Source organism: Plodia interpunctella, chromosome 9 (genome assembly GCF_027563975.2).
Source record: "Plodia interpunctella isolate USDA-ARS_2022_Savannah chromosome 9, ilPloInte3.2, whole genome shotgun sequence".
Taxonomy (NCBI): Eukaryota; Metazoa; Arthropoda; class Insecta; order Lepidoptera; family Pyralidae; genus Plodia; species Plodia interpunctella.
In genome coordinates this window covers 5,252,128-5,751,360 of record NC_071302.1, presented here as the reverse complement: position 1 = coordinate 5,751,360, position 499,233 = coordinate 5,252,128, and the positions used below count along the sequence as shown (strand labels likewise).

The 499,233-nt window shown below is 33.7% G+C and overlaps 19 protein-coding genes, 5 long non-coding RNA genes and 1 other non-coding gene across 76 annotated transcripts; 11 read left to right on the top strand and 14 right to left on the bottom strand.

Moving 5' to 3' along the window:
• The first annotated feature begins 5,256 nt into the window (after positions 1–5,256).
• On the top strand, positions 5,257–5,328 carry TRNAE-UUC (transfer RNA glutamic acid (anticodon UUC)). Its single transcript has one exon. It is a non-coding gene; the product is annotated as a tRNA-Glu (tRNA).
• A 14,277-nt stretch (positions 5,329–19,605) lies between these two features.
• On the top strand, positions 19,606–42,871 carry tau. 6 transcript variants are annotated; one of them, XM_053749262.1, is made up of 11 exons: positions 19,607–19,756; positions 31,165–31,292; positions 34,398–35,787; positions 35,905–35,948; positions 36,089–36,248; positions 36,705–36,913; positions 37,199–37,384; positions 37,708–37,737; positions 38,789–38,965; positions 39,084–39,114; positions 39,318–40,958. In XM_053749262.1, exons 2-10 carry the CDS (start codon positions 31,269–31,271, stop codon positions 39,108–39,110), a joined length of 2,247 nt encoding a protein of 748 aa, XP_053605237.1. In that variant the 5' UTR covers positions 19,607–19,756; positions 31,165–31,268; the 3' UTR covers positions 39,111–39,114; positions 39,318–40,958. The 6 variants fall into 6 exon arrangements, with proteins under 6 accessions (XP_053605233.1, XP_053605234.1, XP_053605237.1 ...); XM_053749260.2 differs by lacking the exon at positions 39,084–39,114 and having other exon boundaries at positions 19,608–19,756; XM_053749258.1 differs by lacking the exons at positions 38,789–38,965; positions 39,084–39,114; positions 39,318–40,958 and adding an exon at positions 41,819–42,871 and having other exon boundaries at positions 19,606–19,756.
• On the bottom strand, positions 29,933–31,077 carry LOC128672245 (uncharacterized). The gene is made up of 2 exons (XR_008404939.1): positions 30,943–31,077; positions 29,933–30,102 (listed from the first exon to the last, which is right to left on the bottom strand). It is a non-coding gene; the product is annotated as an uncharacterized LOC128672245 (long non-coding RNA).
• A 463-nt stretch (positions 42,872–43,334) lies between the features above and the next one.
• Positions 43,335–106,636, bottom strand: LOC128672725 (uncharacterized protein). Of its 12 annotated transcripts, XM_053750059.2 has the most exons (21): positions 106,430–106,636; positions 102,671–102,770; positions 102,137–102,199; positions 64,049–64,202; positions 62,433–62,679; positions 60,705–60,800; positions 56,850–57,102; positions 55,460–55,646; positions 55,215–55,371; positions 52,846–55,119; positions 52,478–52,601; positions 52,148–52,396; positions 51,706–51,811; positions 51,091–51,343; positions 50,276–50,698; positions 49,692–49,836; positions 48,877–48,985; positions 48,501–48,611; positions 47,564–47,668; positions 46,796–46,957; positions 43,335–46,285 (listed from the first exon to the last, which is right to left on the bottom strand). In XM_053750059.2, exons 3-21 carry the CDS (start codon positions 102,168–102,170, stop codon positions 46,117–46,119), a joined length of 5,358 nt encoding a protein of 1,785 aa, XP_053606034.1. In that variant the 5' UTR covers positions 102,171–102,199; positions 102,671–102,770; positions 106,430–106,636; the 3' UTR covers positions 43,335–46,116. The 12 variants fall into 12 exon arrangements, with proteins under 12 accessions (XP_053606034.1, XP_053606032.1, XP_053606040.1 ...); XM_053750057.1 differs by lacking the exons at positions 102,137–102,199; positions 102,671–102,770; positions 106,430–106,636 and adding exons at positions 96,352–96,614; positions 97,128–97,231; XM_053750065.1 differs by lacking the exons at positions 60,705–60,800; positions 106,430–106,636 and having other exon boundaries at positions 53,083–55,119; positions 102,671–102,870.
• Positions 106,637–108,973: 2,337 nt separating this feature from the next.
• On the top strand, positions 108,974–116,360 carry LOC128672565 (probable peptidoglycan muropeptide transporter SLC46). Its single transcript, XM_053749801.2, has 9 exons — positions 108,974–109,168; positions 109,540–109,771; positions 111,949–112,242; positions 112,592–112,744; positions 113,506–113,698; positions 114,309–114,410; positions 115,072–115,209; positions 115,772–115,855; positions 116,004–116,360. The coding sequence occupies exons 1-9, from the start codon at positions 109,125–109,127 to the stop codon at positions 116,312–116,314; spliced, it is 1,551 nt and encodes a 516-aa protein (XP_053605776.1). The 5' UTR covers positions 108,974–109,124; the 3' UTR covers positions 116,315–116,360.
• Positions 116,361–123,970: 7,610 nt separating this feature from the next.
• LOC128672610 (uncharacterized) lies at positions 123,971–128,866 on the top strand. The gene is made up of 3 exons (XR_008404988.1): positions 123,971–124,108; positions 124,580–127,991; positions 128,477–128,866. It is a non-coding gene; the product is annotated as an uncharacterized LOC128672610 (long non-coding RNA).
• Positions 128,867–128,991: 125 nt separating this feature from the next.
• On the bottom strand, positions 128,992–131,223 carry LOC128672678 (uncharacterized). The gene is made up of 3 exons (XM_053749975.1): positions 130,408–131,223; positions 130,033–130,177; positions 128,992–129,393 (listed from the first exon to the last, which is right to left on the bottom strand). The coding sequence occupies exons 1-3, from the start codon at positions 131,221–131,223 to the stop codon at positions 129,224–129,226; spliced, it is 1,131 nt and encodes a 376-aa protein (XP_053605950.1). The 3' UTR covers positions 128,992–129,223.
• Positions 131,224–131,885: 662 nt separating this feature from the next.
• LOC128672526 (uncharacterized) lies at positions 131,886–134,932 on the top strand. 2 transcript variants are annotated; one of them, XM_053749743.1, is made up of 5 exons: positions 131,886–132,020; positions 132,379–132,585; positions 133,230–133,441; positions 134,085–134,234; positions 134,519–134,930. In XM_053749743.1, the coding sequence occupies exons 1-5, from the start codon at positions 132,011–132,013 to the stop codon at positions 134,609–134,611; spliced, it is 672 nt and encodes a 223-aa protein (XP_053605718.1). In that variant the 5' UTR covers positions 131,886–132,010; the 3' UTR covers positions 134,612–134,930. The 2 variants fall into 2 exon arrangements, with proteins under 2 accessions (XP_053605718.1, XP_053605719.1); XM_053749744.2 differs by having other exon boundaries at positions 131,936–132,020; positions 132,382–132,585; positions 134,519–134,932.
• Positions 134,933–135,462: 530 nt separating this feature from the next.
• Positions 135,463–137,088, bottom strand: LOC128672527 (uncharacterized). Its single transcript, XR_008404982.1, has 2 exons — positions 136,651–137,088; positions 135,463–135,691 (listed from the first exon to the last, which is right to left on the bottom strand). It is a non-coding gene; the product is annotated as an uncharacterized LOC128672527 (long non-coding RNA).
• A 509-nt stretch (positions 137,089–137,597) lies between these two features.
• Positions 137,598–140,018, bottom strand: LOC128672525 (secretory phospholipase A2 receptor-like). The gene is made up of 5 exons (XM_053749742.1): positions 139,909–140,018; positions 139,293–139,583; positions 138,649–138,831; positions 138,284–138,505; positions 137,598–137,856 (listed from the first exon to the last, which is right to left on the bottom strand). Exons 1-5 carry the CDS (start codon positions 139,937–139,939, stop codon positions 137,696–137,698), a joined length of 888 nt encoding a protein of 295 aa, XP_053605717.1. The 5' UTR covers positions 139,940–140,018; the 3' UTR covers positions 137,598–137,695.
• A 4,149-nt stretch (positions 140,019–144,167) lies between these two features.
• LOC128672442 (uncharacterized) lies at positions 144,168–153,427 on the bottom strand. The gene is made up of 5 exons (XR_008404968.1): positions 153,255–153,427; positions 151,154–151,496; positions 146,001–148,603; positions 144,936–145,167; positions 144,168–144,471 (listed from the first exon to the last, which is right to left on the bottom strand). It is a non-coding gene; the product is annotated as an uncharacterized LOC128672442 (long non-coding RNA).
• Positions 153,428–154,390: 963 nt separating this feature from the next.
• LOC128672472 (lysozyme-like) lies at positions 154,391–158,598 on the top strand. 2 transcript variants are annotated; one of them, XM_053749634.2, is made up of 3 exons: positions 154,391–154,547; positions 157,400–157,558; positions 157,938–158,598. In XM_053749634.2, the coding sequence occupies exons 1-3, from the start codon at positions 154,532–154,534 to the stop codon at positions 158,081–158,083; spliced, it is 321 nt and encodes a 106-aa protein (XP_053605609.1). In that variant the 5' UTR covers positions 154,391–154,531; the 3' UTR covers positions 158,084–158,598. The 2 variants fall into 2 exon arrangements, with proteins under 2 accessions (XP_053605609.1, XP_053605608.1); XM_053749633.2 differs by lacking the exon at positions 154,391–154,547 and adding an exon at positions 154,658–156,893.
• Positions 158,599–158,640: 42 nt separating this feature from the next.
• P5cr (Pyrroline 5-carboyxlate reductase) lies at positions 158,641–163,286 on the bottom strand. Its single transcript, XM_053749632.1, has 5 exons — positions 163,026–163,286; positions 162,692–162,948; positions 162,142–162,357; positions 161,382–161,593; positions 158,641–160,927 (listed from the first exon to the last, which is right to left on the bottom strand). The coding sequence occupies exons 1-5, from the start codon at positions 163,093–163,095 to the stop codon at positions 160,864–160,866; spliced, it is 819 nt and encodes a 272-aa protein (XP_053605607.1). The 5' UTR covers positions 163,096–163,286; the 3' UTR covers positions 158,641–160,863.
• Positions 163,287–165,155: 1,869 nt separating this feature from the next.
• Positions 165,156–235,833, top strand: scrib (scribble). 12 transcript variants are annotated; one of them, XR_008404951.1, is made up of 37 exons: positions 165,156–165,485; positions 166,816–166,933; positions 179,948–180,116; positions 185,731–185,851; positions 186,084–186,376; positions 186,464–186,709; positions 187,636–187,805; positions 189,490–189,573; positions 190,621–190,724; positions 193,144–193,317; positions 193,639–193,755; positions 195,021–195,173; positions 197,391–197,463; positions 212,025–212,230; positions 213,107–213,240; positions 214,142–214,226; positions 214,496–214,712; positions 215,015–215,205; positions 215,520–215,631; positions 216,030–216,313; positions 216,905–216,997; positions 219,441–219,698; positions 220,388–220,498; positions 220,769–220,948; positions 222,712–222,870; positions 223,230–223,373; positions 223,831–223,926; positions 224,227–224,310; positions 224,669–224,788; positions 228,541–229,908; positions 230,321–230,426; positions 230,698–230,866; positions 231,408–231,546; positions 231,757–231,852; positions 232,537–232,716; positions 234,025–234,093; positions 234,511–234,650. XR_008404951.1 is itself a non-coding variant. In XM_053749478.1 (37 exons), exons 1-36 carry the CDS (start codon positions 165,327–165,329, stop codon positions 234,040–234,042), a joined length of 6,531 nt encoding a protein of 2,176 aa, XP_053605453.1. In that variant the 5' UTR covers positions 165,156–165,326; the 3' UTR covers positions 234,043–234,073; positions 234,511–234,651. The 12 variants fall into 12 exon arrangements, 10 of the variants coding, with proteins under 10 accessions (XP_053605453.1, XP_053605457.1, XP_053605456.1 ...); XM_053749478.1 differs by having other exon boundaries at positions 234,025–234,073; positions 234,511–234,651; XR_008404952.1 differs by lacking the exon at positions 232,537–232,716.
• On the bottom strand, positions 195,968–200,903 carry LOC128672373 (uncharacterized). Its single transcript, XR_008404953.2, has 3 exons — positions 200,572–200,903; positions 200,057–200,152; positions 195,968–196,609 (listed from the first exon to the last, which is right to left on the bottom strand). It is a non-coding gene; the product is annotated as an uncharacterized LOC128672373 (long non-coding RNA).
• Positions 235,834–235,937: 104 nt separating the features above from the next.
• Dnali1 (Dynein axonemal light intermediate chain 1) lies at positions 235,938–238,962 on the bottom strand. The gene is made up of 6 exons (XM_053749488.1): positions 238,764–238,962; positions 237,964–238,095; positions 237,435–237,584; positions 236,804–236,932; positions 236,468–236,665; positions 235,938–236,142 (listed from the first exon to the last, which is right to left on the bottom strand). The coding sequence occupies exons 1-6, from the start codon at positions 238,848–238,850 to the stop codon at positions 236,107–236,109; spliced, it is 732 nt and encodes a 243-aa protein (XP_053605463.1). The 5' UTR covers positions 238,851–238,962; the 3' UTR covers positions 235,938–236,106.
• A 483-nt stretch (positions 238,963–239,445) lies between these two features.
• MED4 (Mediator complex subunit 4) lies at positions 239,446–242,462 on the bottom strand. Its single transcript, XM_053749487.1, has 5 exons — positions 242,265–242,462; positions 241,908–242,088; positions 241,607–241,758; positions 241,334–241,512; positions 239,446–240,627 (listed from the first exon to the last, which is right to left on the bottom strand). The coding sequence occupies exons 1-5, from the start codon at positions 242,330–242,332 to the stop codon at positions 240,455–240,457; spliced, it is 753 nt and encodes a 250-aa protein (XP_053605462.1). The 5' UTR covers positions 242,333–242,462; the 3' UTR covers positions 239,446–240,454.
• A 1,407-nt stretch (positions 242,463–243,869) lies between these two features.
• LOC128672370 (peroxidase-like) lies at positions 243,870–263,978 on the top strand. 2 transcript variants are annotated; one of them, XM_053749485.2, is made up of 13 exons: positions 243,870–244,175; positions 247,978–248,087; positions 248,347–248,647; positions 249,059–249,296; positions 249,691–249,853; positions 250,492–250,688; positions 255,945–256,140; positions 257,142–257,339; positions 257,735–258,018; positions 260,191–260,346; positions 260,785–260,905; positions 260,988–261,168; positions 261,952–263,978. In XM_053749485.2, exons 1-13 carry the CDS (start codon positions 244,057–244,059, stop codon positions 262,088–262,090), a joined length of 2,403 nt encoding a protein of 800 aa, XP_053605460.1. In that variant the 5' UTR covers positions 243,870–244,056; the 3' UTR covers positions 262,091–263,978. The 2 variants fall into 2 exon arrangements, with proteins under 2 accessions (XP_053605460.1, XP_053605461.1); XM_053749486.1 differs by lacking the exon at positions 243,870–244,175 and adding an exon at positions 247,679–247,786.
• A 6,237-nt stretch (positions 263,979–270,215) lies between these two features.
• On the top strand, positions 270,216–327,434 carry LOC128672509 (peroxidase-like). 6 transcript variants are annotated; one of them, XM_053749716.1, is made up of 16 exons: positions 270,216–270,235; positions 288,252–288,287; positions 307,007–307,186; positions 308,904–308,948; positions 310,779–310,969; positions 313,799–313,975; positions 314,430–314,453; positions 315,355–315,551; positions 317,039–317,237; positions 318,601–318,798; positions 319,252–319,402; positions 320,224–320,400; positions 322,395–322,545; positions 324,253–324,454; positions 325,837–325,945; positions 326,504–327,434. In XM_053749716.1, the coding sequence occupies exons 3-16, from the start codon at positions 307,011–307,013 to the stop codon at positions 326,583–326,585; spliced, it is 2,079 nt and encodes a 692-aa protein (XP_053605691.1). In that variant the 5' UTR covers positions 270,216–270,235; positions 288,252–288,287; positions 307,007–307,010; the 3' UTR covers positions 326,586–327,434. The 6 variants fall into 6 exon arrangements, with proteins under 6 accessions (XP_053605691.1, XP_053605689.1, XP_053605694.1 ...); XM_053749714.1 differs by lacking the exon at positions 270,216–270,235 and adding an exon at positions 270,579–270,706; XM_053749715.1 differs by lacking the exon at positions 270,216–270,235 and adding an exon at positions 287,759–287,852.
• Positions 327,435–335,420: 7,986 nt separating this feature from the next.
• Positions 335,421–379,634, top strand: LOC128672481 (tachykinin-like peptides receptor 86C). 14 transcript variants are annotated; one of them, XM_053749660.1, is made up of 12 exons: positions 335,425–335,644; positions 343,951–343,990; positions 344,980–345,325; positions 352,084–352,226; positions 354,502–354,715; positions 356,902–357,036; positions 358,770–358,847; positions 359,468–359,615; positions 370,464–370,660; positions 372,957–373,057; positions 375,371–375,463; positions 377,777–379,634. In XM_053749660.1, the coding sequence occupies exons 3-11, from the start codon at positions 345,189–345,191 to the stop codon at positions 375,415–375,417; spliced, it is 1,200 nt and encodes a 399-aa protein (XP_053605635.1). In that variant the 5' UTR covers positions 335,425–335,644; positions 343,951–343,990; positions 344,980–345,188; the 3' UTR covers positions 375,418–375,463; positions 377,777–379,634. The 14 variants fall into 14 exon arrangements, with proteins under 14 accessions (XP_053605646.1, XP_053605645.1, XP_053605635.1 ...); XM_064436169.1 differs by having other exon boundaries at positions 335,425–335,666; positions 345,144–345,325; XM_064436168.1 differs by having other exon boundaries at positions 335,425–335,666; positions 345,022–345,325.
• Positions 379,635–383,168: 3,534 nt separating this feature from the next.
• Positions 383,169–389,778, bottom strand: LOC128672381 (trans-Golgi network integral membrane protein 1-like). The gene is made up of 4 exons (XM_053749500.1): positions 388,712–389,778; positions 388,191–388,289; positions 387,580–387,701; positions 383,169–387,374 (listed from the first exon to the last, which is right to left on the bottom strand). The coding sequence occupies exons 1-4, from the start codon at positions 389,625–389,627 to the stop codon at positions 387,237–387,239; spliced, it is 1,275 nt and encodes a 424-aa protein (XP_053605475.1). The 5' UTR covers positions 389,628–389,778; the 3' UTR covers positions 383,169–387,236.
• A 139-nt stretch (positions 389,779–389,917) lies between these two features.
• On the bottom strand, positions 389,918–394,997 carry LOC128672382 (odorant receptor 94a). 3 transcript variants are annotated; one of them, XM_053749502.1, is made up of 9 exons: positions 394,739–394,997; positions 394,395–394,524; positions 393,654–393,858; positions 393,246–393,368; positions 392,244–392,366; positions 391,825–391,924; positions 390,997–391,101; positions 390,703–390,855; positions 389,918–390,196 (listed from the first exon to the last, which is right to left on the bottom strand). In XM_053749502.1, exons 1-9 carry the CDS (start codon positions 394,919–394,921, stop codon positions 390,131–390,133), a joined length of 1,188 nt encoding a protein of 395 aa, XP_053605477.1. In that variant the 5' UTR covers positions 394,922–394,997; the 3' UTR covers positions 389,918–390,130. The 3 variants fall into 3 exon arrangements, with proteins under 3 accessions (XP_053605477.1, XP_053605476.1, XP_064292213.1); XM_053749501.1 differs by having other exon boundaries at positions 389,918–390,855; XM_064436143.1 differs by lacking the exon at positions 390,703–390,855.
• Positions 394,998–396,370: 1,373 nt separating this feature from the next.
• Positions 396,371–401,339, bottom strand: LOC128672399 (odorant receptor 94a-like). Its single transcript, XM_053749527.1, has 9 exons — positions 401,157–401,339; positions 400,828–400,957; positions 399,873–400,077; positions 399,242–399,364; positions 398,214–398,330; positions 398,023–398,122; positions 397,680–397,784; positions 396,883–397,038; positions 396,371–396,502 (listed from the first exon to the last, which is right to left on the bottom strand). The coding sequence occupies exons 1-9, from the start codon at positions 401,337–401,339 to the stop codon at positions 396,437–396,439; spliced, it is 1,185 nt and encodes a 394-aa protein (XP_053605502.1). The 3' UTR covers positions 396,371–396,436.
• A 2,976-nt stretch (positions 401,340–404,315) lies between these two features.
• LOC128672400 (odorant receptor 94b) lies at positions 404,316–408,261 on the bottom strand. The gene is made up of 9 exons (XM_053749528.1): positions 408,035–408,261; positions 407,701–407,830; positions 406,927–407,131; positions 406,608–406,730; positions 406,325–406,447; positions 406,091–406,190; positions 405,836–405,940; positions 404,789–404,944; positions 404,316–404,442 (listed from the first exon to the last, which is right to left on the bottom strand). The coding sequence occupies exons 1-9, from the start codon at positions 408,215–408,217 to the stop codon at positions 404,392–404,394; spliced, it is 1,176 nt and encodes a 391-aa protein (XP_053605503.1). The 5' UTR covers positions 408,218–408,261; the 3' UTR covers positions 404,316–404,391.
• Positions 408,262–461,852: 53,591 nt separating this feature from the next.
• Positions 461,853–495,814, top strand: LOC128672376 (lachesin-like). Of its 2 annotated transcripts, none has more exons than XM_053749492.2 (8): positions 461,853–461,957; positions 483,308–483,405; positions 485,416–485,623; positions 486,942–487,106; positions 488,137–488,265; positions 492,965–493,099; positions 493,846–493,998; positions 495,618–495,814. In XM_053749492.2, the coding sequence occupies exons 1-8, from the start codon at positions 461,939–461,941 to the stop codon at positions 495,770–495,772; spliced, it is 1,062 nt and encodes a 353-aa protein (XP_053605467.1). In that variant the 5' UTR covers positions 461,853–461,938; the 3' UTR covers positions 495,773–495,814. The 2 variants fall into 2 exon arrangements, with proteins under 2 accessions (XP_053605467.1, XP_053605466.1); XM_053749491.1 differs by lacking the exon at positions 461,853–461,957 and adding an exon at positions 468,319–468,515.
• The last annotated feature ends 3,419 nt before the right edge of the window (positions 495,815–499,233 follow it).

Genomic DNA, 499,233 nt, shown 5'->3' with positions numbered 1-499,233 from the left:
TAAATTCATAACCATGGAATTAGTAGGTACTCCGTACAACGGACCTACCTACCTACTAATTCCATGTTCATAACATCCTCGTATTTGTGAGCTTGTATGCTCACAATAATATTTTATCTGTATATTTTTTTCTTTTGATATATCCGGGTGCCGGTTCTACATGATATCAAAGCTCCGAAGGGCCTCTACATGTTGGTTCTACTTATATAGGTACTATACCATAGGTATATCCATATGCCGTGAACTCTCAAGGAGAAAGAACATACATAATACTGACTACTTGATTTTAGATAAATTAATTTAACTAGATGTACTTAACTATAAGTATTAATACCTCTATATCCATACTATCATTACCGGTTATACTAATATTATAATTGTCAATGCCTTCTAACCGCTAAACCACCGAGCCAACATTGATGAAATTTAGAACAGATATAGTTATATAGATTCGAGGTCGAATCTACCACGGAGCTGAGGGCAACAGCTAGTTTCATAATCAATTGGTCTGTTACAGTTATTGTTCCAACACAGACCATGCGTCGTAAAAGTTTTTTTTATCATTATGAATAGAATATTAAAAATAACGCTATTTTTACGGAGCACATTAAAATATGAATTTTGCACAAAACTCATTATAGGTACAAAAGATGAGCTGCTATTGTCTGGTTCACTTCACTGGTCAATGGCCGTTCAGAAACAGGGGCATGAAGGGTAACGTTTGCCAATTCCTCCCTCGCACTCGCTTGCACTCCCGCCAGGAAAAATGGCGCGGAAACCGTTTTCCCGGCATCAATACGCGCGCTCGGGTACCTTCGGCAGAATTCGGCGGTGCTCGGGCAGCCGAACTTGATATGTGAAGCTGTAAATGAGTGTTACCATTTGATAGGTTGACCCGATATCATGGTAAGTTTTGATTGTTGTTTATGTAAATTATAATTCTAACATTTCAATTAAATTTAAGTAAAGGTAGGTACCTCAGATTTCTGATTCAGTTTTTTTTTCACAAAATAGTTCTTTCAACGATCGATCGAATTCTACGATGAAATAAGTACTTATTAAAAGTTAATGTTAAATTGCCATTTTTTAAATATTGAAAAGCAAAGTAGAGTATATGCCCAAAAAGCTCGAGCTTAAGTTTTCCTAGTATTTGAATAACAAACAGTGTTTTATTATTTATGTAGGTATTTTTTTCAAACGAGCCGACTCTGGCGTTCAAATTTGTGAGGATCAATACCGGATATATAGGTAATATAAGTAATATATAATAATAATAACTAATCCCGACATTTAGGTTACATTCATCATATGCAATGAGCGAATACGAATAAATTTACTTCCTATGTGGCAAACGATGGGGATTTTCCTCCGCATGCGCTGGCAACACCACCGCCTCTGAGGACTGAGCCGGAGTTTCCGCGACAGTGTTTATCTCGTAGCGAGCGCGCGTGTGCATGTGACTGTACCCACTAAGTATACTATAGTTTGTGTTTACGTTGTTGTGAAGTGACACAGTGCGTCGTCGCCGCCCGGCGTTTATTTATTGTAAGGATTTTCTTGTTTAATTTTTATATATCAACTATTCTCCTATGTAAAGCTAAAGTTGTTGATCCTGTTTTTGGTGCAATATCTACTTATTTATATAGAGTTGAGAACCTGGCGACGGTCTACAGCCTGGGAAGTGAAGAAACTATCAGCAATATCGAAAATTATTTTCGCAATTCTCATTGATATAGCGAAGCGCTATGAAAACGATCAATATTGATTCGATTGAAACGTTAAATTAAAAAACCGAACCGCGTATGATTAGATTAAGTAACGCAAATTATGCACGACATTAAAAATAATGTCCGAAGTCAGATATATTTCAATAGGTGGACTTAGGTATAAGAACTAAAATTAGGGCAATTTTTCAAATTATAATTTTTCATCTCATTATTATTTTTAAAATTAGAGCATTTGGAAGTTGGGATTGCCTTAATTTTAATGGATTAATTGTTTGCTCTGATTGTTTTAAATGATCGGATATGATCAATTACATAGTCTCACATTGTTATAACCTATGAAATATTATAAAACTTATAGATAGAGAGGAAAATAATCACATGATAAGAAACATACACTATGACATCATATCAATCCATTAGGTCAACTTCATTGGTTAACGTGCTATGACTCAGGACTATGTTTTTATGACATTTTTGATTTATTATGTATTTTTTGTTTCAATTTAAAAATGCTGAAGCAAAAAACTAAATATCGATTCTTAGGTTTATAAGCTTTACGTAATTATTTATCTACGATAAAGGTCTATCTCCTAACATTAGAAATCGAAAAATATTATTTTAATGCAATTTTGTAAAATAACATATAAATAAGATACATATAAATTGATATTCTTACTTTTATTCAAATAAATATATTAATTGATTAAAAACAAAAACAACTTGAAAATCAGTCGTTTCTTTCAGGTACTAGTGGTTATATATCAGAAGAGGCAGCAATGGCGGATGTGAAGGAATCTCCCGCGACTCCTCACAAACTGGATAAACATAACACAGGTACTTGACATGATGGTTATAAAGTTACTAGCTGTTGCTCGCAGCTACGTCTGAGGTAGCCTATGTTTGAACTCAGGTCATTAACAATATCTATTCCATTATTTATCAAAATCGGCCTAGCGCTCTAACTCGGAATTAGTGACAGACAGAAAGACAGATTTTATGTTAATATAATAATACAATGGAATTAGCTTAGCGTTGATGTAGCTACCAAAGAAAAGGTTGGGTTACCCAAGATGAATATATACCGTATCAAATCCTAAACTGCTAGCGCATTCAAACAAGATGGAAATGCAAAACTAATTGTGTTTTTTCTATTTTTCCAAATTAGTCAATTTAGTCCAAATGAAGCATTTAAGTTTTATGTATTCTTACTCTATATTCTATTATAATAAATGACTGAACCGTTTAGTAGAGTAACTGACTCTACCAGAAACCAAAAATACTGCTTATTATTTGACAGTCGTCTAAATAGTTGTCTCATGTCTTCTAGCTCCTAATATAGAAGCCTCTCTCTCATCTCCGCTCTTCCAGATGAACCCCGTGGTCATCATAAAAAATAACCTTAAAGTTTTGTATATTGAGGGAGCTAGAAGATGCAACTATTAGGGGAACCACACGCCGCCAAATCTTGAAGTCAATTGCTTGTTATAGTTACGTTGCATAATGTCACATAGGCTTACCTTAGGGATAGACAGGCATTTTTTACTTTAGAGATTTCTTACATGTTATATGATTCATGTGATTCATGGTAAGTGTTTAAGCGAAACGACAAATGTTTATAGTTAATGAATAGAATTACATTAATTTATATAATTATAAGGTAAAAAGCTGTCAATACTAATGTAGAAATGTGTAGAGAGCGGCATGGAACTTACTTCGCTTCCTGTACTGGACATGAGACCGCTCTCAGGCATCCGTGGCATTTACTGCGACTTCCGAGTCAAGAATAAAAAAATAAACAAGTTAGTTATATTCTTCATAGTAATCTCATTTATATTCGTATTCCTCATGGGTGACGGTCGTGGTCATTACGTGGTATCAAAACACACAACTTTCTTGGCACTATTAATGGAGTGGTTTGCCACTGTCTTCTCCATATCACACACTAGTTGAAAATCAACCAGGGTGCAGGTTTCTTTGCGATGTTTTCTTTCACTAGACATAAAATGGTCGATGAAAACGACTATAATATATAAGTTAGATTTGTATACAAACTCATGTGGCAGGCACGTTTAGGATTCAAACCTTTAGGTTCACAGGCCGGTGTTTTAACAATACACCACCACCGCTTTAAAGTTAGTTATAATGTGCCAGTTTATTTTTTTTTATATTAGCCTGGACTAGGACACCACCTATTGTTGGGCAAAGGGCTCTACTTCGACCATCCAGAACTAGGAAGAAGAAGAAGATTGTAGGACTATTTAGATGCAGTTTAATTAGAGTAGAAATAAGAATTTATACTCTAAACTTAATTATTATTATGAAACTTATTTCTACTTTAAATGAAATGCATTTTTACTAAAAACCTAATCAAATGTAGATTAGATATTAACATAAGTACATCGATGTAAACAAACCATAATAAATGCCAGTAACTACGTAGTTCAAAGAACGGAAAATATAATGTACGCTTGAATAACTTTGTTCAATCATTCACTCAGTTTAACATTTTTGTAATTGTCTAGAGATGGCATTCTTCCACCGCGGGAAGCGTTCGCAATTTCCCACCTTGAGATATCTACTCACTCTAGATGTCTATGGAACAAAAAGATACTCATTCACTGGCTTTTTCGTGTGATTTTAAACGATACGGAGTAATTGTATCTATAGTTGTGTCACGATCTCGATTACGTACAAAGGTTTAATACTCTCTTACTATGTAGTATAGATAGACAAGTCGTTAAAAGTTAAAATACTCATTTACTTTACGTATGTTTTTATTTCAGTTTCAGATTAGCACAAAAGACTATATAGGATACGCAGCGAAATTTATTTATGGAGGTTTATCAAACTATATTTTTATCAAAATAACATTGACGGAAGAAACTTCAGTAACTATGTTACTTACTTAGGCACTTCATGTGCGTCCTTAGAATACTTGTAAGTTGCGACCTCCGGTACCAGCCGCCAAAGTCTGGCTACTATTATAGTTAGCAATTGTTCTAACTTCAGAAATAGCTAAGTATTATTTCATTATTTCTTTGTGCAATAGGTACATGGCTGTTGCATAAATATCAAGTTGTCTAAAGTATGACGTCCCAAGGATATTTTGCTAAGATTTCTGCATTCTTGAAGTGTACGATGCAGGGAACTGGTTAAAATAGACCTTTAGTTAAATAGACAGCCCTTTTATGAAACATTTCTTTTATAAAACGTCATATCAAACATCCAAAACCATTGGCTGCAAACGACTTTATTTTTTTGGTAAATATGTATATTCATACCTATTTGTGTTGTTACTTACGAATGTTGTATTCTAAATGGCATTAAAATAATTTGGTATACCTACTAGGAAGATTATGAAAATAAATTCGCCTCAATATGCAGATGCATTAAGACTACACAGATTCATGTCAATAAATAATATTGGGAAAAAATCTGAAATAACCAAATTATCATATTTTGATAACTTGTTTATTCAACTGTTGTTAACTCGAGATTGTGTTCCAGTTTTTAAAGCCAGACTGTATTCTCCCGTATGGTCTAGTGGCTAGGATACCTGGCTTTCACCCAGGAGGCTCGGGTTCGATTCCCGGTACGGGAAGTTTTTTTTTTCATACATATTTTTATCAAAACTGTTTATTATATTTTACAATTATTAGGAAGTCAACATTACATAAGTACTAGTTTCGTTTCATTTCGTCCGAAATGGAGTGTAGGCGGGTGACACACTTTTTTCTGGGGCCAAATACTAACATAACATTTGGATACACTCGACATGAAATTGTGACATGAAAAAAACATAAAACTGTAAAGAAATCAAATCATTACAATGTGGAATATTGTAGTATTAAAATCTATTGCGTATGTAGTTCTTCTCCGCGGATGAAGTGATTGTAAAAACGCTGTCGTTGTTGAGTTATAGATTGATAACCAGACTACTCGTAAGAAAATTGATGAAATGATTGGAAGTTACAATATTGTTTCAATACTTTTCATTTCAGTTACTTTTACTTATTCACTGGTATTTATGACTAAATATATGTTATGAGATATTTTTTCTGTGAGGGGTGTGTATATGTTGTATGTAGGTTATATTTTCGTGCACATCAAATCGAGTTCCATAGGTTATTCAAAAAACAATATTATTTATTTCATTTGCATACATACCTAACAATGCAATGCAATATTTATTAAAGTTGTTATCAAATTAGTACATATACCAATGCTATCAGTAGATTATAGTGATAAGCAGTGAATGGCGGTTTCCTAGAGATTTCATAAAGTAAAGTTAGAATATATACGTCTTGTATATATATCTATACCGACATATTACGAGTATAAACTATACAACAATAAAATATTACTTATGAATTAAGTAGTTTATAATTGTTCAGTAGACTATTAAATAAAAAGAAGTAAGTAGGCAGTATATAAAATCTAATCACTCATGTCACAAAAGTGAATATAGGACGTATCTGATTTTTTTTAAAGTTATGATAAAAATATAATTGGTATTCATTCAGTGAATATGTTTACAAACTGTCACTGTAGTTTACTATTCTGTAATACTTGTAGTAGCAATATAACCAGTTGTATTGCAATACAAAACAATCGTAATCTGCCCCGTTGACCGAGCGCCAACCGCTGACCGCATTGCTAAGAATACTTACCAACGATTATATAAATTCAGCTCAATTTGTTCCCATGCCCTGAAATTAGATGAAAAAACTAAATAATTATTGGTTATGCTAAGAAAAAAGTACCGCATAACGTTGACAGATTTTTACGTAAACATTAGGACCTAATTACCTTAATTAGGATTTTTCATTTACTTTCTGTAGCTAAAACGTTTTATCGTAGCCGCAGCCAAACTCGCGTGTTGCAATGTCAAACTTGTGATGGTGGCAGCTTCCTAATAAATACACTATTGTTGAGAATATTTTATAATAAAATTACATTACTGAGTATAAAGAAAGATTTTTAATGTTTATTTTGCTTTTAATATTAGTAATAAGCAAAAGTGTTTTATTGTTAATATTTTTTTGAATAATGATAATGATTTAATGATAATGATATAAAGGAGTCCATGAAATGAAATTTACCTAGCTTAATCGAAAGAATATTTAGATTTTCTCATTAGTCTGTCTGTCTCATTATCTGTCTAAGAGTTATGCTCTTGTTGATGTTATTAAGTGGGAGAAATATCTTTACATAGAGGACCAAAATCTGTCCTTGTTTTGTAATCCAAACGCAGCAAGGCTAATTGCTTAGTAACTTAGTACCTATACTTAGATACTTAGCTGGTAGATAATTACTTGGTATCAGGGTCGACCCGGTGACACTTCCTAAAAACCCGTGCCTGACACCCCTAGCGCCGCCTAGGTCTCGCAAACACTAATTAGTCAATTTTCGAAGTGCTGAAATTTAAGAATGGTAGTATTAGACTATTAGTACAGGTAATAGTTCAAAATATTGCCTGATGAGTTGCAATATCGAATGTAGGGCAATTTATCAAATTAGCTACAGATAGTATTTTTTTGTTATCCATTTGCTTTTATTTGATAGATGATTGCTGTGGTTTTACTTACACAAATTGGTTAAATTACACAATATCAGTATGTAGTGCGACAACTACTATGCTTTCTTCTTTATTGTCTGGGCGAAATAAAACCAAATCAGGTGAAGCCATGGTCCATCAGAAGGTGTGTCAACAAATAAGACTAACAACATGATCAATGATACTGTCTCTTATACATCATAGTCGTACAAGTAGTGGAGCTCATAGAACATGTTTGGTCGTAGTCCGGTCTCACGGTGTAATACTTCCAAAGTAAAATAAAATAAATATACGGAACTGATTTGATCTACTAGAGGGGTTCCAATTTGTAAGAGTAATAAACGTACTAATGAATTTCACACAGAACTCTCCCATAACTTTGGGAACAATGGGAGCTCTCCATTTCTCACATACTTATGAGTAAATAACAATATTTTAGGTGACGTCATTTTACGCTTAAATCTTAGGTAGGTAATAAACGTTATGTTAAAATTATTTACATGCCTGAGATTTCACTTGTTTTGTTGCATTTACGAACTCGTATTTTCACCCTTTTGAAAATAACTTATATTATTATATTTTAAAATAAGTAGTTATATATTTTTTTACTTTTGCTAGTCCACATACCTATTTTATTTATTTAACCAATTTTATACCGCATTTAGAGAATTGATTTCCTAAAAATGCTCTTTATTAATATGAGCCATGGAAACTTCTGGCGAGGCGAGTCAGACATGGCGGTGGTGACAGTCTATTGTGTTATGTTAATGCCATAAACACAATTAAACTCACTTACTCTCGTTAGTGATAATGCGGAGTCTTTGCCCTCGAGTACAAGTTAAAAACACTGCAGATGTATCACTTGTACAATGAACCTCAGCTTTTTTTAACGCAAATGACATTGACGCATCAGATGTGTGATATTGTTATATTGGATCGATTATTATGAAATTTGGTACGTGGGTAGAATATAACTTGGGTATATAATAACACATAAGGTACTTTTTATCCCGAAATTACCACGGGAGCGAAGCCAGTACCATAAATAAAGTTATTGTTGCTCAATAGCTAGACCTATTGGTTATCACTTGGTTGGCCAAAACAATCACTGAGGAAGGAGGAGATCTACTATGGCCAAGGAGTTAACCGAAAGACGATATTTTCGATGAATGTGCAGACTAGTGCCCTCGACGGAGTTGACTTGTAAAGTAATAAAAATAATAACAAAAGAAAAACTTCTTCTGTATTTTTTTTAATGTATTTATCTCAGCTCAAGCCTCGCCTCTGGAGCATTGTTCCAAATGCTGGCTCATGACCTATTGTCTTTGGGAATCTGTCGAGCGGAGCAGTCAGCAGTCACATGGAGACACGGCCATTATAAAGAAAGATCTAGATCTCACTGCTTATCACCGCAAATGTACTGTATCTCTATTTGTATACTGATAATGTTAAGTAGAACAATGAATCGCATTGTTGTATGTGTATCATTGAAATATAAATTTGCATTTTATTTTTATATACTTTTAGTTATAACAAAATTATTATTCTTGTATAGAACTCTTACAACCGTGACACTACTAATTAATAGTGCTACCGATAATGCTAAAGTCAATTTCTCCATATGTTATACTATTATCTATTAAAATCAAAGCATTTAGAAATAAAGAAAGACATCTTTTTTTACGTCAAATTTTAACCCAATTATAGTATTTTTCAAAGCTACAAACTAGCATTTTGGAATAGCCACTGCTGAGAAGAAACTACAGATCTGAAACGTAGTCTTTATCTATGTATTTTATCTCGGATTGACAGCAAATCTCTGGTAACGTAGACAATAAAATACTAAACTGTTAATCACTGCAATTGCTCATTCACAATCCAAGATAAACAAGAAAACAATGAGGGTTTGAGAGACAATTCTACGTTATTCAGATGACAGTTGTAATAGTCCAGATAGTTACATTCATAGAACATATTACTTCCATGGATAAGTACATCATAATGCAACAAGTAGGTCAAAGCATTCACTGATAGATCATCGTAAATTAGTAGGAATGTAGATTATGTCATTACTTCATAGACATCTCGTTGATTCCCTGATGTATCTCTTTAAGCTTTGATATTATCAATTTAATGACCTATGAATCGATTAGATCTAATGAAAAGTCTATTTTCTAGCAAAGAGGCATTTATGTATGTGTCATTAATTATATTAACTTTAAGAAAAATTGTGTACATCTTTTATCTATGATCGTATCTCTTGGAACGATTGCTCTAACGAATCTCTACCTAGAGTAAACTAAAAGAGTGTCTGCCAAGTTCATTTCACCACATGGACTGGTTTTGTTTGATTTTAAAAAGAAATAAATTAATGAATTCGTGTAAAAAAATGTAAAATAATTAAAACTGTTTTTTTAGTTTTAATTAAGTCACAATTTGTTTTTACTATTTAATAATAAATTAATTTGCAAACATTATAGAAATTTAGAAAGAGGTTTTTGTATCGTCATGAATAGGCGGGTTACTTAGTGTTCCTGTGGGCGCGGTGGGTCCCGAACTTACAACGTCCATGATTAATGATTCGTGAACTAACAATAGGCGCAGGATATCTCCGTCTTCCTCTGCTACTCGCTGTCTAAGGTCCTTCGCACACAAGAAAGACACCAGACGATTTCAAATGGCAGATACCACGATTGGTAGTCGTTTTCACAGGGGTTTGGTTGTGCGTAACCTTGTGTACGCAGGGCCTCAAATTTGTTAATGATCTTACAGATTTGCTACCTACTTATTTTTTAATTGAATCAAAATTTTATAATTAATCGGGATGACTGTGATTTTTTGACAACTAACTAAATTGGTTCTATTGATGAAATCTCGAGATGATGAACTTAATTGAATAATGTCTGACTACCTGATCACTATTTAATGATTTTATAATTTTGTAGCAATTCGAAATATTATCAAGTAATTCTATTGTATTATACCTATAGATCAACAAAAAAAAATGTATCCGAATTATGCCTAGTTATACAGACAAAGACAAAATCATGGTGTTATCTAGGATATCAGATAGTTAGTAGTTACCGATTCAGTTGGAAGCCGTATTAGCAACAACGTGTTAATACGTGGTATTGCTGCATCAGGTCGCACACCTGTACGAGAGGATTAGCTGACGGCTTATCTGGCATCAAAGAACAATCTGGCTGTGGCTGGTGATTGGTAAATTGCCGGACGGTTCGGCACGCATCACGTCCCACGTGCGCCAGAAGTAGGAAGCCGGGACATTATTCTTTCGGACGATTGTTAATGTTCGTCAGGAAAAATAACTCACTTCATGACAGCTTCCGTTCGTACTTCACCAGAACAGTGATCATTGAAGTAATAGCTTAATTTTTTATTTGTTTGCACTGAAGAAAATTAAAGTGGTAAGTGAAATTTTAGATTCGCGACTATAATAAGTATAAAAACAAAAAAGTAGAACACCGTCTAATATATGTATATATTTAATAAGTTAATCGATAGGGAAAATAGACCGATCGTTACGGATTATTACGTCTAGATTTGAAGAGTATGGATTTGCATTCCTAAATGATTTCTCTCATTTCTTCTAAATACGTTCATTTATTATTTCTGCACTCCAATTAAATATTGTCGCGTCAATATACCTACTACTGTGGGTTTAATTAGGCATGTAGAAAATAAATATCTACACGAAGTCCTAAATAGTATAATTGAGGGAATGATTCACCAGTTGCCTTCTCAATTTCGCACACTAATGGTGGATGATTACCACTGCAACCTACAATAAAATGATGCTATCAAAAGCACCCAATACGGAATGAAGAATTATTAGTTTATTTAATTCCAAATCGGTTTAAATTAGGGCAATAAACATCGCCCACGGCGAATTGCAACCATTACGCGATAATATCGTCCCGATTAGTCGCGAAGTTGCGTGAGACTCCTCAATTAGTCGGTACTGCCAATTAAAACTAATCTATAAAATTAAATAATATCGAAAAATGTCCCGAAAAAGTTTAAACATCTTTGTTACAGCTATATTTTATCTTTGTCTATATAGTTAGACTTGCCGACAACTAATTTCTTTTCAGAATTGTTACGTCTTCTCTAATAAAAGTTTATTCCTCTTCATGTGTCCTTCATACATCGCAAATATTTTGATGATCAACAAAACATTCACTTAAAGAGGCTCCTTAGTTAAAAACCTATCAATTGTCTGACTGATTAGTCGAACCATCCGTGCCCATTTAATTCTATTATTCAATTGTGTCAACGTTTTGGTAGTATAGAAAGATGTAGTCTAGTCATTACACATGTAATGGACTTATATTCAGTAGTTCGTAGTTGTCTCATACAACGTGAAGGACAGAATATTCCCCCCTGTTGAATGCGGCGTGAGGTCGCATACAAATTTAGTAGCGGAGCGTATGCGCAAGCAAGTAGGTAGGTACTTGCTTTGAATTGCGCAAAAGTATTGTGTCCATCATGTGTCCATAACAAATTCATGTAGGTTGTCGGCAATGAATCTCTTACACTTCTTGTTTCTCTTACTATTATTTTGCATCTTCATTTCATAACGTTATATGATATCAACTAATAATTTTATATGATATCAACTAACAAAATATAACTTTGTCTCAAATAGCCACACCCTCCGATGACCTGCGGCAAATATGAAATAGGTAGTGTATTTCTAGCGATGATGCAACATAGGTGACGATTCTGACGATATAGTCGAAGGTCATGCCTTGTCCCACTGATCAGCTTTTGTAACAAGTAGTCAGTGTTTACGTAAAGATAACCAAATCCAATTGTGCTTTATACATTTGAATGAACATATCACAGGTAATGAGATCCTCAATTAAATGTTCATTCAAACGTAAGTGTGCTTATATACAATACATATGTCAAATCATATAAATTTGTATAATATATTTAAATAAACATTAATGTTAAATACATTGTACTACTTAGGTAATGTACCCTTTTTAGGACGCTTTAGAAAAATGCATATTATGGTATCTATCCTAGTCTTCCAAGCACTCTAAAATGACCAAACTCTGGTAAAAAGATAGCATATAGGTAGTAAGTAAACTGTATTGTCTGTTTCCAAGGGGAACAATACCAATGAAACATTAAGGGATGTGTTATGAGACTCTGATGTAGGGTGTAATTTACCTACAAATTCTTAAGTCCTCCACTTAAGTACTGGAAGTTCACAAAAACAATTTACGATCGGGATCCAATAACCATTTATTGCTAGTTTCATAGTAGTCACATGATGATGTATGACAAATCGCAATGTACCTATGTCTCAACCACGCTCAACCCTTCTTATCCCATGCTGTAAATATGTAGGATACGCATTTTTATTTTAATCAATTTTGTGTTATAAAAACTAAACAATGAGGGTCTTGTTTGCACCTTGTTGATAAGATAAGATGTATCGAACGAGTGCATTCTTCTCGCCGATACGGGTCGAGATAAGAGGTTTCTTTTATGAAAGGTTAAGGACTACTTAATACTAGTGACACTATAGTAAGTATAATAATCTATATGCAAACTTGCCGGGATCTATTGGGAATTCCGGGATATATGTTGATCCTAGTAATGTGTTCCAAAGCTGATAAACGTACAGGATAAACCATTTTCTTTAGAAATACCTAGCAGGATATATGTGATATTAATTATAATATATGATTATGATGCTAAATAGATGAATAGCATAGATGATCTGTCAGCTGTCTGATCACAGCTTCATGGAAATATGTATTTTGCAGGTAATAATGACTTTAATAATAAGTAAATAAGATGTAAATATTTGGATGCGAGTGAGAATGTATAGATTTTTGTTACATAATCATGTCAAATCGACTCGATTTGAAATCCAGCGAAGAAATGTAGTGCAAGAGAAGTAAGTATATAATCTTCAATAGCACATAGGGAAGCGCAGCTAGTAAATGTATTTGTAGGTAAAGTAGTATATACAATATTTAATGTAAATCTATGCAAAAATGCTTGCTATTGTCAGTCTATCATATTTCTGTAGGTACCTACATCAGTTAACATTTTTAATAATTTTAGCAGGTATCAGTTTAAGCTTCAGTGTTATTAAAATTCTTGTTAGTTTGTCTGATGATGAAAAACTTATAATGGGTTATCCTATACCGGAAACCATAGATAATTTATCGTTTTAGGAGAACCAGCTACTAGAAGAAAGTAATGGGATCGTAAAACATATTTCCACCAGAAATAGACATAATGCCCTCTCTCCCCAGACATCTGAACAGCTTTCAGATTCTCCAAAGTAATAATATTATAATTAACTAAAAAAAATATAATTTACTTTTGGGATTCATAGATAAATGATAAGTGGATCATACGATATTTATGTGTTTTATTAATTATCTAAGTTTAAATATATTTTTATTACTTACCTAGTTTTTTTTTTTTTTTCACTTGAAAAATAATGCAAAGGAAATATTCAGCCAACAAAAACAAAGAAAAAAATATCTAGATAATCTAAAATTTAGGTACTAATTATCTCTTACCGCTCTGCGATAAGTCCTCCTTTGCACTCATTTATGTTTGAAAACGAGTATCTACCTTGTTATGACATTATGACTCCTTTGTAAATGGCGCAATAACGGTAAATCTATCTATCTTAAATAGAAAATACGCTACATTGTATATTAAGATATTTATTTGGAAGTGTCATTATCCATTTAGTTTTGCGGTTAACTGAATAATCGTTAAACGCCGAAACATTTAGAGAATCACCGAAGGGTGAAAGTGGGACTGTTTTACCCCAGCTATTACGTCGAAAAGGGTTGCTTATTGTATTGGGGGTAGAGATTGTGGATTCATTTTCTCCGAAAGGCTCATTTCTGGAATATTCTGCTAGGTTTTGTTCGTATGTTAGGTATTAATAATAGAAAATATTTACTTACATAACTATAATATATGAGATATTTCCAGTGACCATTTATGTAGTTTAGGAAGCATATACCTATTAAGTATATGGATGTAGTTTTATATACTTGTTTTTTAAGCATAATAACTAGTACTTTTATATGAATAGTAACTTTTATACATGTATAAGGTTTTTGTGATTTTTATTTACCGTCACAATTTTTTCGTGTTCGAGTCATGCGTCATTCATTGCTCAGTCCGTTGCGACGACATCAGTAGAACAATTTTTCATGGCGCCATCTACATCACAAGCATGAAACTATCACTAGTAAAACCTCGGGTTTTCCAAGTATTTCCACGGGACGAAAGAAAAGTTGTCGTAATAGCACAAACACTACACGAACAAATGTTACGAGTAGTGTTTGTTATGTGATAATTTCAGAGATGGCGCTAGTGGCAACAAGACTGAAAATTCAAACTCAGTAATTACTTCGTTAATAGTACCTACTAATTCCATGACTCAAACTCAAATATTGTAATTAAATACTGTACCTAGATGACATAGTTACTATTACTATTACATTCATTCAATTTCAATATTTACTGGTTTTACCCAGATCTTTACTTTTTTCTTCATCTTTTCGAGTTTGTTAATTGCTAACACTAGTGTCAGATTTAATTCAAGTCTTTTTTAAGTAAATGGTTTGTTATATATGTTATCTGGAATTGAACCCACGCATCCTGGATAATGTTCTTCCACTCAATTTTTCATCTCATTGTCATATTAAAAATTCATTCAACAAAAAAGTGCCGCGATACTTAGTGATAGATCTTTACTATTATTATTAGCTCCGTTGTGCATTCTCCATCACATTGACGTCCGTCAGCGGATCAACCCATAACATAGAAATTGTATCGGAGCGCAACGGAGTAATGGGGTATATAGTTCTTATTTAGAGCCTTGCCCCATTGCTTCGTTGCGACGACGCATCGTTCTATAGATTTAGATACTGACGTGCGTTGACGTATTACGAATCTCCATAAAATTTGACCCAATTCGTTGTTTGATCAATACTCTGCAATTTAATCTGCAATGTCAGAGTCAATCAATATTATTAGAAGCTAGTGAAACGTAACTGAATCTAAGGTTCGTGTAGTTATTTTATATTTTTTGTTTATTCATCGAAAACTAGATTACTGAACTGGTATTATAAAGATTAAGTGTTTGTAAGTTTGTGTGTAGGTAGGGGTTAATTCGCAACGATTGAACAGATTTACAAAAATTCATTCAACATTAGTTTCGAATAGCACTACTTTTGCGATACGGGAGCGTAGCCTCAGTCAGGACTCAGCTAGAGATTGTTATATTTATAAATACGCTGAAACGAACTAATTCAATTTCTAGAAGCGGCGGCGGACCTAAAAGTAGTTTATATGTAACTAGGTAGTTGTAATCAGTTAATAACATTCTTATAAAATTAAGTATAAAATATAATAATATAAATGTCAGGTTGTGTCGCTTATGCCTGGTCCTAGCAGGAGGAGCGAACTCAAATGACGTTGGCTTAATGTCATCAAGGAAGATACAAAGATGCGTGTTATTTAAACTGCATTAAGATATCTGACATGACTTTTACGGCTATTTACCGCGTTTAGTGAAATTAAACTATCAACCGGAAGTATGTGGACCACCACATACCTACTTCCGGTTTCATAGACCACTATGAAACTCAGGTATAAAAACTCATGAGTTTCTTTCGAAGTTCGAATCCTACTCGTGCTTCATGAAGCATGAGTAGGATTCGAACCTGGGACCTTCACAGGGATCACAGGCGGACGATTAACGGCAATAAAGAATGCCGAAGACCATGCAAAATGAAGAAAAATTTGGAATCGGGAAAATACTAAGAGAGAGAGAGAATAAACTTTAATTGGCTGAAATATATTCTGCAAAAGCATTTCATAGCTCACTGCTACGGTGCTACGCCAAACCGCTACGAGTTTCGTTATCTGTTGATATCCTGCTTCACATCGTAACAATAAAAATAAAACTGTTATACAGTTTTTGTGATAAGAAATTGTGTTTACGATTTTCTCATCGAATTTCGTTTAGGTTTCTTCCTTCATACGTGCTGTGATTATATGTAGTGAGATTAGTGTTAATGTGTGATTTCTGAGGAAGGTTTAGAGCTATATAATTTACTAGTTTTTGCCTACCCTATACTGTCCTAGGAACCTAAAACACACCAAATTTCAGCTTTCTACGCCCAGTAGTTTCGGCTGTACGTTGACTGTCAGTAAGTCACTAAGTAACGCAAGAGTTTTATATATAGATTATGGATACCCAAGTGAAGTCTGGACATGCCGCTAGTTTTGTATAGACAATGGAGTTACAAGTCAAAATGCGAATTTAACGGGGTTGTTTTGAACGAAAGTTTTTCATCTATTTAGGAGATATTGATTGGACGATAAAAGACAGTGCAGCACGAAGCTAGCACAGGACACGCACAAACATAATGAAGTCGCGCACGCGAAGCGTTCTCTTCCTGTTTCCACGTGCGTAACCTTCAAAAACTGCATCATGGACAGTGAAGAAGTAAAGCTTATGTATTACAATATATAAGCGATACCTTTGTTCAAGGACAATTCTACAATTTTACAAGGACCATTTCCTAGATCATTATTGCTGTCTATTTGAATCTGTAAAAAATAACAATATAAAAAAATATGTTCTGCACGCAGTTGTTGTCATCTTTTTTATCTTTATTTATGACATTGAAACATAACATATGGATACATAAATTTTACAATGCAATGCAATGCAATCTGTCAATAGATGTACGTACAGCCACAGTAAAGAAACGTTGTAGTAAAAATATGCAAACCCAGAATTTGGCACATTTTCACATGAATATACATGTGAATATAAATATAAATATTGTATATGACAATAAGAATATATTAACTCTCTCTTTTTTCTAGTCATCGCGTATTCTTAGTCGCATTCGGGGTTGCAGTGCCGCTAAGCCCTAAGTCAGTGAAAAATAAAACATTAAAATGTGAAGACTCTGTTGTGATTTTACAAGGATATACACGTAGTATGTGGCTTTACCTCTAGGTTGTAAGCTCACAATTTAAATCGGGACAGGGCCGAATGCTCATATATCTACCCGCAACTTTCTCCGTGTTACGCCAGCACGTCATCCGATTGTTTTCAGTCAACCTAAGTACTTGCATAAGTACTCTCAACTATTATATTTTGATTTTATGGTATAAATATCGATGATCGAATCGAAATCCTTTTAAAAACGTACCTACCTAGATTTCCTATCCTAATTATTTTATTTAAGTAGTGAATATAGAGAAGGGAGAATAGAATAAATAATTTATCTAGGTATTTTTAACTTTTGTTTCAAATTTTCGTATTTACTTCTAAACTTATATTGAGTAAATTAATAAGTATGTTCATTCAGTGAATCAGAATCTTTCAGAAGAGAGACTATTATATTTGTACAATATTTTACAGTAGTAAGAAGAAAATAGTTACGTTGTCATTAAAACAATGTTATAATAGTCATCTTATGTTATGCAAATGCTTAATCATTCAATTGCTGACATTAGTCAATTGGTTTCCTTATTGAGTAGAACAAACAACTGACGTAATTTGAAAATTAATTGTACCTTTTTCTCTTGGTACCTATATCTCTATAGAAAAAAAGTACTTGCTAATTTCCATATCCATAGATTAATTCTTAATTTATTTCCTGACTATAAAACAAGCAGTAATTTCAAAACCAACCACAATGCATATAATAAAAGCGTTACGCCACTACATGACGTCCATTATGTACGGGTGTGACCTACGATATAGCCATACGCACGTATATTGAACTAGCTTATGCCCGCGGCACCGTCCGCTTGAATTTCCCACGGGAACAGTTATTTTTCTGAGATAATGATTGAAAATAATAATAGTTCGTCCTTATTACCATTGTTGTCATTAGATAAATGAAACATCCAATCCACGAAAAGAAAACTAATCAAATTGTATGATTAGCCTACCTGATATTATATCAGAAAGACCTTATTATCCGTGAAGGAAATTACAACAATAGTAGTTTCGCAAATTGTTTGCCAAGTATATTACAAAATTAGGATATTTAAATGAAATCCATACTGTATTGCTGCGGTATTCATTACAACAACTTTCACCCTAATCTCGGCGTGAGGTTATAGAATTAAGTGGTTAAGTTTGTTCAAATTGGCTAGGATAACATTATAGTTGTTGGAAACATACCAAGTCGCCGTGTCAGATAATATGCCTGTTCGTCTGCAGAATTGCATTTTATTTATTCCACGTAGTTGTGGTGAATGCTAGAGTATAAGTAATATCATATATTATAATGTTTGTTTCTCTCTAGGCACCTACACGTGAACCAAGTGTGTAACTACCAAACGACAAAATCAGGACAATATTTCGAAAGATTTGTCAAAGTGTAGAATCATCTTTCAAAGCATAAGTTCTCCGAGTGTTTTTGAAACTTGCACATCAAAAGAAGAAAACATAATTTACCATACTGCAACTATATTTCTATTCTGTATAAATTAATTTTTTAATAGAACTTTTAGTATAAATTACTACAAATATACGTTTTTAATAGGTATTTTCTTTGTTGCAGGTATAATTTTCACGGTGTATTTGCAAGATTTACTATTAGTTAAGGTTTGGCTCATCTCACGTATTTACAAGGTTTAATATTGTTTTTTTTTAAAAAGTTACTTTTTGGTTGCGTTAATGGTGAGGTAAAACATGCTATTTTCTTGTTCTTTGTTTACGTATTAGGAGGCTTTGACTAATGTTTCACAACACAAGCCGTGACTCACGCTAGCTATTTGTTGCTACCATTTTAAAACTTGGCGGCATTGCGGCGTACCTTTTCATTTCAGGATGAAGTGAAAGAGAGAGGAGACGTTTTCTCCTGAATGGTGTTTGAAGTGAGCGCTGGTGCCATCCCGACGTGGGGTTGTCCGGTCGAGGGTGCGCGCGCACGTCTCCCAGGGCGCAGGACGCTCTTTTTACTAGTCTTATGAAGGTTTAGACTTGTATCGCGAGATTAATTATCCTTAATATTAGGCTCATAATTTCTCGTTCATAATACTTATAATCATAGCGTTGTTAACAAACAAAATTTAATACTTCTCATTATTTTGGAAAAAATAAGATAAATATTGTCTTTTCGTCCAGAGACTTAAAGAAATCATAATTGTTAAAGCAATGTAAACAAAAGAAAATTAATTAATTTAATGATACACAAAAGTTTCATGGTGTAATTTTGTCTACGTACTTATAATTTTCGGTATAATGCCGTCTCTGGTCAATTATCAACTCTTCGCGTGGTTCAGTCGCCGATAGAGGCCACACATATCAGGCACATCAGGTTTTGTCGGCGTCCACATCAGAGGGTGCTTATAACATTACCTTGAAAAATCTAAAGTCAATTCCTCTATATCTGCTGCCTGTTACTCAGAAACTCCTAAGGTGAGTAAACAAATTAAATTATAATGCACTGCCAAAGCTTCATGTTTTTCCACGGCGAACTTTCTAGTGTCATCGGTATCACGTTATCTACGCCGCAACTAGTGAGTACAGTAGTTATTGAACATTTCTATTGTAATTATCGATCGTGTACTTCTTAATTATTAACAGGAACGTGTACACGATTCTGTATGTAGAGTTATCACTGAAACCACAGCTTATGTAGATCACGTTAGGGTGGGACTCCGTCTGAATATTTATCCTAGGTACTTGTTGAAACTTACTTATATATAATATTTTAAAATGACATATTGTTTCACGCAATTCGATTCAGACTATTGGTTTTGATCTGTTCTTTTTCATGTATCTGTCAGTATTATACTTAGAGGTCATACTTATTACAGAAGTGCAATATACTTAGAGAAAACATACTTATTCCGTTACGATCGTTCTGTGTAGGTGTACATTATCTTATCAATTAAAATTCAATATAATAATAGTAATCCCTTGAAGTGAATGAGTAATTTCCGCTATAATATAATTATATGCAGTTCAATAAACAGCAACAGTTATAGGTATCTAATTGTCGACACGAGAAATATTCGTTTGTTTCCTTTGCATTGAACGAAACATCATCTACCTATATGTCACGTAAGAACTGTTCATTTCATGATATAAAATTCTTTATGTAATACAAACCAAAGAAAAAAGAACTGTCTGATCATATTCATATTCTAGTTAAAATAAAAAGTACTTGATCTTTGTATCTAAATATACTTATAGGAGTCGTTGACTCAATGACATCATTTGACAATATCCGCCTACGATATAGTGAAAAAGTAAGTAAGTAAAGAGTGGTGGCTTAATTAATCACAAACCTTCCGTTTCAATCTTTGGCTACAATTTAGAATTATTTGCGATGGAATACTGTCTATTGGTTAACTTAAGTAAAAAAAACATAAGAGTAATTCTGACCCGGTTACATTCGAAAACTTTCAAAAGCAGTTTAATTTTCTTGTCCTCATTAGACAGCAGCGACACCGGACGAGTTATATTTCTTTTCAATAAAACCAAATGTCGTCACATGGTGAAAAATAATGGTTTTTCACTTAATTAAAAGAAGACATGTAAGGAATATCAAAGTCGTATGTATCATAGAAGGGTAATGAACAGTTGGCAGAATAATAACTTGACAATCGTTATCCACCTATCAAGATGTCACTGTTATCGATTGTTTTACAATAATAGACTCGACTTGTAATCTTAATTGATAAACAGCGATAGGTTCTAACTTGTCAATGTTATTCTATTCGAAGGACGTGTTTTGTACAGTTTTTATTTCGATCACAAAACAATACAAATTATGTGTTCTATTTTATTAAAATTTACGAAACAAAAATAAAATAAAGTGAAATGAAAATTATTACCTAGTTGGCTTTGATTTTTATATACATAACATTAAAATCTAATTGACGTACCTTATCGATGTACCTATACTATTCTTACATGTCTGAAGTGCCGAAGTGGAAAACTTTCTTGACACGTGGCTAACAAACAGTTACTTTGAAAGAAAGATTGATTGAATTTCTTTTTGTATTTGTTTCCCCAGTCATTTATGACTTACTTTATGTGATGTTGTAGAGCATACTTTATGGTCAACAGAGTTTAAAATGAAATCTACACTTGAACGCACTTGCCTGGCTTCAGATGCAGGGGTTTAAACCGCAGAGTTGTGGTTATAGATATAACTTTACGTGGAAAATACATATTTATTTTCCTAGATAGATATATGTTATCTAACGGACGGGATAAACATTAAAATATACAAAAACTCAATTGTATTTTAAATTTAATCAACATTCGAGATTATTGAACTACAATGTCTATAATAACTTAAGATTAGACACTTATCTACCTACTTACTGCGTTTATCACAATTTGAAATCATAATATCTATAAATTGCTTTCTGTTTTGGTGTAAAATACAGTATTTTGAAAATATTCAACACATAAATAACAACTATTGTCAACGCATCATTAACATTCAAAATATAGGGGATATCAAAAGTCCGCGTTTCCTCATAGCGCACACAGTCTTGAGCAGAATATATCACATCGGAAAGTTTCCGTCCACTGACGTGTTTTGGCTCATAGTTTGGCTAAAGTTCGCTCCGGTCCGTCCCGACGGAACGAGGCATATTTTTATACGACTTTGTGGAAAGTCCGTGTTTTGACAAAATGGCATTTTGCCATTTGAAAGTTATTTCGATTGTGGAATGGTCTGGTAACTACCCTATTCTTTTGGGGAAGAACTCGAGGGTTTGGGGGTTGGTTTGAGGTGGCGGAGTGGCAGGGATGTCGTGCTGGGGCTTCAGTAGACAGGGGTTGACAGCCCTGGGCGAGCTGTTATCAGTCCTCTTTTGAGCACACTCTGAGGGTGTGAGGTGCAGCTGAGGCAGCTGATTCTTTGAGGCCACTGGTGGTCGGTCAGCTTTTGGATGCATTTTGTCTGGAAAGAAAACATCAAATTCATTAGCCACCAATACAGTTTATTTTTATATATTACAACGATTTATTGTTTATTAGACATTTTATAACTTCTTGGAAAAGGGAATCTTTAAAGGATGATGACTTTTTTCTATCAAATAACGATTTTGTCACTTTATTTTTTAATTTTTTTACAAACCAACCACTTCTTAAATGACATTACTAATAATAAATGAAATTATTCAAATGTACTCACTTTGAATATCCAAACTGATGTTTTCCAACTTAGAATTGATGGTTTCCACACTGTTCATAAACATTGGGTTACTAAAATTATTATTATCGATATCACTGGGCCGAGCACGGAGGTTGGGCATGGAATGATCGTGGAGTGGCTATAGCGTCGGTTTTATATCGCGGCTGACTCACTTGGCAGAAGAAATCTATCGATACGTCACGCCGTCTGACGCAGGGTGACGCCAAATCGGACGCATACGTGCACTTCTTGATATAACGCTTATTTTATTTCTCTACGTAACAATTTTAAATTTAATTCTGATGAATAATTCAATCAGGTCCGTGTTTGGACCTCTATGAGGCGGCGGTAGAGAAATAAATTTACAATTACATTAAAAAAAATAAATAAATATTAAAAAAACATTAAAACTATTTCTTTTCTAATAACTTGGATTTCGAAGGAGAGTCAATCTGACCACTTAACATTTTAGAGAAGGTCCGACTCGACTAAATCGAGATTTTTATGGCCAAGAAACCACCTAACTCATACAATGACTTAGCTATGTTAGGAAGGTTCATTTATTACTGAAAGTACCTTTACTTGATAATTGACGTAATGATTAACTTTGAGAAACACTGAATTAACATTATGAGTATTAAACTGACACCACAAAACGTAATAACAAATGGTGCGTATATTGAAACACAAATGTATGGAAAACTTCATTTAACTCATCGGTAAATTAATGATTTATTCACGCTTTTCTAATTAACCGATTGCGAGTATCGAGACTATCAAAGTATCTAATAATAAAAATTATCTCATGGAAAAACAAACATTACAATTTTACGAACAGAATGTAATTCCTGCATTATTATATAAGTCCAGAACAAACTTGCGATAAGTAGGTTGCTCATAATTATGTCCACTCTGTCAATTATCTGTAAGGAAGGACAAACAAACATACATTTGTAATTATTATATCTGGTATATCTGAGTAAAACGTATATGGATACCTAATCTAAGTGTATTTCCCTAAGAGATAATGAAAAGTCGCGGGAAATCCAAATGAGATGCGTGGACGCATGTACCGAATCATCAGTATCGTATAGTGTTTTTTTTGCTATGTTGACGCATACGTACATATTAAATAAGAAAGTTCAATATAGGGTCAGGGTTCAAAGTTCGTCTAAGATAATTAGGCGATTCAAATAAGTTTCACCTCGCATCGATATAATATAATATTTTAATGATATAAATATAAATGATATAAATACTTATACCTGTCCAAAGAATAAATATTTCAAAGTAACTATTACGATAGTCATTGTTTGGTGAAATATTTAAATTTCAATACATATATTGTATGTATTATATATTCAAAATAGACCAAACGGGAAAGTAGACTAATCGATCCGGAGGGCAATTTTTTATTATTTTAAAGCACTTTGTAAAAGAATAACAACGTTGATTAAAATACAATATTTATTTCGAATTTTTTAAATTGAGTTAGTCTAACAAATAGAAGTGTAATGTATTGAGAAAATATTACAAATTTTCTTGATATGAAAATGACAAAGTTCACGGGAAGGCGATCTATTTTTTATTCTGTTTTTGTCACGAAGTCCACTTTAATCGAGCCAATAATTAGTTTAGCCTTCAGTCGACCAGCCAGTGCTCTCTAATTGAGGCTTTTATAGTTGCTACTAGATCCGTGATCTTTTTGCAAGTACTTGAGACAGTAGGATCGATTTGTCCAGTAATTATAGCGAACAAGGCATATTAAAGATGGTAGTATTTATGACATCTGCAGTATTTTTTGTTATTACTCAGTTAATTGAAATATTCTGGACCTATATAGCTAAATCGTTAAGTGTCAAAAGTATTCAATATGGGTAACAAAATTACCTTCTATTTTATCAGCAACAATTTGTTATTGTTGTAAGTTGTTAAACAGTCTGATAGTAAACGTCCAAGGCACGGCTGATGTGTGAGTAAATTGAACGTTAGATGAACGAACTCCGAAGGTTGTCTAATCACCTCCGTGCGGTATGGAGCGATATTGTATGAGATCCCAAGGACAAGGTCAGCCAAGCCCTCCGGAGCTCCCATGGGCGCGACCACGCGGTAATCACTTCGCTTCGCACGTAGTTGTAATTCATAATTTAGATATGATGTAGATTTTTGTTATGATGAGATGCCTAAAGTGACCATCCGATTCGATTTTGCTTTTGAATTGTAGCATTCAAACTCTCTGACCCACTGTCTCTCTAAAGCCCTAAGTTAGCCTAAAAACGAGCGCGGTAGGTATCTAGCATTCACAAAATTGGGCGTGACGTTTTTTCATAACGACGAAAGAAAAATCCGTTAACATTTCTTATAGAAGTGTGACAAATTAACGATACATAACATATAATCTATTAAGTAAATAAATATACTAAATAGTTAATAATATCTCATTTAGTATGACGACGGAATTGCACGCGAACGCTGCGTGTTAATTTACGTCCGATTTTCAACAGTGCGTTTTTACACGCATTGATGCTTGCGTCTTTACAGATAGAACAAATATTATCTTTTCACATTTCATTATATTGTATTGGTTTATTTTCGGAACTAACATCATGAACTAAATTTATAAACCGACCAGCCGTCAAACACGCAAGAATTTTTATCTTTGGATTTTGTAATTTCTCGCCTTTCTAAAGTGTTGAAAAAGACTACATAGAGTATATAGGTCACTCTGAACATTGATCGAGTCTAATAAGCAATACGAGAGGTTGTATTTAATATACCTTTTTTGGACTGCAAAGACGTCACTGTGCAGTAATTAAGATAATAGGTATATTTTTCGTTAAAAATTCAAAGCTTGAACAGGTAGGTCTATTTTTGACAGAAATTGTGTTTATTTAGAGATCGCGTAAAGTATCGCCTTCATTGACGTAAAGACCTACTTTTGGGAATCCGGCCCAAATAACGTAAATGCTCCTATTACCGCCAGTTTTAGCTGTCTTATGATTCACTTTTAAAAAATTGATATAAGCTGTTATGTTAGGAAAGATGTTATAATTTATAATTAATCTCAACGAAGTATTCTTTGCAATTCAGTACTTAAATTCAATATTCAATAACACAATAGTTACTAAATAATTATTTAATCCAAAAGAGTAGTTGATTCTATTACCGACCCATAGAATGCGGCAAGATTCTATTACCGATTTTTCTACTTCTTTTACCGACCGCTACGAAGTTGTCACTTCTTCTATACTATTAAATAAAATAAAAAAACGTTTTTAAGGTATTTATTATATAATAACAATAGTTATGAGATCAACATTATTACAATATGAACATAATTATTTATTGCAACGCTTAGAGCACTTATTTTTTGTTATTTTAATTAATAAAAAATATAATCAGCCTCAGAAAACAGTCTTCATATAATTAAATGCTTACTTTTTAATTACCTACATACTAATTAAATATTATAAATCAGTAACAAAAATATTTTTACCTGTAATACAATCACAAAATACCTTTATAATAGGTACACACATTTATAATTCGCTCAATACAGAAGCCGACCCCAAGATGCTTGGGATTAATAAGGCTACGAGAAGAGAGAAGAGAGAGAGACAGTAATCAACGTTTGCAAATTCAAATAAAGTAGTTTTAAAAAATATTATCAGATTCAGAGTCAGATGGAAAAATAATATGTCGTTTATACGAAACAGTTTTTGGTACATGTAACTCATCATTATCAGATGATGATGTATTTGGAAGAACTCTAGCTGATGTTGAAGCATAACCTGAATGTATTGCATTTTTAGTTTTCACTTTGTAATTATTTTGTCGTGGGATTAATACTGAGTCAGATTCAGATTCTGAACTTGACGTCGTATTACGACGTATTTCCAACGCTTTTGATGTATTATGTTTTCTCACACTTGTTGGTTTAGACACAGCTCCCATATTTTTCCTTTCTTTTGCCTTCCTAAGATCTGCTTGTTTCTTTTCTCTTTCTATTTTATTTCTTTGTAATTTTTCTTTCCGTATTTTTTTCTTTTCTTCTTCCTGTGCTTTTTTCTCTTCTGCTTTTTTCTGGTATTCCATGAACTCATCTGATATTGCAACAGTTGGTGTAATTTTTTTGGAAACTCTTTTATTTGATTTAGTGTCAACTTTAGGAAAGAATAGAGCATTTTTAAAAGGAGTTGTAAGATTGAGCTCTTTTGGTATAAACCTTGAATGACTAGAATTTTGGATTGACTTACATGGCGTTTCATTATTAACTGTAGTGAACAATGTGTCGTCACTATGACTTTTATTCAGTAGTAGCATAGGTTCATCACTAAAGTTTTTATTGGATTGTTTAGGAGTTGATGTTCTTGCATTGTGATCTTCACTGTTTAACTCTTTGACGCAATCAGTTGAAGTAGTAATTGTTTTGGGGGGTATCTCATTAACATATTCCAAAAGATTCGATTCAGGCTGAGTGCTCAATAAAGATATGGTATCCGATTCTTTAGATATAATTGGAGATAGCAATTCGTCCATGGGAAACATTAAAACATTATTAGAAACGGTATTAAAACGGTTTGGAACAAGACATCCACTTGCACTGACTTCATAAGTCAACGTCTCTTCTTCACCAATATTGTTGACAAGCGTGGTATCACCCAATTCTAAATTGTTATCGAAAGTTTGTTGTAAAGGTGTATTGTCGATAGGATTAATATCCCTCCAAAACTCAAATAATTTTTTGTAAGTCTCATCGCCATTCCATACCGATCCCGATTTTTGGAACATTAGGAGAACTTCAGGTGATAAGCGACGTTCAAACTGCTGTTTAAACTTTTCTGTATCGTCGACAGATTTCTCATTGCCTGTAACAGTACTCGATCCATGGCTACTAATATCATCTGCATTGTCTCCACTTTCTTCACTTGTTGCATTAGCGTTTTTTGTCAAAAGTTTATCATAATTTACATTATCAGGTCCAAAGGGATATAATCCACAACATTGGAATCCATTCTTAATTGTTTGTGATACAAGAGTCTTTTTTAAGCAAATATCCACTTGAGGTGCAAAATCTATTCGTCTTAATTTTGCAAAGTTGTTTTGAACTCTAAAATCATGAACAACAGTTCTCCAAGTTCCTTTCACGGGTCTGAATACAGAAACGTCTAAGGGTTGAAGAACATGCGTTGCATTAGGTAATAATGCTATTAGGATTATTCCCTTTTCTTTGCAAAAAACTGTCAGAGGGAGTGATATATGAGAAGTGTGACCGTCGAGAAATAAAGCTACAGGAAATTGTATGTTATGCTGAATCAGCCAGGGATAAAAGCAATTGGCAACGTACTCATAAAATGCGGCCATATTCATCCATCCTGACTCAGTGTGACCGATACCCCATCCAGATGGTACAGTTGGAACAATGTTTTTTGGTAAACGCTTGTATGGATATAAGTCCATGGGAGGTGCTATTGCAGCATCTGCAGACACATTTACTAGCACTGTTAAACACTCCTTTTCGTCATTGGCCACTCTACTATATACTTTCTTGCTGCCTCTTCGGACAAGAACTTGTTTTCCTTTCGGACACAAAAAGAATCCGGTCTCATCACAATTAAAAATCCGACTAGGATCTTCCAAAACATCAAGAAGGTTATTTTGTTCAAAATAACTATGTACTCGATTGAACCATGCTCTTACAGCTTCCTCTGTAATATGTGAACGGCTTGTAGGCAAATTCTGAGTAATTCGCCTTGAAATGGTAGGATGCCTCGCCATAAACTTAAGAAACCATCCTTTTCCGGGAACACCATATTTAAAAGGATTAGAGCGATTTAAGTTTTCCACCAATTTTGCTACTGTTTCCAACAATTGATCCTTAGTTACAGGAAAACCTGACTTCCCGAGATAAAAAATCCAGTCTACCAGTCTTTTTTCTTCCTCCTTCGTTAAAACTGTTTGTTTTCCACAATGTTCATTTATATATTTATTATTTCTCTTGTCACGCAGAGTTGTCCTCGGTATGCCATAGGTTTTTGAAGCTTCGTATATGCTGGTACCTTCATTTATAGCTAGAAGCGCAGCTTCTAGTTGAGCAGAGGCGTACTGCTTGCGCTTCTGCGGCTCCATGATTCTATAAAAGAACACAATATTTTTAAAGAGATATAGAATTTAATTCTTCGAAAGAAGCTTTAAAAAGTTACATAGCCCCATTCCGTCCCGCCTTTTTTATTTGATTTGAAAACATATGAAATACAGCCAATGCCATGAAGCCGTGAATGAAACTGGATAGCAAATATTATTTATCTTAATAATATGTCCTGTGACAAAATCTCTCAAAACGTCACGTATGCAAAAAATAAGCCAATTTGTTCAAAAATATACATTTTGTTTTTGTGTACTGTAATATTACCAAAAATATCGCCACAACTGTGAGTCGGTAATAGAATCAAGTATGAAGGTTACAATATTCTATTAGCGACCAATAAAATTAATAATAAACAGATAAAATATCCGCTTTATGGAATACTGTTAAATTCGATCTCATTGCTATATTATTTCTTTTAATGTCAGTTAGTCTTTAATTCAGATAATATCAGTTATTTTAGTATAATATCATTATAATAATAGGGATATTGTCTAACGTTGAATCGAGTTTTACACAAAAACTTTAAGAAATAGCTTTGTCGTTAATAGATCTAAAGAAGTAAAATAATTTTAAGAATTGAACAAGAAAAAAATCAAATCAAATGAGGTAGTTTATAATAGATAATTTTTTTTAAAACTTTAATGTTCTCAAAATTTAACAACGCCATGGGTCGTTATTAGAATCAAGTTTTGAAATTTGGATTCTATTACCACCTTAAATTAAAACATGATTTTATAACACAAAAACCAATAAAAAGTATTATTATTAAGAGTTAGTTTAGATAACGAATATATACGTTACAGTTGTAATGTGATAGCAAGAAGGCAAATCCATTTTTAGTGTGTTATTTTCCTTAAGTAATATTTAGGTGTACTTACGTGGCTGGAGACGCGACACTATGAAACGTGCGTCCGCTTCGGGCGCGTCCCACTTACTGTCAAATTACTTTTTTCACTGGCTATTTAAACACACAAACTTTACTCTTTTTGTTGTCCAACAAAAATACGTTACTAATTTTTAAGGTATGACTTTTCTGGAACCCTATATTATGTCTAATATGAGTGATTTAAAAATTAGATCGTTAATAGAGTACACATTTTAGGGGGTCGTTAATAGGAGCTTTTACGTTATTTTATAAGCGTTATAAATCAATGGACAGTTTAAGTTTTTGATAAATATTTGCATAGTTGAAATATGTTAAGTTTCAATGTTTCACGATATTTTTAAAGTTTTGGGTAGGTTGATGTGATGTCGACAATTAAAATAAAAACTACTTTGCCAGAAATAATACTTTTTAACCCTTTGTATTCCTAATACCATGGGGCGAAGTATGCCCAAAGGGAAGACCCCAAATGCGTTGGTCTGATGACATCAGGAGAACAGCAGGCGTGAAGTGGATAGAGATTGCCCAAGATCGACAAAAATGGCATAAGCTGAAGGAGTCCTACATTCATGTGGCTGAAAAGATGAAGAAGATTCAAATAAATTCAATAAACAGTTCATTAATACACAACAGTTATTTTCTATCAATTGATGTCACGATTCACGAATACATGAGATGAAATCGCCTTTGCTGTCAGTTCTCGCGTTACAACTTGGGAGAAAAACAAAACACTTGTCAAGTCGTGACAGGCATTATTAAATTTGATTTGGCATGTAATATTTGGCCAAATCCTATATTTATTCATATAGTTCTACAACTAATTGTTCGTTTCTATATTTATTCATATTTACTATTGTGTCAGAATTTCCATCTCAAGCTGAGATTAGTCCACACTAATTTGAAAAAATCATACGAACATTTTAAATAACATATAATATTAATATTCTGGACATCATTGTCATTTAAGATCAAATAATCTAGTCTAGTCAAAGGTCAAAATAATCAGTATTCAGTCCATAAAGAAGTAGTTATTGATTTCTTACACCGCTTTTTCGGTAGTTTATTGTTAGCACAAGTAAATAATGTGTCACCAATATGTAGTAGTAATTTACCAAGGCATTGTCTTTTTTCCGTTACAACATAACATGATGGGAGCCTTTTGAACGGATGATTCATCAGAGAAAATATTTCAAGAACATGAGCGGTTTAGCATTTGCTGACTCATTCTGTTAATCCTCTTAATCTTAAGCAGTTAGACAATACATCTTAAGAGTCAGTATCATAATCTTGGCATTATGACGATAAAACCTGAATCTGCTTAAAAATACATTGGGACATTTGGGACGTAGTTTATCGAAATGAGAACAATTCTAATCGAGCGTAGGTTATTCATTTAGGTACAATTAAGTTTTCACCTCACAGCCTTTAGGGACACTAAAAGGTAAATATAGATTCATCGCTTCGTAGTTTATGGTTAGTTCAATAAGTATCAGTACGAGCAAGTACTTAAGACCTTCACTTTTCACTGTCACGACAAAGTAGATGGTCGTTGAAGAAGTTTGCAAAGCACAACACCTTTTTTATAGCTACCGGTTTGCGTGAGACGCTGCTAATAAACGTTTTATTATCTTTTATAGTTTCAAGGAGATATCGCAATAAGCGATCGCCTCGTCGTGCGAAGAATTATGACATATAACACATCGGTGACAGATTGAAGATTATACAGGTTAAATTGTCAAGTATGGAAGCTAACAGCGTGAATCGGGTAAGCCTAGTCGTGGCCATCACGAAGGCAAAGAGAATTCGCACATAATATCGCGACCGTGAATTTAGGAACTAATAAATATACCATTGTCGAGCTTTTGTACCTACAAGCCACAACCATTTCGGTGTGAATCGAACACACAATTTTTGCTGAAAGGCTCCAATTTTATTGCTATTGTTCGTATTATTTCGACAAAAAGTTCGAAATACTTGGCCGTGAAACTCTTGGTTCATTTGAATAGAATAATCGCGAGCAACCTTTAGACACCCTTAACGTTGTTAAGTAATCAATTGGAGTTTTATTCATCAAGATAACAAATGTGCTACCATTAGAGGCGGTTGGATATTAGTGACTTGAGGAAAATAGGGGAGTTTAGGTGTGACGTCAAGCGCTGTTTAGGGAAACTTTAAAGTTTTCCTTTTGATATTGATTAATTGCTGACTAGTCCATATGATGTTTCTTTTGATGTGATAGTTAAGAAAAATATAACTTTCAAATAATTATAACCCTCAATACTTACCTATGATATTCTTTAGTCGTCTACAGTTGAGTGAATATTTCGTAGACTGTTTTACATAAACTAAAATACTATCCGTTTTCATGAAAAATCAATATTGATTGTGTCAAGTGACTTGTCTATACTGATGTTATACCTAGGTATACCTATCTCTAGTGTCGTAATCGATAACTAAGTATTACACAGTTTTAGGCATGTTAATATAATGTTACACAGTAAGATTAAGAATATAAGTTTTTTTATGCTTAAACTCATAAACTCGACATTACAGTTGAAATCTAAGTACCTAGAAAACCAATAATATGTCTTATGTCATTAGCCGCTACCATCATAATGCGATTTATTGCGATAATATATCTTAAAGTCATTCTAATTATGTACCAAGATTGCCTGTAGAGGAATGCCTATTTACACTTTTGTTTGTGGATTTGAATTTAGAATTCTAAATTTTATTTTAAAATTAAGAGTAAAATTTAATTTTGCCTACTTACTTAAGTAACCTAAAACGCTCAATAATTATAAAGCATTTGATAAAATTATTGGTAAATAAACGGTGTACAAAGCTTTGATAATGGTAGAAAACCTTAAATTTCTTTAAAATTATGTTCAAAATAGTCCCTGAGCGACGGAGCTCTGTTTGATGTAAATTTGACAGGTCTCGTTGACAAGAGCCATAAGCTCAAAGTATGGTCACGCAACAATCTTTAGGTAGTTACTTACCTATTCATTTACGAACAGAACATCGTATACTATTTAAAATAAATTTGTGTTTTAGAGAATAATAAGAATGCATGATGGAAAATACTTTTCTATTGCACTTAATTAGTTGGTCAAAGCTTTACGCCAACGTAAATCTTGTAAAATTAAGAGTATCCAAACTGTTAAAAAATAATATTTAGACCTAAGCTGATGTAATAAGCTTTATCAAAGCAGAAAACAATTAAGATTGTTGACCTACTGGCACAGTTCGTGACAAATTAGGTACTACTCCGTGAATCGACTAGTTTTTGCTTTCTTGATGAGTTCTTTCATCGATGCCAAGGGCCTGCAATACACGGGAGCATAGTAATATAAATAGCAAAGTTCTCTAACTAAAATACTTTTAATTTACTAATACCAATATACCCATTAATTTAAATTCAAATCATTTATTCAGAAATTAGACCTTCACAGGCACTTTTTCTCGTCAATTTTTATCTTTATAGTTATTTCTCACAAGCTACAAACTACTGGCATTTCAGAACGACCACTGCTGAGAAAAAATGCCGAAAGAAACTCTCATTTGAACAGTGTTGGCATGCCATTATTGTTTCTTACAATGTTTTTTCATATAATATATAAAAGTACATAATGTACATAGTCAAAAGGTATATAAAAACAGGTTATGATTGTGATCCAAGTGCTGATTATAATATATATAGGCGACATGTTCACTATGAACTTAAACAACTGAGAGGACATTCTATGAAACTAAGTAAGCTTCCGTATGCTAATCCTAAAAGACACTTTCTTCAAACCGTGTTGTGCGTTTATATTGTGATAAGTGCTCCTAATATAAACACTTTTAAAAATAGACTTGATGAACATTTAAAGACACAAGTGATGTGATTTACACGCATCAGCTTTAAGCTGCTAGTGAATTAAATAAATAATATTAATAATATAGATATGAAACACAATTAACTTACATAAAAAAATATGAGAAATGAGATGACCAGTAGGCAGCACCCGTTCACGAGTTGATGCATGGGTCAGAACTATAGCATCATGGATAGTTTGATTTTGATTATCATTAATGTTGATGTCCGTACAATTTTTCGTTTGGAAAATTGAAATTTTGAACTTAATCCAGACAGCAAGGCACCAATAGACAGTTTCTTTTTAAACCCTGAAATTACTAAACACAAAAAAATAAATTGCTAACACAGAACTACAGTCAAATACTTACGAGTCATTCTAATTTATCTATTAGTACAACTGTTACTCGGCCGTGAAAGGGAATTGTGAATTGATTAGTACATTCAGTAAATTATTTTATTAATTTTTTAACGATAAAATATATTAAAAAAACACATTGTTTTGGTTTCGTCGAGAGCAAGGAAGCGAGGCGGCGACGGCGCGCACGTCTCCGCCCCGTTATCGTGCTCGATCATTTTTATTTCGCGATTATTTGCCAAAATTGCTGGCATTCTGGCTTCATTTTATTTAATTTATGTTCTGCATCTAAAAGTTCAATGTTCCGTCAATAATAAATGACATTGTTGAGCCGATAATAGATTCTAGTTTTGATAGCTAGGGATTTAAATCAAGTGGGTCTGCTTACTTATAAAAGGAAATTTTATTATGGAAAAGTACTATTTCACTGACATGCAAACCTACTTTTCAACGATATCAGCGGTTTTCCACGGTAATTAAATACTTTAAAGTGAAACAAACACTTCCATCTAGATCTTATAATCTAAATGGTGATCTTCTGCAAAATGTTTTAGGCTAAAGAACAAATAGGTACTTACAACAGAAAATGTTTTGTAAGACTATGACTAAACTAATTTTTTTATGAAAATTAAAGTTATTTATTTATTGTAAAGGCACCCTTGGAGACTCGTCCACCGAGTGCAGGACCCCCTGGCTTGGAGTCTTCGGGGCCGACGCAACCTCCTCCGCGTCCGCCGCTGAACCGAGCTGATTCACGATCGGCGTTCCCACCGCAATTGTTGAGAGCAGGAGCACCCCTGCAGGCACAGCCTAGACCACAATTCCAACCCGGAGGACCAGTGACAAGTGCCCCACAATTGATTCGACAAAGTGCACCAATACCAAGAAGTGCTGTACCTATCGGTCCAGTGGGAAATCAGCCACCACGACCACAACCACCTCCATTAAGAAATTTGGGTCCACAGTCTATTGCACCACAACAAGGCCCACGACCACTTCAGTCCCCCACATCTGCTCAGGCACTAAGAGCATTTCCACCAAACAACCTTCAGTTCGGTCCTAGACAGCCACCGCAATTCGGACCAACAACACCAGATGGTTTTAGGCCACAAATAAATCCACAACCGAACGGTGCTTTTAAAAACGGAACACCACAGCCATTACAAGTGCCCAGACAACCATCTCAAGGCTCATTAAGAGGCCCAGATCCTACAAACGTATATCAGTATAAACCAGCAAACCTGGATAATCAAAGCATTGCAAGTGAGAACCAAAATGCTACTAAATCGGAGAATGGCATTGAAATGCCTGGAGCGCCAAAGGGCAGGAGCTACAGCATTGCAGCTGCCCCCGGGGCGCCCAGTCCACTTAAAATTGAGGACGATAGACGAAAGTCTATTAGTACCATAGGCGGAAAAATTGAAGAGTTTACGAGTCGTAGCCCTGGCCTTGGTTTAATCCAAGAAGGCAAAATGGATAGCAAAGACAATATAAAGGGATCCAAAGATAGTGTCAGATCAGAAATCACTACCGATTTAGGTAATGATATTCTGGATCGACCAGAATCGCGATTGTCTGGTTCTAAGTTGACAGATTCGATTATAGGATCTCTATCTAATCCAATGCCTAAGAAGAAACTGGACGATGATGACGATGTCATTTCTCATAATACATCAATGCATTTGAAGAATTTAAATGAGCAAGGTCGTTATCAAAGTAAGCCGGAAATATCTGATCGATCACCATCTCTTACTCGCAGTGATGATTCTCCAGAACCTAAATTAAATGTTTCCCAAAACTCTAATCCACAACATGTAACGCCAGACTTGCAACGTCCCAAAACACCCAAGAATGATATAAAACAGGATATTAAAGTTGAGGGAAAACCACCTGTAACGCCAAACAAAATTCCACCCCCTGTTTCAAAGTCGCCTATTGTAGACTCAAAACCAATAAACAAAAAACCAACAGAACTAAATACTGCTTCAGATTCCACTAGAACTCCCAGAAAATCAGCTTCTGCGCCAAAAACTCGACCAAAAGGTAAAATTGTACGGAATGAGCCAAGCCGAACGATTTATTTTTTATTGTTTTCTTATATTAACTTTGGTGTTTGAAGTTAAAAATGAAATGTTAATATGTATTGCTTAAACTTTTCAGATGGTGACAACGACAGTGGTGTGGATGAATCTACACAAGGAAATGTAAGTAAACTTGTGTGTACACATTACTCTTAAATTAAAGTTTTTGATAAAGTCTTACTATCTTTTCTACACAAACAACCATCAACTAGTTTATGCAATAATGCAATAATTTTATATTACTCGATTTCAATTTTTTATAGGATCTCAATGGTTCTCCGAACTCACCAAACAAGAAAATTCCTACGAAGTTGCCGACTAAAGAAAAATCCAGCAGCAGCCTGAAGCCAAGCCTATCGAGGTCATCAAGTAAAAGTGCTACCGCAAAAACTCCCGAGCATCCTCAACCCACTGAGAAAAAAAGTAAGCGCAAACTTATTCGCAAACTTATTCTTCATAGTCGTATTCCTCATGGCTGAGGGTCGTGGTCATTATGTGGAATGAAACACACACAACAACTTTCTTGACATTATTAATGGTTTGTCATTGCCTTCTCCATTTCACACACAAGTTAATAATAATCAACCAGTGTGCAGGTTTCCTCACGATCTTTTCCTTCACCGGAAGCAAGTGGTAGTCAATGCAAACTACTATACATGAATCAAATTGGTATACAAACTCATATAGCACGAGTAGGATTCGAACCTGGGACCTTTCGATCCACAGGCGGGCGTCTTAACCATTACACCACCACCGCTTCTAAATCAATCTTCTAGATTGACACAATTTGTTCTCATATATGAGTTTGAAATTGTTTCAAAGTTATAATTTGTTGATTTATTTTTGTTTTCATATAACTAAGTATATTTTTGTTTTCAGAGGTGCCGATGAATAAAATTCAAGTTGGCAATGCTCCGTCTCCTAATATAAAGGCTGTTAAATCTAAAATTGGATCTCTGGACAATGCCACATATAAACCCGGTGGAGGAAAAGTCAAAATCGAAAATAGGAAGATAGAATTTGGTAATGTCACGCCTAAAATCGCAGCGAAGAATGACGCTTATACACCTAGCGGAGGAGCTAAAAAGGTATATATTAATTAATCTATATTTTGCTGTATACTTAGTGCTTTTTTAGGAGTCCAGAAATACTCGTAATAATAGAAATTTTAAACTACATACCTTTTATACATATATATCTAAACCCAATTTACGTTAGCATCAGCACTAATTTTTTTAAGCACTTGTATTTGTCATACAAGTGCTTTGAAGAAATTTTGTGCTCAGTAATTTATACTACTGTGTATGTCAATAATAATAAATAATTTATACTACTATGTCACAATTTAAAATTACATAAACAATTGATTCTAGATCGTTACCACAAAATTGGAATGGAATGCTAAGTCAAAAATTGGTTCTCTACAAAATGCTGCTTACAAGCCTGGCGGTGGAGACAAGAAGATAGAGACGGTAAAACTGGACTTCAAAGACAAAGCCAAACCCAAGGTGGCTTCTACAGTGAATATCACCCACAAACCTGGAGGAGGAACCGTTAAGGTAACATTTAATTTTCTGACAATTTCAATATCTTTATCATTCATTTAATTGATTGATACAATTACATGAAAGGCAGATCAATCACAGTGAGTACTTCTGTTGTTTCTAGATACATTGAGTAATATAAAGTAAAAATTGTTGCAGTATCTAAGTATAAATTAAACACTTGTAGGCTCATTAAAATAAGTGTAGATAGCGCACTGCCAGTGTACACAAGTAGAAAGATCAAAACGTAGATAGAAAAGCATTACTAGGTTTGTTCAAGAAGCAAGGAAGAATTAATAGAAAGAGAAAAGTAGGTCATTAATGTTATTTATCTTTAGTCTACAGTGGCAAAGAACGGAGCCAGAACAGTGAGTAAAATACAACTTTGTCAAATTGTTCGCTTATAAAATCCAAATCTGTGGATGACACTACACGCGCAGGTTTTGATGTGATTAAAACTACACTTAAGTGTTGTTAGTGAAGAACCTTGGACTTAAGAGGTTCTGATCCACTGTGAAAGTTAACGTGTCGCTATTGTTTTTAGTTTGTTAAATGGGCGTTGCCTCGGTGGAGGGCATCTCATAAACACGTTGCCTTCCACTCTTTGTGGAGTAAGGTCAGTTCGGTACGATCCCGTGAAAGAGGATGGTACCATAGGTACTCCCGATTGATTTGTTTATACTAGTTTGTTCAACTTCTAGATTTTGTTAGGAATACGTATGCCGGCTGAAACTCGCACGATGATTGTAATGTGCTTTGAAAGAACAATGTGCAATGTGACGTTATTCATATTCTAGCAGACGAAAATTTATATTACGACACTCGTTGTTTGCTTAGAATATAACACTTATTTATATTTATATGTATGTATGTATTTAATTCAATTCCGGAATGTCGTCAAACAGATTGCGTTGAAAAATATATCTACGTTCCCAACATTCATACCTACACAATTTACACGAAAATTGTCTTCATGCACGCTATGAAAATCAATAATGTCTTAAAATATGCAATACCTCGATGAATACAAGCACAACGAAAGAAACTGAATTTGTCATATAAGCACACACATATCACACAATATTTTATGTATGTTTACTATTTTAATGGAATGCTTTAGCGTGCCAAGAGGGTTTCGTAGGTTTTGATATTCTCACAACACATAACATTTTACGTCACGGATATATACGCGATGGAATCGAATACAACTTATTCACGTGACTTTTCAAAACGTTTTAAAACAGTGTGTATCTGTAAATATCAATAACGTAATGGAATCTACGAAACCCATTTACTCATTTAAAAATTATAATGTATTTATTTCACTACAAAGTATACATAGTATATATGGAACGAGATAATTTTACAGGTAAATATAATATATATATTTTAAGCAAGCACCTTGACTCTTTCGAACAGATTGAAAACCAAAAATTGGAATTCAAAGCACAAAGTAAAGTGGGCTCGTTGGATAACGTGAAGCACAAGCCAGGAGGCGGGGAGATCAAGATCTTCGATGACAAGGAGTACATCAAGCAGATGAGTGGGCAGTCTCCTCTGCCCGAGGGGCTCAGTCGCTCGAGGCAGTCGCTAGAGGTGAGGCCCCTAACTTTTGCTGGGCCTATATCACTTTCTGTTTACGTTTCTGCTTTTTCCTTTGTTTTTGGGTTAAGGTCTTCATCATTGTCATAACACTCATCATTTTTTGTTTCAGCCAGACTACTTATATACATTTTATTAAATAGGTAATGGAGATTGAGTTTGGTTTGTGTCTTGGAGTTGACTAATAATATCATTTCTTTTGTTTGTTTATTGTTTGGTTTCTGTTGCTCTTTATAACGAGTTTTTTTTAATCAATAATTACGTATGTATATGTTATGTTTTAATTTGAGGCATTTTAAATATGAACTCGTAGATAATAAAATATATGTATGTTTATTTTTCACAGAGTCCACTGCCACCAGCAGCACTGCCTCCCAAATCAGATGAGAATTTGAATCAACAGCAGTGTTAAATCGACACCCCGAAAGTCTTCATGTTCTCAAATAAATGACACTAACTTTTTAAATAATCATGAGTCCAATTTTGTAATTTTTTTAATCTTTGTTAATGATATATTTGATGTTCCCAGATAAATGAGTATTAACGAGTGTTTGGTTGGCAATGGATGCGTATAGTCGTGCGTGAATATATTATGTTATATGCTCGATCTAGTTGTGCACTATGTCAATGATTTACCATATCTTTTGACAATATAATTAAATATTTATTATCATTACTTAAATGTTTTCGTTAAATGAAGTTTACATAATAGTAGTAGCATAATATTGTTAACAGTTTCTTCAATACAATTAAACTATTTTATCCCTTATCGTTTTACAAATATCACGGAATGCCAATTCATAATGAAGTACCTATGTACTGATCTGTACCAATATATACAAAATATCTGGATTACATTTTGAAATCGATTTTGAATTTTCTATAGGTATTATAAAAAATTCATTATACACACCTATATTTAAAAGTCTAACATCGTAATTAGATTACTTTGGGCATTTACTATTGGCACTTTAATATTTGCGGCACTAACACATTTTGTTAAGTAGATATTTAATATGATTGGTATTAAGAAGTGATATTTATTGATAAACGCGTAATATTTATATAAAAAATAAGTGTAATATCTCATGTATTTATGGGTTTGATTAACTACCGTTTATTGAAAGATTATATATATGTATTGAGAGCATATCGAGGAAAAATACCTTGCGTATAATATTCAGGCTAGGTGAAGGTGAACCTAGGTGAAGTTGCGAAAAAAGGTTTGATACATCTAATCTTACTGTATATTACTTGTGTCTGTAGGATTTTCTGCCTGCACAGACTTTGATTTGGAGCGTTTTGATGTATTTGGCAGAGTCCGTAGCGCGAGTTTTTGTTAGTAGCGTTAATGTGGCAATCGGACCCACAGAAATCTTTCGCTAAAGTTACAAAAACTCACTCTAAGGCCTCAGTTCTGGCCACAGCAACATGCTTGCGATGCTTACTTTAAAAATGTTTTGCCTAGATTTGTATAGTATAAAACCATTTTGTATTGAAAAGTTGAGGTAAAATAATAAGACCTAGGTCTTATGAAGCTTTTATATTTTTATACAATTGCTGTGGCGAGGACGACTGGGGCTCGAGATTGACTGACGAGAATTTTTACTAGAATAATTTTCTATAAGTAGTGTATTACTATTATTGTTGTACCTAAGATTTGTTAGGTTTAGATAGCGCGTATAAACTTCATTGTTATAATTTTATAAACGTTTAATTTGTCATTATTATTTTTAGGGTGACATTTGATTGCATAATAACCTAAATTACTTTAATTGTGCTTCTAGATGTAAAAGACACGATTCTATCTGTTATTTAAATTAATTAAGTAGTAAGGCAGTATCTAAGTAAATTCGTAGGTACTGTAGGAAAAAGAAAGGAACCCTTTTCTGGAAATTAGTTTAACGGTTAGTAGGTATATTTTGTGAATGCAAATGTCTTACGTAATTAGTAAATATAAACAATTAATAATATAACTTAATACTAATTGATTTGTTTTATTTTTATGGTGTAAATAAGTATCTACTTAGTATTTAGATGAGATGATATAGGTACCTATATCGTTAAGTCTGCTATTTCAACGATGTTCTGAAATCGTAATATGTATACGCAAAATAGTCTTTAATTTAATTCATATATAAAAACAAATGTTCAGTAAGACTCTTGCCTTATTTATTGTTTGATACAATAAATATGGCAGATAGTCTCAGAACAATAAATCATCAAACTGATTGTGATATTTTTATGATGATTGTGATAATAATATAGAAAAAAAAAGTTTCTCTTGAAGAGACTATTTTAAACATAATTATCGTGACATCATAAAATTCATTCTTGGAAACAGTTACGTCACTTTTATTAGTCGAAATTGTTGAAATAGTATTCTAAGCACTCTGTTTTGAGAATAAAACCACTTACCCAGGTAGTTTATTTTTGTGTGTAGAAAATTCTTTACACATGCACACACATGCACCTTCACAATTGGGGACCAACTCAGCAGTGTGGTAAGTCTTGCTATTACTTTTATAATATTAGTGCCTCACTGTATTTTAATATAGGTTGTGTTAAAATTAAAAAGATATTCATATATGTCTGCATTCATGTTTGAACGGACCATTGTTCACCTAAAAATATAATATTTATTTGAAAGGATATATAAACCTGTAACTTGTAATTCTTATTTTTTTTTGTTTTAAAGTATAGTAAGTCAATATATAATGTAATTAATATGGTTAATTGCCCCTATTAGTCTACATGTGTAATTATGATAGTTATTTCAGAAGTATCAACTTGTTGCCTCATCAATGAAAATTTCAAATACAAACTAACGTTATTTTTCTATAACAGGACCACTACTACATGTCGGTGTACGAGTGGTCTGAGGAAGACCGTCCGATGACGCGGTGCCGCTCTGCCCGCGCCCCCCGCACGCCGCGCACCCCTCGCGCCCTCTCCCCCCGAAGAAAGTACACGATCACCGTGGAAGAGGAGGAGCGGGTCGCTAGGAACAACGAGAGGAACCGCCGGCCCTCCACGGCGCGCCTCGCCAGCGCCCGCGACCCTCCATCCTCTATTTCCTCTCGACGCACGTCCATATCCCAACGACCAGCTTTCACCGTGTACTGAGGGCTTAATGAGCATAGACGGATCCTCAATTATGAGGTGGAATACCATAATCCTCTATGTTTTCGTTTTGATATAAGCACCACAGTTGTCGGAACGACAAATCGCATAAAGTTCACACAGAAGTGTCGATATTCCATAAAGATTAATGTTTATGCATCGTACACTGATATTACAAAGTATATGAATTAAACTGATCTCACTTCTAGAAAATGTGTATGGTCCTTAGGGGTCATATTACAAAGTTATTGCCTTCATGTGTAGGTAGCTGTTAGAAGTAGTGACAGCACTTTCGTAGAATACTCCACCGATTTTAGTATTGTCATGAAAAGACAATAACATTTTATGCATATTTCAACCCTGAACCTTTCTAAAGACAGGTGTAAAGGAGTCATTGTTTCAAAATAGATTTTATTTGCTAGTATATCTTATGTCCGCTATCAAGCAGATATTTAGTGGTGATTAACTTTCAGTGACGCAAATGTAATGTCCGATAAATTATATTACTATTTAGTACGACATAACATTGCACATTTTTCATGTGTCTACACATTTTTATTTACCTGCTTCATGAAAAGACAACATCATTTTAATTGAGTAGATTTTTACGTTGTGTCCGCACATCTGGGAGTGTGTAAGATTGGTAGTAACAAGCGCAACGAGGGGTGTATTTAAATAAATCAAATCTCGCTATATTAAATAGAATAGTTGCAAATGCTCATCTAATAGAAATGAGTACGTTTTAAATGTTATTGATGAATAAATTGATGTAATCACTATGTGTTTTTCATTTTCCCTTGTTTAAATGTAGTTAAATAATTTTATTTCAACAAAACAAAAAATATAAAAGAATCATGCATGTGCGGTTGCAATTTCTAATATTATTGAATAAATTCATGTTTGAAGAACAGAATTTGTTAATAAGTCATTAGATACGCATCTCTACTGAGAGGCATAGCATCTCGTAGCTCGTAGCGCTACGAACTTGAGAATTGGGCTCAGAGCGTTTCGGCGCTGTCGTTACGATACTTCAATTTTCTTGAAGAAGCAATCATTTTTAAAATAAATCATTCATAATATTGACATTACGACAGTAGAGATCATTTTAAAGTCGGATAGTAAAACTAGAAAAATTGTAATGACAGCGCATCCGCATCCGTCGAAACGCTCTGAGAACAAATCAATAGCGAAAATTTGTTTTTTTTTCTTGTAATGGATAGTTTAGGAACTAAAACAACAATTTATTTTATATATTGTATTGTTTAATTGGTGTACATGGTTATGCATTACAATAATAGTTATCAATCGTTAATTCATTAAATTATGGCACTTAACTCAAATAAAATATTTAAATACATAATTTTGACAAATGTCCAATCGAAATACTATACTTATTATATGTATATTTATAGCTTGATTTTCGAGGTAAACTTAATAATAATATTCGGAATTAGTTTCTCAGTCGTTCGTTGAGTTTCGCAAGTTAACGAAAGTCTCTTTTTTACATTTCATTTTTTTTCTTAAGAAAATAAAGTTTTCAACTCAAAAAAAATATTGATCCCGATCGTAAAATATAAATTAAATTCTTACACTCATAATAATAAAATAACCTTTGTACCGATAAGGACAACTGACTCGCCACAATCTACCCAACAATACCCTAAAACGAACGCGCAGGAGTTACATAATGTCATTTTATAAAAAACATGTTCAACATTCGACAATACAAACTGTTGATAAAAACTTACGACTAACAAACTCCTCTAAAGGTTTCTAAACTGCAAGGTACATGCTTCTGCCAAGCGATTACGTGGAAGCATCGCGAAGCAAACCTCCTGAAATGTGTCCCTCGGCTAATACTTCAACGGCTATCTAGGAGTTCGATACTATAATTACATAAATAATTTGTGGAAGCATTCTCCAATGCTATGTTAAATAGACGATACACGGTACTCCTCTGCGGCAACAAGCGCACACTCACAACACAGTAACATTATTATAACTTTAATACATACAAAAGGCCACATCACATCATTCAGTCACAAAGCGCATAATACTTATTTCTAAAGTGGTAATGAGGAGTCTATGTTACAAACGAGAGATAATGAGTTACAATACTAACAGCAATATTACATTCCTAATTATTGTATTAATCTATTTTACAGTCCTAATTTGTGTCAACAGTCGCCCATCCTATAATAATGAGATTTTCCGTGCCGACAAGCCTCTTGTTTCTTTGATCGCAGCTGGCAAGAGTTTGCGTCTCCGCTTTGAGAAAGACATCTTCAATATAATTTCGTTAACTGCAATCAGCACTAGACTCGCTAATGCTGATTCGAGCACGACGGACTAAAGGAGGAACTGTATCGTGCATTCAAAGATTTGTTACAAATTTTGATCTCTAATTTCACTACTAACAATAATTTTCATATAATACGTAGGTAATATGTACAATTTAGGACTACATCGATAAAATACACAATTGATGAGTACAATAAACGTTACACTATGAGTATTTTTGCGAATATCATCCCATATTAAAGTCGTCTTTCCAACTTGAGCAATACAAATTCATACCAAAATATCTTCTCTTCTATCCGCAATAAGCAGTGATATGCATTATTACAATATCAACCAAGATTTCTAGCATTAAGCGAAATTTCATAAGTATTTTATAGAATGTGGTGCGGCAAAATGAACAACTGCAGTTCTTAAGTCAAAGAACGAAGGTTCATATTGCTGTGTTGGGTTGAGGATATGAATTGAGGAGAGGCGCATGCGATTAGTTGAAGACAGTTTGTTAAGCGCCAACACCATATGATATCAACTTGTAGGCGAGCCCTAAGGAAAGGGTGTAGGGAATGGTGATGTTAGCGATGAATGATAGTTACCGCCGCCTAATACTGCTGTATTTCGAATGAGATTATGAAGACCACTGACCGTGAGGGAAGGTATTCTAGGATTGGTTGCATGCTGTTATTGAGATCGTGAGTTAAGCACGTATCCGTGATCAATGTTATATTAAACTGAATACTGCACCACACCATTTACTATTTATCTACATAAACCTTAAATTTCATATTGATCTTGTTTCTGGATTCATTATATTCATTTAATATATGTTAAGTTACTATAATACACTAAATTTCAATATCATATGATACATTTCGTTAACTTTAAAGGGGTAATTTAGACATCAATCCACATCGAATAATAACATTTATCTAAACATTGAAATAAATAGATGTCTTTCTCTCAGCGGAGATGAATTTGGATAAATTTTGTTCTTATGTGTACGAGATTTCACTCTTAGATTAATGTAAATATTTATCTATATCACATCCCATTGGAGACACATTTACTGAACCACACGACCGAACTAATTTCAGTATTTACACAGTCCAAGACCCGTTCACTAAAACGTAAGACTAGATTTTACTACGAATGAGAATTTGAGATGCAGTGATGTTTCATGTTAGTATTCGAAAGTACAAATAAATTGCAAAAGGGTAACGTCAAATTAAATAACTTTTTACACATGAAAGTATACATGAAATCTTAAATTGATATATGTACAAAGCAGAGTCCATTTCAAATTGTAAAGTTCCAAACTGGTTCTAGCGATACACTTCACGCACTCCACGCACTCGACCAATATAAAGTTCCACATTCACATTTTGTTCGTTACTTATAATCTCAACTGTATATCAAAACACTTCAAATAAGGATGTCATTTACGTATACGTAGAACTAAAATGTGTAATAATGTTGTAAATTTTAACAGAATTACGATTGTGTGAATAACAAATTGTATTAACTAAAATTCATATTTTTTAGTTCGCATTAAAAAATCAGTATTTACGCCCTGAAAAAATGATGTGGATTGGTTATTCACTAAAATCAAATTTGAAAAAAATGACTTGCAACACTATAGTTGAGATGATATGCACTTGACTGAGCAAGATCACAAGCTAATGCTGGGTGGCCAGTGTGCGCCAGCTGGGCCGCCAGCCGCGCCAGCATCAGGCCTCCTCCAGCACGGCGTCGCGCGGCACCAGCCCCTTCTGCTCCCCGCGGCAGCACAGCAGGTACTGGTCGTCTACTTCCAGGATCATGCGCAGGCGCTCGCCCTCGTTGAAGGCGAGATGGCCCGAATCTGATGGCAATCGGTGCCACAGTGTTCTTACGTATCTGAAATTATTTTTATTATGTAGAAGATATGCTTTTAGGGGCCATGGGTTCATGAGAACCTGGCCTTTTGAGGCATTCATGGGGGCAAAACCAATATGTGAAAAATAAAATCTTTGTTTAGCAATATGAGCCAGGTAAACGTTTCCCTGTAAATTAGTGGAGATCTCTAATAGATAAAATTGGGCAGTAAATAAAATCACTTCAAATTTTTACAAATCACTTCAAATTTTATAGAGTAAAATTGGTATGAATCATGAAACCAACCGACACTATTAAGAACCTTTTTATGCAATGCAATTCAACTTTTGTATCGGATTGAGGTTATGCATACCAAAATATTACACGCGCAAGAAGGAGAGGATGGATGAGATTCACGGATAAAAAAAGACAGCAACAAATGTATGTACTTTTTGTGTCAAAAAGTTCCTGCAGCTTGGTTTCTGGAGCCCTAATATATTGGATACCTAATATACTGGAGTATTATCTATAGCTGATTGGGTATGAACTGACTTGTGTTTGTGGTGCGCGGATGCGGGCGGCGTGGAGCGGCCGCGCGCGGCGGAGGAGGACGCGGCGCGGCGCGGCGCGGGCGTCGCGGCCGGCGCGCGCCCGTACGGCAGCGACGACGGCCGCGGCGTCGGCGTCCACTGTCCGCCGTCCACGCGCGACGTCCTACACCACACGGACTATGTTACTCTTTGTCTATGGCTCAATTGTTTTGTTACTACCCGTAACATTTTTTGAAAATTTTGTACCAATTATAATTAGCCCACTATCAACCCTCATTCAACTCATTCGTCGTACAAAATTTATTGTTACCAAATAAATAATGGCATATTTTTATATAAGTAATGAATAAGAAAACCACCTCACGAGCACCCTTAATAGAAGTATTAATATTAATCACTCGTCAAATATTTAATAACATCCTGTATGCGGTACAAAGGTCAATTCCGGAGTCACGGGTATCTCTCTCATTTGGACGCTTTCCCCGTTATGCTTCCCCTATCCAACCATTTCCTATAAACCCAAAAGGAAAGTTACAACAAACTCAAACAATAGAAAAGTGGCCCTATGTTCATTAATAATTTTAAGACATGCGTGATTAATTCATATCAACTAACCAAAATCTCTAAAATTGTCATATTGTAAAATTAAGCTATATACCTATTAAAATCATTTGTTAAGTGAATCATGCGTCATGCTATTTAATGTTATTCATATATAACAATGGTTACGTCAGCATCGTTAGTCGTATGTTACCCATAAAGTACATACGGCGATTTCTTAGCAACAGTGATGTTTTTAGGAACTGTGACATCTATGGATAGCCTTGGTCGAGCTTTTGTTTCTGGTTTCTTCATCGTTGTCTCTGGCTGAGTTCTGGAGATTGTGCATAGACATTTGAGGTAAAGCGTCTAAAAGTACTAAAGTACAGAAAAATAGTCCCAGTGTTTAAAATAAAAATCCTTGAAATTGTGCCAGCATTAAGAAATAACGGTGTGACATAAAATAAAAAAGTTATTTAAAATCTAACTATATAAAAGCACGATAGAAATGTAACCCATCACCTATAAAAAAAGAAAAAAGATGTATAGTTCTACATATCTTTTAAACGCCGTCCTTTTGACGTCATAGTATGATACGATGACTGCTATTTACTAGTTGATTAATAGGATTCAATTGACACGGTCAAATTATCACAGGACTTGGCTAGAACGTGAAAACTTCCGTTGCCTATTTGATGTTGCCGTGATATCTTATGTATTTGCTTGTTTTGTACACCACACTAAAGTGTAGGTATATGTAATTTAATCTACGACGAATCTGGAATAATACCACTTCGGTCGTCATTAAATAATTTTTATGACAACCGAAGTGGTATTATTCTCGTTCGCGACTAGTTGTGGATAAGGAAAAAATGTTCCACGGGTAAAGGTACTTTTAGTCATTTTTTAGTTGCGCGCATATTTCTGTGATCTGCTACTCAAAACTATTCAGATAAAAATAAAAACACATACAAAAACCGTCTATGAGGTAGGTTTAGGACGGGCCTCGACCGAAGTTGTCCTGTGCGGGAGTGTAGTGTTAAACAACTAAAGATAGTTCAGAAATTCTATTGGTTGTTTGTAACTTTGCAGCAGCATAATTATGTCGAGTTACAGCCTTAACCGTGAAATGTCACAAAATGATGATAATTAAGTAGTTACAATACCTGTTGGCAGGCTGCGGCCGCTTGTTGAGGGCGGCGAGAGGGGGCCTCGCGGGCGCGCGGGGGGCGCACGACGTGGGCGAGCTGCCCTTGCGCACCGCCACGGGGATGCCGCTGGTACAATACATCAATTATCAAATTATGGTCCTTTGAAGATGAAGGTTTAAATGATTAAACTGAGATTACGGCCAAATGCTACCAATAAGCTTTGTCAAAGATCTAAAGACTATTTGCAGACATGTAAGTGAACCTCCATAAAATACAGAAATCTTTTTATCTAGCCACTAAGAATACGTCAAAATACAAGACTCCATTTTTAAATATGAAAAATTGCGATTAATAATTTTCAACTTTGGTGAGGTTGCAAATTCAAACTAACCGGTGAGTGTTCTTTGCCGGTGAGGTTAGCGCGGGCGCTTGCGGCCGCACGGGCGACGACACCGGCCGCGGGATCTTAGAGCCGCGCGACGCTGCTGGCGAAGTCTCGCCTAAAAATTAATTAATAAAACATTAAAAACTACTTTTCGTTATGAATTTATAGCAAAAATAGTGTCTCTGTCCTTCTCCTTTCAAACATATAGGTAGTTGGGAATTAAAATGGTTAGAATCAAAATGTAGTTTCAAAACATCCGTGTGACTGGTTCAATGGGAAATCATAGTCAGCTCGAATCACAACTTGTTTTGTTTGTATTTCACACAGATGTTTTATGTGAGATGTTAGTACATATGGCTTACACCACGACTAGTACTAAGACATCAAACATAATCTTCATAATATTATTTTTATAACTACTCATAATAAACTCCTCTTGAAAACCAAATCGTAATTTTAACACCCGGTCTGAAAATCTAAAACACCGAGGAAAGAAAGTAACAGTTCTCACAGAAAGTGAAGGCCCAAGACGACTTGGGCAGAAATGGTCTGATATATATTTTTCGACGATTTTTTTTCGACTATATTGTATTTAAATTGTATATAACCTCGTACTTTAATATTTTAATCATGTTTCAACTGAATACTTCTGAGCATGTGTTGCGAAAAGTCTGTGGAAAAAAAAGTTCATGTCGTCAGATCTGTCCACTTAGGAAGTCGGACCACGTGGCCGTGGGGCGTGTTCTCATGACACTGGACATGTCTGACATGGGATAGGTAAGACTAAATAATAAAAGTTTATAAAACAGTAGCTGAGTTACCTGAGGGTGTACCCGGGTCGTTGCTGAGCAGTTCCCACTTGAGCTGCAGCCTGCGGAACTTGCCTCCGGAGCCGCCGCCGGTGTTGCCGCTCGCGCCGCTCCCCGCTGATCCTGGCCGCCATTGCTCTTCTCCGCTGCAGTCCAACTGGAATATACGACGAAATTATGAAATTTAACATGAAGTTGGTAATTCAATTCCAGTTAATCATGATTTGGGAAATATGAACTCGGCTTCATTTGTATCAAATTAAAGGGGATAATTTATGATATTTTTTTATTCATAAAATAACATTTTGAAAATTGGTAGCAAGTGAAATTTATTATAGTAATAAAGATATAATGAACGTGACAAACAAAATAAATAGGCAGAAACAACCTCCTTTATGAATACCAAACCAAATGTGAATAAAGAAATAACAAGGACGTAACATATATAACATAATCAACTTACTCGCAAAGTAATGGTGCCACAAGCAAAAAGCATAACGTGGACAATTGAAATGATCAAAATAAAAGTTATATCGCTGTAACAAAATAAAACAAAGCACACTCAGTAAGGTCCACACAAAGCCCCTCTAGGTTACCTTAGTGTCAGTGATGGCTGCCTTTACCGAGGGTTTGTTGTTCTCAAGACTATCTGTGTAGTCGTCACTGTCGTCAAATACGAGCCGGTCAAATGCTTGCATTAATTTCGACCCTAGCTGAACCCCAGACCACCTTCTGTTGGTCTCCAATTCTATTCTGCTATTGTTCGGACACATATCATAGCCAATTGTCGACGGGTTCACACACGACCGGGGCCTATTCTTTTCAACAGTCGTTTTCACGTTTGCTGAGTCATTCAATAGATCTGGGGTCGACGGTTCCTTATTCTTTGGCTCTTTGTGCCTCATTATGACACTGTTCTGACAATCATCGCTTGACAGACCACTGGACTGCATAGACCGGACCAACTTCAGCAAGTTCCGCTGGTTCAGTGTGAGAGGCGGGGTGTTAATCGAGGTGGGCTGTTAAATATATCAAAGTCTTTTTAGCATCATGCATCATGCCGTTAGTTCGTTACGACCTTGGCTAGGCCTTGATATCGATTACACCTTACACCTTTATTTGCATTTTATGAAAGCTGTGCACGAAACGCGAACATAACCTCGCTTAGACAATATCGACGCGGTGATTTGTGATCCGTAAGCACATGCATTAAACAATAAAATGCAAATAAAGCGATGGCTGCTCGGGTAAACGACGGCAGTTTGGTTCTGGTAGTTTTATAGACAGACAACACGTTACCATATACCTACTTACCCGAGGAAGTAAATTTGATTAGATATATGTGTTTTATGGAATGTTAAATAAGAATGTTGTAAGAACGTTTAGGTACATAAAATCAAAGAGAACTTACTCGACTGGCAGCGCGCATATCACTCTCGATTTTCTTGAAGCTTCTATGTAGTTCTCTCATTTCGAACATGAGGTCGAGGGAGAAGGGCAGCAGTTTAAGTGGCTCGAGGCTAGCCAGCAAGGTATCCAACAGAGCCCGGCAGCGCGGCTCGCCCACGCAGCCCGCTAGCATGATGGAGTCGGGGCCGTAGTGTTTGCCGAGAATTGATTCCCGAGTCCGCACGTACGACACCCAAGCATCCACTGATTGTGAGCTGGTTAAATATTTTGAAATAAGACATGAGTAGAGCCCCAGATAAAAATATAATTTTAATTATTTTACTTGGAAAATAAACAGCGTACATATGCGTACTGTGCTACTAAATGTTACGTTAAGTTACCTAGATATAGATAGTAAAGTACAACAATTTAAATTTGTCATTAGATTACGAAACTTTTCGTTTAATAAACAACGATGGGCCATTTATTTTTATTAATTTATTGGTTATCTCCGTATTTACTGCCCACAGTACAATAAAGGAAGAGAGCGATTTATAAATTCTAGAGCTAGCATGTCCAACTCCAAGTAAATGGATTTGCCCTGAATTGATCGATGTACTCGTTAGTCAATACTCACTTCAGAAGGCCCAAAATGAATGCATTGAACTTGACCAGCCCTTCAGTTACTGCGTCTTCGCTATTAATTCTAAGTACCAGTTCATTGAGGGATTTTGTTATTGGACCTAAAATATCAATTAGTTTATTAATATACAAAAGTCTACATACCAAGCATTGACTTAAAATATCGGATACAAAATCTATGAATCCAATAATACCATTAATAGGCATCATAATGTGATTTGCGCCTTCCTTTGAGTAAAGATATCAGTTAATTAGTTCCATAAATAGCATAATTACATTATTTTATTTAGTAAACACACAATCATTACAAAATGACTGATCCTATTTCGATAAGAATATACTATACTTCAATAAGTGTGTTAAGTTACATAATTAACATCTAAAAAGATATAGATAATTGTGTGTAGTTGACATTAAGGACAAGGGCGATGTCTTACCTTGCCTCGCTGTGGCTTCGACCATTTGCCAGACTGAGTTATTTACGGCTCCGAACGATGTCTCGATATTTTCCTTGAGGCCATCTCTGAAGATTGCATATAATGCAGGGCACAAAGCATTTAATGCGATCTTCGCACACGCTGGAGACTGTTTAGAATCTCCTAAGAATGCCAGCTCAGCTTGATCAGTGGCCGAAGAGAAATGCTGGATCAACATTTCAACCGCATCCGTCACATTAGAAACAAGAGCTGAAATGTAACAGAAGTTGATAAAACCATATGCATTTTTGTATTGAGAAAATAAACCAAGAAAATTAAATTTGTGTCTACCTCTTTTTTGTGACACGTCAATAAAATCATATTTCCCTCTTCCTTCTTGATGAACTGGACTTCCGAATTCATCTGGACTAATTTCTGCTTCTTCGCATATCGGTATTTCAGCTAAGTTTTTAGCCTGTGATATAAATACGGCATAAATGTAGTGGCAATAAACACAAAGTAACGTTGTAATTATTCAATTATTCAGCCATTATTTTGAAGTATGGGTTATAATATAACAAAATACAATAAAAAATATCAAAATAAAGTTAAAATAAATAAAATAATGTAGTAAAAAAAATAAAAAACAAAAAGAAAAAACCAAAGGTACTCACAGAAATCTACGGGCAATGACGTGAGCAGAATATATAAATGGTTACCTGGTAAAGTCTCTGCGGAATCACTGCAGAGATATTAGGTGAATTGGGCGGAGTGGTCACTCCTTTCAATTCTTCTACTGACTTCAGTTGCGTCTGATGACCTTCAACTTGAGCCTCTGACTTGTGCGCAAAGCTCACAGACTTCTTGTTACAACTACTGCCACCAGATTCCATGGATCTCTGATTTTCTTCTTGAGACCGTTTCATTTGCAAAAATTTCGCTACTTGGCTTCTTACCTTTTGCACTTGATTTTGATCCCATGCTTCCATGTCTTGGCATTGAACTCCACTAAGCTTCAAGAATTCTTCTAATTGTTGCAAGTCAGCACTACTAATAAGTGCACTTGGTGGTGGAAATTCCATATATTCAATTTTCTTTGTTCTAGGTTTAGGCAATGGAGGTGTGTGTGGTCTATGATATTTTATTTCATTAGATTTTCCTGATTCTAAGCTACTTTCAGTACCAACTCCCTCGTCATGATAATACTCATTATAATCAGCATCTTTCTCCGCTGCATCAAGAAACTGTTGTGAAAGTCTCTTTGCTGCTAAATCATTATTTTTCTTATAGTCCAAATTATGATTTTGGAGATAATATGGTTCTTGCAATGAACGTCGTTTCGTTTTGTGTTCTGTTGTGGCTGTCATACCAACGACTGGATCCTGTGCAAAATCATCCATTTCAAACATACTGTATCTTTTAGAATGTGAACTTGATTTTCGTGTTTTGTCCATTGATTTTCGTAGTATACTCTTTGGTAGTGGTGGTCTTGGGGGTGCCAGTTCACCTTGTTTAGCAATTCGATTCTGATCTGCCAATGAAAGAGACCGTTTTGGGATTGCAGGATTAGTTCTTTGTAAATCATTATTAACACAACTTGCTTCAGAGCTGGTTGCACTATCGTAACGGTATACAAACAGAGGGTTAAAGTTACCTGCGGGTGCAGGACTGTTATGAGCTGAAGAATCAGTTAGCATAGTTGAAGAGCCTCGATAACCGGAAGATGGTTGAGTGGCTGTACTAGAACTTGAAGATACTGCAGTATTATTTCCCGCTAAATTATTGCAATCACAGCTCATCGGTCTATTTTTGGACTTAGATGAAGGTACAGCAGTGCAGTACTTATCTCTACATTTTATCAATCCTTCTTTTTCCTTTAGGTGTTGCATAACTTCAGGCAATTCTGATAACATTTGCTTACATTCAATAGGCAACAAAAAGTTTAAAGAGTCCCAATCTTTGATATGACTGACGCCTTTCTTTTTTAGCATCTCAAAATCGTTGCACGAAAACGGTCTCTTTCCTTTACCTTGTAATCTGGTTCTTTTATTATTGCTTGGTTTTGATAGATTTACTGGTACTGGATTTAAGTAAATGTTGGGTCTACCATTTAAAAAGCTAATGTCTGGTAGAGTGTAACTTGGATACAAGACATACACTGGTTTTTCAAAGTCTCCTTCTTTTAGCTTTTGAAGAAAAGACGGTTCAACAACCTTAACCAATTCTCGATCATGGGATATCGTTGATATTTGCAAACTAGAAGTTTGCATACTTTTATCAATAGTAGCAGCTTCTAAGTGCGTGGAAGTTGATTTGTGATCACAATGATCTCGATGCAGAATTTTATTCATTCTTGTGATTTGAGTACCATCAGACTCGGAACAGCTTGAAATACTGACGCTTGTAGCAGAAGATTGAGAAGAGTATGATTTTCTATTACTTCTAAGTTTAGATGGACTATTCGTAAGATTGATATTTGCTCTTTTGATATGAGGTTTATTTACTGTGGCATATAAATTAGTTTCACTATCACTTAGTTTACATCCATCTGCTGTTTCTTCTTCTTCTAATAAAACGTTGTCGTATACTTTATTGCTGTAAGGATTCTGAACATCTTCGTAAACAATATCTTCCTCAACATTGCTTGGTAATTCCACTTGTGGTCGTTCTATAATTTTTAATTCAACTTTAGTTTCTCCAATAGAATCTCCGCTTTCACCACCAGAACTAGACGGCCAACATTCAGACCTATCAAGTTGATCCATATTAACTATACCATCATTGCTCATACTTTTTTGTTTCATGAACAATTTTACTAAATTGAACTGTTGTTTGGGTTGACTTTTATCAGTTGATGTCTGATTTTCCGTCGAAGAAGTGCTCATGGGTTCTGAATGTTGACTTCCTTGTGTAGAACGATTTTGTGATACGTCATACACTTTCATACAGATTGAAGTGCCTGTTAGTCTTTGGTTAGCCGAGAAAGAATCGACCTGTAGAAATAAAATTGTTAACTAGTATCTAATAAGTATCACAAATAAGGTCAAGTGTAATTAGACTTTCTTGTTTTGTTTACGCTTGAACTTACCGTTGAATTGCTGAGAGCAGCTGAATTAATGGAACTGCTCATTAGTTTTTTTCTATATAGATTTGGCAAACTTTGGCTCTTAATAACTGAGTTGTTCATCTCATTTGTAGCATCCGTTGGCTCGTTTGAATCTTCATTATTATTTCCAGATGGGTGTCTATAACATAATATTTTTCACGGTTAAACAATAGTAAGATAAACTTTATTACACCGTGTTGAAATAGAATAATCTGAATTACACTTACCTCCTTAAGGGTGACTGACTGCTTTGTTTCTTAAGCTTACTCCAAGTAGTTAATCCTAAATCGCTTTTTGCCATAGACGTCGTTAGCTTATTAGTTATCTTCTTACATCTTTCTAATAATTCTAAGTTCCTGCGCGTTCTTTCATCGTTATCTAAAACTAAGTTCTCATCTTCTTTGCCTGGTTTGTCTGAAAATGGCCATTATGAAAATAGACTTATAATTCTACTTCTAATTCAGCTTTATTTAGCTTATCAGTAATTGTGAATCAGAGAACGACTTACGTAAAATATTTGAAAGAGAAGTAAACAATCGCTCAGAACAGGAAATGTCTTAGTTTACGACGTAATTATGAATAAACTTGATACAGTTATTGCCTCGAACAAACTTTGACTCATGTCAAATACAAATTCAAAATTCTTTATTCAATTTAGGATGATATACATCACTTATTGACGTCAAAAAAATTACTTAAACTAAGTCTACTGCCGGCTTCCAAAGCGCAGATGAAGAAGAAGCGGCGCAACAAACTTCACGGCAGCCTTTTCTCCAAGGACGTCAATTAACAAATATAGGTCTTATACATATATTAAAAATTAGGAGGACGAATTTACATCATTATTAAAAATGTCAAAATTTGAATGAATAAATAAAAGTTGTATTTCCAATAAAATTATTGAAAATTGTCACACAATATATACATAAAAAGAAATACAATATATAAATAAAAAGCTAAATGTACAAAACGTACGTAATAATGTCATAAATCAATTACATATGTTATGAGGATACTGCACCATGCTTGGGCCAAACATTATTGTCGTTCACATAATCATCAGACTTGTAATATGCCTGTAATATATCTTTTATATAATTTCTAAATTTTTTGTCCGGCAAATCAAGAATCCATTTAGGCAATTTGTTATAAAAACGGATACAGTTCCCAACAAAAGACGTTCTAACTTTGGCCAACCGATGCCCGGGGACAGACAATTTATCTTTATTACGTAAGGCTCTATCAGTATAATCACCAACTTTTTTAAATAAGTTTAAATTTTTCCGGACATGCATAATGTTGTCAAATATGTATTGAGAGGGTAAAGTTAAAATAATAATATCTTTAAAAAATCTCTAAGGGAATCCCTTCTCCTCAAACCATATATAGCACGGACAAACCATATAACCATATATAGCATGTCAAAAAATTGTCATACTTTTTTAAAACCTACTGCGCTGAAAAAGGGATGCAGGTATACAAAAGAAAGAGAAGTATGGACTTCCTTTTCAATTACATCTGCGTCCTTTTCTATTTCAGAGATAGATAGCAATGAGCGTAGACTCTTTAAGAGGTTTTAATGAAGTTAATTCTGGATTAACGATCAATATATCTTACCATGTTTGTGATTGACCGGAATTTCAACGCACTCGCTGTCCTCTGAATAAGTGGTGAGGCTGCCTTCGAAGGCGATGGTGTAGTTGTCCTTATTGGCTTGACAGGTTAGGATGAGGTCCTGCTCCGTAGGCAGCTCGCAGTCGAGGCTGTCCACGCTGAAGTGGACACCATGGATGGCTTCTTTCACGGGGGAAAACAATAGCTCAGACTTGCATATCGACATCGTGTTGATCGAACCGACGGATTCTTCTCCCTAATAACAATAAAATAGGTTTAATTTTTGAAAACACAGGTTAATGTTAAATAACATTCAAAACTTAATAGTTTCCCAAATATGAGTGTGTGAGTGTACATGTAAAATTAATGTTAAATTTCATGCGCTTGTAAATATATTATTTTTCGTATTTTCCCGATTCACTTTCAACCGCTAAAATCCTTCCTTAGTCATTCTGTGTATTTACCGCAACGAATACTACGAGTAAGTTGGAGTAACATGGTTGAACGTTCTCAGTATAGCAGTATTTCGAAAGCGCATAAACATTTACGTTTAGCTATAATTCGGGACGCGGATGTAAGATGTATCTAATTTAGAAACTGCAGCTGGCATGCAACTAAACTTATTTCAGCTATCATTGCAATTTATAAGTAGGTATCTAATCTATGTAGCACAATATTTGTTATTGATAGGAATTTTTATGAAGAATTCCTTATTACTGATATACATATACAAGTATGCCAGTAATTAAGTGCATTATCGTATTTTGTCACACCAATTTTTCTGACTTCGCTTATCTTGATTGAATACCTATTTCACCCATGACGAAAATTGGAAACGACTCTTCTGTCTAGCATATAGCTTTTGCTTACACGACATTAGCATATAGGTAATATTATTGTTGCCTATCTAATTCCGAGGTTAGGTCCTTTACTCGCCTCGTACGACATCCACGGTCACAGAGGATATGGAGCGGTCCTATTCCGGGGCCACCTCAATAATGCAACGTGGACTAGGGATATGCTTTTTTGTTTTACTACAACATATTGTAGTAAAACAAAAAGGCATATCCCAAGAATATAGCATGTTAAAACATTTCGTGGCAAAGACATTAGGGTTACTCGAATCGAAGTCACATAACAAGAGTAGGTATTAGAGTGTAGTTGATATTGCTTTATGAAACACAAATGCATTTAACACTGCATGAAAGGATGTTCGATGTCACACCACAATATGGCGGCCAAACGGGCGCGTTATCATGTTATTTCTTTTCCTGCTGTAAATGAGGTCACAGAATAAAAATAAATAAAATGATCATTCAATGTGCAATAGATATCATTGTTTTTTCAGCAAATTAATAATAAGATCTTTTGAAATGTGTAAGATCGATGAGAAAAATGAGGGTAGATTAGAAATCAGTGATTATGAAATTGCTGCAAATGACAGTGTTAAATAAAAACATCAAAACATTGCATTTAAGTAATAATAACATTCAATAAAGAATACAAGTTGTATATAAATGCATAATTTTAGTTAGACATTAAGTGCTAATGAGGAAAATGTGTATTACGATTATTCTATTTTGAGCTTATCTTTGAGTAGTTGACTCACTGAATAACATCCATTGTAGGAATCCCAGTCGTACTCGGTCACACCCATTTTTACTTCGAACAATATCCCCCACTGTCCTAAATAGTACCACTAAATCTATCACTACTATTCTGATATCTATGATCACTACACTACAGCCGAAACTGTCTGCACATCGCAATCGACACTAACTATAGGAGTCCGATTAAAGTTCACTGCGTCCTCAATTGACACTATCTAACGCATACACAGTTATCAATAAGGTTCCTTGAAGAATCACTCAAGCGGAAATGGCATGTGATTGGATTCATTGCAGAAGGTGCACAGCACAGCACTCCCGAGAGCCCCGAACGCAACTGGGGCCGGGAGTATTAATTTTAATATTAGCCACTGCATACGCTTCTCAAACTTCTTTCCACTTTACGTTAAAAATATTTTTACCCTAACGACGTCTTATCTGCACTGTGACCGGACCGCGAATGTTATCAAAGCGAAATAATGATTCATTATTCTGGGTTCTGAATAATTGCTAATTAGCGAGAAAAGCTATTAGTTCTTATTATCTATCGATGAGTGTTGTAACACTTTCAAGGTTGATAACAACGAGAATGCATTATACATTTAGAGCATTACATTTTTTACAAGCCCTTGTGAATTAGGAGATGATTGTGTTAAGTTTCGAAGCGATGGCATAGTTTGAGAATAACTGGCGTACAGGATAGACTTCATTGGCAGCACACATGGTAGCCGGGGCCACACATATTAACAATTAAATATAGCGCACCCACACACGCAAACCGAAGGAGGGAATGACTGTATGACCGGAGAGAATAACAAGCATGGGTTAAACTGATTGACGCAATTCTGTACGTTACACACACTTGAACAGTGCTCTTATTTTATCTTTACTACTGGTGTGGTGGGTCCCGAGGGACTCAGTGGCTTTTGTATAATGCCAGCGTTAGACTATCGGCCATGATCGAGGAGAGTTGAAGTACATTGCTGGTATTTATGTGCGTTTGTACAAAGCTCACATTCAAATTAATCAATGTACTCGATCCACTACAATCATGGCCGATATATAGAGGTTGGAAGTTGCTAGTTGTGAATGCGCGACAACGATCAACTTTCCTTTCGTATCTTGCGTTAGTGTAATCCGCTGGGCAATAGTTAATTGAAATAGCGTGACGGTTATGTTTTAATTGTCTTTAAATATCCATTTAGTTTATTGACAGTTATTGTTATAGGGTGAAGTTAAAGGTAAACCTATACTTAATCTAGAAAACGTAAGTAAAGTTGTGCTACAAAATGACTTAAAGAAAGAAATATAATCGAGATACTAGCTTAATTAAAAAAATATTCGATAGCTTCACGTTAATTTCAAATTAAATCTATTTACTGGGGAAAAAAGAGCCACGGTATTCTCTCTTATCTGTGCGATTTTCCGGTTGCTTAAGCGTCGGAGCCCAGAGTCCGCTGTCCTACTTTTCGTCTCCATTTCGCATGGTCATCAGCATCGCTAGTTGTCAGACCATTGGCACGCGTATCATCCTTGACGACAAGGCATGATCTATGGATCTCAACGCATTCCTGAACCAGGAACCTGAGTGTGATGTGTTCGTGGATGGATGGAAGACGCTTGTCAGGAATTGTTTGCAGTATTTAGGATGATAATATTGTTTCTCTAAGAATTTTTTTTAAGTGCCTATTTTTCTTACTAAATACTTTAAAAGGATACATATTGTGTACCGTTGTATTTAGCTAAATAAATAAATGTTCAAATACATTGTACAATGTTTCTAATGGTTCTGAACGTTAAAAATAAAAATACAGTAACATTTAATGAATATTATACCTACAAGATGTGATACCTAATGTAAGATAACTGAGAGAATATGTCTATCGTCCATGTTGGACTCCGTAGTTATTTTAACCCATGACAGTGAGACAGATTTTATTACAAAATAATATATGTCGCGCCTAAACAATTGTTTAATATTTATTAAAATCAGTTATCACTTCATCCAAATTGATACACTAACGTCATCTATTGTGTGATATAAATAATTCTTGTACCTACTAGATCTTAATATCAGACAACGCCACTAGATGGCGCTGGTAAACAGAGTGAGAACAAAATTTAAAAAACTTTCCATTAGCAATATGTATATACAAAGATGATTATTTGGAATATGAATAAATGAAATGAGTGGAAAATATATACTGAAAAATGTGATAATGGTAACATTGCACATTGATTTGCTGCGAACCTGAAAACTATTGTTGATACTGACACTGCTGTCGAATTGAAACCGTTCCAATAAAGAACTGGAGACGCTGGCGAACATCTCGCCTCGGGGGTTACTCTGCAAGACATTGGGATAATAAATAATAATATGATAACTGAAAGTAAAAAGGATAAATAAATATACCATAACCACAAATATTTAAGATACTCTTATAATATGAGAATGTAAATAAGTGTGTAGTTAAATAATTAAAACTTGATGCAAAATGGTACTGGATTAGTAAGTCTATTAGTAAATAAGTATATATATGTGTTGCAAATAAGATTGTGTAATTTAAAATACGGTCAATATAAATATTAACTTGTAGGTATGGGTAAGATAAATCTCACCCATACCTACAAGTTATGTTAGCCACCAACGACGGCATCGACTGCAGTAAAGTTAATGCATAAGACGGTATAAGGTCATCCATGGGATGAGTGATGTCTGATGACCAAAGAGCCTTTTGTGTATGTGTTTGAATAATATGACGAATGAGGTCAGATTTCATATTGTGACTCAAAAGGGACCGAGAATGATATTTATCATTAATCTCTCGTTTTACGTTATTTGAATGTCTAGGCCAGCTGTATCCGAAAATGGAAGTCATATGTGTTTCGAAGAAATCCATGGAAGAAACTTATTGATTTTTTCACAGTTATCATTGGATTGCATTAATGTTTTGCAAAAAAAAGAAATAACGTCCGATAAGATAAATTATCAGATCTTTTTTTATCATAACGGACGCTTTGAATTTTAAAATAAAATAAATGAAAGTCTAATTTTAGCCACGCAAGTATATGACATCTCAAATTCCACAGCAACATATGCTTGACATCTTTTAATATACAGACGGTCAACATTCCCAGAGTACATTTGGGAGCAAAAAATACATTCGTAAATAGCCAAACGTATTTATGTGATATTCGTCTTGGTACCGTTGTGAAAGTTATTTCATCACATTTTTTGTACCTATTTCTGATGCGGTTTTCATAATTGCATACCGATATACCATTCGTATTTCCAGTTATTCCAGGATTCTGCAGATAAAATATAAAATGATTGTGTTGAAATATCACTGACAAAGTTACACACACAATATTCTAATTTTAAAAAATCCCCATTTGTTATTAATAGTATCCATAATAAATACTTTGAGCTTGACATATAAGTAACCTAGTACAGAATAATTTTGAAAACTTGAAAAGGAAACATAAAGTTTGATTATGGTCAGCATAATGCATTAACTGAGATGCTAATGCACCATTCTATTCGTGTGAACAATGTAAATGGGTCAAATATACATTCAATGCACCAGTCTCTATAAAATTTCTTCGTTCCACAAATTAACACCACGACAACGACGTTCGTGTTTTTAAATGTTTACGTCATCTGCAGTTTGTTAAGTTTCTTTTTGTGTAACATTCTTCAAATATAATTTGACTTTGGTTCGAAATGAAAGCTGAAATTATGATAAGATCATATGACCTCGTGTAGGTAAGTGTCCGTCGTCATTACAGCTAATTTTCAAGGACTATTTGGTACAAAATCATGTTAAAAAGTACGTGATTAGGTAGGTATTTTCTTTTTAATGAACTATTTTATTGCAGTTTCAGTTTATGTGAACACTTTGTTATTGATTTCCAGAAAAAGGAGCAGTCCATTGTCTGCAAATAGGTCTATACTATATAATGTGATCAATCAACTTACATCATGATTCCTGTCGTCAATGATAGTGTCGTGTGGCAAGTTGGCGGTCATGAGCAGAGCATGTATGTCCTCGGTCTTGAAGCTCTCCATGTCGGCCTCGGCCAGGTTGGCGTCCAGGTCCCGCGCCAGGTCGTTGTAGCGGGACGTGAACTCGAACCGGGACGCCAAGTCACTTATCCCCTTGTAGGACGCTGACACGGAGGACAGAACTGACGTGTGGTGGCAGGTGCTATCTCGAAAAATTGGGCTGGAAAAAACATTGGTGTTATATGGATGCCGCGGTTCTTGGTCTTTTAATCTCACTGGACCATGAGCTGAAGATGGATGCTTTAAGGCCGAGAAATACTCGGGAATGCGCGCGGTATTTTTAAGAAGTACCTTTACAACCATCATCTCTTTCTTATTATCTAATGTATCTTTCTTATATTAATTTCTTTCTCTGTATCTTTCTATATCTTTCTTATTAGTATGCTCTTATCGGTGAAGTATTCACTAAACCTCTCTGTTTTCATCATATCAGTTGCAAATGTTGGCCTCGGGAACTGACACAATGATGTAATGGGATAGAATCAAAAGGTCCATTGCTTACTTCTCACTGGTTACTTGTGTTTATTATTATAAATATACTATATTGGTAAATAATATATTTCTAAATATATATAATAATACATTATTTACTAATAGCATAATAAACTCAATATTTAGTGATCAATGCTTTTTTAAAAGTTCGTAAATATAAATGGCGTAATTTTCAGCCATTTCAATAACTAGTTCGTTCAACCAGATCGAATAATATTAATATATAGACTTGGATATATTGGCAAATTTTAAAATATATACTAGAAATTACTGTAACGTTCAACATGCCATTGTAGTCTATTGGATTCCATTGACATTTTGCGATTAATATCTATTCATGGTTCATTCAGTTAGTCATAGCATAAACCATTGAACCCAATTTCAATGCCTAGATGATTAGTCATTATAGGAAACAGGAAGAGTACTATAATCATTATCAAATGCAGATTCACTGGCCATACAAAGTCGTAAATCTATTGATATTCATCATGTATCTCATACAAACATTACATGTGCTCATAAACATTAGTATGGAAATATAAATGACAGGAAATACTGAAGTCTGGCATATCCCAACGTTTTTATTCAATCCTTACATAATTTGTAAGCAAATTATTTAAGAAAGGAAAACGCCCACCTTGTTTCGTCCTCTATTTTGTATCAGTCATAAATTTTGAACGCCTTATAGACCAATAATTAACTTATGGCTAGATTGTAAACAACAATTTAATAGAATTTCTAATTCTAAAAATATTTTAATAGAATCCACCTTTGAACAAAATAATAGTTATAAATTTTGCTAAAACATGTACAGAGACATTGCGTAGTAAATAACATTTAAATATAGTTTATTTTTTAAACCAAAGATTTATTGACAATTATGTAGGTATCTTGGCCAAAGAGCTTGATCATTGCCATTTTCATTCAACCATAAAACACCTAGGTCTATTGGCTATTGTCTGATGAGAACAAAAATAATTCAGAAAAACGCTGTTTTATGAGCACTTAAACATGATAAAAACCTTCATTAAACTTACTTATAGTCGAGAAACCAGAGATATCCTGAGTTGTCGCAGTGCGCGTCGAGGTCATCGTGCCCAGAATGCTGGCTGCCAGCGAGGCTGGTATTGCTGTTGCAGTCCTCGTCGGTGCCGGGGCTCGCCGCCTTCAGCCCCAGCCGTGGCGGTGGCCCTGGAAACCACATCATTTACAAGTTAAAAATCATATATACAACAGTTGTGAAAATAATAAAAAAATACTTGAGAAGAAAGAATCAACGTCTTGTAGATATTGGATTTTATTATGTGGCGAAAGGACTTATTGGATTGTGATTTTCTTATCTATTTATTGCCACATTTTAGTTTATTTATCCATTTCGATTTGTTTATTTTGTTTATTATTAGACTTTAATGATAAAAGCCAAAGTAAATAAATTAAATTACTAATAATATTATAGGTAACATGATCGGCCATTTCACAGTGAGACTATGATTGGATGATTAACCGACAAGGGAGTTTGTCACATTACAATAAATTAAGAGTGAGTATTGCGTATTAAGGAAATTGTTTTATTCGATGTCGTTCACAAGAAGAGATAGATATAGTCAAACCGCTTTACAATAACTTTAAAGTTATTTTACTTACATAATTATTAATGATAGAGACTGAAAAATACAAATTGTGTCATTGATGAGCCTGTAAAGCGTTATTTTAAACTGGTTTTAGTACATCGAGAAATAGCCACTACATCCATCGCTAGTTTACTTCGTGATAACTCACTATGCACCGACTTCCTGTGCTCGGTGCAACATAGTATGAATTACGAGTGTAATTTTGAGGCACTTTACAAACTAGTGATAAACACCACGGCTACTATAAATACCTGCTAAGCCTCTGGCGCCGCATTAGGCCGTCAGAGTATTGAGAAAATGCACTTTTAAAGTATATGTTTATGCAGCCAGGGGCGTGGGTGGCCAAGCCGAGCTTGTCCGCGACGAACCTTTTAGGGCATGTTGACGTGCATCCAGAGAATGCACGAGGAAACTACGCAACCGAACCCACAGCATCAACAAATCGTTCGAGAATTTATTGTCTTATAATTTAGGACACCATAAGGCGGTAAAATTTTATCGACCGATAAAGTGTGTGGCTGGTATGTGATATTTTTAATTAATCACAGTTTGGACGTGTAATCAGGAACTCAATTGGGGTCAATAAACGTCACGGTTTATGTGTGTATAATGTGACGTAGACCGATCCTAAGTGAGGCCGGTTAGGAGATATAGAATACAAGCGGGTGAGTCACCACTGTGAGCCGTGTGACTGGTCTGCGAATTGGTTTTGTTTCGAAGTTACATTATCCTTACTTGTTTACATCATGATATTCATGATTCACGTTCCTTGGTACTGACACCTTCATACGAAGCCTCTCCTAATCATTACAATTACTAGTCGACATCGTTTACTGACACATCATCAATTAAAATTGGATTGTTCATAGGTAGCAGTTTTCACACTGTAATGCGGAGGGTATAACTTAAAGTCTGGAATAGGTTTCATTGCGATACGTTGTTTAGAACCCAAAATATTGACAATATTATTCTGCAATAAAATGACCGAAATTATACATTGATTTTTTGCGGGCGAAGCCGCGGGTAAAAGGAATGCAATTTTAAGTTATTATTGGAAGTAGTAGGTACCTAAGTAACCAACTCAGAACATTTTCTTTACTTTATGAGCATTGACATGCAGACATTCTATAAATATAAAAATTATATTGTCGCAATCAGATTCTTGGACTGGAATATGCGGTGATGTAACGTTAGTTTGGTTGGATTGTTTTTCCACATTCATCGTATTCAGCACATCATCAGAATTTTACATTTGTTACTCCTAAGTTAACTAATGCAGAACGAAAACAAAAACGATAGTAGAACACTTGGGCGAATAAATGCTAGGTGTAAAACAACCGTAATAAGAATATCTAAGAGAGCCGTATTTTAATTATTAATATATAATTCTCACGTCACATTTTGTCAATTGAAGCCTATGTAATGAAAATAAATACAACTAACAAACAAGTGCAAAAATCGATAAAATGTTCCACTTAAAGAATTAGTACCTACCAGAGGATGGTCAGCATTGGCAATAATGATATATATGTTAAATACTATCGTTTTTCTATATGACCCTTTGTTTCCCAGATAAAAATAAAAATATGACTATCACTTAGACATAAAGTAAGTCTTCTAAAAACGTATAGGTAGGTGTAAACGTATAGGTACTTGATGATTTCAAGAACTATGCATTAAATGGAAAGTTGTATATTGCTGATAGAGTATATTGGCTCGACTTTAAATACATTAAAGATACCAAAAGAAAAATTTATTACTCGAAACCTATTTTTAGAGTAAAAGAAATGTCAAAACTATACACTACAAATAGTATAAAGTATTTACAAAAAAGGTGCTTTAATTACTTTCATAAAAATATATGAATGAGCTATATTCATATATTTTTATAAAAGTACTTAAAGCGCCTTTTTTGTACCTACATTGCAACCAAAAATATTATTTATTATTATCTATTCAGGCAATATTGTCATAAACAAAATAGCACAAGAAACAAAACATGTTTGGGCAAAGCATCAGCATAGGTATCTCCACTACACGCAGACTGGCTTTTAATTAATGACAAACATTGGGGAATGGTATAATTAACGTATTGTTTATGTCTAAAATTCTCGGAACTCTCTAGGGAAAGTAATTCCAAATATTCGTGCATGTTTTGATAACAGTCTCCCCAGCTAATCAATGGCATAGAGCCAAAAAGTTTTAATGCCATTTTCCTTATAACCACGTCTGTGTTCCCGTTTCGAAAAAGAAAGAAATCGTATCATGAAACTGCGTAACGTGTATTAACCGTGTTTTAATGTTCATCTGTTATTTGCGGCCAGTCATCGTTTGGATGGTCTATTTTGTCGTGCTGCGAGGGAAGTGACATTTTTCAAAAGGATTTAAAGCGACGCATCTAGCTAATCCCTTGGCTAATAATAAAACGGATGTCTTATTAAAAGGACTTATTCATATTGGGTTCATTGAAGAGATATAGCATGTATATGTGTTATTAAGGACGCATAAGTATCCAAAAGAGTCAAATAGACATATTTTACGATGTCTATAAATACACATTCGATTTCATTATTACGTGTTTCGGTCAAACATTATCTATTATTAAAATTACCGCACATATTTCTAATCTTATTGCAACAATCGATTTCATAACTAATACATCTAGCCTGGTTATACATCATGAATTAAGTTATAATGATCTGCAAGATGGTTTAGGTAACCTGCGGTTCTACCGTCTTTAGCGCCAACTTTTTGCAATATTTCACAGACAATAGAATGCTCATGAGATCGACGCTGAATGGAGGTCGACTGACTACTACCACAAACTTTTATTCATTTTTCAATGCCATTTATACTGTAGTCTCATTTCGATAGTTACCGAACATCAATAGCTTGGTAACGGTGATCATGACTAGTTTTTATTATGAGCGACTTTTCTATCTATGTTATCTCTTTTTGCAGTGTAAAGTAGATAATCTACTTCTTGAACTTTTAAAATGAAAAATTTACCTTGAGTTTTGTTTGGGACAATTAAAATACGGTTCAAGATTTTACGTACGAAACTGACATTAAACAGACAATATTTATCTTTAACCTTTGTATGGACAATTAAAACAGTTGTATAAAAACTGAAATATTTCAAAACCACATTGTGGGAATACAAAGAAGTAATTTGAGGCCTCGTTTAATTAAAACATGACGAATCCTTGTAATATCTCCACCATACTATCGGCGAACTCAGACAGACACTAAAATAGCTTAGTTTGTAAATGAGTTTCTTTAGAACGCAGGAAAACACCAGTAAATGTACGTAGAATGCTTTAATATTTGGCTGTTGACTGTTTGACGATAGTGTGGAGCCGACTTAAAATACAATTGCTACTCCGAAAAGCGCGCAAGTTGGATCGATGGTCGAATATTACTTTGGACACCCTTGGCTACTCACACAACCTTTCTTTGAAGTCACGATGTGTACTAATGAGTTAATTACGCATTAGCATTCACACAGCGTATACATAGCGTAACAGTCCATGGACTAAGCTTCTGTCATTTAAGTCCAAGGCAATGATTTACTACTGGCTTCAGTCCTCATATCAATGGCTTATTCATATTATATTTATATATAAAATTTTCTAGAATATAATCTTTAGTCATATACGACCTTTATTATTCCTTAATGCAATTCTACTGTTAGTGTATAATCTGTTCTTCGTATCCGTAAATGCTTAGATTACATAGTCCTTTCTAATTCATAGAGAAAGATGGTAAACAATGTAGACGTGAGAATGTTAGGGGTAAGCACAGCAACCTTTCACCTCCCCCGCAGGCAAGCCAAATATGGCTGGCGCCTGCGCTGTGGACCACCGACATGGAGAAACGTAGTATTCGGAGAAACCGTGCCAGGCATTGTCAGGTTACATGCTGAGAATAGGGCATGAAGCGCTGAGCCGTAGCACAAAGTAAATGTTGGTGCCATTGCGTGTCAGCAATTCGGCAAACTACGCGATTTGCAAGAGAATACTGATACCAAAGAACTTGTGTCAATGAGGCCAGTCGTGTGTCCTACATAGTCATTGAATGACACCATGCCTACTTATTTGCTTATATGTTTTTATTTTCTACAAAAAGGAGAAAAAATTATTAAGCCGACTAAAATATCACAACCTATGAGCATATATAAAATAAACAAATTCAATTCTGATGACAACAGGTATTTCCAACAAGTCGCCCTAATCCCAAAGATTGTGAAGAAAACCATTAAACTAAGGAATTCAATCATAACATTCTGATCACAATAAATGCTATAATCCTATGAAATCAGATTACTGACCCTCCTGGTTCGAAGCATATTTCAACGGTGAGGGCAGATGGGTCCTTAATCCGGAGTGCAATCATTTTAAAGTCATGGTTACTTACGGCCTCGGGAAATAATCGCTTCATGTTAAATATTACCTGTCAGTTTTAGTCGTATAAAAACCATAAAATACCAAAGAGACTTATTAAAGCTATGTATGAAATATTTCTAGTTATGAAAGACGTCTTTTAAAGTGTTAATAAAATAAATGTATTTTAAGACTCCTATATAGATTGGGTCTACTGGAAGAGATTTCATTTGAAATAAGTAGCACCCTTGTACTCATTTTTATAATGTGATTTATATTTTAAGTTTTTTGTGTACATAAATTGATAAATAAATTGCATTTTGATATAAATAAAATTAAAAACATCGCAATGACGAATAAGTCAAGTTAAAGTCTAAATGTAGAACTGGCTAATATTAGCAGTAATCTTAACAAGAATCTGACTCACACGAAAATCGAGCAACGTAACCAAACAGACGACAATAAAAGGAAAAAAATGCATGGCGCCTGGCTCTGCTAATTTAGCTTGGTATACGACTTTGAACATAAATGAAAAAAATATTGTAAACGAAAATAGGCTCTCTCTTCGAGTGCATGACCAATGCTCTAATTTTACAGAGTACATTGTTGGAAGTACCTAACCGCTCGGTAAACCATAATTACTTACTCGGTCAAACCATTAAAGCGTGTAACAAGACAAGATAGGCACGTAGATATATAAATCGAAGAAAACTGATTTTACTTTTACGTAATATTAATTTGAACATTTACAAAGTGATTGAGAGATTTACCAAGTGATTTGAGGTACCTAAGGTTTAAAGAAAGTGTGAATATAGTATGTTATTGTTCGATCACGTGCTGTGAAGTCTAGGTGGAACAATAAATCAAACAACAAATTAAAGCGTGGGACAGAAACACCTACAGAATTTAGTTACATCACAACAGAGAATGATATGTTGTTTTGAGATATTGGCCAATTTATAATTAGAGTTTTAAAAACTGCAACCCACGTAGATTCAGAACAACGACCGGTTGAAGAAACCTTGAGCGCGACTTTGTACGACGAGTGAGCTAATGACTTGACAAATTATGAGGTACACGCTGCAATGAATCAGATTTTGAGGAAAAATGCACAGCATCAACACTTCATAAATTACCAATTCAAGAAACAACATTAAGAAAATCATACACAGTCCACAGTCAGGATTGGCAAGATACTAAGAATAGAAAATGTATCACTCCAGGGCTTCATAAATTCGATCTTATTCATCGTACTCTTAATTCTTACATTTCTCATAAACTTCTTCGATCTATTGAACAGTATTGTTAGTGTCGGTATGTTTGCAGTGTCATTATCTGGTGAAGGTGCGCGTTGTAAGCAGGTAAACGGGTCATGAGAAAAACTCGTTAACACCAAGTTTTTACTATCTCACTTATTAGGAGAGAAAGAAAACCTACCTAGTTGACATTAAAAACACGATTTCTATCTAAGAAGCTGAAAACAAAAACAGGGAAGTTTTACTATTCTTCTTTCTTCATAGTCGTATTCCTCATGGCTGAGGGTCGTGGTTATTACGTGAAATTAAACACACATGAAAAAAGAACAAAGAACATGAAGAAAGTTGTTAACTTTCTTGGATTAATGGAGTAGTTTGCCATTGCTTTCTCGATTTCACACACAAGTTAATAAGAATCTACCAGTGTGCAGGTTTCCTCACGATGAGATCCTTCACCGGAAGCAAGTGGTGGTCGATGAGAACTACTATACATGAATTAGATTGATATACAAACTCATGTGGCACGAGTAGGATTTGAACCTGGGAACTTTCGATCCACAGGCGGGCGTCTTAACCATTACACCACCACCGCTTCACTATTAGAGCGGTGGTGGTGTAATGGTGTATATAGAGCTACAATATACTTATGATTTACTACAGAGAACTAGTTATAACTTTATATATTTTTTAAAATAATAAACTAACTTGTTTATTTTAAACGTACCTGGATATTATGGCAACACTTTTCATCTCCAATTGTTACGAATTTAGCAATAGCTTTGTATTTGTATAAGTGGATTTCGTACCTGCTTTGCTAAATTCTCCAACTATTATTTAGAAATAATTAAAATTAATTTTGTTTTCATAGTCATCCATAATAATTCAATATAAGATAGATCACAAAATTTAAAAATTGTTGATGAAAGAAGAAACTAGAAAAAACTACATTCTCCCAGTGTCGAATATGCGGTTCATACATAATATGAACCGCATATTCGACACTGCTAAGAAGAATCGATGGATAATCGAACATCAAAAATAAAAGAAAATAAATAAATCGAAAATAAATCGAAAATAAAAGAACATCTAGTTCTTTTATCACCTGTAGAGTGTCAAGTCTAAAAGTGTGGGCGGACATGCATGTATACTATGTATAATGAATGACACTCCGACACATGGAAGCACGGATGAGTAATAGAGTGGTGATCGGCAACCTCGAAACAGTTACATTAATGTGACGCCAATTTAGATGCTGGACTAATGGCTGCTTCCTTTTGCAACGCCTCTTTTAGAGAATAATATCGTCTGTATATTAGTCACCACTTTTGTTTTAACAATTCAATATGAAGTACGATTAATAGCTGTTGACTGATACTTAAAACACGACCGGCAGAGATTTTATTTTTTAAATAAGTACTCTATTATAAAATAGCTGGTTTCTATAATTACTCATCAAAAAACTCATTCATGCAGAATGCCTCGGAACTGGAATGTTAATAATACCCACTGCTAACAGACATGTGACAGCTAACACAAAATTTATGTTTATCCCATATTGCAGGCCGAAAAATATTTTAGTACTGGAGAAATAATCAAAGTTTTCTGTCTCATCGAACAATATCAACATTATTGTTATAAACAAGTTACAACAATAGGATTGGTAAAAAAATTGCTGTAATATATTGTAGATAGGTTAGCCAGCGATCGTCTACTTTATAGAGGCGTTCTATATAATGCATAGAACTTTTTTGTCACAAATGACAAGCAAATTTCATTTGTTTAATTATGGAAATGAAATCAAGTGCAACATTTACACGGACCAGCGCAGGCGCACCTTCATTAGAATACAAAAGGGGTTCGTAGGTACGATCGATTTCATTGTGCGTATGCCGTGCGTTACGGCTCCTAATGACACTGCACTTTCATTGTCTGCTGAATCCATTATAATCGATCCATTTTTCACAAAAAAAAAATACGTAGTTATGACTAAGGTAATTAACGTTGATAAGCATGGCATGATAAGCATGGTAATTAAGTGACGTTCCATGAGTTTAAATAGGGTCGATTTTTAGTTACGTATATTTTTGTAAGTGATTAGCAAATCAAAAACTATTCAGATAAAAAATAAAATCACATAAAAACCGTACATGAAGTATATACAGGAAACGTCACTATACACTCACATGTAATAATTTATTCATGGCCGACAGTCCATTCTTAAATGTAAAATTGCATGTTGTTTTCATTGTAATATTTGATGTTTCTTATTCTCAGAATCACACCTTATGAAAAGTCGTCAATGTCCACAATAATTGCAAATAACTAGTTATTACTCGCAACTGATATTATTATGATAAAGGAAATATTCGATAAAAGTACATAATAAACACTGTAAAAGCAATTGTAGAAATCAATGTACAGGAAAGTAGATCATTAACAGCTGTGCCGTAACGATGACGTCTATGTAATTTCTAGCACTTCATATCCGTTGATGTTCCGGAACGCGAGAGAGCTATGCACGAATCGTGAAATTATCGCGTCACATTTAGCGAAATGGCATTTGATAAAAATATATTAGAGATGTGGGAAAACCTTTAACAAGATCTCGAATGTTATTTCTTTTTGTTCTGGCTTGTGTTATTCAGATATCTGTCCCTTATCTAAGCTAACTTTAGGCAAAGTTAAAGCGCATAAAGTATCTCTAATTGTACCAATAAATTACAAAGCAACAGAGCCTGCAATATTGCTACTGGCCTTGACTTCACTCGCGAGCACTGGCGCCACTCCGCGGTCGCAGCCGCCGCCGTCTCTTTAGGTCTGTTTCATACTGTTATCAAAAATTTGACAAATGTATAAAATATAGCAGATCTCCTTGAAGTTGGATTAATGCAGTTGGTAACGTAACTTATTGTAATGGTCAAATTAAATCCTGCTTTAAGGATGCCTGATTTAAGGAGTCATTAAAGTCGGGTAAGGCTCAACGGAGTCTAGTTTTCAACTTGAAAGTTCGTCTTTAAGTACATAAGTACTTACATACGATCTAACTTTCTTTATCTTTTCATCTTTATATTCATCATATTTACATATAAACGAAATTATAAGTAAGGCTAAGTTTTACTATTCATTATGTTTGAACAAATAGACGTTTTTTCTTTCTTTCTAAGAAAAAATATACTTTATAACTGTACAATGACAGTGTAATTGTAAATTATTGAAACCTCCAAGTTGTGGACATCTATTGATGTAGACGCTAAAGCACAATGTCAGAAAATTACATGTAATATTGTAGTATTCCCTTTACAAGCTCACCGCCTCTCCCAGATTATATTTAGCATTGCCCGAACGCCATGTAATTTATAGTTCGCAATTCACCGTGAAAAGGGTGCTAGGTTGCCTGATTGATTACTTTCCTATCGTTAGCACCATTATCAGCTTTTTCTTCATCATGAGTTAAGAAAACTTCACGTTTGTTGGTTGTTTTTGTTTGTAGTGGAACAAATTCCTACGCTTTATGCATTTGTGTGTTTGGATTGAAACAATTGAACAAGTTATCTCGGCGAGTTGCCTAAACGGTAAAACCAAGTCAATGACCACAGGCGCAACTTGACATGAGCAGTTAATACCGTAACGACTGATTTTGTGTATAACGTTGTTTTAAAATTGTGTAGTATTCAAGAACAAATTTGATAGATAAAATCTTCCTACATGCTGTGATCAATTCTTTAATTTAAAACCGACAGCTAAGATCTTTTCATAAAGTATATTTTATGATAAGTAAGAAATTTAAAACACTTTTCATTGAAACCAAAACTTGACGTTGGGTATTTTTTATTAAAACCATTTACCTGAAGTCATAATAACCTTAAAGTGCCTGTTAATTTTTGGCCAAAATGCCATTTCCTGAGTGTCAAGGGTAAATCCTTATTTTGTTAAATTTATTGTGTGCTTTTGAAGTAATAAGATCGAATCAGCAGTATTGCATGTGCAGTGTAGTTGCATGGTTCCGAATCGGTTCGTGCGAAAATCCAATTAGTCTGTTCAGCAACTTGTAATCGTACGAAGATTGCTAACTAATATAAGCTGTAGAAAGCGATTGAATTTAATACTTACAACTGGTAACTAAATATAATAATTATTACGTACATTTAATGATTGATCATGACGACGTCTCAAGAATTAGTATTATATCATATGAAAAATAAATATACTGTGTGAAGATTTTACCAAACAATTTGCTTGGGCAACGGAAATTATAAGATGCTTATAGACATTTGTACAATTATTCAGACAGTCTACTTCCCAGACTGTAAAGAAGCCTGTTAGCGTTCTTACGTGTGTTATATAAGCAGCTTTAGGCAAAATGGCATAGAGGTACATTTCCCGAAGTGCTTGATTGGGGATATAAATAGCTACGTCGTCGGCTGGTCGTCGTCGTGGACAATGGATGCCGGAGCCGAGCGCGTTCCATATGGATGAGCCGCTAAAGGGCATTCACGATAGCTCGAAATTATGACCCGCTCTATGGGAGCTTCAAACGATATGCTCTTTAATCTCTTTACTATTTGGTATTTTACTTCGTTTGTTATGACCGGCTTTTCTGTATCATATTTGTTCGTTGTATAATCATAAATGATTACCAAATTTACAAAAATAATGCTTTTCTAAAGAATTTATTTACTACTATATACCTAAAGCGCTATACGTAAAATATACCGTGCCTTTTTTTTTGCTCGACTTGCGGGGCAATGCGGTGCCCCCAGATCACCAATGTGCCATTGAGAAATTAAATAAATTAAGACCTTAAAGATAAAATGTCTTATTTTCTACTCAAAAGCGCTGTCTTAATTAAGTTTTGTAAAATATTTGTGTTAATTAAATTCACTGTTACAACGTTGCCCAAGATTCATTAATTAACTTATCACATGTCTAGAAGTGTGAATCAGAAAAGTTTCCATTTTGCAAAATAAATCAAGCATTTAAATATGGATCGTAGTATATTGAAAACCTAAGATAAAATATTAATGAGAATGTAGAAACGATCAAAGAAGGAAATAAACAATGAAGGAAATATTGATCCGTAACTTCTAAGTAGAAGATTCTTCTTCTTCTAAGAAGAAGCTAAACCAGAAGAATTATTTTGTAATAATGCTAAGCCTGGCCAAACTCAAAGCTGTAAATTCAATTTATTAATCGTTATGAAGTGGCATCTACTATAAAGTGTGAAGTGCCATGGAGATATGCAAATGGCGGATGGCGACTGGAGGGAATATCTGCTCCCAGACGTCTTATCTGGCGGTCGCCGAAGTATGTAATGCCATCGTTACGTGCTTGGCTTCTCATAAAGATACCAAGAATACGAACATATGCTTCGTATGTTCAGGGAATATTGCTCTATCATTTAATTTTCATGTTTTGAATGTTGTCATGACCTTATGACCTTTTAGTTCTCCGGATCCCGATCAGATTGTGATTCTATTTTTGTTCAATTATTTTTATTATCTCCAGGATCAAAGTTAAAATGATTTATACATTACATAGAGTCCTGAATATCATATAAGATTGTTTGATTTTCAATTTGGATACGTTGGTTGACATCCGAAAAATGTCACAGTTACACCATATCGAGCATTTGATGGTTCAACAATGGAGAATGTTCAAATTCTTCCAATAGCAAGTTCGGTTACTGCGTCGATAAATCAGTCAACGCATACAGAGAATAATATAAATCATTAGGATTTACGATATAACGATGCAGTTTGGTTTAGTTGGTTAAGTTTCACTTGTAAACGATTATTCAAAGAATTCTTTCAAAATAATTCAGCACTTTTTGGTTTATTTGATGCTTAATTCCAGGACAAACCATTATTTTTATTATTTAAAAAAGTCTCTTTACTATCACTAGTTTATTGTATTAGATGCAGGCAACTAGACTTTTTTACTTCTTTAACAATTCACGGATTATTTAAAATTAACTCGAGCCTGTTTTTAAGGGTGAGTTGCATTAACATCAAAGTTGACGATGCAACCCACCCTAAGGTGACAATAATCGTTGTAGTTGTTAATGTCGTTCAATAATGTTCAGTAATGTATGGAGATCAAGGCGATGGTGTATATGTAGGAGTCTCAGGTACTGTCGGCTTCAATTAACTGTATCATCTTGATCAATTAACTGGACGCTGTACCGCATGGACTCAGCCTACAGGCTCGAGCTAGTTGACTCGTCAGAGCAATGGTTCCGATTGCAATAACAAGCCACAAGCTTTGAGCTAAAGTATTTTATGGGAACGTTTGTGACTGGAGCACAATGTTTGTTAAATAAAAAGTTAAGGCTTTTAGATTTAGACATCATTTCTATGAAATTGTCTGGCATTTCAGTTGAAGTAATATCGCCTCTCCCTCCCAGATCCCCTTTGGGTTTAGTCGTGTTCATTGTTCTGCATATTATTATTTGTAATTTGTAAATGTAATTATGGGGCAGTTTGTAATTGGGGCACCATGTTTTATAAATACAAATGTTAATGGTCATATTTTAAATAATTTTAAGTCATTTAAATCATCATTTAAATTTACAGCATGTAGATCTTTATAATCCTTTTCTGTCGACTATCAAAACGAAAGCCTATCTGTAACTGTATATAAAGTTGTCTACTTTCAACGTAGCTGTTTAAAGATGAGGTCCAAAGCTACAAATGAGTATATGTTACATCATTTATTTAAAGAGGTTTCGAAAAGTTTTATGTAAGAAATTCCAAACTCTAAAGAGTTTGTGCAAAATCTGTAGATATGTCTTGTCTCTTTAATTACATTCGTGATTAATTGAATTTTGGATGCCATCTAGCCATGGAGACATGGCTCATATTCACATCATAGGGCTTATTCGATACGCCTAGTTAGTTCTGTTCCATTCTACTTCTTCCGTATATAGTTAACAGGAATGTATGTAGCCTAAGATTTCGCAGACCTGAGATCTCTTTTTGATACGTAGGCGAACCGGCCTGTACACTTTTACTATTTATTTTATCCTGCTGGCTGTGCCTCGTAAAATAAAGTGGAGGTGATTACTTTCTAGTAAGGACAGAGAAAGCTAATGTATGACTGGCTTTATTCAGCTGTATAAACGTAGGTGCTATTATAATTAGCCGAATTCGGTTTACAGTAAGTAATAAAAACTGCACTTATACATGATATTATAACAATCTTATAAAGACATTGAAATGCAATTAATAGATCCAGAGCTTTTGGTTGATTCCGAAGCAAGGACGAATATCGATCATAGATTTAAAATTAATTAATAAACTCTAAGCTAACGTTTTGTGTTTCGCAACTTCGTAAAAATTAAATACATTCTTAATATGATCCAAAGTAACCAAACTTTTAAAATTTGATGAGAAATAAAAATACTTGTATAAAACATTTCAAACATCTGCTTAGCTGTATTTCCATTTATTATTATTTCAATGTCTGTAATAACGTATGTGTGTAAGAGCTGTGACCATAAGATGTTATTTAACCAGTTTCGCCTAGATGTTCTATGGACCAATGTATAGATACGAGATGCGTTACAATGACCAGACAATGTATTCCGTACTTGTGGATAATTCATATGATACGCTTGTCGTTCGTCTTAAATATAAGTACAATAGTTAGTGACTTAACTAACTTCTTCACTGTTTTTGACGATTTTAAGTGTGTCTACAAAATTTTAAAAATAAAGAGGCTAGATAAGGTTTTATGCGGTTTCTTCTATAACCTTTGTAAAAGTTAAAATTATAACTTTGTTACTCAAATATAAACATAACTCGAATGTAGTTATGAAGTTTTCGCCTATAACTTGAATGCTTGCTTGTCTTAAAAATAAAAACATGGTAATAAAACCCAATTTTCAATTATCTCAAAAAATACAAAAACAGGCATTACGTACATAACCCACAGTAATGCATTATATAGTATTTCTATATCAATAATTTGAAGCTTTTCTCAAAAATTGGCAATTATGAGATAATCTTCAATCTATTCAGTTAGATGACTTGTTACCAAATTGAAGCCACACGATGTAGTAGTTCCTGATGCGGTTAAATCAAACATTTCGTGATAAATAATTAGGTCACATAAAACATGCAGTAATCAGACAGCACACGACACGCTATAAGAAAAATGTCGCAATGCGATATCACAGTTACTGCAAACAATTTCATAATAGAATTAAATCTGAAGATTTTTTTCTCAAGAATTTATAGGTTTACTTTATCAATAAGTTAATTCAAGTCACGTCAGATGCACTTTAGGTGACTTGAAAAAATCTGTCACCAGTGTTAGCAATAACACATTCGATAAAAGAGTTATTTACAAATCAATCGATCAAACCAAAACGAGACCGTAAATAAATGCATAATATTTTTTCAACATATTATGTATAGCTCTAATATAGTTGATTGTTAAATAAATTATTACTTTATAGATAGGAATAAGTGGTTAGACTAAAATGATACAACTGGTAAAACGAAATAGCATCTACGTGGGAGCCTTCGCCCGCCTACATACGATCTTGAAAAACATCCAATCCAATAACATAGTAATCTTATGAGCAATCGATTTTTGATATAGTTTATAAAACGAAAATCAGCAAATTCATTGATCAGTTTGTCGATTAGTATCTACATAAGATTAAGTTTAGTGTTTTATTTCTCTAAATTCAATATCTGATTATATTCGAAAAAAATTTTTTGGGGAATACAATATAAGCTGTAGGTGCTCTTGTTGATGTCCAAACTAAATACAAATATAGACATGGCAAAGGACCTCAAAATATTTAAAAGGCTGTTGATGTATTTTTGGGTTATCTAGCCCTACTGGCATACTTAGTTGTATGAAAATCCAGGTCATCTAGATCACTGATAATTTGCTACGTTAGCCTGTTTCTGCCTGTCACTGCCTCAGCATGATTAGGTACAAAAAATAGTGATCGTTGCATCATAGTTTCTACTAAGCTAATAATCGATAACAGTTAGTATGCTAAGCACGCGGATGCGATATCATTAATTCATTACAGTCGCCGATCGACCACGATTTCTATCGAATAAATCGCACGTCACGACTGCGTTTTGTGTCGGCTCGGATTTTGTCCGGTCCGGTCCGATGCCGATGGCTGTGTAACACTGTATTTTGTTATATAGTTGTAGTACATTATTAATATGACGACGTCAATAAATGTTCTATATCAAAGAATACTTGTTGAAACTGCTGTATCGGTTGCCTAGATTCAAAGTCTTATCTTGAAAACGTAGTGTATCAATTTTTTATCATTTTAAGTATTCCTACTTTATTTACGTATTAAATTATATTTTTTTATAAGAAATGAAAGCTAAAAATATTATTTTAACTGATTTTATATAGTTCGTTATTCGTTTTTAATCATAAAAAATATTTTAAAAAATATAAAAATCAATCTATAATCATTCAATAGAACGACTTTTGATCTACTTCCATTTATTAATGTGTAAACCGGAATCATACGAATTAGCTATGTCAACATCTATAGGTAACACAGATTATATAAATCTGTAAGTTGTTTTGAATGGATTGAGTTTATAGACGCGAGATTTTGTAACTAATTATTTAAGATTTCAATGTGATCGAAGCAACTCTGCCTGTCTCAAAGCAACCAAAGTTGTTTGGATTCCATAGAAAATATGCGAGAACTAAGGCCTCACATATTATTTGATTTCAGATGATAGGTACCAATAGTATACTATTAGTTGTTGCACGAAAGCACAGATTCATAGTTACCACATATTATAATTACGACTTTTTCATGGCTGGGGAAGCAACCGCTCAGATAACACTCAGTGACGAATAGTTTGCACCGTGTTCATATTGAAATTTAAGTAAATTAATTCAATTGACTATTTTTTCGAATACGAATTGATTAGAATTACGAATGAGACTTACCTTACAATAAAATATATTTTAAAAAAACCAACTCCAATCACAGCCACGCACCACCATCAAATAAAACTTACCTGAAACAAGACAAAAACATTGTAATCATATAACTTTATTGTTAAATATTTGTTTACTAGTATTTGATTAGCTTTGATTAACATATTACATTGAATGCAAATGACTTGCCAAGTCGATGTAATAGCTTGATAGAAAGTGGTTACGTAACATTTACACACAAAATGTCAAATTGGCTAGCTAATATCTGTGTATTTCGCATCGATAACCACAATCCGATTTTTTGATTCGATGTAATGCGTGACGTTATCTCTATGCACTCAATCAGTTACGTAAATTGATTAGACTTTCAATAATTGCGCCGTAGTGTTCTTGCATAACATCTAGAAAAATTTCCCAAAATATTAAAGTACTAATTATATCCGAACTAAAATTATCTATATGTCAAATATAATGTAAAATATTATATCAAAGTTATATAATTATCTAAATGTAAAATATTATATCAAAGTTATTAAATTCAGATCAAAGATTATTATTTATTCAAATATTATTCATATAGATCATAGATTATCCACAAGTTTAAAACGTAGTCTCTTATTTAACTCTATTGCCTATGTTGGATGCTAATGATGGGTCATGAGAAAATATCAAATCAATTCAGATTATAAAATCATCATCAATTTAAACACCCTCACTCGCGTATTAAGAAATCAGTACTCAGATCAGAATAGGGTTTAATAACAAATACAAATTAGTTAAACTAAGATTACAAAAATTAACTCGTATAAATTTACAAAACACTTACCAAAAAAAATATAAACCCTTTTAGTAAAATCAGAACTCTAAGTAAGAGGGTCGTTAAATCAGGGGAAACTTGATGTAAGAGAGACTAGTATACGAGCACTGTTTTGTGTCGACTGACTGAAAGACAACTATGTCCTTTGGAAACCAGGCACTCCTGTTGAAGGACACTCTCCATTGTGTCCTAGTTGCTCACCTCCTGCGTACATCATGAAACTATGATATCTTCACCGCCACTTTCGTCCTTAGAGACATGAGAATAAAGGAGAAAACAACACAACTGATGCAAGAGCAGCCACTGAATGTGCGGCAGCAGAGCATGAACCATGAAAAGACAAGGGAATGCTACTGAAATCTCATGCAGCTGTACCTATATAGTCCAAGTTTATTTGCAGTATGTAAACTCTAGATAACATAGTTCGAATGACTGCGTACTGCATTTATTCTAGATGAGTCACAGTCATATTGCAATGAATGTTTAACATTATTAGCTTCTGGTCTATTTTGAAGCGGTCAAGACCACCCGGTGTTACCTACTAATGCACCTAGCACATACATATGTACTGTACAGGTTATTTGCATAATAGAGAATACAGTGATATTATTTTTATCTGATACCTTCATTTATTATTAGTGACAAAAATTAAATAAATTATTACAGCCATACGTTCAAAAGCAAACAATAGTTTTAAAGAAGAAAAGAAGAATTTTTTTACCAATATTTTAATTCCACAATAAAGGCCCTTTATTACATCCAACCAATAACAACTCTGTTGCGTTTACTCAGTAGTAATTTAAAGCCCATCGGCAATTAAGAGGTTGGATGCGGGTGGTTAGGATGAATAGGCGTATTGACGGCGCCCGCGCATCGGATCATGGCAGGGACTCAATGCATCGTAATGTCTTCACACTGCCTGCACTTCACTGCATACTCAATGTAAACACAGAAGCTCATAAAACATCTAATCGCTTGACACTTTGATTTATAGCACCTACTTACTTTCTAAGCGTTTTAGGAGGAAGTCGTAAATCGTAAAATCGATAACATTCTATAAAGTGAAATTTCAGGCGATAAAAGGATACATAATCAGCTAATGGTAGAAGAACTTTTTACTTTTACAACTCTGCAACAGTCGTAAATATCGGTATCTACGAAAAATATAACCGACACTTTGCGCTTCAATATCGTTTGTAAAAAAAAATTAAAGAAAAAAAAAATTACAAAATAAAATTTTGGCAGGTGAACTCGTGTGCTATGCTAAGATGATACAGTATGAAACATCGTTTATTTACAGAACATCGTTGTTGAAAGCAAGTGCTAAAGTTGGCAATGTTGTTACATCTTACAGTGTGTGGTATTTCAGAATTTTTACAATCAGCATAAAAACTTTGAGTGATTTTGAATTACTTTAAGTGTTATCTGTAAATCTAGTAGTCATTATCAGCTGTATCATTTTAGTCAGTTATCAGCGTTATCAGCTATTATATAAAACGGATATTCTGGGTTAGTATTATCCGAATATTATACATTGTGAAATTATGCCCCTTATTAAAGTATTTAAATTCAGCAAACTTACTTGTTTAGTGTCTTTTTGGCATATATTGTATCAACCAATAAATTTTACGGCGTAAAGTGCAACTTTGCCCGCGATGGATCGCAAGATTTACAGTCGCAATCACAATGCTTGCCATTTCTGTCGATGACTTCGAGTGCTATTGTTCAACCTACACTGAAGCAGTTTTGACAATGATGTCTGCGCACGAGTACAATTGAGCAACGTACTGGGCGAAAATGGAATCTTTTATTCATTTGTAATGTTGCAACATCAATTGACAACGAATCATTATAATCTTTTGTAATGGGTTATATGAAGATCCTATCCCATGTAATGAAAAAAAAATGCACGTTAAATAATAGATTTTGTCACTAACTTAGTTCCTCGATATAATGAGCAAGGATAACATCAGTGAAAAGAATTAATCAGTCTAGATAAAAGATTCATCTCGCCATTTTAATATATATCTAAGTTTGTAGGACAGAGTTTAAATAATGTTAATAACTGAGCTAGTATATAAAATTAAATATTTTTCTGAGCTGGATTTAGATTTCTTAGAATGAAAAAAATAATTATTTATTTCAAATTTCGAGTTTAACATCAAAATTAATTTTTCGGGCACACAAAAGCCATAACTTTCGCTCATGTCACTAGTTTTATTGTTAACACCACTTTCCACTGTAGGTGTCGTCCGCGTATTGTGCGAGCGAAAGCCGAATAAAAACAAAAGGAATTACATGCGGCACCCAATTGTTAACATAACATACGAACGCTAGAAGATAATCGAGATAATTGCAGAGGAGTCGATATCTTTTATCAATGCTAATTGATAAATGTGTGATGTATTTGTTCGCAGCAGTTCTCACGAGACTTTGTGAACTGGTACATAGAATTGATAATAAATTAATTATAAGTTTTTATTACACACGATACCTCTTTAATGGTGCAATATCTATTTTATTCAGTAACTAGCAGCGGTTTGTCTGCTACTTCACCCGTGTTTTAGCAATAAGTGACTTAAAAGTTTAGTCTACCTTTATGTTAAATTTCATCAAAATCTGTCCAGAATGCTGTGCAAATAACTTTAGTTAGATAATGTAATTCAAAAAGATGTCATTGTAGTTACTGCTTATTTTATTTCATCGAATAGATTTCCATATACCATTAAAACAGAACATTAGTAGGATATGTAAACCCAAGAAATATGCAAAAATCTTGCGAAAAGAAACCGCTTTCCCTGACAGTGATCGAGGACGCCCAAGGTACAGTTAGTTACGTCAGACATTGAATTAGACACATTCTTTTTTTATCGAAGGAACCAGTATTTTTGGCCCACTATTTTTTATGACAGAGGTCACAAAAACGTTAAAATAACATTTTTTTTGTGATTTGCTGAATAATGCAAGCATATTTTCATCGAAGACGTTAGAAATTAGTTAAAGCTTTTTCTTTTAGCTTTGCTGATACCTAAGTAGGTGTAGAGGTACATATCTTCCTATTTGTATGCGTGGAGTGTCGTTAGGCTTTCTCTTTTAATTACTTTACGAGAAACACAGGTTATATTGACACCGGTTTACCTACGTAGCTCCTAGGTCGTCTGTTCATCGTCATATGAACATGTGCCATATAATGTCACTCATCATACATGTTACAATAAAGTACTTGATCAATATGGTAATCCATTCCGTAGATTTATCCATTCCCAGTGTCCATCACTCTATCACGGCTAAACCACTCGAGCGATTTGAATATAATTTGAAATAAATTGAAATCAAGCACAGGTTACCACGGACCAAGCTACAGGCTACTAGTTAGGTAAGTCAAATAGGATAGTATTACATCGTAGGAAAATTAATTTTACCTTCTTATATGAGAAAATGGTCGCTAAAAATTCGTCTCAGGTAATTAATTGACCTAGCATGAGAACAGACATTTTGTTTAGTTGCATGTTATTAATACTAGCTTTGCAACCTTGGCACTCGTTTGCTCTATTAATACCTGCATCATGAAAGGCAGGCTGCCAAATCTTTTGAAAAATTACTTGAAACTCCTTCCAGACCCATGGAGCATCTTCTCAATTCAACAATTCTTGAGTTATTTATTTTACATTCCGCTCTTAATTTCAGTAACTAAAATAATATACTTGACCATGGCTTCTAAAAAAGCAAACAAGTGTGTATTAAAGGTATATTAAAATGTTTTAACTGTATCATTATTCAAATGTTCCATTCAAGTGTTCATATTACATTTCATTCCGAACAATATGCAAGTGAAAATTCCGTTGCATTGAAGCATCTGATAGAATCGAAAATGCTAAATTGGATTGTCTTCTATCTGACATTCCTTTATTCTTATTCTTAATAAAAGAAGGAGAACCCAAGCTATTTTCAGTGCACTGAAATGCAATTTTATCTAGAATACAAGCAAATATTATCTTAAATTCGTCCAGTAACTTAATTCAGTTAAAGTTGTGAACAGACCAAGTATATTGCTAAAATAATAAATCATTAAATCAATGTCTGTCAAAACATCGGTTTGTTGTTAAATTCATCATTGTTAAATTTATATAAATATTTAGTGGCGCAAGGCATGCAAATCAATAGTGACCTGGCGACCACCGGAGCTCAGCCAATTTGGCTAGCTAGCACAAAAACTCGGGACATAGTGTTTTCAGGGCCGTTTAGTTTTTGTTTGCGACTTGATGCTGGCAGTTTTTAGCTTAATTTAAAAGTAAATTCAAAATTTCAATCTGTTTCGAAACTATCAGTTCTAGCCATGGTTTCGTTGGGTACTTGAATCTGGTTGGATGACTGTTTTCTTCTTTGTTCTCTGCCGCGTCTGTCACGATTAACTCAAAAACTACTGCACGGATTTTCATACGGTTTTGACTAACAGATAGTGAGATTTCTGAGAAAAGTTTAAGTGTATAATTTATTATATCTTTAACTGAGTGAAGCCGGGACGGGTCTTTTGTTTTTAAAAAAGAATGAAGTCCCAGTCTGAGAATAAAGTTTTCCATTGTTTTTAGTGAGTAAAATGTAAAACTCTCAAAAAGCAAATTACAGAAAATAAGCTAATTGTTTAGATTTAGTTTCAGAACTATCAATAACAACTAACAGTTATTAATTGACTTAAGTAGGCCCATAAATTGCTTAAATTATGTCTATTACATAACCTCAGCTTTCACTTCCATGTCATCTAATGCGATATAATCTAGTGTTATTAATTATATGCTTCTGTTCTTGGATAAATGTGAGTAATAAAACTTTATTTTTTTGATTAAGAAAACATGTAACACTACAAATATAACAACTATTTTTTACTGGAATTCCAATCTGGTAGTTAAGTATTTAAAATCGTAAAATCATATATTAATAAATCTGATCATATTGGAAGGTAATCGTGAACCAAAAAATAAAAATAAAATAAAAATTATAGACGGAAAATTTTTGAAGTCTATTAGAATCCTTATTTCTGACTATCGAGTCATCAAAGATGCAGTAATAGCGTGTCTGTGTTCGTGTCGCTGAACACGACTTCTTTCTGATTATGATGACATGACACCATTCCTAAGTGTCGCGGTTAAACTTAAACAAATCATGATGAGCTTGTGACGAAACGAAACGTCCGCCATAACTGGTAATTTACAGGAAAATAACAACTCATGACATTGCACAGCGTAAACGAAAATGTCCACAAATATTAACAATGCGAAACTGAGTTTGTATACTTGTTTGTTTTCTTACTTTATTTACTGAAACAATATTTTTGAAATTTATTTGGGAGTTCGTCCATTCGTCCAAAAGGCACTATTCTCCCTGGTACGCAGACTAAAGTAACTAACTTGTAATAAAAAGGATTTCAATGAATTCTGAGAGCGTATGGATTTTATTAAAGTCTAAAATGTAATTAAGACTTATCACGATTTTGATTACACGGCCATTAAATAATACTACTTAATTATTAAATCGATGATATTTAATTACTTCCATTCTGCAATATGACAAGATGATATAAATAGTTTTAGAAGATTTCGAAATACCTGTAGTGCTTGAGTGCACAAACACAGTCGGAAGTATCAAATGCGAAATAGCAGCACTTTCAACACAATAAAGAAAAATACTAAACACAAAGTTGTTGACTTTAAATTTCTCGCCTCTAATGACATTGATTCCAACTCCTAACACTGATCTCATTTAATATGATTCAGCTGCCTTTTACGGAGACTCCAAAAATGACGCCTTCTAACGCTTTATTACTCTGAGAGATGTACCATATGGTTCCAATAATCAAATCTAAGATCAACAAATTGATTGAGAACAAATATACACATCATACCTTAACTATATCATAATATTTAGATTTCAAATAGCTGCAATAATGAATGAGTTTGGTAGTTTTAAGTGCAATTTTAAAAACATTGTTGCTCGAGATGATTCACATGAAACAATAAATAAAATAATTGTTAAACATGTGAAGGTGTTTCGTAAAACATCGTAGACATCGGACAGTTGGTTGGTCTTTAGATTTCCTCGCAAGCAGTAATAAAGTGTGATATCTAATGACACCACGTCTACAACGTCCACATGCAGCGCGCATGTAGAAAGTTTACAAGTTGGACGTGTTTTGCAGTGCAGTGCAACACACACGACACGGTTGCAGACAGGCTGCAATCAAATTACTAAACTACAATAAACAGTAAAAGCATTAACTTGAGTAGTAATGCAATGTAATCTTTTTACAAGCTTTTATTTAGTTTCACCTGTCCCGATTCTTATATATAATCAAATCTTGCAAAATAAATTTCATTCTTTGCTTGTTCTACAGAGTCGCATTTTTCCATGTCGCTTCAGTTTCCATAACGTTATGATGATAAGCATAACCTGATGGTGCATCCATGATCGGCTCCTAACTAGGAAACTCCTCAACTGGTCACTGCAAGGACATGATCTTTTTGTCATGCGTTGAGTGCAACAAAATTAATGAAGTTAATAAAAGCTTATTGCAAAACTAGCTTCGATTTTTTTGCTTTTGAAATACAGTTGACATATTTGTGCTCTATAAAAATTTTATCATGTGCATATGAAATGTATTACGAAAAGTCTAATGTTATAGTAATAAAAAGAAATATCTAATACTTTAAATTACTTTTAAATACTTGAGTAAAAGTGATACTAGCGTTGTAGTAACTTGAAAGATCTAAAATGAGATCATAAACAAATACATTTATTCGAATAGCCTCGAAAATAATTACCTACTAAGTAACATAACTATTATTTAATTTCTATTTGTATTTTAAGTTGGCGTGTCATTAAGTCACAATATTTTTTTCCTAGTTCTTTAAGTTAAAGGCCTCCCACAAATTTTGCCACGCATTCCTGGCGTTCTCTTGGACATTTCTTACAATTACTTTCCTTAAATCGTAAGAGTGGAATAAAATATTACAAAAAAGAGAATAAGAATCTAAGAAACTAAATATTTTCCTAGTTAAGTGTTGGTTTTCATAATACAATAATAGAAAGACAATACTTTTCTATGATCGTTAAGATGTGAAAATTCCCACGGACCACACCGATAAAGAAATTTATAAAATACTTATTTCAAACAAAGAAACTAAATACGAGTATGAACTACTAGGTATTATAAACTACTAAAGTTTGTTACGCATACTTCATTTTTATTATCGTATCGATATCACTTATTCAGGTTCGCTTTATTAACACCGGCTAAGTTTTAACAGCAAGTTTGGATGACAAAACAGAGCAGGGAATCTAAAAAAAATCTGTAGCAAAAAATAAAAAATCATCATATAAATTTGTATAAATTAAAATAAATTTGTATCATACGTTGTATACGTTGTATGGAAAGTGGGAAATTTTATGTTCTTTTTCTGCATTTATTCTGCTGGTGTTTAAAAATCCACCCTGTATATTGAACCTATATATTTTCCTCCGAGCTATTTTGACACTGAGTGATTGAGAAACAATAGCATTCCTAGACGAGTCACGGGACGAAAATAAGAATGTTTTGCGGTAGGCGCCCGCCGCGGAGCACCTTGGCCATGCATATCTTGGCATCGGCAACGACAAGAATGTTCATAGATGGGTTTAGTTATGGTCAGTATTTTTCCAGACTACTCTAAAAAAACCAGGCGCAACCCCATTTGAGAGCTGGATGTGCGCTTTATCTTTTTTACAACTTTATTGCACAAAATTACTAAAAATATATATATACAAATGGTAAACTTAACGCCATACGGCGTTCTCTATCAGTTAACCATATAATTTTTTTTTCTGAAGAAATTGGGAAATAATGGGCGTAAACCCATCTCAGTAGGACAGTCCTTGGCTATTGCTAGGACATACAACTCTTGAGATATTAGTTTACATTTACATTAATACTTCTATCATGAGGCAGGTACCTCGTTACTGAGTACTATAAAAATGGAAAGTTGTGATATTGTCACTAACAAACATTTTGTTACATGATAGTTTAGATTGTTCTTGGAACCATACTTACAAATAAAAATGCGATGCGATTATTTAGGATAAAAGAAAAGAAGAAAACCAAAATGATAATAACGGTTCTCAACAGCTAACGACTTCTGAAGTGTTCTTATCTCACTACTTCATAATAGAGAGAGAAAGCCGTCTCTCAATTTTGAAATCGCAACACAAAAGACAACGACGGACGACAGCCACCAGTATCCCTCCTGTTTACTCAGGCCCCTTAGGCCACTTCAAATCAACTTCATGTCAACACGTTAGACAACATTGTCAAAGCGAGACATTGTGACAAATTGACAATTGTCATTTGTTTCACTACCAGTATGCCAACGGAAGTGATAAACAAAACTTAAGTGGGGACAATGTGTCGAGATTTAACAATTAAGATGTTGACCAAATTTGTTATGTATGTATTTTATTGTAAAACGCACTATGGTGTGTTAGCTGTTAGTCAAACTTTAATTGAACTAACCTAACACCTCCATAACCTAAGAGTCGTCAGACATTCACCACCGTGTCTGTTTATCGTTATTGAGCGTCGAAATCGAATTCTTTCGCAGTAACTATTTTTAGTTTTTCTTTAAGCAGTAGAATAGTAGTCCAGTTTGTTTTATTTTTCACATGGAGCTCTCACTTTCGCAAGTTTTTACATGTACATAATATATCAGCATGCTTGCACGCATATTATCCATTAAGATTTTTCTAAAAAAAACTGACTTATGTGCTGTGTATGAATATATTTCTCATCGATTAGCCATTTTTTCACATAAAACCTGTTATTTGATGTTGTCTTGATTTAATTAAGCCTTGGTCTACATTAAACAGCTTTCGCACTGCTATCTGTGTCATACATTTCATACGTACGTGATACAAAATCATTTGCTAGATTTTGTAGATTTACAAAACTATTTGTTTCTCCGGCAACGGTTGCTTTAAAAAGAATTTCACCTGACTTAGTTCCGGTCGAAAATGTTAACACGCTATGTGATATTGTGTTTTAGAAACAGCTATGTTGTAAATGAAACTTTAAATAAACTAATGTAAATTGCAGACGACATCAAAGGTGTAGAGGATGTTGTGATGGCTGTGCAAAACTAAAATAAATCAGAGTTAGTCTTTAAAGTAATAAAGCCGATGGGTTATTGCAGTCATCGTCTAGAATATCGACTGCAAATTGTCTCGTATCGAGCTGGACTCTGGAACTGCAAGGAAAAATTGGCAGAGTGCCAGCCGACGTCGTGAGTACCGCGATTTATTGTTTGCAGAAGGGAAACTCTTATTTCTTATTCATGTGGACACAACACCCGCACTGAAAGTGAGACCGCTCTCGTATGCAACATATTGCAAATACAAATGTTGTCCTTTTATGTTATCTGCTTTTGTAATCAGCTCACCATTTATAGTTTCGAGATCTTTTTTACGAACATTTGCGTTGTCTTGAGTTGTACCAGTAGCTGTTTATTTTATATTGAAAATATTATCATTACATATCTATTAAAAAGTGTTGTTCTACGGAATAGAATGTTCCTGTACTATTGCAGAATGTTGCATATTGCCACTTGAACATCCGCCACGTTTTTTAATGTATAAAAGTGTAATAACCCTAAGTTAATGTACGCGTCATCGCTTGAGCATTTGAGCATGTTAATGAGCGTAGGGGAGGGAAAGATATTAATTTTGCGGGATGTGCACGCGAGACGGCCCTGTAGAGCCGCCCCCGCAGTCGCCACTTTACGTGACAAGTATCTGCCCGTCTTATCTACTTTAAACAACTCTGCATTCTCAGATATCTGGTTAAGGCGTTGAGTTCATTACGTCATTAAAATTCATCTCGCTAAATGAAATTTTACTATGGTGTAATGAGAGACCTGGATTAAATGAAACTTGAAAACATACAACAATAAAATTAGGTTTACTAGTATGTTAAAATTCAAATGCCTAAATGACTCATAAATACTTACGAGGTAGGTATAAACCTTGACATAAAACCGGGCACAGGTGATTTGTTTCTCTATTATTATGGGCTAATTTTGGCTGACCGTATACTTTTGTTAGCCTTGGCCCTTGAACTGGCAAAATAAAAGGTCTTACAGTCCACATATAAGGCAAAAATATAAATTGACGTTGCGTACTAGTATGTATCAGTCATTATAGGCATAAATATGTGTTTTATAAAATAATTAGAGTTATGTTAGTCTGGATTTTTATAGTAGGATTTATTACAAAATAAATTAAGATTTATTTTCTAATTATTTTATAAAACACATATTTATGCCTATAATGACTGAATTTTAATGACGTAATGAACTCGACGCCTTAACCAGCTATCTGAGAATGCAGAGATGTTCAAAGTTTCAAATTTGGATTTTAAAAATATAATATAAGTATTATATTTTTAAAATCCAAATATTCTGAACGCATGTACCGATTTCCAAAATTCTTTTACCTCTATAGGAAGCTACATCATTTCTGATCTATATAGGACATTTCTTGTCCCCATATTCCCCACCTTTCATGTTCTTATTCAGTAGGAAAGTTAATAATCCAGTTTATTTTACATGTGTATAAATCAAATATATTCATATAAGTACATGTTTCTATACATAACAAAACTGCAATGCGCTTAGGGGTGGGTGCGAGTGTCCACCCTGGTAGTTAATCTTCAGTATACTTCCATGAATCTAGATAGGTATATATATAGTTATTTTTGGAAACACGTACAGAGTGATTCATCGCAATATTACGAGGGGAAGTTAGGTATAAGGTTTAAGTGGAAAATGTAGCGGATTAGATTAGGGGTTGAATGTGAATGGAATTACTTTTTATTTGCAATGGTTTTTAAGCTATTTTATTTTTTATTTATGAAACTTTTTCCTATTGAAAATATGACATATAACAAGCTACGGGTTTATCAAGCGCACGCAAATTTAATTTTAAATTGCACCTTAAGATTCTGAAGTACATCGAATTATCATAAAATTAAAGTACCTTCATCAAAATCGATAAACCCAACGGGGCAGATGCACCGGGTCGTATTTCACCTGGTGCCCACAGTACTTTGGCCTCTGTCAATGCACCTTTTATATGCAAGTCAATGACATGATGTATGTTTAATAAACATTTTAATCAAATATTTATACCTAATTATCTACTGGTTGTGCCCAACAGGGCTACGAAATGTACTTTTATTTTGTATGCCACCATGTCAAGTATGTAGACGCAATTCAATTAAGTATTGATTAGGTACCTAGATGTATGTTGGTTAATTTCGGAAGAATTGGCGCGCAATTAAATATCTTTTAATTAAATATAGTTTTGCCTCTATGGTCCACTGCTTGCCATCCAATTTTAACAAACTTTACTGAGCAATGTCCACCAATGCTATGCTACGCTATGTGAATAACAAAATTCTATAAGTTGTTCAAAAACTCAGTTTTGGTCCGCTATGCGCAGCATATCTGAGTCGAGATTTAGCGGTAGAATAACAACGATTGCAATAAATTTTGGTCACGTTGATGAGAAGTACTTATATATCCCAATCAATATAATGCAATCCGAAATCAATTTATGTCGCATTTTAAGAGGCACTCAACGATGTAATTGGTCTATTCTATTGGAAATGAAATTGTTTAATTCTGATGTTCGTCCAAGCATAACTCTTGGATCTGTCAGATCGTTTCACGATGAATTTTACTACGTACCTACTTAATTAGCAGCATAATAAATGTACATATTTTAACGGCAGCGCCAATCACCTGCTAAGTAGTGGTGCGACAAACTTTCGACTGTAAAAGTGTTGTTTACGTAAGTAACACTGAAGAACGTATTAAAATAAAGATATGAATTTTGAAAGTAACAATTGTATTCAGATTTGAGTACCTTAACAGTAACAAAACGGAAACTTGTTGGCTTATGGACTATAGAGAATATATTAACAATGAAACACTTTTTTGTGAAAGAACGTCTCTGAATATTTTAATACATTTGCGTACGTGACGGTTTTAAAAGAGAAAAGCAAGCAAATGTCTAGCCAATATGGTGAGTAAAATCAAACAGTAACTTGTCTAGAAAAGTGACATTGTATTTTCCAATTATGTTGAATTGTACTAAATTATCATAGGTCTTAATGTCAACGCAGGTAATACTTAGCAGATTTAATAAAACATAATACAGACAATATTAATATGTTAATTTGTCAAAATTTAAGTAGAACAGCTGATTAAAACTACTTCAGCATTACACGACGACTGCGTATTTAAATATACAAAATGACATTAGTGCTCAATGAAACGACGTCGACAATGGCTTTCATAATGTCGAGAAAATACAGGATGTGCGATATGGCGGCAAACGCGAAGACAAACATTGTTACGTAACAGATGTGCACGGCGGCGGTAGTACCTACGGTGATTGTACCAATACTAGGTAGGTGCCACGAGGATGCCATGAATAGAACTTTCGCTCACGCACTAGCATGTATCAATCTCCCCGTGATTGCATTTTCCGCAGTCATTACAAATATTCATAAACTTGACATAATGTGGGAAGAGATTCATAATTTTCATTTAAAATTATTTTTTCTATGTTATAAAGTTATTACATTAGTACAGTTGTTATTGTGGCATAATGGGTATTGATCAGAAGACAAAGTTTTTGTAAAGCCAATTATAAAACAACACTACCTCTTATTCTTTACACTACTACACTACAAAGTACATCAAACCGAAACTTAATTGCAAATAAGTAAGCTAATTGGACTACACAGCAAATTTAACGAATCGACTACTTATTTTCAATATTTCGCAGAAGAACGCTTAGAAAGTCTTACAACAAATATCGTTTGGATGTTAGTTTCCCGTCACGGGGACCTGAGTCAACAACCAACGTCGCAGAGGGGTGGTATTGATTCGTCAAATCCCCAGGGGGAGCCAGTGCCCCGCGGGCCTACCTGGCATTTCTTAGGGACGTCTTCAGACGCAGTTATGCCTATCTTAGGCTTAAAGGCATTGCTATAAACTATATTATAAGAAGTTGATAATCTGAAACTTTTGAGTATGTCTAGCGTAGGAGTAGCCAAGTTGATTTTATCGTACCGACTTATTAGCATGTAATTTCGCTAGAATCTGAAGATTTATTTTGATTTTTCTCCATTTTCGACTCGCGGCTTCTTAAAAATTGAATAGAACAGCGTATCCATCAAGACCCGCGACACCGATCCATCAAACTACCGCGTGCTATTTATCATCTGTCTTCGTTGGAACAATAAGGTCAAGGCTCCCAATTTCAATACGTTCTCTCTCTCTAGACTTGATAGAATTCTTTATACGTATCTACGATGTTGCCAAACGTTGTACAAATATGCAAACAACTTTTTGTTTTTCCATAAAAGTTTCTGAGACACTTTGTTAAATAACAATAGGACATCTTAAATGTGTACAAAAAGGAAGAAAAACTTCGTTAATGCTGAGGGTGTAATAAAGCACGAAAATTTGTTTCTCCTCTCTCTCTGTTGACAAAATTCATTCATGAATAGGTGTGTGTACTTGTGTATACTTTTTCAATAGCTACTTAGCATTACATCCTAATCTATGCTAATAAGGAAGTGTTTGTTCCTGTAGCACTCCAAACTTTCTACAATTAAACATGCAAATTTACGGAGCTAAACCGAGAAGCAGATTTTTTTATTAAATACCTAATCCGTCAATTTACAAGCAAATGTTTGATAAAATAAATATTTATGTTAATATGCTGCGATGGAATTAATATTTATATCTCGTTAGGATAAATTTCTTGTCTAAAATGATTATAACTAATTAAACGTTGATAAGGTAACAAGGGTTTCCACGTGTTTTTATTCCCCAAATTATTTATAGCTGATTTTAGAACATTGTTAACTACGATAATCGGGAAACACTTGTACAAGCGCTTAATATTACAATACACAATACAGCCTAACATGAAATCAAATTGCGCTATAAACTATCATATTAATCGCTATAAGTAACATGGGTTGATTCTGCAGTCAATATCACATTACAGACCGTAAAACTTCTGATAAAATTAACACACCCTTAAACCAAATCAACATTTAATTAAAATTCACTTCGGTGATGATAAGGCATAATATCATGAATTTACACACGAGATAAGCAAAACTGACATCGTAAAACCTGAACCTGTAATCTTTGGATGTTGTGAATACCGAAAATCAGAATTACGAAAGTACCCTGAATTCTTTGGATCTATAAGGCCAGCCATATGGGATATATCTTTATATTTATGAAGGTGATGAAACCGCGGACGACCTCGACAGTTACAATTGGGCCAATGAGAGGACGTGGCGGGTCCAGTCATCGCAATTTAAGTCATTAGAGCTCTCAGTCATGTTCGTTCATACGGCACTGTTGTTTGGTATCTTTATGTAGGATCATCATCACCGATCAACGGAGACTTGAGGTTGAAGCGATCTACTGTAATGTATAAATTGAGGGATCTTTCATGAGAGGAAGAGAACTTATAAATAAAGAGGTGTCAAATCACATTTAAAGGCTTGACAATAGTAGTTTTTGTTATCACAAAGTCATCAATATAGTTTGTATCGATTAAATCATTTTTTCCGTATTATTCTTGCATCTTTGGCCGTCAAACCCAATGCTAGAAAACATTTAGATATGATGAGTAATTTTATATAACTAACTGTTTAGATATTGGATTGGGAGGGGATACGCCCACTTTTCCTAGAATCTGTAGAATTATTTCTTTCATTTTATTATTAGGTATTACATTTTCAAACTTCACCTATAATCATCCACATTATCGTTGTCATCTCTATCGTGAATAAATTGCTGATGTCAAATTTTGCTATCATTATGCTTCTAATCAAAAGACCGAGAAGGGATGGCGTTCATTAAGAGGGCTGTCAAGCCTGTCAATGATGATGATGATGATGGTAATGGTAACTGTCTTGTCACACCGATCATCATTTTCTTGAAATGCTTATAACCGCTACGAATACATTATCTATGAATGAATAAAGTAATTATGTCCAATAATTCTAATGTATTTAGATCATGTTTTATAGTCACAAATTGTGACAATATTACTTTTTAAAGGATCAGGTAGGTTTGTGTACATATAAGTTTCTCTATAAACTCATTCATATGAGAAATTAATTGATATCTAGTAGGTATTAGAGTAAACAGCGTTATAAATGTGGGTTCAGTGTTTAAATAAAAATGCAAATATTACCATTAGGACGAAAATCTGTGAAGCTCTTGATCCGCATTTTCTTTTCCCAATATATCCTTTTTGAGTGTTCGAGTAAATCTGCACTATCGTAAATCAGACACCTCACTAAACACTCCGACACTTCGAGGTAAACACCTCATATTTTGCGTCTTCGATCGATTTTTTAAACCATACGAGTCAGAAAGGATACAAGTTACTCAGTAAAATTATTAACAACCACTTTTCACATTGTTTTTGCACGTGACAAAACACAAGTAAAGGCACTGCAAGTGAAAAAAATTAGATTAATAATGTACGTAGGAGTTGCGCCGCGTATTGCTTGATTTGACAGCTGCAAACGTGCTATCCCGTATTCCTGATACCAAATATTGGATGTCGGGATCAGACAGGGCGTGTGAATGAGCAAACAATGTGGGAACGGGACGCCAATAGGACTGAACTCAGCTGTAGTAGGGAACGTCGTCGGGAGCGGGCCGGGACACAAATAGAATGGAATTCATTGGATAATACTGCGACCGATTATTATCAAAATCTTGATACTATTATAAAGTAATGTGCATTGTATGTACAATGCAAGCATTGTATCAACAGTTGCAAAATTGTTCTTTCCGTGTCGGTATGAGTAATAATGTGAATTCCAGTTGAAAAAAACTACACAAAAAATAGTGAGATCATTAAAATTGACGCTTCGTCAAATCAAGCAATGCGATACGTTACGAGACGTAAATAAAACAAATTAATTATAATATGATAGATAACATAAAAATAAAACTGACGTTGTTAATCGGATCACGACTACAGCACCGCCGTATAACCGTCAGACGCGCAGGCGCAACGCGCTTTACTGACGTACGCATGCGCCCCAACTTCACTCCGGTCACCATCACCACGACGTCATGGACAATCACAACTCAACAGGCGGGAGGGTGAATATTTAAACTATCACACCATGAAAATGTAACAAAAATATAAAATAATAGAACACGCTACAACATCTTGCGCATATAGGTACTTAATAAATTCTGTATTTGTAGTAGTACGCAATTACGAAATTGCATTAGGTCCACCATTTGAGTAGAATGTGTTCAAGAACTAAAATAAATCTTTATTTTGAAATACAATAAATATTCACTATTATAGTTTTATAACTATTATATTTTTATAATATTCGCTATTATAGTTTTATAACTATAATATTGAATATTTATTGTAAACTCAAAAATAGTTTTTTAAATCAATGCATAAGACCTAACATTGAGCCTTGCGGAACTCCTGATAATTTTTTTGTTTCGCAAGGTTCGTGTATTTGTTGAATCTGCTTTTATTGAGTTTTATCGTCAGAGAAAAAAATATTTATCTTTTTTACATAAAATTAGAAGAGGATAATAAAATCAAATGCGTTCAGTTAATTTAATATTATGTAGTGTGATGTTTAGAACTTAGTTAGGTATATTAATACAATACCAAATTTAACTAACTTCCACGTTAATATTGTGAAGAGTAAAGTGGAAAATAAATATGAGTACATAACCAACAAATGACTTATGAATGAAAAAACACATGAATGAACTATTGTAGCAAGCAAGTACATGAATAGAGAAGAGAACACAGAGACAGAGAAGGCAGTAGTTGTAGAGAATTTTAGATTTGTCATAGGTACCTCTTAGTAGGTACCTACTTAGCTTACTTACGGTTTACTAATGTAACGGTATGCTTGCCAAATAAGTCAGCCAGAATACGCGACGTAAAGTGAATGACCCCGGAATTTGCAACCAATTTTTATTTGGATCATAACTGTCATTAAGGTTTCAGTTACACATGTACATGATTTATGTACTATTTCACAAACCCAATGAGTTTCGTACTTCCCAAACCCAAATTCATAATAAAACTGTCATCTATAAATTTTGTTCAGTCAACAACTACGTAAATAAATGAATAAACAAAATTAAAATCGTAATGATATTAGTCAAATTCGAGAAATGAATATTTCAAATATGAATTTGACACAAAGAAGTAAAAACCCTTAACGCCCGCACGTAAACGAGACTAACGCCATCTACTAAAGATGCTCGTTATAAAATAGTATCAATAGAAGTAGCCTTCTTAATAATAGATCAATTAACTTGATCATACAATATGTATCTTTCAAATTATGTAAGATGTCGCTAAGTTTTTATATTGATGTATATTTTATTATATAATATTACTGGTAACCTTGATATTCATATCTAATGTCTTTATAATTCCGCTCCAACATTATAAATTCATATTAATTCTAAATCTGACACCGAGAATGCACATTCTGATAAAAATGATAGTATCTTTACGATAACAACAGATATAGTCAATCGTACATCAACAGTCTTTCGATTCGATACTATCCAAATAATAGTGCAATGTCAACTGACTGATAGTTCTTATTATTAAATTGAAGTTTATATCTAAACAAACACACTTTAGTGTGTTTGTTTAGGTATATACATAGAACACACTTTAGTGTGTTTGTTTAGGTATATATTGTGCAGTTTATTTCTTTACAAACCTTTTAGTCTCCTTTTGCGAGCTCGCTTTTTCTTTTTCGTGGATTTAGACTGAACTACTTCTTCTTGTCGCAGTTCAATAGATGGGCCGTATGCATTTTTGGCAACTGCTATTAAATTTTCAATAACACACAACACTAATGCAATCATTTCAACCAGATTTACTTGTAACAAATTATTGCTCTAAAATAGTTTCTTCCTCTTCTTTATTTTTGACAGAAATACTTTTATATTGCTCGGCGTCACTTGCACTTTTTTTGTTTTGTTTCCTTTTATTGACCACATAACCTTCAGCGGACGTATATTACACAACACAGCACCTGTTTAACTAGTGTTTCATAGAAAACTTTTTAAATTATCTCTATAGTTAATAGTTTATCATTGGGTTATCACTATCACAGACGCGTCTGTCGAGAGACGAACATGACTGAGTACTTGCATCGTCAGACTCGATGAGCCTTGACGTGATTTCTATATACGGCTAAAATAGTAAAATATTGTTGACAGTAAATACAGACAGCCTTACAAAGGCAATATTTTTTGTAAATATTTTGTGTTTTGAAAGGTTAAACTGCTAAACTAGAACTTTATCTTTACACTTAGAGCGTGTTCCTATAACTCCGTCGCGATCCGTTGTTTTCTATGGAGTTTGACACTGACATGCGTCGAAACTTCATACAATTTCTACTTTCTTCTGTGTTGATCCGTCGACGGATGTCAATATAACGGAGGACCATACAGCGCGACTGATCAATGGGAACTCGCTCTTACACTTTTATTGACAGGGTCCATTTAAGTACACGTTCAGATTTTTAATGACTATTTTTTATTGTGTTTCATAAGGCATATAATTTATCCTAAAACCCAGCTCTGCATGTTAATCTGGCGGTGTTAAAAGATTATCTCTAACTTTGACATCTAAAAGATCGACATCAGATAAAGCATACCAACTAAGCTGCGGAAAGTGATGACTTCCATTGATTAATTTGCAATAAGACGAAAATAAAACAAAAAAAGAATATCTACCTACTATCTAATTTTCACTTTTATGTATAATTATAAATTCTTTGTTCTTTGAACTTTGAAGTTCTTTAAACACATGACGACATCGATAACTTGTGATAATGTTAATGATAATGACCAATGTCTGTATGTTAATTGTGTTAACGTGGAAACGTTAACATGAAACAACAGACCCACTGCTCCAGATAAAGAGATGATCTCAGTTGTTAAAATGGGATATGACAAGAACAGATGATACTTATTTATATTACATTAAGATAAACGGGAATCTAAGAAGTAATATACATCCTGTGACAGATTCTAGCAAAGATGTAAATGAAACGAAATGAAATAGAAACTTTCCGAATTGAATCCTTTTTTAACTTTAAATAACAAAACAGATACATTGGTTTACCAGAGTTTTTTGTGGCCAGTGACTAGGCCAAGAATTACATTTGTAAAATCCCTATAGTTTTATTGCATCGATTTTATAAATTTGATAAGCCGGGTTTTGAACTACTTATGTTTTGGATATTAAAACTGACTTCATTTTTTAATACGTTGCTTGTCATTAAACAGCGTATCAGGATACTTGCGCTAAAAAAATTGCGCGAAGGACACATGTGCCAAAGACATTTGCGCGCAAAGACACTTGCGCTCAAAGACACTCGCGCACAAAGACACTTGCGCGCAAAGACATTTGCGCGCAAGACCCATGCGCGCAAGACCCATGCGCGCAAGACCCATGCGCGCAAGACTTTTCCGCGCAAGAACTTGCGCGAAAGAACTTGCGCGATAGAACTTGCGCGCAAAAAACTTACGCGTAAACAACTTGCGCGAAACACTAAAACGTTAAGGAATTAAGGCTTTGCGTTGTGTTGCGTTGCGTTGATGTTGTTGCGTTGCGTTTCGTTGCATTATGTTGCGTTGCGTTGTGTTGATGTTGTTGCGTTGCGACGGAATTAATGTGTGCAACGCAACAACATAAACACAACGCAACGCAACGCAACGCAACAACATCAACACAATGCAACGAAATGCAACGCAACACAACGCAACGCAACAACATAAACACAACGCAACGCAACGCTATTTAAATGTTTACGTGTCGTAATTTATTAAAGGGAAAGTTAATCCTTGCTATGACGCCTATAAAATAATATATTAGTAAAAGTAGTATCGAGAAAGTTGCAAATGAGTAATTAGTTAGATGACCAAGTTATTAACATATGCAAATCATATCATTTGTATATAGTACATTAAAAAAGACATTTTATTGTGATAATGTAACTTAAAAATTTTAGAATTTTTTGATTATTATAAAATTAATTTGTTAATTAAAAGAAATAAGCAACAACTGGCTCTAAAAATATGATACCCTAAAAAGTAAGAAGTTTTTTATTGTTAGGAATCGTTTTAGATATACCTACTTATTCAAAAATAAAAATAAATCTATAAAGATGAAACTAAAAAAATAAATCGGTAGATAAGTATGAAAAATAAATTTCGATTGTGAAAATGTCATGAACAGTCAACATTCGTACTGTACAATAAACACAATAATAATGAAAAAGCCAATGTTTTTAGAATCTAAGTTAGACTTTACAAGTGTTTTGAGTATTGAAGAATTCACATCACTTGAGCATACTAATAGTTATACCTAATGCAGTAACGCTATTTCATGACAAGTGTCGTGACATCCGCAGTAGACTCGCTAGTTGTTTGCGGATCAAATTACTTCGAGCACATATTTATGTAACTGTTGGGATTTGGTGTTACCTGTAACTCAAAGCCAAGGTGGTCGTTACATTTCTTCTAACTTATAGGTTAAGTGAAAAAAAGCTAAGTATATGAGCTAAACAATTTTCCTTTGTTTTTCTGCTTTTTGTGATACTTTCTATTCACGGTTACATAAGTACAAATTTTAATATAATATGTTCTATATACCTAGATGGCTAGGTAGCCATACTGTCTCAAGCTAGTCTGTCTGTACATAACTATAGTAATCTCTAAGTGTTTCAGTAAACAGCTAAACAACAGACGTCCCGGCAATCGAGATAGGTGCAATGCGGCACACAAAGACTAAATTCAGTTCTAAAATGCTCTTTATACTAACAACAGATAAAATGACAAGCGTTGTACATTTTTTAATAGATTCTTTGACAATGATTTCAAACTTATCGACCTACTATAATAACAGAAAGATGTAATTTTAATGAAATATCTATGAATATACTTACCCAGCATCCTGTTAATCTCTCCCTTTTCAGTCATCCTCGTCTACGTCCTTCATTGCTTACAATCTGAAAGAATACAAAAAATATTGTAAATCCTAATATAATAAACATGAAATTAAGTTTGTTATTTCTTTCACGCTCTATATCCACTCTACCAATCTTCTTGAAATTAAGCATAAATATAGTTTGAAGTATAGAGAAGGACATAGGGTACATTTCATCAAAAATAACTGTTCCTGTGGGAAATTCATGCAAGCCGCGACCAAAAGCTGGTATAGAAATAAAATAACGAATTAATACAGATAGAACTTAAATAATAGATCATCAATGACTTTTCCTGACTGCAATCTTTGGTCCATGAAAGGATTTAAAAAATCATATGTGATTTCATAATATATTTCTCAAAAATAAAGGAAATCTGCCACGAAATCCACTCGTGTTATAGGTATGAAATGAAGTACATAGATACTTTGAAGCAAGAATGAAGCTAATGAAATTTCGTCGAATGTATAGGTAAATTTGGCTCTGATTACCCACCTTGATTCCAAACAGCAACTCTCCGCTATACAATAAGCAAAACAAATTAACTAACACTGACACCAAAACTTAACATGTAGTACGTTACACTTTCTGAAATCTATTATTACAATAAAGAAATCACATGGTTTTCACTGATTTAAGGATATTATTTAGGGGAAAACGAGGAAATATTTAAAGATTTTTCCGAACGTGTCGGAGGCATCGTGCCGAGGGTTGGAAGGCGAACCCGCGGAAACACTCGACGATTGCCGACGACAGCCGAATGCAAATAGTACAAGGGAAGGACTAGGCTGTTTGACCTCTTTTATAAAAAAAATCTAAGTCAAAGTAAAATCTAAATCTAATCTATTTAAACCGCAATCTATTTAGTAACTTACGCAATTCTTTTCCAAACAAAAATTTTTACAACTTTCGAAATATAACTTTACGATCAAAGAGAACTCTTATTATTTTAGTTTATGCTTGCTTATTCATGCGTTATGAGTGAAAACTAAAATTTTGTTTTTTTATGTGTAATATGTCCCATATACAACTTAATTGTAAAAAAAAAATAACCAAAATTATTTTATGGGCTGAATCCGCCTCTGTCCAATTTCCACCCTGCAGTGAGGCCGGCGCCATGTTTTTCACGCCTGCGCTTTAATATTCAATGCGCGTACAATCACTACTTCAATACCATGGTAAGTATTATATTTGTGGTTTACAAATATATGATTCCCAGTAATTATAATTAATTATTGTAGAAATTAATCTAGCACTATTGTTTAGTTCTAATTTTTATTTGTATTTGACTGAGAGAATAGATCTAAAGTAAACGTTGCGCGCGCAGGCTTTTCCTATCATGTGACGTTGGTCTACGCATTGACTTGACATTAGATCGATATTATGACGTCACGCCATTGAGGGCTCGCTATAAGAATGCATTTCCGGTGACGGAAATAGCTAGACAGGCACTATTTTATATGAAAAGCAGCATTATCCAAAGCATCTCCTTGGAAAGCATTATCAATTCATAATTAAATAATTATGAATGATAATGCTTTAGAGTTGACAACTACTTTTTTCATTTTTGATTAAGCTATTTATATCGCGTACTTGCGTAAAAAGTCGTATATAGGACTTACTATCGCCCACATGACTAAAAATGTATAAATAATAACAATATCCATATGGATATTGTTATTATTTATACATTTTTTTTTACAATAATATTATTGTCCAAGCATATAAAGTCAGTTATGAGTAATGGTTTTCATTATTATCAAAAGTTGGAGCTACATAAATAGAAGCCATCTATTATAACATTATTACTAAAAAAAATTAAGAATTTTCTTATTATGACGATGAGTAAACATCTGAAATTCCAATGGAAACTTTGAGAATTATAAATTCTAGATTTAGAGTAGAGCTAACTGGAGACTTACTCATAGTAATTATCAGATGCGCAATAAGCGTGGTCGAATGTACAGTCAACGATATAAATTAAAATCATCGCCTACCATAATCACATTTTTGAAGAAAAGTAAATAATTCTAATTTCCTTTGTGTCAACCAAAACTACATGTGTCAATTATAAAGGCTCTAAAATAATTTTCGAGCATGTTTTGAATCAGATATCGTAGAAATCCCAAATATCTAAACTCGCATGGAATTCTGAAACGAAATACCACTTTTTCATCAGTTTCATGATAATGGAATATATATTACACAACTTTCACTTACAAGCTTTTATTTAGTTCAGTCATCAAATCTTGCAAGTTGATTTTCACCTACTTCGGCTTATCCTAAAAAGTTGAAATTTTCTTGAAACTTGTTTAATATTATGTCCGATGTATCTGTACGACTGTACGTACAGGCTCACAAGGCTCTACCTCATAAGGACGTGTCGTCATTCAATGATAATGATCGCAGACGTCAGCTCGCATTTGGCGCGGCTAATTAGAATACCAGCATTGTTTGCGTGCCCCGATGATATTGTATCATGGGAATAGTGAATTAATAATCATTCCTGCAAGAACTTTATGAAAATACATGAAAATACATTACAAAATATCTGTACCTTTTATTATTGTATATGTGATAGTCTTTCTCCTATGTTATCCCCCTGCTAGGCAAAAGGAGACATTTGCTTATAACAGCCTATAGATCATTTAGGAGGATAAACTACAAACACACAGAAATTACAAAAAAACAACACGACTGCAAACAAGACCCGGTTCGGTAACGCATTATCTTACAAATATACAAATATATTTTTGTTTTTAACTTTACTACTTTTAAGTACTTACTTTTAAACTTTTTTACTAATCTTAGTTTTGATATCCCACTCCTAACGATTATATTTTTCAGCTACATATACTTATTATTTATTTAATCCGCCATATAAAGAAAACAAGTACAAACGTACGTATTTACATACAAACGTGACCCCTGAAAACTGAAAACAGTAGACTCCTTTTTCGACAGTCGTATAAACATAATATATTAAGTATCTACGAGTACCTGACTTTTTAGTCAGGTGGAAATGTTTCCACAGTAACCATTTATTAACATTTAAAATGGTTAGTTTGTTGTAATTATAAACACGCTAGGTAAAACATTATAGATTTGTCATGCCAAGTTAAGGTTATAAAAAGTTTATAAAATATAATTGCTTTAACTCATGGAGAATGAATAGATACTTAGTTTCCCCGGTCGGGTCATGATGGAAAATGATCATTTTCTGATTGGCCCGGGTCTTGGATGTTTCACTATATATGTATTTGTTATAAAATATAGCATCGTTGAGTTAGTATCCCATAACACAAGTCTAGAACTTACTTTGGGGCTAGCTCAATCAGTGTAATTTGTCCTAATATATTTATTTATTATTATTTATCTATTTATGTAACTTCTATCTTTGTCCTACTTACTGCTGTATCCTATTTGCCCTTGTATTAGCAACTTAATACCTAGTTATTTTTTATTTAGTACATTATTAACGACTAAGGGTGGGTTGCACTGTCAACTTTGACGTTAACTTTAACTTGCGCCGAAAAATACAAAGTAGGTATGCCACCTTGTCAACGGCGCGCCAGTTAAAATCAACGACAAATTTGGCGGTGTAACCTAATTTGTAATTTTTTGCTGACTGTAAGAATTAGTTATCAATTATATTAGAATATCTCAAAAGTTAATCCATATTATAATACCGATTCAGTAGATTCACTTTTGTATATCAAATTCAAACCACGAATTTCGAACCAACTGAATTATTAAGGTCGTTTTGTAAGTATTTGAACTGGAGCGTGGCTCACGCAAATGTTTCCTAATATTCACGGGATTAACAACTATTTTCGCGTGGCAATGCATTTCCGCCTGAAACGTAGGTAAACTCAAACTCGTTTTACAGAAACAGATAGCGGCTAATTAAGAGCGAGTATCGTTAATTTAGCTTAGTCTTGAACACGCGCGTTCGTTAATTGTTTCATACCTATTTATTACATCACAATTACATTTATTCAAATATTTAGGCTGATTTCGTTAGACGTACATTTGTCAAGTCCTGAGGTTCTATGAAAAGTAGCAATAAAAAGAAAATTATTGTATAAACTTCGTATTAAATCGAGAGAAACCCTACTTAACGTGAAATAAAAATGTACAATGATGCATTTTTGTGATATAGGCATGTGTGGCGTCATTTTAAGAAAAATATTTCCTCGTTTTTTTTTAATAAGCGTTTATCTGTGAAAATCATGTTTTTTTTTCTACCGTTACATTAATTTCTTAATCCACTGAACAAACAACAATTTTGGCGACAAAACAAAACAGCACTTCTTGGTAACAAATGACACTGGAACGATCAAAATAAAGTGGGTCGATAAAGTGGGTCGATCCGGTAATATCACAGTATAACAAGTTGCAATATCACTTGTTACTTTATAGATCACAGGTATATTATACTAGGTGTGCGTAGGTACGTACGCCGCCGAACCGAACCAATACACAACTGTTTTATTTTCGAGTTGGCTCCCCACGCGGCCGTGAAAACGTTGCAAATGTGTAGCGCTATACAAATGCAACAAATTGAAATTAAAGGAAGTACAAAACAACAATTTTTACCTTTTTTACTTTATTTTCTTCAAACATTGTCTACTGCTGGTGAAATGTTAAATCTAACCGTTTATCATGACTCGCCTATCTAGATAAATTAAATAATTTTAATTGTGAACCATGTTGTAGGTACACTGATAGATACTTAAATCGTTCTCGAACAGACACCTCAATGCAGATATTTAATTATTTAATTCCTTCATTTCTCGTTTTGTACTTGAAATCCTACAATATGTATCGTTTTGGATAAAAACACGTCTAATAGCAATGTATATTAAACGTGATAACTGTTAATACGATATAGGTACTGAAATATAGGCAAAAGTGAAACCTAAAAAATAAATTAAATTAATAATATTTTCGACAAGCAATCGCTAAACTTGGCAAACAATGATATTAAGGATATTTTTTCCAGGTTTACGTTTTTGCAATTTCATCTTATAAGTGATCATTTTGCACATTCTCTATTAATTTAGTAAATTATGAGCTACGTACAATGTCGTTCGTTGACTGCGAACAATGTCTGGTGCAGTATTAATTGCTGAACAGCAGTGCCGTGAAATACGTTTTCATGCTCCAGCATTGTCTTCAGTGCTTACAATATATTACTGACGTTTTCATAAAGAGGACATTGTCATTTTGCTAAATGCTGTTTTCTCTTTTCTTTATTTAGTTTAGTACCTTTTCCTTGTAAGAACTTTTTTTTTTGGTATGTTTATTGTCTTGAAAATATTATCATATTATACACTGAGCGGCCAGTCCCGGCTTCGCTAGCGTAAAACGTTAACTCATGAATCACATGACACTATCTGTTAAAACCATATAGCAGTTTTTGAGTTTATCGCGTTCATAGACAGACACGCAAGAGAAGGACTTATTTTTATTACATGTAAGGACGTTGAACTTCTTGTATCTCATTTGGTAAATATCAATTGTACATATTCAATAAATTAAATTGTTTAATGTATTATATACAATTTGTGATCTTGCAAATCTAACAATGTTATCCAAGAAAATGAAGATGAGAAAGAAATAAATTGCTTCTGTGATACTATTACTTTTCATCATGGTAATATCAAAAATAAATATAAATAATTTTGTAAATAATTTAATTTGGTGTAAATTCCGATCTGGAAATCCGATTTACCTACGGAATTCCTGCAACTTAATTAAAGCAAAATCATACCTTTTTTGATTTAGATTTAGATAAAAAACAACAAAATAATGAAAAAAAAAGTAAATAGGTATGCTCTAGGCTAATATATACAACTTAGATATAATATGTACAAAAATCTAAAAATAAAACATCTACCTAGTATCTACAATGTTTGATATAGGTATATTATTTATGAGTTGATTTGCTTATATAATTAGGTCGAGCAAGATAGCATTAATTTAGCTAAGTCTTTTATTTGTATATCTTAGATAAAATCTAGTATTCACCGATATGATAACCTTTTATTCTATTATGTAGTGGTTATACCTACGTGATACAAATCACTTAAGTACTAATATGAAACTTAATATCACGCGACGACCTTAGCTTTTTATGTAAAAACGAGAAAGAGTTTTTCTGTTTCTATTAATTATTCAGTGTTGCCGCACAGAAGCACTTAACACGAAATTTTCTATCCCTTACTGCCCTTGCTGATCTATTTTAAGAAATATATTTTAAAAATACAGTAAAAACGACATAGCCATGTCATTGCATTGATTTTAATTAGGCCTCGAAATAAAAACACGATATTTTATCACAAGATCAATTCAGATAGTGCATATTAAAATCATTATATATTCTATTAATATACGAAAATTCAAATATTTTGTTTCCTAATAAACTTTTTCTTAGTAAACTTTGTTATTAGGTAGGTACCTGATGAAGAGAATAGCTATTATGGTCACATCAAACGAACTCAGATCAAGTTTAAAGTTTAATTACTTTCCTTTCTCAAAAAAAAAAACAAAGAATATTTCTAATATCATCACTGGGTGTGACTCACAAATGTTGTACATAGGACTCAATTTCAATGCCGTACAGATAGCATCCGTCCTTTTGCCGCTGATACGCTATCAAATCGAATCAATTGCTGTAATCGAGCGAAATTGTCCTAAAACCCATCTTTGTACAGTACAGTTCTATGTCCTTATCTGTCAGCCGCCTCTTTGTGCACCTTTAATGGTGCATAAACTGCGGTCAAAGAGCTATCTTATTTAACTAAGTATTTTGTTAACGTGCAAACTGTATCTTATCGACGCTATTTGTAAATGTGCTGTGTTCCGCTCCACACGTTTTGTACGACAGTTTTTGTGATGTGATCTCGTTTTTGAAAGGACTCTTTTAGTTATTAAACTATTTATAATGTCTGTGGCTACCATAGATTTTCACGAATTGGAAAAGTTAAGGTTGGTTTTAATAACACTTAGATTTATCTTTGTGTTTTTTTTTACTTTTATTATATGCTCAATCAATGTTTCATCTTTTTTGCTGTTTTTGTTTAAGTTTTGATCTGATTTACAGATGATATTGGAATTTGGAATTATATATTAATTATATTGGAATAATTTTCAGAGCTAATTTTTATAAGTTGTGAATTTTAAATTAGATTTTGAATTAATATAGATTTGGTGTTTACATATTATCAGCCAAAATCTAATTCGTCACGTATATCGTCGACATCAGCGACATTACCTTTTATAAACATTTCATCGTAATTAAATTTAAATTACACAACCTAAAAGATTTGTTATAATTTTTTGTTCTGCATCATTTTCAGCCCAAGTTTAGACAGAAAATCAAAATCAAGGGCAGCAGAGATACAGGCGAAGGATGAAGCAAATAAATGGAAGGTACTCCTGGAACCAGCACTGGCTGGTGCCATGATTGCCATCAACCTTGGTCAGACCTCTTTGCAGAACTTCTATTTGAGGACGGCGTGCACTGTAGACCTGAATTATGCTCATGAGATCTGTGACAGAGGAGTGGGGGAGGAGTTTCGTGAAGCGGAGGTAAGGAAATGTCAACAAATCTACGCTTAAAAGAAAAAAATTAAGGACGAAAAGTTTCAAGCATTTTGGTACCGACCGAGTTGGTATCGTTGGGATCCAGGAGCAACTTACGACCCGTTCGCTTAATAACTTCACCCACTGGAGGGTAACGGGAAAATATGGAAACGTCACCACATGCACAAGTGTGTAAAAATCGCTTTAATTCCACATATTGATACTAGAACGTAGCATTGTAAGAATTATGTCAATGATTCCGAGTTATAAAGGCAAACAACTCGTTACATATATATGGCAAATAGTAACAAGTTGACATTAGAAAAATACCGATTAGACTGATATGGTATATACTACTTATTTACTCCTCGCATATGTCTGGCAGAGATATGTTAGTTCTTATAATGAATTTCTGATATAATGCGACTAATCTAAATGCTATCTGTGATAAAACGTAAAGAAAGTAAAAATATACTTATTTATTATTTTCCATACAATCTCACAAGCGTTATGCATTGTACATATAATAATAATACATAATTGTTGTTGATGTAGACAGAACCTGTATTACTAATGATTCTGCAGAGCTCTTTATCTGGGTGTAGGTTCGTAAATGTAAAATAAAACCATTTATGACAATATAGAAAAAGTTAAGTCTCACGAAGTGCATATAGATGAAATAAAGTTATATTTTTTTAATAAAATTAAAAACTGATATTGAAAACCACTGCTGATTGTACTGTAATTATAGCATAGCATGCGATATATTTATTATATTGAAGTATTTAACTCGTTCACTTATAGTTGTAGTTGACCTAGATAACTCAATGATTTACATCAGTCCTATGTGTAGTGTCCTCACTAGTCACTACCTTCCGGATCTAAGACTTACCTTTTAAGTCGGATTACAGGTAGATATCATTAATGGATGTGAAATCTACTTCTGTTGGTACATGTAATAATTTTGACTTCTCCGTTATCGCAAGATGCCAAACCTTCGTCAAATAATAAACCTTACGGAGATGAGTCACTGCGTCCCTTTAAATCGATAAAAATAATTCTACCTCTTATTTTTCTATCCTTATTTATTGAAGATATAAATTTTGCCGACCAGTCAGATAGACCGCAGGTCTTGTGTAGACCTATGGTTAGCAAAATATATTAAAAAGTTATCTTATATATATTATATGAACATGTAAGTTTTAAAACCTAATTTTACAATTAACCACAGCTAAATAATAATTATTCTCTAGAAGAAATAGTTTATTATTGATGATATTTACAATTTATTAATTTTTAACACAATTATTTCCATTATTGCATAAACTCCAATGAACTTGAATATAACTGTGTAGATGTTCAATCAAAGATTAAATTAAATCTTATCTCTAGTATCTTGTATCAATAGTATCTCGACATTTTTAGCGACGATTTGGAACAACGCTACATATCTAATACACTTTTTCCGATCAGTTGTAAACAGTAATAAGTATTCCTATTGCATTACTTTTATTCTTAGTAATACCTACATACATGTTATTGTCGCGCATGTTTACAGAGGTGGTATTTTATTTAGTATATTTTAAATAGCAATATTATAGATTTATATTAAATCATCTAGTAAATCTTCGTGTGCTAAATGTCTGTACTTTGTTGCAACGTATCTGATGCATATTGATAATGTACTTAATAAGTACTAAATAATAGTGTCAACCTCGACCTAGGCGATAGGAGCATTTTTATTAACTTTAGATAAAAATACGCACCGATGGTAACGTTGTTGATTTGGCTGCTTCCGTGTTTGAATAGATAATGACTTTAGCTTCCGTACTTTTTCTCCTTTTCTTCACATATGGTCCATATCCTTAGTTGTTAGATCCTTTCGGCCGCCTACGAAACCAATGCTTCGTAACATTAAGCTTTATCATCATAATCCTTACATATTATAAAATGAAGTCCTTTACCGCGTCTATCTGTCTGTCTGTTCGCGATAAAAAAATATATGTATAGAAGAACAGATAAATAGAACAGGTAACAAAGTCCCTGTCCTCGAGACAGAGGAAAGAAACGGCGATATTAGATCGATAAACCTCGTGGGATGTTCACGATCTATTAAATAATACAACTTAATTACTTCATGGTCAATTTTATTATTTACATGTATGCTATTTCTATGATTACAGGCAGCGAGCCAAATGTTAGTATCAAGCGTGAATGTGAGCAGAAGTTTCGTGGGCTCCCTCATAGCCACTGTAGTTCTCCTGTTCGTCGGTCCCTGGAGCGACTACAGCGGCCGTCGGAAGCCACTCCTCATCCTGCCACTACTGGGCATGAGTGTGATGACTACTGCTGTACTCCTCATGCTCGCATTCCCTGGAGCCTCTACCGTGCAAGTGCTGTATGCTGTGCAAATACCCATATCTTTGGGAGGGAACTTTGGATTGTTATTAGCAGCTGCGTTTAGTTATATAGGAGATGTAAGTATTTTATGCAGAACTAGAGCTACTTTACTCCTGAAGGGGCCAAAGCCACCATCGAAATTCTCATCCGGACTTATGAAGATAGCTACTACTCTACTACTCATACATTTTGAAGGCTTAACAGCGCATACTGCTTTATGTTATGAAGGTATATACTTTATCTACCGTAACTACACATACTTCCATCATCTTATGGCAGCAGAAGTATCACAGTAAACTGAACAGTATCTACAGAAAGTTGTGTAGGCTTCCTTCGGAAGTAGGGGGGTAATAATTTTAATGGGGATATCGACCTGACCTGAAATAGAAAAGAATAATAAAAATGATATATTTACGTATATTCCAGGTGTGCCACTCGACCGGCCGCGACGTGACCCGCACGATGGGGGGTCACCGTGCCGCCATCCAAATCGCGCACGTACTGGGCGCAGTCAGCGGGCCTTTGCTCTACCGATATCTCGGATTCTACGGTGTGTTTCCCGTTGTTTTGTTACTACAGGTACTTGCTTTCATTACTCGTTAATATCGTGCTTTCTCTAAAGTACAGGTATAAAGATTTTTTATACTACCAAACAGGCAAATAAGGAGGCGGCCCCCATGATGCCCAAGTTAAAACCTATATTTAGATAGAACAGGTATTGCACCCAGTTTGATAATGTCAAGGTTAGATGAAGATGCATTATTGATGTTATTTCAAAATGAATGTTGAAGAAAGACCTTCGTATAATCTTAAAATAGAAGAACATTACTTTTGAACTGTTTATGTTATGTGTATTTCTTTTTGAGTGTATAAATGAGAATAGCACGGCCGATTTTCTCATTGTAAATGATATTATCTAACCCATAGCACAAACCTTTCAGTGAAACATCTATACTTTTAATGGGTAAGGTACTTCGATGTAAAATTAAGTCACTTGGGGTACCAACTCAAAGCTAATGCTTGTATTTTAATATGCTTGGTATAATTACCATGAGAAAATCTCTACAAAAGCAGCTGATTTATTAAATATACCATAAACCTAGGATAGATACTAACTAGATAAAATTCTTATATAACTTGGCTATTTCTCTGCTCACTATGAGGAGACCCATCCCCTGACGTTGCAAAAGAGATAACTGGTTCATTGAAAGAAGAAAATATCTACCAACATACACAATGAACGAACAATAAACTTTCCTTCACTGACTCATTTTGAATCAGCATTCCCAAAATCAAATAATCTGAACAAATCAAATAATCTCATATTATTTACATTACAGTTATCATCTCTGACCTATATCATCGTGATGGTGAAGGACATTAACATAAACACAGACAACAAGATGTCAGTATTCAACTGGCGGTTACCAGTGAATGCAGTTACGTGTCTCATAAAGAAGCGAGATGGTTTTAAGCGGACAACTATTCTGTTGATGCTGGTCGTTGCTTTAGGGGATCGGATGTTTTTATCAGGTAATTACTTTATCGCTACTATATCTTATCTATGTCATCAACATGGTGAAGGACGTGAAAATAAACACAGGCAAAAATATGGCAGTAAGAGCGGCAAAAGTCATGCAAAAGTACTGCATGGTGCTTACCTGTAAATGAAAATGTAAATGACATGTCCGGTGATAAAGAGGGACAGCTTTAGGCCGATCAATGTATTGTTGATGCTAGGGGGTGTTATTAGGTAAGGAATACTAGTCAATTTATTGACACTACAAAAACTCGAATAAGTCATATTTCTTCGTATTATTCACTATGATCTCCAACTCTACTAATAAATAGTTGTTATTTAAGTGAACCTCTATATGAACTCTCGGCTTCCCCGGCTAAAACTAAAATAAAAAAGTAACCATGTTGTTCCTGAAGGTTTAATTTATCTCTGTGATACATTTCATCAGAATCGGCCCAGTAGTTTTAGAGTTTATTCATCTCAAACAAAAAACAAAGAAAGAAAAATACAAATCTGTTCTCTTTACTAACATTAGTATACGGATAGTATTAAAGTATGGCTGATGAAAACCAAAGGATTGTTCTAAATGTTTAAAATTTTCAATTTCCTTTTTTGTCTTCCCAGCCGAGGTCCTCATTGCGTACATGTACTACAGGTACAAGTTCCACTGGGATGATGTTTTATTCGGCGGATTCTTGGCATACAGAAACATTGTCAGCTTTACTGGTGAGTGTATGGCTAGCTTTTCACGTATTTATTAATTACGAGTGGTAGATAACATTAAAATACTTAGGAGGATTGAGTATTTAGTAGCTTTTTTTATAGCTTCTCTTGTATATTCGTAATTATTCGCTAACTGATAATAAAAATCACATTAATATTGAACTCGCTAATCACAGTAGAGTTCAATGACTACCACAGACAAGAACAATGTATGTGAATTTTATACCAGGCCCACCCAAGTTGGATGAATATAAATTAATCTGCAAGTATAATTTATATTTTACTGGCTTCGCTCGGGTAAAACTATAAAAAATATATGAAGACCTGCCGCAAGAATCAAATCTATAAAAATCCGGCATGAAAATCTTTAGTTAAATAGTTTATAAGATATAAAGGTTACATAAAGGCAGACGGACAGCGGGAAGCGACTTTGTTTTATACTTTAGGAAAATTCGGTTAAATAAGCCGTAGTATTAAATTACATTTTATATGGCGTCCACAACTACCCATATGATTCCTCTGATACCTTCATTCATTTTTGCCTCTGTGCTCTTAACTTGCCTACCAGCAGATAGTAACTTTCCTCCTTCCTCTACATATTCATTCCGTCTAGTTAATAGTTAGTAATTTAGTAAATACTTATAATAACATATTAATTTTATAGGTACCCTGATAATCTTGATGGTTTTGAAGCGCCGCCTACAGCTGTCAGATGAAGTAGTGGGAGCCCTGAGCTGCGCGTCGTATGTTCTCGCCTCCAGCGGACTCATCGCATCTACCACCACGTTAGCTGTTTTTATGGGTATGTAAATAGAAAGATGAACTGTTTAATGCACCATTTACAGAAGAAATATATGTTACAACTATATATTAAAACATAAATGAGCACAAAGGCGGACTTATCGCGAAACCAATTTCTTGCAGCCACCATTTCGGTGAAAAGAGAAAAAAGGGAATCAAGCGGGTGCAGTAAACTAGTAATTTTGTTCTATTTTTTTATTAGGATTTAATCACAGTAAAATATTCATAAGTCGATTTTTAAGAGAACCTCGTTCAGAGTACAAGCTCTGATAAGGGGTGTTTTATTTATTTCAAAATGTATTGTTTTCTTTATCGTCCGTGTTTTGAACTTTTTACTAATGCAATAACACTAAACGCAAGGTGCAACGTTATCTCCCCTGAGGCAGTAAAGCGGGTTGTTGGCATTTACCTGTTAACCAATCACATAGCGGTACGGTCGTTACCTTACAATACTTTGATTCGTTGACTGCGTATCACTGCTAAACTTTAATTCTAGTAAAAACCTGGCAATGACACAAGTGTCACTCGATGTTTGTATCGTCTTATTATTTCTTTTATTTCAGTGCCTTTGGTGGGAATCATATCACAAGGATCTCAAGTGGTTCAGAGGCCCATTCTAAACAAACAAATATTTCCTAACGAACAAGGTAAGCAATTATATTTTTTCAATAAACTTTTACATTATGAACAAAGGAATACGGCAAGATGACGAATAAATCTCCTTTCTCATCTTATCCAGTTTTTATATGCTCCAGCCACAACAAGTAGTAACACACTCGTTTTTTCTTATTCCAGGAAAAATATACAGTGTACTTGGGGCCCTCGAATCAGCCACGCAAATCCTGTCATCACCACTCTACTCCCTACTGTACAGTAAGACAGTATCGACTATGCCCGACGCGTGGCTACTCCCGGGAATTGTCCTAGCAATTATACAACTTCTAGCTTACTTGGTATCAAGAAGACTAAACACCTTATCAAGTACAACAGTTAAGAAAAATATACCTCTAGTGGAAAGAGGTGAAAGCGAAAAGTTAAGAAAAGATGATGTTGATAAGGAACCACCGAAAGAGCCACCCAATGAATTAGATAAATTAAAAACATAAAAGTAGTTTTTAATTAAAATAAACCCTTTTTTAGTGTTGATTTTTATATATTGTTTTATTATCCTAAACAAACGTTAATAACTAAATCAAAGTAGTTTTAAGTAAAATCAAAATAATCGAATTTCATTAAATGGAAGAAGCTAACAAATTAATGTCCACTCCATATTGATAGACTCTTGATACATACCAATAAATACTGAAACAAAATATATCATTATATAGATCTAGTAATTATTATTTATTCATAATTTATTTATATTTGCCACAGATATAAAAATATTATTTTTAAGTCTGTGTTATTTGCAAGTAGTTGTCATGCGCTAAGTGAAGTCTGTTCATATTTCAAGAAGTGCACATTTTGCGTCAGATGCATGTTCACGAAGTTCATATTCCAAAGCGTTTGTGGCGCATGGTTCTGCCCTCGAATAGGACCACTCCATATCCTCTAGTGGATATAAGGCGACTAAGGGAAATATAAATAAAATCCTTGGTAGCCGATGAATAACATAACATTTCAAGGACGTTTCACGTCAGGTCGTCTGTTCTGCTTTCACGGTTAAACCGCTGGACCAAATTTGATGAAGTCGACTTTCGTTCAAACATAGGGTAGGTTTTTTTCAAAAATTAACCCCTAATTACTAGACTATAATGGGGGGTGAAAGTATGTGTTCCGCTTTCACAGAATGACTCATGCGGGCGAAGCCGCAGACAAAAGCTAGTTCCCTGTGTAAACAAAGCGAGCATTTTTTTTTTAAATAATATAATGAGTAATGTTTGTTACTTTTGATCTGAATTTCACGAAGCTAAGTCCGGGCAGCACGATACAATACATAAGTGTAATAAAATTTTAATAAGGTGATGAGGTAAGACATAGCTCTACATTATAAATCTTTTTTATCATTTTGGCGAAGTTGATGATGTCTCGATAAGAGAATGTGTTCTATGTATAAGATATGCATTACATATAATAATCCGATTATATATTGCACACTGCCCACTTATAACTTTCGCATTTATAACATTATAAACACAATATATGTACTGCTATGAATATTTTCGCGATTTCTAAAATTAATATTAACTAATTGTTCGCCGCGAACAGAATTAATTTTTGATCAGTTATTACAAAATTGTGAATATTTCAAAAACTACTTAACCGACTTAACTTAAAAATTCTATTGACAGATCCTACATACCTTTTAAATTTCATCAAAATCAGACCAATGGTTCGAAAGTTACAAACAAACCTTACAAACAAACATACATACATACAAAAATCAACTTCAACGTCAACCAAGTTGACTTGTAGTGTTGCAACTACTTAATAGTTGTTCGCCGCGAACACAATACATTATTTAAAAATTGAGAAAATTTGTAAAACAACTTAACCGATTTTGATACTCCACGAACTTAAAAAATGTATTGACAGATCCTACATGCCTTTTAAATTACATCAAAATCAGACCAGCGAAAACTATTACCTATTAGATAAAGTTTTTTGTTACAAATAACCAAATTTAATAATCTTTTACGTCACATTGAAGGGTTCCGTTGATACGTGATTAATAGTCACGTATCAACGGAACATGTATTGCTAATCATGAAATCATCAATGCTTTATGAGTAAGCAGCGATTTTAGATAAGTGTCTAAAAACATTACTTAAAAATTGTACTATGTTTTCATTATTATTAGAAACTTGCCGTCCATCCGGCTTCGCTCGGGAAAACCGTGACAAACTATATTATGCAAACCTTAACTGATAGCTATATCATGCAATCGGTCGTTACTTTTATTAAATTTCTTCAAGATTGTAAGTCAAAGAAGAGCGACGAGTTTTTAAATATCCTTTAGTTGTAGGTAGTCAAACTTTTTCTTTATGTTGACAGAATGAAGTATGTTTAGGAGGGCGGTTCATGACCGTTTCACTGTTGCCTATCTATGTATTATATATATTGTACAGTGCTCTGCTATGCTATGCTGGCTGAAGCAAAGTTTCGAACCCATAGAATTACGTTTGTCAATAGTTACGAAATTCTATTGGTTTAAGTTTCACAGTGCCCCCCTGAGGTGGAGCGACTTAAAACCAATTCGTAATTTATGACATATTGAGCAATAGCACTAGTCGAGTTCGGACCTAAGTCACCTCGCACGACATTCAAGTGAGTATAGGGAGTTTAGTCTAAACAAAAACTAATTCGGTACCATATTATACTATTAGATTATACATTACTGTGTTTATAATGTTTGTCTAAGGAGATCTAGATAAATGATAATACTTTATTAATAATGGACAACGAAATTAATAATCCCAAAATATTGATAAGAAAAGTCTGGTCAAGAGCGAACTTTTTTCGGCGTTCTATTTTCCGAATAAAACATTTGATTATTCATTTCTTTGTAATAAATGTGAATGTGTGTGTATACGTTTATTACTGCGTAAAGCATATACTACTAGTCGAAATTCTATGAAATCTGGCACTCAGATAATCATCAAAATTAGCATTAGCTCCTATAAATCTTTATTTAATCTTAGGCTGATGTACCATTACAGCTAAACCCCGAAGTTCGGCTACATCTTGGTTTAGCCGGGTAGACCTAGGAGCAGCCGGTCTCAGTTGATTACACCTATAGGAGTAGCCTGTTTATGTTCGCTACACCTATGTAGCTGCACTTCAGATTTCAGCCACAACATATACAAACGTCACATAATAAGTAGAACTTTTATCCCAAATTTAACACGGAAGAGGAGTATATACGTGAAAGAATAACAGACTTACCTACATATACACATGCATCCCATAATCTGTCGCATTTTTGTAATATTAGTAGGATTGTAATTAAACAAAAGGCTGCTTACTCGGATTTTTGTTTTGTACTTGGGATCTCCAAAGATATGCTGACGTAATTTCCTTTCAGATCGCAACGATAATGTCATGTGATGGAATTGTGTATCACCTACAAGAGTCTATTTTTGGATGCTAAGATACTGATCGCGGTAAATCTACTTAATGCGTAAATTCTATTTATAGAAAATAATAAAGATAAACAGTGTCAATATAAAGCTCGGTAAATATACGAAGATTAAGCTTACAATAAAATGATTAGGTACCTAGTATTATTATGAACAAAATGTATGCCACAATTTAATATAATTTATGAGTTGTCAAATCTACGTATGTAGGTAGGTACGCCACAAATTTATTGCCATTTTGATGTCATAACACCATTTCAGTTTCGTCACCAAATCGGTACAATAATTCTTATATATATTAATCACTTCATCCAAATTGAGTTTATCATGAGTATTTCCCACTTTCAAATCTGTAAACACATTGTTATTTTTCAAAATAGATATAGACGATAAAATTGACTAGAATAGGTATGGATCCAGGGTAGCTACGAGATAGGTATCAAGTGGTCATTTCATCGCTCAATTAAGTTAGTCATATATTTCAGCGGTCATTGTATGCATAGCCTACGCATCAACGCAGTCAGTGACAATTCCGTACGTATGCACCTACAATAAACGTGCTCCCGAATTAAACTCGTCATATTTTTTATTATACTTATACCTACCTAGTAAGGCGGTGTTGTTCAAGTGATTAAGACCGTCCGCTTGTGATCCAGGGTCAAACCCTACTCGTGCCATGAGTTTGTATACAAATGTGACTCTTGTGTAGTAGTTTTTACAGACCACTATTAGCTTCCGGCAAACATCGTGAGGAAACATGCACACTGGTTGATAGTTTAAGTTCACTAGTGTGTACGTGATTACTTGCCATTAGATGTTGTCGTAAAAGTCATGACGTGGAATGCCTTCACTCCACTCGATATGAATGAATTATACATATATTAGACTGGTCATTTCTATTTAAAATTATCTGATAAACCTTGATACTCTAGGAAAATGTTTACTACGAACTATCTATATCCGTATCACTAGTATCAGTTTAGAAGCCTATTCCATAGTTCTTGGAAAACAAATGACATGAACTCATAGAGCTTATACATACAGCTACATATACAGCTTATTTGGTATTTTAAAAATATTTCTTCAACAATAAATAACAATGTGAGCAGAACATGAAGACGTATATAGGTGCTTAGATGAATAAGAAAGATGTAAAGAATTCAACTCAAATGCTTCCATTTATCTACTACTTAATCAAAGGGTTGAAGCATCAACATTAAAGTAAAAAATATGATTTTTAATTATATTCTTACAATATAAACGTATTTCGTATCTTAGTTTCTGAGCTTTGAAACTATAATCTCTTCTCGAAGAAATGCGAGCTTTTCCCAATGGGAGAATTTGAAATTTGCCAGCGGCCCATATGTAATTAAGAATATCAAAATAACCTATGGAGATTCAGTATCTTTCGAGTATCGTTCAGAAAGTAAGTACTTCCATTCATGTTTTCTAAACGATACTGATTGAGGGCAAAAATCGAACACCGACGAAGTAGATCGCAGATAAATTTGATGTGATTGCTCTATAAGCCGATAAGATTTTATATAAAAACCTGCCGTCGGCCATTATGTAGATATACAGTCAATCAGCAGTTGACCTGTGCGCTTCAGCAGCTCCTGAAGTTTTAACAATACTCGATATTTCTCCATCTATACTACCAGCATCATGTAAGTATATTTTTGTTTATTTGTCGTTTTTATTATTCGTTTTGTACAGATACTAATTCTGTTGTCTAAACTAAATTTATTAAAATTCATATGTCGAAATAATTTTAATTGTTATTTTATCTAAATTGCATTTTGTAGTCAAAGTTTTGCAGTTTAAGCTATAATACTATTTTACTAATATAATATGTTAAGCTATTTTGTTTTGTTGCTGTTTTTAACCCACGATGCAAAAAGAACCACCGCATAAACTTATAACACCCCTCGTGTTATAAGTTTATGCGGTGGTTCTTAAATATGTTTGATCAAAATTGGTTCAGCCGTTCAAAAGTTGTGATTTTTTTTTGTTTTCAACGGTTTCAACGTTTTTTTTATTTGTCTAACAAATAAACTTGTTGTGTGAAGCCTTTTGCTATTACAAATAAATTATGAATAAGTAATTTCTTTACACAAGAACTAGTTTGGTATTTTTGCTTGAACGTGAACCACTTTTTAATAAAAAAAACTTCCAATTTTATCATAAAACAAGGATTACATTTTTACAATTATTTTACAGAATGCAGCGCCCATCAGCATTCGGCCCCCCTCAATACCCTGGAGTGCCCATGAACAACGGCTACGGTCCTCCCAACCCCGCCTTTGGCCCGGGCAGACCGTGGCCGCCGGGTCCTGCCTTTTGCGGACCCCAGATGCCCCCGGGCCAGCCCCAGAACCCAGGCTGCTTCATGCCAGCTGCCACCATTCGCAAGATCAGCAACACCACCCCACCCGTATTCGACCCCCCGCGGTATTAAATGCGGGTTTGGAATGTGATGTGGAATCTCTACTGTGACGGTTAAATTCGTATACGTTTTAAGCTTAGGTACATAGGTTAAGATACTTTAATAAACGTTATAAATTAATCAAATATATTTTATTTTAATGATATTCAGACTTCTACTGTTCCCATAATCTTTCCCCGACAAAATTAACAAAATATCATGATGATTAGGTAACTGAAATTGATATGGTATCCATTCTAGTATATATACGAAAGTTTGCCTGTTTGTCACGGCTTCACTGCTGGATCGATTTAGATATAAATATCAAATAAGATCAGAGTACAAACATACTGGCATACATATGGCTACTTTTCTTTTATATGTGTTAATTATACGGGCACTTTTTTACGGGATCGAAACCGACAAATTACGTGAAACAAATATCTGGCCCTTATGACGCTTTCGCCTGATCCTGAAGGAGCATCAAGGAGGAGATGATATGCTACCTAACAACTAATGAACTAATGATCTGACAATTAGGTAAGGATGTCGAAAATATTACATAGGGCTATAGAAACTGGAAAAATTCACATAATATGTGTGTTTAAACCGAAAGTTTGTGTAGAAACCGCATAGCAGTTTTAAATAAAATCTGTTCAAATATTTTGATAACACATAATTTAGGAAAGATATTTGCATGACGATCAACAAAACGGTGGCGTATAGACCTACTCAAGAATGGGACATCTTCCAACTTCCGTGAATGTCGTACGAAGCTCCTAAAGGGAATGTTATTCTACCTATTGGTAACAATAACATTAACAAGGGGGATTGACGTCATTTAGACGACCGGTTGGAAACTCACAGTCGAATCTTCAATATTTCAAGATGAGAGAGGCACGGGCTTCGCGGTGTCACAGCACCAAATCCAACAGGCAAAACGCGAGAATGAGAAAGAGAGACATAGAGTACGATAATCAACATAATTTTTGTGGTATTAAGTATACTTTATAATGACGAAAGTATAAAAATATAAATTGTAGTGTTACTTTTGCAATTGGCTCATAAAAACAATCTTTTATCGTATCCGATAGATAATAATAATGTCATATATATGCGTCGTGGTCGTTGCAAAATATACGTTTTTGTTTTTATATAACAAAATGTGTTTGTTTATTCTGTACTTGCAGCTTTTGTGAAAGATTTTGTACTCATTAGAAGTGCGATTAAGTATCACGCTCTCTCCCCAAATTAAAATTCAAAATTATTTCCATTTATTGACTTCCTCCTACATCCAACGTCTAGATCTAGATACATATCCGGATCCTAGGTTGTTCCTTCTTCGATCCAATGCTAGATTTTAGATGCTTTAAAAAAATCAAACATACCTAAAATACTACCTATATACCTACTATTATTAAACCATCTTTTACCTTGTTTCGCAATAAATATCTACGTTCTTAATAATGAATAGTCTTAGCCAAATCAACCTGATAGTGTTCATTCATATCATATTAATGAAGCACTCTATCAGTCAGTATTAAAGATGATGACACTATTATTCATTGTCCTACTTATTTGTTTTAAGTAAACTGTTATCTATTGTTTTCGGTATTTAGTGAATATTACTCATGCACACTGAAATTATTTAGTTTAACTTTTTTTTAGGTATTCCAATTTTTTAATTATTCCTACTCTGACTCGATACATTAAACGTATAGAAAACTATGATCATAACAGCTTTTATGATTATTACTACATGATTTTTCACTAAAACTGTTCTTACTACTACTTTTCCGCCAATTAAAGAAATTCGAAATTAGAATTTAATTATTAATAGATGAATTTCTCGTGAGGATAGTAGAATTTTCCGAGACTAAGGAAGGATATATCCTTCTCCGTACATACGAAAGTTCAATAAGACTGATGCAGTAAATAAAGTGTGAGGAGGTATTTGTATATCTAGCTACTTACCGCCACTCCGCGGTAGTTTGATGTAGGTAATACGTTTGACATCGGGTCACTATTCCACATCAATTATGTCTCTCATTGCCCATACTTTTTATCCAAATAGACATACTTAGACATATATGAAAATTGTTTGCGTACTAGATCGGGGACAAACGTATAACAGCTAATGTGTACCTACTTACTACAAACTTATCAATATTAATCAACAATTAAACTAGGTTGTTAGATAGTGATAGACATTATATAGGCGCAAAATTATATACCGTATATATTCATTTTTAGCTTGCTATCGAATAACCCGGAACATCGTTACATTTACAAGGATTCCTTATCATGGCAGCACTTCATGCTTATGAATTGAAATTTAAATCAACAGGTGAAAATATGAGAGAGATGTGGAGAAAAGAAAATATCCTCATGTAAAGGTAAGAGCAAATATACATATATGACAATCATAACTACTTAATATCAAGAACCATAGGTATATCTTAATTTCGGAAGGATCTAATAATATAAATATTTCGTAATAGGGAAAGTATTGCACGTATGTTTATTTTTATAATGAACGAATGAATAATGAACGTCCAGGGGATCTCTTTAATTTTCATTCTCATGTAACCGAAGTTCTCTTCATGACTTTCTCTTGTTTCTGCATTTACAAAAAAATACTATAAAATCGCATCGAGTCAATCGAACTTATTTGTTATTTGTAAATTTTCTCAACACCATAGAAAAAATTTTAGAAAGTGATTATCGATTGCATAAAAATTCGGCCCCAGTTACATAAATTATTTATGGTGACCAAAACTGGCAACTTTCAAAAGTTACCTATTTAGGTTTATGTCAAATGTTTATTCAACCTATAAAGGGCTAATATCAATATTGTTATATTCCAGAACATGTCAAAAATAACGTAGACCAAAAAGTGTCCAAGAAGTGGACAATAATAAACTTCCTGTGGATTAGCAGCGGATAATTCTCGAATAGAAAAGCATGGAAAATTATTAATCTTCTACTATTAAAAACATAAAGCCTAAATTCAGTGAATTTTCCAACACAATACCTGACACACACAATGAAACGCCTGTAGCGTTTCAAAAAAAGAAAGAAAATTATTTATTTGGGTATCACAAAATTAGCATTATTAGCACATAATCATGTAATCATGTTGGTTCGCCTCAGCATAATTTTTGTAGCCTGAAATAAACGTATTTTTTATTTGTATTTTGATCTGTGTCTATTATTATGTAATTATCCTTCTTTTCTCTCCAGTGGTGTGACCTTACCAGTCTGCTCCAATTTCGAGTACCTATGCTCACTTGTGCAAAGTGACGGTGATATTGACCGGGACGTAACCAGCCGTAATTGGAGCCTCATATTTCCCTTAAATTGAAAGGAAAAATTTATAAGGCAGTTATCAGACCAGTCATAATGTAGGTATGGATCTTAATGTTGGGCAACGAAAGTAACGGATGAAAGGAAACTTCATACGACAGAGATGCGAATGTTGAGATGCATGTGTAACTAGATAAAATAAGGAATGAGTATGTGAGAGGAAGTATGAAAGTAGCATCAGTTAATGAGAAATTACATAGTTATAGGTTAGGCTGGTACGGGCATATTTTAAGAAGAGATAAAATCACGTTACTCATAGGGCATTAAAGATGGAAGTAAAGGGTTCCAGGAATAGAGGTAGACCTGAGAACAAATGGATAATTTGTATCAAGTATAGTGTTAACGGGAAAGGAATATCAAGGGATATGGCGAATGACAGAACGAAAATGGAAGGAACTTATACACTGTGCCGACCCCACATGAGTGGGATAAGGTCAAGAAGAAGAAGAGAAGACACCCAGAGCACTCGCAATGTAGATTGTGGAGTAGTGGATGACGATGATTTATCACGAACAAATTCGCTAACACAAAAGATAGCACATAAGTTATAATCTATTTTATTGTCCAAATAAAAATAGTAATTTTTCATGAAAAAGCCTAGAAAAACTGTTAGAAATTGCTTAGCACTCGAGGGCGAAGGGAATTTTAAAAATATAAATGAATTTGGCTTCGAACAATTTTTAACAAAAACAATTCATGTGTGTATAAGCAGTCAGTGCCAATAAAATAAATAACGGCACGACCTTTATCTTAACTTAGTATTATTATTATATTTATATAGTCAAAGGCGAAACCTATTATTTACTACAGATATTTTTAGTGTTCCGTAGTCCTGTAGACAAGGAACCCTTATAGTTCCGCCAAGTCCGTCTGTCCGTCTGCGGTCAAACTCAAAAACTATTAGTAAGTACTAAAATAATGTAATTTGGTATACTTACATAATAATTACGTTGACAAAATGGTGTAATAAAAGTCTAATAAAATCTTTTTTTTTTAATATTCCAGGCTACCTCCCTTACACGTGAAGTGGAAATGACTTTAAAAGTTTACGAGTTCTTAGTTGACTGTATTCTAGTAAAAAACCTCTGCGGAAAACACGGAACCCTATACTGTGCGTGGTCGCATTTGGCTGGTGGTGTAAGCGGTCACCATAGCCTATGGACATAACCGCTTTTTGAAGAACTCCATGTTGCAGTCTCTAGAGTAAACAACGGGACCCTTTGTGAAAACAATAAAAACGGTCACGACAACCATTTTTATAGCAACTGCTTACATAATCGAATCGAATAATTTTTAAATAATTAAATTACTATTAATCCTATCATCATCATCATCATCATCCTCTGCAGCCCTCCTCAACCCACTGCTGGGCATAGGCCACCTTCCGTCTCCGCCAACTATCTCAGTCCTGAGCCATTAATTAATCCTATATGTGATTTTTTTAGAACTTTGAATTAATTTATTTTTTAAAATTTCAAAGTTCAAAGACATCAACGTCTTTAAAGCCTAAGATTGTTTGCCTGGACGACTAACCAAAAGAGCCACTGTGTTGATTGCGAGCCTCAGCCACAGAGATATATGACTATGATGATGAATAAAATTATGTCTAATTTAAATATTTATATTTCACAAAATATTTGACGAAACTGCATCACTCAAAAGTCACTCAACTGAATCGAAAACAGACGTACTAAAGTCATCCTAACTTTTGGCGTAAGAGCGTACTTTTCCAACAGTGGAAGTTTGTAGTTGGTTTTTCACATGGAATGCCCACGTTGATAATGTCACGCAGATAGCATAGATTGCGTCCTCGAATTTTGACCGATGTGTGAGTGTAGGCAGATGTGCGTCTGTTTTGAATACGACGCGATTAACTGGCTTGTACGACGTCCTATCTTCAGCAATACATGCAGATCCCATTGTTACATAAAACCTATTTTTGGTACTTACGATTCGATGCAAAATTAAAGGTACTTATGTACGTCCGTGTAATGTTAAAGTATCCGAAATGGTCTGACAACTAGGGATGCCGATAACCGTACGACATGGAGACGGAAAAGAAACTGTGTTACCGGAAAACATTCAGATGCATTCGTATATAAATCCAGCGAAATTAAATCTTTTGTTACCTGAGTAGAGACTATAGTTATAAGTATGTACTAATTACTACTACTACTAATGTCATAGTAAAATACACTTAAGTGATCATAGGTTTTAATTAGTATTATACAAAAATTCCATTTTTGACACCAACCTTTTCGTCAGCAAACATTGTTGTCAGAGAGATCTTATTGCATTAAATGTATGATAAAAATTCATGTCTGTGCAGTAAACCGTTGAGGAGTTCCCACATTTGAAGCCACCATTACAATACTTATCATAATAATGCATTGTCATCCAAACTAAACATGTCTACAAAATTGAGTTGCAAGATTCCACCTCAGACATAGGAACACAGCTACATTGCAACTTAAATAAGCTTATAAAATAGAAGTTCATAGTAATTAATACTTTTTTACTCAATATACTCATGATAATAAAAAGAGATACAAGTATTATTGACACACCCACGGATATATCAACGAATAAGAACGTCTGTCGTCTAATGTCACTCGTTGAGTGTCAACTTTAGTAAAATGTTAAAAAATGTTTTTGAAAAAATCACCATGTATAAATCAACAAACCCACTGATATCACAGAATATCTGCCCAAATTATAAATATAAGACATCTAAATCAATCAAACGCTTCGGAATTCCCAAATTGAAGAAGATTCAGATAATGTCCTCAAGATACGAGATAGGTGTTCGTGTCGTTTATTTAAACGGTAGGTCTTCTCCCGTCATGGTCATTACGATTCAGTGTGTGATTGAGTGATATCTGAGAGTCCTTATTGGAAATACTAAGACATAAGGTCAGTATCACTATCAACATTTATTTTGAGTTCACACTTTTCAGGGTTAGTTTTATTTATTAAATTAAATTCATTAGATAATTTAATCGGAATTAAATCACCAACTTTCTAATTGACAGTTCAATTTATAGTAAAAATTCTATGAGTAAAAGTAATAGCAGTAATTAAATAATAACATGAGCACTTTAACAACGTGTGGTCATTAATGATAACTTTTTGATCATCATTTCTTTTGTGTTCGTCTCTTATTTTTCATTTTTCCTTTCGAAAATTTTTAGACTGTTCCGTCAAATTTTAAATCTACATGGTCAAAGTTTAGGGATCCATTATAATATTAAATTCTTGCCATGATATTCTTACAGTGGAACCTTTTATATCTCTATGATAGACAATATTAAAAATTACTTTACGCCTATGAATTGCATTTTACTATGAAACTACGTTTACATCAATGTTTTTAAAATAATTCCACGTTGTTCTCTAAGATGTCTGGCCCCGGCGACAACAAGGACCAGAAGCCCTACCGCCCCCCGCCCTACGAGAGGCCCAACGGGGCTCCTGACAACACCAAAGATCGCCCAAGGGGTTAAATATACTCAATAGGTCGAGGCCTTTGTGACCACAAAAATGTAGAATTGGTGTCCAATTGATTATAGCTAAATAATAAGCACTGATAAAAAAAGACTTATGTATATTTCAATACAAATTTAGTTTTGTTACAATCATGATTTCAATTGATTTTAAAAATTTTACTTCGTCTTATACCACTTTTTAATAATTTGAAAAAAATATATTGTAATCAGAAGTGTAGGCAATTATTTAAAAAAAATGATTTAGATAATACTTTAATTTGTTAGTTGTAATGTATTCTAGAATCTCTGTAAAGTTTAGTTTCATAATTATATAATAAACTTTTATTCTATAAACATTTGTTTCTCTTAATTCATTAATTATTTCAAGTAATGTCATCGATCTCCCACTACTTAGGCTTATTTGGGTACTAATTGTAAATAATATTCCAAAAGCAATAAGAATCTGAAGGCAAAACAGCTTTTTAATATTTTAAAAGATACACCGAGATAGGATTGTTTTTGTTAAGCAGAAGAAATACAAAATTAAAAAAAATAAAAAGAAGTCCTTTTTAAAATTTTATTGCTAACAACAAAATACAACTTACCCGAGCGAAGCCATGGGCGGCTAGTCGTATATAGATGACGAGATGCTATAGTTGATTAACCACTGGAGTAGAGTTGTATGAGTATAATACTGTACGTGATCACATTCATAGCCATGGTCAGGATCATGGAGAAGCTTAAGTCGAATAGGCTGCAGGCGGTGAACTGCAAGCGGTGGGTGCCAACCAACTGCTTGAAGGTTTCCAGGGTGGTCTTACGGGTCTGGTCTGAAACGTTCATATTACATTAGATAAATCACTTACCTCACTGATGGACCGCTTGTATCAGTACGATAGGACTGACATATCTGTCAAGATAAAAGCCCTATGAAAAAATCTGTATACTGACTTATATAAATTCATAATTAAAAAACAAAGCAATAAATTATACCTAATTATTAAATCTGATTACCTATATAGGGTGATTTCTGAGGACGTTTTATTATGGTTTTACTCAAGCGAAGCCGGGGCGGGCTTGTTACTAGTATTGTTACTAATAGATATCATCATCAAAAGGCTGTCAAACCAAGATCTATCTATAGTTATGATATGAAAGTGCCTATTAATTTCATGAAATAGTCACCTTCATGTCAAAATTGTATTATAGAGAGAGGTCCACCCTAAACGTGAGGAAATCAAAAATAGTAGGTACTACCCCAGCCTTCACAATAGTGTTAAGGTGGACAAGCCATGCACCAAACCACCCAACAGATGGGTTTGAGCTTGACTTTTGGTTAATAAAGTGGGCGTAAACCCGGTTAAAGTGTTTGAACTAAAATTGTCCTTAAACGCCCTTACTTTTATATATTTAAGATTAAGATATACGCTGTTTTAGGAAAAAACAAAAACAAAAATCTTTTTGCTTACCACATTGGAAATTTATTAAATGCTTGATCAAAATAATTTCTGTGGAATCCACCTGCTTCCTCATTTGGTCCCCTACATAGGCGCCTATATAGCACCAAAAATAGGGTAACACAGTTTTGACGCACGCCAGCCAAGGTATTTTAACCTAAAAATAGAATAGAGTCGTCTATTGAACGAATAAAAATAATGATTGCTTTATTTAATTACTTGTTTATAAAATTGAATTTTATTACCTGATTACAGGATATTATTGTAACACCTACAACTGCATTTGAAAATGTCAACCAAACTACGAAAAATATCTACAAATAAAACAATGGTTACTGTACATTACAATAGGATAAGGTACCTCATTTGAATATACAGATAGTAAACATTATTATCTCTGAATCTAAGGGTTAATTGATTTCTATTTTTCGAAATTAGTAAACTTGGTACCTGTAATCCGTGAAGTTTAATTAAAAGTTCAAGACATGTCGCCATTTTATCATATATTTTACAAAGATGTTTCAAGTCTAAATGTTGGTGTTGTGTTTGGTTTATTTCTTCAATAAAACTTATCTCGGTATTGAGAAAATATTTTAAAATATAAAATGTTGAACTCTTAGTTCCAGGAAACATCAAAGTGTTATCAATGAGAGTTTCACTTTTTAGTTTATAATTCAAGATTTTTAAAATAGCAACTAAAACACTTAAATGAAATATGAGATGGAAAACTGTCAAAAACGTGGGTATTCTAATTATCAAATTATAGGGGGGGCTGTCGTAAAGGATTTCTAGAATTATGGCAGCGATATAAGTAATACTGATCACTGAAAACCAGAAATAAAGCTTTTGCATTAAAATCCTTACTCTTCTATTATGCAATCCAAGATCAGTAACAATACCGATGAAACAATTGTACAAATTTTTAGTTATGTCATCACCGGAAAGGTTGTGTAGAAGTAATATTATAACGTTATTTGCCAAGTCATTAAGAATTGATATTTGTAACAAATTTACTTTTGAAATAGGCTTTATTTCATACGATGAAAGACAGTAGCCAGCAATCAATGATAGTATAATAATCAAGGACCAAATTCTATGAACAACACTTGTATTTACAATTTTCCCGTTCGGAGAAAGAGATGGCTTCCTAACTCCAAATATACCACAAACAATGTTGAATGGTACAAAATATGTGTAAAGCATTTTTAAATCCCTTAAAAAATACAGACACGACAACCTGTTACTTCAAATCATATATCGAATATGACTTTGATTAAAGTTGTTGGAAGTGATTTTCACTGTTTCATTAATAAAAGTAATCGTTATGTCACAGGGCATATCAGTAACTTTACAATTATTTTCATCTATTACTCATCCATTTGAAGCAATCTATAGAATTGATAATAATAGAACCTCATATTTCATATTTATTTGATACTCTTTATCATTAAATATAATAAGAATAGACATAACTCTTTTAAGTCAATTATTTTCATGTAACTGATACGTGTTAACATAATTATTCACATATGAGTCTTACGTTAAGGTAAATAAAACAGGACATCCTTTAGATTTATTAGAAAAATATAGTACCTACTAATAACTATTCTATATTCTATATTATATATAAACAAATTTCATATATATTCCGTATTCTATATTACTATATAAACAAATTTCAAGTAAGATATTTACAAATACGGACTGCATTGCTCATAAAAGATCGAATACGTCTGAGTTTGTTAATTCTCTAAACTCATTTAAAAACATACCGGTCCCTTTTTAATATCTTCCATAATATATTAAAGGACTTTGTTTTATCGAAAGCAAAAGTATATAGGTAGGAAATATGTGTATTTTTTTTTTTATCTTATCATTTCATAGAAGTTGCGATAAATATGCGTTGTCGATATTGCGAAGAATATTTTTCACGGAAAGTGACGTGAGCTGTGCACTTCTTTTGTTTCTGTTTTCATCAAATAACTACAAAATGTCCGGATGTAAGTACCATTTATCATTTTTTACCGTTTAACCTTTTTTTATTCACTATATGTAAAATATGATCCTAAAACTGAAACTACTAGAGGCTTATCTATTTCCAATTTATAAATATTTGCAAGAATGAGTGAACTCAGCTGTTACATTCTATGTAAAGTACCATTATCGATAATACAACAAGCTTTAAATCTAATAAGCAATTAGATTATTTCTCCAAATTCTGCAGATTGTGACACTCTTAATTTTATAATTTTACATAATTGTGCTTACAATAAATATTTATTGATTTCTCTCTCGTCTGAAAGTTTATAGAAGCGGCTAATGTAGATTTAATTTTAATAAATTGAAATGAATTATCAGCAGGTCCACCGCCACCATATTTCGGGCACCATCCTCCGCAAGCTACCCCCATGCAGCCTGGCGTCACTTACGTGCCCACCCCGGTGTACGTACCGATGTACCCGCAACCCCCTCCGCCGCAGCCCACCCCTCCTAACGCCACATACGTCACCAATGTTTACCAACACCCCCCGGTGGTCGCCGAGCCTATAGTTCAGCTAAGAGAAGGTAAGAACTTTAATTATCCTCTAAATAGTCAAAATCAAAAAATCAAAATTATTTATTTCTCAGAATATTTCACAAACTCACAAAATGGTTATAGTAATATTGTGATAGGTTTTTTTATAATAAATTTACTAAATAAATATATAAAAATTCAGTCGAAAATTCCACCTCGAATCGTACCCAGCTCAAAGGTACCCATAAATAATGCTTGCTGCGTTTCCTCTTTGAATAATTTAATACTATTTTAATTCACCAGCTTTCTCTCTCCAGGCTCAGCGTCAGCCCGGTCCGTTTCCTATTTTTTCGTCTCCACTTCGCACGGTCGTCGGCATCCCTAGTTGTCAGTCCACTGGCAGAAGATTTGTAATATTGTGTGGTCACAAAATTATTTTTAGTTTCACATTTAAGATTTTACCACACGAATGGCCACTACATGTGCTCGTAAGGCAAACTGACTATATTTTGCTATCCTTTCAGATATTCGGTTAACCGTTACTGGATCCGGTTGACTTGCATAAATCCATATATTTTACAAATGCGTAATGTAATTTACAGGATGTGCATTTACATAGTATATATATATTTCCCAGAATAAGTGTGTGTTTTAAAAGTATTATGTCTAAAACCTAACACCATTTTAATTTCAGACCCCATTGACTGGATACCAGCGTCTTCTCTGAACGCTAGAAGCTTAGAATATAAAGCTTTCGTAGGGGGCAAGGAGGGGTGGGACGGCAGCCCATTGTGGGTAATCAGAGCCCGTCACAACAACGAGTACGTGCCAGGGAAACTAGCCATCAAACACAGGAGCGCCTACATCCCTTATGGTGGACAAGAAGTGCAGGTGCAGAATTTTGAAGTGAGTATTTTCCGCTGTAAATGCAATATCGTTGCTGACAAAGTTTCAGTCCTTTTAGGTACATATGTTTCACGCTAGTCTACTTAAGTGCGTTCATATATTCACAATTTACTTGCAAAAGTCCAATGGAATAATTTGGGTAAATTGTGGGCGTAATCCCTTCTTTTAAATTACACTTTTGTTTTGTGATGTCTTTTTGCGATAATGAAGTAACAGAAATCCTACTCATGGAGGAGCTCATGAGTTACTATGCTGATCACAATGCGTGGTCAAAATCAAAATCAAATATTTTTTTCTGAAACTAGACACTTTTAGCATATATAACTCACGTTATATATGCTAAATTAAATAATATTTAGCAAAGCTACAATCTAGTATTTCGGAATGATTATCAACGTATACATAAGCATTTCAAATTTAAATCGAAGGCTTCATTTACGAAGTCTAAACAATATTCATGAAATAATTAATCAGTCTGAGAGAGCTCTTCTAAATTCAATACCTATCTGTTTTGAATAACTTTTGAATCATGAGATTGCAAACTCTTTTCCAAATAATCAAAACAAGCTTGCAGTCCATCAAACTAGGCGTATAATATTTTTTAATTAAAAAAAATATTTTTCAAAGGCTTGTAATATTTAAGGTACTGTGTACGACTCCCGGAGCAGTGCGGTGGTTGCCAGGGAGCAACGGGCAGGTGCCTGTGGAAGCCATCGCGGCGGGCAACACCGTCAGTGGCGAACCGCTCTACATAGCGAAGGTCCGGCATCGGGGCTCTATCACCCCCGGAAAGGTAAGCTTTCTTGGTCTCATCTGTGTATGAAGCCGCCATGCGATGGAAAGAAGAAAGTTGAATTGGTTTATGATTGACTAGCGACCTGGCCGGGTTTCGCACGGGTTCATTCATACATACACTTTCGGAGATAATTTATCTAAGTAACAGTGAAAACTGCATCAAAATATGTTGCGTGGCTTAAAAGAAGAAAGCTTAACCTGGAATAACACACAGGGTATTTTTATCCCGAAATTCCCAGGGCGCAACTAGTAATAAATAATTATTAAATATGATGATTACAGGTACACCCAAGCCATGGTTGCTGCTACATATCTTTCGGTGGAATGGAAATACCGTACAAAACATATGAAGTTCTATGCAAGGTCGTCGGATAAAGCAATCATAATAATTATAATAATTCTCAAAGTTTTACCATAATCTGACGAGTCCTAGCATGTAGACAATGTTATCAGTACTTATTGTTAAATTTTGTTGAAAATAAATCTAATATTACTACTTAAAAAGTCGAGAAATTTCATAAAACATCAATTTTAATTTACACTGCTGTAAAATCATAAAAATGTTGTTTACATAATAAAGAAAAAACGAAGTTTACATATAAATTGTACCTACATATATTTTCGTACTGATTGGTTGGACTTAATTAGTTATATCAAAAAGTGTACATTTATTAATAAAAATTTTATATTAAAGAAATGTTCAAAACAAAAGTATATTTTTTTCTACCCCTTTCATAAATTGATTAAATAAATAAATGAATATACAACTAATACTTCCTTTGCAAAAAATGAAGTTCTGTGTTTGTTTGTTGTGTTGTATACCTAAATACCTATGTTAAGTATTTTTTATGTATATTTCGCATTGTTTTTGCAAGTAAACATAGCTTTATATTTTTAAGGACAGGTTTTGGGAAGTATTTTGACAGTTAAAATTTATTGAAAAAAAAGAAACATAACAACTGGTTTTTTTTTTAAAGGACTTGAATATCTTGTACCTAATGGTTTACAGGCTATATAATATTTAGATATACGTTTTAGCTTTTAAAGCATGACAGACTTTAAAATATTGTATATCTATTTTCTCAAACCTTACCTATGTCACTCATCAAACGATAAAATAATATATCGATAATTATCAAAGTTGAATTTAATCTAAGGGATCTAAAAAAAATCTAAGGGATTTTAATTGTTCACTGACCCAATATAATTTGAAAAAACAAACAAAGTTGTGAGGATATAAAATTATTATTTACTGTGTACTGTACGGGCTAAATAAATATATTACAAGAAATTTAAGTCTCATCTTCCGACGCCGTCGTCGCCCATCGGTTGGTCGACGACCGTGACCCCGCCGCCGCCACCGAAATCTGGGCGCCCTGGCGCGTGGTCCACCACGTTGACCCCTCCACCACCGTCATCACCACAGCAGCTTGAGCAAGCTCCCATTATAGGTTTCTGAAAATTAAGTTAATTAAATGAATACGTCTGTTCCGGAAAATCGATGTTGTAATAACAGATCTGAATTCAAAAGTGGGGAAAGAAATATTCTCATAAATAGGTACCTACCTATATGGAGATATTTTTGTACTACATAAAAAATTTAAAGATTTTATATATTTACATACATAAATCGAATTCAGCTGAGATTCTGTGAACTTTAATATAATTATGTAACTCGAACTACCAAGTTGCTTTTCTGTTGAGTTGGATTTCTGTTGAGACGTACAGATTATTGAACATAATGCCATCTCCACACTGTCGCTTTCGCTGTTCGACGACAGTATGGGTGGAGCCGGCATAATATGCATCACGAGCATTATTCACAGAATTTAAAACATATGGCCCACAAAACCAAACTTATGATAACAATAACTTATGTTAAAAATACAAAATATAAACTTTCCATCAAACATCTCTCTTCTTCATAGTCGTATTCCTCACGGCTCATTACGTGGAATGAAATTCAGACAACGACTTTCTTGGCACTATTAATGGAATGGTTTGCCGTGGGTTTGCCATTTCTCCATTGCACACACAAGTTCAACTCAACCAGAGTGCAGGTTTTCTCACGATGGTTTCCTTCACCGGAAGCAAGTGGTGGTCATTGAAAACTACAATACATTAGTCAGATTGGTATAAAAACTCATTTGGCATGAGTTCCTACTCATGCCAAATGAGTTCGAACCTTTCAGTTCGAACCTTTCAGTTCGAACCTTTCAGTTCACAGGCAAACCCTGACAAATTTCAACGTCCATTGCCTAGTTTCAACGTAAGCTATGGTTTAACACAATACAACAGTAAGCAATGCAGAACAATTTGCCACAATGTTTGGCAAGCATATAAAAAAACCATATTATATTCAAGAAAAGTCGAAGTAAAGAAAATAAAAAGAAAAAGAATGTAATTTTACTTACAATGTCACGGCTTCGTTGCTCCAAAGTTAGGTAAAAACAATTGAAGTTATGTAAATACCGTCTAGATATGTCCCAATGGCTGGCGAGTTCCAAGTGAATATGTGATAAGTCATAAGGACACGTATATCATATCTCAATCGATAACGTCGATAACAATTGGACCTAATGACTATTATTCCTTATAAATTGTACATAAGACCATATACACAATGCACATAGCTTAGGATACAGATTTTTCTAATCTAACGCCGGCTCCATACTATCCACGAACAGTTCGCTAAACTTTGTGCAAATTCGGTATACATTGCTGATTATTCATCGCGGTAAATAAAAGTGCTCATACAAACTGCGCAATGTTGATGCAGTGGCATCTGTCAGAGTTCGACGATAGTGTGTAGCCGACGTAGGTATAGTGAACGTCGCTTTACAGTCAAAATCAAGCCTAGGTATTATTATTAGATTAAATGCATCTATGATAATACAGAACTTATTTCTTCAATATGAAGCCCGCCAGGACTTTCATTTTTTTCTAGATTTTAATACTCAAATGTTATATTTATAAAAATAATCAATTAACTTCAACACAAATAACATTCGCCAAGTGATGAGTTGAAAATTATTTTAGTAACACTTTGTACCTGAGTCAAACATCATTATTTATGTAAAAAAAAGGACTATCTAAAGATATTTACACAAATTTTCGTTGCTTATCTCTGAAAATATGTATGTTTCTATAACTTTACCTAGCAACGACATCTACGGCGTGTCTGCGTCTTCGAGTAATTTAGCTATCCTAACCTAGAAATGAAAATTCTAGAAAACTTTATTTCGAAACATTTGAATTTGGTTGTCTCACATTACTACCGGATGGATCGAAAAGGTTAAACGCATTTGAAACGAAAATAAATGCGTTTACATAATGAAAGGAACATTTGGAAAATAACATCTGAACATTATAAGATTCAGTTTATATTAATAGGTAATAAAATTGTATACCTACAATGTTATTGCATTTATACTACTTATATATTGTACAAGATTACATTTAAATTCCTACTTCCATTTCGCAAACGAATGGTTGCATGTCTTCGCAGTTCAGATCCGTGTGATATAAATAGTCGTTTCCGATACTGATAACAGCACCACACGGATGAATTTCAGAATTGTAAGATCTCCATTCCCAAAAACTATCTTTCACGTTTGATCCTGTAAAACAAATTAAAATTAGAAATATTGACAAGCTTATATAGGTTAATTATTAACTTACATATATACATAGGAATATAAATAATTATCAGTATTCCTTCCGAAATACTTAAATTGCTTGTTTTTTATCACTAACTTCAAATCAAGTTTGCCAAAGAACCAACTAGCAAAAACTGAGTGTGGACTTCTAAGCAATGCTTAAAAAACACATCGACAAAGTTTGCCAAAGAGCTATAGAAAAAGCTCTTTGGCTAACTTTATGTTTGGACTTCTGCGCTTGACCGTGACGACGTAGTGAACTTTAATTATTATACTGTGAAATGCATGATTGAGGTCCGTAGAGAAGAAATTCAATAGAAAAACAGAATTTCAATAGATACCATGAATATATATTCCAGTAGTACTACAGTAGGTACCTAATATTTACCTTTTAAAGTATAGTATTCTGTAGTCGGAGGAATCATTCTAAAACCAGCATGATATTTAGTATCTTTTTCCAATAATGTTTTTAATAACATCGCTTCCATTTTGTTTTCAATTACAACCAAAAGGCCACCTTCCATCTCACAGGTGTTCAGAGCTCCATGCCAGGTTTTACTGTTCTTATTGACTTTGTAGCACTTTTTATTTTCCTTCATATACCTGTATCCTAAAATAATGAACATAAAAACATAAATTTTATTATTATATTCACCAGAAAATTTAATTTTACTTAATCATGAAATCAAAATATTGATTGTAAATTTTTTGTACATATATGATAAATTTTGTTTAAATCTTGAATGTCGTTACCACTGTCAATGGTTGGACATGATGCATCTTCAACTTTTTTACAGACATATGCTGTGATATATTCAGGATGGTTGTTTGTACAGTTTTCAATAGACATTTCTCCAGTCTGTGTATCCATAGTAGAACACAAATGTCTACTTAGGTGTTCTTTGTAGCCTGATAATGGAAAAGGAGTAGTTTTACCTGCAAATATTAAAAAAGGAAGAAAGAAATTGAAAATACTCATATATACGTCTATTTCTTAAATCCACGAGGCTAGGAAAAAAAATTCATTATTTTTATTGGTCAATATTTTTAGTCTAGCACGGCTCTGCTCCCTCACATATCTGGTGGAAAATCAGCCTTATTTCTAAATAGCTAATATTCATAAATTTTTAGTTCGTTGTAATTACTGTCTTATTTAAAATTTAATTAAATTCCGTTATATACCCCTTTACGTCTTGTAAAGATTATCAAAGTTTTACTTCTTGTCTGACAATTTAAGTTTCAAGTAAGTAGATTATCTGCCAGGAAATCTACGTTTTATGACATTAATCTTCATCATAAATTTTACAGTTGATTTGACGTCATTGATGTTATCCAGAAATTGAAATCGGTCCAAGGATCAAGCAAATCAGGAATAAAGCCTATTATAACAAACTTACCATCCACAGTAAGAAACTCTTCAACGCCTTCATTCTGAATTCCAACGTATATTTGAGGAACGTCGCTTTCCGAAAGATTCTTAGCTTGCATTAGATCATTTACAACATTCCACTCATCTGCTGTTTCAGGATAAAACAGTTTAGAGCCTTCTTCTTCACATCCATAAAATGCGGAATTCCAATTCAAAAGACTATTTTCAAAATGGAGCGTATAAAATGCATCGAACTGTTTAAAATAAATGTAATCTTTTCTATAAAATTGAACATGGCGACATAAAACCGCGGAAATTCCTGAAAAATAATTTATTTTAAATAAATAAATATATTAGGACAATCACACAGATTGAGCTAGCCCCAAAGTAAATTCAATACTTGTATTATGGGATACTAACTCGATGATACTATATTTTAAAATACTTGTTATGTAAACATTTATCTAACAGATGGACTGCCAAGTCTACTCATACAAAGCTAGTGGGATTTAGAAACGTAACCTAAGATATATTAAAAAATACTTTACTGGTTAGTAAAGCAATATTAAATTCAAATTTGATTTTTATTGTTCAAAATATTTAAGGCAAACAACTCGTTAAGTAAAAAGAAATTATAATCTTACCAAATAATATAATGACGACTTTTACCACCATAATGCCGAACTTGTCACTTCTGAACGACTAGGTAACTAAATATTAAATGGCAAATGAAAGGACTGCGTACGCCAGTCTACAAGTTATGCTGATGCATACAAATTTATAGGTCATATTGCGGGTAATACCCTGAAATATAGGGTGATATATAGGTATATGTGGCATAACTAATTTTTATATAAAAACTTTTGAGAAATAAGAATCGGATTTTTTAGAAACAGCATTGGAGACAAAAATCGGTGGATTTTGTCTCATCAGAAACTTTTAGAATTAAAAATTATTGTCTACGCGCATGCGCTGTGACGACGAGCTCACGCCTGACCAAAAGCATCTGAGTCTTGTATGCTGTAAACATTATTTAACTAAATTAATCTTTCGTAGACAACATTTAAAGCTCTTACATGCAGGTCCGCAACTTTTACTTTCGGACATAAGGCAGTCATACTGGGCTCTAGGTGGTAGGCATCTGGCTAGGTTTATCGTCAAAAAATGCGTTGCACATGTTTTAGGCACAAAAGTCAAACTTTACAGACCATCATGGGCCAATTATCTGTGTCTAGAACCAAATTAGAATTTCCTTTTCTTCACTGTGCAGTTGACTATGCCGGGCCAATTTTGATAGCCGATCGAAAAGGTCATGGTTACAAGTTAATTAAATCATACGTGTGTATTTTTGTATGCTTAGCAGAGAAGGCAATTCACTTGAATCTCATCACGGACCTGACTAAAGATTCTTATTTAGCTGCTTTGCACCGTTTTATTAGTCGTCGCGGCAAACCCAAAACGATAACTTCAGATAATGGGAACAATTTTGTAGGCGCATGCAATGAACTAGAAAGTTTTCTTTCTCAACGTAACCTTACTGAGAATTTAGCCGATGAAGGTATTACTTTCTTTTTAACACCTGCATATTCCCCTCATTTCAATGGGACGGCTGAAGCTGCTGTCCGATCGACGAAGCATCATTTACGTCGAATACTGAATTTAACTCATTTAACCTATGAAGAAATGTCAACTTGTCTCAAGTCTCAAGTCGAAGCGATATTTAACTCGCGGCCCCTCTTTCCTCAGAAACTAATGACTTCTCCGTCCTGACTCCTTCACATTTTTTAATTGGACGAACTCTGACTTCCGTGCCATATCCACAAATCGCCGATAACGTGAATAGTGATATTCAATGTGATTTGCTGCAGCAATTTGATAGCAATGTGAATTGCTGCAGCGTCATAATAAGCGAGTCGAAGCTATAAAACAATATTTTTTAATATATCTGCACTCTTCAACAGAAGACAAAATGGAAAGAAACTAAGAATGATATCCAGATCCATCGCTTGTTTTGATCAAAGACAAGTCAACGCCGCCTCTGCTCTGGTCTCTCGGTCGTGTCGTTAAGTCTATCCTGGAGCGGATGGTATTAACCGTGTCGCCGAAGTCAAAACCATGAAAAGAATTATAAGAAGAGGGCGCTCTCTGGGTGAAGGTGTGCTCTCCTCTAGATGATGACCTGATGTAACTTTGAAGCTTCATATGCTTATCAGGTCCTTGAGACCTTCATTCAGATGATCTTCAACCCGGGGAGTGCTGTCTACGCGCATGCGCTGTGACGACGAGCTCACGCCTGCGCGATGTTTCTTTTCTACAAAACAAATGCTGTCATCCATCATTTTAGCGGTTGTTACCTTTAAATATATTTGCTCGTGATTTACCAGCCCTAAATAATCTTTGTCGAATACCTAGTATAATTATTTATAATATATACTCAGACAAGATCTTACAATGATCATTTACTCTATATATTTTATAATTAAAATAAGGGTTATTTGAATAAACATTTTCGTTTCATTTTTTTATACCTAGTTCATTTATCTGTTCTTCTTCTTTGCGTGTCGATGGCAAATCTCTCTATCTCACCTGAGCGTGGTCCCGGTTTCTTCCGCAGCCGTTGAGCGTCGTAGCCCAGGGTCCGCTTTTTTACTTTTTCGTCTCCACTTCGCCCGGTCGTCGTCGGCATCCCTAGTTGTCAGACCAAATCTATAAACGCTCTATTAGATACTAAATATTTATCTGTTATTTTTATACCGAAGTACCTACCTATAATAAAAACAGCCTGAAGATATTAAATATATATAATGCTATGTCAGAGGTGCGCAGCTGACATGGCAAAAGAGAAAAATGCAAATACGATACAGTTTGTCATTATTATACAAATTTGTTACCAAATTTATATCATTAAATCATATAATTAAATCAGTTAGTTATAATACTAACTAGAGGCCCGTCCCGGCTTGGCTCGCGTTAAATAAAAATTATACACCTTAACCTAACCTAGGAATCACACTATACATTAGTGAAAACCGTACAAAAATCCATCCGGTAGTTTTTTGAATTTATCGCGTTCATACAGACAGATGCGACAGGGGTACTGTTTTATATTATGTAAGGTATCTAGTTTATTTGGTACAGAGTGAGTGATGGACGACTGACGATGGTTTTACCCTATAAAGCAAATCTACTGGACAGATTTTGACGAATAAGGAATCAAAAATAATAAAAATACATGCCGTTGCAAGTACTTTTTGAGTGTTTTAACAGAAATCATTAAATAAATAATTAATAGAACAAAAAAATTTCTTATGTCTAAAGATAAATAACTGTTGCACACAGCTCCGCTCATGGTGTACAGCCTAAAGTATTTCGCATTTTTAATATGGATGGATAGAACTGCTAATAGCAAAAAACTTGCGCTTTGAGCTAGACTTGGGGAAACCACTACATGACAGATTACTAAATTGCTGTTGTGTATTAATTTGTAATATTTTACAAACGAATATCATAACCCGTGATCCTGATAACAAATGAAATTCCGAGAAGAGGTGATTATTAGTAAGTATACTTATTATAATCATAAATAAATTACTTTTTTTATATAGATAATATACATTTTTATATTAAATACTATATTAACTTTTGGTTAAGGCTAACTGGGCAAATCACATCATCATTGATAGTCTGGTGGGAATAGGTCTTGTGCCTTGTGAAACCAGTTTTGATCCCTACGAATAAATCATAGTTTGACTCGCATTTATAATTGATGTACATATTAAGATCTAATGTTACAAACTTTACTATATCTTAATAACTGAATTTATCATTTTATCATCACCACCGTGGTGGACCGTGATGTCCAGGGGGTCCATGGTGAGGGGGTCCGTGGTGAGGAGGTCCGTGGTGAGGAGGTCCGAAATGGGGTGGGCCGTGATGGGGCGGCCCATGGAATGGAGGGCCGTGGTGAGGCGGGGGCGGGGGACCGCAGCATGGCCCACAACAACACGAAAAGATCAGTCCCATACTGGAATTTGTTATAATTGTAAAATATCAATAACTAACTAAGCGATTGTCATAAGTATCAAGTGGTAATATTAATAAAATAATGACATGCTGGATTAAAACTTAGATTTGTAATATATTATCTGGGATACTTACCTAACAAATATACATATTATACCATTATAAGTACCTATTGAATAAGACCAACCAAAATTTTGTTCCGTTGAGAATGAAAAATTAAGTTTATGTATTTTTTATCAGTTGGTCGGAATGTATAGACTGTAATGTTACTAGAGTACTTTGATATGATATTACCTGTTTAAAACTTACTTGCTTTATATAATTAAGTACCTATGAATTGTTCTATGACTACTCTCAAAATGCGCCCTATACACAGCCGCGATAAAATTGGACTAGGTATTTGTAGTGATAAGGTGGCCAAAATGTTATCGATAAATCGAGATAATAGGTACCTACCTACCTGCAATTTACTCTCAGTAATATTGATAATGTGTGAATCATCAGCAATATGATGCATTATTGATTTTATTATTCATTTAGGCTGGTTAAGGGCAGATACACTTGGTTTATGTACCTACTTGAGTATCTAGCTAAGTATATAACTTTATTATGGGCAACAAAAAAATATTTATACATTTATTTTATACATTTATTACATTTATTTAAAAATCAATACAAATAGAAATAAATAATATAAACATATAAATAAATACTATATAATATGTAAATAGAAATCTGAGTTGAGGTCATTCTTGGTACAAAATTGATCATAAATGATACGTTTTTAGAAAACTAGATAATACGTAGATTTCATCATCTTTTGTTTTGCTCATATATATAAATACATATATAGAAATTTTAGATATAAGAAACGAGACAATTGTAGTATTTACTTTTTATTATAACACATATTTAATTTTTCATAAAGTTCTATTAGTACTTCCATTTAACACCTAACTTAAAAGCATGTGAAATTCGACACAACACAAGACTGACTTTATAATTTGTAAAAAAAAAGGAAATGAGGCTTCATTTTTTCATTGACCTGGTCCAGGTCCATGGAGCCCAGGACGTCCGAGATGGAGAGGTCCATGGTGAGAGGGTCCACGGTGGGAAGGTTCGCCCGGGCCGAGGTGCTTAGGAGGGTTACCGCAACACGATAAACATCAAAACATGCTCCCATCCTGAAAAACAATCCAAAACAATCAAAAATCCTTATTACATATATTATATTTACATAAACAACAAGTTGTACAAAACCAATATCTCTTCCCGCTGTCTATCTTTATATATGCTTGAGATTGTTCGACGACAGTGTCAAACACAAGCATGTCCAAGGAAATGGCTAGTAAGCTATTTCCTCGTGTTCCCAAGTTAATAAAATAGACCTACTCATATGAAATCGACATCAATTTTTATATGACATCATCTGTAGCCCTATGTGCCCCACTGCTGGGCATAGGCCTCCTTCCGTCTACGCCAAACATTTCCATGACACTGAGAAATTAATGAACTACCATCTTCATCTTCTAAGCAAGGAAAAGTCTGATCGTCTTTAATAAAAAGTTAGTCTGTATAATTGAATTATATATCTACAAAAAATATTGCCATAAATTTTCACAAAAAAATTACAAAATCACATACTAACCATCAGACTCGAAAATCATTTATCATCACTTCTTTCAGGCGTTTCTGAGTAAGGTGGAGGAAAATCGGTCTTCAGGGGCACGTCGCCGTAGGCCGGGGGTGGCTCTGTGACGGGACGGCTGACCGCAGACACGCGAGGGAACTCGCTGTCATCGGACTCGCAGACGCACTTGCAGCAAATGCAGGGGACGAAGCAGCAACAGAAAGGTCTCACTGTTATTTTGAAACCCATCCTGAAATAACAAGGATTTGATAATTACTAAATTATACCATCTAAGATTGGTTTTGTTCAAACTTCTTTTAATTTTCATATAAATTATTTTTTTAAAGGGTGCAAATCATTATCTGATATCCTACAACTGTCAAATGAGTGATTTTTAATTTGATGTTGGAGTTTCTTCTTTTAGTGTTATACCTCCTTCAAAAAATATCGTAGCTAAAACTTATACCTAGTATACGTATGTAGTTATTAACATAACTATTATATTTACTATAAAATTATCCAAATTATATTGAAAATAATTAAAAATGATATGTTTTAGTTTTTTATATTTCGAGAATAAATAAGATAGTTAAATTGAATAACGCCCATATAAAAGTTTTAAATATTTTGTATTATTGCTTATAATTTGTCTCCTTGGCTCGATATTTTTTTGCATAGAACGATCATTCTACTTTCGACATACAATTCTAAAACACAAATAATTTATATATTTCTATTGAGTTTCATATATTACAATGCACCAATGGATCAAAGATTGAGATATTAGTCAAACGGAGAATCCAATTCAAAGCGGAATGTGGGTCCGAAGAGAGGGTAGGCTTTTATAACGCTACTCCCAAGGTAAAGGGTGATTTTTGTCAACACTGCGTTTATAACTCGTCCATTTACAAGGTATGTCTTCGTTCAGACTTATCACGTCCACCTATCACACACTCTAGGTCGACAAGTTATGACAACCTGCTTGCTACGCGTCGAACATAAAACTTGAATGAAACAGGTCCTACACGGCCTAGTAAACATATACGTAATAGTATGTAGTTTATTGTTTTATTCTTTACTTACCTAAATAACTGCTTCACCATAGACACTAGGCACACACATAATCGGTATATATTTGGTAAAAACAACGGTAGATATCTCTTATCAACTGTGGTAGTTATCAATGGATTGGAAAACGGTTTGTTCACGAATTTCACTTGTTAAATTGATGCGTCCGCTACGTGCGCCTGCTTCAAATTGATTCTTGCTTGCAACAATAGCACAGTAAGGTCGTCGAAAACATTTGTGTGGACGGATTGAGTAAAAAACAATTGAAAACGAGTTGTCCATACGCATCACAGGTTTATTTCAATGTCCCTTTGGGAAGACATGGCTACCGTGTTACCAACCATGTTTTTATTATTCTTATAAGTAAAAGATACATTATTAGCTGCGCCTCAATGCTTAGTAGGGATTTCAGGATAAAAAGTCCCTATTATTCCAGGTTAACCGTCTATGTTATTAACCAAGTAATTAAGACATTATTGATAATGCCCGCTTTGAATATACCATTTTAAGCGAAATAAATAATATATAGCTATAAATCTTCCTTATTTATTACATTGCCCCGAACAGTGTGAATAATGTCGTGTTCGATACTTGACGAGATTTTATTATGATAAGAACTAAGTAGGTAATTGCTTTTATTTCGTTTTCGAGGTTTGATTTATCGCCTTGTTTCTGAACATAATTTAAAATCAAAGAATTTACTTTTTTATGGAATTATAATGTGTTTTCTTTGTTTACGGTTTACGAGATAGAGAGAGATTAGAGAGCCTTGGTCTGTTTTACCCTGATCGATTTATAATTGATGTTTATTAAGTAATGAAATAATATAGCGGCGACCGTGTGAAGTGACTCTAGGCTCCGACGTTCAAGGACTGAAGAGTTAACCGGACAACCCTCAGATGAGAAAGAGAGAGCTGCTAATACAGTTATTCCTGCTTTAAAAGAAGCACCCGGAAAATATATTACCGAAAACCACAATATATTGAAGCGCTTTAGTATAAGACCATTCTATACTATATATCATTCCATGAATTTGAAAGTTAAGCGTGTTAGTTGTATAATCACAGCCTAGCATTCTATTTTCAAATTTTCTATTTTTTTTTTATTTGTTCGTAAAGGGGTCAAGAATACAAACGCAACGTTTGACTTATAATACACTAGATATAGGTATTTAAAATATTTATTTCGTTATATACTTTACAAAATGCATACCAGCTAATCGTGCATCACACACAATAGGCTACATACATCTTAAATTACTACTTAAATCTAGCATGTACAATAAATTTCAATAAAGGTAGTATATATTCATTTATGTACTTAAGATTAAATACCAGACCTCCTGACAAGTCTAGTAACCTGTATTTTAATTTGTATTTATTTTATGTCCTAAAACTATATATGATGTAGGTAGCTATAATAATTAGGAGCACAAATAAGACATTATATAGATATAACAATGGTCAAAGCTGTGTATCCTTATACTTGAAATATTACAAAATTTACATTAAAAATTACCTAAATAACATAACACACTCTTTATGCCTAACGATCAATTAACAGAAGAATTTGCCAAAAAATAACTAGAACAAAAGTCAGAAATACATATTTACACCCTGACGACAAAAATATTAATGACTATATTCATGCAATCCTGGGTAACCCGTTACTAGTTGGACTTTTACATCATGATTTCTCCACACTTTTATAGAACAAAAACATGTCTGAAAAATTAGTTGAACATTATAATAAGTTCTCATCGGTATCGTACATTATATCTATGTATATTCCTTTGCCTGTCCGTTTTGCGCCAACAAGATTTTATTAGATAAAAACAATAGAATAACATATTCAGATTTTAGAAGAATGTTAAAAAGTCTTAGTTAATAAGTGAAAAACATTTTAAATTTATTTATCGATTTACAGTCTTAAAACGTAAACTCCTATATGCATTCCTTAAAACGTAAACTCTTTGAGCTTTTGTTACATACCAATTTTTGACTGCGTGCAAGTATACATATGAACAGAGTAATCATATGTTTGCCTTATTTTTTTAACAAAAAATAAGTAGATACTCCTCGTACCAGAAAATAATTATATATAATTTCGGAATTTATCTTAATTTTTGAAGCTACTTATTTTAGGTCATTTTATACGATATGAATCCTAGTAGTGGAATACTATTGTTTTTTTAGCTTGTAGGTGTGTCCCACTACAGAGCAAAGCCTGGCCATCTTTCTACCATAGGCTAATAAAAAATATTACAGTCGGGGCAATGGATAACTTGATGTATGGATACACGTCGGCCATAATGGCTAATCGACGTACCTTGATTAGTTTTTCTTTGTAATGTTCCAAAGCTCACTATATGTACCAAGCAATGCATATGTAAGTACGTCGAAAAACCGCGCTCAAGGCCAACAGTGTAGTGCCGTCTTGAAGTTATCATAATTTATCTGTACGGTGGTGGTGGCTGGTTGACAATTACAGGTGGTTGCTGGACGGTAGTGACATGATGGTGGTGGACGTGCCGCTCAGGGGGGTCGCCGCAGCAGTCGCAGCACAGGCACGGAATACAGCAGCAGCAACAAGGACGGCACGAGATGTTACAACCCATTCTGGAATCGAAAATTAGCTCTGTTAGTGAATGTAACACGAACGATCTTGTGGCCTAATTAATGATCATCGTGCATCGGTCTGGGGTTCGAACCTTCGATATGGAGATTTTTTTTTTCAGATTTACATGGGTCTTGAATGATTATGTCATAATATATTTATAAGACCCAGACATAGACTAACAAGAAAAAATATACTTATAGATCACAATATAGTTGTAGTTAGTATCTTCTCTACCTTGTATCTAATAAAACTTTGCCCAATTTGCCCCTATATATTTACTAAGCAGTGAATATTGAGATATGGAGTCCAGAAGGAAAATCTTTGGTGACTTATCAGTCACTGACACAGTCTGAAATGTCTTTCAGAATGCCTCCGCGATGTAATTGGCGATCCAAGGGCACGGGAGAGGATTGCCATGAAGGCATCGACGGTGCAGAGGGGAAATGCGGTTAACCTTCTGGAACCCTTCCTCGCGGAGACCCGCTGGAGTCTGATTGATGAATTATAAAACTGGTATAAACATAATTACAGCCATGATTTGATTAGAGGTAAAACCGAGACTACGAAGCTCATTGGGTTGTTAACTTTAAGGAGGTAAGGAAACATATTGCAACTCTTTACACCAAAGGTTTACAAGATACTAAAGAAATATTATTAAGTCTGCTATTGATACTGGAAATAAATAGGTAGATATACAAGAAAATCTTACGTGATCGTGAAGAGAAATAAATTGAGAAGAGGTCATTGTCATGCGACTCTGACAATGCAACCCAGGTAGGTCTGTACGTATATTAAAAATGATAGTTTAATAGTTAATAAATGTTAAATATAATAATATATGAATTTTAATGATATTTAGCACATACTTATGGAAATATGGACTTCGACGCTCAACGGCTGATGAAGAATCCGAGGGCACCCTCAGATATGTAAAAATAATACCAGATAGGTACTCTTTATCTTAAAGTATACAGGGAAAAAAGATAATTTTAAAGTTGGCTACGATTAGGTACAGGTACTTACTGATAATTTTATCAAGACGATATTAATCGAGTTCGATATCTGAGTAGGCTGTTTTCATGTTAAAACCTTGCATGATCATTACAGATAGAGTTGCCTATTACATATACCTATATGATTTTTTTTCTCTAATTGTAATATTTTTTTACATTTGAACTATAATTAAAAGAAAAAAAGCTACTTAAAAATAACAAACTATTTAAAAAAAAAGTAAATTAATTATATATACGTATATTTACGAAAATGCCAATCCCTGCAATTCGTTACCTTGAGTTAGCGTGCCCTGAAGGCTGACAGCATACTTACCTATTCTCTGGCCGAAATTGAGTGGTGATTTAATTCTTATGTGCCTAATTATTTGAATATTATTATATCTGTAAGCCTGTAAGATTAAATACTTATTTTTTTATTATTTGTCTCTAGTATTCCACTACTGGGCAAACACCTCTCTTCTACATCTAAATATTCACATAAATACTTATTTATACTATATTTAAAATCTTTATAAAATATAATTGGATAAGAACTTACTAGTTGTGTTATTGAAAAGATAAATAGAGTTATAACTAACCTTGATGTCTTTTTTCCTTAAGTTTTTATTGAATTAGAACTAAACTAAACAGCCATCTAACCTGTACTACAGTATTATTTTACTTTACTGAATTTTATGACAAATATATATCTTTACTTATTAGTCACCACACATTTATCTGAGTAGATAAAGATAGAAAGATATATCCACACTATACATACATATTTTCGTTAATTGTTCGAACTAGATACGATTTTATCATAATTATCATAGATAGTGCCGGATATGTCGGTATGTGACCGTCTTTCCTTATGACTAACTGTAGATGACGTGTAATACCTTACAGCACTTTTCCTCGAAAGTAATAAATAATCTAATAGTTGTTTGTCTACGAATTATATAAACATTCTGGGTCGGTAACTACATATTTATAATTCGTTCCATTCAACGATTTTCAAAGTGTGCTCCGCAAAGCCCTAGGGTTCCGCAAAGCTCTGGTGCTCCGTAAAACATCCGTTGGGTTCACGAAAATATTGGTCATAATTAAAAAACTTTCCTTCAAAGTAATTCTTACTCTTCTCTCCTTATAGAGTAATATAAATATTTTTTATATTATGTAACTTTTATAAATATGTAGTTATTTAAAATTATAAAATAAGAACTTTATTGAAAGTCTAATCTAATACGCTATCGGCCATCAGTCTAATATTGCAAAAGGGTTCCGTCTTCAATAAAGTTTGAAAACCGCTGACGTAGTTCCACAACCAGGCAGGTGCTAATTTGATTTCGTTTACTATTTAACGTGGTCATACTATTACTATGTTGGTGAAACCAATATTAGATGATGTAGGGCAATGAAAATATTTATCACCTATTATTGTACAAAAGAAATACACATATGTTTATAATCAACCCACTCCCAATACTAAAGGAAAAAGAATCTATTGCATGTTATGGTCGTCCACTAAAATATAAATAACCGAAAAACCAAACTCACCTTAACTAGAGATTATCTTGCTACTGAATAGTCAGGGTACTGCTGGTAGCCTGGTTGTGGGTGGGGGTAGCCGTGTGGGGGTGGGTATCCTGGTTGGTAGCCTGGGTAGGCACCCGGCGGGGGCGGCCCGTAGTATCCTGGCGGGGGCGGAGGCTGCTCGACCACCACTGGTGGCTGGTGGACCACCACTGTCTGCGGCGGTTGTTGCTGCTGACCACACGCGTTTGGACACAAGCAAGGGATCAGACAGCACGCACTCAACGCCATACAACACGGGTTGCAACAGATATCGCAGTCCCCACAGTCGAAAGAAAAGCAGATGCCCATCTTGATATTTCTTTTACTAAAATTTTAAAAAATAAACACCAACTTTACCTTAAGGTAGGATGACAATGAAAAGCGAGAGAGATATAGCGCTCGTGTACAAAATGGCGGTCGTTATCACACTAAAGTATTTGTTGAACAGATAGAGCTTATCTATTGATAAAATGATAACAACGTTTTGCACAAGGTAGTTGGACAAGTAAATAGTTATCAAATATTTGAGAAACTAATTTCTAATGAAGCTATTATTATATTACAGTTGTTAATTATCGAGTTCTTTATTGCGACAAGTCCTGATCCTAAGTCCCGGTACCTAAAAGCACCTGAAATGACTATGTACCTCCGTTAGACGCCATCTAGTGAGATATTTTTTAACAATGTTCCAGGATTTTTATTTAAACTCTATTTCACATTTTGAAAAGCTAAAAATGAACTTTATGCCATGACACGACTGCTTTGGGCCAAGCAGAAAATTAGAAATGTTACATGTATATAGGTACCTATTGACATATACTGATAAATGTGCGGTGCTTTTGTAGAATCGAAAAGAAAACAAACTACAATCCAATTAGGTAAGCGAGTAATTAGCACTCAGGTAAATAAGGTTGTCATTCATTAGCATGATAATACGACATGGCTTGTTTATTATTCCTCAGAGGCGAGAAAACTGAGTTGGGAGCTATGTTAGTAGGTATAATAATATTTACTTAATATCCAAATTATGACGTACATGCTATATGACTGAAATCAAACTGAATCATCTAACTTCAGCAATGTTTAAGCATAATGCTGATTTGAAACGCAGTAAATTATATAAGTGAACCATAAAGAAACCACGGCGAAGTACGAGCAGAAACCTACTACCATTTATGCCCACATATTATGCCCATATTTATACCCAAACGTTACTAAAAAGCAATACTCCACCAATCCCTTTGGAAAGCTTGACATCGTTTCGTCATCTTTAGCTAGGTATTATAAGCTTTCCTCAGCCACGTCAAACACGTAATTTCTGGACTCACTCAGGGTGTAATACGATTATAAGAGTCGTCCTTTTTTGGGATGCATTCAAATATATCCCGCTATTGTAAAATAAATTGTAGGTATGTCAAGGTTCGCCTCCGTGGACGCCATAGTACAACACAATGTCGTGGTGTCACGGAAAGTCTAAAGAATAGGTACTTTGAAGTAATATTTATTATTTTTACTCGTTTACGCATAAAAGTATTATGTTTTCAGGGTTTATGCATGTATTTTTTTGTATCGGCACTTTCGAAACACTATGAAGCACCTAAACTTTTAGAGCAAATGGAGTCAACGATCTTCTTTAGAAATAGTACTTTTTATTAGTCTAAATCCCTCATTATAATAGGGTAGTTGACTAGGTCAGTGAATTGTAAAAATTATGTACTGTACATTATGTATAGGTATCCATTGTTTGTTGTTGGTTGTCCATTTTCACAAAATGTTAGGTAGGTATAGGTACCTATTATAAAAACAAACTACACGAAACGTCGACTTTACGTAGTATTCTAATATTTTATTTCAGATAACTGTGTGTCCTTATCTACCAATAAGGAATATTGAGTAATTAAGGCGCCCTATTCTGCTCAAATTATATTCACACCTGCCGTATTATTATAGGTACCTATTATTTTATCGAAATCGAAGTCACATGATAACAATAATATCTAGGTAATTTCTATTGCTAGTGGACGACCAACTGTTAGTAAAAAGCGCCAATTCCAAGGTATTACAATACAATAGCGATACCGACCTTGTGTCTACGTAGAATGTAAAACATTAGTTTATTATTCTACAGGAGTTCAATCGTCAACAGCACTATGTAAATACACAAATTAAACTGAAAATGAGTCGGCTGAGCGCGCGATAGTTCGTCATACTGTGGGGAAAACGACAATGACGCTGCGACCGACGACGCCTGCGCATAGTGCGCCGATCGGAAGTCTCACGGAAACTTGAAGGAAAAACAAGGACAGACATACAACAATGTCACGACGACGTCATCGTGAAAAACAAGAGCAAACTTACCTTGCTGATATACCTGTACACACAGGTGGAGAAAAAATGTAAGGACAAACGCTGGACTCCGAGTTTTAGACATGCAATGTGGCAAATAAATGTAATTGCATGAAAGCACGCATAGCTTTCAATTAAGTATGACCTGTGTAGGCAAATACTACAATCTAAATTATATTTTAAATGATAGCGAGTGGTAAAAGAGTAGGAGAGTTAAAATAACTGACAGACATGGCTACTGAATGTTAGGTAACGATTAAAGAAAACTTTTTGTTATTCTTAAAAAAGTTTGAAGGCACCAAGTAAATAAACAACTTCATTATATTTTAAATAGTTTTGTTATACACGTCAAACATGCTTTTTAACATTTTTTTACATCTCATTATTATTTTCATTATATGTGTACAAATTTTTAAAACTCGCAAGTAGGTAACTATGTTTTAAAAAAAAATTAAAGGCGATTTTAGTAAGATCAGTTATTTCGTAAAGTTCCGTTATTGTCACTTGCAATATAAACGGCGGAAGACAGTTAGACAGTGTAGCTCACGGTGAGTGCCCACAAGGCCGAGGTGCAATTCGTCACGCCGCCATTTTTGTGTTTCGTGACGGATTTTATTTACGTTGCAATGAGGTAGCTCGTCATTAATGTTATGGTTGAATCAATACACAATATGTGAGATACGCCTGTATCTCAAACAAAAAAACTCTCAGTAAAATCTCGATGTTTCTTCATTTTAATACCTAAATCTAGTCTTCAAAGCTATCACCAGAAAGTTTCGATGGCTAGGTATAGCACCTATTTAGGTGTAAGATCATATAAGAATATTCTACCCTACACAATTGGGTATGGTAGAATATTATCCAATAATCTTATCGTTTAAATTGCTTTAGGTACCTACACTATTCTTACTTTTGAAGAATGTCACTAGAGCTAGCAAAGTCAAGTTTACGTGGAACCCACAAGAGTCTGCGGAAGGAATAAAGAAAATATCTCGTTGCTGAAAACAGAGCGAAATGGAAGGCGATATAGGTAGTAGCTACACCTCATATAGTGTTAAAACTAGGGTATCGTTCCATAAAGTTATAGCGCCGTAGGTAGGTACCTAATAGGCAACTATGCCTACAGAACTTAAGGAATGTGACAATGTTTCAAAGCGCAATTTTCATTATCTTCCTAATGCAGAGTGCATTAGGAAGATAATGAAAAAAAATATTTGAAGGTAAGTAAGTATACATTTGTAGTGTAGTAATGAACAACAATTTCTAGTGTAGTAATTAACTCATAGTATGACAATCACATGTCGACGCCGTGCCCATTTGACGTTAGCTCCAAAACACGGTTTTGGACCATAACATAATAAACTACTTACACAAGTTTAGTTTCATTCTTTATCAATTAAATCGTCAAGTGAATAAATGCACCAACCTATTCAATTCACCAAAAATCATTGCTGATCCTGTATTATCCTTAAATTATGGACGTAGACGTTTATTTGTAATCAGTATAATCTGAATATCTTATCTCGGAGATACGTCATACTCAATCAATGCCAAGAGCTAAGCGCTCACTCAGTCGTGGTAATCGGCTAACGCTGCTTCATATTATGTGAAAAAAAAAAACAACATACAAGTTATGAGTGGCGAGGATTTTCCGCTAGTCGCTCTAGCTGAAGCAACCATAGACTACGTTCAAGAGTTTCCAGCATCGGAAGAAACTTCTAACACACCACAAAATAATAATATAAAACATGAGGAAAAAACATCTTTGTTCCGAAGACTACCGAGCTTTCAAACAGGGTTGAGGCCGAATTTCAGAAAATTACAAAGAGGCATTCGGAAAATGAACTGCTTTCGAAATTATGAAGAGGATGAGGATTATACGCCCATGATGGAAGTCCCGAGACACAAAAGCATTGATATTGGTGTGGGATTGGCGCGAAGAGTATCTCTATTCATCTTCACAAGGAAGACTGTGTCAACACATCCATATCATCCGTACACACCTAGTCAGACGACCAGAAAACTACATTGGTTTACAGAGGAAAAACATTAGTATATCGTGATAACGCCAAGGAGTTTTATCGAACTAGGAAATCCATTCGGATTCTCGGAATGGTTTTCGAGTGTTTAAATAAGAGAAGTCATGAATAAATCTACATGTGAAGACGAATTAGTTATCTGCTGACCGGGACTGAACTAATATTTTCGTTCGACGGGATGTGAGGCATCAAACTGTGGTACGATTGTGCACTAAATAATTTGGGTGATTTATGGGTATTTATGGCACAGAACATGGTGTAAAAATAAAAAAATGATAAAGCATTTACAATTATTTAAACCCTTCGAATTCGTGTTTAATGCATACTTTGCTTTGAAACCAGAAAAACAGACATTGTTATGTTTCCGGAAAAGAGCCGGTCATTTTCTTCCAGAACCACTAGCCACCAATTTAAAGAAGTCATATAAAAAAATACTAGCTGCGCCCCAGGGTATCGCTCCCGTGAGAATTTCGGGATAATGTGTTAATCCAGGTTATATCTATTATACCCGTACTAAATTTCATTACATTAGTAGGACAAATCACCGCTAGGAATTGTATTTCCCAAATAGCAAATAAGTATTGATGTTTCTCGGAATCTTCCACAGCCCAGAAGCCAGAGCCCAGGGTACTAAGTTATTGTCTAAGGTAGTATAGCCACAACTTGCTTGTATCATAAAAATATCTTTTAAGATTTATACGAAAGGGTCCCAGATTATCTTTTTTTTATATTAGGACAAATCACACAGATTGAGCTAGCCCCAAAGTAAGTTCGAGACTTGTGTTATGGATACTAACTCAACGATACTATATTTTGTAACAAATACATATATAGATAAATCAAAACATCCAAAACCCCGGGTAAATCAGAAAAAGATAATTTTCCATCATGGCCCGGGATAGGACCCGGGACCACCACTGCGCCACCGAAGTATCTACTACGTATATTACCACATTTTAACTGATGAAACGTTTTGAGTCTAAAAGCAAACAAAAATAAAATTGTTCTTTATCAAAACCTTATAAAATCTCGCACTGTTTTATAATTGGCGAGTATCAACTGGTTTTGGAGATAATTTTGGTCATATTGTAAGTTCATCCAATGTATAAAAACATGTGGCAATCCTTGACACAGATGTACTCGTATTGGGCAAGCCTGTTCAGTTTCAAGTTTCAAGTGATCTTACACGAGAACAAGCAGTAAAATGAGAGTAATACTAATTTCCGTCATAGTAGTCACGTTTTCAATACAGCACATCGTTACAAAGAATTTTACGAGGTGCGGTTTGGCTAAAGAGTTGCTGCGCCAAGGTTTTCCTGAAAGCCAACTAAAAATCTGTGAGTTCGTTTTTAGTATTATTCAGAAAAGAAATTTCTTTAGACTAAATTCAATTCAAGTCACAGGTACAGTCAACAGCAGATTACAATAACCAAAACAGCATATATGTACCTACATATAACGCCATGAAAAGTAACTTGACGTGCGATGATAGATACGCCGTTCTATAGTAACTACTTATGTACAAACAATTACATAATGTAAGTACACAATGCAATTTAAACATTTAAAATTACTTTGCATTAAAATCAAAAAGTTTTATTTCCAACGTATGCAATCTCTTTTAGTACAGTTCGTATAAAATGGTATATAAATAAGTATAACCTCCACCTTTACATTGAGCCTGCACACTAGTTTTAATGAAGGTAAATTATTCCTGCCTCCACATGTAAGACTTGACGTCAAAGTATCCAACACAGACCAATCAAGAATGAGTGGACTGTACCTGACCAAATTCTTTTTTGCACAACTCACAGGCATAGAAACTATAACTTATCCATTTCAGGGGTATGTCTAGTGGAGGCTGAGAGCTCTAGGCGGACTGGTGTGGTTGGGGGGCCTGATGACGACGGCTCCTACGACTACGGCCTCTTCCAGATCAATGACCGATACTGGTGCAACTCCGGCGCAACCCCTGGCAAAGGTTGTGACGTGAGGTGCAAAGGTGGGAACATTTATATATGTCGCAGTAAGATGGATGAAGCCGTAATATAGTTATACCTCTTAGGAACATAATTATATGCCGGAACATAGTTAAGTATAAGAAAGTGTTTCGTTACTATCTTTCTAGGAATATAAGTAAAAAACGGTTCAAGTTAATGATATTACGCGATGCCACTCTTGTTCCTCTTGTTCCTGACTCTCAATCATTACATCATGACTAGAGCATAAAACATTAAATCTGTCTGTACCATGGATTTAGTAAGTACAGTACCTACTAATTCCATGGTCTGTACTGTGACAAATTGCATTCTCAAAATTTGCATGATTAGTATGTTATTTGTTTCTATCTATATAACCATAATCAGCTGTTTTATTTTCAGACCTCCTGAGTGACGACATCACTGTCGCATCGGTGTGTGCTAAAAAAATCTATAGACAACAAGGGTTCCCCGCGTGGCTCGGCTGGAAGAACGAATGCCATGGCCGCGCCTTGCCCAGCCTCGATACATGTATGGGATATAGATAACCTGGGACTTTAGTGGTATCCGAATAGTGTTTAAAACATTGTTTTTCATTCCTGTTACTAAAGTGGTATGTATATGTACAGAAATAAACTGAACAATTGTAACATGTTTTCATAAGTGTGAATTTATACTACAGGCAATAAGGTCGACATTCGAATATCTATGTCTATTTGTATACGTAATTCGTGTGTGCGTACGTAACATAGAAAAATGAGAAAAACCGGTTCAAACTATTCTGTTTCATAAGTGTTAGGAGCAAAGCCGGTTTAAAACACCCTTATAAGTGTTATAGAATAATTATGTATAATAAATAATTATGTAACGGATGTGACGTGTTACACTTATTATAGTGTTTTTGGGTCCTTGATAAAAACAATCGAACATGCTGAACCTCGGTACAGCGGGACAAAACAATCGCTAAAATATTGTGACAAATCATAGTATATTTTGTTTCAATCAATTATAATGTCTCCAAATCAAATACAGATAAAATTAAATATTTGTGTTCATGATAAAATTTGCCACACTGGGAACAGTTTGATATTAATTAAAGATAGTATTGATAAGCAGCGCACCATCTTTTATTTCAGCGTAATTTGAAAATGTGTAAACATTTTAATGCAGTTTTTAGCAACTGTAAGACTTACATAGACAAGTACAGATTTTAGAAGTATTAAAAAAATATATGTACAGACACAACAATGTGGAGTCTTATGTACCTACTCTTATTAAGCGGTAGGCAATAAGGGCTAACGTGATTAAATTTGCTGCTAGATGTTAGTGTAGAATAGGGTCCATGTCAAAGGCAAATATGAAAGATTTCTTATGAATTATGAAACTTCTTTAAAATGTCAGTCAATGTGACAAGGCCTCTGTCGCCAGTGACGCCAACACGTGAGCGTAAAAACGATAACCCTCATTCGCCGTCTTTAAAAGCTTCAAACTGTTACTCAAAGTAAACTGACTAGTAACATATTTCAAATATAACAATTTACATAACTTAATAATACCAACATAATATTGTACTTTAAGTACGTGAGTTGAACTAAAACAACATGCTACACGAATAATAAGGTAGCAAAAACTGAGATTCTACACAAAATTGTCATTAAATATGCTGTGTCATATCATACAGAGAGAAAATACATCATCTTTAAATACTGATAAAATAAATTGTAAATAATTTAACCGATTATACATTCAATTAACATAGGTACAATTGTTAAATATAAAAATATAGGTATCTTCGGATCTTTTGGTATTTTATCTAATAGTAAATGTTGTCTCACTTTGTGATTCAAATATTATTTTCAAAATGTAAGCATAAATAGCTTTTTCTGAATACCAAAAGATTCGTATTAGTATCGTATAATAAAATACAATAATCAATACATATAATAAAACAGTAAAAAGAAATTTCCTGTACATTGAATATTTTACATGAAAACAAAATTAGGGGATAGAGTCATAGTAACAGAGAAATAATAATAAAAAAACTCCGTCTGTTTGTCTGATCTTCGCAACTATTGGATGGGTTTGAATGAAACTTTTTTTTTATATATAGCTATTAAACCTGGGCAAAATATAGGGTATAAATGATTTTAAAACTGGATCACATGATGGAGAACAATGATGGTACAGCTAAACCATAGGAAATATAGAAATTACGCCTTTTGTTCAGCCTGATGAGCATGTTCTGTCGATATATAAAAATCGAAGAGTTGGAACACCTGATGTAGCTAAAGCCAAGCTAGATTGTACAGCTAAATTATAGGAAATATAGAAATAACGACTTCACAAAACATGTTCAGCCTGATGAGCATTTTCTTTTGAGGTAAAAAAATCGAATATCTGGAATACCTTATGCAGACCCAACCCCAGAGGTACAGTTAAACTACAGGAAATATAGAAATGACGCCCTAATAAAAGTTGTTCAGTCTGATGAGCATTTTCTATTGATGTAAAAAAATTAAGATCTAAAACACCTGATGACCCATGATGGTCCAGCGAAACTATTAGAAATATAGAAATAACGCCTTAATAAAAGTTGTTCAGCCTGGTCTGGAATACCTGAAGAAGAGTCATAATGGTCCAGCTAAACTATAGGAAATATATATCTCAATCGTATGAACATTCTTCTGTATAGGTATCGTTACGGCTTGTCTGTACAATTAAATTTCTCTAATAATTTTGACTACCAAATATTGTTCAGCCATGCGAACGAAGTTACGGGCATCAGCTAGTAAGTAATACTAGTAAAGAGAGTAGAATGTTGTTAAGTACTTGTTTCCCGAAATTGTGGTAAAATGGCAGGTTAAGACTGGGCAAACGACACGACCGCACTCTAACGCCCCCATCACATTTTTCAATATTTTTTATTTATTGGTGTAAACGGTGGCCACCGAAATCCTTCTACATATTGGTATAAATTGGGCCTACACGTTGTTTAATGGAAAACTATAATACTATCTATTATAATCTCTAGTGATATTTTTTTAGATTAGAGAATTAGAAGAAATCTGAGAAAGAAGGTTGCGCTAGTAAGCCGAGAGCCCTCTCTTAACAGGCATCGAGTTCAATCTTGTGTAAACTTTAAAGTATATAGTTCTTGATAGTTCATTTTGCCTTGAATACTGATACCGTTAATTACGTCCTTACTATACATGTATAGTGATCTCATCACAACAAGACAAAATATGGGCATAGACACATAAAATAAATTATTAAGATACGTAATTGTGCTAATTACATTTGCATTAGTTGAAATCTGTGTCGTTTCTCATTACTTCTTTCCTAATTCTTTATTCCTCAGTGTCGAAGCTTCAATCGCATCTATCAATGTTGCTCTGAAAATTAAAATAAATAAATCATAAATAAAAAATAGAAATTTGACAGACCAGGGGGCCTACCATCAACTATTTCAAAACATACATGAGAATTTCAAAGAATACAAATTAAGTAAAACACTCAGAATAACTTTAAAAAGAACCTTGCATTATCGTATCTAGTTAGTATTGGCCTATTGGCGCGTTAGTGTTGTGGTGTATGGCTCTGCCCCAGAATAGGACCACTCCATATCCTCCTGTGGATATAGTACGAGGCGACTAAGGGTAACACACAGACTAGGCAGCTGATAGGCATCAATAGCATTCCCAAAGAGGGTCGACGCCAGGCAGGCGGCCGGTTGTAAAATGACAGCCGAATTTTCAACATTTGAAGGGTTTATTGCGCCGATCTATCGGCTTCACAACCCCGTACGCAATCGAGAACATGCGAGAGAGATTTGGTATTGAAATTCACCTTATCTTTCCACGTTCCAAGACAGCAACTCCACAAATGGTAGACCCCCCCGGCGAGCAGACCTCGTCCTTGAGCACGGCGGGATGCCTGCCGGCGCCGAGCACCATGCGGCCGCCGCCCGCCGCCGTCTGCGCCGCCAGCCGCGTGGCCGTCTCGCGGGGCACGCCTTGCTTCACTGCCCCGTCAGCCAGTGCTTCTATAACTATGTACATCTGAAATCGTTTGTGTTATTTGCCATGTGTTCTTTGGGACGAAAAGTTAAGGAATACAGAAATGCAAAGAAAGACTTATCTTTCTTAGTACCTTAATACTAATTATACATTTGTTTAATATTTTCAATATATACATTACAAAGTAGATATTAACTTAAATTATATAAGCTTTTGATTATTTTGATATTTAATAATCATCATTTAGCTTTACCCCCATAGGCCTTTGCCCAGCAGTGGGATACATAAATAGGCTATGAAAAAAAGCAAGTAAGTAGTTACCTGGGATTCTGTTTTCAGGATAAAACTTTAAAGAGATATAATCGAGTAAAACGAGATTATGGTATAAATTTACACTAAAAAAATTTGTATATTAACTGCTAATAGTGGCGCAAGGAGGATCTTGGCCTCCAACACTAGAATTTTTCTACTCTTTCCTATTTTGAACTACTTCCTGCCAGCTGGCTCTTTGGAGAGCAGTAACAGGTCGCTAAGCCAGTAAAGTAAGTAAGTTACAGCTAATAGCAATATACAACACACAAAATACCTACAAAAGCAGGGCCACAAGCAGTCAAACTGCCAAGAGAGTCTAGCAAATTCTCTGGAACCTTTTCACACAACCCGCACCCCTTCAGCAGCTTTTCAAGTAAAAGGCACTGTTCTTCAGTAACAGATGTATCGGGGGTGTATAAGCAAGCACCAGCTCCCACCATCATTGGTGTATTCGGCATGATACGGATGACATTCACATTCAGGGATTGCAAAGCCTGAAATAATAAAAAAAAATTAAAGGCAATATGTTTGTGTATTTTAGTAACAATATTTTCACAAGAGTTGGTATTGGAAAATTACAATTAAAATTACAACACAAAATTAAGAAGCTATTAAGTAAATAGATATTCTGTCTTTTCTTGAATAAATGTTACATGAGACATCATGAATATAAAAAAAAATTGAATAAAAAGAAAACCAGTATCTAACAACAACAAAATCTTAAATTACATCCTCAGGAACAGACAAGACAAGATGACAGATGTTGAAGACAAGTAGGTAGCTGTGTATGAGTATTTAGATGATTGAAAAAAATGTAAAGCTATTAACCTTATGTAGCTGATCAAGAGTAACTCCGGCAAGCATAGATATGAAGAGCACTGGTTTCGTTGTCGCACCATGTAAATAACTGATGCACTCCTCAACAGCGGTGTTTAAGAGGCCTGGCTTGACACCCAGAAACACGACATCACAATTTGCCAAAATTTCACCATTTTTCGTTGTGGTGTGGGCCCCAAATTCACTCCAATGCTTCAAGTTGTTTAATCGCGGTCCAGACACCCATATGTTTGATGCTGGGTGGGCATCTATTTAACAAAATTACAATATAACAAGGTAACACCAGTTTATAAGGTAAGTAATAAATAAATAAAAAAATACCAACTATCATTCAAAATTCCTTTGGCTATTGCTGTAGACATATTTCCTCCACCAATAAAGCCCAAATTGAACATTTTGTCCCAAACCAATTGTTACGTAATACTTGATTGTTTTGCCTTTTTCTGTTACACTGCACGACTTCGCCTTTGCAATAATTTTATGTAATTTAATTTCCTTAAAAAATCTAGGTAGGTACCAAAAACCAATCACAGAAATCTGAAACTTTGAAATTAAATTACGACTATTTAACCAATTTGACGTATTATTGACAGTGTTAATCAAAATTTTCTTTGACAAAAGAAACTGGTACCTATGTATTCATTCAAAAGTCCATGGAATAGTACATATTACGCAAAGTACAACGCAGATGGCGCTACTGGTACAACTAAGGTACACAAACATTGCCAATGGAGGCAAAAAGCGCCAATTTTCGAGATTGTTGCAAATTTACGACCAAAAATACCTTCTTCGCAATTGTGGTGCGAGTTGAAAGGAAAAAGGAAGGATTTAGTGGATTATCCTGAAATTAATAACACTATTTTAGCTTATATTCTGCATTATTTATTTGGTCAACTGTGGTCATAAACTGATATAAACTTGATTTTGACTGAAGATCTTACCTGTATGAAGTCCATATTTTAATAAGTCTTCACGTGTGAAGTGTTCCGAGCTTCTTTTCGACCGTTTACTGGCTCGAAAATTTCACAGCGTGAGGCGTATCCCATAGTTTTCGAAGTTTTTTTATCTTATGGAAAACTATTTTTCCCATTGTTGTATATTTTACAGTACAGCACTGTATGTTAGGTACACAAAAGCTTTGCCGCCTTTTGCTAAGTTGATGAAAACATTTATTTTAGAGTACTTTATTCATATTCTCCTTATGTAAGCATTCGTTTGTGAAAATATAAAACAGTGTTGCATATTCGGGTACCGAAATGTTGGGACACATCGTTTTTCAAAAGATAAAAAACTTCGAAAACTATGGGAAACCGCCACACGCTGCGAAATTTTGGAGCCAGTAAATGGTCAAAAATATGCTCGGAACACTTCACACCTGACGACTTATGAAAATATGGACTTCATGCAGGTAAGGCTTTCAGTCAAAATCAAGTTTCCCTTCAGTTTTCTCAGTTTTCTTATGATCTAAAACGGAAGTATTAAAAGTGTACTCAAAGATGACAAAGAGCTGCTAAACGTGAAGCTCTCAAATATGTGTCGTCGTATATGAAGTTAACTATATAGATGGTTTTTTGTGTTTTTATTTTTGATTTGAATAGTTTTCGGGTGGAAATGAATAATTATGTTGAAGAAGTGGTGGTCGAAAATAATATACCTATCCCACAAATAGTGCAATGTGATTTTAATAGTGTTCAATAATTATAATAAAGGTGTTGTGTTTTACAATGGACTTCGATCATTTAGCAAATTCGTCTTGTATTTTTACACTTTATGTTCTGAAGCCTATTCAATAATCCACTATTCAAAAATCCTTCTTTTTTCTTTTGAACTCGCGCCATGATTGCGAAGGTATTTTAGTTGTAAAAAATATTGAAAACTGGCGCTTTTTACCTGCATTGGAAAGGTTTGTTAACCCTATTTGTACCAGTAGCGCCATCTGCGCTACTTTGCGTAATATGCCCTATTCCACCAGACAATTTTCTTTAGATCGTTCCCAAGAAACTTATACATAATAATTTCTCTCGGGGATCTGGGTGAATTCACAAAAGAATTTCACAGCAGCTTACTTTAACGTTTACGTAAAATATAAAAATATGCCTCATTTGCCAGAACGGGTAATAAAATAAAACTCGGTATGCTTAGATTCCTAGCTATAACTTGACTGTCTCAATCAAGCGAATGAATAAGTCGACGTCGCTGTCGTACCCATGGATTCAATGAACGTACAACAGTACCTACTGATTCCATGATCGTATACCACGGTGTTTAGTTTTGTCTCTTTTTATCAACTTAGATACAAAAGGACTCACTAAAGTTCTAATATCTGTGGAAGGACTAAAAAAATAATTAAACACTGCTCGAGTTGGAAGCAGTGACAAAAACTGCTAATTTAAAATATTTTTTTGTGTAATGCACACTAAATAAAAATATATTTTTTGTAATGGTAATACTGACAGTTCGTGGCTTCATTTTCTGGGGGTGAGGTGCGAGTTGTATTTTTGGGATTATTTTGATATTTAATAACAGTCTATAATGCAAAACTAGTGTAAGAAACTGGAAAGTGCTCAAATATGTGTCGTTGTAGTGATTTATCTTATTATAGTTTGTGTAAAGTGTAGTGTCCAACATGTTTCGGTGTATACCTTTGTTCAAATGTAATCGCCAAGTGGAATGTGTAGACAAGCGGCATTGCTCGTTGCCAACGGTGCCTGAAGACATATTGCGATACTCCAGGAGTTTGGAGGAACTGTTTTTGGATGCTAACCATATACGAGACCTGCCGAAGGTAAACTATCACAGAACGCGTGGTAAAATTCTACGTGGGCGTTCACCTTATCATTTTGATTGCAAAAGTGTAAATAACATCAATATACGTTTCGCTCTATCATCGTATCAGCGACATTGTTTTGAATTGTCGTTATTAAGATAGCGTTAGTTAAAATTAAGATTTACATCTCAATCTATGTCTATATCCATACGTTTTTAAAGTCTTCTCTACATTCTAAAGTTAGATAAGTAACCAGAGAGAAAATAAAGGCCGTATTTAACAAGTTTATCTCGCTTCTTTGCAGAAAATAAAAAAAAAATTGGTAGATGTGTAAGCTATCATTCGATTATCAAATTGATTTTATAGTTAAATGCCCATAGAAGAACCATTTCACATGTTTTTAACATGTGTATGTCTGTCCATGGCATTGTAGAAGTAAAATGGCTGAACTAATTTTGATCTAGTTTATTTATTTGAAAGAGTTTCATGTATAATCTTCTTAGCTATGTTCAAAAATGTTTTTAGCCATTTGGAAACCTTCAGCTATTATCAAAATATGAGAGGATGAAAAGAACTTTGGAGTTGGCAGTTTCTTACATTTTTAATTTAGTTTTTATTGTTGTAAAGTTTAAGTCAAGCACAGGATTATATTTAAAAGAATGCCTTATATTTACCTTCACCACAAACTTGTAAATTCATAGGTACCTATCTCGCTTATGAAAATTTCAATATAAATTTACAATAACTGTCATTATCTTAATCTTAAAAAAAAGTTAAAAAGAGGGTTAACATCGTTGTAAAATTATTACATTACAACAAGTATATTATAATGTACCTACTAATTTATAATGCAGAATGTTTGAGATCAAAGAAAAATCACAGAGTCAGTAATATAAATTATATTTTTAGTTCTTTTAATGAACTCACGGTGATCTTTAAAGGAATACATACATAATGACTCATTACTAACTACTACCTAATTAGATGGCTATTAATGTTTCTAATTTTTAAGTTATAGGTAGTGTCTAAATTCACCATTCTTAAATATTTATAAAATACTCTTAATTAGTAAATTGCCTTCATAATAACTAAGAATATCTAAAATATTATTGTGGTAGTGTATTATGTAGAATTGTCTGTTAAGGGTTTTAATCTACAATTGATGTTCTGAGACACTATGAACACATCTATAAACAAAATTAAAAAACACATTAAAGTAAAAAAATAAATAAATAAAAAAAATAACAATCTTAAACTAACAATCTGGTACATATAGATACCAGATTGTCTAAAATTAGAAGATGATTCCTTTATGTGATAAAAAATTAAACACAATTATTTTTTTCAGAATTTCTTCAGATTACATCGGTTACGAAGATTAGGACTTAGTGATAATGAAATTCACAAACTTCCACCGGATATTCAAAATTTCGAAAACTTAGTTGAACTAGATGTCTCTCGCAATGGTGAGTAGAACTTGAATTCATTTTTTACATAGTAACCACTCTATTAGATTAATACTACATAGACACACCAAAAGAGAAACAAATAATTCAAGTATTTATTTATTTTATCAATAAAGCAGGTACACTCACTACACTACTCAGACATATTTTGTGAAATGCCGAGATTCGTGAAAACATTTTTTTTTTTAAAATAAGAATCCCACCTGCTTATGTCTCCTTGCATTGAGCCCTATAATTAGATATCCATATTGTAGTATTCGAAAAAAAAATGTTTTTTACCAAGTCCAATGGCGTCAACTATATCTAAGATTTTGCAGATATGAGGTAATAAAGAATATTACATCTAGGTACATTCATACATACAAAATACGCGCCAAAAACAGTACTCTTCCTTTGCAGTCGGTAAAAAATAAATATTTCAAACATGTAACTACAGGTCGTTAGCATCGTTAGCAGACATTCCAATTCTTTTCCGGAATGGCATAGCTCCATACAAAGATTTATGTGGTATTGTATGTGCCGTTTATCAATTTGGCCACCACTGATTTGTCGGTTGATAACTGCGTGTACGCAACAGGTGCGAATCATGAATGAAACTTTGTTAATGACTCCAAACAATCCTGCCGCATTTGCCTTGCACGGCCAAATATTCTCTCTCAGTTTCGCGTTTTTTATTTGCGTTCGGGGCTGTGACGCTCGGGGTCAGCGTAAAAATAAACCTTCAAATTTCTGGATTTGCTTTTAATAAAATATTAATGCTAATAAATATAACTCTGTTTTATCGTCATCTTCCAACACCAGCCCGGAGTATATTTAGAACACTCCAAGGACATTAGTTACCACCTGGTTGAACCTATCATGAAAATATTATAAGGTCTTTTACGCAAAACTTTTACTCCAATTAGGTCCCATGTCAAGAATTAATCAATGTCGAGAATTATATTGATTACCGGTTCCCTCAAAGTTTTCCGTTATATCCGTAAAATATATGACTTTTACGAAACTCTTTCACATATGTATGCCATTATGCATTCATATCGGAAGAAGAGTGCAATTTGCATTGCATTGCTCACATGAGGTTTCCGCGACCTCGCTTCATATGTGAATGCCACTCGGACGTAAATCTCCGCTTAGCGCCTTGTAACGAACAATACGGCTATGCACTTATTTATTTATTTTATATTTTATTTTATTCAATGGCTTGTGAGGGAGTGGTTTGTTAAACTTGTTAAAACTCCCCATAAACTCATAATAGGTATGTATAAAAGTCCATTCTCTGTCTGTCTAAGACTTAAAAACTACGGATACTAAGGATTTTTATGCGGTTTTCACCAATAGGTAGTGTGATTCCTGAGGAAGGTGGAGGTGTATAATTTATTATGTTTTAACCTGAGCGAAGCCAGTACGGGCCGCTAGTGCAATATAATTATGAAACAACTATTTCATAATTTTCTAATTGTATTTTATTCATTGCTGCCGTCCAAAAGTGGCTCAATTTAGCCAATTAAAAGCTTTTAGCGTGAATTAAATCTGTAACAGTCGCTCGCTTTACGTACGAGGCACTTGAGTTAACGTATCAATTTCGCGATTTTAATTAACTAGTTTTTTGTAACGAAACATACCTAGTTGATTGAAATTGAAGTATTTAAAAAAATACCCTGGTTGATTTATTATTTCCGTTGTCTTCTGCCCGGATTTACAAACTACTTAATCAAGTATACATAATAATATCCATATACGTAATTGTGGTTGATGTGGGCTGTGGGGTACTCGGCGTACATCAAGTATTTAAGTTAAGCTTGGCCCACACAACTCTACAAATCCAATGTCACTGTAATCCGAATATACATGTTTTCGAGATTAGTTTTTTGAATACCTATAAGAGATAGCCATTTTACTACGAAAATAAAATGATAATTTAATAATCATCATGATGCCTATATGGTATAGGCGATGAATGAATAACTATTAAAGGATTCACAGTGTTTATGCGTATGTGGTGTAAATCACCTAGCAAGAGTGCCACATCGGCACAATGAACGAGCATTATAATCTGCCGTTGTGTATTGTTGTTGAGAATGGTTATTTAATCAGCTATTAAAAAACTGATCGCTTTTCTTTGTGATGAATACGCGAATAAGTATTAGCAAAATAAAGGTTCATTGATGAACGTTTTCAAAGATTTTTTTACTCGTTGACTTGAAAAAAAAATGCTGTTGGTACCTATATTTCTAAATTACTTTAGGTATCTGTTGTCTTTGTCCAATCGTCGTCTAATACAGTAAGTTTCATATTATCAGAATACCGTACCAATGTTTATCCAGGTCTTTCGTGTTTGGTACAAGATCTGCTATTTTGCTATTTTCTTTGAAGTCAATTATACATTTCAGCTTCTTTCATTGAAAGAAAAAGAGTGAACTTTGATTAAGTCATCAAAACAATTACGTTAAACATTCTTGCTTAGCAAGAGCATAAATATTTATACCTGTTGCTTTTGAGACTAACGGCGTTTGGGGATCTGAGGCAAAGACTTTTTTGGTAGAATTGGGCCGTCGGATTTCCGAGCGATCCAATGCTCTATGTCGTTCCTGGCTAAATGGCTCTTCTTAGCAATTCAACGCGATAATGCAGCTAGCATTATGGGGACCTTTGGGCCGGGTCGGGCATGGAGTGGTCTCATAGATTAATTAACTTTTTGATGAAGCATGTTGCAGATTTCATGTAAACATTTTGACGAAGCTTCTTGCGGATTTTACTGTTGTATATTTTGACGAAGCTTGTGGCGGATACTTTTCTGTATACGTTTTGAAATAAATGCATGCAAATAAATATGCATGAAATAAATTTGTAACCAATTCTTAATTCAAATAAAGTTAAACAACTACAGACTACTAAAAAATTAGGTTAAAGGTAGTTTAAAAAATATTATTTTTTAGGACAACTATTGCTCAATTTCTTAATAAATGAAAAATAAAATGGTCTGTTATTTTTAAGCATTCAACTGTAATTCAGGTCAGAGTAGCGAGTGGAATGACAAATAAAACAGACCGACGCGGAAGTAAGTACGTATAAGTAATGTTTTGTGACGGATATTTTGTCCTTAACACGTACGGGCACTTACTTTAAACGATTGTTGATGTCCGTTGTCACGCCCACCGATTTCCACTTGTGCCACAAAATATTTGTACCGCGCACCGCTATATGACGTCATCGCATCATGCATACTGAGACCTCATTGCGCATGAATGTGTTCCCATATTAGACGGAACTTGAGGAAGCTTGCTTACCGATGTTTTTTTTTTCAAAATTAGTGGGTTGATTGAATGAATGTTAAATAGATAGGTACATGATAACTACAGTATAAGACACCGAAGGCCCTAAGCTATCTGTCGACTCTGAACGATTCACGGAAAGAATTTTCAAAATTTAGTTTTCACACTTCTTACTTAATTACAAACGTTACTTAATTGTATTTACAAATCTAATTTTATTGGCTGGTTTCGATTGAATCTCTTGTCTGTTAAATGTTTGTCGTGTTGGTCCTTCGTAGTATTTTTGTGCGTTTGAGTTCATGTTCAAATATCATCGAGATAAAAAGTTCGAGATAAACGCCAGACGATCTTGAAATTGATATATCAGGCGAGTTTCTTTTTTATTTCTGAAACCCCTGAAATATTAATTTATGAAGGTCCCTTTCACAAAAAGCAATTAGGGTGCTTTAAATTTATATAAAAAACGTTTCCCAGTATCATGAGTGGCAACCGTGCGCAAGAAGCCCCATTTGAGCTTCATTTCATTAACTCATTTGACGAGGGTACGCTTTTACTCTAATATAATATATTCGGCCATCCTTTTATCTCATATTCCACAAAAAATACGTTAAATTTGATAGTTAATTTTTTAATTAATTTTTACCATACTTGTTTACTTACATCTATAGATTTAATAATAAGAAAAGTTGCTGCTTATGAATATGACTGTAGATTTTCAAATTCCGTTTCTTGCTTACTTGTTATTCATCTCCCAGTTCATTCGAGTGTCCTATACGATTGAAAAAAATATTTTTTTTGTTAATACCTAGTTATCTTACATTATTATGCCGGCTCCACCTGACGCCAATGCACGAACATTGCGTAGTTTATATGAGAACCCTTATTTATTGCAAGGAAATATTTTACATCCGAAAAACAACACCCCTGGTTGTTTTTATAACACTTTTTACTACGAGAATCGTAAAAGTTACCATAATAGCATTTTCGTTAATTGTTAGCAGCTGATGTGCATCGAATGCATCGTCACTGTGGAGTAATCGGCCAACCGCCAGACTCGTAAATCACCTCTATGAGGTTATTGACCCTAACTTTTGGGATAAATCTTTATTAGTCTGACTTGGAGTTTCTCATACTTCGGTGCGTTTAATAACTTTGTGTCGAACACTGCTGTCTGGATTCAATAGATCTAGTATGACTTTTTTACGCAAAATATTTTATGGCTTATTATGATGTTCGTCCGGTTTTGTAAACATGAAATAGAAAATAAATCAATAGAAATAAGTTTCAATTAGAAATGTTTCCAATAATATCTTATTAGGGAGCTGTGAATTTACGGTGAGTGATTGTAGTACGGTGGCAGCGACCCGTGGAAATGAACTAGATTTCCTGTTACTCCGCAGCCTCCGTTATTGTACTCGCAATCTTCATCGCATCACTTTGAATGAAGCAGTTTGCTTCTTTATAACGCCCGGTTCGCATTTTGATTAGTAGTATAACACTCGCGAGCGATTTCTACTTAACACAAGTAGAAATCGCTCGCACTAATCAGTGTCTCTCCAAATTTTGTACTAACACCTACACTTAACACTAAACAAAATACGAAACGGGCACAACGCCAGATATAGATTGGCAGTTTAATTATTTTACAATTCGAAATTTTCAGATTTCGTTGAAGATTTCAAACCAAAAATCTAGGTAGGTACTTTCTACTAATTCAATGCTACCAAAGTCTTAAAGCTAGATAATTGCGGATTATGGGAATAAATACTTACGAAAATAAGTTATGCTACCCAAATAGTTCATTAATCTGGCTCGACATTCAACAAATTGGCTAATAGATTAGTAAATCTTTTTCTGACCTGATTCAATTAATTAACAAGGATTTCGTGATTCACAAAGCCACAAAGAATCACTTTCTTTTTCCGGGTCTATTTTTGCGACATCCTCTTTATTAAAATGACGGATGTTTTTCTAAGATTGAAAGGACATTTACTTAAAGGAGCACATTTGATTAAATAATCAGTTGGACATCAGTTTAATTGATCTTTTCTAGATTTACTATTATTTACTATTTTATGTTTTTAATTCAATTTATATTTTGAACGGTTTTTGACTCCATGAGAAATGCAGAGATATTCATGAAATTGTTTTTGATATTTGGAAAAATGTACATACAATATATCTCTTATCGAAAACGAGACAAAAGAAGTTAATTGTTACAAGTGCTATAGCAGTATACTATCCCACAAGGTATTAAGAACATTTTAAGTACATAGTGAATTAAAATAATATCTAAAATAATCTTAGACATTTACGGAAATCACTTAAAATGTTTGCTGAGTCTATTTTTATTTTATCAAAATGTTAGTCACAATATATAAGTAATAATATCGTGGCATGGTAACTAGATTTAGTTTGCTTGCTTACAGGCAGCTCTGCGTTGAAGCTAAATTTAAACAATGGCAATGAAATATTCCAACTTTAATATATATAGTTAGCGGCTATGGTTAGCGGCTAACAGAAATTTTGCGTAGATTTGTAATAATTTTTATATAATCCTGCACCCCTTCTCCGTTTCTTTTGGGATCTCCTCGTACATTTGCGCCAGAGGTGTCTACTCCGAGTTGTCTGGCGATTAAGCCTGTCTTTCTTCATCTTTTTACATAGGTACTTAGCCATGTGACTGGTGTTTCCATGTGATCGGATGATTTTTATTACGGCGGATTTTTATAACATGCATTTACTGAAAATTAATGTTAATTGGGAAAAATAAAATAATACATTTATATTGATTGTATTGCAGTATTAGCGGCGCCCCGGGGCTTCGCTCCTGTAGAGAATTCGGGATAAATAGTACCCTATGTGTTATTTCAGATTATATTCTATCTGTGTATCAAATTGCATAACAATTTTTACCGTAGATTTTGCGTGAAAGAGTCGCATTTATAATATTAGTAGGATAGGTTTATATGGATAATACTTACTTTTCTCTTACAATAAAAATCCGTAGATGATACCTACTTAATATAATTTTAATGAGTATGGGTTGTGTAATGTCGTCCAAATAGATAAACTGAGGATTTATTGATTAATACTAGATCTGTTTTAAATGCCCATTAATGTCTAAGTGGGGCGTTATCAAAATATACATTAAGGAGGGATAATAAAATTGAATACGTAATAAAATGAGAAAGGAAATTACGCTGGCTGGTCCTCCATATTAAATGTTGCCTGGAGGAACAGGGAGCCGCTCTTTCATGTTGCGAGAGTAAAAATGAAATTTTATTTTATGAGAAACTGGATTAAACAGGTTTTAAGTTTGTGAAGAGCTTACAAAGACCGAAGTCTTTATATCTAAACAGTTTCTGTACCAGCAAAATGGTACACAGCTCTATTAAATTAAGAAAGTCCTTTTCTATTTATAATTTCATTATAATATTTTTTTTTAATTTTATCAAATAGTATCTATTTTCCTGGAATGTTTACGAGAGATGTCACAGTGGCCGACTTCTTCAACATAGTTACGACATAGATTATCAACACCACGAAATTCACCCGAGTTGGAATGCAACTGATAACATGCACTTAGATAAGATTTAGAATCTTTTACAAAGTCTGTTGGGACTTTTGTACTTTCTGTTTGACCAGAGTAACCATTTAAATAAACATACAAGTTTTTTTTATGTTGCCCGATATTAGTTTTATCATGGGATGTTATCTTTGCTGACCACAATTGTTGTTATGTATTTAAGGATCGTAGCCCGTGTTAAAAACATATAAATATATATTCTTGCAGGTTATCAGTTTCTAGTTGGTCTCTAAAAAATAGTCATCTCCTAACATTTGGCATTGACATTGACTGGACTGCATGGGTATCGCCCGGGTCGAACCCACGACCGCTAGGTTTTGTCTCGTCTGCTCTGCTCTCCCACGCCACACGACCTGTTTAAATTTATACCTAGCTCCCATGAATTTCGTCGTTAATCTCCACAACCACCTTTCTATTGTTAACCTCGAGACCGTTCTTCAACTTTTTAATATACAGCTTACTTGCTCTAACAAGCGAATCATCAGACAGTGAGGTCACTTTGCAAACAGGTTTAGATTCGATAAGCGAGATTTTCGGATTGTTGTTGTTTAGAAGATGTAGCGCACGCAATGAAAAGTAAAAAAACGTGAGCTTGCGGTATGCAATGTTTATTTTATCAGTTCAGTGTTTCATTATTTACGAGTATTTTATGCGATTTGCGATCCCGTACCGTACATAAACGATTACATCACAGGCTTCGATTCTAAACATCGCGAGTTAACGGTGTCTAGGAGTTGATATGAAGTGACAAACGCTATTTATTAAGCAATATATTGTTGCTGTAATATTCAACTCTGTATTACAGAAAATAGTTATAATCAACGAAGTGGTAATAAACCGAGGTAATATGAAAAGTAACTGCTCTCGGTACGTTACACTCTGCACAAACAGGTGTGACCAATCTTTGAGCGTGTGAATCGGTGTGAATGTTTTAGTGGCGTGAGCACGTGGAAACAGCTCTGGAGCCGGTCTTAATTTATTTGTAAACATATTTTAAGTTTTGTAATGTTAGCGGCCGGCACATGGCTGCCATTGCGGCCAGTTGTGGGAACCGTCAATCGTCCAAATGTTTATTATTGTTATGCCAAACGTCTACTCGTTCACAATCTTAAAATATAAATGTTGCCAAGTGTGAATAAAGCATTTAAAGCATTGTATACACAAGCATACTTTATGTATGTTGAATAAATCAAAAAATTAAATGTAAAAAAATCTTTATGTATGTTCTCGCCTTTATGAGAATTTAAATTACGCGACTAAAATACTCTTGTTTTATATCCGGTTCACTAAAGCTTATGTTGAACTCTTTATTACTGTGTGCGTTGGGTCGATCAGACCCGACACTGTCCACCGCTTCTGCTCAAAATAATGAGGGTTCAGATCGATAACACAGAATTAACATATTCCTATCATGATGACTTTGATTTGTTACTTTTGTTTTCTAACATTTTATTTGTGTTGATTTTTTGGGCGCCAGCAGTGTTCGTCCTGTTGGTAGAGTATTTTCGTTGTAATTACGTCAGATGGTTTAAATCCGGTCTGGCGACTCGATTAAAAAGACCTGCTCGTGCTGATATTTTTCTAACAGTGAAATATTATTGGAGTGCATATTTGTAATCGTCGTCATTATGAACACCTTAAGTTAACAAGAAGCGGTGGTACCTATCAATGCTTTGTTGCATCTCATGATGACGTATGGATAGTAATTTGTATTATTATAATTCATAGCGAATTATTGTTGGCGTAGTTATTTGCTTCATAAAGTTACATTTCTACTCTCTCCTTGCTTTAAGGCTTCAGTCCGTCTGCTTTGTGCTGGGTACAACTCAATAACGCCATAATAGGATTCACTCGGTGGTAAGCCACGCGAGACCGCTCGGCCCCGCCATAACATTTACTGCAGCTAACTTTAATCACAGAATGGCTCTTATCGTACGTACATAGTTTATGCAGCCTGCCGACCTATTAAACTCTGAATAAACTCCAGTTAGTGCATAACTATTATATTGAAGCATGAAACCGGTGAGAGTAAGTGAAAACAAAACTTTCGATGTACTATGTGTGCTCGAGTGTGGACTCTATTTCAATATTAATTCAACTGCAATGATGATGATCAAAAAACACCATATTTGACATTTGCAGTTTTTCAGTATGGGCCCATAGTATAGTAAAAGTACTAGTTACTACAAATAGTACGTATAGAAAATGTTGGATTTTTGACAATGATTTTGTTTGTTAACCTAAAGATTAAAACACCAGATAACTTAAATTTCCTATCAGACCCCAGCTTCTTCCTTTACGGCAAGACGTATTCTGCAACGGATATTACGTAGTCTACGTATATTAACATCTATCTTACTAATTTACGCAACGTTCCCGTGAATTATTATTTTGTCCTTTGATAGCTATGCGTGGTTTCTTCCACCCTAGTATATCTACATAGAAGGCGGCAAAAAATAGCTATAGGAAATAACAGCATGCTCTAACGAGGTTGGCGCTTGGCAGGCCGCCGGTCATATTGACAGAGCTGAACCACGCGTGAGTGAGAGAGAGTTATATTCTTGATGAAAACTATCCATTGTCGTAATATGCACTAAATTAAGGAAAACTATTTATAATATTGTATATTTGCATACACAAACTTTAATTTATAGGCGCACGCTGAAAACAATAGAGGTCAGTAGGTCGCAATACTTCGCAGCTGTGCAATAATTAACAACTAGTTACGCGAGTTTTTACATTTTTAATTACTATTTTATTTGCAAGTAAATTTATTGGTTAAAAATAATCAACTGGCAAATAATCGTTTAAATAATGTAATTTGAAAGGAACTTTTCTATTCATGAATCAAATGTTATCGTATCATTGAAATAAAAACAGATGCTATGCCGTTTCCTCTAAGTTTAATGTCAAGTTGTCGCTTACCTATCTATTTTTCCGACACTACAAGAGTCTAATTTTTTGCTTGACCTACAATAACAATGCGCTGAATCATTACAATTATAGTGGCGCTACTAGTCTCCTATTCCAAGTGATTGGCTTCATTTCATTGTTTAGGTTTTAAGTGCCTACATTTTTTATCGCGAGCAAATGGTAACTTTATCTAGATACTAGTACATTAATGATCGTTGTTTTATTTTATATGTTTTTGGAACTTCTTGAACCGGGGCGGAAACAGCGTTGCCGCAGGCTTCTTTCTGAATAGTTCGTTCGTGCACTGCGCCCATAAACAAAGCAGCGCACTCAGAGACATATCCCCCGTAGCCGTTGCTAGCTGCATACCTTTCCTAAAATAGAATCCCTTTCAAACAACGCCACATTAATCGTTCCCTTTGAAAAATCTGAAATGTAAACAAAAGACCATTGTAGAATACTTACCTAGCTTTTACGTTAAAAGTTTCTCAGAACATCATCTCCCAATTGACATGAGATGCTCGACCTAATTCCATTGTTTAAAATCGATCGATAGCAATCAACTTCCCCGTTCAGAAGTATTGTGTTCAGCCATATATTGAGTAGGGCCTAGTACCCTGTGCCCTCTGGCATGGCAAATAATAGATGACGAGCCCGCTGGAATTTCAGCCCGCAGACCGGAAACTGGGGCGCACTACCGTTAGCATCGTGAAATTAGAAAACCAGAGTGATACATTGTGATAAATCTGTTACAACAATTGAGCGAAACATTCCGAATTACAACATCGCCCGTTATGATGCAAGCGTTTAAGTAAATCTGCAGCATCCGAATGATTGTGACATATTTTCACGTCATTTTGTTTGTTATGTAAACGAATTGTTGGAAATATAAGTAGGTATGTACTTAATAGTTTCAATAAGGAAATAACGCCTTAATGAGACTGATCTGAATATCTACCGTGTGCAGTATAAGGTGGAAACATATACAATATTTTTCATCCTCTTTGACCGAGCGAGCGAAGAGAGCGAGGTCTAACATTCTACTCGGGGCAAAAATACATTTTTTGTTGTACCTATGTATGTTTGTAACGCGATAACTTTCGAACCGTTGGTCCAATTTTGGTGAAATTTAAAAGGTATGAAGGATATGTCAATAAAATTTTTAAGTTCGTGGGGCATCAAAATCGGTTCAGTCGTTTTTGAAATATTCACGATTTTGTAAAAATATATTGTGTTCGCGAGGTCTAATTTCGGGGCGAACAACTAGTATTATATAAATATTTATATATTGTCTACATTATGCTACTTAAAAAACTTAACCGAGAAAACACAAAACTTATCTGCAGAGTTTTAAACAGCAGTTTGCAAGTTATGCACCGTAAACTAGTGTAGGAGGTATTTTGCCGGAGGGGGTGTTGTTGCGGTTAATATGCATATCAGCTGAAACGCGCTGTTTGCGTCAGTTCGCAGTCAACACACGTTCATATATGAGCAAGTTTACAACTGTATATTCCAGCCACACGAAAGTTATTCCAGTCTAACTTTGAATTAAAACCTGCGGTTGGGAATTTTGAATCGTAAAGTGATTATAAAATATCTAAATGTGTGAAGATTTTATCCCTACATATGAAATAATAATACTACTAAGAGACTCGTAGCTATTCTTCTATACTTGCGGAGAAAAAAACAATTAATATGACTGAAACATATTTGATAATGTATATGGAACATACACAATGACGCACGTTATGTCTAAGATTTATTTTTATCTTTCACATGGCATGTGGTATCAATTGAAGCCAATAAACGTAATCTGTTCGTTTCAATTTTTTTAAATAATGCTGTCATAATGTTTGATAATATGAAGCTTGTACAGCCTTCGGCAAATGTAAATTGTATAGCTTGAATTGGTAGTTTAGTAAATCTGCCATAATTTCAAGACAAATTAAACACTGTTTTTTACTCTTAGTGGTTGTTTGAGAGATATACGAGCAACTAGTTAAAACAAAACAAATACATGTTTATCAGGTGGTGATGGCATGCAGGATTAACGTCTTAAGCATGTGAGAAATAGTTTTAATTTATGACTTATTGAAATCAAATCAACAGCAAACTGAGCAAAGGTTCAGTTCAGAAGTTTAAATTTTCTGTAAAGGATGAAGATGTTTAAAATAGCTGACGTATACTTGTGGGAGCAGTTAACAAAATACATTTAGTTAAAATATTGGAAGGAAAATCACGCTATTCTAGTGACCGTAAATGCGGTAGTGGACGCTTTGAAAATTCTTCCATGAGGTCTAGCAGAGTATAGAACTTACCCTCTTAGTCCTTAAGGATTAGGTAGAAACTTTCTACGATTAGGTGGTTGGAGTTGAGAATGAACTGGAAATTTCAGAATATATAATTGAAGGGACACCAATCCTAAATAAGCAGAACTTGATTAACTTTCTCTATTAACATAGATATGGCTGCTTTTATCTAGACTTAAGCATTATCCACTAAATTTCTGTTTGTCCTATCGTTACCCAAGAACACAAAAATCTCGATTCGAACAAAGATTGTGTCGAATGTATTTATGTTTGTTCGCTTGTAAGAAAACCTAGGAAATCCAATGTTAAAGTAATTAGTTCGAGCTTTTGGCCTCGTTCTCGATATCAGTTACCGTGTTTTGTTTTATGTCCCAAAACATGAAACAATTGCAAATTATTTTGAGGACCGCAATGTTTACACGTCCGTGTGCCAATTATTCTCGCGTCGACCTTCGCGGCCCTTACTCGTACGGTAGCTGCGTCAAGACTTCGCACCGCCACATCGTCATCACCAAGGTTCCGTTCAATTAAATGCACCTCAATCAAAATGGCCCGAGCCGTGTATGGATCTTCAATGATTTTCTTTCGACATGTAAAAATTACTTCATTGTGTTACAGGAACATTAAGTTCTTTCGAGTCTTCGTGACAATTTTCCTGGTTTTTCAATTTGAATTCACAGAGCCAAACTTTAAGAGGAAAATATTTTACTTGCAAAGTTCTTTGTTACAACTTATAAAATGAGTATTAAGTTTCTTCATTTTATTATACTAAAACAGGATTCATGCGTTTCCGCTGGAAATTTTGCCTAAAAAAACCATCTTTAACCCTGTTGTAATTGTCATACATTGAAATATTTGCCAGCTGGTTCACACAGCTTAACAATATAATAACTTATTATCTAACTTAACCTACTACATGCTTTGTGATCAGACATTCCGGATATCCCCGAGGACATCAAGAAGCTGCGCGCGCTGCAGATCGCGGACTTCAGCAGCAACCCCATCCCCCGGTTGCCGGCTGGCTTTAGCCAGCTCCGGGCGCTCACGGTGCTCGGCCTCAACGACATGTCGCTCACCAGCCTGCCTAGTGACTTTGGAAGGTAATACATTGAAGGAAAGAAAATTAAAACAACCTTTAGCTATATATTGAATTTAAAAAGTTAAAAAACTGTATTCTACTATTCTTTGATTCAACCTTGACCAAGCCGTGTGGTCTCCCAGCCCATACAGGAACAATCATCTCAGGGTATGTTGCGCATGTCACTTTTTCAGATTAAGGCTTCATTTCTACCACAACTCATCCGAAAAGCCCGCGTTTTGCTGCTCAATATTTTTCATTTTATCTTCTCGAATATCCAGCTCATCATTATTTTCAGCTTATAGAAGACCACTTCTGGTCATAAGCCTCTCCAGGAGCGGAGCACCATTGTTGTTTAAAACTTAACACTGTCCTCTTTTTAGTTCTGCTATTCAAATATTTTAAGAGGGTTAAAATAACAAAAAGAATATAGGATACATCGGGTACCTACTTAAAACTTGACACTTCCTTGTCTTGTAATATAAATTTGGTTTTATCTTTGCGCATTCAGGTGCTCGTGATATGTTTTATCTATTACGTTTTCTTTGTGTCAAAGTAATAAAATATTTATGTGAGTTTTCTACTCAGAAAATCTAAAAAACTTTGTTGCTTTTTCATGAAATATAAAACAGATCCACACAGAATCCTCTCAATATAAATTAAATATTATCTTATGCTCTATATTAACTATATTTTAGATTTCTAATTTACTATGATGCTTTTATTATTAAGATTGATGATGATATAATCGATATTCTAGTTAAGTAATTAAAGTGTTAGTTAAACCCACACGTATCTATACATAGTTGGTTCTTAATTAACTAACTATTTTTCATTGGAGAAAGTGCCTATTGTATGTCAGTTAGTACAAAACATCGGATCTTCGGTGATTGACAAACTGACTGGTTGATATCATTAAAGTGAACAATGGTAAACATATACAAAAGTCTTTATAATAAATAGGTACGCGTATATATTTTTACTATTACATACATTGCGACGACTAGCTTTGATAAAATATTCAAACATCTGGTTTTCCATTTCACTTATTTTGCGTTGCCTTTTAGATGTTTAATTATTCAAGAGCCTGAATTTTGTTGACAGAGTTTTAAACTTTGCAGTTATGAATTACATCACTTAAAGCTTATATTTTATAAGCTTTGAAATACACGGTTGATACTAGTAGGTTTCATTAAGAAGGCAATCGTTCATTTATTTGTTCACTTATTTATTATTTTTAATAGTTTAAGTAATAACTCCTGTTCTAATCAATCCTTTGAGAAAGCTCAACGTCGATGTATTGTATTTATCGAGCTTTGCCTAAGAGAGTACAAGCGAAAGCGAAAGTTCTGGAAAGTTACTGGTCATTCAGTCCTTATAAAGACCACTCTAACTCTAGTTCCTTTTGTCTTCGTAATAGTTCTCATTATTACAATACAAATAATAAACCATTTTCGGGAATTTTTATATTTAAGTTTATTCTGCTCTTAAAATAATCTTCAGACAATATACCTAATTCACACACAGAAATTCACATTGTCCTTCGATCTTTTATTTTTGTAATGTATGTACCCTTGGCGTCATTACCATACATGTAAGTTAATCCGCTACACCTTCAAGTCTCATACGACTGCGTCATCTGACTGGATTGACCAAGCATGACTAATATAATTATAATATTGTTTTGGTTGGTATTATTACGAGTAGAGTTCATAAAACTGAGATTTTAAATATATAGTCTTATTAGCTTATTAAATCTTGTATTACTAATCAGTTCTTTCGAGTTTTTTGGAAACATAGGTACTAAAGTGGTTGTAAATTGACATGTGTGTGTGTATTTCATAAAAGACTAGGTATTCTGTTCTATAAGACAATCTCATATATCCCATCTTCCCTAGGATAAACCTTTACGTTTGTTGAATTTGTAATTAACCCTAAATCTGTTGGAATCTGCAATTTAGCTTAAGTATTCGCACCATTTCCATAAATTTTCCTTCACTAACAGCAACCTCCTAACTGGAACCCTTTACTAATATTTGACTTGGAGGACATTCGGTCATTAATAACGTGAGACAATTTTTTAATAATAGTTTCTGTGAGGTAACTAAATATAGATATTTTGACATTAATTTTCAAAACATTTTTTTAATTGAAATTGTTTAAAAATTTATAATACGCTACGCACACGAGTTCTTTGAAGTAAATGTTACTTACAGTATAAACCGCCAATTATGTTTACGATGTAATTTAGGTGGAGAGGAGCCGACCACATTTAGGGCTTTGAATATACTGATTTGAAAAGGAATAATTAAAACCCCGTGCTAGATATTATATAAAACAGGCACCTGGATTATAATTGTGTATTTACTAAACTAGAATCAGTTTTAACTGATATGACATTCTAAGACGATAAAATTCATGGTGTGTCCGACCAAAATAGTTCTATCGGAAGTTACCGTTATCGCACATGTACCTATAATTCTAGTAATGGCTTTTGATAGAGACATTTTATTACAAATATAATTTATATTAAGTATACAGTCATTCCTCGAACAAAAATTATATTTTGCTAATAGGTTATAGCAGTCAAAGTGTTTGCAATTTACTAGTTCCATAGTTCGTCATTACGGTCTGCGGTAAGATCTAGAAATGTACAGTAATCTGTAAATGCTCGAGTCACGCATACGTTTATGGAGTCTGTATATTTTTTATGTCTCTAATGTTCTCTTTTTATGGGAATAAACATCGTTCACTGGAGAGTATCGAGAATGGCTCTCGTATCAAGGATGCTGTCTCACTTCATTTATTTATTATATCCGGTCGTAAAACTAACATTAAGGAAATAAGGAGGAAGTTATCAAAGAGAAAAATATGAAGATTGTATTTGCATAGATCTGGATAGTTTTATTATCATTGAGATTTAGTTCTAGGTACTTAGTTTCTATGTAGGTAGATGAATCACATGAACTGTAGTCGTTCTTAAATTACTTTGTTTTTAATTGTCGCTTCGCGAGTTTTTGCAAAGGTTCAATAAAGGATGTTGATATTGATGGCCAGTATTTTTATTGAAGGCAATGCTATGACGCTACGTATTTGTTTTCCTGTCATACGTAGGTTCGCAAGAGGCCTGGGTGATTCACCGCACTAGCTTGTATACAAAACCAGCGCTAAGTACTTTGACATCTGTTTAGGAATGCGGCCTCCGGTCGTACGTGAGCCTTGTTGCGTGTTATCAGCAAACAATATGGTTTTGCGCAACAGTTCAGTCTTTTACTCATCAGTACTTGCTTAATCTTCTTCGGCTTTTGTTAGGTTGTATTTGGATGTTCATTGATGGAGCGAAAGGAAAACTTAGAATGTGCCAGCTGCTTTTTCTTCCATGCATATTGTAAAAGTCAGTCAAGGAATAGGGCTATAAACTGGATATTCCTCACAGGCGATGGACAACAATAAGCCCGCTATCCGGCTGCAACAGCTGTGGCCGTGAATTTCGGGTTTTGCTAGTCTCAGCCCTGTCTACCCCGTGAGGGATAAAACGTGATATTAGTACATTTGCTGTACTGTGAATCTGATATTTTGTGTCGGCCAAGTGAGTCAATAATGACTATTTTATTTAGCACAGGAATTATAAACAATTTTGTAAACTAAGCATTCTCTATTGTTTTTATCATTACTCGATCTATAATGACATTACTCTGGACATTCCTTGGTATACCAAGACAATAGAATTTGTTTTAAATTACTTTCCCAGTAAATGACAAATACGCAGAACAGTTGTAAATTGAGAAATCTTAAAAGTAATTTTCCTTGTTTAACAATTTCTAAGTTCGTTTTTCCTTTTGTGTTTGCCTTTAAGTTAAATTGTCTAACAAAAACCTATTCATTCATTGATGCGTTGTAAGGTAGGTACAGATATATTCTCATCTACATTTCACAACAGTGAGACCTCGACTCCAATGTGGAAACCAAACAAATTGTGTATAATTCCATTTCAGTGCCATTAGCGTATCCATGGTGTTCATAACTTGAACGTACACACAGCATAACAAGCAGGCATCTAAACCATGCTTCTAATACGTTTTGCCTTTCTTGGCGTTCTGTTGACTCGAAAATAGCTTCTCGTATCTTGTTCTTCCGAATACATTTTCTCATGATTAAATTTTTCATACGTAGGTACAGAATTTTTCAGGATGTATTTTTTTCTCTGGAGATACAGTTAACGATCATTTTGAATTAAATTGAAATTATACATTCACATTTTTCTTTCCGCTCAATGTTTTGCACCTTTTTAACAATGTAGAAGGTGTCTCAGAAGGTACCCCAGTATAATTAACTAGATCTTGGATTTATTATTAGGGACGAAAAAGTATAATTACCGTAACTTTTTCTAAGTAGTATTTATGAGTCTATTAAAACAGACTTATTTCGTTTTCTGTGTAAATATTCTATTATTATTATCTTGATGCTCTTATTGTATCTTCAGCAGATGTAATTGCAGTGACTGTTCGTATCAATCATACTATTTATAACATACGTTTATAAATAAATAATATAATGGATTAAGTATAAAGGTATTTATATTTATACAAATTTTACTATATCATCTTTATGACTCTCAAAAGCAGTCTCTGAAAAGTCTCTTTTACTTAAGATCTTGTCATGTCATTATCTTTTACCACATAACATAACTGCTTTATCATCACATCTATTATTGCTCATACTATTTTAAATAAAGTATAATATAATCCAGTTGTGCCAATACCATCCGACATTTGCATTCTGTGGCTTTAATATTATCAAACCAGTTTGTGCAATAAATGGGTACCTACTTGTAGAGTGTTTGTACCACATTCCTAACAGGATAATTTTGTGACGGTTCGGTGTGACACGAAGCAAAATAAATGAAACCTGTCCACGGACGCCATTTTAGGTTGCTAGTGTTACATTTAATTAGGTAACGTTTTGCCAGTTTTAATTTATAAATACGTTTCGTAAGGTTTAACCACGTGTCTTACAACCATAATAAAGTATTAAATATTTTACGAAGTTGAAAGGCCACGCGTTGCATCCTAGTAACTATTATGTGGTAGTCGTCCTCGGTTAATAAAATTTAATGCTATTAAACTAACCACATGGTATGACAGCCTTGCACTGGGTGCAACGAGATAGCGACAGTACCACGTCCTGTGCGGCAGTAATTCCATTGTGTTTCCACACCGCTGGGCTTGTCTCATCAAATTATTATGTCATATCCACAGCCGGCGAAGGTTGCCGCGGTTTCCTACTAAAACTATCTTCGTAAAATTACTTCTATTTTTATGTTCTCTACCAAAGATTCAGATTTATGTGTATCTTAAGAAACGTCATAGAATTTTATGCTTCTTACCGTTTTCCTAACTAATATTATAAATGCGAAAGTAAGTTTCTTTGTTTGACCATCTTCTTTTGCATACATTTAGTTTGAAGCATGGAGAAAGACATAGGGTACATTCCGTCCCGGAAAAATAACAGTTCCCGTGGGAAACGCGGGCGAAGCCGCGGTCAAATAGTTATTTCATGAAACGATTTCACAAGAAAATCAAGTCAAATTTATAGCGACATCGTATGTGCTAAATGGAATAATTTTGTCGTTTCAGCTTGATGTCACTTCAGTCTCTGGAGCTGAGAGAAAACCTGCTGAAATCGCTGCCAGAGTCTCTCAAGAATCTTACCAAATTGCAAAGGCTTGACTTGGGCGATAACGAAATCGAAGAATTGGTAAGTTTATCATGGAGTGTGGTGTTGCCAAGAATACCATGAAAAACTATAATAATTATAAAATCTCGACAGTTGAAACGATAACAATATTTCGAAAAAAAAACAAAAAATGTCCACATATATTCAAAATATAAATAAATTTACATTAATAAATACTTCAAATCAGTTCCGTACAAATAATACGTAGTACAATTATAATTTTTGTTGACAGATTTAATATTTTGTATTTCAGCCTGGCTTTATAGGAGAGTTGCCGGCACTCGAGGAATTATGGCTGGATCACAACAAACTCCAGTACCTGCCCCCAGAAATCGGGAACCTCAAGGCACTAGTGTGCCTGGACGTGAGCGAGAACAAACTAGAGAAGCTTCCAGAAGAAATCGGGGGCCTCTGCTCCCTCACCGATTTGCATCTCTCTCAGAACATGCTGGAAACCATACCCGATGGTATTGGCGATTTATCCAAGTTAGCTATACTGAAGTTGGACCAAAATAGATTACATACGTTAAATGAAAATGTAGGAAGGTTAGTACACTGTTCGGTTTAATAAATATAGCAGTGTTTATATCTCACTATTTATAGCACTACCATCTGATTGTGTTACTCTTTCAGGTGTACAAATCTACAAGAGCTTATATTAACGGAAAATTTTTTAATGGAGCTGCCTAAATCTATAGGGAATCTCAATGAACTGACCGTACTGAATGTAGATAGGAATTCCTTGGGTGAAATACCGCTGGAGATTGGCAATATGACATTGTTGGGTGTGTTAAGTTTAAGGGACAACAAGCTAACGAGACTGCCGAATGAATTGGGGAACTGCAAGTCGCTGCATGTGTTGGATGTTAGTGGAAATAGGTGAGTTAAACGCAACATGCAAAATGAAGCAAGAATGCAAAAATGCTATAAAAAGCTATGTACATCACTTTTTATTTTCAAAACTAGCAACTTTGTCGTGGATACTTTCGCGATAGGTTTCCCTTATTCGTTACAAACAAAATGCAAATCTTGTTTTTAATATTATAATTATAAGTATAGAATATAGAATAATATAGATTATACCCAATTTCATTTAGTTATTTTTAATGTAATTGAGATGATCAAGCACGTAATGCATGTACAAGTTAGATTCCGTAATAAGGAAATGGTTGACACGTTGTGTGGTGCTAAAACGACGTATATTATGACTATTATTACACCATTCCGGCAATGTGTAATTGGAATGTGAGAACACTTTTAAATGGTTTAATTTTAACGTTTGTTAATGGCAATGGGCAGATGTGATGAAATTAGCAGATGGCATAATGAATTAAGCACTCGTTAAAATCAAAATAAATTTTATTAACTTAAAATTTGATTTTTTTATAATACTTATATGTCCTCTTTCCATGTTTATTTTTATTTAACTGATGCAATATTTTGTAATTATCAAAGCCAAGGATTTCGAGGTTCAGATTCATACAATTGAAATGTAATGTGGCTATAAATGTTTCTGATTTACCGAGTTATTTTATATGTACCAATTGCCTAATTTAGTGGCCATAAAATGCATCTATGTCTGCCTGGTACAGCAATTCAATTGTTAAAATTATAGTGTCGATTTTACCTAAAGGTCGGATGACATTGACTCATTTTTACTGTTATTTGTTTTTCTTCATAAAGTTTTATGGATTTATTATGTATGTAAACATCGTTATTTTAAATTACATAGTTGACTTATCAAATACGATACCTACGTGTCATTAAAAATGGAAAATATTAACTATAATCGATTTTCATTCCAGGTTGCAGTACTTACCATACACACTGGTGAATCTGGAACTGAAGGCGGTGTGGCTATCAGAGAACCAGGCTCAGCCACTTTTAACCTTCCAGACGGACAGAGACGAAACCACGGGCGAAAATGTACTCACGTGCTTCCTTCTGCCTCAGCTCAGTTACACTCAACAGCCCGGTATGAACAAAAAAAGAAATATCGCTTTTGGTGTCTTCACTTTTTGTATTATTTGTTTCTCTCGTTCGAAATTCAACTGGTTCGATTGTGTAATAAAGTTTCGCAGATATCCCTTTTGGGATTTTTTTTCAAAAGAATGTAAAATAACATTGGAGCATTTTTTTATCGTCTTAGCTGTAACTCATTATTAAAATAATGATTTGCTTTTACTATCGAAATACTAAATTTATCAGACGGGTTTTTTATGTCTAGCTGAAAGAAATAGTGCCTGCAAAAACTGTTGAATTAGTCTGTAACTATTAACTGTATGAAGGCGCTAGCTCCAATTAATTTATATTTTTCACTCAACAATCGAAATTATTTATCACTCGAAATCAGGTCACAATCACACCAGTTTCTTTTCGTATTTTTAGTGCATTTTTCAGTCGCCTCTCTCATGGTGGCTGCTCATTTAGTCTGTAACAATAGTCTATTTATGACTGGCATACTACCCATACGGTCTGCAGTTCAAGGTTTTTAATATCATCCTCTGCAATTTACTTATGAGGTCGTGTTACGTAGGCAACCTGTGTGGACCGGTTGTCGAGAACATTGTTTTATAAATATTGATATCTCTTCAACACCATGTCTGCATGAATGATATTATTATAATGTGAATTTTTGTTTAAGTATAACTTTGTCACTGGCCGATATAGTAAGGTTTAGGCTAAACCGAAGGATATTGTAAAGATTTTCTTTTATTAAATTGTAGTTATTTATATCCAAAAATAGTCATAGATGACTCTGTAGTCGACTCTAGTATAGCATTAAAGATAAAATTTGGGGATTTAATAATTAGAGTGTTAACATGAAATCAATGCGAACGGTCAAAGTACTCCATTCGAACATAAAATTATAAAAGTAGTAGTTAGTATAAGTATAAAAGTGAACATAGCATGCAAATCATATAGGCGGTATGCCTTTCTCTTCTAAATTTCTTCGATTTTCAACACTTCTCTTTTAATATTTTTTGTCATTCACGTTTTATTTGCTTACACTGATGCATCGTTTGCACTCCCAAATTAAAAAAAATAAATTGTAAATGATTTATTATTGACTTGCTCTATTGCATTTGAATTATTTTTAATTATTACAAATTTAAATGAATATTTTGCAACAATATTTTATGGTATTACTTCCATGCAAATGGAGATAAGTCAATGATATATTTAATTACTTTGTTTTGATGCAGTTTAATTGTTACGTCAATAGTTATTCGTCTAGCCCTTGCATATTATGCTTTTTTGTGCTTTTATGATTTAAATATCAGCAAAAACTTCATACATGTAAAAAAATACGATAACAAACATGATCTAAAAATCGACTCCGTTGGCCAAGTATGATGTCCAATTGACTATATGCAAGCAAGATTTGAATATTCATTACATAAATATTTTTTAAAGTACAGTTACAACAGCAAACTTTATTATGACATCACACAATACTATTTAAAATACAATTTAAACTGTAATGCCAACAATTTTCTGCTGAAGCTTCCTTTGAGATTTGTAAATAATGGAAACTGAATGAATGGAAACCTGTTGTTCATAACGTAAATTAATGCAATGTTAGTTTTTGCTGCATATTTCTCGTTTTGTTTTTGCCGTGTACATATACTAAAAGCCACTTGTCACACAATGAATAGAGCTGGAACACACGTCAGAGGTCGGCAGTCAACACTGGTACAGGGACAGATTTAGTTCACGATCTCAAGACCTGTACACGCAAGGTAAGGGTTTTCTACTTACAGTACGTACAGTTCGTGTGGGTAAACATAAATGGAAATAGGAGAGATATTAGGCATGTTTAAAATTAATTAGCAAGTTGTCATTAATTCGCTTTGAGTTTGCTTTCTGTAGACATTGTAAACAATGCCATTTTTAGTAAACAAAAGTATACTGTATAGTAGTTTCCATTTAAGATGTATATGTGGGAACTCATTTGATTAATGTTAGTGGAAGTATGTTTCTATATAATTAAGAATGAGTTTCTTTTACCTCTGTTTACCTTTACCTACACTGACTACACACAGTACTTTAAGGTACACCAGCTCACTGCTAAACACAGCCTTTAATTACATTATTATTTCGCACATATCTGATGTAGTTCTAGTTCGCTTAATATGCAACATAAATGCATATATTTAAAGTGCGTTCATGTCTTAATATCATTAAAGAAAAGATTCTTGTTAAAATAAGAGTTGTAATAAATCAATAATTATTTCAGTCAGACGTTATCGCACTTATCAATGTTGCTTTATCAGTTGATTCTGCGTTGTATATACTATGTTGATGTATTGTATGTGTGCCGTTATAAAGTATTTTATCATATTCAAAAATCATTGGTTCTTCACCCTGTCTTTGCTGTCTGGGGAATTTTTAATTTTGTCTTTGCGCTGAATTATTAAATTCCTATATCCTTTAGTCCTACATACAAATTGGGTACTATCAAACTTCATCAAAATTAAGATGAGAATGAAAACGCTTATAAACAAAACTATTTTTATATACAAATCTGACCCAAATTACAATATACTCCGTAGCTATTTAATTGCGTATCAAACTTCATGAAAATGAAAAAGCTTAAAATATTTATACCATTTACGCATTATTTTACCCAAGACTTATACCGTTTTATTTTCTTAGTTTTATAAACATATTTGGTTACTTTTAGCGATCATGTAAAGCTAGAAGCTACAGACAAAAATAATAGTTTATACTTAATAAAATGGTCGTAACTATTGTATCCTTATTAACCTTACTCATTATATTACCAGACACAAGCTCCCGTGACGCTCTCGACGATCCCGATTGGGAACAAAAAGAAGAATCCAGAACGCATTCCGTCAAATTCACAGAAGAATACACAGAAACGAAAGAGGTGAGCTTATGCTGTTGCTATTATACTGTGTCCAATGTATATTCGCATGACACGTGGTCTAAGACAAAAAGGCACGCTTACACGCAGCTGTTTAAACTACCACAAAGCTACCACGGTATCAGTCACAATGCTAGAAGTAGACTTAAGGAAAGTAGGCTGTGGTTCAGGAGACATGTCATCGAAAAACTACGTATGCAAAGGGCATATAACACTTTGAGAACTGTACTCGTCGCGTTAGATTAAATTGTATAAATTGTATAGTCAATGCCACAATGATTAAATATTAAAATATTTATCTGGACTGTATTATAATAAAAAATCAAAGTTTTATGCAAAAATACAGTTGGTAGATAAATCAGGTATAATTTCTCTAGCGTTTTTGTTAATGAGTGTAAAAAGTGAAGTTTAATAATCATGTATATTTTTGTAACCTATTTTTTTTGTTTTTGCATGTTTTCCTTATTATACCTATTTTAATTGTAATATTTTATGAGCTTTTTGATTTTCGTATTACTTTCTCATTTGTATCACTATTTTCGTTTATTATCTAGTTTGTAAGATTTCCATATTTTTGCTGTTAACCTCGAAATAAATTATTTTATTACTAGGTACAGTAATTTTATTTTGTTTCGCATGTATTTTTAAGTTCGTATAATTTTGCGATTTATGTTTGGTCGAGTTTAAAAAAGGAGGAGCTTGCATTACAGACTCCACTTTTGAAATATTTGTTCTTAACTTTTTACGATCGAATGTTTTTGAAAGACGTTTTTATAAGATGTTAACAATTAAAATTGTTTACATATTAAGATATTTCACTGTTGTCGTGAAAATAACCCTATTTCATAAATATTATAAGCAATATATTATTTTTTTAAAATATAGCTTATTATAACATTATACTATTTTCTGTTAATTATAGATTCAGAACTACATAAATATTAACGCCTGTGAACATATAATTGAGACACTAGGTTCTAAACATACACAATTCATACTATTAAAAAAATATATTAGTTACTTTTCAAAAAGACGCTGAAAATAATTGGTATAGTACTAAAGAAATAATATATTATTTAAGAATCTATATGTTGTAAATTTTTATTACTGACTTTTCCTAAGCTTATTTTAAGTAGAAAAAGTTAAAGGACGAGGATGGAGGATAGGACAATAAAACAAAAAAAGCTAAATTTATTAATATGGCCCAAAACTTTTATTGTCGACTATACAAAAAAGCTGGAAGTATCTGCCGGTGCATTGACGTCGAAAATGTTTCAAGGTTCCATCGATTCAGGAGGAGAGCGAAGATACCACGCCCTCCGACGTAGCACCACAGTCTATGCTAGGCCTGCGGAGGCCTCTAAATGTAGTCCGCAAGCTAGTGACCACTCAGCGAAGGAGCTCTCTGCAACGGCTCTCTACCTCTATTACTAACCTCGCGGAGGTACGAGGCGAAGCGTTTTTACGAGTGCAATTGCAAACAGGTTTAAGTTTATTGAAGTTAGATAAAAATTATCGTCTGTTTACAGATGATATCTCGCTTGAAATGAAAAGTATCAAATATTACATAACTTTATAACGTACATTTGTAAATGCACTCGAAAGTAGTCCGTATGCAGTCCGCCATTAAACCTCTTCTTGTATCAAGTTCTGTGAATAGATTTAGATTATGATTTCGCTGAGTCTGACGCAGTTACATTTCGTTTTGTACTTTCTAAAGCATTTTTCGAACTCACTTCAGAAACACAATCGTTCCGCAGTCACTTGTCCCGTTTAATAAATAATTTGTAAACCTTCACAACTTTTTCCATCACCACCAACTATTCAAACGCAATCCATTTTTTATCTGCATTGAAGGCTTTTAGGACTAGCGTTCAACTTATCATATACACAACACTATATTTGAACTGCACTTAAATTGGATTAGTTATCAGCACAGACGTCGTAGTTTCACGGAGGCGAAGATGCGTATGATATCATATCCTGTGATTCACTCGCTTTACCTCATGTCTGTCTTGATTATGTCTATGGTTAATAGGTTAATTGATAATTAACTCATGACGGATTTTTCAGATGTTTCTCCAAGGATTTTAGGTCGAATTAGAGCTATTTGTTTACTGACATTGTTCTGTTTATTACATCTTTGTGTATGTGTGTGATATTGTATTGTACATTTTATATATCTTTCATACTGTGTTATTAATACTGTTAAAAACCAAACAAGTTCCACACAATTTATATTCCACAAAACACGCATTTATCACATGCGATTTCCAATTCTGCTTTTTTCATTTATTTTTAAAATATTTAAATGCACTATAATTATTGCATGTGCACGTTATGATAAGATTTTTTTTCTTAAGCCCATAAGGCAGAGTTATACCATATTTTGAATAGATACTTATTTTATTTCGATTTTCAGACTCCGTTCGTGCGACAGAATACGCCTCATCCCCGCGAGTTGAAAGCGAAGGCGCAAAAGATTCTGGGACGTTCGCCAGAGATCGCTACCGTGCAGACTTCACACGAACCCAAGACTAATGGTCTTCCTCTGTCGCCACCTGAGCCTACGCCGATGGTCATGGATAACCATGAGGTATATAATGATATTTTTTATGCGATGAACTTGAATTAGGTTGAAGAGAGACTACTTAGTGATCGGGAAACTGTTAGCAATCATCAATCATCCGTGAACCACTGCTTAGTATAAGCACCTTCCGTCTATGCCACCCTTTTCACAATATTAAGTATATTAACTATTATATATGTACAAACAGTAAAGTTAGTGAAACTGTCGAAAAATGCTTTTAAATACCTAGGTGAGCAAGCTCTGTTGTGAGAAATTTTGGCCTACTTTGTATGTTCTACCGTATATATAATCAAAGTGAAAATATTAACAAATGTTTTACTTGTGTAGATACACAACATACAAATAGCTGAAACAAGAGAAGACGACACCGAGTACCAACAGGCGATGGATCGGCAATCTTCGGAAGACGAGAACGACGAAAACGACGACTCTGACGAATTGGAGGTAACCTCTTTCATAATATTATTTCACTATGGTCAGGTCTCACTCACTCACTTAAGTAGTCCCCTACTTAATAAACCACACTATTATTCAAAAACATTCAGTGCCTGGCATGGTCATTCGTTGTTCTCACTATCTCTTTTCAATATTTGACATTGAGAAAACAAAATTATTCCAGGCTGAATCAGAGTATTTAGTTTTATTAATGAAAGGGCATATTGGGATCGATTTATAAAATAACTATTCTAGTCTGCATCATATAAATTTTGCATCAGCTCTGAGATATAATGGTCTACCACATTAAATAAATAAATATTTAAGGACGATCGCTCAGATTGGGGACTAAAGGCAGTTCTTACAAAGCTATTACTAATAAGTAATATTTTTTTCTAACTACATTTAACATGATCTTGAAGTTTATTGATAAGTACTTAATTAGTATTAACACTGGTGTTATGTAGAAAAACATTAACAGATATGCAAGTTAATCCTGCATTATACAGTAGTATTAATATTTATGAGTGGTATTCCTAACAGTTTTTATGCTAACACTACATACCAGGTAATTATTATCTGCTTAATTCTAATGATTTATAAAGTACAGTGCATTGAAGTTAGCTGCACTTTGTTTTAATTTTAGATTTCAAGAGATTTGTAAAAAAGGTTTAAAATGTTTTTGCTTTTTTAAATAGCGTCCCTTAAAATCAATCGTTATTAAATTAGATATTTTTTCAATTCCACGAAGCTATAAAATTACTAGCTCATATTTGTATGAAGTCTTTAGTATTTCGCACTTAGTTTCGTAATTTAGACCTTAAAAATGAGGGTTTTCTGAACTCCAAATCCACAACAGATGTCAGCCTCAATACATAAGGTCTAACGTTGTGTTGTCATTGGTCAATTATTTGACGTATCCGGGCAGATGTCAATAGAAATGGTAGTTTTGTACTATCTTGCAGACCTGACTTAAGACAAAGAAAACTATAGACGATTCTCAGCCCATTCCATACAAATTGGTTGTTTTGGCTTTGTAAAATTGGGCATACGGTCAAGATACTAGTACTTTGTCTCGTCTCTTTCTTCTCGTATATTTTTAATATACGTTTCCTTTTCTTTTGTATGATCGAAATTAAAGACATGCCGAAGTCTACAGTTTTCTTTGTCTACGGGACCTGACGCAATAAAAAAGCAGAAAACATTCATTTAAAGGGTTTAAAGTCGTGGTATTGAACACGGGTTGTAATGACGGGTGTTTCGGTGGCGGTTAGCACGGGCCGCGGCGCGTGGCGTGGCGCGCCACCGTGGAGGAGCGCGCGGCGCCGGTGGGCGGCCGCCTCCACCGCCGCGACACCCCCCACCACCTCAAGAACAAGCGCGTCAACCAGATTGACGCAGGAAAGGCGCGCGATTTGATTGCGCAGGTGCTGCTTGCGTTGTGTGTGTGCGAAATGTTACGCGGTAGTTTATTTTTACAAGCTTTAAACTTGTATGAGAGTTAGGTTTTAGGTTAATATTTGATGAAAAATAAATATAATTTTTTCTCTCTTTATTTTGGATTTTTGATTTTACAATAATTTGGATCAAAAATGAAATATTTGTTAAAAACTTATTCAAGTACATACATGAATTATGCACCGGCCAACCATTAGTTACACCAAGTAACGAATAGCAAGTTACTATTTTGGCAATTTCTTTCTTCTTAACATGATGACTCGGGTTTTATGATGACCATTCGACACCACTGATACAGGATTATCTGTGGCGTCATCCTGGTTTTTCCTGGTTAGTGTGCAGGTAGGGCCGATAAGTCCCACTCCTGGGCAAAGGCCACCCACAATTTTTTCATTGAATACATTAATAGTAATTTTCAATAATGTATTATTATTACAGTATTAAAATACTTGATTTCGTTGCGTGATTCAAAGTGAGATCGTAATATGTCTTAAATTAAAATAGATAATTCAGTACATAGGTAATTCACTTTTCTGGAGAATCGCTGACGCCTGACATTTCGCAAATTTCGATGTATTGCATCGCCTGTGTTTTTTGTCTCCTATGCCTGTGTTTTCACGCTTATGCTTAACAAAATGTATAAGGAATTCGATTATTTTATTTGTCTAGAATATGCATTAACACTTCTTTAACTAGAATGAAGCAGCATCTATTTGGTTAATTTTGTTTTTAGTTCAATCTGCGTATTTTCGTTTGTAATAAAAAATCTGCTTTTATGTTGTAATATGTACTCACTGACATAACAGTGATTCTCAATAACAGTATATTTCATTAAATACACGTGTAAGCCAGCGAGCACATGTTCTATTTATGGTATGTTTATCATTACTGCATCGTGGCTACGTTTGATTGATTTGTAGAGGAAACCGTGAACTACCGTATAGATAGCATTTTTATTTAATCACGTTGCTAATTTCATGTGAAAGTAATTATCTCATTGTTATATGTTGTTGGTGTGTCTTAGCTTGACTGCATGAAAATTGAAATCTGATATGTTTTTAATCTATGTTTATTTCTATATATCTGTTTATCATACTGTCATCTGGTATATTTACATATATTCGCGATTTATGGTAATTTAGTTACTTATAACCAAGATTACCACGGAATATTAAAAGTTTTAAATAGATTAGTATTGAAACGGGTCTCGTTAGAAATTATGACAGATGTATATTTTTAAAACATAATATCATAGTCTTATAATATTGATCAGTAATGTATTTGTCACTGTGAAATCGATACGAATATTGATTTTTTTCATTCAATAATGCCCCACATAAAACTATGCGAAAGGGTAAAAGTTGACAACGGCGTGCGTCGAAATTTCTTGTTCAACGGAGAATAGCTGAAACAATAGAGTCGTGAGATTGTTTCGCATCGCACCCATAAAGCCTGCGAGCACAGTAACGTAGAAATGTCGACAATACCACCACCACCGCTACTCTCTCCGCTGTAACGGTCCGAAGGAATGCGTATTTTATGTTATAGCCCATCACCTAATTATTTCGAAACAATGTGTGTCCAGTTTAACGTAAAACACTGATAAGATCAAAACCGAATCATGTAAATTAGCAATAAATCTTTTGGCGAATCGCTCCGTTTGTACAATCACGTCGGGACCGTGGGTAATTGTTGGAATACGGCGGGTGTTACGGGCTGATGAGCGCGGGCCCTCGACCACGACGCTCGCGGTAGACCCTCCGCGACTCGCAGAAATGACTGTCTTGCACCGGACCGCTGTCCACGATGCTCCGTGTTCCGCGTTTAATCGATAAGTCGCGAAGTGCCGCTTTCTATAACAGTGTTGTGTTGAATAAATCACCAATAAACACCCACTTCGCCGTTATCGACACTTATTAAAATGAGGTGCTTGAAAGTGGCAGGAGGATGGCTGGCCCGGGTGAGATACGTGCGCGGATAAGGAGACATTCAAAGCGAGATTTCAATTTAGATTCCAATGCATTTTGTTTGGCTTGCCTTGCTTGCGTATTGTGGTATCATGATCATTCGACCCTGAATAGGCGACAATAGTCCTTATTGGCGGCCGCACCACATTTGGCCTCTTGCACAGAAGCATGCGACTATATGTTGAATGAAACAGTTTAGTAATGCTCGTTTTTTTACAGGCGATCAAAAAACGCGAGCAACAAGAAGAGCAGAAGACTGATGACGAGGAAGCAGTCGAAGACATTCCTGACGGTAAGTCTTTACAAAATAATTTTAAATTCCTTTTGTTGTTCCTCGTCCTCCTCGTTGTTGTAACCTCACAAAAATATTTTTATATCTCTATCGCTGTTATTGCAAGTAATAATATATATAGCGTGTTACACTTAGTATGTATGTATATACATATAGTTATTTTGTTTAGTGTCATAGGACTCCTTGTCGAAAGATATGAACAGGGGCATGAAGACAGTTAGTTGACATCGGTAAATTACGACGATCTGCGGGATAGTTGCTGGTTGCGACATATTTAACACGGTCGTGACCATTATAAAATATTTAGAGTATAGAATGGACTCGTCGTGCCATATCTTAAAATCGCTCATCAACATAGGAATTGACATCACCATTTCACGTGTATTATACTAGTTTTGTTTCATGAACATCGAAAACACGTAAGAATGTGCTGCGAAAATTTTTTAATAATAAAAATTTAAAGTACCTTTGGATAAAGTACCTTTGGATTTTCATTATTTTGTGCTCTCGAGCGTGAATCGCTCTACTGTCACTCTTCATCATACAAAAAGGCGCCACCCATAAACCCCTGCTATGTGAGAAATGCACTGATATGTGAATTTCCACTTTCGAACTTTTTTCTCATCGAATGAATAAATTACACTTAACAAACTAGATTATACTACATTTGTGAAAGCTCAACTATTTAGGCACCGTCCGTATCAGATTCAAATTTAACATGCTTATCGAAAAATATTTGCACAGTTGTGATATCAATATGACACAGTTTCGGTAGTGTGAATGAGTCGCGGTGTATCGCCATAAAGTTTTGTCTTTAAAGTTTTTATAATATCAGGACGTAGTTTACTTTAACGTAGTATGTACTTTAACGCTTCTTAAACATCTTAATTTTGTCAAATATAGTTTGGGTTATTTTTTACATGGTACTACGGACGAAAGATTAAAAAATATAAGCCACGAGCTGCGCTTTGAGGCGTGAACCTTAATCCGGCGAAAGCTTTGCCAACCGGAAAAATAGGGTTTGGACAAAAACGAGTAATGCTCAGAGATTAAGTTCAGTTAGTGATTCCAGCGACAAATCGGCTTTATTCGATATTCGCCATGTAACATCGGTATCGGCGACGTTATCAGCTTATCTTCCGTGCCCGCGTGCCATTTCGCTACGTGGTCCGAAGCCCTGCAGTGTTTCGCTGGCTTGCGACTGGTTTGCTTCAGATTCCATCAGCATATGCTGTGAAATTTAATAATCGAGTGTTCATGTCGCGTGACACCGCATGCCGACTGCGACGTACAATTCATGATCTGTGACCAGAGATATTTACGTAGGCTGTGACTCAAGCTAGATATGAAAACAATCGATTAGTATGAAAACGGTTAGCGGTAACGCGGTGTCTAACTTGCGCTGAATTTGAAGACTGTGCTATTAATATTGTGTTTGTGTTGAATCTTATTTGTGCAGTGAAACCCGCGGCTTATGTGAAAATATTCCTTTGTTTGCTGTGAATACGTTCATTTGTGAATATCCCACTTAAACTTAATTATTTCCTTAGTTTTTAAAAGTAAATATTCAAGTATTAATTACATGCTTCTGAGACGTCGCACATAGCTGAGCGCGTGAAGGTCATACTTGGTTATTGTTCGTCATCATAAACAATGTTCACATACATTCTCGAAGTATCTGGTTGTACCGATTCGTACGCCTATGCCGTTTTACACGGAAGTTCTGATTTGCTCCGTTTACCCTAAAATTGCAGGTTGTGTCCAGCATTTATGAGTTGATACCAACTTTCTCTGTGCCTTAACTGCACTGCACAAATTGCTCGAGTTATTTAATTGTTTATAGCCTCTCTGTTACCACCATTATCAGCAACAATTTATTTCCCACCGAAAATACAATGTCGAATTCTTTGTGGAATTTTTTAATCTAAATTTATTAGTCGATTCATACTTATTCCAATCATGGTTTCATGTTGGTGGCGATCCTTGTAATGCTAGATAATAGCATGGTTGACTCACAAACAACAAGTTTCCTAACATTTGGGCTCGCAACATGTCGAAACGTTTACGTTACACGCTCATCTGATACGCGATAAAATTCCAAGAGATACGATCTTCGCGGTTTTTCTTCCACAAATGGGTCACTAGCCGCTTCATACTTTTGTCCTATTTTGTTTCTACTTAGAAACCTTAGTAGAGCATGTCTCTAGCTTCGGCGACAGTCATAATTCCACTACGTTTTGATTTCTTCTAGTTAGAAAAGCGTTAAATTGTTCACAATGTAGTAGAGCATTGCACAAAATGCTAGGTATTAATTGTTGCTAGTTAGCGTTTAATTATTGCAACACATGAACTACTTCTTATTTATCGCTAGAACAATGCTTTAAGTATTCTTAGTGACCAAACATGTGTAGTGTGGAATGAACGACCTTCACCCAATATTCGATAACAGTTTTTTATCGGGGCCAGCAGCCTCTGCCTTGGCTTTCTACTACTTGCGAGCGTGTCCTGGGCGAAAAACTAATAGATTCATTAGTAATCACCTTGTTAAGGCCGAATCAAACAATATGTCTTTAGGGAATAAACACATACTTACTGTTTATTTGTTCATGTTATTGAACCGACGGGCGACATTATCTTATCAATTTCAATATTGATGTTTCCACTGTCACAGTCCACAGTTGCATTTTGCCTGGAATTCATGTGTTACTCATTTAAATATGTGTCTAATTTGTGACTTTAAAAAAACAAGAACACCCAATCATCCATAATAACTGCAGTTTAAGTAGATGTTTTTTTCAACAGTTGAACTGTTCTTAAATAGTGTTTTAGTAATTTCTTTCATTATTTTTTGAAATTACTACATACAATGTATCGACCTTGTCGCTCAATAAGCTACGTGCACTAATTTCTCTGCCTTTCCTCACGAGGTCAGCGGAGCTGACCTTATCTGACATCATAATTTGATTGATACCGGTATTGATGTTATCGCAGTCGATATACGCATAGCTTTGTGTGGAAGATTGCATGGTAATAATCTCACGATTTGCTATCTACGTATTTTCTCCCGTCATTTTTTTCTCAACCGTCGTATAAGAATTTTGACAGTACCTTTGTCTGAGTCGTGTCGATGTTTCGGCGCCGCCATTTGAACCTCAATTAATTCTGACAACGGCGTTCTTGTTCTCGGACTTGTGGTCATTTACTAATACATCAACCATCATTACTCATCGTTCATAAAGGTTCGCAAACGTCTTTTACTTTCCTTCGTGATAAGTTACTTTGTTGTGTAATCAGCGCCATGGGATGAAATTAATTTCATGTAATCTTAGAGAGAGTTTCTAATTTCAGCTCAGCTATCTAAATAAATGTCAGTCTGATATTTTAAATACATACGGAAATAAGAATATCAGTGATTAATACATTAGATAATAGACTGTCTGATTGAGTAATATGAAAGATAAAAGATTGGAACTAAAGATAAGTGTGCGCGGAGACGGTCCGCTAACTCGAAATAGCACTTTAAGGAGTAGTAACCGTAGTAACCGCAGCATCGATAGCAGCAGGAGTGGCGGATCCGGGCTTCCTGTGAGCGAAATTTTCGCTATCGACCGCTTCGCGCCTCCTCAAAATAGACCCTTACAATTACTGGATAAATATAGACGGCAGCCAAATCATTATGGGTATCCAGGACAAAGCTTGCCGGCACTAAATCAGTATGAACCCAGAAATAACGGATACGATCCAATAGATAGAAGAAACTCATACTTCGAGTACCCTGAAAATGATATGTTATACAGGCCTCAGTCGCGATTTCGCCCCGATTTCCATCAGCTACAATATCAACCAGTTTTTGAGGAGACGCCTAGACAACTGTATGGTACATTACCGCATGCAGCTCCGGCAGTATACCATGACCAATATGGAAAATCAAATGCTGGCCTATACACATTACCGACGAGATCTGGGCCAAGAAGAGTCCGCATAAGTGAGCATCAGCCAATTGTGTATGGATATGGTACGTCGTAATCATAACTCAATTTAGATGTTTTAGTGGCTTTTGTAAATAATCCCTGGAAATTAGACATTCATTTTACTATCAAATCGACATAACCTGTGTCGAATTGCTATTTGATGCCCGTGAAAAGCAAATTTGATGTTTATATTCTATTAGATTCTCCACGTTCATATTTGTACAACGTTTATATGTTATATGTATTTTATTATGCAAATACTTTACGTTTCCAAGTTAATAATTTTATTTTTAATGTGGAATTTATTACAGGATTGCGAAATAAAATTTGAACTCCATTACAGTACCCATTAATTCTGAAAAGTATTATTAAACGGTCCCAGTTTTATTGAGGAGAAATTGTTTAGAAAGCTCTTCAACGGGAACTAATCTAGTCGTTAACCAGTAATATATCACATTGTAGGTGCTCCTAACATAAATTTTCACTTTCGACTCATTGCTAGACCACTGGCTTTTGTGACATGCAGATAGTTAGAAATCTGTTCTCGAGTACTTAGTTCATGTAAATCTATGCAGCAGTCATCGGCGTCAGTTAGTGCAGTTCTCAAAATTTGTAAACTTTACATAGGGCAGTAATGGAATTCACAAGAATTATGGCTTATGTGACTTGTTTTCTAAAACGTGCTATTCCTGAATGATTGGATAATGAAAATGCTCACTTAATTTAAACTGTATGTAGAAATGGTTAATTCAGCGTCAGTCAAGCATCAATCGAATGACTTTTACCTTTTTAGTACATATATTTATGCGTGTGTGCGTAAGTAGGACGAAAGCTGGCCGTGCCCTCCCTAGGGATGGCCAACAATAGCTGCAACAGGCTCCCCGCGTCAACTGGTGCGCTCTAATGAACCTGGCGAAATCAGGTGCACGCCGTCCCTGGCCTCAGTCAGTACTATACCGGCATATACACCCACACGCCCTGTGCTTAAGGAAAAAAAAACATCGGAGAAATGAGCTAAAAATGGCTATTACTAGATCAGCCATCCGCGGAGTTATGTGTTCCATCATGGAGATCACTTTCAAAGCAAGTAAGATTGTGTCTCTTCCACAGAAATCTAGAAATGGCATCTGCAGCTTTAATAGCTAATTAAAAATAAAAATGTAGATAGTCTAAACTTGCAGCAACAAAGGCCCCAATTCTATCTGAATTAAAAAATATCTAATATCTACTCTCTACACATATCACAATTGAAAGTCACCAAAAACGTTGTTATTATTTTTTATGTAATTTCCTTGGATATCTTCCAACCGGATATTATACGCCAGTATACCGTTACAATTCGTTACGACCGATCTTTCTGAACTCTTTGGTATGTCCATAGCAAAAACTGATTTCTGTTTGGGCGCGAATAATTTTGTCAATCATTTTATTTTATTTGTCCATAACTTCCAATATTCATGTCTAATTTTTATTGTGTATAGTGAGTGATCTTGTGATAATTGATCTTACGAAATCTATACGGTTATTAGCTCTATGGTTTTTAGTCTGACGGTTAAAATGTCATAATAGATAAACGAATGGAATACTTTCTTGATTTTTATGCTGATATACAGCTTATTGGAAAGTTCAGACGCGAGACCTTTATATTCTTTATTTAGAAGCCTATTTTGATACGGATTTATGCAATGAATTCTTACAAACGCTGGAGCAAACCGTTATCTATCTCGATTCAGTTGCTATAACAATTCATCATATCTGATGAAAAGTACTGCGAGACCAGTTTTTGTAGAGCTCGGTATAGATAATTTTTAAAGTATCGCATAAATGTGTTACTGGGGAATACCGATGAGTTTAAGTTACTAAATAGACTCGTCTTTAATCATTATGATCAATATAACTCCTAATCCTTGAAAATCTTTTTCACCTTTTGTTAAATACTACAACTGCTAGTAATATGGCGAAAGAATCTTGTAACTTGAAGCGTACCGGAATAATATTTTTTATTTACAAATAAAACAAACACAGTTATAGGCTAATGGCGCGCCTGAGTAGTTTGTATTCGTGAGGAGATCCCTGATACGACAAGAGACGAGCACGATTGACACCGCTGAACCCCTGCCGAGTTGAAAATAACTAGTACTTCAATGCTTTGTACAGTTAGGTGTATATTTGTACATGCCCTTGAAGCCCTTACATTGAACACCTGTGGCGCCCAGACGGATGTGACCGTGAGATCTAGATCTCTGCAATTGAGCCCACCTTGTGTTGGTCTAAATAACTATGGCTAATTTTTACCCAACAATGTAGATGCGAAACAGATTGTGATTTTTAGCATATACGGGTATACATATGTTACAATGTCTCTTTATTGACCCCGAGTCGAGGAGGTCACACACCATAAATTTTAATTTCACGACTGACAAAAATGAGTAATTTAATACCGAACTGTAATATAATATTCATGAATATAATATTTAGTTCTGTCTTATTTAATTATGTTTGTTTTACTTACCATAAATTTTATTTTTCATTGATTTAACTCTCCCATAGATATTTCAATATTTTTTCATTCACGGTATATTGAATTGCGTTAGGGAACTGTCAGTCAGTCAAAAGTGCGATTCAAAATAGCTATGGGTTTACTTTCCAAGTGCGATAAATTAATGTCATAGATTGTAATTTGGGACTCGTTATTTTGTTATACACAAAAACACCTTTCTCTATGTTGTAATTAACGTCCGCAGTGTACTCACGTTTTTCTTTTACAATATCAATCTTCGTGCATCCGCGTCGTTACGTTGTGAAAGTCCTTGTTATTGTGCTGTACTTATCAACTTATTGATTAGAAATATTGTTATTATGCCGACCTAATGTCACTCCGGATGCCATCGAACACTGCTTTTCCGTTTCCCTCTGTGTCAGCGATTTTATCATGTACTATCCATCAGTTTCTCTCCATTTATCTGAGAGAAGCAATCTGCGCAGATTACCCATTACACCGTCTTTGTGCACGAATTAGATTCTGGCTCGCTGGTTGTTTCACGTGAAGCAACCAGCGAGCCAGAATCTAATTCAGTCAATGTTTCTAAATCAATCTTGCCTTAATGATTCTAGCCCTTGGTGTAGTTTCTCCCATTCTTTTAGTGCATTCCGACCGCAATATGCACACAAACACAGCCTTCTGCGGTTTGTATCTAAAAGCATGAGAATAAATGCGAATGAAGTAATTCCTGGGCTACTGGAGAAGAGAGAGCGTAATGTGATAGACGTATGAAAATGGTTGACAGCGAAATAGATCGCAATCAATTTTAAAATATAGATTAAAGAATTTAAGAATCTTTAGTAATTAGCATAGTCTTCTTGTTAATAAACCCTATGTGGCGCCTATCTCGAAAGTGAACCTGTAAATAAGTTCTCGATCGGCGACGTCGACGACAATACGATACCCTGCGAATGCGATAGCCAATTGGTTATAATTTATTTTACACCTTTATCCACGCTCGATTAAATCGTTTATTTGCCTGTCATTCGTAGCCACGATAAACTTAAATTACCGCTCCTTTTCCTAAGGTTAAACCGTTAGATATTTACCTTTTTATAGCGACATGGAATTGAACTTTAGTAAAATTATTTCCCATTATACTACCAGGTTTACTTCCGGTAATAACACGGGTGCTTTTTTTTCATGTTATCTCTAATTACTATCACAATTCTAATTTCACTTCGAAAAAGTGTGTTTTATACATATCCAACTACAAGACTGCAGAATCCTTGCATAGAATTTCGAATTTTAGTCACTAATAACCGTTAACCTGAATACAAGATGAGTGAACAACAAATTTGCAAGGAAATGTCCTTTTGAGAACGAGTTCGATTGTCAGTGTCAGTGTCAGTGGTCCAAGCCAAGAGCCTGTTACGGTGACGCGTGCCGTATCTAATTGGCATCCTTGCATATTCATGGGCAAATCCTAGATGCATGCTCGGGGTTTGCTGTATGTTATGTACATTTATAATCGTAAACAAGAATATATATTATCTGAGAAATAATTTCTAACTCCGATGTAGGTATATAAATAATTGAGGAATATCATAGTATATTTTTAACCTAGCCTTGTAAGACAGTCATACGTGTTCTTCTTTGAATTGTTCATTATTTGTATTGCTTCCTGCATATTTGGAGCCTTAACCGAAATCGTTAATCCGATATAATTTAAAACCGTAATCTTGTCTGTATCCGAAAGCTATATTTAATAGTATAATTAATACATGAGTATCCAGATGCGAAAGTTCATATCCATAACATCCTTTCTTCAGCCTATCTAGATCACTTGTTAGATGTCTATTTCATTCAGACGGGTGCTGTTTATTAATCGGATTTATGCTGAAAGCTGTATCCCGTGAGCGTGCTCAGTTTCTAATTTTCTCTAATAACGGAGCATTATGCATGGCTGTTATTGTGCCCTATCATTTCTATACACAATAGGGAATAATTAAATCGCTCTATCAAGCAGATATTTTATTATAATAATGTAATCTTTATCAGAAATTGTCGAAAAGCATTCGTTATGTAAATTTAAAAATAGATTTTATATTCAAATGAAAAACTAACAAAAAACTATTAGAAACAGTGGCTACTGTTTGTAATAAAATCGAAAATGCTCTCGTAATTCCTGATAACTGTAGGTGCCATCGATCGGCGCATATAATGGGTAGGTAATGCGAGGGTAAAAAATAAAAGGAGTCGGTATGCCAGGTTGAGACTTTCTATTTTTATCGAGAGGAGAGGTCGCGGCGCGGGCGCCGCCGCCGGCGCCGCAGCCTTCGGTGGTGCGCAGCATTCCGTCATTTATTGCGCCCCGGGCTGCGCGCACGCACGCGTTATAACCAAACTCGTCACTCAACTTCACCGAACAATTTTTTGTTTGTTTTGTTTACATTCAAAATTATCGACCTCGTTTTGAAATTGAACTATTCATACGCATCGTTCAATCGCGTCTAATCATGGACAATGACCGGTTGAGAATGCGTTAGGGTGAACTTGTGCTAGTTGATTGACGTCCGATACTAACTCGATACTAATACATCAGAAGCCGGTAATTTGAGACCCGCCTACGTATATCTGCGCCCTGATCAGGAAATTGACGGGGCTCGTTTTGAAGCAGGAAAATGGGTGTTATAAGGAGGAAAAAGCGTAAGTGGATTTTTATGACTCTTAATTTCTGAATTTTTGTATATTTTTAATACAATCGCAATAACATAATATTTGCATAATTTTAATAGGTAGATTACCTACAGTAATCACTTACAGCTTCTCAATTTTATTGGTACCATAATCAATTCTATTGACATAATCTTATATGTAATTGAAGTATTGTTTATAAATGTGACATAAACATTTTCTCTTAACATAAACCCATATACCGTTAGAACAATTCATAGCAGTTACCTCTAAACGACTTCCTTTACCATATAATTAATTTACTTTGTCCATGTTAACTATATTATAAACGAGCTAACACGACAATAAAAGAGTATAAATTTAATTAAAATTATTGCACGGAATTGGCAATCTGTCGGCGGCAAACAATTTATTATTCCTGAGGGAAATTGAATTCATAATCGACGTTAGAAATATTTCTGGTATCGGAGATCCAGCTCGAGCTTTTATTGATTTGTAGTCGTGTTCTTGTATGTGATTAGCCTGTTCATTACCAATAAATACTGAACACGACCTATATAGTTATCACGATATGAAATGTATCGCACGATTTCATTTCATAATCATATTTATTTATTTCTAAGCAGAAAGGCAACTTATTTCATTGTTATATATGAAATATTTACAATGTTCACTAAACATTATGTTAATTTTATTTTTTAATTTGTCAATTCATTAATTTGAAATTAATAGAGTAACTTGCTTAATCCCTTAACGCTGGCCACGATCATTTTTTTTCTGATCCATCAATGATTTGGTTCAGAATATCTTTAAAAGCTAAGCTAGAAATCGTGCACAAAAAATAAATTAAGATATCGGTAAGAAACTGTGTTTTGACTCCCTACTGAGAAACAATGGCGTATTAAAGTACTGGCGGTGATTTCATTATTTATACAAAACCTTTTTTATATAGATGTGTACTGTAATAAGAATTTATATGTACTTAAAATATAATGTTTTAATTGTTTTACCTCAGTCGGCTCAAGTGGCGCATCAGTGAATGGTTTTATGAGTTAATAATAACTTTGATGTGCATAAGCTGTAGACGAAAATAGAAGGAGACTGTCCAGATATATTAATACTATATTGACATTGTTTTCATGTAGATTGAGCTTAGAATAGGATTCAAGAGCAGTTTTTTTATTTTGCTTGTTAAGTTAGCTGTGGATATTTAAAAATATTACATTTTCTATTGAAATTTACGTGATGTGAACTTTTATGACTTGATTGCAGTGTTTGACATTGCAATTTCTTCCGTGATAAAGAAGATAACAGTGTGGTGAAAAAGCCAGCAAAAAGAATTTCAATAAACTATCTAATTATATTGTAGATCACAACGTATATTGAAACGAGAAGTTGTCGTCTTGTTGTGATCTTAAGAAAAGTCAACAATTGTATATTTTTATTGCGGCATGATGTTGGCAGCAACGTGGATTATCGTTAAAATTATTATTGCTTAACGATACACAACACAACGACAAACATTGAATATTACTTGTAATTTGCAGCCTTTTGTTCAATATGACATTCGTCATATGTTTTTATGTTCAAGAAGTCGCGATATGAAGGTGAAGTAGTAGTTGTGCTGCGATGCGGTCATCGCTTACATATTTGTTTGGGCTCGTCGTCATAAGGCCACGGACACACGATGTTATTCGAAATATGCTACGCGCTAACTGGGCTTTATCACGTCACTTCAATATCTGGTTCTCTGTCCATTCACCCTGACGCAAATTATTTTGATTTTAAAATGTCTACTGGCGATTGTTTCTTACTTGAGAAATAATGTTACTGAAACCAATGAAATGTAGACACAAAACGTGCACGTTTTGCATGGATGTTCAAATCTAGATATTGTATTGCAAAATAACGCTATTTCAATTTGTATCTTGATTGCATTCGCCTAATTGTCTGCCGGCTTCCGTGTAGTCTCGACCTAAAGTGACTTCCATGATCTATGTGCGTTTCGCAACTGCGTAACAAGAATGATGTTTATTTATTCATGGTATTATGGCCACTAAACTAACCACTCGATCTGACCGATTTGTACTCATTTAGGTAACCTTCAATTATGTCATCTCTAAAAGTAGGTTGCTTCACAAAGGTTTTTGTGGTCCTTGACGTACGCGATATTTACACATACTATGGTAAATTTCGTTTACTACGTTTTAAAAAGGGACGAGTTTATATATATTTTAAGTAAACGTAAAGCTGGGTTCCGACGCTTTATGGCCGAGGATGGAACTGGGAAAACGCTTAGTTGAGAGAAAATTCAAAAATATATCAGTAGCACTTAGTTATTAACGATTAAATAAACGACTGGAACCTATAGAAGGTAAGGTATATATTAGCTAACCTTGTATTATCCAATGTTTATGGGTGACGTTGCAGCATGGACGGAGTAGATTAATGATGATGTAGGTCACATCTGATCTAAATGATGTATGAAGTCATGTGTTTTGTAGTACGGGTGGGCGCCGAGGCCACTGACTGCGGTACAGACAACTGCATTATGCATATTACTCTCTTTTCACTTCTATTTCACCGTACAAGCGGTGGATTTGCAATGAATATTTATGTACGTAACTCGCGCAGTTCGCGCACTGAACGTTTTACACCTATTACGCATAGTCGACTACGTCCATTAAATCAAATTGCCTACCTTAATTCAACTTAACAGCCCGCCTCCAAGCTTTTACCTATTATAACTGCAATTACTTACATTGCACTCACAATTTCCCTTAATAGTCTGATTGCTGCACCCGTCTTTCCCACACAGGTAACGGGTGCAATTTTATCTTTGTCACTCGGCGTAATCTAACGAGATAAGCGTTCGACACTTGTATTTATATCCTTACTTTCACCTGTCTCCAGTTTCAATCGGTATTAAATTACATCTGTACCTAGAAAAGAACGTTTTCCAATAAAATAAGACTACTGTTAAACCTTAGTCACGAATCCCACTGTAAACTATCACGATTCGATTCAAAGTACAATAGTTGCGTTGTTATTCTATTAAGGTTATCCCGGGGTGAAAGTATCGTCTGATTGGTCATTGTGACTGACGCAGGACGCTCTGGATCATGATTTCACTACGAGCATTCATCTTGACATGTTGATTGTCGTGCGATGCAATAGTCGCCATCGTTTGCCTTGCCATACAAATCTCAGTCTGCTTTGTCACTTGTTGCATAGAACGTAACTAGTATTAGATGCCTGTCATCAATTGTTGTCAGTTGGATAATACTTGGTCATTCTCAATAACGAAACTTGTCTATTTTATCTCTGTGGACAATTGTGTGGTAATCATTCCTGGTGTGGTCTATCTAATCTACTGTATTCTAAAAACATATAGATGTATCAATCCTCGTGAATGTTATATTATTACATAGTATCTGGTTAATGATCTTCAGTCACGTGATGTCGTGATGATATCGTTTCAGGATCGTGACGCCAGAGTCATAAGGTTGATATTCTGAATAAAACCACAATGTATTCTCCTTGCATACGTGCGTGATGGTCAAAGGGCAAATATGCGGCTCTTTTATAACGCCCGCTCTCTATTAAACTTAATTTGCACATAATTTCTTACTAACTTTCTACACCAACTTTTTAATCTAATCTCCATCTTGCCTCAAAGCCGCGAGTCTCGTGTCGATGTGGATGTTTAAATAGGATCAAATCATATTCAATATATCGCTTTATCGCTTATCAAGAAACACAGAAAGTCTAAACTGAAATATTAGTCGCTACATCATTATACGTCTACGAACTAAAATTTGACAAAAGAGAAAAGTCGACTATTGGACTTAGCCAGGAGGGGCAAGAAATGCATTATCATCACTACGTTAAGTGTAGTAGTGACCTTATGTACTATTAGCCATTACATGTGAACTTCAGTGACGGAGACTGTTATGTAACAAGTTAAAATCTACTCGCATATAATTTGTCATGTTATTGTTTACAGCGCCGATTTATCAAAGTTGATTGTCGCGAGCGCAACAAAGCGAAATACGAATGCGAATACCGAATGGTATCACGACTTTCTATTATTTCGGGTTACAGTTGACATTTTAATAACACTTCCGTTGATAAATTATAGTCTTTTTGTGATTCAAAATTATTTATTTTTAGTCATATTATTAATTTAAAATATTGCTATATGCGATTACTTTTGCAAATTCTATAAATGATTCGTATTTTGTTTACATTAATTACTTTCATATACTATGTCTATAAATAATATTGCATAGTGAAATGTCGATTGGTACGCAAATATCACGTGATCATTATTAATTGTAGTACCTTATAGTACAGATAACCATGCATGACTTATGAATGTTCAAATATACAGTACGAACACATACACGTGATCAAATGCCATAAAATTTATATGGCCTTTTAAAGTACTACCTTTTCCCTTCATAAAAGTACTTTATTTATTTTTCACTCGTAAGAAATAAATGACCAGAAGCCAAATGGAAACCAAATAAATGTTTTCCAAGCCATAGAAGAATTTTAATTGAATTTAGTTGTCACCGTAACTCGGCAACTAGTTAAATTTTCTTAAAATTGTGTAATCGTTATGAACTTTTAAGATGGCAGCCGCAATTAATTATTAGATAACATTTGTTATAATTGTAAGCCCATAAATGGATGTGCGGATACATGTATTTAAAAATTAATAACATCTGTAATGTAATATGTTTTAACAAGTGAAGATAGTTTGATTAATTGTTTATAAGAAGTGCGGTTTTTTCCAACGTTTGATCTGCCCAGCAGTGATGTGATGTGATGATGATATTCACTTTTTAGCTTGAAGTTTTTCATTAAACCTATATTATCACTAGATGACAATATTCTGAAACGTAATGGCAAATGCCTTTACCTACAGATAAAACAAAGACAACGAGCTAGCATATCCAAATGAGATAGAATTATATAATAATGAATTCCCATACAACTAACTCTATATATTAACGCTCTGTCCTGTTTCTTCTAGTGTATTTTAATAGGCTTTCCTCTTTATTGTGTGATCGAACAGATTATAAGGAATATGTCCCCTGAAGGTTATGGACATGAGCCTCTCTCAAAGTCTTTCACATTCATCATCATGGGGTGTCATCTTCGAATTGAAGTTTGGAGGTCAGCATACGGAAACCCTCGCGGCTTTGGGCCGCTATTTTCAGTTGGTTGTATTTGAGTCCGGTCCAATCCTTTATGTCATCAAACCACTTTCGTCGAGGGCCGCCAGGAGATCTTTTGCCAGGGATTTTTCCTTCAAGAATCAGTCTTAAAAATTCAAAAATTTTCCACAATAGATCAGTATAAATTATGAATAAATAGTTTTATTGATCGACTATTTCTTTCAGGTGAATCAGTGTCGGAGCGGGCGGAGAGTGAAACTCGAGTGGTGAGCGACCAGCGATGCATAGAGGTGCGGATCGCTCGTGCAGCTGGCGGCCTAGGGCTCAGCATCGCAGGTGGCAGGGGCTCCACGCCTTACATCGGCAACGATGAAGGGATCTTTATATCCAGGGTCACCCCTAATGGGCCCGCGTACTTGGCCGGGCTTAGGGTAAGTCGTCGCTGTTTACAGGCTAACCAAATTCGATGGTGTTGCTTGTAGAAAACCTTACAGCCTAGAAATATATAAATAGTGATAATATGAAAATTAATCTTGACTACTGAAAGGTGAGGTGCTATGAGTCTTTAATATGCTTGTCACTAGCGGTGCCCTGGGTTCCCACGGGAACTTCGCTATTTAAAGTACCCTATGACCCGAATTTATTCTACTTGTGTATTAAAATTCATCAAAATTTGTCGAATGTGTAATTATTGTATTATAATAATATAATGAAAATGTTGCAATTTCTTTGTTTGTGTGTACGGTCGGACTAAAATCACTTGCCGATGATAAAAAGAAATTAGTCGACTATAGGTTTATAGAGCTGTGCAAGGAATAGCGGAATTGATGGCTTTAACGACATTATAATAATGTAATTGCAGCAGCAGCTATACTTATACATATAATGACTTTGATAATAATATTTTTTTAACCTTGATTACTGAGTATTTATCACTAATAAAATATTTTTATTATCGAAACGGCAATGGTTTAAGTGCGCAAATCGTAGCTTCATTTGGAACCCACGGAAGTACGGAGGTCAAGTTGTGTGTGAGTGTACCATTTGCACTAAATTAGGTAGGTTAGAAGGTTTTTGAGGTCGTCTTCAATCGACCATCAGCAAGATGGATATATTAAAGAATCTTCCTTCCTACTGCGCCACGCGGAAAAATTGAGCATGAAAAGGGAATATGTCGCCATTGCGTCCTAACTGCAAATAAAAAAATAATAAAAGTCGGATGTGATTAGTGCATATTTTGGTTAATAATAATTATTATTAGCAATGAAATTATTAATAATAATTTTATTATTTTTATTTAATTTCAGGTCGGCGATAAGGTGCTATCGGTGAACGGGACATCAGTAGTGGAAGTCGACCATTACTATGCTGTCGAAGTCCTGAAAGCTAGTGGTGCAGTATTGACTCTGGTTGTAACTAGAGACTCTCCCAATTCCACGAGGTAACTTTCTGTTTTTGTTTAAAATTAACTATCTATTATGCATTAATAGTCTGGTTATTCCGCTTCTGTCTCTTGGCAGAGAGGGCAAACCTAAGAAGCGCTAGCTTTATTATTGCATGTTTGTCAACTAGAGATGCCAGGACCATGCAAAGTGGTGGAGAAATAGTAGGATGTGAGCCCTGAAAATGTTCCATTCATTTATATGGGTTTACATTGGTACGAATTCTAATAGGACATACCTATCGGCTCAATGGGCAGAAATAACCGCATATTGATCAATAAACAATAACAGGATTGATAACTAATCGCCTGAGTAATCATTTTATCAACTAATTACAATTTCGTATTTATTTATATAGTTCCTAAGATTGGCTTCCGGAAGTAAACGGATACGTAAGCGACACAGCTGATTAGCTTCCCGGCTGCATTGCTGACATATGATAAGTTTAATCCGAAGCTCTATACGGTTGGAAGAAGCTGTAGTATGTAGATAAATCATATGAGAAACTATATATAACTTACAATGTAATCCAACCCCTATGCAAAACTTATGTAGGGTATTTTTATTGTCCCAGAGATACAACTTAGTTAGCAATTTATCAAAACTCCCTATAAATCAAATTTTAAAAAAAATGTTATATTGGTGAAATAAAAAGCGAGACAAGATTTCTTTTGTACAAAATTAAATATTTTACGCCAATGACGACTGTACATTTGCTATATATAGTTGGAAAACGTGAATGGATTTATAAATTTTATGTCTTGTATTTTGGATGATAACTGAATTTTAATGATCTAAAGTCAGGTTTTTAACCTCTCGAAGAGTTCAATAATGGAAATGTTTTATTAGCTTTAGACCCATGTCTAAAGCTATTAAATAGTATTTCAATTTTTTTTTCAGAACACATAGTCGGGCACCGAGCGGGGCAAGTCATCATTCCGTTTCAAGTACCACTGATACCGTATCCACCCTCGAAAATGGACAAGTATGTGAATTTCAATATCAATTATGTTTGTTTTGATTTAATCTAATATATTATAGATCCATAAAGATATAGATTTGTTGGTATAATTCATAACTTCCTTATTACAGTCGCAATGACACGCTTCATGGAATGTACATACAATTATATCTCATTTAGCTTTATTAATAATATTTTATAGTTATAGTTTTTAGGTAACTATTTTTATTTAATAATTCCCTTTGATTCATTCTGTAAGATTCATGACTGTAAGAAAACTGTATATTTTTAAGGTGCCAACCGGCCGCGGCGCAATATCGAAGCCCTTTATAATCGGCAACCAATACGCCCAAGAATTTGAGCCGGAGTACAAAGAGCAGAAAGTTAATCAAACGCCAGTAGCGACACCTACAGTAAACTTCAGTCCAGTTCCGATTGTCCCTGGCACAGAAACCTTCCAGCGATTGCAAGCTTCGCCGCCACCACAAACTACACCTTATGTTCCTCCCGGTAAGGTTTACTATTTATTACTTCTATACAGAATTGGGAAAAAATACAAAAAGTTAAGGAAACTCCTATCTGTATTCTACATTAGGTACTAGTTATCGACGAAAGTTTTAAGTATCGTCTTGCATTGAAAGCAAAATTATTTAGTGTTTGTGATGTTATAAAGCAACCCAAATCAATGTAACATCTGCGCTTGATCCATCTGACGTTAATATTTTAACAATTTTAACGATACCTTATGACGAAAAGTTATTAGTAGTAATAAAGGTACATTAAAAATAATCATTCCCATTTTGTGTTTCCAGTATATCAACAAAAGGTGCTAGTTCATACAACGCTAATTCGCGACGGCGCCGGCTTAGGCTTCAGCATCGCCGGCGGGAAAGGCTCGCCTCCATACCGAGAGGATAGCGACGCTATCTTCATATCTCGCATCTCTCCACAAGGCGCTGCCAGCAAGGACGGCAAGATGATGGTCGGCGATAAAGTTGTTTCGGTAAGGACATTAGGATGCTTACAAGGTGTGCCGCTAGATGGCAGTAGTCTTTGTGTCAGATGCGTTTTAGCCAATTAAAAAAAATACATCGTTGACCCAGACCGTAAATCCATGGCAAATAAATCTACCTATGATTTATTTGCCATGGATTTATGGGTCTGGGTATAAAAAAATACTTAATTTTAGTGAATAATGCATTCGAAAAGGAGAAGAATAAATACTATAAAAAAAGATAAAAAAGTCTTGTAATAATTTCAAACACGTAAAACAAAACTTGGATAATATTAGTCATGACCGAATTGCTAATTCTCCAGATCAACGGCGTAGATATGGAGAATGCGCCGCATGATGCGGCCGTGAATTTACTGACGGGACACGAGAGGTTCGTGAGACTTGTGCTGCAGAGGACCATCACTCCTGAACAAGGTAGTGTTATAAATTGCTGTTTATCTATATCTTAGAGGTTATCTTTTATTTGTGCTAATGACACAGGCGCCGGCCGTGACATTATTTATCGTAAAGTTAAATTTGTATTTTTACTTTTGTACCTAGTGATTATTCTTAGTTTTTTTTTCTTATCAGGTAGTTTTAGTCATTTCTATATTATTTCTTCTTTTAATTGGAATGTAATATATAATATGGAATAATATATAATGTGGAATATAATATAATAAACAGAATTTTCTTTTGTACATAAAAATGTTGATCGATAAACAAAATTTACGAATATTCGAAAGCAAGCTTTATTTTATTTTGCTTTTTGATAATACGTGTTGCAGATATAATTGTCCAGCCTAGCTCACTGAACCTTTGCTTCTGTACAGGCGAGATTCTTCCGCGGAAATCGACATCAGACGAAGTGAGAGAACACAAGACGAGCCTGCCGAATGCGACCACACCCACACCAAAACCCACCAATCACGTGGCCGCACCAGCACCTATTGTGACCAATCACACGTCGCCGCGTGTCACACACGTATCGCCCGCACCAACACCGACACAAGCACCTCAAATACAGCCACAGATTAAAAAGGAACCACCAAAAACTGTGTTTAGTAGTGTTCCACCGCAACCGGCACCGCGGAGACTGAGTCAAACTAACGGACAGGTAGGCTTGGTTATCGCTATAAAATACCTATAGACGGATATTGCTTGATAGTATTTATTTTAGGAAAACCCAATGTCTTGAAAGTTTTGAAATAAAACGCATAACAAATGCTATAGATGGGATAAAAATCATGTTTAAACACATTCTCGTCATATTATCTGATCTTTGCACGCTATCTATAATGTAATTAGAATGGCTTTATTGTGCATAGTTTGTATACACGTTTTAGGGTCACGGCATGCGACATTAACTATGAACAAATTAAAAAAAAAAAAAAAAACAAAATACGCCATTAGACATCGAAATTTAACTAAACATAATATTTATATATATTTAAAAATGAGTAAGGAATGTTTGACATTGAGTGTCTGAAAAATATATACTAACTTTGTCTTAAACTTCACATGTGCTTTGTTATCAAGGGATGGGTAAACATGTAGTTAGATACAAACTTATACTATACAACGAAACCTTCGATATTAATTACATACACAACTCTCGCAACCATTCACGTATCATGTCAAAATGCCATTGTAAAGCTTGCGCGACACGATCGCGAACACGAAATATTAATATTAAATTCCACCGCAGGCGCCCAAATCAACGACTAACAGTACGAGCACGCCGCTAACCCCCGGGAATAACCCGCACGGCTCCAATGACGACGTTTTCGACGACATACAGGTAAGAATAATGATTCCCATTCACGACACGACATATTAATGTCCCCAGTTTCGCAGGTGATGGTCGGTTAACACGTTCACATCGCGCTTCAAGCTTACAGCATTCACTATGTAGTTCGACATTTGACTCGATAAACGATCGAATTTGACAACTGTTTTATATCGATATTTTTCATGTTTGAGATACGATTTTTCGCAGCTATTAACTTGAAAATCGTACTTCAAATAGTTATTGTTGAAAAATATTTAAATAGTAATCATAAGCTAGATATTGCTGCAAATCGATATAATCGATTATTAAATTCGATTGGTAGTTGCAAAAGATATGAAACCTGCTGCGTTTTGAGGTACCGAGCTCATACTTCGGAATGACAAGGTGTAATATCGATTTCGACTATGTAACGAGCCTGATGTTACTAACACTTTATGCTTAACTTTACTGTGTTTACTTTCAGAAACGATTAGTCGAGTCCAGCTTGTAATGTTTGAAATCGGGCATTTATTTGACTTACGTGTGTAATATTTATTTTGTAGGCCCGACTGTTCCTTTTTTATTTTTCTATATAAGTTCTTATAAATTTCTTTATATACACATATGTTTAAATATTTATTTTACCAAATATTTATAATAAAATCAGCTTGCAAAGTGTGTTATTCAGTTATTTTGTTTATTGCTACCATGCTTTTGTTTTTTGTATCCCTAATTATGTATTTAAATTAATTTTTATGTATTATTTTGTAAAAATAATTAAAGTCTATATTCATTTTATTTTCGAAAATCCTATAATATTATTAGGCACAAAATGATTTTCTAAATTTAAATACTATTTGCAAAATTGTGACATTCGAGTGTAGACACGCAAATTTCCTGTTGGTTGATCAGATCATAGTATCATCATGACTTAGCTATAGGTAGGTGTACCTTTTAAAAAAATAAATACTTTAAAATCTACATCACTCCACCATATCTAAATTTTCACCGCACCATACCGCCTGAGTGACTATCATTTAAAATAATTTATTTTTATAAAGAATCTATGAATTTTCTAAACATTATTTTGTTGGAAATGTTCCTGTAATCCATTGATTTTTTCGTGTAATTAAAAGTAGTTGATTGTGTTCTAAATGTTGTTCTTGTAAATATTTTCATGTATTTAATATATACAATGGATGTAAAATGTAAAAAGTTGCTTGACTCTGAAATACAAAATAATGTTTCCTAAAATAGTTTTAAGAGTATTTAATGATACCATCATCTTTCTGGCATTATAGTTAAGGATCCCTCCATACAACATTGACATATTTAATAGGATATAAAATACTTTTCACCCATTAACCAGCTCGGTAAAGATTACACATCGTTTCAGTGTCATTATAAACACAGTATTTCCCAAAATATTTCTATTGTTTAATTTATGTTTACCATATGTTCAAAAGTTATAATTTTTTAACACATGGCTTTTCTCGTGATTGGTGGAGTGCTTGTAAAATGTTCGGTTCATAGTCACTTAATGTCTGTCATCTGGCATGAAAATAGTAGACTATACACCAAGACAGTAAAGCGAAGAATTTTAGACGAGGCGTAACGGGGGGGGGGGGGGGGGGGGTGAAATATCGCTGTATTCAGCTTTTCACTTCGATTGCGAGGAAATTGGCGACAATATAATTAATAGGCATTCTAATATTCTCGTGGATGTGAGCGCCTGTTTATCTTGGCCAATCAAGTTACTAGCCTCAAGTTAATTTGACGAAGATTTTATTTAAGATCTCAAAATCTCTTTCCGAGCATTAGAAGCGAAAAAGTATTTTGATCATTGTAATTTTTCCATTTTTCTCTTTTTCAGTTTACTTTATTCAGGCAAATATTTTAATAGCATAATTGTAAATTATTAAATAATGTTAGCTTTAGAATCCTCTCGGCCGCCTACATTATCAATGCTACATAACCAGTCACATGTGCAAATTATTTTTTCTTACAACTTAAAAAATAATAAAAATATTATGTATAACGTTTAAAATTCCAAATCTGTCAAAGAAAGCTATATGAACAAATGACATCACACGTTCTTGTGGTCTCATAATACCGTTTATATACAAAGTTACATTTTGCATGGTGGTCATATAGTAATAATCTTTGAGTAGTATTAACTTCTTAGTTTTGGCTTTCACTATCGGATAGCATTACATATTTTCGTAATATGTTGTGCAATTTAGTTGATTCTGAATCATCAGCATCATTACGGTTGATATATGAAAAGTATATAGGTTGTTAATAATTCTAATACTGGACACACTGAATCAATCAATTACCTTCTTAGCAATTGTCATAACTTGCACACATAAGTCATTGAGTTAACAGATCGACTTGCCCATATACAAAATAACTGGACACGACTATCACCTCTATACTATACTGATACGATGTGAACGTGTTAAACGCGCAGCCCTCGCGACCGATCACGAACGAGGAGTTCCAAGCGATGATCCCGGCGCACTTCCTCGGCGGGCGTCGGCCGGCGTCGGAGCCTCCTGAGAGAGGCGTCCGGGTTACCGTCGAGAGGCCTCCCGCCGCGGCCGTGCTCCTCCCCCCTGCACCCTCCACCCTCGGCCGCGTCACTGAGACCATCACCAAGTCCACCTTCACGGAAACAACGGTCACCAGGATCACGGATAATCAACTCGTCGAGCCGCTCATCATTGAAGTAAGAAATGTGTCTGTTTGTTGAGGTTTGCCTGCGATCAATTAAATCCCCGCAGCAATTAACAAAGTTTTCAATAGACTAAATAAAATAGAGATCGTGGGTGAATCTTTATCAAATCAATTCTTAAATGTTGCACAGTAATATAGCTTTCGGCTGAGCATCAATTGGCAGCAGCAACAATATCACCGTTTTATAGTATGGAATAGGGCAATCCTATGTTTAAAATGTTGTTCGTCCTTCCTTGGAGGAACGAACTTACGAACTTATACAAGTGATCCCCCTTCTTTATGTCGTTTACATAATATTATAGTAAAAAGTTAATAATCTATGAAATATTACTGGCGTATATGTCCGTTATGCCTTTTTTGCACAGGAACTGTAGATGTAGATGGATCAAAATTAGTAAATGGCGGTTTTACGTAACGCAATTTCACGGAGAGGTAGAGCTACTGTCCGTTGAAATTCGTTATATTCTGTTATAGTTTCGGAATTTTATTTTTTAGTAGTAAAATTTTAGATACTTGATTTTTATTCAAGTAAACCTAAACCCTCTGCCATCTATTAACATAAAGGACAAATTACCTGCCTAAACACTAATCCAAAATACACACATTTCTTGTACTTATAACTATGTATGTACAATACTCTCATAAAATATTGTAATAACTTGGGATTTATCATTGTTTCAGGACGTGGTGTTAGTAAAGGAAGGTGGCTCATTAGGCTTCAGTATTATAGGGGGTACGGACCATTCGTGTGTGCCGTTCGGTGCTAAGGAACCCGGAATATTCATATCACATGTTAGTATCAAACAGTTTATATATTTTTTTGGTTGTAGTTTATATATGTTTGTAAATTTTTGGGTACATACGTACGTTAAGTTTTTTGTTTAGGCTTTTGTTGCGACTTTGTCTGTCGTATCAATTTCCTACCCTCGAGAATATTTACATATATATTTTTATTTATAGATAAGCCTTTTATCTGTAGGGCTATGCTGTCATATCTTTATTGATAATAGGTATTAGGGATTTCTAGAAATAAATTCTTCATACGAAAAAATCAATCCACAGATCGTGCCAGGCGGTGTAGCAGCACGTTCAGGCAAACTCCGGATGGGTGACCGCCTGATCAAGGTCAACGGCAACGAGCTCACGGGCGCGACGCACCGCGACGCCGTGCAGCTGCTACTGCAGCCCGGCACCACCTTGACCCTCACCGTGCGACACGACCCCTTGCCTCAAGGATTCCAGGTGGGTACAAGAATAGGGTGGAGTCAGTAATGCCGTGGCTCAATTGCTTCGTCGTGCACCGCTGTTTTGTGGTCCGTCGACGGACAACGCAGAATCCTATGTAGATTCGACCTACGTTGTTACTGTCAAAACCTGTGGAAAACAACGGAGCGGCAACGCGCTGCATCGTAACGAAGCAATGGGCTCTAATGGTACAGGATTTGCTGACTTATTTTTAGATCTATTCGCAAATCCCGAAACACTTGAAGAATAAAATTTTGATGTCAGAAATGTGCCTGTTGAAAGTTTAGTTACTGAAATAATTAAGGTTATACAAAACGGAGTCAGTGTTGTTGTTTGTATAGGTATATAGGATATGATATAATGTTAATATTAAGAAACGCAGAAAAAATACTATTGAGTCTGAAATCCTGTACCATATTTAATTTTATGTGACATGAATGAATGCAAGTCGAGTGATTTAAAAAGTACTTTTATTGATTATATTGAGAGTATACGCAGGATTGAGTTTATGTGGCGAAATGGACTAAGTGTGTACTTACACCGACCGCAATGTTCTGCATGAGTGCAAGCCGAATTGTGATTTATTGACATGAAGTTAATTTTATATTACGTTTGATGTTTACGTGTTTTGAACGGGGGGTAAAAGTGAGTGTGCGATTTGCATTATTTTAGCGTGTATCAAGTACGATTGCTGTGACTAAACCACTTTTGGAGTTGTTTAGTAATATTAATCTCTTTGAAGGTAGCTGAAATAATAATTCTCACTCGCTTGCTCCTTTCGTTTGACACGCTCGTAATACGCTAATGTGATATAACCTAAACGTAATTGACATTGAGTAGAATGAGTTTTCGCTTCCAAGTAGACATTTGGCGGTATACAGAGGAACGCTTGTGCACATAATATCCGGCTGTAAGACAACTAGACTATCTGTGCGAACTCTATCGCTTTCTGCAGACAGCGACACTTTAAACATAACACCTTATAACCAAGGAACTGTATTATAAAACGCAAAATGTTTTGTTCCACACGTGTCCCGACGGCCATCGCGGCAATAACAGGGTCTCATTCAAGTTGAGATTGTTGATGCAACTGTAAGTTTGATCGTCGCCCGCCAAAATCGAACCTCTGTGTGTTACTTTACCGATTTATGTCCCCATCCAGTCGATCCGTGTGTTCAGCTATCGTCATACCCTGAATGGTTATTTAAAGCTTTCTTCTAAAGTAGTCAACGTACAGTACCTTGCATTATGTATTATATAACGAGTATCGGAAATCCCGTAGCGTTTACTTTGTGAAGTGTCGTCTCTTTTGCACCTAATACCACCATTCGGTGTGAGGGAGTAGCATTACTCTAAAGTGATGTGATCATGTATTTTCGATGCTCAATGTGTAACAATTATCTCAGGATACTGTATGTACAACTCTTGAGGCTGTATGATTTCCATAGCTTACACATTTACAGTTTGATTTGAAACTTTTTCTACCATTTTACACTCTGATACTGCTACCGTCTTGTGCTAGGTTGTTTTTAGACATGTTTTGGTGTTATGTGAGGCTTCGTTACGAATGCATGAGATGTACTTTGGCTTTGCATGCATTGTTGTAATTTGATTTAGTTTGTAAATGTAGATCATGGATATTTTTATCGAATAAATATTTTATTGATAAATTTAATTTCAAACGTTCATGACTTCTGTAAAAGTAGATTTAAACAATAAATAGACACGTTTTGCAATTTTCATTTGTGTGAATTGTACAGGATCTCACGATAGTGAAGCAAGAGGGTGAGAAGCTTGGTATGCATATCAAAGGTGGTCTGAACGGGCAGCGAGGCAACCCTAACGATCCCAATGACGAGGGTGTCTTCATATCGAAGATAAACAGCGGCGGCGCGGCCAGGAGAGACGGCAGGCTTAAGGTATTACTTTTTATTTTGTTTTCAATACTCAAAGTATTTTTGGCGATGATCAAAATTGTTTTATAAACAAGCAATGCTGCTAGCCAAAAGAACCTCTATTTATTTCTTGTCTTTGGCAAACTGTAATTTACTTATAATATTCATAACACGTTAACTGCGGTCGACATGATCAACCTCATGATTCTATTTTAATTTTATTTTTGTTTACGATAACACGTCAAGGAGAGATTCTTGAAACGAGTGTGACGCAATCATTAAAGCCGCCACTGCACAGCAATCACTTTGCATATATGCTCCCGTATATTCTTTTGTTTATGATGCATTAAAGAGTTATATTATTATTACCTTAAAAAAAACAGGTCGGCATGCGTCTCCTAGAAGTGAATGGTGTATCGTTACTTGGCGCGACCCACAACGAAGCGGTGAACGCCCTCCGATCGGCCACGAATGCACCGCTACACCTCGTAGTCTGCCATGGGTACACGCGTCCGGAGAAATATACCGTAAGTGATGTTATCGACCTTATTGTTTAGATGTTTAGGTTCTTTTTCTTATGGCTGTTCATTTTGGTTCATATTCCCATTTTTGTTTACCTAAGTGAATACACATGCATTTTATTGCTGAAACAGTTATCAATGTCACATGCTTTGCCTTTGTGCTCGCACTTGTCACTGCGAATTCAGATTCAATTTACAGGTTTAGAGGATTCTTAAATCTTAGAGGAAATTTATTAATTCTTTTTCATGAAATTTTACTATTGCACATTCTATATGTTGTACTTCTCTAGATACATTATCACATAAATACCTTCTGATAAATTATAATACAGACTGAATGCTAATTCCACTCGCAATTTGTTTTTATTTTTTTTATCACGAGATATTCATAAACATGTAATAAGCCAAACGCTTCAAAATTAAGACACGTTTAGAATAGTCGCAACACGAATTGTTTGCACAGACGGGTAGCGAGAGCGGGACGGCGGACACGGGCGGCTCTCTGTCGCACTCAACATCAAGTCTGGACCGGGATGAGCCGTTGCACCATCATCAACAGGTATGGCACCTATCATCACCCTACCCCCCACGACCCTTCAACCACCCAATATTTATAATTTAACTATTTTTGTTCGTGCCCATTTTCGAAAATTGCAATCAGAATTTGTATATTTTTTTGTTTTTCAAGTCCTATAGCTCGTCAAAAATAGGACAATTATGAATATGATCTGCCCACATAAATCTAATTGGTGTACTGAAAAAAAAAATTAAAGAAACTGCAGATCTTATAGTCCTTTAATTATATAAATTATGCTGTCTTCTGACTATATTGTTTATATAAAAATATATTTGATTCCAGGAGCAGCAATTCCATCAAGACCTAGTTGAGTTTGAACACGAGAAAACAGTCGCAGAAATGAGGGAAAAGTCTACACCTGAAAAGGTACTTATACAAGAAGAAACATAAAAAATGCGTTCTTGATTTCCGCCTAAAATGTTTGGCATATTTCTTTTAATTATTTAGCCTTTTGAGTAAACCTGGAATAGCATTTAGGATATTGTTTTCAAATGCAAACTTATGTATGTTCTCGTGAACACGATTCTTAATTTTTATTAAGCTATATTAAATATTTCTCACCCCTTCTAAAACCTGGGGAATAGTGGGGTATAGTGGAATATCAAGTGCTTTTCGATTCCCCGAGGCATTACTGGAGATTCAAGTGGTTGTTTCACTTCGTGTAAATTTATATATTTACTCCGCAATAGTATTATTGTTTTAACGTTTATTTCGCTTGCAACAGGTATTAGACATAGTCCATGCCGTAGAAAGCATGGCCCTTGAGCCGGTCCCGCCGACCTCGCCCGAGCCACAACACAAGACCACCACAGTGGTCATGTCCAAACACACACTTCAACCTCAGGTTAGAACCACCTCCGATTGTATATACCCCTAGCTTTTAACTAGCTAGTTTAATACTAAAATTCTTATGACGAAACATTGGATTTGTATCGAGACGTAAAACTTAATAAATTATATCTTATGCGATTGACTTCGCAGATAGGGCCTATTGTTTCGCCAAAAGAGATTTTAATTGTTGGTTAGTAATGGTAGTTCGCTAAGTTGTAATTATGGTAACTTTGAAGTAACATACGTGTAATTTTTTGTAAATATTATGATTACTTCAGTTCACAATAAATTTTAGAAATCTATATGTGAACTTTATTTTAAAAGTTATCTTTACTTATTAGGACCTTTCGAACTTGCATGCAATTTTCAAAATATCTTGTACTTAACAAATTATTTCAGTCTTAAAGCTTGATAAATTAAACTAAGATTTAGCATGAAAATTAAATTTAGCTTCATACTTTAGTGCTATTATGGCCAAGAGAACGTTGAGATGTATTTTTGTACGATTGGCTAACTTATCTATTCGATGGCATGCACTGTATAGTCAGTAGTGATAAAATTCTGACTTGCATGAAAATATACTTATGTATTGTTTATGTATTTTGTACGTACGTATATTTAACAATATATCTTCCAAAATAAATGTTTAGTATATTTTACATACAGCCTTTATTATGTAGATGATATGTTAATTGTTATGAATGAGTCTGAAGGGTGGCACTTTATACAATCAATCTAAATGGTACACCTGTCTACCTTGACCTTCAATTTTAGGTTTGTTTCAATTGTAATTGGCCTTTAAAATCTAGATATCAAAGGTATATATTTGCATGAACCCTCTCTTAAGTTATATCGTCTACCAAAGTTTTTTTGAGGTCCTGATTGTATTAATGTGAGACATAGCAACAAGTTGTAAGGTAGCTTAGATCGATGTCGTCACGTGTTAGCTTATGTACCAGCCATCTTCGCATAGGAGATGATTCAACGGTGCAGACTATTTATGTATTGACAGAGATATTACGTCCATTGCAGAATGCAAACCCAGAGGAAACGGAGGGAAACACATAGTACATCATGTATGACATCTGTCCAAAATGTAATTGTAAAAATTAGTTATACTCTCTAGGTTATAACTATATGTCCAGTATAAAATGTAATTCAATGAGGCAAACTTGTCTTAATTAACTTACGTAGTTTAACACTTTGACAGCCGCGCCCTTGTATGTCTATTGGGCATACAATGAATGTTCTATTATTTCTAGGAGTGCGACAGTCGGAAGTGTTAAAAACATTTTTTTTACTGAGGTGAATGAACCGATCACTATCGGTATTGTAATTTGAATCAGTATTCGTCCTTCTTGACAATTAATTAGTTAAAATTATTTACATTATCCTCATTAAAGTTTTTGGATCGGTGCATTTGCGCTAGTCTATATTATGATGTTAAATAAGAATTAAGAATGGAAAAGTGTGTTATAATTACGAAGGCATTTTCAAACTTCGGTTATGTATGTTTTATTATTCTGAGCTAAAATGTTTGTATGGACTTACATGTGTTCTTGATTAATATATATAAAATATTTAGTAGTAGTAATATCTATGAAATATTTGTGTGAAAGTCTATTCGAAGTTTAATTATGGGCGGTTCAGAATTTTCCAAATTCGGGTTCGGATTTCGAGTGATAGAAGGCATGCGTGTAAGGAAGCATGAAATGAGTATTTTAATATACATTTATGTATATAATATACTTTATATACCTGACTCATTAGGAGACGAGGTTAGGTATTTGTATCAAAACTAATTAATAATTGCAAAATATTGTCCCGTGTCGAGCTTCAAAAATCACAATCTGGTTTTGATTGTGTTTATTCTTTAATGATAAATTATAATGCATTTCTTACGTTGCTTATAATATTTTTTAAATGCATTTCCTGTTCCTATCTTGTAATAAAACCGTCTAAACTAAATGATACTTCGCCCGCGTTGTGGTACATAACAAGACATAAGCACCGATATAAACGGTTTTGTTATAATCATATTTGTGTATCAAAATCGCAACAGTTTATGTTTGTATGTTCGGTTATATTGCGCACAAAGATATGGTACGCGGGTACGGGTAGGTTACGACGTCGATTAAGATAATAGAGTAATTTTTTAACCCGAAATCCCGGAACTGTAGTTCTAAATTTTTTATTTTTGTTTAAAAGTATAAATTTTCAAACTGTATAAATTTAATTTTGAAATGAAAATTGACTGGGACTTTGAAATGACTGTGTAGCTTATTTTAAATAGATATTAAAATATTTTGTCGTATATTTTAATGTGTTGCCAGAAAATCTGGCATAGCTTATATGCATATATTTATTACGCATGTTTCCCGGCATCATAACATTTAAGATTCGCTCATTAAATAATCTGTAATTAGCTTGCAGAATCCATGTATCTCCGTAAATGCGACTGAACATGCGATAATAGTTTTCAAAATTATTGATTTTCCAAATAATAACTAGTGATAATAAATAATTTAATTTCAAACCGGTTACAAATACTTCGTTCCACCTCTGTCTTGACACAGATTTTGTTATTTTTTACTCTATCCTTTTGCATTGTCATCTTTGTGGCATATATAGCTAGGCTATTGAGTGAAATACAGGTAGATTTCACTTGACTGATGAGATTACTCGTATAAGTCGAAAAATGAATGGACTACGTTGATATTGTATTTATGTATCTTGTAATGTCTGGTAGCATAAAAAGTATGACTGTTCTCTTGTATCCCATAGTATGTGATTGTATCCTGATAACGTATATTAAACGTTTACATTCCATAAAGACCAATAATTACCATAATTGCAATATATTTCTGGCGTAATCTAGTTAATCTTATTACCCCCTCGTATTGAATCTTGAATATTGTTCGAACTTATACAATGATAGTCATTTTGTAGGTAATCTTTACTACAACAGACCAATTTTTATACCTATTTAACCCCGTTTTATACCATTATATAATATTCCGAAAGTTTTGATGCATAAACAGGTGTTTAATATAAATGTGCATAATGGATCATTTACTTCATATTCTTCATGTATAACAAATATTGAATTATTGTCCTTAAGTGTTACAGTTTGTTTGTAAACACATATCGACGAAATATTTAAATATACGTTGTTCATGTATTGGTGATGAAATCATTATACTGTGTCATTATATCAGAAAATATCTTCCTATAGTCGAATGATAAATTAAGTTTGCTAAGAATTAAATGAAATATTGTTTTAGATTTACGTAAGTTGTGATGTTTGGCCAAATTTACTGTTTGTGACTGCCAATTATTTTATTGTTCCGTAAATTTTAATTCTGACGTGTAATCCTTTTAATATAAATTTTTAAAGATATGAAATTATTATAATTGACGTTATGTTTTAGTGTTGCATTCAAATACATGATGTTTCTGAAAAGTGTTTACTTTTATTTATTAAGCCAGCGTGTTTTAAACATTTATTTTGGAAGATTTGAGTTTTTTTTATATTCGAAACAAGCTTATTTGTTAACTCCTGCAGATCCTTTTAATTCGTTAAGCTATGTTTTCGTGCAAGTAGCTTCGCTAGTAAAGTGTGAGATATGTTAAATTTTTTTATCTTTAGTTAATATATTGGCTCGTGATCTCCACTTTGGCCTTTGGTTTAGCCGTATTTAGCTAACGTAATAAGTTGCATACGTACCGAAAGGTACCACTGTATATTTGTGTTGGTTTGGTTAGTCGTCTAGTTCGCAAGCGGCGCTCCCCTCGCCGCTCGCGGTGTTCACCCAGCAGAAGGTGAAGACGCCGCCGCCCCACACCCCGCCCCCCGCGCCGGCGCACGGCACGCCCGTCGACCCGCCCGCCGCGCCGCCGACGCCGAAGCTGCCGCCGCAGCGCCCGCTCCAGCCGCCGCCGCCTCCCCCTGTCAAACAAAAACCACAAGTGCCCCGTAAACCTCAGACGAAGCGAGTTAGTTTCACCCGAGAACCGGAATATGAGCCCGAACTGTACGAAACGTTGTCGACGAACGAAACGAAACTGACCCCCCGACCCCCACCGCATGAAGTGCATGAAGCGGGACCTAGAGATATTGACACTAACGATGCATGCGCGGGAGTTAGCTCATTACTAATACGAAAAAGACCGCCGCGAGCGGAAGTGGAGGTCTCTCGCCCGGTCTCTAAGGCGAACCCCGTCCTCCCCGAAGACTACATAATTCCCCCTCCGCCCTCCTTCGATTCGAACGTAAGTGACGTTCCATTAGAAAGTGAGTTGTGTGTGCCGCCTATTACTGTAGTCCCGGAGCGAATTGTTCTTCCCGAGCCAGATGTGGCGGAAACATCCATGCAGTTTTCGAATACGACAAATTCTCCCGAATCCGAAATCCCACCTCCAATCAACTTTAACGCCTACCCGGCGGCCGCTCCTCATCCTGCCATCATCAACGATCCATCTCGTTCCGCCATAATTTCAGAAGTGCCTATATATCACGCTCTACGAACTGACGATTTTCCCTCCATAGAAAGTGAAGATTACAGTGAATTATTATCAGTAAGTCCAGTCGGTGAACCTGTTCCCGAACTACTTCAAGTACATTATACGACTTTGCCTGAAGTTTCACATATACCTAATTCTCCATGCAGTATGCACCCCGACCAAACATTCCAAAGTGACATTTCTAAAAATTCTCCGATACACCAATCATTACGAGATCTGAGAGTTAAAAATTTATTTCCCGGTATGGTGCATTCGACAACATATCCTCCAGTAAATCCTTATCCGTCTTTGACGACGGTCGCGGGAACATTTAATCCATATACCAACACAATTCCCATTACGAATCAAAGTTCCCAATATAACAAACCCCAAGTGTCTCCGTCGCTGCCCCCCAGCACTTTAGAGAAGGATATAAACGCAAATGTCACTCAGACGATTGCTGATACGCCTAAAAATGTTCAATCAGAGAGAAGAGTGCATTTCGGCGATGTGACCACTGCGCCTGAGTCAGATATATTGTCGAACAGTTCGGAGGAAGAGAGTTCCTCGCCCGTGTCCACCCCGCAACCCGCATGGAGCAGCAAACTCAAAGCCTTCGCCCTCGGCGAGGTAATCATCTATGTACGGCATCTTACCCACACACAGCTTCTTTTGATATTGTGTTCGTCGACAACCGAAATTGATAACACACTCAGTGTCATCCCTCCATCTCCCATTATATTGTCACTTACCCTATTAGACAATATTGTTTATTAACTTGCAATTATTTATATTTTGCATGATTTTATATTTATTATTTTATATTTACTTAACATTTGCATTCTAATTTTATTTTGAGTATTACACTGATGATTAACAACTTTTTACTGACTGCATGGTTGTTGCCCTGGACAAGGGAGTGTTTCATGGCTTGTAAATATCATGAGCTTTTTACTAACTCATTTATTATTTCTTTTAATTTCGTTGTTTATTGTAACGTATTAAAAGAATTAGAATTCATACAAATGGATTGTGTCCACAGGCTTCCCCGCCTCATTCTGGTAATTTTGTGAAGGCATCTGTCAGCGACAAGAAAAAGTTCTTCGAAAATGCAATGGAAGAAAGCCATAAACCGTCGCCCAAGCCAGGTAATACGAATACCATAATACATAAAATTACATTGAATCTATAAAGAGCAGAAGTCGTATTATTAATGGTCAGTGGTCAGGTACTGCCAACCAAGACCACACAGCGCCCTCATTATTTTTCTTCTCTTTACAAACAGACTGTATTTATGCTATTGGAAGAATTAGCCCGTGTAAAACCCTTTAATTAAGAGGTTATAAATCCAGTCCCGAATGTTTTTTTCTTTCTTTATTTCTGCGACGAGCAATGAAATCACTTGTCAACTGTTCACAGAGCGAGTATTCACATTTTTATCCGCGGATGAGGTGGAGAAATTGAAGCAGGAAGAGGAGAAGAAGATGGCGTCTCTTTCGCGTGCGGAGCTCGGCTCGTGGTCTCCGGGGGAGGACCGCCAGAGCGACAGCTCCCACTCCGATGAGGAGCCCTATGAGAACGGCCACAGGTAATAAAACATGAGAGGGATAATGTAATGATGCACTAACCAGATTGTCATAATTTGTTTTCAAATGGAATATGGCTTTTTATTAATTCGCTCGTCACATAATCATATGATATCTTAGAAAATTGTATACTACATATAATATAGGCTTGTTAAAGACTTTCAACATTAACTGTTTGTTATTGTATTATTATTATGGTTTCTAATTTGGTCTTTTTTTTTTCTTAAATTTATTCACATTCTAAGAAATTTTTAACAAAAATCTATTTTTAACATAAGCTTTGTCTTCGAGATCTTATTGCATTCACACAATTATGCATTGTCATCCAAACTACACGAGGATACAAAATATATAGCTCCATCGTTAGAGAATACCTACTTCAAAATTGTTACACAGAATTCCACCCGAATAAGTTATAAAAGTAAAGTTATAAAAGCCTATAAAAAAACCCGAAATTAATTTTAAATACACATAAGCATCTATTGTAAATCTTTTGTCTCAAGTGTTTTTATTAAAGACTTTTTTATTACTTTATGTGTATAGTGTATCCCTGGGTGGCGTGAGTCCGTCAGCGAAGTCTCAGCGTCGGCGCGCGCGCGCCGGCGCGGAGGGGGAGAGCGCGGACGCGCGTGCGGCGCGGCGTGCGGCGTGGCGCGCGGCGCGGCTGCGATCGCTGGAGCAGGTATTTATTTTATTTATTTACTAGATGCAAGAGCAGATACAGTAGCGCCATCTACTTTATAAAGCGACATTAATTTTTCGACCAAATCCTACGCGAATGAAATTCGGTGTCGAGGTAGTTGTACCTCGAAACCAAATTTCATAAAAATTGGCTCAGCCGTTTGAGTGTGAAGATTACATTTACTTAACGAAAATGTTTGTATAATTTCAGGAAGCCATCGAAACGTCTAAAGTTATAAAAAACATGGTCGGCCCGGCCAACGATATTATAGGAGAAGCACCACCAAGAGACAAGTCTCCGTCCGAGGTAATTATCTTCAACTCACCATTTCATATAAATTGAATGTTGTAATGTTAAAACTACTAAGGACCAAGTCTCGGTGGAACATCTGAACGAATTAATATAACATATAAATGTTCGAAAAAATAAGTTTAAATTAAACTTAGATGGCTGAAGTAAACTTTTATACATGAGCATGATTATGCTCGCTTTGAGAAGAATATATTCCTATGAATACACTGTATTTCCTCTTAAATCCCTTGCCAAAACATTGATGCATTAGAAAAAAAATATTTATAGTTCTAAAGGGCAATAAATATTGCCGATTAGAAAGAAAATTTATCCTAGGAGTTACCTCTTCAATTCTATTGCATGCAATTAGATGTTCCACTTCAGACGAGAATGTGTTGCCATAATCCGATTAATGAAATCCATGTTGTTTGTAACAGTTAACATCGAATGTTATTAACACTAATTTATTACTTGGTGTTTCAATTACCCTTGAGTGAATTTTTATCATTTCTTCCAAAGTGATAAGAAAACATTATTTTCACATCCAATAATTTTCAATTTATTTTAAGTATATTGGTAACACGTTATGTCACTAAAACTTAACATGTCGTAAATAAATGTGGGCGGGGTTCAATGTCGCTTGGTTGGCGTGTATCGTCCAACGGGTTGTGAATGTCAAATTGGCTTTACAAATTATAGAAATGGCCTCTTCCACGAATCGCGTTACGTACAAAACCGGGGCCTATACTAGCAGTGAAGGAGAAGGAAAAACTGGTAGACGAGAGAATAACCCTAAGAACCGAAGAATACGTGTGTCCCTCCACCGGCGAGACGAAAGTGAGGACAGTCGAATGCATTGAAAAGGTGTTTGAGAAAGAGGTACGCGTCGACACGCACTGTACATTGTGCTGCATAGTATTACGACGCTGTACACAAGCAATGCCGTATCGTGTGTGGTTTTATCTATGGTTTTTTTATTGAATTTCCGCTTAGCTTTCTACGTGCAGATGTTTTGACTCGTGACTCCCAATTTACACTTGAGGGAAATATTTAAAAATATAATTAAGTCTACAAAAAATAAATTACGATAGCAGACTATATTCAATAAAACTATCCTGTTTTATTGAATTGAATTTCTTAAAAAAATATATCAATGTGTAAATTGTATAATACCTAAATGTGTACAAATGATAGATCGTTTAAACATAATGTAAGAAATAAAAATATAGGATCAATATTGCATTTTTATTACTAAAGAATAGCAAATGAAATTACAACTTGAAATAAAAAATATTGTTCTCAAGTGTAAATGTGTTTGACTCGATTGACGTGTAGTCGACTACGTGACATTGAATTGACTGACTGATTAACTCTGTACAAACACTGAATATTAATAAAGCGGGCCTTTCTAAATGCACTCGATGTTACATACGCGTGAAACACCATCGTTGGATTAGACAAGAATAAAATTAGTTAACCTTGTAGATAACTCACTATACTAATTTAATAATTGTGGTTGGGTAGTTTAATGTTACATAGTTTTATTTATAAATGGTGTCTATTCTTATGACATTAAGAAATTTAACTGCCAATCTAAATTAGGTTAAGGTTCCCCGTCATGATAATGCTTTTTTTTGTGTTTCCATTGTTCACCAAAACGATAATTTTGCCAACGTCAAGGTTGAGATTAACACGGTATAGTATATCTTTCTATATACGCGATTATCTTAACTTCTTGCTTCTGGTAATGTGCTTTCATTGAATATAATTAAAATACATAAAGGCAGACCGTTTAACTGAGTGTCGCCCGCGGGGTAGAAGGGATTCGTTGTGTTATGAACGATGCGAACCTTGCATTTACCCTTACCCTTTGTTGTCTGCCGCCGTACCTTTGTACCCCGCCGTCGAGTACTCATTTTAACGGCCAGACTACAGTTTGATTTATCAATATATTTTCCTATTTATTACTTCTTAACATAAGACGATTTAATCTACAAAATAACACGATTGCGAAGTATCGATATATTTTCATATAAACAACCTCGAGTTGCGCAATTCTTTAACTATTTTAATTACCCAGAGTTCATACGAATTGACACCAGAATATCTGTCTACACACTGAACATTGTCTCGTGTTGCATGTTGTTATGGCATGGCATGCTAATATGATTGTATGTTATTTGTCAGACGATACCTGGATTCTAGAAATGGACGCTTCACCGACAAACAGTCTACGGTTTGTGCATCTATTATTATGTATGCATTACATTTGACTGCTTCTATGCTTCCACATAATACATTAATGTTTGCTTTTGTTTCATTTATCTATATTTTCTCTTTGCTGTGTTGTGCAGTAAGTTGATATTGAATAACACACTATATTACATATGAAAATTGGTGAAGTGTATTTTCGTGTATTGTAATTGTTCATGGTATGGTATAATTTTAGCTAGGTTTAAAACATGGAAAATAGTTTGTTATGCTAATAACATACTATTATAATAATGAAAAAACAAATGCTAAAGGTAATAACAATTGCAATCAAATTGCTATCCCTGCGGCAAAGATATGAAATTTCCATGTTTCCGTTACATGTATATAACAGGGTATATATTCTATTATATAATTTCTACATGTACTGACGTTCAATATAAAGATTTCCCATTCGACCAGGTGGAGACAACTCAAGAGAAGATAATATCGCTAGAACTGACTACGAGTCCGAGTAGTGAAACCGCGCCCACAGAGCTCGCAGAGGGGGGGATAAACTTGGGCGAGATGGGCGAGGTGGGGGAGGTGGAGGGTGAAGGACAGGCGTCCCTGCAGCCTGACATCGTGCAGGTCGTCAACCCGCTGCTGGACGGCAGCGCGGGCCTCGTCACCGCCATCCCCGTGGGGCCCGCGCACAGGCTCACCGCCTACACCGACCGGCACTAGCTCCCCACTCTCGATTCGATCTAACTCGATTGTAGATTTCTTCAACGAAACGAACGGCGACATGCACTGAACGACCATCATAACTTTGTATTATAAACTGTGATAATAAGTTTAGATATCCACCACCGATTTCTTGTGTTACGTAATGGCTATTTTGAAGAAATCCACCAACGAGTTGTCGGCGTGGCGTTTCCTGATCACAATTTTATTTTTTTACTATGTTATTTTTTTGCGACGGAGATTTTAGATTTACTGTAGGTGATTCCTGTCTATTTTGATATAGAGAATTATTCTTTGAATACTTTATGTATTTAATTTTAAAGATTTTCATTCCGTGCAAGTTTTTAATGTTTGACTGTGTGCATCATGCATTACCTGCTAAGTGGAAAGTGTCAGATTGCGAATCATAGGTTACGGACCGCGTATTTAAATTATATAAAAGGTTTAATGTCAGTTGTATCAAAGCATTAGATGATATAATAATATTTGACAAACCCAATATTAAGAACTGAATCAAGTTGGAAATTTTATTCGCAAATATTACATAGTTTGAAATGTTTTGTGCATTGTTATAATTAATTTTTACAGTATTTGTGTTTACTGGTGAGCTAGTATTTTTTATAATTTAATGTTTTAGAACGTTCATGTATGTGGTGCCTTATTTCTTTGATTTGTGCAATTATGCATGTTTTATATTATATGTTCAGCGTTTAGATACAATTTAATGCATTCTCTAATTATCTATCATTGTTTTAAGTTATTTGTCATATAATACGGTGATGAATTGTGCATTTGCATCATAACTTCTATGAGTTGACTGTATATCCTGTCTGTTGTCATAATTAATCTCGATAAATGTATATTTCCACAGGTGAAAATAGTATTTGATAAATATTTAAATGAGAGTATATCGAAATTAAGTGTTGTATGGGGGAATGTTTTATATGAGTGTCCTTTGTACCTTTTTAAGGCTCTTTAGCGATATGTGAATTGTAAACTAATGAAAATATTGTATGTTTGTCTCAATTAAATGGTTTAATATATATTTTAATAAAAATATTCACGTGTTTCATTTTTCAATTATCGCTTGGGAAATAGTACTGCATACTTATAAAAAAAATTAAGAAACAACACTAATCATCGTCAACATCAGTGTAAAAAAATACGTACATAATATGTATAAACTTTATTATTATTAGATAAAATGCGATAGATCGCAGTCTAATGTATAATTAACTAATTATTATATTTTATGGAACACAATTTAAATGCATTATATTAAGTAGTCACAACAAAAACATCTTAAAAATAATAACTAATATATCCGCCTGATTATTTCTTCGGGGCGATGATTCCTTCTAGTTGCGCCTGAAATGATAAACGAACATGTACAATAATGTACCGTTTGTCTATAGCGTGCAAAATAAATGTGTCCTCTCTTGGCTTGACAGCGCTGATGTTTATCAACTTGATTTATAATTAATCATAATGGCAAAAATAAATTTATTTTGTTAAAACAAATTATATAAAGAAACATATTAATATAAAAAATATATTTACGTTAAATAAACCATTGATATCGATAAGTTTAGTGTCAGAACACATTACCATGCCACTGGTTACCTAAAATAAATTGTAAACAACAACCCAGTAGCGTGGTCCAGTGGTCTCGTTGACAATGCACGGGCTTTACCTTCAGTTGTGCATTAGTCTTCTTCAACGCCAACAGTTCCTCCTGGTGACGTTTCTCTTCAGCTGCCCGCAGTTCGGCGGCGCGTCGCTCCAATTGTTCCGTCTTCTGTTTCAGCTCCATACATGTTTTCTCAAGAGCGGAGCGCTCGGCTTCCAACTTTGCTACTTGGTCCATAAGGTCGGATTTGCCTTGCTCGGACTGAGAAATAATTCTAAATTGTTACCCTGTTATTCTGTTAATTCTAAAAAAGATAAAGCATACTTTAAGCTAAAGTATGTTTTGAGCATCTGAGAATTTATTTATTAAAAAATTTTAAATAAATTACTGGATACTCACTTGTAAAGCTTTCCTCATACCGAAGGCGATGGAGCTGCAGTAGAGCGTTTGGTAGGCCTCCATTGTGATCCTCGCTTCGTCGCGCACTCGCAATAGCAGGAGGCCTCTTTCGCCACAGTTTATTGTAACCTATGTATTGATAAATTAATCAACATGAAATGTTTTTTATATTGTATGTCACACATGCTTTTTAACTAAATTGAAAATGTTAATGAGACAAGAGGTAAAAGTTTCGAGAGTCGGATATGTCGAGATTTTCTCATATTAAACTATAATTATTTTATTTATCACGTATTGATCATGAATGGAGGATAGCATTTGGAATTCTTTAAAAAGTGCGTGAAAAGATTCATACAGGGCCGGTTACATTGCCTCTGGTGTTGCAGGCGTGCGGCCTGGGTCGCATGGCTGTTTATTCGCCCAGAAGTAAAAAAACATTTTATGGTTTAGCTATTGTGGAAAGTTATCACATCGCCACATCTTGTCAGAGATTTTCCCATTCTTCTGCGGCCTTGTCCGGTCTCCATTTCCCTCCCTTCCGACTCCATCTTTCATCTTCGGCGTAGCAGCTCCTGTTGGAGATTAGGATCTCCAGGAGCTGCTTCGCCGAAGACACTCTAAAACGTAAAACCTGTCGTATGAGTTCATCGAAGCACTGCGTGTAGAGCTGCCTGCGCACGGGACAGATGCCGGTCTCCCGGGCCTGCCGCTGCTGCAGACGCGTGTCCAGCATCTCTTGGAGATTAATCACGTCCAGACGCGTCGCTGGTGTCGACGAGATCTACAAAACATCACGTGATCAATTGTCTTTCTTTATCATCTGAGCGTTTACCCGATCCTTTTTCTCCTCCACTTTAAGTCACATGATTAATTGAGGACCTCTAAATGCCATAACTTTACGATAGGTGGTAGTGGTTACTAAAGTTACTGCATTTACATATACATAGTCATTTATTGATCATTCATGATATAGAACTTCTATAGGTAGAAATAGATTCTTATACGCGATGGGCTAGAAGAGTATTTAATCTCCATTCTACCAATAAAGCCAGCCTTGCAGCTAATATAAACATGCCCATTGAAATTCGCAACTCTCGACTCTGTCTGTCACGTCAGGGATAAAGACGTGATACGTACTGTACATGTATACGGTAAATTACCTTCTGAGTCCATATCTGTCCGTCTTCCTCCCATTCCTTAGGAGGTAGGATAGCATTCAAGATTTCCTCTGTCTCACGTTTAGCTTCAGTAGGCACACACGGTTGAATAACATTAGCACTACGTGGTGATGTCTACAATTTAAGAAAATAAATGTTAGAAAACCAGAATTAGGTCAATTCGTACCACGCAGATTAATATAATATTTCCAGTAGTAATACCGACTGTACGTAGGTACAGTCTTTGTTGAAGCTGGTTATCTAGACAGAACCATCTAACTTTGATCTGAGGCGGGTTTTAATCAGATTTTCCTCCGTAACATCTCTCCTCTCATCTGAGCGTTTTCCAGGATGCTTAGAGCATTCAAGCCTGGTTGGAGCCCAGGATCCGTTTCCTTAAATTTTCTTCCCCATTACCTACGCACGGTCTTTGGCATCCTTAGTTGTCACGCTATTGACACACAAATCATCCCTTCTTAATGACATCTTTTTGGGTTTGCCCACCGACGGCTGATAGCCACCTCGGCCACCACCAGTCACCAGTAGTGGCGGGTCCTGACCAGTCCCTCGACCGCGTCAACTCAAAATGAGGCTAAGTAGAACCACTGTTCGGTTCGTAGAAGTGCCATACCCAGATATTTAATTATCGTTTCGTATGAGTTTTTGAGCCAGGTAGATTTAGAGACTTGGGAGTTTATATAGTAAACTAGTTTATCATATGAGTTTCGAGTGAATGTACTTGTAATGATTAAGTGTACTAGATTATGTTGAAGTAATTATTTTTAGGAACTATGGATACTTACAACTTTCTCTGGCTGTTTAGTCACTAACACAGGGTTGTCGTAACGAACTAGAGTATCCTCAGCTGACACTGGGGCCCTTTCAGCCATTTTATTAGTAAATATATCTATGTACTATTTATTAAAGATAGCAAAACTAATAATATTTGGAATAACAATGATTGACATTGCTAATTTATCGAGGCCATGGCAACCACGTTGCTAAGCAACTTTATAAATTAGCTCATTTATTATACCCATTATACCCCTGTATAGTTGGTAGATTACACAAAAAATATAATATTTCTTCCTTGTAGGTAGTATTCCTATTTGTTCGCATACCTATTATAAGTAGTCTTCTTACGAGTCCTAAAAACAATCTTTACGGTATTTGTTGTTGTGTGGAAAATAAATTCAATACATTTTAAATTAAACATTCTAAAGTTATTTCCTAAAATAAATTTTAATTTACATTGCTCTAAAATCACAAAAAGACATGGTAAGTTTGTTTTACATAAGATTTTAAAGAAAAAAATAATACTGCTTGTGTACCCCCATTTTTTCTTTAGATTTATATAGATATTCTAGTCTGTGTATCACACTGAAAAATGTATTACTATGTTCTGCAGAACTTATAATTCTTAGAATATATTTGGTCAAAATATTTCACGCAGCTAATGCAATCGTAAATAAAAAATAAAAGAACTAGGTTCACCTAATTTTATTTTCTTAAACTTCTACCAATACATATATTTAAAAAATAACAAGATATCAGATCCTACAACTTTATATACAAAATATCTATGTATTACTTAAGCCACAAATACACTAGGGAACATTTGACGAGTAACATATCTTTCTTTCCTTTTCATTACAATTTACATGAATGAGATCGACTATGTGCTATTTCACTCGAGTAAATGGTAATGCGTGAGATGAGTGATATGTTGCGCGTCAAATTCGTAGCTTTATAATACTAAAAATATATACTATAAGCAGAAGACATTCTGTCTGGACACAATTCACAACATTTCTCAAACTTATGTACACCGAAATATAAGGACTGTTGAATTTCGTATGCTGGCTTGACTTTCAAATCTTATGTGTGTCGTTAATCACTGAATGTCGTCAACATTGTCCTTCATTCGTTTTAATTTTGTGGACAAGATGCCCAGGATCGATTATGATTCTATAAAGGCTTTTATATCTGCTTTCCCAGTTGCATACTTAGTCACAATGTGTCAGGGCCCGCTGATTTCAGATTTTTATGAATAATTGAAATTATATACATTCAAGACAATCCAAGAAACTGCACTATAGCAAACATAACCTGTACATAACAGTTTTCTTTTCTTGTATAATTTGGGGCTGTGAGTACTCTCACAAACATAAACTTTGCTCTTCTTTTGCTAGTCCCTTGGTTGTATAGCCCCAATGATTTCATATTTAAAATCACAGTCGGAATAAGTTTCACAGAAGGCTGTAACACAACTTTTTATCTTGGGATAATTTTGCAAATCTGACATTTGCAATTGTACTATACAATGTGATCTTGAAATTCTTCTATTGGGGCTTATCCTTTGCTGTTTTAGTAATCATAGCGAACTCTCTTTCGAGCGATAACAGTGGTCTTTTTGGGGGCTATGAATACACGCACAGTCTTTGCACTTTATCTTTTACTAGCGTTCCTTCTTCAGCCCCAATGTCGTCACTCTTCATTGGGAGTCGCTACTGGAACTCGAGCTGGAGTCGGTGGACATGACTTCGACGTCCTCCTGCGCGTGGTCCTTGCCGCGGCCGTCGATCGCGACCGAGTTGCCGCCCCCCACCGACATGTGCAGCTCGCCGGTGGGGTGCCACGTGAACTGGTTCGTGGCTGATGCTGGAACTGAACAATTTGAAATTAGCATAAGATTTTGCGTTTTTCTCGACATAACTTAAAATTCAAAATATTGACGCTAATTTTACCTATGCGTTTCGTATATGATACTATTTGCTTAAAAAGGACATCCTTTTGATACGAAAATAAATATTTTGGTATCAGAAGGACATTTAAGCAAAACATCAAATTCAAATAAAATGAAACCTTCACAGGCACTTTTTCACATAAATTTTTATATTAAATAGTTATTTCTCACAAGCTACAAACTACTGGCAAATTAGCAGAACACCCTATAAGCAAAATCAGAACATCATATGCATTCTAACCCAAAATTCCTAGGAACATGATCACAAATATCTCTTTGACATGTTTTGAGCAGCATTCCATCAGAGCATTTTCAAATCATTATCAAGGAATCAATATATGTGTCTACCTTCCTACACCTTCCTACATATAGAAGTCAGCTTCGACAACATAAATGAAGCTGTCATAAAACTTAGGAAAACCCCAAGATTGAGGTAGTATGAGTCAACTATTACATTCAACTTTTACCAATAAAGGAAATTTGAAGCTTAAGAACAAAGTCACTATGGCAAACCTTGTTAATATTCATTCTTTGAAAGGAAAATTATGATATTTAACCTGATCATGAGCTCTATGCATGCAAAGTGATGAACTAATTCTTAGTAATAAATTAATAATGGATATATACCTCCTCCTGTAGTGATTCGATGAAGCTCATTTAATGTGGATGGTGTGTGGCCGTTGAGAGGGAGATCACAGAGGCGGCCAAGCATGCCCAGTCTCATTTCGAGATCGGTGGGGTAAGGACGGCGAGGGTCACCAGGCTGCCACGACAGAGGAGCACTCACTGCATTTGATGCACTGATTCTGTAATCAAGAGGAGTACAAGGTAAGAAATGAGAATATTTTTAAAAGATTTTTATTGCATACATATAGAAATATGTAATTTCTAATAAATTACCTGTGGGCAAACTTGATCAACTCTTCCGAAGGAACCGGCCTTTTTCTTGATTTGACAATTGAAGCTAACTTCTGTCTCGCCTGGTACAAAGATGTAGCTAGAATTTGTTCAGCATCTTTTAGTTGCCTTTGTAGAAGATGAATATCTTGATCCTGTAATTTTTTGTAATTACCTACTTTAAATGAAATTAGACATTGTGACACCACATTATAGTACTAGCCAATTCAGGGGTTTAGTTACAAAATAATAAGTTGTAGGTAACTGTGTAATAGTATTAACTTATTGAAAGATAGGTACTAACCTTATTATCAACTTCAGTTTTTAGCTCATTCATCTTTTGCTGAATTTTAGCCTGTTCCTCAGCTAATTCTAGAGTCTTTTTAAGCTCTACATCTTTGGACAAAAGCAAATCTGTTAATTGTGCAAAGTCGGCCGCTGATAACTTCTGAGGTTTGGGTGCTATAGACACCTCAATAACTTCTCTGTAAAAGATTACAATAATAATCTATTTGCATTAAGATGGTTGGTTATTCTTCTAAATTAAATAGGAATTTTTAAAAGTATTATTTGAAAGGAAATAAAGCGTACAAATAGTAATTTATACGGTCTATTTCCTTCCATATCAAAACATACAAGAAAAACAAAGTGACACACTTACTTTGCAATTAATTCTATGTCATCTACAAGTGATAACAGACGATCTTTTGTACTTAAGTGAGACGCCATGGCGTTAGCAAATTAATCAATTTAACTATAGATTTTAATAGTTCTTATTTATAAAGGAAAATGTATATTTTAGAACACAACTTCCTCAGACGATGCTTTATCGCACGAACACAAACACGATATGAAGTGTTGCTAGGTGCGAATTAAAATAAAACAATCTAGAGTAAATAAATGGTATTCCTTCTAACACAAATTACCATGACATTATTGATAAAAAAGTGTAGCGTTTTGCTAACCTAACATAGTGTAATTTACTTGAGAAGAAGCTATTTATCATAAATAGCTAACTAAATTTTTTCGGCTTCAAACAATCCGGCCAATTTGCATATGTGTACCCTAATTTTGGGACTTGAAGCTCAAATGTGGCAACATTTTGCTCTGCAGAAAAAATTTGTCACTGTCAATTTGACTTACCTAGGTACTGAAAGAACAATGACGTTGGCAATTCGTTGACGAAATTTATGTCAATGATAATGAAAATATACAGCCAGTTTTAAATCCTCATTAACATTAATCATTCAAGGTGTTCCATCTAGATACTTACTAAATATGCGATCTGCTAAGCTGCTATGTATCATTAATACCTTGTTTATTGTCTCTGTTATGTTGGTACTTGTTAGGTAGTTTGATCCAATGTCAAAACTATAAAATAGGTACCTAGGTACCGACTTTATAAACATAAGTAGTTTTGCAATCGTTATGTATGATTTCCCTTGGTTTCATTGAATTACCAAACCATGCAAGACTGTCCGCTCAGTCTGTGCAAACTGCAAACCGGCATTTCAAGTCGAGCACGCGGGCGATGCGTGAACAGATGTTAGAGGGGGGAAGTCGCGGTGAGGGGTGACCATGGCGTGAACATGCGCACTCCACGTGCACATGGGCCTTTATTGCTGAGTCACAGAATTTATTGGATTTTTTTTATTAATAATTTTTAAATAATAAACTTTCTTGAAAAATAGTTCTCAAAATAGTTAACAACGCATAAAATTTTTGATGTAATTTACAAAAATTATGAAGAAGAAGATGTAGATAATCTAAAGGTTTAGATATATCAACCGCTGTAGCGAAAAAATCAGGAAATATAAGTATCAACGAAACCCTTGAGGCTTTAAAGAACCTCTAGAAACTTACTTACCCACTATCCTTACAAGATAACAAGCAAACTATTAGGTTATTATTGTCCTAGAGACTATTTTGTGGCAGTTGCAGGTAAAAGAATTTAGGGGCACACAAACAAAGGCCGTGGATATGTTCAAAACCACAGTCTAATTTTTTACAGTATAACAAAGTTTTAAAAGAGTCTAGAATATGTCTTAAAATTGTGTAATTCCCAGTACGTCTACTAATTTCATCATTTAAGATATACCCGTTGATATTTCAGTGAGTAAAATGTTTTTCGTATTCATATTTCAATAATTGGTATTGAATAGTTGACCTACTAACGTGTTTAATGCCGTGGACTGTGGCATAAGTTTCTTTTTACGCCAGCAAGCGGTGCGGGGAAGTGGGGCGTGACGTTGTTGTTGATTCGATCGTGTGGTGACTCCATCCAAGTCTCCAATGTTCTAGTGCTCGTTTGGCAGTAGAGGTGTTACTGGCTCCTCTGCCAATCTAATGGAACAGCGTTCCTTCCAGCCAGTGTCAGCGGTCGTATTGAACAAATCAAACATTCGTCACAAACGTGACAACTGTCGTAAACAACAAATCCTGCTCCTGCTATTATGTTGTTTAAACGGATCATTGAAGGAAAGTCCATGTTGAATGCCGACTCCAGGAATAAGTCACCGGAGAAATGTTCTAGAAGGAAGTCGGAATGCGATGGCTGTGGCGAACATTCCACGTAAGTTGTGGTCATTTTATTTCTCTGTATTGTCAAGGCTACCTATGTTGTGTTATATTATGCAGGAAGCTGTTATGAGATGGCTATGAGATTTTATATCTTACTTAGTGAGTATGTGTCAAGAATTGGTAACTTAAGTGGCTTTGATAATACAGAACATTATCAAGGCTACCTATGTTATGTTATGTTAAGTAACCATATTATGCAGGATGCAATTGAATGGCTATGAGATTTTATATATAGGTACTTAACCTAAGTAGGTATATGTCATAGAACAACAAGATTACATTTTCAAAATTTTATAGTGGTTTTTACGCAAACCCTAGACTGGGGCACCACAGCTCCGAATGTTACCAGGAACACGCGGAAATGAAAGAGATAGAATAAGAAGATAAATTTCTTCATAAAACATTAATTTCGGTAATTAAAACCTTGCTGTATATCGGTGCTAATGAGTCAAATCCAAGTGGCTATCGACACCTAAGTAGGTACTTTCCTTTTCACCTTGTCATCATAACACTGCTCAGCTCAGCTGGCAGCTGTTATTATAAAACACTGACCCACGGGCCTCCAAGTCGTTGCAAATTCACCTCTATTGTCGTAGTATGAAAATTCACCTCTATTGTTGTAGGTACAAATTGGTGCCAAAAAATTTGCTCAAAATGGTAAATAATGTAAAATAAACAGCTCCGCCCGCGGTAGCCTATGTTGGAACTATTTATCGACTTTGGCATTTAAGTACCTATACAGTAAGCAATATTAGTATCGATCCAAAAATTAAAAAAATCCGCGCTCTTAGGTACCTACCTACCTATAGTTTTAAGTATAGTATTATGTATTACTAGCTTTTGCCCGCGGCTTCGCCCGCGTGAAATTCATAGCAAAATCTCATTAATTTTTTTATCGCGTACTCTGTAAGCCTGGTAAATATATATGATTTAAATTCGGATTTTTTTCTCATCTTTAGTTCAATTTCCAGTTTCCCAGTGTCTCGTCCGGCAAACTTGTCCAATCCCGCTTCTTCCGTAATGTAAATATCCCGTACCGTTTCCTACGACTCCGACGCGACACATTGCGGAAAACATGATGGCACACATCATGTTTTCCGCAATGTGTACCGTCCCGTTTCCCACTACGTGTCTCCTTCCCATTTCCCGCTCCCACTCCCGCTTTCTGCAACGCGTGCCGTCCCATTTTCCATGACGTTTTACGTCCCAGTTTTTTATTAACCACAAACGTAAATTAAACATTTGTTGTATTAACTTATTGTTATTTATTACAAAAAGTAAGTGTGCCAATTTTCAGCTTTTTATCTTGAAAATTGTATTAAGTCCCATACAAACTTTCACCCCCCTTTTGAAGGTTGAGGGTTAATTTTCAGAAAAATCTGAAACACGTATTCAATTTTGTTGTAAATAACCAAAATCTAAATTTTCAAGTCAGTAACTTCAACGGTGTAGAACTTTCATATTAACAGTTTTTCACCCCTTTTTCTTTCTACCAAATTTTAAAGTAAATCGGCTCCGTGGATTGTTATTTTAATTTTCCTACAGGACCCTCCTCATTTTCCGGGTTGAAATGTCTATAAAAAGTTAACCCGGGATTCCGAGGTATTTTTGATCCATTATTAGTTTTTCAATTACCCTACGGGAACCTGACCATTTACCGGGATGAAATGTATCTAAGATGTTAGCCCGGTATATAAGGTACCTACATACCAAATTTCAAGCCAATCGGTCCAGTAGATTTTGAGTGATGCACGTTCAGACAGACACGCAGACAGACAGAAAGACAGACAAAAATTTCCAAAACTATAATTTTTGTAATCTATATTAGTAACTGAGTATATTCCATGACAAATTAAAAAAAATCCAATGTACTAATTTGGCCTTTCTTCAATTTTATTATATGTATTGATTGATTGATATGTATTTATTGATTTGTATTGATTGATTTACTACTTACCATTTTCTTCCTTCTGTTTCATACTCATTCATGAAACAAAAATCTAAAAAAACAACATACCTACCTATAGGTAGCTAGGTAGATATATTACCTATCTATAGTTACCTATACCTATTTATAGTGTTATGTACCTAGGTAATGGAAACAGGAAAGGTTACTTTTACCAGGCTCCGTTTACTTTTGTCCTCTTGACTCTTTTCGTCCTCTTTACTTTTGTGAAAAGTTAGGTACACTTTAGGTATAATTTCGCAGTAACTTGGTGTACCGACGGATGGATGCCATTTTTATTGTAGGCACCTAATAATAATAATCATTTACTGATCTTTAGTTAAGACGGTTTCACATAAGCAAGTAAAAATATCTTTAAAAACATTACACACCTATTTAGCATGCTGGCTATGGGTGGGTTGGTCATCTTATGCTAATATTATACTGTTATTCAATGCTTGAATAAATATTAAATACTTCGAAATATCCGTTGAACCTCAGAATCTTCGGAGTTCTAGAGGCAGACGGTGTTTTGTCGACAAATGTGAGTTTCCAATAAATATATATATAAAATGGCAATAACTTTGTAAGTATAAAAATACACTGTACTTCATTAAAAATAACTACCTAATTTTAGCGGCACTTTTATTAATAAGCGGGTACCTACTTAACTAAATGTGTGATGATGACATGTTTACTTCTATAATCGATAATATGACCGTAATTTTTTTTTGATTGTCCAATGGACTTTACTTTTTATACACAATTTATTAATTGGTCTTAATAAGTAGTGTATAATCGATAAAAAAACCTTATAAATATTTTTTTTATTATGAAACGTACCTACTTTTTATACCTAAACAATTTATTGATGTTGATTTATGATGATGGGCAATACTTGTCTACATTATTATCCCTCAATCAATCAACACAATCAATAAATAAGGCGTAATATCAAAAAGGAAAAACTTATAAGTATGACCTTAGTAATGCATTGGCTACAAATTCCTTGGCTACAGTTTTCCTTTGTATCAATCCACACAAGAATTCACATTTTTAATTTTTACTAAACGGGTCCCGTCATAAGAATTTCGGCATAAAAAGAAGGTAGCGCACTTACCTAGATATGAGTTAATCCGTCCAACTTGTCTACGTAATTGTTTCCATAATTTTATAAAGGTACTTCTTTCAAAGTTATTGTCGCTAAGTAGGTCGTAGGCGTAGACTCTACACATATTATAAATATCTGTAAAACAATAAAAAAATCTATTTCTGACTTCATCTTACACGCAAATACAGAGTTTATCACGTGAAATTTATCATAGTTAGCTGTATGTTTTGTTTCCGTAAATTAATTTTTATTTTAATATTGTGATAAGATGAGAGGTGTTTCGAATTTGAAATTAATTATTCCAATTTAGACATTTTGCGATGAATCAACTTATGGTTACACGAGCCAATTGAATAAGTTTATGTGTAGGGGCTCGTCGCCCATCCTCTTGTTCGTGACGACACCACGATAATAAGGTCGACTCACCAAAGGTCAATAGATACCCTATCTACAAGTCTTAATAAAACTGTTTACCCGCACATTTATTGACCAGTCTCATTAACAATTCCAGTTTTAGAGTTAGTTGTTCACAAATGGACGTTAGACGGTTAGTGAACCGGGTTTTATATTCTGCTAACTGCATGTCTAAATCAATGGTTGTTCAGTATTATAGTGCTTTTTACAGTGTAAATAATGACTCCGTCTAGACACGATATTACACGTTAGCAGAATCTACGTGTGTTTGATGGTGACGCTGACGATACGTTTGTCGTGTTAACATCTGTTTGTTTGTTGCAGGATACTCGAAGAAATGACGAAGTTGGTGCTGTTGGGGGTCGTGCTGTGGGCGGGGGTGACCTTCGGGGCCCATGTTGCTCCGTACCCACTCAACTTGTTGATCACAAGTGGTATGTGACACAATGACAATTTATTTAATTTACATTTAACGATGATGTAGATTTATTACTCATTACCAGCCTTTGCCTGTTATCTAACGTAGTATATTCTATTCACGTAATTTGCCATATGCAATTGTACAGACCACTATTTATTTGTTTAATCAAATAAATCTACATTCGTATTGGTAGAGCACCGTTCGACGTACGAATTTGCTGTTCGAAATTTCAAAAAATGGAACACAGTTTGACCAATCACACTCGTTCACAGATACCATACACCCGCCACCTATGTACGACTTTCCATTTCCAAGCAAAGAAATGTTGAAAAGATTGCCCCCGGTGACTACGGTTCACACAAACCGATCGATTGAAGTTAGCAAGTTAACGGTTAAGATGCTGGAACGGTTTGAGAATAACCTACAATCTGCTGGTATTGTGCCCAAGATGGGCTCAGCGGCGAAGGGTCTGGCTATACTTGGTAAACCTACGAGTGACGCCATGCATTATGAGGAGTCCTCTATGATTATAACTAAGGCCTCACAGAATTTGGTCTACACGAGATGTGGAAGGTGAGTTGACTTTGTGACCAGAATAACTTATGACTTATCTTGTAATTTATTTTGAATGGTAAATGCCTAGTCGTATGAGTGTTTACGAAGTACTTAGGTACATTGACGAAATATGTATATATTATTTATGTGTAAGTGCCTATGTGTATTGTGTAATAAAGATTGTGGTAAATAAGTAGGATTCTAAGGTAGTTATGTGTTAGAGAAACTCTCTAAAAGAAAGTTGACATGACGAACGATATTGCTTTACTCGGAGACAAGAAATACGTTATAAAATAATAAAATAAGCGTCAATGCCACCACACTATATAATACAGTTATAACAGCTGCATCATTATCAAGTAACTGTTAAAAGGAGCTCCTTGATCCACATAAGTGACATGTAAATTACAATAACAAACATTTACGCAGATACGGGCTAGCCAACGATGAGTGCGCGAGTTTCATCAGTACGTTGAACCTTCGTGACAGTGAATATGGGGGGGAATGCGCAGCCTTAGAGCGGTTCACGTGCAGGTCCAATAAGATGTCCTCCAGGTACAGGACCTTCGATGGATCCTGTAATAACCCCGTGAGGTCATCATGGGGACAAGCGCTAACCGGTTACAAGAGGCTTCTGCACCCGAGATACGCTGACGGCATTGAAGAGGTTGGTTTTCCAAACTACGTAGATGATGCTTTCGTGTAATTTTTGCAGTAAGAAGAATTTGAAAATGGAATTCGAAATTAGTATACATTTGAATTTGAATCAATTCGACCAAATAAATCCGACAATTTTCACATTTGGAATCCAGTCCAAACCTTCTTTAGAGTTAAAGTTAAAAAGTTTTGTTTTTTTTGGACAAACAGTCATTATGAAACATTTTACAATAAAAATAACATGTTAAATATAGACAAAACAGTGCCGAAAACTAAATAATAGTATAAATTTCTTAATTCTTATATTAAGTCAAATAAGTTACTTTTACTTAAAATGTAAACAAAAACAAAACTGTAGGGCTGGCTACAATGTTAGATTTCTTTAGCAAATTTTTCCATGGCAGCCCCGTCGCGCCGTAAGCCACAAGCTACTGCCGTCAGCTCGAGTAGTCAGCACCAAGCTGACGCACAACCTAGATCGACCTGATGACAGGAAGACCATCGCCATGGCTGTGTGGAGTCAATTCGTCTACCATGACTTGGCTCATACACCTGTTCGCAAGACCAGTGAGTTATTTTTTTACTGTATCCAGAGGGAATCGATTCAAAGCGCAACGCAGCGAACCAGTCGCATTGCGATGTGGCTGTATGGTGCGTCACAATGGCTGTGTGATTGGTTAGTTGCGTCTCACTGCGAATCGACTCGATGGTGAGATGTAAATAGAAAAGTCGCACGCACACAGCCCCAATAAATAAGGTTAGGTGCACGTCTATTTATAAATATGTCTTTTCATCTATAAGGTATCGTGCTAGACTATGAGAACCTATCTCAGTATAAAAAAACGGTAAAGATTTTTTAATTCATACAATCGAAGAATGTATTAATAGAGTTCTGATAAGTGATGTTTATTATGTAGATATAAGTACGTAGATCAATTATACTCAGAATCACTACATATTAATAGACATTAACAAGTATTTTCCCAGTTATTCTCATTCATAAACTCAAGTCTTTTTAATAATAGGTAAATAAAATCTTGTAACAGACCTACTTACCTAGTTGGTATACTTAACTCTTGGCAAAAAAAAAGTTTTAGACATTTATTATCACAAAATAATTTCTCAACGGACAAGCTTAATTTGCTTTAAAAAAAAAACGAGAAATAAAACTAAAACATTTTTTAAAATGGAATGTTTATACACAGTCCACACGGGCGAAGCCATCCGTTGCTGCGACAACTCTGGCCTGACGTTGACTCCGCGGTACATTCACCCAAGCTGCTTGCCCATCTCAGTCCCCAGCGATGACCCTTACTTCAAGGATCAGTACATCACCTGTATGGACTACACCAGGTCCGTGACTACCTACAGAGGAGACTGCACATTCGGAGCCGCGGAGCAGGTGAGGTCTAGAATATAAATTATAGCTACAAAAATAATTTAATTAAATACTTAATAGGTAGTTATTTTTAGGCTGTTCTTTTGCTATATCACTTTATACCTAGATGACGATTTGAATACGCTCGCTACGCTACGCTCTTGCAAAATCTTATTCATTGTTGGGGCTTTGGAATGTAAACATTTTTCAAAATGCAGTTTTGTTTGGTCATGCACAGATGTCGTGAAGGAAAGTCTTTGCTTAGTGAAATAACGCCATCAACTTTATTATCAAATCTGATAAAATTACAAACTATTATGCGATAAAAGAATATGTGTGTCAATATAAGTAGGTAGGTAGTCATTTTTCAGTACCTACGCATGGGTACGAATGGTATAATCTATGAAAGAGTTGAGTAACTGTAATCAGTTTTCTTAAATAACATCCTGTGGCAACATAAAAAGTATGCAAATATAGAATAGAATTGAAACTATTTTATGTTTTTTATTATATAATGTAAAAAATATTGCCATTTCCATGAGGAGTGAAACATCTCTTTACTTATCTGGAAATTACATTACTGGAAATTACTTCACATTAAGTATATAAATTAAATGTCATCAAGATATTTTCATTTGCGTAGTACATACATGACAGTTACTTATATAGGTAGTGATAATATTTAATGTGTTCTAGAAATAAATACAAATATATCTGTTTGTTTACGACTCATATAAAAATATACAATGACGATGAAAATGAGACCATTAAACGTCCGATGATCATTATTTATGAATGTCATTGAATGGACATAATTACCTACAGCTAGCATAGGTACTTTGTTTCATAGTTACATCTTCGTTACATAAGTATGTTCTAAGTGTAAGCTACACATACCTACAAGGAAATATAAGAAAAGATTCAACTCATAAAAGAATGGCATTTAAACTATAATAAACAATTTAATATGAAGTCCACCTATTGCACTTTTACAAATTGTGTGATGTAAGATTATTAAAAAAGATATTTTTTGAATCCTAAATTCGGTCTACTGATAAGATTTTCCCAATAATAGCACAACTAAAACAGTATCTTCAATGAGTTCGTTTTATTGATTTGAACTTCACTATGAAGTTTGATTGGAATAAATTAAGATGTGTGAATGGAAATGTTTCAGAATTCCACATGCTCATATCCTTACATATTATAAAACAAAGTCTTCTGTCGCGTCTGTCTGTTCGCGATAAACTCAAAAACTACTGCAGATTTTCATGCGGTTTTAACCACTACATAGTGTGATTCCTGAGGAAGGTTTAGGTGTATAATTTATTATGTTTTAACCCGAGCGAAGCCGGGATGGGCCGCTAGTAAGTATAATATATAAACTATATAATATATAACTTCAGTAGTTTTTGTTGTTGTGGTCACAGAACTTTATCTAGAGTGGGTCAACTCGTAGACTATTCCATTAGCAATATGATAGTACAGTTCCTAATTCCAGATCTACTGACAAGTTTTACATTTGTTTCATATTTTCTATACTTATTTGACCATCAGAAATTGATTGATTGGTCCGATATAACTTTTGTCTATTATTATACTACTCGAATTGTTTACAATTTATTACATAACGAAGGAACTGCGCAGTTATGTAATAGTTATACCTACCTACATTATTGTGTGGATATGCAATAGGTAGATTAAATAACAAGGACTTGCAATTGACCATTTATAGCTGTCTTACGAGTTGGAGTCTCTTTCTTATATATTCTACATGTAGGATTGTAGGTGTTCTCATTGAGTCAAACACAGAAAGATAAGGGGCTAGGGCTAGCGTACCCAAATGAGATAGAAGATTATTTATTGTTCTAACGCATTTGTGTATGCTACAAGTTCCCGGTCCATCTTATACAAAGCAGCAAATTGGCCTTGTAAAACTGAACACACGGTGAGGGACAAAATATATTACCACTCTGTTCCGTTTCTTCTCGAGTACCTATTTCTATTACGTGTTTCACTTTCTTCAATAAGTGAAACGAAAGGTACTTATTATGACATGACGATTTGCAAAACGAAAGATATTATGACGATTGTTCTTTGTAACAAAGATTATAGTTTTCTCTGTCTGTGTAATGGCTGTGTAATGGATAATAAAAAAAAACATCCGATTTGAAATAGTTAAAAAGTCAACTATATACCTACCTCAAATCAGATATTTCTTTTATAACTACTTATTAGAAATAAAAAAAATGTAGCGTCTTTGACAATGTGTTATGTTATGACTTATAAAGAAAATCAGTTCACTTATGAACAATGTGGTACTTAATTAATAAAAATTATCAGTTTTAGTCACAATTAATTATTGTGTTGGGGTATTTAATACATACGCATTTTATTTAAAGTCAAGAAAACAATTGAATGAATTGAAACGCAGTTCAAACACCTTTTGTCTATGAAGCACTTCCGATATGTTAAAAAAAGACAATGATATATGTTTTCGCAGCGGTTTGAAAATATTAGTTTTTATTTAAAATAAGTTAAGCGCGTATTGATTGATTTATTAAATAGACACACCTTAATAATGATGACATGAAATATTGAAATAAAAACGAAAACCAAAATATGCTAAATTGAAAATACCTAAAAATGAATAGGTACTGAATGGTAGGTATGTAATTTCCTTAATTATAATTAAAGTTATCTATTTAAATAAATATAATAAAATATTTATAGCCTGATATAATTTTTTTTTAACCTTTAAAGCGCTAACATGTTTGTTTTCGAGTCACAAGGTTATTGGTTTGATTTCTTACCAAATGAATACTGATTCTTGGAACAAATATTTTGGAACTCCGATATGGGTAACTTGTAAATCATTGAATTTTAATACAGACTGTATGAATCGGAACAAAATTCAGCTTCTTTTGTTGTTTGCTGTAATCGTTTTCTATACCTTCCGTTCAGTATCTACATACAGGTTTAAGAATTATCATTAAACTAGCCCTGTTATTCATTAAAAAGTTAAAGCACACTTACGTTTTGTCTCGTTCTGTTATTGTCAAATATTGCATCGTGCGATAGTGACAAAACATACTTTAGCTTGAAGTATGGTTATTTTCTTATAATTTTCAGGTTATTACTTTTATGTCTATTCTTGAACTTGTATGAAAACACTGAAGTCTTACTTATTTTTATGCACGTATGACCGACACATTATACCTACCTACCACTGTATGTGTAGGTGTGTGAGGTGTGGGTGTGTGAGGCAGTCTAGAATGTTCATTGATGCCTAGTTGACTGTTACTATTTAAGTACTTTTTATTTCGTAAGTATCATGTGACGAAGTATATCGCTGAATTTACAAAAACTATATTTCAGTGATAAAAGCGAAGATATATCTTGAAAATAACTTGGTATCTAATTAACTACATAGTTTTGACAAAAAGTTTGCGCCTGATCCAAAATGTTAGTTGACATACCTAATAGGTATGTCGTTATTTTTTTTATATTTATTTTTTTTATATTTAAGAAGTAAGAATTATCAACAATTTTATTTTAAATGAAATGCTGAAGTTATTAGTACTCGCCGAAGTAATTGAACTAGTAATTAAATAATTACTTATTACTTAATAGGTACATGCCTTTTTTTTCAAATGGCAGAGGTAGTATGTATGAACGTGATCTATCTCAGTTTTTGCAGATAAAAGCGGAGGCTTATTGTGGCCGGTGGAAAATTACCTTCTCAAAACAATAGAAAGTTCTGGGTTCGTGTAAGCAAAACAAGGGTTAATTTCCACTGGCGTAGTTAGCAGATTCGAGTTACTTACGTGACGTTAACCTTGTTACACTTAGCGATGCATTTCGTGAGCATTACCTGCATTTCGGTTACGGATAAGAATACATTGACTTGAATTTGGGATATTAACTGGTAATATTATTTTATCTGTATGTCTGTGGTGATAAAAAGGTTTTTAGCAAATTAGTAAATTCGTTATTATGTAATAATCAATAAGGTTAGGTAGTTAAGTGCTTTATGTATATATGCACTTATTATATTTTTAATAATAATGATTTAGATTCAGTAATGTTTAATGTTGTAAAAATGTACCTAAGTATTGATGACCGAAGTGACATAACGTTCAGAACTTAGACATTATGATGCAGAGATGCGAAATGAAAGTGAGTAGGTACATTGCGTATATTGCATGTATCTAAGTTTTTTATCACAAGGAAAAACCAGCAATGTATCTACTAGCAATGAAACCACCAAGTTTACCCATTTATTTGCCGATAATACTCAATAAAAAATAAATCATGCCTGCCAGTGTTGTAGTTAAAAAATATACTAATAAGATTTATTGCTTTAATGGGTGAAGCTAGTTTTCAATTTTAAAAAAGGAAAGGAACTGAATTTTCTTGTTGCAATGTTGCCAGCAAATAACTTGTTTGCAACAGCCGGTTTGCGCTTATTTTTATCATAGTGGCTACTATAATAGTGCGTCAGTGTGTCCTCGACCTTCAAATGTCCAGTTCTGTTTAATGCAAATAGTATGTACTCATTCAGGTTCATGCGGTTTATATGTAATACCTAAGTTAATGTTAAGTAATATGGATATTTTTTCCCATTTCTGCTTATGATAAGATCTAAGTACCTACTTAGGTACAAATTGAGGTAGGTACCTCAACAGGTATGTAGGTACATAAATTTGTCTGTTTTTATGCTTGCTTCAATACGGCTCCGCGGTGATTTTTTTTATTTTAGACGGTAGTATTGGTTATGAAATTAAAACAGGTATTTACATGGAAGTGAAAAATACTTACATATCAGGCGGTTTGGTACACATGATGCTACGTCAATTCAAATAATGCTTGTCTAAAAATTTTATAGGTAACTGTAAAACCTTGTTGACAATGTTGTAACTTTTTAGAATACTACTTAAATGTTTATATCCTATAGTCCTACTGCTGGGCAAAGGCCTCCCCTCTATTTCGCCATCCATCCCTATCTGTTGCGTATCTCCTCCAATTTTTATCTATCTCTCTCCATCTTGAGCGTCCGACCACTTTTTGTTCTGTGGCGGCTTCTTTTTTGTCGCCAGCCAGCAGCATTCTGCGGCTATTTTAGCTCTTTCCTCCTGCATTCTGAAAATGTGGGCCACCCAGTACCACTTAAGTTTTATCTCCAGTAAACTGCGCTTTATTGTTCGCTGACAACCCACAAATAACTAAAAAAATTATATATAATTACTTAATATATACTTATAAGTATTTGTTATACAGATGAATCAAGCCACCCACTTCCTCGACGGGTCCCACATCTACGGTTCCAACGGGCGTGACGCGGCGGCTCTCCGGGAGAAGACTGGTGGTCTACTAAAGACCTCCAACATTGATGACGAGATCCTCCTGCCTCTGGCCAACAACCCCACGGAGAAGTGTCTGGTTGAGTCCGATTCTAGCACCTGCTTCAATGCCGGTAAGGATAATTTTTGCGTGTACTAAGTTGATTATTAATGTAAAAATAATTGAACAAAATTCCGATTTCCGGAACACTCTAGAAAGTTAGATAAATTGGGAACCGTATCTTTTGGGTTCATGGGTGTATGTGTTTACATAATGATATAAAGGCTATGCTAATATTATGCTGATAACGTAGAAAAAATATCTACTGATATGTTGCTGATAGTTTAGATAAAAGTCTTAAATAGGATCATTTTATTTCACTGTGTCATTCAAGCGATAACAGGAAACATTTACGTAAGTATCTCATGATACTATTGGTATAAAAATGACAGTTTATGGTTGGCCATAAAATGACGATTTTATGTTTTAATAGCTTTCGCATGATTGAATCATGGCCTTGGCGTGATCATCATTTTATTCGTCGATTATTCTGATTGGGACATTGGATTGGGAAGAATATTTGATAAACTAATCCCGACTAAGTTTACCGACTCATTGTTAGCAATTATATATATTTAAGAAATCAGTTATTAACACCAATATCAAAATGTTCTTGTCTGTTGAAGTCCTTAATAGTTTATGGTTGTCATGCAAAAAATTACGTACCTATTTAAAATCGATGTTATGGATATATACTATCCTCCTGTCTAACCGCATAGGTTTTATTGGGTAAAATTGTAAAAAAATTAAATAGAAATCTAGGTTAAATGCGTTATGAGTAAACCTATAATAATTCTTATAGGTTTACTCATACCGTCGGTAGTCGTTTTGGTATTAAGTTTGCATGGGAAATCAATACTTCGAATGCCCAACGATTGAAATTTACAACCACAACGAACTATAAAACGTGTTATTTTTGCTTAATATTAGTACTTTACTTTAGAAAAAGAAATACTATAAAAAACAATATGTAAATGCTAACAATAATATGAACTTAAGTTTATACCGGCCACCTGCTACCTATAATATCAAAAATGCCTACCTATATACAACTTTCATAATATTCTATCATAGGTGACGTCCGTGTCAATATGTACCCCTGGCTGACCGCCATGCAAACCCTCTGGGTCCGGGAACACAACCGCATTGCACGCTCCCTCGCCACCCTCAACCCCGGGTGGAACTCGGACAAGCTGTACCATGAAGCTAGGAGGATAGTCGTGGCTGAGATGCAGCATATCACATACAAGCATTGGGTGCCTGCTCTTACTGGTAACATTTTTTGCCATCTGTAATGTACTAAATAAAAATAAATAATAGTGAAGATATAATTGGAATGTTCCAATTTTGTCATTCTTTATTCAAAATGATATCACGCCTTCACGTCAAACCGAAGCATATCGGGTTGAGGTGTTTTTTGGATGGCTGGAGGTTGATAGGCTACTTATTGCCCTAGGTGGGCAACATGTAATAACTGGAGTCGGAAAACATTGTCTCCATGAATTTGAATCCTATTGCCCGCCACAACTCAACAGAAACCATTTCAAAATCTTTACTTTTGTCAAAACCTTTGTTAAGTTTACTCAAAACCTTTTTTCGGTTAACCGAACACCAAGTTCGGTGCCACTACTGCTACTAGAGGCTACATAATCAAATATATTTTCCAGGCAAAGCCTTCGATGAGCTTTACGAAGGATATGACACTGGCTACAACTCGGACATTGACCCCACCGTCACTAACTCCTTCGCCACAGCAGTATTCCACTTCGTCAACAGCCTCCTGGACCAGGACGTGCAAATGATCGATGACAACAATGATGTGACGTCATCCCGCCTCATGGAGAACTTCTTCAAGCCAGATCTGTTGGCGAAACACGGCGCTTTGAAGAAGATCCTGAAGGGAATGATCAGTCAAAAGAGTCAGGAGCTCGACTTCAACTATGATGACGACGTAAGTATTAATATCATTTAATTTGGATAAGATAGATTCATTTTAAAAGAAGCAATATACAGTTTTAAAAAAAGTAAAATCATTAATAAATATGATGCTCCCCATCAGTGCATACCACTCAATTATATTACATACCACTTACATACCACTTAATTATATTCAGTATTGGTTCTACTAATCTACACAAAGTCTATATTACATCTAACAAATAGTATGTATGTATTTTCATATTGTCTACAATAAGTAAATAAGGAATAGATTAATCTTGTGAACTAATAGAAAAGGTGTTCCTTCTTCTGTTCTAGTACTAGTTCGGGTGGCTAGTTAACTTAAGTACTGTACTAAAACCAAAATATTTCTATAAGTACATATTATTCCAAAGTGTACACGTATGTCCATTGCTTGAATATACTAAATAATCCAAATAAGTCGTGAGAAGAGTATTTCGATTTATCGTGATTCGATTAATCGATTTATTATAAAATTGATGTTATAACTTTAATGAATGCAAACCCAGACAATATTGATCAACACCCGTTGTACAAACGAAGTTTGTAAATATTAATCTTGTTATTTGTTTAATTATATTATTCATTCATTGCGAGTATTGTTTCCTAATACGTACATTCTTTTGAATGAATTCAACTGGATAGGAATTTAATAATAAAAGTTAGGTACATCAAAACAGTAAAAGCTGAATTACGTACCTATAGGTAACTAAAACATGCTCACTTACAGTTATATGTATGTCTATATATACAAATCTCAATATATTTATATACTTAAACTACATATTCGATGTACAAGATTTGCCCGTTCATATATACCCGTCAAAATAAATGAGTAATATAGTAATAAAATGTTCTTATTGACAACGTAGATGTAAACAATATTGATAAACAGTAAGTAAACAGATCAAAGTTTTTGTTTACATTATATTAAACTCGTGCCAATTAACGATGTCTCTACGATACGTACCTACTTAGGTAGACACCGGGGTCTCTTTTCTTGATAATTATTTTAATTAGGTAGTTATATCCGCATTCCATCGAATTTGTAGTTATTTGTAAGATATCTTTGTTACTAAGTATAGTAGTAATAAATAGAAAGATAACAATAAACTAGTGATTTCGGATTTGAACTGATGCGGTTTAGAAATCTACTGCAAAGTAGGTATTTAGCAAATTTCATATAAATATAATTATTATCTATTATTTTTCTGACTATTAGCTGGAAATAAATACATCCTTAAACACAAATAAATATAGAATAATTGGTTAGATTTTAAATTAGATATTCTGATTGTAAAATTGGTAGGTAGGTAGTTAAATTAAACTGCCTTGCTGCACCTCAAACGACCTCTGGCTGAAACGTATAAATAAATATACTTTTGAATAAATTAGAAGTATTATATTAGCTATAACGTGTACCTATTTCTCATGTAGCTATTGTTACTGTTGAGAGTACATTCACTTTTTTTGTATAACAATGTACGTGCTCTTATCTTGTTCGAACATTTTTTGTATAGAGTACTCGTATGTTCTTGTAACTACCATAAAAACATGTTTACAATAACATTATTTTAGAAATACGTATTTATATCACTTATGATCTTTAAACTTTCTGATATTTAAACCTTGAAATAGTTTATATATGTTACGTGATATGTGTCTTAATTTAGTCGTCTAGACCTAGTTGTTCTTTCTCAACTCGGTACAACAAGTGGACGCATGGTCTAAATGCGATTTAGTCGTACCGGAAGGATAGTCATATTAAGATATCGTCCAATAGATATAAAGAGAGACCTGATAGGTGCAGTCGGTCTTATGGTTAAATGTAGGTGTAAGTGAGGCGTAAGATTACATTAACGCGTCACCATCTTCTGCTGTCTTCCGTGACCCAGTGTCGGTTATAGGCTTACTTACGTCTGTGCCAGCCTTCTCTGTCCGAAATTGCAAACAACAACTGGATAAGCTGCTGTCGCCAACACTATCCTTTACACTGTCGACCCATTGATTTTTGATATCTTATAGTTAATCTATACTGAACAGTAGGTAATTGGTTGATTCTTGTGCACCCCTCATTCATTTGTACATGTGATTTCTTATATTTTATCTGTCAATAATAGGTAGTTGGTGTAAGCTTGTAGCAAAATGTTTCTCTATTATCCAGCTCCGCAACCGTTGGCTGGGCGGGCTGGACGTGCTGGCGGTGGACGTGCAGCGCGGACGCGAGCACGGGCTGCCCGGCTACGCGCAGTACCGCGCGCTGTGCGGCCTCGCGCCCGCCGCCGCCTTCCACACTCTGCACGACGTCATTCCTCAGGAGGTCAGTACTCTCATGGGGACACCCAGTAATCCTTCTTACGAAAACTTGCGCCGCTAAGACACCGGGAAAACACTTGGCGTAAACCCGTTTAGACTCAGGGAATTTCATAGTAGAAGCTCCACTAGCCAGAATCGAGTGCGAAGTTGTAATGGCATCAGAACGCTTTTCTCCTTATAGGCTCTTCAGGCATTTTGAGCAATATAATATCTACCTTCCCGCTCTGCTATTTGAACTTATTTCCTTGATTTCACACCACTCTGTGAGTCATAAATGTTTTCAATTGTGAAGGTTAATGGTGGCAAGGTGATAAACTTTAAAGGAGGTCATTTTCAACAATATAATACAAATAAAGCATATTTGTATTATATTGTTGAAAATGACCTTTGGAAATCATAAAATACGAATGTTTCTATTCATTTTCCTGTTTTTTGTTTGCAGCTCGTAGACAAGCTATCTAAAGTGTACGAGCACCCTAATGACATCGACCTGGTTGTGGGCATGATGGCTGAGACGCCATTGCCTTCATCTCTTTTGGGACCAACTGCTACCTGCTTAATTAGTGAGTACATTCATCAATTGACGTAGTACAATGTTTTAACAAATATTTTATTCCATATTGAAACGAAACTGTCCGATTGCAGAGGAGCAGCTGTGGCGCACGCGCGCGGGCGACCGCTACTTCTACTCGCACCCGACCGAGGCGGGCAGCTTCTCCAAGCGGCAGCTGTCCGAGCTGCGGCGCGCGGCGCTGGCGCGGCTGCTCTGCGACAACGTCGGGTTCATCGCCGTCCAGCGCGACGTCTTCCGCCCACCTTCTGAGAGGTAAACAATATTACTGCCACTTTTTGTCTATAAGTACTTTACAATCTAGGAGTATAATGTTTGTAATTTTTTAATTAGATGCGCCTTGGGGTTTTTGTAGTTCTTCGATTAAAGTATCCCGTGACGTGCTAGCTTATAAGTATTGTAACCGTGTACCGTGTATTATATTATAACGATTTTTTTATTTTATGTCTTTATGTCATGAAATCAAATCAAAAAATAACAACATAGTTTTAAGAATTGAACAAGCGTTACTAAATATGTACATGTACATTTAAAACATAATTATATAACTTAGTGCGCAGAAGTTACTTATTATCATAAACTAAGCCTAAAATAAACTCATATTATTTAACTTATTACATAATACTTATGAATATTATCTACTATATACCTAGCTACATTTTTGAAAATAGTTCAAGGTTTAGTTTTAGTTTGAACAAAACAAATGTAATCAAAACATTCGCTAACCATAATGCAATATTGTTAGGTATACGTTACATAAGATAATAGAGGTATTTTTTCTCGAACTGAATATCGATTTATTTCACTGTCAATAACCGAATGAATGATATACTTCACTATTGACTTTCTAAAATTTTATTATTAGCTATTATTTTTTAAATTTTTGTTTGAAATATTTTTGTTGCACATAACTTATTTCAAAAAGTACAGGATTTTGTTTTTCAAGAGAAAATCGGACTCCATCACATGATGAATCTCTCCCAGTCAACCGGTAAGCGAAAAAAAACGTATGTAAAAGTGTTTTACTCCTTTTTCCAGCAACCCCATAGTGTCCTGCGAGGAGATAAAGAAAGTTAACCTTGAAGCATGGCAGGAGTCCTCCTCACAACCCGACATCCTCACTCGCACCAACAAGTGGCTTAAAAACAAAGTGGGTACCGGCAACTCTACTAAATAGACTAAGATCTTACGCCATTTCTAGTCGAAAAACTTTAGAGGGGACGAAGGACCAAGACGAGATGTTAGTTAACTATAGTATCTGTTTTGTCACGTCATACTATTGCTACGGATAGAATCTGGTTTTGGCTAATTTAAAAAATGCTTGGTTTTGGTTTCGCGTTTTGGAAAAAGCGGAATACGAACGATTACTAGTCTTTCGACTAAAAATTGCAATACGCCTAGTTGTTAATTTAGTTAATTTAGTTTCCCATTATTGGACGCGGTACAAGTTGTATGCCTCGGTGAATTTTAAGACTGATTTTGCATTGATTACTGTTGGCATTATTGTTATCATGTAACTTGTATATTTTCTTTCAATATACAGTTCTTATTCATATTGGTTTTCTTTCGATAAGTATCCCAATATAGTTTGAGCTGCTTTTGTACTTATTTTCAAAAAATCTTTGGTCAACTGATATCAAGTGAAAATAAAAGCAACTTGTGCCGTAGTACTAAGTACAGTGATTCAGTATTGGTTGTTTGTATTGTATAATGCCTTATAATCTCGTTCCTAGTGTGAACAATATGAAGTAATTTAAGGAAATTTTGTATAAATAGCTTGTTCGTACAAATGCAGCCTCTTCGTGAATTCCAGGATGCGACTCATTAATACGTCAAGAGATTAAGTGTATGTAGACAATAGTTTGGACCCCAATTATGCTAATAACTTTACCTCTATCGTTTCGCTCTTTTTCATCGTTTCGGTATCGCGAAAACAGTTTGATTCTTGGATCGAAACGATCAGTTTCGACCCAAGAATCAAACTCTACTATCAACCATCGTTGCCGGAGCCATAACAAGATTCCAAGATAAAGTTGTAATTGAATACCTTAGCGAACAAGATAAAGATGCATTCCAGTTAAAGTTATTAGTGCGATTGCCCTGCTGTAGTCATAAGGTTGTACTGTGTAGTACAATGGCTGTGATACACGAAGCGTGGGTGAAACCACGTTTCTCTAGACATATCGCATGCGCGGTGGGTCCTCTAGTTCCATATGTTAAAAGATCAGGGGACTCTTTTCATGTTTTGTTATAAAAATATTGTGTTTAAAAAAGATTTTAAAATTTAAAAAACGTTTCTAAAAAGAATATCTACGTGATAGTTTATAACTATTTCGTCGTGATTTCGGTGAAGGTTATGTAAAAATTCAGCTCCTGAGCAATTTTTTCAGTTAGTTTTATTTCAGAAGCCGATTTTTTAATGGAAATATCTTTTATTTCAACTTCCCAAAATAAATTTTGTGAAACAGATTAAATTTTTTATGAAAATCTAGATCATGTTGTTATTATTATATAAGTAATAAATACTTTAATTTTCCGTCTCATTACAGCAATCTCAAAAATGATAGAATGATATAAACTGAGTGATGCATGGTAATCTTACGTGGATCGTACAATACCTACAGTAATTTTATGAAATTTTATAAATGACCTGAGATCATTATGTATATACAATTAATATGACAGGCGTTCAAATTCATATAGAGGCTTTGGTGCATGTGGCATGCTCCAAATAAGTGTTAATAGTAAAATCAATAATGAAGTGTATTTTTTTCAATGGACATAACATTATTTTACACAATTTGCATCACTCAATACTTCGTAATATGTCACTGATTGAACTAAATACTTAGTTATACAATTATAAACATCTAATAAAATCAAGGGGCTTGCATTGTTACCTTTTGCTTGACAAGTTTATTGTTATTTTATCTAAAATAAAACTGCTTTACGGTGACATATTGCTATAAAAATATATAATTATTTCTTCAGTCAGGGTTATATAAATCATTGCGTTAACGTTAATTATCTTTTATACGATATAAAATAAAGACTTATTTAATTAACGACGGTTTTTATTGTCCAGATATTTTTTTTACCATTATATATAGCCCAAAAAAAGAAAAGATTTTTTTTATTAAATACTTAGTAGGTACCTATATTTTTTGGTACTTCCTAAAAACACCAAAATGTCAAAAAATTTGAGAAATTTGACAGCGTAAGTTAAAATAACTGTTAAAGTCATTCACAAAATAACATAACATCCTGTGTTTTTACCATGCGATTATTGCTACCTTGATGAAGCATAAATATGAAAGTGGTGAAACAGCGCCCCTAATACATACATTGAAAAACGCTTCGGTAATGGAACTTGCTCCTTGGCGTCTATTAAGATGTCGTAAGTTGAAATTGCATTTGCATCATAATCTCGGACTAGGGTGGTCTGAAGTGACTAGAAATGAGGACGTGGCTCCTTGTCTAATCCATGCACGTTCTATACTCTGTCTCCTTCCTTGAATTACAGGAATTTCCTTCGTTGAATTAGCAGGTTTGTAACTTAGTTTACTTTATCTCGGAAATTTTAACAATTGACAAAATTATTTTGCCTAAGAAAATCGAGTGGAAGTGGCTTAATATTTATTTAATAAGCTCTCAAATTTTATTCTTCCAAAATCTACCCGCATCTTTTGAACTTAAGACATTTCAATTCATATTATTATGTTGATTGCACGCGTCTATTTTTTGGAACTCAAGAAATAGGAGTTTAATATAACCAAATGAAATTAAGTAATTTACTGACGAGTACCTAAGCACTTCATTGGACACAACTTTACAAAACTGATTTAATTTTTAATATAGCTTGTGATGCTAGCATACTACAGCTATGGTTATTATATTATCCTCTACATACCAAGAATGCCATAGAACTACGCATGTGGTAATTCAAGGGACGACGTAATTGATGGAGAATTGTGCTCAAACTGTATTTGTTTTCAAAATTGAACAATGACACTGTCACTCCTAGCAGTTACTAACGAAAATTAATTCCAATGAATGTTAGATTTCGTAATTTCTGCCTCTTTTGCGAATCTATTACGAATTTGTTTTACTTACCTCAGTACTAGTTATTTACCTCAATTTTGTAAGAGGATATAACTTTTTGTTATTTACTTGGGAGACTTTGGTGGTTTATTTAAATTGTTAAATGCTAATAATCTATACAAAGAGTGTAGCTATACAAAGAAATACCAAAAAAAGTTTGTCTATGTGTTGGCGCAGCGGTCTGAATATAGGTTGTGACTGGACTGTATTTATAAGGCGCTGAGTTTGTAGATTAGAATTTATTCTTTGGACAATGGCGCGTACAAGATGTGAGTTAGTATAAGATGGCGAGCGACGGAAGTACGTCGCGGCGCCTCTCCTCCTTGTTGCCAGGCTTTGGCCGCAACACTATGTATTTAGATAATATGATAAAGTTGAACGTAATGGTGTTGTTTTAACCATTCCGTAAAATAGAACTAAGGACTATTTAGTAATAAATCAACATAATTATCTTGTTTGAGCGTAGGTTTCTCGTTTGTCTTTACTTGTTCTGCGATAACAATGTCTGCTGTTTTATCGTTTATTATATTATTACCTGAGATAATAGTACTTATATCAATCTTCCATATTGGTCGTCTAGAGCTAAGGTAAAAATATGTTAGGTACCGGCTGCTTTTATTTGTGCGCTTTTCATTATAAAAGTCACTAAGTCGTTGCTTGCGGCCGCGCCTGAGATAAAACGTAGCCTAACTATTCTACATTCTCTGTTTTAAATTGATAGATTAAAGATTTTCCATTTGCCATTCAATAATATGGCAATATTCACCAATAGTTATGATACGAGGAGCTAGATTTTTACTATTTCGAAAGATATAGACAACAACATTTCCAAAGAGGATTGACGTTATGCTGGCGGGTGATCAAAGAATCAAAGATGAATCTTCAAAAGTTGACGCACCCTGGGTTTCGGGCATCACAGCCTAGAACATGCGAGGATGGGAGAGAACTTTCGAGAAATTCGCACTCCAAGAAGTTTTTCTTATTAGCATTTTATTTTGCAAATGCCTTTGCGTTTATATTTTGTAAAGATAATGAAGAAGGCTCATAAAACATATTGCTTTTAGCTGCGCTCACTACAAAGTTATATTTATTACAATGAGATTTTTTACTCGATCGGTTTTCTGTTCGTCTGAACATCGCATATAATAGCTGGATTGAGTTTTAAAGGAACAAATAGGCAGGTGCTTGTGAATTACTCAAATGGGGTTCTTTGTTACCGTTGATTAAATTGGTTTATGAAAAGTGAAAGTCCTATTTAGTATACATATAATAGAATATCTAATTAAATGACGAATGTTATAACTACATTTCTAATATACCTAAGTCTAGACCAGCTGACGTTTGTAATTTCGCAATAAGTATTTATTTTCTTTGTTTTATTAAACGGGACCTAATCAATATTTATCTATGTAATTAAGTGTATATTGAGGTAGATGAAACAAACAAATTATATAAGTACATAGCATTGACTGCAAATTATGGAAGTTTAAATTAACGGTATACATAAGAATTTTTTGCCTTAGACTTTTGATGATTGGTCAGTCAGTGAGTGAGTGAGTGACAAAATCAAGAAACTTTAACAAGTTACAATTCTTAAACTACTCGTTCAAATTGAATGAAATTTGAAATATATAGTGTTTATACAATATCTGCTTAGTTACTGAAAATTCAGGCTTCCTGTTTCATCCACAACGAAGTTATTGGGGTTTGAAATTGGCCTGAATTGCTTCGAGAAATGGATAGTACGGCCGTGCCGCTTTTTTTGCTCAAACCAAACTTTTCTAGTCTAGATTTTAAAATTTCGAAGTAGCAACTAGTTTAGGTAAGTTAATTACCAAAGTTGACGAAGGGCCCTCCTTTTAGAACAACTCTCATCTTCCTCATTTCATGAATCATTAATTATATAAAAAAATACTAAATAGGTTAATCATGCGAACAACGCCGTTATAACATTCATAGTAATAAAACCGCAGCGTTATATCCCAAATCAGTGTAATACGCACCCATTCCAATTGTCTTACGCAAGCCTGCAATAGAGGTGTTCTCGGACCGACAGCGAACCATTCAAGGGTAGCGATTGTATGGTGCCAAACAATGCGCCAGCCATCGCTACGGCATAGATAAAGAAGATACAGAAGTGACACTACGTCTCAACGTCAACTTTAGCTTAAAGAAATATGAGAAAATAATGCTACTTCAGCTGTGTAATACTTTTAAATCGTTCTTCCATCGTAAACCACACATTAATCAATATATTAATCCATACAACATCCTAACAAATATTATAAATGCGAAAGTAAGACGTCTTTAGATAATTTGAATTTAAACTGACACTTGTTAGGAATCACTCACCATAATAAATAAAGAAAGCATGCTGAAAGAACTTTGAGACAGCGCTCTGTTGTGTCTCGTACGGTGTAACATCTGGACTTTTTTTTACATTTATTTAAAGCTACTTGAGAAAAAGTTCGCGAGCGCTCAAAACAATTAAATTATTAAAACTCTCAGCGATATGTTACGCGTGTTGAAATTGATACATACGACATTGATGTTTATACTATTTACCAATTACCATCTGTTTCTAGTATTATTTATTGGACCCCGTAGGAATTTCGGGGTAAATAACAAACGAGGTACATATTGTCCTCTGGTTGACTGTAAGAGATCCCGGCATGGCATAAGTCCGTCGTTGAACATCTATCTTTATTGTATAAATTTGGATGATTTATATTTGTGCAAACAAGTTATTACAAACAAATGGTTTCTTAAGTACTATTCCCTATTATATTCTGATCAAATAAAATAATAAATATTTAAATTTAAAACTCATAATCCTCCAGGAGATTTGTCATCACTGAGTAACAAATGTACACGGCTCAATCGAAACAAGAATTTTCGTATTTCAATGTTAACATTATTAGGATTAAAGTTAATTGATAATGCAAGACAAAAGTAACTTTTGTAATAAGCATGAGGTAAAACCTCAAACCATTTTCTTTCTAGCTTGCAGGATTTAGATCTATTAATTTCTCTAAAATTATCAGTTTCATAAGTAATTCAATTATGGTGTCAGATTATAAAATCACAACTATCATATTTGCTTGTTTTTGGGACTGAGCAAATTCTACCTTATTTATTGAGTTACTCCTATCTAAGTACTTGGGCGTCTACCACGAAACATAAAAGACGTACTTAGCCCGTCATAGGGTCCACACGTTCTCTTTGTTATACACGATATGAGAAAAAGAAACGCAGCATGTGGACATTATTAACGTGCTACGTGTTTCCATGTTTCTTGGCAGGTCTTCTGCATGATTTTTCAACAAACGAGCTTCATTTTAAAACCGGTTAATGATGATTCCTATTATGGTATTCGATCCAATTATAATAGTTACATTCAATACCGAGGTAGCCTTCAAAATTGTAAGGTAAGCCGCTTTTCCTTTTTGAATTCAGAACAATCAGGATATTATTAAGTAAAAATGTTTTTCAGAAACAAAATAAATTAAAAAATCTTTACGCCTTGGACTTTGCGCTTCTTTTTGTCGCTGATGACAAGAAAAGAATTTTTGCCAACGATGAGTTACGGGACAATTACGGTTTCCTGACCATTTTTATCTGCATTTTGAACTAACAGTGGAAATTTAAACTGTAGCTAATTAATTAATAAGTAACAAATTATCAAAAATGAATCTTACTAAAGTTACATTTATTCTTTGACGTATTTAACTTATTATATATAGGTTTTTGGTAAGGAAAAAATACTGAAATAGGGACTATCATTCAATGTTGTTTGGTTTCTTGGAAAGAGAAAAGTGGGCCAGATTTAATCAGAGCATGTAGGTATGTTTTTCATTGACCTCGAGCTCGTGAAAATAAATAACTAAATGAACAATTTAACTTCTAAGCACGTGTGTTTACAAGTTAATTTATTTGTTTTTAATTTATAGAAACTTACTAAAATGTTTATTTTCTAAACAATGTTTAATACTGATTCCCCGTGAAAGTAAAACACAAATTCTGAGAAATCTGTGCCGAAATGTTGTATGAAGCCGTCGTAAGGTTTTGAATATATTACTTACGACCACTACTAATTAAGGTAAGGCCTCTACCAAAGTTGTAATAGACAAGTTTACATAATGTTATTAGTGAGATGTTCAGGATTTGATTTGCTCAAATTGTAGCTATAAATATCTTTATTGAGTTTTAAGTTCCCGTGGGTATTTTAAAATGCTACAATTTAGTAGCTATCAAACACATTGTTTTTAAACTAGCTGTTATTTCCAAAGCTTTTTATATCCGTATTTATCTAATACCGTATCTTGCCATTTGTTGTTAGGTACAACCTGTATTATTTATTTATTGGGAGATATAGGATATATTCTTTATTGTAGTGATTGTCTATCTGTAGATATACAATACGAATTTCAAAAGAGTGACGTCCTTGGTAAAAACTTGGAAACAAGTTGGAAGGAAAACTGACATGTGCAAGTTTGACGTAGAAACACAATTTCAGACCGTGTTTTTGTGAAATCTTTTATCATTTTTACATACCTAGGTAAATATAGTTATAGCAGCTATCTATAGTCACCATGAAAAATGATCTTTTCAGATTTATCTGGTTCTTAGATGTTTATCTATATAGGTATGCGTATGTTATAGAATATAGTATCGTTGAGTTAGTATCCCATAATACAAGTCTCGAACTTACTTTGGGGCTAACTCAATCTGTATTTGTCCCCATATATTTATTATATCTTCAATTTGATATTGTTCGGATCCCAAACTACTTACTACTAGAAGAATTAATTAAACTTGCAACAGCGTTTTCTGTTTCAATTTAAATTAACTTCATCCTCTGTAGTGTAATAATAATAGTGTCGTTTAGTCGAAGGTGCATTGTAATCGTAACGTGAACGGTTGAGATAAGTTGTTGAGCAAATGCCTCTAATGACATCCTCTCAGCCTAAATACCATGTGTTGGCTGGTTGTATATGTACTTTTCTATATAGTTGTTTTAAAGTAAACATAAAACAATAGTAGTAGTAGATTATACACCGAGATAGTAAAAGCAAAACACTTTAGTAGGCGAGGGTGGATTGTGTAACTTACATTTTCCGAATAATTTCGTAGATCAGAACAGATAATGGATTCGATTCGTAAATTTAAAATACGCGTAAAATCTACCAAGTTACAAATTTGATGGCGGTACTTCATCTAGGTAAGATTTTCCCTTCATTTAATTGACCTTTAAGTAGGTACCTACCTAATGTTATTGCAGTCAATATTTATATATATATAGTTATTGAATACGTTCTGGAAAATCTGAAATGTTGTCATGCTGCTGATAATCAATAGGCAAGATTGCTAGAAAGATTAGAAAAATGAATTCTGGATATCTGCAGAATTTAAGAAAACTTGTTTAAATATTGTTTCTTAAAATTATATTGGACAATGAAAGTACTTAGTCGACATAAAAGCCTTAAATTAATATTTTTGAATAAAAAAAAAGCTATCCCCTCTGGCACTTGGTATAAAATTCACATTCGCCCTTCTCGCGGCTTAGTGCGTTTGACAAGAGTGCAGGTGGCGCGTGGGTGCGAGTGCGCGCGCGCAATATTGTGACATATTTTGATCGATCTATTTTTTATTTGTGTATGTGCTCACGGACTGCGGTTTTGTGAAATTTTAGGTAAGTTTTTAATGACAATTTATAGCAAAAATGTACCTAATCAGTTTTCTTCTGTTATTGTTAGATACACAAGACTGTAATTTTGACTTTTTTCAATTCAAAGAATATGCGTAACACTGTAAATAATACGAATATGCTATTCTAGGGAAAAGGGCCAGTATGTATAGATGGACCCTTGAACAAAATATTACATATAATTTAATAAGTAACATTACCTGCGTCTCTGCCCGATGTCCTATTAGAAAAAAAAATATAACAAAAATATTTAGGTATATTCAGTAACTCTGTTTTTAATTTCAGCATGAACACTAATTAAATATATTTAAAAAATATATTGTATAAAATAAATAATGCATAGCGGCTAAACTAACGAAAAAAGCTAACAAAAAAATTCCCTTAAAAAGATTTCTTTGGTGTATGGATAATGTACAGTCGACCGCAAGTCAAGTTATTATCTAATACTAACTAAACTAGCAGCCATTTTGCATCGATCGTGTATCTCGTACCTTGATGTAGACTGTACTTCGAAATACGTCTATTTACCTCTTCACATTTCCTTATCCCGTAACAAATAGTGGAAATTGTAGAACTAATCCGTAATGCCCGTAAAAAATTATAGTAATTTAGTATAGGAAGCGGAAAGGCTTAAAACTAAGCGCAGGTTATTACATTATTTAATGGTAAAAGTTACTTGTTTGTCTGAAAATATTTACTTTACCAAATAGATATAACATAATATATATATTACTTTTATCTATGGATATAACACTAATCACTTTTCTACTCCGCTCATAAATTATAGTTCTACAAATGAGACGGAGGAAGAAAATGGGAAAACGCTAAAATGAGAGAGAGAGAGAGAGATTATAGAATTATTAATATAAATTAATTATATACCTAGTAACAGCGATGTTTAAGTATTTTTTATTTTATTTTATTTGAATGGAAGATTACCGGCTAAACAGATAATGTAATAACAAAAATAGCAACTAATGGAAATAGCCATTCACAAAAACATATCAAGAGAGCACTGTGTAAAATAAATAATTTTGTAAAATCAGCTGTGATTTTACGACCCCTTGTTTGATGTCAACCCTCCTGAATGTGATTGCAGTATCGTCTTACATGACGTCCACGGAGGATGCGGAGTGGTCCTCCTTTAGGGCGGGAATCATTCGTCTTAATATTATGGCTAATAAATAGTGGTATTATAAATATGCAATTGATACAGGGTTATTTTCAAAATACCAGCACAATAACGTTTTTTCTACGAGTTTTAATATAACTCAAACGTCAGATCGGGCCGCGAATAAAAATAAAGGTTAAATGACCTTGTGTATTTACACAGCATCTACTACAGAAATGAAGAAAGAAAATAATAAAACAATATATTGGACTATATTTAATTACAGCCTTACAATGGATAGTCTTATTACAACAGACAGATATACTGACACGATTTATGAAGTTCTAATTTAGATATGGAAAAAATGTGAGTATTTCAACATTGTTGTTGATCATTATCAAACACGCAACTAGTAAGAACGTAGGCACTAGGTTTTTTGAAATTCGAAAAAGAAAAAAACTGTCCATAGACACTAGAAACAAAATTAAGATTTATTGAAATTAAAATAGTGATCCTATACCTAGGCACTGCGCACATTACATTCGAAAAAACATTTTTTTTTTGCAATTAAAACAACTTGACCGTAGGCGCTAGACAAAAAGTATATTTGAATTCGAAAAAATAACTTAACAGTCATTTTTGATTATTTTTATAAAAAAGAAACACATGCAAAGTCCAGACTAAAAACCTGAGGTTTCAAGTGTTCATTATGTCATAATTGGTATACTTGTAAACCTTAAAAATACGTTTTTTAATGTACCTACAACAATTCTTTATTCTCACATTACGAAAAGAAGAAGAAGAATGAAATACTTCCGAAGTGAGGCTATCACAAAATGGGTTGCGTGGGCTCAAGCATCCGGAAAATCTCGATTCCGTATGTTGCGGCAATCTGATTACAATATCCATCTTTTTACGTAAGTTTTTTATAAATCACGCCTGCTCAATGAATGTTAACAGGTAATTAGGCACAGCGATCATAACTGAATACTGTGTTATGAAATTGTAATAAGTATTATACTTAATCGCTGATAATCATATGGAATATTAGTAAGTATATTTAATATGAATAATTTATTAAGTATATAAAAATCTACAAAATAATTTTGTTTTTGACTATTTGGCTTCCCGGAAACCTTGTCAGAGTCTTCATTTCCGAATAAAGTTAATCATTGAGAAGCCTGCGAACCATAGGTACCTATTTTAATTTGATGTATTCAGGTCAATTGATGGTCGTCATTGACCATGATGTCTTATTAAATGCAAAATCATATCTGCTTTATACCTTAATCGTAAAATATTCCGTGAGAAAAACAGTGAGAAACGTAATTCGAGATAATAGACATCGGCGTTTATTGTCGAGGTTTTTATTTAACACGCGCAAATGAAATTAAAAAATAATAGTAATTTTATTTATTTTTATCACAAAAAAAATATGCAAAGACTGAACTTTAGTTCGATCTTTGCTCAGCCTGAGAAACTGTTTAGGTACATATTTTCTAAATGTTTACATCAACTTCGTTAATTTTTTAAAAATAAAATACATTTTTTACTGTTTAACTATTCTTTATTCACACAATACGAAAAGAATCCGAAAGGCCATCACTAAATGGACCTGGCCTCAATCAAGCATCCGAAAAATCTCAATTCTGTCAAAATACTCCAAATAAATAAATATGATGTATGTAATGCTTGGAATTAAAAAGATTTCTTCTTTTGAAATAGCAAAATTCTATACCACTGTTATTTCGAACGGATACCATTGTTTAAGTAAGTTTTTTATACGAACTTCATTTTTGACCAGGAAGCTTTTATTGCTGTCTGTGCTGTATATTTCTGCATTCAAGGTGCGTTGATGACTTTTCTCGTCGTGAGCCATTTCTGGGTACACCATCAAGTCATGATTATCATAATAATGCATTGTCATGGAAGCAATAAGCATATTAGTTGCATTAATAATTTTAAGATCAATTTAACTTGTCAATACTTGTCCATCAAACATTATTGAACATTTTAATAATGACCCAAAACAATACGGTGCAATTTACTGGGTAGGTTCACCTTCGATTGGACGATAATTGCAGTTGTAAATTAAAATTATCGACAGATGTGGCAATTCGTACAGTACTCTAACTTTATCAGATGTCATTGTGCACATTTATGGTGACGTTGATATACAAAGTGCATGAGCGTCAGAAGACAAATAAAATAAAAATACATCCCCAAAATAAAAATATACTCAAAAGGTCGAGATTTTACTAGACAAACGGCTTTTCCCGGCAGTGATAATGAATGAAGGCATTCATCTGATCTTTACTCTAGATCTTAATGGATCTGGTTCCACAAATTGAAAGCAGCTTTTATTATACTTTCAGAGTTTTTGCTGCTAGCTATTTACTGCTTGCGTTTTCCTTAATAAAGTTTTATAATTTGATTTTAAAGTTACTTCTCGTGTGTGTCTAGATAGACACACAACGAGAAGTAACTTTAAAATCAATAGATAACGTAACTTTAAAGGTAACTTTAAAATCAAACGAGAAGTAACTTTATAATCATATAGATATATGTATGCATATATCTTTAAAACTACGTTACGGATTTTTCTATTTTTTTTTCTGATTGATCATTCCTCAAGAAGGTTCAGGTGTGTAATTTATTAAATTTTTACCTGAGCGAAGCCAAGACGCGCCGCTAGTATATAACTAGAAAAAACCTTTCATTCAAGTTAACTCTAAATTACATGAATATAGGAGTAAAAAACGGGCATATTAGAAGAACCAACAAACGGAAACGCACGCTTTCCATGGCGTTATGATTATTTAATTGAATACTACACGGCTTAACTATCTGTCTTCATTAATTTACGTCATAGTAGTTTCGCTAAGACAATGTCAGTCGTGTTTCCTTGCATCTTGGGGCCACAATGACTTATTCTTTGGCTCTCTCGCACGTTTTTCCTCGACATGGTTACGGGTCGGTAGAAACTATTGTTGTGAAAGATATCGTACTTGCTTCTATTCAATCGATTTGGCCGTGTTATGTAGACGATGGAATGCCAGGTGGAATTGTTAGGGGTCGTCCATGCCTGAAGTGATGTACCTACATATGCATTCATTATTTTAGGATTCCCTAGTAGAAGAGTAATCCCACAGTTGTTTTACTTTAGTGCGTAGGTTATAATCTATACGTTTATTTTTGAATTGGTTATAATAAAATCGAAGCACGAGCTGTATACGGAAAAAAAAAATCAATCTATTAGTATAACATTTTAAATAATAAAGTTACGTATTAATTAGTATTAATAATGGCGACCTCGGTGGCGCAGTGGTAAGGTTCTTGCCACTGAACCGAGAGGTCCCGGGTTCGAGCCCCGGTCGGGTCATGATGGAAAATGATCTTTTTCTGATTGGCCCGGGTCTTGGATGTTTATCTATATATGTATTTGTTATAAAATATAGTATCGTTGAGTTAGTATCCCATAACACAAGTCTCGAACTTACTTTGGGGCTAGCTCAATCTGTATGATTTGTCCTAATATATTTATTTATATTAGTAATATATATACATGCATGTAGTAAATTGCAGTAATAAAACGTATGTAATTAACAACCTCGGTATATTTTTTTACTGACTAATTCATAATATTATTACTTACGTGTTGATGATTGACATTAATAAGAGTACATGGTTCCATTAAAGACTGGAAATTATGAATACCATCATACTATAACAGTAGCACAATTATTTTGGTCAACTTATTACAGTTTTGTTGCATTAAATACTAAATAACTATTCTAAACTTAAAAATAAACTAAATTAAATATATAATATTACAAACTATATAGTCCATCAAACATACTGGTAGAGGTAGGTATATCGTGACCAAAGGGCTGGTAGTTATTATCCAATAAGCAGTATGTGCCATGACCCATCGCGGGGGCCCATTGCGGATTGGCGGGTTTTAAATACTGCAAAAACAACCAGGACCGCTTAACGTGCTTTCCGAAGCACGGAGGAGCGCAAGATTATACATTTTTGGTCACCCATCCGATGACCGACCATTGTGAGAGTTACTTAACCGCCACTACAACAGGCCGTGCGCGATAATTACTGCGCCATTGAGCTCCTTAGAGAGTGCGTTTAATTAAACTTGTTTTTATCCACTCGCCAGTCCAATCGCTCAAGTAAATCCAGCGTTAGACATTGCTGTGACAGATCTACCGAATAGATCCATCAAGTCGGATAAATTAGTAAATGACTAAATTCACGTAAAAGAGTCCATACATCCTTATAAAATTCCTCTTCTAAAGTCTTCTTCTTATATTTTATTAAAAGTCCTCTTCTGCGCCTCTCTGTCTGTATATCCTCAATAAATCCTAAAATTACTAGGTTTTTCATGCGCTTTTCACAAAAAAATATGTGATTACTTTTAGGTATCTTCGGATTCGGTCCGGAAATTTCAGTATTAAGTAAGCTAAAGCTTACTTAATATTTAATAAGTATCTTAAGTATTAAGTAAGCTAAACTTACCTAATAGATAAGTATCTTTTATGTGTGTTCATTGATCGAGTGAAATTTAAAAATGATGATCAAAATAAAAAAAAAAAACAATTATATGAATTAGTATGGATGTATGAATTTTATTAACCCTTTCACCGCCAGAGTCGGATTAATCCGACCAATGTTATCGTGTCCATTTCGCCTAGGTCGTATATATCCGACAAAATAGCTATGTTTGTTTTTAGTGGCTTTTCCGACTCGTCATGTTTTATATTGTCTTAAGCTTGTTAATATATGAAGATATATTACATAAAGCAATCATTTGTAATGTCGTACACTTTTGGCTCGTATTAAAAAGCCATAAAATTAAGTAAGAAGTTAGGTGAAATAACTGATAATATTCTCTTGTAATTGCATAGGTGCCAAACGCCCGCGTCGGAAAAATCCGACACTAATGTCGGGACATTCTTCAAAGAGTAACATGTAAAAAATATGTACATCAAAGCAGTTCTCATAATATTGACTTATTCAGAGAACAACAAATAAATTAATTACTAATAAATATTTCTTTACAATAGTTCTACATAGTTTTATTAAATTCTTTTGAAAATAAGCAATTAAGTTGTCAAATGTCGACAATTTTTATATTGAGAATTAATAAATCATTAACAATATTCAATGGCTTTGCATTCAATTCTTTCTACTACCAAAAGTAAAAAAAATGTTTGCCCTGGGTTTAAGCACAGATTGTTAATTAACATCGCGCTGCAACAAATTTCGATATTATTTATCGATATTTAAATAGGTAAATTACATACAACCCTCTTTGTAGTAGATATTTTTTTCTGTTGTACTGAGCTGGGCGCTGGGGGCACGACAGCTGATAAAATGCCAAGCGGTTAATAGGTTAACGAGATAATAATTCCGCTACACCATTCACGACAATGCTATGAAAGGAGACATAAACTTGACAGACACCTACAATCACCCCAGTGCAGCAATTTCATTACTCTATTGTATAATGCGTACAGAACATTGTAATTGATTCCGCATATTGCGTTACTATTCTATGTCATTTGACAATCCTACTAGTATTATAAATGCGAAAGTTTGTGAGGATGTATGTGTTTATGCTTGTTTGTTACTTTTTTACACAAAATCTACTGGACGGATTGTTAAGAAATTTGGTATACGGATAGAATATAACCTGGAATAACACATAGGGTACTTTTTATCCCGAAATTCTTACGGGAGTAAAGCCCCGGTGCGCAGCTAGTATAATATAAACACCAAAAATTACTGGCCGTTACCTGCGAATTCTTCTTCTTCATAGTCGTATTCCTCATGGCTGAGGGTCGTGGTCATTACGTGGAATGAAACACACACAACAACTTTCTTGATAATATTAATGGAGTGGTTTGCCATTGCCTTCTCCATTTCACACACAATTTAATAATAATCAACCGGTGTGCAGGTTTTCTCATGATGTTTTTCTTCACCGGAAGCAAGTGGTGGTCGAAGAAAACTACTATATATGAGTCAGATTTGTATACAAACTCATATGGCACTAGTAGAATTCGAACCTGGGACCTTTTGATTCACAGGCGGGCGTCTTAACCATTACACCACCACCGCTACGAATTCTAAATAATGGGAATTTTTAATGGCATAAAAAATAAATAAAAATTCTATATTATAAGGTTTATTTGTATAGGGTGACACTAAATACACATACGAAATATGATAAGGGCAGATCCTATAACACTTCTAAACAAAGTTTATAAATGTATTTTTATTTACCCAAATAATTTACCTATCATACCTACTAATATCTTTCGTCCCATTCAGCCACACAGATCGTCTCCGAACTAGATGGGAGTCTGTGACTTGAAAATATTAATATTAACTTTACATTATTCTATCCAATGTATCTGAGGAAATAGTAAGCGTTTGTATAATACAAATTTTATTTCATAAATGATAGCAAGGTACTTACTAATTGTGTATTAATATTTAACGCTTCGATCCGATCATCGATGGAGATAATAAAAACAATTGACCAACAATAGGATCGCAATCTGATCGGTTAGAATAAATGAATATAAAATACACAAAAGGCGGCTGTATCGCATGTAAATTAACAGAAAAAATTCTCAAGAGAAATCGCTTGAAGATTATATATTTTCTCAAGTCCTAGTTGTAATGCGAACTTTACGAAGCCGACGAAGTTCTGGAATCTCTAAGAAATAGAACTAACTTAAATTACTTACATCCTGAAAGGACGACATTACCGGTCTCTACTCAACTCCCAAGATAATAAAATAGTTGAAGAGGCACAATTTTCTTACTCAAAATTAAAAGAAATAAAGATGTCAATTAATAAATTCTAAATATTAACAATATTTCGTTATATAGGTATTTTTGTTTTTGTGTTGTGTGTTGTTGAACGATGTGCCCAAACAGCGTTTACGAAGATATGTTGTTTGAAATGTCTACTTACACCTTTCAATTGAAAATTGAAGTATCATTTTGAAGTTTATAGATAGGTTTTAATTTATTGATATTTTATACTATTCACAACACTAGGGAGTGTTGTGAATAGTATAAAATATCAATAAATCCTCAATGTCTGATACATTACACATCTGATACTTAAATTTCTGTCGCAGCATTTCATTAAATTAGATGCCTGTATGCAACTTGAATAAATTCTCACCAGTGTTAGCAATAACACACTCGATATGAATGAATGATATCAGTGTGTTTTGATCATAACTAAAACAGGATGGGAAGCCGGAGCCAAAATCTAGGGCCTAGTTAAAATGACCTTTAGAAACCAATTTTTAAAAAGTTGTTTTGTCACGTGGGATAAATATTTTTTTCCTTGAACTGTTTCTGACCATTAATTAAAGCTTTCACCGACTTGGCTTTTTTCAAAATATTTTACCTTGTCCTCTAAGGATACAGCTGCTTTCAATATTACGAAATTACATTATTTTGTTGAATTATAAAAAAATAACACTCATGATCATATTTTAGAGAGTACACAAAAACACACTGGATAGTGTCTTCACTATTCTAGTGTCTTAATTTTGTTTTTAAATTTTGCCCACGTACCTACAAAGTTGAAGGCATAAGCTGGTCATCCACAAAATTTGATGTTAATTTGCCTATAAAATGATGTAACATCAACCGAATGTAAATTATAGGAATACATTAATCTGAATATCCATATATAGTCTTGGTTAGCGGATATAAACTTGATTTTTTGAAAGACCTTGTAAATATAAAGTTTGCAAATTGACCTATTAGCATAGTGAGATGATCTTTTACTTTTTTGTATAGGTGACATTTTATTTGGACTCATTTAGTATCTCTGTTTAGTATACATGTGTTAGGTGGTAGGGTAATCTCAGGTAGGAGGTTAGACGAGGTAAGAAGGGGTAAATTTTGTTGTTTCATTAACGGACGAGTTAATGGCGAATTGAATATGATTTATATGTAAGTCCCAGGTACGGTGGTCGTCATCAACAAAAGAAGCTATTGCTGTTATTATAGTTTTGTTGTAACGTTCGACAGGACTTACTTGAGGGCAGTAGCGTGGAGTGTAATGTATATGGGGTATTTTGTATGTGTTAAACAAGTCTTTAAGTTCAGCACTTATCATCTGAGGGCCATTGTCAAGTATTATGGTTTCTGGAATACCATAATTCATGAAGACTAAGTTTTCAAGAATATGTTTGATGATAGAAGATGTTGCTCTTTTAATGGGGTAAAAGAGACAATATTTAGAAAAGCAACAGGTAACGACTAATATAAATCTATTTAATTTACGAGTCAAAGGTAAAGGACCGATAAAATCGATAGTGATTGTCTGAAAAGACGGGAGCAATTTTTAGGTTTGCCCATTAAACCAATAGTGTTTTGATTTTGATGCTTGTAAGCTAGACAAGTATCGCATTTAGAAATGAAAGATGTTACTTCTTTACCAGGCCAATAATAATTAAGTTTTAGGCGATGGTAAGTTTTGAAAATACCAAAGTGAGCTGTGGTAGGTAAGTTATGATTTTCAGAAATAATGAACTCTCTGAACTCAGATGGAATTACGAGCTTCCAGCTATGGCATTAGTGCTATGCTAACACAAGAATTCGATAGTATTGAAAAAGCTATAGCTTATATGAAGAAAACCCTTACTGCGTTACTGTGTAACTATTTGATATAATTTATACCACCCTGAGAAAGTATTTCAAAACAGGAACAAAATGTCGCCTCCGAATCTTATTTAATTTTCATACAGCATTTTTGTAGTTTCGTCATAATCTTTATAATACCACGAGTTTATAATACAACCATTCATCCTCCGTGGTATAGTTGTCATATCGATATAAAGGCAAATTAGATGGCTTCTGTAATGCTTATTATTTACATATTATAAACAAACTTTTCTGCCGCGTCTGTCCTAATTCAAACACTATAGCATGGATTTTATTCCGGTTTTCACAATTACTAAATAATAAAGCCTGTTAAAATTCACTTGTAAATAAGCACTAATAATACTATCTATAGTTATTAAGCAAAAACCATTTAGTGCGGTAATGGAATTACAATTTCAAGTAACTGCAAAAATAGAGAATATACGGGCAAAACCGTTATAGGAAATTGGAAAAATATGTTCGTATCTGTAACAATTAAATAAAAAAATACTGTTAATTTCTAATTTTCAATTACTACGTGAATAGGTTTTTTAGTCTAGAAACTAGAAAGCGTATGTACAGATTAGACATTCTATAAGCTGTTACCTTTTTCCCGAGGCTTTGTCCGCGTGAATTTCTCGAACTTTTACCCCCCCCTTATCGGGGTCTAAGGGTCTAACTATATGCATAAATTTCATCAAAATTGTCCAGCGGTTTATCCGTGAAATCAGAACATACAGACTTTCGCATTGATAATATTAGTATGGAAGTTTGGATTCCTAATAAAAAGTTCTACTTAAAGTATCATTATTATAATAAAACAAGCACTTAAATCATAATAACAAGAAGTTAAGAAAAATGTGAAAGGTCAGCAAATTTTTGGGACTAAAACATCGTATGTCAAAAAACAAACAAGTGTCCACGGTAATATCCAAGAATTTTCATAAACAGTTATAAATATTTTCCTAAAACAATTTATTTCTACTCTCCCACTCTTATAATATTTCAAGTCATTGTAACGTTTTTCGACAAAGTAAACATGAAATAATCTAGTTAAAATCAATCGGCGAGTGTTATGTAACAATCAAATCACGTGCGTACAGTAATGCGGTCAAGTTGCGTAGGTACTTTTGCTTTCTGCTGAGGTTGGCTTTAAGCACCTTTCTTTACTTCACCTTGAGAGCTTTTGGTCTCATTTCCAAGTATGTAATTTTTACACGACATGACCACGTGGCTAAGTTTCAAAGGTCAACTGGTTACGCCCGGGGCAGAGCGTCAGTCTCCGGACTGTTTAAAATCTTTGGATAAAAATATAGTCACCATCCGTATTTTCAAATTTTTACTCTGACATAACCTCACTCATTGGGCGGGTCTAAAGCGTTGATTGGTCGCACTGATGCGTTGGTTGGACACGCTCGACGCGCCGCGCAACGCCTCGTGGTACGTTTCGTACTAATATATAAATAAAAAATATTTATATAATTGTTTTTTGTTTCTAATGAATACACTCAGAAACTAACGAACAGGTTTTGATGAAATTTAGGACAGATATAGAGTATAACTTCAGCAGTTACATGTGCTTTATCTTTCATCGCGAAAAAAATGGACGTCGGCTTGTCGTAAATATAATGATGGGTAAATGTTTTTAATGTAATCTTTGAGATAAACACAAAATATAAACCATTAACAATTTCATTTCTTTTTTCTAAAATCGACAATATTAATCAAATCACATTGAACTATGAATTCTATGTCTACATATGTGTGTTGATGCTGCTTCTTCAAAATGTTAAGGTTTTTTTTTACGCTGACCCCGGGCTTCAAACCGGCTTTACAACCCCGATAATTTAAATAGTTCCTAGTTTAATTTAAATAGTTGAAAAACGACAAATTTTTGTAATGGTAATATGTACATAATTATTTAGGTGCGACAATTATTTATTGAATGAGCTATAAAATAAAATATGAAATTCATAAAGCGTCCTGACAAAACCCGAATTTTCATCATGAAAATTTTAAATCTCAAATCAAGGATGTCGATCTATTTTAAGCTCCGACCGAAGCTAATAAATATCTAAATTGAAGTGAACAAATTTTGATGGTGTAAATACAAACAAGGAAAGAGAAACTAATATAAAAACATACTCAAACACTTAAGAATTCTGGCCCTGCTCAATATGAGAATTTTTGTGGTTTTCCCCATCATTTAGGTATAACATGGAGCCTTAAAGCCACACAATGTTTGTCCTGAGTAAAATACTCTGTGTTGTTGGTCCAAAATATTTCCTTTTCCTGAATTATTCGTACTGTTTTATTTACAGGTAAGTCCTATAAACTGCGTTCATAACGTATGCATTCAAGATGAGCATTTATTCCCTTTGTATTTAGAGATATCACGACTCTTCAACTGTGCAGTACCTACATTGAATAAAATTACAGTCTGTCAAGAAAGTGCGGTACCTGGGCTCCGACGTTCGATGGCTGAGGACGAAACCGGGAAACGAATGAGAGAGAGATTCTTTCAAAAAAGTGAAGAAAACGGATTTTAACGAACTACATTTTTTTGTTGGCACGTTCCAACAAAAAATGTAGTACCAACAGGAGACAGCGTCCTCATTTATTTTCTTGAAAGACTGCTATTACGAGGGGCCACAACACCAACAGAACTAAATATAATTTAACATCGTTAATAAAAAACAAACTAGGAAAGGAAATTTCTTGCAGCTGAGGAGCAATGGTATGCACTTAACAGTGCAGTCGTGAGCTGAATACTTGCGCGCTAATACTACATTCTCTTTTCTCTCCTTTTGTCCTGATTCTAGAAATTCATACATTAGTATGAATTTCTCTAATCAAAATCGGTCTAGCGGTTTATCATTTCTAATATTAATTAGAAATGATAAACCGCTAGACCGATTTTGATTAAATTTAGTATGCATATAGTTAGACCCCGTTCAAATGAAGGCTACATTTTTTTTCAAAAATCAATCAATTTTTATTTTCTAATAAGGTTTAATTAAGTTATTCTTTGATTTGTCGGACTTCTCCCATTTAGTATTGTTCCTAAACACCACCTAAATGTAATTAAAGAACATTATTTTTTCCTTCCTGTCGGATTTCGACTAATATACTTCATTATGCATTGAATTTAATCTCGTCGATGTCGATAAATATAACTTAATTTGCAAATTTCCCAATTTATCCTCAACTTCACTGCGAAAAACAAGATCATAATCACCAATATGTCGTTATAAATATGAGTCTGAATATTAAGACAAGAAATAAATGAGAACTGACCAATTTAGGTTGAATAGTTTCGCCATTTATGTGCAATAACAAAATAATAACAATACAAATAATAACTAATAGGCCAGTTACCGTATGTTAAGAAGTACTTACATGCAATGTTGGTATATTGATTATTACGTCTTAATTTAGCTAAAAAAGAAATTAGTGTAAACCTTGGATTTAGTAAATACTTCGTACAACACAGTACACTAATTCCATGGTAAAAACACAATACGTACGTCTATGTGATTATGAGCACGAATAACAAAAAAGTCAAATATTATGCGTGATGGTAATTATTTCCAAGAATTGTTTTTTTAATGTAATTTTAAATAATTGGAATATTTATAAACCACTGTCCCGACTAGTTTATTTGTTTTTAGTTGACGTCAATAAAATTGTACTTGAGAAGAAATTGCAAAAACTGTTGACAGATGTAAATGTAATGTACTTAGTACTTACTGTTTTTTTTTCAATCAATAAATTAATAAAAAAAGACTTAAGACAGGGTGGCTCGAAAAATATATGACGCACTGATCTTAGAAATGAGGTTCTTATCTTAATCTCGACAATTTATTTCGATCAATAGCCTAAAGGGATCTACCATCATTTTGTAACCGTTGATTAATTTTAGGACATTGTGAGGAAGATCGGCTTGTCATTACAGGGCACAGACATTTCGTTCAGTTGACAGACTTTTTTTTGTAAATGTTAAAAAAATCAGAAATGTAAAAATATTTTAGTCAGATTTTTATTGATATCATTTTTATTTGTTTTCAAGTTCTGGATATACTTAGGTACTATAAAATTTATTTTATGGTTATGTTACTTAGCTCATCATTACATATTATAAAAAGAAATCCTGTCGCGTCTGTCTATTTGTCTGTATGAACGCGATTATAATTGTTAAAAACTATAACAAAATAAAAAATTGAAGGCTGTTCAGAACAACGGTTCTCAACGATCTCCGTTAATGTAATAATCATATGAAACTTGACATTTCGTAACGATATTTGGAAGTTCTGTATCATAATATATAGAGCAACTAAGCAAATTGCATTGATTTTCAATTAAGGCCAGATAACAGTGACGAATCTATTTTAACTGTAACATTGATATTCATTTCAATTTTTAACTTTATTGAATTACTTATACTTATGTATAGTAAAATTGTGTATAGTAACTACGATACTTCTAAACTATCGCAGTTCTTTTCATATCAATTTGATTGTAAATCAATATTTTTAACTACCCAAACGAAGCCGGGACGGATCGCTAGTAAGATATATTTTACACTATAGTGACCAGCTTTTGTTTGTACTTGAACTAACTGGTTTTATCTGAAAGTGAAACAGGACCACATCATATGACGTAAGAAAGATGTCGATACAGATACACCTCATAAAGTTCATAACAATTTGGTAAGTGTTTCCGTAATAAAAATATCAAAAACATCAAATTGTATGTAAAGTGTTTGTAATCATACTCAGTGACTCCAAAGTGGATCCTGGTAACCAAAACGACGAAAGTTGTGGTGATGAATCAATAAATTCCAGAATAATCTAATCTCTGCTTAAGACCTAAGTATTTTTTATTTGACACTGGAAACAAACAAGTGAATAAAGTAATACTTACCTTTTTACTTTGCGTTAAAGTTAGATGCCACAGGCTACAGGCAAGGGTGGGTTGTATTACCATCAACCCTTAGTATGCCAGGCATAATCCTTACATATTATAAAATAAAATCCTCTGTCACGTCTGTCTGTCTGTCCGCGATAAACTCAAAAACTACTGCACGGATTTTCATACGGTTTTCACCAATAGATAGTGTGGTTCCTGAGAAAGGTTTAGGTGTTTAATTAATTATGTTTTACGCGAGCGAAGCCAGGGCGGGCCGCTAGACCACTTATAAAATGAATTTAGTTATTTTAAGGAAAACCTACAGTAATTATTTAACATCATATATATGTGTGTCTGTTCTTTTTTGTAGGATATTACGGAGTTGAGTGAAATGCGAATTATATCTTGGGTAACAAAATTGTTATTGTGCATTGATTACAAAAATTACGCAAAAAAGAAAATTATTCAAATTTCATACTTTTACTTCAGTCTTTCATCCGTGCAAATGGTAATGGGAGTATGTTACGCATGATTATGATACGAATCAATATCATATAACAAATATATGTATATTTTTATCATCTATCGTTTTTAAGATTTAATATAAATAAATAAACATTCTGAATCTGAAAAATGTAAAAACCGTTGTTATAAGTTAACTTGGAAATGCTATACCTAGACTTGATGTTATAGGTGTTGGAAATAGCAACATTTTAGCATTGTCTATGACGTTTGTCTATATGTCTATGTCGTTTGGTTATATTTCCCGCGTGCTCTCCCTCTCTCGCTCTCTCTTCCCCTTTTTTTTCTGGACGAATACACGCATTTCATCACATCATATTAAATTACAGTTCTATTAATATTTTCATTCATTAGCATATATATATCTAACCATAACCAAACTCATAATCAACTCATAAGCGACTTATGTATAAATAAACATTTTAGCCAATATATCACGTACGTTCTATGATTTTGGTAAATTATTGTAGATGCTATCACTAATTGGTTATTGACGATATCCTCCTATGAAAGTGATATATGTTATTATACAGATTCGCTGACCGAGTAATACGTCATTGTTTACAATCCATAAAATCATTGTCCAACTAATTTACTGAAAGCAGTTGTGTCATTGTTTTCTGTAATTATGAGTTTTCAGTGTAATAACACTGAAAAATTGTAATTATAGACACATTACCCACAGTGAAATCATTAGTTTTCACTGTTAATGTTTGTTCCTCCCGGGTTTTTTCTGAGTCCTCCCGGGCCTTACATTACATTTATGTCCGAGAATATTGGTTTGCATCAGTTAACTTTGACGTTTATTTTAACGTGCGCAGAATGCTAAGTAAAAAGGTTACCTATAGTAACCTATTCAGCAAGTTTTTACTCATGGGGTATATGAGTGAAACACTGATTTAAAATTCATAGAAATCCAATCCATAAACGACCTGAAAATATGTATGAATTAAAAATAGATTTCTAAAGAGCAAATTAATAAATTAAATTACAAGTAACATGTATGATTTAGGTTCATTTAGGTACTTTTAGAAATTGTAATAAATATAGAAAGACATATTTTATTACATTACGAAAAGAAGTTGATAGTCAAACTGTGGCGTGGACGTTTGAAATTATTCGCTTTATTCTCCAGTTCACCTCTTATTGTTCGAATTCAATGCTATTTGTCCCCGGCAAAGTTTCTACATTATCCATTTAATTAACCGCGGATTTCCAATCTAATTAATGCCATTGTCTTAAACTGTGTCTTTTTACCTTTTGTTCTTTTGAAAGTAAATATTGAATATTTTAAGTTTTTGAGGATTTTAAAACATCATTACAGGTAACTTTCACCACAGTGCTTTGGTACTTTGATATAGATTAGACATGAGTGTAACTTAAGGCTTTTTACAACCATAATTTCAAAAATTTACATACTTAGCACTTTGATAGATTTTAAGTACATCAAAACTATTATTGTTTCAATACTGACCACGTCTATATGTATAAGTACATATGTACAAATCGTTATACATATAGGAATAGAGGTAGACAGATCTTACCTGTAAGTTGCTTTTACATATAATAATATGTATAGTGTAAAATGTTAGAGCTTTACTTACTTTCTTGTTTTTTTACTAAAAGCACAATTATTTTTGATAATTAGATGTGAATCAGGTGAACTAATCATCACTTGCCTGTTCTCCGGTAATGAATTAATTATATTCTGAAAATTATATGCTGCCCGTGTTATGTCAATTAATAGAACAAGTCTAACAAGATTTTATCAATTTATTTAATTTACTAGTTAGTCGTTAGTTGTTATACTAAGTGGAAGGTAGTGGTTGAAATTATAGTGGTTATGTGTTAATGAGCTATTTAACTGAATGCTACACTACTCTTGGAAAGTAAATGGTAAGCGCTTAGGATAAATTAAAGTTTTCAGGAAATTAATATTTTTTTAAAATTACGTTGGTTTTCATAGATATTTTAGACTGTAAACCTTCATGTTTTATTTCTGTGCTGCTAATGTTCTATCTATTTATTTTGTTATTAGCCTATTGATGTATCTCAATGCTGGGCAAAGGCCTTCCCTTCCTTTTCCCACAAATCTCTGTCGAGAATTTACCATTTCAATTTTGTAACATAAAATACTTAGGTAATGGTAATGGTTATTACCAATGAAGAATCTTTTAAATAGTGTTTGTTTACTTTGATATATATTTTTTTAATTTAACAAATTACAATATAATTAAGTTAAAATACTAAGAACCTTTAAATAAATAAATCTTAATCAACATTTCTTTTTCACAGATCGATTTTGGAGTTGATTGGATTTTTCTAAAATCTGTAAGTACCTAAATATAAAGAAGGTATACCTAAATATAAAGAAATCTGTAAGTTTACATGTTATTACATAAATCTACTTTTATTTACAGTTTTCGTAATGCAGAAATCCTAATTAGGTGTAAATTGATTTACTTGATACCGTGCGTTACTAATGAACATGTGTAGTTGTAACGTGCCCGAAGTAATGAAAAATCTAACTAATTTTAGTTTAGTGTTTTAGACACGCACAGTGAAATATTCTTCTTTTATACTACACTAATATTGTAAAACAAAGTCCACTGACGCGTCGGTCTGTTCGCATTATACACAAAAACGACTACACATATTTTCATGCGGTTTTCACCGATAGACACCTAGTATGATTCCTGAGTGAACCCCCTATGAAGTTGTTGGCATAACTCATGTGATATAAAACAGCTGACGGTTTCCAAACGGAACGCACATTTTCCAAATAGCTAAGAACCCGATCGAATAAATTCTCTTTCAAATAAAAAAAAAAAACTAGATCAAAATCGGTTTGGCTTTAAATTAAGTATAATGCAACACCGATAATTTCGAAATAAAAACTAAACGAAGTGTCCATTATCGTTTCGTACGTTACCTAATAAAAAATCCAATATCTATACATTAAAAAACATGTTTATTATTTATAAATCATTTGAAATTTGACCTCAGTTGTAATAGACTACTCCTATATATAACAGTCTCACTGATAAATAACGAATTGCATTCAGATTAGTGTCATAAACGAATATATAATTGCATTCGCGTGCGTCAGTGCCATTGTTTGTACGTACAGCACACTGACCTAACCAAGTTAACTGCAAATTTGCCACTATTACCGAGGCATAGAGGTCTAAGCAGGGTAACTTGGTACGAAGATGACTATACAGTGCAATATTTCCCGCTGGCCTTAGTGCTAGACAGCTGTCTGTCCAATTTACGAAACATTACCCTAAAATTAAAGCAATTAAGTATTTCAAACGGACTAGAAAATATTCAAATGCATTTATTCTGTAATTTTTAATGGTACTTATCAACCAAAGATAAAATATTTTTTCTTTTATCTTATATTTTATTTATTTTTATCGTCAAAATTTTGTGTGAAAACGGACGTTTACTACATTTAGTAAACGTCCGTTTTCAAACAAAATGTTGACGTTTGTTATGTGCACAATTGCGCGAGAATCATATAAACATCCCTGGACACAGTTTGATTTTCAATGAAGAGAGAGTCGTATATCTGCATCAGAATGGAATTCACCACACTGTCATGTATTCATTCATAATCACTTATTTAAAGGTTGTAACGCAATGAACAGGATGTTGTGGCAATATATATTGACTTTGGAATGCACTTTTATACTCTGCCATTTGTACACCAATAGAAGCCCGAAAGTAATAAATCATTATGAATTCTCAATGTTATGTTGATGTAGTTTATGTAGCTGTTTGGAGCAACAGAGCTCATTTATTTCGTCTCGTTTAATATTAATGTGGTGCATCGAAAGCCTGCAGATCTGTACTACTCAGATCACTGAGTTTTATTCAGGGTAAAATGGGCTGGAAACCGGTCGTTGGTAGTTTTCTGTATTAGTTATAGTCGCTTGTGGTGCAAATGTTCTGAACTGAGCGGTTCTTTTGATAGAGGATGTTATACAATCATTGAAAGCTATATTACCTATATTGACTCGAATACATTTTACGAATAATACGTAATTTGAATAATTATTCGGATAAATATTTTTTGTGGATTATTTATGTTTTCTGACTAGGAATAGTCAGTAACATAAATAATTCAGAAACACATAAGTCATTCAATTAACGGACGATGAACACGTGCGTCTTATTTGGGTGGTCAATTGTCGTCCCGCGCTTAGGTTGCACTCCTCGGTTGGCGGTCACTCCATCTCGCGTGCCATTTGGCGTGGCCATAAGGTCAGACGGGCAAAAAGTAGTCTCATATTAAATTGGAGCTGGACATTGACTCGGAAAGTTATATAAGTAAATCCTACTAGTATTATAAATACGAAAGGTTGTAAGGATGTTATGTATGTTATGTATGTAGGTTTGTTATTCTTTCACGCAAAATCTAGTGGACGGATTGTTATGAAATTTTGTATACGGGTAGAAAATAACATGGAATAACACTTTTTACCCCGAAATTCTCACGGGAGCGAAGCTCCGGTGCGCAACTATTAAAATATATTTTGATGTCGATGTAATTTCAACCAAAACAGATAGAAAAATATCGTACTTGGCGTGCTAAGACCATTGCGTGTTGTTAATATTGATACCAAAATAACAAGTTTAGTCCTGCAGTTGAATTAATTACTACTTGCGTCTCATATCTATTTCAGAATTCAACAATCATTACCAAAACAAAAGCCCGAACAACGGTGACATAATAATATTTATTTTGTAACGCAGTGATCGTGACTGGTGGAACGATACAAAGGGGACCGCGTCGAATCTGTTTGCTTCCGCCCTGGATCGTGAAGGTCGATGGTTTGGTTTATTTAGCAGTAGGTGTCCATAAACAAAGGAATTAATAATGAGACATACTACTATCTGACAAAAATAAATAAAATAAAATGTCTTTTCTTGTTCCACTTCTTATTGTTCTTTGCAGTGGTGATGCTCTTGTAAGACTTTGAATATGTGGTTAAAATTAAAGTGCATTCATTAGATTTTAAAAATTCAAAATCTTTGTATATTCTATAGCTACTATCCAATAGTGTAACGGTGATCAGATAAATTAGATTCAGGCTTCGTCAAGTCATTTTCTTATCAACGGTTGGTAATCAAATATAGGTATAATAATCCTATGTCAACATAGGTATAGGAATATTGTCATTGAATGAAATTTACCTAGGTATCTCTTTATATCTATTTACCTATTTTTCGAGACCGATATTGTCCACGACAGACAGGGCTAGTTTTGTTTGTGTACCGAGTGTTACAAAAGTAATTGATTTTCTCCAACAACTACAACAGTAATTTACTTTTTGTATTTCGGATAAAAAAATAGCTGTCATCGTTCTTATACATTAAGGATGGTATCTAGCTGATGAGATCTTAATGTTAAGAAAATAATAAAGAGAGATTAGAATTTGTATTCAGCTCTCGTCAATAACAATTAGGAATCTCCTTTCTGTTTGTTCCAAATTATGGTAACCTATTTTCGCAGACAATGAGATTGAGTTTAAACAAATTGTACAGGATTTAAATAGGATTTATTGGGTTGATAGCAGAAAATGATGTGTTTTTAATTTTTCTATCGCGGTTAAGTTTTTTGCATCGCTTCTTCTTTAGAAGGTTACTTATAAGTTTCGTTTTAAGTATGTTTTTGATTTTTGATTTAAGAGTGAGTCGTACCAGTCAACTTTGACATTAACTTTAACCTGCGCACGGCCATCGTTTAGATAAAATTTTGTTCGTTCATTTACACTATTATAAAAAAAAACTTATTACAGATCAAATTTAAGATTCTGACTTTATTTTATTATACTTACATTCATTTAAAAAACCGGCAAGCACAAGCCGGATACACATTCCTAGATTTCATGACAGTAGGCACTAGAATGTTGAATATCTCGAAAACTCTGTGATAAATAAACTATTTAAGTATCATATAACAGTAAAGATTATTCAACCGTTAAAGACGAAAATTTTTGCGGAATTCTGTATTGCGAAGAGACGAAAGAAGCATACCTATGAAAAATATCCATCATTGCTTTAATCTTTGTCATTTTCAGGTGTCGCATATTCTACTCATATTGCATGCGTCACAAATGGTTAATATCAACCCTTAGACATCGACCTTTTTTGTAATAGAGACAAAAATAGGATTCCAGTTCCATTGTTACGTTCGTGGGGTCGTGACTACCCCGAAGGAGTAACTTTTCCTTCACGACGCGTCGTCCATATGTTCCGGTCCTTTGCGACGTGAAGCTACATGCATCTTGGTATCCACAATAGCGCTTATTTGGTGAAACCATCAAAATACCCCAAACGCGCGAAGTAACTAAAATACAAGTTATACGTTTATCAGTGTCACTGCAACCTAAATAATACATTGGCCGGATTTTGTTAATGATTAATTATCTATAAATAAGATTGCCTAAAATGACACTTACGGTAAACACATTAACATGACATCATACAGCATCAGCGAAGCCCGGCTTTGGATGATCTTAAATGGATTAAAATCCGGTGAAGAAGAAAGCTTAGATACGGACAGACGCGGCAGGCGACTTTGTTGTATACTAGTGATAGTGATGATGAGAAAACCGGTTGGAATAGAATTGTATCAAGGTCTTTACACCACATCGTGCCCAAATCTGCAAGACCAGTAATATATGAATATATCGATTAATTATAAATCAAAATCCTTGTCTGTCACGTGGTGGCGATCATTCAAGGTAACCGGAATAGACCTAGTTGTTTATTCAAATGTTCTCATAATACATATTATCTCAAAAACATGTATGTTTGTACAATATACAATATCGATGTTGGTTATCTACCCGTAAAATAAAATTTATCGTTGTCAATATATACCATAGAAAAATCAAATAGGAATTCATTATATTTAACTGTAGTTTGTGTCATTTCGATTTGGTATCGGATGTGACTATATGCGATTGTTGATTTGCCTAGTTCCTATTTATTATACAGTAGCTTTGACCGCATCCTCCTTTGCGTGTTCTTTTACATAAGATTTTTCTACTTTCACTTTAATTATTACTTTTATTTTAATTACCTATGTAAAATTGAGACGCTTCTGGAATGTGAAAACTTTCCATTATTTATGACAAAAACTTTGTTAATTCGTGCGATCACGCACGATTGGGAGAGAATGTCGTCGCTCCTCGTCATGTCACTGAACACATGAGTTCTTTTTTTTTTAATTATCGGATTTTTTATATTAACTTGCCCCAGCGAGCAAAATTGTGCGTAAAGTAATTAAATTCGAATTAGCCTTAGTCATTTATCCAAATAAGGAATTGCGATTTAACTGGAAGTCAGTGATTTGGGCTATGTTGGGAGGATTATCTTGAGACTAGTGTACACCGATTGCGTAGGTACGTGCGCATGTATTATTTGTGGATGGAATTGTGTGACTGGTTGCGTAGACTTTATCAAATTGATAATGTGAAAATTATCATCATATAATTATTTAAATTTTATTTCATACTAGTTCATACTTGCATGTTATATCGATATACATGGCACTTGAGGCATTCCACAAACGGCTCTACATGTCCAATTTTCTCAAAATTTTTTTTATAACACTATGTTTTCATATGCGGAATACAAGTTCTATTAAAATCGGTGTTCAACGTGGAATACGTCTGCAACCTTTATTTTTTAGACACTGATAAATAAAATCTTTATGGTTGTTAAATTTAATTGAAATAGCTAAATAAGGTTTAACGGCCAATCATAACTTGATCAAATACGGCTAATCTAAAAAATAGTCACACACGTAAATTCCATTCACATAATATGAAATTCACTGTGATATTTTGCTTATGAACGGAGACTGATGCGAATGTAGGTATATAAAATCGTGAAAGGCCGCGAACCTGATAATATAACAGTCATTTAATCTCGGGACACCTTTGAACTTTGCATTTGAAATTGATGTCATTAAACTACATTTTGAATGATCTTTGACACTTGCTGTAATTGCAGATTTAGCACGTAAGTATTCATTAGTTAAATAAGGTATACTAAAGTTTGACACCAACGTATAATTTCGTCAAAAATGATATGTACCTATTTCGGAAAAGTTTCGACTATTGGTAACTTTATTATATTGAGTAGTATTTGTATTTCCTGTTGTTAGTGTGTTTATTTATTTATAATAATTAGTTATACACTTTATTGCCTGTAACCAAATATTTTTTAATTTAAGTGGTACTACTTGAGTTTTTGTTGAAATTAAAACACTACTTTTGTTTTGTTCTTTCATTGAAATGTGTAGGTAGGTATAGTATAACAATATGTTCGAACAAAAATATTGCATCTTAATTTTCTTTCTTCATAAATCATTACGCTAACTAAAGCGAACTTAATTTAAAATCCCATATAAAGACATTCATATATTTTGAGGTTAGCCTATTCAAAAACAACCTTCAAGTTGATTTACCGGTCAGTTTTTACCCATTAATTAAAACTGTGTCGATCGTTACACTTGTCTAACAATGGCTTAAAAAAGATTAAGTCACACGGCTACACTACACCTTAGGTTATAATAAATTAAAAATTACCGCGATACTATTTTAATACAAAATGATAAAAATAGATAAAATATTGGTACTGTAAGTAGGAATTTTGGCAAAGCATAACATAATCCAAAAATTATAATCGAATAATTGTACTTTTTCTGAAAATTTAAAATTATTGTAAGCACATGAGAATTGGAGATATACCGATGTTTTTAAATATTTTCACTTTAGTATTTTTTTTTAATTATTTAATTTGATATCAAAAACTTACATTTTGGTCAGTATACATTGCCAGCTGCGTCCCGGGGATTCGCTCCCATTGAAATTTCGATATAAAAAGTGATAGGATTATTCCAGGTTCCAGTTCCAGGTATATTCTAGCCGTGTATCAAATTTCACACCAGTCCGTCCGGTAGATTTGGCGTGAAAGAGTACCTAACGAAATGTGAAAGTTAGTAAGGAGAACTTATTATCTTTCGCATTTATAATATTAGTGGGATTTATATCTGTGCATTTGGTATTTTGTACACTTAGAGTAACTGGCGGCCTTTGTTAGCCACGAATTGAGATTACGCTCACATGACTTGGCCTAAGGGTAAGGTTTATTCTTTTGTCTTAATTCAAATGGTGTCGTATGGGTGTAGCTAGTGTCTACATAATGATTTGAGCTTTTTTTTGAATATAGGGTATTTCAACCTTAATAGGTAACTAAAATTAATTTATTTATATTCGTAGACACGATAATTTAATGTCACTATTTTTAATTTTAATTTACTATTTTTAGTTATCATTAAAGTAAATTTGGAATCATAAAGGTACTTGTTAGCTACTTGTGCTACATAATGTAATTTGAGAATGCTTTATGACTCCAAAGTGAATCGTCACTGATATTCAAGTTTCTTAAATATCATTTTTAAAATGTTTTATTTGACTTTTAGTAAACTATTAAGCTAGTTAGAACATTGAAATACATTGTAACTACTTACCAGCATACAAGTAATGAGTCGAATTAAAATCAAATTAATTAAATAAACATGAATGTTGAGTTTAACAAGGTAATTAACATCAAATAACAAAATAATAAATATACATTTATAAACACTAAATCTATTACGACTATTTTCTTGTTTGATATTAACGTTGATAAGATATCGTGACTTCACAAACGGTAGTAAATAAATAATAGGTACTTAGTTTTATTTAAATAAGAACAGTAAAGTGATTGTTGTTGACAGTGTTATATACTATTGTTAACTGATTAAAAATGAGTAAATATATATTTTTAATTTACTTACATATGTATATAATATTAAACAGTCGCTATTTAATATTAGCACCCACCCTGGTTTGCACCGTCAACGACGTTAACTTTAACAAACCCAAAGCAGAATGCAAAGTGTTTAAACTTCAGCGCCGAGCCGATTACAATCAACGTCAAATTTGACAGTGTAACTAACCCAGAGTTTTGGGATAGTAAGCTTTGACAGTCACAAGTCTCGAATTTATTTTGTGATTTGTCCATATTATATTTGTTTATTAGTTTATGTATATAAACTAATAAATAAATATAATAGGGAGAGTATTCTCCCTATCATCTCCCATCAGTATTTTCCCGGTTTCATTCTTAGCCATTGAGCGTCGGAATACAGAGTCCACTTTCTGACTTTTTCGTCTCAACTTCGCATGGTCGTCAGCATCAGACCATCAGACAATATATTCGTTTGTATTATTGACTTTGTAATTAATGAGTGTTATTGATCAGTTTTATAGTAAGTAGTAATTAATTTAGTGAAATAGACATACGCTATTTAACATCTAGTGCTAATTTGAAAGAAAAAACTAGTTTGAATGATAACTAAAATTAACTTGATGAAATTGAGCAAAAAGTAATCTATTTGTCTGGGAATCAATCGCAGGATTTTCAGCAATCAATCTCAGGAGAGCTTTTGAAGAAATCAAACTTCTCCAGGTACTTAATGAATACTTTGAGCTCTCGTAAATGATTGATTAGAATAGGTCAGAGCTTTGTTTAGTGTAAAAGGAACCACTTTTACAATAATATTGGTCAAAAAGGGAAGAAAAAACAAACACATCATCTAGTACGACATTCAAGGGATGATTCAAATAGCACATGTCATAAAAATGTGAAAATAAATTTACAATTTTGCACGTTTAAATAGCTTAGGTTAATCTCGTGGCATTCGAATACATGTCATTTTATAAATGATTGACATGCCTTTTTACGTAATCGAAGCTAATAAGTTGCCAAGTTCCTTTTTCTTAGTAAGCAAATGTCATTAATTTGTTAAGAAATTCTCGCGGAAATTATACGTAACTATCGCGGCGCTGACGTTCTAATATATTGTCTAATCAATTTTCTAGTTAAACTTATATAACGCTAACTTAAAATATATACATATATATAAATATACACTTTATTACTTATAGTTATCTGACTGATAGTGTCGTTATATGAATTATTGTGTTGATTTGTGCTGCTTTAGTTAATTTTCCTGGTCATAAAAGTGCAACTGGTTGATTCTTTGAAAAAAAAAATCCACGAAATAAGTGAATTGCATCATATTCGGTGAAGTGGAAACATTCGGTTTAATAAGGCGATTGTTACTTATGAACTTTAATTGGCTATCGACGTGTTGGTATTTCCAATGTTAATTTTTTACCATTCGTACGAAATGTTTCGTGATGTTAGTGGTTTATACTCCTATGAATCATGGTGTCTTTCGATATCCAGGCAAACATGTGATACAAAAGAATAAATTATAAGCAAATTGCTTCTAACCGAAATTAAATATCTTTTTTTTTCATTTAAATGTAGTCAAGACAAGCCTTAGAAATAGTTCACGGTAGTTTCGAGCACATTTGTCAAATAAACATTGCGAATCTGACGAATATTGTGCAACTGCATATGGAAATTGCGATGCATTTATTGTTGCTTCATATGCTCACAATGAATCTAGATTTGTGTCTGTCTGAAAGGATTACTTCGTTGTATCCACTTTCCGGTCGCGATTCCGTGGGCATTAAATTTGTAATTTTAGACTTACCTATGTTTAACTATTGCAGGTGTTGTTGTTGCATCAGTTCTTTCGTGAAACGGATAAACAACATTTTTTTTCAGTGAACGTATGGACCGCCCAATCTGGTTTTACCATTGTGTGATGTGAAGTGACCCTGATAAAATGATGCAGTTACTGCAATATAGTGCAGATTTTGTTTAACGAGAAATTAATTAGATTGATAAATAATAATCAGGAGTAGATGGAAGGGGTCCAGCAATAGGTCAAGGAGGACAGGGGAGGATAATAACGATAAAATAAGATTAAAGTCGTTGTCAGTATCGATTCCAATAATCGATAATCACACTCTTTCGATTTACGCTTTTATTTTTAACATAATTTTCTCGTTATTTCAAACATATTAAGGTACTTTGGAATTTTAGTAAATTCGGACATGGAAAGTTACTAAAAAATTCAATTACTTAGTTAATTTAAAATTATCTCACTTACACCAATATCAAAATGCAATCTATGCAAAGTATCTAAGAGAGAGTCACTGGTTGACAAACACCTCGTGGGAAGTAAGCTCGTTGAGCTGATCAAGAGAATGCGATTACGAAAACACCAGGATGGCGTAGCCATACTATATCTAGCTCGACTCCAGATTCAGGTCAACAGAATTAAACCAAATCCATCAGATAGACGCGTAGCGACGAAGTAGCAGCATTATACTTACTTATAGAAACGTAATAAAACAAATTAGTATGAACATTGAACACTTCAAATACATTAATATTTTATGGCTAATCAATAATATTAAGTGAGTAATTAATACCTTATATAACTCAAATTAGAGATAATTCAACTCAAAATAGAGAAGGCAGTCATTACATTGATTGTTTTTTTAATAATAATCATTTTCGCAGTTTATATGAACAAAATAAATATTGCAAAAATAGAAATCTGTAGTAAAAATGATTTTTTTTATTCCATAAAAATTGACCGATCAACTATTTGGACACATAACAAAATACCAAACAGTACAGAAACTTTAAGAGTACCTGACTTACACTTAACTGCCAACTCGATCCATGAAGGGTCCAGTCAAGCAGTACCTAAGTGAAAATACATAAAACAGCGTAGCAGCTCTGCAAACAATAAAATGACAGAAATAAATATAATATGAGTTATATAATTTCTAAATACAAATAATATAATGATATTTAAGAAAAGCTATTGCATTCCATGTAAATAAACTGAGCGTATTTAGGTTAAAGGTTTATCCTGTATAGTTCGTGTCTATAAATTCTAAGCACCTACTAACTTATCTGCTGAATGACAAGCAAAAGCGAATATAATGAATTCCGTCCAAGTCGATTTCGCATGGTTTTGAATTGAATCATATTCCGTAATTAATGAAATGGAAAGTACCATTATGTCGCGCAGTGTGAGACTGCGTCAAGGTCGCTCCACATTATTACATGGTTTATTATATGTTTAGAAAAAGGTTATCATTAAACGGCGCTTTAAGCTTTGTACGGGTTTTTAACAACGTAACACTTTTATTTATTTACTCAATTTAATAGTTAAATCTTTTAAATTTGAAAATAAATGAGTACCTTTGGTTATAATAGCTCCACATGTATACATCTATCCAATGAAATATCGTCATGTAATCCATTACGTGAAAATAGGCCGTGACTCTTATCCTACAAAATACGCTCAGGATGAGCAAGATTTCCAGGAAAGTGTGAAGTTCAGAAAATCAAGTCTAATCCTAACTTGAATTGGCATAACAAACCTTCGTTGGAGTTGTTTTTTAAACGATAAATAAATAATGAAATTACTTAGCCTAAGTCGCACCAGTCAACATCGTTAACTTCAATCAACCTGCGCACAACAATGAAGAATTCGCAATTTTAACTTATAAGGGCGATGCAACGCGTTAAAGTTAACGCCTAAGTTGTAAGACTGGTGTACGTAACTGACGCAGATGATCGCGTTTCAACCGCTCGTCTGCATCAAAGTTCAATGAGCCGCCGATGTGTGTTGTCGTAGAGGCGAGGTGTACAAACGATGTGTAAATATCCTTCGGACATTTAATCGACTGTAAATTCAATGTAACGCCTACTTAGGTGTTTCAATATTTAGACTAACTTAGGTGAAATTTATGTTCTGATTAGTTTGGCCCTCATAATATTATACCGATATTTAGTCGAATGTGAAATTAGAAATTTAAAATAATGTCTCAGGATATACAAAAACATATATTTATAACACATACCTACTTCCTTCCTTATAGTTATCCCTTATGGTTGAGGGTCGTGGCCATTAAATTAAATGAAATACAAAACAACGACTTTCTTGGCAATATTATTGGAGTAGTTTGCCATCGCGTTCTCCATTTTGTGCACTGTATAATATATATACATAAATATGTAAGGACAAATCACACAGATTGAGCTAGCCCAAAGTAAGTTCGAAACTTGTGTTATGGGATACTAACTCAACGATACTATATTCTATAACATATATGTATGTATGACATTCACTGAAATCAAGAATTTGCAAGTAGTGCTCGATGGAAACTAGAAGTCAGATTGGTATACAAACTTGAAGTAAGTACAAGTATGACTCGAACCTGGGACCTTTCGGTCCACAGACGGGCGTCTTTCGTTGGGGGGCCCAACGCCCGCGTCACATGATACTCGTATCTACACATCAATAGACGGCCATCGTAAGTAGTAAAAGTTACCCAAGAAACTGCATAGCTATATCATCGTGTGAACATCGCCGTCATATTTAATAACGCAAATCATTGTTATTATCTATTACTGTATAGACACGTTCATTATCTACTATTAATCATTTTCTCACGAAGTTTTCTTCAATAAGTATCACTATCATTACATAGTATAAAACAAAGTCACTTCCCGCTGTCTGTCGGTCCTATGTTTGCTTAGATTTTTAATACATATGATGATAAAGTGCCTGTGAAGGCTTAGGCCTTCACAGGCACTTTATTATTTATTTCTGAATTATAATTAGATTTGATTTCATAATACTAAGCAACGGATTTTGAAGCGCGTTATTTAAATAAGTAGATAGCGATTAAAGTATAATTCAGTTATTTATATAATTATTATTATATTCTACAGTTGCCCTGCAGTCTCATTTTCGTAAGAATTTCCAGTTTCTGACAATTTCATAGCTCTTCTTATAATTTACCTCATTGAACCAAATACTTTTTATAAAAGCATATTTCAGCTTGAAATAATTATCTTAATGTAACTTTGTTATTAGATACTAAATGCGGCTTATTTAGTTCCGTCTACTATGTAAATTACTATAGTTCGCAATACAGCCATAGATTTTACTAATTCATATTCACGTTTACATAGAAGTCATGAGTTATCGAAATGTTGTTATCCGTAATGTGATTATACCTGTGGATTATACTGTGTGCGTAGTGCGACTTTCCTAGTTACATCTCATCGTCGAGTCGATTTGCAGTGAGACGCAGCTAATCAATCACAGTTCACCATTGTGACGTAACGACCGCAATGTGATTGGATTGCTGCGTCTCACTTCAAATCGACTCGATAGTGAGATGTAAATAGCAAAGTCGCACTACGCATACAGTACTTCGCCCACTGAGCATAATGCGAAAAATTTACTAGTGTTTAAAAAGTAATTTGCAAAAAAAGTAGCTAGTTGTTATAATTTAATTCGTTTCGCCATAAATTCTTTTGTGGTTATGCGTTTTCAGAAGTCAAATTATTTTGAAAATCGTTACCGGAACTAGATCGAAATTGGTTTGATCACTTTGATTAAAATTTTATATAATAGTCTACTGTATAGAAAACTGATTACTTTTATTTAATAAGACGCAATGACCGCAACAAAATAAACGAAACATATATTCACTTTATTTATATCAGCTTAAATACGATGTAAAGTGGGACACATTAAAAAAAAGATGCAGCGCGCTCTGCGCGTATCAAATGAATTATTTACTATTAAAATAAAACAAATTAATTTTCTTAGTGTTATTTTGATAGTAGATAATGTATCTATAAATAATTGTATACATAATCTATAAATATGTAGTGAATGAAACAGCTGTGATAGATATAGGCTACATAAATCTATCACAATGATTTCGGTAAATTTTCGACAATTCCTTTTCGGGTTTCAAAGACGATCCGTAAATTTCATTCATTTAATTTTCAAAATCAATTTGGGAAAATCCTTATTTTTATAATTTGTTTTTATTCGTTTTAATTTCTTTTCTTTTAGTTGTATAATGTAAAAAATATTAAATAAAGTTAAAGAAATGAACCTATTAAAAGATAAAAAGAAAATGTGGGGAAATCAATGGTTCAAGTTGTCAGTGTGTTATCAAAACTTTTGTTCATTTTTAGCTTTCAAGAGTAATAAGCTAATAAGCTTAACGACTCGGATGCAAAAAGTCATAAAAAAAATGTTTTTTTCGTAGCAAATTTATTTGGGAGCGATAGCAAACCCTAACAAAACATATTACATAGATTAATAATTCAATATACAGCTCTTCCTGAGCGGAAGGAAACTAACACCGCGCCAAACCCACTATCTATCATGTCCTTAACCATCCTTATTCCTGAATTTCCACTCTACGATACCCGGAAATTGCTGTATGTGCGTGCAGATATTAATAATATTCTCCCCATCTATCTGACACCCCAAGTTTACGACAAACGAAGTTATTGGACCAAGACAATGGAAGTTTGACAAATTTTCAATACATAGACTGTTTCGGCGAAGTTTATTGATAAGAACTCGGTGCGAAGGAATTTATAAGCAACATAATAAATATTTTTAATAATACTTTCTTGTCTCTGTTTAGTATAATTATATAGGTATACAAATGAAAAAATACACGTATAAATTTAATATGAACACGGGATCTAATTAAACATGTTCATGGTTAAAAAATTTTCCTTAGGGTGAGTTGCACCAGTCAATTTTGACATTGACTTCTGCGCACTGTTAACGTTTAGACAAAATGGCGTACTTTGAGTTTTTCTGCGCAGGTTAAAGTTGATATCTGTATTTAAGTAGGAAGTCTATGCAATAAATAATGATAATTAATAAAAGTCTACATATATTTTCTGAAATAGAGTAAAATCTGTCTAACAACTTAGTTCTAGTTTTCATTATCCACAACTCGGAGCGTTTTGCTAAAGAAATGCACTTTATAAGCTGCATTGGCATATGTTGTGGTCACAACTACTAAACGGGAATTTCTACAACGCTTTCATTCTGGAAAAATGTATGGAGCGCAGAATGCCTAATGAGGACGTGCATTTCTTGTCTCTAACGCGGCCAGTGCCTCCCAATCTCTAGCCACAACAAGAACAAAAGCTTTGTCTCAATGTTAAAAAAATGTTTTATAAAGTATCACGTGTTTTTCATTACAGATTAGACAGATCCATAAGTTTCAGAACAAAGTTTATTAAAATAGTGACAAGTTGTTAGTCCATCTCCAATGGGAAGAATCTCCAGTTCCCTTTATTGATTTTTACACGGGAGCCGAAGCAACTGGCACATTCTATGTTTTTATTTCATTCCGGGGCATAGTAGCTTGGAATACATATATTTATGTTTGTCACTTTGGAGAGCACTGTCCTTGTAGCCACTGCGGCGCGTCGTGCCGTCGGTCGCATCGTACGGTTACCGAGCAATGTACATCTTGACATACAAACAACAGAGGTATGTATATACAGACATACATAGCAAGTATCATATAAGAGCATGGTCGCATTGCTCAGTAGATGGATAAACACAGAATAATGTAGAAATTGTATTGAATTTTGACGCGTAACAACGCTTTTCGATGTCAAAACAACGGAGCACGACGGTGTAATGGGAACACGCTTCTAGTGGAAGCGAGAGATCTCCAAGGATAGTTGGAAATTTTTGTCTACTTCCATGGGAAATGTCGAGTACATTAATTATTTTTATGAATGGTTAAAAACAGTTTTTCTTTTCACATTGACTGTATTTTGTATATTTATTAAAGTTAGGTACCTAAGTACCCATTCTTGATTTAAATTTTAATAATTCAAATGTTCTTATTATGGCCAGATTTTTTTTAATTTTAAATTTTATTCCTTCCATATTATTTTCCTTTTCAATGTGATTAATATTTAAAAAAACACGTTTAATCCGAGGTATAAAGAAAAGCTTTGATAGCACGAGGAATTTATCAAATTGAATGCAAAGTCAAGCAATTTACGTTTTGACTCTAATTAAGAACGTTTTCAATGTCTTTGAAACCTGACTGAAATTATGTGAACGCTATTCACCTTTATGCATTATTCACATACAAATTTCTATGTTAATAAATTATTTGTCTAGTTTTACTAGAAATGCTAGATTAATTTTAACCGGATGGAAAATATATGATCATTTTAGGGTTGTAAGTAAAATCTGGCTAAAATATGAAAAATTTAACTACTTAGATACATCAAGCATAAACTTTTTTTAATCCATTAAAATTGACATGAATGCCTTCATTCATGTCAATTTTTGATGATAATAGTATATATACTCATTATATTTTGGTTATTTTAAAACTGTTTGGAAAACTAATAAGTATATTCAAATTGTTAGATCACAAAAACCAATTTATAAAAAAGTGTCTGCTTTGACTTAAAGAAAAATCTACATTACAAAGGATTTTGTAAAAAAAGGATTACATTTCCACATTGGATCCATTACAAAGGATTTTGGAAAAAAGGTCTACATTACAAAGGATTTTGTATATGTTTGAAACAATAAAATCGACCAATGTAAAAACAAATAATATTAAAAAATGTACAAATCGATTTGAATAGCATCTATAATATAATCGAGTAGTCCGTGAAAACTGGGACACGATAACAACGCAGTGATTTCCCCCACCTGATAACTTCATATTTATGATGTTTATGAAACACAGCCTTTCATGGCATTCAGATAGCAAACTTGATACAGCCGTAACTGTTTTATCACCTCTCTACGTTAATAGAAGTACCCCTATTTTTTTCTTCCCTTCGTAAATTGTGATAAATTCTCATGATGAAGAAGGAAGGTTTCTATAAATTGACTATGACAGACGGACGGACGAAAGGACAGACAGTCGCAAGAGTGATTTTTTTGTACGGAACCTTAAAAATCCTTGAATAATAAGGCAAATATTTAAACAGTATGATTAGATTTGATACAAAAGATATAGGAAGGTCCTAAAGTACACCTCGTTAAAGATAAATATGGCTCAAATGGTTTCAAATGACTACTAGCTTTTTCCACCTGTAGTTTTCTACGATTTTATACAATTGTGATTTAACTTTAAACTGTTATTTAAAGTTCTTCATTGCATAAATTGCCGGTAAGCTTTAATTATATATCATTGAAAACTTTGGTTTCAAGCAATTTGTTTGAAAGTTATAATAGGCTTTTACATTACGAAAGATTTATACTATTTTGTTTTAAACAATAGGTATAAATTATTTTTATATTGCGCCCCGGAGCGTCGCTACCGTGGGAATTTCGGGATAAAAAGTACTATGTTATTCCAGGTTATTTTCTACCCGTGTACCAAATTTCATACAATCGGTCCAGTAGATAACAATAATTAAACTGGGAAACCTAGCGTGGATGACAGAGCACCGCCATTTTGTGTAAATTAATAAATAAATTTCATTTTATCCTGTGATAATATGATCCGCGTTTAAAATAATTTTTCATTGGAATTTTTAATGATCTACATAAATCTAATATGACCATTGAAATTTTTGTTTGTGAAATTCCGTCGTTTATGTAAACAAATATTACATGAGGTCTGTAAATTGTTTTACTACCAGATGTGACGTCAAACGGACGAAACGTAAATGAGATAGCCGCGTGGGTTTAGGTAATCGTATTTACTCTAAGTTTAGTTTGTTCGTTGAGAATATTATTCTCCTAAATTCACAAGGCTATTTCTTAGCAATTTTGAATGATGACAGAAACGTTGACAAAAGGTATTTATGATACTTACTAAATAATGAGAAGTAGATATATATATATATCACCAGTAAACCCTTTAAAGCAGTCAGACAGAACTATTGTATAGAGTAGTAGTATAATTATTATCATTTTGCTATAAAAGTCGTCCAGAAGTTATATGAATTTAGAAAACTTTCTTTATTTTGTTTTATACGCATAGTAGATTGAATATAATTAACACATAATTATTATCTCTCTCGGTTGCCGTTGAGCATCGGGACTGCTTCGCACGGTTCCTAGTTGTCAGGCCATTTGTACTTACGTAATCATTTTTTCCTGACATCAAGTCAGCATTTCTTGGGAACAGTAATTATTTCCTATATAATCGCTGTAAGACTTTCGGGCTCGTACTATTTATAAACTAAATAAAACTAAATTAATAAAATACTCCTAGCTGCACTCATAAGTACTTCAATAACACTGCGAATATCGCATGTTATAGGGTGCGGTTTAATAACGCCCGTATTAAATTCTACTTCACGTGGAATACTACGCTGCTTCTCTACAATTTTCTTTATGTAATGTAAATAGGTATGTAATGTGCAATCCACCTCATATCGTGTGACTGTATAAGAAATTCTCCATAGCATTCCTGCAGAGGATTATTGTAATAGGACATAATGATGATATAAAAGAGAGGCATAAGATGTGTCTTACAAAGGTTGGCTGAAGATTGTCAGACACTATAACTATATTATCAACTACTCATAAGATCTCGAAAGCAAAACGCGAACAGGCAATTGCAAATAAATCTTTCTAATAGGTTTGCTCTGTAAAAACGAGCTCAAAAGTCCATAGAACAATTCATACCGTTTATTGTTGAACTTTTTCATAAATATCTATGAAATTGAAAAGACTTCCGAGCTTGTAAGTTAAATAAAGTCAGTCGGATAACGGATGCGATGTTGGTGAATAGCGAAGGTTTCTTGGCGCAAAGTTGCAGTTCGGGTGGACTCAGCACGCTTCATCTATTTCACACAATACATTGACAATATTGGGGAATGGAATAACATTCTTGTATTTTACTTTGAGATAACTTCATATACCTACATAGACCTACTCAATTATTTGTCAAATAGTTATATTTTTTATAAACGTCAGTTGAATTCTAAGAGTAGATTTCACCAGTCAACACAGACGTTAACATCTATAATGTTTAAGGGCGCACCGTCATCTTTGACGTTAACTTTTAGATGTGCAGAAAAACGGGCAGTAATTAATAAATCAAAACTACTGGATCTTCATTTTGTCTAAACATCAGTGGCGATCAGGTTAAAATCAACGTCAAATTTGATGGCGCAACTAACACTAGGAATGAAATACAATCAATTTAAATATTGACGACGACGTTTTCTTACAAAAATATATATTAAACATGATTTTTTTTTCTTTTCAGAAAAATGGTCAGTTACACCATTGTAATAATGGCGCTGGCCAGCATTAGTCACGTCGCGGAGCCGGTCTCACCGCTTCTTGGCAGTTTCCCTGGTTTGCACCTCACTGGCCCTGGAGCAGAGTTCGCGAAAGTCATTACTGCTGGCCTGACGCCGCAGAGGCTGCCAGTCGCTGGATTTGGGTGAGAAATTAGGGGATGCAAATTGGGCCTACAAAATGTGTAGGCAGTAGGGTTGTATTTTAATAATATGTTGTATAATGTTCTTCGCAATTTTTTTGCAATAAGATATTGTAACATACATATTAAATAATTAAAACAGGTCCCGCTTCTATTCCGAAGCAAAAGGATCGCAACTTATTTATTTATTTTTTGTTTTATACGTAGATTGTAGAGCATGCTGTATATCTAACCTTTGCCCTTTTCATTGATTAGATATCTATCTACCTCATCAATCATATTCAGGTAAACCTTTAGATTTGTAAATTATTATCTTATTTATCATAGCTGTACTTACCTTATGTGCATGTTATAATAAAAAAGAAATGTTTTATTTTGTATAGTGTCCTGTATATTTTGTAATAATAAATAAATTTCTCCGTGTGAGAAAATTAATCATCATCTCTCCAAATACCTATCACTCCACCTGCTAAATTGAGAGGAGATTTTGTTACTAATAAACAGACAAACAACCAAAACTTCACCTATTGCGTCATACGTTATATCTTTATTGACATTTTTGTATTTGCACAATTAGTTTGGCGAACGAAACTGTTAATATTTCATTTATTACATGGGCATAAATTATTTTTCATCAGTTTGCATTAAATATTATCTGTGAAATGTATTCATTGAAAAGGTATTGTGATTGAGATATCGCAATAAAAAATATCACTTGTGACGTCAGTAATGTTTACTATGCAAAACTCTTATAAAATATAACAAGAAAATCGATTTGAAAATAAACAGAGCTTAGAACGTTCTCGTTTACACAAATATTTTATTTACTGAACTTCATTTTTCCTACGGACTGGTCCAGTAAACAGTATCAACAATTATAAAAGTCATCTAAGTCCTCCCTCATTTTAAGCGTTGAATTTCTGTAAATTCGCTGGCTTTCACCTTAAGCTGCTTACTTCATTAATTACTAACTTGCTAGTGCCATGGAACTTGACTTTTCATTGTCATGAGATTAGTGGCCGACTGTAATTATCCTGCCTAAATTTGGACCAAAATCTGTTTTCTGTTTAAAGTGATTTAGCGGTACAAAAGGGAGTTGCGAGTCACGGAGATAACAATGCTCCGTTGGATGTGTGGTGTTACGCTGATCGACTGTAATTAGATAATTTAGATATCTAGTATTTAATTTAATAATCAAGTAATTTAATCGAACATTATCCAAGTCGAATTAAATTTTAATGTTAATAAAGTTATAGCATAATAATATACTAAAGTGATATGATAGTGATTTAGGCAGTGATAAAATGCACTAAGTAGTACAATTTTAAGGTTTACCGCGTTTTATGTTTTATCCCTTGGGTATAATGTCACTAAAATTGGTCCAGTCAGGTAGACAGAACTAGGTGGTTTTGTAACTAGGTAGTTACGATAGTAAAATAACAATTTTATATGATGATTACTGTATTGACAGTTTCGTTCGCAAACCATGTAAATGATTCTAATGCCAGCTATACATTATCGCTGAACAGTTCGCTGAACTTTGCCGTACTCGGCATACATCGCTGTTTTTTCTTTGCAGTAAAAGCTCTAATATAAACTACGTAATGTATCATTCGCGTCGCCGTCTGAGTTCATCAATAGTGTGTAGAAGGCATAAAACCCTTTAAAAATGCACTCCATCCCCTGCATGTGTATAATATAGCACTGGTTGTATCCCCAGCACCCCTGTCGCCGCCAACTCCGCAGCGCCACCTGGAGTATCAAGGTTAATACTTCATTTTGTGATTAATACTTACATTATGTCCAATTTATTTTGTATCTTCCTGAAACTAAAATCTGCACCGTCCTACATTTAGGTACTATAATTTCATAATGCACAAGTGCAATATTTTTTTTATTTTGTTATGTATATTATTGTTTTATTGTGCAAAAAAACATTCACAAGTAAGTAGTTACACATACCTTATCAAGCGATTAGGTACCATTTATGTGAAAGCTATATCTAAAAATAGTACTAAATTCATGTCATACTTATTTAGTTCGCATTAATTCACTTAAATAAAAGAAATTACATTTCAAATTATTAATAGCCCTTTTTCTAATTGGAACAAATATAACATGAAATAAACATTTATCATGGTTTGTTAATTATTTACAATACAGATAATTAACCACGGTTTTATTAGGTTACTGTGAAGTGGACTTGACGCTTTGATGCTTCTGTTACATGATTCTTACGTCCACAAATTAGGTTAATTAGTAAAAATTTATTGTCTATGTATTTTGATTATATAGTTGTTCGCATTAGTGAGTAAACAATTAGTATCGATTGGTACATAATTCACGAATAACGGTTACCATGAAGTACAATACATATTCACGATAACGTCTTTGAATATATTAACTTATTAGTAATAATGTAAAATGCTATCGTTTTAGAATAATAATAAAGCGGACCCTGGGCTCCGACGCTCAACGGCTGTGAAAGAAACCGAGAAAACGCTCAGATGAGAGATACAGAGTTTGGTTAAATAAGTTAATCTAACAAGGAATTCATTTGTAAAATGAATGTAAATATTTTGTATTTAGCTTCAAACGCTTTTGCCTTTCTGTCCTAAGAAGCTTCAATTTGGTCAAACAAACCGTAATCCATCCAAACAAAAGAATAATCAGTTTGTACGCCCACTTGAATAAAGAAAACGTTTGCCAGTGTCAACCCTTAACCGTAAAAATGTAAATTTAAATCCCACGGGAGCAAATTTCTGAAAGATCTGTCTAAAAGATTTACTAAACTTGACTTAAGATTTTCTTGAAGGTTGATTGTCAATTTATTGTGGATTGTGGTGTTATTCATTTTATTGTAGTTATATTTATAAGTTTACATATAAATAGTTTTATATAATTAATATCCGTAATCGTGAAGCAAAATAAAACGTATTTACGGTCAGGTCACAACCACATTTAATTTTAATCTACATATAAAAAAAAATATATACGGAATACGGGCAAGGTTCAAGAGAACAAGAGTAATAAAAATGTTTATTTCATTTTACGACCGTACAACATTTGCAGTCAAATTTCTGCACGTTTACCTCCTGGGTGGAAACGCACAATGCAATGCAACAAGCACATGACCCAAATTTATTGAAAGTTCGCCCCTATTACTACTACGGCATAAGTTCCATGATGAGAGAAATAAATAGAGATTGGATAATGACAATAGCTAAGCTAGCCTATCGCCTATAAGAAGAATCTCCAGTTAAAAATAGAGCTACTTAAATTCAAAATATTCATTCAGTTATAATCATATTTGTTTCAAATCACAGCGTAATATATACATATAATTTCGCGCAATGTATATAAATTCGAGGAATCTTGTAATAATGATTTAGTTCCAGTAGATAACATTTATCGATTCTACAAAGCTTAAACGCCTAAAGCCATTGTACATTATGTGTCGTAACGGATCTGTGAAATAATTTAATAATGGGGCTATACTATGTACTTTTATTATTTTTTAAACATTAATCGAGGTTACCAATCTCCGACGAGGGAAGATTAATATCTTGAGTTTTAACTGTAAAAATTAACATAGTTTCAGCAACCCGCCCCCACCGCTGGGGTCGGGGCAGGACCCCGCGACCCAGACCTGTGGGTTAGCCCCACCATTCTGCACTAACTCCCGCTACCGCTCCATCGATGGTACATGCAATAACCTACAGAAGCCATCATGGGGAATTCCGCAGACGCCTTATGGAAGACTGCTCCCATTCAATTATGCTGACGGTAAGAGGTTACATAATATTAAACTTAACTAGCTTTTGCCTGTCGCTTCGCCCGCGTGAATGTCATAGTAAAATCTCGTTCATTCCTTAAGAAAAATGATGAAGAGTATGTTTACCAATTTTCAGCTTTTTATCTTGAAAATTGTATTAAGTCCCATACAATCTTTCACCCCCCTTTAGATGGGGTTGAGGATTAATTTTCAGAAAAACTTGAAACACGTGTTCTTTAATTTGTTATATACAACTAAAATACAAATTTTCAAGTCGTAGTAGTTACTACTACTACGGTGTAGAACTTTCATATAAAAGTTTTTCATCCCTTTCACCGCCTTCGGGGTGTAATTTTCAAGAATCCTCTCTTAGTGCTCAGCTACACTCCCCAGGGAATCTACATGCCAAATTTTAGCTTCCTACGCCCAGTAGTTTCGGCTGTACATTGTCTGTCAGTCAGTCAGTCACTCAGTAACGGAAGAGTTTTATATGTATTGATTTTAATACACGAAGATCGGAGGAAATGAAATAATAACGTAAGTTACATTACATAAATCATCTTTTCTTAGTATTTCTTCTACTGTATTTATTCAGGTAGAATGGGTAATATAATAAAATTAGATATATACAAAACAATAATAGTAATAAGCCCTCTGCTATGATAGGGAAAATGAGATTCTTTCAGCATTTCTTCTCAGAAAATATTTTTTGAGAAAGACTACTTATATAATAATTTGCCTGTGAAGGTTTGTTTTTGAATAAATGCTTAGATTTTGAGTAAAATGTATGGGTAAAAAACCACTATCTAGCTCTGTATATACAATAAAAATAAAGTAACCTATTAGTGAATTTGAATGGGAGTGCAAAAAATTGTGTCTATGTGTAATGCTATAGAGTTCTTCAAATATCTGCTACAGAGTTCTTCAAATATCTGCTTCCATATAGTCATTCGAATAAGCTGCGAAAATCCTGGTTTTGAAAAGTCACCTTGGTAGACAAATTGAATGAAAATAAAACTTTACATTCTTGAATGAATGTTTAACAAACTGATGTCATTTGTAGAAAACGAACTGATTCACTTTGTGTGGTCCAGTATAACTTTTCCTATCGATTTCTCCTCAAATGTAGAACTTCGAATTCAAACTAAAAATTGGATTTTTCTTTGTAAAATACATAGATTTGGATATGGAGATGTAGTTTATTCTGTTAATGCAAAGTTTTGTAATTGTTTGTTTTTGAAGAATTGAGATAATGATAATAGGATTTTTACGGAAATAAATAAAATTAGCCTCGGAGGCTGGCGATTTTATAATCTGTGAACCGATTCCCTCCCTATTCTTGTGGCCCAAGTAGGTACCTATATAAATATATACAAAGCTGTGTTTGTCGCAGCATAATTCCCATTACTCTCGAAGCTACCCTCGTAAATCAAGTCAACACGACAGCATCCTCATTTGTTTATAGGCTCATTTGTTTATAGGTTAGGTACACATAGGTACAGACGTACAGCTAACTGCATGTCTAGTAACCCTACTTTAATCTCTATGTGGCAATAATAACAGAAATGAATTTGTATGGTTTATAATGTTAAGTATTTATCATACATACGTAATTGTTCTCATCAATCATTCAATACCGCATGTTTTTTTAAATATCGAAATTATTTTTGATACAATATTTGATAGGAAGAACATGATTTACGTTGAATTTAATGATGATTTAACAGAACATAAATTATATACTTAAATCAGAGGGCTTAGTACGGATTTGCATTTCACTTCATACCATCGAATCGATTCGAAGTGAGACGCAGCGAACCAATCACATAGCAGAGTGGGTATCGTTGCGTCACAATGGCGCCATAAACCCGCACTAAGACCCATACAAAATACGACATGTTTCGCTTGTAATATAAATAAAATGAAAGAAATATGTCCATTACTTAAATTAGTTAAAATCAGTCAATGTTTATGTGAATACAGTACATACTTGATGCTTATAAGCCATTTAAAATCGAGTTATACCCATACAAAAATAAGTTTGTTTTATTTTTCGTAGCTGTCATTACTCGTAAAACAATCGTTACTTTCTAGTTTCCATGTGAGTTCAAATAGTACAAATACACCAACAATGGTAAAATACCCAACAAGGGGTAAGTCAATTCGCGCGGTTCTTTGTTGAGAGTTCTTTGCAATTTTGTAGTTATAAAATATCTCATTTTGAATATGAAATTTCCAAAATAAGCTCACAAAATCCTGGATAATCATTAGACGTAGTACTTACAGTGAGGGTCGCTCCATAGATATTTGTAAAGGGATTAGTATTGATGAAATATGAAACCGTTGTGGATTCCACAAATTAATGGGTTCGTTAAAGGGATTATCAGCAGATCCCAACATATTAAATATTTTTCGCTTAAATTGAACCTTACAAAAATTTTGTTATTTAAAAAGATTATAAATGCTGTTCAAATTTTATTCACAATCATACAAAGGGTTTTATTACTAACTACAATGTTTAACGGGTCTTAGCATAAATCTTTAGTTTTATTAATCTCAAAAATTTAATATTCTTGGGTAGTTGCGGCCTGGGGTTCTAATAAAATATATTCGAAGAAATTAAAAAATAAAATGCAATATTTAGTAGGGTTGAACACTTGAAACATTTGAGTGGTTTGTAACTTTGACGTTAACTTTAACCTGCGCAGAAAACACAAAGTACGCCATTGTGTCTAAACGCCAGCGGCGCGCAGGTTTAGCAACGTCAAAGTTAATTGGTGCAACTCACCCTTAGTAAAAAATTATGCGTCAGATATAGTATAAAGTTTTCCTCATTTCAGGCGTGAGTGCAATGCCGCTATCACGGTCGGGCCGCCCACTTCCCAACCCTCGCGAGATCAGCTTGCGGTTGTTCCCTGACCGCCAGCTGGTGGATCCCATCTGGAACCTCAATGCCCAGCAGTGGGGACAGATAATAACCCACGACATGTCCCTGACGGCTGGTGTGGCGCAATCCCGTGAGTCCCTATTCTTAAAGACATAAAAAGAGTTCACTCGGTTTTAATTTTGATCTATACAGCGGCGGCAAGAATCTTGATAAAAAATGTCATATCAAAGGATATTATATAATTATTAATAACTAATACTAAATGTATACCAAGTATAAATTCGTACTATACTAAGTATAGTATTAAATACGAACACTATTAATTATCTGATTTTAACGTTTAGAAAATAAAATCAATGATACAACTTTAAAGGCTATGTACCTAATGTTTAAGAACCTCAAATTCATTTGTATCCATTATTAACATTGTAGTATAAACAAATATATATTCATCTATTTGTTTGAACGTAGTTTAAAGCACTAAAGTTTTCATTTTAAACTTTGTGCTATAATGTTCAATTCATAAGTGCGCAAGTGATGTATAATAATAATTCCATAAGCTAACCTCCATGTTTTTCTTTCAGCTGTGAATTTGCCGACCTACACAAGTAAAAACATATTTTATGATTTACATTTTGTTCGCTTTGTGTGGTGTGAACTGGTGTCTTTATATTTTTGTCATTAGCATTGATATTTTGATCAGTGCCTTTGAGATACAATGAGAATGTCATAAAATCAATGCTACATAAAATTCTTTATTATTTGAGTTATCAAATTTTATGTAACTGTACTTTTATTCAGGACTGATACTACCAGTCAAGTTTGGTTCTATGAAATTGCTTTAGATATAGTAGTAGGTAAAGTATCTATATTTAGTATCAAACTTTTATTTTCTTGGTACTATCACATTAATACCTCAGTCAATCATGGAGGTCGCATGCAATTTGACATTTTCTGAAATTGGGACCGGTTCAAAGGGAGCAAAGAACCGATATGGGTAGACACTGATTGGACCTAATTGATCGATTCGACATAGGCGCGGGATAATTTTCTTTAGGTTCGAATTTCGAATTCCCTTTACCGTTTCATTTTATTTGAATGTGCACGATTTTGCTACATTTGTTTCGTTTTCTTTTCGGTTGACAGTAATTTTAATATTTGTTTGACTTTGATGTATAAATGCGCATTTTTATGTCATTGATACGTTGGATTTGATTAGTTGTATTTTATTGTATATGTTAAATCAATTATTTCCAGTTCTGTTACATCCAAAGTTAATTTCGTTCTTGTCGAAATTAAGAAATAGGATTGGTGGTATTATTTGGCTAGTATTATTGTTTGCATTCTAAAAATTTACTGTGTGTGCTGTGTATGTGTGTGTGTGTGACTTTGTTAATTTCATAGTGTTTTATTTATTGATTTCTCAAGTTGTGACATGATTTGGGTTTTGGCTTAGAAGTACCATTTAATTTCGCCTACGTATGTTTAAAAAATAAATTCTTTCCACAGATAAGGATCAAATCGTATGCTGCGACGACAACGGCCAGCTTTCGTTCGACGCCAACGTCAACCCTACGTGTGCGCCCATCCTAATTCCCCGCAACGACCCTGTGCACGCCTCTCAGGGGACACAGTGCATGAACTTTGTAAGGACGGGCACCACGAGGGACAGGGGCTGCACGCCGCCTAGTGCCCCTGCTGAGCCGGTAGTGTATTTCTTGCATCTGAGCATTTTCCCGGTTCCTTCCTCCTTCCTTGTTGAGCATGAGACCGCACGGGCAGCTTTCCTACTTTTTCATCTCTACTTCGCCGGTTGTCTGGTAAAAAATGCGTTTGTGATAAGTCCATACTTTATAGATTACTATCTGCAACTTATGTATGTTCTGTAAATGGTGCAATTAAGAGTTGATTTTTCTATGATTTTTTGCATGAAAACTACGAAATGGATTCACATGAGTATAGATAGATTATATTATAGTATATTATAATGGTACCATGCCAGAGTGGCGAAAATATTGAGCGGGAACCCGCCCAACAATGTTCCCATTACTTGGGAATAAACAGGGATGTTAACCCATCTCCAAGAGTGCTATTATGTTTGACATTGAAATTAAGCATTAGGTACAAATCGCATTGACTTATGCACCGTGGCAACGTGATAATGTACCCAATGAAGTTTTTGCGTTTCATAATTATTCCCTATTGAGCCTGCACCCCCTTTCGAAAATCTATTAATCCGATCACTTGATGAAGAATAGGCGATTATATTTCATCGATTAGCAAAACAACAGCATGTCACGAGGGTATTCTTATATTGACAAAGATTATCTTATTCCGCACGTAAACCATTGTTCAAGAAAATTTCCATTTATTTTTTAGATTCTAAACAAAATGTTTGTTAAGTCAAAAATTTTGGTTCTAAATTTAGAATTTAATTTTCTGTAGAAAGCGACCTCGAAGAATTGAAAAAGACAAAGATAATAAATGTGAAATGACTGTTTATCGGACTTCTTTGGTCTGAAATTCAAAAGTTCCCATTATAATCGTCCCATTTGAATCTTTAAGCCGACGGTTATCTGTTTAAAAGTGTTTATTGAATAACATGGAATAATATTTATTTTACTAAATTATTAAAATGGCTATTGAAAAAAGAAATATTTTGGAATCTTCAGGGTTGATATTTATGTACACATAATTTTGCCTTAAAATATACGATAAAATATGAAAAAAAAGATTCATTTGTCAGAATAAATATTGCTCGCTTGGGAAATCTAATTAAAATTTTCCGGTTTCGAAGTCGCTGATATGATTTACGTTTTTCGCATTTCATTATAAGTGGCGCTACAAGAAGCAACATTGCTGACATATTCATTTCATTAAAAATAAGATATTTTTTAGATGTTTTAGTACATAGTGGATATTCACTCTTGACATTGAGGGAACCTTTTATAAGCTTTTTACTTTTTTACTTGCAATGTTCGCTTACAAATGTATTCAAGTCAAATCTTGGAAGTAAAATTAATATTAAAAAATATATTATAACTACTTAGTTCAGTTTGACGCAGAGTTAAAATTTTGCTCTTTACTTTCATCACGCCGAAATGAATACTACAATAGCTTCCACTCAGGAAATATTGAAGTGCATTTTTTCAATACCTACAATATTTCCAGCAAAAATGTTTTTTTAAAACAGATATCCACGGTCACAGCGTACATGGACCTATCCCTGGTGTACGGAAGCAGTGCCTCTCAAGCGGCCCCGCTTCGTGCCCGAGCTGGTGGTCGCCTTTTGACCATTCTACGTAACGGCCAGGAGTGGCCCCCACAGGACCCCAATATTACACTCACTTGCGAATCCGCCTTGTCTCTCAACGAGCCTTGCTATTTGACTGGTGAGGTTATGCTCACAGAATTTATAATCTGTAATCCAAGATTATGTTTAATATTAGCAAGTTATAATATATGAGTTGAATTCCAAATTTGATTTTAGAAATGTGCTAGAAATTATTTTTATTTATAAAAGGATTCTCAGTAATTATGTAACATCTTTGTTATTTTATTCGATTTCTTTATTTCTAAATATTATGTAGGTACTCTTTAATTACAAAATGAAGCCATCTTAAGCCTAATAAGAAGTACATGTATACTAAAATTATATAAAATAATTAAAAATAAGAGCTTGTAAGAGCTGAATTGGCATAATCTGTATCGATTCTTTAACTTTTTTTTAATACGTGAAAATAAAAAAAAATACATGAAATGGATGGCGGGAAATCTTAAATATATTTATATTGGATGTTTGGTAAAGTTATTTGTTGCAATTTGAACTTCATTGCTTATATCTTCGTATAATACAAAAGATTGTATTTCACTTACAATTAAAAAATAATTGACATTAAGACAGGTAAGTACTAAATTTAGAGAAAAATTTACACAATAATCCATAATATTCGAATATTCTCACTAGTTCCATGGAACTATTTTCCGATGGAACTAGTGAAAATCATCCATAATATTCAGCCATTACAAAAATCAAGAACTTAGGTAACTATACGAACATTCATTCGCAATATTACTTATTGTTTATTTGTATAGTGCCTCCCAATCGAAGCTCAGGCTTTTTCAATTACGGCAGAATTAATTTCTTGAATTAAAGTAACAAATTTTGAAATCCATGAATAGAATTGAAGACATGAACTTCAAAATTAAATTATTTTTCCACGGATACCAATTAAAAGTTCTTAACAATTCTGGGCACGATTAAATTTTAGAGGAGTATTAGAATATTAAATTACTTTGGCGACAGATGTGACTAATTGTTTATAAGTACCTAACGTGTTTACCTATCATTCGAAAGTTACTTATAAATAACAAGTGGTCTTTGTCCGAGTATTCTTCGTGATAAAAGTTGTTCCTGCGTGTATGTTGTTTCAAATTTTATCAAAATCGGTCAGGTCGGTTCAGGTCAGATTTGTTCCTTGATGAGGTCTCCGTGATGCGGAGCTCACCTGACGACAGTAATATTTTAGTTAGGAAGATTGAAGAAATCGGATGAAATACATCAGATAACATACCAAGAATATATATTATGAGATTAATTGTCATAAGCGTAAGGCGTGATGTGTGTTTGTTAACATTCAAAATGATATGTAAAACACATTTATAGGGGCAGTAATGTTTTAATTTTTCTATGTTATTGTTTTTTAAAAAAATATTTATTGATCAGAAATTATAAGCAATTTTAATTTAATTCAGGCGACATCAGAGTAAACCAAAACCCGCAGCTCACCGTCCTGCAAATCATGTTGCTCCGTGAACACAACCGCATCGCAGACGTTCTAGCAACCTTGAACCCCCACTGGAACGACGAGACCTTATTCCAAGAAGCCCGGAGAATCCATATTGCGGAAATCCAACACATAAATTACTACGAATACTTACCCATATTCCTTGGTAAGTAAAACTGCTAATAAAATATTCTGCTGTCGTCGTTCGTCAGTCGAAATACGAATCTCAGGGGTCTAGTAGCCATTGAATTTAATTTCATCAACTTTTTTTGATGGTTTTAAGCAAATTTACAAAGGAATAAGTTCGCTTCCGTCTTGGCAGAAGGGGAAACTAAAGAAATGGAGCCTTGAATTTATAAATGATATGGTCTGACAAGTAAAGATGCTGAAGAGCGTCCAAAGTGGCGAAAAAGAAAATTAGGAAGGGGGTAAGTAATTGGGCTCCGATGAGAGAGAGATATATATATATATTATCTCATGAGATAAGATGAGATATATATATATATATATATATATATATATATATATATATATATATATATATTAGCAGATTAATTAATAAGTTTTACAGTTAGCAGATGTTATTTTATGTCAGCAGATTAATTAATAAGTTTTATAGGCTTCGAGAACATGGTAAAGAATAAGCTGATCTACCCGGGCGTGAAGGGATTCGTGAATGACTACAACCCCAGCGTGGACCCGGCCATCTTGGACGAGCACGCCACTGCCGCCTTCAGGCACTTCCACACACTCATCAGAGGTTTCTTGAAGTAAGTTTGTTTTTAACAATCAGCTGGACCGTATGGATGATTGCCTATATTTTTTTTTTATAAAAAAGACTACAACCCCCGGGTATGCCCACGATTGGTTCTTGATGCCTCTCTCGTATTTTATCTATAAGTATATAGTGATAAGAAGAAGAATATAGTGTATAACACTAAAAAGAAATGGCTGCGAATAGCCAGTAAAAATCTTGGAAAAACTTTCGAATTATTAAACCATATTAAATAAACTTTTGATAACTTACGTAACTTTTTCAAATGCCATTAAAAGTTGGAGAAACATCGCAGGATTGTCGCAAATAACTTTACTAAGATTTTTACATTTTCTGTGTTTCTTCGAGACGTGCAAAGTGTGGTTTGACCACGAAATTTTTAATAATTTATTTATGAACACATCCGGATTACAGGTCTATATTGGATACAGAATAAAAATGTATACCTAGGTACAGTCAAACAGCATCTTAAATTGGAAATTCGCTTCTACTACAGCGGTGGTAGGTAGGTGTTAGGTTGAATATACGTATGTAAAAGGTTGTTTATTATTATTTTTTAATATCTTCTTCCAGTATATCTATGAAAGCAGAAGTGGGTCATAGTGGCATTTTATAGATTTAATACATCAGAAGAGAAAAAAAGGTTGATTGAATGCAAACTTCATCGAATATTATATATTCAAAATATTTCTTACTGTGTAGATTTATGTATTAGTTGACTTATAGGTACGCTTTAGTCTCATAACAATGAAAATAAACACAAAAACTCTCCAATTTCTTTATTTTCTTATCTCTAGTCATTAATATCACTCACAGATTGATTGCGGAGAGCCGTGCCCACATCGGCACCGTTCGTATGAGCGACTGGTTCAATCGACCACTCTTGCTTGAGCTCCAGAACTCATTCGAGAACCTGGCCAGAGGGCTCACAGTTCAACAGCAGGACTTCAGTGACCAATTTTGGGACAGCGAGATAACGCAGTTCCTCTTCAAGTAAGTTTATTTATTTATTCCTTATTCTACAAAATGATGTATGTTTCCTATCATATCATTATTCACTTTTAAGACTTTTATGTCATCGCTCTACTCTCGTCTTTTCTTTGGTCTTGCTCTTCGTTTCATCATTTTTTGTCATATACAAGACAGTTCTGGAATGAAAAGACATTTGAATGAATTTGGATAAGGAAAATAAATAAAGTAAACGTACAATGTTTTATTTAATTTTAATTATATAAGAGTCAACCTTTGAATCAACAGAGAGTGCATGTAGGTGCAAAATATAAAGGTTATGCAAAATAATAAAGTACATGCAAACACACACGTTATTTAAAATAGTATAACAAATTACCTACAATAAGCACAGATATATGTCAAATTATTCCACCAAAACATTCTCAATTTTCGTAGAGTTTTATTCAGTAAGAAACACATTTCAACCTATAGCTATCTACATACACAATGTCCCTTAAGTAATGGCAAATTAAATCAACCCTGATTATACCCTGTCAAATACAAGCCTGTTTGTTTCTGTGGTTTTAATATTCAGTCCATGATCGACATCTTAAGTTTCACGCGTTGAAACACGTCATTAAAACTTATTTAATGCTAGAGGTACTTTATAAAAAAAATAATTTAGTAACTATTATACCTTATCGATTTCAAATATGATATATAGATCAAGATACAAGGTCATCTATCTTTTTTTGTTAATTTCGCTTTTGGTGCAATAAAGAGTATTGTATTGTGTTGTATTGTATTTTCAATAATAGCCTAGAATGTTTACTACACTTATGAGTGTAATATTAAATCTTATTAAAGTAGAAATGTTTTAATGAATAAAGTTTTCACGAAACTTTATAAGTCAACTATTTGTCACCATGTTATTTACCAGCAAACAGTTGTCAAGTGGTTTTAAACTAATAGATAGGTATATGAAACCTTGTAATTTTGCATACCACTTAAGCATTACTTGATATTTTGTTGAAATCATTTTAAGTAGTTATACCTAACTTTATTACGTCAGCTGTTTTAATACCTTGTTAACGACTGTTCAGACAACACTAGTAATGAGTAAAACAGATTTTAACTGAAATAACATTTTCAAGACAGTTTCGACATAATTCAATGGTCTTAAAAAATCGTATTGATCGCTATAAATTTTCTGAGGTTGATGGCCATCGGTTGTTGACCCAGCAAAGGATTCGATTTATCGAAAAAATTGATTCAAAGCGCTAAAATCTATCGTAGATTAAAATATCTTTTTAGTTTACACGGCTTGTTTTCCGCACATGGAAAATGTTGTTCGTATTAAAATAAAGTATTTTAAGATTTCTTTCAAATACATACCATTTGAAAGAAATCTTAAACTTAGAATTAATTTTTATCTCAATCTGAACCGATTTTAATCAAGTTTTTTTTTTATTTGATAGAGAATTTAATCGAGTATTCTTGGCTATGTTTGAACTTGAACAATGTGGCACAATGTGAGACCCTCTCCTCCTAGAAAATATTTCTTGCTTTTTAGGAGGCGAAGGTTTTTGAAATTTATCTTTTATAAGTAATAAATAAAATAAATATATTAGGACATTTAACACACGGTACTATATTTTATAACAAATACATATTATATAGATAAACATCCAAGACACGGGCCAATCTGTAAAATATCATTTTCCATCATGACCCGACCGGGGATCGAACCCGGGACCTCTCGGTTCAGTGGCAAGAACTTTACCACTTCGCCACCGAGGTCGTCTATATACTATTTAATCACGTTCCATTTATTCCTTAAGTTTACAATACTATGTATTTTTAACAACGAAATTATCGAATGTATCAAATGTTAAATTTAGTTTATAAATATTGGCTTTCAGTGGTTTACATGTGTATCAAAATTCAGCCATTGAGCGTAAAGAAGTACTCACAAACTTTCTGCTTCTTTATAATATTAGAGGGATGGGATATTCATGTGTTTTATTTTTTCATAGACGGAATAACACGTTCGGTGGTGACCTGCGCGCCACGGACATCCAGCGTGGTCGTGACCACGGCTTGGGCTCATATGTGGCGACCCGAGGGGCCTGCGGACTCCCAGTACCCACCAGCTTCCATGACATGCTGGACTACATATCTCCTGAGGTATGACACGACTCACTACATACCTAGTATTAAACAAAGTCACCATCCGCTTCTGTTTGTTTGTATCGCCGGCTATAAGTTATCGCGATCCAGTTTGCCGAATTTCGGCGGATTCGGTATTACATCGCCGTGTATAAAAATTAAACAATTGTATTTTTGTGAAAGAGATAGGCTATTTTTTTTAAATCACCATCGAACCTAAGTCCTATGATGGAAGAAGCAAAAGTCTATCACTCATATTTGCAGGCTCGAGCCGAGCCCACGAGCCGAATCAATAGCCCCCCTGATGAAGACACATTTTGCCTTGGCAGCTACCTACTAAGCAATATTAGTATTCGCAAATAGAATTGATCCTTGCGAATGCTATCGTTTCCTAGTAGCAGCTGCAGTGCAGCAGTATGTCTTTTAGTCACCTCGTTCGACATTCACGGGAGGATATGGAGTCGTCGTATTCTTGGACAGAATGACACGAGAAAAGGGCAAAAAATTATAAGATTCTACTTTTGGCTGCGCCTAAATAATAGACGTACCTAATCTATAAATAGAACTTCCTTTCGACCTCTAAAGCGGTGAATGCAATCAGGAAATTTAGTGACGCATTTCGTCCTTAATTTACCCCCTGTCAATGACGAATAAGTACCTATGCGTTTCGTCCCGCAACATTTTAGTCCTTGAAACGGTTCTGGTTGTGTTGTACAGAGTCTATCCATCTGACACGCGATACAAGCTTTTGCAGGTGGGCCGTTGAGTTTTGTCTATTTATTTATACATATACATATAAGTAATAATTATTGTGGTTTGCCTTCTGTCCCTGACAATTTTTTTATATCGATTAGCAAATCAATCTTAGTTTTTAGATTAGAATGTATTCATAATCATATCAATACTATCCATTTTGAATACTAGGTTAAAAAAATATTCACTTTTGGAATATTAGCTAATGGTCTAAAAATTAAATTTAAATGCTATCGGTACTAAATCACTTTAATTTAAAAAAAAATACAAAACGCACAATTTATTATTTTTAAAATGGTCCAAAGCCGTTGTTTTATCTCATTACATATGAGATGAAATTTTTGAGGGACGAAACCCCTACCTACTCTTTATGACTTCTTTTCACGTACTACTATTATGTTCATATGTGAATACCTATTTCGGCTGATTGGGGTATTCAATTTCAATTGTTTTGCCAAATAAATTAAATGTACGAATTTATTCGACACACTATCGCGATTTTATTTATTTCTCACACCGAAATCGCTTTCGTTTCGGTTTTGTATTCCAATCAACTGAGGATTTATTTGGTGTTATTGTCTAAATTAGGGGTCTGTATTTTATATAATCGAAATGTTCAGAATTGAGATTTTATTTCAAATTTAAATTAAAAATTTACATTATATGCGATACGAAAAATAGTACATTCTTTTTTATTGACTCTGTTGATAACCAAAACATCTTTATTTACCTATCACCAACTACAGGAAGCTTTTTGAACTTTTGAATTTAGAACGGATATTGCATTGGTTTAACTAGATAGGAGGTTAACATTATTTTTAATTTAGTTTTAGAATTACTGCCGATTTGATTTTAGAATACAAGGTTTTTCTATTTGATTTGTGAACGTAGAATTCTTCCAACCATTGATTATGAATCACCAACTGATGTTTTCGTGTCTTACTTTTTTTAAATTTGACAATTCGATTATAGAACGTAGAAGTCCTTCAAACATTATACGAGTCGCCGGCCGACGTGGAGCTGGTGGTGGCCGGGTCGCTGGAGCGCAACGTGCCCGGCGCCCAGGCAGGCCCGACCTACCTGTGTATCCTCACTGAGCAGTTCTACAGGACCAGGGTGGGCGATAGATACTTCTATGAGAATGGAGTAGACTCCGTCACTGCTTTCACACCTAGTAAGTATTATTTCCTTGATATTATTTGGATTGAGAACCGCTTTTTAGGTCTCACTTTATAAGTTTTCTATTTTTACGACTCGTGTAGGTACAAAATTGGAAACCTATCTTAACTATAATATTATTCACATATAGCTAATAGACATACCACTCATCCCTTGGTTTACCTTTATTTTGTAGGTATCTATAAAAAGACGTGACAATATCCTAATATCATAATGTGATCAGAGTAAACGGTACAATATTCCATGATGGGTATGTCTTATTGATTTCAATGAAAGAAACAACTTCGATCGAAGCCAATTACGGTTTTCGGGTGCAAATAGACTTGTATATGTGTGGACGTGCCTTAAATCTCAATAACATTGGGTTTAATTTTTTTCTTAATTAAATCTTCACAACAGATTCCCGTTTCTTGAAAACAATAGATTGTACCTAAATATAAACGTAGACGATTGGTGGAAGTTGTGCAATGTATTTTCTCAAAAAGGGAAGACGATACTTTAATTAGGTGTATTATATCAAATAACTAAACGTTGGAAGTTTTAAATAGTTTGTTTTTCTATATTCGGATGTTATATGTAAAATAATTCGATTACCATTTCAAATTTAGAATTTAGATTTGTGGTTAAATAAAGAATCACCAAAACTGAAAAATCTCACGCCAGGTTAAAACATATTTCGGTGTCACAAAATCCAGCTGAGGAGAATCAAAATATACATCAATGAAGGAGGATGCTAAAAATTATAGAGTATCTTGTCATTACGAGTCCGATGTCTACCGTAATTGTCACTTTTCGATACTGCCTTTTCTTACCTATTCAATATTTGAACACACACTCAAGTAAATCTGTTTATGAGGGCTACTAATAAAAACAGACTTTTATGACTCTTATCACTTGTCATCAAATGACATTTGTTTGTAAAGTTCGTGTGGACACGAAAGTAACAGGAAAAACAACTTTATTGATGTAATCGGTCTTCCGTCGCAAGTTAACTGTAGGTACTGCAAGTCGTGACTTTGTTAGCTATAAAAAAATTTTCATAATTTTCATTGATATCCATTTTTTTTTCATAACTTAAAATTAATAACGGTCTATGTACGGTAGTAACGGTTTATGTAATAGTTAAATTCATTTTAATATGACTTTTTGTTTTAAATAATTTTTGAATAAACTAAAAATCGACCATAATGTACTTTCACCATTGGAAAAATCTCATATTTCTCTACTAGGTACCTATTGTGAGAGCTAACAATTGTGGAGATAGTCATTTCCATCTCAAAATTCAACAGCAGCGACACCCTGAACTGACCATAAGTGTGTTCCTTTGTACGATACATTGTTTATCCGTCGTTTTAAAGCATTTTTTTTTAATCTCAGGCCAGCTGGAGACGATCAGACACGGCGCGTCCATGGCGCGACTGTTCTGCGACAATGTGGAAGGCATCTCAATCATGCAGCCCAAAGCCTTCCAGCAAATCAATCAGGCGTAAGATATTTCTCTTTATTTGCAGGGGATAAGTTTATGCAGGGTTTTTGCCTTGAACACAAACATTGTGTGGAATTAAAATTAGGAAAATAATTAAAAACATGATTTTATAATGAGGCACTGGTTATTTTTGTCTAGAAAAAAAAAACAAATAGAATGTAGCTGAGTTTACAAGTTCCATTAAAAGCGAAAACTTATCCCATGGTTGTTATTCATAAATAGTCACTTGTTCAAATTCAAATTCAAATTCAAATCATTTATTCAGAAATTAGACCTTCACAGGCACTTTTTCTCGTCAATATTTATAGTTATTTCTCACAAGCTACAAACTACTGGCATTTCGGAACGACCACTGCTGAGAAGAAATGCCGAAAGAAACTCATTTGAACAGTGTTGGTCCCTATCATGCCAGATCGGCTTACCATTATTGTTTCTTACAATGTTCTTATTTGTGAACTCTAAAATTATGTTATTAAATTAAATTGTTTTATTTTATGTTTTAAAACAACTAGATTTACTCTTCCGAAAACTGTTTAGCAGAGTTTCGTTTTCTTTCAGGAACAAATTGGTCCCATGTGCCAACTTACCGTTCGTCGATTTAACACTATGGCAGGATGCTAGGAGAAACAGCTACAAATGATTTTCATAAGTTAAAGTTAAAGTAAATTTTAATGCGCGAAAGTTAAATTGTATTGTGATCTTTTTGTGATTTTTTATCAGATATTTATATATTATCATGACCAAGTGTAATATTGGAATATTATGGAATTATACTGAAAAAGATATAAGTATTTTTATATTTATCTTTAGAATCTTACCAGATTCATATTAAAAAATATATTTTTAACAAAATACTATCAATTTAAGTAGAAAAGAAGTAGGTAAATAACGTTCCAAGTTAATGTAGATAAGTTATTTTTTCTGTGAATACTTCAAGTTACCATTTTAATGATTTTATATGTTTATACTTAATAAGTTATTTCTAGCACAATCCATAACCTCGCTATCTATTTAAGAGTTACCTTGAGACAAATAATGTTAATTTATTTGTGAAGAATGTGCAGTGTGTCAAATAAACAAAAGGAGCTTACGAGTCACATTTCCGAAATGTTTGTTATCTTTTGCCATTAAATTAATAATCATTAACAACAGTCTTCAAAAACTAAGGATTTTTTTTTCTAATGTCAATGATTTGTCCATGAATTGTTTATCCATTTATTTATTTTTAAGAAATCTAAAATAAAATTCATGAAATAGCTACATATACCTATTTAAAATCAATTTGATTAAACAGCTTCTTTTTTCTATCTAGATCAGATTTAAGTGTACATATGATAGAAACTGGTAACTTTGTAAATGACTGCGTTCCATACAAACCAAATGTCATTTGAAATTTTGTAAATATTGAGAACAATCGTGTAAATGAATGTTATGTTTTTTAAGTAAATTCCTGTTCAATATAAATGTAAATACATAATTTAAATTTAAATGTACTTTTATTTTTAATTTATTTTACATCACTTTCTGTTGATCGATTTGCTACAGAATGACTGTAGCAGAATCGATCAACAGAAAGTTCTTAAAGTAAGATTAATTCCAAACTAATTCCGCTAAGTTCTTTATAAAGAGTGACGTTATCCTTTAAATCAATTTTCCTTGAGGCACATTTCTATCAGTTTATTTTATTTCTTAGCAAAAGTTAAAAATATATATTTTAAAAGGTTTTGCCGATAAAAAATGTACTAAGCATTATAGTTTTTAATAATACAATGTGTGTTCACAGTTGACTAAACGGATTTTGATTTTCCGTTTTAGTACAATGGATAGTACTTTCTACTAAAATTAATTATCTATTGTGGAATAATAAATAAAAAAAATAAAAGAAATTGCTGGCGCTAGCTTGTGCGAACAAAAAGCATTTAAATGAGAAGAGAAATCTATATTAAACAATATACTGATACCACAACTTTTAACGTAAATTAAACTGGGTGAAACTCGGGCCTAATGTGCGAAAACGGGGCATCAATTTACAGCGAAATTTGGATAATCCGGATATTTATTTTGCCAGTGAAGAAAATCTTTTGTGTAAATACAATGGAAAATGATCTAAGACAACGTAAGATCAAAACAAACGTAAGCCATATTCATTGCCGAGAAGATTTACTATAAGTACTAATATCTTATTCGTAAATTCGTCAGTCGTATTGAGTCTATAACTTTATTAGGTTCGAAATATAGAAAAAAAATTACAAGATTTTTATTGAGTTTGCTTTATTTAATATTTAAAATCACAATAACAAAGAAGCAAGAAGAAGTTTTTATAATAATTCTTTATTATCAGAAACAATAAAAACCTATAAATACCAAATTAGTAGTAAATCAGATAGGCATGCATTATATAAGCGAGGCATTTAGTTTTGAAAGCCTGAATAATCCCGAACCGTGAGCTTGAAATTATAAAATGGCAACTAAAACAAAAGAGCTGGTTTTGTATGTACGTACTTAAGATTTACGAATAGTCAGGATTGATTGATAAACACCGTGTGTTACCAGCCAACACGAGACAGCGCCCATTGTCGCCTTGATACCTATATGTATGTATAGGTAACAAAAGTATTTAGGTAGTAAGTATTTACATTATTATGTAAGTATTAATATAAGGTAGAATTATCTTACCTAATTAACAATTTGATCTTACCTTCAAACAATAATAACTCAAATCCCACCTTGGAAGACGTTCTTGTATGACTAATGGGAAATATATGTTTGATCGAATAATGGTCACTCAACGCAATCCCTTCTGGATAGGCTTTAACAAATACAAGTGGCAAATGGCTACTGCTAAAATAAGCTATAGTTACATACTATCGTATATCGGAGATAGAACAATCGTGCGAAGTGGAGATTAAAAAGAAGGTAAGGAACCGGGTAATTGTTTAGATGAGATAAAGATATACAAGAACCTATCGCCTATTAGATGTAAAAATAAAAATAAATTATTAACAAAATATATTAATTAGCAATGATTTTGTATGGCGGCTTTGGAAAAAAATTTAAAAGAATTTATAATTTTAAGCGTTGATAACCGACTTCAACTTCAACTTTAATTGATTTAGATTATTGTAATCTATGGATTCCAAGATCTCATTTACAACATGGATGAATTAATTGAATCGATGTATTGAATCTTTCATCGTGTCAAGCTACTATTAAATGATATTGATCATTTAAAAGCCACCATGGTATTTTTGAACATTGATGTTTTAGTATTAAGCCAAATTATATTTAATAACAGTAATAGTAGATGGCAGAATAATATTTAATTACTTTGTTTGTCTGTTAAGTGTATTACGTGTGCATTATATATTGCTATCGATAACAGGATGTACCGTAAATCATAAAAAAATGAAATGAAGAGAATGAAAAAATGACTACAAAAATTTCTTTGAAAATAATCTTAAAATATTTAACAAAATAATTTAAATTAAATTGAGTACTGAAAACATGAATTTATAGAAATAATCAAATTAGAATCATTTCATTTTCATGAATTCAGGCAGTGAATTTACGATTATAAAATACTATTATTCGAAATAATTAACTACTAATATCATATACAAAAGCAAACCCCGACAATACAAAGGTATATTGCCTACAAGCAACATTGAAAGTGTTAATTCAGCCAAACATTACCATAGCGATGACCAAACCACTTAGAACGGAAATTAAATCCCGTAGCTGAATCTGATTTGTAAATCGAAGTCATTTCTGTTTCTAGAAAATACGAATTTTCTAAACAAATGTTTCGCTTTTTGTGACTCCAGAAACAATTTTATCGAATAAATCAAGCATTTTTTATGTAGCCAACTGAATACATCATTGACTAATTCATTGTGACTTCACACGTGTTGAAACTCCTTTCATTCAGGATTGGATTTCCTACTATTATATTGTCTATTATATCTATTATTATAGCAATATTCAGTCCTTTAAGTACTTACACGTTTTAGAAGGAAACACATCTGATATAACGACTCGATTTGATTTTATTGTCGGCTATCACTTCTTTACACAGATGGAAAATCTAACGACATTACTAAATCGGACGGCTCAAGGTTTACTGCAAGCCCAAAATATAAAATTTACTAAATAGGGCTATATAAAGTTATTGTTTCTCAAATAAATACTCCGTCGAAATTTACAGCTTGTAGTTTTTTTTACAAACCATAATTATCATGTGCTATTGACATATTAGTCCTCTTTTTTACCAATGAAAATAAGTGACGATATACATTAATGTGTAACAGCTATCGGGTTAAATCTGGCATTTAGGTATGGTAGGTAGGTGGCATTGGAAGGCTATCCCGTTCATGAAACGCCAAGTTGTTGAATGAAACGTTCAACGACTAGGCTGAACGTCACTGAACGGACTTCTTATTGTTTGGTTTAAAAAAATATAAATTATAGAATTATATATTTTTGTTTTTTGAAATTCAACGAATTCAACCGTTGTACCGATACCGACCCCCCACCACTAATGATGAGCGTCCCCTTTACAAATGGCGCGTAATCAGACGTTGTCTGACTGCAGACACGGTAGGTTGTATACTTTGCTCTTAACTGTCCCAACGACATTATACCGGGTATGTTATTTTACTATATATTACTTACTAATATTAATAATATTTTAAATGGAACATTCATAGATACATTTTATTTTATGTTGAATTTAATTAATAGAATTTATGAGTTAATTTGGTAATCATTTTATGCCATTGCATAAATATAACATTAATATTTATTAGATAATTATTGTTTTTATTTTTCAAATATACGTTAGATATATTTTATTCCCGTTTTCTCCCACATATAATTACATACACCTTCCTTTTTTCGTTCTGAGTTAAGATTTGTCTTTACGGAAAACTGAAAGATTGCTGGGTGCTTTTTTCTAACGAATCTCGCCCTCCCGAGGAGGGTCTATTTTCATTTTGTTTATTACTCCCACGTTGATGTCAATTTTCGGTAGGGCATGGGTATTTTTGAACACATTCGTACATGGGCTTCGAAGTTACATACATTATTTTCAGAACACGTGAAATTTTGTGATTTTTCTTTTTAAATGCAAATTGTTTATTTATCTTTTCTATCGTCACTATTATCTCTCTCTCGATCTGAACGATTTCTAGGTTCTTCCTCGTCTTTATATCATTGATAGATAGAACTTTATAAAATAAAAAAAATATAATAAAATTTAGCGGACGTCCATCTTCCTTTTTTTTATTAGCTACTATACTGCAACTCCCCGAGAGTTGCAGTAGTAGTTCCTCTGTTGGTATCAATCCATCTTTACTTGGTCGTTTCGGCGTTCCATCCATCCTATTTGCCTCCTTTCCTTTTCTATACGACCATTCGTTAAATGATTCAGCTGTTCCTAAAAGTCCTAAAGTCACTCGTTTTAGTGGCAGCTTTCAGATTTTATTTGTGATTCATCTGTTGGGTTAGATTAACGGCTCTGTTCATAGGTTTGTCTCTTAAAGTGTAATTTATTAAACAAAAACACAATTGGAGGTGAACTAAAATTAAATCAGAAATAAATTGAGTGTAATTAAAAATAAACTTAACAAACTAAAAAATCGCCTGTGTGATAAGACAATTCCACTTACATATCGAAACAATCTGTAACAATTTGTGGTCATATAATTTAGATATGTATCTACTTGTGTACCTACCCTATAAAAATAACAGGAACCTTAATTGTATGCCTCCATCTAAAATTACAGACCTTAGTGAAAATTAAATACTAATTAAGCTACCAATTTTGGATAAAAAATAGCCTGTTACGTAATTTCAGACATCAAACATCACATTTTCCTATTTAATAGTAGAGAACTGGGACTGGGAACGGAATATATCGAAAGATGATAATTTTTACACATTATAAGGGTTGAACTGCTAAAGTACCTATATTTTGTAGAAGTTGTTATCTGTTTATGCAATATAAATTTTAGATAGGTAAAATTTTTCATTTTTTATTGCCAAATTTAGTTCGGTCTAAAATGAACTTTAAAAAATAATACATTTAAGTACCTAATATAATATTTTAAATCAATTTAAAAAATAAATATTTTTTGTTAGACATAAAGAAAGATTTCACGTCACGGGTCTAATTCCATTATCGGAAAATACTATTTTCTTAACGCTAACCAATTTAATTTACGATATAAAAACGCAATTCGTTAGATCAAACTGGCAGAGATAGCGCCATAAATAAAACCAAGGGGCCGTCACTTTGACGTTTAGGTACGACCATAGTACGACTTTCTTTTATCTATAGGTACGACCTATTACACTGCTACACCTCTCGTGGGATATTCCCCATTAGGGTTCATATTAACCCCATTAGTGCTTCCGCCCTAGAATGTCCATGGATGTCGTACGATGCGACTAAGGTATATAGCAACTTCTTGGCGTGTCAACTCGGCGAATCATATTATAGGTATGTTATAATCATATAGGCATAGCATTCCCATGAAGTATAACCAAGAAGAACGACCGATTTCAAATTAGCAACTCCGCCGAAATATAAACGCTAATGCTTCGCGTATGAGTATGTGCATTATTAAATCTTTTTAGGTTATCGCTGTGCCGAAGCATTGCCAGTTCCACATGACTTTCATTCGAAAGTAAACCATCTGTACGCTTATTCTGTGATAAAACGGGCAATTTACATTATTCTGCCTTGTTACGAAACTCGCTCGCGATTCTTAAGATGCCATAAAACACAATCTAAGGGTGCCCGTGGTATTACAATTTTAGTACACGGTCTCCATAAATATCAGGCATTTGTAACAGACTAAGTATTAGGTACATCAACCACAAAAATCTGTGATGAAGTTACTGTTTAAAATACTTTGGATAATGTTATTATAACTATATTATTATTAGCCGATAACTATAATTTTGAATCTATAAAATAGATATTGCTAAACATTTGTATGCTTGCGATTTAAATCTACAAAAATCACCTGGCAGGTGTATATTATATTAGGTGAAGACGGCTCCGTTATCTTCTCACCTCTTTATTAGATTAGCTCTTACATACCTATATTTAATTGTTTTATTGGCACCTAAATTACATTTGTTTGTATCTAAATGTTTCGAAAGATAATTCCAAGTAGTACTATGTCTTAGTTATGTTTTATGTCTTCATTATATTTTGAACCCTAAAAGCCATGAAGAGATTATATTTACGAGCTGTCCAATGTTTTATATTATAGGCTTTATTCTATCTAGACTAGATATAACAGCCATCTGAAACCAAGGACATAAATAACAAATGATAAAGCGATCGACTATTTCACAAATATCGAGATGACTATAAATATTTTATATGTACAGAAAAAGGCGACAAAAATCTTTATGAAGCTAGAAATTCAATACGACCCAACCATGGAAGTGGGAATACTAAAATCTATGGAAATGTCACTAAATCTTTTAAAGATATGTATATAATGTAAGAATGTGGTGTAGATGACATGCATTTTGTGCATTATTAAACGAAATTTATTCTACCCCTGATCTGGTAGATAGATATTATATTGGTGGATTAATCAGAGCAATTCGCTCGTTTGGTATAAATGACATCTTGACATCCTTACCCAAAAAAATCAGTGTACCTAATCGTAATAAGTAACACGCACAATAAAATATAATAAATATAACTGAATTTGAGGCAGGACTATTCGACCTTACGGAAACTTCGATTAATTTATGTGCTATGTACAAAGGGAGCTCCTTTGTGGACACCTCTATGTCACGTCAGTGAAAAATTCAAGCGGATTTGTCATTTCTATTTCTTCATTTGTAATTCTGTGAATTAGTGTGACGTGATCGGTATTCCCAAATATATGGACTCTCAGAGTCTGATTTTAGATTCAATTTTAACTGTTTGCTTTGATCAGCTTGTTGTTTGATACGTGACTGGACGTTTTTCCGTCTAAAAGTTAGACGGAAAACATCCACAGCAACTTCTTTGTATCTGATTTACATTGTACTATACAGCGCGAAAAATGCCCTGAGCTACATTTTTGAGCAAAAAATTTGACTTTTACTTAGAATTTCTTCAAATTACTCCGTAGAACTAAAAAATCTTTATTTCAATATTTTTAAATTTTTTTGGATCTTGTATAACCAGTATCTTGTCCTCTCTAATATAGAGTTGGTGACATTAATATGATATGGAGTAAAAGTATATGTCCTATATTTTTTAATATAATTTGTTGTATGTACATCGCTTTCAAGAACACTCCCGTCCCGCGCTATAGAGTTTGATTAAACTACTCGAATTGAAGATAACACCATTAAACTTTTATTGTGTTTGTTTTGATGTTTATAAGGTATTTTATTTAGTTATTTTTATTTTATTGTTACTTAGACGGGGAGGAATAATATATTATATTAATTTTCTTTGCAAAGAAACGAGCACTCAGCTTAGTTGAGAGATACAAATATCAAGAAAAGAGTTTTCTTTTATATTGTGTTACTAGTTGTCATTTGTTATAAAAAAAAAAAATAAATAATCAAAAACTAATTGTATTGTAAATTTCATTCACATAATAAATAATACATGTTCTTCAGTCTGTTCTGTGGTCTGTGTTGTGTGTGAGTTATGAATTTACGAGTGCAGGCCGCTTATTTTCTAAATCGCCCATCCTTTATTTGGGGCATCCGGTGTTTGGCATTGTCCATTATCAACCAATCGACTATCCACGCATTTGGAAACTTTCACGTCTGTTTCCTATAATTTTTTCACATTTTCCCGTTAATTTTCTAACAAGTACTTTTTCTTTATGTTCATATTTCTATTGTTATATTTATCAATAGAAAGACAGAGGTATAAACAAAGGTATGTAACTGGTCTTTGTATATGTAATTAAAGTGTTTTCAATGTCTTACATTGGATACACTGATAATTAAAAGAAAGTCATTGTCGCAAAAATTGATTAATATTTATATAAAAACAATAAGGCGACGATGTTATGATATAAAGTGCTTTTGAATTTTCAGTTATCTGACGATATTGAGGCCATTCTTAAAATAAAACCATTCCATGTTACCTTTTAGTATTCGCCTTCTTGGATTACAAAAAGAAAATAGTTTAAGGATAACGCGAAAGAAAACAAAAAAGAAACGCAAAAAATATCTGATTACGTCCCAATAAATGCCTTTATCTGTGGCGCGAAATAAAAAATATCCATTTTCAGTCCATTCATGCAGCAAAGTAACACCTCTGTTCTTTTCATCTTTATTGAAACGAGGGGATCATTCTGAAAAGTACCTACTACCTACGCGACTTAACAGATTTTAATGTCAGAAATCTTTGAAATCTGTTTAAAGATGATGAATGATGTTTAAAGAAATTTTAGGATGAGACCGGTATCAGAGACAGTTCAATTTTCAGTTGTGTTTCGGTCGCGATACGGTCAACACGCGCATGTCTTTGTGTCCGTGCCAGTGCCGCATCCAACATTCACTTTTCGCATATCCTATGTGTTAATATACTAATACTATACTAATAATAAATGTGAACAACATTACTGTTATAGTGTTGCATTCTAAAATTAATTACTGCTAGAATTTGGAAGTTTTTAAGTTTCAAAAAAGTTGCAGTGATATATGCCGCTCTGGTGTAGCGTTGTAAACAAATTTAAAATATCTTGTGTGAAAAAGTTTATTGTGACCTAATGTTGATTTATTTTTTTTTAATTAAAAGTGTACTCTCAGTTATAAGGAAACAAAAATACTTCAAATTGATTTACTTCAAGCGTTTTATTATAAAAATAAAATATGAATAAACTACATAAATATACTTGATTCAAAAAAATATATCAGTCATTAAACTTACCATGGTTTTTAGAAATTGACTTTAGAAACAAAATCATGATTAGATATTTTTTAAATTATTCTCCATTTATTTGTTTGAAAGAATGGAGGGTAGCCTGTGCCCAGATGTGGGACACTCGACGGGTCGTGATAACAAAACTATAATTTGAATATCATACTAAGACTGTGATTGTCCTTATATTTTATCGTTTTAATGTATACAATTTCAAGTAGTTTCTAATAACTCTTCTTCATAATTGTATTCCTCATAGCTGAGGGTCGCGGCCTTTGCGTGGAATAAGAAACACTCACAACGACTTTCTTGCCACTAAATGGAGTGGTTTGCCTTTCTTCACAATGTTTTTGATGAAAACTACTATACATAAGTCAGACTGGTGTAGAAACTCGTGTACCTAGGATTCGAACCGTGTACCTTTCCGTTCACGGACGGGCTTTAACCTATACACCATAACCGCTTCTTCTAATTATGCAGCTCCAATGTTCAAAAACTTAGGAGTTTATTATATTTATTTCTTTTTCTATCTTAAGGCTGGGCATACCCTAAGTCATGGAAAAGTGGAAGTAGTATTTAGTATGCTCTAAGCTACGCGCGATGACCTTTGTTGTAAATACGTACCTTCAAAAACAGAAGGGCTGCTTATTTCAGACGTGAAACTAATAATTTAATAATAATAATTTTCAAAATGAAACTAAGATTATTTTACATTCTACATACACTTCTTCTTATTCTTAGCGTGTCGACTGGACTAAATTTGTGAGGACCGATACAGCAGTATTTGTGGCATCATACAGATCCTTCAGTCATTCTACAATTATGTACCTATATACGAAGGCCGAGAATATTATTTCTCTAACAAAACAAGCGAGCGTAATAGTCTCCCCGCTCAAAGTTTTTTTATCGAAAAAGGCTGCAGTTTATAAAAGGCTGCATATTGTTTAAAAAGTATTTTAACAAGTATATTCAACAACATTTATGAAAATCGGGAAAATCGCACATAATAATGAAAACAAAAATTGACCACGCGTAGAAAGACATAGATATGTACTGACTAATTTCGAAAGTAATTTTGAGCATAGTATATCCTGTTTTGTGTTAACTACATTACGCATGTATATATTTACCCCAAACACAGGACTTAAATGAGCTATAAAAATGTCGAAAAAATTTAGATCTACTACAACCGCCGAAAAATCGTTTTATCATACGAAGTTTTTACCTCAAAAATTTTAGTACGATAAAACTATATTTCGCTTAGATTGAGCCAACCAACCTTGATTTTCAACACGGGTCGTGTTTGTGCTTCCATATTGAAAATGTTCATCCGGCAGAAGAGATTGACCAACCGAAAGAATTTCACGTTGATTTATGTTTCATGCTGGTATTTTGCACTCAGGAATTGAAATATGTCGGCATAGGATTTGATTTATTGCGCATGTGGATCTTTGCCCTTTAATCGGTTCACTCCATAATATACTCCAGACTTAAATGTCATCAGACAAGGCGTCAGAGATAAAAAGCTTTGACAAGAGAAGCAACAACAGCAGTCCTGGAGAAGCGGTCGTAAAATCATTGCTGAATCTCCTAAAATTTCGCCCATTATTTTAAGCGTAATTCAGGTTTCGTGGCGTGACATCAGATAAAACTGGAAGCATGATCGAATGAAAGAGATAGAAGATAGAAACTAATATTGAGAAACTTATTCCATCGCTCGCTATCAAGTAGTGAACCAAATGAAAGACGTTCTTTTATCCTTTGCAAATACAAGGAATTGAAATATAATAGAAACAGGACGGTTCGAGTTGATACCTTGTTTGTTGAAGTTTATTTCAACATGATCTGCATAGATGAAAGTAAATGTTGATAAAGAACGAAAATAACCCTCCATTTTATTCTGTAATTTGCCATGTCTATCGATACTCCCTTCCTTTTCATATATTTTTTAATACACTACTAATTATTTTCATAAATTTCCTATTTTAATTCTTCCTCTGACATAGGAAACTGTAGAATGACATATCACCAGAGATCTGGATTGCAAGGGTCCTGGGTCTATACTAGTAATTATAAGATTTGCGTTGCCAACTAAAAACGTTAAACGAAAACGAAAAAAGTATACTTTGATACTCCAAATATCTTAATGCCTACTGAATTCTAATCAGACATTGACAAAGATATATCCTTATATATCCCTTTTTTCCACTATCTATAAGTGTATATATGTAGAAGTATGTGAAACCAATAAATAGCATGTTTCACCTCTTGCTGCCTTGTCTTATTAATTAATTTAATTATCTAATTGACTACTATTCGCCAGTCCTATCCAAACACTTGTGAAATTTTAACGGTAACTGTTCGACATGTTACAATAAAATATCAGGTACATTATCAGCGATCGGTGAAACAGGCTAAAAGTAAAATATATTCTTTCTGTCAATCGTTATTTTGTACGCCATAGAAAATGGAGAAATCGCTCTTCATTACCTATCTAATGTACCGTCAAAATCTGTTGAACATTTACTTCAGTTAACCTCTAAGCTAGTGAGTTATAGTCTAGCCTAGGTCGTCTGTTTGTGCGTAAATCTCTGGCTGGTTTAACATTATTTATATAAATTTTGCTAGACTTTGTTATACACAAATCGGCTTATAAACTCTATTATATTTTATAGGACAAATCACACAGATTGAGCTAGCCCCAAAGTCAGTTCGAGACTTGTGTTATGTGATACTAACAACGACTAGAATCAACGATATTATATTTTATAACAAATACATATATAGATAAACATCCAAGATCCGAGCCAATCAGAAAAAGATCATTTTCCATCATGATCCGACCGGGAATAGAACCCGGGACCTCTCGTTTTAGTGGCAAGAACTTTACCACTGCGCCAGCGAGGTCGTCAACTCATATTACTTAAGATAACGTTATCACAAAACTGTTTTTTTATACGAAACAATGCGAGAGCAAGCCATTTCAAAATAATGTAAGTATTATAAAAATAAGTAGGAGAAGATAAAAATACTATTATAAGATATTTTTAGCTGCAATCTTACGAGTACTTATAAGTACTGTACTATTTTGAGATAGGTTGCTCTCGGATTGTTTAATATATAAGTTTGTTCAATGTGAGAGCATCGTGACGTACTAACATATAATAATATGCGTGTCTCATAATCTCATCAACCTATTAGTTGGATTGGGAATGCCCGTAAAATTTTCGTTAAATTTTTAGGTAGGTACCTAATATATTGACCTTCATTGCAAAATGATCGTTAAAATATTAACTTTATTAACGTTAAATTATTAACTGTGAATTCACGTCGTTGAGTAAATTGATCACTTACGGTTTTAATGTAGTACTTCCCTCTACTCGTAATTATTTTATTTATAAGCATTTGAATATGATCTTTAATTATCTGTATACAAAATTGAACCGCAACTAAGAAATAAAATATCGCCATTAAAATTTTGTATCCTTGAATACTAATGGTGTTGTCTGAATCGTTCAAATAAACAAACACGTCGCCGTTGAAAACTCATTAAAACTGCGTGAATACGCATTATAGCAGAATTCGAAGAATGTTATATCTAATGGCGTCGCGGGCGCAAACTTTAATTTATATCATGCTGTTATGGCCAGATGTCAACAATTTTCTGGTACAATACACACTGAAAAGTTTGATTAGTAGGGCCACAGTGGTGTAGCTATTGAAAGGCTAGAAAGTATTGGTGCATTGGGACCCGAGGCTTAGGGTGCCCCCTAAGCCTCTAGTCCCAATGTACACAATGGGACTTCTTCTTCTTCTACTCTTCGACCAGTGATACACAGAAACAAAACTGCTTATCGTAGAAACTAGGAACACGCGAGGATAACAGAGTATGATTTTGGTTGTGTTGGGTTTCCAAATATTTTTTGCACGAGGGCTTGTGACTAAATAGTCACAAGCCCTCGTGCAAATAGCTACGCCACTGAAAGTTCGAATATGCCAATTTCGGTTCCCATTGGAATGAAAGAGTTAAAAGTTAGCAAAGACCAGGAAGCTTGGACTTTAATTTCAATTTGAGGAATCATCCAATTAATTAATTACTCGGGAGGTATTTGTTTGAATTCAAATTGTATTTCCTGTTTGCGGTCGAATTAGTGTCTTTACTTGCCGCGACCTGCGTTTTCGCTCTCGTCACAACGGTCGGTTAAACATTTTTGACTTCAAAATAAATTTAAAATTCATCTATAAAAGCGAAAAACACTCGTTCACTCATCACGAAATTTCGAAAACTACTAAGCCGATGAAGATGAAATTTGACAGGAGAGTAGATTGTGACTATAGGAGACGTCTCGCGACATTCAACGAGAATATTATTATTATTGTACATACTATTAAATGCGTGATTTTGTAATTTTGTTCTCTTATTAGTAACACTTTGCACTAAATATTTTTTCTTTATGTACACAACAATCTTAATTTAATTAAAAAAAGATTAAAACAAATAATTTTTAGAAAATCTAGTGCCTCTTACATGCAGCAAAGCCGTGAAGAACATATAAACAATGAATATCTGAAGGGTTATTCCGCACAGTTTCCTTGTGACATGAGTGAGTAATCGAGAAGGGTTTTTGCTAGTTCCATAACAGTTGCGGTCGAATGATGCCATAACCACAACATAGCGGTAAAAGCTATATGTTCAGAATTTACGTTTTATGGAATGTCACACTTACTTACATTCTAATATAGCCTATTTACATATTCCTTTTATGTAGGGAAGTAGCCGAATTGAGTGTGGATAAAATACGTATTTCTTTTCGGTCATCGATAAACAGAATATTGGAATGGCTTATACACGAAAACCTTCTTTAGGAATATTGGTGAGGATGAGGGTGGTTCCGAGCGCTACGGCCGCGCGTCATTGTAATTTTTCAAAATTTAACAAAGACAAGAATCAGTTTTACTATTTGCCTTAAAATAATAATATGTACTGTGGTCAATGTCAATTTTATAAATTATTGATTTTGGAAATGATTGCTTTCTCAAGAGAGTTGACTAATCATCGCAGCGATCGAAACGCTCGGAGAACCACCCGAAAATCGCATGAAAATCCGAGCAGTATTTTTTGAGTTTATTGCGTACAGACAGATAAACAGATACAGCAGAGGACTTTGTTTTATATTATGTAAGGATAATTTTCATATTGCCACTAAAACAAATTGCAAAGTGCTCGATAAATTGGAACACAGGGAAAATGGTCGTTATGAAAAATTCTTGTAATTAAAACAAGTAGTCGTTCGCTTTCAGAAGTTGAGAGCAAAAATAAAATCACTCTTTGCCAAACCATTTCGTTAATATTTTTGCTATTTCAAGCATTTTATGATAGACTCAGATATAGATGAAATAAATTATAACTTTTTTTGAAATATATTATTGGTATTGTGTTACAGGCTAAGGAAAACCTATATATTTACTTAAATACTTATTTACTTAAATATCGGCAGATGTAGATAGACTAAAATTTGATATGTCTTATTATGGCATAAGGTGCTTCTAGTGGCTGGTACAGCATGTACATCAATGAATGCTGAGGGAAAATAAAATGTATGACCGTTATTGACCGTACATCTTAAAGATCGAAAATGTTTCATTAGCTAAGTACCCAGAAGTGTTACTCTGCAATGAAAATAAGCTTTCATTACAGACTTGCGCCTTTTTAACAATGCGAGTGGATGCTCTCAAGAAAATTGCAATATTCCTTAACAAACTATTGTTACACCATTTCAATATCTATCTTAATTCTTTCAAGTAGAGAAACGTTTACAGATCATAAAATATTTAATTTGAATTAATCTTAATTTTAAATTTAATTATCCTAGGAATCGAATTAATTAATTATATTCCTAGGACAGTGTAGGGAAGCACTAAGAAGGGATTTTCTGAAATTCCTACGGGAAACGAATTTTTACTCGCATACGAAGTTGTGGGCAAAAGCTAGTAACATATAAAGTAGTTTCAAAATTAAATAATATTACTTGTTATTATTATCCATGTTATAGTAAAAATTTGTTAAACATGTTATAGTAATTGTTGTTATTATCCATGTTATAGTAAAAATGAGAAAAAAATATAAAATTCATTATTGTAGAAATAGTGGCAATGTGTGAAACGTGGCTTTATAACAATGAAATCAGGGCACAGATAAAATAAATTTATCTCAGTTAGCTATTTTGGGTCCCTTGTTCCACGACGTTTTCCTCAATCGATATAATCATGATACATTTTCCCATCGTTACCCGTTCCAAGAGCAAATTAGGTACACTTTTCTTAGTACCTACTGTTTGAATTTGTGCTTTATTACATTAAGTTTTTTTATATTTTATTAGCGACCCGTCTCGGTTTCGCTTGGGTAAAACAATAATATATTATACACTATTATACATTTAGACTTCCTTAGGAATCACACTATTTGTTAGAAAAACTTTCATCAAAATCCGTTACATAATTTTAAAAATGCATACATAGGGACAGATAGCGGGAAACTACTTTTGTTTCAAACGGCAATTTTCCTATCATAAAAATTTTCCTGTATTTTACACTTTTTTTTAACTTTATTGCACAAAATTACAAAAAAAGTATTTGTAAAAAAGGTGGACTTAATGCCATATGGCGTTCTCTACCAGTCAACCATTAGACCAAAAAAAATAAATTATATTGTCGTTATTCAATTAAATAATATTAAAATTATATTGTCTTTGTTATAATAGTGACAAACATACAGAGTCCTTTATAAACACCAGCAAAATTCATAATAGATTTGTATGAGGAAATATTCCAAGTATCATAAAAAGAAATCTAAAGCGAAAATTAAAAAAAAAACTGGTTGCCCATTTTTATTTTTGGATTTTTAAGTTCTAAGTAGATTTGGCAGGTGTTAAAATCAGCCAATCCGTATGTAAAAGCTATTGGTTGAACTTCACGAGTGTTTTGAACTCCACTACACTAATGAAACACTAAACGCTCGTGAAATTCGCCCTATTTTGGGACTCCCTTTATCTCCTGAAATTGTAAGCTACACCAACTGCTGCTTTATTTTTTTTTAATTTGGCCAGATGAGTTCAGCGGCCTGAGTTTATTGCGAGGGACCCGCAGGATGTGGTCATTTTAGGAACAGTTTATAAACATCTTGCCAAGGTGGAATGAGGTCTCGAACTAGTGACCTTCTGAATAATAGTACCTATCCCCAATCCATTACGATGCCATTGCGTTTGATTAACGTCGTTAACTTAATATTGGCTGAATTAATTTGGCACGACAGGCAGTATATAAATAGATGTCTTCGTCTATTTTTGCAATATCTATGATTTTGTGAATTACATTTTTACTTAAAACATTAATGAGTTATGAAACAAAAATGGCTGTGGCCACAAAATAGAATAAAAGGCATAATATGTTATTAACTGTGATATAGAAGAAGATAGAATGATACTATTTTTTTTAGGATAATTGAATTATTTTTAAAATATTCTTTGAAGAAGACTTCTCAAATTTATGGGTGCGGTATCAGTCAACTTTGATGTGAAGTTAACCCAGCGTAGAAAAACGCAAAGTACGCCATACCTAACTCATTTTGTCTTAACGTCAAAGTTGACTGGTGTAACCCACACTAAACCTTCACATAATGATCGAACTACATTGTTATAGTCTATGAATAATGATAATGATCTAAAATACTGACTTTATCGTCTACCCTATTAACAAAATTGGCAGATACTTCCGCAATATATTCCCAAATAGGTATATAACATTTTTTTTCATCATTCGCTAAGCGGAGCAAAAGTGTATTCCTGAATTCTGCGACCATATCCTTTTTATATCTCAATATCTGAAGTTGGCCGGGGAATTCTGTAGAAGAACACTTTGTATTACGCCATTTTCCACATTGCAAGCCTTAGAGCAGCTGTCTTGACATGAGTTATTTTCATAAAACATATTTTTCGGCCCAAGAATAAATTTTATTTTAAATGTTTATTTATGAAGCCTACATTTTCGTCTTCGTATTAGTACAATTATTTTAACAATTATCTTATTATATTAATTATCTTTATTATAGAAAGAAACAGTGATTCGTGCATAATAATCAAAATACACACGTAAGTACATAGACGAGTAGAATAATATAACACAAATGAATTAATTATAAACATCTAAGAAGCCATTCTTCTTTAAGTACATACCTAACAATGGCTGCCTATCGACCAGCACGGAGAATGATATTGTATGGCCCGTGTTACACAAGTAATAAGTGTTGTATAGTGTTATGATTACAATACTCAATCAAGTTTACATTAATGCCGGAAAATAATCACAAGTACCTAATTTTATTTCAGTAGTAACACATGGTTTTCTTCAAAGTTTTCCTCAAAGATGCAAGTGTCAGGTCTTATTCATTTTAAATGGATGTCATCCTACAAATTGATGGGATCGTAAAAATTTCGTTAACTTAATTAACGGTTTTGTAAAAATTCAGGAAAAGAGCTCTTTGATTAAGTGTTTTTAATTAAACAACGTGGCCGTAAATAGTCCGGAAATGAATTGCCCGTTTTAAGATGGTGTTTTTAATATTTTTGAAGTGAAAACTTCTTTAGCGCACTTTTTGCGTGATAGGTGAAAATGTTAAACTCGCACGTGATCGAAAATTCGAGACGTCAAAAATGCATAACGTTAATATTCAAGTTTTGGACTTCTGCCTAAACACCCGGAGTAAAACCCTTTTTTTTATTCTCATTAAAGTATAATTAATCGCAATCGTTTTTTGACTCCAACATTTGTGACGTTACTTGTGCTGTAATGTCATACAAGCTAAGTAATATTAATATTTTTGAGAATGGGAAAAATTTACTCAATCTCATTTGACTTAATAGCAACTACCCTTCTCCACCAATAAGTCCACGTGGCCCCAGAGTTTCTACACGTGTTACTTAGTTAAAGAAAACTAAATTTTAAAAAACATGGGTATGTTTGGTTAAAAAGTTTTTCGTAAATAAAATGGCTTGATGTGATTTGAATAATAGTGTGCTTAAATTGCCACAAGTTGTAGCTAAATTTAGATGTGAATTAAGTTAATTTTATAAATAATTAGCAGATAGGAACTTCAAATACATAGATTCTACAATAAATTCAGAAACACTACTCTGATATAAGGCAAATATTGTCCGTGTTATTAAAAAAACAAAAGCACAAAATGTGAAGTGAATTGATTAAACGAGTGAGAAAAATACATAATACATCCGGATTTTTAAATAGCGAATCATATGTGAAAATGAAGTGTCACGTGAACTGAATGTCAAAATGGACTCTGATATGGATGTGCAGAACTTCTTCAACTGTGCCCAGCAGATTCTGCCCAGGGATAACCTGTCGAACCTCAACGCTACTCAGATGGTCGATCTGTTGAGCAGCGAGATACTTGCCGATATTAACCTCAAGTGAGTACCAAGTTCTATCATAGATCCGTAATCAATCTTGACGAAGTTCGATCATAGAATTATGATAAAACTTCGCTTGCGTTAACCATTTTAATTTGGTTAGGTATTGTGTAAGTGGTATTCCATACTTTCCATACTTGGCTTTTATTTAGTTTTATCTGTCCCTATGTTTGTCTATAATAAAAAAAATATTCACCTCTGATTATCTGTACCTATGAAATCCCTATAAGTCCGCTGTTGCATGCGTATATAAGATCGTGTATAATTTTTAGTTTATTAGTACTTATTTTTGGTACAATAATTTATAGAATATTTCTAAATAGTTAAAATGAAGAAAAGATGATTTCTTTTTAAGTAAGTCAATGTTATCAATAACTATTATCCTGCGACTAAATAAGTTCAATGTTAGATAAAGATTTTAAAGTAGTCAATTTTGACGTTAACTTTAACCTAAGCAGCAGTACGCTATTTTATCTAAACTCAAAGTTGACTGGTGCAACCCACTCTGACTTGTTACAATTTCTGACTGATGATAAATGATTCATTACAAATTGATTTATAACCCATTCGCCATTTCCATGAAACTCAATTGCATTTCATTGATGCATTTGCATTTAAAATTAAGAGAATATCCTTCACTCTCAGTCCACTTTTAACTAGGTACAATCGTTTTAGTATACTTAAACATACTATTAAAGATTTTTTACACCAGCCTAATTTTATCCGGTATAAAGGAAAACAAACATTTCATAAAAATTTACCCTGTTTTTAAATTGCAAGCTTTGTAAGTCAAGTGTAATACAAAGGTCACTTGTGAATTATCAGAATAACATATCTTCTCTAAACCCGTTTAAAGCCTCTTATAGGGGTTCAACCATATTTTACGCAAGTCTGGATATTGTGTGATAATGGAAATTAATCTAATTGGTGTTCGTATAACTTTATTCGTGTTTATATGCCATTGCGTAAAGGGTTTAACTTGATTATTCGTGGTAGAAAGTTGGTACATTAACCTATTTATTACCTACTGTAATCCTACCAATTTTAGAAAGGCAAAATTTTAGGTATGAATATGTTTGTTACTTCTTCACACTCTGACGGCGGAGCCAATTTTTATAAAATTTGGTATTTATGTAGCTGATATCTTGGGTTAACACAAAGGGTCTTTTTTATTCTGAAAGTACCTACTCTATTCCCGGATTTAGTCAAAAAGTCTGATAGTTAATGTAATATCCGTAATAAGAATCCTTTCGCAGAAATGTATATAAAATATCGCAAAAAGCAATTTTCTGATAAAAATTATAAGGGATTGAATATAAAATATCTGGGTATTTTAATAAATACTTATAATATACGAGGGCTGCTATTTATGTATCCGGAACTGGCCAATAATTCTAGAATATTTAAAAAGTAATTACAACATTTGAAAATAGAACTCTTCGGCTAGAGAATAAATATTTTTCATGTCCCTGTCATTTGTTTTTTTCAATTGGCGCCAATTTTGAAAATAGCTTGTCTTCATTGCCATGGATTTAACTCGTGAACATTTTCGCGCGATGATTTATTATGATTTTCGGCGTGGATTAACTCAAAAACAGTGCATCGAACAACTGATTTTAACTTTTGGAGATGAAGCACCATCGAAAATCACTGTGTATTATTGGTTTAAGGAATTTTAACGTGGACGGTCTATGCTCACGGATGAAATTAAGGAGGGTCGTCCTAAATCGGTAGTGGTACAACAAAATATTGATGCTGTGCGACAATTAGTAATGCAAGATCGTCATATTACATACCGCGAGATAGAGGCGTCTCTGGGCATTAGTATGACGAGTATACACGCGATATTACACGAACATTTAATTGTTAAAAAAATTTGTTCGCGTTGGATTCCGCACAACTTGAGCGTAGATCAAAAACAGGCTCGTGTCGACTGGTGTAAGAAAATGATAAAAAAATACAACCGTGGCACGTCAAAAGCTGTTTATAATATCTACACAGGTGACGAAACCTGGATCTATGCTTATGACCCTGAAACTAAACAGCAGTCAACGGTGTGGGTCTTTCAAGATGAACCGAATCCAACAAAAGTTGTTCGTGCGAGAAGCACTTTAAAGCAAATGGTCGCTTGTTTTTTTGGTATCAACGGACATGTAGCTACAGTGCCACTAGAGAATAGTAGGACGGTTAATTCTGAATGGTACACCACCATTTTTTTGCCAGAAGTCTTTGAAAAAATACGAAAGAACAACCCACAACGCAGAATCATACTTCATCACGACAATGCTAGCTGCCACAAGTCGGCTGAAACAAATAATTTTTTGGAGGGTCAAAAGATTGAATTGACGGGTCATCCGCCGTACAGCCCCGACCTGGCACCCAATGATTTTTATTTATTTCCAAACATTAAAAATAAATTACGTGGTCAACGTTTTTCGAGCCGCGAAGAGGCCGTTGATGCGTTCAAAACACACGTTTTGGACATACCTCAATCAGAATGGAAAAAGTGCTTTGAAAATTGGTTTCATCGTATGCAGAAGTGCATAGATCATCGCGGAGAATACTTCGAGAAACAATAAAACCATATATAATAATATATGTTTGTTTAATTTTGTTATTCCGGATACATAAATAGCAGCCCTCGTACTACACTGCAACAATTGATTATTTTTTTATGAATCAGCAAACCTCTTCGTCATTTCTACATTCTTTGTAGGTAAATAACCTTTTAAAAGTCTCTTCATTTTCATGAAGTCCGAATATTTTTCGTCGTTTTTGTAACTAAAAGTTTGCACCGCGGTTTGTAATGTAAAGGGCATTCTGAGATCATTGAAGGGTCTACCGTGTGTGTGTCTTCAAAGCAAAGCCGTTATTTGGTAAAGTACTAAATACCTTTTCTTGTTAACTTTCCGTTACGTTACTTTTTTTTCTGAATATTATTTGTTGCCTTACTGTAAAACATAATTCGCGAAACACGTAGGCCTCACAAAAATCGTACATATGTTGGGCCAATTTTTTTTCTTAGTGTTTTTAGCGGATTTTTTCGCAATCAAAAATACAAAATAAGTTTTCCTTCTTTGTAATATCATTACGGAAGTACATATTACTACAAATTACCTGTATAGATGCACATATACCTACTACAAATTATATAGGTAGAAGTGTCAATTTATTTATTTAAAAATAAATATTGTTTTCATCAAATTCTACAATGCATTGGAAGTAATATAAACTGTTGGTAATTGTTCAGTTCCATAATAGACAGTGCAATCGATTCCAGGAAAGGTCATCTAGATTAATTACGCTACACGTGGAACTCGGATGTTGCATAACTTACTGAAAGTTATTGGGTTTTTTCTCACTCTAATCTTTCTTTTCATTATCTCTCACATCAATAACTTGTTTTGTTTTTATTTAAACCTCATTGATTTCCAACTGTCTGATTTCCACATAAATACATCTTCTAAGTACATCTCTATACGCTGATATAAAAATAATAGTAGTGGTAATTTACATATGCCTTTATCAGAGAGATTGTTGTATTCAATGCGTGATAAAAAATCATCGTGACCATGCAGTAGGTAAATAAGCGATTTGAATAATATCCGACACCATTGTCAGCAATCACACACTCGAAAAGAAGTTTCAGTTGACGATTTTATTCGTTGGGAGCTAATCATAGGTGCACCTGATGGTGCACCTGTGTCATGCTTATCATAATAATGCATTGATATGGAAACCGAAGTCACGCGAAAAATTTCAACTCTATAGGTCAAACGGAAGTAGGTGAAATATCAGTTGGTGCAATATTATCGACAAACAAACGTCGAAACGGGTGAAACTAATTATAAGCCTGTATAAGCGGTTTACTAACATAATACAAGGTCTTTAAGCTTGTCACGTACTATGAAAGCTTAACTTTCGAAAACTCATTTCGAGAAAAGACGATTAACACTTGGACTGCGAATCGATAATTTTATCTCGTTTTTGTATAATTAAAGCTTATACGCCAAAACTTTTTTGATAGCTTTCCGTAACAGAGTTTTCTTAATGACGAAAAGAAGTTAAAATCTTTTTGTTCTCGATCTCAGTTGTTATTTTGCCATCGGGTTTTGATAAACGTTAAATCTTTATATTTTTGACAGCCACTTAGCGAACTCTTGTTTTTATAACTGTTTAATTAAGAAGTAGCTGAATCAGATGGCGATATCAATTTAATGATAAAACTTTTATTTATAGCCGTTGTAGGTCGGGTTTAAAATATTTTTTCGAAAGAGTATTTATTTAAATATCGTGGGTCACATTAGATTGCGAATCGCAACTGTCTTTTGTGATAGTGGAATTGATCGCACGAAATTGGTTTCATAAAATCATATCAGGTATTAACCATTCGAAACAATAATTTGAATTGTGCTGGATTCCATGCATATGAATCGATATTACTACCAATTAAAATAGTGATTTTGTCATGTCTGTTGTTTTATTAAAGTTTTAAATGCAACATTAATCGCAATTATCCAGGGAATAAGTATAGGTAGGTCAAGACCTCGATAAATAAAACAGCTTATTGAGTGGGAACATGTATAATTTTAATACTAATGAAAGAAGATACTTAGCTACTTTCATTAGTATTAAAATTCTATTTTCAAATTCGAGGTTAGACAACAATAACACACCGAGAACGCCCATATACAAAACCTTTTTTACAAACTGAAGAAAATTGTGAAAATAGCCCTCGTCACGACAAAAATAAGTATGTAGGAATTCTATCCTTATACGTACCTACATATTTTGTAAAGTCTCATATCCGTATAAGTACTTATTCCAAATTAAAAAATGCCTGATATAATATACGATTTATTTACTTTTATTAAATATTCATTTTCCACAAGAATGCTGATTTCATTTTAAATACACTAACTTTAGGCTGACAATGGGTACACATAAAAAAATAATGATATAACGATACATTCTTCATAACTAAGGGATAGAGAAAAAAAACATTGTCAACTCATTAAACTTAGGACAAAATGTAGTTACCAATATATTTACACCGACACGACATCCACCTCCTCACTTCGATTACGAATACCTTTACTCATAAACCCTGTGAAAAAGAAAGTAAAGCCCTCAAGTGTACTAATGCTCTAGACTAACTGCTTAGTATTTACAATGTTAGGTATTATGCATTATAATAAAAAATATTTACTTGCAAATATCAAGAGTCAATATTCCTCTGGGGTGAAATGTCGTGGAATAACGACAATATTCCATAATTTTCAAACATTTCGAATTTTACCTTTCCATTTTGTAGCATATTTTTCTGTTCTGAGTTTATAGCTAATGTGTTTGTAGCAAAAACCCACATAATTCGTTGTGTAGTTTCGAAGATGCATACATAAGGAAAGACAAACAGCGGGAAGAGTTTTGTTTTATACTATGTAGATATATATTACATATACATTATTTTTCAAATCATTCTCTTGGAAATTTTCTTAACTAATATTATTTTATTCGACGTTTACGTTACGTAGAAAGTTTTGATTTTGATCAAATTTAGTTTAAAAGCTGTGCACACAAGTGCATCACTTATCCAATTATTATTATATACTAGGCCTAATACCTTTTATAGAGCCTTCTGCTAATCCATCATCTTATGAATTATTGGAATTTCTTGTTTTTAGAAAAAATATAAAAAAAATATATAATATTGTTCTAACAAGATTGGACATAAAAACAGTAACACCATGAATCAGAAGCCTTTTCATTAACGCATTATTATTACCTTGTAAAAATATGTTGATCTACGTTACGGCTATTGTATTCACACCTTAACTCTTTTGTAACATGATTATATTTATATATACGGATGATAATGAAGATTCATTCGGGCAAGCACATCTAATGTTGTTATATAGTCAGTAATGGTGTTATATAGTCTCGGTGTTATACCATATTATCCGTGTGATATGGGGCTGATGCAACAATGGGATTCTTTAGAAGCTTCCCGCCAGTGAAAATTAATAACACAAGAGATATTTTATTTTTAGAGTATAATAGCAACGTCTGTTGTTCACTGAAGCATTAAAAAGTTTTTGTAACATCTCGAGCGTCGTAAAGCCGATGAAATTTGCTGCAAATAAGATTGTTTAAAAACTTATACTGTTGAACAATTTTTAAATTTGAATAGAAAAATAAAGAGAAGTTGCAAGACCTAACCTAAATATCATCTTCTTTTATCTACATCCATAATATTTAAATTAGTATAAAGAAGAAGTGAATTAGAATCATGGGTTATTCAAACTTCTTTGTTAAGCACCTTGTTATTTATTATTTGACCTCTTTCGTCCCTGAGCTACGGGTCAATAAGAATTTTGGATTAAATATAATCCATGTGCTATTTTAACTCCCAAACCATTGTCCTGTAGATTTGGCGTGATTGTGTAACAAACTTTCTTAATCATTATTCTTAGGATAAAATATTACTTATCGTCAAGCCGTGATGATTTTTATTTAAATTTAAATGTAATCAATAAATAATAATCAATTGATTTTAAATTTAAGAATAGTGTACAGTGCTGTGTTTTTCTAAGTGTGTATGTGTACAATATGAAAACCTTCTTTACAAATATCTAGTATAGGCATATATAAAAGCCTGTGTCTATTTCTGTTAGGATGTTATCCAGTTTATTTCTGCCACCACTTTTCTTTTTTACAGTAAAGAATTTAAATATTAATAACGTGTTCTATCTTTTCAGGGTTAAACTAGGCAACTGCATGGGACTCGGCGAGCGTCCCTTCAGCCCACCATGGTGGGCCCAGTTCGCATGGTTCATAGTGTTTGCAGTCATGCTGCTTCTAGCTATCGTCGGGAACACCCTAGTCATATGGATAGTTCTCGGTAAGTCTTTGTAAGCCCCGTTTGTAGTGATTCACCCCCATTTCTCTGCTGACTCGCAGAGTCAGCGGGATTCTCTCTTGTGAATTGTATTTAAGCACTCAAGTTCTGCCTGACATAAGACTTCATTGCGCGAAAATACGTCTTTTGTGGCTGTTCCTTAATACAATGCACCTATCTAATTTTAATTAACGTGAAATGAAAAATACTCATTAAAAATAGACAGCAGTCTACCATTCGTACAAAAACGAACACAATTTAGGACGTTATTCATAAAAAAGTTAAAGTTATCTACTCTCTTATATAATCATACTTTAATCTAAATTATGTTTTGTCACTGTCGCACTTTATAATATTTTACATTGATAGAACCAGATCCTTAACTTTTATATGAATGAGACGTGTTAATGAGGAAGATAGGGGTTAATATTTAAAGCTTAACATATTATATTTCGATGGAATGATTTATTGCAAGTTTCCAGCGAACACCGATCAACCCTTTCGCAAAGCGTAACATACATACTTATTATTCCGTTCACGTTCGACACACAGTGAAAATGTTATATTTGGAATCAATCGCCGGCTAAATCCGTTCGGTTTGATGATTTGTATCGAAATATATTTTCATAAGTACTTAATACCAAGACGATTTACGAGGTAACTCAATATTTGGTATATATTAGCTATATTTACACAAATACTTTGCGTTTTTTTATCTTTTTATTAAGCTAGTTATTAATGTCCTTCGAATAGAATATTTTAAATTGCAACGTCATTTTGTTCATGTTCATGACGACCTCAGTTGCCCTTAATTGCCGCAATAAAGTAAACTCTTTTATGCGTTTACGGAATATTGTAACAGATGGTAAAGTTCTTGCCACTGAATCGAGAGGTCCTGCGGGTTCGATCCCCGGTCGGGTCATGATAGAAAATGATCTTTTTCTGATTGGCCCGGGTCTTGGATGTTTATCTATAATATAATTTGTTATAAAATATAGTATCGTTGAGTTAGTATCCCATAACACAAGTCTCGAACTTACTTTGGGGTTAGCTCAATCTGTGTGATTTGTCCTAATATATTTATTTATTTATTATTATTTTTCTGTCCTTTTAAGTTCCGTATAAGCAACCTAGGTATAATTTGTATTCTTTATTTATATTTTCTATGAAAATGACAATGAAGTTCCAATTTTCAAATAAAAACATTGCGGTTCCTATTGAGTCAAATATATAAATATTTACTCAAGAGACGAAGGCAATAAAAACATAAATCATATTTTCAGGGGTCAGAATCTTCAATTTGCAATCCTTCAAACCTAAGCTCCAAAACCGGTCTTATCAGGGTGATCCGCATTGAATCGAGCGTTTAAGTAATTGCCTATAATATTAATACTTAGTCAAATTCTTCCAAAGTCCCGTATTATCCGGGTCTGTTTAGATTTTGAGCTGAAAATGACCGGTAGCTTAATTGAAGGTAATACCTACCTATGTCCTTTTTTGGTAGATATCCCAGACTCTACAGGGTCGACCATCCAAAGTCATATCTTCTTAGATTAGAATGATTAATTTTTAATTAAAATATTTTTTTAATTTAGTTACATTAAGTAATTGTCGAGTTGAGATTATTATAGAAAATTGACATCCACTTAGGTTTAAGATTATATTGTACGTTCACCTTTTTTTTTGTGTAGCTCTCAGATCCCATTGCTGGGCAAAATCCGGGGAGGCTTTTGTTTTCTACCCCTTCTATTCCTCGCCAGTTGTTGCCATACCTTATTGAAGGCCGACAATACCATATTTTACCAGCTGTAACGGAATTACTTCCATGCAGTACGACTAATCGAAACTGAACGAAGTCTGACGTGGGTTGAGAGTCGTTTAATAAAAATATTTATTAAATCGACGACATTAGGTGAAATATTGGACAGAAAATAAAAAAAGAATAACCTTGATAATGTCGAGAATCATATGAATTAATAGTAATATCCATTTATATATTTATATGGATATATGGAATAATAAATTGGATACCAAAGACAATTTATGTCGATTTCGATCCAAGGTCAACCCATATGGGTATTCGTGTGAGGTATTCGTAGATTCGTCCCTAGACCAGATAAAGATAGAAAATCTTTTTCAGATTGATCTAGCTCTTGGATGTTTATCTAAGTATTAGTTCGTTTTATTGTTTAGTTAGTTAACCATAACAGAAGTCTCGAACTTATTAACTTTAGGTACAACTCTGCGTACATTTTCCATATGTATATACTTTTATCAGCTCACCGACGCATGAGGACAGTTACCAACTACTTCCTCGTCAACTTGGCGGTCGCTGACCTCCTCATGGCAACCCTCAATGGCGCACCCAACTTCGTGTTCCTAGTGACCGCTCACTGGCCCTTCGGAGCCGCTACGTGCACTGCCAGCAATTTCACTGCCAACTTGACTGTGTCTGCTGGAGTCTTCACACTAGTCGCTATTACCGTCGATAGGTGAGTATTTTTTTTATAATACCATTCATTTGTTCATTCATTCTCTGTTCCAACTCGTACTAATTCGCTATACAGTAGGCATATCTTTTTTGCACCATTTTCTACCAATAATTTGTGCCAGTAAGTGAATGCTCCATAGCATGCAAATCAATTTCGGTTACAACAAGGATGATCATCACTGGGCACGTAACTGAAAATAGTCTATTGAGTTCTGAAGAAGTATCGCGGCATATTTATTATTTTGGCGTAATTCATTATATTGTTCGAATATGTTGTATAAAAGTTTAAACATTTAACAATTCTCCATTAGGCGTCACCTAATGCAAATCGAAAATTCTTAAAATGCCTTGCATTGCAAGGAACATTGTTCGTATAATATTTTAAAAATTTTCGATTAAGACGCCAAATAAATTTGATGGATCCAAGTATCTACTTGGATCCATCAAATTTATCTGGTCCATATGCATGCACCTACAAATATTTTATATACATACACCTAATTTATCTTACCTTTATTTATTGGTAATTACACATCTATACAATTTATAAATTAGATTAACATTATCTTTGAACCGATGCCAGTTTTGAAACTACTTACCTATTCTACTAGACCATTCTACAATACAAACAAACATGGAAGGAGTAATCTCAGCGTTTTAATTATTCAAAATAAAGATATTAGTAACACAAATACCGACGTAACAGAAAGACCGCTCGAGATGAAATGAATAGGCTCGTTGGCGCGTTCAAAAATACGAGTACCTTTATAAATCTTTGTTAAGATTGACCATAAATTCCAGTTTCACGCAAATGAAGATGGATGGGCAAAACTGTTTTATTTGCTCGATAGATAACTCATTTCTAATTTTACGAGACTCATTAATAAACTACTTGAGAGATTATGCCACTTCTTCATTCGCACTTTGAGAGTAGATTTTTAAGTCAATTTTTGTCGACGATAATTGATGTAAGTAATAAAGATTTTAATTATTTCTTGACGTACGTGACAAAAATTATCTCTTGGCCATAGTTGACTTTCAAAAATGTTGATAAATAGTGTATGAAGAGCAAAACTTTCTATCCTCATAATAACAATTAAATAAAAAACGTCCATGTCAAATTTCATTATAATTACACTCTTACTTTAAGAGGATGCTTAATTTTTCAACAGCCATTTTTTAAATAGCAAAAACACGGGTTTTTTTGCTATTTTTTACATAAATAGTTTTTTTAAATTTTTATAGCATATTAACTTCTAGCTGAAAGCGTATTCAATAGGTATATTTTTACCGCTGGCCACTGCTCCAGTGGTAAACAATTTTCCATATTATATAGGTAACATAAAGACTGGCTGCGCAAAAGACAATGGGCCAAATATTATATTTTTGTAATGAATTTGAAACCCATATCCATAAATGAGCAACATTTGTAATTTCCTGTCGATTTAAATTAACTGGCTTGGCCGACTTCTTGATAATTTAAAGCTTATAGCTTGTAATTTGAATAAGGAAGTCGCGAATCACAACTTAATGCGACAGGAATCACGGAATGTGTCTTTTTAACTTTTATAAAATTTAATTTATAAATAAATTGACTTCTTTTCTTGCCAGTTATCATTGTGAAACTTGTGCTTTTTATTTATAATAACTAGTAACTTCATAATTTGAAATAAAATAATTAAATATAGGTATATACCTATATAATAATTGGATGTGTGGATTTTATTTAAAATTAATAAGTTTCCATAATAATAAAGATTAAATTATTTTCGCTTGGTTTTAATATTGATTCCAAAAATTACACGTAACGTTACACGTGAAAAGAAAGCTTTGTAAGTACGTATTTCGTGATAAATATTTTTAGATTCAAATCTAATTTCTGTTACTAAGTACTATACACCTATAAAATTAGTGTGACTTGTGAGATGTAAACTCTTTGAAAAATATGTTTTCTTAAAGGTTTCTTTGTTACTTAGCAATAATGTATCACCAATGATTTATAAGTACTTTTTTCAGTAAGAGTATATTCATCAAAATATTTCAAATATCTAAGGAAATTTAGCTAGACAAATATTTACATTTAAAATCTCTGCTAACCAAAATATGGCTGAACATTTAAAAACCAAGTATATACCTGGCTACTATGGCTAGGTAAAACATTTTAAAAAATTAAGAATATTCATGCAGGTACGTGGCTATCGTGAAGCCTCTGCAGCACAGGCTGAGCCGCAAGGTAGCGCGGTCAGCGCTTTTCACAGTTTGGTGCGCCAGCGCTTTATTGGCACTGCCCAACCTCCTTTATTCCGACACCTACAAAAAACAGTAAGTTATTTTTTTTATGTCAATTAAAGTCTAGTACATGAGAAACATATTAATGCTGATATTGTTTAATGATGTTAATCATTTCTTTTTCATTATCATAGATTTTAAGACTATTTAAGGCTCTGTTGCTCCCGTCAAATTTGACGTTAATATTATCCTGCGCCAACAACACAAAGTACGCTATTTTGTCTTATCGGTTGCGGCTCGTAGGTTTAAGTTGATTGGAGACCCGAGCCTAAGAGTGAGTTGCACCAGTCAACTTTGATTTTTACTTTAATCTGCGCAGAAAAACGCAAAGTACGCCAACTGCCAAACGTCAGCGGCGGCGCACAGGTTAAAGTCAACGCCAAACTTGACTGGTACGACGTGTCCTAAGTGTGTACGAGGTGACATAAACTTTTAAAACCATAACTTTATATACTACGTAATGCATTATTATTGTATAGACTCTAGTCGTACTCTAACTCGCGTATTTTTTGGAATATGAATTCCAAAATAACTTCACAAAACAAACTTTGTAAGTAGGTACTTTTCAGCACCGCGCTTTTTTAAATGTACAGGATTTGTCAGGTTAATTAACAACTAAAGGCTTGTTAAATGTTTTCGTTTAGATGTTGTTCGTGTTGTTTCTGTTGGCAGGAGAAAATATGCAACAAATATTTTGGAGCGTGAAACGCTCACACACATTTGTGTTCGTATGACACATTGACTCAAAAATAATTCTTTATTCAATTTAGGATGGTATACATCACTTATTGACGTCAAAAAAAACTAGTAGACTTCCAAAGCGCAGGTGATAAAGAAGCGGCGCAACAAACTTCAATGATTGACTGACTGTCAATATCTAACGTTTGTTTTACGGAAAAATGTAAGGCAAAGGCCAGCATGATCTCAAATCTAACAATAGAAGAATGTTTGCCAAAGAAGGCAAGCAAACGACAATTCTTAACGAAACGATAAGAGAGAAGAAGAGAAAACTATGACACAATGTATTGATACAATAAACAGTGAATAAAGTTGCCATAATTAATTGTTGTCGCTTTTATCAACACCATTCCAATATTGAGTTACTTGATTATATAAATTATATGAATATATAATTTTACATAATCTGACGAATATACCTATCTAAAATCACATTTTATGATTAATGCAGGTATATTATGTCAAGCTTGGACGTAAAGCAATATTATTCTCTATCGGTCACGCTATGTTTATCGAAACAGTATACCACTGCAACAATGAAATTTTACCTTAATATAGTTTACTTCTAGGTGTGAGTTATTAATATTCCATAGTTATTGAATACAACTTGATTTATTAGGGTTGCCATGTCTCTAAATATAATATTTTGACATCACCAACCTCACCCTATCATGAGTTGTTTATTGTAATTATTACGATTATTAACGTAACTTTAACGTTACAAATAGGTTTTCATTATTTTATTAAAATGTTTTTTCAGATTAATATAGAATAGAAATAGGTACGTTTATTTAGAAACTATATACATAACATTCTGAAAAAACAACAAGTACCTAGTATTAAACTCAGCATACCTCTTTGCATGTCTGCACTTATACGTATCGTATTCGAAGCTCTTTCAATTTTTTATTTAAGTATCTGCATAGGTGAAAATTTATTTCTTCAATGTTCTTTGTTAGTATGAAATGTTAAAATAGTATTTTTCCGATTATATATGCGTATGAGCAACATTTCATTGTTTGTTATAGGTACATAAACGGCGAAAGAGAAATATGTTTCATAAAGTGGCCAGACGGTAGCTACCCAACCTCAAAAACTGACTATTGGTGAGTATTTTAGCAAAATAACTTAAAGCATAAGCCTTCAACGGTTAAAGGGTAAAATATTTACGTCAGACATTTTATCCTTTGAGTATCAGTCAACTTTCGACTTTTTGTCGAAAGCGATATACTAAGGAAATTGGCATCACCGGTACAAATTACCACCGGTATAAATGTACGATATTGCGTAGCGATATTTTTGTTTACATACTTATATATGGTTGGTTGTAAAATATCGCGACCGCATATTGATTGACTATACCTGAACGTGTATACATATATTTTAGGTAGGTATATGGTAAAAACTTATGTCTGTATATGAGATAACAGTTGGATAATTTTAAAGTTCTATTACTTATTTTTTATTAGTCATACTCGTAATTTAACCACTAAACGAAATGTGATGAAATTTCTTACACTGATAGCTTATATACAGTACAGCACATAATAAGCTAATTTAATCCCGAACCAGTCTGTCTGGTTTGCTTTAGAAATAAACCTTTAGCAAAATTTTTAGAATTCGGCTGTTAGTTTTAACTTAAGAAGTGATTGTTAAACTCTAAGTAGAAACAGACAGCTTTGTGCATTTGTTCAAGTAATGAAAGCCAGCTGTGCATTGCTTGCAGCTACAACCTCGTGTTTCTTGCGGTGACGTATGTCGTGCCCATGTCTGTGATGGTCTGGGCGTACGCACGTATGAGTGCGGCTCTCCGCGGACGGGCCATTGGCGAGTGCACTCATCACCAGTTACAGGTCGTCAGAGCTAAAAGAAAGGTATGTTTATTTTATTTTTCCGCCGGCTCGTCCCGGCTTTGTTCGGGTAAAAACATAATAATATATATAAATAATACACCTGAACCTTCCTCAGGAATTACACTATCTATTGGTGAAGACTACATGAAAATCAGTGCAGTAGTTTTTAAATTTATCGCAAACGGACAGGCAATCCCGGCAAAGGACTTTGTTGATGTCGATTGAAGTTGTCGCCAATCGGTCGGATATCTTCGTCTGTTATTACATTATTTGTTTAGAAGATATTTTTATATATGAATATGTCTGGTATGGTCTGGGTGAAGATACCAGATGCAAGTTGTCAAAGCAAAAATATTTTTTATTTTATTTTATTTTTTATTTTATTTTTCTTTTATATTTTTGATACGTACATGTAGCGTAGTAGCATTTGATTGTTTGCCAATATCTACATGATGCAAGCTGCAATAGAGGGTCATATGTATAACGGTATAATGGGAATATTAAATCATCTACAAAAAGATAATAATATTAAAGTAAACGTATAGCACCTTTATTTGATTAGGTACCCAAACTTAATATATGGAAGATATAATAAAACGGCTAAAGGTAAACTTTTGTAACTTTTGACTTTACCTTTGGCAAGGACTTCATTACATGTTCACTATATAAGGCAGTTAAATTTATGAGAGTTCTTCTGCACTATGCGCCATTTTCTAATATCAACTCTTTCATACTTATCCTATTCTTAAAAAAGTTAAAGCACAATTTAAGCTAAAGTTTGTTTTGTCACTAAGTATCGCATCTTACAATGTACAATATTTGACATTGACAGAACGAGACAAAACATAGGTTAAAGTGTAAGTACATTAAGCTAAAATGCCTATGTTTTACTTTTTTTTATTAATAACAGGGTAGAGTTTATACTTTTGTTGATGACTTCAAAACTACGTTAATCGATTTTCGATATTCTTTCTCTTGTAGGGAGCTACCTACATTATAATTATTTACCATCAGGTACGCAAAAAATCGTTACGTACTTCCCAGAAATTAATCATCAGAGATTATTTCCGATCCGATTGTATCATATCCAGGTGATAAGAATACCAAAGATCGCTTTTTGATTTATTTCGCCAAATCAGATATTCAGCATGCGAATTGGTAGGTACAAAAAGTAGAATATTCAGCTAGATTATATATAAGCCGATGAATAGAAAACAGGTGGTATTATCTATAACCCATTAGGGAGGAGATGATATTGCAAATTTAGTACATGGATAAAATGTAACTGTTCTACCTAGACTTTTATGGATCATGTAGTTACGATGAATATCGTGATTTGGTTCCTATATCGTACCATAGTAGACGAAGTAGGGACCTGTTTTGTATTACTAATTATGTTTGCGTATATAGAAAAGAAAAAGAAAAACGTCATCCGCGTCACACGTTCCCGAAAAAATGTCTTATCTGACAAAATGTAAATGTGACATCACTTGCTTAATTATGTGTGTACTTTAGTGTTTCCTGTGTTAATTATTTTTTCTCTTTTAACAAAGATCAGATCGAATTTTTACATTGCTAAAATTATTAGGTACTATTAACAATAAGCTCATAGAATCACAGACAAAAAAAGAAAAATATTCCAGCAGTTCATAATGCATACAGATGGCCTTTCATGTTGAGCGCAAATAGTATCAATACGATCTCAATAAGTTCTACCCTTGAGGTTGACATGCTATTATTTGTTAGGGAAATGGATTTTTTTAAATGGAGAAACGCACCAGCTAATGCTAACATACGAATGACTTATTTTAATGTGAAAATATTAACAATAGAAGTTTGAATTCTGGTCCATTTATAAATTTTGTTACGAATCAAACTTAAAATGTATTTAACCTAATTTACAAAATATGTGATTTTGATGGGTATGTGTATTAAGATCAACGATTCTCTTTTGAAACTTAAAATCTTGTAAATCTAAAATTCATTTGTATTATCATCAACGTATTTAAGGTTTTCAGTTATTCCTATACGTGTGTTTGATTCTTTATAATATCATACTAGTAAATATTGAATATTTTTTTCTTAGCATAAGCCTTCCTGAGAAATCGAGTCTAGACTAGACAGGCGGAAAGACAGAAAGACGGACATCGAATTGAACAAAAAATACACGCAGTATTTTCCGTTTTACATTTTTAGGTACGGATCCGAGACGTAACTACTAAAAAACTGGTTTCGATTTCTGTCATTCTGATACGTATCCCTAAAAATATTGGCACGTACGGTATCACCTTGGTATGATCATTTATCATGTTATGTCTGCATTGGATACCTTGAGAGACGTTCATAAATTTTCTGACCGAATGAACTGACGATTCAATTTATAGTGCTCACATCTTGCCAAACTTTGCTAGACCTCGCCGTTGAATTAAATTTAATCCTCACTATCGCGGACCACTTTCCCGAACTGGGAGTAAGCTATATTCTTCAAACATTACTAGTTTTTCATTGTAAACATAAGGTCTCATACAAACTATGTAATGTTCTTGCATTGACAGGAACATATAATTTCAAGTACGTTAATGAACAAAAAATGGTTAATTTAAATGTTGTTTTCACATTTTGTGATAAAATCCATCGCAGTCGTAACCCAGTATATAAACCGTAGTATAAAATTGAATAGGCAATCACGCCAGGAAAGCTTACTTATTGCTTTTATTGAGACAGTATAATCTCTATTCGAACATTAACGTTGACGTATTTGTTGTCTAAAATATTTGTTTTTAGGCCATCATCGGAAAATATATACTGCGACGTTAACTTTAACTTTAACTAGCTACTTACTATAAAATTCGACAATAAAATGTCGTGATTTTTTTATGGTTTGTGCTCTTACTGAATTAATTTAGCACAGCGAATCGCGGGTTTCTGTAAGAATGAAATTGTATGAATTCAATCTTAAGTAGGTATTTCATTAGCTTTTCGCCAGAGAAACAGTTCGCTGGGGTAAAATCATAATAAATTATAGATCTATATACCCTATACTCAAAAATTAACAAAGGGATTATTGTACGGTTTTAACAATATAAAAACCGTACAATAATCCCTTCGTTAATTTTTGAGTTTATTGCCTTTATACAGACAGACAGACGTCATCTGACATCATAAAACACACAATAAATAATTACTGTGCCGAGTCCAGTTTTCATTGTGATTTTTTTAACTAGGTAAGAAATATAATGCATGCAAGTAGTTAATATATGCAAGTAGTTGATAAAATAACTCAAACATTTTTTACATAAATTGCACCCAAACTGACTGTATTGTGTTCAGTTTAAGTATTTCAGGTCTTTACGGGGACACGTTTTGCGCAAGCCAGTAAATTACGTGGGGGTTATTATTACGTTATTAAAATAATTCAGGTTTTTCCCCATTCGTTAAATACTGAATACTACTAATTCAGCGTTATGCTAGCGGTACAATTATTATACCTACGTTAAATCTGTAAATTTCCTAGTAAAAGATATAACAATAAAACCGTGTTTTCATTGTCTTAAGCAAACAATAGTATTAATAATATATTTCATTTTGCGATAAACAATATATTTTGGTATTATTCATCTTTTCTGTGTCACAAAACTTTCCATTTCCCTAATTTCCTTTGACGTCTAGAGGTAAACAGTGCCGTGTGACCCGACGTCCTAGCTGATCGACAAAGCATTAAGGTTTTTGCGAAACTCTTAGTCCATCGCGTCGTGTCGTGTCGTGTTCAGTCGCGCATTTAGGACGCCCGGAGGGAAAGCGCCTCATTTCCCTGGTCTTTGCCACAAAATGTTTTGAATACCTACGCTCAAAACAGGTTCCCTGTATTATTCTTTCAATTAACAAGGACGTTGGTTTGGCTATTTCCTTCGACAGGGTTTTATTTGTTGAAGTGATATAGGACTTCGAACTAATTAATTCAATGTTAGGGTTTTAAACTTCTAAATTAGAAGTTATTATTTTCGACCCGACTGACTAGAAAACTTTAACATATAATCTAGTTATATGATAATGTTTTTACTTTTATTGTTATTTTTAACTTTATATACTATAAATAGTTATATGTGTTTCTGTTTTTCGAGTCCTACGTAGACATAACTGAGAAATATCACGAAAATCTTTTTCGATGGATATATTTATCATCATGACAATAACATTCCTTGGACTTGGTTATTTATCATCTAAATAATGAATACAACATCCGATGGATATCCGATATGATCCAAATAAATAAGACAATGATTGCTATATTTATCCAATATTCCGTAAGCTCACATGATGCTTCACGCGAATCTAAATACAGGTTAGCTCCTAGCTCGATCGCGGGTCGCTAATTGTGGTGCTTGTAACTTAGTTGTAAGAAAAGCTATCAATAAATTTATTTCATTTAATAGTTATCACTATTGGATAAATATAGCACTGATTCTTCATAGTCTTATTACTCATGGCTGAGGATCGTGGTCATTACGTGGAATAAACACACACTACTTTCTTGGCACTATTAATGGAGGGGTTTGCCATTGCCTTTCCTTGCCGATTTCACACACTAATTGATCAACAAAAATCTAGGTTTCCTCACGATGTTGTCTTCTTCACCGGAAGCAAGTGATGGTCGATGTAAATTACTATGTATGAGTCAGTTTGGTACAAACTAATGTGTTACAAGTGGGTTTTGAACTGGGACCTTTCAGTTTACAGGCTAAACCATTCCACCGCTGATTCGGCCTATTTTAATCAAATATATTTGTTTGGGACCAAAGCAGCTAATCCGTTTGATGACGCTCCCAAAATCCTTACGAAATACGGTATAATTATAGGGATAAAATTAATTAGCATGATTTATGTTAATGTGTTAAAAGTTTAAATTAGAAAAGACTTTTAATTGACTCTGCTCGGGAATTTTGAGATAAAAAGTACCCCGTGTGTCATTCTAAGTTTCAGAATCGCATCAATTTAAAGTGATTCACGCATGATTTACGTATCAATTCATAGTTATTTTTCGACATTGTAGTTACCTCATTTTGTTAATGTAGCTAGTAACTTATAATATATTATACCTACTTACTTTCAATTTGTAAGTAATTTTCGATATGGGATTATTAAGTAGTTTCTAATATTAGCTGTTATATATCAAAACTTTATAGCTGTATCTATTTCAATATTAGTTGTCCAAATTTATCATGCCAGTATGTTATGAATTCTTAGATCTCCCAGCCTCATATATCCTCGTAGCACGTGTTCCTGACAATGATACGTGACATGTAATGCTGCATTGAGTGTCACCACTAGCAGTATACCTCAGTTATCAGACAGCGAAGAAGATGATCAAATCACTTCTCTTAAACATAAAATATCGCAGCTCACGAATGAATTGGATCGTGCTTCGAATAAAATAATAGAATTAACAGCAGAAAATGAAGTTCTGAAAAAAACTATTTCAGAATTAAAGCCCCACAAAGACAATAAAAAGTCTAAAACAAAAAAATCAGCACCAAAAACTAAAAAAGTCTCAAGTCCTCAAATAAATGATATTAAGAAAGCAGGAAAAGTTACTATGAAGCCCCAAAATATAGTTCAAAATATATCAATACAGAGTGAATCAGAAAAGAAGATGAAATTATGCATGATAAGCAGTAATAATGATATTAAAATGCTAGAGATAGCAAAAAATTCTTTTAGTAACTCAGAAATATGTCATTACTTGTACCCTAAGTGTGGGATAGGCCAGCTCATAAAAAACATAGATGTGAAACTTAAAGATTTTACAAAGGGTGATTGTTGCATTATTTTTATTGGTCAAGAAGACTTTAAAAAAACAAACAACTATTTTGATTTAGTTTTAATGCTGAGGGAAACATTATCAGCAATTACTCATACAAATATAATATTATGTCTGCCAATATTTAAATGTGCTGACAATACAGACATTTTTAATTGGAGACTGGAATGCTTCAATAATTTACTATATTTGGATAACCATACACATAATTATGTATATCTACTAGACACAAATTTGAATTTATCATTTGAATATGACATGTTCTCAAGACAGTACGGGACTATAAATTACTACGGGATGAAGAGGATATTTAAAGACTTGGAAAATCTAATTCAAGACATCGAGTATAATAATAGGGAATGTGATAAATTCTTGTCAATCAATAATTTAAACACAAACGATCAGTTTTTTCTGTGATTCGAAATTAGTTATAATACATCAAAACATTGCAGGTTTAGTGAATAAGTCTGACTTACTTGTTATACACATGGAAGAATTATTATGTAATAGAATTGACATTGACATTATTTGTGTATCTGAACATTTTATTAAATCGGGAAATGAAGACAATTTGTATATCCAAAATTTTTGTCTTGCAGCATGTTATTCGAGGTCTAGTGAAAGTCGTGGAGGTGCATGTATCTTAGTGAAAAAAATATATAAATATAAAGAAATTCGTATATCAAAACATTGTGTTAATGGAGTTATAGAATGTTGTGCAGTAGAGTTGACAGAATTTAAATTAATAATATTGTGCGTCTATAGACCATCCACTTCTAAGGATTACGATACTTTTTATGATAAATTGGATATTATCTTAAAAATATTATGTGCACATTCAAACAAGAAAGTTGTAATATGCGGAGACTTTAACATTAATATCTTAAAACGATGTACTTTAGCTTTGGATTTTGAGTACTTCCTTAGGGGTTATAATTTGACATTACAAATCAGAATACCGACTAGATTGAGCAGTAAAACATGTATAGACAATTTTGCTCACAATATGGAAGGTATAAGCAAAACTTATGTGCTAGAATTCGGTTTGTCTGACCACACGGCTCAAATAATAGAAATCCCGGTCAAGAAAGTAAATGTTGTAAAGTATTGGCGGGTAAAAAAACGTGATTTAGGTTCAGACAATTTAAGTATTTTTAAAAAATATGTAAAGGAATTTGGCTTTTCGGGTGTTTACGACACAGAGGATCCAAATTTGGCTACTAAATATTTTCTAGAAAATTTCCAAATGTTGTATAATCTTTGTTTTCCGGTAAAAATAGTAACTGTAAGAAACATTAATAAAAATAAATGGGTCTCAAAAGGAATAAAAAAATGCTGTAAAAGCAAAAGAGCTCTTCTTTGGAAATATAGAAAAAATGCATCATATGAAAATAAAATTAACTTTAAAAATTACAGTAAAAAATTAAAGAAAATCGTAAACTTAACTCAAAAGGCGCAAAACTCACATTATATTCATCAAGCCGAAAATAAGTCCAAAGCAACATGGCAAATAATAAATAAAAGAGAATATACTAGAAACTATATTACAAGAGTTGAAAAAGATGGTAGTATTATTACGGACCCTAAAAAAATTGCAGATGCTTTTAACTCACACTTCATCAATAAAATTGAATATTTATCAAAAAATTTGAATAACAAAGTTGATATACAAACACAGTCACAATCCATGTTCCTACAACCCATATCACCTGAAGACGTCATACGTATTATTACGACTTTGAAAAATAAAAATAGTACTGGACTCGACGGTATATGTACTAAAGTAGTCAAGTTTGTAAAAGAAGAGATAGCTCAGCATCTGAGTCATATAATAAATATGTGCATGGATGCTGGTATCTTTCCTGAAACACTAAAAACAATAGTTATCAAGCCAGTGCATAAAAAAGAAAGCAAACTCAATATGTCCAATTTCAGACCCGTAGCATTGGGATCTATATTCACAAAAATATTTGAAAAATATCTTTATGATGCTCTTTATAAATATCTGACAAAATACAATTTACTATGTGACGAACAAATGGGATTTAGGAAAAGTAGAACTATCAACATGGCAATATATAAATTACTTGACATTGTAATGCATAATGTAGATAATAGAACCGCGGTATGTGCACTGTATACAGACATGACTCAGGCGTTTGATTTTGTTAACCATAAGCGATTAATAAATAAGCTGCACGCATATGGAATAAGAGGGAATGTACTGAATCTTATATCATCTTATTTAGATAGCCGTGGTCAGCACGTTGAGATAAACCGTATCTGCACTGTAACTAATCAAGAACAAACTTATTTATCGGACCATCGTATCAATAAATTTGGAGTTCCGCAGGGCAGTGTGTTAGGGCCACTGTTATTTTTAATATACATTAACGATCTGCCCAAACATGTTAGACAACACATGGTATTGTTCGCTGATGACAGTACAGCTGTAATAAAATGTAATGACCCAAAGGAATATGAAACCGATATAACTAATGTATTACGTGATATAGTAGAATGGCTTGAGATAAATAATTTGAAAATTAATATGAAAAAATCTAAATTGATGCAATTCGCTCAAAGAAAGACAGTACAAAACTTAACTATTCATTATAATGGAGAACAGGTTGATGAAGTCATGACAACCAAATTTCTAGGGCTAACAATTGACAACAAACTAACATGGAATGGTCATACCGATAATGTTTGCAACAAATTAAATAAATGTGCGTACGCTCTTTTTCAGCTTCAGAAAAAAATAAAATTAGAGGCGTGTGTTGTAGCTTATCACGGCTTAGTCATGCCGATATTGCGATATGGGATAATATTTTGGGGTAATTCAAGGGATAAAGACATCATTTTTAAAGCACAAAAAAGATGTGTGCGATCAATGTGCGCTTTAAAAACTCAAGATAGCTGTGTGCCATATTTCAAATCCCTTAAATTACTAACATTTCCTTGTATTTATATATTTGAAATATGTATATTTGTAAAATTAAATCCGCACTTATTTAAGAAAATAAGGGACACGAGAAAAAGAAAGGACCGTGTTAGGCCACAATATGTACACAAACTGGTAGTTGGTGGTCACAATACGGCGTTATTAAGAAACAGTGTATTTGGCATGGCCCCTGTTATATATAATAAATTGCCAGAGAGTTTTAAAGATCTTAATTTTTTGAAGTTTAAGAAAACATTGAAACTTTTTTTATTAGATAAATGCTATTATACAATAAATGAATTTTTAAATGACAATTTATGATATATACCTACCTAATATGACAAGTATAAATAATTATTTTAATTTTAATTACTTTCTTGTTATTTTGTTTTTATTTTGCATGGCGATTGACAAACTTACAGTACTTATAGTTTAATTTTATTTACAATTAAAAGGTTTTTTGACTCTAATAATTTAATAATGATGACTCGTGAAATATAATTAAACATATAATCTTGATGCATGCCACACAAGGAAATAATATTTTTATAATTAATTAATTATTGTACATCCGCTCTCGGATAAAACATAGTGATACTAAAAACATGTGACTTATATCTGTAACACCTACCTATGTTTTACAATAAAGTTTTTGAATTTGAATTTGAATTTTGAAAAAATTTGAATTTGAAACATGTATGGGATAACACGGAGAAGGCTGAGTTATTGTTATCAATTACGAAAGTTTTTGGCTCCATTTGGACTGTGAAGTGTACTGGATGCGCTGGATGGATGGATAAAGCAAGTTAAACCCTTTCGTTCATTTTAATTTACTCAAAAAATTTATGAGTAATAAATTTGTATAATAAATAAAATAAATATGTTAGGACATTTCACACAGATTGAGCTAGCCCCAAAGTAAGTTCGAGACTTGTGTTATGGGATACTAACGATCAACGATACTATATTTTATAATAAATACATATATAGATAAACATTCAAGACCCGTGCCAATCAGAAAAAGATCATTTTCCATCATGACCCGACCGGGGATCGAACCCGGGAACTCTGGGTTCAGAGACAAGCACTTTATCACTGCGCCACAAAGGTCGTCACATTATGGTAATAATTATGGTCTACTATTATGGTAGTCGTTACAAAGCCGTAGGTATTTTCCACAGTTCGATAATCTAGACTAGATAGGCAATCGATTGCGGTATTTGTGGATTCTAAGACTAATATGAATTTGCTGGCTGAAGCCAGTTATGGTTACTGGTTTGTAGCGGTGTATTGAAACGTAAATTGATAAAAAATTTACTTATATGACTTTCTATTATTTACCTATACAATTAGAAAAAAAGAAGAATCTCAAAATTCCCACAAAAATCGAAGCCCAGGGCTTCAGCAGGACTAGATATAAAAAATATACCTATATTTTGTATAACTTACAAGAAGACTTACACTGAAACTTTACTTCAAAATATTTCTATATAATCCCCATAAAAGAGAAAGGAAAATTTCAAGCATCATTGAAAGATATCAGTCATTCCAAAGGACACTCTAAGCAGTTCGTAAGCTGTTTTATATCTCTTCGAGTGAAAATGTTGGTGACAGAATTCAAAATATACTTTTTGGGTGTTGTGCAAGATTGAATATAATAACAAAACAATATAGCACTGAATGCTTTATCTACATGAGAAGTCTGCTTGAAATTTCAAATACATATGGAAGTACTTAGAAATAAATACACGTAAGTAGAAAAGTATATAGGCCACCTATGTTGTCACTTCGTAGACCATCTACGACGTTGTGTAGCACGTCTACGAAATGAAAAGTGAGTGAACTAAAAATCGCCGCCAATACTTTTAGACAATTTGAATTTAGAATACTAGCTTTGCCCCGGGGCTTCGCTCCTGTGGGAATTTTGGAAATAAAATATCCTAAGAGTTATTCCAGGTTATATTCTACTCATGTACCAAATTTCATCAACAATCCTTCCAGTAAGATTTGCGTGAAACAAACACACAGATATCCACACAAATTTTCACATTTATAATGTTAATAGGATTAATAATTACAGCGACTAGAGGATATAATGTTGTTGCAGGTAGTGCGCATGTTCGTGCTTGTAGTGATGGTGTTCGCACTGTGTTGGCTGCCGTACCACTCATACTTCGTGCTGGTGTACCACCACCAGTCCCTGGCCTCGTCGCCCTTCTCACAGCACATATACCTGGGCTTCTACTGGCTCGCCATGGCGAACTCCATGTTCAACCCGCTCATCTACTACTGGATGAGTAATAAGTGAGTGAAAATATTGTAATTTAACCCTTCGAACCTGGAGATAATAAAAACAATTGTACACCAATACTATCCCGTCAAATTGGGCCGCATGGGAATTGATAGGTTAAAATATAAATCCATGATTATTTGAGTTGCGATATGATTGGAATGGACCTGCGAAGTGTAGAATTATAAAATATACACCTGCACATATGAGCTACTCCTTTTTTGGCAGTCGGTTAAAATTAGGAAAGCGTAGCCTGGGCTCCGTCGTTTAGCGACGGAGGAAGAAACCGGGAAAACGATCAGATGACAGATTTCATACATAAGTGATCATGATCACGTAGTTCTTGGAAGAAAATCTTACATGCAAAATAGTGATTCTATCCTGAGATTCCTTGAGTAAATCTTTTTATTTTTACATAAAATAGAAGATTTCCGAAAGAAACTAGATACATTTAAGAATATGCTAAAGTTCCGAGGAGAAACTTTTCAATGTACAGTAAAGTTACATAGAATATTCAATATATGTACTTAACCTAGTTTTAAAAGAGAATAAAACGCTGGACCACCTGATACCGATAATATTAGGATTATTGTACCTATGTATGTTCTTTAAGACATCATGAACGTTTAGTCCATGGGTTCGATTTTAACCTATTCACAGTTTTAGATTTCGGAGGTTGAACATAGTTTCTGCTTTTGCAGAAAATTCTAAATCAAAAAAGTATAAGCATCAACCAAGGGATTTATTCATTTGAATATTTACTTAAAGTCTTTGAAAAGGATTATAATAATATTTGGGAAAATTGATGTTGATGAATTTAGAATCTGTCTCCTAAGATTGAGACAAAATTAATTAATACAAAATTTAATTAATACAAAAATAATACAAGATTGTAATAAGAAATAAGTATAGCGATGGATTTCTTACAAAACATCTACTGTGGGATGGAAAACGTCTGGAATCTGGAATATTCTATGACTTTTTATTGCTTTCAGGCGTATATGAAAACCTACATACATATAAATATATTGATAACTAGACAATAGACATTGCTGCGGAGATTTCCCATCGGAATAAAGCGAGTACATTATCTCTTATACTGAGGTTTTAGGATCATGAATTCTTAAAAATCTTTTCTTGGAACTCTAATATTAGATACGGAACCATTGGTGATTGATATATTATTTAATACTTAGGCTATTGCTCACTATTCCGATAAAATTGTGAAGGATGGTTGCTCATGCGTGCGTGAGTTTATTGTATCATTAGCGATATTTTTAAAACAAACGTGATTCGTGTTGTTTTCACTTAAATGCCTATTCTTAATGGAAGGAAAATTAAGTTTATCTACAGTGATTTCTTATACATTGGCATTATTTTAACTACATGCTCAGTTGATGGTACTGAACAACTTTTCGGATGGAAGCAACCTTAAAATCGCGAAAAACAATCAGCTGACCCATACATTTTCCATAACTTAGGTATTTGATTTTGTATAGAATAACTGATTTTATTTTCGCGATTTTGGAGTTACTCCCATACTAAAAGTTGTTCAGAATCATGGAATGAGCATGTAGACAAAATATTGCCAATGTATAAAAAGTCACCCTCTATACAAGCTAAAAAACCAGATAAAATACCGATTTAAAATACAGAACATAATAATTTGTTGCATAATGTGGATCCTCTTCTGTTCATTTTAAAAACCATTGTTTTATTGTATTTTTCAATTCTTCAATTTCAATTTGAAGAGAAGAAAACTTCTTTGCGTTCACTAAGCAAGGGAGCTTTGAACGCAAAGACGTTTTCTTATAAATAGAGGTGTAAGCAGTTTAGTGTCACGTATATAATCTAAAAGGAACGTGCAGCAACATTTATTAGCTAAAAGGTTTATGTACTGTCTAGATGTCCCACTGGTAAGTACCTATCTAAAAATCTAACAAAATAGACTGAAATTGTTGAGAACGTGAGAACTTTTGCGATAACCATTAAGCATACTTAATGGTTATAGTTTTAGTCAGTGATAAAATAGCACATTAATGAAAAGAGTTTTAATGCCAAATTATATATTTTAGTACTGTATTACTATTAGTACTAATCATTAAGAAAAATTTAAAGGAAACATTGACTATACATAATTGATATTTGAGATACCTGTTATCTTAATTTATCCAGGTACAAATAAGTATTATATTTTATAATGTATAAGCAGCTCACCGAACACAGTATTATGTCATTGATCTTGATTTGAATGATGCAGAAAAGCAACGATAAAAAAATGCGATAATCTAATCGAGTGGCTTTTTTCAGGTTCCAAATATATTTTCGAATGGTGTTATGTTGGTGCCGCCCATCCAAGACTGAAACTCCTAATGATTTGAAGAAATTAGATATGAACAGATCATTTTCAGGTAGGATATACTTTTTAAGATATACAGAATATAATTTTTAGAAGAGCTTAATAGGACACTGACTTAATCCAAACTTAATTGTAACTTTTATGAAAAAGCCTTGTCGCTTACCTGATAGCTAAATGAGGCAGGGCTATCTCATACAGCTACTTTCAATCCGAACTTTGTATAATATCAGCAATAATATTTATTTGATTAGTTATCAATTCAATACTGAATATTACCCACATATTTAAGATCTTGTGATAGGTTGGAACTTTTTATCTTGGATATTTAATATCTGCTTGAATAAAAATATAATGACTTCAATTCGGTCAAGATCTGGGCAGATTTATAAAACGAAAACAAATGCTTGAAAAATCTTGACGATGTCACAGACAATATGCGAGTTATTAATAAGTCTCGTCGACCTATTTTTATACACATAGGAAGTTCTCCGCTTACACCGAACCATTCAATAAATGTATCCACGTGTCACACTCACACCCATCTCACGTTCAGAAGTCGTTAATCCCGGTATTGGCGTTGTTATTTTTGTCGAAGTCTGTCACTGCCGATAGCAAAAATTTTACTATTTCCTCTGTAATTTATCTGTATTTGATTATGTTAGGGTGTCATATTTTCCTCGTTTCGAATAATATATTCCAGCGTTTCTCTTGAAATGCTATTTGATAATATTTTGATAACGTCTTCTCGAGCCGTCAACAATATGAAAATTCCTGTCGAGATTATTCAGAGAGGAATCTACGGGATCCAGGAAATTAATAATTTTGCAAAAGCCAAGTGAAACAGGTGCTAGTGTCGTAGACTGAGTTGGTTATGAACTTTATGCTAGTCGACACATCCATACGAGGTCGCCATATTTTTTTACTAGCTTTTGTTTCAAGACTTTACTAGGAAGTATATCTTTGCCGAGTAAATGACTATCTTGATTAATAACTACTTTTACATATGCAGTGTGTTATTGCTAACACTGGTATCAGTCTTTATTCAAGTCGCCTACAGGCATCTGACATAGCTTTTGTGACTGTCTCAAGTATCCATCTAGTGATCAGTAGTCGCATACACTCTATTGAATTAGTTCAATTAAGTACCTAAGTAATTAATATCCAGAAGATCGTTGCAAGGAGAGAAGGTTTCCTTTTCAGTTTTGCTTAGGTAAGTAAGTATACATATTGAGCATGATGCTTATTTTTCATAAAACTACGTTGTTACGAGGCAATATACTTTTCTTGGAAGTTCGTTGATAGTAATTTTTCTATGTGAAAACGACCTTTTATATAAAGTGTTAAAAAATATATATTATAAGCCTTTTGGCCAATTTTATGTTTCCACAAAATTTACTTTCAAAATCTTTACCTAAGTGTTTCAATATCTCATTACATACATATCACTCATATAACAAAATGGCAAAAGTTAGGAATGAGAATTAAGTAATTTTGGCACAGATGTAGCGCTTAGCAAAAACTTGGAAGAATTATTATTCCTACATGGTGTTGTATTATGCTATTCCAAGATAAAATCGTTTGTGGACCGCCCATTTCTCTGTAGCGTTTGTGGGCAGCCCGATAAGTGGGCAGTGTGTGTGAAAGTATCTGTTCATAGTAGACACAAAATGAAATTAAATTTCAGGAACTATTTTTTTTAAATAGGTACTTATCGAAAAAATATGTTAAGGATTGTTTGGTATTTCGTTTATTAAACTTTATTGTTCCAGGCAAAAACATACTTTATAAACAAATGACGACCATTAACCAGCTTCCCAGCTAACCATTAGGAGATAAAAATAGTGCGGCGCAAAATAGTAACACAATGTTATTACAGAAAAATTAAGAATTAAAAGGTATTATTTTCATATTTATTTAAATAATTAAATAAATATGAAAATAATACTATTGTTTAGCCAAATCGGTTTAACCAATTCTTAATTTTAAGACTTGCATCGCTCTGCCTGAATGAATGAGTTTAAAAGATAGTAGGACATTTTCAAAAACGACTGAACAGAATGTTACTTTGTCATTTATGCAAATACTACTTACGATAAATCTATAATATGATATATCTAAAATAAACACAAATATCGTTTATACTACACACACGTTTTCACAACAATTATTTGCTAACGAAAAATAATTTGCTACTCGCATACTCTTAACTAATCTAATCTACGCTTGCTAATACTGAAACCTTCATGGGTGAGTTCGAATCGCACGACCACTTATTTCCAGAGAAAAAAACTCTGCTATATTTTAAGGTTTCTAAAAAGACATTTCGTATCGTCGTATCGTCGTATCGTATTGAATTCTGTTACAGTAAGCCAGAGGCATTACCGCGACCCTTCTTCCTTCAGCCGAGCATGACATTCGCGGAGGCGAAGCCATCTGTCTCAGTCCCTCCCTGCTAACGGTATGTTTTTGTCTTTTTCTAATTGATCATATTTTAATGTTACTTTTGATCCTTTATTATTGGCTCTAAAAAGGTGTTATGTTGGGAATACTAAATAGGTAATATGTATGCACCACATAAAGGTCGGTTGAAATTTTACATTGATTGCGCCTTTACAAGTAATTAAAGACATTAATTCTCAAGAATCTTCAATTAATTAGAATGTGTTGCCAAAACGTCTCTTAAAATTAAAGCTAATTTCATGTTGAATTATTGGCGAACATTAATAAACTCGGGACATAAGATGCTTGGCTTTAATAGGAAAAAAAAAACATAAATTTAAAACCCTCTACTACTCTCGATGTAATAGTTAAGTACCAATATTTAGTTTTCACTGTACATAGATGTCACTGTAACGAAGATATTTTTTACGTATATCACGTCAAAATAATTTGTATGTAATTTACATTCATTTACGTGTAATTTTGTAACTCAACTCTTATTTCCTATTTATTTTCCCAAAAAAAAGTATGAATTCGTTGCTTTACATGACATTTATCGTTAAGTTAGGATTTGCTTCCGAAAGCATCCTATTTATAAATGTAAATTATTTTCACCCTTTGTCCGCAAACTGAAGAAGAAAAGACTACCATTAAATACTACTTACTTTTTTAAATATTAATCACCACAAAATGACTGCATAAACCAGAAAGCTTAAAAAGCAGGATCTCTGTAAATTACGAGTAATGTGATATATTTCCATATCCAGAATTTATTGTTAAGTACTTATGTAGGATTTAGACAGAATTTTATTTTGAAATTTCTTTGGCTTTAAAAATAACGATTTATGTGATGTTTACTTATAGTAAAATATTTATTAAAAAGGTGCTTCGGCATGGCTACATGATCATCATTTACTTTTTTTTTTTCTAAAATCAATCCAAGATGTGATACACTTGGCTCATTAGAATTGATTTTAGAATAACATGATCATAACTTTCAGACCATTACATGCACGCATATCATCCTTAACGACATCAAGCCAGCACGTCTTGGATTTGCCCTTTATGCCAGGGCCAGGCGAGAATGGCATAGCCAGCCTTTTGTAATTTCCTATGTAATTTTCCGGTTCACGCAAGACATTTACCTTGGTCTATATTGATGCCAAATTTCAACACTACCTTCACGTACAGATATAAACTGTTGTGCCATTTCATTAGACAGGCTCTTCATATGCTTAATTATCTATAGTATGATCGCGGAAGAATTCTTTGAATTGGATATAATTTTGTTGTTCGTCGGAAAAATTCTCATATTTTACTAGATACTAAGTAATGACATTGTCGTGTAATTGGTGTTCCACATTTACCTACAATGCCATTACAATACATACATAGAATAATAGGACAGAAATAGTAACAAACAAGCCATAATAAATTAATAAAGATTTTATGTCTACCTACTGTTTGCTGTTGTTTCACTTTTATTGTCAGTTTTTGATTAACGCCGCCATTAATATTTTATGTCACACACAAGATAGTGTTTATATCTTAGCTTTCATCATCTTTACGACCCACCTCGATAATTCAATTACGAGCAAATCGTTTGGGCATGGGCGCCCAAATAAAATGGTTCCCGGGGCAGTTTTACGATCTTTTGTGTAGAGTTCATTAATTTATTCACATTTCGTGACTGATGCCATGTAAATTCAGGGCAGATAATAGCCCATTGCCATTTAAGATAAATTTGAAACATTAGCAAAATTAAAATTTGTTTTTGTTCTTATTTTTCAACTGTCAATATTGAAATACAAAACAGACATTAAATTAGCAAAGATATATTATAAAAGGCCCATACCGACGTGGCAGTAATAACAATGGATTAACGTTTACATGGAACCATTTAAATTCCCATTAGCACAAAATTTCAGCAATTGAGATAAATTGTTCCTCGAAGTACGAACCTTTCTCATTGAAACTTCTCAGACAATATTAGTCCCCTTTAATTTCATAATCATCCATAGTGTGGCTGCAACATTTGCACAACCTGTCAGTCATTCAAAATTAAACCATTAACCAAAGAGGTCTAAATTAACATTTTTATGTCATGAAATTTTAAACTAAACATAATTTCGCATAAATTACGTGAGAAACCACTGTAATGAAAAATTGTCTGGTATTGAAATAAATACTAAACTCTACGTTTTCAAGTATAGGTACGTGAGACCAATCTAAGCAATTTACGTTCAAAATGTACTTAACCAAATCACGTCTGATTGCCCCTGGGTCAAGAATATTCCTCCTTTATTAACTTCCAAACGATTTTTTTTTCCAGATCATTCGAACGCCACGGAGCTTCTAACTAATGGTAACGCCGTGAGGATGAATCCCAGGGGAGAGAGAGACTGTGATAGTCACTTTTATGAGTGTGATGATAGATTATAAGTAACCTAGTGGTGGAACTAAGGATGCTAAGTTCAGTACAAGGTGAAAATAAGTGCTAGTAGATTTTTTTATAATTACACTAAATGGTAATGACAGATTGAGTGATCAAGAATTGTGCTAATTTAGAACGTTTCATTATTGATGATTAAAATGTTTTATGTTGTATATTTATTGTTGATATGTTGAATGTTGGTTTGGTAATATCGAGTGGAATGCTGCAAAACTGTGTAATCCTAATCCTAACAAATATTATACATCCGAAAGTAAGTTTGTTTGTTACCTCATTATGTCTTATCTGTTTAACCAATCTTCTTGAATAAATGTACCCGTGGGAAATAACGCGGGCGAAGCCGCGAGCAAAAGCTAGTTTGTAATAAATTAATTCGCTTTTACTTCGGTAATTCAAGATGACAAAAATGAAATTAAATACTCGATTATTATAACACCAGTTATTTTATTATGGGGTTTATTATGGGGCCAAATTCTCATGCAATGAATTCATTTCGTGTAGGTTTTGCAAATAATTCCCTATAAAAAATCTCAATCTAAAACGCTGGTTGTTGTTTGTTGAAGTTTTTCAATTGCGAATTTTGAAAATCTTCGATCTTGGTCTACTTGTCAACAATTTCTCTCTTCTTAACTTAAACTCTCTTATTTTAACGTGAATTAATAATGGAGTTGCATGTGCATTCAATCAACACAACAGAAAATTAACTGACAACATCTAATGCAAATTTTAATGATCTTATTTATTTTTATTCCAATTTAAATTATGATTACTCACTTAACGTAAAATAAAGCTTTTGTCTTGTGAATTTTAATATTTATTTATTTTTGTAAACAGACAACATGTACGTGTACAAACATTGAATACATACAAAAAGAAAAAATACATAATGTTATTAAAAATCCCGTGAAATATCCCAACGTAAATCTGTTGCTGTTAATGTGTTTGTTTTATTTCATACATTATGGGTGTAAAGTTTACAATTTATTCTACCTATATGTATATTAGCTATTATCGTACAATCGTAGCTACAAAAAAATCATAAATTATAACTGTACTATACTGTATATAACTGTATTATAACTGTACTGTACTTTTCACGTCAAATTATAGTAACTGCCGATATGTTTAGACTGGCTATGTTGCTTGTAGCTTTTCCGACAGATTTATTTGATTCCGATAAGTACTTATCCAGCAAAAATAAATGTTCGTAAGAACGGTCATAAAATAAGTTAGCTCCTGTGTTCAATCACAGTTTCATTAAGAATTTATATAGAAATAGAAGCAACATTTTCGGTAACATTCATAAATCTATCTTGGTGGGAATCTAACTATCTACGATCAAAATAAAAATAAATGCTTGCTGTGCTCAGTTTAACGTCACTCAAGAAAAACATTTTTCTTAGTATAATCAGAATATTTTATTCAAGCATTAACCCCGAGATTACAGAAAAGCTACAGCATTAGATGAATAAACAACACGTTGTTGAATTAACAAGACTGTTGAATTAATGTCCGTAGGTGCACTTTATACACTAAATTAATGTACCAAAATAATTAAAATTCAACTGTGACAGTATCTAGATAGCAATCTGTGTTTACATTAGGTAGGACCATTAACTTTACGGCTAATGAACCCTAGAAAATAATAAAATTGCAAACTTACATAATAAATTGAGTAGGTACTACCTAGTACTTGAAGTAAATCATTTATAAAACTTTATTTTAGATGACACAAGGTCAAAAAATTGTAAAAAAAAATTATGCTCTAGTTACAATAGATATACCTATAGGTATCTATTTAAGACTATTGTGATAATTCATAGAACGAGCTGATTGATCCTTATACAACCATTTAAAATTGGTTGGAAAGTCCGTTTAAAACATAATACAAACCACAAACGGTTCTTGAATAAATAATATTTTTAACACTTTTAACTATTGTACATTGTTGCATAGAAAGGAAAAGCAACTTTTTAAGATTGCACGAAAACAACAATATTTAGGCCACCTGAGGACTCGGCGGAATGTGCTGATTATATTAATTTCCTAATACGATTCTAATCACAAATAGTAGTTTTAGTGTGATCGGACAGGGCTAGATAGGCTTCTAGATAGCTTCATTTCCACCGCTTTAATGTAGTTTCGCACATTCCATTGTCCCCAGTAATTGCTCCAAATATAGGTAGGTACCTACCTACCTCTAGTGTGCCCCTGGGGGAAAATTCCAACGTTTAAGCTTGACCTTGTCTTCACCTTTAGGCTCCAAATCTCCTCCTTGGGGTTTATTTCGTTGTTTTCGTATAGCAATAAGACCTGTTTTGAATTACAAAACTTTCCATTTAAAATTTAGTTAATTTTCAATTGGACAATAGGATTGGTAGAAAACTGAGGAAGGAAGGAGCAACTAACTTACTGACGACAAAAAGCTCACGTATATATACAATGACGATTTATATTTATGTGAAGCAACAACAAAAAATCATTCCCAATAAATTGTTACAATTTATTAGTGCACATTCACGACAGATACAAGCAGATATTCTGCTTGTGCTGTGGTTAAGTTGGATAGTTAAGTGGTGTGTAAGTAGAGATTCTAATTATAACGTTCGCAGCACCAACGTTTGTGCCGCGTAGGATTTACAGCGAAACACCTAATATAAGTTGCAATGAAAATGTGCAAGTCTAAACAGCTACTTTGTTGATTTGTATCTAAATACAAATAAAAATTATTTGTGTATCATTAGTCATCACAAGTAACATTTTTTTAACTTATTGGCTATTGTTCTGTCAAAAATTACTACCTACTTCCACTTTTGAAAACACATAAAAAAACAAACAAATAGTCCACAAAAAAGTGACAAATAAGTAGGTATAATCTTTAAAAAAATGAAGTAGAACAATAATAAGTTATTTATCATTGTCCAAAGTTTTCCGCTCCTCTTAATTAACATAGGTATTATGAAAACAATCCACTGCCAAGAAGGCATAAACACAGTGGGATATTTATGTTCCAAGTCCAGTTTTACAATGCACTATTTGAAATTCACAGAGTATAATGGCGGCAGGCCAACAATGTTTGCAGGAAAATTTATAGAACTTAAACCATTTGGACTAAAGTGATCTGGCAAGCCGAGTCAAGCCAGTATTTGTAAGACATGTAGGTACTCACTTGATGACATTAAAGTACATTTTGTCTACCAACTGTTTGGTCCTGCCAATAGGTACAGCTAACTATGTGGAAACAAATTTATCAGATAATGAAAATAGTATTTTAGCTTATCAATGTAATAATGAAGATTATGAAGGAAACAAAGTCTCTGACGACAAAAGATTGTGTCAAAATCCTTTTAAAAAATTATTTTCAGTTAGAACAAAATTACCTATATAACAGTACTTTAATCCTTAGTCAATTTATAATCTTCAAAATTTCCAACTTGACCGCAACAATCTTCCAGTAGGTAATTATAACTTAGGAAATTTAGTTGCTTGCATTTCATTTTAGTGGCACAAAAGGCTTTTTAAAGTCATACTCATGATTCAGGGTCTTTGTAAAACGAATTTTTGATGTAGGTTCACTTGCCGCTCACCCCAGCTTTGTTTTATCACAATGGACGGACACGAAAACACACTTGTAAACAATCATACAATTCCATAGAACTTGTTATAATAAATGAAAAAGCAAAATATTTTCAGAATTTATGTTTTCTAACCATTCTTTGAGAAAATTTGATTAAACAATAAATTGTAAATATAAACGTATATGCTAATTTTCATCGAGCTGTTTAAAACGTAGTGATTATATCCTCTTTGGAGCTGTTTTTAACTGAAGGAATTGATAGATACCTACTTACATGGAATTAGTGAAAGGAACTCCGTACAACAAGTACCTACTTACTAAATCCATGTGATAGTTATCTAATATGATGAAACAATGTGACTAAGATTTTCGAATAAAAAATTGAAAATAAACTCCATGTTCAAAAACTGTTTTGGTGAGTAAGTAGGTAATTTCATAATTTGTGGCAAGCAATCAGAAGCAAGTTTCGAAAAATAATAATAAATAATTTGATTGGCCGTGCTTCACCGCACTCTAAATCTGTTAATTATATGACACCAACATTTGCAAACATAGGTATTTTTAATATGGTAAACGTAACAAGACTGATGTTCAATCAAATATTGCATATTACTTCAATATAGGTAGTAAAATTAAATTCAGATTCAAATAATTCATTTGCTTAAACAGGGTAGTACCTATCTAAGGAAATATTAAAAAGTTACTATTACACCCACACCTTCATTAATTATATCAGCAAAAAAGTTCATATATGTAGGTACAGTACAATACAAAAGTTTAATGGTACATTTTGCTTATTAAAAAAATGATCAAAAGTTATGAATAAAAAATATACGCGATGGCGTGATAACCGTGATAAAATAGATGTCTGATGAATCAAGTCGTAGCCAGTCAGGTGAACGTAGAACATCGACCTTTTGACAGCAAGTTGTTTATCAAGCAATGGGGATGAATCAGGATAAAGATGGAACATGACAATGTGTTACTTCTATTTTATTTTTTTAATAATCATTAAAATAGAAATGATGCGCTTAATATTTTAATTTTTCCATAAATAAGATAGACCTACACAATAATATCTGCTACGGTCTTGGCCGTGACGCTGATGGTGCACCCAGGATCGGCCCCCGACGATGGAACTGCTCAACGGTTAACTGCACGAACGCCACGGACATGAATTTTGTCACGTGTTGAATGATACAAGATCTCAACAAGTTTATGTCAAAAGCTTATAAAAACCTTGTTTTGCGGAAGAGTTCGTAAAAGTAAGTAACAAATGTATCGTGCTTGGTTTTTTCCAGCATGGATGGACCATGGAATTAGTAGGTACTCCATAGTACTTACTAAATCCATGGGATGGATACAAACCGCAGCGACATCTACCTGAGCTTGCTGAGAATTTCACATTTTGCATACACGCACTTGAAAAATTGTCCTTCACGAAATGATAAACTGATACAGACAGGCGCTAGATGTCGCTGATCAAAATGTGAGTAGGTCGAAGAGAAGTAATACCCTTATTTTGTAACTCAACCCTCAACTAATTTTGATACAGGGATATTTGATTCTTCAAGTCGAAGAGAAGAAAATGTTTAGGTACCCTTGATTTGGGCCCCTCAACAAATTTTGATAAAAGTCAGTCCAAATCCAAGGCACACAAAGCTACTGATTGTATTGTACAATAAAACATCAGCGTAAATTTATGATGATTTATTTTGATACACTGTGAAATAAACTAAATCTAAATTTACTATAATTATCCCTTATAGGGTTAGTTTCCACAAAAATAAAAGTTAAACTATTATAATCACAAAAGAAACTGGCATTGCTCAGTTATAGTTAGCTTAATTAAAATTAAACAAATTCTATTGCTACCTCACAATCACAACCGTGATAAAAAACGGCTGAACATTTTAATCGAATGTTATATTATTTGTGTAATGAAATAATTAATGCTTATGTCATAAATACCTATCGAAAACATGAGATCGTCTCATACGTATAAGAATTTTTATTTTATTTTTTCAATATAGACAATCTTACCTGAAAAACCAAAATGTTATATCATATTCTATTACATTACAATATTACAACTAATTAATAATGTTACTCAAGTAAGTATAATTAAAAAAAAGACTAAAGTCAAACGTGCCCAGCATTTTTAAAATTAAGAAATATAAACACATATCGCAATGTCGTTGTTTCACATGTTTAAGTTTTAAAATGATCTGAAATTTGTTCGGTAATTATTCGGATCATTTCAGAAATGTAGATTCAATTGCTGTTTTATGCATATGACTTGATTTGTGTATTCAGTTTCAAATAAAAATTGGAATTTCCAAAATACGATGTTTGCATTTTAAGACAGATGGATCATAATATTTGTATCGTACAACATTGCAATGATGTTTTTAAGTGTCATGGCTCCCTCGTTCGCCAAAACGATGATTTTGCCAACGTCAAGGTTGAGATTGACAGGGAATATAATATGTTATAATATCAAGTTCAGTGTGTAACCCATGGATTTAATAAGTACTTCGGTGGAGTCCCTACTAATTCCATAGTGTAACCTGACTTGAAAAGGAAAGTATGACGACTTTTTTTATTGTCATCTGTCTTTTTATAATCGTATTATAGCATGGATTTAATAAGTACTCGGAGTACCTACTAATTCCATGTATGTTAGTTAATTTTTCCTCGTTAAAATAAATATCCGAATGAAAGGGACAAAACATTTATGTAATTAATATTCATTTTAAGTCATTATAATAAAGTGGAAACGAAATGTCTATGGTACCATAAAAATGTATGTGCTCTGAGAGGAATAGGTTAATAATGCAGTATCTTTTTTAGTTAAAAAAAAAACAACGCATAATCAGACTATTCCTAATTTATAGTAAAATATTCGAAAACCGTTCATATAAAATATAGACTGATGAACAAAACAAACAAGACGTATTGTACATAAATTAATTTGTGTCGTCTAATCAAAAGTTCACTTAGCGAAATTTATAATAAATCCTAACATATAATCTTAACCTAAGTAGGATACCATTGAAGTGCATATTATTATAGATTTTGTAAAGTCACTGTAAGAACAACATTCCAGGATCATAGTTTAGTTTAAGTAAAAATCCTTATTTTAATATATATAAAAAAATACAGCAAGTGTTAACAAATCATACTTAAGGTTCTACCGCATACAATAAATACTAGCTGCACCTAACGGTGTTAGCCGTGTAATTATGAAAAATAAAACACTTACCTAGTTTTTATGCACAATAGCGCCATCTACTTTAAAGCGCCCTTGACTTTTTGACCAAATTCTACGGAAATTGCGTATTTTCGTGTTTAAGTAAGTTAGTATCTAAGGTATTAGCTACCTCAATACAAAACTTCATAATTGGCGCAGCCATTTAAGCTTGTAGATGTAACAAACATATACACAAACTTTAACCTTTTTAATATTTGTGGGAGTAGGATGGGATTAAGTCGCTAAACAAGAAATTACGGAATATTAAAGAACACTGGTAGGTGCGATAAAATTCGATAGAAATTGTACTTTGTTAATCCTCAATTGTTATATTAAAAATTATTTGTTAGTGATTGAATTGAATTGTAATTAATCGTTGTTATCAAGCGTTATTGATTTATAAACATTTCATTTCATAGCATAAATGATACTCGTTATAATGAAATAAAGTCACATCGAAGAAAATTAATAATTGCAGCTTGAAAAAAAACAATGTAAACGATTTCAAGATTAAGAACAGTCTTTTGCATATTTATAGAATCCCTATAAATAAAAAAGGCTAAATAATCTACATTAAGTGAAATTAAACAATAAAACGAAAAAAATCCATGTTACAACTTTTGATTCCGCAAAATATATTTGTTATGCAGATAGATTTGTGTTTATCTTAAAAATTATTGAATTCGCAATTCAGTGTAACGTGCAAATATTTTGAAGTAATCATTTTAGAAAAGAAGTACAACATTTTGTGAATATACTATTAATAGACTTCAGTATAACAAGAAAGTGAAGAAAATAAATGAGGAATGAGCGCTGTCTCCTGTCAGCTGGCCACACTGGGTGTTTATCAACCAATCTTGATTGTATCCATTCTATTTGGTATCGCAATGGCAAACAAATAGTTCGTTGAAAATCCGTGACTTACTTGTGATATTAAAAAGGTAGAGGCATAACTTTTTTACAGTAAAGTGGGTAAACGAGTATGCGGGTTGCCAGATGGTAAGCAAACACTGCAGCCCATGTAAACTTTTGGTCAAGTGTAGCACGTTTAGTGCCGGTTTGCATTTCACTTCTCACCATCGAATCGATTCGAAGTGAGACGCAGCGAACCAATCACATTGTGATTCGATAATGAGAAGTAAAGTGCAAACCTACATATACTTCGCCCTCAGCAAACCGATGCGTCCCGATCTCGAAACTATTAGGATACACCACTGAGGGGAGTTTATTGCATAGTTTATTTATTATTTACAATCTTTATTTATTGCCATGAATAAAAGCCAGGAAAATGCCATATATTTTAAACGTCTGGAACGTTTAAAATATATGGTATGGCTGAATATTGAATACGCCAAAATGTAGGACAGCGTATTTTGACATTGACAATAACAGTTTTTACAGCATGACTGATGCTGTTGACTTGTGCATCATGGCAACGGCTTTGCGTTTATGTCATCTGGGCCGATTTTAGCGTAATATTCCTTATCAAATTACCAGAGCAACGTTTCATATTATGGCAGTCACTTTCTTCAATAATTTATTTTTATTTAATTCTAAATATAAAAACTATATCATTTCTAGGACTAGTTATTCGTATTGTTCTAGCAATGTTATTTGTTAAAATAGAGTCAGATTGACAAATTTTCATTGTATGCTTAGTAGATAGAACAAGACAACTTTTGGTCAAGTTTATTAAATAATTATAACAAATAAATATAACCTCAATACATTTCCTAATCAATATCACAAGCGAGTTCGAGATTTCGTTACCTACAGCCTTAAAAAAACAATGTATAAAGTTAACACTCACTAAACTTATTAGCATCCGAAGAAATTAAAAAATAAAAACTTGAAACCCTCATTCGAACGTATTTTAAATCATACACCGAGAAATCTATAGACAAGGTAAGCCACATGAGATAGAACTATTTCACACAAATTTTACGACTATCCGGTATTACTAGTCTTGTTTTCAAGACTAGTAATACCACCTTTTTAGGTGGCACGCGATAAGGGGCAAAAGATATTAGCGTTCTGTCCCGTTTCTCCTCGTACATTTTCTACATGTTCCTCTTTCTTGTATTAGCGAAATGGGAAATAAGACGATGTCTAGTTTTCTCTGTCTACATTTGAAATGGTCGCATAATAGTTGAGCTGTTATATTTATAGACAATATTTTGTAGTAGGACTTGTCAAGTTTAAACTGACATGTCACTATGACATTAAGCTTTGTAAAAAACTATATGCAATTGGCGATAGCGTCGCGCGTCATTTCACACTAAACTAGCCTTGCTAAGGCTGTTGTTTCCGTAATATATACCTTGTTTAGGTGTCAATATATACAATCTTTACATTTTTCTTTGAAATACTTTTAACACTTTAAAACCAATATAGTGAAACTGTGTACCACATTTTATTAAAATCCGTCGACGTACGCCAACTCACATCGAAATCAAAAATGGAAAACGACGCACGCTACGCCGCCGCAACGGAGCGATGGAGCCGGGCTCTTAGTATATAATCTTGCTGGGTTGCGCGGAGAGGTTCCCGCTCATCGCCTGCTCCAGGGTGTCGAGGCGGCGGTAGGCGTGACCGCGGCTGTTGCGGCGGCGGCCGCTCTGACGCCCTTCCACTATCAGGCCGAGGATCTGAAAATTATAAGTAAAAAAACAAATACGCATCTAGGTATTAAAATAACTAAACACAATAATTAAAATCAGTTTCATAACGTAATTTTTTTTTACATTCTCATTAAAGTATATTAAAAATGCTTTTTGATTACAAAATCAAATAGGACATATAAAAAAAAGAAAAGCTTGTAAAAAATAAAAATGGTAAGTCATTGATACGTACAACTTTCGTAACTCTGCCTTTATTATGATAAAGTATGTAGACCAAGACCACAAGAACTATTGCTGTCAAGAAGAACGGGAAGAAGTGATCATCCTCTGGAGTCAATTCAGGTGAATAAAACTCTGAAACACATTAAATTATTTGATTCAAACATAATCACATCAAAATGGAATGAAACTTAAGTTAAAATTCTTTAGTTCCATTATTCACAATTCTGTGGCCGAATAATAAAAAAATCTTGCTGGATCACACCAATTTATTTGCTATTGTCCAGTACCATATTGTCTAACGTACTTGTGATAGCAAAAATATTTTGATAATGTTGAAAGTAACAATGGTTACATCTGAATAAATACTACCAAGGCTAGTAATACATTCATATCAACTTAGAGAATCATATGAATGAAACTTTAAATTTTCAATAGTTTGATACATGCTTGAATAAAATAAGATTCATTAATAATTAATAAAATAAGACGCAGCTTCTGTCCGGTAAAACCATAATAAATTATATACCTTCCTCATGACTCACCCTATCTGTTGGTGAAATCTGTCATGTTAGATTCTAATTTTTATAAACCTAAGTATACTATTATCAGAAAATAAATTACCTTTGTGAGTGAATTCAGCAGTTTGAATTTCTTTAGGAACGATAGGATTTTCAGCCAAGTCACTATCATCTACATTGTCTTCATCATCTGCATCCATTTCTGAAAATTAATAATCACAAAAACTTAGTATCATAACTGTTTCTTCATGTTTTGTTAAACTATAGGTATATCAGTAACGGAGTTAATAAGGGAAATCTGGATGTGGAGGAATAATAAAAAAGTGTCCATAATAACAAGCTCTGCATGCAATATTTAAAATTTTTTGTAATTCATTGAGAAGGTAAGCTTATTGGAGTGTAAGAGTAAGAAGTATGGTATTAAAATATACTACAATTCACATGAACATACCAATTCAGACCCTAACCACAGTGTAATAAAGTCCTGTCTGTGCCATATGGGCTATATATAACCCAAAACCTATTAGCCAGCTACTGGATAACAATTGAAACCTAAATATCTTCCATTTTTCTCATAAAAGAAATGGTAATGGTAATGGTAAAAATACTTTTATTTCCACTCACCATTTGCAAAACTTTCCTCTCCATTATCATCCTCAATCTTATGACTTTGAACTGGTTGAGGTTTAAGCTGAGATGTTACATTAGATTTTGTATTTATAGTTTCAGGTTTATGAGCAACATTATCAGAACTCTGTTTTGCATTTTCAATTGTTTTGAGTCCCTGGCTGGGTACATTAGTGCTAACAATAGTAACAGTTGGTAATGTTTGTGCCAAATTTGCTTCAGAAGATTTTGATGATGTTGGTACTTCTATATCGCTTAGGTCTTGCTCTTCATTTTGGTTTAAGGTAGGTGGTTGTTTATCAGATATTCCACTCGTAACTCTTTGACCTGTCTCTGTATTGTTCACTTCCTGTGAATTTGCTCCTACAGGACTTTTATTTAGAATGCTTTGTGATGTTGTTTTTTTAAGGGGGTTCAATTTTTTCCAGCCCCAGTTGAAATATTTACAAAACTCATTGGTATCTAAGCTGAAAACGTCATAAACTCCACACAACTTTTCACATTTCACTGGGTCCTGGAATACTGATGACAAACTCACATTCATGCCATAATTACTCGAAAATGTCCAATTATGAGCATAATTACACAAATCATTTACATCGAAAACTTTTTTCACTTGGATTAAAAATTCTTCTTCGTTCAAATCAAAATTCTTGGTTTTGTTGATGGCAGAGCAAAGCTGACTATTTATATCATAAAATATTAAACACTGATATTGCGTGTTATGATCTGGATTCGAACAATTTTGTAGTGCCATTTCTATTTGAGACTTTATGAAAAGGTTTCCACAATTTTTGCCTAGACTATTTAGTAAATTGGCTATTGTGGTTGATGAGGTTTGTAGAACAGCGGGCGCCCCTAAACTACTTGAATACGTATTTATCAAAAACAAGGCAATCACGTAACGTATCATGATTATTTGAATACAAGCTTACTAATTATTAGGTATTTGAAAAATCCTGATAAGAAGTACACTTTCTTAACGTTGATGAAATAAAATATAAACGACGATTATTTTGCTTTCCTTCTTAATTTTGCTTGACATGTATCGAAGTGAATGAAAGAAAGAAAATGTCAATGAGACAGCAAACTGTCAATGTCAGTAAATAAACATAAAATAGACCATAGAGCACAACTTTTTAAAGGATCTCCGCTGTCGACGGCGTTGGATACCGACAGAAAGTCATAAGAAGCTATCTGCGGAAATAGGGCATATTACGCAAAAATCAGCGCAGATAGCGCTAATGGTACAACGGTACACAAACATTGCCAATGGAGGCAAAAAGTGTCAAAAAATTGTGTGAAAAAATTGTTGATTGCCATTAAATATTGCTAACCGCTGTTGATACCAGGGGTACTTTTTTTAAGTAGCTATGGTATATATGTATGTATGATAGGTACATATGTAATAGTTATTTATTCGCCTCTCTCTGTTTCAGAATTTTTCAAGAATGCGTAAAACGTATAGGAGCTTCGAATAATCTGAAACAAAAGGTGCTTACGTTTGTGTACTTAATAGTAGACACGTAAGAAACATGTTTTAGGCACAGACATTTAATTGAGTTTTAGGACATGGTTAACCTAAAATAATAAACTAGCGTCCCGCCCGGCTTTCCTCGGATAAAATCATATTAAAAAAGTACCTACCTAGGCTACTCTTGAAGGTTATAACTAACCATGTCTGTACCAAATTTTCATCAAAATAGGCCCAGTAGTTTTTGAGTTTATTATTTATAAACAAAAAAGCAAATCTTTTGTCTTTGTAATATTATAGCAAGTACCTAGATAAAGTATGAATGTACTTTTATAATAATTATGTACGATGAGCGGTTAGGTACATATACCTAGGTACTAAGTAGATGGCAACACTAGGTTGTTGTTGGCTGTTTCTCCGTTTCCCACTAATTTTAATATAAATCCCTAAAATATGATGCACAATAAGTAAATACTGTATGTTTTATCCGCTCAGCTAGTGGTACGATATTTACCGAAACATATGTACTATTTGCAAGTGGTATTAACGACCCTAACGGCTGTATAGGTCTCTTTAATCGTTCCATGAAGATGATAAGCATGCGGCGATGTTTCATAGGGAAGGCCAGCCAATCTGTTGCATATGCGGATGTCATTATCATGTTACTCTAAAACATACATAATGTTTTCATTCGATATAAGTACTTGCAACGAAGAAAAAGTAAGCTGTCAGTTAATTTTTAAAAGGCGGTCGAGTAGGTTCACACTTCACTTTAGTTAAGATTATAATTAGATAAACAGAAACTTACTTCAATTGTGATTTCATTCCCAAAATAGCAATATATAAATAGTTCTATTAGGATGCAGCTCATATAAAATATCATTGAGATAAACTCCACAGACACTGGATTAATCTGAATTTTAAAAAAGAAACAATTATAGGTACCTACAGACAAAAAATGTAGGGCTGTAGGTACAGACCTACATATTTTTCATTTTTTTTACAGACAAAAAAAATGTAGGACATCTTTTTCTGTACTAGGTATAACTGGCAACGATAACACAATAACCAGTGGTCATAGCTTGTAGTCAGCTCAGGCCAGCCATTGGTTGGTTTACCTACGAAATGCACACGTGCACACTAGCGCCACCATCACATCGATTTATTTAAAATTATTTCTAAAATGATCTGTACAAAGTAAGATAAATTGTATATTAACAATATATTATTTTTTATTTTTTGCTAATAACTAAAAGAAGTTTATTAAAACTGTGATGTTGGCGCTATTATTGTACGGTTATGCGTAGTCCCAAAGCGTGGGTTACTGGAAATATTATGTAATCTGTGCCATAGTTAAGTACATTTATGCTACTAGGCAAGATTGGAACTAGTACTCTCTATAACTTTTTGATGTATTGTTATCAACTGGACGAGATTGCAATTTGATATATTGATGCTAAGTAGGTATATTATGTACCTATGTAGGTGTATTATGTTTATTATGTACCTACCTACCATGCATCAAACAGTTCTTGGGGGTATCTACTGACTCCAATATTACTTATATTAGGTATAGCTTCGTAGTTATATAAATAGGTAGGTACATAATATACATTGTTTCTGTTAAAATACTTACAGAAACCATTCTGTAGGCAGATGTGCACAATATCCACCCACCCACTACGAATTGGTAAAATATAGCCTTTCCGAAAATTGCTTGTATTTGATTTATCATCCTAAAAGCGACAAATAGTTTAATGAGGTGTAGGTATTATATACGTAAATATTGGTTTTTTAACATTCAACGCAGACTTAAATTTTAAATCATCATTTATCATAATTTCTTCAAAGGTAAGTAAGTAAGTTTTTTTTATGTTGATCTATATAAAATGGTAGGTAAAATAATGATAATCTGTGGCACAGGTCTATATAAAATTAGGTGCCCTCAGTCGATCAAATTCGTGTTAGTTATAGGTACTTACTTATTTAACTGTACCTATTGTTATAGGGATAAGTACCTATATTAGGTAGGTATATATTATGAATAAAACTTACTTTACGATTTCTCGGTGATGAATTATAGTTTTTATCAATCGAATCTCCAAATTTTCAGAAAAAGAGATTGGCGTCTCTTTCGACTGAATTTTGCATTTTTCTACGCAATTCTCAAGGTCGCATCTAAAATCAGTAGGTGTTTAGAAGGTACAGTCATACGCCTGATGAATATTCAAAATTAAGTAGTAGGTAAATAAAAAAAAATAAAAATAAATAAATGAGGACAAATCACACATATTGAGCTAGCCCCAAAGTAAGTTCGAGACTTGTGTTATGGGATACTAAGTCAACGATACTATATTTTATAACAAATACATACATATATAGATAAACATCCAAGACCCTGGCTAATCAGAAAAAGATCGTTTTCCATCATGACCCGACCGGGGATAGAACCCGGGACCTCTCGGTTCAGTGGCAAGAACTTGACCACAGCGCCACCGAGGTCTTCAACCTCCTAGGTGATATAATATATATGAATAGATGAATCTATTTTCGAACCTACGAAAATAGATTCATCTGTTATAACCTCCGAAAGGCGAACCTACTAAGATAGCCTAACGTACCTACCTACATTATAGGGAACTTCTCACAATGGTGGATATTTCTGCCCGCAGATGTCATCATGTTTTATTTTAGTCTAATAGAAAAGTGATAACCTGCAACGTCTCCTACTTTTAATTTAATCAGAACAAAAACGCAAATTGCATATTTACGAATGAGATTGTCGACGAATTAAAGTCATTCAATTACCGTCTTTATTATTTACATCAGTAGGTACGTTTATGCATTTTATTTTTTGATAACGTCACGCGACGGACGTTCTGGCTTCACGTGTAAAAGATAATAAATTATTCTTACACCGAAACCTTCCTCTGGAATCACACTATGTATGACGCGGCAGTAGACTTTGTTTTATAATATGTAAAGGATAAGGTATAATATTATGGGTAATATGCAAGATATATACAACAGGTAAAATAATGGAAGCAAAATGCGGACCTGAGAATTGTCATCTGAGTTTTACACTGTTCCAACAGATATACAACGAAACTGTCAACCGTTGAGTTGCCCAGAGCAAGTAGGGATGTTTGTGCCCACATGTAGAAAACAGCAAAATAGAAGCTGAAAAAATAATAAGCTATTTAAACACAGGAAACCCTCACAATAGTTGATTAGTTCACTATTGTATATGTGACAACTTACAACTAGTTGAGATTAGACTGTAGGTACGGCGGTCTTCTCAAAAGACATTGTCACAGCCTATAGGCGATATGAAAAAATCGATAAAATCGGACACAAGTGTCAATAACACACTCGAGAACAAAGAAAAATAGATCATAACTTATAGTTTGACTGTTGTACAGACCTTCTTCTGAAGGTCTGTACAACAGTCAGATAACAACTTACTATGGATTAACATTGACATCAAACGGCAGCCATATCGCCAATTCGATGGATTTTCCTTGTAAATGCTGTACGGTCGGTTGCAATCCCCAAAGAAAACAGGTGAATAGAGTCATAAGGTTGAACAAACGGACGAATAATAAGCCGGCGCGAATTGTGTTCAGTAACGGGGCACGGTGTTCTACCTCTCCTTGGTTGTAGATAGGACCTTAAAAAAACTATCAAGTAACAGAAACGGCTAATGATGCGATTAAGCGAGTGCATGCTCATTCTATAGCTTTCGAACTAATGACAGGACATAGTCCATGGAGTGGTATGGTCTATGGTCCATGTGGCGTGTGATTCCGCCCTAGAATAGGACGACTCCAAATTCTCCCGTGGATGTAGTACGAACCGGCTAAGGGAGACTTGCCTAACAGCTGATAGGATATAGGATAACAATAGCGTCTCCAAACAGAGCTGAATTCAAGAGCTCTATGGGGACGTACATGTTTAAATTAAAGGTCATTTAAGTCTAAGGAGAAAAATAATCCGATTAGAGCCATGTCCCATTGCTGCGTTGCTCTTTTGCATCCATCGTCACGTTGACATCCGTCGATGGACAACGCAGAAATTGTTTGGAGATTCCACGTACGTAAACGCACGTCAGTGTCAAAGCCTATGGAAAACTACGGATCACAACGGAGCTTCGACGTGTGCGTACGGAGCACGACTGAACAATGAGGCATGGCTCTTAGAACTCACCTTTCGTAATTAGGAGCATATCTTCAATTTGATCGGATTTCATTCGTATTACGATAATTTTGAAAATATAGTCAGTGTATGTTAGTAATAGAAATATTGTTTCGATTACCTTGTCAGCGTTATGTCTTCCCTAAGGAAATACAATGCTATTTAAACAAAAATGATAAATATAGATAAAGAGGGTAAAAACTGTAAAGGGTACGGTAAATACACTTCTTTCGATATTAGATCTTTAAAGAAAGTTGTCTAAACACACAAATTCAAAGTCAATTTTACAGAAAAAATAAAATATATGTAATAAAAAAATATATGTAATAATAAGAAAAAAATCTCTGTCACTTTACTTCATAAATTTTCATAATTTCCTGAACAGTATACAGCAAAATAAAGAAGAACATGATGTATCTGTAGATTCCATGGAAAAACTTCTTGATTTTTGATGATTTAGGATCTATGGGATAAATCCCTAGCATTTTCAAAAAGGTTACGTTTCTATGTAGGCTTAAATACGACAATTGTGATTCCATAATGTAAACTTTGAAGGATCTTAATAATGTATTTTAATAAAATTTTTGAGACTTAAGTAAAACGATTGATCACTTTATGCAGAGGGATTAAAATGAGGTAAAAAACATTCTACAACTTCCTTTATAAAACCCATGCATTGCATAATTTAAATGTTATTGACATCTATCATTAAATAATCACTTTTACACCTTCAGAATTGGGATTTAAATTATTTATAAGCGCTTAGAATTCATGGTGTAAGTACATTTGTATTTTGGAATATAAAAGTATCCAACTAATATAATTTATAGATATATATTATACGTTATATATATCTAAAATTTGGACGTGTATGAGCGATGTATGATGTACAGCTGTTGTTGTACAGGCAGACTTTTCGCATTTATAACGTTACTGGATATGGATGTTAGCAGATACGGATCCATCTTTCAAAAAATGGATGTAGTTGTCACAGCCACCGAAAATTACTGACGCTTTACGTTTTCGCAAATCAACGAAATGGTTACATATAAAGTTGGAGTAATTTGAGATTTTTTTTTCGAGGTACTAAGTCATTGAAGTATTACGACATTTTTTAAGATTTTTAAAAATTAAACGAATTAAATGGTTTTGTTCTACATTTGTTATGCTTTTTAACTAAATAATAATGAGATGAAATAATAAAAGTAAATTAATAATGAGAAGAAAAAATAAAATATTTTTATACAAAAATACGAATGTAAGTTTTACGCGTTATATAAACTTTTGCAACGAAGCCTCTCCGACGCTTAACGGCAAACGAAGTAACCTGAAAAATTACAGATTCTAGATATTTTACATAGGTCCTTCCTATTATCAATGCCCGGTGGGAAAAGTCAGTAAACAATATTATACACCTACCTATTTGCAAAAAAAAACTAGTTTTGCCAAGTATAGAGTTTACTTCTGTATGTTATAACAATTCCATTTATTTTCTTCAGTGCCATATTCATGGTTCATTATTTATGAATGAGTTCCGCCCACTGTTTATAAAACAAACAATACAGTTTTCAACGTTCTGACACTAGTCATTATGTATTCTACCATTATTTTGTAAAACATTTACAACTATAGGCGCTAGGTAAAAAGATATATAAAAGAGGTGTCACTGAATAAGAAATTACGCACAAAACATTTAGTAATGTATGTTAGTCTGTAAGGTTTTTTTTATATGGATCATTAGCATGTATATTACTTTGTTACTTTACCTTGATATAAAGGAATGGTAATTATCAAAAGCAAAAATTATACTCCACTTTTTGATCCTTTATCAAAGTTGGTTAAAAACTTTCCATTTTCCCATTTTTTATAACATACAGTCACAGACGAACGAAGAGGAATATCACATTTTTTTTATAAAAATAAAGAAAAGTATTTTTCACTACGTCGTTTAATGATTTTGTTTACAAGGTTTACCAATTTTTTTAAATCCAGCAAGCCTTATAGACCGCGTTTTTGTGGATATCATTCACGATGAGGTTGTTAGTAGTAGCCATTTAGTTAGCACTGTCTTTGTGTGAATTTTTCAAGAATGCATAAAATGTATATGAGCTTCGAATAATCTGTAAATAAAAAATATAATAAAAAAAAATTACCACTATGTTTAAAATATAATTCAATTAATAATTCGTAACTTGCATAGAGTAGGTAACAAACATACATCCCAACAAACTTTCGCAATTATAATATTAGTATAGGTATAACTAGCTTCGTGGGTTCCCCACCTAACCCACGTTCACATCTGTACTCAAAGTTAAAGGATTTATTCTGAAATTAGATTTTTAGAAGGACTTTTTCATGTGAAATTTTAAATAATATAGTATTTCTCAAATAGGTAAGTAGTTACCTAGAAACTATTCAACTATATGCGTATTTAAAAAAATAAATTCGCATTTTAAGATTAGGAATTAAATAAAAGTAAAAAAGTAACGGGGAACATTACCGAAACAAAGGTGCTATTAGACAGGGGTACTAAGGACCCTGCCACGGGTCGTATTGGGTACTTGATCCGCTCCATGAACATGATGAATATACGCCGGTGCTTCACTGGGAAAAGCAACCAATCTGTGGCATACGCTGACTTCATCAACATGTCACTCTGGGTAAATAAAAAAGTTTTTGAAGCGGTGGCGATGTAGTTGTTAAAATCATCCGCCTGTGATTCAAAGGTCCCAGGTTCGATTCCTACTCGTGTCACATGAGTTTGTATATCAGACTGACTCATGTAAGTTTAGTGATATCATAGACCACCACCACTTGCCTCCGGTGAAGATTAGTTCACTAGTGAATTTGTGATGATTTGCCTAGTTGATTACTTTAATAGATGGTGATAGGTATTTGTAGAAAAATCATGTGCCTTTAGGCGGCTTGAATAAAATCTGACAACAGTGTTAGTAACACACTTCATAATAAAGAATAGAAAAGTCCGTGCGTCCACCCGCGTCAAAAATAATATGCCAAAATTGTTTACCTATTTTTTAACACCGTATGAGGTACCTATACTTAGGTATCGAACTATTTAAAAAGGTGAGTAGTTTTTATATATTTTATTGTATATACTAGAGTGGATTGCACCAGTCAACTTTGACGTTAAGTTTAACCTTCGCGCCTGCACTGATAAGACAAAATGGCGTACTTTGTAGTTGTGCTCATGTTAACGTCAAAATTGACTGGTGCAACCGAACCTAAAGCGGAATACGACGTGACATGAAAGGTAAAATAAATACCTAGAAGACTTACTTCGAACGTAATCTCATTTCCATAATAACAGTACAGGAACAGTTCAATTAAGATGCAGTTTATGTAAAACGCCATTGAGATAAACTCCACAGAAGCTGGATTTACCTAAAACCAGATTTGATGTCGTAAAAATTTTTTTTTTCTTTCTAATTAGGCTATGTACTACTATTGAGAAATAGATTCGGTAGGTATGTCAGATTTTAATTTTTTTAAATGTGATAAAGCATATAAAAACAGTAATAGAACGTCAACTTCTTTTTCAATAATGATAAGAAAGATTTAAAATATTAATTATACATATTTTTTAATATCCTTTTCTGAAACGGTTTGTAAAAATACTTACAATTACCATTCTGTAGACTGAAGTACATAAAATCCACCCACCTACAACAAACAGATACAAAACAGCGTTTCCAAAAATATCTTGAACTTTCTTTGCCATCCTGAAAATAAAATATTCATATAATTTGATTTTTTTTTCTTAAATATTATATGGTAAAGTTTTTGAACTGCAAAAAGTAAGATTAAACTTACTTTACAACTTCGTTGTGATGAATTAATATTTTTTTCATGCGAGTTTCAAGTATATCTGAGAAAATTTCATCATTTTTTTGCATTTTGCATTTTTCCACAAGATTTTCAAGGTCCAATCTAAAAATATAATGTATAACTTACAAAATACATATATAATGCGAATATTTTCCAATCCTTGGATACCTATAACATACACATAATGAAGTTGGAAACGAATGCTATTATCTACAAAAGTTAGGTATTTATGAAAAAACAATGCCCCATTTCGTAACTACGCAACAGAAAAGAAGCAAAATCAAAACTAATGGCCATTACACACTGTAAAAACAATACCTTCGACTTAAATACATATTTCAATTTGACAAGAAGTAGAACAAGGTAAAAATGTGCTTATATTATTCTGCAAATAAGGGCATAATATATTTTGAAGTTAATTTCCTCTCGGTCTCCATTTGAACTCATTTTTAATTCAATTTGTAATTCCGCTTTTGATGTTTGGATGTAAAAGAAAAATACTGCAATGTTGCTGAGTGGTCGGATGAATTTAATTTCACCATATTGGATGTCATGTTATTTTGCGCTAACAATAACGTTTTAACCAAAATAAAATTTCAAATCAACAGTAGTATAATATATTGGACTACTGTTTATTTTCAGCACCTTTTTACGCATGGTCGTAAAAATACGAAATTTCATACGATGTCTCGCATTTTTTCGCAATCTTACACGTTCATTTAGGTATACTTTTATAGATTTACTGTGGGTTTCTGGTGATAGAACTAAGCAGGGCTTGAATCTCAGTAGGTAGGTACACCAGGCTCACAGGGCCACATGGTGTGAATACAAACTTCACAGGATAATAAGTTTACAATACATATTATGTATATACATATTCAACTATAATATTTTATAGGCAATTATTTTGCTGCCTATAAATGAGGATGTAAAATGTCTGGATTAGAGTTCAACTATTAATTTAGTGAAAAATATACATTTGTTTACATTTAGATATACCCGCTATCACTTACCTAAGGATCGTTATTTGTGTTTTACATTGTTCAAGTAGAAATGCTATGAAGCCATCGATTGAGGTGTTACCCATGGCCAACCAGGATGTTTGGACCCACATGTACAGTATAGCAAAGTAGAAACTGCAACGCACGAATTTTACAAAATTTGGTAATAAATAAATGAAGAAAGTGGAATGAAACTGTTTATGATACTTTGTTTACTTAGAACGTAATATTATCAACTGAGCATAGTTAAATTTTCAGTGTATTCATTACACCTCAGACTCGAAACACCCAGGTAAATTGATTCAACTTTTTCGGTTTCCATGTTCACTTTGGTATAAATTAACCCAGTCATGTTTCATTGGCGGCTTTATAAATAATTCTAGGAAAAAATATCTCAAATGAAAGTATTAAATAATTAAATAAACTCAATATAATTTAGTTCAATTTAAATTCAGTTTAAATATTTATTTGACACAAATAATATATTGTTTTTCTTAACTAAAATGAATAGGATAATTATGTTGAGCTTACTATGGAACTTTATCATCAAAGGTGTAAGGATATTATAATTCAGGTGAACAAAGTAACGAAAAAAAATATTATGTTCTCTTCCTCTGAGAGCAAATGAAAATTGTATACGTACTATGGGTTTACATTGCAATCAAAAGGCAGCCATATCGGCAATTCAATTGGCTTTCTTTGACCATGCTGGATCGTCGGCTGTAGACTCCAAAGGAAACAGGTGAACAATGACATATAGTTGAACAGTCGGACTACCAGAAGCGATTCGCGTATAGTTTTTAGTAATGGTGCCCGGTGTTCTATTTCATCTTGATTGTAGATTGGACCTAAGGAAAAAATATTTGCTAATTTATTAATTTCTCGTAGCTCTCAATTTAATGTGTTTACTGATAATAAATAAATGTATAATATACAACTGTCCATATATTCAAATAATACAAATTGAGTTAGCCCCAAAATATATTCGAGACATGTGTTATTGGATACTAACTCAACGATACATTTTATAACATAATATATAATACAAGTCAATCTGAAAAACATCATTTTCCATCGTGACCTGGGATCGGGGATTGAATCCGGGACGTCCAGTGTAGCATGATGACCGTTATGCCACAGTGGTCGTCCGATTATGCCTTTCATTCCTATTCCATATGATCGTAACTGATGTGCTGGATTTTAAAGGAGTTCCAAAGCTTTATGACTGTTAAAAAAGTTTATACCAAACAATATTTTAAATATAGTCTTTGTAAATATAAATATATTAGGACGAATCACACAGATTGAGTTAGCCCCAAAGTAAGTTCGAGACTTGTGTTATGGGATACTAACTCAACGATACTATATTTTATAACAAATACATATATAGATAAACATCCAAGACCCGGGCCAATCAGAAAAAGATCATTTTCCATCATGACCCGACCTGGGATCGAACCAGGAACCTCTCGGTTCAGTGGCAAAGTTATATAAGTATAAATAAATAAATGTTATATAAATGGTTATTTATTATTATTTTGATATTGGGGTTTGTTATTATTTACACTCTTTATTTTTAGTTAAGCACCTAAGCCTACCTTTTGTGATTTGGAGGATTTCTTCAATTTCATCGGATTTTCTCCAAAGTATGAAGACTTTATAGATAAAATCCGTATTTGTTAGGAATAAAAACATCGTTCCCATTACTTTGACCGCATTATCTTGTACCTTAGGTGGAATATAAATATTTAGATACGTGAAAATGTTTAAAAACTGAAAAAATAGCTCTATTCAAATATTATCTATGAAAGGTAATTATTATATTTAATTATTGTGTAGAAATCTAGGAATCCAGAGTTATCTAGGCAGATTTCTAAAGAAGTAAGGTAAAATTTGTATAACTATAACAAAACTCAAATCATTTTACTTCGTGAACTTTTAAGATTTGCTGGACAGTGTACAGCAGAACCAAGAATAAAATGACTGATCTATATATCCCATTAAAGATTTTCATCTTTGACGATTCATAAGCAATCGGATACAAGCCTAAAATCTTCATAAGGTTTACACATCTCGCTAAACTTAAATATGATAACTTTGACTCGTTCATCGTCATCAAAATTTATAATAAAATGGTATAATAAAATGATTCCTCAAACTACTTCAATTGGTGCGCACAGTAAGAATAATAAGACACATTACAATATATGTACCTACTGTTGTTAAAATGTCACTGCTATACTTTATAATTAGTTTACAAACGTAGTTATTAAACATCATACATTAATTAGTTTTATAAAGATTAATATTTATAGAAATATCAGAACTTTGAAATGTACACTTCATATTTTCTCTTCTACTTAGTAAATGCAAAATAAAATATATACCAATAAATGTTTCATACAAAAGGATTCGTGAAATATCTATCTACATTAATAGATACTTTTTTGTTTACTAATTAATTTTATTTATGTAATGAGAAGGGAAGAAACGCATGTGTCAAAAAGGTGATAAATATGATTGTGGAGGGGAAGAGGAAAACTGAAGAAAAGATGCAAGGAGAGCGTCAGAAATGATATGAAAGCCTTTAAGGTGACATTATTCGTCGACCCCAATTAAAATGGGATTTGCCATGGTATATATATATTTATGGAATCAAAGCATCAATCAAATCGGGCAATCTATAAATATATTCCAAAACATCCTGATTGATTGAGATTTACAAGCAATATAAATACTAGCATTGTAATAGTAAATTTTAAAGTAATAGCGAGGAAATGTTGGTCATTATAAACTAGGGGAGATTTTCGCGCTATAGGTAACACAACATTATTATGATTAAAACATGCATGTGTGAATCGACGTTTTTAATAAAATTTAAGTTTAATGATGTATGATTTAAAATATGAATGAGGAAAGATACAATTTTTTCAACTGTGAAGAAAGTGTTATAATTTAATACAAATTGCCAACATTGCTTCTGTGCGAGTAAACTCACGTAGGCATTCACCTCTTCGTGGATCTTCTGTTGTTCATTCATTCAGTTCATTTTAAATACACATACGCCCACTGTTTTCAACAAACGACGTGAAATTATCGTCTTTAAGACGTTAATTACAATACCTACACTTAATTACACAATTGTTTTGTATGTAGACACCAAAACATGTCATTATCACATGAGATACGTATGTATACCTATTCGTATTACATAGCATCCAGTTTTGGTATCTGTTTTTGGGACACATTCGCGTATGTTTAATTTTTATAATTATTAGGTACTTTAATGTACCAAAATATAAATGTTTTAAAATTTCTAGTTAGCACAATATAAAAAATAAACCTTAAAATAACCTTAGATTTGGCTGTAAATAACCTGACTTGCCTCACAAAGGATATGGAGTACTCCTATTTTAAGGCGAAAGTATACGCTAATTATAATTATTCATATACTTGCCTACCTAACGAAAATCTTTTATGAAAACTATACGAAAGAAAACTGTAGTTTTATAGTACTAACTATTAATCCAGCGGAGAGACATAATGGTATATTCTACAGTCTATTTATCTATGATCATTTAAAAAATCACACAGTTGAGATAGCTCGGTAATGGTGCTCGACTCGTTCTAAAAGCTTTCTTTCTTTGTCACGTTTAGCTCGTAGATTAGAATGAGCAGTCGTTAGCGATGTGTTATTGCAAGGTTATGGCGCAATTAAATCTTAGGGTTTTGTTAATGTCCAGTACAGCTCATAGATAGAGTAGGTTGCACCAGTCAACTTTAACCTTTGTAAAAGTACGCCATTTTGTCGAAACAACGCGGGCGCAAAGAAAGAACTCTCTATTTTAATAAATTAAAAATAGGGACAAAGGGGGGGGGGGGGTTATTTATTTAAATAGGGAGGGGTGAGGCCACTAACGGAACTGTCTTATATTGAAAGATCATAATGAAGTGAAAGATATCGAACTTTATTTACTTAGAGTAAAAAGTAATTATGCCGTAGACAGTCCGTGGCGACTTCAATATGCGTTATGAAAATAATAAAAGACTAATTCATGCATTGAGTTGGCAAAAAATAAATTGTTCAACTTTTGTTATATTGCTTTTCTGAGTAAATACAAGCAATCTAATTAGAAACCATTCGGGAAAACGATCTGTGTTAACGACCAATCTATCTCGTATATACCTCTTAACATTTTTTAGAAATTTAAAATGTGTCGAATAGAATATAGTAGATTTAATTCATTTAAATTAGTAAATTGGAAACTACAAAACTATTGAAATCTCAGATTCCTTTAGCGTTATTTGGAAAGGCAAATGAAAGGCTTGCCTCGGTTTTGGGTTAATTCACATTCGATTCCTTTAGGAGTCCTCGTGTTAATTACTGGGCTCGCATCGGACCGAACTGAAATTCAGAGTTAACATATCAGTTAGCAAGCACTAAGTGCTAATAGGTACCTTATTTCGTGTTGTATTTGTTAAAAATCAGAGGGCGAAGTGTCACTTCGCAACGTCTCACTTCGAATTCGACGAAGTGAGACGCAACGATAACCACACTGCAATGTGATTGGTTTGCTGCATCTCACTTCGAATTGATTCGATGGTGAGATGTGAAATGGAAACCCACACTAACCTCTCTGACCTACGTAGTGCGGATTTGCTATTTATATCTCACCATCGAGTCGATTTGCAGTAAGGCGCAGCTAACCAATCACAGTGCGCCATTGTGACGCAAGAACAAACACACCGCAATGTGATTGGTTCGCTCCGTCTCACTTCGAATCGACGCGATAGTAAGAAGTGAAACGTAAACTCGTATTTCGCCCTCAGAAAAGTTTGAAATTTACTGAAGTTTAAATAGGGCGAGTTGCACCTTTGACGTTGACTTTAAAAAGTGCGCTGCGAAGCCGTCATAACAAAAGTCTACTTTGCGTTTTACTGCTCACTTTTTAGTTAACGTCAAGTCGACTGGTGCAACCTTCTCATAGTTTCAAATGGCAATATTTTTTGTTGCGTATTCCACGCAAGCTATACATTATAGAGTGCTGCACAATTGGTAAGGGTAATTGAATAAAACAAATGCGTAGGCTAAAATTTATCATGTTATCAATGTGTGAAGTAACTTATATTGACTACATTATACAAGTTTATTCTAAACTGTTTTAATTCGAATTTTTCAAAAATGCGTAGAATGTATACGAGCTCCGAATGATCTGTAACAACGTATAATCTATGAGAAAAACAATCAATAATTAATCTTATAAATTAAAGTTAAATTTAAATTTACAGCAATACGTAATTTATTTAGTTATTTAGCTTTACTAAAATAAGTTTTTTACAAAAATGACATTTTTTACACAATTTTTTATTGTTGTCAGAGAGATCTTATTGCAATAAATGTGTGATAAACAAATCATGTCCGTGCAGTAAACCGATGAGGAATGTCCACGTCTGGAACATTCCTAGGTGAGCCATCAGATCATGCTTATCATAATAATGCATTGTCATCCAATCCAAACGTGTGAACGTCTCAAAGTTCTAAAAAGCATAAATAATTACCGAAATGAAAGTATTATTAGAAAGTGGTATAAAAGAGCCAGCCGTTGGTTGTATAGGCCGCTTGATTCTTTCCATGAAGGCAATCAGCAAGCGACGATGTTTCACAGGAATCTCCAGCCAGTCTGATTCATACGCGTATTCCACTAGCCTGTTACTCTTGAAAAAAAAAAACATGAAAAAGAAAATTTAACAATAAAAAAAATAAATTAAGTTAGTGGCCAGATAAATGGTGATTTGACGAAGATTTACATATTTACTCTTCTTAAGCAAAAAAGTTAATCTACCAAAATTTAAATTAACGTTAAATCGTTTTACTTTTGAATGAGATTTTATTTTGCAAACAAGTGATTCATAGTCGAAGATTTTAATTTGTGCTCTAGAAGTTAAAATCTGTTATAATGTTATAATCCTATTATAATGTCTAACTTCATGGGCATATGAAAAGTAAACAATTTTGGAAAAACGAGTGTGAAATGTTTCACCGCAAATTAACTCCAGCCAGTCTGATTCATACGCGTATTCCACTAGCCTGTTACTCTTGAAAAAAAAAAATAACATGAAATTGGCCAGATAAATGGTGATTTGACGAAGATTTACATATTTACTCTTCTTAAGCAAAAAAGTTAATCTACCAAAATTTAAATTAACGTTAAATCGTTTTACTTTTGAATGAGATTTTATTTTGCAAACAAGTGATTCATAGTCGAAGATTTTAATTTGTGCTCTAGAAGTTAAAATCTGTTATAATGTTATAATCCTATTATAATGTCTAACTTCATGGGCATATGAAAAGTAAACAATTTTGGAAAAACGAGTGTGAAATGTTTCACCGCAAATTAACTGTTACTATATGTCGTTTAAGCAGTAATTTCTTTTTAATTTTTCACTCAATAACACAATGAAACTAATAATATAGGTCAAAGTACACAATCTAAACAATTTAAATGTTTTTACCATGGAATTAGTAGGTACTGGTGCTTACTACTTAAGTAAGCACCAGTACCTACTAATTCCATGGTACTTACTAAATCCATGGTTTTTACTTACTTCAAATGTCAGCTTGTTGCCATAATAACACAGCATAAACAATTCTATCAACATACAGCATATGTAAAACAACATTTGTACAAACTGCAGTGATGCTGTGTTAGCCTAAAACATATTTCAAATAATAATATAACTTGCAACTAATTTGTAAACGTATTTGTTTCACCACGTAGGTAATATACAAAAAAGTATATCAGGTTGTTTAATTTGACAAACAATACCCAAGTGAAAAAAGGAATGAAAGAATTTACTTACGCTAACCAGGCTATAAGCTGAGGTGCATAATATCCATCCACTAATAAGAAATTGATTAAACACCGAACTTCCAAAAATGTCCTGAACTATGTTTGTCATCCTAAAATAATAAAAAAAACACGAGTTAGGTTAAAAAATCTCTTGTTGTTGCATTTTACAGCAACTTTCCAGTTAATACTACTTAATTATTACACATAATTATAAGACAAAGGAAGAAAATATTTAGACACTTACTTCACAATTTCTTTATGGTGAATAATTATATTTTTCAGTTTCTCTTCCAGAACATTAGAAAAGGAATCTGATGTTTCTATCTCTGCAACTTTACTTTTTTCGACCGCGTTTTTCAAATCCAATCTGTGACAAATTAAGATTTCTTTGTTATTTACAGGCCCTATTATTCATAAGTTAAAACATACTTGTAGCTAAAATACGTTTTGTCTCTTTCTGTCAATAGCAATTATTATAAAGTGTGATAGTGCCGAAACATGTTTTAGCTGCTGTTACAAATTCTTACCTCAGAATTTTTATTTGAGTTTTGCATTGTTCAAATAAAAAAGCTATAAATCCATCAACTATTGAGTTTCCCGCGGCCAATATTGATACCTGAATCCACCAATATAGAACGCAAATATAAAAACTGTAAAGAAAAAAGTACATACTTATTTAAAATGTCGTCTCACAGATACAGTATCTCTTAGATAGATAGAGCTATGATTTGCAAAGCTCGAAGTCACGTTTACGGGAATAAAAAATAAACAAATTTGGAAATGTGGAAATAGTGACTTGCAGAATGATTAACTTCTAAGTAGCGAGTAATTGAGTTCATTACTTACTAGCAAGTTACATCAGTATCAAATGGCAGCCATATTTGTATATTGATTTCTTTTCCTTGATATCTTTCCAGGACTGGTCGAATGCTCCATAGAACCGCCGTGAACAGCGAAATATAGTTGAACGAGGAGATTATTCTTAAACTATCTCGAATAGTTCTCATGAGAGGAACTCGGTGTTCTTTCTCTCCTTTATTGAATATTGGTCCTTGAAAATAAATTGTTTACAGTGATCAATTAAGAAAATAATTAAAAAACCCATAGCTCTAAATCTTTAATTCTTGGCATATCGATATAGCATTTGGTAATCTCATCTACTTTATCCCTTACGGGGTAGACAGAGCCAAGATTTGCGAAACTCGTATACTAGTTTAGCGGCATGGCGGGCTTATAGGTGGAATTGAGATTAAATTTTGAATCGCCTAGCTGTGAGATAAGTTTTCAATTTCAATTCTAATTTGACAAATTTAATTTACTTTTGTGCTATTTGCATGCTATTACAAATAGCAAAATAGGCTGATCTTTTCTTTCTGTAATGAACATCTCCTGTACCCCTGTGTTTGTGGCAAATAAATAATTTTGAATTTGAATTTTGAATGTCAGTGTTTTGTCCTTTCGAATGGGCTAAACTGGAGATTCTTGTTATTCCAATGCATTCCCCTCATTGACGTTAACATATTGTAAGTACGCGAAGCAGTTGGTATATTCTTTGTTCATTGACGATTAATTATTTGTTAACACGTATACACATTATTTGTTAACATGTATATCGCATACCTTTTGTGATTTGCAGGACTTCTTCCACTTTATCATACTTCACCTTAAGTACCATTATCTTGTAGAAAAAGTTGACGTTCGTTATGAACAAACACATAATTTCCATTACTTTTTCTGCGTCACGTCGTTTCTGCGCAAAAAAAAATTATCCCACTTAACGTTTCAGGCTCAACTTCCTCCCCATATCGCATACGAGGCGTATAACGCCTTGAAATCAAAGCCAAATCTTCAAAACATTATAATATACTGGCAGACCCTAGGTTTCGAGTTACAAGAACAATAACCCGGGAACATGTTCAGATGATAAATAGATATAAGAGAAACGCCACTCAACTTCGTAGATTTTTAGCAGTTGTTGAGATGAGTACATAAAAGACATCAATAAAATTATGCATCTGTATATCAAATGAAGATTTTTTTTTATATTCGATGCATTCCGGTTGATTGGATAAATTCCGATTCTCTGCATAAACTTCACATGTCTATGGAAGCTTAAATACGACAATTGAGACTCCATGGTTAATGGTAAAAGTTTTTTAAAAATTTTAACGCGTCTACTCTGTTCACTGGTTTAAATTTTAGTGAAAAAGTTATTGTCTCATTCATCTTTTGTAGTCTATGATTATACAATTAAGGTGGTATTGTTAAAACGTCACTTCTGTACTTTGTAATTAGTAAACAAATGAAGACATAAATGCAGTTATTAATGTCATACATTAATTAGTGTTACTACAAAGATTAAAAATTTTATAGAAGTATTCTGATACTTCTATAAAATTTTTCTCTCTCTCGAAAGTACACTTCACATTTTTTCTTCTGTTTTGTACATACAAAAAAATGACAACCAACTAAATTAAGGATAACAATTATTTAAAAAAAATGCAGAATTAGTTGCAGATATCCATGTAGGTAGATTGATAGTCACTTTAATGTAGACTACTTAACATATTTTTACACCGTTTTTCTACGGCTCTGACAGGCGAATAAAACATTTATAAACATATTCCAACTGGTAGTTTGAGATATATTAAAGATTTATAAGTAATATGTATGTATTATGTTACTGGCTAAACCAGATTTCAGGATAAACTAGTTTTGCCTAGGCTAATCTAATTCTTCTCACATGCGATAGGATAAACTGGTATAGCCTAGGCTAAACTATTTCGTCCTATCGCATGTAGGAAAAATTTGATTGTCCTAGACCAAAATAGTTTATCCTGATAAAAATACACACATTCTCAGGATAAACTGGTATATACCTAGTCTAAATTAATTTAGCCTAGACCAACAAACCAAAGCTCTGAAAGAACATCAAAAACAAAAAATACTGTATTATTTGTTAGATCCAAATGTAACAAATAATACAGTATTTTTTGTTTTTGATGTTCTTTCACAAACAATAATTATCCAAAAGTTATAGCAACGAATCCTTATCGGTATAATAAAAAAAATTAATTTTAATTAAATATTATCTTATTCAATTTACCTATGTATTTATTTTGTCTTTCTATATATTCTATAATGTTTGGACTAGGTCATGCCAGTTTATCCTATCGCATGTAGGAAGAATTAGTTTAGCCTAGGCAAAACTAGTTCATCATGTAATCGGGATTGGCCAGTAACATATTATATATTTAAAAATATGTACATTATAGCTTTCTAATTTGTATATTTTTTAAATATATTGTTACAATACATTTTAAGTATTCATCAAATTAAGGTAACATTTTCGATAATTATTGCTTCTGTGCGAGAAGCTTCGCGTGGTTCTTCTGCTGTATGTTAGATCATTTATAACACAGACACGCCCACTGTTTACGGCAATTGACGCTACTAATAATATACCTATAATTACTATACCTACTACTTACTTACATAAATAGTTTTGAACAAAACAACATAATTCATTATCACAGGAAATACGTACCTTGACTACCTAACTTAAAAAATACATTTAAATGATTTATACATGTGAGTTAATTTTATACAAATAGTAACTACATCCGGGGCTAGGACAATACACTCTCTCTCTCATCTGCACAAGATCCGGGTGGCTCTCGAGTCTGCAACGCCGCGATATAACTATTAATCTACCTGAGAGGCATAATGGTCTTTTCCTCAGTTTATGTGATCTGTGTAATAGAATCTTCGTAAAGGATAAGGTTTATTGTCAATCTGTGAACTGCTCGATTTTCATTACTGTAAAATTTAAGTTAAAAAAAAAAAGTTTCGCGTGATCCAAAATATCACGCAGCGGCTGTACGGCGATGTGTTTGTAAAGAGAACTTGATACTAACGCCAGTCACTGTCAAGGTGGACGCCATCGGTGTAAGACGTGGGTGCTCACGTGCTTTATGGCGGAATATTTGTTTGTAATATTTTTATTGTACAAAGAGCACTTGTTGAAAGTGCATAATATATAACAAAAAGGTAAATATACAATGGCGGACTTATCCTATGAAGGGATCTCTACCAGTCAAACAGTCTTGCATTCAATGTGTGACAAAAAAATCTTATTCGTGCAATACACCGTTCAGCTCAATCGGTTGAGGATATCGCTTCTTCAAAATTGAGTTGCAAATTGTCCAGTCGTGACATAGTTACATTGCAAGTTAAATATAAGCTTGTAAAAAAGACACCGTGACGATTTTAATATCCGTTACATATGAAAAGGATAAAATAATAATTTATACATAGAGCTGGAAAAAATAACTGTTCTACTTTGTTTTATTGGATGAAGCACGCTAATAGATACAGGTAATTTTCCCGAATCCGTTTCTGATTTAAACAATCAGACTATTAAACTTAATTTCATGGAAATATAACTCTTGATGTGTAGAAATTAAATTTTGTCTAATAAAATAAATGTATGCTATTTCTGTAAAAAAGATAAAACTCGCCACATTAGTAAATTGAAAACTACAAAACTATCGAAATCTCAGATTCCTTTAGCGTTATTTGGAAAATCAAATGAAAGGCTTTGCCTCGGTTTTGGGTTCACATTTGAACCCTTTGGGAGTTCGCGTGTTAATTACTGAGCTCGCATCGGACTGAACTGAAATTCAGCGTAACATATCAGTGAGCAAGCATTGAGGGCGAATAGGTACCTGAATATAGTTATTTGATACATGTTTCGTGTGGTCCTAGATAAAAATCAGTATGCGACCAGAAATAATTATGAAGTTTCTGTATAGTTCCAAATTTGACGGTCATATTTTTTACTAGGAGCCTATCCCGACTTCGCTTGGTTAAAATTGTAATAAATATTGGTGAAAACCGTGATGGAGATTTTGAGTTTCTCGCGAATAAACGGACAGACACTTGGCAGAAAGACTTTGTTTTATAACATGTAAGGGCGTCGTACTCAACGCAAGCTATTTGAGACAAGCGCTGCTCAAGTAAGTAAGATTGAATAAAACAAATGCGTGGTATGGACTGAAATGTATAATCTCATCAATGTAACACAAATTTATAGTCGACTGTTTTAATTCGAATTTTTCAAAATGCCTTTAATCTTAGTAGAATGCATAGGAATTTCGAATAATCTGTAACAACGTAGAAAATGAGAAAAGTCAATAAAATTAAAAGTAATAAAATTAAGTCAAATTGCGTTACAATACAACAGGTAAACCTTGGAATGAACGCTTAACAGTTATGCAAGTGGTCATTTAGGATGCGTTGCATCAGGCAATTTTGACGTAAACTTTAAACTTGGACGGGCCCCGCATGTTATATGATATTAATACTGTCACATAGTACTCTATGTATAAAGAGTACCTACTATGAAGCTCATCCCCGTTTTTCGATTATATTCAATCTCGAGATTATCAATTAATATATTTGGAACATATTTCAGATCAGAAACAACATGCCACATGGCTGTGCAACATGGAAAAAGAGATCCACTAGAAAACCAGAAACTAAACTGAGAGAAGGTGTGGATGAAGAAGAAGGAAATATTTCAGGAACAAATCCATGAACAAAAAGTATTTTTATAATTATTTTTAAGTCAGTGCTCGAGTGCTGAAAATAAAACGGAGCTGGAAAAATAAGTATCAAGTTTTCTCGCTCGTTCCATTTCACAGGGATTCGTCTCTCCATATATTAGCAATATTATTACTCGAGTCAGACTTTGGGATTAACACAAATAAAAGTAAAAGCTTTTAAAGAAATATTAAGACCAAAATTTGATAAACGCTGTTTCTTTTTCTTCGTCATCAATAAAGATTTCTTTTAAACTTTCACAAAGCTCCGGTTTTGTAACTTTTGTTTTCGTCACGTTTTCGTCTGTCGGTTTTCATTAGCTGGCTTAAGGAAAATTCATTTAAATATTAATGGACTTGGTGCATGTCAGGGAGTTCTATTAAGTTTTCTTTGTGTGTAGTGTTCATTAATATGTTTTTCCATTGATTTATTAACGTTTTACCTGTCGAACTTTTTAAATCAAATCATATTCTAATAGGACAGATTCGTATCCAATAGAATACGTATTCCTACAAGCTAAATAACAAAAGACTCGTAACAAAAGGCAAAATTTATTTTGGAATTCTTTACATTTCAGTCAAAGATCGCTCCCGGGGCGTTACCATTATTTCATCAGGTAATGCCCGCATTCACGACGAACGTGCCGCGACATTCGTCACGAGTTCCTACATCGGCTAATTAAACCAAGCGAAATTCCGACGAAGCCTTCCTTGGAAAATTTCAAGTGCCATTCATTTGGCGCTGAATTTACACGACGCTACTTCGAATTTTGACGTGAGCTGTGACGAGCGATATTTTGGTTTTGAAGTAGGTGTCTTAAAAGTGTAATTTATCTAAATTGCTAAGAAACTCCTTTGTAATTTACGTTAATATGCGTGATTAGTGCTTTTCAAAAAAACTGATCAAGGATCTAGTATAATAAAAAATGCTAGGTATAGATAAACATTTCAAGTTCAAGATTTTGGTGGATTTGCTTCATGTTTTATTTTTGCCTAAATCAAGTTGCGATGTAGATCTTAGGTCTTTCATGTTGATTATAACAAAATCATTGTGTAGTTTTTTTAATCAAAATATTATGGTTTTAAAATGTTATTAGGCCATAATAATGACTTGCTGGAGAGTATTTTTATTAACAATACTAAATTTCTCCGACATTAAAACGGATCTTCAATATCTCATTGTAAAACTCACTTCGTATCGAAATCAATTAGAGAAAGTTATTAAAGTTGCAACGGAGGGCACCCAATTAAGGATTATTTGAGATATTGCGATCGATTCTGCACCTGTAGCTGTTCTAGCTTTACACCTATTTTACTGAGCTTTTTCTTCTTCACTTGCGCTTTGAAAGTCCACAGTAGATTTAGCTGTAATTTTTTGTTTGTTTGAAATAATTTTCTTGCTTATGAAAACACAAAGACACAAGAAAAGAGAGTAATAGTATTGTTCACCGAGTAGCAAGAAGAAGTAAGCAAGCAATAAAGTAATGGATTTTAACGAGGGTGATATGTTAAGCCCGAGAAGTAGTCGAGGGCTTTAATCGTCCGAGTTGAGAATCGTACTTTCACATCTAAGTTTGCATACGGATTATGCTTATTTATGAGCAGATGTCGTATGAAAGAACTAGCATCAGCGGACTAATCCCATGAAGAGATCTCTTCCAGTTAACCAGCGATAGTTTGAGAGGATATATTTTCTGAATCTCATGGGTTTACTTCAGTATCTAATATTTTAACAAAGACTTACTGTACTTTTTTATGTCATATCTATTTAGTAGCGCGAGAAACATCTCGGGTCCCTCGGGGCTAACCCGGATAAGATGGCGCTATGCAAACTGTAGTAAGTGCAACCCAGGGTCCAATCCAACTAAATTATTACGCTCGAATGGCAGACAAAGAAGATTAGTTTTATTGCACTTTTTAAATGAAAATTCCAATACCCATTTTTTTACTTGGGTGATTTGGTGATTTGAGGAATAATATCTTTGTAGGTAAAACTCAAATATTTTTATGCTGATTTGTATTCTTAAAATATCGTAAGTACTAATAAAGAAACAAAATATATGTTCGAATAGTCTTCGTTAGGTACTATAGTTAGTGAGATTGTTAGTAAAGATGGAAAATATCACGAATATACCCCTCTCTCCCTATTTCATACTTTCATGTTCTTGGTTTAATTTTCAGCTGTAACAGGATTATAGTTAAAAGACATATGCTTTATTGTAATTAAAGAAGCATGTAATTGAAAATGGTACCTATTTTAATGATATCAAAATATTAAATACTAGTTGTTTCCCACGGTAGCCTATATCTGACCTCAGATTATTTATTATAAAGCCACGAATATATTAGGAAAAATTTGACGCGCAACAAATCGTTCTTTCCTTTTCATTGCAATTAAAATAAGTGAGATCGGTGATGTGCTATTTCACTCGAATCAATGTGTAAGTGGGACTAAGATAGAGTGACATGTTGAGGGTCAAATGTAGGGAACATTTGTCGCGCAACATGTCAGTGTATTCGTGGCTTAATAATAATCCAAATTTCATCAAAAGCCCAGGCTTTTGATGAAATTTGGATTTACATACCTGGGTTTACATATAAAAACGCGACAGCCAGATTTTCGAATTTATAATTATGGAAGTATGGACAAGATGAGATTTTCTCAAACAAAAGATACACGTTCGCAACAACGTTAATTATATGGCTTACAAAGTTAATTCTATAATATTAGTCACATTATCCATGTAATTTATTAGTAAATCGAGTACTGATCATAATCGATCGATTAAGTTCCTATTACAATAGTTAATCCGCTTATATTCCGCACCATTTATCCGCGTCATTAACATGAGTACTTACCTCACAATTGATTCTCGTATATATAATGATTACATATTGCAGTCAATTACAAAATGTTTTATACTGACTGAAAAAGATTCTCAAAGAATCAATAACATTTTTGTGCACCATCTATAAAATTACATTGAATATTGTTCAAATTACTCTCTCGCGTCTGTTCTCGGTTTTTTACGAAGCTGTGACTCTGCAATGCCAGTGTAAAAAATTATATTCGGCTGTGATTTTACAACCGGCCGCCTGCTTGGCGTCAAACATCCTTGGGTACACATTAAATCGCGTCTAAACTATATAATTCACTTGTCAAAACAGTTCCGACTGTGATAATTTTATATTTTTGTGACATATGGTCCTTTGAACTATGTTAGAAATTTTTAGTGAAATCATAAACAATATATATAATATAAACGATTAAGCAAATGCGTCTTCATATAATATAACAAAGATAATATATAGTTACTTATTGTCTTTGTTATATTATATTTTGTAGTCACAAAATTGGAATACTGGTGTCACACGTGCTTCCGTTTCCGTATTCGAAAGCTCTGAAAAATGAGCCAGTCCGGTTTAAAGTTCATAAAACAAACAAGCCCGCGACAAGATAAAATGTGGCCGGTCCATTTGCGAGTGAAATAAAAGTCATGCATCATTTTCGGCTGTGCAATGTACAAAATATACAATGCCATCAAAAACATGCTGTAAAAAATCCAAGTCTTGCAGCTCAGTTGTTCTACCGTAAAAAGTTGTAAGATCCATAAGTCGATAAATTTATTTAGGGTCGATAAATATATTCCCTACTTAAGGGACCTTCTGTCTTAAGTTATTACGCAAGTTATTATCACATCAATATTAAAAATCTTTTAAGTTTTCAATAAATAGATCGATTTGGCCATCGCATGATTAGATTGTTTAGTATGTATCACACAATACGGGCCATCAACCTGGTTTCTCGCCAATGTCCTTCCGATGTGGGATGATTTAGGTGAGTATCTATAAGAAATTAGTGGTCCTGAAATATAAATGGCGAACAAGAGTATTAGTGAATTGGTGTCTCCACTTCTCGGTTTATTGACAAGTTTAAATACCCCCAGGGCCATGTTGGAATTCATTATGTCATCCGATGAGTCGCTTGAAAAAATTACACATTCATTTTGGAGACGAGAGTTTTAATCGCGTGGGATGCCATAGACTAAACAATCTAATATAATATGTGTATTACTACACTATTAAGATACATTGTGTTTTCATGGGATTACAAAGTTATTAATGCAGGTGTATCTAGAAAACTGGACCGAAATTCCAAAATTTTTAGGTTTTACCTTGATTTAGACACTAAACACTAATTATATTCTAAATTTGAAGCTTCTATGTCTGTTAGAAGCGCCTTAGACTTTTGATGATCGGTCAGTCAGTGAGTGAGTGAGTGAGTGACCAAATCAAGAAACTTTAACAAGTTAAAATTCATAAACTACTGATACAAATTTAATGAAATTTGAGATTTACAATGTTTATACAATACCTACTTAGTTACTGAAAATGCAGGCTTCCTGTTTTATCCACAACAGAGTTATCGGGGTTCGAAATTGGCCTGAATTGCTTCGAGAAAAGGATGGTACGGCCGTGCCTTTTTTTTGTTCGACTTCCGGGGGCACTGCCGTGCCCCCAGATTTATGGTTGGATAAAAATATATATTGTTACTAGCTATTTCCCGCGGCTTTAGAGCGACAAAAAGTAACCTTGGCACTTCCATTCTTCTAAATTTCAATCTGTGTTGTATGCAATTACAACAACAATCAATTTCTATAAAACTAAGGTTATATTCGGATTGCAAGAAATAGGCTCCAACATTTTCTACACAGTTCCTAATCAAGTTTCAATTATTAACAAAAGTATGTAAACCTCTAAAACAAAACACTGAAACTTTGTAGTTAGTACATCACAAGCTACGAACCTCTACGTCGTAGAGACTCGTAGACGCTCGTAGCGTCTATGAGCGTAGAGCTACTACATTGCGTAGAATATTCTCATTGACGCATAATATTGGTAGTTTTGAGAGTATTGTATTGCAATGGTAGTTAACTAAAATAATTTATTATAAGGTGAAAGTAAATTTATTTGTTTGTTACCTACCTCTTCACTTAGTCTACTTCAGAAATTTTACATACACATAGTTATGGTGGACATAGTTCAGTATTAAGCTTTCATTTTGGATGAAATCTATTTCTACACTAGAAAAAAATGTATTCAAATACATTTTACTCACCTAACTAACGTGCAACTTTTAACTATCCGTCGTTAACTAAACTTTGTTTTACTACGACCTCTCGTAAATAGAATTACAACTTAATTATTGTACTCGTAATATAAACTTTTAACCCGAAAGTAGTTCTTTAAGTCGACTTAGCAGATTGCTTTGTGTAAAAGCGTCTATTTTGACTAAGTAAGCTGATTTTCGACATTTGTTATTTATGATTCATTATAATCTTCACTGAATGAGGATTTTGTATTTATTTGGAATACTATCGTTAATTGTGACTTCTATAATTTTATTAAACATCTGAAAAAGGTAAAGGTAAATATCTAGTAAAATTTGACGATGCAATTACGATGAATTCACTCTGGATTAATTTAATCACATCGTCAAATTTAACGTTAACTTTAATGGGCGTGCTGCTGACGCGTTTAATAGACAAAACGGCAAACTTTGCATTTTTTGCGCACGTTAAAGTTAACGTCAAATTGACAGTTCAACCCACCCTAAATATTTTCTGTTTTCATTTTACTGCCTAGTGGTCTAGACAGTATAGTTTTCCATATTTAACTGTTTGTTAAATAACTATACTGGGGCACAGAGTTGGGCTCATAATACCGCAATTAAATGCGGTGTGGTGTTAATTGGAATGTTTTGAGTGCATTACAGTGCATTCGAAAGTTGATAAAAAAAAACTGTTATAGATATTTGTAGAAACGGCACGAAAGAAGCTTTCTAATAAAAAAATAATTAAAATTATTTCTTGTATGTCCATGATTAAGCAGTGTTCATATTTTTATGTTGTTTGAAACAGTTTTATATAAATCTTTTTTTAAAAAACGTGGCACATCAATTCTGGCATGTATTGATTATTTTATGACAATTATGTATCGACGTTTTAGGGTTTTGGTACTCTTTATGGATTAATAGGTTATTGAAATACCTACGTCGTAGTCATTGGTCAATTCTTTATCAGTCACCGGATATAATATATTTGTCAGTTGTCAAATTCAAGTGAGTGTTGTACCGTATCAAGATCTCACGTTCCACTAGCTAAGTCTTGTGGTGAAAATAATAGAGTACGAGGGTACTATGTGAATGAGGATTCACACATTATTGAAAGTTCGAACTATATTCTACAGAATTTCTATACATTCAATCAATTGAAGAGATACCCTAAGAACTTATCAAGATGGCCAAGTTTCCGAGCCCTTTGGTGTGGCGGATCGGAGTGCTGCACGCTAAACACACATCGAGCTAGACACGGATTCAATTAGCGCAGGGCGTGTGGGGCATGTAACACGCCAGGCGCGATGTCGTGTGGAGCACTGCGGCTTCCTGCACCCACAGCACTTAGGGCCTTCACACTGCCGCAAGATAAGGGTGATAGCGATTCTAAAAAAACAGACTTACAGCAAGCTGCATCGATGTTAAGATATATCTAAAAATAAATTATACATCGAGCTGGATTCGGATTAAATGCAATATGAGTGCGGCTTGTAACACGCCAGGCGCGATTGTGTGTGGAATTCCTCGGCTTCCTGCACCCATAGCACTTAGAACCTTCATAATGATGCAAGATATGGGCGATAGCGATTCTAAACAATATTTGATAAGTCTCACGTCAAATAGACTCACGTCAAACAAAAAACCATTTTAATTACAGAGAGGCATAATGTGCCGATGTAGAACGTCACACCAAACGATCGCAAGTTATGGGTATTGCTGTTGTTCAAAACAATAATAGATAGGTTATTAGTTGGTAGATGTCTGAATTGTACTGATTTGAAGTGCACGATAATCTGAGGATTTACTTTATTGTGCACTTCGAATCAGTACTTACAGTCTTTTACAAGTCTTACATATCAATTATTTGGAGCAAAAACTATTTGCCGGTATCTCGTCACATCGCTATTGAACTAAAATCTTCAAGATGATTGCACAAATAATATTTATTTAATTTTTGTATTTCATAATATATTTAATCTTATCTTAATCTCAGTAGAAAAGAAAGAATTATGCATGTATATGTAATCTCCTCTGACTTGCACCACAATAAAAGAGCCGCGTCCAAATTACCTGACTGACACGCTACTAGCTTCCATTTTGTTGCTGGTTAGCACTTGCCGTTAACATTAGTATCATATTTTACTCCATTTAATAAGGCTCTTTCCCAGATTGAGTAAGAGCCCTCGCATTACAACTAAGTTGGTTATGGTCTAAGCTAAGAGGTTACATTTTGCGGGTTTCTCTTTCAGCTTTGAGCATGACTTTACGCGAGTGCTTCAATCCAGTTAAACAACCGTATATATTTAAAGTAATTGAAGATGGTGTTATTTGATTTAAATGACATGGACAAGTCGTGTCAATATCGGTAAATAGAAAAAAACATATTTCTTTAATATGTTTAATAATATGAAGCATTGTTTTGATAGCTCTAAAATGCATAGTTAAACAGGCTTAATGCATATAAACTACGTATTTTGACTTTTTACTTTATTTTATAACACATTTTCTACAAACTAAGCTGTGTGTCTGGAAATTTAATGATAGATATAAAGATATTTTTAATCTGTCCATAAAAGTTGGCTGAAGACTGAAGATACGATACGATGCATAGATTTTTTTTTGCTTTGACTTTCAATCCTATGTATTTATTATTTCATTAATTAATTCCGTTAATCGTGTTTACCTTTGAGGAAAGGCAACAGTGTTCGTTTGACTATCCATAGACACTACAGCAACAAACAGCACAAAATCGGCAAAAAATCAGCTACAGCTAAAAATCAAATAAAAATCGGTAAAAAATCATCAATTATCGACAATATTTTATAGTTTATTTAATATTTACTAGTGACGAGAGGTAAGACTCTTACTTATATGCCCCACTCCTCTCCCACTTACCCTGATATAAACTGATGACCTAGATACACTCTGTCTGCATGTTCAATTTGTATATTGATCTGCCGAGTTCTTTCACTATTTTTATTAACTTATTGCTTTCAAATTTTAGATTAGATACACCAAACGATCTATGAGTTATTAATTTGCATTTCAAAGCGCTTATGCAGAAGTATATTTAACGGTTTAAAGTAAGCCATTGTTTTTATGTAGTAATGTTATAGTAACATTGCATGTGCCGAGAAAATATTAAAACGCACTGTCAAGTTTTAAAATCTTATTAATGTTTATTATCCATGAGTTTTATCACTATTTATAAATGAATATTAATGTTATTAATGCGTTTTGATAAACTAATTTTAGCTCATTTTATATTTATAAAAAAAAATATTCTAATATATTAAAATATTTCATTACGTTGTCAATTTGAGATTTAATTAATCTCAAATTTTAAAAGGAATTAAGAATTGAATTTGTAGAAATTCACCTAAGTACATCGATAAATCATCAATTTGGAGAAAACCACAGCTTTCGCGAAATCTCAATTCAGTTGCGCAGAACATGTCTAATTATATATTTACCTTATTTACGGTTTGAAAATCGAACAACTTACATAATTTAAAAGGTTTACAATCGCAAAATTTATGCGTGAGTTTAGTAATCTTTTGTTCGTCGTCGATCGTTTAGTAAGCAATATTAAAGTTTTTCATTAAAAAACAATACCCAAAAAATAATTAGAAATGAATCTTGTTAAGCCAATTAACATATTAAAAATGAAAAATTAATTTAAAAAAGCAACATCGGCACTAACATAATTATACAGATGTACTTATCTACTTACTAAACTTAAAATTAATTAGCCTGTTTTAATTAATCTGTACTATTATTATAAAGAGGTAAGCCTATGTGTGTTTGTATGTTTGTGGCGGGTAATCTCTGAAACCACCGAAACGATTTCAAAAATTCTTTCACCATTAGGAAAATACATTATCCAAGATTGCTATAGGCTATAATTTTATTTCAAAATTCCCACGGGAGCGAAGCCCCAGGCAACATCTAGTTTTAATTAAAAAAAACTAAAGTCGAAATTTTTGTATAAATATCAGTTTTTTTATATTTAAACTAGCATCCCGTCCCGGCTTCGCTCGGGTAAAAACATAATATATTATACCCCTAAACCTTCCTGGGGAATCTCGCTTTATAATTTAAAATTCACCCTGTTATATTGCTAACCCCAAGTCCAGTTAGATATGAATCTCATCCCAATTCTTTATGATACAGTCTTCACCACTTTGTGTAAAATGTGACGAATCTCTGGAAAACTTTTCTCCACATTTGCTAAATTCAATTCAAATAGTAGAAAAGTTTCTGCACACATTCTGATACACATTCAGCTACTATTTTGTACACAAAATGTGTTATTTAATCAGTGTTTTCGAGTATTTCAGAGTATTTATTTTTATTTCTATATTGTACTAGCTACGCCCCGAGTCTTCGCTCCCGTATTAATTTTGGGATAAAAAGTACCATAAGTACTTCCAAGTTATATTCTACCTATGTACGAAATTAACAGTTCGTCCAGTAGATTAAAAGAGTATCAAACCTACACATATATGAACTGCCTCACAAACTTTCGCATTTATAATACTAGCTGTGCCCCTGCACTTCGCTTCCATGGGAATTTTAGGATTTAAAATACCTTATATGTTATTCCAGTTTCTATTTAACACGTGTCCCAAATTTCATAACAATCGGTCGAGTTGCGTGAAAGAGTAAAAACATACATACACACATACATCCTTACAAACTTTTGCTTTGTAGGATAGAATTAGTAGCATAACACGTTTTCCCTCTATAGAGAGCTATAATGCTTCTGAACATTCACACGCATGAATTTAAACCAATACAATATAAAAATATTATTTAGGTATTATATTCAGATACTAAAATACCTCTAATATATTCCATGAAATTCTATCCTAAAAGCGAAATTCCAAATTATAACATAATAATATACCAAGATTTTTCAAAATTCTCACATATAAACTCACTTAAAAAATGGCGTAAAAAATCTTACAAAATGGTGTAAGAAAGAGAAAAGTAAAAACATTTACAAGGCGATTACACGCACACACTTGGAACATCTATTATAAATAACAGGACTTAAAGTAATTGTGTTTCCTCGTTAACTCCTAACATTCGTGCGGTAACCAACCGCTTTTGTACCACTGCTAATCCTGCAAACAACTCCAGACTATTTCTACTTGTCTATGGTTGTACATCGGACTTAGGTAAGTTAAAAAATTATTGTTTGTATACCTAGGTACCATAAAAAACGTTCTTCGTCGGAATAATCCTTACAAGTTATTTAGAATATATAATGCTGTAGGTATATTTAAATTGCAAGAACACAACATACTCAAACATAATAAAACTTTTTGTGAAAGACAACACGCAAAAATAAAACCAATGGGTGCCTTGCCAAAGTGCACTTTGACGTTGTCTTTAACCTGCGCGGAAAAATGCGGCCATTTTATCCAAACGACGCGCGAAGTCGGCACGCAGGTCATATCTTACATCAAAATTTACTAGCTACCGAGCCTTCGTATTAGAGAAATATATAAAACCCGTCCATAAATTGCTTCTACAGTTAAAAAAAAGCCGCGAAAAGTCATTCTATCTATCTTTAAATATAAACAAGTAAGGTTTATAGAATGATTTTTATAACATCGAACCACCCACATAAAAACTCTCCAACATCCGCAAATTGCAAAAACTAGACATTTCTCTGCAAACGTCCACAAACGCCCATAACGAAGTGAAATAGCCAAATAAGAAGGTCTTAATGTCGCAGTTAGCTGTGAATCCTCCCTTGTGAATGCTGGATCATTAGCGCTATGTTATTGCGAATTACCCTAAGACTCTAAATATAGAAAGTACAGATGTGCCATTTGAAATTTTAACAAAAAAATTTTGGTGTGTATGTATTGTCATGACCAACATTATGTGATGAAATAATTAGAGGAAGATAAAATGATGTGAACAAGACGAAAGATATCCTCTAATAGCCAATACAAATTCAGAGCTTCTTCAATGAAAAAAGTAAAATGGCTATGATGTTGTTGATGCTACATAATTTAGAAGGACCTTGTTCTTCATTCCACCTATCTCGCCGTTTCTATACATTTTATTTGAAATCCTAGTTTCGTTGGAATATTCTTATATTAAAACAATTGAATAAACTCAACTGTTTTAATTATAATCATAAATACAACGCAACGCTGCAAAAACACGTGTCTTATCAAATGTGACAGATCTTCTGAAAAGCAAATATAATTTATAATAGATTTCCCCATCTCATTTATTTATTTAGTAGCGGCCCGTCCGGGTTCGCTTGTGTTTAAGCATATTTTTTATATATTCCTTTATTTATGTTACAATATTTTTAAATAAAAAACACAAGCACTACCAATAAAAACCTATATAGTTTTACACGTGGTAAGGCGAGTCACTACTCATTACAATTTTACACAGTTAATATTATATAGTTCCTAAGCAATAATTTACATTTGGTACTGCTTTCTGAATCAATTATTTTCTCACAAATATTGTTAGGGTATTCATTAAATATAAATGGCAGAAAATAATACCACATTCTTTTACGTCAACATTTTTAAATAAAGGTAGGGTATATTTACCTAGATATAACATACCTACCTAGGTATGTTAATAAAATTATACATCTAAACCTTCCTTAAAATGTAAAACAAAAATTACACTTTCTATTGGTGAAAACCGTACAAACACCTACGTCTAGTATTTTGAGTTTATCACGACAGATTGACGCGATAGAGTGATTCTTTGTACAATAATGTAAGGGTGTACCTAGCATAATAGTTTCAAATGAGCAAATTGCCAGTTTCTTCTCCGACATAGAATCGGCACCCAAGATAGCTTTTCCTGCTTTTGTAACCTGCAACCTACAGGTTGTGAATTACATAGTATGCATGAGTGAGTTATTCTTCTGGGTAGTTATTATTTTACAAATGGAGATTCACAGTCACGTTTAATCTGAATTTTCGTTATACTGTGTTTTGAGTATGAGATTTTGTGGAATGGCTCAAAGCGGCTTATGTATGCAAAATTAATTTACACTAATAAATTCTATAACGTTTTCGTGTATCTAGGTATCAGTCAACACAAGTCATCGTTGCATTATGAATACATGGAAAATTATGGTTTTACTTTGGTATCTCTAGTTAGATTTAATTTCTATGCTATATTGAAAGGAATTAGGTAAAGATATGGTTATCTTTACCTAATTCCTAGGGGACAAATGTAGAATTACAGACTAAACATTATATTTGCTACTAACCAAGTAGATTTGTAATTGTAACTTTTATATAATATATATAAAAGTTACAATTACATAATTTTAGTGTAATACAGAGTGTAGACAGAATTCTTGCAGATAAAATATTGATATACAAGTAGAATCGCCATTATGAGTGCTGTTCGATGCAAAACCATCAAACACTTGAGTTTTAAAGATCTAAACATACATAGGACAGACAGACAACGGGAAGCAACTTTGTTTTTATACTACGTAATGACGATTTAGTATTATAGTTATATTTATAGATGGATAGATATTCTTGGACGAGGGTCTTAAAATCCATCACGCACGGCTCCGATCCTATTTAGATAAGTATAGCCTGTCGGAAGCTCCCTGCTTAGTTCGGTTGACTGATTGCCACTAATGAATGTCACACTTTAATCTTTCCGATAAATCCACAGTTTTTTAACAATTCAATCACTTAACTGCCAAAGTATATTTGAAGTATCAAAAATCCAATATTTACTGATGCACCATGCCAAACCTTTTAGCATATTGAAGTGGCAACTTTAAAAGTATTAATAAATTTAATGTGATTTAAGTTAAAGCAGTAATTTTTTGCAAAAGACAAGTATAATTTTGTTCCTTTTTTTTTTGTAAATGTAGACACCTTGTCAATCAATGTTGAAACAAATAAAGGTATTGTTTTATCTCTAAAAACCCTTTAACATACGATAAGTATGGTCAGTGGTAGTGACAAGTTAATAACTGGCCACAAGAAGTCGTGTTTTTCGAAGCACGTCAATCATATTCCCAAGAAGGCGTCAGGTCGGTCAAGCCTGCAATTTTATGGTAAACAATAGTGTTTTGAAAATAAATATTGAATTTAAAAAAACGCTTGACACATATTTTTGTTTTAAAATACTTTTAAAATACCGTATTTATAGCGAAATTATATTTAGCCACTGTTTAAGACTGTTTTGTTCGTTGTGTTCTCATGCAATGCATTTGAATCATCTCACGGCGGTTATCTACACACAATGCAAACTTTCAAAGTGTGTAGTTTGTTTAATTAAAATGTGCTTCACCAACGCTGCTAAACCACACCTAACTAATTACTTGAAAACCAAACTGTGAAATACACATGATTTCCAGTCTAGTTCTCATGTAATATATCTGCTTTGCAAGTTTCCAGCATTCATCTGAATACAAAGTGTGCTTGCTATTCTAGCATTGTTTTGATTTCAAGGAGATGCCGTACAACGCGAGGCAAGTTGGCTTTTAACAGCGTACATAAATTTAAGGTTATTGTTTTCATTTGGTTCGTATTAAAAAAATATTAAAACAGACATAAAAAATATTTAGTCTTATACAATTTTTAAAAGTGAGTCCTTTTCTGCAGTTTACCTATTCAGAAGTTCTGTTAATTGATTAATTCTGTGTGCAACATCAGTTAGCATTTGAGTTATATGATTAAACTTTATAATATGGTGTTTTTTGACGTTATAACAGTTTCATGGTCCTTGCAACTGCAAGAATTCCCAAACCAAATATAACGCAACAAAAAACTGTTATTGAGACCATTTGAAATTATTTAAAATAAAACTATTTCTGTATCAAAAACCTCTACCGGCATGAATAATGAAAGTGTTCACGTGTTTCACTAAATGTTAACTGTCATGAACGCATTTATCAAGCATAGGCTTTTAGTTAACCGCTTTGTTTTACAACAATCGGGAAGATAAACCCGAATCTAGAGGTGGTTTTGGTTTCAGCCATTGTTCTTTAATGCAACATCAAACCTATAGTCGTGGCAAAAGGGGTGGGCGACGCTATGCTACCACTAAGGGGACTGGATACAAAAAGGCTCCCCAGGAAAGCATGAGCAGGGGCGTTCGGCCTCGAGGAATTGAGTGAAATGGTCCCAGATTGAGAAGACCAATCATACGTCTGGTATTTGCACTGGTATGCCCCCCAACCGGGAAATGATAAAAAATAATAAGCTTATAAACTTAGTGCGATTTTTTTATAAAAAAAAACATCGTGTAAAACATGGTGGCCAGTTTTAGATAGACTAGACTAGATATAAAAGGGCGACTCAGGTTTGTAAATAAGACGTGAAAGAGAGTGTTAAGAAAGAGTGTTATTTTTTAGGTTATATAGTTGCATAATTACAAATTAGGGGCGAAAGAAATTTGTCACAGTGATCATCGCAAATAGGTAATAGGAGCCCAGGGCACTTTAAGTGCCAAATCTGGCACTGCCTACCACATTAAGCTTGTTTAACATTGTAAGGAAGGGTGCCCTTTTCATTGTGGTCCATTTGTTTATGTCTGTCTGCTAAGTGACAAAACTTAGTTTTGAAAGTCGCAAAAGGTTTTCTGGGTGTGAGCCATGAAAGGGCCTTGTGAAAAGAAATGCTAATTTGAACTTTTTGCTCTAAAGCTGAATAGCTTTTAAAATTCTAACCGCGACTTTCGAATGTTCAGAAAGTTTACGAGTCAATAATAAAAAGAAAACAATAGAAAAAGTTTCTCAAGAGTCAGATTCAAATTTTTGTATCTCTTTTTTATAATTATATGACAAAAGAAATTAAAACTAATAAAAACAAATTTTATTAATTATATGTGTGTGCTTTACTTCATTCTCCCCGGAATTAGGGAATCCGCAGAGATGCAGCAGTCATAAGGGACAAAGGTCCAAAAAGCAAAATCTTGCACATTTTACGACAATAATTTAGAATGATAATTTTAGTCTTGAAAATGTACTTATTTCAGTACCATCAAGTTTCAACCTTTCCTTTTTTACTACATTTTGTGTGAAATGGAAAAAAGCAGGAAAGTGGGTCCTAAGTTGCGATGCTTAACGGATGAGAAAGGAAAACGAAAACCGTTGACATGAGAGGTTATGAATTTATTTGAAGTTTTTGCGTTCAAAAAATTATATTTATTTTTATCAGGTTGCTTTTCTTTCTCATTAAAGCTGTAACAAGTAAAAAACCTAAATATTGATTAAAAATTTTATTCTGTAATAAACATAGAATTTTTCATACTTTCGCCATTTTCGTCTGTTTATTTATCTGCCTCTATTCCGTTTTTTGGTTATGTTGTATCCCATGTGCAAAGAGCCTTTCTGCCATGTACTTAGGTATATCTTGGCCATTCTCGTATGTGGCATGTTACAACTAAAATCTGTACAACTGGAACTAACCGGAATGGACCAAACCGCTACAAGTTTGGCCTAGTTTGTTTAGGATTACCGACTTTGGTTGCTACATGTAAGAGTGATGCCTCATTATTCCGTCGCGTCGCGCCTCGTCAACGCATCCACACTGTATTAGAGTACAAATGCAAAAGATTGCGTATACCTACCTCAAGTTATCATCACCAGACTGTGGATGTCGTGCGAGGTGACTAAGGGACATGGATCTTGATAGCTGAGAGGAAACGACAGCAACCCCAAAAAACGTTGACATCAGGCAAGCAACAAGTCCCAAAACCACAGTGAGAACAATCTTCAAAATTTAAGGTTCTTTTGGGCGTATAGTTGTCATAATCGTGAATGTAACCGGGTGCAGAAAAGAACGAGGATATCTTGACAGGATCGTAAACGGCTCATATTAGTAACAAAATGCTGATTTTTAGCATCGCGTTTCGAAGTAGCAAGCTTGAGCCTTATTTTATGACGTAATAACTCTATAGACATCTAAAATAAACGCGATGTACAGTATAACGTCTCGACGCTTCATAGCATGCAGCACGTGTTAAAATATTTTTTAAGCAATAAGCAATACTTTTCTTGATTCTAAAATGTGTGAATAGTTTAGAATGTTTAGGATTAATTTTATTTACTTCTTCTTCTCTTTCTTTTTCTCTTTTCTTTCTTCTTTTAATCTTTGAAGATAAAAACCTATCCTGTTATTTACAAAAAAGTTAAAGCATACTTTTAGCTGATGTATGTTTTGCACACATTTCAATTGCATTTAAAGTCTAATCTAATAGATATTGACTGTTCAAATATCCAATATTGGACTCGAAACGATCGCCAGAATAACTCCCATAACACTAAACGATTATCATGCACTACGCTATCTGTATCCTTCTAGGATAGCTATGTGTTGGTTCACACGGGTGCTATTAATTGTTTTCTGTGTGGAGGCGTGTGGCCGTCGGTTGTGGAGGGCTGTGCGGTGGTTGAGATTTTATATCCAATTAGTTTTGTGTGTTACCGCCCTAGAATTAGTACCAATTGATATTCTGTCTGGAATGTCGTATGAGACGAATAATCATCAATCAATGCATATAATAAAATTGAAGAAAGGTCAAATTTGTACATATTTAAGCGGTTGTGAGTTTGTATGTTTGAGGCGGATAATCTCCGTAGCTACCGAAGCGATTTCAAAAATTCTTTCACCATTAGAAAGGTACATTATCCGAGATTGCTATAGGCATACATCAATTCGCCTCAAACATACAAACTCACCCCGCGAACACATTTTTTTTTTACAAAATTGTGAATATTTCAAAAACGACTTAGCTGAATTGGATATTTTTTTTAAAATTCTTTATGGAATATACTTAGTTACTGATATAGATGACGAAAATATAGTTTGGGAAATTTTTGTCTGTCTGTCTGTCTGAAACGCATCACTCGAAATCTACTGGACCGATTTGCTTGAAATTTGGTATGTAGGTACCTTATATACCGGGTTAACATCTTAGATACATTTCATCCCGGTAAATGATCAGGTTCCCGTAGGATAATTGAAAAACTAATCATGAATCAAAAATTCCTCGGAATCCCGGGTTAACATCTTATAGATATTTCATCCCGGAAAATGAGGAGAGTCCTGTAGGAAAATTAAAATAACAATCCACGGAGACGATTTACTTTCAAATTTTTAGAAAGGTGTAAACAGAATATAAACATATTGTCTTTATCGATTAAAGTCTGATATAGATATAATGGGCGCAGTATGTATCAATATATCAGTATAAAACTTTTCCGTGACTGAGTGACTGTCTGGCTGACTGACAGACAACATACACCCGAAACTGCTGGGCGGGAAGCTGAAATTTGGCATGTAGGTAAGTGTAGGTGAGTTTGTATAAGAGCTTTTAATTACCGAAATGAAAAACCAGCAATGTAGAGGTATACCTAAACCGCAAAGCGCGGCAAACTGCACCGTGATAGTATGGAGCCGGCATTAAATGGAAATCCAATACATACAGAATCTTCGACATTATTAGTTGTAATGCTATTGCTCGCATCATCCTTCACAATATTATATCCTCAGATGATAGACAGATATCCTCAGATTAACTACACAGACTAGTACTGTAGAATACATCGGCCGTATGTAATTTCAGCTGCATGTTCGCCTGTTAGCAACACCTGTGTTACTCTAAACACAGGAGTTGTATGAAAAAAACAATTTTATACTGAATTTTATTAAACTGTTCAAGATTGTGCCCGGGGTCCGGGATAGCTATTTAGATAACGGCAAGATTATTCAGAATTTGGGCACAGTCAAGCTACTCGTAAATTTGCACCTAATATAGCGGTATAATCCATGCGACAACTTAATACGATACTTCATTTGTTCCTGTTGTTAAGAGAAGATAATGCGACCGAATTTTATTTTTCACTCTTTTTCTGCTACAATGGTATATCATATATTTGTTACTAAGCTAATGGCGATGTAGGCGATGCAGATCTCCATTAGTATAGTACAAAATTTGAAATACTAGCGGCGCCCTGCTTCGCTCCCGTGGGAATTACGGGATTAAACGTAAGCTATGTATTATTCCAGGTTATATTATACCAGTTTACCACTTTCGTTTTTGTAATATAAGTAGGACTTAAGTAGTTTTTTTTTATTTGTCATCAGCCCTATTCACTTTAGTAAAGTAAATAAATACATTTCGCGCCCATTGTAACATGTGTGATTATGGTTTGGCACTGTGGAGGGAGCCATACAGGGGTAAAGTAAACTTATACTGACCAACGTGGCTTTATGTTGGATTTAAGCCAATAACAATGTACCGATGTAAATTCCCGTAAAGACCCGGGACATGTAATGTACTTAACATTACAAGCTTAATAAAATATTCTAAAAAAGACAAGAACAATATTGATTAATCTAAGCAAAGTCGCGAATACCGCTAGTTTCTTAACAAAATATGACCTCACCTACTGTTGTTACGACATAAATCGTATGAAGTTCTTAGTGGAGTATAATTGCAATGGCCGATGATTTATGCTTTGCGTCTTGCTTAATTCAGTTAAGCTACGCCAGCTGAACTAACGTTTACTAATTATTCTCTAGTCTCTCTTATAAAATAAATAGAATAAGAGTTACATGATTTTTCGTGAAAAGAATCACTCACAGGTTCCATTTCTAGCGCGCGTATTCACTACTGGTGTTGCAAGCCGCTGTTACCACTTTACATCGGCCGTATGTATGTTGGCTTACTCAGTAATATTATAGCAAAAAATATAGATTTTCCTGAAAACGTTTATTTAGGAAGGAATGCCGAGAGTACCTGTTAGCGTGTGGTGGTTCACACTCTCCTGAGAGCTTTTGTGTAGAGGGGATTTTGGGCGATTCGGAAATATCGCTTATCGAGCGACATTTGTTTCTAAATTAGGATCACTCCATATCCCCCTGTTGATGTCGTTCAAAGCCACTGAGAAATAAAAAGCCTTGACAAATGATAAGCCATGAAAACATAATGAAACCGAGCCAAGTGGGGATTCTCCAACCACAGCCAGTCTATGGCTCAGCCGCCTCACGTCTTACACGATGGAGGACCTAATCGAGGCCAACGATGGAGCCATAACCGTAGCACATATTGGTCGAAAGTTATCTGCTATATTATAGTCATTTCGACTTGATATAGATAATAAGCTTCAACAGAATTTACAAACACGACTGAAGTCATATTTGTAAGCAGACGGTAAACGCAATCAGAGTTTAAAATTTTTGTTTTTTTTAAATCTCTGATGATAATAAATATATTAGGACAAATCACACAGATTGAGCTAGCCCCATAATAAGTTCGAGACTTGTGTTATGAGATGTTAACTCAACGATACTGTATTTTATAACAAATACATATATAGATAAATATCCACGATCCGGGCCTATCAGAAAAAGATCATTTTCCATCATGACCCGACCGGAGACCCGAACCCGGGACCTCTCGGTTAAGCACTTTACCACTGCGCAACCGAGGTCGTCAAATGAGAAGGAGAGCTCTTATTATGTTTGTCGAAAATACGCCCTGTATCGCTACATCCAGGCATTATGAGCACATTGTCGCATCTAATATTAGTAAAATTGGATAGATATGAGCGAAATTATGATGTTGCTCTGATATTCAGCGTTGATAGTACCCATAAATATTTAGTTTTGTAACACGCCTAAATTTATTTTGCATACAAATATCCTGTTGGATTAGGTACTGAAAAATGAAAATATTGCCGTGTTTAAGTAGAATTGAAATATAGTTTTTAATTTTTGCAATTAGAATAAAATAATTTATAGTTCCCATAATAAATCTTACTAATATTATAAATGCGAAAGTTTGTGAGGATGTACGTGTGTTTATTACTCTTTCACGCGAAATCTACACGGGTAGAATGTAAACTAGAATAACACATAGGGTATTTTTTATCCCCAAATTCCCTGGGGAGCAGGTAGTTAATTAATAAATGTGCAAAGATTCCGATTTCATATATATGTATTTCAATACAATGACATGTTTCCTAATCAATTTTTGCTACAATGAAACCTTTCACGGGCGAGTCGGACATTCTCAATTTTTTTAAATATTTCTTGGCAATTAACTTAGGGATTTTTTTTTCATATATACCTTAAACACTTGTTTGTTTTTCATATTATTACGTGGACAGATTTTCGCCTACAAAGTACATTTTGCTTCATAACATGTTATCTGAGTAAATACAATTTCTAACTTTAAATTCTGTTGCACGGAAAAGCTCTAACACATTTCTGCCACCCGTGAAGCATTACATTGTATAGGATATAGTCTCCTAGTGCCGACAGTTTCCACTACACTGCCGGCAGTTGGCGCCACCTGCGATGTATAGTATAAGATACATGGCCCGCTTTTATGCTATCATAACAATAACACAGAGCCATTACCGCCGCTGCCCTCGCTTTAATATGTTGAGCATCAATGTGATTATCCATCTCTTGGAGCCATTCAAGTGTTATATCTGACGCTAAAAAAATTAGTTTCTTATACATAAATAAACCATCAATTCAAATTACACTTCTAATCGGATAATCGATATTATTTTTCGTACACAATTTTCAACATTTAAACAAAGAATTGTTAATTTAAATGTTGAACGTTGTGTTGTGTAATTGTAATAATAATTATTTTAATCATTTGTACCTTCCATTTGTGTCCAACAGTGAGGATATGAAGATGTTATGATGGTAATATATATGATGTTATATTGAAAATAGCATTGATTTTGATGTACAGTCTGCCACAGAGAAATCTGACCACCCCACGATTTGAGCACCATCTCTTAGGGGGTCAGATTTCTCTGTGGCAGAATGTAGCAAAAACTTCGCTATAAAATCAAAAACAATCACGATTACAGTACTCTCGTACGAGAATAAATATGGAAATTCAAATGTACAATATCTACATTTGTAAAAGCACACAAGAGCGGTGTGTTTCCAATACGATTGCTGGATACATAAATGCCACAAGGGTAAATTTATTCAATAACATCGAAGACAGGATTAACTGGGCTTGATAACGCTTCGCCTGAGCTTTACTCAGATGAGTTCTATTGCCTTTTGAGCGCTCAAATTTCATATATCAATACACTTCAAAAGCTGTGATAAGTATTTTATTGCTTGACTATAATTTAATTTCTATTTCCGTCAGCGGAAATTGGAAATAAATACCAAGATATAGAAACATTTTACAGATACTCATAATTTTTGATTTCTTTGTTGTTTACATTAATAACTACTTGTATTAACTACTTTTAAACTTTCGCGTTGCATAAATGCGCACATACATTTTTAACAAGGTCCTTTGTAGCATAGTCCGAAATGTCTGGGAAATTAAAATGGTATGTGCGCGTTTAATACCTGTTGTTTATTTAATATATAAGTACTTGTATTTTTCTAGCATTATTATTAGTCTGTTTTATAGTAGACAAAATGGTACCTAAACGAGATAAGACGTGTTACCAAATGAAATTCACTATTTAAATTGAACCATAACTGTCCTTCATGCCACATTCAATGAGCACCATGACAATTGTTATTTAGACCATATGTTAGTATAGTATTCGTGATTGCCTTCAAAATGAAACATATCTAGCTTCTTACTGCAAGTAAAATAGCCCCGAGTCTTATTTGTAGATATATATTTCTATAAAATAAGACTCGGAGCTGTATACAGTGACATAAACATCAATTCCACAATTAAATTTTAAGTTCGACTAATCATCAATCCAATTGTTAAAGGGTTAAGTTCCTGTTACTTACCCATCCCAATCAAAGATATATTCAGATGTTAGAACACCTGTTAATTTGTGCTAAAGCACAAATTAGTAGTATCCCAGTGTCTTAGAAAAGCGGTAGAACGTTGTACGACGCAGCGTGATGCCGTGCGTGTAGTGATCACAGCGACAGAATACACCATAACAGGCTATTTGACTAATCAATAATAAAATGCATTACGTGTATCTCAATGAGGAAACACATCAATTTTATGTTACTTTAAATTGATTTATTTTATAATTTATGTATAAATATGTGTAATTAATATCTTTTTATTTCATTGACAGTTATATATATTTTTTATATAAATTATCCTGTAAGCAAAAGCATCTCATTTGAATTGTAGAAAATACTTAGTTAAACACGGTATAGCCGTTCGTTCACATCAATTACTTATTAATTTCATCACCGCGCGCTGCCTTGCCGCTTTTGCCGTTCACCTACGACGCGTAAGTTAAATCTGGAGCATAGGAGTTTGTTGCATTGGACGTAACTCGGCTGTTTGTTCTTTAAATTACGTAGGGCTCCGGTAGACCGTCCGCCCGGCCCGAGTGCTTCCTACAAGTTTCAATTCTGTTTGGATTTCGACGCTGCGGACTGCATACGATTTAAGTATGTTGACATTTGAGATCTACAATGTTTAGAGACCATTATTGGGTATTTCTCGTTTCGAACGCTTTGGCTCCGCTGTCACTACAACGCCCCGAGAACCACCTATTATGTGAACTTCATTCGTTAGTTTCAATACTAAGCCAAATCGATTCAAAATTTTCTATATTAAAGTTAAAATAAAAGTAAATTTCAAGCTTTCAAACTGGAGCACAAGGTGATTACCTTGTGCTCCAGGCTTCGACTTCTTAAAAGAAAAGAAAAATTGAATAACTAAATAAAAATCTTAATTTCAGTCATCAACCGACTTCCGATTTTCTGAACATAGGCTTCTCTTCATTAATGCCATTTTCCTTTGTCCTGTTCCTTTCAAATAAAAATAGGTGCGGTAAACTAAAAAAAATATATATTTGCCCTTGAAAAAGTTAAAATAAGTTCCAAATGCTGTTTTATTATTCAATTATAAGTCGAGTATTCACGATCAATCGCATATACTATTCAATACAGGTATCGCATATGTGCTAAATAAACAATATGGAGGAAAACAGCCACATCTGATCAGTGGCGTAGTTAGCGGAAGGCTAGATGGCGTCATGCACTGGGGCCACTCAGCTCAGGGGATCCTAGGACGCAGACTTAGTAGTTATAGATGTATTATATAAGCCGCTCTACAATTTTTATACAAGAAGGTAGAATGAAATACATGGATCGGAAACTAGTTTCTTTTAAGTATTACATCCGACATTTAAAATGTCATTGTGATTTCTAAATTTTTTTCTCAATTACCAAAATATGCCCCCAAATGTTGTAGCGCCAGGGTATAACCATATGGTAGGTAATTATTGTAAGATTGCTATAGGCTATATTTTATCTCAATATTCCCACGGGAGCAAAGCCCCGGGCAACATCTAGTCTAGGATATATAAAGGTCATACCAAGAAGGTAAGGTTAATGGGGGTAACCATTACGATAATAAGAATTTACGTATTTTGTCTACTTGGTATTTATGTATAATCTGACCACAGTACACAATCTTACGATCTAGTAGTAATATTCCGAATATACGTAATAAATTAGTCTTGCAGTCTGAAATAAATAACATGACATAACACGACTGGATTTTTATCCGATTAATCGGATCATAGTCCAACTCGATTTTTATCCGATACTCGGTTCACCCGGAAGAATAATTTACATTTTGTCTATAAAGAGTAGAAAACGGAGGTTTAATAAAAAAATTGTCATTGCAACTCCAAATATAACGGTCAAGATTGGTTGATAAACACGCAGTGTTGCCGGACGACAGGAGACTGCGCAGTCATTTGTCTTCTACTTTTTATCGACAGAAGGCCTACCACGAAACATATAAACACGTAACACGTTGCCATATGCTGTCTCTTTTTCCAATATCGTGTACGCATTGTGTAAAAGAGAGAACGTGTGGACGCAATTACGTGTTTTATGTTTCATGGTAGCACCCATTTTGTATTTATGAATATCGAATCTAAGACACAACTTAATTAATCAAATTTCTTGGCTTTTTCCATTTCGAAACTAGTGGTATAAAAACAAATTTTGTGATGTTGATTACGACAAAAATTTCACTTAAGTCTTACAAGAGAAATTTCATTTATCATCATTATATCGAGTGTGTTATCGCTAACACTGGCGTCAGATTTTATTCAATTCGCCCAAAGACATCTGACATGACATTTACGGCTATTTACCGCCATCTAGTGGCATACCATGGATGACATCTATACGACAAAACAATATAAGGTATGAAACAAAGTTAATAGCTTATCTCTGTCTGTCCCTATGTATGCTTAGATCTTCAAGACTTTGATGCGGGTTATTAAATGGACAATGTGATTCCTGAGGAGGGTATAGCTATATAGAGGGTATGGCAATAATTCCACGTGATAAAAATTAAAAGGGTTAGAGTGGAGTCCCAAATCGTTTACGCGTTAGGGCCAATGATCAACTAACTACTCTACGTATCCGTTCATACAAAGTAAAGAAATAAAGTGCTCTCGGCAATGGCTCTGGGTATAAAATGCAGATCAACGCTTCGGATAGCTGTTGCACTGAACAGAATTTTATTACTTTCTTTCAGAAGCATTCAAATAAAGATCTGGGCTGTTTTGTTTACTGGACAAGTTTTTAGTTTTCTGAGAATTGGCAACGGCAGTCTTTGTATAAAAATGTGAATATATTGCAGCGGTCTTCGAGTTGAAAAATAAAAATTGCATTCACCATTTAACTACATATAATGAATTTTAGTTACATTGTCGCCTGTGGATGAAAAAAGTAAGACTATACAATTATTTGTAAATTGATTGTCAGCGTTTTAACAGCTTAACCACTAAACCAGATTTTCATGATATCTGGTATGTATTATGTTAGTTCAAGACCCGAGTTCAAACATAGGCGGATACTTTATTTAATTTCTGACCGATAGATACATTTTGCCGGGAACGGAGCTGATCATTCTTCATTTAGACCTTGCCGGGATTCAAAATCGGGACCTCTGATGCGGCTTCTAAGCTACAGAGGTCGTAAAAAATCATCGTTGGAACTCCCATGTGCCAAAAAGTTTCATTGCTATTTCCATAATAACACGTCGCGGCCGCGGCGGCACCCCGCCAGGCGTTCGTTGCATGCAATTATTGTTCTGTATATCGATATGTTGTTAATATATACACTATAATCATTTTAGAACTATTTGCTTGATGACTCCAGGGTTACGACTGTACTAATAATATTTCATAATATTATAGGCAGTACACAAGTAGTGTACACACAGCTGAACACACACTATATAAAGCTGTGTAATACCAGCTTGTAACATGTATATGATTTTTATCAAGGGTCTCTATTTGTATGTAAAGTGAATGGGAAACATTGAAAATGAAATTTCGAGTCAATATCCTGTGGGTTACCATCGTTGTACACCTTCAGACATTCTATTTTTGCTACATAATTTCATATGAAAAAATCCGATGTGTTTTTGTGCATTTACCAGTTGGCCAAACTATTATTATCATGGCCAACAATTATAAAGTGGATGTTTAATTATAATAGAATCTAATTTCTTTCAACTATATTTGGTGATTGCAAACCATACATATAGAACCATAGTTATTAATAGGTACTCTGTGTGGTTCATTTTAATCGCTGATCCATCAAATATTTGGTGGCAAAATACTACCATAATTCTGTTGTCGAAGCATAAAATATTGGAAGGATAACACTGCAAAACGCAAATAAAACTCACTTTTATATTCAATTGTTTTCGTCTGTTGTCAGAATCACCACCTGTCACGTTAGGGACGAAACGGGGGTGTTTGAATACTAAGGTCCAAGTCAGATTGTAAAACTTTATGGCCGTGATAACTGTTATTGACACGACACGAAGGGTATATATGTTTTTTATTTATTTGGAATAAATAAAAACATGTACCCAACAAATGCATTTAGCGAAAATAAGAAAATGATTAATATATATATATATCGTATATATCAAAACTGGAGATTCGATTTTTTGTATCATGAGTGATTTTCATTATATTTTCTCCTGTCATAAAACTTGAATCATAAGTAGTTTGATTCAGCCCTCTATATGTAATTTTTGTTTCTGTTTTGTTTGGAGCGAACCCGCTCTCTATTTAGCTAATGGATATCCGGGAGATTGGTTTCCTAACACAGACACATCGTTTGCGAGTAAAAATATCATATCCATTTCAGTATTCGAAATCAATTTCGGTATAGCCTGTAGATACCACAATTATTGTCCTATTTTACATGTAACCTTATATAAACGGATAATTTGCATTCCGTCAATAAAATTATTTCTAAATTACGACATGGACATTTACAACCGGCCGTCTACCTGACGTTAACCCTCCTTGGGAATGATATTGTTGCCTATCAGTTGGGAAGGCTTTGTGTCCCTTAGTCGCCTCGTACGACATCCACGGGAGGATATGGATATGGTGCATTATAATAATATAATTTCAATTACATTTACTTTTATACCATAAAAGTGATAGGCATAACATCCACTCTTTGGTCCAATGAAATAACTTCACAAAAATCATGCTTGAGTCCATTCAATCCAGAATCCATACATTTTACAAGCCAATCGACTAACGAGAAACATTCCGATCCGCGCGACGAAAAAGGTATTACTATTCGCAGCGAGCCAAATGAGATCAATGTGAGAACCACGTTTATTAGTAAGGGACTAAAGTGGAAGGGGATGAACGGTGGAACGTGACGAATCCAGCTGAAAACGCACGTAGACAATTAACTGTGGGCTGACGTCTGCAGTGATACATGAACGGGCCCCCGGGAGCGAATGAAACGAACCCAAATAAACACGACCTCTATATTTTTCTTAACTCCTCTCGCCCTACGTTCGGAAATTGATGCTACGTTTAATTTTGGAACAAATTGTTACATTTATTTTTATCTATTTCGGTACTTATGTAGAATTCCCTCTTATCTTATTGTTTTATCATCTTTCGGTTCCTTTTTGAGCCATAAAACATCGAGCTCGCTCAAGGTAGCCCTGTTATTGGAGTAAATCCAACACAAGGCTTTTGTCAATACTCGAAAATACAAATAGAAAAAACTTTGCATGAACACATAACAACTTTACACAGTGAGTTGTGAATCCTCACAATATCACAATTTGGCGAAGGGGCTAAATCGAGATGAGCTTTAGCTTAAGGAGACTAACCTTACTTTTACTTTTCAGTACATATTTTTTCTATTTTAAATTTTTTACACGGCTACCTCATGTAGGAATATTTTTTAAAGAAAATTTAGAAGAAGGAATTTAAATCCTCGTGCAAAAGGTATGAAACTAAAAATTCAAGATGGAAGCGACTGCGCTCGAAAAATTAGAAGAATTTGGAATTTTTCATGACATAAATCTTCACAGTGTCTAATTACAAAGATCCAGCCCTGCGCTCCTTTCTTGTAGACTTATAACAGCCATATGTCATGATGTTTTTATGAAAAAATAGCTGCGCGTCCCCTGGACTAGAGTTATGAAACCTCTAAGTTAGGGGGGTCTTTTGTTGATGAATTTGGGGATGAGACGGGTAAAGCTGTTACGTTTCGCATACATTTTACAAGATATTTCTAAGTTTCATATAAATTGCATAATTAAAAATGGATTTTCCTTTGTGGGTGTAGATATGGAAGGGACGATGTCTAGATAAGGACCATTCTATATCCTTCTTTGTACGAAGTGACTAAGGAATAAAATGCCTCAATGTTGGCAACAACAGCATTCCAAAAAAAGTTGACATCAAGAGGGTAGCGCAGAAGTTTCGGGACGTTACAGCCTAGAGGTAACGAGGTAACATGCTTCGAGAGAGATTTCTATGATAAACTACCTTTAAAATAAATCAGTTTAATAGGTTTTCAGTCGATCAGTAACAAACAAATCTAATCTCTTTATAATATTAGTTTGTATTCAGATTCATGCGCTCTAAACTCTCAAACAAGACACCGCAAAACTAGAGTACCCAAACAGAGAGAGCTATATAATTGAGTTCTCCTTGAGTTGAAACGAACGTTTTCAGTTATGGTTGAAAGGGTAAGGAATACGGTACGTCACACAATTTCATATTAGCTTTGGTATGTGAAGGCTGCGCAACGAAGCGGCTCACTTGAACAGTACTGTGTGTTCTACTCGAGGGCACTCAGTGCCAGGTGTAGCACTACACATTCCCTGGGTGAAAAACCAACGGCGGCCCCTATCTGTATTTCTGTAAGTATGCCATCGATATGATAAATAATTCTACGTTAAATTACATATACTCTAGGGCCGGCTTCATGTTGTGATTGTGACCAAAAATAAAGAGATAAATTAGAGGCGCTCGTTACTAAAGCGGAACCCCTTCATCTATAGCTAGCCTATCTATAAAATCTAAAGTGGCAATGCATTGTGCAACCTAAACAAGCTCATTCAGTTTTAAATAACTTTTTTACGTCATAAGTGATGTAGGTATATCATCCCAAGTTAAAAAAGAATTTTGATTTTTGAAGTGAAAACTTCTTTAGCGGCGTTGTACACTTTTTGTCATGGGTAAAAAATGTTAAACTCGCGTCAAGACACGTGACCGTGATCAAAAATTCGTAAGACATCAAAAATGTTCAAGTTTTCCCTTCTGTCGGCCCTCCCGGAGTGCAACCCGTTTTTTTTCTTTATTTCGATTTACAGGCGCCCCTTTATACCCAGTTCCCTGAGTGGTTATCCAACCGCGGCCTGCCCTAAAGCCAGTACTGAGGGCACTCATACTGGGAAATAAACTGAGCAAATAGTTGCAAGTCGGCGCAGTCGAGGAAAAATTATTTCCGCTGGAAAGTTTCAAATACACTTGAAGCAGATATTATTGTTAAAGCTAATGCTGGAATCGGCTACAGGAACGTATGAGAGTATTGTCGGAGTTTCAATGGAAGTGGAACGATGATTATAGGAATTATGTTTGTTATTTGTAAATTACGCAATAATTATTTTTATTGATTAGTCACGTACGACGTAATTATAATCCAAAAAAATATACCCAAGATATATTTTCAACTAATAAACCTAATCTGTATTTTTACACAAGTTTTTGTTGTTTCAGAGAGATCGAGGATAAACCGTTGAGGCGTTCATTGGTCGGGATCCGATTCAGGGTGCACCAACAGCATGCAGATCATTCATACTTACGTTACGTTGCGATACATTACGTTACATTACAATTACAGTCGACATACATGGTATGCATTTGCGGTCGAAGCCGTTTTGATTAGCTAACCACATTATACGGGAGCAATATAACTAAAGGAATCAACAAAAACACAATAGCACGGACATAACATTTATTGGTAGGTATCATACATTTAAATGACTATTCTAAAAATATAAGATAAATATCTGGCTGAGTTTTGATTGCTTAGCATATAAAAGTTAAATTAAAAATGTAAAAATCCCGCTCCTTCTAAAACTCTAGAAATAATGTAGCGTCGGGTGGTAATCATCATTTATCTACTTGCTACCATTTAATTGAGCCCAAGCACGACACGTCTGCTGACTTTGCTCTAAGCTTTCCATATGATTTGTGGATTTAAATAAGGCCATTACTACGATGCACAATCTAACCTAAGGACTATCCATTCTACCTTCTGCAAAAAAAAGTACTCACAAAAAAATATAAAATGTTCCATTTTGAAATTTGTTTTTTTTTTTTTAATTTATTTTGTTTTATTTCCTTTAGGTTCTGTTGTCTGTGTATTTTTCACTTTTTATTTAAATCGAACGCTGACGGCTTTGCTCATGGAGATGTTATTATACATCCAGAACTTTATTCTTTAAAATTCACCGACTTCGAAAAAGGAGGTTAAACAATTTCGTAATATTTGATGACAAATACCATATTATTATTTTCTAATCTTATTTTAAAATAACTTGTTTTGTGAAAGAAAAATTTACAGGCGTTTGACAATGTCGATACCCGGGTTCAGCTGGTATAGTGCAGAGCCTTTGAGCGGCACTCTTTGCACAGGTAGGTACGTGATACGAATTGCAGACTTCGCTACAATTTTTAATCTATCAACATCGGGAGATCGGTCGTCCCATTCTGGGACAGAGATAAAGATATAATTCTTTTTTTTACCTAATTTATGTACTTACAAAAATTATCACATTAGATATTTTTCAGTATTCTTAAAGATAACGATATGGGTAATTCTGGCGAATATACTGGGTTTGACATTAATTTAGTAGAAAGATACGTTCAAAAATTGTCTCTGGAGTTGCTCATATATTGAGATAACCAAATAAGGACTAAGATACTTAATTTACTGTATGAAAGTATGATAAAAGCTAAATGTTCCGAAAGCAATTCATTTTCTCCTTTCCTTTATTTGATGGATTTCTAAAAAACTTCATTTGATGTTTTATAAATTCATAAATGGCTATTAAATTAATTCAAATATACGTTGAAAAATAAATTTTAATAAGTGTCCACTTAATGGTCATCTTGTTAACCACCGGAATATATCTATTTTGATTTTATTATTATTTCAAAGATGACGTTATGTGTGTAATAACTATTAAAACAAAATGGTAGTAAATTTTAAAAAAAATGCAGTTCAATATATAATTTTGTCCAAACCCTATGCTAAAATCAACATTCTTGCTTCTCTTGAAAATTGAATCAACATAGACCAACTTGGCCCCGATTGAAAAGCGTTGGTTCGATGCGCGCCGATACCTCTCGACTTGCGTCAAGTATCCCGTGATCATTTTACTGTATTCATTTACCTATTCACCCTATTCATTCGAAATTGGAATGTTTTGTAAGCTAGATTCAAAACAAAAATATTTTGTCATACCTAATGGAAAAATATGAATGTTGCCTGGGTAAAAAAATGAAACTGCAAAATAAGTCACTTAATTCCATTTATTTTATTTTATGCACATGCTCATTTTAAATTTTTTTAATGGAATGGTAATATGATTCAGAACGCTATTAGTATTAAAATCAACAAATTATTTCATTTCTTACAGAAATAATATCACGTTCATTTAAATCATTTTGAAAAAAGAATGTCATTCACCTATTGAATAATGAAATTTTGAAAAAGGAATTCTGACTAGGAGTATTTTCAGAATATTATTTATTATTCTTTTTTTTTGTATAATTTTGGCATAGAAAATTTGAATTAATTTTCAAAATTGATATGTAAACTTACGTATAACTGTTATATTGACAGGACTTAGCACGAATCTTTTTTAATTATTAATGTTGCTGATAGTTCAATGACTTTTCAGTCGCAGTGGTCAAAAGTGCGACAGTTTATAAAAACACTATTGTAAACTTAAGTAGTTGTTTATAGCAACTCTAATTTCGCCAAAACATGAAGACTATTTCATTATTCAGCGTTGACCGTCCAATGTTACTTTTACAAATTGACGAAGAAGGCTGTAGTCAGGACCCAAATCAAATAAACTAGATTAGGTCATCTCTTTACGGGGAGCAGAAGTGGCGGGTCATCTTGGGAAGCAATTCTCGCGGTCGTAGATTGAATGCAAAATTGGATGAGATCCTACTGTTTTACTGTATGGATCTCTGGGATTGTTGGCGACTTCCCCGGTTTTATTTTGCGAGCCCATTTCACTCGTTTGATTGAATGTGACAGTGGTTATAGGCGGTTGGTTTCGGGTTTCTTACTTGATTGTTTTCCGAAGATATGTTATTTCATTCAGTGAGATAAGTATAGGAAATGGCAGTGTGATATATTCGGTTATAACTAAAAAGCATGCAAATGATTAATGCACGCGTGTCTCCTGCGATGTTTTTAAATACACTTGAAATTAATAATATACATGAATAGTAAAATGGTCTATTAACCAACTATATAAGTATAGGATTTTTTGTAACGTAATGATTGAATGAAGTCAAACGCTATATCGACCATAAATACAAACGACAATACCCGACGTCAATACAAAAATGCATAAAGTACTCATAACATTCAAAAGTTTAATAGAGAGTGATTCTTAATAACAATTTATTTCAATTTAAATGAACAGGTAATTATTATCAACTAAGAAAGATATAATATGTTTTGGCACATCTCCAGCATCATTAAGCTAACTAAACTGACCTATAAAATGTTTGGATGAAAGCCAACCTCACCTGAGCTTACATCTCACCATTAATAAAAAATATACGTGATCTTTGAAAAAATATTTCAAAATTCACTTAAAGCACAGTCCCGAAGGGCCCAAATTTTTGTATTAAACAACAAAGTAAAAGAAAGAAATCAAATTGATAAATACTATAATTCAAGTCACTTAAACTCAATTAATAAAACGCCTTTTGCAAACGCACAAAGGAAGGGGACTCTTAAATTGTTGCCTTAAGATCTCAAGTTTCCCTAATTCGATGATGTTTCTTTCACTTCTATTGATACCGATCCAGTTTTCTTTGTATAAATTTTTGGAGATTGACATTTCACGATGTTTGTATTAAGAGAAAGATGTTTGGAAAAAAAATTAAGTAGGTAATTGTATTTATTTTCACAACCGTCAGATATAAATTGTAGTTTAGAAATAGAAAGGTACAGGTGTGAATATATTTTTGTAAAATTTCATTCTTGTTTTCTTTTCCTTACATATTATATGAAAATGTAAGGCCCCGCTTCGCTTTGGTTACTCTAACTTCCTCAGGAATTCGAAATAGTTATTAAATTTATCACAAACAGACAGATAAACAGACGCGACAGAGGACTTTGTTTTATGTCAGAGGATTATATTCTTTCTTTCTAAACCATTATTATAACAGTACCTTAAGCTTTTTCATTGCTTCATTCAATTCATTGCTCAGACTGCCTGCGAGATGCCCTCTGTATTTGTTCACATTTCTTAGCCGCAATCCCACTGCTGCGTAGGATGAGCAAACTACTTAAAATGATTGGATCAACAATAAACGGTTCAAATTGTACGTGGGAATCAAATTATACACACGTAAATATTAATATTTCTAGTATTTATTCAAATGTATCTAATTTTAGTAGACTTTTGTGGTAAGTATTGTTAATATATTTAAATATGGAAAAAAAATTAAATAAATTGATAAATAGATGCCCGAACGTGCGAATTAATTATACTCATATTGTTATGTCAGATACACGTGAAATATAATTTCATAATTTGCTTATGTTAGATGATTCTTTTTCAATGGTTGTCAATTATTGGTAAACTTTTTTTATTGATCGTTCCATATAATATACTGGTAAGAATATAATAAATATATTAAGTAAGGAAATATGTATTTATTATGTATTTATGTGCAACTTTTACTTCATTTCATACACCATGTTCGTCATCGCAAACGATGCTGGTGCAATTAAACTACATCACTTCATTTGAGTTAATTATTACGCCTTTCAAAATATATTGTAGTTGTTAACAGCTTAGCCTTATTACGGTGTTCTACAGGGGGCTATTAATTAAAAAATGAAATCAAGGGGATGCTCGTCTGAAGTTTAGGCAGGATTGGGGCGGACCCACATGAGTGTAATTCTCAGTAGGGTTACCTGCCCTACCCACTAATAGCGCTGTGCGAAGCAATTTGAATGAAAGACTATATTAAATCCACGGTTTCGTCCGCGTGATTTTCTTGCGGTAACAGTACTTTTATCCCGGATGAAATCTGCAAAATTTCTGGAAAATTCGAAGGTCGAATAGATAAAACGTTAAAAAATAACAAACGTAATTTCGCTATATAATTTTTCATCTCACATCTCGAGTGTTTAGAATCGATAAATTAATCGAGTACTCAAACCAAAGCACAGTGCCTTGGTTTAAGTTTATTCGGCCTACTTAAAAATATAATGCGGTTTTGTTCGTACACGTACAAAACGTTTGTATAGAAATCTGAGTTAATACTGTTTTATTCCAAATAACGTGGTATACTTATATGTTAAAAACGTTCACGCTTTGAATATTAGGTTTAGGTTTGTAAGGTAAATCCATGCATGTTTCTATTTCTCATCATTTCAGCAAGAGATTGTTGCATCTTCTGATACTTAAATATTCTGTGGTGAAATAAAGAACTTGCCAAGAGTCGCTCGAGCGGGGGCAAACATCCCTGTTGTGGGTCATGTGATTAATTTTAGCGAACACTTTCCACAAATGGCTTGTCAGAAAGTTTATTGCAGTAAAAAGCTCGAGTTTGTAACAGAGAATGACGCGAGGCTTTACACTAATGGCCCTTGAAGTTTCACCCATTAAAACAAGCTTTTTTCTTACGAAAATAGATGTGCCATATTATTATAGCACTCGTTTTTTAGGCATTATTATCAAAAATAATGTTAGTTCACTAACATTTTTTTAAATATAAACAAGCTCTGATAATAAAATATATGGTAGCATATATTTTTTTAACAGAGCTGGTTTTCTTCAAATAAAGACAAACCAATGTACACGGCCATTAGCAAAATAGTCGGAATAATGTTTCCGTAGAGGTCCTTGGATAGATCCCTCCGACGCATCCCCTTTGTGTTATAATATTTGTGATGTATCACCATTGAGTGTAATAATAGACGTAAATAAATGAGCGACCCAGTTCCGACGTGATTTAGTTTGACAAAAAGACGTAACAATTAGAATCAATGGTCGACGGCGCCAACCGTGATTGTGGCGAGTCGCCATTTCTGCTGAGACAAAATAGACTTAATGAGGACTTATTTTGAGGTCAGTTTGTGGAGTACTAATTTGCATATTATCGGGGTGTGGACAGAAGCTCGCGTGACAGTTGGGTCAAATTACCATAAGAATGACCCAACGAGGTGAACGTTTTGTTAAGATTTCAACGAATGACCCATTGTTATCCGAGCTTTCTTACAACTGCACGATGAGGGATAGGTTCACATCAAAGTTGATAAGTAAGGGTTTTATGACTCAGTTTTCTTACTATGATTTTATTTTAAAAATACTACAAAACAATATGCTGTTGATTTTTTTTTTTTGCAGTAGATACGACAGAAGATAAACTGCCCTATATTATTTTATGCTAAACTAGTGGCCCGTCCTGGCTTCGATCGGTTAAAATATTATAAATTATACACCTAACCTAACTCCTAACACCTAACCTTCCTCAAAATGTACTTACTACACACGCATATCTATTGATTAAGACCGCATAAAAATCCGTGCAACAGTTTTTGAGTTTATCGCGTACTGGCAACGTGGCACAAGACTTTGTTTTATAATATTTAAGGATCAATGATAAGTAATAAAGTATTACTTATTAATTATGTGACAAAATGGTCACAGATTATACGAGATCGTCTCTCCTTATATTCCCCAATATTATTTGTTTTATTTATATTATTTGTAATGAGTGACCTAATAGTTTTCAACAGTATCTTTAGTTGTTGAAATTTTGGTTTCTATTACAAATTCCGATTACTAAATAAATATTTACGGAACCCAGCATACTATATAAGTGAATCCGCTGTATCTCGATGCCTAAACCCAATATCGAGTAATCGACACCTTGGTCGATAGTATATCTATGTCAGCGACCATTATTGTCCTTCATTGTCTCGGTGTCACCATCCCACAAGTTTATTGTCGCATGTCCCGAAGCAGTTTACCTACCAGCCGAAATTTAGTGTCCATAAAATTGACGAACAGTTTCTTAATGCGTACTTGATTTAAGGATAATAGAATAAAAGATACAACAGAATCAGGTCGCGTTTATTGAGACAGAGAGAATTTTGGTGTATAACCATTTTTATTCGAGTCGAGAGTAACAATATTTGCTGTCGACGCCATGTTTGAAATGAATATCGTCTACATTATTGCAATTTGCGGAGCAACTTATTTGAACAACTGACAAAGTTATAACGACTATATGTAGAGTTTTATATAAATAACATTGATTTAGTAAAAAGCCGCAAATTATTAAATGTTATTGTGATGGTTTATTGTATTGTACTTTCACTTTTACAGACAGCAGATCTATTCCTACTTATAAGTATTTCTTTCATCATTAAATCCAATATCGAAATATTAATTAAATTTTATTAAATTTATTAAAACTATTAGCGAAAATTTAATTAAATTTTAAAGCAACAAATGCTTAAACATTGTAGAAATAATTAGGTAATATAGGTAGATTGAATTATAACAGAAAATCAATTTCATTATCATTTCAGCCATTTTTCGTCCACTGATGAGCATACGCCACCCTCTTCCTGTAGCTCTCATCCATGTACGACCTGCGACTAATGGGATGATTATGGGCGGACGATATGAGGAAAATCAATTTATTATCTATATTATTCTACAGCGATACCAACGTATATTTCTAAGCGGCACATTTATCATTAAATTCCATTCATAAAAGTTATGGAATGTCTCGGATTTAATTATGTTTGACAGTCATTTCCCAAAATAACCTCAAATGTCTCTGTTCCGGGCCTCTAATGGATATAGAAATGGACGTCGTAACTCTCAGAAACATTGACAAATTATGAATATTGATAAGGGCTTCAGGTTGTGCGGCATGATTTGCGTGACCGCTTACCCCCGCTATAGAATACAGAGAAGAAATTCGATGTGGCATCCTTACGATGAGCTGCACCGGTATACTTCGACGTTAACTTTAGCCTGCTCAAAGTTCAAAGTACGCCATTTTGTCTAAACTTGTCGGTGACGCGTAGATTAAAGTTAACGTAAAAGTGATTGGTGGAACCCACACCAATCACTTTGACCAACATACCATAGACCCACATAGTTGTACTTGATGACTTCAAGTCTATAAATATTGGTAAGTTATGCTTTTATAACTCTTTCTTCTTTGTCGGATTCCTCATGCCTGAGGGTTGTGATTGTTACATGGAATTAAACACACATAATGACTTTCTTGGCACTATTAAGGGAGTGGTTGATAATCAACCAGAGCGCAACCTGTTCTGGTTGCTCCTCACAATGCTTTCGTTCACCGGAAGCAAGTGGTGGACGATGAAAACTATTGTACATGAGTCAGATTAGTATACAAACTCACTAGCACGAGTAGGATTCGAATCTGCGACCTTTCGGCTCTCTGGCGGGCGTCCATCAATGCTTCGCGTTTATACCTGTTTGTTATTAAATGAAAGCTCTTGTTAAAGAGTATCTAAATAAAACTGGAGCATCACCTGTGATGTCTACATTTTGTGATGCCGCGTTGCCAACGCCCCCGGATCATACCACGCAAAAAGTTAGTATTTGTCAAATATATTTATTATTCAATAGCGAAGTTACAGCTACCGCGAAACCAATAAATTAGATTTCATGGTAAGTGCGAATATTTACCGCTCAAAATATATTATTTGTCCGCAAACACATTTGAAAATTAGTTTGGTTATTTCTTATAATTAAATTATAAATTCTTCTATTGTATAGTATACGGTTTATAAATTCAAAATAATAATGTCTGAAATGTATGCAAATGAAAAAAGAATGAAAAATTATTTGAAGAATTAACAAAAAAAAATTAATTAAATATCGATCCAAATGATCGGATCGGATTTATTTAAGAAATACAACTATCATGTATTTTATTAGCATGAAATCATTTGATTACAAAAGGTAGATTGTGTTTTTAACTTTTTATTATTATAATATTAATACCTACCTAGTATAATAAAAAACTAGTGTTTTTATGAACTTACATTAAAGAAAATTCTCTAGATCATACATTTAAAAACGTTTCCCTCGGACTAGGGGCATTAAAATAAAAAAGTGCTCAAGAATTCAATGGCGCGAATTCGCGAGCGGGCGCGTTATTAAAATTTGCTTACAGAGGCGAAATCATCGCCAGCGAATAAGAAAGAAAGAAATTAGCCGATTTTATAAGATTGCCAGCTCGACGAGTGCTCCGTATCTTGCACGGAACAGATACACAGTTCAATTAGGATTATCTATGAAGTATTTAATGAGTTACGTCGAAATTAATACTGAAAAATTGGCCATTTTATGACAGAGTACAAAAATATAAAAAGAAAAATGTATGTAGGCAAAGAGCGATATTGCTCGTGTAGATTAGAAAAGGAAAGTGTGTTGTAATCAAATATTTGTATCGTCCGTTTGGGAAAATGGATTTAATATATTTATTTTAGTTTAATAACTGTACTATGTTAATAACTGATGTTGCCTGTACTAGTTTAATAACGGATGTTGCCCGGGGCTTCGCTCCCGTGGGAATTATCAGATAAAATATGTAGCAAATTTTGCATAATGTACCTTTCTAATGGTGAAAGAATTTAAGAAATCGGTTCGGTAGTATCGAAATGAAGCTAAATACCATTTAACCAATTCATAGCGCAATAGTTTTTTTTTTATAGTTTTGTCCCTGTGCTCCATATCATTGAACCCCAATACATATAATAAAACCCTCCATTTCTTATTTCTCTCTCTCATCTGAGCAATTTAGAGTTTCTTTCTCAGTTAAGAGCCCGTGCCCGTGCCCGTGACACGCATATTCTTCTTCCTGAAGGTTAGTTTGTGGATTTGCTTCTTTGCCAGGCCCGAGAAGGAACTGCCTAGCTAGGCTTCTGTTCTTTATGTAGTAGTCTTCGCTCCCGTGGGAATTTTGAGATAACATATAGCCTTATAGCAATCTTGGATAATGTACCTTTCTAATGGTGAAAGAATTTATGAAATCGGTTTGGTAGTTTCCAAGATTCAAACATACAAACTCACAAACGCTTACCTCTTTATAATAATAGTATAGATAAGTGTATATGGATATTAAAATATATGAATAAACATACACTATGAAGGTTGTTGGATGCTATTAGCACCTGAAGTCTATTTAATATTGTGCACAATATATTCCTAATTTTCCAAATATCACCAAAAATATATAACGATAATAATTATCTTTTTTAGAAGTAGACGGTAATAACTGAAATTGCAACAGGTACATATAATATCACAAAATCTACATCATTTAAGCTTTACTTCCAGGGTATAGGTATTAGGTATGGTTATCAGGATTGAGTGCAAGCCCCCTAGGGGTGCCCTCGCGAACACAGCTGTTCAAATATGCCGGGAGACTGCAGCCAATATTGCAGAGGAAATTGCTAAGTAAAATAAGCTGTAAATTGCGAAGTACCGTACGCGCACGTAACATCTATTTTTAAATATTTGTAAAATTTTCTGTAATTGAGTCGTCGTGTATCAATCGATGATGCGAGAATTCTTAAGCAACAAGACGTCACTGCAGCAATAATAGGTACCTATTTTTATAATTTGATCAAGGAACAGAAATCCCCCAAAATGTTTGCATTGAAAGAATTCATTTTCCAAAATTCCGAAAATAATCAAGCTCCTGGTGGAGTTCAAATAAGCCTTTATTGCCGAAATTAAAACTGGCATCAAGATATATCTGTACCTACTTAGCAGAATTAAATAAATCTTTAAAAATGAAACAAACTTTAGTTTTATTTAATTGACCACAGAAAAGAACCGCTTCCGTAATTTTATAGACGACACGGCAATTCGTCGGCACAAAAACTAAGGCGATTAATAATGTTTTTAAATGCAAAAACTTGCATCGTTTACACCTCAACGGTAAATTATTTAAATTTATTCATGAGCACCAGGAGTGGGTAATCGTCTCTAGAAACTGCATGAATAAACAGGAAGCCGGGTACAAATCACCTGGACGACAACCGGCGATGGGGCTTGTATGTCTGGTCTAGACTGCACCATACGTCAGCTGATTGTTGGTTATGATTTCTTGCTACTCCAATTTGAAATTTGTCCGCAATTTCGCATGTTTTCAAATTAACGCCAGCACACGCTAGAACGGTCTGACAACTAGGGATGCCAACTGCAAAATGGAGACGAAAAATTAGGAAAGTGGAGCCTGGTCTCAACTGCTGCAGAAGAAGCGGGAAAACAGCTCACATAAGAGAAATAAATTGGATAATAAATAAAATGATGCATCTTAATTCTTTTGAATATTTATTATTATCATAAATATACATATTTTTTTTTAAATAAATTGTTTTTATTAGTTTAAATTAATTTTAGTTTTATAGAGTAGTGTTCTGTATAAATCTCTATGGATAAATAATTCATTAACTGAGTACTACAAATCGTCGCGTCGTCAAAAACGTCGTAAATAATAAACCCCAATAAAAATAAGTCAAAAAGTCGACGATAAAACTTTGCTATATTTGTCCAAAATTCTGCATTTGACTACATCGCTGTAGTTTCCCTCGAATTTATCGGCGTAAATCACGTAATTGAAAATTTGCAGCATATGATTCTGCCAATAAAATAATGATTTCACTTTGCGTCAAAACTTAATGTCCGAAATAGTCGGCATGAAATACAAGTACAAAGCGTCGGTAACTCGTATCGGATTGCCGGTGTCTATGGGCGTGTTTGCATCAGGCAACCCGTATGCTCGTTTGCCCACTATACTATAAAAAAATATCTGCAGCAGAACTAAACAACCTGCTTTTATAATATAATGCCCAACTGACTTTATAATAATAGCCAATAAATGTACGAAGTGGTCGTTTGGGGTTTACTAGAAGGACATATTTTAGTTATAGAAAATTGCTTCTATGTAAAATGCGACTGGAAAATGTGTAAACTTTTTATTGCCCTCAAAATATGGCTATAATACATATTATATTTCTCTCGATACGGATACTAAATCGATAATGCTAAAATAAAGGGTTGGGTGAAATATATTTTTAAATCGTGACACACAAGTAAGGCAGATGTTTTAATATGTTCCTTATTATTTATTTATTTATCCAGTTATTTATAAGGTTTTCTTGGGTCTTTTTATGGCTGTAGCATTCGAAATGAAATAAGTAATATTTGGATTAGAATACGAGAAATCACGAAGTTGCAGCTATATTGGTAAATGTAAGTAAGTATTGCAAATTTTTCTGAATTTTTTAACTTTGTGTGAATGAGACTTTCGCTGTTATCCTTAAAAAAGATAAGCTAAAATATGTTTTGTCTCATTCTATCATTGTGAAATTTTGTAAACTGTGATAGTCACAAAACATAATTTAGCTCAAAGTATTATATTACCTTTTTTTGAATAACAACACTTTTGATTCGTAATATCAAATCAAAGTACCTATACTCGTAAAATATCATACGAGTGCATATCATCTTTGCAAATAAGTGATAGCAAAATTGTTTTTCATACTTTTTTTTAAATCTAGCCTATAAGTGTTGTGTCCCACTGCTGGGCAAAAGACTTTCTGGACACCAGGCTATTTTTTTGCACGGAACCATAAAAATACCTTGCAAACAAAGTATTGTGCAATGTACAATATCTAATGAGCGCGTTTAAAATTTACATTTATCATTTTGTGTGCCAATGTTTATGGTAGATGTAAAATAATTAGCTCGGTTTTTATCGAACGTAGCTAATAACACCAACTATAAACATTTCAGTAGCCGCCATGATACCACTCACAGCAATAAGTGACGTCTATACTTGACCACATCACAAGTATGTGAACCATTTAGTTAGTGTACATCACCCTCTTTACATTATTATATTGTAAAATTATAAATTATATAAGAGTATAACTAAAATGTTTACTTTGAACCTATTATTGATTAAGCTATTATTAGGTTAACTTTACAAAATAGATAAAATTTATTAAAAGTTATCGCTCAGTCACATCGCACCATCATAAGTAACACAAACAAAACTATGAGGCGGTGTCGCCATCTTAGAAAATCAATAAAATCCATTTACACTATATGGTCAATAATTAAAGTTCCATTAGCAATGCCCATTCCTATATCTAATTAACAAAGCTTTGAGTTAATTCTCTCTTCATTCGCTTCAGGAATAGCCTGAATCTACATACAGTTTAATGGAGCGTGAAATTGCCTTCCTATTAATACTTGATGTATTGTGTACATTATATTACTAGTAATTAGTTCTTTTTTTATAAAAATAATTGTTCAAACTTAATCACTTTACGGAAATTCATAAGTTTGCCTTTTATCGTGTCACTTTTGTTTTTGTGCTTATCAAATCAAATATGAAATAAATATATTATTTTCTGCGGTTGTTTTACGCAAACACTTCATCTATTTCTTAAAAAATTTTCATGCCATACATAGGAATAATAATATTATAAGTTCATCATTGTTCCTCACCATATATAAGATATTCACTCAATGTCGTCTTTATTTATGAACTTCTCGAATATTTTTGCCAAAATTTACATCAATATTATGTGGGAAATTTGAAAGGCCAAGAAACAATAATAATTTTATAATAAAGAGAAACGTAAGCCTACTTAAAATAAGCAATTCCACGGCTTACGCGGTCTCTGTAAAAGACATCAAAAATTATTTCGATAACCCTTTTTATTCTAAGGACGGCCACAAAACTCAATACGACTAGATATAACTTATTGTATGTCAATTTCAGTTATATTTCGAGTCTTTCCTGGATAATATCATCATTACATAGTATAACAAAGTCGCTTTCCGCTGTCTGTCCCTATGTATTAGATCTTTAAAACTGCACAACGTATTTTGTTAAGGGTTTTTTAATAGATAGAGTACTGATTTTATAGGTAAACGATACTGGAATGCATATAGGATGTTGTTAATTTTACTAAAGATTTGGAAAATGTTTATGGCATAAAATGGTAAATCGTATACTATTTCCGATATAACATTGCAGTTGGGATATCTAGCAAGCAATATCATTGTCTATGGAAGTAGCTCTGGGCGAAATGACGGTCGCAGGGTTAACAACGCCACCCATAGAGAACATTAACCCTTTCTCTGCCCCTCGAGGATAAGAAGCCTGAGGACTACACTTCCATTTTTTGTTTGTTTTCTGAAGCTGCATCTGGAAATGATCTTTTTGATGTCATGTTTCTGTGAGGAACTTTAATTTTTTTATGTTTCAGGCTCATAACGACTACTTCATAGTAAAATAAGGGAAAACACACTTGCAGGTCGTAACGTAACATTACAACATACTCATCTTTAATGGTACCAATGATATTATGGAATAGCTATTCCCGCTTTTTTGTCATATTTATTTTTCTTCAAATCCTCAGGATCTCTCACTCTCTCCCTGTCTCTCATCTGAACGTATTTCCGGTTTCCTCCACAGCTGTTGAACGTCGAAGCCCAGAGTCCTACTTTTTATCTCCTCCACTTGTCGGTCGTCAGCAAAGTCTTCAGATAGTTACGATCCTTTCATTGCCATGAAATACTTTCTTACATGCAATACCCTTTTGTTTCATTTCCTATACATAAACAATGTTCAATATGTTTATATTTAGTTTATGAGTAGATACGACAATAAACCAAACACCAAACTATCGACAACAATACGGCAACTAGCTGAAGCACCAAAACTAAAGCATCGTTACAGTTTTTCTGTTGAAACTTGCCCTGCGCAATCAGTATTACCTCACCTCAGGAAGTTCTATATACCTCATTTTACATAACGTTAGTAGTACTTTGTTTGAAATGTATTTAGTGTGAGTTACCTAAATACATTAGCTTTCAAACAAAGTAGGTAAAGTATAAAAATACCCTATCATTTAATCCTTAATCCAAGGTATCAGTTACGTACCTATACACCAATTTCATAAAAATTGGCCTAGCAGATTTGAATAGAAAAGAATGTCAAGGCCCAATCCCCGGGCATTTTTGTTGTGTATATACACATCTGATTCTTGGGACTAATTTACATAGGTACACATAATATAGGAGTGACTAACTAATTATCTCTCTGTGGTCACTAATAAACTCGGAATTAATTATTAATAGAGATATTGGCATTTGGTCCTAAAACAGTCAAAGCCACGGGATAATTAATCTAGTACCTATTTACTATTACGGTATTACATGTACACTTCACAATATCACATGCGAAAATCATACGACTGTTAGTAGATTACACAATTTTCTTGTGTCATAAAGTAATATTGAATAAAATATTTTTTTTATTAGCACAGCTTGTTTCGAAGCCCAAGTCTTAAGTGTTCAGATTACGTAGATTCGTATAACATTGCTATCAGGATATCCTTAAATATACTTCCTACTAATATTATATATGGGAAAGTTTGTGATAATGTATGTATGTTTGTTACTCTTTCACGCAAAATCTACCGGACAGATTGTAATAAAATTTGGTACACGGGTAGAATATAACCGGTAATAACACATAGAGTACTTTTTATCCCGAATTTCCAACGGACGCCCCCGGGCGCAGCTAGTTATATATAAAAAGAAGTATAATATTATCTAATGTCATAGAAGTTATCAGTTATTGTAACGTCACATTTTTCCATTTTTCAGTTCCATTCATTCGTTCCATTTCTTCTCACAGAATGAGATTAAGGCAACACAAAACAATATTTTATGTATCAATTATTTTTAATTTTAATTACGAGGTCGAACATCTATACTAAATCATGTGCAGCTGTTTATTATGAGAACCATTAACATTAACATGAAAATGGTGGCGAATGCATGTTAATTTACGCTTTGTTACAAGGATCGGGTGTAGTTACAAGCATTCATAAAATGAACAGTCAGCAGTATATCAACGTGGCTCATTCATTGTAAAATAGCCGCTATTATCCCCACATAGAGACTCATGCAGCTTGATATGCAGTTTTATGTACTTGCTCGTAAGTTAATAGTCGGAGAACGAGTAAGGAACTTTGTTTACTAAGCTATCATAAATCGTTTTACTTTATAAAACTACCTTGTAATAAGATGCGTTCTCGTTTATTTATTTCTTTAGAGATCTGGTTCATCTAAACATTCCAAAAAAATTGCATCATATAAACATATCATATTTTCTATAAAAAAACATGGCGAGTGGTAAAATACTGGTAAAGTTTAGATAAATTTTAAATCATGTGATATTTCTCAAGCTACATACTACTAGTATTCTAAATAAATTATAAATCATGTGATACTTCTCAAGCTACATACTGTTCAAAAAATTGATTACATTTTTTATATAAATATTCATTACTTTACAATTATGGAGATCCAGTTCAACGAAACAAAATTTATTCATAGATAGGTATCTGGTAGATGTCTAAATTTCGACTACAGTTCAGATTTATTGACTTTTGGAATCAAGGAAAGTACCAGATATACGTACTTGTCTTCTCATAGACAAGTACATCTGGTTACTTATCCTCGTTAAAAGTCTCGCAGCTCTATTTACCCCACAGACCGAGCCAGACTAAAAGCCGCAAATCGTAGAGACTTTAAATTATAAAGCGAGGTCGAAAAAATTAATTCATCCCTCAAAAATTTTGTAAATTCAAGAGACAAAGTCGTATACAAAAGCCGCATCGCATAAAAATATATAAGCCTTCACAATTTAAATCTGAATTCAACAATAACAGAATCAGAACGTGTCACGCCGCGGTTATTGGATATATCGTATTATTACATTGGACAAGAGACGAATTTATGCTGACGATGCGATGGCACGTCAATCACAGAGATATTATTATCGATATCGATTAAAACCTCTCATCGATGTTCGCAGAACAAATTATAAATGAGTTTACTTCGCAAAGTAATAATATTATCAATTGTTTTATGTCACAAAGTTTTATTATATTACTTTTGGCATGTAGGTACTCGACTTAACAAAATACATGTCATTTTTTAATATTATATATACGTTTGAGAAATATTACAAGTAGTCTAGTTGGAGTTTTATGCTAGATATAAAAAATTATAAATACTTAATATTTTATTATTTGTCATTAGAAAATTTTATGAGCTCTACTCTGATAGCTCTACTCTACGCTGATCAATCAATTATTTGTCAAACATAGGTACAATCATATACAGCGCGGGCATTATAAATCATATTTTAATTTTATCACTTGGTCCTCATATTCAAAATCAATACCAACAAAAAAGTAAACAAACGAATTCCAAAAAAGCAATTAATAATGGGCTGCAATCACCAGTGCGTAAATTGACAACTGCATAGCGGACACGCGACAGGACAGCGCGTCACGAGAGGATTTATGGGGCCACTTAGTGGCACGTCATACGCCGGGGCGGCCACAGCGACACATGTGCCCAGGGCACTTGTGTTCTATAACTTACTTCTTTACTTCCAACGGGGCAACAACACTGTGGGTCTTGGCCTCCTCCACAAGTTTCTTTCACCGACGCATATTCGCCTCCGTCTTCAAGTTTTTAAATTTACTCAACTTCTTAAGATTGTGTCTCCACATCTTCTTCGATCTACTTTTAAGTAGTTTCTGCTGTAGCGTACATTTTGACTTGCCTGATCACGTTCTACGTGTCCAACCCAGGACTCGGTCGCTGCAATTTACAGAACCTGGCCATGGAGCGTAGAATACAAACGAATACCAACATAACATTCATAAAGCGAATCCTGTTATTTGGATTTTAGGTTTCAAATGAAACAAGATTTTAAAAGTTTTTCACCCATTGTTAAAATATATGCGATTTTATTTCTTCATTCGATATTAAAATCGCATTTAATATGTTACTTATTTAATTACATGCGATTTGAATTGTTTAAGTAGCCCTGAATGACCCAACTTCCCCTACTCTATCGCCGGCGCCGGTACTAGTCATACGTATCTAAAAGTGTGGTTTCAATGGAACATGGAAACAGCGCAATTACCGCTTATCGGCTGAAATGTCGCCGCTGTAATGCCCGGTTGTGTGATTTATCAGGAATTTAACGATATAGTTTATTTGAAATGAATTAATACACGGTTTTGATATCTAAAATGATTCTTTTGATGAAATATTGCTTTGCAGTGTTATGTCCGGAATAAAGTATTTTTACTATTTATTTATATTATCACGAAAATCTTGTTTTGTTTCTTAGTATCAACGTACTTATTTCCGGGGTTCAAAGACTCAGGTAGGGTCATAGTCTCGGCTACTCTTTCATAATTTGCGCCACTTTTTGCCAATCGACTTTTTCTTCCAGAAAGCTTCCAACACATGTTTCTAGAGGTACCTGGATCGACGATCATCTGTTTCTTATTAATCTATCAATATTAACAATTTTAGTTCATTGGTCACGGCAATATTAATGTGGATGGAGCATGGCTTCTTATTAATTCCTTGCAAAGTCGGGTAAATTTTAATTTTGATATTGGTATAATGCAGATTATGATTATATATCAGCTACGCTCGGGTAAAAACAATATTAATTTGTTCACCTAAACCTTCCTCTTGAATAATTTTATCTGCTTTTTTAACCCGCATTATAATCAGTTGCGTAGTAATAAAGATCTAAGCTTACATAGCGACACACAGACAGCGGGAAGCGTCTTTGTTTAAGACTATGCAATGATTTATTATTAAATTATAATTATAACATGAGTATAAGCGAGTATAACTTCAAATATGGCTTCATTTGACGTAGGTTTATACAATCAAAATAATTGAGAAAGGCAAACATTCAATTACATTATAATGAATGCTAAAAGCATGTACGTCGAGTAGAATCAACTCATTTGGTCAAAGAACAAATTGACTACGCCAATCTTATACGATCCCACGCGAGATAGCTACTCTCATCTAATCTATTGCTTTAATTCCGACCCTGTGAACGTAATATTACAAAAATACGTGCAATAAAATCTTGAATGTAAAACGTGAGACTCTTTTTTGGGAAATTAAAAAAGAACAGTCGCAGCTTGACTTTGAAGTTAGAAAGAAAGCAAAAAATATGAGTTGATGTGAATACTACTTACATGGCAATTTTATTATTATTATTATTATTTAATTTCTTATTTTTTCTCCCAAATTAATAAAATTTGGGGTTAATAGATGATTACGCGGGTTTGTGACCAAGCGGAATCAATGGAGAAAACAGAAAAAGGAGCTTAAGAATTTTGAGATAGAAACTTACAAACTAAACAGCATATATTAAGAATTATCGCTTTCTGCATCAGAGTAAAAATAAGAGGGTGTATTTGCAAGGTTTTTAAACTCATGTAAAGTTTTCGGGATAACACCTGTTGAAGAGATAATTATAGGAACTGTTTTAACTGAATCTATATCTGCCATTGTGTTTTTAGTTCAATGGCAAGGTCTGTATATTTAGCTATTTTCTCGGTGTGAGTTGAGCTGAGATTATGGGTATTTGGGATGGCTATATCAATTAAATAAACAATTTTACTATTTTTGTCATATAGGGTCACATCTGGTCTATTGTGATGAATTGTCTTGTCGGTTATGATAGTCCTGTCCCAATACAACCTATATTCGGGCGAGTCTAATACAGTTTGTGGTGCGTATTTATAATATGCGGTTTTTTTTTATTTATTACTTACTACTTATATTTGTATTTTTTATATATTTATTTACTTTAATCGAGAAGGTTCTAGGGGATTAATAATATTAAATGTGGATTGATGATCCCTACCATGGTGAGAAATTTGATATAGCCCATAGTACTATAATAAGTTTTCTATTTATTAGATATGTACTTTTTCGCACCATATTCCTATTTCAATTTGCTATGGCAGAAAAATATATTCGGCGTCAAGTCCTCCATTTGTAAAACTTTTTAATAAATCAATCTATACTTCTCAATCGTCATTTAATATTTTTTTTACTCTACTCATTTTAAGTTTCCAATTTAAACATACATAGCTTCAATATTAATTATATCAAAGAAGTTTAATATTTGATTCCAACATTGAATATCTAGTATATTACGATGATTACGTTCCCAAGCAGTCGACAATGGCATGCACAGCTTGGTCTTGGTCTTCAGCTCGTAATTTCACTGCGAATTCATTTTCGGCGATAAGAGGATAGCAATTTCGTTATCACAGCACTGGATCACAAAGCTTGTCGTTTTTAACCGACTTTGAACAAAATGGGATATCACGTGACCCTTGGGCTGACCCGTGATATTGGAGTGGTTTGCAGAGTTTAAACGAAAAGACTGTTCTATCGCGCAAAAAATCTCCGCTCGACGCCGCAAAAGCGGTTTAAAATCGACTGGGTTTTGCTCTTTTTAGTGCTGTGCCGCAAACTAATAACTTTATTGTATAATTTACAATGTTCTGTCTATTCGCGATAAACTCAGAAACTACTGCACGAATGTTCATTCCATTTATATCAATAGATAGTGTGATTCCTGAGGAAGGTTTATGTGTACAATTTATTATATTTTTACACGAGCGAAGTCGGGACGGGCCGCTAGTTAAAATTAAACCAATCATATTTGAACGAAGACCGGTATGAATAAATACGTCAAATTGTAAAATTCGTTTCAGTGGAGCAATCGCAAGTAGATCGAATTTAGTAAACAAACATGGCGTTAAGTAAATACAACCTGAACCGATTACTTCGATTCATGTCGTGTCACCCGGCGTCCTAGCTTGGCTGCAAATATGACAAGGCAGTGCAACACGGCGCGAAATCTCTCTCTCTCTCTCTCTCTCTCTCTTTCATTATTCATTCGTTCTCTTTGGAGCAGTAACACTGCGAAGTCTGGGGTCAACGTAAAAAAAATAATCGTAAAGCTAGAAAGCTAAAAATCATAGCCGAATCTTTAAATGATTGCTATGATTTTTGCAGCCGGCCGTTTGTCACCAACGCTATGTGCCTTTAGTCGCTTTGTACGATAGCCGCGGGAGGATATAAAGTGGTTCAATTCTAAGGCCGCAAATCAGACGTATAAGGTCACCTGGAGCGCCGCTGTTTTAGGAACTTCGGGATAAAAACTATCCTATATAATACGGGCAATATTCTACCCTTGTATCACATTTATTAGAAATCAGCCCAGTAGATTTTATTTAATTGAGTAACAAATAATCCTTACTGGTAACGTAAAACTTTCGTATTAATAATATTAGTATGATAATACGTGTGGTCAGGTGTGCCGTAACCCTTCATACACGCAACGCGTCGTACAGCATTCCACCGCTCCGTTAGGACACCAGGTCAGGGTTGCCATCACGCAGTATAATTAAACGCAAATAAAACTGCGCTCGACGAAATAGTTAAGTTTATTTTCGATATCTGCTCGGCCTAAAATTGATTTCGTTTATTAGATTTCCGCCGCGATATGTTTTTCTGTCCCACAAAAACTTTCGTATATATAAACTGCGATTCGTTGTGAATCGGTCGCGAGGGAGACATTTAATAAGCAATCGCATCTTCAATGGAAGTTGAACTATCAGGTACTAGATTTATATTTTATTTTAGACTAGCTGAGCTCTTTTATTATTCTCTCATAACTTTCGTATTGATTTTAGCTAAAATCTGATGATAATCTTAAAACTGAGCTTGAGAAAGACTACAATTAATATTAATGTACTCCGCAAGATCTACATATAATAGAACTTAAGTATTTTTTAAAGATCTACAGGGAGTATGAGATGAGTCTTAGACTAAGTCAAACATTTGCTTTTTTTAATTTAGGAAAATATATTCTACTCGAGCAACAAATTTCTTCAATATCCGTTCAGGATTTTGGATGGTACTACCCATCGAATTAATAATAATATTAGTATACAAATCTATATTATTCAGCTTCCTAGTAAACTAACACTATAGCATCTGGCCGCGTTGTTTAATTAAATGGGCATTTGGCATCCGTGCCATAATAAAGGCTAACAGTGAGCGCATTGTCAGCACTTGCACTGAAACTTATTAGATTTTACTGCCAAACTAACCGTCACTCGTTGCCCGTTGTCTTCGTAAACTAGTAAAAATATGAATAGCTGCTATTGTCATTTTAAAAGTAACACAACACATTATTTATATGCCTCCGGAAAAATAGTGGTATCTGAAATTCCATTGTAAATATTGTAATATTATAAATGGAGGTAGCGTTACTCCATATCCTCCCATGGATGTCGTACGAGGTGACTAGGTGACATATATACCTTGGCTGCTGATAGGCAATAATTGCATTCCCAAAGAAGTTTGACGGCATGCAGACGGCCAGTTGGAGTGACGGCCAGTAAGATTCGGTTGTGATTACAACCGAATCTTCAAAATATTAAGGTTTTTTTTCGCTGACCCCGGGCTTCGCGGCTTCACAACCCCGAACGCAAACGGAAACGTGCAGAGATGAGAGAGAGAGCGTTACTAGCAAATAGCGTTATTAACTCGAATAACGTTAAATACAAAAACCAGTTGTGTAACATACATACAATTTTTTATTATATTGTGGATATAAAAAAATAAAATATATTTACATTGTTAAAAAAATAAAATATATTTGTATTGTTATGTTATTCAGTCCCTCACTGAGGACTTTAAATATATAAGGTCTGTCTCTCACGTATGTAATATTTTCAGAAGGAAAAACTCAATTCCACCTCAGTTCAACCTAGCAATATCCTACAGTTCCATGAAACGAGACTGCTTCATTCAGTTTAGCGAGTTGGTACTAAAATATTATGTTTCCTAGCTTGAAAATTTTGTACAAAATTAAGTTTGTCCTTTTTGTTACGTTTTTGCTCTTTTTCGTATAAACTTTGGGAAATTGTTTGCATTTTAAAATGTTATTTCTTCCGTTTTAATTTTCCTCTCAAGTGTATTAAAAACTGTGACTCATACATATAATTATTATTGCTCACTTTCTTATAAAAATTAAATTAAAAGGTAGTGTTTGTAAGATATATAGACGATGATAGGTATATATTTTTACTATCTACGTTAAAAAATCCATTTTACAAAATCTTCTATCTACTCACTAAAAAACGTTTTCGTTTGTTGCAAAAACTAATTTATTATTTAAAAATACATCGTATGTTATGTCGTGGGAAGAAGGTGAAATGCCGATACAGCAAAATACAAAAATGTAGATAAATTATTATGGCATTTACTTACCTCCCGTATATCGTTTATTCGGGATCGTTGTAATAAATACTGAAATGAATATTTTAATAGCCAATATATGGTCCATGAGATACAACAGTTATTTAGGTCTACATAGTATTTATGTTATACGTTCTTTGGAGTTATTGTTTTGATAAATAACTTTTCTTTTCAAAACATAAAATTTCGAGTAATCGTAATCACCAAGTAATAATAATTATCACTGTTACGATTATTTGGGAATTGTCCACAACAATGTCCCTTGAATTTTGTTCGAATAGAATGTTTAGGATATTTCCCTTGTTTCTGTCAAGACAATTCTATTCTTCCTATTGCGAGGTAGGTACTTATTAAGATGTAAAAAGGACGACCTTTCCCAGATCATTAGTGTCTCAGAAAGCAGAAAATAGAAGTAACCTTCCACGGTAACATTACGCCATACGTAGTTAATGTGTAATTTGAGAAAACCTTTTTTCTCGGACCTCGCCAGCTGTGTACTTTTTCTGTAAATGTTTAGATATTTTTTCCTTTCACATCTTTCCCCTCCAACGCTTATCAGTTTAAGAATCCGCAGTAAACTTGGTTTTGATTAAAAATAATGGACATAAATTTCACACAAATTCAAAGCAAGATGTTCGTACAAGAAAATAATCAAAACTTATCCTATTTGAATAACATCTGTGTTCTGGGATATTGGTCTAGCGAGTATATTTTCTTGTTTGAAAAAATGTTTCGATATTACTACATTGAATAAAAAGAACATTTATTTATTTCACCGTCATAATATATTTTTTATTATTTAGTGTGTCTTTTTAACGTCTTTACACTTTTAATTAATTGACCCTAAAGTTTTAGCACGTAATATGCTTAAATTAAATTGCATCTTATATTTTGTGTGTGAATATATTTTGCGTGTGTTATATATGTATAACCAAAAACAAAATATTTTGCTGTGAAAATTTGAGGTGGTTCTGAGAATCATGTGGTCAATTAGTACTCATCTATACTTTAATGAATGAAATGGTTTAAACTAAACCATTCTATAAAATTTAATGCAGGAAATTGTATACCAAATAAAAGGAAATATGATTAGAGCTAATCTAAACTGAAGTCACAGAGCAAATTTAATATAAATGCTCATTTAGGAGACCGAATGCTAGCTAGCCAGCATTCACAATCTAACCGAGTTTTAAAGCGGGACTATGAATTTAAAACTGAAAAGTACATTGGATATGAGTAGGAGTAATGTTGTGCGAAACGAGTTCAGCACTTCGCTGAACAGTATAATACTGTAGCAGTTATAACATTTACATAAAGTATTAATGTCAATTTGACTTTATATAGTACGCATGTAAATAGAGCATCATTACATACATTTAATTTTTTAATCCATTCAAATCTAAAAGGATTTGAAACTTGACTGAAATGACTAGTGTAGGAACCAAAAGGCCTCTATTTTCGTTTTAACAATGCTTGCCGATGGGATTCAAACTAATATGTCTACTTATGTAAACGACTTGAACCATCAATGGATCAATCTTCAGCATCTCGGCTGCGACTCGAGTCTTAAAACTCGAAAAGAGTATAAAAATTGTAAAATTACTAAGACTGGCGGCGACTCGAGTATTTTCCCAACACTAGTCGAAAGAGCTATGTACACAGCGCAGTTTTCCAGAGCTATATTTGAAAAAAGTGCCTCTGAAAAGATGAGATACACAGACTGGAAATCAAATGTTTTATCATACAAACGAGTTGTCTCGTGTAATAAATATTATAATTTAACCCTTCCATAATATATATTTTTATTTACATAGAGGATCACCGCCCGAGGGCGCAACTGTGGTAGATAAAGGTCTTAGTATATTTTCTGAAACACAAAACGCCTAAGCAAGCACACAGAAAAATATTCCATTACAAATTACATTTAAACAAACACAATTAATGTGTAAAACTGAATCCATTGCTTTAATTTATTTTCCATTTGCCGCAGTTGTTTTAGCTTTACGAATGTATTTCTCGATCTGTTTTTGTGAAAGTGTTTTATTAACGATGACCCGCGGTTCGTTAATTGAGATTCGAATAGAGTTTCGTGCACAACGCGTGTTGAATTGAAATAATTTGTCAAATACGCTGTTTTCTTTTTATGTAAATTGTTGTCGTGACTAATGGCTAAACGATATACGTACAAGTTTACTTACTTCAATTGAACAATCCATATTTTTTATTATTTAGTGCCATCTCGGACCAATTTTTTGAGAAAGTTGTCTTTTCCTACCTTCTACTGGAAGCGATGTTGGTCCTATGGTTTGACTTCGGGTTATTATCTATATCTATTACAAATTTCATCAAAATCGCGGCCTCGCATTTTAACCGTGAAAGCGTAACAAACAGACATAGTTATATTAAGTATAAATAAACAAACATTTGAGTGCGTGCAAAATAGCAAATGAAGTTAGCAAACTACGAATAAACAAATCCAGTCTGGTAATATTACAGTGTAGCAGATTGTCGCAGTGGAACAGGGTCGTGGCTTATCTCAAAGTTATTGTTCAATTATTTCGGTAAGCGCAATTCTCACTACAATACTAAATTTCAAAGTACCAGCTGACGGATTCACAACTATAATATTAGACATAGCTTTTGGGGCGTCGTGTTGCACGCTATCTTGGTAGGAACTAGTAAGTCGCTTATTAGCAAAGATAAATCGGCTTGAACTACCCAAATGATCTTTAAGTGGTGAGTTTATACAGATTAGAGCACGATATTCTAAGTTGTGACAATTTGGTGGTATCTAAATTCAGAGGACTCGTCAAAATTCAACCTTTTAGAAATCAAAACCCATATTGTTCGATAAATATATAGTTTTTACGATATTGTACACAAGTTTTGTTACCAGGCATTGATTACAAAACAAACCCTATCGGTTATATTAAAGAGAGAAGGTGAGCGATCTATTCAAAGCAATTTATACAATGGTAACGTAAAATATAGAGATAAACGTTTTTTTGTCGAATAGGGTTGCCACCGTACTATATAATATCGATCAATATATTAGAAATATAATAGAAAAATATATAGTCCAAAAAATACTTATATCAAATTTATCACTTAAAGCTAAGCTATTTAAATTTCTTATTTAAGTACTACGTATGTGGCGCCTTCATTAAAATTACAAGTAATTTATTCGACTGTATTTTTTTTACTAGTATGAGAAAACGACAACGCTAAAACTGTGGAGTCGTAATACGTAACTAATATAAATAGTCGGCCCGGTTAAATAACGAGGGATCATATTTAGATGATAAAATTATTTTTGTTCCTAGGTTCCTCAAAATTTTGTATTTTTGAAAATACAAAATTTTTTGCGCTTTTTTTGCAAATATATTGTTTTTGACAAAAAGGTAGCAATCCTAGGTGTGAACTTCTATGCCATTGCCATAACACATGCTTTATTTAAAGCATAGCATCCATTTGCGAAAACCACTTAGCAAACGTATTCGCCACTGAAATATGCAGCTGTTCCTGGAACCAAAACTATTCCATATAGCTTTGGTAATGAATGAACCCTGAACAGGTTGGCTACCCTGTTCAGTGATAAGTTATTTCTGATTTATCAAAAAATAAGTAACGCGATAGGAAATCTTTAATATTTCAAAGATCTTATAGGAATGACAGATAGAATAGATCATTTATTTCGGGTGGATGGGTGGTCTTATATTGTATATCTATTTTTATAGCTTTTTCAGTATCTGAAATTTTCAGTGCTCGATAAAGTATTTACAAACAAACTTACTTGGAATTTGAAAAAAACTTGCACAATTGAAAATATATCACACGCACATTATACTTTTTTAAGATTTAGCAAATTGATAAAATGCGCAAGTAGCCTTTTTTTTGCTTTCCATTCATGATGGCTCAGTATTATACTAATTTACATAAATCTCTATGGTGTTCAGATAAATCTGGAATAAAATTAGATTACGCTGGGGATTTGAATTGTTTGGGATGCGGTCAAATTTTTTTTGTTTATCGTCACATTCCTGTGTGTATAAATCATTGATATACTTCATGTAAATGTGTTTGAATAGTAATAGGGTAAATATTTCAAACTTATATCTCTTTTTGAACGTTTGCTCCTATTAGGGCATAGACACAGACAAACCAGGTCGTTGCAAAAAGTTCTTGACTGAAACATTTTTAGTTTTAAAACTAAAATGTTTTATTGGTGTAATAATCTAGCAATTGCCAAATGCCTAATTCTACGAGAATTGTTTATACTATTAATTACAAACTTACCAACCATTTGAATGGATGGTTGTGAATAAGCACAGAAAAAAATCAAAGTAACTAATCAGCGACTGTTCAATTGTAAATATTTCTTTACTTCCTCCAAAGTGGTTAAAAAAAATATTTTTCGTATTTGATCAATATTTCTATAATCATCATATTAACGTCAAAAAAAATTAACATATTAGAGCATGGCGGACCTGTAGTTCGTTTTTTGCTAAAAAATAAATCTGATTTGTGGCACTTTCTAATTTATTAAACTAATATAACATAAATTAAAAGAACAAACATTAGGTTTGCCAATTACAAATGTCATTATAACAAATAAATAAGGGTTAAAGTAAGCGCAATGTATAGCGCATGTGCAGTATAAAGCGAACTAGTGGGCCAAGTAAACAGCGGGAACGGCACAGTCGCGCTACAAAACTGGCGTAGGCCACACGCGCTATCGGCTACGAGTGCTACGAAAGTGCTACGAGTTACGAAACTTGCGTACGATGACGCGAAAACAGTGAACTTTGAAGAGCGTTGCGATGTGACTATGATGTTTTTGAGGAAACTTTTGTTCTATGTACATTTTGGACTCGTCTTCCATGTAGTGATTTGTTTTAAAGATACTGTCGGTAAGATCCTTGGAAATTAAATTCAGTTATTCGTTATAGTAATCCAAATTTCGTAATTTTTTACTTCACAAAATATAAATAAACCCTGGTAAAATATTCTTTAGATAAAAAATAAAATAAAATATTTTACTCTAAATAAGATATAAACTAGTAACAAGTAAGTAAGGCCGAGAAATTGAGCTAGTATTAAGATAGGTATCTATTTTTTTATGAAATGGCAATAAGGCCCTGTATTGCTCTAGGATGCCCGTAAAAGTGGTTTTATTTTATAACTGTATTCGGATATTATCCAAACCTGGAACAAATTTAAATATAGAAGACGTAATAAAAACAAAAGTCCATAATTCATAACCCTTTTTAAAAATCCGAATTTTACTATGTACGTAAATAATAATAAAATTTATCAAAAATTTTATATTTATTATTATAAACTATATTTTTTCTTATTTTATATTTAAAAAATTAAAACTATTGCACGGATTTTCATGCGGTTTGGAATGAAGGTTTAGATGTATCAATTTATTATGTTTTTATTTTAATTATCGTAACGACACTAATTATCGTATTACTGTTTATCGTATTACCCGCGACTTCATCAGCGTAGAATAGCCAATTAAGTCGTTTTTGGTCGTCTTTTCAACATGTTTTTCATACAAACATTCACACCCCAAAAAAGTAGCCTGTATTTAAATGGGGTCCTTTAACTATATGCATATCAAATTTTATCAAAATTAGTCTAGCGGTTTAGCCATGAAAACAGAACAGACAGATATTCGCATTTATAAAAATAATATGGAAAAGTATGAACGTGAAAAAGTGTTTTGTTCTTCTTTCTAAGAGTATTGGATTGATACGATTTTTGGTGTGGACATAGTTGGAGACCTCGAGCAATAACTATTAGTACATAAACATTTTTTATGCATTCGTCTGGGTTCAGACGCTCAACGGCTAAGGAAGAAACTGGGAAAACATGTAGATGAGAGTAAAGAGTAGTATTTTGTATTGAACGTACTTATATTATTTTTTTAAACAAAAAAAACAAATGAATTAAGTTTATTTGTTTGTCACCTTCACGGTTGATCTTCACATCCAAAATCCAAAGCATAAAGTTGGACAATTAACGCGAGTTCCGTGGCTCGCGTAAAATCTTATATTTTATACATCTTACATATTAAACAAAATAGTATTATTCCATCAAATAGGTATTATTAAGTACAAAAAAGGCAAGATAAGCGTTTCGCAAACAATGAATTTCCCGAGCAAACCTACATTGCGTGCATCCGCTTAGCTGAAACTAGCAGCATTATACATATATCAGAGGGTTATTTATATAGCCGAGGAAATAGTGGCGTAGCTAGATAACCATAGGCTTTGGTTCAAATAAAATCAAGGGTTACGTAGCTGTTTAAGTTTTATAACATAAAACTAAGAGTAGGATGGGCTGCAAAATTAGAATGTTTTTATAGGCCCCCAGCCATAAAACCAGCTAAGCTGTTAAAGTATTATCTTACGCTTAATTTATATTATTAAATGATGCAGATTAAAACGCCGGGATATTTTCGATTAAAATACAATGATTATTTAAGAAAGTGATGTTCCACTGGGAGCAGCACCTCGCACGGCTAGACGCGGACACCTCATTTGCTTATAATCAAGAAATACTGACATATATTGCTCAAACAATAAAAAATTAAATTAAATTGTGTACCGAGGGTAGGTTGAGAGTCCCGGGGCACGGTACCATCTAGCGTTCCAGTTACGCCACATTGTGGGGAAAGCAACTAGCAAAACAAAGAACACTCGGAATAATTTTATCTAATAAACCAAGTTGCGATAAAGTTATCTTTACGGGTTGTCGTGACCCGGGGAATATCGAATTACCGGCTAAATGTTTTATTCGCGACGAAAATCTACGCAATTGTCGAGACAATTGATAAAACTTTGAAGCGAATTAATGATTTAGGCTTTGTTCTTTGTATTCCAAGGAACGTGTTTCTACAACAATAATTAGGTACCTACTTATACACTTTATACTTTTTTTTCATCCGTCAACAAAGTTTAAAGTTAAATTTGCGGCAGGTTTGACTTATTCTACTAAATTATGCAAATGTGTTTTAGAATATTTACCATTAGTAAATGATTGCCTACTTAAAGTTATTAATAATAATAACACGCCTACCAAAATACTTGGAATACAGCATTATTATTGTTGTAAATACAAAGTTCCCAGAAGGCATTGCTAAACCGGCTTACAGTCATCAGATTAGGCCTCCGTCACTTCATGCATACAGTAAACCTCCCGAGACCTCACTTCCTAAGTAAAATCCAACCCATCCATGCCCCTAGGCACAGAACATTCTCAAGTAGGGTTGAGCTCGTGTCATATCAACCAGATTTTCCGCCGACAAAATCTGGCTAATGTGACAAGTCGGATATTATGTAAAGGGCAAGTTTTTGTTAGTAAATGTTAACGCAGATTTCTTAGTTGCTTTAAACCCATAGAAAATTAGGTTAAAGTTAATATTTAATTATAAAACAACGTACTACGACCTTAGTTTATCGTAAACTTTATTACGCGGTAAAATATATTTGCATGAGCGCTTTGACAACTTTCGAGATAATATGATAATGTTGATATCCTATATTTTTCGCCGTATCATGTCGAGTAGCTCCGCTCGACCTGCGATATTGGCGGTTAAGCAACTTTCTCAATTCAATTCTCAACCGTCACAGGATGGGTTATTCCGTTCTTCGAAGGCTTGTATAAATTATATCAAATAATAGAAATTAGCAAAGCTAATTTCTGAGTCAATCTGTAACATATTATAATAAATAATTAAGGCAATTCAGCTATGTACTATATAACCTTGATTAAATTATTTAACGTAAGTTTTCCTATCTAAAATTTTTGTACTAAATTTTACAAATAGCGAAAATCTTCGAAGACATTTCCTTTTGTTCCTCAGAAAGAATGGCAAACACAACTCGGGCAGGGGCATAAAGAGAATAAAATGTAAAAGGAGGGCGGACATAAAAGTATTTGAACAGAATAAAATGTTTTGTATTCGGACACGGATGCAGTTATTGTTGCAGCGGGGGCTGCTCTAAGCCGGCTTAGCGAAACAGCCATGCATCTCACCTTATGTGTCCAGTATCTAACAAATAAAGCAAATAGTTACAGAATTTTCGTTATGAAAATTTTAAATACTAAACGCACAAGAATTCCGCCTTGAGTCGTCCTATCATTTCCAAACGCTAATAGTTTGAAGCTTTTATAATTATAATCATGAACATTTAATATTATAATACGAAAGCCGCGACCTTATTTCTGAATAAGCTTTTGATTTTCAATAAAATTACATATATCCATGACCTGTTAAACTACATTTACACTATCAACCATCCACTAGCAATTTTATAAAAGCGAAAGTCTGATTTTCTATCTGTTACGCTTTCACAGCTAAATCGCTGATTTTGATGAAATTTGAAAGATCAAACATTAACTGCGGCACGGAGCCATGGGCAACAGCTAGTTTAATACGGCAAACCGTGGAAAATTTTATATTTATTATGTTAGAACTATATTTAATACTACCTATGTTTCAAAAATAAATAAAAAATTTGATTGATTATTATCTATATATTTTATTTTTCAACTCAAAAGTCTTTATGTACTTGTGGAGTTATTTCTGTTCCATATTATTTTATGTAATTCATACTTAGGCCTTTGTTTTATTGTAATTACATATAGTAAAAAAGTGTTATGTTCATATTTAATAGAATATAATGTAGCCGAGTTACCTAAACGAGATACATTGAAATTTAATTCCTAGAAAAATATAATATATTATCTGTGTATATTTCTCGTTTCAAACCAAATTCGATAACATTCTATACTATTTAGTTATCATAATATCTTTCTCTCCGTCTGTTTTCTACAATTTGTGAAGAGGGACGGAAATATGTAACACTTAAAATACACATTAAAGATGCCTGCCTACATATATACAGGGTTACTGGTATCTAAGGCATAACCTTCAAAAGTCGCATAAAAGAATAAAGACTAACATCTTTTGTTCTACGACTTTTGTCGAAATACGGAAAAAAAAACATCGCTCGTGTCGTTTCTCTAAAACGTTAACTTTATGTTCGATTCCACTGTATAACGCTACTGTTCTGTCTCATGTTGCTTGGCTATTACATAGAGTTAAGATGTGTAGAATCGCAAATTAGATTGTTTTTTTTTATAGAAAAAAAAACGACGAATCACGAAAAGTCATAGAATAAAAATTGCTTGTTTTTATATACCCTAGTAGTCGTTAGGAGATTTTGCATTTTATACCAGTAAGCATGTATAAAATAATAATTAAATATAATAGTAATTTATTATAAGTTACGTACATTTGTGGGAGTAAGGTTTAAAAGGGGACGATAATTAAAAAAAATCGAAAACCTAATGAAAGAATTTAGCATAAATAAGACATTGAATTATCAAAAGTCAATCAATCTTTCTTGCAAATATACTTTCGTGACGACAAGGCCGGAGGGAGATAATAAACAAGTTATCCATTAAAACCGACAGAAAATAACCAAGTAACAGAACGACGCTTAGAGGGTATTGTGTATTGCAAAACCCATGAATGAAATACGAAACCATTAACATTTTATAAAAATATTTGTATATTTTTATCTATATACTTAATGAATTCAAGATTTTTAGCTAAGTAGAATAATAAATACATAGGAGAATTACGTATAATTAATGTATTGTATATGTATTCTCTGGTGGTTCGTAATAATTTGAATTATTAGATATATAAAAAATTGAAATGCAAGAATCAAAATAAATGTAGGATTCTATTCTTGGTAGAAAATATTTGGTTTTCTAATATTTCAGAATATTCTGTACGTGCATATTGTGAATAATGCAACTGAGGTTTTGTATTACTACCATAAGTAAATGTTTTGCACTCTTTATTTTGTAACACCAATCTTGGTTTTATACAAAAGCTGTATAATGTAAAAAGGAAAGGCCAACTTGGCGAAAAATTTACAATTAACTTGTAAAATTAAAATTGTAATGAAAACAGAACAAAGGAAAAACAACAAAAATATCAAATAATGGTAAATAAGGAGCGCCGTAGAGAAAGAGATACATTTTTGAAATGGCACTCATTTTATAGTATTATTTATGCCTTTTTTAAGAATTTTATATGTACAAATTTTTACGATTACACCGGATCACCCCTATAATACGCGTAATGTACACATGTAGACACGTAGTGCGAAGTGCGTGCTTTTCTATACATACATAATGTACATTAAATTGGTATTACATTAAAGTATCTATATAACTATATTTATATTGTGCCTGGTTTTTATCACAAAAGTGTTAAGTGGGAGGAACATAAACAAAAACAATTCGCCTCTACAACCGGCGATTTAGAAAGTGGAACAAAGTTTCAAAGCTCAATTAAGTCGAATGCGGAAAGTCCAACGTCAATTTCCAAGAGAACACGTGCTAATTGCTGAAAACCATGTAATGGAACACCTATTAACTGGGCTGGAGCGGGGGGAACTACTGCGAAGTGTAGGTGCAATCAGCGGCCGTACCCCTCGAGGGGTATTTCTTAGTGAGATTGGCAAACGGGCAAGAACTTGGCACGCCGGTAGCTGGCATGTGCAACTCTCTTTGACTTTGGCCAGTATCAGGTCAGGTCAGTAATTGCACCATTATGGCATGCTCGCCGTGGCAGACATAAACCGCAGTTAGTGAAAGATAGATATTTTGTGAAAAATAGATGATTATATTTCTAAATTTAGGTATTCACAAAATATCCGCCGATATGCGTCATTCTCGGCAGCTCGGCAGAGGTTTTCCTGTACTTACAGATTAGTGATTAAATGGAAAATATTGAACGGCCCACACTAAACACTAAGCTTTCATTGTGGTCCAATGAATATTATTCGTAAACACAGAACCGAGGGGTTAGTGTGGGTTTGCATTTCACTTTTCACCAACGAATCGATTCGAAGTGAGACGCAGCGAACCAGTGATTGCGCCATTGTGACGCAACGACAATCACCCACAGGCACAGTACACGCAATACTGCAGACAAATATATATCACAAGTAGCTACCAGTATAATCTCAGTTTAAAATATTTTACCATGTTGGGAATCGAACATCTGTAGTTTATTTATTCTATGGCAATAGTCAAGAACGCATCTTGTATCGTGCGTGCCAAACTACAAATGTTAATGATAGAAGTCAGGTCAACACTATTAGCAGTATCGATTTAACTACATTGATAGTCTTTAGCTGTTTTCAAATTTTACATGTTATATAGTGTATGTTTTCTTATTCGGACTAGCATTTGCCTGCGGCTTTGCCCGCGTTAATTTTTCTAATGATTTTCATACAAACTTTCATCCACCATTATTGTCATTTGTGGGTTGTTTTTTTTAATAGACTATGCAAACGGGGTTCTTTAACTACATGCATACCAAATTTCTGCGTTTTTTTATTTCATCCTAGAGTACTTTGCAAGATGATTTATAATGTAAAAAACTAATTTCGATGAATTGAAGTTTTAGCTGATTTATTGAACGAAATAAAACTTGTGATTAGTTAAACGCCAAAACCGAAGCCGAATATATGTTCGGACACTAAAAATTGCAATTAAATTTCTCCCATAAAGTAATTTTTTAATTGAAACAAGTTATTTAATTAATAACTTACCATTTTCCTGCAACGAATTAATCGTAGCCGAAACTGAGTTATAAAATTGCAGTGTATTCGGTAACGATGATTACGCATCCAGCTTTCCTGTACATTTTATTTTGAACGTAGGTATAATCAATTAATTAATCGATGTTCATCAAATTAAACGTAATTCATAAAATAATTGAATTTAGTCCTGGAGGATTTCCATTGGAGGATGCATGCATTATTTACGCTGATTCAAGGGTATAGGCGTAACAGCCCCGAACGAATCCGGGAACAAGCAGAGATGACAGATTGGAGAAGGGATGCCAAGGCGATAATAATTTTAGACATCTACCATTTCATAGAGAAATTTGCAATTTTGGTGTAAAGTAAATACTATACTTTATACTTATATTTTTAATTTGTCATAATTATAATTTAAATTTCTGTTAAACTAGATCATCATCAGAACATTATACAATGTTAAAGCTTACATAACAGAATATAGAAGAGAATCCGGTCATTTTACAGAACAAAGGGTCTTATTATTCCAACTTTTGTACACAAATAACTTAGATCTGATAGCGCACCATCTTATTAATATACAATAATTGGGCGGGAAAGACCGCTATCCGGTCACGTCGCCCCAACTTCCGACCAGCCATTAAATTAAGAGCAACTTAACTTCATTTATCTCGGCTTGTTACTTCTTAGACGATAAGGTACAGAAACACCGCGGGAAACTCCACAAACTTGCGGCAAACTTGAGACAACTTGTCGAATCACGACGATCGCTCGAAAATTTGTTACTTACCCAATATTTAAAATAATCTTCCCGTCACTTCTTATCTGGCTAACTTTCTGCTTCCTGCCCGCTTTCGCCATTATACTGATAGCGTTTTAATGGTAAATTGATGCGGTTTACATTCTTCTTTCACAGCGTTATTTATTCAAACTGTTATGGGGTTTCCGATATAACTTTTAAGTAAAGTTTATCCTTCACAAGGTAGATTTAATCATTTTTTCTTCATAACAAATAGAGAGAAGACACATATTATTTCACAAACAAATCATTTATTCCGATATTTTCACAAATTTTCGGACATGAAATTTTGAAAAAAATTACATATTTTAATTAATTTATTACAAGAACGCTTGCCACCGTTTAGAATTAATTCATTGTGAGGAAGGGAAAAATGTTAGATACGTTCATGCGTCGCGTCGCGTCGTTCCAAAAAGAAAAATCTAATAAACACCAATACAACAAGTTTGGACTAGTTCAAAGGTGACAGACAAATGAGACATCATAACCTAGGTATATATTTTTATTTATTTTCGAATTCGTTTTCTATAGTTTTATTTTGTCTGAAGCTAGCCTCAGGGTGATGTAACAAGACCGTTCCTACGTAAATGAATGCTTCTGTTTACGACATAATTGGATTCCTAACAACACGAGAGTTTAGTACAGTTTTCTTCAGCAAAGTTTGTATTCTGCAGCTAGGCAAGTGTTACTAGCTTTCTTTGTTCGTAACTACCCTACTTTGATTATTATAAACTTTTTTGTCCGTTTATATTTGTTTGCGATTCTTTTCTTATTGTTTTCAATGCTACATCTTCATTACAGTGTCCGCTCAAACGTAGAGTAGGAATTGTTACTGTTCAAATGTTTAATGTTCAATAGCGATCAAAAACAAAAAATATACAATCAAATTAATGCATCACAAAATAAAGATATCTGAACTTATATTTTTTAACAAAAATAAAATCTAATAATAAGGGAACACCAATTCCGTTTCTCCAACTTCATTTCTATGCATATACAGCAAAACAATCGCAACATACCAAGTCTGAAAATGGTCTGAAATAGAAAATAGCTTTTCCAAATTATACCCCATACGCGAAGTCGGTTAATTTGCAGAAAAGCCATCGATCGCATACAGAGGTATTTAAAGTGGAATAAACTTCTTACATTGAGCCGAGGGAAAATAATGTGAAAGCAGAACAAAACATATATTTTCCAAAATATCTGGATCTGAATTACATGTTTCTTAATATTATTTTGGCTACGTTCTTTGAAACGACCTGTTATTGATTACTCTTAGGGCACCAAGGAACGGTAATACATAAAAAAAATTAAAAAGCAGCTAATAAATAACAAGTTAATAGTTTTTTACAAGCTTTGTTTTAACTTGCAATGTATGTCGCTATGTCCCTGTCTCGGGTGGAATCTTGCAACTTAAGTTTGAAGCAGATATCTTCAACCGATTGAGCTGAAATGTTGTACACGCATTTTGTTTAGATGGTAATTCATTATAATAATAAACATGACCTGATAGTACAACTAGGAACGGCTTCAGACATGGAAACTCCTCAAACGTTTACGGCACGGGTATGATTTTTTGTAACACATTGTATGCAATAAGATCTCTCTGACCTCTGTTTTTGCTTTCTTTTACTACCTTTGCGTGTACCTACACTTTTTCACTCATCTGCCTCCTCATTTTATACCTTTATTACACTGCAACTGCAACTTCTGTATTTTCAACATTTTATGACGGGAGTCGCGTGACGCCAAGCGTTTGGTTAGGGGTGAGCGGGCCGATGCGATACGCAAATATTTATACCGTTGGCAGAGAGGTTATATTTCCCTAACTAATATTCAAATATGGAATTATATTGTTGCAAAAAATCCCATAAAATAGACAGAAAAAAGTGTTTTGTAATTTGGACTGTTCTCAAATATATGAAATATTTCGATGTACTGCGATGTTTCGAAATAAAAATCCAAATATATTTTAATCTTCGAATACCTACATTAACTTCATTATAGTATTATCACTGTTACATTAATAATATCGATAATTTTTAACAAAGTCTTATGGATATTGAAACTATCAATCTTTCGGAAATATTACTATCTGATGCAATCATACGGTACATTGTATAACGGTTTTCCTAACTTGTTTAACTTCATTCATTAAAAAAAAGGTTTTAAAAGCTCTTTCAGATTAGCAAGAAATTACAAAGACGCAATAGTGGAAGAAATGCCCAGATTTGTATTCGTTATTTTGTGCCCTCCATCTCTACAGATAAGGTTATCGATCTGATCCACTGAACCGAAGAGGAACTATCAAACTGACGCCGCAACCTATCAGATAGAAGGGGTTAATTATAATTAGGATTATTAGTAATGTCATTGCCACTATTGGCTTTCACATTTTGGGTTCTTTGATTTTCTGTCATGTGAAGAACATATTTGAGAATGTATTAAACATTGTGACAAAGTTTTAATTTTTCATTAGATGGTTATATTGACTCTACCTATATGTAGTTCTTACAAATAATAATTATGACGATATTACAGGTGTTGCAGGCAGTTTTGCAGTTGATAGGCTGTGGTGACCAACAGATGGGCCGCTTGCCTGTTTGCTTGCTTGGTAGTAGAAAAGAAATAACGTAAAAATGATAACTTTATAGTAGGAAATTTATCTAGAACAACATTTCAGAGATCGGAGCTCCCTCTATTAGATTTATGTAATGTAATCACGCGCTCCGATCAGGTTCTATAATTAAATCTATGGTGTAAATTGATAGACCATTGATAGACAGAGCCTTCAACCACAGTAACTGGTGTCGGGGCTGCGACTGTTGGTGTGAGGACAAATGATCGACGACTGAATCAATTGTGACTTGTGAAATTGTGACAATCGCCAATGATCATGATCACCCTCGACCGCTGGTCATCACTAGCAAGCATGCTTAGTACTTAGAAATGTTTAAGCATTTGTTTTCGTCTTTCAATTTAGTATGTATTAACATGCACACTCAAACGAATATATGATTTATTTTTTTATTTTGATAACCAGAATTTTTTTAGCTGATAACTTTGCAATAACCCAAGCCTCTATAGTTGCTTTCCAACACTATAAGAATTATAATAAATATAAATAAGAAATAAAAATATTTTTCTTCTTTATTTCATAAACATACAATTTGATAACAATAACATTGATTAAAATATTAATTGCAACGTGCCACAAAGATAACGTTTTTGATCTCTGAGGTGCGTTAACATTCACTTTGTTAAATATTGCTATCATAATTTTCATAATAGATGTGATAAAAGTCAAATTTTGCAGAGATTTTAATTTGAGAAAATACAACTAATCTGAATTTAATTATTTCATGAAAACGTCGCTCGGCGCTGCATCCGAATCTGCATAACGTTTTTGCAGGCTGAGAGCTTTTCTAAACTAAGGATTTATTACGTTGAGTTTTCTTTGTCTGATGTGAAGAGTTTTATCTAGCAAACTACACAAATCATTCTATATTATATAAAAGTTTGTCTATCACCTTTTGGAATAAAGAAACGAGAACGCCTACAATTCATATTGAAATCGAATTTATTCAAACAAGACATACATTGGTTTACATCTTGTTTTGTTTTGGTAAAAATATAATGTACTATATTTTTCAGTTTATAAATATAATTTATTACATTACTTTTAAATATAGTTTGGTCTTAATAGCTTCTATCCTTAAATCACATCTTATTCACACCTAAATAATAATTTCTGTGATTCTTACTTCCATTCCATACGAATTCATTACGAACTGACTGCATAAGTTTTTATCTTTTATAATAATGTCTGGCTTCACGAATTCTGAATCTTGAAGTTATTGAATTATGTTAAAAAGTTTGCAGTAGTTTTCGTTATCCTCACAGATAAAGTTGAGTGAGGGAGGTTTTAGGATTTTTAGTGGAACAACGGATCTTTTTCACTTTGTTTTCCACATAAATACTTGCAGTTTAGTTATCTGTGGAGGATGTAGGAATGTATAAACCTGACTGTCAGGTTTAAGTATAACCAAATTAAATACCCAAATAGTAAAAGTATATAAAAAAAATGTCTGTTCCACTGGACCGATTTTGATGAATTTCGGTTATCGTGTAGTTAAAAATCCCCTTTCAAACATAGGCTACATTTTTTCAAAAATCAACTAGTGTATGACTAATGGGGGAAAGTTGTATAAAAATCATATCAGTTCCACTTTCGCAGAGAAATTCACGCGGGCGAGGCTGCGGGCAAAAGCTAGTAAGAAAAGATGAAAGAAGCGTTCCATTTCTTAAAATAGACATAAACTTCTTTCCATCACAATTATCATCAAATACGCTTAAATGCTAGATTATGGTCTCATTTTCAGGAGAAAATGAGAGAGGTCGACGTGGTGAAAAAATATTTTTCGTTCAATTTTAAAAATTACAATATTTACCTCGAGATAAAAATAAAATGCTCACGAGCGATAACAAAATTATGATACGTAACAAAATTTTTCGCGTAAAAATTACGTACGTAGCACACACATAAAGCATTTAAAAGTTTCTTTTAGAGTCTCGGGGGAGGGAATATCCCGGCATAAATTCTCCAGAGAGGTTTACCCGCTTCTTGAACCCATAAAACGATAAAGATCATCTTTGTGGCTGAAGGAAATGGAGTGTTCGTGTACGATTCACTCATTATTATGCTTATTTTAACGTTGTTTTGAATTACGAAGTTTCGGAAGCGAAACATTGACCTATTTGTGTCGATATCCCATGCGATTTCAGTTTCAGATAAGATTGATTATGGCATGGCTAGGCAAGAAACATTTGTTAATTGCCAGTTACTTTCCTAAAAAAAATATTTAAAAAATTTTTGAAAGAAATTTCAACGCGTTTCATTTTCTTTGCTCAGCGTATAAGTCTGGCAATACAGCGAGGAAATGCTGCCAGCCTTCTGGGCACGTTGCCTCGGTGCGGCGCGTTTGAGGAGGTTTTTTATTTGTAATTTTTGTGTTATTTTAATTTAATGTATTTATAAAGTTGTCTGTTACTATTTTAAAAAAATTAAATCCCTACATAGACCTACGTGGTTTTCAAATTTGGAATTAACAAAAAGTCAGAAGTCGTTCTGGCCATTGAATAGAATTAAATAAAAACAAAAACTGCAGTGCAGCAAATTTATAATTTTAGATAACTAACCTATAAAACCAAGCTAGTAATAATCAAATTTTTTATCAGGTAATTTGTAGTATAAGATACTTTGCATCAAAAGGTTAAATGTTAATATTGTACCTATTAGGAGTACTATTACTAGTAGTATTTTATTTTATATATGCTTTACATGACATGGTACAATTTCTAACATCCTTCGCAAGGAAAATTATCTTGTTTAATAACCTCATTTCATTCCAATCGGTCCATGTCATACATTATCCCTACATAACCATTGCCATAAGATTCTGTTACTTATTGCGTAACATATTTACGGAATCCATATAATATTTACAGGATAATAAATAGGTAGTCATATTTGACGCAAGGGAAAAGGGTGCAGACATTTTGGCATTCGCCTTATCAAAACGGGTAACGTCAGTCATATTTCTTTTCGGGATACGTACACGTATTGGTATTTCTTTTGTTTTTTTACCTCTACTCTATGGTCCATCAAAATGCCTAAACCGTTAGTCATAAAATTTACCTAACTTTATGGGCAATCAATATGATATCTATTGTTTATTTTGCCTAATCCGTGCTTTTATTTTTAGCTGGAATTATAGACTTTAATATCAAAGCTTAAGATTCAATTTAGCGCATCAACAAGGGTCCATACATGCACCATTTGATTACATTATGGACAATAAAATTTCATTGCCATGTAAGGGCAGAGCTGTATAGGTCCGGAGAACTGAAATGTTAGCCTTTATTACACTTTAGTATAGTGACTACTATGAACAGATACAGAGAAAAAACGTTCATTATCGGCTCTGGCGCGCAAATAAAACAAGATAGCTCCCCGAGGCCCGTTCACTTGGATATTGCGATCCACAAGCAAATTTGTTCTAGGCACAATGAATGTTCAGATATCGTACGTGTGAACATCCCCCCACTGAGATAACATTCGTAGCCAAACATTAGAAAAGAAAATAAAACCTCACTAATAAAACTGATCCCGTTTATTTCGGCATGCCTTATTTTGTATCATGTTAGACAAAATTGGCTTTCACATGGTTTCTGAGTGAGAATTCCCAATATACATCTACCAGTGAGAAATAAGTGAATAAAAACTTTGTTAAGTAATAAAGTTTGGTGAGTTATGGTCCCAAATGTGCGTCCTCTTTATTTTCTGCCCGTTACTCGTTTGATACACGTAACTGAGAACCTGAACCTGAACAGGTATATCGCACGATTAGAACTTTATTTTTATCGATTCCAGTAATTCAGTAAACAGAGCTTTTTCTAGAAGTATCTAGAAGATGAACCTAGAGGGACTTTGGAGTAATTTTTATATGAATAGAATATAATCTGAAACTGCAATCACCGTACATTTTTCCAGGGTGCAGCTAGTAACAAATGGTTAATATGTGTCCGAGTAAATTAAACGTAAGCAATTGGAACATAATGGAATTAATTCTACGGTTGTTTTCATAGCTGCTAATGAACAAGCAAATTTGTTATCTCGGACTAAGCTGGGATCGAATTAATGGTGAAATTCAATGTAAATATTTCTTCAGTTGGTAATTAGCCGGCAAACAGTTCGCCAGTTTGCTATCGCCCTCATTCACTACGCCACAATTTTGTTAGCGCTTATTTTGTTTGTAAACACCAATACTAACTGATTATAGATCTCGTTGTGTATGATAATCTACCATAATTTTTGTAAAAAAAAAATTCAATATATAAATCTGTTTTCATCTGAAAAAGATAAAAATCTGTTCCGGATAAAATTATCTTCAATTTAATTCCAAGTCAAAACCGTAGTTAAGTTGAAACGCGACCATATTGTATTTATACAATTTAATTATATGCTTTTATGTTTGAGATTTAGAAATTCAAATTATGATATCAAATTAAACGGATTATATTCTCCTTACTATCCGCTAATCCGTTTTGTCTGCTCATTATTCACTTGCTAATTCAATTGTTCACAAAAACGACTTCAAAGTGTATGTTTTTCAAGCAATCGACCGAAACAGAAGGATTCGTACGCAAAATTGGAAGCAAAATTAATTTTGCGGAGTATTAACTTGTGGTATTGTTTCAGATGTTCCTCGTTTTGAAGATAGCCTAAACAACTTGACTGTGTCATTGGGGAGAGAGGCGGTATTCACTTGCGTCGTCAATGACCTCGGATCTTACAGAGTAAGTGTCCCTTGGAATTACTGTTATATGAAATAATGAAATGTTGAAATTGAAAAAAACTTAATTTATAGTGAGTTATATGTGTGACTATAAAACATACGATACAAATTCAATTTGATATAGTAAAAAGTAGAAATTATAAAAGTAATATCAGTAATAAAAGCTATATCGACTCCCAGGTGTTTGAAAAACGAGGTTACGATACGCTATTTTAATATTATTTTATAGTCCAGATTTTGTTTGTATTAAAATTGCACCAAAATGTGAACTTTTATAACAGCACGAAAAGATTTAATTTCTACATTACATATAATAGAAATAATAATTACTTCACGTATCTTTTTCTCACGTAAGTTTTTTACTGGGTTCCTCCTAAGCCGTTGAGCGTCGGATCTCAGGATCCGCTAACCGTCGTATCACCGCACCATAAGCAATCGAGTGACTAACAATAAAGTTTATAAGTATTTTTAACAAGTCGATTCAGTATATAAATTGTTTCATTGTTTTCGGTTTACTCAGTATCGTGAACCCCATCGGGCCTTGGCCCAGAAAATAATGACGTGCCGAAACTGGCGATTCGTGCTTGTTATTCGCACGTAATGACTGAACACAATTACTATTGTGCTTATTTGCGGCTTCGAGTCAGTCAAAAACACAGGTTAAAAATAAATAAGTAGGTATAATGTATAGAAATTATTTTTTGTCGCTCTCTCTCATTCTCTCTCTCTCTCTTTTGAGCGCATTCCTGGCTACATTATCGGCCTCTAAAAGTCCAGAACACGCTTGGAAAATATATTCTAAATCGTTTGAAGATTTTCTCTGGCAACTGTCCCACATCAGCCCTCTTTTATTTGTAATGCTGTCGTTGCTTTCCACGCGGATTCAGGGTGGTCCCGTTGTCAGGCTGGAGCCACACGCCTCAAAAAATATCAAATCGTTCTATTTATAATAATATTTTTTTTGTTATTTCACATAAATTCATCATACATAACGTTACATATTGTACTGGTACTCATAACAAGTGAAAATAATAATTATGTATAAATTTTCAGCAATCGACATACCATACAAAAAATATTTAACTGCCTATGAACAATTTTTAAGTCAATCAATTTTAAGAAAGTCAAGTAATTAAATAAGATCATACGTTCCAGCTAATATTAAAACTGAGTTATTCGTGCCAAAGCTTAAGTTATGAATATAAACATATAATCCCCGCCCACCGAGAACAAATTTGTCTCCTTCATTACATGTGGTTATGAGATTATGATTCTATCATGAAACGCGAGTTAACGCATTGTGGTTGTTATAAGTATCGGTAGTATCTTAAAGTGTATAGTATGTTGATATAATATGATATGGTGGATACACATAGTGTGTGTATGTAGATCTACTAGCTGCCAAGTTAATTTCCGTAATATTCTCGGCATAAACAAAACTATTACAAACTTTATTTACTTTTTCATGTGCTACCACGTGATTAAGAATCACAAAAAATGGGGGTTTTTCTTAAAGTTCGCCGAGATTCTACAAAATGTGTTATTCAATAACTTAGTCTTTAGATTTTATTAATTACTTATTTTAGTCCATTTATCTTTACTTCAAAAGCTTCGCAGGAATTAAATTATATTTTAATAAAAAAGGAAAAGCTAGCAAATTCCACAATGTTATTCTGAATTTATAAAATAGAAAACTGGATGAAAATGCTTTTAGTTGCTATACTGCGAATTTTATAATTTTAGAATTTTTTTCTCTAAAAGATTATTGATTAAGATCAAACACTAATTGTGTTAAGAAATACCGTCAAACAGTAGCCTTTATATTCTCAAATTGTATTATAGTTAAAAAAAGAAGTTATTTTAATTCGTTTGATATAAAATAAAAAAATTTACTGGTCTAAGTAATAATGTTAGTTGTACACCTCTTGACCAATCAGCCTTTATCATTGTCAATCAACCGAGCTACTAGTAGTGACAGATGTTTTAAAAGTAAACTTATTTTGAAAAACAGGTGGCGTGGCTACGCGTGGACACGCAGACGATCCTGACCATCGCCACACACGTGATCACCAAGAATCATCGCATATCAGTGACGCACAGCGACCGACGCGTCTGGTTTCTCCACATCCACGACGTGCGGCAGTCAGACAGGGGCTGGTACATGTGTCAACTCAACACAGACCCTATGAAAAGCCAAACGGCTTATCTGGACGTCGTAGGTAGTAATATATCACTATCACTACAATTATAAAACAAAGTCGCCCTTTGCGTCTATTTGTTCCTAAGTTTTCTTATTACACCATGCGCGACAGGTTTTGATGCATTTTTTTACTGTTATATCGACAATTTATTCCCCAAAGTATATAGACCTAATACGCAGACGGGCCGGGTTTCTAGATTAAATAACAAAGACCTCTTTAAATTAAGATTCATCGTATATCAGTGACTCACAGTAACCGACGCAGTCAGACAGAGGCTGGTACATGTCAGCTTAACAAAGACCCAGTGAAAAGCCATTTGGATAGGTATATAATGCTTACCATATATTTATATACAATACCGTCCCCTATTAAACCGCATGTCAGTGACCCATAATAAGTGACGCGTCTGATTCTTCCACATGTTATAAAAATATTTAACGAAATAATGCAGCTGGATCATTTTAAGATAATTTAAAGTTTGTTAAAAATCCAATAAATCGATTTTTATTTGGTTTGAACAAGTTTAAAAATATAATTAAAAGTATTGCCATTTTCTATTAATTTGTAGATGTGTTTATCAATGTAAAGTCTTTCAAATCATAAAGATGATGAATTTTGTACTTATGTAGACTATTATCACAAATCACTGGTACAAAGACCCTCATATTTAGATCCTCTCAACTCTGACAGAGGATGCTACATAACACTTATGTCAACTAAACACAGACCTTATTAAAGCTAGACAGCTTACAGAGACGTTTTAGGTCATTATTATTCTCTCTATCTGTCCCTAACACCTCCATTTAACTTTGGCTAATTGTGTGTTGACCATGTTTTGTGTTAATTACTAATTTATCGTAGTAGTTTTGAATAATACAATTGTTTGTCACATTTATCTTTGTTGTAATAAGTATATTAGGTAGGTATTTCTGCTATTAGTTAGATTAGAAATACTTTAAACATATTATTGAGTAGTATTATTGGAATAATTACTTTGTATTTAGTCCGCACCACCAAAGAAGTCCTTCGACAATATTTGTATCTCAATCGATAATAGATCGGCCTCGTTCTTGTAGTCAGGACTGAGGCATTTCGGAATTTCTATCGTGGTGATAACTACATGAAAATGTTTCTTTTTATCGGATCTTTTTTACACTATTAAGTAGGTTTAAGTCTTAAGGAAAGAGGTTACCGCGACGCCTGCAGCACCAGGGTTGTCACTACCATCTTCTTTCCTACATTGCCTACTTTCTGGCCTACACTCTTATTTGTATTTTATGAAGTGAAAAATATAATTTATTAAATTAAATATAAACAATAATATGTTTTTATTCAGTGCCGCCAGACATCCTGGACTACCCAACGAGCAGCGACCAAGTCGCCAGGGAAGGTGCCAATGTAACCCTGCGCTGCGCCGCGCACGGGGTGCCCACGCCCGCCGTAGTGTGGCGCAAGGAGGCCGGCGACCTGCTGCCCACCACTAACTTTAGTGATACTCATAGTAAGTACTTTCCCTATCTTTCCACCTAGGGCTGCGATGTGTGATCAACGTAAAAAGTAATCTTAGAATTTTGAACATTTTTCTGTGATTTTACAACCGGTTGCCTGCCTTTTTGCGAATGCGGTTGTTGAATATCATCTGTCAAGTCTGTGCGTCCCTTAGTCGCCTTGTATGACAACATGCCACTTATAGTAAGTACATACGAACTAAAGGATGGCGCGATATAACACTGGATCGAACATTGTCGAAGAAAAAGAGAGGCCATTATCCAGTACTGGAACATAAATGGCTAATAATATCAACGCCTTTCTCTAAAAAAATAGATTCTGATAGACAGACTGACAGATGAGATAAACCATGAAATCAATCTTATTACGCAAGAACTTTTAATAAAATAACTAATTCTTTTCTCAAGGTACAAATGATGTAAGCGGAATAATCACTTATTTACGGAATAATACTTTCAAAACGTAATTAAATTAATTCTTCTGGCCACAAGCATTTGTACTCCTATTCCCCAACCCTTAATCAACTTCAGTATACAAAGCAAGAAACGTCATAAGGTTATCCCGCAAATCCCCTGTTACATTTTCGTGAGATGGGAAGTGCTATTCAAAGTTGAGTTTGATTTGCACTGCGGTTAACAAGCGGCTCTCAAACGTCACGGGACAAATCTGAAAAGGTTCGCGCGGAAGGGTTAAGCAAACAAAATACGGGTTACTGTAATACTTCCGTGTAGGTTGGATTCAATTTTGATTGGCAAATATTTTGGGCAAACACAAATAAACATAAGTAGCACAATAACATGTTATTTTTGGATAAAACTATTTCGCATAACAGCCTATTTTCACTATGCTGTTATTTTTTCTACTAAATAAAAGCTATTAATGTTCTATATTTACCACATTATAATATCAAATGCACAATTAATAGGGAATACATAAATATAAAATAGAGTAAGCTACGTACTTGTATGTATACCCATATTGTATACCCATACCTAATACTTAAATGTTATCATTCTTGCCAGATTCGTCAGTGAATGGCGCAGTGGTACACCTGGTGAAGGTGTCCAGACTGCACATGGGGGCTTACCTCTGCATCGCCAGCAATGGTGTCCCTCCATCAGTCAGCAAGCGAGTCATGCTCGTTGTACATTGTAAGTACAAAATGAAATATTTTCTTTGAAGCATGGGTCATTTTGTCACTGAACAGATGCTGTTGGAAGCTAGCTGGAGATGGCTCTGACACACTCTTGTTTCGGAGACCAAGATCCGCTTCGGGGTTTTATACTTATATTTGGGTTAGAATCTTCTGGAGGCACATTACCTATCCGTCTTCCTGTGGCTGAATGAGACGAAGGTTTTTATTAACGAAAAATTAGCTGTTCTATGTTTATTGGCGCTAGGCTTGTTCTAGGTTTATGGCGTTATGTTAAATTACTTTGATATATTTTACCAACTATTCAAGAGAAAAAACGATGATACTAACTCTTCTTCATTCGCGGACTATCACAGATTCATTTCGTATTCTGCTGTCTTAAACAAGACACGGACAAAGCCAGCAAATAGCCGGATATAAAAGGTTCGTTAGTGCTAACGACAGAAGATTTTACATTAGTGATTCCGCAGCGCAATTACTGCGAAACTTAAGTTTCACATCTTACTGTTCAGGATTTGGTTCTTTTTTAACAAGATTTCCTCGTATCTCTTTCATTCATCTGAACATTTTTCTGTTTGCTTCATTAGCTGCTAAGCATTTAAGCCCAAGGTCCGCCATCATATTATTTCCTCTCCACTTGGCACTTGTCACACATATCTCTAGATGATATCAAACCAGCAATCTTGTGCCAGGTCAAGAAATACATGTTTTAAAAAGGCTTTAATAGCTCAAGCAGTTGAAACATTACTAAATATATGCAGTCAACTAAAAAATATTATTCTGATAAAAAGTGTTACTACAAAATTAGCTTCAAAACTTTTCAGCCGCTTTTAATAGACCATCCTAGTGTAAGTTATTTGACTACTGAAATTCAATGCGACTTTTATGAACACTAATCTAATTGAAAGTTTGAGATAAGAGATTTGAAAACTATTTTTAAAATAAAAAATGGCGTCATCTAAAGCTGTAGACCAAGATCCCTTTTGGGTTCCTTGGGCCGCGGGAGTAATCAAAATTACTGTATTTAATTCTTTTGCAATATTCTATTGCGTGTTAAATATTTTAAGTGAAATATTCAATTATTCTTCATTAGTACCCGTTACCCGAAGGATTCATTATATGAAAGCAATATCATACATGTCATACATATTAATTCATGATTTTTTTTAAAATCCTATATTTTAATTTTATATAATAATATTTTAGTCCTACCCAAAAAAGGATTCCTACGTTTTTGTACTTTCCTCCAGTAGGTATAAGAATTTGTTCAAATCATCACAAACTCAAATCATTTATTTTGAAAAAAAAGGGGAAGTTTCTATGTAATATTAATATGACAAGTCCTCGATCATTCGCCATATAAGCTTAACCATACAACTTGGCAATTGCTCTATTTAACACGGAAAATAAGAATATATAGGTACTTAAATTTAAAAAATCCTTAAAAACATAATAGCAGCGTTTACTTAGCCACATTTGCATAAACTGCATATTAAATTTGCGATAGGGCGACATAAAGGCATTAGCGTTCATATTAAAATTTATACCAGATATTTATTTACAACTTTATATCCACTTAAGTAAAATTAAAGAGTTTTGTTTTGAGAAAGACCAACTGTAAATTATATAAAGTTATGTGCAGAAAATTGGCCAAAAAAGTGTTTAAAACACTATGTTGAGTACTGTACTCAACGAAAAACACAAACGTTAAACTTGTAACTTTTATTCTAACTATTGTCGGGGATTTAAAAACTAAACAAAAAAGCAAATTTGGTTTCTGTGGGCAGCACACATTAAAATCCATATTGTGTACCGCTATCAATCAATCACTCAAAAAACAGAAGAACTCACTCGCAATATTTTATGCCCTGTCAAAAGCACTTATAAAAAAGAGACTGCGGTAATGAATAAATCAACCACGAGACAAAGCGCTGTTCAGACTGGCATAAATTTTCATCTCAATGAAATCATAAACTTGTATTCACCTGAGTAATAGATTGGAATAACCATAGGTGTAATAAGCTAGATACTGCATATCTTATCGTTATCCGTATATCTTAGTGTCGAATATTTTCTTAAATCGTCAAGTTCTACTAGAAGTAAGTAATAAATTTCGACATAACTTAGCATTGAGAAAATATTATTCAATCCAGAAAATGACGCGAAAAAGTTCCTGTGAGGTCTAATTTCTACTCAAAATAAAAATGTCATATTTTTCGACTAACACTTGAAACAATCGCGTCGACAAAATCTAAAAATACTATTAAACATGGGTACATATATTGGTATTCGTATTTTTACATTTTGTATTAAACATACTATATAGTAAGTACTACTTCATATTTAACTGGAAAAAATCTATAACGCTTATGAGTCGTATAAATGGGAATATTTCAGTCAAATGAAAAGGTAATTCGTACATTTTTAACATTTTGATAATATGCAGTATCTAACGTGCGGTTATGTCTGTGTAAACCCAACTCGTCCAAACTGAGCTAAACTAAAATTAATTTAGCTTTAAATTTATTCTATTGAATATTAAAACGTTATATAAAAAGGAATGAAAACTTTTTCAGTCATAAATATAGGGTTTAGTTTTCCTTCATATACGTATTTGTTTATGTTCTCATTTATAGTTTTATATATTTCAGTTCTTATTTACAGTCGAGTTCGATATTTTCCCTATTTTTCTCATGCATATTCTTTTCATATTTTCTTAAAACATTGATATCATATTGCAACATATATATTCCTGTTCAATTCAAGCGTAAGAACTTTCTACTTTATAGTTCCTATGACTTTTATCATTTTTGCTTTATAACAATAAAATTACTGTTACCGTTTGAATAATTTTAAAAAAGTATGAGAAGCGCTCTTCAAAGCAATAGAGACAAGGAGATGTTAGGCCACCTTATACGACACGACAACTATACGAAAAATATAATAGAATAAATAAATAAAATAAGATAGAAGATGGAAAGTCGTAAAAGATAATCTATCGTATAATGTGGAGGTAAAATCGATGAAGTAAAATGGAAAATATTCCACTGACAAGAACCGCGTTTCTTACATTAATTTATAATTTTTTTCCATTGATTTGTTGAGTTTCGGCAGGCTATTACGAAATTATTACAAATCTTTGATTCATCATCCGTCGACCCTTGTCCCACTAATCTTAGTTTATCAGCTAAACACCAAATGCTTGAATCTTCAATTGCCTATTCAGGACACAAAATATACTTTCATTTTCAGCTAACAAGTTTAATAATCCAACAACTTCCTCAACAACTATTCATTAGTTTCTTAGAGGAAATATCAAATAATATGAAGTACAAGCAAATTTTCCTGTTCCAAATATGTGCCCTAATTTCTGAATGCGATTTATTAGTAATCATATATAAAATTTTTGACATAGATTAAAAGCTTTTATTTAACTTGCTATACATTTTTGTTTTCGTAGAATCTAGTAATTCAATTTTGAAGCATCTCCGAACGGTTGATCTGAAATTTGCGATCAGTTTGTTGGCAGATGTCATGGCAATCCGAACTTTTAAGTGATACACGAAAGATATTTTCGATTCAAATTCTTAAGCAAAGTGATTTTTCAACTTTTGAGAAGATATAGGTTTTTGAAAAAGACAGTGAAATAATTTTAATCAAAATAACCAACATAAGCCAGCTTTACTATAATAATAAACTCTGCTTATTTGTTGGTTGTTTACCAATTACTTATCTATTTCAGTACACAATGCACTCAAGAAGTTACTCTCTATAAGCAGGTAACACAAAGTTCCCCCACGGAAAATGCTCAAGACGTTAGAAGTTCACAAAGTTTTTCGAGTGGATTCTGAACTAGTTTTCACTTGGCATATGCAGTTGAGAACAGGGATTTTACATCATGTTCTAAACAAGACAGCTGAACTTTAGTCCTCTGTAATGCTTATAAGTGTGTACGTGTGAAGCATTCTTATGTTGCCTTATCTAGTCCGACACAGACAGGAGCGCAATTGTAACTGGTTTAGCATAATGATGATGATAAATAATAATATTTATTTATCCACAATAAAAATCATAATAAATAATGAAAGCAAGTATAATTATTGTGGCGAACTGGCGCCTGTACTAGGTTTCCGAAGAAGCACTGCAACAAAACTGCAACTCAACTTCAAAACTTTAAAACGCTTTCAGAACGGGTTTCAATATTTGTGGTAACTCACAGAAGTCATCGTTTGTAGTATAGTAACTTAAAGAAGTCTTAGGCAGAACATGAAGTTGCAGTTTCGACAATCGATTTATGTGTAACTTCATCGAATTCTTAAAACCATTCAATGTATTACTATTATTTATGTTAAATACTGTTCAATAACAGTATTGAGTGGTGTTGATATTGTTCATAATAGAGAAATGGCTAGAGGCTGTTTTGAGTTAATGGATGTTAAACTTAGATTTTTTTTCTGTATTCTGAATCTGTAAGAGCCATGCCTCATTTCTCAATTTCTCTCTGTCGTTATGACGTTCGTCGACAGACATGTTATATGGAGTTTCGATGGACATCAACGCACATCAGTGTCAAAAGCTATAGGAACGGAGTCTACGTAACGAAGCATAGCTGATGCCCCTTTGCATGGCTCTAATTGGTATGACGTCTACGTTGTTTGTAATATAGTAATTTGTAATATTAAGTATTTTGTTTACAGTTCCACCTATTATGACAATACAGAATCAACTAGTGGGAGCGAAAGAGGGCGAAAGTGTTCATCTAGACTGCCATTCTGAAGCGTTCCCTAGATCCATCAACTATTGGACGATAAACGATCAAATCATATCACAATGTAAGTAAATATTAATTCATTGTCATCATCTCGCACAACACTGCGACGCGATTCAAACATCGGCGACGCGACTAGTGTACGAACCTCAATGGATATTGTATGGCTGTAGTCACTTGGAGACTAAGTCGTAAAATATATGAATAAATGAATAGACAAATCACAGTTTGAGCTAGCCCGGAACCCGGGACCTCTCGATTCAGAGGCAAGGACTTTACCACTGCGCTGTTCCCCACTTCAATATGAAATGATTAATAATAGCATATGAATTTGAAAAAGTTTATTAAATAATCAACTTCTTTTTTATATTGTGTACCATGTCCCCTTGCTTTATTTTAGTACTTTTTGTACGTGTCGCGTATAATATATCAATTTAAATAAAATAAAAACTGACACTTGTGTTAGTAATAACACAATAGATAAAAAGAATCAAATTATGCATTTATACCTGAATAAAACGTTTGTTTGTTTGTAATATCTTACACATGTTAAAAGTACATTACATAACAAGAAGGTAAATATACAATGGCGGACTTATTCTCAAATAAAAAATATATATACCGCGTCGCAATGAGTAAAGATACTATTAGGAATAAAAATATGTACAGATTAGCTTTAAAAACATATTCAATGACTGGTTCTTTACAGTAATTGGTATCCGAAATTTGACGTTGAATGACTTGTTCAAAGAGTAGAGAAAATGTTTTGTATGTATAGAATTCGTCTGGTAAAGTTTCTTTTTGATACAGCGGACAAAAGGTTCGAGATCACATCTGTGGAGCGAGGCTACGAGGTCGATATGAAGCTCAAGATTAGGAAGGTTGGAAGGTCGACCTTTGGGACCTACAGTTGCATATCAAAAAACTCCCTCGGAGATACAGATGGCACCATCAAATTATATTGTAAGTATTTCTTTAATTTATTTGTAATAGTAAAATATTTATGTAACAGTCTAATGCCGACATTTATCAAAGCGAAAAAACCTTAGCGATGAAAGTCCTTCAGGCACTTCTTCAGGTCAAATTTAAAATTATATAATATTTCGCAAAAAGCTTCAAGCTACCAGCATTTCTGAACGACAATAGAACAGAAATGCCGAAAGAGACTCAAATTAAACAGGAGCCCCCGATCGCCGCAAAATCGCTATAGCGCGATGCTAGTGGCACTTGTAAAAGGCTCTCAACGCGTTGTGGCGTGTGGTTTCGCTCTAGAATTAGAACCACTTCATATCACATAGATGTCATACGAGGCGACATACAGACAACACTAGAATGGTTGATGTCAGGCAGGTGTCAGTAAGTTATAATATCACAACCGAATCGTCAAGTTCTTAAGGTTATTTTTTTACACTAACCCCGGGCTTTGCGGTATCACAAGCCCGAAAGCGAAAGAGCTTGCTAAGATGAAAGAGTGAACGTGTTGTGGTAATCACAAACATTTTTTCAGTAACCACTTTGATCAATTCTAATAGTAGAAACTGTCCTTGTACTTACTTAATTATTTCCACTTTTTATTTGCAACGATTCTGTTGTGTTCAGTATGTGATCAATGGAAATATCAGCAATTCCTTACGATCTTAGTTGCTAGTTTAGAAAATCAATACATTATGTAAATTACTATTATAACGACGCCCACCTTGAGCGGAATGAATGAAAGTTTAGCGTGTGAAGTGCACTTGATTAACTGTAAAAGCTATGAAGCTATTTTTACCACACACTACATTATTCCACGTATGTTATTAAATAAATATTTGCACATACAAATAACTTGTAATTCATATTAATTTATAGCAATCGTAACTTTTAATTTTTCCGTTTCCGAGCGTAGCAATAAATGGGTTTAAATCGGAAACTGTAGACCATTTGGGGTTAACGAACGCGGTAAAATGAAGTGAAACATAAGGAACGCTTTCTCCGTATACGGGCTAAGTTAATGGGTATGCCGTGTAACCGAATATTTGGGTATGTACAGAAAGCATATCGTTAAAATAAAGCTAGTAGATAGCAACGCGCTAGAAGTATATTTAGGTTACCCTGTATTAGGTAAGATAATAGACATTTAAGAATTAGGTATGTTTAACAATTACAATTAGGTATTACAAGAAGGGATGTTGAAAGGATATTATAACTCAATTAAATATTATGTGCATTGAATTTTTTAAACTTATAAAATTACAGATTATAGCACCTACTTGAATTAAAATATTGTATAAATATTATACAGCTACATATTTTAAGTATTAGTGGTACATTTTGTATGTACCACAACAAATAAATGTTTTCAGACACAGTTAGAATACAATCTCACATCCGCATCCTTAAATTTACATTGGCATATTACTGTGTATTATACACTTGTTTATTGAGAGTGATAACTAATTCAGATCTATTTCACATACATTTAATTTAACATATTCATTTGAAAATTATAACACACCGCCATTTCTATACAACTAATGTTATTCACATTTTCGCGGGTAAGATCTTCTAAAATTAGAATTTTACTAGGTCTTCTGTTTCAGCTCTGTCCGGGAAATTCGAGGAGATGCAGTACAATGACATAGGCGATTTCGACGAACCTCCAGACGTTAGCGAATTAGAAGCACTGAAACGAAGCAATGGAGTTAAAACAGCGGTTTTGTTACCGCTCCTTTTACTGCCTCTCCCCACATTATAATGCTTCTGTGTATATAAAAATATATTGTTACAATTATCTTTTCGTTATTGTTTCAATGTATCAGCCTTTTCACATAGGTAGAATGTTAATAAAATATTTGCTACGTGCTTGACGGTTCTTTATTGTCTGTGGATTTATCACTTCACAGAGGCATGCCAAGGATCGAATACAGAATATTTTACGTTACGCGGGGAAGTATTTTATTGGGTGGGTATCAAACAAACATTTATTTTCACAAGCAATACTTATTGCAAGTGATCAAAAAGATACAGATATGAAAATTATTACCGAGGAATATATTCAAAGATTATGAAATAAATATGCATGATTACATCTAGGTATCCCATTATTTTTAGTAATTAAATATATATTTTCCTACTAACTAGCTTTTGACTGCAACATGGTTTGCACATAAAAGTCCCATTTCTATGGAAGTGACGGAAAATCCGCTTTTAGTGCAAATGAACCTATATAAATCTATAATGTAAGTAATTTCTACTGTGTGGTCTGTCAATCAGCTATAGAAAAAACATATTTAGAAAGGTAAGTAATAAAACGTTAAAAAATTACAAAAAGAAATTGCAAAAATCTTCGATTTATGATTATCATAAAAGTACAAATCCACTTGAGTTTCATGTAATGCTTAGTAGGTATGAGCCCGAGTCCATGAAATATTGATTTCATTAGGTACGTCGTTTGTGCACTAATATTGATTGCAGTACCAGACTACCACTGCTAACTAAACTACATACATTAATTACGTCAATTGCCATTGACAAAACATACTGAACAGTTAATTAATACCGTATGAGCTAAGCAATTTAGATTTATATTACACTACACTTCTACCCGCGGCTTCGTTCGCGTTTATTTCGAGTTTTTAATACCTATCGTCTATATCTCGGGTTCTAAGCAACGTGTCGTGATGAAACCTATACCAGATTTAAGTTAGACCATCCGCTATATAACTGTGGACCGCATTAAAATCTAGTAGTTTTTGGTGATGTGCGATTTAGCAGACAGACAGATAAAAATTGTTTTCGCTTTTGTTAGTCCTAAAAAGACCCACCACAATTATTTTCCTTTAATATCTTCGATGTAATTAGTTATTAGTTTTTTTATATAGATAATAATTACAATTTAAATATTTATCAGTATAGTTATTCTTTTCTGATTATGTTGAGTCATTTTTAAAACTATTTATTTTAAAGTTAAACAGCGCTAAAATGGAATGAAGTGATAACGGATTTGCGAACAGGATTTATAAGGATAGGTATGTCTAAAATTCACGCCCGGTTTATGTTATAAATCAGTCTGGATTTGGGATCGAATTATAATTTAAAATCACCTTTACAAAATGGAGCCATGAATTGCTGCATAAAACCAACTCATTTTTTTCCAGAAACTGAATGATTAATTACTCATTCAATGTTACCTTTATAAAAAAATCATGCTACAATATATAGGTATATAATTACCTGTACTTGTGTTAGCTGAGGAGGAAAACAAATCAATGTAGATTTTTGAGAAAATTACTTCGTTTCAGAGAAGCAATGTCACAGATGTCAGTATGTTTGTAACATACAACTACAATTCATGGTTCATCTGCGGAAAATTTAATCTCCAAAGTCGAAATTTCACGTGAATGGCGCTCAAAAATGTGCAAACGGCCGAGAAACGTAAATCGTAAATTCGTAAAGCAATCGTGTGGACGTGATATATCAGTCATGTCGGCAACTTTTACTATTCGTACTTCGAACGGCCATTTTTTGGGTTCCGTACATCAAAAGGAAAAAGCGGAACTCAGTATAGTCTTCTCACACACATGACGATACAACAGTAGTCGTATCGTTGCGCGGCGTGTTAGTTCAACAAAACGGAAAAATTCAATATGTTATAACAAAAAAAAATATATTTTGAAGAACCCTCAGTGCATGACTAAACGTCGCCATTGACCGGTTTTATTTTCAGCTTGCAATGGCTGAGAGCGTTTATAACCGTCTGCTGTCATAAAATTCAATATCGCTGATGATCTGGTTATTCTAATAAAATTATAATGTGTGTGATTGGTTCTATCGAGTTTTTAATCTAAAAGTTGTTGAATTGACCTTCTAGATTTTTCCTTCAGGTAGGATAATTACATACTTTTCTTAATAAAACCTACGCAAAGTTGGATTTAACGCCCAATATTTTCCCAGTCTCAAACGACCTTATGGATAATAAAAAAAATGTTCTCTAATTAGGCTTGGAAACATAGATATTTTTCTTTCATCTATGCTTCGAAAATTTTTTGTTTGTTTTGTACCTCGTTCTCCACCTGAAGCATTTGAAATTGAAAGAACGAGACAAAACTAAAAATTATTCCGAGCATTTAGAGACTAACATTTATATTAATAAGGAGGACTTATTAATAAAAATTTAAATTTGATTAGGCTCAAAATAGTTTTAGACATGTCTCGTTATTTCAATGCACGTTCTGCACAAACTTATAGTCGTTTTGGCATTTTGTCGTTTGTACATTTTGGCACAAAATTTAGGAAATCACTGCAAGTAATCCTATTTCCGTCCGTACTTACTATTAACCAAACAATTTTTAACCAGGTACCTGGAAGCAGACATTATTCTCATCTATATAAATTAATTTAAAATTCCAATTTTTAAAGATTGTATGTAAATAGAAAAAAAACCTCACACCTTCTAATAAAAATCTCTTAGATTTAAACACAGCACAACGATTATACCATACAACTTTCAACTACCCAACTTACCTGCGCAAAAACTAGAGAATAGTTCTATATTTAAACATGAATTAAAATGCTAAGTTCTCAGACTTTCTACGTAAAAGCATACTAAAGCGAGCTAAGCTCAAGAATCCCAAGGATTTTGCCGACTTCTCAGCTAAGTGTCAATCCTAACTACGTGTATTTCGACGTAGCTGGAATGTAAATTCGTCACACGAGACGTCCAGAGTCGTCACGAACGTTATCGCTCGGGTGTAATGGGCACTTTGTGATAAAACGGCACGTCGAGTAACTCTATCACCTGCATGTTAAGATTACACTATCAAAATTCATTCCACGCTTCTCGCTCCTTTGTTGTGTTGTTTAATTAACATGCTTTTGAGAGATAAAACAATTTGCGTTAACAATGTTTGAAATTTTTAATAATGATTATCAATTACATTGATTTTACGAAAAACTAATTATAATTATAAAATGTATCTTAATTCAACTTAATGCAACTATTGTAAAAAGCACTTTTTTTAAAGGCTTTCAGTGTCAATCATTCACATAAGCTCCTATTAGGTGATGTTTCATCATTAAAAATCTACAAATAGTATCGTAAGTATACACCTATAAACTTTTCATTAATGCTTTGAGTATAGCGATAGCTAGGTGGTCGGATTTTCCTATCCAGTGCCTTTAAGAGATTAAAAATTTCGAAACAATAAATTCAGTATC

Coding starts and splice junctions, on each gene's coding strand:
- LOC128672376 (XM_053749491.1), top strand. CDS start 468,434: ATGATGTTTTTGAGGAAACTTTTGTTCTATGTACATTTTGGACTCGTC. Junction 483,406..485,415: donor ATGACCTCGGATCTTACAGA/GTAAGTGTCCCT, acceptor TTTGAAAAACAG/GTGGCGTGGCTACGCGTGGA. Junction 493,100..493,845: donor CGATCAAATCATATCACAAT/GTAAGTAAATAT, acceptor TTTTTGATACAG/CGGACAAAAGGTTCGAGATC.
- LOC128672526 (XM_053749743.1), top strand. Junction 133,442..134,084: donor TGCAGGTGCAGAATTTTGAA/GTGAGTATTTTC, acceptor GTAATATTTAAG/GTACTGTGTACGACTCCCGG. Junction 134,235..134,518: donor GCTCTATCACCCCCGGAAAG/GTAAGCTTTCTT, acceptor TGATGATTACAG/GTACACCCAAGCCATGGTTG.
- LOC128672399 (XM_053749527.1), bottom strand. CDS start 401,339: ATGAACGAGTCAAAGTTATCATATTTAAGTTTAGCGAGATGTGTAAAC. Junction 398,331..399,241: donor ACACAAATAACGATCCTTAG/GTAAGTGATAGC, acceptor TTATATTTTTAG/ATTGGACCTTGAAAATCTTG. Junction 397,039..397,679: donor GAAATGAGATTACGTTCGAA/GTAAGTCTTCTA, acceptor TTATTTACCCAG/AGTGACATGTTGATGAAGTC.
- LOC128672481 (XM_053749671.1), top strand. CDS start 345,189: ATGGACTCTGATATGGATGTGCAGAACTTCTTCAACTGTGCCCAGCAG. Junction 352,227..354,501: donor AGTCATATGGATAGTTCTCG/GTAAGTCTTTGT, acceptor TACTTTTATCAG/CTCACCGACGCATGAGGACA. Junction 357,037..358,769: donor TCCGACACCTACAAAAAACA/GTAAGTTATTTT, acceptor TGTTTGTTATAG/GTACATAAACGGCGAAAGAG.
- Dnali1 (XM_053749488.1), bottom strand. CDS start 238,850: ATGGCTGAAAGGGCCCCAGTGTCAGCTGAGGATACTCTAGTTCGTTAC. Junction 238,096..238,763: donor CTAAACAGCCAGAGAAAGTT/GTAAGTATCCAT, acceptor CTTAAATTGTAG/ACATCACCACGTAGTGCTAA. Junction 236,143..236,467: donor AGACTAATGCACAACTGAAG/GTAAAGCCCGTG, acceptor TTATCATTTCAG/GCGCAACTAGAAGGAATCAT.
- LOC128672400 (XM_053749528.1), bottom strand. CDS start 408,217: ATGGAGTCTCAATTGTCGTATTTAAGCTTCCATAGACATGTGAAGTTT. Junction 406,731..406,926: donor GATACTGATGTAACTTGCTA/GTAAGTAATGAA, acceptor TTTTCTTTACAG/TTTTTATATTTGCGTTCTAT. Junction 404,945..405,835: donor GCAACAAGCTGACATTTGAA/GTAAGTAAAAAC, acceptor TTTTTTTTCAAG/AGTAACAGGCTAGTGGAATA.
- LOC128672382 (XM_053749501.1), bottom strand. CDS start 394,921: ATGGAATCACAATTGTCGTATTTAAGCCTACATAGAAACGTAACCTTT. Junction 393,369..393,653: donor GATGTCAATGTTAATCCATA/GTAAGTTGTTAT, acceptor TTATTTTTTCAG/CTTCTATTTTGCTGTTTTCT. Junction 391,102..391,824: donor CTGCCTACAGAATGGTTTCT/GTAAGTATTTTA, acceptor TTTAAAATTCAG/ATTAATCCAGTGTCTGTGGA.
- MED4 (XM_053749487.1), bottom strand. CDS start 242,332: ATGGCGTCTCACTTAAGTACAAAAGATCGTCTGTTATCACTTGTAGAT. Junction 242,089..242,264: donor GACATAGAATTAATTGCAAA/GTAAGTGTGTCA, acceptor AATCTTTTACAG/AGAAGTTATTGAGGTGTCTA. Junction 241,513..241,606: donor TTGATCAAGTTTGCCCACAG/GTAATTTATTAG, acceptor TCTTGATTACAG/AATCAGTGCATCAAATGCAG.
- LOC128672565 (XM_053749801.2), top strand. CDS start 109,125: ATGTCTGTGGCTACCATAGATTTTCACGAATTGGAAAAGTTAAG. Junction 109,772..111,948: donor AGGAGTTTCGTGAAGCGGAG/GTAAGGAAATGT, acceptor CTATGATTACAG/GCAGCGAGCCAAATGTTAGT. Junction 115,210..115,771: donor CACGTTAGCTGTTTTTATGG/GTATGTAAATAG, acceptor CTTTTATTTCAG/TGCCTTTGGTGGGAATCATA.
- LOC128672370 (XM_053749485.2), top strand. CDS start 244,057: ATGTTGTTTAAACGGATCATTGAAGGAAAGTCCATGTTGAATGCCGAC. Junction 250,689..255,944: donor CATTCGGAGCCGCGGAGCAG/GTGAGGTCTAGA, acceptor TTTGTTATACAG/ATGAATCAAGCCACCCACTT. Junction 260,347..260,784: donor ACGACGTCATTCCTCAGGAG/GTCAGTACTCTC, acceptor TTTTGTTTGCAG/CTCGTAGACAAGCTATCTAA.
- LOC128672725 (XM_053750055.2), bottom strand. CDS start 99,044: ATGATTGCATTAGTGTTGTGTGTTATTGAAAATTTAATAGCAGTTGCC. Junction 48,612..48,876: donor CCGGCAAAGAACACTCACCG/GTTAGTTTGAAT, acceptor GTATTGTACCAG/CGGCATCCCCGTGGCGGTGC. Junction 47,669..48,500: donor CGGCCGCAGCCTGCCAACAG/GTATTGTAACTA, acceptor CACAATCTCCAG/AACTCAGCCAGAGACAACGA.
- LOC128672525 (XM_053749742.1), bottom strand. CDS start 139,939: ATGGTGGTAAAAGTCGTCATTATATTATTTG. Junction 139,584..139,908: donor AGTCGTCATTATATTATTTG/GTAAGATTATAA, acceptor ATTATTTTTCAG/GAATTTCCGCGGTTTTATGT. Junction 137,857..138,283: donor AGAATACTATACTTTAAAAG/GTAAATATTAGG, acceptor TTTGTTTTACAG/GATCAAACGTGAAAGATAGT.
- tau (XM_053749258.1), top strand. CDS start 31,269: ATGGAAGCTAACAGCGTGAATCGG. Junction 31,293..34,397: donor AAGCTAACAGCGTGAATCGG/GTAAGCCTAGTC, acceptor TTTATTGTAAAG/GCACCCTTGGAGACTCGTCC. Junction 37,385..37,707: donor CTGGAGGAGGAACCGTTAAG/GTAACATTTAAT, acceptor ATTTATCTTTAG/TCTACAGTGGCAAAGAACGG.
- LOC128672678 (XM_053749975.1), bottom strand. CDS start 131,223: ATGCTTTACACATATTTTGTACCATTCAACATTGTTTGTGGTATATTT. Junction 130,178..130,407: donor TTAGATTCAGAGATAATAAT/GTTTACTATCTG, acceptor TTCTATTTTTAG/GTTAAAATACCTTGGCTGGC. Junction 129,394..130,032: donor TTTAATAAATTTCCAATGTG/GTAAGCAAAAAG, acceptor TGAACGTTTCAG/ACCAGACCCGTAAGACCACC.
- scrib (XM_053749474.1), top strand. CDS start 165,327: ATGTTTCGGTGTATACCTTTGTTCAAATGTAATCGCCAAGTGGAATGT. Junction 219,699..220,387: donor TCGAGCCGCTCATCATTGAA/GTAAGAAATGTG, acceptor TCATTGTTTCAG/GACGTGGTGTTAGTAAAGGA. Junction 230,427..230,697: donor TAAACCGTCGCCCAAGCCAG/GTAATACGAATA, acceptor AACTGTTCACAG/AGCGAGTATTCACATTTTTA.
- LOC128672509 (XM_053749716.1), top strand. CDS start 307,011: ATGGTCAGTTACACCATTGTAATAATGGCGCTGGCCAGCATTAGTCAC. Junction 307,187..308,903: donor CTGCCAGTCGCTGGATTTGG/GTGAGAAATTAG, acceptor TTGTATCCCCAG/CACCCCTGTCGCCGCCAACT. Junction 315,552..317,038: donor CTAGTGCCCCTGCTGAGCCG/GTAGTGTATTTC, acceptor TTTTTAAAACAG/ATATCCACGGTCACAGCGTA.
- LOC128672472 (XM_053749633.2), top strand. CDS start 156,761: ATGAGAGTAATACTAATTTCCGTCATAGTAGTCACGTTTTCAATACAG. Junction 156,894..157,399: donor TGAAAGCCAACTAAAAATCT/GTGAGTTCGTTT, acceptor TATCCATTTCAG/GGGTATGTCTAGTGGAGGCT. Junction 157,559..157,937: donor TTGTGACGTGAGGTGCAAAG/GTGGGAACATTT, acceptor TTTTATTTTCAG/ACCTCCTGAGTGACGACATC.
- LOC128672381 (XM_053749500.1), bottom strand. CDS start 389,627: ATGATACGTTACGTGATTGCCTTGTTTTTGATAAATACGTATTCAAGT. Junction 387,702..388,190: donor TGCTGAATTCACTCACAAAG/GTAATTTATTTT, acceptor AATGTGTTTCAG/AGTTTTATTCACCTGAATTG. Junction 387,375..387,579: donor AAGGCAGAGTTACGAAAGTT/GTACGTATCAAT, acceptor TATAATTTTCAG/ATCCTCGGCCTGATAGTGGA.
- P5cr (XM_053749632.1), bottom strand. CDS start 163,095: ATGTTCAATTTGGGCTTTATTGGTGGAGGAAATATGTCTACAGCAATA. Junction 162,358..162,691: donor CTCTTGATCAGCTACATAAG/GTTAATAGCTTT, acceptor TTATTATTTCAG/GCTTTGCAATCCCTGAATGT. Junction 160,928..161,381: donor TTGGAACGTGGAAAGATAAG/GTGAATTTCAAT, acceptor TTTAATTTTCAG/AGCAACATTGATAGATGCGA.